The following is a 576,716-nucleotide window of genomic DNA, read 5'->3' on the forward strand; positions in this document are numbered from 1 at the left end:
AGACGCATTAAAGTTAGTCTTTTGATCACTATATGGGAACAACTGGATTGCTTCTTCAAATATAATGGCTATCAAGAAGAAAGACAGTTCTTTGAAAGTTTAGAGAAAAGCAAACTGTACCCAGAATTCCACCTCAGAGAAAGGCCTCAGTCTATTCCCCTCTGGGTGGCCCAGAACACATAGACTCCCCCTCTGCCAACTTCCACTGGCAGAGCATGGCTGCAGCCACAGTCTCAGGGGTCATAGGAGCTCCAGCTTGTCTCTGCACCACAGTCCTACTAAAACTGCTAGCATCATTTGTCCAGGGAAACTGCTTTTTATTAAGCCAGAATTACCCTGATCCCCAAACCAGGCAAAAACCCCAACAAAGAGGAGAATTTCAGAACAATACCCCTGATGAATATAGATGTCAAGATTCTCAACCAGATTGCAATTAATATGATCCGACAGTACATTGAGAGTAGTATGCACCACAGACGGGTTGGATTTATCCCTGGGATGCAAGCATGGTTCGACATCTGCAAATTAAACATTGTCATAGAACAAATCAATAAAAGAAGAGAGGAAAACAACCTGTTCCACTCAATTGATGCAGAAATATCATTTGACAAAATCCAGCATCCGTTTCTAATTAAAACCATTCAGAGTATAGGGATAGAGGTAAAATTCCTAGACTTTATCAAATCTATCTATGAAAAACCCACAACAAATATCATTCTCAATGGGGAAAAGTTGACAGCCTTCCCTTTGAGATCAGGAACATGAAAGGATGCTCTCTCACACCACTACTGTTCAACATAGTATTAAATGTCCTAGCAACAGCAATCAGACAACAAAGAGAAATAAAATGTACTCAAATTGGCAAAGAATAAGTCAAACTCTCTCTTTTGACAGATGACATGATACTTTATATGGAAAACCGAGACTATTAGAACTTACACAGCAAATCAGCAATGTGCAGGATACAAAACCAATGTACAGGGGTGCCTGGGTGGCTCAGTGGGTTAAAGCCTCTGCCTTCAGCTTAGGTCATCATCCCAGGGTCCTGGGATTGAGTCCCACAATGCGCTCTCTGCTCAGCATGAAGCCTGCTTCCTCCTCTCTCTCTGCCTGCTTCTCTGCCTATGTGTGATCTCCGTCTGTCAAATCAATGAATAAAATCTTTAAAAAATCAATGTACAGAAATCACTTGGTTTCTTATACACTAACAATGAAAATATAAAGGGGGAAATTAGAGAATTGATTCCATTTACTATAGCACCAAAAACCATAAGATACCTTGGAATAAACCTAGCCAAAAAGGTAAAGCATCTGTACGCAAGGAACCACAGAACACTCATGAAAGAAACTGAAGAAGACACAAAAAGATGGAAAAGCATTCTATGCTCTCAGATTGGAAGAATAAACATTGTTAAAATGCCTATACTACCTAGAGGAGTCTATATTTCCAATACCATCCCGATCAAAACTCCACCAGCATGTTTCAAAGTGCTGGAATAAGCAGTCCTAAAATTTGTAGGGAGCCAGAAGAGACAACATACTGCTAAGGAAATGCTGAAAAAACAAAAACAAAAACAAAAACAAACCTGGGGCTATCATGCTACCTGATTTCAAGCTTTACTACAAAACTGTGGTCATCAAGACAGCATGGTACTGACACAAAAACAGACATATCGACCAGTAGAACCGAGTAGAGAGTCCAGAGATGGACCCACTGCTTTATGATCAAAAAATCTTTGACAAAACAGGAAAAAATATCCAGTGGAAAAAAGACAGCCTCTTCAATAAATGCTGCTGAGAAAATTGGAGAGCTATGTGTAGAAGAAGGCACTCGACCATGCTATCACACCATACACAAAGATAAACTGAAAATGGTTAAAAGAACTCAATGTGTGGCAAGAATTCATCAGAATTCTAGAGGATAACATTGATAGTAACCACGTTGACATGGGCCACAGCAACTTCTCTCAAGACATGTCTCCAAAGGCAAAGGAAGAAAAAAGTGAAAATGAAATTTTGTGACTTCATTGAGATCAAAAAATTCTGCACAGCAAAGGGAAGAGTCAACAAAACAAAGAGGTAACGTACAGAACTGGAATATACATTAGCAAATGACACGACAGACAAGAGGCTGGTATCAAAGATTTATAAAGAACACCTCAACCTCAAAACTCAAAAAACTGATAATCACATTAAAAAAAAAATAAGGGCAGAAGACATTAATAGACGCTTCTCCAAAGCAGACATACAAATGATAACAAACAGGAGAAAAAAAAAACCTGCTCATTTTTATTAGCCATCAGGAAGATTTCATCAGGGAGATCCTCCAGTGTACATCCTTTACCCCTTTGGTTAGTTTTTTCCCAGGTATCTTATGGTTTTTGGTGCCATAGTAAATGTAATCAATTCTCCAATTTCCCTTTCTATATTTTCATTGTTAATGTATAGGAAACCAACCAATGTCTTTACATTGGTTTTGTATCCTGCACATTGCTGAATTGCTGTATAAATTCTAGTAGTTTGCAGGTGGAGTCTTTGGGTTTTCCATATTAAAGTATCAGGTCATCTGTGAAGAATGAGTGTTTGACTACTTCATTGCCAATTTTATTTTTTTTTTATTTCTCTTTGTTGTCTGATTGCTGTTGCTAGGACTTTTAACACTATGTTGAACAATAGTGGTGAGAGTAAGCATCCTTTTCGTGTTTCTCATCTCACAGGGAAAGCTGCCAGCTTTCCCCATTGACAATGTTATTTACTGTGGGTTTTTCATAGATAGATTTGATGAAATTTAGGAATGTTCCCTCAATCCCTATACTGTGAATGCTTTTAATCATAAACAGATGCTGTACTTTGTCAAATGATATTTCTGCATCAATTGAGAGGACCATGTGCTTTTTCTCTCTTCTCTTATTGATTCGTTATATCACAGTCATTTGCAAGTGCTGAACCAACCCTGCATCGCAGGGATAAACCCCACCTGGTCATGGCGGATAATCTTTTTAATGTACTGTTCGATCCTAATAGCTAGGATCTTGTTGAGAACCTTGGCATCCATATTCATCAGGGATATTGGTCTAAAATTCTCCTTTTTGATGGGGTCTTTGCCTGTTTTTGGGGAAAAGGGTAATGCTGGCTTCATAGAATGAGTCTGGAAGTTTTCCTTCTGTTTCTTTAATGAATTTTCAAGAGAATCTGAAGAAAGAATATTCAAGAAAACAGGTATTACTTCTTGTGAATATTTGGTAGAATCCCCAGGGAATCCGTTAGGTCCTGTGCTCTTGTTTTTTTGGGAAGTTTTTGATCGCTGCTTCAGTCTCGTCACTAGATATTACTCTATTCAGGTTGTCAGTTTCTTCCTATTTCAGTCTTGGAAGTTTGTTTCCAGGAATGTATCCAGTACTCCTAGATTGCTTAACTTATTGGTGTAAAACTGTTGCTAATTTCTGATGATTGTTTCTATTTCCTTTGTTTTCGTCATGATATCTCCCCTTTCATTTATAATTTTATTAATTTGGGTCCTCTCTCTTTTCTTTTGGATTAGTTTGCTTTATTGATCTTACTGATTCGTTCAAAGAACCATCTTCTTGATTTTTTGATGTGTTCCACTCTATCTCTAGATTCTATCTCATTGACCACTTCTCTAATATTGATTATTTCCCTTCTTATGCATGCGGTTGGCTTAATTTGTTTTTGATTTTCCAGTTATTTAAGGTGAAAAGAGAGCTAGTGTATTTGGGATTTATCATTTTTTTGAGTGAGGCTTGGATGGCTATCTATTTCCCCCTTTGGACCACCTTTGGCATATCCCATAGGTTTTCTACCTATAAGTCTTCATTCTCATTGGTTCCATGAATTGTTTAAGTTCTTATTTGACTTCCTAGTTGATCCAAACGTTCTTAAGCAGCATTGTCTTTAGCTTCCAAGTGTTAGAATTACTTCCAAAGTTTTTCCTGTGGTTGAGCTCCATTTTTAAAGCATTGTGGTGTGCGAATGGGCAGGCAATAATCTCAATCTTTTGGTAGTGGTTGAGCCCTGATGTTTTACTCTGTATGTGGTCTATTCTGAAGAAAGTTCCATGTGCACTTGAGTGGAATGTTCTGTATATATCTATGAGGTCCATCTGATACAATGTGTCATTCAAAGCTCTTATTACTTTATTGAGTATCTGCTTGGTTGATCCATCTATTAAATGTGGCATGGCATGTTAAGATCCCATACTATTAATTATTAATATCAATCTGATTATTTTGATTAGCAGTTGGCTGATGTAGTGGGCTGCTCCCATACTGGGGGCATAAATATTTACAATTGTTAGATCATCTTGGTGAATAGACCCATGAAGAATGATGTAGTTTCCTTCTGAATCTCTGAATAATGACTTTAGTTTAAAATCTAATTTATCTGATATGAGAATTGCTACACCAGCTTTCTTTTGAGGTCCGTTGCCATGAAATATGGTTCTCCATCCCTTCACTTTCAGTCTGGATCTATCTTTAGGTTCCAGAAGGGTCTCCTTTAGACAGTGTATGTACAGGTCTGTCAATTTATCCAATCTGCTACCCTGTGCCATTTTATGGGAGCATTTAGGCCATTCACATTCAGAGCTATTATTGAAATACATAAATCTATTGACATCATGTTGCCTATGAAGTTCTTGTTTCCATAGATTGTCACTGTAAATTTCTGTTCTTTGTCACTCTGTGGTTTCTTGTTCTTTTATAGAACCTCCCCCCTTAACATTTCTTGTAGTGCCAGCTTGGTAGTCATGTACACTTTTAAACCTTGCCAGTCTTGGAAGCTCTTTATCTCTCCATCCATTTTGAATGTCAGCCTGGCTGGATAAAATATTCTTGGATGAATGTTGTTCTCATTTATTGACCTGAATACGTCTTGCCAGCCTTTCTGGCTTGCCAGGTTCCTGGGGAAAGGTGTGACGTTATTCTGATGGTCCTCCCTCTGTATGAAGGGGTCTCTTCTCTCTAGCTACCCTCAAGACATATTCTGATTTTATAAATCAGGAATTTCACATTTATGAGTCTGGACATCTTCCTAGTCTCATTGTTCTTGGGTGGTGTCCGTTTTGCTTCTAGGACATAAACACTCCCTCCATTCTCCAGATTAGGAAACTTCTCATCCAGGATTTATTCAACTATATCTTCTACTGTTCTCTCTTTCTACACCCCCACCATTACCAATATTTTTGACACTGGAACATTTCATAGCCTCATTTATTAGCCTAAGTCTCTTGTCATGGCTTCTAAGCTATTTGTTCCAGGCCTCCTCCTTATTCTTATTTTCTATCCATTGCTTTCTAGATCAGAAAATTGATCTTCTGCCTTTTCTTACCCTAGCTGTTAGAGTACTTAGATTAGATTGGATCACATTGATAGAAATTTTAACTTCTGCCAGATTTGCTCTCACTGCAGCCCTTACAGATTCTGTGTTGTCACTAATGGTCTTCAAAAACCTATGTAGTGAGGGAGGACAAGATGGCGGGGTAGTAGGAAGAGGCGTCTTTTCAGCTTGTACCCCAAAGTGAGCTGATTACCTACCAAAGAACTCCGATCACCCATGAAATCAGCCTGAGATCAGAATTATACACGTCTGGATCTCTACAGGGGAAGAAGACGCCAGTGAGCAGGTAAAGCAGAATAGGAAAGGCGGACTGATATCGGAAGATAAACAAAAGGGGGAGGGAGCCACCAGTGGCGACCGGTGGGAAAGTAATAACCCAATAGAGCGAGAGTGCCCTGTGTCTGGGGACCAGCATTAACTTGGAGACTGGTTGAAAGCACTCCAAAAGAGCGAAAGATCGCGGGGGGAAATTGTGGGAATCGGGGCAGCTAGGGACAGGGGCTTAAGTCCCCGGTCCCAGACAGCCTCCCTGGTGGGGAGGCAGAGAGAGTGTGGTGGAGAAACCAGCTCCTGGTCCCTAAGCCACCAGCGCGCCCCAGAGCGCGTGGGTTCCGGCTCCTGTGAGGGGATGGGAGCCGCGCCGGTCTACAGAACGCGCGCTAGCCCTACCACAAAGCTTGAGATGCACGCGCACGTCCCTCGAGCTCCCCTGGGTTACTGAGGCCCGGCCGGTGCTCCTTGACCCGCGCCATTGTTTCAAAGCCTAAGCCCCGCGCGCGTGAAACTCTTCCCCGGACAGAGGCACGCAAAAGCCCAGCCTGCGCCTTACGGACCAGCGCCCCGGTCTCAGTGCCCCAGACGCGCACCCAATGCACAGCCGCCTCTGAAAAGAGGTGCGCGCAAGCCGGGCACTCCCAGCCCGGGCCGGCGGCAAAATCTCAGTGTGCGATCGCTGCTTGGAACCTCTCTGGCGGTAGGGAGCTCCCAGACAGCCGCCACTGCCTTGGCTTTGGGGACGAGCAAAAGATCCTGCGCCCCCAGGGTCTGCAACTTGGAACCTGCGCTGCCAGTGGCCAAGGGGGAATTTATTCAGCTTCTGCACCCAGACTGAGGCTTCTCTCTGAGACGGAGATCAGGGTGCGGTTTGATTTCTTCTAATACTACAAAAACCATCAAAGGCGGTCAAGGTGAGAGGAAAAAAAGTGAACAAGCAAAAAAAAAAAAACTGCCAGAGAACAAAAGCCTGAAAAAAACCAGTTTCCCTAGAGCCCACCCCCTTGAGGGGGGCGGGGGGACTCAACTCAGGAAACATTGAGTGACAACCCACGTGGCAGGCCCCGCCCCCAGAAAACAAACCGAGAAAGAAAAAAAAAGGACTACAAGAGAACCACCAGTACTTCATAGGAAAACTTGTATTATTCACTCGTTTCCACTATCCCGGTTCATATATATATATATATATATATATATATATATATATATATATATATATATTTTACACATAGGTAATTTTTTTAACCTATTTACCATCACATCAAGCTGTACAGTACATCAAATTCCATACTACCTTTCTAACCTGAACTTTTTGATACATACACCTATGTTTTTCTTTGCATTTTTATTTTTTGAATTCCTTTTTTTAAAATTTTAGTTTAGTTTGTCTAGTATATTCCTTTTTATTTTTATCCTCTAATATTCATATAGAGTTAACTTCAAAGTAATCCCCTTTCCCCAATCAATACTACCCCTATAGGTAAACCAATTTTTAATCCCCTTTATCTTAGGAAAGTTGAGTCCTTTAACAAAGATATCAAGATACATCCAGGAAGAATCAAAACAACCTTCCTCACACACACTGAGAATTTATAAGAACTCTCCCATCTTCTTCCACCAGTGTTTCTGTGTTTTTTGAGTTTGTCCTGATAGCATATAAATTTTACACTTGTGGTTCTTTCTGACGAAGTTCTTTCTTTATTTGCATATATATTTTTTTATCTTTCTCTTGACATATAATTGTATCAGTCTTTTTATCTCTTTTTGTTTGTCTACTTCATAAATCTTACCTTGGGGCCCATCTGGGCTGAACCTTCTCTTTCATCTTCCCTTTCTTTCCTCTCTCTCTCTCTCTTTTTCTTTTTTTTTTCTTTTTCTTTCCTTTTTCTTTTCCTTTTTTTCTTTTTCTTTTTTTCTTTTCTTTTGTAACTCGTTTGGGTGGGGAATCCTGATTGCTCAGAAGTGTTCCAGGGTGCACCTTGACTGCACCAGAGTTGATACATCCAGCTACATCTGTTCAGTCTTCTCCCACCAAAATGACTAGGAGGAGGAATGCCCAACAGAAGAAAAATACAGAGGATGGACCTTCTGCAACAGAGCTAATGGCTATAAACATAGACAATATGTCGGAAAGAGAATTCAGGCTAACAATTATCCAGGCAATAGCTAGGTTGGAGAAAGCCATGGATGACCAAACAGAATTGATTAGGGCCGAACTGAAAGCGATGAGACAGGATGTTCACAATGTTAGGGCAGAGCTTAAAGGTACTAGGGAGGAGGTCCACAATGCTCTCAATGAGATCCAATCTAATCTAAACTCTCTCAAATCTAGGGTAACTGAGACAGAAGATATAATTAGTGATCTGGAAGACAAACAGATAGAGAGAAAGGATCAGGAGGAAGCCTGGAACAAACAGCTTATATCCCACGAAAGCAGAATCAGGGAAATAAATGATGCCATGAAGCGTTTCAATGTCAGAATTATTGGAATTCCTGAAGGGGAGGAGAAAGAAAGAAGTCTAGAAGATAGCGTGGAACAAGTCCTTCATGAAAATTTTCCGAATCTCGCGAATGAAACCAGCATTCATGTACTAGAGGCTGAACGGTCTCCACCCAAGATTATACATTCCAAAAAAACATCACGACACCTGATAGTCAAATTGAGAAATTATAATTGTAGGTATAATCTCTTGAAAGCCGCCAGGGCAAAGAGGCTCCTTACTTACAGAGGGAAGCCCATCAGAATAACGTCAGACCTGTCCACAGAAGCCTGACAAGCCAGAAAGGGCTGGCAAGATATATTCAGGGCACTAAATGAGAAGAACACGCAGCCAAGAATACTTTATCCAGCAAGACTGACATTCAAAATGGATGGAGAGATAAAGAGTTTCCAAGACCGGCACGGCTTAAAAGACTATGCAACCACCAAGCTGACACTGCAGGAAATATTAAGGGGGGGGTTCTATAAAAGAGGAAAAATCCCAAGAATAGCATTGAACAGAAATATAGAGACAGTCTACAGAAAGAAAGACATCAAAGGTAACTCGATGTCAATAAAAACGTATCTATAAATAATCACTCTCAATGTGAATGGCCTAAATGCACCCATAAAACGGCACAGGGTTGAAGATTGGATAAAACGACAGGACCCATCCATATGCTGTCTACAAGAGACCCATTTTGAACCTAAAGATACACGCAGACTGAAAGTGAACGGGTGGAGAAGCATCTTTCATGGCAATGGGACTCAAAAGAAGGCTGGGGTAGCGATTCTCATATCAGATAAATTAGACTTCAAACTAAAGATTGTAGTCAGAGATATAGAAGGACACTACATAATCCTTAAAGGGACTATACGCCAAGATGATCTAACAATTGTCAATATCTATGCTCCCAATATGGGAGCAGCCAATTACTTAAGAAAACTGTTAATCAAGATAAAGAGTCATATTGATATGAATACACTAATCGTAGGAGATCTTAACATGCCTCTTTCAGAATTAGACAGATCATCGAAGCAGAAAATCAATAAAGAAACAAGAGCATTGAATGACACATTGGACCAGATGGACCTCACAGATATATACAGAACATTCCACCCTAAAACAACAGAATACTCATTCTTCTCAAGTGCACACGGAACCTTCTCCAGAATAGACCACATACTGGGTCACAAATCAGGACTCAACTGATACCAAAAGACTGAGATTATTCCTTGCATATTCTCAGATCACAATGCTTTGAAACTGGAGCTCAATCACAAGGAAAAGTTCAGAAGGAACTAAAGACCACCTTGCTTAAGAATGCTTGGATCAATAAGTCAAGCAGAGAGAGTGAATTATCATATGGTTTCACTTATTTGTGGAGCATAACAAATAGCATGGAGGACAAGGGGCTTTAGAGAGGAGTAGGGAATTTGGGTAAATTGGAAGGGGAGGTGAATCATGAGAGACTATGGACTCTGAGAAACAGTCTGAGGGGTTTGAAGTGGCGGGGGGGTGGGAGGTTGGGGTACCAGGTGGTGGGAATTATAGAGGGCACGGCTTGCATGGAGCACTGGGTGTGGTGAAAAAATAATGAATACTGTTTTTCTGAAAATAAATAAATTGGAAAAAAAAGAATGCTTAGATGAACCAGGAGATCAAAGAAGAACTGAAACAATTCATGGAAACCAATGAGAATGAAGACACTTTGGTCCAAAACCTATGGGATACAGCAAAGGCGGTCCTAAGGGGAAAATATATAGCCATCCAGCCTCGCTCAAAAAAATTGAAAAAGCCAGAACACACCAGCTGTGTACCTTAAAGAACTGGAGGATCAACAACAAATCAAACCAACTCCACACATAAGAAGGGAAATCATCAAGATTAGAGCTGAGATCAATGAGGGAGAAACCAGAGATACAGTAGAACGTATCAATGAAACTAGAAGCTGGTTTTTTGAAAGAATCAATAAGATCGATATGCCACTGGCTACACTAATCCAAAAGAAAAGAGAGAAAGCCCAAATTCATAAAATTATGAATGAAAAGGGAGAGATCACAAATAACACCAAGGAAGTAGAAACAATCATCAGAAGTTATTACGAACAGTTATATGCCAATAAGCTTAGCAACCTAGATGAAATGGATGCATTCCTGGAAAAATATAAACTACCAAAATTGAACCAGGAAGAAATCGACAACCTGAATAGACCGATATCTAATAACGAGATTGAATCAGTGATCAAAAACCTCCCAAAAAACAAGAGCCCAGGACCTGACGGATTCCCTGGGGAATTCTACCAAACCTTCAAAGAAGAAATAACACCTATTCTCCTGAAGCTGTTTCAAAAAATTGAAGCAGAAGGAAAACTTCCAGACTCTTTCTATGAAGCCAGCATTACCCTGATCCCCAAACCAGGCAAGGACCCTACCAAAAAGGAGAATTTCAGACCAATATCTCTGATGAATATGGATGCTAAGATTCTCAACAAGATCCTAGCCAACAGGATCCAACAGCACATTAAAAAGATTATCCACCATGATCAGGTGGGATTCATCCCTGGGCTACAAGGATGGTTCAACATTCGCAAATCAATCAATGTGATACAACAAATTAATATGAGAAGAGAGAAGAACCTCATGGTCCTCTCAATTAATGCAGAAAAAGCATTTGACAAAATCCAACATCCGTTCCTGATTAAAACGCTTCAAAGTATAGGGATAGAGGGAACATTCCTGAACCTCATCAAATCTATCTATGAAAGACCGACAGCAAATATCATCCTCAATGGGAAAAAGCTTGCAGCCTTCCCATTGAGATCAGGAACAAGACAAGGATGCCCACTTTCACCACTCTTGTTCAACATAGTATTAGAAATCCTAGCAACAGCAATCAGACAACAGAGAGAAATAAAAGGTATGGACTCTGAAAAACAGTCTGAGGGGTTTGAAGTGGCGGGGGGGGGTGGGAGGTTGAGGTACCAGGTTGTGGGTATTATAGAGGGCACAGCTTGCATGGAGCACTGGGTCTGGTGAAAAAATAATGAATACTGTTTTTCTGAAAATAAATAAATTGGGGAAAAAAAACAAAAAACAAAAAACAAAAACAAAAACAACAACAACAAAAAAGGTATCCAAATTGGTAATGAAGAAGTCAAACTCTCTCTCTTTGCAGATGACATGATTCTTTATATGGAAAACCCCAAAGACTCCACCCCCAAACTACTAGAACTCATACAGCAATTCAGCAGCGTGGCAGGATACAAAGTCAATGTGCAGAAATCAGTGGCTTCCTTATACACTAACAATGAAAATACAGAAAGGGAAATTAGAGAATCGATTCCATTTACTATAGCACCAAGAACCATAAGATACCTGGGAATAAACCTAACTAAAGAGGTAAAGGATCTATACTTGAGGAACTATAGAACACTCATGAAAGTAATTGAAGAAGACACAAAAAGATGGAAGACCATTGCATGCTCTTGGATCGGAAGAATAAACATTGTTAAAATGTCTATACTGCCTAGAGCAATCTATACTTTTAATGCCATTCCGATCAAAATTCCACCGGCATTTTTCAAAGAGCTGGAGCAAATAATCCTAAAATTTGTATGGAATCAGAAGAGACCCCGAATCGCTAAGGAAATGTTGAAAAACAAAAATAAAGCTGGCGGCATCACCTTACCTGATTTCAAGCTTTATTACGAAGCTGTGATTACCAAGACAGCATGGTACTGGCATAAAAACAGACAAGTAGACCAGTGGAACAGAGTAGAGAGCCCAGATATGGACCCTCAACTCTATGGTCAATTAATCTTCGACAAAACAGGAAAAAATATACAGTGGAAAAAAGACGGTCTCTTCAATAAATGGTGCTGGGAAAACTGGACAGCTATATGTAGAAGAATGAAACTCAACCATTCTCTTACACCGTACACAAAGATCAACTCTAAATGGATAAAAGACCTCAACGTGAGACAGGAATCCATCAGAACACTAGAGGAGAACATAGGCAGTAATCTCTTTGATATCAGCCACAGCAACTTCTTTCAATATATGTCTCCAAAGGCAAAGGAAACAAAAGCGAAAATAAACTTCTGGGACTTCATCAAAATCAAAGGCTTCTGCACAACAAAGGAAACAGTAAAAAAAAAAAAAAACAAAGAGGCAACCCACGGAATGGGAGAAGATATTTGCAAATGACAGTACAGACAAAAGGTTGATATCCAGGATCTATAATGAACTTCTCAAACTCAACCCACACGAAACAGACAAACACATCTAAAAATGGGCAGAAGATATGAACAGACACTTTTCCAATCAAGACATTCAAATGGCTATCAGACACATGAAAAAATGATCATCATCATTAACCCTCAGGGAGATTCAAATTAAAACCACATTGAGATATCACCTTACACCAGTTAGAATGGCCAAAATTAACAAAACAGGAAACAACATGTGTTGGAGTGGATGTGGAGAAAGGGGAACCCTCTTACACTGTTGGTGGGAATGCAAGTTGGTGCAGCCTCTTTGGAGAACAGTGTGGAGATTCCTCAAGGAATTAAAAATAGAGCTTCCCTATGACCCTGTAATTGCACTCCTGGGTATTTATCCCAAAGACACAGATGTCATGAAAAGAAGGGCCATCTGTACCCCAATGTTTATAGCAGCAATGGCCACAGTCGCCAAACTATGGAAAGAACCAAGATGCCCTTCAACGGATGAATGGATAAGGAAGATGTGGTCCATATACACTATGGAGTATTATGCCTCCATCAGAAAGGATGAATACCCAACTTTTGTAGCAACATGGACGGGACTGGAAGAGATTATGCTGAGTGAAATAAGTCAAGCAGAGAGAGAGTCAGTTATCATATGGTTTCAGTTATTTGTGGAGCATAACAAATAGCATGGAGGACAAGGGGCTTTAGAGAGGAGTAGGGAATTTGGGTAAATTGGAAGGGTAGGTGAACCATGAGAGACTATGGACTCTGAGAAAGAGTCTGAGGGGTTTGAAGTGGTTGGGGGATGGGAGGTTGGGGTACCAGGTGGTGGGTATTATAGAGGGCACGGCTTGCATGGAGCACTGGGTGTGGTGAAAAAATAATGAATAATGTTTTTCTGAAAATAAATAAATTGGAAAAAAATCCTATGTAGTGCTTGGATAATTGTTACCCTGATTTCCTTTTCCAACATCTTGTTTATGTTGATATCCAATAGTTCTGTACCAGAGGTCACAGTCTATGAATTTCTTCTCTGTTCGGTGTTTCCCCTTCTAGTAATTTTGCTGAGAGGTGGGTGAGGGGATGTACAGCTGAATATATCAACCATGATCCAGGAAAAGTGCAATCTTTAACATTGCAGAGTATTGGAAGTCATCACAAAAAAAAAAAGAAGAAGAAGAGAGGGAGAGAGAAAAAGAGAAGGCCCAATCAAAATGAACCCCCAAAGTAAGATTTATAATGTATATGAACAGCAATGAACAAACAAAAAGGCTGACAAAATTAAATTGGAAAAAAGAAGAACCCAGACAAAATAAACTCCAAGAATAAGATTTATATAATACCAGAAAGAAAGAGAGAGAGAGAGAGAGAGAGAGAGATACAAAAACACTGACAGAAGAAAAAGAAAAACTTGGAAGGTGGCTATAAATCCTCAGTGTGGGTGAGGAATGTTATTTTGGTTCTTCCTGGGAGTATCTTGATATCTTTGTTAAAGGACTCAACTTTCTGGAGATAAAGGGAGATTAAAACTGGTTTATATATAGGGATAGGGTTGAATAGGGCAAAATGAATACCTTGACGCTGGTATCTATTTGTATATTTTAAAAAAGAGGGAAAAAAGTAAAGAAAAAGAAAAACACATGTATATATAAAAAATGTTCAAGTTAAAAGGTTGTCATGAATTATGTTGTATTAAACATCTAATTTTAATGGTAAGTATGTTCAAATTTCTTTAAAAAACAAGAATCCTGACAATGATTTTTTTAAAAGCACTGTAGGCCATCATGCGCACTGAGGCACTGTCTGACACAGCCTGGACCACAACCTCCAGACAGCCACTTAGACAGTGGACCCCATATCCTGCAGGAGGAACCTGCCATGGAACGAAGTTGTCTCATCTACACAACCTGGATATTCAGGCATCTCTCCCCAGACTGTCTCTCAAATCCCTGCCTATGTGGAAACCTGAAGCCCAGGTGTACTCCTCCTTCCCGATGGCAGGAAACCTGGCTGATGAGATGGGTGTCCAACCCTCAGAGTGGAACCAGCTGCATGGGCCATAAGACCTCAGTCACTCATGGGAGCCGCGCTGGGCACAAACAAGCATTGTGACCTTCAGCGTGAGCCTGCTTTTAAACAAACCCCCTCAGTAGCTGGGCCAGGAGCCCACAGAGCAGGCCTTCCAGGTTCCTAGGGCCAAATGCTCAACGTCTTTTGTCATTTCCAGGCATCAACCCAGAACCTGTCTCTGGTATTCCTCTTTTGGGGGTCCCCTGAGACCGAAAACAGCAGTCTTCCCTTCCCCCAGAGAAACCATACTTTTGGGATCTGAGCAGAATCCCCTGAGATGAAGAATATCCCATGGCCCCATGATCCACCCCTACATTTTGCGACCGTCCTGTACACACAATCAGGACCGATCAGGACTGCCTCCATGACACCTTAATTTCAGTACAATATGAGCTGCACTCAGGGACTGCTGATCGGGCCAGTGATTACCTCGGCCCTCACCCTAACCCTAGTTCACCTTTGCAGATTTCTGTCCCCAAAGCCCTGACCAACATGCCCTCAGGAAGGGGCCTCTGGAGCCACACCGGACGACTGTGCCTATCCTTCCGAAGGAAACTCTGCCCTTCTCTGTTGCCCAAACCCTTGAAGATTAGGAGCAAAGTACAAAGGGCCTGAGCCCACCTCCATTTTGAAGAACATTCTGGACCCAAATGCGCATTGTGACACACAATGAGCACACGCCTCCAAGCAGATATTAAAGTCAAAGGCCCTGAGTCAGAAGACTGAACCTGACATTCCTCTAGGACTTCATCGATACCCGAGCTTAGGTTTTCAGGTGCCTGTCCACAGGGGCCTATTCCACAATACCAACTTATATTCCAACATGTGGTCCCTGAGCCACACTAAAGAACCCCTCCTGTCCCCAGTAGGATACCTTGATCTTGGTAGCTGTGTCCCAGATAGAGTGTAGGAGAATCCTGCATGGCCCTCTGACCAACCAACATTCTAATTTCTCCGTGGATACCAACCAGTATTGTGATCCAACAGCATGAAACACCATGTCAACTCAGGCTGCTTGGAAATTATCCTCAGAGCCACCAGATCATACCTGCCATGTTACTCAGCTGAAATGGATCTTGGTGGTGTGCTTTCCAGGCATCCATTCGGGAGAGCTCTGCTACCCAAACTTTCCATATGGGGTACGGTGGAGAAAAAAAAAAAAAAAAAAAAAAAAACAGACTGGCCCTGTATAGTAGAAGGAAACCTTGCTGTTTAGAGCATCTCACAAGTCACCCCGTGGGAAATCCTCCGTGGCCTCTTGCAACACCTCTCCATTTTTTGGTCATCATAGACACAAACTACAGTGTGAGCAAACATCTGACATCCGCCCTTACTTAAGTGCTGAATAGCTAGAATCAACCGCTGCACACTGGAACTGCCTTTTGTTTGGCACTGAATTTAACCGTATTTTGTGTTTACCATTCCATCCTCACCCTCCTGGTCCATAAACCCTCTTGACAGGGAATTCTGGAGCCACGATGCAGCATTCTGCCTGCCCACAGAAAGAAGAAGTGCCTGGTGAGTCTGCCCAGAATACCAACATGAGCATTCACCTGCATGGCCCTCAACGGCACCCTAATATCATAGGCCGCCATGGGCATTCAGACTCTGTGTCACACAGCCTGAGCCACTACTTCCAGTCAGCCATGCAGACAGTGGGCCCCATATCCTGCAGGCGGGACCTGTTTTGGCCCGAAGCCGTGACATCTACTCAACCTGGATATTCAGGCGTCTCTCCCCAGAGCGTAGCTCAACTCCCTCCCTATGGGGGAACGTGAATCACAGGAGTACTCCTCCTTCCTGATGGCAGGAACCCTGGATGTCAGGATGGGTGTCAAACCATCACAGTGGGAACCAACTGCATGGCCCATGAGAACATGCTCACTCATAGGAGCCACCCTGGTCACAAACAGGCATTGTGACCTAAGCCTGAGCATGTTTTCAAGCAAACCCTCTCAGTTGCACCTCCTGGATCATGCATTGCAGGCCTGGAACTCCATTTGTCCCAAATCATAACCTTTGGTGGGTTATTCCAGGCGCCCTGACCCAGAGCCCATCTATGTAATCCCTGTGTTGGGGTAACCCTAAGATGGAAAACAGCACTCTTCCCTTCCCTGAAAATGCCACCAACCTATTGGGTGCTGCTAGGATCCTTAGAGAGGAAAAATATCCCAAGTAACCATGAGACAACATCTGCATTCTGAGGCCATCTGGGACACACAATCCAGATATAAAAGCTTGTGCTAATGGCTTAGAGTCACCGTATTTACAGTTTCTGACGAGCTGCCCTCCAGGTCTATGCATTGGGCCTGTGATTGACTCGCCACAAACCCTAACCCAAGTTTGTCTTTGCAGACTTCTCTCCCAAACCATAGCTCACATGCTCAAGCATCTGGTCTTTGGACCACCCCACGGAACTGTGCCTGCCATCCCCAAGGAAACTTTGCCCGTCACAGTTGCCCAAAGCCTCCCAATAAGGAGAAATCTGCAAGGCCACTGAGTCTACCCCAAAATTGGGGGGTACATTGGACACTAATGCACAGTCTGAAACACTCTGATCCCCTACATCCAGGCAGACACCCAAGTCAAAGTTCCTGAGTTAGAAGATTGAACCTGACATGCTTATAGGACCTTATTCAAAACCTAGATTAGGTTTTCAGGCATTTGTCCTCAGAGGCCTGTTCTGGACTTCCAACCTATGATACAACATGTGGTCCCCGAGCAACACAACAGAACAATTCCTGTCACCAGAAGAAAACCGTGCCCTTGGACCTGTGTCAAACGCTCAGGGAAGGAGAATCCTGCAAGGCCCCTTTGCCACCAGCACAATCTAAGATTTCCCTGTTAACAAACGAGCATTGTGACCCATGTGCAAGACATTCCATGTCAACTCAAGACCTTGGCACTTCGCCCCAGAGCCACCAGAATAAACCTGCTATGTTCCTCTGTGGCAGTGGTCAATGGAGATGTATTTTCCTCGAATCCATTTTGAAGAGCTCTGCTACCCAAACTTCCACATGGGGGATCCTGGAGCAAATACACCAGACTCCACCTGTCCAGTTGAAGGAAACCTAGCTCTTTGGAGCATGTCACAATTCCCTGCATGGGAAATCCTCCATAGCCTCTGGACACGATCCCTCCATTTGTCGGTTAGCATAGACACAAATTCCAGTGTGAGCAAACATCTCACATCAGTCCCTACTCACGTGCTGGATATCTCAGATAAGGAGTACATTGGAACTGCCTTCTGCCTGGCACTGAATTTAACCGTAGCTGCTGTTTACAATTGCATCCTCACCTTCTGTTGCCCAAGACATCTTGACAGGGAATCCTGGAGCCACAACACAGCATTCTGCCTTGCCAAAGAAAGAAGAATTGCCTGCTTAGTCTGCCTAGCAACGCAATGTGAGGATCAATCTACTCCTCCCTCGAGGGAACACCAATTTATAGGCTGCCCTGGCCACTAGTGCTGTGTCTGACAGAGCCTGAGCCCCGACCTCATGTCAGCCTTCTAAAGAGCAGGGCCCATATCTAGCATGTGAGACTGGCCATGGCCAAAGTCCGTCATCTCTACACATCACTGGTATTCAAGCATCTGTTCCCAGACCTTTCCTGGAATCCCTGCCAATGGGGGAACCTGAAGCACAATAGAGAACTCCTCCTTGTCCATGGCAGGAAACCTGGCTGTTGGAATGAGTGTCCAACCCTCAGAGTGGGAGCCTGCTGCATGGTCAATAAGACCACGCCCACTCCTGAGGGCCGCCCTGGGCAAAACAGGCATTGTGACCCTCAGACTAAGCATGCTTTCAAACAAGCCCTCTCAGTTGCACCACCAGGATCCCGCAATGCAAGCCTGGCACAGCCCTAAGCACAAATCCTAACCCTTGGTGGGATTTTCTAGGCGTCCAGACCCACAGCCCGTCTCTGAAATCCCTGTTTTGGTACACCCCTAAGATGGAAAACAGCACTCTTCCCTTCCCCAAAAAAGCCACCAAAGTATAAGGAGCCAGCAGGTTCCTTAGAGAGGAAAAATCTCCCATGGACCCATGAGACCACACCTGCATTCCGAGGGCATCCTGGACAAACAATCCAGATAGAAAAGTCTGTCTTACCTTTTTCCAGTCAACCTAATTATAGTTCCTGACAAGCTGCCCTCCAGATATAAGCATTGGACCTGTGATCACCTCGCCACTAACCCTAACCCGAGTTTGTGTGTACAGAGTTCTCTCCCAAAACCATGGCTCACATGCCCTCTAGTATGGGGTCTCTGGAGCCACACCACAGGACTGGGCCTGCCATCCCCAAGGAATCTTTGCCAGTCACTGTTGCACAAACCCTCCAGATTAGGAGAAATCTTCAAGGACCCTGAGCCAACTTCAATATTGGAGGCCATTCTGGAAGCAAATGTGCAGTCTGAACAACCCTGATCACATAAATTCAGGCAAACACCCAAGTCAATGGGCCCGAGGCAGAATATTGTACCAGACATGCCCTTAGGACCTCATTGGAACCCTAGAATAGGTTTTCCAGCATCTGTCCTCAGAGGCCTGTTCTGAAATATCACCTTATCATACAAATTTTGGTCCCTGAGCCACACAACAGAACTTGTCCTTTTCCCAGAATGAAACCATGCATTCGACCTGTGCCAAACCCTCAGGGTTGGAGAATCCTGCACAGCACCTTAGCCAACAGCACATTCTAAGATCTCCCTGGTAACAAAGAAGCACTGTGGCCCAACTTCAAGATATTCCATGTCAAATCAAGGCCTTGGTACTTCGCCCCAGAGCCAGCAGAAAGAACCTGCTATGTTCCTCACCTGCAATGGTCAATGGAGGTGTGCTTTCCAGGCATCCATGCAGGTGAGCTCTGCTACCAAACTTTCCACATAGGGGACCATAGAGCAAACAAACCACACTCTGCCTTTCCAGCATAAGAAAGCCTTACTGTTTGGAGCATCTCACAAGCCTCAGCATGGGAATCCTCCATGGCCTCTTAATGCCACATCCCGCCATTTGTCAGTCATCATAGACACAAACTCCAGTGTGAGCAAACATAGATCTTCCCTTACTCAAGTGCTGGATATCTCGAATAAGCCACTGCACATTGGAACTGCCTTCAGCTTGGCACTGAATTGAACCGTAGCTTGTGTTTACAATTCCATCCTAACCCTACTGGTCGCCAAGCCCCCTTGACAGAGAATTCTGGAATCACAACACAGCATTCTGCCCTGTCCATAGAAAAAGAAGTGCCTAGTGAGACTGCCCAGAAATCCCCAAAAGGATCAATCAGCTCGGCCCTCGAGGGAACCCCGATTTATAAGCTACCTTGGCCATAAGTGCTGTATATGACAGAGCCTGAGCCCCAACCTTGTGTCAAGAACTCAGAGAGCAGGCCTTATATCTAGCATGTGAGACCAGATATGGCCCGAGTCCGTCATCTCTACCCATACTTGGTGTTCAGTCACCTGTCCTTAGAATTTAACTGGAATCCGTGCCATTGGGGGAACCAGAAGCATAATAGAGAACTCCTCTTTCCCCATGGGAAAAAACAACCTGGCTGTTGGGATGGGTGTCCAACCCTCAATGTGGGAGCCAGCTGCATGGCCAGTGAGACCACACCCACTCCTGAGGGCTGCCCTAGGCACAAAAAGGCATGGAGAGCCTCAGCCTGAGTATGCATTCAAACAAGCCCTCTCAGTTACCCCACCAAGATCACACTTTGCAGCCTGGTATGCCCATAAGCCCAAATCCTAACCCTTGGTGGGATTTTCCAGGTGCCCAGATATGAGACTGTCTCTAGAATCACTGTTATGGGGCACCCTTAAGATGGAAAACCACACTCTTCCCTTCCCCGAAAATGCCACCAAACTATGGAGAGCCGCCTGGATCCTTAGAGAGGAAAAGTCGCCCATGGACCCATGAGACAACACCAGTACTCTGAGACCATCTGGGACACATAATTTAGATAGAAAAGCCTGTGCTACCACCTTCCACTCACCCTAATTACAGTTCCTGATGAGCTGCACTCCAGGTCTACCCATTGGGTTTGTGATCATCTCACTACTAACCCTTACCCGAATTTCTGTTTGCAGAATTCTTTCCCAAAACGATGGCTCATATACCCTCCAGGATGTGTTCTCTGGAGACACACCACTGTACTGTGGCTGCTATCTCCATGGAACTGTGCCCATCACAGTTGCCCAAACTTTCCAGATTAGGAGAAAGCTAGAAGTCCCCTGAGCCCACCCCAAAATTGGCGGCCACTCTGGATACAAATGTGCAGTCTGAAACACCTTGATCACCTTCTTCCAGGCAGACAACCAGTCAAAGATCCTGAGTCAGAAAGTTTAATCTGACATTCCCCTAGGACCTCATTGGAAACCCAGATCTGGTTTTCAGGCATCTGTCCTCAGGGGCCTGTTCTGGAATACAAACTTATGATACAACATGTGGTCCCTGAGCCACACAACATAATATGTCCTGTCCCCAGAAGGATACCGTGCTCTTCGACCTGTGCCAAACCCTCAGAATAGGAGAATCCCACAAGGCCCCTTAGCCACCAGCACATTCTATGATCTCCCTGGTAACAAACCAGCATTGTGGCCCATCTGCAAGAGATTCCATGTCAACTCAAGGCCTTGGTATTTCACCACAGAGCCACCAGAATGAACCTGCTATGATCCTCAGCTACAAAGGTCAATGGAGGTGTGCTTTCCAGGCATCCATGCGGGAGAGCTCTGCTACCCAATCTTACCGCATGGGAGACAATGGAGCAAACAAACCATACTCCACCTGTCCAGTAGAAGGAAACCTTGCTGTTTGGAGCATCTCACAAGGTCCAGCGTGCGAAATCCTCCATGGCCTCTTTTTTTTTTTTAAGATTTTATTTATTTATTTGACAGAGAGAGATCACAAGTAGACAGAGAGGCAGGCAGAGAGAGAGAGGGAAGCAGGCTCCCTGCTGATCAGAGAGCCCAATGCGGGACTCGATCCCAGGACCCTGAGATCATGACCTGAGCCGAAGGCAGCGGCTTAACCCACTGAGCCACCCAGGCGCCCCAAAGTGAATGTAGTTCTCCATGGCCTCTTGACGCCACCCCTCCCAATTGTCGGTCATCATAGACACAAACTCCAGTGTGAGCAAATACTTGAAATCTTCCCTTACTCAGGTGCTGGATATCTCAAATCAACCGCTGCACATTGGAACTGGCTTCCTCTTGGAAATGAATTGAACTGTAGTTATGTTTACAATTCCATCCTCACCCTACTGGTCCCCAACCAGTCTGGATTGGAAATTCTGGAGCCACAACACAGCATATTAGAAAGCAGAAAGGCCTGGTGAGTCTGATCAGAAACTCCACATGAGGATCAATCTGTTCGGCCCTCAAGGGAACCCCGATTATTAGGCTGCCCAGGCCACTAGTGCTGGGTCTGACAGAGCCTAATCCCCGACTTTGTGTCACCAACCAGAGGGAGGGGCAGATATCCAGCATGTAAGACCAGCCATGGTGCAGGGCCATCATCTCTACCCAACCATTGTATTCAGGCATCTGTCCTAGACCTTTGCTTGAATCCCAGCCAATGGGGGAACCTGAAGCACAATGGAGAACTCCTCCTTCCACATGGCAGGAATCCTGGCTCTTAGGATGGGTGTCCAACCCTCAGAGTGGGATCCAGCTGCATGACGAATGAGACCACGCCACTACTGAGGGCCACCCTGGGCACAAACAGTCACTGTGACCCTCAGCTTGAGCATGCTTTCAAACAAACACTCTCAGTTGCACCTCCAGGATCCCGCATTGCAGGTCTGGTACACCGCTAGGCCCAAATGCTAAACCTTGGTGAGATTTTCCAGGTGCCCAGACCCAGAGCCCATCTCTGGAATCCCTATTTTAGGACCCGCCGTAGGTGGAGCTGCCCTCTTCCCTTCCCTGAGAAACCCACCAAACTATAGGGAGCTGCCAGGATTCTTAGAAAGGAAAAATCTCCCATGGACCCATGAGACCACACCTGCATTCTGAGGTCATCGTGGACACACAATCCAGATACAAAAGCCGGTGCTACCGCCTTTGAGTAACCTGATCTACAGTTCCTTACAAGCTTCCCTCTAGGTCTATGTATTAAGCTTGGGATCACCTCGCCACTAACCCTAACCAGAGTTTGTGTTTGCAAACTATTCTCCCAAAACTATGGCTCACATGCTCTCCACGATGGGGTCTCTGGAGTCAAACCACAGGACTGTGCCTGCCATCCCCAAGGAAACTGTGCCCGTCACAGTTGCACAAACCCACCACATTAGGAGAAATCTGCAAGGTCCCTTAGCCTACCCCAATATTGGAGGCTCCTCTGGACACAAAAGCACATTCTGAAAGACCCTGGTCACCTGAATCCAGGCAGACACTCAAGTCAATGGTACAGAGTCAGAAGATTGAACCTGACATGCCCCTAGGACGTCATTGCAAACCTAGGTTAGTTTTTTAGTCATCTGTCCTCAGAGGACTGTTCTGGAATACCAACTTATGATACTACATATGGTCCCTGAGACCCACAACAGAGCATCTCCTGTCCCTAGATGGAAGCCATGGTCTTGGACCTGTGTCAAACCCTCAGGGTACATGAATCCTGCATGGCACCTTAGCCAACAGCACATTCTAAGATCTTCCTGGTAACAAATCTGCATTGTGACCCAACTTCATAAGACTCCATGTCAAGGCATGACTACTTCGCCCCAGAGCCACCAGAATGAACTTTCCATGTTCCTCAGCTGCAATGGTCAATGGATATGTACTTTCCAGCATCCATGCGTGAGTCCTCTGCTACCCAAACTTTTCACATGGGGGACACTGTAGCAAACAAACCAGACTCCCCCTGTCCAGTAGAAGGAAGCCTTGCTGTTTGGAGCATTACACAAGCCCCAACATTGGAAACCCTCTGTGGCCTCTTGAAGCCACCCCTCCATTTGTCAGTCACCATAGACACAAACTCCACCATGAGCAAGCATATGACATCTGACCTTACTTAGGTGCTGGATATTTGAATCAGCCGCTGCACACTGGAAATGCCTTTCGCTTGACACTGAATTTAACCATAGCTTTGGTTTACAATTAAATCCTAACTCTACTAGTCCTCAAACCCATTTGATAAGGAATTCTGGACCCACAATGCAACATTCTGCCTTCTCCTTAGAAAGGAGAATGGCCTGATGAGTCTGCCCAGAATCTTCCCATGAAATCAATCTACTCAGCCCTCGAGGGAACCCCAATTTATAGTTTGCCTTAGCCACTAGTGCTGTGTCTGACAGAGCCTGATCCCCAAACTGATGTCAGCCACCCAGAGGGTGAGGCCCATATCCAGCATGTGAGATGAGCCCTGGCCCAGGGCTGTCAACTCTACCCATCCTAGGTATTCAGGCATCTACCCCAGACCTTTGCTGGAATCCGTACCAATAGGAGAACCTTAAGCACAATAGAGACAACTCCTTCCCCATGGCAGGCATCCTGGCTGTTGGGATGGGTGTCCAACCCTCAGAATGGGAAGCAGCTGCATAGCCAATGAGACCATGCCCACACCTGAGGGCTGCCCTGGGAACAAGCAGGCATTGTGACCCTCTCAGCTTGAGCATGCTTTCAAACAAACGATCTCAGTTGCACCTCCAAAATCCCACATTGCAGGCCCGGTATTCCCCAGGCCCAATTCCTAACACTTGGTTGGATTTTACAGGTGCCCAGACCCAGAGCCCGTCTCTGGAATCTTTGTTTTGGGGCACCCCTAAGATGGAAAAACAGCACTCTTTCCTGACAGGAAAAAGCCACCAAACTATTGGAAGCCGCCAGGATTCTTTGAGAGAAAAAATCCCCCATGGACCCATGATACCACCCTTGCATTCCTAGGCCATCCTGCAAAGTGAATCCAGATACAATAGCATGTGCTACAGCCTTTGAGTCACCTGACTTTTATTTCCTGACATGTTGCATTGGGCCTGCGATCTCCTTGCCACTAACCCTAATTCGAGTTTATGTTGCTGACTTCTCTTCCAAAACCATGGCTCACATTCCCTCCAGGATGGGGTCTGTGGAAGCACATCACAGGATTGTACCTGTCATCCCTATGGAAACTGTGCCCATCACAGTTGTCCAAACCCTCCAGATTAGGAAAAACCTGCAAGGCTCCAGAACCTACCCCAATATTGGAGGCCACTCTGGACACAAATGTGCAGTCTGAAACATCCTTATCACCTCCATCACAAGCAGACACCAAAATCAATGTTCCTGAGTCAGAAGATTGAACCTGACATCCCTCTAGGACTTCATTAGAAACTCAGATTAGGTTTTCATGCACCTGTCCTCAGAGGCCTTCAATGGAATACCAATATGATAGAACATATGGTCCCTGAGCCCCACAACAGAGCATCTCCTGTCCCCAAATGTAATCCCTGCACTTGGACCTGTGTCAAACATTCAGGGTAGATGAATTCTGCACGGCCCCTTAGCCACCAACACATTCTAAGAAATCCCTGGTAACAACCAGCATTGTGACCCATCTTCATGAGATTCCATGTCACATCAAGGCCTTGCTACTTCGCCTCAGAGCCACCAGAACAAAGTTGCCATGTTCCTCAGCTGCAATGGTCAATGGAGTTGTGCTTTCCAGGCATCCATGCTGGAGTGCTCGGCTATGCAAACTTTCCACATGGGGGACCCTGGAGCAAACAAACCAGACTGCCCCTGTCCGGTAGAAGGAAACCTTGCTGTTTGGAGCATCTCGCAAGCACCAGCGTGGGAAATCCTCCATGGCCTCTTGAAGCCACGCCTCCATTTGTCGGTCATCATAGACACAAAGTCCAGTGTGAACAAATATCTGACATCCGCCCTTACTGAGGCGCAGGATATTCTATTCATCTTTTGCACACTAGAACTACCTTTCACTTGACACTGAATTTAACCATAGCTTGGGTTTACAATTCCATCCTCAACCGACTTGTCCACAATCCCTCTTGGTAGGGAATTCTGGAGCCACAGTGCAGCATTCTGCCTTCCCTGTAAAAGAAAAAGTGCCTGATGAGTTTTCCCAGAAACTCCACGTGAGGATCAATCAGCTCGGCCCTCGATGGAACCCCAATTTATACACTGCCCTGGTCACTAGTGCTGTGTCTGACAGAGCCTGAGCCATGACATAGTGTCAGCCACCATGAGAGCAGGGCCCATAACCATTATGTGAGAGTGGCCATGGCCCAAGTCTGTCATCTCTACCTATCTTTGTTATTCAGGCATCGGTCCCAAGACCTTTGCTGTACTCCCTGCCAATGGGGGAACCTGAATCACAATTGAGAACTCCTACTTCCCCATGGCAGGAATCTTGGCTGTTGCGATGGGTGTCCAACCCTCAGAGTGGGAGAGAGCTGCATGGCCAATGAGATCACGCCCACACATGAGGGCCACCCTGGGCACAAGCAGGCATTGTGACCCTCAGCCTGAGCATGCTTTCAAACAAGTCCTCTCAGTGACACCACCAGGATCCCGCAATGCAGGCCTGGTACGCCCCTAGGACCAAATCCTATCCCTTGGTCGGATTTTCCAGGTGCCCAGACCCAAAGCCCGTCTCTGGATTCCCTGTTTTGAGGCACCCCTAAGATGGAAAACAGCACTCTTCACTTCCCTGAGAAAGCCACCAAATTATCGGGAGCCACCAGAATCCTTAGATAGGAAAAATCTCCCATGAACCCATGAGACCACAGCTGCATTCTGAGGCCATCCTGGACACAGAATCAGATACAAACGCCTGCGCTACTGCCTTCGAGTCACCTGATTTACTGTTCCTGACATGCTGCCCTCCAGGTATGCATTGGGCCTGGGATCCCTTCGCCACTAACATTAACCCAAGTTTGTGTTTGGAGACTTCTATCCTAAAACCATGGCTCACATGCCCTTCAGGTTATGGTATCTGGAGCCATACCACAGGACTGTGCCTGCCATCCACAAGGAAACTATGCCTGTCGATGTTGCCCAAACCCTCTAGATTAGGAGAAACCTGCAATGCCACTGAGCCCACCCAAATATTGGAGGCTGCTCTGGACGCAAATGCACAATCTGAAACACCCTGATCACCTTCCTCAAGGCAGACACCCAAGTCCATGGTCCTGAGTCAGAAGATTGAAACTGATATGCCACTAAGACTTCATTTGAATGCTAGATTAGGTTCTCAGGTATCTGTCCTCAGAGGCCTTCTGGAATACCAACTTATGATAAAACATGTTGTCCCTGGGCCACACAAAAGAACATCTCCTGTCGCCAGAAGGAAGCCGTGCTCTTGGACCTGTGTCAAACCCGCAGGGTAGATGAATCCTGCACGGCTCCTTAGCAACCAGCACATTCTATAATCTCCCCAGTAACAAACCATCATTGTGACCAATTTTCATGAGACTCCATGTCAAATCAAGGTCTTGATATTTCTCCCTAGAGACACCAGAACGAACCAGCCTTGTTCCTCAGCTGCAATTTTCAATCGAGGCATCCAAGCAAGAGTACTCTTTTACATCAACTTTCCCCATGGGGAAACCGGAGCAAACATACCAGAATCCCCCTGTCTGGTAGAAGGAACCTTGCTGTTTGGAGCATCTCACAAGCCCCAGCATGGGAAATACTCAGTGGTCTCTTGATGCCTCCCCTCGATTTGTTGGTCATCATAGAAACAAAATCCAGTGTGAGCAAACATCTGACATTCTTCATTACTCAGGTGCTGGATATTCGAATCAGACCCTGCACACTGGAACTGCCTTTCTCTTGGCACTGAATTTAACCATAGCTTGGGTTTGCAATTCAATCCTCACCCTAGTGGTCCACAAGCCCTCTTGATAAGGAATTCTGGTGCCACAATGCAGCATTCTGCCTTCTCTATAGAAAGAAGGGCCTGCTGAGTCTGCTCAGAAACTCCACCTGAGGATCAGTCTACTCGGTCCTCGAGGGAACCTCAATTTATAACCTGCCCTGGCCACTAGTGATGTGTCTTGCAGAGCCTGGTCCCCGACACCGTGTCAGCCACCAAGAGACCAGGGCCCATATACAGCATGTGAGACTGACCATGGCCCAGAGCCATCATCTCTACCCATCCTTGGTATTCAGGCATCACTCCCCAGACCTTTTCTGGAATCCCTACCAATGGGAGAACCTGAAGCATAATAGAGAACCCCTCCTTCCCCATGGCAGAAATGTTGGCTATTGAGATGGGTGTCCAAACCTCAGAATGGGAGCCGGCTGCATAGCCAATGAGACGACGCCCACTCCTGAGGGCTACCATGGGAATAAGCAGGCATTGTAACCATCAGCCTGAGTATGCTTTCAAACAAGCCCTCTCCGTTGCATCAACAGGATCCCACACTGCAGGCCTGGTATGTCCCTAGGTCCATATCCTAACCCTTGGTGAGATTTTCTAGGCGCCCAGACCCAGAGCACGTCTCTGGAATCCCTGTTTTGGGGTACCCCTTAGATGGAAAACAGCACTCTTCCCTTCCCTGAGAAAGCCACCAAGCTATTGGGACCGTCCAGGAACCTTAGAGAGGAAAAATATCCCATGGACCCATGAGATCACATATGATTTCCGAGGCCATACTGGACACACAATCCAGATACAAAAGGCTGTGCTGCCGCCTTCAAGTGACCTGATTTACATTTCCTGGCATGCTGCCCTCCAGGACTATGCCTTGGGCCTGCGATCACCTCGCCACTAACCCTAACCTGAGTTTGTGTTTGCAAACTTCTCTCCCAAAACCATGGCTCACATGACTTCTGGGATGGGGTCTCTGGAGTCACACCACAGGACTATGGCTGCCATCCTCAAGAAAACGTTGCCCATCACAGTTGCCAAAAACTGCCAGATTAGGAGAAACCTGCAAGGCCACTGAGCCCAACCCTATATTGGAGGCTGCTCTGTATGCAAATGCTCAGTCTGAAACACCCTGATCACCTTGATCCAGGCACACAGCCACGTCAATGGTACTGAGTCAGAAGAATGAACCTGACATGCCCTAGATGTTCATGGAACTCTGCATTAGGATTTCAGGCATCTGTCCTCAGAGGCCTGTTCTGGAATAACAATTTATGATACAGCATGTGGTCCCTGAGCCTCACAAGGAACATCTATTTCCCCAGAAGGAAGTCGTGCTATTTGGCCTATGTCAAACGCTCATGGTAGATGAATCCTGCAAGGCCAATTAGCCATCAACACATTCTAAGATCTTCCTGGTAACAAACCAGCATTGTGACCCATCTTCATGAGACTCCATGTCAACTCAAGGCCTTGCTAATTCGCCCCAGAGCCACCAGATGAACCTGCCTTGTTGCTCAGCTGCAATGCCCCATGGAGGTGTGCTTTCCATGCATCCATGCGGGAGTGCTCTGCGACCCAGTCATTCCACATGAGGGACCCTGGAGCAAAGAAACCAGACTCCTGTCCTGTGGAAAGAAATCTTGTGGTTTGGAGCATCTCACAAGACCCAGCATGGGAAATCCTCCATGGCCTCTTGATGACACCCATCCATTTGTCGGTCGTCATAGACACAAACTCCATCTTGACCAAACACGCGACATCCACCCTTACTCAGGTGCTGGATATCTCTAATCAGGCGCTGCACACTGGAAATCCCTTACACTTGGCAATGAATTTAACCATAGCTTGGGTTAACAATTCCATCCTCACCCTACTGGTCCCCATGCACTCTTGACTGGGAATACTGGAGGCACAACACAGCATTCTGCCTTCCTCATAGAAAGAAGAAGGGCCTGGTGAGTCTGCCCAGAAATTCCACCTGAGGATCAATCTACTCGGCCCTCGAGGGAACCCCGACTTATAGGCTGCACTGTCCACTAGTGCTGTGTCTGACCAAGCCTGAGCCCAGACCTCATGTCAGCTACCCAGAGGGCTGGGTCCATATCTAGCAAGTGATACCAGCCATATCCCAGGGCACTCATCTCTACCTATCCTTAGTATTCAGGAATCTGTCCCCAGGCCTTTGCTGGAATCCCTACCAATGAAAGAACTTCAAGCACAATAGAGAACTTCTCCTTCCCCATGGCAGTAATGTTAGCTGTTGGGTTGGGTGTCCAACCCTCAGAGTGGAAGCCAGCTGCATGGACAGTGAGACCACACCCACTCCTGATGGCTGTTCTGGACACAATCAGGCATTGTACTCTCAGCCTGAGCATGCTTTCAAACAAACGCTTTCAGTTGCACCTACAAGATCCCGCTTTGCAGACCTGGTATGCCCCTAGACCCAAATTGTAACCCTTCGCAGAAATTTCCAGGCGCCCAGACCCTAGCCTATCTCTGGAATCCGTGTTTTGGGGCTCCCCTAAGATGGAAAACAACACTCTTCCCTTCCCTGCGAAAGCCACCCAACTATTGGGACCCACCAGGATCCTTAGAGAAGAAAATCTCCCATAAACCCATGAGAGCACAGCTGCATTCCAAGGCCATCCTGGACATACAATCCAGATACAAAAGCCTGTCCTACCACCTACGAGTCACCCTATTTACAGCTCCTGACAAGCTTCCCTCCAGGTCTATGAATTGGGCCTGTGATCACCTCACCACTAACCCTAACCTGAGTTTCTGTTTGCAGACTTCCATCCCAAAACCATGGCTCACATTCCCTCCAGGTTGTGGTATCTGGAGCCATACCACAGGACTGTGCCAACCATCCCCAATGAAACTGTGACTGTCACTGTTGCCCAAACCCTCTAGATTAGGAGAAAACTGCAATGCCCTTGAGCCCACCACAATATTGGAGGCAGCTGTGGATACAAATGCGCAGTCTGAAACACCCTGATAACCTCCATCAAGGCAGACACCCAAGTCAATGGTCCTGAGTCAGAAGATTGAACCTGACATGCCCCGAGGACTTCATTTGAATCATAGATTATGTTTTCAGGTATCTGTCCTCAGAGGCCTGCTCTGGAATACTAACGTATGATACAACATGTTGTCCTTGGGCCACACAAAAGAACATCTCCTGTCACCAGAAGGAAGCTGTGCTCTTGGACCTGTGTCAAACCCTCAGGGTAGATGAATCCTGCATGGCCTCTTAGCAACCAGCACATTCTATGATCTCCCTGGTATCAAATCATCATTGTGACCCATTTTCATGAGACTCCATGTCAAATCAAGGCCTTGACATTTCGTTCCATAGCCACCAGAATGAATTGGACTTGTTCCTCAGCTGCAATTTTCAGTCGAGGTGTGCTTTCCAGGCATCCATGCGGGAGTGCTCTGCTACACAAACTTTCTGCATGGGGAAATCGGAGCAAACATACCAAACTTCCCCTGTCTGGTAGAAGGAACTTTGCTGTTTGGAGCATCTCACAAGTCCCAGCGTGGGAAATCCTCCATGGCCTCTTGAAACCACCTCTCCATTTGACGGTCATGATAGACACAAACTCCAGTGTGAGCAAACATCATTCATCTGCCCGTACTCTGCTGCTGGATGTCTCGAATGAGCCGCTCCACATTGGACCTGTCTTCTGTATGGAACTGAATTTAACCATAGCTGGTGTTTACAATTCCATCCTCACCCTACTGGTCCCCAAGCCATCTTGATAAGGAATTCTGGAGCTACAGTGCAGCATTCTTGTTTCCCAATAAAAGAAGAAGTGCCTGGTGAGACTGCCCAGCAACCCCACATAAGCATCATCTGCTTGGCCCTCGAGGATCCCTGATTTAGAGGCTGACCTGGCCACTAGTGCTGTGTCTGACAGAGCCTGAGACCCGACCTCGTGTCAGCCACCCAGAGAGCAGGGCCCATATCCAGCAAGTGAGCCCGGCCATTGCCCAATCTTTCGTCTCTCCCCATCCTTGGTATTCAGGCATCTGTCCCCAGACCTTTGCTGGAATCCCAGCCAACAGGGGAACCTGAAGCCCAATAGAGAAGTGCCACTTTCCCATTGCAGGAAACCTAGCTGTTTGATGAGTTTCCAGCCCTCAGAGAGGGAGCCAGCTGCACTGGCAGTGAGACCTTGCCCTCTCCTGAGGGGGCGCCCTGGGAACAAACAGGCATTGTGACCCTCAGCCTGAGCATGCTTCCAAACAAGCCCTCTATATTACACCACCAGGATCCCGCACTGAATGCCTGAGATGCCCCTAGGCCGAAATCCCACCCTAGGTGGGAATTTCTTGGCGCCCAGACCCAGAGCCCCTCTCTGGAATCCCTGTTTTGGGGCACCCCTAAGATGGAAAACAACACTCTTCCCTTCCTCGAAAAAGCCAACAAACATCTGGGAGAAACCAGGATCCTTAGAGAGGAAAAATCTCCCATGGACCCATGAGACCACACCTGCATTCCGAGGCCATTCTGGACACACAATTCAGATAGAAAAGCCTGTGCCTCCGCCATCGAGTCACCCTAATTACAGTTCCTGACGAGCTGCCCTCCAGGTCTATGCACTGGGCTGTGATCTCCGTGCCAATAAGCCTAACCCGAGTTTGCATTTGCAGACTTCTTTCCCAAAACCATGGCTCACATACCCTACAGTATGGGGTATCTCAAGCCACCCCACAGGACTGTGTCTGCCATCCCCTAGGAAACTTTGCCCATCACAGTTGCTCAAACCCTCCAGATTATGAGAAACTTGCAAGGCCCCTGAGCCCACCCCAATATTGGAAGCTGCTCTGGACTCAAAGGCACAGTCTTAAATACCCTGATCACTTACATCCAGGCAGAAAACCAAGTCAATGATCCTGAGTCAGAAGATTGAACCTGACATGCCACTAGGACATCATTGGAACACTAGATTAGGTTTCAGGAATCTGTCCTCAGAGGACACATGGAGTTTCTTATTTCTATGAAGAAGGCAGAATGCTGCTTTGTGGCTCCAGAATTCCCTATCAAGAGGGCTTGGGGACCAGTTCAGGAATAACGAGTTAGGATACAACATATGGACCCTGAGCCACACAACAGAACATCTCCTATCCTAAGAAGGAAAGTGTGCTCTTCCACCTGTGCCAAACCCTCAAGGTAGGAGAATCCTTCATGGCCCCTTAGCCACCAGCACATTCTAAGACTTCCCTGGTAACAAACCAGCATTGGGACCCATCTGTAAGAGATTCCATATCAACTCAAGGCCTTGGTGCTTCGCCTCAGAGCCACCAGAACGGACCTGTCATGTTCCTCAGCTGCAATGGTCATTGCACGTGTCCTTTCCAGGCATCCATGCAGGAGAGCTCTGCTACCCAAACTTTCCACATGGGTACACTGGATCAAAGAAAGCAGACTCCACCTTTCCAGAAGAAGGAAACCTTGCTGCTTGGAGCATCTCACAAGCCTCAGCATAAGAAATACTCCATGGCCTCTTGACAGAACCCCTCCATTAGTTGGACATCATAGAAAGAAACTCCACTGTGGGCAAACATCAGACATCCACCCTTATTCAGGTGCTGCATATCTCCAATAAGATGCTGCGATTGGAACTTCGTTCCACTTGGCACTGAATTGAACCGTAGCTTGTGTTTACAATTCAATCCTCACCCTACTGGTCCCCAAGCCCTCTTGAAAGGGAATTCTGGAGCCACAACGCAGCATTCTTCCTTCTACATAGAAAGAAGAAGTGCCTGGATAGTCTGCCTAGAAACCCCACATGAGGATCATCGGCTCAGTCCTCAAGGGAACCCTGTTTTGTAGGCTGTCCTGGCCACTAGTACTGTGACTGAAGGATCCTGAGCCCAGACCTAGTGTCAGCCACCCAGAGAGCAGGACCAGTATCCAGCATGTGAGACCTGCCATGGTCTAAATCTGTCATCTTAACCAATCCTTGGTATTTAGGCATCTGTCCCCAGACCTTTGCTGGAATCCCTGCCAATGGGAGAACCTGAAGCACAATAGAGAATTCCTCCTTCCCAAAGGCAGGAAACTTGGCTGTTGGATTGGTTGTCCAACCCATAGGGTGGGAGCCAGCTAAATGGGAAATGAGACCACGTCCACTCCTGAGGGCCGCCCTGGGCTCAAGCAGGCATTGGGACCCTCAGCCTGAGCATGCTTTCAAACAAACCCTCTCAGTTGCATCACCAGGATCCCGCATTGCAGTCCTGGGATGCCCCTAGGCCGAAATCCTAACCCTAGGTGTAATTGTCTTGGCGCCAGACTCAGATCCCATCTCTGGAATCCCTGTTTTGGGGTACGCATAAGATGGAAAACAACACTTTTCCCTTCCTTAAAAAAGCCAACAAACTATTGGGAGCCGCCAGGATCCTTAAAGAAGAAATCTCTCCCATGGACCCCCGAGACCACACCTGCATTCTGAGACCATCCAGGACACACAAACCAGATACAAAAGCCTATGTCTCTGCCTTCGAGTCACCATAATTAAAGTTCCTGACGAGCTGCCCTCCAGGTCTGTGCATTGGGCCTGCAATCACCTCACCTCTAATCCCAGCCCAAGTTTGTGTTTGCAGACTTCTCTCTGAAAACAATGGCTCACATGCCTTCCAGGATGGGGTCTCTGGAGCCACACCACAGCACTAGGCCTTCCATCTTCAAGGAAACTGTGACATCCCAGTGGCCCAAACCCTCCAGATTTGGAGAAACCTGCAAGGCCCCTGAGCCCACCCCACTAATGGAGTCCACTCTGGATGCAAATGCACAGTCTGAAACACCCTGATCACCTACATCCAGGCATACACTCCAGTCAGTGGTCCTGAGTCAGAAGATTGAACGTGACATGCCCCTAGGACCTCATTGGAACCCTAGATTTGGTTTTCAGGCATCTCTCCTCAGAGGCCTATTCTGTAATAAAGACTTATAATACAGCATGTGGTCCCTGAGCCACACAACAGAACATCTCCTTTCCCAGAAGGAAACCGTGCTCTTGGACTTGTGTCAAACCCTCAGGGTAGGAGAATCCTGCATGGCACCTTATCCACCAGCACATTCTAAGATATTCCTGGTAACAAAACAGCACTGTGACTGATGTGCAAGAGATTCCAAGTCAACTCAAGGCCTTGGTACTTCTTCCCAGAGCCACCAGAAAGAACCTGCCATGTTCCTCAGCTGCAATAGTCAATGGAGGTGTGCTTTCCCAGCATCCATGCAGAAGAGTTCTGCTACCCAAACTTTCCACATGGGGGACCCCGGAGCAAACAAACAAAACTCCCCTTGTCTAGTAGGAGGAAACCTTGCTATTTAGAGCATCTTACAAGCCTCAGCGTGGGAAGTCCTCCATGGTCTCTTGACGCCTCCCCTTCATTTGTCGCTCATCATAGACACAAACTCCAGTGTAAGCAAATATCTGACATCTGCCTTTACTCATGTTTTGGATATCTTTAATATGCCGCTGCATATTGGGACTGCCTTTCACTTGGAAATGAATTTAGCCGTAGCTTGTGTTTACAATTCCATCCTCAACTTCCTGGTCCCCAAACCTTCTTGATAGGGAAATCTGGAGCCACAACACAGCATTCTGAATTCGCCATAGAAAGAAGTTGTTCCTGGTGAGTCTGCCCAGAAATGCCACATGAGGATCCATCTGTACTTCACTTGATGGAACCCCAATTTATAGGCTGCCCTGTCCACTATTGCTGTGTCTTACAGAGCCTGAGTCTCGTCCTAGAGTCAGCAAACCAGGGAGCGGGTCCCATATCCTGCCTGTGAGACCAGCCATGGCCCAATTCTGTCATCTCTACCCATCCTTTGTATTCAGGCATCTCTTCCCAGACCTTTGCTGGAATTCCTGCCAATGGGGGATCCTGAAGCACAACAGAGAACTCCTCCTTCCCCATGGAAGGAAATGTCGCTGTTTGGATGGTTGTGCAACTCTCAGAGTGGGAACCAGCTGCATGGCCAATATGACCACGCACACTCATAGGGCAGTCTAGGGCCCAAACAGGCATTGTCTCCCTCAGCCTGACATGCTTTCAAACAAGCCCTCTCAGTTGCACCACCAGGATCCCACTTTGTAGGCCAGGGACGGCCCTAGGCCCATATCATAACCCTTGGTGGGATATTCCAAGTATTCAGACCCAAAGCCCTTCTCTGGAACCCCTGTTTCTGGGCACCCCTAGGAAGGAAAAAAGCACTCTTCCCTTCCCCAAAAAAGCCACCAAACTATTGGGAGACGCCAGGATCCTTCTAGAGTAAAATCTCCCTTGGCCTCATGGGATAACACCTGCATTCTGAGGCCATGATGGATACAGAGTCCAGATATAACATCCTGTGCTACTGCTTTCATGTCACCCTAATTACACTTCTTGATGAGCTGCCTTCCAGGTCCACGCATTGGGACTGCGATCACCTCGCCATTGTCCCTAACCCGAGTTTGTGTTTGCAGACATCTCTCCATAACCATGGCTCACATGGTCTCCAGGGTGGGGTCTTGGATTCACACCACAGCACTTTGCATGCCATCCCCTAGGAAACTGTACACTTCACAGTTTCCCAAACCTCAGATTAGAAGAAACCTGCAAATCCCCTGAGCACACCCCAATATTGGAGGCCACTCTGGATGCAAATGCATAGTCTGAAACACTCTGATCACCTACATCTAGGCAGACACCCAAGTCAACTGTCCTGAGTCTTAAGATTGAACATGAGATGACCCTAGGACTTCACTGGAACCCTAGATTAAGTTTCCAGGCATCAGTCCTCAGAGGCCTGTGTTGGAATATGAACTTATGATACAACATGTGGTCCCTGAGCCACACAACACTACATCTTCTGTCCCCAGAAGGGGACACAGCTCTTTGACCTGTGTTAAACCCTCAGGGTAGGAGATTCCTGCATGGCACCTTAGCTACCAGCACATTCTAAGATTTCCCTGGTAACAAAACAGCATTGTGACCCATCTGCAAGAGATTCAATGTCAACTAAAGGCCTTGGTACTTCTCTCCAGATCCACCAGAAGGAACCTGTCATGTTCCTCAGCTGCAATGGTCATTCGGGGTGTGCTTTCCAGGAATCCATGCAGAAGAGCTCTGCTATCCATACTTTCCACGTGGGGGACTCTGGAGCAAACAAACCAGACTCCACCTGTCAGTAGAAAAAACAACCTTGCTGTTTGGAGCATCTCACAAGCATCATTGTGGGGAATCCTCCATGGCCTCTTATGCCACCTCTCCATTTGTCGGTCATCATAGACACAACCTCCAGTGTGAGCAAACATCATTCATCTGCTGTTATTCAGGTCATGGATATCTCGTTCACTGGCCATCATAGATACAAACTCAAGTGTGAGCAGACATCTGACCTCGCCCATACTCAGGTACTGGAGATCTCGAAAAAACTGCTGTACATTGGAACAGCCATGTGCTCGATACTGAGCTTTAATGTAGCTTGTCTATTCAGCCTTCTGTCCTCACACTCCTCACCTGTAAGCCCTCCATATTGGGAATTTGGGAGCCACAATGCAGCCTTCTACCTGCCCACCAGAAAGAAGTGCCCTATGGGTCTGCACAGAAAATCCACATGAGGATCCACCTGCAGGGCCTTCTATGGCACCCCAATATCATTGGCCACCCTGTGCACTAATGCTCTGTCTGACACAGCCCAAGCTCTGACCACTTGGCAGCCACACAGAAAGCGTACCCCATCTCCTACAGGTGTGACCTGCCTTGACCTGAGTCCTTCATCTTGATCCAACCTGGGTATTCAGATACCTATCCCCGAACATAGCTCAAATTCCTGCAAATGGGGGACCCTGAAGCACATAAAAGTACTCCTCCTTCCCCATGGAAGGAAAATTAAATGTTGAGATGGTTGTCCAACCCTCAGATTGGGATCCAGGTGCATGGAACAAGAGACAGCGCCCACTCAGGATGGACAGCTGGGCACAAACAGGCATCGTGACCCTCACCCTGACACCCATTTCCAACAAGCCCCCGCAGGAGCTGAACCAGGACCCCACAGAGCGGGTCTTTCAGGCCCTTATGTCCAAATCCTAAGCCTTGTTGGGGTTACTCAGTCACCAGGACCCAGAACCCATCCCTGGAATCCATGTTTTGACAGGAACCCTGACACGGTAAAAGGCGCTCTCCCCTTCCCCAGTAAGACACCAAACTCTTGGGTGCCGGGAAGAATTCCCAGAGAGGAAGACACTCCCATGGACCCATGAGGACACCCCTCCATTCCGTGGTTATCCTAGACACAATCCAAACAGAAAAGTCTGTGCTCCTGTGTCCCAGCCACCCGAATTTCAAATCCGAGGAGCTGCACTCAGGGTCTGCAGATCGGGCCTGCCATCACCTCGCCCCTATATCGTACCCAACTTTGTGTCTGAAGATTTTGATCCCAGAGCAATGAACCAAATGCTCTCCAGGATGGGGCCTCCAGAACAACAGAACATCACCGGGCCTGCTCTCTGGAGGAATCTCTGCCCGGCTCAGTTGCCCAAACCCTCCAGATTAGGAGAAACCTTCAAGGCCCCTGAGCTCACCCAATTTCATAGGCCGCTCTGGAAAAAATGCACTGTCTGACACAGCCTCAGCACCTACCTCCAGGAAGACATACAGGTCAATGACGCTGAGTCTGAAGATTGATTCTGCCATGCCCCTAGGACCTCATCAGAACCCTAGCTTAGGTTTTCAGGCCTCTGTCCCCAGAGGCCTCTTCTGGAAAACCAATATATGATCCAACCTCTGGTCTGCGAGCCATACAAGAGAGCCCCTCCTGTCCCGAGAAGGAAACCTGCCTCCTGGGAACTGGGTCTAACCCTTAGGATAGGAGAATCCAGCATGGTCCCATGGCCTACTCCACATTCTAATGTCTCCCTGGACATGAAGCAGTATTGGGAACCGTTAGATCGAGAACTTCTGTCAACTCAGATCACGTGGAACTTGGAACCAGAGACAACGCATCAAGCCTGCCCTCGGCTGTAATGGTAACCCGAGGTGGGCTTCCCAGGCCTCCATTCAGAGACCTGTGCTATCGAATCTTCCATATGGGGGACCCTGGAGCCCTCTAAGCAGACTTCCCTTGACCCTCATTAGGACACCTTGCTGTTTGGAGCAGCTCACAAGCTCCAGCTTGGGAAAATCTCCAAGGCTTCCTGAGAAAAGGCCACCATTCGTTGGCCATCATGGATACAAACTCCAGCATGATTAGACATCTGACCCTCGACCATACTCAGGTGCTGGAGATCCTGAAACAACCACTGTACATTGAAACGGCCATGTGCTCGGCACTGAGCTTAACCGTAGCTAGTGTTTTCAGGCTTCTGTCCTCAAAGTCCTCGCCCACAAGCCCTCTTTATTGGGTATTCTGGAACCAAAACACAGCCTACTCTCTGCCTACCAGAAAGAAGAAGTGCCCTATGGGTCTGCGTGAAACCCCACATGAGGATCCAGTTGCAGAGCTCTCAATGGCACCCCGATATCATAAGACTCCCTCTGCACGAATGCTCTGTCTGACACAGCTCAAGCCCCGACCTCTGGTCAGCCACCCAGACAGCGGGCCCCATACCTGGCAGGTTTGTCCTGCCTTGGCCCAAGGCCGTCACTTGAAGCAACCTGGGTAATCAGGTACCTGTCCCAGAACTTAGCTCAAATTCCTGCCCATGGGGGACCCTGAAGCACAAATGAGTACTCCTCCTTCCCCATGGAAGGAAAACTGAATGTTGAGATGATAGTCCAACATTCACAGTGGGAGCCAGGTACATGGCCCATGAGACTACACCCACTCAGGATGGGCAGCAGGGCACAAACAGATATTGTGACCCTCACCCTAAGACCATTTCCAACAGCCCCCTCGAGAGCTGGACCAGGAGCCCACAGAGCATGCCTGTCATGTTCCTAGGCCCAAATCCTAAGTCTTGTTGGGGTTATCCAGGTGCCCGGATCCAGAACTAATCTCTGGAATGCCTGTTTGGATGGGACCCCTGAGATGGAAAACAGTGCTCTCCCTTTCTCACAGAAAGACACCAAACTCTGGGGTGCTGGACAGAATCCCCAGAGAGGTAGAATCTTCCATAGACCCACGAGGTCACCCCTCCTTTCCATGGCCATCCTAGACACACAATCCAGACCGAAAGCCTGTGTTCCAGCCTCCCAGCCATCCGAATTTCAAATCCCGAGCAGCTGCCCTCAGTGTCTGCAGATAGGGCCTGCCACCACCTCCCCCCACTAACTATTACCCGAGTTTCTGTCTGAAGACTTTGTTCCCCAAATCCTGACCCATGTGCACTCCAGGATGGGGCCTCCAGAATCACATCACATCACTGGGCCTGCTCTTCTGAGGAAACTCTGCCCATCTCAGTTTCCCAATCCCTCCAGATTAGCAGAAACCTGCAAGGTCCCTAAGCCCACTCCAATTCTATAGGCCACTCTGGAAAAATGCACAGTCTGACACAGCCTCAGAACATACCTCCAGGAAAACATGCAGGTCAATGGAAAGGGACGAATGCCCTAAGACCATGGTGGGTCCAAGATGCTGGGTGTGCAGCCAGCTGTCTCGGTTTCTGTTGGAAGGTCTGGGATCAGGCTATGTAAGGCAGAGCATTAGTGCTTAGTGTAGCCTATGCAATTGGTGTGTTGCCGAGGGCTGAGCAGGTTGATCCTCATTATGCATTTCTGGGCTATGCCATAGAATATATATTTCTTCCCTTGGGCAGGCAGAGTGCTCTGTTTTGGCCCCAGTATTCCCAATCAGGAGGGCTTGTGGGTCAGGAGTCTGAGGACGGAAGTCTGAAAACACAAGCTAGGGTGAGGTTTGGGGTGAAGGACATGGCAGGCGTACTCTGCAGGGCTGAATTGAGATCTCCTGCATCTGAAGTCAGGGAGAGGATCAAACGTTGGCTGAGGCTGGAGTTTGTGCCCATGATGGCTCCTTCATGAAGCAGGGGTCTCAGGAGGCTAAGGAGGTTTTCCCATGCTGAGTTTGTGAGTTGCTCCAAACCACAAGGTTTCCTTCTGTGGGACAGTCAAGTCCCGTTGGATGGCTCCAGGACGTCCCATATGGAAAGACTAGAGAACAGGGTTCGATTGTTGGGTGCCTGTACAGCATACATCACATTCCCATTGGCTATTTGTGAAAAGACATGTTTGAACTGCTGGCTCTGGGGCGAGCTACTCAGGGTGCTGAGTTGAAAGGGACACTCCTGAGGAAGGGTCATAATGTGGATTTGTGTCCATGGAGACCTTGGAATGTGCTGGTGGCCCAGAGGCCTGCAGAATTCACCTGCCTGAATGGTTTGATACAGCTCCAATAAGAAAGTTCCCCTTGTGGAGACGAGAGAGGTTCTGTTTGGTGACTCAAAAAAGCCCCAGATGCTGGTCTTCAAAACCAGTCCTCTGAGGAGAGACACCTGGAAACCAAAGCTAGGTTCAGATTGGGGCCTAGGGGCCTGTCCATTTCAATATTCTGTCTCTGGGGACACTGTCTAAGTGTCTAAGTGGAGATAGTTTCTCAGCTAGTGTCAGAGTGCCCCTCTTAGTCCAGGGCAGCCTACACAATTGGTATGGCCTCGGGGGACTTGGATATTTCTCCAAATCTCTAGGGTTGTGGCAAATGGATAGGGCACAGTTTCAATGGAGAGGACAGGCACAGTCCTTCGGTGTGGCTCCATAGGCCCTAGCCTGGAAAGTGTGTGGGTCCATACTGTGAGCGCAGAAGTCTGAAAACACAAACTCGGGTAAGGTGTGGCACCAAGGGTATGGCAGGCCAGATCTACAGACCATGAGGGGAGCTCCTCGGCTATTGAAAGAAGAGCAAGTGGGAGGTGGTCCCTCAGGCTTTTTTCTCTGGATGTGGTGTCCAGGATAGCCATGGATTGTAGGGTGGCCTCAGGGCCTATGGACGAGTCTCCCTCTCTGGGGATTTGGCCCAGCTCCCAAGGGTTTGAGGTCATTTTGTGGGAAGGGTGGAGTCCTGTTGTCTGGCTCAGGTGTCTCTCCAAGAGAGAGATTCCTGAGCAGAGGCCCAGATACATGCGACTGGAAAACTCGAATTCTGGGGAGGACTGGGAGCATAGGGGCTTGGCAAGCCCCATATATGGGCTCTTGGTCCAGGTCTTGAGAGGCCTTACTTTGACATGGGGCTCACACTGAGGGTCACAATGTGAGTCTGTGCCTAAGTCGGCACTCAAGTTTGGGCATGGCGTCAGGGGCTATGAAGGATTCTCCTACCCTGAAGGTGTGACTCCATGCCACAGCTTTACAGCCATGGGAAAGAGGAGTTCTGATTTGTGCTTCAGGTACCCACCTTTTTGGGGATTTGGTATAATGTCTAGGTTCAGATGTCTAAAAACCCAGGTTGAAAAGAGATGACAGCCTAAGGCCATGGCGTGTCCAATGTTCTGGGTTTGTGGCCAGCTGTTTCCTTGTCTGTCGGGACTTCTGGCCTCAGGCTGTGTCAGAAAGAGAAATAGTGCCCAGGGAAGCCTATCCAATTGTGGTGCAGTTGAGGCCCGAGCAGGTTGATCCTCATTTGGGGTTTCTGGAGAGCCCCATTGGGCAACATTTTTCTTCTGCTGGGCAGGCAGAGGGCTGCGTTGTGGTTCCGGAATTCCCAGTCTGGAGGGCTTGTTTGCCAGCAGTGTGAGGAAGGAAGTCGAGAAACACAAATTAGCATGAGGTTTGTGGCCGAGGGCATGGCAGGCCCACTCTGCAGAGGCTGAATCAATATCTCCTGCATCTGAGGTCAGGGCGAGTATCAGACATTGCCTCAGGCTGGAGTTTGTGTCCATGATGGCCCCTTCCTGAAGGGGGTGGGGCCATCATGAGGCCAGAGATGTTTCCATATGCTGGGAGTTGTGAGCTGCTCAAAACCTCAAGGTTTCCTTCTACAGGACAGTTGAGTTATATTGGATGTTTCCAGGACACCCCATAAGGAAAGACTCGACAGCAGGGTTCTAAGCACGGATTCCTGAAACGCCACCTCACATTCCCATTGACTGGTCATGATAAGGCAGGCTCAATCTGTGGCATCTTGCGCAAGCTACCCAGAGGGCTGAGTTGAAATGGACTCTGCTGAGGATGGGTCATAATGTGGGTTGGTGGCCATGGAGGCCTTGGAATGTGGTGGTGGCTCAGGGTCTTTGCAGGATTCTCCAACCCAAAGGGTTTGACACAGCTCCACCAAGGAAGGTTCCCATGTGGAGACGAGAGATGTTCTGTTTGGTGCCTCAGGAAAGCCTCATATGCTGGTCTTCAAACCCAGGCCTCTGAGAAGTGATAACTGGAAACCAAAGCAAGAGTTCAGATTAGGACCTAGGGGACTGTTGGGTTCAATTTTCTGTCTCTGTGGACATCTTTCTGCGTGTCTGCATGGAGGTAGTTGCTCAGCTTGTGTCAGAGTGCCCCTGTTTGTCCAGGGTGGCTCACAGTAGTGGGATGTCCTCCGGGGCCTTGAGGTTTCCCATCTTCTGTAGGGTTGTGACCAATGGAATGGGCAAAGTTACCTAGGAGAGTGCAGGCATAGTCCTGTGGTGTGGCTCCAGAGGACCCAGCCTGGAGGCTGTGTGTGCCAGGGCTGTGGAGAGAGACGTCTGAAAACACAAACTCGGCTCAGGTTTGGGACCGAGGTTATGGCACACCTCATCTACAGTCCATGAAGGAATTAACTTGGTATATGAATGGACGGCGAGTGGGAGGCAGTCATTCAGGCTTTTGTCTCTGGATGTTGTGTCCACAATGGCCGTTAAATATAGGGGTGGACTCATGGGCCGAGGAAGAGTATTCCCTCTCTGGTGATTTGCCTAGCTCCCTAGAGTTTGGGGTCATTCTTGGGAAGGAAGGAGTCCTGTTTTCTGAGGTGTCCCCCCAGTAGAGGGATTCTAGAACAGAGCAGAATGTACTGACAACTGGAATACCCGCCCTCTGGTTAGGTTTGGGAACCTATGGGCATGGTAAACCCCATATGCGAGCTATTATTCCAGCAACTGTGAGGCGTTACTTGAATACGGGACTCATGCTGAGGGTCACAATCTTCTTTTGTGCCCAAGGCGGCCCTCAAGCACGGGCATAGCTTCATGGGCTATGCAGGTTTATCCTACACTGAAGATTTGACTCCCTGCCAGCAACAGTTGTTTTGCCATGGAGAAGAAGGAGTTCAGACTCGTGCATCAGTTTCCCCCCTGTGCAGGGATTGGAGATAAGGTCTAGGTTCCAGTTCCTGAAAAGCCAAGTTGGGAAGGGATGATGGCCTAAGGCCATGGTGGGTCAGATATGCTGAGTGTGTGGCCAGCTGTCTCGGTGTCTGTTGGAATGTCTGGGATTAGGCTATGTAAGACACAGCATTAGTGCTTAGGGTAGCCTGTGCAGTTAGAGTGTTGCCTATGGATGAGCAGGTTGATCCTCATTTGGGGTTTCTGGGCAGTGCAATAGACAATATTTTTTTCTTCTGGTAGGCAGGCAGAATGCTTCTTTGTGGCCCCAGAATTCCCAATCGGGAAGCTTGTGTGCCAGGAGTGTGAGGACTGAGGTCTGAAAACACAAACTAGGGTGAGGTTTGGGGCCAAGGGCCGACAGGTCCACTCTGCAGAGGCTGAATTGAGATCTCCTGCATCTGAAGTCAGGGTGAGAATCAAACGTTGGCTGAGGCTGGAGTTTGTGTCCATTATGGCCCCTTCATGATGTGGCGGCTCATGAGGCTAAGTAGGTTTTCCCATGCTGAGTTTGTGAGTTGCTCCAAACCACAAGGTTTCCTTTTGCGGGACAGTCAAGTCCTGTTAGATGGCTCCTGGAAGTCCTATACTGAAGGACTGGAGAGCAGGGTTCGATGGATGGATGCCTGTACATCATACATTACATTCCCATTGGATATCTGTGATAAGATATGTTTAAACTGCTGAATATGGGGTGAGCTACCCAGGGTGCTGAGTTGAAATGGACTCTCCTGAGAATGGACCATAATGGGCGTTTGTGTCCATGGAGACCTTGGAATGTGCTGGTGGACCAGGGGCCGTGCAGAATTCGCCTGCCTGAATGGTTTGATACAGCTCCAATAAGAAAGTTCCCCATGTGGGGATGATAAAGGTTCTGTTTGGTGCGTCAGGAAAGTCCCAGATGCTGGTCTTCGAAAACAGTCCTCTGAGGAGAGACACCTGGAAACCAAAGCTAGGGTTCAGATTAGAGCCTAGGGGACTGTCTGTTTCCATCTTCTGTCTTTGGGGACACTGTCAGAGTGCCTAAGTCGAGATAGTTTCTCAGCTAGTGTCAGAGTGCCCCTCTTTGTCCAGGGTGGCCTACAATATCGGGATGGTCTCGGGGGCCTTGGAGTTTTCTCCTAATCTGTAGGGTTTTGGTCAAAGGATTGGGCACAGTTTCCTTGGAGAGGACAGGTACAATCCTTAGGTGTGTCTCCATAGGCCCTAGCATGGAGGGTGTGTTGGTATGGCTGTGGGCACAGAAGTCTGAAAACACAAACTCTGCTTAGGTGTTGCACTGAGGGTATGGCTGGCCAGGTCTGCAGACCATGAGGGGAGCTCCTCAGCTATTGAAAGAAGGGCAAGTGGGAGGCAGTCCCTCAGGCTTTTTTCTCTGGATGTTGTGTCCAGGATAGCCATGGATTGTAGGGTGGCCTCAAGGGCTATGGATGAGTCTCCCTCTTTGGGGATTGGGCCAAGCTCCCAAGAGTTTGGAGACATTTTGTGGGAAGGGTGGAGTCCTGTTGTCTGGCTCAGGTGTCTCTCCACGAGAGGGATTCCTGAGCAGATCCCAAGTACGGGCGACTGGAAAACTCGAACTCTGGTGAGGATTGGGAGCATAGTGGCTTGGCAAGCCCCATATGTGGGCTCTTGGTCCAGGCCTTGAGAGGCCTTACTTCGACATGGGGCTCACGCTGAGGGTCACAATGCGAGTGTGTGCTCAAGTCGGCACTCAAGTTTGGGCATGGCCTCAGGGGCTATGAAGGATTCTCCTACCCTGAAGGTGTGACTCCATGCCAACAGCAAGTTTTAGGGCCATGGGGAAGGAGGAGTTCTGATTTGAGATTCAGATACCCAACTGTACGGGGATATGATATAATGTCTAGGTACAGATGTCTGAAACCCAGTTTGGGTAGAGATGACGGCCTAAGGTCATGGCATGTCTGATGTGCTGTGTGTGCGGCCAGCTGTCTCCTTTTCTGTCAGGACATCTGGCCTCAGGCTGTGTCAGACAGAGCATTAGTGCCCAGAGCAGCCTATCTAATTTGTGTACGGTTGAGGCCTGAGCAGGTTGATTGTCATTTGGGGTTTCTGTAGAGCCCCATAGGGCAACGTTTTTCTTCTGCTGGGCAGGCAGAGGGCTGCATTGTGGTTCCGGAATTCCCAGTCAGGAGGGCTTGTTTGCCAGTAGTGTGAGGAAGGAAGTCTGAAAACACAAGCTAGCCTGAGGTTTGGGGCCGAGGGCACAGCAGGCCCACTCTGAAGTCTGAATCGAGATCTCCTTCATCTGAGTTCAGGGAGAGTATTAGACCTTGCCTCAGGCTGGAGTTTGTATCCATGATGGCCCCTTCCTGAAGGGGGTAGGGCCGTCATGAGGCCAGGGAGGTTTCCCTACGCTGGGACTTGTGAGCTGCTACCAACCTCAAGGTTTCCTTCTACAGGACAGTCGAATTCAGTTGGATGGTTCCAGGATGCCCCATACGGAAAGACTTGAGAGCAGGGGTCTAAGCATGGATGGCTGGAAATGCCACCTCACATTCTCAATGGCTGGTCAGGAGAAGGCAGGCTCAATCTGTGGGATCTTGGGCGAGCTACCCCGAGGTCTGAGTTGAAATGGACTCTGCTGAAGATTGGTCATAATGTGGGTTGGTGTCCATGAAGACCTTTGAATGTGATGGTGGCTCAGGGTATTTGCAGGATTCTCCAACTCGAAGGGTTTGACACAGCTCCAACAAGGAAGCCTCCCATGTGGAGATGAGATATGTTCTCTTTGGTGCATCAGGAAAGCCTCATATGCTGGTCTTTGAACCCAGGCCTCTGAGGAGTGACACCTGGAAACCAAAGCAAGAGTTCAGATTAGGGCCTAGAGGCCTAGCTCAATCTTCAGTATCTGTGTACCTCTGTCTGCATGTCTGCATGGAGGTAGTTGCTCAGCTTGTGTCAGAATGCCCCTGTTTGTCCAGGGCGGCTTACAATAGTGCGATGTTCTCAGGGGCCTTGAGGTTTCTCCTCTTCTGTAGGGTTGTGACCAATGGAATGGGCCAAGTTTTCTAGGAGAGAGCAGGCACAGTCCTGTGGTGTGGCTCCAGAGGACCCAGCCTGGAGGCTGTGTGTTCCAGGCCTGTGGGGACAGACAACTGAAAACACAAACTCAGCCCAGGTGTTGGGCCGAGGTTATGGTAGGCCTGATCTACAGTCCGTGAGGGGATCTCCTCGGGATATGAAATGAGGGCGAGTGTGAGGCTGTATCTCAGGCTTTTTTCTCTTCATGCTGTGTCCATCATGGCTGTTTATTATAGGCTAAGACTCATGGGCCAAGAAAGAGTATTCCCTCTCTGGGGATTTGCTCAGTTCCCTAGAGTTTGGGGTCATTTTGTGGGATTGGAGGAGTCCTGTTTTCTGCCTCAGGTATCCCCCCAGCAAAGGGATTCTAGAGCAGAGCAGTGGGTACTGACAACTGCAATACCTGCCCTCTGGTAAGGCCTGGGCGCCTATGGACATGGCAAGCCCTATATGTGGGCTCTTGGTCCATCCACTGAGAGGAGTTACTTGAATACCAGACTCACGCTGATGGTCACAATGCGTGTCCATGCCCAAGGCGGCCCTCAAGCACTGGCATGGCCTATCGAACCACGCAGGTTTTCCTACACTGAACGTTGGACAATATGGCAACCACAAGGTTTCTTTCCATGGACGAGGAATTCTGATTTCTGCATCACGTTCACCCCTGGGCAGTGACTGGAGATAAGTTCTTAGGTTCTGCAGCCTGAAAACCAAAGGCGGGAAGAGATGATGACCTAAGGCCATTGTGGGTCCGATGTGTTCAGTTTGGGGCCAGCTTTCTGGGTGTCGTTTGCGATGTCTGGTCTCAGGTTGTGCCAGACAAGGCATTAGTACACAGTATAGGCTATATAATTGTGGTATAGTTGAGTGGCGTGCATTAGATAATCATTTGGGGTTTCTCATTAGCAACATAGGGCAAAGTTTTTCTTCTGGAGGGCAGGCAGAGTTCTGCATTGTGGCTCCAGAATTCCCTAAGTGGAGGGCTTGTGGGCCAGGAGAGTGAGGACGTAAGTCTGAGAACACAAGCTACACTTAGGTTTCGGGACAAGGGCTCGGCAGGCACACTCTGCAGAGTTGAATCAAGATCTCATGCATCTGAAGTAACGGCGAGGATCACACGTTGGCTCAGGTTGGAGTTTCTGTCCATGATGGCCCCTTAATGAAGGGAGGGGTGCATTACAAGGCAATGGAGGTTTTCCCATGATTGGAGTTGTGAGATGCTCCAAACAGCAAGTATTCCTTCTGTGGGACAATTAAGACCTGTTGGATGGCTCCAGGATGTCCCATAAGGAAGTTCTCCAGAGCAGCGTTCTAAGGATGGATGCCTGGGAAGCCGGCCTCACATTCCAATTGTCTCCTAGAAACAAGACACGTTTGATCTTCTGGCTCTGGGGTAGCAACCAAGGGGGCTGAGTTGAAATGGACTCTCCTGAGGATGGGTCATAATGTGGGTTTGAGTCCATGGGGACCTTGGAATGGGGCCGTGACACCATGACCCTGAAGGATTCTCCTAACCAGAGGTTTTGACACAGCTCCAATGAGCAAGTTTTCCATGGGGAGATTAGATTTGTTCGTATTGGTGCCTCAGGGAACCACCGTATGCTGGTATTGGAAACCAGGCCACTGAGGAGAGATGCCTGGAAACAAAAGCAATGGATCCGATTAGGGCCTAGGGGCCTGTCCAGTTTAATCTACTCCTCTGGGGACATCTTTCGAGGGACCTGAGTGGAGGTAGCTGCTCAGCTGGTGTCAGATCACCCCTGTTTGTCCTGGACAGCCTACTCTATTGGGATTGCCTCGGTGACATTGGAGGTTTCTCCTAATTTGCAAGGTTGTGGCCAATAGAATGGGAATAATTCCCTTAGAGAGGGAAGGCACAGTCCTGAGGTGTGGCTCCAGGGACCCAAGCGTGGAGGGTGTGTAGGCCAGGGCTGTCGGGACAGAAGTCTGAGAACACAAACTCTGCTTAGTTTAGGGGATGTAGGTATGGCAGGCCCAATCTAAAGACCGTGAGGAGAACTCTTTGGGATATGAACAAAGGGCGAGTGTGAGGCGCTTGCTTAGGCTTTTGTCTCTGGATTTTGTGTCACCGATGGCTGTGGAATGTTGGCTTGGCCTCATGGGCCATGGACGAGTCTCCCTCTCTGGGGATTTGGCATGATCCCAAGAGTTTTAGGTAATTCTTTGGGAAGCGAGGAGGCCTTTCTGTTTTTTACCTCAGGTATACCACCAAAAGACGGATTCCTGAGTAGAGTCCTGGGGAGGGGCGAAAGGACAACCTGACCTCAGGTTAACATTGGGGATTTAGGGGCATGGAAAGCCCCATATGCAGGCTCTTGGTCTAGACACAGAGAGGCCTTGCTTGAGGATAGGGCTCAGGCTGAGGTTCACAATGCATATTTGTGCCCAATGAGCCCCTCTAGCCTGGGCGGGGCCTAATGTACCATGCTGGTTTCTCCTACACTGAATGTTGCAAAACATGCACCACAAGGTTTCAGGCCATGGGGAAGGAGGAGTTCTGATTTCTCCAACACATTCACCCCTGGACAGTGATTGGAGTTAAGGTCTAGGTTCTGAAACCTGAAAACCGAGGTTGGGAAGAGATGAATACCTAAGGCCATGGCATGTTCGATATGCTCTGTGTTCGACCAGATGTTGAGTGTTGGTCGGGAGGTGCGGGCTCAGGCTGTGGAAGATAGGGAATTAGTGCCCAGGGTAGACTGTATAATTGGGGTGCAGTTGAGTTTCATGCAGGTTGATACTCATTTGTGGTTACCGGGTAGCCCCAGAGGGAAGAGTTTTTCTTCTGGAGGGCAGGCACGGTGCCGCACTGTGGCTCCAGAATTCCCAGACTGGAGGGATTGTGGGCCAGGAGTGTGAGGACGAAATTCTGAGAACACAAGTGAGACTTAGGTTTTGGGGCAAGGGTTCGGCAGGCACCCTCTGTAGAGATTATTGGAGATCTCGTGCACCTGAATACAGAGCTAGGATCTGATGTTGGCTCAGGATGGAGTTTATGTCCATGACAGCCCCTTCATGAAGGGGAGGGTCTCATGAGGCCATGGAGGTTTTCTCACGATGGGAGTTGTGAGATGCTCCAAACTGCAGCGATTCCTTCTGTGGGACAGTCAAGACCTGTTGGATGGTTCCAGGAAGTCCCATAAGGAAGTTCTCCAGGGCAGGGTTCTAAGGACGGATGCCTGGGCAGCCAGCCTCCCATTCCAGTTGCCTCCTAGCGACAAGGCAAGTTCGATCTGCTGGATCTGGGGGAGCAACCGAGGGGGGTGAGTGAAATGGACTCTCCTGAGGATGGGTCATAATGTGAGTTTGTGTCCATGGAGACCTTGAAATGGGGCGGTAGATCCAGGGCCCTGAAGGATGTTCATATACGGAGGTTTTGATGGAGCTCCAAGGAGTATGTTTCCTATGTGGAGATGAGAATTGTTTTGATGAGTGCCTAAGGAATCTCCCATATGCTGGTATTGGAAACCAGGCCTCTGAGGAGAGATGCCTGGAAAGAAAAGCAATGGATCTAATTAGGGCCTAGGTGCCTGTCCGGTTCAATCTTCTTCTCTGGGGATATCTGTCTATGGGTCTGAGGGGAGGTAGTTGCTCAGCTTGTGACAGATCGCCCTTATTTGTCCTGGGCGGCCTATAATATTGGGATGGCCTCGGGACTTTGGAGTTTTCTCCTAATCTGTAGGGTTGTGGCCAATGAAATGGGCAGAATTCCCCTGGAAAGGGCAGGCACAGTCCTGAGGTGTGGCTCTAGGGGCCCCAGTCTGGAGGGTGTGTGGGCCAGGCCTGTGGGGACAAATGTAGGAAAACACAAACTTCGCTTAGGATTTGGGATGTAGGTATGGCACGCCCGATCTACAGAATGTGAGAAGAAGTCTTCGGGATAGGAAAAAGGGTGAGTTTGAGGTGCTTGCTCAGACTTTGTCTCTGGATTTGTGTCAACAGTGTGGGTGGAATGTTGGCGTGGCCTCATGGGCCATGGACGGTTTTCCTTCTCTGAGGATTTGTCCTGATCCCAAGAGTTTGGGTACATTCTGTGGGATGGGAGGAGTCCTTTCTGTTTTTTTTTCCTCCTGTGTCCCACCAAAAGAGGGATTCCAGATCAGAGCCCTTGGAAGGGGCAGCTGGACAACCCCACCTCTGGTTAAGTTTGGGGGCCTAGGGTCATGGCAAGTCCCATATGCGGGCTTTTGGTCCAGACACTGAGAAGCCTTCCTTGAGGATAGGTCTCATGCTGAGGGTCACAATGCCTATTTGTGCTTAACAGGGCCCTCAAGCATGGGCAAGGCCTCATGGTCCATGCTGTTTTCTCCTACACTGAATGTTGGAGAACATGCCAACCACAAGGTTTCCGGCCATGGGGAAGGAGGAGTTCTGATTTCTGCATCATGTTGATCCCTGGACAGTGATTGGAGTTTAGGTCTAGGTTCTGAAGCCTGAAAACCGAGGTTGGGAAGAGATGAAGACCTAAGGACCTGGCAGGTCTGATGAGCTCAGTATGTGGCCAGCTGTTGAGTGTAGGTCCAGAGGTGTGGGCTCAGGCTGTGTCAGACAGGGCATTAGACAGGGTAAACTGTATAATTGGGGTGCAGTCGAGTGGCGTTCAGGTTGATCCTCATTTGGGGTTTCTGGGTAGTCCCGTAGGGCAATGTTTTTCTTCTGGAGGGCAGGGAGAGTGCAGCATTGTGTCTCTAGAATTCCCAAACTAGAGGGCTTGTGGGCCAGGACTGTGAGGACGGAAGTCTTAGAGCACAAGCTACGCTTAGGTTTTGGGGCGAGGGCATAGCAGGCACAATCTGCAGAGGTGAATCAAGATCTCATGCACCTGAAGGCAGGGCGAGTATCAGACATTTGCTAAGGTTGGATTTTCTGTCCCCCTTATAAAGTGGAGCATCTCATGAGGCCATGGTGGGAGTATGTTATGCTCCAAACTGCAAGGATTCATTCTGTGGCATAGTCGAGACCTGTTGGATGGATCCAGGACGTCCCATAAGGGAGTTCTGCAGAGCAGGGTTCTAACGATGGTTGCCTTGGCTGCCCACCTCGCATTCCAATTGTCTCCTAGCAACAAGGCAGGTTCAATCTACTTCTACTGGCTCTGGGTAGCAACCGAGGGGGCTGAATTGAAATGGACTCTCCTGTGGATTGGTCATAATATGGGACTGTGTCCATGGAGACCTTGGAATGGGGCGGTGGCTCTGGGGCCCTGAAATATTCTCCTAACCGGAGGTTTTCACACATCTCCATAGAGCAAGTTTCCGATGTGGAGAAGACATTTGCTCTGATTGGTGACTCAGGAACCCCCATAAGCTGGTATTGGAAACCATGGATCTGAGGAGACATGCCTGAAATCCAAATGAATTCATCCAATTCGCGCCTAGGGGCTTGTCTACTTCAATCTTCTCTGGGCACGTCTATGTTTCTGAGTGGAAGCCGTTGCTCAGCTTGTGTCAGATCAACCCTGTTTGTCCCGGGTGGCCTACACTAGTGGGATTGTCTCAGGGACTTTGGAGGTTTCTCCTATTCTGTAGGGTTGTGGCCAATGGAATAGACAGAATTCCCTTAGAGAGCGCAGGCACAGTCCTGAGATGTGGCCCCAGCTGTCCGGGTGACGGTCGGGAGGTCCAGGTTCAGGCTGTGTCAGACAGGGCATTAGTGCCCAGGGTATACTGAATAATTGGGGTAGAGTCGAGTGGCTTGCAGGTTGATACTCATTTGTCATTTCTGGGTAGACCCATAGGGCAAAGTTGTTCTTCTGGAGCGCAGGCAGAGTGTCGCATTGTGGCTCCGGAATTCCCAAACTGGAGGAGAGTGAGGACGGAAGTCTGAGAACAGAAGCTACGCTTAGGTTTTGGGGCAAGGGCACAATAGGCATACTCTAAAGAGCTGAATCGAGATCTCGTGCATTTGAAGTCAAGGCGAGGATCAGCTATAGGCTCAGGTTGGAGTTTCTGTCCATGATCTGCCTTCATGAAGATTGGGGGCATCATGTGGCAGGGAAGTTTTCCCACGATGTGAGCTGTGAGATGCTCCAATCCACGAGGACTCCTTCTGCGGGACAGTTGAGAGCTGTTAGATGGCTCCAGGATGTCCCATAAGGAACAACGCAAGAGCAGGTTCTAAGGATGGATGCCTGAAGAGCCCACCTTGCATTTCAGTTGTCTCCTAGTGATAAAGCCGGTTCGATCTGCTGGCACTGGGGGAGCAAACAAGGGGGTTGAGTTGAAATAGACTCTCCTGAGGATGGGTCATAATGTGGGATTGTGTCCATGGAGACCTTGGAATGGGGTGGTGGCTCTGGTAACCTGAAGTTTTCTCCTAACTGGAGGTTTTGACACAGCTCCATAGCACAAGTTTCCCATGTGGAGACGAGATTTGTTCTGATTGGTTCCTCCAGAAACCCCCATATGCAGGTATTGGAATCCAGGCCTCTGAGGAGAGATGCCTGGAAACAAAAGCAATGGATCTGATTAGGGCTTAGGTGCTTGTCTGGTTCAATCTTTTTCTCTCTGGGCATATCTGTGTACGGGTCTGAGTGGAGATAGTGGCTCAGATTGTGTCAGATCGCCCCTGTTTGTCCTGGACGTCCTACACTATTGGGATGGCCTCAGGGACTTTCAAGGCTTCTCCTAATCTGTAGGGTTGTGTCCAAAGGAATGAGCAGAATTCCCTTTGAAAGGGCAGGCACAGTCCTGAGCTGTGACTCCAGGGGCCCCAACCTGGAGGATGTGTGGGCCAGGACTGTGGGTATAGAAGTCTGAAAAAAAAAAACTAACTTTATGTTTGTGGACATAGGTATGGCAGGTCCAATCTACAGAATGTGAGGATAATTTTTCGGGCTATGAACTAAGGGCGAGTGTGAGGTGCTTGCTCAGGCTTATGTCTCTGGATTTTGTGTCAAAAGTAGCTGTGGAATGTAGGGCTGGCCTCATGCCATGGAAGAGTGTTTCTCTATGGGGATTCGGCCCTATCCCAAGTGGTTGGGATCATCCTGTGGATGGGAAGAGTCCTTTCTGTATTTATGTACCTAAGGTGTCATACCCAAGAGGGATTCCAGAGCAGAGCCCTGAGTAGGGGTGACTAGATATCTTAAACTATGGTTAATATTGGCAGACTTGGGGCATGGTAAGCCCCATATGAGGGCTCTTGGTCCAGCCACTGAGAGGCTTTAATTGAGGTCATGGCTCACGCAGAAGGTCCCTATGTGTGCTTGTGCCCATCGCGGCCCTAAAGCATGGGTGGGGCCTCATGGGCCAGCTGGTTTCTCCTACACTGAACTTTGGACAACATTCCAACCACAAGGTTCTGTCAAGGGGGAAGGAGGAGTTCTGATTTCTGCATCACGTTCACTCATGGGAAGGGAGTGGAGATAAGGTCTAGGTTTCTGAAGCCTGAACACTGTGTTTGGGAAGAGATGATGACCTAAGGCCATGGCAGTTCAGATATTCTCAGTGTACGGCCAGCTGTCTTGGTGTCGGTTGGGAAGTCAGGCCTCAGACTGTGTCAGACAGGGCATTAGTGCCCAGGCTAAACTGTATAATGGGGGTACAGTCAATTGGGGGATTCTGGGTAGCCCCATAGGGCAATGTTTCTCTTCTGGAGGCCAGGCAGAGTGCTGAATTGTGTCTCCAGAATTCCCAAACTGGAGGGCTTGTGGCCCAAGAGCGTGAGGACGGAAGTCTGAGAACACAAGCTAGGCTTAGGTTTTGGGGCGAGGGCACGGAAGGCACACTCTGCAGAGCTGAGTCGAGATCTCGTGCAGCTGAAGTCAGGGCGAGGATCAGATGTTGGCTCAGGTTGGATTTTCTGTCCACAATGTCTCTTACATGAAGGTAGGGGCTTTGCTAGGCCATGGAGGTGTGCCCACGGTGTGAGTGTGTGATGCTGCAAACCACAAGGATTCCTTCTGCAGGACAGTCGAGACCTGATGGATGGATCATGAATGCCCCATAAGGAACTTTTCCAGAGCAGGGTTCTACAATGGATGCCTGGGCAGTGAACTCGCATTCCAATTGTCTCCTAGCGACAAGGCAGTTTCGATATGCTGGCACTGGGTGAGCAACTGAGGTGGCTGAGTTGAAATGTACTCTCCTGAGGATGGGTCCTAGTGTGGGTTTGTGTCCATGGAGAACTTGGAATGGGACAGTGGCTCCAGGGCCCTGAAGGATTCTGCAAACCGGAGGTTTTGACACAGCTCCAAATAGCTAGATTCCCATGTGGAGATGAGATTTGTTCTGATTAGTGCCTCAGGAACCCCCATACACTGGTATTAACAACCAGGCATCTGAGGAGAGATGCCTGGAATTCAAAGTATTGATCTGATTCGGGCCTAGGGGCCTGTCTGCTTCAGTCTTCTTCTCTGGGCACATCTGTCTTTGGTTCTGAGTGGAGTTCATTGTTTAGCTTGTGACAGACTGACCCTGTTTGTCGCTGGTGGCCTACACTACTGGGATGATCTCGGGGACTTTGCAGGTTTCTCCTAATCTGTAGGGTTGTGGCCAATGAAATAGGCAGAATTCCCTTAGAGAGCACAAGCATTGTCCTGAGATGTGGCCCCAGCTGTCTGGGTGACGGTCGGGAGGTCCAGGCTCAGGCTGTGTCAGACAGGGCATTAGTGCCCAGGGTAGACTGAATAATTGGGGTATAGTCGAGTGGCATGCAGGTTGATCCTCATTTGGGGTTTCTGGGTAGCGCCATAGGGCAACGTTTCTCTTCTGGAGGGCAGGCATAGTGCTACATTGTGGCTCCGGAGTTCCCAAACTGGAGGGCTTGTGGGCCAGAAGTGTGAGGAAGTAAGTCTGAGAACACAAGCTAGGCGTAGGTTTTGGGGCGAGGGCACGGCTGGCACACTCTGCAGAGCTAAATCGAGATCTCGTGCATCCAAAATCAGGGCGAGGATCAGGCTTTGGCTCAGGTTGGAGTTTCTCTTCAGGATGACCCCTTCATGAAGGTGGGGGGCATCGTGGGATCATGGAGATTTTCCCACGATGGGAATTGTGAGATGCTCCAATTGACAAGTATTCTTTCTGCGGGACAGTTGAGACCTGTCAGATGGCTCCAGGCCATCCCATACAGAATGACGCCAGAGCAGGGTTTTAAGGATGGTTGCTTGGAGATCCCACCTCGCATTCCTATTGTCTCCTTGTGACAAGGCAGGTTCTATCTGCTGGCTCTGGGGGAGCAACCGAGGAAGCTGTGTTGAAATGGACTCTTCTGAGGATGGGTCATAATGTGGGTTTGTGTCCATGGAGACCTTGTAATGCGGCGGTGGTTCTGGGAACCTGAAGGTTTCTCTTAACTGGAGGCTTAGACACAGCTCCAAAGAGCAAGTTTCCCATGTGGAGACGAGATTTGTTCTGATTGGTACCTCTGGAAGAACCTATATGCTGGTATTGGAAACAAGGACTCTGAGGAGCAATGCCTGGAAAACAAAGCAGTGGATCTGATTAGGGCTTAGGTGCCTGTCCGGTTCAATCTTCTTCTCTTGGGATATCTGTCTAAGTGTCTGAATGGATGTAGTTGCTCAGCTTCTGACAGATTGCCCCTGTTTGTCATGGGCGGCCAACACTATTGGGATGGCCTCGGGGATTTTGGAGGTTTCTCCTAATCTGTAGGGTTGTGGCCAATGCAATGGGCAGAATTCCCCTGGAGAGGCAGGCACAGTCCTGACGTTTGGCTCCAGGGGCCCCAGTCTTGAGGGTGTGTGGGCTTTGATGGTGGGGACAGAAGTTTGAAAACACAACCTCATCTTAGGTTTGCAGACGTATGTATGACAGGACTGATCTATAGCCCGAGAGAATTTTTCTGCCTATGAACAAAGGGCGAGTGTGAGGCGCTTGCTTAGGCTTATGTCTGTGGATTTTGTGTCAACGGTGGCTGTGGAATGTCGTGCTGGCCTCATGCGCCATGGAAGATTCTTTCTCTCTCGGGATTTGGCCCAATCCCAAGTGTTTGGGGTCAGTCTGTGGATGGGAGGAGTCCTTTCTGTATTTTTTTTTTGACCACAGGTGTCCCACCAAAGAAGGATTCCAGAGCAGAGCCCTGAGTAGGGGTGACTAGAGATTTAGAGCTCTGGATAAGATGGGGGGACTAGGAGCATGGCAAGCCCCATATCCGAGTTCTTGGTCAAGTCACTGAGAAGCTTTACTTGAGGTTAGGGCTGAGGCTGAGGGTCAAAATGTGTGTTTGTGTCCATGGTGGCCCTTAAGCATGGGCGGGCGCTCATGGGCCATGCTCTTTTCTCTTACACTGAACGTTGGACAACATACTAACCACAAGGTTTTTGGCCATGGGGAAGGAGGACTTCTGATTTGTGCATCACGTTCAATGGTGGACAGTGATTGGAGATAAGGTCTAGGTTCTGATGCCTGGGAACCGAATTTGGGAAGAGATGATGACCTAAGGCCATTGGAGGGTCCAATGTGCTCAGTGTGCAGCCAGCTGTCTGGGTGTAAGTCGCGAATTCCAGGCTCAGGCTGTGTGAGACAGGGCATTAGTACCCAGACTAGACTGTATAATTGAATTATCGTCGAGTGGCGTGCAGGTTGATCCTCATTTGGGGTTTCTGGGTAGCCCCATAGGGCAACGTTTCTCTTCTGGAGGGCAGGCAGAGTGCTGAATTGTGGCACTGGGATGCCAAACTGGAGGGCTTGTGGGCCCGAAGTGTGAGGATGGAAGTCTAAGAACACAAGCTAGGCTTAAGTTTGAGGCGAGGGTACAGCAGGCACACTCTGAAGGGATGAATCGAGACCTCGTGCATCTGAAGTCAGGACAGGATCAGACGTTGGCTCAGGTTGGAGTTTCTGCCCATGATGGCCCCTTAATGAAGTGGGGGGGGCCATCAAGAGGCAATAGAAGTTTTCCCACGGTCGCATTGTCTGATGCTCCAAACCGCAAGGATTCCTTCTGTGGGACAGTCGAAAACAGTTGGATGGATCCAGGATGTACCATAAGGAACTTATCAAGAGCAGGGTTCTATCGATGGATGCCTGGGCACCCCAACTCTCATTCCAATTGTCTACTAACGACAGGGCAGGTTCAGTCTGCTGGCTCTGGAGGAGCAACCGAGGGGCTGAGTTGAAATGGACTTTCCTGAGGATTGGTCATGATGTGGGTTTGTGTTTATGGAGACCTTGGAATGAGGTAGTGTCCCCAGCACCCTGAAGGATTCTCCTTAACCAGAGGTATTGAGACAGATCCAAAGAGCAAGTTTCCCATGTGGAGACGAGATTTGTTCTGGTTGTTGCCTCAGGAAACCCCATAAGCTTATATGGAAACAAGGCCTCTGAGGAGACTTGCCTGGAAAAAAAAGCAATGGATCCTATTAGGGCCTAGGGGCCTCTGCTTCAGTCTTCTTCTCTGGGAACATCTGGGAACGTCTACGGTTCTGAGTGGAGGTTGTTGTTCTGCTTGCTTCATAACGCCACTGTTTCTCCCGGGAAACCTACACTATTGGGATGGTCTCGGGGTCTTTGGAGGTTTTTAGTAATCTGTAGGGTTGTGGCCAATGGAATGGGCAGAATTCCCTTGGAGAGGGCAGGCACAGTCCTGAGGTGTGGCCCCAGCTGTCTGGGTGTCAGTCGGGAGGTCAGGGCTTAGGCTGTGTCAGACAGCATATTGGTGCCCAGGGTAGATAATACAATTGGGGTACCGTCGAGTGGCATGCAGGTTGATCCTCATTTGGGGTTTCTGGGTAGCCCCATAGGGCAAAGTTTCTCTTCTGGAGGAAGGCAGAGTGCTGCATTGTGGCTCCAGAATTCCCAAACTGGAGGGCTTGTATCCCAGGCCTGTGACGACGGAAGTCTGAGAACACAAGCTAGGCGTAGATTTCGGAGCGAGGGCACGGCAGGCCCACTCTGCTGAGCTGAATTGAGATCTCGTGCATATGAAGTCAGGGCGAGGGTCAGACTTTGGCTCACGTTGGAGTTTCTGTCCATTTCCCCTCTTCACAAATCGGGGGGGGGGCATCATGTGGCCATGGTGGTTTTCTCAAGATAGGAGTAGTGAGATGCTCCAATCCCCAAGGATTCCTTCTGTGGGGCAGTCGAGACTTGTTGGTTGTTTCCAGGAGGTCCATTACAAGCGATGCCAGAGCAGGGTTCTAAGGATGGAATCCTGGAGAGCCCACCTCACATTCCAATTATCTACTTGCTATAAGTCAGGTTCCATCGCTGGCTCAGGGGAGTAACCGAGGGGGCTGAGTTGAAATGGACTCTCCTGAGGATGGGTCTTAATGTGGGTTTGTGTCCATGGAGACCATGGAATGGGACAGTGGCTCCATGTACCTGAAGGTTTCTCCTAACTTGAGGTTTTGACACAGCTCCAAAGAGCAAGTTTCCCATGTGGAGACGAGATGTGTTCTGATTGATACCTCCGGGAACCCACATATGTTGGTATTGGAAACCAGGCCTCTGAGGAGAGATGTCTGGAAACAAAAGCAATGGATATGATTAGGGCCTTGGTGCCTGTCCGGTTCATTATTCTTCTAGGGATATCTGTCTACAGGTCTGAGTGGAGGTAGTTGTGTAGCTTGTGATAGATCACCCCTGTTTGTCCTGGGCGGCGAACACTGTTGGGATGGCCTCGGGGGCTTTGGAGGTTTCTCCTAATCTGTCAGGTTGTGTCCAAAGGAATGAGCAGAATTCCCTTGGAGAGGGCAGGCACAGACCTGAGGTGTGGCTCCAGGGGCCCCAGCCTGGAGAGTGTGTGGGCCAGAACTGTGGGGACAGAAGTCTGAAAACACAAACTCAGCTTAGCATTGGGTTGAATGTATGGACGACCTGAAATACAGACCAAGAGAACTCTTCATGATATGAAGAAATGGTGAGTGTGAGGCACTTGCTAAGGCTTTTGTCTCTGGATTTACTGTCAAAAATAGTCGTGGAATGTCGAGGTGGCCTCATAGGCCATGGACGGGTCTCCCTCAGTGGGGATTTGGCCCAATCCCAAGAGAATGGGGTCATTCTGTGGGATGGGAGGAATGCTTTCTGTTTCTGGGTTTTTTGTTTGTTTGTTTTGTTTTTGTTTTTGTTTTTGTCTTAACCTAAGGTGTCCCACCAAAAGAGGGATTCCAGAGCAGAGCCTTGGGGAAGGGCGTCTGGAAAACCCGACCTCTGGTTAAGACTGAGGACCTTGGGGCATGGCAAGCCCCATATGTGGGCTCTTGTTCCAGTCACTGAGTGGCCTTACGTGAGGACAGGGCTCACTATTATGGTCACAATGCGTGTTTGTGCCCAACACGGCCCTCAAGCATGGGCGGGTCTTCATGGTCCATGCTGGTGTGTGTGCCATGGCTGTGGGGATAGAAGTGTGAAAACACATATTTGGCTTAGGATTGAGACGTATGTATGACAGGCCCGATCTACAGACTGTGAGGAGAACTATTTGGGATATGAACAAAGAGCAATTGTGAGGCACTTGCTGAGGCTTTTGTCTGGATTTTGTTTCAACGATAGCCGTTGAATGTAAAGGTGGCTTCATTGGCCATGGACGTGTATCTCTCTTTGGTGGTTTGGCACAATCCAAAGAGTTAGGGGTTATTCCTTAGGATGGAGGAGTCCATTCTGTTTTTTTTTTACCTCAAGTGTCCCTCCAAAAGACGGATTCCAGAGGAGAGCCCTGAGGAAGGGAGACTGGACAACCTGACCTCTGGTTTAGAATGGGGGCCTAAGGGCAGGGCAAACCCCATAGGCGGGCTTTTGGGCGGGGCCTAATGTACCATCCTTGTTTCTCCTACACTGAACATTGCACAACATGCACAACAATGTGAGTTGGGCTGCCCAGGCATCCATCCTTGAAACCCTGCTCTGGAGTCATCCCTATGGGATGTCCTAGGTCATGCAACAAGTCTCAATTGTCCCGAAGAAGGAATCCTTGAGCTTTGGAGAATCTCACAACTCCCATCATGGGAAAACCTCCATAGCATCATGGTGCCCCCCACCCCCTTCATTTCAACACATCCCCCTTGGTTGCTACCCCAGAGCCAGAATATTGAACTTCTCTTGTACCAAGGAGAGCGATGAAGAGGGATGTGTTGAAGAGCGATCCAACAGGTCTCAATTGTTGATCATAAGGAATCCTTGCAGTTTGGAGCATCTCGCAACTCCCATCATGGGAATACCTACATGGCCTTGAGATGCTGAGGCCTTCATGTAGGGGCCATATGGACAGAAACTCCAACCTGAGTCTACGTCTGATTCTTGACCTTACTTCAGATGCCGAAATCCTGATTCAGATCTGCAGATGGTGCCTGCTGTGCCCTTGCCCCGAAACGTATGCCTAACTTGTGTTCTCAGACTTCCGTCCTCACACCCCTTGCCCACAAGGCATCCACTTTGGGAATTCCAGAGTCACAGTGCAGCACTCTGCCTGCCCTCTAGAAGAAAAACTTTGCTCTTGGGGCTACCCTGCAATGCCAAATGAGGATCAACCTGCACGGCACTCGACTGTACCCCAATTATACAATCTACTCTGGGCACTAATGCCCTGTCTGACACTGCCTGAGCCCGGACTTTCCGACCGACATGCAGATAGCTGGCTCTACACTGAGCACGAGACACGACACGTCCTTGGGTAGTCATCTCTTCCCAAACTCAGTTTTCAGACTTCAGAACCAACACCTTATCTCCAATCACTGCCCAAGGGTGAATGAGATGCAGCAATCATAACTAATGCTTCCCCGTTGTGGCAAAACTTGTGGTTGTCATGTTGTCCAATGTTCAGTGTAGGAGAAACCAGCATGCACCATGAGTCCCCGCCCATGCTTGAGTTCCATGAGGGCATAAACATGCATTGTGACCCTCAGCGTGAGTTCTTTCCTCAAGGAAGGCCTCTCAGTGGCTGGACCATTAGAAGGCATATTGTGCTTGCCGTGCCCCTAGGCCCCAATATTTAACCAGATTTCTGGTTGTCCAGTTGTTCCTCCAAAGTACTCTGCTCTAGAATCCCTCTTTTGGTGGGACACCTCAGGTAACAAAACTGAAAGGACTCTTCCCATCCCACAGATTGACCCAAAACAATTGGGATCAGGCCAAATACACAGAGAGGAAAACACGTCCATGGCCCATGAGGCCTCTGCGACATTCCACAGCCATTGTTGACACAAAATCCAGAGACAAAAGCCTGAGCAAGAGCCTCACACTTGCCCTTGATTCATATCCTGAAGAGTTCTCCTCACGGTCTCTAGATTTGGCCTGCCATACCTACGTCCCCAAACCCAAGCTGAGTTTGTGTTTTCGACATCTGTCCCCATAGTCCTGGCCCACACACCATCCATGTTGTGGCCCCTGGAGCCACACATCAGGTCTCTGCCTGCCCACTCCATGGGAAATCTTCCCCTTCCATTGTCCATAATCATACAAATTAGGAGAAACCTCCAAAGTCTCCAAGGCCATCCCAAAAGTGTAGGCCACCCGGACAATCGGGGGGGGGGTCTGGCACCAGCTGAGCAACAGCCTCCACACATACTATAGACAGATGTCACCAGATAAGAAGATTGAACCGGACAGGCCCCTAGGACCTAATCAGATCGAATGCTGTAATGTCCAGGTATCTCTCCTCAGATGGCTGGTTTCCAATACCAGCATATGGGGGTTTCCTGAGGCACCAATTAAAACAAACCTTGTCTCCACATAGGAAAATTGCTCTTTGGAGCTTTCTCAATATCTCCAGTTAGTAGAATCCTTCAGGGCCCTGGTGTCACCGGCCCATTCTGAGGTCTCCATGGACACAAACCCACATTAGGACCCATCCCCATTAGAGTCCATTTCAACTCAGCACCCTTGGTTTTTCCCCCAGAGCCAGCAGATCGAACCTGTCTTGTGGCTAGGAGACAAATGGAATGCAAGACAGGCTACCCAGGATTCCTTCCTTAGAACCCTGCTCTGGCGTTGTTCTGTATGGAACGTCCTGGAGCCATTCACCAGGTCTCAAATGTCCTGCAGAAGGAATCCTTGTGTTTTGGAGGATCTCAAAACTCCCAACTTGTGAAAACCTCGATAGCTTTGTGATGCCATCCCCCCCTTTATGAAGGGGAAATCATGGACAGGAACTCCAACCTGAGCCAACGTCTGATCCTCGCCCTGATTTCAGATGCATGAGATCTCGATTCAGCTCTGCAGAGTGTGCCAGTCTTGCCCTTGCCCTGAAACCTATGTCTAGCTTTTGTTCTTAGACTTTCCTATTCACATTCCTGGCCCCCAAACCCTCAAGGTTGGCAATTCCAGACTCCTAATGCAGCCCTCTGCCTGCACTTTAGAAGAAAAATGATACCCTATGGAGCTTCCTCGACATCCCAAATGAGGATAGACATACACAGCACTCTACTATACCCAAATTATATAATCTAACCTGGGAACTAATACACTATATGACATCCTGAGCCCTGACCTCCTGACCAACACCCAGACAGCTGACCGCACACTGAGCACATCATACCTGCCATGGCCTTAGCTCATCATCTCTTCCCAACCTAGCTTTTCAGTCTTCAGAACTTAGACCTTAACTCCAAACCCTGCCAAGGGATCAACGTGATGCAGAAATCGGAACTCCTACTTAACCATGGCAAGAAACCTTGTTTTAGCATGTTGTCCAACGTTCACTGTAGGAGAAACCAGCGTTCACCATGAAGTCCCACTGAGGCTTGAGTGGGTGAGGGCATAAACATGCATTGTGACCCTCAGCTTGAGTCCTGTCCTCTAGTAAGTCCTCTCAGTGGCTGGACCATTAGACATCCTAATGGGCTTGCCATGCCCCTAGGCCCCCATTTTTAACCAGATTTCTGGTTGTCCAGTCACCCCTCCCCAGGGCTCGGCTTTGGAATCCCTCTTTTTGTGGGACATCTTGGTTAAAAAAAAAAAAAAAAAAAAAAAAAAAAAAACGGACACCTCCCATCCCACAGAATGACCCCAAACTCTTGGGATCGGACCTAATCCCCAGAGAGGAAGACTCATCCATTGCCCCTGAAATCACCCGGACATTCCACAGCCATTGGTGACACAATATCCAGAGACAAAAGCCTAAACAAGTGCCTCACACTCGCCCTTTCTTCATATCCTGAAGAGATCTCCTCACGGTCTCTAGATCTGGCCTGCCATACCTACATCCCCAAACTTAAGCTGAGTTTGAGTTTTCAGACATCTGTCCCCACAGTCCTGGAACACACACCCTCCAGGCTGGGTTCCCTGGAGCCACATATCAGGTCTGTGCCTGCCCACTCCACGGGAATTCTTTCCCTTCCATTGTCCATAATCGTATAAATTAGGAGAAATCTCCAAATTTCCCAAGGTCATCCCAATAGTGTAGGCCACCCAGAAAAACAGGGGCAGTCTGACACCAGCTGATCAACTCCCTCTACTCATACCATAGACAGACGTCACCAGAGAATAAGACTGAACGAGACAGGCCCCTAGTCCCTAATCAGATCCATTGTTGTGTTTTCCAGGTATCTCTCCTCAGAGGCCTGGTTTCCAATACCAGCATATGGGGGTTTCCTGAGGCACCAATTAAAACAAATCTTGTCTCCACATGGGAAACTTGCTCATTAAAGCTGTCTCAAAATCTCTGATTAGGACAATCCTTCAGGGGCCTGGTGCCACCGCCCCATTCCAAGGTCTCCATGGACACAAACCCACATTATGACCCATCCCTTGGTTTATCCCCCAGAGTCAGCAGATCGAACCTGTCTTGTGGCTAGGAGACAAATGGAATGCGAGGAAGGCTGCCCAGGCATCCATCGTTAGAACCCTGCTCTGGTGTCGTTCTGTATGGGATGTCCTGGAGCCATCGAACATGTCTCAAATGTCCTGCAGAAGGAATCCTTGTGTTTTGGAGCATTTCACAACTCCCAACTTATGAAAACCCTGATAGCTTTGTGATGCCACCCCACCTTTATGAAGGGGAAATCATGAACAGGAACTCCAAATTGTGCCAACGTTTGATCCTCGCCCTGACTTCACATGCATGAGATCTCAATTCAGCTCTGTGAAGTGTGCTGTACTTGTCCTAGCCCTGAAACCTATGTCTATTTTGTGTTCTCAGACTTCTGTCCTCACACTCTTAGCCCCCAAGCCCTCAAGTTTGACAATTCCGGACCCACAATGCAACACCCTGCCAGGCTTCTAGAAGAAAAATGTTGCCCTCTGGAGCTTCCCAGACACCCCAAATGAGGATAGACCTACTCGACACTCTACTGTACACAAATTATATACAGAGAAGTCTGGAAACACAAATTTGGGTTAGTGACTTTGTGGCAATGTGATCGCAGGCCCAATGCGTAGACCTGGAGGGCAGCTCGTCAAGAACTTTAATTAGGGTGACTTGAAGGCAGTAGCACAGGCTTTTTCCTCTGGATTGTGTGTCCAGGACGGCCTCAGAATGCAGGTGTGGTCTCATGGGTCCATGAGAGACTTTTCCTCTCTATGGATCCTGGCAGCTCTCCATAGTTTGGTGGCTATTTAGGGGAAGGGAAGGGTGCTGTTTTCCATCTTATGGGTGCCCCAAAACAGTGATTCCAGATCCATGCTCTGGTTCTGAGAGTCTGAGACATCCCACCAAGGGTTAGGATTTGGGCCTAGGGGCGTATGAGGCTTGCAATGTGGGATCATGGTGGTGCACCTGAGAGGGAGTTTTTGAAAGCATGCCCAGGCTGGGGGTCAAAATGCCTGTTTGTGCCAAGGCGGGGCTCAGGAGTGGGCATGGTCACAATGGTCTTGTAACTGGCTCCCCCTTTGAGGGTTGGACACCCATCCCAAGAGCCAAATGTCCTGCAATGAGGAAGGAGGAGTTTTCTATTGTGCTTTAGTTTTCCCCATTGGGAGGGATTCCAGTCAAGGTCTGGGGACAGGTGCCTAAATACCAAGGATGGGTAGAGATGACATACTTGGGCCATGGCAATCCCAGATGCTAGATGTGGGGCCGACTCTCTATTGACTGACAATAGGTTGGAGCACAGGCTCTGTCAGACACAGCCCTAGTGGCCAGGGCAAACTATAAATTGGGGTTCCCTCGAGGGCTGAGCAGATTGATCCTCATGTGGAGTTTCTGGCCAGACTCACCAGGCACTTCTTTCTATAGGGAAGGCAGAATGCTACATTGTGGCTCCAGAATTCCCTATCAAGAGGGCCTGGAGACCAGTTGGGTGAGGATGGAATTGTAAACACAAGCTACGGTTCAATTCAGTGCCAAGCGGAAGGCAGTTCCTATGTGCAGTGGATTATTCGAGGTACCCAGCAACTGAGTAAGGGCGGATGTCAGATATTAGCTCACACTGGAGTTTGTGTCTATGATTGACAAATGGAGGAGTGGCGTCAAGAGGTCATGTAGGGGTTTTCACGTTGAGGCTTATGAGCTGCTCCAAACAGCAAGGTTTTGTTCTACTGGACAGGTGGAGTCTGTTTTATTTGCTCCAGGGTCCCCATGTGGAAAGTTTGGATAGCAGAGCAGTACCGCATGGATGTCTGCAAAGCTCAACTCCATTGACCATTGTAGCTGAGGAACATGGCAGGTTCATTCTGGTGTCTCTGGAGTGAAATACCAAGTCCTTAAGTTGACATGGAATTTCTTGCAGATGAGCCACAAGCTGGTTTGTTACAAGGGAGAACTTAGAATGTGCTGTTGGCTAAGGTGCTGTGCAGGATTCTACTATCCTGGGCTTTGGCACAGATGGAAGGGGATGATTTCCTTCTGGGGAAAGGAGATGTTCTGTTGTGTGGCCCAGGGACCACATGTTGTACCATAGGGTCGCATTCCAGAACAGGCCTCTGAGGACAGATGTCTGAAAACCGAATCTAAGGTTCCAATGACGTCCTAGGGGCATGTTAGGTTCACTATTCTGACTCAGGAACGTTGATTTGGCTATCGGCATGGATATAAGTTATCAGGGTTTTTCAGACTGCACAATTGCATTCAGAGTGGCCACCAGTATTGATGTAGGCTCAGGGGCCTTGCAGGATTCTCCTAATCTAGAAGGTTTGGGCAACTGTGATGGACACAGTTTCCTTTGGATGGCAGGGAGAGTCTTGTAGTATGGATCCAGAGACCCCATCCTGGAAGGCATGTGTGCCATGGTTTATGTAGAGAACTCTGCTAACACAAATTCAGTTTAGGGTGGGTGGCAAGGTGATCATAGACCCAATGCATAGACCTGGATGGTAGATTGTCTGGAACTGTATTTAGGGTGAATGGAAGGCGGTAGCACAGGCTTTTTTCTCAGGATTGTGTGTCCAGGATGGCCTCGGAATTCAGGTGTGTTCTCATGAGTCCATGGGAGCTGTTTCCTCTCTATGTATACTGGTCGCTCCCCATAGTTCGGTGGTTTTTTCGGGGAAGGGAAGAGTGCTATTTCCATCTTATGGGTGCTCCAAAACAGGGATTCCAGAGAAGGACTCTTTGTCTGGGGACTTGGAAAATCCCACCAAGTTTTAGGATTTGTGCCTAGTGATGTAGCAGGCCTGCAATGCGGGATTATGGTGGAGCAATTGAGAGGGATTGCTAGAAAACATGGTCAGGCTGAGGGTCACAATGACTTTTTGTGCCAGGGAGGCCCTCACGAGTGGGCATGGCCTCATTGGTCCTGTACATCGTTCCCACTTTGAGGGTTGGACACACATCCCAACAGCCAAGATTCCTGCCATGATGAAGGAGTAGTTCTCTATTGTAGTTCAGTTTCCCCTTTGGCATAGATTCCAACAAAGGTCTGGGAACAGGTGCCTGAATACCAAGATTGGGTAGAGATGACGAACTTGCCCCATTACCATCCCGAATGCTAGATATGGGGCCCGCTTTCTGATGGCTGATACTCGGTCGGGGCACAGGCTCTGTCAGACACAGCACTAGTGGCCATGGCAGCCTATAAATCTTGGTTGACTCAAGGGCCCAGCAGATGGATCCTCATGTGGGGTTTCTGGGCAGACTCACCAGGCACTTCTTCATTCGGTGGGGTAGGCAGAATGCTGTGTTGTGGTTCCAGATTTCCCTATCAAGAGGGTTTGGGATCCAGTCGGGTGAGGATAGAATTGTAAACACAAGATAGAGTTCAATTCAGCGCTAAGCAGAAGGCAGTTCCTATGTGCAGTAGCTTATTCAAGATATCCAGCACCTGAATAAAGGTGGATGTCAGATACTTGCTCACACTGTAGTTTGTGTCTACGATGACTGACAAATGGAGGGATGGCATCAAGAGGCCATGGAGGGGCTTTCAAGTTGAAGCTTCCGAGCTGCTCCAAACAGCAAGGGTCCTTTCTACTGGAAAGGTGGAGTCTGGTTTATTTCCTCCATGGTCCCCCATGTGGAAAATTTGGGTAGCAGAGCTCTACCACATGGATGCCTGGAAAGCTCAACTCCATTGACCATTGCAGCTGAGGAACATGACAGGTTCGTTCTGCTGTCTCTGGAGCAAAGTACCCAGTCCTTGAGTTGACATGGAATCTCTTGAAGATGGGCCACAATGCTGGATTGTTACAAGGGAGATCTTATAATGTGCTGGTGTCTAAGGTGCTGTGCAGGATTCTAGTAACCTGGGATTTGGCACAGATGGAAGGGCAAGGTTTCTTTTTGGGGACAGAAGATGTTCTGTTGTGTGGCCCAGGGACCACATGTTGAATTATAAGTTCACATTCCAGAACATGCCTCAGAGGACAGATGTCTGAAAACCGAATCAATGTTTCCAGTGACGTCCTAGGGGCATGTTATGTTCACTAATCTGACTTGGCTGTCTGCCTGGATGTAGGCGATCAGGTTGTTTCAGACTGCCCATTTGTGTTCAGAACGGCCACCAATATTGGGGGAGGCTCAGGGGCCTTGCAGGTTTCTCCTAATCTAGACAGTTTGGGCAACTGTGACTGGCACAGTTTCCTTGGGGATGGCAGGGACAGTCCTGTAGTGTGGATCCAAAGACCCCATCCTTGAGGGCATGTGTGCCATGGTTTTGGTAGAGAAATCTGCAAACACAAATTCGGATTAAGTTGAGCAGCGAGGTGATTGCAGGCCCAATGCATAGACCTGGAGGGCAGCTTGTCTGGAACTGTAATTAGGGTGAATGGAAAGCGGTAGCACAGGCTTTTCTCTCTGGATTGTGTGTCCAGGATGGCCTCGGAATGCAGGTGTGTTCTCATGGTTCCTTCGGAGAATTTTCCTCTCTATGGATCCTGGTGGCTCCCCTTAGTTTGGTGGCTTTTTCGGTGAAGGGAAGAGTGCTGTTTTCCATCTTAGGCGTGCCCCAAAACAGGGATTCCAGAAATGGGCTTTGGGTCTGGGCACCTCGAAAATCCCACCACGTTTTAGGATTTCTGCCGAGAGGCATACCAGGCCTGCAATGCAGGATCATTGTGGTGCAACTGAATGGGTCACAATGCCTGTTTGTGGCCAGGGCAGCCCTCAGGAGTGGGCGTTGTCTCATTGATGTTGTAACTTTATCCCCCTTTGAGGGTTGGGTACCCATCCCAAAAGCCAGGTTTATGGCCATGGGGAAAGAGGAGTTCTCTTTTGTGCTTCAGATTCCCTCATTGTCAGTGACTCCAGCCAAGGTCTGGGGACAGGTGCCTGAATACCAAGGATGGATAGAGATGACGTACTTGCCCCATTACCATCCCAAATACTTGACATGGGGCCCGCTCTCTGGTGGCTGAATCTCGGTCTGGACTCAGGCTCTGTCAGACATAGCACTAGTGGCCATGGCAGTCTAGTCTATAAATCGTGGTTGACTCGAGGGCCAAGCAGATAGATCCTCATGTGGGGTTTCTGGGCAGCCTCACCAGGCACTTCTTCATTCATTGGGGAAGGCAGAATGCTGTGTTGCAGCTCCACATTTCCCTATCAAGAGGGCTTGTGGACAATTCGGGTGAGGATAGAAGTGTAAACACCAGCTACGGTTTAATTCAATGCCAAGTGTAAGGCAGTTCCAATGTGCAGTGGAATAAGGGTGCATGTCAGATATTTGCTCACACTGGAGTTTGTGTCTTTGATGATCGACCAAAGTAGGGGTGGCGTCAAGAGGCCATCAAGGAGTTCACACGCTGAGGCCTGTGAGCTGCTCCAAACATAAGATTTCCTTGTACTGGGCAGGTGAAATCTGGTTTGTTTGCCCTACGTTCCCCTATGTGGCAAGTTTGTGAAGCAGAACTCTCCGGCCTGGATGCATGGAAAGCACACCTCCATTGACCATTGTAGCTGAGGAACATGGCAGGTTTGTTACAGTGGCTCTGGGTCGAAGTACCAAGTCCTTGAGTTGACATGGAATCTCTTGCATATGGGCCACAATGGTGGTTTATTAACAAGGAGATCTTAGAATGTGCTGGTTGCTAAGGAGCCATGCAGGATTCTCCTACCCTGAGGGTTTGACACAGGTCGGAGAGCACGTTAACCTTCTGGGGATAGGACATGCTCTGTCGTGTGGCTCAGGGACCACATGTTGTGTCATAAATTTTTATTCCAGAACAGGTCCCTGAGGACAGATGCCTGAAAACCAAATCTAGAGTTCCAGTGACGTCCTAGGGGCATGTTAGTTTCACTATTCTGATTCAGGACCAATGATTTGGCTATCTGCCTGGATGTAGGGGATCACGGTATTTCAGCCTGCCCATATGCGTACAGAATGGCCACCAATATTGGGTAGGCTTGGGGGCCTTGCAGGTTTCTCCTAATCTAGAATTTTTGGGCAACTGTGTTGGGCAGTTTCCTTGGGGATGGCAGGGACAGTCTTGTGGTGTGGATCCAGAGGCCTCATCCTGGAGGGCATGTGTGCCATGGTTTAGGTAGAGAAGTCTGCAATCACAAATTCGGATTAGAGTGAGTGGCGAGGTGATTGCAGGCCCAATGCATAGACCTGGAGGGAAGCTTGTCTGGAAATGTAATTAGAGTGACAGGAAGGCGGTAGCACAGGCTTTTCTCTCTGGACTGTGTGTCCAGGATGGCCTCGGAATGTAGGTTTGTATTCATGGGTCCATGGGAGACTTTACCTCACTGTGAATCCTGGTGGTTCCCCATAGTTTGGTGGCTATTTCGGGGAACGGAAGAGTGCTGTTTTCCATCTTATGGGTGCCCCAAAACTGGGAATCCCCAGATGGACTCTTGGTCTGGGCACCTGGAAAATCCCACCAAGTTTTAGGATTGTGCCTAGAGGCATACCAGTCCTGCAATGCGGGATCATGGGGGTGCAACTGAGAGGGATTGTTTTAAAGCATGCTAAGGCTGAGGGTTATAATGCCTGTTTGTGTCCAGGGCGGCCCTCAGGAGTGGTTGTGGTATCATTGGTCTTGTAACTGGCTCCCCCTTTGAGGGTAGGACACTCATCCAAACTACCTGGATTTCTGCCATGGAGAAGGAGGACTTCTCTATTGTGCTTCAGGTTCCCCCATTGTTAGGGATTCCGGCAAATGTCTGGGGACAGATGCCTGAATACCAAGGATGAGTAGAGATGAGGGACCTGAGACATGGACGGTCTCACCTGCTGGATATGGGCTTGACTCTGAGTGGATGACATGAGTTGAGGGCTCAGGCTCTGTCAGACACAGAACTAGTGGCCATGCTGACTATAAATCGGGGATTCCTCAAGGGCCAAGCAGATTGATCCTCATGTAGATTTTCTGGGCAGAATCACCAGGCCCATCTTCTTTCTGATGGGAAGGCAGAAAGCTGCTTTGTGGCTCCAGAATTCCCTATCAAGAGGGTTTGGGGACCAGTAGGGTGAGGATGGAATTGGAAACCCAAGCTACGGTTCAATTCAGTGCCAAGCAAAAGGCAGTTCCAGTGTGCACTGGCTGATTCCAGATATCCAGCACTGGAGTAAAGGTGGATGTCAGATGTTTGCTCATGCTGCAGTTTTTGTCTATGATGACCAACAAATGGAGGGATGGCTTCAAGCATCCATGGAGGATTTTACATGCTGGGGCATGTGATAACTCCAAATAGCAAAGTTTCCTTCTACCAGACAGGGGGATTCTGGTTTATTTGATCCAGGTTCCCCCATGGGGAAAGTTTCGGTATCAGAGTACTCATGCATGGATGCCTGAAAAGCACACCTCCATTGGCAATTGTAGCTGAGGAACATGGCCGGTTCATTCTGGTGGCTCTGGGGCGAAGTACCAAGGCCTGGAGTTGACATGGAGTCTCATGAAGATGGGTCACAATGCAGGTTTGTTACCAGGGAGATCTTACAATGTGCTGGTGGCTAAGGGACCATGTAGGATTCATCTACCCTGAGGGTCTTACACTGGTCAAAGAGCACAGTTTCTTCTGGGACCGGAGATGTTCTGTTGTGGGGCTCACAGACCACATGTTGTATCATAAGTTGGTATTCCAGAACAGGCCTCTGAGGACAGTTGCCTCAAAATTTAATCTAGTGTTCCAAGGAAATCCTAGGGGAATGTCAGGTTCAATCCTCTGGCTCAGGACCATTGACTTCGATGTCTACCTAGATATAGGTGATCAGGGTGTTTCAGACTGTGCATTTGTGTACAGAGTGGCAACCAGTGTTGGGGTGTGCATGTTTCTCCTTATCTGGAAGTATTGGGCAACTTTGACAGGTACAGTTTCCTTTGCAATGGTGGGGACAGTCCTGTGGTGTGTCTCCAGAGACCCCATCCTGGAGGGCATGTGAGCCATGCTTTTGGGAGGGAAGTCTGCAAACATAAACACAGGTTAGTTTTAGTGACAAGGTGATCACAAGCCCTATGCATAGACCTGGAGTGCAGCTCAGCGGGAGCTGTAAATCGCGTGCCTCGAAGGTGGTAGCACAGGCTTTTGTATCTAGATTGTGTATCCGCTATGGACTAGGAATGAAGGTGTGTTTTCAGGGGTCCATTGTGATTTTTCCTCTCAAGTTTCCTATAGTTTGGTGGCTTTCTGAGAGAGGGAAGAGTTCTGTTTTCCATATTAAGGGTGTCCCAAAGCAGGGATTGCAGAGACGTGCTCTGGCTCTGGACACCTGAAAATACCCACCAAGGGTTATGATTTGGGCCTAGGGGTTTACCAGGCCTCTGATGCAAGTCCTGGATGTAGAATTGAGAGTGTGTTTGAAAGCATGCTCAGGTTGAGGGTCACTATGCCAGCTTTTGCCCAGGGCGGCCCTCAGGAGTGGGCATGGTCCCAATGGCCATGCAGTAGGCTACCACTATGTGTGTTGGACACTCTTCCCAACTTTCATGAATCCTTCCATGGGGAAAGAGGATTTCTCTATTGTGATTCAGGTTCCCCCATTGGAAGAGATTCCAGAAAAGCTGGGGGGACAGATGCCTGAATACCAAGGATGGGTAGAGATGACAGCCCTGGTCCTTGGCCTGTATCACATGCTGGATATGGGCCCTGCCCTTTGGGTGGCCAACACGAGGTCGGGGCTCAGGCTCTGTCAGACACAGCACTAGGACCATGGCTGTCTCCTATTCGGGGATCCCTCAAGGGCCGAGTAGATTGATCCTCATGTGGAGATTCTGGGCAGACTCACCAGGCCCTCTTTCTTTCTATGGGGAAGGCATAATGCTGCACTGTGGCTCCAGAATTCCCTATCATGAGGGCTTGTGGACCAGGAGGGTGAGGATGGAATTGTAAATCCAAGCTACAGATAAATTCGGTGACAAGTGAATGGCATTTCCAGTGTGCAGCGGCTGATTCAAATATCCAACACCGGAGTAAGGGCAGACATCAGTTGTTTGTTCATGCTGGAGTTTGTGTCTATAATGACTGACAAATGGAGGGGAGGTGACAATAGGCCATGGAGGATTTCCACACTTGGGCTTGTGAGATGCTCCAAACAGCATGGTTTCCTTCTATGGGACAGATGCAGTCTGGTTTGTTTGCTCGAGAGTCCCCCGTGTGGAAAGTTTGGGTAGCAGAGCACTCCCGCATGGATGCCTGGAAAGCACACCTCCATTGAACATTGCAACTGAGGAACATGGCAGGTTCGTTCTGGAGGCTCTAGGGCAAAGTACCAAGGCCTTGAGTTGACATGGAATCTCATGAAGATGGGCCACAAAGCTGGCTTGTTAGCAGTGAGATCTTAGAATCTGCCGATAGCTACAGGCCAAGTAGGATTCACCTACCCTGAGGGTTTGACACAGGTCCAAGAGCAAGGTTTCCATCTGGGGAAAGGAGATGTTCTGTTGTGGGGCTCTGGGACCATATGTTGTATCATGAGTTGGTACTCCAGAACAGGTCTCTTAGGACAGATGCCTGAAAACCTAATCTAGGGTTACAGTGAGGTCATAGGGCATGTCAGGTTCAATCTTCTGACTCAGAAACATTGACTTGGGTGTCTGCCTGGATTCAGGTGATCAGGGTGTTTCAGACTGTGCATTTGTGTCCAGAGCGTCCTCCAATATTGGGGTGGGCTCAGGGGCCTTGCAGGTTTCTCTTTATCTCGAGGTTTCGGGCAACTGTGATGGATACATTTTCCTTGGGGATGTCAGGCACAGTACTGTGGTGTGGCTCCAGAGGCCCCATCCTGGAGGACATATGGGCCATGGTTTTGGGAGAGAAGTCTGCAAACACAAACTCGGGTTAAGGTTAGCGGCGAGGTGATTGTAGGCCCAATGCATAGACCTGGAGGGCAGCTCGTCAGGAGCTGTAAATAGGGTGACTCGAAGGCGGTAGCACAGGCTTTTGTATCTGGCTTATGTGTCCAAGATGGCCTTGGAATGCAGGTGTGGTCTCATGAGTCCATGGGAGAATTTTCCTCTCAAGGATCCTGGCGGCTCCCTATACTATGGTGGCTTTCTCATCGAAGGGAAGAGTGCTATTTTCCATTTAGTGGTACCCCAAAACAGGGATTACAGAGGCGGGCTGTGGTTCTGGGAGCCTGAAAAATCCCCCAAAGGTTAGGATTTGGGCTTAGGGGCATACCAGGTCTGCAATGCGGGCTCCTGGAGATGCAAATGGGAGCGTAACAAAACCATGGCTCACTTGCCCTCCATGATGGGGTCTCTGGAGCCACACCACAGGACTGTGCCTGTCATCCCCATGAAAACTGTGCCTGTCACATTTACCCAAAACCTCCAGAGTAGGGTGAAACATACAAGATCCCAGAGGCCACCCCAATATTGGAGGCTACTCTGAACACAAGTGCACAGTCTGAAACACCCTGATCACCTACATCGAGACAGACACCCAAGTCAACTGTCTTGAGTATGAAGATTGATACTCATGCACCTGGACCTCATTGGAACCCTATATTAGGTATTCAGGCATCTTTCTTCAAAGGCCTGTTCTTGAATATGAACTTATGATACAACATGTGGTCCCTGAGCCACACAACACTACATCTCCTGTCCCCAGAAGGAAACCGTGCTTTCCGACCTGTGTTAAACCCTCAGGGTAGGAGAATCCTGCATGACACTTTAGCCACCAACACATTCTAAGATCTACCTGGTAACAAACCGGCATTGTGACCCACCTGCAAGAGATTCCATGTCAACTCAAGGCCTTGGTACTTCGTCCCAGAGCCAACCTAAAGAACCTGCCAAGTTCCTTAGCTGCATTGGTCAATGGAGGTGTGCTTTCCAGGCATCCACGTGGAAGATCTTTGCTACCCATACTTTTCACATGGGGGGACCCTGGAACAAACAAACCAGACTCCACCTGTCCAGTAAAAAAAGCAACATTGCTGTTTGGAGCATCTTACATGCATCAGCGTGGGGAATTCTCCATGGCCTCTTGATGTCACTCCTCCATTTCTCGGTCATCATAGACACAAACTCCAGTATGAGCAAACATCTGACATCTACCCTTACTCAGGTGCTGGATATTTCATTTGTTGGCCATCACAGATACAAACTCCATCATGAGTAGACATCTGACTCTCGCCAGTACTTAGGTGCTGGAGATCTTGAAACAACCACTGCACATTGGAATGGCCATGTGTTTGGCACTGAGCTTAACTGTAGCTTGTTTTTTCAGACTTCTGTTCTCACACTCCTCTCCCTCAAGCCCTCCATATTGGGAATTTGGGAGCCACAATGCAGCCTTCTGCATGCCCAGCAGAATGAAGTACCCTATGGGTCTGTGTGAAACCCCACATGAGGATCCACCTGCACGACCCTCTATGGCACCCCAATATCACAGGCCACCCTGTGCACTAATGCTCTGTCTGACACAGCCTGAGCCCCTACCTCCTGGCAGCCATCCAGATAGCGGGTCCCAGATACAGCAGGTGTAACCTGCCTTGACCTGAGTCCTTCATCTCAAACCAACTTGGGTATTCACCTATCTGTCCCAGAACATAGCTCAAATTCCTGTGCATGGGGGAACCTGAAGCACCAAAGAGTACTCCTCCTTCCCCATATCAGGAAAACTAAATGTTGAGATGGTGGTCCAACCCTCAGATTGGGATCCAGGTGCATGGAACAAGAGACAATGCCCACTCTGAATGGGCATCTGGGCACAAACAGGAATTATGACCCTCACCCTGAGATCCATTTCCAACAAGTCCTGGTGGGAGCTGGACCAGGGCCCCAGAGAGTAGGCCTGTCATGCACCTAGGCCAAAATCCTAAGCCTTTGTGGGGTTATCCAGGCTCAAGGATCCAGAACCCATCTCTGGAATCCATGTTTTGACAGGAACCCTGACACTGTAAACCGTGCTCTCTCCTTCTCACAGTAAGACAACAAACTCTTGGGTGCTGGACAAAATCCCCAGAAAGGTAGAATATTTCATGGACACATGAGGACATCCCACCATTCTGAGGCTATCCTAGACAAAATCCAGACAGAAAAGCCTTTGCTCCTGCCTCCCAGCCACACAAATTTTAAATACGGAGGAGCTGCCCTCAGGGTCTGCAGTTTGGGCCTGCCCTCACCTTGCCCCTAACTCTTACCCAATTTTGTGTCTGAAGACTTTGGTCCCAGAGCCTTTAACTACATGGCCACCAGGATGGGGCCGCCAGAACCACACTCCATTACGGGGCCTGCTCTTCAGAGGAAACTCTGCCATATCAGTTGCCCAAACCCTCCAGATTAGGAGAAACCTGCAAGGCCCCTGAGCCCATCCCAATTTCATAGGCCACTCTGGAAAACATGCACAGGCTGACACAGTCTCAGCACCTACCTCCAGGATGACATGCAGGTCAATGGCACTGAGTCTGAAGATTGAACCTGCCATGCCCATAAAACCTCATCAGAATCCTAGCATAGGTTTTGAGGCCTCTCTCCCAGAGGCCTGTTCTGGAAATTCAACATATCGTCAAACTTGTGGTCCATGAGCCATACAAGAGAACACTTCCTGTCCCTAGAAGGAAACCTGGCTCCTGGGTACTGAGTCTAATCCTCAGGATAGAGAATCCTGCATGGCCCGAGAGCTGCCACTACATTCCAAGGTCTCCCTGGACACCAAGCCATATTGGGACCCATTAGAATGAGAACTTCCATCAACGCAGATCACTTGGAGCTTGGAATCAGTGTCATTGGATCAAGCCTGTTCTGTTCCTCAGCTGCAATGGTAACAGGAGATGGGCTTCCCAGTCTTCCATTCAGAGAGCTCTGCTATCGTATCCTCCATATGGTGGACCCTGGAGCCCTGTAAGCAGACTTCTCCTGTCCCGCAGTAGGACACCTTGATATTTGGAGCAGCTCACAAGCTCCAGCCGTGGATTGTAGGGGTGGCCTCAGGGACTATGGACGAGGTTCCCTCTCTGAGGATTTGGTCCAGCTTCCAAGAGTTTTGGGACATTTTGTGGGAAGGGTGAAGTCCTGTTGTCTGTTTGGTAAAACCTCCAATAATTCTTTAGGCCACCCCACCATTCGTTGGCCATCATGGATACAAACTCCAGCGTGAGCAGACATCTGACCCTCACCCAGGTGCTGGAGATCTCGAAACAACTGCTTTACATTGGAACGGACATGTGTTTGGCACTGAGCTTAACCATAGCTTGTGTTTTCAGACTTCTGTCCTCACACTCCTCACTTGCATGCCCTCGATCTTGGGTATTCTGGAGCTATAATGCAGCCATCTGCCTGCTCACCAGAAAGAAGTGCCCTAAGGGTCTGCGCAAAACACCACATGAGGATCCAGTTGCACAGCTCTCAACGGCACCCCAATATCATAGGCGGCCCTCTGCACAAATTCTCTGTCTGACACAGCTCGAGCCTGACCTCCTGAAGTCGACAAAGACAGTGGGCCCCATTTCCTGCAGGTGGGTCCTGCCTTGGCCCAAGAACCTCATTTTGAAGCAACCTGGGTATTCAGGTACCTGTTCCAGAACATAGCTCAAATTCCTGCCCGTGGGGGACCATGAAGCACAAAAAAATACACCTCCTTCCCCATGACAGGAAAACTGAATGTTGATATGAGTGTCCAACCCTCAGAGTGGGAGCCAAGTGCATGGCCCATGAGACCACACCCACTCAGCATGGGCATCTGGGCACAAACAGGCATTGTGACCCTCAGCCTGAGACCCCTTTCCAACACGCCCCCTCGGGAGCTGTACCAGGAGAACATAGAGTGTGCCTGCCATACCCCTAGGACCAAATCCTAAGCCTTGGTGTGATCCAGGCTCCCGGACCCAGAACCCATCTCTGGAATGCCTGTTTGGACGGAAACCATGACACGGAAAACCACGCTCCTCCCATCTCCCAGAAAGACAACAAGCTCTTTTGTGCCAGGCAGAATTCCCAGAGAAGTAGAATCTCACATGGACCCATGAGGCCACCCCTCCATTTTGTGGCCATCTTAGACAAACAAATCAGACAGAAAAACCTGTGCTCCTGCCTCCTGCCGTCCGAATCTCAAATCCCGAGGAGCTGCACTCTGGGTCTGCAGATTGGGTGTGCCATCACTTCTCCCCTAACTCTGACCCGAGTTTCTGTCTGAAGACTTTGGAATCAAATTCCTGACACATATGCCCTCCAGATGGGGCCTCCAGGACTACACCACATCACTGGGCCTGCTCTCCCGAGGAATCTCAGCCCATCTCATTTTCCCAAACCCATCAGATTAGGAGAAACCTGCAAGGCCCATAAGCCCACCCCAATTTCATCGGCCGCTCTGAAAAAAATGCACAGTCTGGCATAGCCTCAGAACATACCTCCAGGAAGACACCCAGGTCAATGTGAAGGGATGAATGGCCTAAGACCATGGCGGGTCCAATGTGCTGGGTGTGTGGCCAGCTGTCTCCATGTCTGTCGGGAGGTCTGGGGTCAGGATATGTATGACAGAGCATTATTTCTTAGGGTAGACTATGCATGGGGTGTTGCTGAGGGCCAAGAAGGTTGATTTTCATTTGGGGTTTCTGGGCAAAGCCATAGACAATGTTCTTCTGGGTGGCAGGCAGAGTGATTTGCTGTGGCCCCAGAATTCCCAATCGGGAAGACTTGTGGGCCAGGAGTGTGAGGACGGAAGTCTGAAAACACAAGCTAGGGTGAGGTTTGGGGCCAAGGGCATGGCAGGCCCACTCTGCAGAGGCTGAATCTGAAGTCAGGGTGAGGATCAGACGTTGGCTGAGGCTGGTGTTTGTGTCCATGATGGCACCTTCATGAAGCGGGGGCCTCATGAGGCCAAGGAGGTTTTCCTATGCTCAGTTTGGAGGTTGCTCCAAACCACAAGGTTTCCTTCTGTGGGACAGTCGAGTCCTGTTGGATGGCTCCATACAGAAGTACTGGAGAGCACAGTTCGAAAGATGGATCCCTGTACAGCATGCCTCGCATTCCCAATGTCCATTAGCAACAAGACATGTTTGATCTGCTGGCTCTGTGGAAAGCTACCCAGGGTGCAGAGTTGAAATGGACTCTCCTGAGGATGTGTCATAATGTGGGTTTGTGTCCATGGAGACCTTGGAATGTGCTGGGATGTACCCTGCGGAGTTCGCCTACCTGAAGGGCTTGAAATAGCTCCAATAAGAAAGCTCCCCCTGTGGAGACAGGAGAGGTTCGGTTTGGTGCCTCAGAAAAGCCCCAGATGCTGGTCTTCAAAACCAGTCCTCTGAGGAGGGACACCTGGAAACCAGAGCTAGGGTTCAGATTAGGACCTAGGGGCCAGTCCATTTCAATCTTCTATCTCTGGGGACACTGATCTGAGTGTCTAAGTGGAGATAGTTGCTCAGCTGGTGTCAGAGTGCCCCTTGTACTCCAGGGAAGCCTACACTATCGGGATGGCCTCAGGGGCCTTGGAGGTTTTTCCTAACATGTAGGGATGTGGTCAATGGATTGGGCACAGTTTCCTTGAAAAGGACAGGCACAGTCTTTCGGTGTGCCTCCAGAGGCCCTAGTTGAAGGTGTGTGGGTCCACGCTGTGGGCACAGAAGTCTGAAAACACAATCTCGGCTTAGGTGTGGTGCCGAGGGTATGGCAGGCCAGATCTAGAGACCGATAGGGGAGCTCCTTGTCTTATGAAAGAATGGCGAGTGGGAGGCGTTCCCTCAGGTTTTTGTCTCTGGATGTTGTGTGCAGGATAGCCGTGGATTGTAGGGGTGGCCTCAGGGACTATGGACGAGGTTCCCTCTCTGAGGATTTGGTCCAGCTTCCAAGAGTTTTGGGACATTTTGTGGGAAGGGTGAAGTCCTGTTGTCTGTCTCAGGTGTCTCTCCAAGAGAGGGATTCCAGAGCCGAGCCTCAGGTACAGGCAACTGGAAAACTCAAACTCTGGTCAGGATTCGGAGCATAGGGGCTTGGCAAACCCCATATGCGGGCTCTTGGTCCAGCCCCTGAGAGGCCTTACTTCCTCATGGGTCTCACACTGAGGTTCACAATGCGAGTTTGTGCCCAAGGTGGCACTCAAGTTTGGGCGTGTCCTCAAGGGCTATGAAGGTTTCTCCTACACTGAAGGTGGGACTCCATGCCAATAGCAAGCTTTCCAGCCATAGGGAAGGAGGAGTTCTATTTGTGCTTCAGGTACCCAACTGTGTTGGAATTTAATATAATGTCTAGGTTGATGTCTGAAAACCCAGGTTGGGAAGAGATGATGGCTTAAGGCCGTGGCGTGTCTGATGTGCTGGGTGTGCAGCCAGCTGTCTCCTTGTCTGTCGGGACGTCTGTCCTCAGGCTGTATCAGATAGATCATAGTGCCCAGGGCAACCTATCCAATTGGGGTGCGATCGAGGCCCGAGCAGTTTGATCTTCATTTGGGGTTTCTGGAGAGCCCCATAGGGCAACGTTTTTCTTCTGGTGGGCAGGCAGAAGGCTGTGTTGTGATTCCAGAATTCCAAGTCTTGAGGGCTTGTTTGCCAGGAGTATGAGGAAGGAAGTCTGAAAACACAAGCTAGCATTAGATTTGGGGCCGAGAGCATGGCAGGCCACTCTGCAGAGGCTGAATCGAGTTCTCCTGCATCTGAGGTCATGGCGAGTATGAGACGTTGCCTCAGGCTAGAGTTTATGTCCATGATGGCCCCTTCTTGAAGGGGGTAGGGGCTTCATGAGGCCAGGGAGGTTTCACTACGATGGGAGTTGTGAACTACTCCAAACCTCAAGGCTTTCTTCTGCAGGACAGTCGAGTCCTATTGGATGGTTCCAGAATGCCCCATACGGAGAGACTCGAGAGCAAGAATCTAGGCATGGATGCCTGGAAATGCCACCTCACATTCCCATTGTTTGGTCGGGACAAGGCAGGCTCAATCTGCGGGCTCTTGGGTGAGCTACCTTAAGGGTTGAGTTGAAATGGACTCTCCTGAGGATGGGTCATAATGTGTGTTGATGCCCATAGAGAACTTAGAATGTGGCAGTGGCTCAGGGACACTGCAGGACTCTCCAACCCAAAGGCTTTGACAAAGCTCCAACAAGGAAGCTTCCCAAGTGGAGAGGAGAGGTGTTCTTTTTGGTGCCTCAGGAAAGCCCCATGTGCTGGTCTTTGAACCCAGGCCTCCGAGGAGTGACACCTGGAAACCAAAGCAAGAGTTCAGATTACGGCCTAGGGGCCTGTATGGTTCAATCCTCTGTCTCCGTGGACATCTGTCTGCATGCCTACATGGAAGTAGTTGCTCAGCTTGTGTCAGAATGCCCCTGGTTGTCCAGGGCGGCTTACAGTAGTGGGATGTCCTTGGGGGCCTTGAGGTTTCTCCTATTCTGTATGGTTGTGGCCAATGGAATGGGCACATTCTCCTAGGAGAGAGCAGGCACAATCCTGTGGTATGGCTCCAGAGGACCCAATCTGGAGGCTGTGTTTGACAGGGATGTGGGGACAGATGTCCAAAAACACAAACTTGGCTCAGGTTTGGGGCCAAGGTAATGGCAGGTCTGATCTCCAGTCTGTGAGGGGAGCTCCTCTGGATATGAAAGGAGGGCAAGTGGGAGGCAGTGGCTCAGGCTTTTGTCTCTGGGTGTTGTGTCCACAATGGCTGTTTAATGTAGGGGTTGCCTCATGGGACATGGAAGAGTCTCCCTCTCTGGGGATTGACCAAGCTCCCAAGTGTTTGGGGTCATTCTGTGGGAAGGGAAGAGTACTGTTTTCTGCCACTGGTGTCCCCCCAGTAGAGGGATTCTAGAACAGAGCAGTGGGTACTGACAACTGAAATACCCACCATCTGGTTAAGCCTGGATGCTATTGGGCATGGCAAGCCCCATATGCGGGCACTTGGTCCAGCCACTGAAAGGCGTTACTTGAATGAGGGACTCACGCTAAGGGTCACAATGCGTGTTTCTGCCCAAGGCGGCCCTCAAGCATGGGCGTGGCCTCATGGGCCATGCAAGTTTCTCCTATACTGAAGGTTTGACTTCCAACAGCAATGTTTCTTGCCATGGGGAAGGAGGAGTTCTGACTTGAGTGACTTGTGTGACAGGTTACCCCCTGTGCAGGGATTGGAGATAAGGTCTAGGTTCCGATGCCAGAAAACCCAGGTTGGGAAGGGATGATGGTCTAAGGCCGTGGCAGGTCCAATGTGCTGGGCGTGCAGCCAGCTGTCTCTGTGTCCGTTGGAAAGTCTGGGCTCAGGCTATGTAAGACAGAGCATTAGTGCATAGTGTAGCCTATGCAATTGGGGTGTTGCCGAGGGCCAACCAGTTTGATCCTCATTCGGGTTTTCTGGGCAACGGTATAGACAATGTTTTTCTTCCGGGGATCCGGAAGAGTGCTTCATTGTGGCCCCAGAATTCCCAGTCGGGAGGGCTTGTGGGCCCAGAGTGTGAGGATGGAAGTCTGAAAACACAAGTTAAGGTGAGGTTTGGGGCCAAGGGCACAGCAGGCCCACTCTGCAGAGGCTGAATCAGGATTACCTGCATCTGGATTCAGGGTGATGATTAGACGTTTGATGATGCTGGAGTTTGTGTCCGTGATGGCCCCTTCATGAAATGGGGGCTTCATGAGGCTTCAAGACACTGAGTTTTGTGAGTTGCTCCAAACCACAAGGTTTCCTTCTACAGGACAGTCGAGTCCTTTTGGACGGCTAAAATGACGTCCCATATGGAAGGACTGGAGAGCAGGGTTCGAAGGATGGATGCCTATACAGCATACCTCGCATTCCCATTGGCTATTTGCGACAAGACATGTTCGATCTGCTGGCTCTGGGACAAGCTACCCAGGGTGCTGAGTTGAAATGGTCTCTCCTGAGGATGGGTCGTAATGAGGGTTTGTTTCCATGGAGACCTTACAATGTGCTGGTGTTTCAGAGACCCTAGAACATTCACGTACCTGAAGGGTTTGATAGAGATCCATAAGAAACCTCCCTATGTGGAGATGAGAGAAGTTGTGTTTGGTGTCTCAGGAAGCTCCATGTGCTGTTCTTCGAACACAGGCCTCTGAGGTGTAACACCAGGAAACCAAAGCAAGAGTTCAGCTTAAGCCTATGGGCCTGTCCAGTTCAATCTTCTGTCTCTGCTGACTTCTGTCTGCATGTCTGCATGGATGTAGTTGCTCAGCTTGTGTCAGAATGTCCCTGTTTGTCCAGTAGTGGGACAAATTTACAGTAGTGGGATATCCCTAGGGGTCTATCCGGTTCAATCTATTTCTGTGTGGACATCTGTATATGGGTCTGAGTTGAGGTAGTTGCTCAGCTGTTGTCAGATCACCCCTATTGGTCCTGGGCGGCCTACACTCTTGGGATTGCCTCAGTGACTTTGGAGGTTTCTCTTAATTTGCAATGTTGTGGCCAATGGAATGGGAAGAATTCCTTTGGAAAGGGAAGGCACAGTTTTGAGGTGTGGTTCGAAGGCCCCAAGCGTGGAAGGTGTGTGGGTCAGTTCTGTGGGGCAGAAGTCTGAAAACACAAACTCGGCATAGATTTGGGGACATAAGTATGGCAGGCCTGATTTACAGACCATGAGGAGAGCTCTTCGGGATATAAACAAAGGGCGAGTGTGAGGCGCTTGCTCAGGCTTTTGTCTCTGGATTTTGTGTCAACGATGGCCGTGGAATGTCGGGGAGGTCTCTTGGTCCATGGACAAGTACCTCTTTGTGTTTTTGGCCCATTCCCAAGAGTTTTGGGTCAATATGTGGGATGGGATGACTCATTTCTGTTTTGTTACCTCAGGTGTCCCACCAAAAGAGGGATTCTGGAGCAGAGCCCTGGTGGGGGGCAACTGGACAACCTGACCACTGGTTAAAGATTGGGGCCTAGGGGGATAGCAAGTCCAATATGCCAAATCTTGGTACAGCCTCTGAAAGGCCTTGCTTGAGGACAGGCTTCATGCTGAGGGTCTCAATGTTTGTTTGTGCCCTCACAACACTCAAACAACCAAGCCTAGGGAACCTCCATATCCTGATATTGGAAACCAGGCCTATGAGGAGAGATACCTGGAAACCTAATCAATGGATCCAGTGAGGGCCTAGGTGTCTGTCCGGTTCAATCTTCTCTCCGGGGCTATCCATCTACAGGATGAGTGGAGGTAGATGCTCACCTGGTGTCAGACCACCCTTGCTTGTCCCGGGAGGCCTATACTATTGGGATGGCCTCGGGTGCTTTGGAGGTTTCTCCTAATTTGTACTATTGTGGGCAATGGAATAGGCAGATTCCCATGGAGTGGGCAGGCATAGTTCTGTTGTGTGGCTCCAGGGGCCCCAGCCTGGAGGGTGTGTCGGCCAGGACTGTGAGGACAGAAGTCTGAAAACACAAACTCAGCTTAGGTTTGGGGACGTAGGTATGGCAGGCACGATCTACAGACCGTGAGAACACTTCGGGATATGAAGAACGAGCGAGAGTGAGGTACTTATTCAGGCTTTTGTCTCTGGATTTTGTATCAACAATGGCCATGGAATGTCGGGGAGGCCTCATGGGTCATGGACGAGTCGTCCTCTCTGTGGAACTGGCCCAGTCTCAATTGTTTTGGGTCAATCTGTGGGATGGGAGGAGTCCTTTCAGTTTTATTATCTCATGTGTCTCACCAAAAGAGGGATTCCAAAGCAGAGCACTGGGGAGGGGCAAATGGGCAACCCGAACTATGGTTAAAAATTGGGGTCTAGGGGCATGGCAAGCCCAAATTCCGTCTCTTGGTCCAGGCTGTGAGAGGCCTTATTTGAGGACTGGGCTCAAGCTGAGGGTCACAATGCGGGTTTCTGACCAACATGGCCCTCAAGCATGGGCGGGGCCTCAAGGGCCACACTGGTTTCAACTACACTGAACGTTGGACAACATGCCAACCACAAGGTTTCTTGCCATGGGGAAGGAGTTCTGATTTCTGCATCATGTTCAACCCTGGGCAGTGATTGGAGATAAGGTCTAGGTTCTGAAGCCTGAAAACCAATGTTGGGAAGAGATGACGACCTAAGGCCATGGTGGGTCCTATGTGCCTAGTGTGCGGTCAGCTGGCTGGATGTGGGTCAAGAGGTCCATGCTCAGGCCATGTGAGAAAGGACATTAGTGCCCAGGGAAGCCTGTATAATTGGGGTAGAGTCAAGTGGCGTGCAGGTTAATCCTGATTTGGGGATTCCGGGTAGCCCCAGAGGGCAATATTTTTCTTCTGGAGGGCAGACAGAGTGCTGCATTGTGGTTCTGGAATTGCCAAACTGGAGGGCTTGTAGGCCAGGAGTGTGAGGACGGAAGTATGAGAACACAAGCTTGACTTAAGTTTCTGGGCGAGGGCACAGCAGGCACATTCTGCAGAGCTGAATCAAGATATCGTGCATCTGAAGTCAGGGTGAGGATCAGACGATCGCTCAGGTTGGAGTTTCTGTCCCTGATGGCCCCTTCATGAAGGGGGGGGGGATCATAAGGCCATGGACGTTTTCCCACGTTGGGAGTTGCGAAATGCTCCAAATCGCAAATATTCTTCTGCGGGACAATTGAGACATGTTGGTAGGCTCCAGGACATTCCATATGGAACGATTCTGAGCAGGGTTCTAAGGATGGATGGCTGGGCAGCCCTCCTTGCATTCAACTGTCTTCTAGCCACTAGACAGGTTCGATCTGCTGGCTCTGGGGGAGCAACAAAGGGGGCTGAGTTAAAATGGAATCTCCTGCTGATGGGTCCTAATGTAGGTTTGTGTCCATGGAGGCCTTGGAATGGGGCGGTGGAAGTGGGGACCTGAAGGATTCTCCTAACCGGAGATTTTGAGACAGCTCCAAATGACAAGCTTCCCTTGTGGAGACGAGATTTGTTCTGATTGGTGCCTCAGGAAACCCCCATATGCTGGTATTGGAAACCAGGCCTCTGAGGAGAGATACCTGGAAACCACAGCAATAGATCCTTTAAGGGCTTACGGGCCTGTCCGGTTCAATCTTCTTCTCTGGCAACATCTGTATATGGTATAAGTGGAGGTAGTTTCTCCGCTGGTGTCAGATGAACCCTGTTTGTCTGGGCAGCCTACACTATTGGGATGGCCTCGGGAACGTTGGAGGTTTCTCCTAATTTGTACGATTATGGACAATGGAAAGGGCAGAATTCCCGTGGAGTGGGCAGGCACAGACATGATGTGTGGCTACAGGGTCCCCAGCCTGGATGGTGTGTGGGCCAGGACTGTGGGGACAGATGTCTGAAAACACAAACTCGGCTTAGGTTTGGACGTATGTATGGCAAGCCTGATCTATAGACCGTGAGGTGAATGCTTTAGGATATGACGAAAGGGCGATTTTGAGGGGCTTGCTCAGGATTTTGTCTCTGAATTTTGTGTCAACGATGGCCATGTAATGTCGGGGAGTCCTCAAGGTCCATGGACGAGTTTCCCTATCTGTGGCTTTGGCCCGATCCCAAATGCTTTGGGTCAATCTGTGGGATGGGAGGAGTCCTTTCAGTTTTGTTACCTCAGGTGTCCCACCAAAAGAGGGATTCCAGTGCAGAGCTTTGGGGAGGGGCGACTGGACAACCAGAAATCTGGTTAAAAATTGGGTCCTAGGGGCATGGCAAGCCCAAGATGCCTTCTAATGGTCCTGCCACTGAGAGGCCTTCCTTGAGGACAGAACTCACGCTGAGGATCACAGTGTGTGTTTATGCCCTTGTGGCACGCATGCATGGGCGGGGACTCATGGTGCACACTGGTTTCTCCTACACTGAATGTTGAACAACATGCTAACCACATGTATTCTTGCCATGGTGAACTAGTAGTTCTGATTTCTGCATCTCATTAAACCCTGGGCAGTGATTGGAGATAAGGTCTAGGTTTTGAATTGTGAAAACCGAGGTTGGGAAGAGATGACGATTTAAGGCCATGTTGGGTCCGTGTGCTCAGTGTGCAGCCAGCTGTCCGGTTGTTGATTGGGACGTTCAGGCTCAGGCTGTGTCAGACAGGGCATTAGTGACCAGGGTAGTTTGAATAATTGGGGTACAGTGGAGTGCCGTGCATGTTGATCCTCATTTGGCATTTCTGGGTAGCCCCAAGGGCAACGTTTTTCTTCGTGAGGGCAGGCAGAGTGCTGAATTGTGCTCCTGGAATTACCAAACTTGAAGCCTTGTGGGTGACAAGTGTGAGGACAGAAGTCTGAGAACACATGTCAGGCATAAGTTTTGAGGCGAGGGCACGGCAGGCACCCTCTGCAAATCTGAATAGGGATTTCGTGCATCTGAAGTCAGGGGGAGGTTCAGACTTAGGCTCAGGTTGGAGTTTCTGTCCATTATGGCCCCTTCATGAAGGGGGCAGCATCTCGAGGCCATGGAGGTTTACCCACGATGGGAGTTGTGAGATGCTACAAACCGCAAGGATTCCTTCTGATCGAAAATTGAGACCTGTTGGATTGCTCCAGGATGTCACATACAGAACGTCGCCAGAGCAGGGATCTAAGGATTGATGCCTGGGCAGCCCGCCTCACATTCAAATTGTCTCCTAGTGAATAGACAGGTTTGATTTGCTGGCTCTGGGGGAGCAACCGAGAGGGCTGAGGTGAAATGGACTCTCCTGCGGATGGATCCTAATGTGGGTTTGTGTCCATGCAGAACTTGGAATGTGGCGGTGGCTCACGGTCCCTGAAGGATTCTCCTAAATGGAGGTTTTGAGACATCTCCAAAGGACAAATACCCTATGTAGAGATGAGATTTGTTCTGATTGGTGCCTCAGTAAAACCCCATATGCTGATATTGGAAACAAGGCCTCTGAGGAAAGATACCTGGAAACCAAAGCAGTGGATCCGATTAGGGCCCAGGGGTCTATCCGGCTCAATATTCTTCTCTGGGGACATCCATCTACGGTATAAGTGTCAGTAGTTGCTCAGCTGGTGTCAGACCACCCTTTTTTGTCCTGTGTGCCCTACAATATTGGGATGGCCTTGGGGACTTTGGAGGTTTCTCCTAATTTGTACTATTGTGGACAATGGAATGTGCAGAATTCACGTGGAGTGGGCAGGCACAGCCCTGATGTGTGGCTCCAGCGGCCCCAACTGTAGGGTGTGTGGGCCAGGACTGTGGGGACAGAAGTCTGAAAACACAAACTCGGCTTTGCTTTGGGGACATAGGTATGTCAGGCCCGATCTATAGACTATGAAGAGAACACTTCAGGATATAAAGAAAGAGCTAATGTGAGGTGCTTCCTCAGGCTTTTATCTCTGGATTTTGTGTCAACAATGGCCTTGGAATTTCGGGGAGGGATCATGGTCCATGGACGAGTCTTCTTCTCTGTGGAATTGGCCCAATCTCAATTGTTTTGGGTCAATCTCTGGGTGGGAGGAGTCCTTTCAGTTTTGTTATCTCAGGTGTCCCACCAAAAGAGGGATTCCAAAGCAGAGAACTGGGCAGGGGTGAATGGACAACCCGAACTATGGTTAAAAATTGGGTCTAGAGGCATGGCAAGCCCAATATGCCGTCTCTTGGTCCAGCCCCTGAGATATCTTATTTGAGGACTGAGCTCACACTGAGGGTCACAATGCATGTTTGTGACCAATGCGGCCTTCAAGCATGGGCAGGGCCTCAAGGGCCACACTGGTTTCAACTACACTGAACGTTGGACATCATGCCAACCACAAGGTTTCTTGCCATGGGGAAGGAGTTCTTATTTCTGCATCATGTTCATCCCTGGGCAGTGATTGGAGATAAGGTCTAGGTTCTGAAGCCTGGAAACCAAGGTTGGGAAGAGATGACGACCTAAGGCCATGGCAGGTCCAATGTGCTCAGTGTGAGGCAAACTGGCTGGGTGTGGATAGGGAGGTCCATGCTCAGGCCATGTGAAAAGGGCATTAGTGCCAAGGGCTACCTGTATAATTTGGGTACAGTCAAGAAGCGTGCAGGTTGACCCTCATTTGGTGTTTCTTGGTAGCCCCTGAGGCCAATGTTTTAATTCTGGAGGGCAGTCAGAGTGCTGCTTTGTAGTTCTGGAATTTCCAAATTGGAGGGCTTGTGGGCCAGGAGAGTGAGGATGGAAGTCTGAGAACAAAAGCTAGTCTTAGGTTTCTGGGCGAGGGCATGGCAGGCACACTCTGCAGAGCTGAATTGAGATCTCGTGCATCAGAGCAATGATCAGACGATTGATCAGGTTGGAGTTTATTTCCCTGATGGCACCTTCATGGACGGGGGTGTCATGAGGCCATGGAGGTTTTCCCACGATGGGAATTGTGAGATGCTCGGAACCACAAAGATCCTTCTGTGACCTTTGAGACCTGTTGGTTGGCTCCAGAACTTCCCATACACAACAATTCCGAGCAGGGTTCTAAGGATGGCTGGCTGGCTGGGCAGCCGCCTCTCATTCCAATTGTCTCCTAGCGACAAGACAGGTTAGATCTGCTGTATCTGGGGGAGCAACTGAGGGGGATGAGTTGAAATGGACTTTCCTGTGCATGGGTCCTAATGTGGATTTGTGTTCATGGAGACCTTGGAATGAGGTGGTGGCACCGGGGCCCTGAAGGGATCTCCTAACTATAGGCTTTGATACAGCTTCAATGCACAAGTTTCCCATGTGGAGACGAGATTTGTTCTGATGGGTGCCTCAAGAAACAGCCATATGCTGGTATTGGAACCCTGGCCTCTGAGGAGAGATACCTGAGAACCAAAGCAATAGATCCGATTAGGGCCTAGGGGCCTCTCCATACCAATTTACCTCTGGGGACTTCTGTCTACAGGTCTCAGTGAAAGTAGGTGCTCAGATGGGCTTAGATTGCCCCTGTTTGTCCTGGGCAGCCACCACTATTGGGATGGCCTCGGGGACTTTGGAGGTTTATCCCATTTGTAGGGTTGTGACCAATGGAATGGGCAGAATTCCCATGAAGAGGGCAGGTACAGTCTTCAGGTTTGGCTCCAGGGGCCTGAGCCTGTAGAGTTTGTGGGCCAGGGCTGTGGGAGCAATTGTCTGAAATCACAAACTCGGCAGGTTTCGGGTCGTAGGTATGGCAGGACTGATCTACAGACCGTGAGGAGAACTCTTCAGGATATGAACAAAGAGCGAGTGTGAGGGGCTTCCTCAGGCTTTTGTCTCTGGATATTGTGTCGCCGATGACCGTGGAACATCCAGGTGACCTCATGGGCAATGGACGAGTCTTCCTCTCTGTGGAATTGGCCCAACCCCAAGAGATTGGGGTCATTCTGTGGGATGGGAGGAGTTTGTTTTGTTTTTTTTACCTCAGGTGTCCCACCAAAAGAGGGATGCCAGAGCAGAGCCCTGGGGAAGGGTGACTGGAAAACCAGAAATCTGCTTAAAAATTTGGGCCCAGGGACATGGCAAGCCCATTATGATGTGTAATGATCCAGCCACTGAGAGGACTTACTAGAGGACAGGTCTCACACTGAGGGTCACAATGCATGTTTATGCCCTTGCAGCATTCAAGCATGGGCGGGGACTCATGGTGAACGCTGGTTTCTCCTACACTGAATGTTGGACAACATGCCAACCACAAGCTTTCTTGCCATGGGTAAGAAGGAGTTTTGATTTCTGCATCACGTTCACCCCTTTGGCAGGGTTTGGAGTTAAGTTCTAAGTTCTGAAGCCTGAAAAGCTATGGGAAGAGATGACGGCCTAAGGCCATGACGGGTTCAATGTGCTCAGTGTGCGGTCAGGTGTTTGAGTGTTGGTCAGGAGGTCCTGGCTTAGGCTGTTCAGACAGTGTATTAGTACCCAGGTTAGACTATGTAATTTAGATTCCGTAGAGTGCTGTGTAGGTCTATCCTCATTTGGTGTGTGTGGGAAGATCCATAGGGTAACATTTTTCTTCTGATGGGCAGGCAGAGTGCTGCATTGTGGGTCTGGAATTTCCAAACTTGAGGGCTTGGGGGCCAGGAGTGTGAGGATGGAAGTCTGAGAACACAAGCTAGACTTAGGTTTCAGGGCGAGGGCAAGGCAGACACCTTCTGCAGACCTGAATTGAGATCTCGTGCATCTAAAGTCATGGCGAGGGTCAGACATTGGCTCAGGTTGGAGATGCTGTCCATGATTTCCCCTTCATAATGGTGGGGGGTATCACAAAGCCATGAAGGTTTTCCTACGATGGGTGTTGTGAGATGCTCCAAAACGCAAGGATTCCTTCTGCAGGACATTTGATACGTGTTGGATGACTCCAGGACGTCCTATAAAGAACAACGGCACAGCAGAGTTCTAAGGATGGAACCCTGGGCAGCCCACCTTGCATTACAATTGTCTCCTAGTGACAAAACAGGTTCGATCATGGCAAGCCCCATATGCTGGCTCTTGGTCCAGCCTCTGACATGCCTTACTTGAGGACAGGACTCATGTTGAGGGTCACAATGCGTGTTTGTGTCCAATGCAGCTCTCACGCATCGGTGGGGCCTCATGGGCCATGCTGGTTTCTCCTACACTGAACGTTGGAAAAATGCCAACCACTAGGATTCTTGCCACAGGGAAGGAGGAGTTCTGATTTCTGCATCACGTTCACCCCTGGGCCTTGACTGGAGTTAAGGTCTAGGTTCTGAAGCCTGAAAAACGAGGTTGGGAAGAGATGAACTAAGGCTATGGCGGGTCCGATGTGCTCAGTGTTTGGCCCTCTCTGTGGGTGTCGGTCGGGAGGTCCGGACTCAGGCTGTGTCAGACAGGTCATTAGTGCTCAGGGTAGAATGTATAATTGGGTACGGTAAAGTTGCGTTCAGGTTGGTCCTCATTTGGTGTTTCTGGTTAGCCTTATAGGGCAACGTTTATCTTCTGGAGTGCAGGCAGACTGCTGCATTGTGGCTCCAGAATTGCCATCCTGAGGGCTTATGGGCCAAAAGTGTGAGGACGGAAGTGTTAGAACACAAGGTAGGCATAGGTTTCGGGGCAAGGGCACGGCAGGCACACTCTGCAGAGCTGAATCGAGATCTCGTGCATCTGAAGTCAGGTCGAGGATCAGACGATCGCTCAGGTTGTTGTTTTTGTTCCTGATGGCCCCTTCATGAAGGGGGAGGGTATCAGGAGGCCATGGAGGTTTTCCCACGATGGGAGTTGTGAGATTCTCCAAACCGCAAGGATTCCTACTGCGGGACCATTGAGTCCTGTTGGATGGCTCCAGGACATCCCAGAGGGATGACTCCAGAGCAGGGTTCTAAGGATGGATGCCTGGGCTGCCAGCCTAGCATTCCAGTTGTCTCCTTGCAATAATGCAGGTTCGATCTGCTGGCTCTGGGGGTGCAACCGAGGTTGCTGAGCTGAAATGGACCCTCCTTCGCATGGGTCATAATGTGGGTTTGTGTCCTTGTTGACCTTGGTATGTGGCAGTGGCACCAGGGTCCTGAAGATTTCTACTAAGCAGAGTTTTTGACACAGCTCCCACGTGCAAGTTTCCCATATGGAGACGAGATTTGTTCTGATGGGTGCCTCAGTAAGGCCCCATATGCTGCTATTGGAAACCAGGCCTCTAAGGAGAGATGGCTGGAAACCAAAGCAATGGGTCTGATGAGGTCCTAGGGGCTGTCCGGTTCAATCTTCTCTCTGGGGACATCTGTCTCCAGGTCTGAGTGGAGGTAGTTGCTCAGCTGGTAGCAGATAGCCACTGTTTGTCCCGGGCAGCCTAAACTCTTAGGATAACCTTGGGGACATTGGAGGTTTCTCCTAATTTGTTCTGAGTGGTGCCACCCCAACATTCCACAGCCATCGTTGACACAAAATCAGACAAAAACCTGAGCAAGCGCCTCACACTCGCAATTTGCTCATATCCCGAAGAGTTCTCAAGATCTGTAGATCGGTCCTGCCATACCTATGTCCCCAAACCTAAGCCGAGTTGCTGTTTTCAGACTTCTGTCCCCACAGCCCTGGCCCACGCATCCTCCAGGCTGGGGCCCCTCGAGCCATACCTCAAGATTGTTCCTGCCCTCTCCAAGGGAATTCTGCCCATTGCATTGGCCACAACCGAACAAATTAGGAGAAACCTCCAAAGTCCCCGGGGCCATCTCAATAGTGTAGGCCACCCGGGACAAACAGGGGGGATCTGACACCAGCTGAACAGCTAGCTCCACACAGACCCAAAGACAGATGTCCACAGAAAAGAAGATTGAACCGGACAGGACCATAGGCCCTAATCAGATCCATTGTGGTGGTTTCCAGGCATCTCTTCTCAGAGGCCTGGTTTCCAATACCAGCATATGGGGGTTTCCAGAGGCACCAATCAGAACAAATCTCATCTCCACTTCAGAAACGTAATTTTGGGGGCGCCTGGGTGGCTCAGTGGGTTGAGCCGCTGCCTTTGGCTCAGGTCATGATCTCAGGGTCCTGGGATCGAGTCCCGCATCGGCCTCTCTGCTCAGCAGGGAGCCTGCTTCCTCCTCTCTGCCTGCCTCTCTGCCTACTTGTGACCTCTCTCTGTCAAATAAATAAATAAAATCTTAAAAAAAAAAAGAAACGTAATTTTGGAGCTCTGTCAAAACCTCTGGTTGGGAAAATCCTTCAGGGCCCCGAATCCACTTCCCCATTCCAAGGTCTCCATGGACACAAACTCACAATATGAGCCATCCTCAGGAGTCTCCATTTCAACTCACCCCCTTCGGTTTCTTCCCCAGAGCCAGCAGATTGAAACTGCCTTATCGCTAGGAAATAATTGGAATGTGAAGCTGGCATACCACGCATCCATCCTTAGAATCCTGCTCTGGATTCATTCTGTATGGGACCTCCGGAAATCATCCAACAGTTCTCGAGGGACCTACAGAAGGAATCCTTGCTGTTTGTAGCCTCTCACAACTCCCATCGTGGGAATACCTACATGGACTCTTGAGAACCTCCCCCTTCAAGAAGAGGCCATCATGTACAGAAACTCCAACCTGAGCTGAAGACTGATGCATGCCCTGAGTTCAGATGCACGAGATCTTGATTCAGCTCTGCAGAGTGTGCCTGCTGTGCTTTCGTCCCGAAACCTAAGCCTAACTTGTGTTCTCAGACTTCCGTTCTCACAATCCTGACCCACAAGCCCTCCAGTTTGGGAATTCCGGAGCCACAATGCAGCACTCTGCCTGACCTTCAGAAGAAAAACCTTGTCCTCTGGGGCAACCCAGAAACCCCAAATGAGGATCAACCTACACGCCACTCGATTGTACCCCAATTATACAGTCTACACTGGACACTAATGCCCTGTCTGATACAACCTGTGTCTGGACCTCCCGACCTACACCCAGACAGCTGACTGCACACTGATCACATTGGACCCAACCATGGCCTTATATCGTCATCTCTTCCCAACCTTGGTTTTCAGGCTTCAGAATCTAGACCTTACCTCGAATCACAGCCCAGGGTTGAACATGATGCAGAAATCAGAACTCCTCCTTCCGCATGGAAAGAAACCATGTGGTTAGCGTGTTGTTGAACGTTCAGATTAGGAGAAAGCAGCATGGCCCATGAGGCCCCACCCATGCTGTGAGGCCCAGGTTGGGCACAAACTCACAGTGTGACACTCAGAGTGAGCCCTGTCCTCACATAAGGCCTCTCAGTGGCTGGACAAGGAGCCAGCCTATAGGGCTTGCCATGTCCCTAGGACCCCATTCTAAACCAGTGGTCAGGTTGTCCAGTCACTCATCCCCAGGACTCTCCTCTGGAATCCGTCTTTTGGTGGGACACTTGAGGTAATAAAAACAGAAATGACTCCTTCCATCCTAAAGAATGACAGCTAACTCTTGGGATAGGGCCAAATAGCCAGAGGGGGATACACGTACATGGCCAATGAAGCCACCTCGACATTCAAAGGCTATCGTTGACACAAAATCCAGAGACAAAAGCTTGAGGAAGCACCTCACATTTGCCCTTTGTTCATATCACAAAGAGTTCTCCTCACTGTCTGTAGATCGTGCCTGCCATACCTACGTCCCCAAACCTAAGCCGAGTTTGTATTTTCAGATTTCTGTTCCAACAGCCCTGGACCACACACCCTCCAGGATGGGGCCCCTGGAGCTACACCTCAGGTCTGTGCCTGCCCTCTCCAAGGGAATTCTGCCCATTTTATTGTCCCCAACACTACAGATTAGGAGAAGCCTCCAAAGACTCAGAGGCCATCCCAATACTGTGGGCCTCCCGGGACAAACAGAGGCAATCTGACACAAGCTTAGTAACTACCTCCACTCAGACTGGTAGATAGATGTCCCCAGAGAAGTTTGAACTGGACACACCCTTAGGACCTAATCGGATCCATTGCTTTGTTTTCCAGGCATCTCTCCACAGAAGCCTGGTTTCCCATACCAGTATATGGGGATTTCCTGAGGTACCAAACAGAAAAAAATGTCCTTTCCAAAGGGGAAACTTGCTCTTCGGAACTGTGTCAAAACCTCCACTTAGGAGAATCCATCAAGACCCCGTAGTCACTGCCCCATTCCAAGGTGTACATGGGCACAAACCCACTTATGACCCATCCTTTGGAGAGTCCATTTCAACTCAGCCCACTCGGTAGCTCCCCCGGGGCAAGCAGATCGAACCTACCTTGTTGTTAGGAGATAATTGGAATGTGAGATGTGCTGCCCACGCATCCATCCTTAGATCCCTGCTCTGGAATCATTCTGTTTGGGACATCCTGGAGCCATCCAACAGTTCTCAACAGTCCCACAGAAGGAATATTTGGGGTTTGGAGCATCTCACAACTCCCATCATGGGAATATGTCAGTGGCCTCGTGAGATCCTCCCCTTCATGAACGGACCGTCATGGATGGAAACTCCAACCTGAGCCAACGTCTGATCCTCAAGCTGACTTCAGATGCACGAGATCTCGATTCAGCTCTGCAGAGTGTGCCTGCCTCGCCTCAAAACCTAAGCCTAGCTTGATTTCTCAGACTTCCGTCCTCACACTCCTGACCCACAAGACGTTCATTTTGGGAATTCTGGAGCCACACTGAAGCACACTGCCAGCCCTCCAGAAGAAAAACGTTGCCATCGTACACGTCACTCAACTGTACACTGATTTTAATGCCCAGTCTGAGACAGCCTGAGCCCGGACCTTCCGACTGAAACCCAGACAGTTGGCCGCACACTGAGCACATTGCACCCGCCAAGGCCTTAGGTCTTCATGTCTTCCCAACCTCGGTTTTCTGGCTTCAGAACCTAGACCTTATCTCCAATCACTTCCCAGGGGTGAACGTGATGCAGAAATCAGAACTCTGCCTTCCCCATGGCCGGAAACGTTGTGGTTGGCATATTGTCCAATGATCAGTGTAAGAGAAACCAGCGTGGCCCATGAGGCTCCGCCCATGCTTGAGTGCCAGGTTTGGCACAAACACGAATTGTGACCCTCAGCGTGATCCCTTTCCTCAAGTAAGACCTCTCAGTGGCTGGAACAAGAGCCCACATATGGTGCTTCCATACCCCTAGGCCCCCAAACTTAACCAGAGGTCGAGTTGTCCAGTTGACCCTCTCCAGGCCTCTGTTCTTGAATCCCTCTTTTGGTGGGACTCCTGAGGTGAAAAAACAGGAAGGACTCTTCCCATCCCACAGAATTACACCAAACTCCTGGGACTGGGCCAAATCCCCATAAACAGAGACTCATCCATGGCCCATGAGGCCACCTCAACATTGCACAGCTATCGGTGACACAAAATCCAGAGTGAAAAGCCTGAGTAAGTGCCTCACAGTTGCACTTTGTTCATATCCCAAAGAGTTCTCCTCACGGTCTGTAGATCGGGCCTGCCTAACCTAGCTCCGAAACCTAAGCTGAGTTTGTGTTTTCAGATTTCTATCCCCACAGCCCTGGCCCACACATCCTCCAGGCTGGGGCACCTGGAGCCACAACTCAGGACTATGCCTGTCCTCTCCAAGGGAATTCTTCCCATTCCATTGGTCAAACCATAAAGATTAGGAGAAACCTCCAAAGTCCCAGAGGCAATCCCAATAGTGTAGGCCACCCTGGAGAAACAGGGGTGATCTGACACCAGCGGAGCAACTACCTCCATGGAAACCAATAGACAGATTTCTCCAGGAAATAGATTGAACTGGACAGGCTCCTAGGCCTTAATCGAATCCATTGCTTTGGTTTCCAGGCATCTCTCCTCAGAGGCCTGGTTTTCAATATCAGTATATGGAGGTTTCCTGAGGCATCAATCATAACAAATCTCATCACCACATGGGAAACATGCTTGATGGAGATGTGTCAAAACCTCTGGATAGGAGAATCCTTCAGTGCACCGGTGCCACTGTCCCATTCCAAAGTCTCCATGAACAAAATCCCACATTATGACCGATCCTCAGGAGAGTCCATTTCAACTCAGCACCCTCAGTTGCTCCCCCAGACCAGCAGATCAAACCTATCTTGTCGAGAGTATACAATTGGAATGCGAGGCGGGCTGCACAGGCATCCATCCTTAGAAATCTGCTCTGGAGTCATTCTGGATAGGAGGTCCTTGATCCACCCAACAGGTCTCAATTGTCCCGCAGAAGGAATCCTTGCGGTTTGGAACTTCTTACAACTCCCATCGAAGTAAAAACTCCATGGCCACATGATGCGCCCCCCCTTCATGAAGGGGCCATCATGGACAGAAACTCCAACCTATGCCAACGTCTGATCCTCGCCCTGACATCAGATGCACGAGATCTGGATTTAGCTCTGCAGAGCATGCATGCCATGCTCTCGCTCCGAAAACCTGGCCTAGCTTGTGTTCTCAGAATTCCATCCTCACACTCCTGGGCCACAAGCCCTTAAGTTTGGGAATTCCAGAGCCACAATGCATCACTCTGCGTGCCCTCCAGAAGAAAAACATTGCCCTAGGGGGCTACCCAGAAACCCCAAATGAGGATCAAACTGCATGCCACTCGACTGTAGCCAAATTATACACTCTAGCCTGGGCACTAATGCCCTGTCTAACACAGCCTGATCCTGATGTCCCGACCAAAATCAAGAAAGCTGAGGCCACACCTCAAGACTGTGCTGGCCCTCTCCAAGAAAATTCTGTCCATTCCTTTGGCCACAACCCTACAGATTAGGAGAAACCTCCAAAGACCCCGAGATCATCCCAATAGTGTCAGCCGCTTGGGACAAACGGGGTGATTTGACCAGCTGAGCAACGTCCTCTACTCAGAACCATAGAAAGATGTTCCCAGAGAAGAAGATTGAAGCAGATGGGCCCCTAGGACCTAATTGGATCCATTGCTTTGGTTTCCAGGCATCTCTCCTCAGATGCCTGGTTTCCAATACCATCTTATTGTGGCTCCTGAGGAACGAATCAGAACAAATCTCAACTCCACATGGGAAACTTGCCTTTGTAACTGTCTCAAAAACTCCTGTTAGGAGATTCTTTCAGGGAGCCGGCACCACTGCCCCCTTCCAAGTTCTCCATAGACACAAACCCACATTATAACCGATCCTCAAGAGAGTCCATTTCAACTCAGCCCCCTTGGTTGCTCCCCCAGAGCCAGCAGATCGAACCTGTCTTGTCACTAGGAGACAATTGGAATGCGAGTTGGGCTGCCCAGGCATCCATCGTTAGAACCCTGCTCTGGAGAAGTTCCTTATGTGGCGTCCTGGATCCATCCGACAGGTCTCGACTGTCCCGCAGAAGGAATCCTTGCGGTTGGAGTATCACACAATCTGAACGTTCTCAATGCAGCACTCCTCCTCCCTCCAGAAGAAAAACGTTGCCCTATGAGGCTATGGAGAAACACCAAATGAGGATCAACCTACATGCCACTTGATGGTACCCCAATTATACAGTCTAGCCTGGGCACTAAAGCCCTGTCTGACACATCCTGAGCCCAGAACTCCCGACCGACACCCAGACAGCTGGCCGTACACTGAGCACATCATACCCGCCATGACCTTAACTCGGTTTTCAGGCTTCAGAACCTAGAACTTATCTCCACTCACTACCTAGGGGTGAACGTGATGCAGAAATCAGAACTCCTCCTTCCCAAGGCAAGAAACCTTGTGGTTGGCATATTGTCCAAAATTCAGTGTAGGAGAATCCAGTGTGGCCCATGAGGCCCCGCCCATGCTTGAGGACCGCAAGGGCACAAACACACATTGTGACCCTCAGCGTGAGCCCTGTCCTCAAGGAAAACATCTCAGGGGCAAGACCAAGAGCATGCATATGGGGCTTGCCATGCCCCTAGTCCCCAAATCTTAACCAGAGGTTGAAATGTCTAGTCACCACTACTCAGGGCTCTGCTCTGAAATCCTTCTATGATGGGACACCTGAGCTTAAAAAAATACCGAATGGACTCCTCCCATCCACCGAATGATCCCAAACACTTGGGATCTGGCCAAATCCACAGAGAAAGACTCATCAATGGCCCATGAGACCATCCCAACATTCTATGGCCACTATTGACACAAAATCCAGAGACAAAAACCTGGGCAAGCACCTCACACTTGCCGTTTGTTCATAGCCCGAAAAATTCTCCTCATGGTCTATAGATCGGGCCTGTCATACATAAGTCCACAAACTGAAGCCCTGTTTGGGTTTTCAGACTTCTGTCCCCACAGTACTAGCCCACACATCCTCCAGGCTGGGGTCCCTGGAGCCACACCTCAGGACTGTGCCAGCCCTGTCCAGAGGAATTCTGCCCATTCCATTGGCCACAACCCTATAGATTAGGAGAAACCTCCAAAGTCCCTGAGGCCATCCCAATAGTGTCGGCCGCCCAGGACAAACAGGTGTGATCTGACACAAGCTGTTTAATGACCTCCATTGTGAATCGTAGACAGAGGTTCTCAGAGGAGAATATTGAAGTGGAAAGGCCCCTATGCCCTAATTGGATCCATTGCTTTGGATTCCAGGTATCTCTCCTCAGATGCTTGGTTTCCAATACAAGCTCATGGGGGTTCCTGAGGCACCGATCAAAACAAATCTTGTCTCCACATGGGAAACTTGCTCTTTGGAGCTGTCTCAAAACCTCAGGTTAGGAGAAATCTTCAGGGCACTAGAGCCACTGCCCCATTCCAAGATCTCAATGGACACAAACCCACATTATGACCGATCCTCAGGAGAGTCCATTTCAATTCAGCACCCTCAGTTGTTCCCCCAGCACCAGCAGATCGAACCTGCCATGTCACTAGGAGACAATTGGAATGAGAGTTGGACTGCCCAGGAATCCATCATAGAACCCTGCTTTGGAGATATTCCTTCTGGGACATCCTTGATCCATCCAACAGGTCTCGACTGTCGCAGAAGGAATCCTTGTGGTTTGGAGCATCACACACTCGCACAGTGGGAAAACATCCAAGGCTTCCTGATGCCCCCCCCTTCATGTCAGGGAAATCATGGACAGAAACTTCAACCTAAGCCAATGTCTGATCCTCGCCCCAGCTTCAGATTCACGAAATCTCGATTCAGCTTTGCAGAGTGTGCCTGCCATGCCACCATTGGGAAACCTAAGCCTAACTTGTGTTCTCAGACTTCCGTCCTGAAACTCCTGGCCCACAAGCCCTTAAGTCGGGAATTCTGGAGCCACAATGCAGCACTCTGCCTGCCCTCCAGAAGAGAGACATTGCCCTATGGTGCTACCCAGAAACCCCAAATGAGGATCAACCTGCACGCCACTTGACGGTACCCCAATTATACAGTCTAGCCTTGGCGCTAATTCTCTGTCTGACACAGCCTGAGCCCGGACCTTCCGACTGACACCCAGACAGCTGGCCGCACACTGAGTATATTGGACCTGCCAGGGCCTTAGGTCGTCATCTCTTCCCAACCTCGGTTTTCAGGATTCAGAACCTAGACCTTATCTCCACTCATTGCCAAGCAATGTATGTGATGCAGAAATCAGAACTCCTCCTTTCCCACGGCCAGAAACTTTGTGGTTGGCATGTTGTCCAACATTCAGGATAGGAGAAATTAGCGTGGCCCATGAAGCCCGGCCCATGCTTGAGGCCGCATTAGGCACAAACACACATTTGGGCCCTCAGCCTGAGCCCTGTCCTCAAGTAAAACCTCTCAGGGGATGGACAAAAGGCCAGCATATGGGCTTGCCATGCCCCTAGTCCCCCAATCTTAACCAGATCTCGAGAAGTCTAGTCACCCCTACTCAGTGCACTTCTCTGGAATCCCTCTTTGGTCGGAAACATGATGTACAAAAATAGAGAAAGGACTCCAATCATCCAAAGACTGACCCCAAACACTTGGAATCGGGCCAAATCCCCAGAGAGAAAAACTCGTCCATGGCTGATGATGCTAGCCCAACATTCCCTGGCCACCGTTGATGCAAAATCCGAGACAAAAGCCTGAAAAAGCGCCTCATACTAGCCCCTTGATCACAGCCCAAAAAATTCTCATCAAGGTCTGTATATTCGTCCTGCCATATCTACGTCCCCAAACCTAAGTCGAGTTTTTTTGTTTTCAGACTTCTGCCCCCTTAGTCCTGGCCCACACACCCTCCAGGCTGGGGCCCCTGGAGCCACACCTCAGGGCTGCACCTGCCTTCTCCAAGGGAATTCTGCTCCTTCCTTTGGACACAACCTGACAGATTAGGAGAAACCTCCAAAGTCCCCGAGGCCATCCCAATAGTGTCGGCCGCCCAGGGAAAACAGGGGCTATCTGTCACAAGCTGCACAACTACCTCCACTCAGACCCGTAGAGAGATATGCCCAGAGAAGAAGATTGAACCGGACAAGCACCTAGGCCCTAATAGGATCCATTGCTTTTGTTTCCAGGCATCTCTCCTCAGAGGGCTGGATTCATATACCAGCATATCGGGGTTTCTGGAGGTACCAATCAAAACAAATCTCGTCTCCACATAGAAACTTTGCTCTATGGAGCTGTATCAAAACCTCCCTTTAGGAGAAAACTTCAGGTCACTGGAGCCACCACCCCATTCCAATGTATCTATGGAAACAATCCCACATTATGACCCATCCTCAGGAGAGTCCATTTTAACTCAACCCCCTCGGAAGCTCTCCCACAGCCAGCAGGTCGAACAGTTCTTGTCTCTAGGAGACAATTAAAATGAGAGGCGGTCTCTTCTGGCATCCATCCTTAGTACACTGCTCTGGCGTTGTTCCTTACGGGACATCCTGGATCCATCCAACAGGTCTTGACTGTCCCAGAGAAGGAATCCTTGTGCATGGAACATCTCACAATTCCCATCATGGGAAAACTTCCCAGGACACATGATGCTCCCAATTTTCATGAAGTTGGATCATGGGCAGAAACCCCAAAATGAGCCAACAGCTCATCCTTGTCTTGACTTCAGAAGCACAAGATCTTGATTCAGTTCTTCAGAGTGTGTCTGCCGTGTCCTCTCACCAAAACCTAAGCCTAGCTTGTGTTCTCAGACTTCCGACCTCACACTCTTGGTCCACAAGCCCTCCAGTCTGGGAATTCCGGAGCCACAATGCAGCATTGTGCCTGCCCTCCAGAAGAAAAACGTTACCCTATGGGCTACACAGAAATCCCAAATGGGAATCAACCTGCACGCTACTCAATTGTTCCCCAATAATACAGTCTATCTTGGGTACTAAGGCCCTGTCTGACACAGCCTGAGCCCTGACGTCCCGACTGACAACCAGACTGCTGGCCGCACAATGAGCACATCAGACCCACCAGGGACATAAGTCATCCTCTCATCCCAACCTCGGTTTTCCGGCTTCAGAACCTAGACCTTGTCTCCAGTCACTGCCTAGCAGTGAACGTGATGCAGAAATCAGAATTCCTCCTTCCGCATACCCAGATACCTTTGATTCACATGTTGTCCAACATTTAGTGTAGGAGAAACCAGCATGGACCATGAGGCCCTGGCTATGTTGAGGGCTGCTTTGGACACACACACGTTTTGTGACCCTCAGCGATTTGACACAAGCTGAGCAACTATCTCCACTTAGACCATAGACAGATGTCCCTAGAGAAGCAGATTGAACCAGACAGGACCCTAGGCCTTAGGCTGTAGTATTTTCCCAACCTTGGTTTTCAGACATCAACCTAGACATTATATCAAATCCCCTGACAGGTGGGTACCTGAAGCACAAATCAGAACTCCTCCTTCTCCATGGGTGGAAAGCTTGCTGTTGGCATGGGGTCACACTTTCAGCATAGGAGAAACCTTCATAGCTCCTGAGGTCACGCCCAAACTTGAGTGCCGACTTGGGCACAAACTCTCATTGTGACCCTCAGCGTGAGCACCATGTCGAAGTAAGGTCTCTCAGGGCCTGGACCAAAATGGGGCTCGCCAAGCCCCTATGCTACCAACCCTCACCAGAGTTCGAGTTTTCTAGTCTCCTGTACCTGGGTCTCTGCTCTGGAATCCCTCTCTTGAAGAGACACTTGAGCCAGACAACAGGACTCCACCCTTCCCATAAAATGATCCCAAACTCTTGGGAGCTGGGCCAAATCCACAGAGAGGGAGACTCGTCCATAGATCCTGAGGCCACCCTACAATCCACAACTATCCTGGACACAACATCCAGAGACAGAAGCCTGAGGGACTGCCTCCCACTTGCTGTTCTTTCATAAGCCGAGGAGCTCCACTCAAGGTCTGTAGATCCGGCCTGCCATACCCTCTGCACCACACCTAAGCCGAGTTTATGTTTTCAGACTTCTGTGCCCACGTCACGGACCCACACCCCCTCCAGGATAGGGCCTATGGAGCCACACCAAAGGACTGTGCCTGTCCTTTCCAAGGAAACTGTGCCCAATCCATTGTCCACAACCCTACAGATTAGGAGAAATCACAAAGACCCCTGAGGTCATCCCGATAGTGTAGGCTGCACTTGATTAAGAGGGTCACTCTGACACTAGCTGAGCAACTATCTCCACTTAGACACTCAGTGTCCCCAGAGACAGAAGATTGAAACGTACAGTCCCCTAGGCCCTAATCTGAACCCTAGCTTTGGTTTCCAAGTGTCTCTCCTCAGAGGACTGGATTCGAAGACCAGCATCTGGGGCTTTTCTGAGGCACCCAACAGAAACTCTCTCGTCTTCACATAGGGAGCTTTCTTATTGGAGCTATATCAAACCCCTCAGGTAGGCAATTTCTGCAGGTCCCCTGAACCACCAGCACATTCCAAGGTCTCCATGGACACAAATCCACATTATGACCCATCCTCAGGAGAGTCCATTTCAACTCAGCCCCCTGGGTAGCTCGCCCCAGAGCCAGTATTCAAACATGTCTTGTCACAAGGAGTCAATGGGAATGCAAGGTACTCTCTATAGGCATCCATCCTTCAAACCCTGCTCTCCAGTCCTTCCACATGGGACGTCCTGGAGACATCCAATAGGACTCGACTGTCCTGTAGAACAAAACCTTGTGGTTTTGAGCAACTCACAAACTCAACATGGGAAAACCTCCTTAGCCTCATGAGACCCCTGCTTCATGAAGGGGCCATCATAGACACAATCTCCAGCCTCAGCCAACGTTTGATCCTCACCCTGACTTCAGATGCAGGAGATCCCAATTCATCTTCTGCAGAGTGGGCCTGTCACGCCCTTGACCCCAAACCTCACCCTGGCTTGTGTTTTCAGAATTTTGTCCTCACACTCCTGGTCCACAAGCCCTCCTGATTGGAAATACTGGGGCCAAAACGAAGCACTCTGCCTGCCCACTGGAAGAAATACATTGTCTATGGCGTTGCCCAGAAACGCCTGCTCGGCCCTCGGCAACACCCCAATTGCATAGGCTACCCTAAGCACTAATGCTCTGTCTTACATAGCCTGAGCCCAGATCTTCCAAAAGACATTGAGACAGCTGGCCGCACACCCAGCACATTGGACCCGCCATGGCCTTAGGGCATTCATCCATTCCTATTGACTTTTGTCTCTTCCTGGAGGTATGTTCTGAGGCTGTGTCAGACTGTGCGTTTATCCAGAGCGGCCTATGATATTGGGGTGGGCTTAGGGGCCTTGCATGTTTCTGCTAATCTGGAGGGCTTGGGAAACGGAGCCGGGCAGAGTTTCCTCGGAAGAGCAGGCCCAGTGATGTGATGTGGTTCTGGAGGCCCTATCCTGGAGGGCATGTAGGTCAGGGATTTGGGACCAAAGTCTTCAGACACAAACTCGGGTAAGAGTTAGGGGCGAGGTGATGGCAGGCCCGATCTGCAGACCCTGAGGGCAGCTGCTCGGGATTCGAAATTTGGATGACTGGGAGGCAGGAGCACAGGCTTTTCTGTCTGGATTGGATGCCTAGGATGGCCATGGAATGGAGGGTTTGCCTCATGGGTCCATGCGAGATTCTACCGCTCTGGGGAGTCTGTCCAGCACCCAAGAGTTTGGTGTATTTCTGGTGGAAGCGGAGAGCGCAGTTTTCCATCTCAGGGGTCCTGTCCAAACAGCATTCTGGAGATTGGTTCTGGGTCCGGGCACCTGGATAACCCCACCAAGGCTTAGGATTTGGGCCTAGAGGCATGACAGGCCCACTCTGTTGGCTCCAGGTCCAGCTCCCGAGGGGGATTGTTGTAAAGGGTACTCAGGTAAGGGTAACAATGCCTACTTGTGCCCAGAAGCCCATGCGGGGTGGGGGTTGTCTCATAGGCCATTCACCTGGCTCCCACCCTGAAACTTGGCCAGATATCTCAACATTCAGTTTTCCTGCCATGGGGAATGAGAAGTACTCTTGTGCCTCTGGGTCACTCATGGGCAGGAATTTGTTCTAAGTTCTGGGACAGGTACCTGAATACCCAGGTCAGTTCGAGATGACAGTCTCAGGCCACGACAGGACCCACCTGAACGATATGGGGCCTGCTCTCTGTGTGGCTGACAGGAGGTCGGGGCTCGAGCTGTGTCAGACAGAGCATTCGTGCAGAGGGCGGCCTATGATAATGGGGTGCCGTTGAGAGCTGTGCATCTGGATCCTCATGTGGGGTTTCTGCACAGACCCTTAGGGCACTTCTTCTTTCTGGTGGGCAGGCAGAAGACTGCTTTGTGGCTCCAGAATTCCCAATATGGAGGATTTTATGGCAAGAAGTGTGAGGACAGATGTCTGATAACACAAGCTACAGTTAAGCTCAGTGCTGAGCACATGACCGTTCCAATGTGCAGTGGTTTTTTCGAGATCTCCAGCACCTTAGTATGCATGAGGGTCATATGTCTGCTCACGCTGGAGTTTGTATCCATTATGGCCAACGAATGGTGGGGTTTTCTCAAGAAGCCTTGGAGGTTTTCCTAAGAAGGAGCTTGTGATCTGCTCCAAACAGCAAGGCGACCTACTGAGGGACAGGGATAGTCCACTTAGATTCAATAGCACTGCTCTCCGAATGGAGGCCTGGGAAGCCCACCTCGGGTTACCATTACAGCCGAGGAACAGGGCAGGCTTGATCTGCTGTCTCTAATTCCAAGTTCCAAGTGATCTGAGTTGACGGAAGTTCTCAGTCTAATGGGTCCCAATGCTGCTTTGTATCCAGGGAGACCTTACAATATAGCAGAGGCCCTGGGGCCACGCAGGATTCTCCTATCCTAAGGGTTAGACCCAGTTCCCAGGAGAAAGGTTTCCTTCTCGGGACAGGAAGGGATCTCTTGTATGGCTCTCGGACCACAGGTTGAACCATATATTTGTTTTCATTATTAGGCCTCTAGGGACAGAGGCCTGAAAACCTAAGCTAGGGTTCTGATGAGGTCCTAGGGGTATGGCAGATTCAATATTCGGACTCAGCGCCATTGACCTTCATGTCTTCCTGGAGGTAGGTGCTTAGGCTGTGACAGACTGTACATTTCTTTCAAGAGCAGCTTATGAAATTGGAGTAGGCTCAGGGTCTTTGCAGTTTTCTCCTAATCTGGAGGTTTGGGCAACTGAGACGGGAATAATTTCCTCTGGAGAGCAGGCCCAGTGATTTGCTGTGGTTCTGGAGGTCCCATTCTGGAGAGCATGTGGGTCAAGTCTCTGGGACCAAAATATTCAGACACAAAATTGGGTAAAAGTTAGGTGTGAGGTGGTGGTAGACCCGATCTGCAGACCCTGAGGGCAGCTCCTCGGGATTTGAAATTCGGGCAGCTGGGAAGCAGGAGCACAGGCTTTTCTGTCTGGATTGTGTCTAGGATGGCCACGAAATGGAGGGGTGTCCTCATGTGTCCAAGGGAGTTTCTTCCTATCTGGGGATTCTGCCCGGCACCCAAGAGTTTGGTGTCTTACTGGGGGAAGGAGAGACTGCATTTTACCATGTGAGGGTTCCTGTCAAAACATGGATTCCATGTTTTGGAATCCCCCCAGAGATGGGTTCTGGGTCCTTGTGTCAGGGTAATCCCACTAAGGCTTAGGATTTGGGCCTAGGGGCCTGATAGGCCCGCTCTGTGGGCCTGTTGGAAATGGGTCTCAGGGTGAGAGTCACAATGCCAGTTTGTGCCCAGCTGCCCATCCTGTGTGGGCGCTATCTCTTGTTCCATGCACCTGGATCCCAATCTGTGGGTTGCACAACCATCTCAACATTTAGTTTTCCTGCCATGGGGAAGGAGGAGTACCTTTTTGTGCTTCAGGATCCCCCATGAACAGGAATTCGAGCTATGTTCTGGAACAGGTACCTGAATACCCAGGTTGGTTCGAGATGAAAGACTCAGGTCAAGGCAGGTCACACCTGTAGGATATGGGGTCCGCTATTTGTGTGGCTTCCAGGAGGTCAGGGCTCGGGCTGTGTCAGACAGAGCATTAGTGCACAGGGTGGCCAAATATATTGGGGTGCTATAGAGGGCTGTGCAGCTGGATCCTCATGTGGATTTTCTGCTCAGACCCATAGGGCACTTCTTCTTTCTGGTGGGCAGGCAGAAGGCTGCATTGTGGCTCCCAAATTCCCAATATGGAGGGTTTACAGGTGAGGCATGTGAGGACAGAAGTCTGAATAGACAAGCCTCATTTAAGCTGAGTGCTAAGCACATGGCCATATCAATGTGCAGCAGTTTTTTTCGAGATCTCCAGCACCTGAGTATGGGTGAGGTCAGATGTATGCTCACGCTGCAGTTTGTATCTATGATGGTCAACGAACAAGATATCCAGCACCTGAGTAAGGGCGGATGGATGATGTTTGCTCACACTGGAGTTTGTGTCTGATGAGCGAAAAATGGAGCGGTGGCGTCAAGAGTCCATGGACAATTTCCCACGCTGAGGATTGTGAGATGCTCCAGACAGCATGGTTTCCTTCTACAGAACAGGTGGAACCTGGTTTGTTTGCTCCAGGGTCCCCATTGGGAAAGTTTGGGGAGGAGAGCTCTTCCGCATAGATCCCTGGAAAGCACACCTCCATTGACCATTGCAGCTGAGAAACATGGCAGGTTCCTTCTGGTGGCTCTGGGGCGAAGGACCAAGTCCTTGAATTGACACGGAATCTCTTGCAGATGGGTCACAATGCTGGTTTGAAACCAGGGAGATCTTAGATGATGCTGGGGGCTAAGGTTGCATGCAGGATTCTCCAAAATTGAAGGTTTGGCATAGGTCGAAGGTTTCCTTCTGGGAACAGGAGATTTTCTGTTGTGTGGCTCAGAGACCACATATTTTATCCTAAGTTGGTATTCCAGAACAGGCGCCTGAGGACAGATGTCTGAAAAACTAATCTAGGGTTCCAATGGGGATCTAGGGGCATGTCAGGTTCAATCTTCTGACTCAGGACCATGACATGGTTGTCTGCTAATATGTAGGTGATCAAGGTGTTTCAGACTGCACATTTACATCCAGAGCAGACACCAATATGAAAGTGGGCTCAGGGTCCCTGCAAGGTTTGGGCAACTGTTACTGGCACAGTTTCCTTGGGAATAGCAGGTATAGTCCTGTGGTGTGGCTCTGGAGACACCAACCTGGAGGGCATGTGAGCCATGGTTTTTGGAGAGAAGTCTGCAAAAACACAAATTTGAATTAGGGTTAGTTGCAAGGTCATTGGAGGCCCAATGCATAGACCTGGACAGAAGCTCATTGGAAACTGTAATTAGGTGACTCGAAGGTGGTAACACAGGCTTTTATATCTGGATTGTGTGTCCAGGATGGCCTCAGAATTCAGCGGTGTTCTCGTCGCTCCATGGGAGATTTTTCCTATCTAAGGGTCCTGGCGGGTCCCCATAGTTTGCTGACTTTTTCGGGGAAAGGAAGAGTGCTGTTTTCCATCGTAGGAGTGCCCCAATACAGGGATTCCAGAGACGGGCTCTGGGTCTGAGCCCCTGAAAAATCCCACCAAGTGTTATGATTTGGGCTTAGGGTTGTACCAGGCCTGCAATGCGGGATTATGGTGTTGCTACTGAGAGTGCTTGTTTTAAACCATGCTCAGGCTGATAGTCACAATGCCTGTTTATGCCCAGGGTGTCCCTCAGGAGTGGTCGTTGCCTCATTGGCCATACATCTGCCTCCCACTTTGAGGGTCGGACACACATCTCAACAGCCAGATTTCCTGCCATGGGGAAGGAGTTTTCTATTCTGCTTCAGGTTCCCCCATTGGCAGGTATTCCCACAAGGGTCGGGACAGGTGCCTGTATAACAAGGATGGGTTCAGATGACAGCTTTGGGCCATGGCCGGTACCACCCGCTGGATATGGGGCCTGCTCTCTGGGTGGCTGAAACTAGGTTGGGGCTCAGTCTCTGTCAGACACAGCAGTAGTGGCCAGGGCTGACTATGAATCAGTATTCCTTCGAGGACATAGCAGATTGTTCCCCATGTGGGGTTTCTGAGCAGACTCACCAGGCACTTCTTCATTCAATGGGGCAGGCATAATGCTGCATTGTGGCTCCAGAATTCCTCATCAAGAGGGCTTGGGCACCAGTAGGGTGAGGATGGAATTGTAAACACAAGCTACGGTTCAATTTACTTCCAAGTGGAAGGCATTTCCAATGTGCAGCGGGTGTTTCGAGATATCCAGCACCTGAGTAAGGGCGGATATCAGATGTTTGCTCACACTGGAGTTTGTTTCTATGATGACCAACTAATGGAGGGGTGGCGTCAAGAGTCCATGGAGGATTTCCCATGCATAGGATTGTGAGATGCTCCAAACAGTAAGGGTTCCTTCTACTGGATAGGTCGAGCCTTTTTTTTTTTTTTTTTTTGCTCCGGGGTCCCCCATGTGGAAAGTTGGGTAGCAGAGCTCACCCATATGGATGCCTGGAAAGCACACTTCCATTGACATTGCAGTTGAGGAACAAGACAAGTTCGTTATAGTGGCTCCCGGGTGAAGGACCAAGGCCTTGAGTTGACATGAACTCTCTTACAGATGGGTCACAATGATGGATTGTTACCAGGGAAATCGTAGAATGTGCTGGTGGCTAAGGTGCCTGGCAGGATTCTCCTACCTTGAGGGTTTGCCAAAGGTTCTGTTGTGTCACTCAGGGACCACCTGTTGTATCATAAGTTGGTATACCAGAACAGGCCCCTGAGGATAGATACCTGAAAACCTAATCTAGGGTTCCAATGGTTACTAGGGGCATGTCAGGTTCAGACTTCTGACTCAGGACCATTTACTTGGCTGTCTGACTGGATGTAGGTGATCAGGGTGTTTCACACTGCGCATTTGTGTCCTGAGTGGACGCCATTATGGGGGTGGGCTCAAGGGCCTTGCAGGTTTCGCCTAATCTGGAAGGTTTGGGCAACTGTGATGGGCACAGTTTCCTTGGGGATGACAGGCACAGTCCTGTAGTGTTGCTCCAGAGTCCCCATCCTGAAGGGCATGTGAGCCATGGTTTTAGGAGAGCAGTCTTCAAACAAATTAGGGTAAGGGTTAGTGGCGAGGTGATGGCAGGCCCAAAACGAAGACCTGGAGGGCAGCTCATAATGAACTGTAATTAGGGTCATGGTAAGGCAGTAGCACAGGCTATTTTATCTGGATTGTGTGTCCCGGATGGCCTCGGAATGCAGCTGTGTTCTCATGGGTCCATGGGAGATTTATCCTCTCTAAGGATTCTGGTGGCTCCCCATAGTTTGGTGGCTTTTTCGGGGAAGGGAAGCATGCGGTTTTCCAACTTACGGGTGCCACAATACAGGGATTCTAGAGAGGGGTTCTGGGTCTGGGCACCTGGAAAATCCCACCAAGGGTTAGGATTTGGGCCTAGGGGCGTACGAGGCCTGCAATGCGGTGCCCTGGTGGTGCAACTGAGAGGGTTTGTTGGAAAGCGTGCTCAGGATGAGGGTCACAATGCCTGTTTTTGCCCAGGGCGGCCCTCAGGAGTGGGCATGGTCTCATTCGCTATGCAGTTTGCTCCCACTTTGAGGATTGGACAACCATCCAAACTGCCAGGATTTCTGCCATGGTGAAGGAGGAGTTCTCTATTCTGCTTTAGGTTCCCCTATTGTCAAGGATTCCAGCAAAGGTCTATGGACAGATGTCTCAATACCAAGGTTGGGTAGAGCTGACGGACTTGGGTCATGACTTGTCTCACATGCTGGATATAGGGCCTGCTCTCTTCAAGGCTGACACTAGGTTGGGGCTCAGGCTTTGTCAGACACAGCACTAATGGCCAGGGCAGCCCATAAATCGAGGTTCCCTTGAGGGCCGAACAGATTAATCGTTATGTGGGGTTTCTGGACAGACTCACCAGGCACTTCTTCTTTATATGGGGAAGGCAGAATGCTGCATTGTGGCTCCAGAATTCCCTATCAAGAGGGCTGGGGACCAGTAGGGTGAGGATGGAATTCTAAACAAAATCTTCGGTTCAAATCAGTGCCAAGTGGAAGGGAGTTCCAATGTGCATTGGCTTATTCTAGATATCCAGCACCTGAGTAAGGGCAAATGTCAGATGTTTGCACACACTGGAGTTTGTGTCTATGATGACGGACCAATGGAAGGGTGGCCTCAAGAGGTCATGGAGGATTTCCCACGCTAAGGCTTTTGAGATTCTCCAAACAGCAAGGTTTCCTTCTACTGAACAGGTGGAGTCTGGTTTGTTTGCTCCAGGTTCCCCCACGTGGAAAGTCTGGGTAGCAGAGCTCTTTGGCATGGATGCTTGAAAAGCACACCTCCATTGACCACTGCAACTGAGGAATATGGCAGGTTCGTTCTAGTGGCTCTGGCGTGAAGGACTAAGGCCTTGAGTTGACATGGAGTCTCTTGCAGATGGGCCACAATGCTGGTTTGTTACCAGGGAGATCTTAGAATGTGCTGGTGGTTAAGATACTGTGCAGGTTTCTCCTACCCTGAGGGTTTGGCTCAGATCGAGGGGAACAGTTTCATTCTGGGGACAGGAAATGGTCTTGTTGTTTGGCTCAGGGACCATATGTTGTATCCTAAGTTGGTATTCTAGAACAGGCCCCTTAAGACAGATGCCTGAAAACCTAATCTAGGGTTAGATTGAGGTCCTAGGGGCATGTCAAGTTGAATCATCTGACTCAGGAGTATTGACTTGGCAGTCTTCCTGGATGTAGGTGATCAGGGAGTTTCAGACTGCACAATTTTGTAGTGAACGGCCACCAATATAGGGGTGGGCTCAGGGGTCTTGCAGCTATCTCCTTACATGGAAGGTTTGGGCAACTCTGAATGGGACAGTTTCCTTGAGGATGGCAGGCACAGTCCTGTGGTGTGGATCCACAGACCCTATATCCTGGAGGCCACAAGACCCATGGTTTTGGAAGAGAAGTCTGCAAAGATAAATTCAGATTAGGGTGTGTGGCGATGTGATCACAGGCCCAATGAATAGACCAGGAGGGCAGCTCATCATGAACTGTTATTAGGGGGCCTGGAAGAATGTAGCACAGGCTTTTCTATCTGAATTGTGTGTCCAGGATGGCCTCAGATTGCCGGTGTGATCTCATGGATTCATGGGAGACATTCCCTCTCTAAGGATCCTGCTAGCTCCCCATAGTTTGGTGGCTTTTTCGGGAAAGGAAGAGTGCTGTTTTCCAATTTAGGGGTGCCACAAAACAGGGATTCTGGAGGAAGGCTCTGGGTTTGCTTGCCTGAAAAATCCCACCAATGGTTAGGATTTGGGCCTGGGGCATATCAGACCCACAATTAGGGATCCTGGTGGTTCAAATGAGAGGGCTTTTTTGAAAACCTGCTCAGACTGAGGGTCACATCGCCTGTTTGTGCCCAGGGTGTCCCTCAAGTGTGGGCATGGTCTCATTGGCCATGTAGCTGTCTCCCACGTTGAGGGTTGGACACCCATCCAACCATACCCAGGTTTCCTTCCATGGGGTAGGAGGAGTTATCTATGTGCTTCAGGTTCCCCCACTGGCAGGGATTCCACAAAAAGTCTGGGGAAAGGTGCCGAATACCAAGGATGGGTAGAGATGATAGACTTGTCCCAGGCTGGTCTCATATGATGGATATGGGACCCACTCTCTGGGTTTCTGACACTAGGTCGGGACTCAGGCTCTTTCAGACACAGCACTAGTGGCCAGGGCAACCTATAAATCGGGGTTCCCTCGAGGGCCGAGCAGATTGATCCTCATGTGGAGTTTCTGGGCAAACACACCAGGGACTTCAATTTTCTTTCTTTTTTTAAGATTTTATTTATTTGTTTGACAGACAGAGATCACAAGTAGGCAGAGAGGTAGGCTGAGAGAGGAGGAAGAAGGCTCCCTGCTGAGCAGAGAGCCCGATGTGGGGCTCGATCCCAGGACCCTGAGACCATGAACTGAGCCTAAGGCAAAGGCTTAACCTACTGAGCCACCCAGGTGCCCCAGTGACTTCAATTCTCTATGTGTAAGGCATAATGTTGCCTTGTGGCTCCAGAATTCCTCATCAAGAGGGCTTGGGGACTACCAGGGTGAGGTTGGAATTGTATACACAAGCTATGGTTCAATTCAGTGCCAAGCGGAAATCAGTTCCAATGTGCAGCAGCTCATTAGAGATATCCATCACTTGAGTAAGGAAGGATGTCAGATGTTTGCTCACACTGGAGTTTGTGTCTATGATGACCTACAAATGGAGGGGTGTTGTCAAGAGGCCATGGAGGATTTCCCACGCAAATGCTTGTGAAATGCTCTAAACAGCAAGGATTTCTTCCACTGGGCAGGTGGAGTCTGGATTTTTTGTTCTAGGGTTCCCCATGTGGAAAGTTTGGGGAGCAGAGCTTTCCCACATGGATACCTGGAAAGCACAACTCCATTGACTATTGCAGCTGAGGAGCATGGCAGGTTCGTTCTGGTGGCTCTGGGGAGAAGTACCAAATGCCTTGAGTTGACATTGAGTCTCATGAAGATGGGTCACAATGCTGGATTGTTACCAGCGAGATCTTAGAACGTGCTGGTGGCTAACGTGCCATGCAGGAGTCTCCTACACTGATGGTTTGGCATGGGTCAAAGAGAACGGTTTCCTTATGGGGACAGGAGATGTTCTGTTGTGTCCCTCAGGGACCATATGTTGTATCAAAAGTTGGTATTCCAGAACAGGTCCCTCAAGACAGATGCCTGAAAACCTAATGTAGGGTTCCAATGAGGTCCTCGAGGCATGTCAGGTTCAATCTTCTGACTCAGGACCATTGGTTTGGCTGTCTGCCTGATGTAGGTGATCAGGGTGTTTTAGACTGTGAATTTGTGTCCGGATCAGACGCCAATCTTATGGTGGGCTCTGGGGCCTTGCAGGTTTCTCCTTATCTGGAAGGTTTAAGCAAGTGTAATAGGTACAGTTTCCTTGGGAATGGCAGGCAGAGTCCTGTGGTGTTGCTCCAGAGACCCCATCCTGGAGGGCATGTGAGCCATGGTTCTGGGAGGGAAGTCTGCAAACACAAAATTAGTTAGGGTTAGTGGTGAGGTGCTCGGAGGCCCAATGCAGAGACCTGGAGGGCAGCTCGTCAGGAACTGTGATTAGGGTGACTGGAAGGAAGTTGCCCAGGCTTTTCTATCTGGGTTGTTTGTTCAGGATGGCCTCAGAATGCAGTTGTGGTCTCATGGGTCCATGGGAGATTTTTCTTCTCTAAGGATACACGTGGCTCTCCATAATTTGGTGGCTTTTTCGGGGAAAGGAAAAGTGTTGTTTTGCATCTTTGGGTGCCCAATAACAGGGATTCCTGATACGGGCTGTCTGTCTCTTGGCCTGGAAAATCCCACCAAGGGTTGGTATTTGGGCCTAGGTGTATACCAGGTCTGCAAAGCGGGATCCTGGTGGTGCCACTGAGAGGGCTTGGTTGAAAGCACACTCAGGCTGAGGGTCACAATGCCTGTTTGTTCCCAGGGCGGCCATCAGGAGTGGGCTTGGTCTCATTGGCTATGCAGCTGTCTCCCACTTTGAGGTTTGGAAACCCATCCCAATACCCAGGTTTCTTGCCATGGGGAAGGAGGAGTTCTCTATGTGCTTCAGGTTCCTCCAGTGGCAGGGATTCCATCAAAAGTCTGGGTGAAAGGTGCCTGAATACCAAGGATGGGTAGAGATGACGGACTTGTGTCATGGTGGATCTCACATGACGGAATGGGGCCCACTCTCTGGATTGCTGACACTAGGTTGGGACTCAGGCTCTGTCAGTCACAGCACTAGTGGCCAGGGAAGCCTATAAATCGGGGTTCCCTCGTGGGCAGAGCAGATTGATTCTCATGTGGTGTTTCTGGGTAAACTCACCAGGCACTTGTTATTTCTATGGGGAAGGCAGAATGCAGCGTTGTGACTCCAGAATTCCCTATCAAGGGGGCTTCGGGACCAGTAGGGTTAGGACGGAATTGTAAACACAAGCTACGTTTCAATTCAGTACCAAGGGAATGGCAGTTTCCATGTGCTTCGGCTTATTCGAGATATCTAGCACCTGAGTAAAGAGCAGTTGTCAGATATTTGCTCACATTGAAGTTTGTGACTTTGATGACTGACAAATGGAGGAGTGGTGCTCAGAGTCCTTAGAGGATTAATACGCTGAGACTTGTGTGATGCTCCAATCTGCATGGTTTCCTTCTACTGGACAGGTGGAGCCTAGTTTGTTTGCTGCAGGGTCCCCCAAGTGGAAAATGTAGGTAGCAGAGCACTCCCGCATGGATGCCTGGAAAGCACACCTCCATTGAGCATAGCAGCTGAGGAACATGGCCGGTTCGTTCTGCTGGCTTCGGCGCGAAGTACCAAGGCTGTGAGTTGGCATGGAATCTCTTGCAGATGGGTCACAATGCTGGTTTGTTACCAGGGAGATCTTAGAATGTGGTGGTGTCTAAGGTGCCATGCAGGATTCTCCTATCCTGAGGGTTTGGCAAAGGTCGACGAGCATGGTTTCCTTCTGGGGACAGGAGATGTTCTGTTTTGTGGCTGAGGGACCACATATTCTATCGTAAGTTGGTGTTCCAGAACAGGCCTCTGAGGACAGATGCCTGAAAACCTAGTCTAGGGTTCCAATGAGGTCCTAGGGGCATGTCAGTTTCAATCTTCTGACTCAGGACCATTGACGTGGCTGTCTGCCTTGATGTACTTGAACAGGGTGTTTCAGACTCCACATCTCAGTCCAGAGCGGCCTCCAATATTGTGGCAGACTCAGGGACCTTGCAGGTTTCTCCTACTCTGGAAGGTTTGGAAAACTGTGACGGGCACAGTTTCCTTGGGGATGGCAGGCACAGTCCTGTTGTATGGATCCAGAGACCCTACCCTGGAGGGCATGTGAGCCATTGTTTTGGGAGAGAATTCTTTAAACACCAATTTGGATTAGGGTTAGTGGCATGGTGATCGCAGGCCCAATGCATAGACCTGGAGGGAAGTTCGTCAGGAAATGTAATTAGGGTGACTGGAAGGCTGTTCCACATGCTTTTATATCTGGATTATGTGTCCAGGATGGCTTCAGAATGCAGGTGTGGTCTCTTGAGTCCATGGGACACATTTCCTTTCTAAGGATCCTGGTGACTCTCCATAGTTTGGAGGCTTTTCCGGGGGAGGGAAGAGTGCTGTTTTCCATCTTAGGGGTGCTCCAATAAAGGGATGCCAGAGAACGTCTCTGCATATGGGTGGCTGGAAAATCCCACCAAGGGTTTGGATTTGGGCCTATCGGTGTACCAGGCCTGCAATGCAGGATCCTGTTGGGGCAAATGAGATGGCTTGTTTGAAATCATACTCAAGGTGTGGGTCACAATGCCTCTTTGTTTCAAGGGCGGCCCTCAGGAGTGGACGTGGTCTCCTTGGCAATGCAGCTGGCTTCCACTAAGAGGGTTGGACACCCATCCTAATAGCCAGGTTTTCCTGCCTTGGGGAAGGATGAGTTCTCCACTTGATTTCAGGGTCCCTCATTGGCAGGGATTCCAGCAAAGGTCTGGTGACAGGTGCCTGAATACCAACCATGTGTAGAGATGATGGAGTAAGGCCATGGCCAGTCCCACATGCTAGAAATGGGGTCTGCTCTCTGGGTGGCTGACACTAGGTCGGGGCTCAGGCTCTTTCAGACACAGCACTAGTGTCCAGGGCAGCATATAAATCGGGTTCCCCTCCAGCGACTAGCAGATTGATCCTCATATGGGGTTTCTGGATAGACTGACCAGGCACATCTTCTTTCTATAGGGAAGGCAGAATGCTGCATTGTGGCTTTAGAATTCTCTATCAAGAGGCCTTGTGGACCAGTAGGATGAGGAATGAATTGTAAACACAGGCTATGGTCCAATCCAGTGTGAGGCAGAAGGCAGTTCCAATGTGAAGAAGCTTATTCGAGATAGCCAGCATCAGAGTAAGGGCAGATGTCACATATTGCCTCAGACTGGAGTTTGTGTCTTGATGACCGACAAATGGAGCTATGCTTTCAAGAGGCCATGGAGATTTCCCATGGTGAGGCTTGTGAGATGCTCCAAAGAGCAAGGTTTCCTTCTACTGGACAGGTGGAGTCTGGTGTGTTTGCTCCAGGGTCCCCCATGTGGAAAGTCTGGGTAGCAGAGCTCTCCTGCAAGGATCTCTGGAAAGCACACATCCATTGACCATTGCATCTGAGGAACATGGGAGGTTCGTTTTGGTGGCTCTGGGGCGATGGACCATGCCTTGGGTTGACTTGGAATCTTTTGCAGATTGGCCACAATGCTGGTTTGTTACCAGAGAGATCTTAAAATGTGCTGGTGGCTAAGATGCCATGCAAGAATCTGCTAACCTGAGGGTTTGGCACAAGTCGAAGAGCACGGTTTTCTTCTGCAGACAGGAGATGTTCTCTTGTGTGTCTCAGGGACCACCTGTTGTATCATAAGTTGGTATTCCTGAACAATCTCCTGAGGACAGATGCCTGAAAATCTAATCCCGGGTTCCAATGAGGTCATAGAGGCATGTCAGGTTCAATCATCTTACTCAGGATCATTGACTTGGCTGTCTGACTGGATGTATGTGATCAGGGTGTTTCAGACTATATATTTGCGTCCATAGCGGCCGGCAGTAAAGGGGTGGGCCCAGGGGCCTTGCAGATTTCTCCTAATCTGGAAGGTTTGGGCAAATGTGATGGGTACAGTTTCCTTGGGGATAGCCGACACAGTCCTGTGGTGTGGATCCAGAGACCCATATCCTGGAGGGCAAGTGAGCCATGGTTTCTGGAGATAAATCTGAAAACACAAACTAGGGATAGGGCGTGGAGGTCACAGGCCCAATGCATAGACCTGGAGGGCAGCTAATCAGGAACTGTAATTAGCATGATGGGAAGTCGGGAGCACGGGCTTTTCTATCTGGATTGTGTGTCCAGGATGGACACCAAATGCAGGTGTGGTCTCATGGGTTCGTGGGAGACATTTCTCTCTAATGATCCTCAGCGTGGGAAATCCTCCATGGCCTCTTGATGCCACCCGTCCATTTGTCAGTCATCATAGACACAAATTCCAGTCTGAGCATATATCTGACATCCGCCCTTACTCAGGTGCTGGATATCTTGTATAAGCCGCTGCATATAGATACTGCCTTCTGCTAGGCATTAAATTGAACCATAGTTTGTGTTTACAATTCCATCCTCACTCTACTGGTCCACAAGACCCCTTGATAGATAATTCAAGAGCCACAACGCAGTATTCTTCCTTCTGTATAGAAAAAAGTAGTGCCTGGTGAGTCTTCCCAGAAACCCCACATTTGGATCAATCTGCTCGACTTTCGAGGGAACCCCGATTCATAGGCTTCCCTAGCCACTAGTGCTGTGCTGTCAGAGAATGAGCCCCGACCTAGTGTAAGCCACCTACAGAGCTGGACCCATATCTAGCATGTGGGATGGTCCATGGCCCTACTTCCTCATCCCTACCCATCCTTGTTATTCAGGCATCTTTCCCCAGAACTTTGTTGGAATCCCTGCCAATGGGGAGACCTGAAGCCCAATAGAGAACACCTCCTTCTCCGTGGCAGGAACCGGGCTGTTGCGATGGGTGTTCAACCCTCAAAGTGGGAGCCAGCTGCATGGCCAATGAGACCATGCCCTCTCCTGGGGACTGCCCTGGGCACAAACAGGCATGGTGACCCTCAGCCTGAGCATGCTTTCAAATAATCCTTCTCAGTTGCACCACCACGATCCCGCATTGCAGTACTGGCACGCCCCTATGCCCAAATCCTAACATAGGGTGGGATTTTCCAGGGGTCCAGACACAGAGCCCGTCTCTGGAATCCCTGTTTTGTGGCAACCCTAAGATGCAAAAGAGCATTCTTCCCTTCGACAAAAAAGCCACAAGACTATGGGAACCCTCCAGGATCCTTAGAGAGGAAAAGTGTCCCATGGACCCATGAGACCAGAGCTGCATACCGAAGCCATCCTGGACACACAATCCAGATAGAAAAGCCTGTGCTACTGCCTTCCCATCACCCTAATTACAGTTCCTGACGAGGTCCCCTCCAGGTCTATGCATTGGGCCTGCGACTTCCACGCCACTAACCTTAACCCAATTTTGTGTTTTCAGATTTCTCTCCAAAAACCATGGCTCATATGGCGTCCAGGATGTGGTCTCTGGAGCCACACCATAGGACTGCTGCCATCCCCAAGGACACTGCGCATGTTACAGTTGCCCAAACCTTCCAGATTATGAGAATCTTGCAAGTCCCCTGAGTCCGCCCCAATATTGGCAGCCACTCTGGAAGCAAATGCACTGTCTGAAGCAACCTGATCACCTACATCCAGCCAGACAGCCATGTCAATGTTACTGAGTCAGAAGATTGAAACTGGCATGCCCCTAGGAATGCACTGGAACCCTAGATTAAGATTTAAGGCATCTGTCCACAGTGGTCTTTTCTGGAATACCAACTTAGGATACAACATGTTGTCCCTGGGCCACACAACAGACCATCTCCTTTCCCCAGAAGGACACCTTGCTCTTTGACCTGTACCGAGCCCTAAGGGTATGAGAATCCTGCAAGATACCTTAGCCACCAGCACATTCTAAAAACTCCCTGATAACAAACAAGCATTGTGACACATGTGTAAGAAATTCCATATCAACTCAAGTCCTTGGTCCATCGCCCCAGAGCCATCATAATATACCTGTCATGTTCCTCAGCTGCAAAGGACAATGGAGGTGTGCTTTCCAGGCATCCATATGGGAGAGCTCTTCTACTCATACTTTCCACATGGAGGACACTGGAGCAAGCAAACCAGACTCCACCTGTCCAGGAGAAGGACATTGCTGTTTGGAGCATCTCACAAGGCTCGGCATGGGAAATCCTCCATGACCTCTTGACGCCACGCCTCCATTTCCCAGTCATCATAGACACAAACTCCAGTGTGAGCAAATGTCTGACTGCCGCCCTTACTCAGGTGCTAGATATCTCGAATAAGCTGCTGCATGTTGGAACTTCCTTCAGCTTATCACTGAGTTGAACCTTAGCATGTGTTTACAATTCCATCCCCACCCTACTGGTATCAAAGGCCTCTTGATAAGGAATTCTAGAGCCACAACACAGCATTCTGCCTTCCCCATGAAAGAAGAAGTTCCTGGTGAGTCTGCCCAGAAAACCCATATGAGGATCAATTTGCTCAGACCTCGAGGGAACCCCAGTTTATAGGCTTCCCTGGCCACTAGTGCTGTGTCTGACAGAGCCTGAGCCCTGACATAGTTTCAGCCACCCAGAGAGCGGGACCCAGAGAGTGGGACCCAGAGAGTATCATGTGGGACCGGCCATGTCCCTACACCATCACCTCTACCCATTTTTGTTATTCAGGCATCTGTCACCAGACCTTTGCTGGAATCCCTGCCAATGGGGGAACCTGAAGCCCAATAGAGAACTCCTCTTTCCCCATGGCATGAATCCTAGCTTTTGGGAAGTGTGTCCAAGCTTCTGAGTGGGAGCCAGCTGCATGGCCAATGAGACCGCGCCTACTGATGAGGGCCTCCCTGGACACCAACAGGCATGGTTACCCAAAACCTGAGTATGCTTTCAAACAAATGCTCTTTGCTGCACCTTCAGGATCCCTCATTTCAAGCCTGGTACGTCCCTTGGCCCAAATTCTAACACGTGGTGGGATTTTCCAAGGGCCCAGACCCAGAGCACTTCCTTGAATCCCTGTTCTGGGGCACCCCTAAGATGGAAAACAGCACTCTTCCCTTCCCAGAGAAAGCCACCAATCTATGGGGAGACGCCAGGAAACATTGAGAGGAAAATCTGCCATGGACCCAAGAGACCACACCTGCATTCGGAGGCCATCCTGGAAACACAATCAAGATACAAAAGCCTGTGCTACCACCTTCGAGTCATCCGATTTATAGTTCCTGACGAGCTGCATTCCATGTCTATGCATTGGGACTGTGATCACCTCACCACTAACCCTAAACCAATTTTTGTTTACAGACTTCTCTCTCAAAACCATGGCTCACATGCCCTCCAGGATAGGGTCCCTGGAGCCAGACCACAGGACTGTGCCTGCCATCCCCAAGGAAACTGTGCCCGTCACAGTTGTCCAACATTCCAAATTAGGAGAAACCTGCAAGGCGCCTGAGCCCTCCCCAATATTGTCGGCCGCTCTGGAAACAAATGTGCAGTCTGAATCACTCTGCTTACCAACATCCAGGCAGACAACCAAATCAATGGTCCTGAGTCAGAAGATTGAAACTGACATACCCCTAGGACCTCATTGGAACCCTAGAATATCTGTCCTCAGTGGCCTGTTCTGGAATACCAATTAATGATACAATGGGTTTTCTCTGAGCCACACCCCAGAACATCTCCTGTCCCCAGAAGGAAACCTTGATCTTCGACCTTTGCAAACCCTCTGGGTAGGAGAATCCTTCACAGCACCTTAGCCACCATCACATTCTATGATCACCTTGGTAACAATCCAGCATTGTGACCCATCTGCAAGAGATTCCATGTCAAATCAAGGCCTTGGAACTTCGCCCCAGCACCACCAGAATGAACCTGTCATGTTCCTCAGCTTCAAAGGTCAATGGAGGTGTGCTTTCCAGGCATCCATGTGGGAGATCTCTGCTATCCATACTTTCCACATGGGAGATCCTGGAGCAAACAAACCAGACTCCACCTGTCAAGGAGAAGGACCTTGCAGTTTGGAGCATATCGCAGGCCTCGACGTGGGAAATCCTCCATGGGATATAGACGCCACCCATCCTTTTGATGGTCATCATAGATACAAACTCCATTGTGAGCAAACATTTGACATCCACCCTTACTCGGCTGCTGGATATCTCGAATAAGCCACTGCACATTGGAAGTAGATTCCGCATGGCACTGAATTGAACCATAGCTTGTGTTTACAAATCCATCCTCACCCTACTGGTCCCCTAGCCCTCTTGATAGGGAATTCTTGAGCCACAACGTAACATTCTGCCTGCTCTATAGAAAGAAGAAGGGCCTGGCGAATCTACCCAGAAACCCCACATGAGGATCTTCTGCTTGGCCCTCAAGGGAAACCCAATTTAAAGGGTGCCCTGGCCACTAGTGCTGTGTCTACAGAGCATGAGCCCCGAAATCGTGTAAGCCACACAGAGAGTAGGTTCCATTACCAGTATGTGAGAAAGGCCATGGCCCAAGTCCGTCCTCTCTACACATTTTTGGTATTCAGGCACCTGTCCCCAGACCTTTGCTGGAAACACTGCCAATGAGGGTACCTGAAGAACAATAGAGAACTCTTCTTTCCCATGGAAGGAAGCCTGGCTGTTGGGATGGTTGTCCAACCCTCAAAGTGGGAGCCAGATGCATGGCCCCTTAGCCACCAGCATATTCTAAGATTTCCCTGGTAACAAACTAACATTGAGACCCATCAGCAAGAAATTCCATGTGAAGTCAAGTGAATTTTCCAGCCACATCACAGCATTCTGCCATCCCCATAAAAAAAAAGAAGTGCCTGTTGAGTCTGTCCTGAAACCCCACTTGAGGATCAATCTGCTTGGCCCACGAGGGAACCCAATTTATAGGCTGCTTTGGCCACTAGTTCTCTGTCTGACAGAGGCTGAGCCCCTACTTAGTGCCCTCCTCCTAGAGAGGGGGCCCATACACAGCATGTGAGACCGGTCATTGCTCACATCCCTCATCTCTACCCATCCTTGTTATTCAGGCATCTCTCCCCAGTCCTTTCCTGGAATCCCTGCAAATTGAGGTGTTAGGGTCCATAATCAAAGAAGCAGGACTGATAAAAAGCGAAGGTCAAGCAAAACTTTATTTCGTTCCAAGCATCGAGAATCAAACTGACCAGTCAGGGCCGTCTCTTGCAAAGAAGCGACCCCTACGAGCCTTACAGACTAACTTTTATAGAGGTAGTTTAGCCAGGCTATACACAGGTGGCCAATGATATAGCAGTACACAGAGAATACTGCACATGCATGGTATGTCTGCCTCACACAGAAAAAAAAAATGCTAAGTAACAAACGTGTGCCCAACTGTATTTCAATTTACCCTAGGAGATATATGCATGCCCCACTAATTGGATGTCTTCATGTGGCCTGACTCGCCCTTGTATGTAGGCTCTGCAATTAAGTTTCTCTGGGAGGGGCAGGGTCAATCTAAGTTTAGTGCATAGGGTCAATCTAAGTTCAATACGTAGACACAAAATGATGCCCTCTGGCCAACCGGGCCCTTACATTCCCTCTTTTCTTTGGAGATTAGTCAAATCCTTGACTTTTCATCCAGTTCTATGTTCTCTGTTTGTAAGGGGTTGTATTGAGCATGTAAGTCTAACATTTTGATAGCTCTAGTTTTCTTTTTTACAAATGACACTAGTGCACAGTCAGCTGATGAGTTAGCCATTTACCACTTCATCTAATTTCCTACATATCCTTTACATAAACAGGTAACAATAAGAGCAACAATAAACTCAAAGTCTTTTGAGTCTTAGCTTTAGTCAATGGTCAGCGGGGTCCATTGGCTGAGGCTTCCACCTCTGGGGGTCATATACATCCTCAGCTCGCTTGACGTGACCCTCATGAATCCAGGCCCTGATGCCTTCTACTTTCATTGCTGTGGTGGTGTTTAGGATAACAGTAATCGGTCCCATTCAGTGAGGCTCCAAGTTCTCCACTTGATATTGGTGTATCCAATCCAATTCTTTGGGTTGGTAAGGATGTGGTTCCACCTCCTTCTCCATCCTAGAGTGGGCAGTCCGGATCCCGGTATGGGCTTTTTTTTTTTTTTTTTTTTTTAAGACAGACTGCAGTGACTGGAGAAGAGACTGATAAGTAATTTCTGTTAGGGCAACCTTTGTAGCCGAGGACAGAGTGGGGGGGCAGTCTCTCAAACATTATTTCAAATGGGGTCACCTTGTTTAAATAGGGTGTATGTTATTTCCTGAGGAGGGCGAAGGAAGGAGATCCACCCATCCAGCGCCAGTCTCCAGAATTAGCTTTGTTGAGTTCTCTTTAAGAGTCCTGTTCATTCTCTCTACTTGCCCAGAACTCTGGGGCCGATAGACACAATGTAGTTTCCAATTTGTGCCCACGGCCTTGTCCAATATATATGACACTGAGCTCACAAATGCAGGGCCATTGTCTGACCCAATTGCGAGAGGCAGCCCAAACCTAGTAATTATTTCTTATAGTAACCTTTTTGTGTGTACCACTCCTGCCATCTCACGTTTAGTGGAAAAAGCCTCTACCCAGACTGAAAAGGTATCTACAAAAACTAACATATACTTGTGCCCATATTTTAGAGGTTTCATTTCTATAAAATCAATTTCCCAATAAATTTCTGGTTCCTTAACTCTTTCTCTTTTCTCTCTTCCAATTCTAGTTCCTCCCACCTCAACTGCCTGGCATTGAGCATATCCATCAACTACATCCTGAAACATATGCCCTAATTTAGAAACCTGGAATTGCTTGCCTATAAGGTCCTTGGGTTTGTATATCCCGAAATAAGTACCCTGATGTATTTGGTCCACTATCTTCTTACCTAGTCTTCGAAGAAGAATTAAATTTCCTCTTTTAGTCTTAGCCCACTCTCCTTCATAGTCTAATTTATCCCATTTTGGTAAATAGTTTAAATCTTCCTCCGAATAGTCCGGTTTTTCTGGTAGGGCTAGAGCCCGGAGTGTAACAAGCTCTTGCACTGTTTCTCAGGCTGCTTGCTTTTCAGCTTGGTCTGCTAAGTGGTTTCCTTTTGAAATCAGATCAGTCCCCTTTTGGTGTCCTGGGCAATGTGGAAGGGCTTGGTAACATCTGGGTTGGCCAATGCTGGGGCACTCATTAAGGCTGTTTGTAATTCCTGAAATGCTCCTTCTGCCTCAGCTGTCCACTCTATTATAGTGAGCGCTCCTCTTGCCAGTTCATAGAGAGGTCATGAAATCTCCACAAACCGTGGTATCCACAGCCTACAGTAGCCCACTGTCCCAAGAAATTCCCTCACTTGTCGGGATGTGGTGGGGCAGGCGTAACGGGTGATCACCTGTTTCCTGGTCTCTGAAAGTGAATGCACTCCCTCGTGGAGATCAAAGCCTTTAAGTGGCATGGCTCTGACAGAGCTGTGCTTTCTTCACTGACACCCAATGCCCTTTTTCATGCAGAGTCTTTAAGAGAGCTCTTGTCCCCCACAAACATGACTCATAGTCCTCAGTGGCTACTAGGAAGTCATCAACGTACTGTAACAGAGTGAGTCCTGTGTTGGAGGTTTTGTACTCATGCAAATCCTCATGTAGAGCCTCGTCGAAGATAGTGGGCGAATTCTTGAACCCATGGGGAAGTCCTGTCCAGCTGAGCTGACCTTGGAATCCTTCCTGTGGGTCAGACCACTCAAAAGCAAAAAGGTGCTGAGAATTCCTTTGCTAAAGAAACGCAGAAAAAATGCATCCTTGAGCTCTAAGATGGTATACACAGTTCATTTGGGGCCCAGGAGAGAGATGAGGGTATAGGGGTTAGGCACCATCAGGTGGATATCTTCAACACATTTAAACTTCCCGCAAGTCCTGGACCGCTTGGTACTCCCCAGCCTCGGCCTTTTTGATGGGCAGCAAAGGTGTGTTCCATGGAGATTTGTAAGAAACTAGGACCCCTCTCCTTGGAGGTGGTTACTGTTTTCTGATTCCTTCATTTGTTTTGCGGGGAAAGTGGGTACTGCCGAACGCGAACAGCCATAGCTGTCGCCTTTACTTGTATCACAACTGGAGGTTGTCTTTGGCCAAGCCAGGGGACTTCCCTTCTGCCCAGACCTCGGGAAACTCCTCCTGTAGAATTTGGAGAAGGCTCCCCCCACTTTGTTTCCCCTGGTTTTGAGACTGGCTCATAAAAATGGTATTCATCTACTGCTGCCATAGCACTTGTACAGTGAGTTGTCTTAAGGTTACAGTCATGCCTCCTTCTGAGAACGGAATGCCAGCTCTTAACTTGTGGAGGAGATCTCTTCCCATCAAGTTATATGGGGCCTTAGGGAGGACCAAAAATTGGTGTTTAACTATTCCCGAGGCCAAGTCCTTTCTGTTGCCCATTTATGTTTCTCTGTGCCATTTGCTCCTTGTACCCAGACTTCCTCTCCAAGTAGTGTTCCAATCGGTTTAAGTAATGATGAAAATTGGGTTCCCATATCCACCAAAAAATAAACTGATTTCCTCTCCACTTCAATTTTTACCCAAGGTTTGGTGAAAGGCTCTGAACCATAAACCCTTCAATCTCTGGTGGCAAGCATTGTTGTCTTCCTTTTGGGGCACTCCCAGGCCCAATGTCCTCTTTCCTTACAGTAAGCACACTCATCTGAATCTAAGTCTTTCCACCTGCCTTCTCTGTGCTTAGGCTTTTCCTTCCATTTACTATCCCCTACCCATCGTCTCTGTCTCTTGCAATTCCAAAACCTTAACCAGTTTTTTTTGTCTGTTTTTCATCCTCCTGTGCATCCCTGTTGTTAAACACCTTTTCTGCTATTCCCACTAATTCAGTCGGATTCTTCCCTTCAAATCCTTCAATTTTCTGAAGTTTCCTATATTTGGGGTGACTGACTGACAAAGCAAGATCGTGTAAGTGACCTATCGTGCAACTTTCCTGAAGTTTACCTCAAGTTGTCTAGCTTAAGTAAACAAGCATTTAAAGAAAATCAAATCTAAAATTTAACATCCTTAAAGGTGTGTTATTAAAACATAATTTTTCTCTCTAAAATACCTTCATTTTCAGAGATAGCCAAATCAGGACTAATTTATTTGAAAAACAAGTCCAGTTTTAACAAGCTTGGCCTAATTATTTACATAAGCTCAGCAATAACAGTGAGGGATCATATAAATCTTTTAGAATCTGCTCTGCTGGAACTTCTCATAATGAATGTCTAGGTTGAACATAGGATAGCCTCTCCAGGGCAGAAGCCAACCTACATACTTGCCATCAGAAATGCCTGCAATACCTGTTGATTTGGGTGAATTTCTTCCTGAGGCCCCCAAAGAAACCTGAGGTTTCTGCACCTGCCAGGAAGTTACATCCTTTATTCTTCTGGTGAGGCTGCTGGGAACTCTGTAAGCAAAGTATCAGGCCAACAGTTCCAAAGGGCTTTACAGTTCCAGGTTTTATAAAGTCAACCTTATTTCCTTTAAGCTGTCTAGTCATATATGAGTCTTTTCTAATATGGCATTCCAGTCAAAGCCATGGTAAAATAAAATAACAAATGTTTCCAATGGTGTCCTTTTACAAGAAAAACAGATTCTTATTGAACTTATGCAAATGACTAATTGCCATGGAAGAAAGTATACTTGCTGAGGCCTTTTGATTTCAGAGGGATTTCAGATAGAGAGAAAGAGTTAAATACCTTGATTTGGTTACCAATGACTACATTTTATCTCTGTAAGTTACAGAAAACTTAAGAATAAATTTTCCTAGAAATATCATAAGACGAAACATCAAGAGATACAAGATTACAGTCTTTCAGTTCACCTAGTCCTATGTTAATAATTCTGGTTTAGTCCGAATGCAGCTTTTACTTCTGTAAATTCTTACCCATTTCAGTTCCAGAATGTCAACATATCAAAGACCTGTATTTGTCCTGAAAGTCTCCCATATGAATTTTTTTTGAGACGGAATTTATCTTACAAGAGAATTAAAACAATTACAAATGTCAAAAAATCAGAACAGATACGGTAAAAAGCTGGTGAGATGAGAATTTACAATGTAACTGGCATGAAAATCAGGTTACTTCTGTGACACATAACATTTCCATAATCACAAAATCAAGTGGTGATCCATCATCGTATTCAAACTTTAGGAAATGCATGGCATTTTCCCAAATGTAACTCAAGGTTTACCATTGGTTTAAATCCTATCAACAATTGCTAAAACTTTAGAAAGTTTTAAAACACATGCCTAAATATAATTACGGATGTTAAACACCTGATAAAACAAAACATAGAAACTGAACTTTCTGGGCAGGCAAAGAGAAAACCATAACAGATCAATTAACGTAAGAAAACTTTATCTTTTTAAACAGAGAGAAAACCAGCTTTTCTATACCAGTGTCTTTTTTTTTTTTAAGTAAGCAGATAATGAGATTACTAGGTTTCCCTCCAATCATGAATGATGTTGCAAACAAAAGGAGGGGGATCTTTCAGATGCTGTCCTGCTTGCGTCCCTTGCAGGAACTTAGGAGCGTCTTAGCTAAGGTCTGTCTGTATAAACCCCGGACCAGGACACTCTGTGGAGTAGATGACCATTATGCCATATGACGCCCCACGAGACTCTGGGTGCAGCCCACTCAGACACCATAGCGGACGTGGAGCCATACCGACATATTCACACAGTCAGGCACTTTTCAGATTCAAACTTTTACATATCTCCTACTTTTTATGTACAGAGTTGCTTTTCTCATTTCCATCAGTCTTAATTACACTTAAGAGAATTTTGTACTCTTAGAGATACCTGAACCTCTACTGAAGACTAAATATAAACCAATTGTGAGTTAGTACAACAGAATTCTTTAGATGGCAAATTTATCAATCAGTTAAGCACAGAACGTGTTCACCAGCAGATTTCAAAAGGACAAACTCAGTTCCAGCAGCCAACGCTCTAGCATTTTATCCCATTTGGTTAAAATCTACATGTCCAACAAATTTAATTCCATTAGTCATTCAAGCAACCCTTCAGAGTTTCAGGTTACCAAAAACTTCAGAAGCCACTTTAACAATTACCCATTAAAAACTTGAGACAGACAAATAACCATCTCCACGTCAGATGCCATGCTCTCCCGCCATCAAGGGGGAGGGGCTATGCAGTCCACGTTGGGCCAGAAAAGGCAAGGTATTACCCAAAACAAAGGGAGTTTCTGCAGCTGCTTGGGAATATTCCTTAAAATCTCTGTCTTGAGGTTGGTTCATCCTGCAGTGCCAGTTCTGCTTATCAAAAGTGGCCCACTAGGCACTATATTCCACGCCGGCTCCAATGAGCCAGCATTGGACACCTTAACCCGGCATTCACTAACCCCAGTTAACACAACACCAGTCTTAGCCCTTAACACACAAAATGAGTGAGCGAGAACCCTAACATCTATTATAAAGAAAGGAGAGAGGAAAGTCCGAGTCCCCTTGCTCTCTGTTTTGCCCATTCCTTCAATCATAACAAACAACACAACAGACAACAAAAGGACCAGGCAAAGACAACCGCAGGCCCAAGGATTCTTACCAATAACCTGCCACTGGTGGGGGCTTCATCCCCCAACCACCTAGGGGGACTCGAACTCCTCAACCGCCAGGGAGACTCAAACCCCCCAACACCCAGGGGGACTCGAAACCCCAACTGCACAGAGGGACTTGAACCCCCCCTTTGTCTAATAGCAGAGGCATGGGGCATCCCCTCCTCCACTCCAGCCCTCAGGTGTATAGCTGCGTCCATCTTCTCCCTGGTGGGCCATACACTGGAGCTCTAACCAGACAGACAGATAGGATCCCGTGATCTTACTTCTGGAGGCTTTTCCCAAAAATTCCGATGCTGGCTCAGTTCTCGTCGTTTGAATCCAGGTGCCCCCTCCAATGTTAGGGTCTGTAATCAAAAGAGTGAGACTGATGCAAAATGAAGGTCAAGCAAAGATTTATTTCACAGCAGCATTGAGAATCAAACTGACTGGTTAGGGTCATCTCTTGAAAAGAGGCGACCCCTCCCAGCCTCACAGACTAACTCTTATAGAGGTATTTATCAGGGCAAACACACATGGCCAATGAGTTTGCAATACACAGAGAACACTGCACAGTCATGCTCAATCACCACACACAGGAAAAATAAATGCTAGGTAACTCACGGGTGCCCAGTTGTATTTCAATTTACCCTAGTAGATATATGCTTGCCCCTCTGATTGGATGTCTTCACCTGGCCTGAACCGCCCTTGTATCTAGGCTTTGCAAGTAAGTTCTCGGGAAGGGCGGGTCAATCTAAGTTTACTGCATAGGGTTAATCTAAGTTCACTACATAAACACAAAATGACTCCATTTGACGAGCCAGACCCTTACAGGGGAGACTTAAGCACCATAGAGAAGTTCGTCCAGATGGCAGGAACCTGTCTGTTGAGATTGGTGTCCAATACTCAGAGTGGGAGCCAGCTGTATGGCCAAAGAGACCACACCCAATCCTGAGGGCAGCCAAGAGAGAACTGCTCTTTCCCCATGGTAGGAAACCTAGCTGTTGGAATGGGTGTCCAACCTTCAGAGAGGGAGCAGCAGCATGGGCAATGAGACCATTTCCACTCCTGAAGGGTGTCCTGGGAACAAACAGACATTGTGACCCTCAGTCTGAGCATGCATTCAAACAAGCCCTCTCAGTTGCACCCCCGGGATCCTTCATTGCAGGCCTTGTAGGCCCCTAGGCCCAAATCCTAAGCCTTGGTGGGAATTTCTTGGTGCCCAGACCCAGAGCCCATCTCTGGTACCCCTAAGATGGAAAACAGCACTCTTCCCTTCCCTGAAAAAGCCACCAAACTATGGGGAGCCTCCAGGATCCTTAGAGACGAAAAAATCTCCCATGGACCCATGAGACCACACATGCATTCTGAGGTCATCCTAGACAGACAATTCCGATAGAAAAGTCTGTGTTACCGCCTTCCAGTCACCATAATTACATTTCCTGGTGATCTGCCTTTCAGGTTTATGCACTGGGCCTGCAATTGCCTCGCCACTAACCATAACCCTATTTGGGTTTGCAGACTATTCTCACAAAACCATGTCTCATATGTCTTCCAGAATAGGGTCTCTGGTGCCACAGCACAGGACTGGGCCTGCCATCCCCAAGGAAACTGTTCCCGTCACAGTTGCCCAAACTCTCTAGATTAGGATAAACCTGAAGGGCCCCTGAGCTCACGCCAATATGAAAGGCAGCTCTGGATGCAAACGCCCAGTCTGAAGCACCCTGATCACCTCCATCCAGGCAGACAGCCATGTCAAAGGTCCTGAGTCAGAAGATTGAACCTGTTATGCCCGTACGACCTCATTGGAACCTTAGATTAGGTTTTCAGGGGCATGTTCTGGAATACCAACAGATGACATGTGGTCCCTAAGCCTCACAACAGAACATCTCCTGTCCAGAGAAAAAAAACATGCTCTTCGACATGTGCCAAACCCTCAGGGTTGGAGAATCCTGCATAGGAACTTAAACACCAGCATATTCTAAGATCTGTTTCGTAACAAACCAGCATTGTGGCCCACTTTCAAGAGATTCCATGTCACCTCAAGGCCTTGGTCCTTTACCAGAGGCACCAGAATGAACCTGCCTTGTTCCTCAGCTGCAATGCTCAATGGAGTTGCGCTGTCCAGGCATCCATATGGGAGAGCTCTACTACCTAAACTTTCCACATGGAGGACCCTGGAGCAAACAATCCAGACTCCACCATTCCAGTAGATGGAAAAATTGCTATTTGGAGCATCTCACAAGGCTCAATGTGGGAAATACCCCATGGCCTCTTGACGCCACCCCTCCATTTGTCGGTCATCAAGACACAAACTCTAGTGTGAGCAAACATCTGACATCCGCCCTTACTCAGGTGCTGGATATCTCGAAAAAGAAGCTTCATATTTGAACTGCTTTCTGCTTGGCACTGAATTGAACCGTAGCTTGTGTTTACAATTCCATCCTCACCGTACTGGTCCCCAAGGCCTCTTGATATTGAATTATGGAGCCACAAAGCAGCATTCTCCCTTCCCCATAGAAAGAAGAAGTGTCTCCTGAGTCTATCCAGAATTCCCACAAAGGATCATTCGGCTCGGCTCTCGAGGGAACCCCGATTTGTAGGCTTCACTGGCCACTAGTGCTTTTTCTGACAGAATCTGAGCCTAGACCTACTGTCAGCCACCCAGAGAGTGGGGCCCCATATCTAGTATGTGGGACTGGCCATGGCCCAAGTCCATCATCTCTACCCACCCTTGTTATTCTGGCTTCTTTCCCCAGACTGTGCTGGAATCCTTCCAATGGGGGAACCTGAAGCACAATAGAGAACTGCTCCTTCCCAAGATGGGAAAGCTGGCTGTTGGGATGGGTGTCCAACCCTCAAAGTGGAAGCCAGGTGTATGGCCAATGAGCCAAGGCCCTATCTTAGGGGCCGCCCTGGACACAAACAGGCATTGTGACCCTCATCCTGAGCATGCTTTCAAACAAGCCCTCTCAGTGGCACCACCAGGATCCTGCATTGCAGGCCTGGTATGCCCCTAGGCCCAAATCCTATCCTTTGGTGGGATATTCCAGGCACCCAGACTCAGAGCCTGTCCCTAGAATCCCTGTTTTGGGCACCCCTAAGATGGAAAACAGCACTCTTCAGTTCCCTAATAAAGTCATCAAACTATGGTGAGCAGCCAGGTTCCTTAGAGAGGAAAAGTCTCCAATGGACCAGTGAGACCACACCTAAATTCTGAGCCCATCCTGGACACACAATCCAGATAGAAAAGCCTGTGCTACCGACTTTCAATCACCCTAATTATAGGTCCTGACTAGCTGCCCTCAACGTCTGCAGATTGGGCCTGTGACCAGCTTGCAACTAACGCTAACCTGAATTTTTGTTTCCAAACTTGTCTCCCAACAACATGACTCTCATGCCCTCCAGGATGGGGCCTCTGAAGCCACACCACAGGACTGTGCCTGAAATACCCAAGGAAACTTTACCCGTCACATTTCCCCAAACCCTCCTGATTAGGAGAAACCTCCAAGGTCCCTGATCTCACCCCAATATTGGAAGCCACTCTGGACACAAATGCACAGTCTGAAACACCCTGATCACCTACATCCAGGCAGACACCCACGTCAATGATCCAGAGTCAGAAAATTGAACCTGATGTGAACCTAGGACATCATAGGAACCCTAGATTATGTTTCTGGCATTTGAACTCAGAGGCCTCTTCTGGAATAACCAAGTTAGGATACAACATATGGACCCTGAGCCACACAACAGAATATCTCCTGTCCCAAGAAGGAAACTGTGCACATCGACCTGTATCAAACCCTTAGGGTAGGAGAATCCCTCATGGCCCCTTAGCCACCAGCACATTCTAAGACTTACCGGATAACAAACCAGTATTGGGACCCATCTGTATGAGATTCCATGTCAACTCAAGGCCTTGGTACTTGGCCCCAGACTCACCATTACGAACCTGTCATGTTCGTCAGCTGCAATGGTCATTGCACTTGTGCATTCCAGGCATCCATGCTGAAGGGCTCTGCTACCAAATATTTCCACATGGGGGACCCCGGAGCAAACAAACCAGACTCCACCTGTCCAGTAGAAGGAAACCTTGCTATTTGGAGCATCTCACAAGCCTCAGCATGGGAAATCCTCCATGGCTTCTTGATGCCACCTCTTTATTTGTTGGTCATCATAGACACAAATTCCAGTGTGAGCAAACATCTTTCATCCGCCCTTACTCAGGTGCTGGACACTTTGAATGAATTGCTGCACATAGGAACTGCATTCTTCTTTGAACTTAATTTAACCCTAGCTTGTGTTTATAATTCCATCCTTACCCTACTGGTCCCAAAGCCCTCTGGATAGGGAATTATGGAGCCACAACACAGCATTCTTCCATTCCCATAGAAAGAAGTGGTGGTGGTAAGACTGTCCAAAAAACCCACATGAGTATCATCTGCTCGGCCCTCGCGGGTCCCCGAATTTAGGCTGCCCTGGACACTAGTGCTGTGTCTGACAGACCCTGAACCCGACCTCGTGTCAGCCAGCCAGAGAACACGGCCCATATCCAGCATGTGAGACGGCCATTGCCCAGTCCATCCTCACTACCCATCCTTGGTATTCGGGTATCTGTTTCCAGACATTTGCTGGAATCCCTGCCAGTCGGAGAACCTGAAGCCCAAGAGAGAACTGCTCCTTCCCATGGCAGGAAACCTAGCTGTTGGAATGGGTGTCCAACCTTCAGAGAAGGAGCCAGCTGCATGGGCAATGAGACCATTCCCACTCCTGAAGGGTGTCCTGGGAAAAAAACAGGCATTGTGACCCTCAGTCTGAGCATGCTTTCAAACAAGCCCTCTCAGTTGCACCACTAGGATCCCGCATTGCAGGCCCAGTACGCCCCTAGGCCTAAATCCTAACTGTTGGTGGGAATTTCTTGGCACCCAGACACAGAGCCCATCTCTCTAATCCCTGTTTTGGAGCACCCCTAAGATGGAAAACAGCACTCTTCCCTTCCCCAAAAAAGTCATCAAACTATGGGGATCTGCCAGGATCCTTAGAGAGGAAAAACTCCCATGGGCCCATGTGATCACACCTCCATTCCGAGGTCATCCTGGACACACAATGCCGATAGAAAAGGCTGTGCTACCATCATTGTGTCACCCTTATTACAGTTCCTGATGAGCTGCCCTCCAGGTCGACGCACTGGGCTGCGATCACTGTGCCACTAAGCCTAAACCTAGTTTTTGTTTGCAGACTTCTCTCCCAAAACCATGCCTCAAATGTCCTCCAGGATGGGGTCTCTGGAGCCCCACCACACGACTGTGCCTGCCATCCCCAAGGAAACTTTGCCCATCACATTTGCCCAAACCCTCCAGATTATCAGAAACCTCCAGGGCTACTGATCCCACCGCAATATTGGAAGTGGTTCTGGATGCAAATGCACAGTCTGAAACACCCTGATCACCTACATCCAGGCAGACACCAAAGTCAATGATCCTGAGTCAGAAAATTGAACTCGCTATACCCCTAGAACATCATTTCAACCCAAGAAAAGGTTTTCAGACATCTGTCCTCAGATGGCTGTTCTCTAAAACCAACTTATGATACAACATCTGTTCCCTGAGTCACTCAACAGAACATCTCCTATCCCTAGAAGGAAATTCTCCCCATTCCAATGGCTCCATAGACACAAACCCACATTAGGACCCATCAGCAGGAGAGTTCATTTCAACTCATGCCCCTCAGTTGCTCCCACAAAGCCAGGAGATCGAACATGTCTTGTCGCTAGGAGACAATTCAATGTGAGGTGGGCTACCCAGGCATACATCCTTAGAACTGTGCTCTGGAGGCATTCTGTATGGGACGTCCTGGAGCCATCCAACAGGTCTCAATTGTCCCACAGAAGGAATCCTTGCGGTTTGGAGAATCTCACAAGTCCCATCGTCGGAAAAATTCCATGGCCTCGTGATGCTACCTGCCCTTCATGAAGGGGCCATCATGGACAGAAACACCAAACTGAGCCAACGCCTGATCCTCGCCCTGACTTCAGATGCATGAGATCTCTATTCAACTCTGAAGAGGGTGCTTTCTGTGCCCTAGCCCCGAAACCTAAGCCTAGCTTGTGTTCTCAGACTTCCGTCCTCACACTCCTGGCCCAGAAGTGCTCCAGTTTGGCAATACTGGAGCCACAATGCAGCACTCTGCCTGCCCTCCAGAAGAGATCGGGCACGTTCAGGGTGGTATGGCCACAGACTGCCTGCCCTCCAGAAGAAAAATGTTACCCTCTGGGGCTACCCAGAAATGCCAAGTGACTATCAACCTGCATGCCACTAGACTCTACCCCAATGATACAGTCTAATGCTGGGCACTAATGCCCTGTCTGACACAGCCTGAACCCGGAACTCCCGACCGACGTCCAGACAGCTGGCCTCACACAGAGCACATTAGACCCGCCATGGACTTAGGTCCTCATCTCTTCCCAACTTCGTTTTTAAGGCTTTGGAACCTAGACCTTATCTCCAATCATTGCCCAGGGGTGAACGTGGTGCAGAAATCAGAACTCATCCTTCCCCATGGCAAGAAATATTGTGGATGTCATGTTGTCCAACATTCAGTGTAGGAGAAACCAGCATGGTCCATGAGGCCCCACCCATGCTTGAGGGCAGCGGTCGGCACAAACATGCATTGTGACCTTCAGCATGAGCGAGCCCTGTTCTCAAGTAAGGCCTCTCAGTTGCTGGACCAAGAGCACGCTTATGGGGCTTGCCAAGCCCCTAGGCCCCATCCTTAACCAGCGTCCGGGCTGTCAAGTCACACTTCCCAGGGCTCTGCTCTAGAATCCCACTTTGGTGAGACAACAAAGGTTAAACAACAACAACAACAAAAACAAAAACAAACAAAACAAAACAAAACAAAAAACACGTCCCACAAAATACACCCAAACTCTTGGGATCAGGCCAAATCCCCACAGAGGGACACTCGTCCAAGGCCCTTGAGGCCACCCCGACATTCCACGCCCATCGTTGACACAAAATCCAGAGTCAAAAGCCTGAGCAAGCACCTCACACTCACCATTTGTTCATATCCCCAAGAGTTCTCCTCACAGTCTGTAGATCAGGTCTGCCATACCTACATCCCCAAACCTAAGCTTGGTTTGTGTTTTCAGACTTCTGTCCCTACAGCCCTGACCAAATATCCTCCATGCTGGGGCCCCTGATGCCACAACACAGGACGGTGCCTATTCTCTCCAAGGGAATTCTGCCCATTCCATTGGGAACAACCGTACAAATTAAGAGAAACCTCCCAAGTCCCCGAGACCATCCTAATAGTGTTGGCCGGCCGCCCAGGACAAACAGGTGTGATCTGACACCAGCTGAGCAACAGCCTCCACTCAGAACCATCGACAGATGTCCACAGAGAAGAAGATTGAACCAGACAGGACCATAGGCCCTAACCGATCCATTGCTTTGGTTTCCAGGCATCTATCCTCAGAAGCCTGTTTTCCAATACCAGCATATGGCTGTTTCTTGAGGCACCCATCAGAACAAATCTCGTCTCCACATGGAAAACTTGTGGGTTGGAGCTGGTCAAAACCTCCTGTTAGGAGAATCCTTCAGGGCCTCGGTTCTACCGCCCTATTCCAAGGTCTGCATGGACACAAACCCACATTAAGACCCATTTGCAGGAGAGTTCATTTCAACTCAACCTCCTCGCTTTCTCTACAAGATCCCACCTATCGAACCTGTCTTGTCACTAGGAGACAATTGGAATGTGAGGTGGGCTGCAAGGCATATATCCTTAGAACCGTGCTCTGGAATCATTCCATATGGGGCATCCTGGAGCCTTCCAACAGGTTTCAATTGTCCCGCAAAAGGAATCCTGGCGGTTTGGAGCATTTCAAAACTCCTTGAGAAAAATCTCCATGGCCTCGTGTTGCCCTGTCCCCTTCATGAAAGGGCTATCATGGACAGAAACACCAAACTGAGCCAACGTGTGATCCTCGCCCTGACTTCAGTTGCACGGAATCCCGATTCATCTCTGCAGAGTGTGCCTCCCATGCCCTTGCCCTGAAACCTAAGCCTCTCTTGTGTACTCAGACTTCCATCCTCACACTCCTGGCCCACAAGCCCTCCAGGTTGGGAATTCCATAGCCACAGTGCAGCCCTCTGCCTGACCTCCAGAAGAAAAATGTTGCCCTCTGGGGCTACTCAGAAACTCCAAATGATTATTAACCTACACGCCACTCGATTGTAACTCAATTATACAGCATACTTTGGGCACTAATGCCCAGACTGACAGCCTGGGCCCGACACTCCCGACCGAAGCCCAGACAGCTGGTCCCACACTGAGCACATTGGACCCAACATGGCCTTAGGTCTTCATCTCTTCCCAACCTAGCCTTCTGGGTTCAGAACCTAGACCTTAACTCCAATCAATGCCCAGAGGTGAACGTGATGCAGAAATCAGAACTCCTCCTTACCCATGGCAATAAACCTTGTGGTTGTCATGCTGTCCAACATTCAGTGTAGGAGAAACCAGCATTCACCATGAGACCCTGCCCATGCTTGAGTGCTGCGAGGGCATAAACACGCATTGTGACCCTCAGCGTGAGTCCTGTCCTCAAGTAGGTCCTCTCAGTGGCTGGACCATTAGACATCATATAGGCTTACCACACCCCTAGGCCCCCATTTTTAACCAGAATTCTAGTTGTCCAGTCACTTCGCCCCAGGGATCTGCTCTGGAATCCCTTTTTTGGTGGGACACCTGAGATAAAATAACAAAACAGACTGCTCCCATCCCACAGAATTACCACAAACTCTTGAGATGGGGCCAAATTCCCAGAGACGAAGACTTGTCCATTGCCCATAGGCCACCGGGATATTCCACGGCCATCGGTTACACAATATCAAGAGACAAAAGCCTGAGCAAGCTCCTCACACGTGACCTTTGTTCATATCCCGAAGAGTTCTCCTCACGGTCTGTAGATCAGTCCTGCCATTCCTAAAACCCAAAACCTAAGCCGAGTTTGTGTTTTCAGACAACTGTCCCCTCAGCCCTGGCCCACACACCCTACAGGGTCAGGCCCCTGGAGTCAAACCTGAGGACTGTACCTGGCCTCTCCAAGGGAATTCTGACCATTCCATTGGCCACAACCCTACAAATAGGTTAAACCTCCAAAGTTCCCGAGGCCATCCCAATAGTGTTGGCTGTCCGGGACAAACAGGCGCAATCTGAGCCCATCTGAGCACCTACCTTTACTCAGACCTGTAGACAGATGTCCCCAGTGGTAAACTGGAAGGAACAGGCCCCTAAGCCCTAATCGGATCCATTGCTTTGGTTTCCAGGCATCTCTCCTCAGAGGCCTGGATTCCAATACCAGCATATGGCTGTTTCTTGAGGCACCCATCAGAACAAATCTCGTTTCCACATGGGGAACTTGTGCATTGGAGCTGTGTCAAAGCCTCTGGTTAGGAGAATCCTTCAGGTCCCCAGTGCCATCGCCTCATTCCAAGGTCTCCATGGACACAAACCCACATTAGAACCCATCCGCAGCAGTGTCCATTTCAACTCAACCGTCTCGGTTTCTCCCCCAATTCCAGCAGATCTAACCTGTCTTGTCACTGGGACACAATTGGAATGGGAGGCCGGCTGCCCAGCCATCCATCCTTAGAACGCTGCTCAGAATCATTCTGTATGGGAAGTCCTGGAGCCAACAAACAGGTCTCAATGGTCCCGCAGAAGAATCTTTGCGGATTGGAGCATCTCACAACTCCCATCATGCGAAAAACTCCATGTCCTCATGATCCTCCCCCCTTCATGAAGGGGTCATCAGGGACCGAAACTCCAACCTGAGTGATCGTCTGATCCTCGCCATGACTTCACATGTATAAGAACACGATTCAGCTCTGCAGAGTGTGCCTGCTGTACCCTTGTCCAGAAACTTTAGCTTAGCTTCTGTTCTCAGACTTATGTCCTCACACTCCTGGCCCACAAGCCCTCCATTTTGGCAATTCCAGAACTACAATGCAGCACACTGCCTGCCCTCCAGAAGAAAAACATTGCTGTCTGGGGCTACCCAGAAACCTCAAATAAGGATCAACCTGCACGCCACTGACTGCACCCCAATTTTACAGACTGCCCTGGGCATTAATGCCCTTTCTGACATACCCTGAGCCTGGACCTCCTGACACACACACACCCAGCTGGCCGCACACTGAGAACATCAGACCCACCATGGCCTTAGGTCGTCATCTCTTCCCAAGCTCGGTTTTAAGGCTTCAGAAACTAGGCCTTATCTCGAATCACTGTCCAGGGTTGAACATGAGGCACAAATCAGAACTCCTTCCCCATGGCAAGAAATCTTGTGGTTGGCATGTTTTCCAACTTTCTGTCTAGGAGAAACCAGTGTTCACCATGAGGGCCCGCCCATGCTTGAGTGTTGCAATGGCATAAACACCCATTGTGACCCTAAGCATGAGTCCTGTACTCTAGTAAGTCCTCTCAGTGGCTGGACCATTAGACGTCATAATGGGCTTGCCTTGCGCCTAGGCCCCAATTTTTAACCAGATTTCTGGTTGTCCAGTTGCCCCTCCCCAGGGTTCTTCTCTGGAATTCCTCTTTTGATGGGACACCTGAGGTAACAAAACTGAAAGACTCCTCCCCTCCCACAGATTGACCCAAAACAATTGGGATTGGGCCAAATCCACAGAGAGAGAGACTCGTCCATGGCCCATGAGGCCTCCCCGACATTCCACGGCCATCGTTGACACAAAATCCTGATACAAAAGCCTGAATAAGAACCTCACACTCACTGTTTCTTCATATCCCAAAGAGTTCTCCTCATGGTCTATAGATCAGGCCTGCCATACCTATGTCCCGAAACCTAAGCCGAGTTTGTGTTTTCAGACGTCTGTCCCCACAGTCCTGGTCAACATACCCTCCAGGCTGGGGTCCCTGGAGTCACACATCAAGACTGTAAGTGCCCAATCCACAGGAATTCTGCCCATTCCATTGTCCACAATCGTACAAATTAAGAGAAGCCTCCAAATCCCCGAGGCCACCCCATTAGTATAGGATGCCCAGGACACACAGAGGCAGCCTGACACCAGCTGAGCATCTACCTCCACTCACACCATTGTTGTATGTCCCCAGAGAAGAAGAAAGAACTGTACAGGCACCTAGGCCCTAATTAGATCCATTGCTATGGTTTCTAGATATCTCTCCTCAGAGGCCTGGTTGCAATGTCAAAATATGGGGGTTTCCTGAGGCAGCAGTCAGAACAAATCTCGTCTCCACATGGGTAACTTGTCCTTTGGAGATGTCTCAAAACCTCTGGTTACCAGAATCCTTCAGGGCCCCTGTGCCACCAACCCATTCCAAGGTCTCCATGGACATAAACCCACATTAGGACCCATCCGCAGGAGAGTCCATTTCAACTTAGCCCCCTCGGTTGCTCCCCTAGAGCCAGCATATCAAAGCTGTCTATTCGCTAGCAGACAATTGGAATGCGAGGCGGGCTGCCCAGGCATCCATCCTTAGATCCCTGCTCTGGCAGTGTTCTGCATGGGACGTCCTGGAGCCATCTAACAGGTCAAATGTCCTGGAGAAGGAATCCTTGCATTTTGGAGCATCTCACAACTCCCAACATGGCAAAAAATCGATTGCTTTGTAATGCCCCCCCCCCTTCATGAAGGAGAAATCATGGACTGGAACTCCAACCTGAGCCAAAGTCTGATCCTCACCCTGATTTCAGATGCACGGGATCTTGTTTCAGCTCTACACAGTGTGCCTGCTTTGCCCTCGCCCTGAAACCTATGTGTAGCTTGTGTTCTCAGACTTCCGTCCTCACACTCGTGGCCCACAAGCCCTCCAGTTTGGCAATTCCATAACTACAATGCAGCACTCGGCCTGCCCTCCAGAAGAAAAACATTGCCCTCTGGGGCATCCCAGAAACCCCAAATGAGGATCAACCTGCATGCCCATGCCACATGACTCTACCCCAATTCTACAGGCTGCGCTGGGGACTAAGGCCCTTTCTGACATAGCCTGAGCCTGGACCTTCTGACCCACAGCCAGCCAGCTGGCCACACACTGTGCACATCAGACCTGCCATGGCCTTAGGTCGTGATCTCTTCCCACCCTGGTTTTCAGGCTTCAGAACCTAGACATTATCTCCACTCACTGTCCAGGAATGAACATAATGCAGAAATCAGAAATCCTTCCCAATGGGAAGAAACCTTGTGGTTGGCATGTTGTCCAATGTTCAGTGTAGTTGAATCTAGTGTGGCCCATGAGGCCCCACTCATGCTTGAGGGCCACGTTGGTCACAAACACGCATTTTGACCCTCAGCATGAGCCCAGTACTCAAGTAAGGCCTCTCAGTGGCTGGACAAGAGATGGCATATTGGGCTTGCCATGGCTCTAGGCCTCAATATTTAACATTGCTCAGGATGTCCATTCGCCCCTCCCAGGGCTCTGCTTTGGAATACTTCTATTGGTGGGACACCTGAGGTAACAAAACTGAAGGGACTCCTCCCATCCCACAGATTGACCCAAAACAATTGGGATCGGACCAAGTTCAGAGAGAGGAAGACTCGTCCATGGCCCATGAGGCCTCCCCGGCATCCCACAGCCATCTTTGACACAAAATCCAGAGACAAAGCCTGAATAAACGCCTCACACTTCATGTTTTTTTCATATCCCGAAGAGTTCTCCTCACAGTCTGTAGATTGGACCTACCACATCTATGCCCACTAACCTAAGCTGAGTTTGTCTTCTCAGACTTCTATCCCCACAGTCTTGGCCCACACGTTCCAGGCTGGGGCCCCTGGAGCCACACATCGTGACTGTGCCTACCCACCACAGGAATTCTGCCCATTCCATTTTCCACAATCGTACAAATTAGGAGAAATCCCCAAAGTCCCTGAGGCCATCCCAATGGTTTAGGGTGCCCGGGACAAACAAGGGCAGTCTGACACCAGCTGAGCATCTATCTCCACTAATACCATAGATTGATGTCCCCAAGGAAGAAGACTGAACCGGGCAGGCGTCTAGGCCCTAATCAGATCAATTGCTTTGGTTTCCCGGTATTTCTTCTCAGAGGTTTGATTTCCAATGTCAGCATATGGGGGTATCCTGAGGCACCAATCAGAACAAATCTGGTCTCCACATGGGCAACTTGTCCTTTGGAGATGTCTCAAAACCTCCAGTTAGCAGAATCATTCTGGGCCTGTGTTCAACCGCTTCATTCCAAGGTCTCCATGCACACAAACCCACATTAGGACCCATCTGCAGGAGAGTCCATTTTAACTCAGCACCCTCGGTTGCTACCCTGGAGCCAGTATATCAAACCTGTCTATTCGCTAGGACAATTGGAATGCGAGGCGGCCTGCGTAGGCATCCATCCTAAGATCCCTGCTCTGGCGTCATTCCCTATGGGATGTCCTGGAACGATCCAACAGGTCGCAATTGTCGAACAGAAGGAAATCTTGCAGTTTGGAGCATCTCACAAGTCCCATCGTGGGTAAATCTCCATGGCCTCGAGATGCTGCCCCTTTCATGAAGGGGCCATAATGCACAGAAACTCAACCTGTGCCTGGGTCTGAACCTCGCCCTGACTTCAGATGCACAAAATCCTGATTCAGATCTGCAGAGGGTGCCTGCTGTGCCCTCGCCCCGAAAACTATGCCTAACATATGTTCTCAGACTTCTGTCCTAACACTCCTCCTCCACAGGGCATCCAGTTTGTGAATACTGGAGCCACAATGTAGAACTCTGCCTGCCCTCCAGAAGAAAAACGTTGCCCTTGGGGCAACCCAGAAAAGCCAAATGAGGATCAACCAGCACAGCACTCCACTGTATCCCAATTATACAATCTACCCTGGACACTAATGCCCTGTCTGACACAGCCTGAGCCTGAACCTCCCAACCAACACAGGAAGAGCTGGCTCCAAACATAGCACATCAGATCCGACATGGCCTTAGATTGCAATCTCATCCAAACCTCGGTCTTCAGACTTCAGAAACTAGATCTTATCTCCAATCACTGCCCAGGGGTGAATGCAATGCAGAAATCAGAACTACTACTTACCCATGGCAAGAATACATGTGGTTGGCATGTTGTCCAACATTCAGTATAGGAGAAACCAGCGTACACCATGAGTCATCGCCCATGCTTGAGCGTCATGAGGACATAAACATGCATTGTCACCCTCAGCGTGAGTTCTGTCCTCAAGGAAGCCCTCTCAGTGGCTGGACCATTAAAAGGCATATTGGGCTTGCATGCCCCTAGGCCCCAATTTTTAACCAGATTTCTGGTTGTCCAGTCGTCCCTCCCCAGGGCTCTGCTCTGGAATCCCTCTTTTGGTGGGACACCTGAGGTAAAAACACTGAATGGACTCCTCCCAACCCACAGATTGACCCAAAACAATTGGGATCGGGCCATCCAAAGAAAGGAAGACTCGTCCATGGCCCATGAGGCCTCCCCAACATTCCACGGCCATCGTTGACCCTAAATCCAGAGACAAAAGTCTGAGCAAGCGCCTCACACTCACTCTTTCTTCATATCCTGGAGAGTACTCATCAAGGTCCGTAGATCAGGCCTGCCATACCTGTGTCCCCAAAACTAAGCTGAGTTTGTGTTTTCAGACATCTGTCCCCACAGCCCTGGAACACACACTCGCCAGGCTGGGACCCCTGGAACCACACATCAGGTCTGTGTCTGCCCCCTCCATAGGAATTCTGCCCCTTCCATTGTCCATAACCGTACAAATTAGGAGAAACCTCCAAAGTCCCCGAGACCATCCCAATAGTGTAGGCCGCCCGGACAAAAAGGGGCGGTCTGACACCAGCTGAACAACTACCTCCACTCATAACATAGACAGATGTCACCAGAGAAGAAGATTGAAACTGACAGGCCCCTAAACCCTAATCGGATCCATTGCTGTGTTTTCCAGGTATCTCTCCTCAGTGCTGGTTTCCAATACCAGCATATGGTGGTTTCCTGAGGCACCAATTAGAACAAATCTTGCCTCCACATAAGAAACTTGCTCTTTAGAGCTGTCTCACAATCTCCGGTTAGGAGAATCCTTCAGAGCCCGGTGCCAAAGTCCCAATGGACACAAACTCACATTAGGACCCATCCGCAGGAGAGTCCATTTCAAATCAGCCATCTTGGTTGCTCCCCCAGAGACAGCAGATCGAACCTGTCTTGTCACTAGGAGACAATGGGAATGCGAGGCAGACTTCCCAGGCATCTCTCCTTAGAACCCTGCTCTGGCTTCATTCCATACAGGACGTTTTGAAGCCATCCAATAGGTCTCAAAGGTCCTGCAGAAGGAATCCTTGCATTTGGAACATCTCACAACTCCCAACGTGGGAAAACCTTGATGATTTGGGGATTCCCACCCGCTTTTATGAAGGGGAAATCATGGACAGGAACTCCACCTGAGCCAAAGTCTGATCCTCGCCATGACTTCAGATACACGAGATCTCGATTCAGCTCTGCAGACTGTGCTTGCCTTGCCCTCGCCCTGAAACCTAAGTCTAGCTTGTGTTCTCAAACTTCCGTCCTCACACTCGTGGCCCCCAATACCTCAAGTCTGGCAATTCCGGATCCATAATGCAGCACTCTGCATGCCCTCCAGAAGAAAAACGTTGCCTTAAGGAGCTTCCCAGATACCCCAAGTGAGGATAGACCGACACGGCACTCAACTGCACCCAAATTGTATAGTCTAACCTGTGCATTAATGCACTGTCTGACACAATCTGAGCTTGGACCTCCTGACCAACACCCAGACAGCTGACTGCACACTGAGCACATCAGACCCGCCATGGCCTTAGCTTGTCATCTCTTCCCACCCTAGCCTTTCAGGCTTCAGAATTTAGACCTTAACTCCAAACCCTGCCAAGCGGTGAACATGATGCAGAAATCAGAACTCCTCCTTACCCATGGCAATAAACCTTGTGGTTGCCATGATGCCCAACGTTCAGTGTAGGAGAAACCAGCATTCACCATGAGGCCCCGCCCATGCTTGAGTGCTACCAGGGCATAAACATGCATTGTGACCCTCAGCGTGATTCCTGTGCTCTAGTAAGTACTCTCAGTTACTGGACCATTAGACGTCATAATGGGCTTGTCATGCCCCTAGGTCCCAAATTTAACCAGAGTTCTGGTTGTCCCCTTGACCCACCCCAGGGCTCTGCTCTGGAATCCCTCTTTTGGTGGGACACCTGAGGTAAAAAAAAAAAAAAAAAAAAAAATGGACTCCTTCCATCCCATAGAATTACCCCAATTTCTTGGGATTGGGCCAAAAGCCCAGAGAGGAAGACTCGTCCATTGCCCATGAGGTCACCCGATATTACACAGCCATTGGTGAAACAATATCAAGAGACAAAACCCTGAGCAAGTGCCTCACACTCGCCCTTTGTTCATATCCTGAAGAGTTCTCACGGTCTGTAGATCAGTCTTGCCATACCTACAACCCGAAACCTAAGCCAAGTTTGTGTTTTCAGACAACTGCCCCCACAGCCCTGGCCCACACATCCTATAGGCTCAGGCCCCTGGAGCCAAACCTGAGGACTGTACCTGCCCTCTACAAGGGAATTCTGCCAATTCCTTTGGCCATACCCTACAAAAAGATAAACCTCCAAAGTCCCCGAGGCCATCCCAATATTGTTGGCTGCCCAGGACCAACAGGGGCAATCTGAGCCCATCTAAGCACCTACCTGCACTCAGATCCGAAGTCAGATGTCCGCAGAAGTAAATTGGAATGAACTAGCCACTAGGCCCTAATCGGATCCATTGCTTTGGTGTCCAGGCTTCTCTCCTCATAGGCCTGAGTTCCAATGCCAGCATATGGCTGTTTTTTGAGGCACTCATCAGAACAATCTCATCTCCACACGGGAAACTTGCATATTGGAGCTCTGTCAAAGCCTCTGGTTAGGAGAACCCTTCAGGGCCCCGGTGCCACCGCCTCATTCCAAGGTCTCCATGAACACAAACCCACATTAGGACCCATCCGCAGGAGAGTCCATTTCAACTCTGCCCCCTCAATTGCCCCCCCAGATCCAGCAGATATAAACTGTCTTGTCGCTAGGAGATAATTGGAAGGAGAGGCGGGCTGCCCAGACATCCATTCTTAGACCCCTGCTCAGAATCGTTCCTTATGGGAAGTCCTAGAGCTAACCAACAGGTCTCAATGGTCCAGCAGAAGATTCTTTGCGTTTCGGAGCATCTCACAACTCCCATCGTTGGAAAACCTCTGTGGCCTAGTGATCCTCCCCCCCATTATGAAGGGGCCATCAGGGACATAAACTCCAAACTGAGTGATCGTCTGATCCTCGCCCTGACCTCTAATTCACGAGATCTCGATTCCGCTCTACAGAGTGTGCCTGTCGTGCCCTCTCCCCAAAACGTATGCCTAGCTTGTGTTGTCAGAATTCCATCCTCACACTCCTTGCCCTCAAGCCCTCCTGTTTGGCAATTCCATAACTACAACAATGCAGCAGTCGGCCTGCCCTCCAGAAGAAAAACATTGCCCTCTGGCGCAACCCAGAAACCCCAAATGAGGATCAACCTGCACGCCACTTGACTGTACCCAAATTATACAGTCTTCCCTGGGCAGTAATGCCCTTTCTGACACAGCCTGAGCCTGGACCTCCCGACCTACACTCAGCCAGCTGGCCGTACACTGAGCATATCGGACCCGCCATGGCCTTATGTCATCATCTCTTCCCGATGTCGCTTTTCAAGCTTCCAAACTTAGACCTTATCTCCAATCACTGTCCAGTGTTGAACATGATGCAGAAATCAGAAATCCTTCCTCATGGCAAGAAACCTTGTGGTTGGCATGTTTTCCAACATTCAGTGTAGTTGAAACCAGTGTAGCCCATGAGGCCTGGCCCATGCTTGAGGGCTGTGTTGGTCACAAACATGCATTTTGACTCTCAGCATGGGCCCAGTCCTCAAGTAAGGCCGCTTAGTGGATGGACAAGAGATGGCATATTGGGCTTGCCATGGCTATAGGTCCCAAATTTTACCATTGTTCGTGTCATTCATTTGCGCCACCCCAGGGCTCTGCTTTGGAATCCCTCTATTGGTGGGACACCTGAAGTAACAAAACTGAAAGGACTCCTCCCATCCCACAGATTGACCCAAAACAATTGGGATCGTTCCAAATTCACAGGGAGGAAGTCTCGTCCGTGGCCCATGAGTCCTCCCTGATATTCCACGGTCATCTTTGACACAAAAACAAGACACAAAGCCTGAATAAGCGCCTCACACTATCTGTTTCTTCATATCCCAAAGAGTTCTCCTCACAGTCTGTAGATCGGGCCTGCCATATCTATGTCCCCAAACCTAAGCCGAGTTTGTGGTTCCAAACTTCTATCCTCACAATCTTGGCCCACACACACTCCAGGCTGGGGCCCCTGCTGCCACACATCAGGACTGTACCTGCCCACTCCACAGGAATTCTGCCCATTCCATTGTCCACAATAGTACAAATTAGGAGAAATCTCCTAAGTCCCTGAGGCCATCCCAATAGTGTAGGCCACTCGGGACAAACAAGGGCGGTCTGACACTAGCTGAGCATCTACCTCCACTCATACCCTAGATGGATGTCCCCAAGGAAGAAGATTGAACCGAACAGACCTCTAGGCCCGAATCAGATCAATTGCTTTGGTTTCCAGGTATCTCTCCTCAGAGGTTTGGTTTCTAATGTCAGCATATGGGCGTTTCCTGAGGCACCAGTCAGAACAAATCTCATCTCCACATGGGAAACTTGTCCTTTGGAGATGTCTCAAAACCTCTGGTTAACAGAATCCTTCTGGGCCCGTGTTCAACTGCCTCATTCCAAGGTCTCCATAGACCCAAACCCACGTTAGGAACTATCCGCAGGAGAGTCCATTTCAACTCAGCCCCCTCGGTTGCTCCCCAGAGCCAGCATATCAAACCTGTCTATTTGCAAGGAAAATTGGAATGTGAGGAGAGCTGCCCAGGCATCCATCCTAAGGTCACTGCTCTGGTGTCATTCTGTATGGGACGTACTGGAGCAATCCAACAGGTCTCAATTGTCAAACAGAAGGAAATCTTGCAGTTTAGAGCATCTCACAACTACCATCGTGGGTAAACCTCCATGGCCTCGAGATGCTGCCCCCTTCATGAAAGGGCCATAATGGACAGAAACTCATCCTGAGCCTAGGTCTCAACCTCGCCCTAACTTCAGATGCACGAAATTCCTATTCAGATCTGCAGAGGGTGCCTGCCATGCCCTTGCCCCGAAAACTAGGCATAACATGTATTCTCAGACTTCTCTCCTCACAGGCCTCGCCCACAAGACATACAGTTTGGGAATTCCGGAGCCACAGTGCAGCACTCTGCCTGCCCTCCAGAAGAAAAACGTTGCCCTTGGGGCTACCCAGAGACACCAAATGAGGATCAACCAGCACGGCACTTGACTGAATCCCAATTATAAAATCTACCCTGGGCACTAATGTCCTGTCTGACACAGCCTGAGCCTGAACCTCCCAATCAACACACGGAGAGCTGGCTCCACACTGAGTATATTGGACCCGACTTGGCCTTAGGTCGTAATCTCTCCCGAACCTCGATCTTCAGAGTTCAGAACCTAGACCTTATCACCAATCACTGAACAGGGGTGAATGAGATGCAAAAATCAGAACTACTCCTCCCTATGGCAAGAATACATGGGGTTGGCATGTTGTCCAACGTTCAGTAAGGAGAATCCAGCGGGCACCATGAGTCGCCGCCCATGCTTGAGCGCCATGAGGGCATAAATATACATTGTCACACTCAGAATGAGTTCTGTCCTCAAGGAAGGCCTCTCAGTGTCTGGACCATTAGAAGGCATACTGGGCTTGCATGCCCCTAGGCCCCAATTTTTAACCAGATTTCTGGTTGTCCAGTCGTCCCTTCCAAGGTCTCTGGTCTGGAATCCCTCTTTTGGCGGGGCACCTTAGGTAAAAACACTGAAAGGTCTCCTCCCAACCCACAGATTGACCCAAAACAATTGGGATCGGGCCAATCCAAACAGAGGAAGACTCGTCCATGGCCCATAAGGCCTCCCCGACATCCCACGGCCATCGTTGACCCTAAATAAGAGACAAAAGCCTGAGCAAGCACCTCACACTCACTCTTTCTTCATATCCTGGAGAGTTCTCCTTAAGGTCTGTAGAACGGGCCTGCCGTACCTTCCTCTGCAAACCTAAGCTGAGTTTGTGTTATCAGACATTCATCCCCACAGCCCTGGACCACACACCCTCCAGGCTGGGGACCCTGGGGCCACACATCAGGTCTGTGTCTGCCCACTCCATGGGAATTCTGCCCCTTCCATTGTCCATAATCGTACAAATTAGGAGAAACCTCCAAAGACCCCGAGGCCATCCCAATAGTGTAGGCTGCCTGGACAAAGAGGGGTGGTCTGAAACCAGCTGAACAACTACCTCCACTCTTAACATAGACAGATGTCACCAGAGAAGAAGATTGAACCGGACAGGCCCTTAGGCCCTAATCGGATCCATTGTTGTGTTTTCCAGGTATCTCTCCTCAGAGGCCTGGTTTCCAATACCAGCATATGGGGCTTTCCTGAGGCACAAATTAGAACATATCTTGCCTCCTCGTGTGAAACTTGCTCTTTGGATCTGTCTCAAAATCTCTGGAAAGGAGAATCCTTCTGGGCCCTGGTACCACTGCCCCATTTCAAGTCTCCGTGTACTCAAACCCACATTATGACCCATCTGCAGGAGAGTCCATTTCAACTCAGCCCTCTTGGTTGCGCACCCAGAGACAGCAGATCGAACCTGTCTTGTCGCCAGGAGACAATGGGAATGTGAGGCAGACTGCCCAGGCACGTATCCTTAGAACCCTGCTCAGGCGTCATTCCATATGGGACATCCTGGAGACATTCAATAGGCCTCAAATGTCCTGCAGAAGGAATCCTTGCATTTGAAGCATCTCACAACTCCCAACATGGGAAAACCTCTATGACTTTGTGATGCCCCACCACCTTTATGAAGGAGAAATCATGGACAGGAACTCCAACCTGAGTCAACGTCTGATCCTCGTCCTGACTTCAGATGCATGAGATCTCGATTTAGCTCTGCAGACTGTGCTTGCCTTGCCCTCGCCCTGAAACCTAAGTCTAGCTTGTGTTCTCAGACTTCAGTCATCACACTCGTGGCCCCCAGTCCCTCAAGTCTGGTAATTCTGGACCCATAATGGAGCACTCTGCTTGCCCTCCAGAAGCAAAATGTTGCCTTAAGGAGTTTCCCAGACACCCCAAATGAGGACAGACCTACACGGCACTCTACTGTACCCAAATTATATAGTCTAATCTGGACATTAATGCACTTTCTGACACAGCCTGAGCTCCGACCTCCTGAAGAATACCCAGACAGCTGACCGCACACTGAGCACATCAGACCCACCATGGCCTTAGCTCGTCATCTCTTCCCAAGCTAGATTTTCAGGCTTCAGAACTTAGACCTTAACTCCAAACCCTGCCAAAGGGGTGAAGGTGATGCAGAAATCAGATCTCCTCCTTACCCATGGCAAGAAACCTAGTGGTTGGCATGTTTTCCATCGTTCAGTGTAAGAGAAAACAGCATTCACCATGAGGCCCCACCCATGCTTGAGTGCTGCGAGTACATAAAGAGGCATTGTGACCCTCAGCATGAGTCCTGTGCTCTAGTAAGTCCTCTCAGTGGCTTGACGATTAGACGACATAATGGGCTTGCCATTCCCCTAGGCCCCAATTTTTAACCAGAGTTCTGGTTGTCCAGTAATCCCGCCCAAGGGCTCTGGAATTTTTTGGTGGGACACCTGAGGTATAAAAAAACAAAATGGACTCTGCCCATCCCACAGAATAACCCCAATTTCTTGTGAATGTGCCAAATCCCCAGAGAGGAAGACTCATCCATTGCCCATGAGGTCACCCGAATATTATGCGACCATCGGTGACACAATATCCAGAGACAAAAGCCTGAGCAAGCGCCTCACACTCGCCCTTTGCTCATATCCTGAAAGTTCTCATGGTCTGTAAATCAGTCCTGCCGTACCTACGACCCAAAACCTAAGCCGAGTCTATGTTTTCAGACAACTGTCCCCATAGCCCTGGCCCACACATCCTAGGCTCAGGCCAATGGAGCCAAACCTGAGGACTGTACCTGCCCTCTACAAGGGAATTCTGCCAATTCCATTGGCCACAACCCTACAAATAGGATAAACCTCCAAATTCCCCGAGGCCATCCCAATATTGTTAGCTGCACAGGACCAACAGGGGCAATCTGAGCCCACCTAAGTGCCTACCTGCACTCAGACCCATAGACATATGTCCCCAGAAGTAAATTGGAACGAACTGGCCACTAGGCCCTAATCGGATCCTTTGCTTTGGTGTCCAGGCTTCTCTCCTCATAGGCCTGAGTTCCAATGCCAGCATATGGCTGTTTTTTGAGGCAACCATCAGAACAATGTCATCTCCACATGTGAAACTTGCATGTGGGAGCTCTGCCAAAGCCTCTGGTTAGGAGAACCCTTCAGGGCCCTGTAGCCTCTGCCTCATTCCAAGGTCTCCATGGACACAAACCCACATTAGGACCCATCTGCAGGAGAGTCCATTTCAACTCAGCCCCCTCAGTTGATCACCCAGATCCAGCAGATATAAACTGTCTTGTCACTAGGAGATAATTGGAATGAGAGGCGTGCTGCCCAGCCATCCATCCTTAGACCCTTGCTCAGAATCGTTCTGTATGGGAAGTCCTGGTGCCAACCAACAGGTCTCAATGGTCCAGCAGAAGATTCCTTGCGGTTTAGAGCATCTCACAACTCCCATCGTGGGAAAACCTCCGGGTCCTAGTGATCTTCCCCCCCATTATGAAGAGTCCATCAGGGACAGAAATTCCAACATGAGTGATCGTCTTATTCTCGCCCTGACTTCTAATGCATGAGATCTCGATTCAGCTCTGCAGAGTGTGCCTGCCATGCCCTCGCCCCAAAACGTAAGCCTTGCTTGTGTTCTCAGACTTCCATCCTCACACTCCTGGCCCACAAGCCCTCCAGTTTAGTAATTTCAAACTACAATGCAACACTCCACCTTCTCTCCAGAAGAAAAGCATTGCTCTCTGGGGCAACCCAGAAACCCCAAATGAGGATCAACCTGCAATCCACTTGAATCTACCCCAATTCTACAGGCTGACCTGGGCACTAAGGCCCATTCTGACACAGCCTGAGCCTGGACCTCCCAAACCACATTCAACCAGTGGGTGGCACACTGAGTACATCAGGCCCGCCATGGCCTTAGGTCATCATCTCTTCCCGACCTCGCTTTTCAAGCTTCAGAACCAAGACCTTATTTCCAATCACTATCCAGGGTTGAACATGATGAAGAAATCAGAAATCCTTCCCAGTGACAGTAACCTTGTCATTGGCATGTTGTCCAACGTTCAGTGTAGTTGAAACCAGTGTGGCCCATGAGGCCGGCCCATGCTTGAGGGCCGTGTTGGTCACAAACATGCATTCTGACCCTCAGCATGAGCCCAGTCCTCAAGTAATGCCTCTTAGTGGCTGGACAAGAGATGGCATATTGGGCTTGCCATGGTTCTAGGCTTCAATTTTTAACATTGTTCGGGATGTTCATTTGCCCCTACCCAGGGCGTTGCTTTGGAATCCCTCTATTGGTGGGACACCTGCAGTAACAAAACTGAAAGGACTCCTCCCATCCCACAGATTGACCCAAAACAATTGGAATCGGGCCAAATCCACAGAGAGCGAGACAAGTCCATGGCCCATGAGGCCTCACCGACATTCCACGGTCATCGTTGACACAAAATCCAGAGACAAAAGCCTGTATAAGTGCCTCACACTCGCTCTTTCTTCATATGCCAAAGAGTTCTCTTCATGGTTTGTAGATAGGACATTCCATACCTACATCCTCAAACCTAGGCCAAGTTTGTGTTTTCAGACTTCTGTCCCCACAGTCCTGGCCCACACATTTTCCAGGCTGGGGCCCCTGGAGCCACACATCATGACTGTGCCTGCCCACTCACGGGAATTCTGCTGATTCCATTTACCATAATCGTAAAAATAAGAGAAAGTTCAACCTCCCGGAGGCCATCCCAATAGTGTAGGCTGCCTGGGACACACAAGGGTGGTCTGACACCTGCTGAGCATCTACCTCCACTCATACCATAGATGGATGTCCTCAAGGAAAAAGATTGCATTGGAGAGTCCCCTAGGCGCTAATTGGTCCATTGCTTTGGTTTCCAGGTAACTCTCCTCAGAGGCCTCGTTTCCATTATCAGCATATGGCGGTTTCCTGAGGCACCAATCATAGTAAACATCATCTCCACATGGGTAACTTGTCTTTTAGAGCCTGAAACAGCCTGAACCTGGACCTCCCAAAACCTCAGGTTATGAGAAGCCTTCAGGGTCCGTGTGCCACCACCCCATTCCAGGGTCTTCATGGACACAAACCCACATTAGGACCCATCCACATGAGAGTCATTTCAACTCAGTCCCCTCGGTTGTTCCCCCAGAGCCAGCATATCAAACCTGTCTGTTTTCTAGGAGACCATTGGATTGCAATGTGGGCTGCCCAGGCATCCATCCTTACACCCCTGCTCTGGTGTCGTTCCAAATGGGACATCCTGGAGTGATGCAACAGGTCTCAATTGTCGATCAGAAGGAAATCTTGCAGTTTGGAGCATCTCACAACTCCCATCGTGGGTAAACCTCCTTGGCCTCGAGATGCTGCCCCCTTCATGAAGGGGCCATAATGGACAGAAACTCAACCTGAGCCTAGGTCTGAACCTCACCCTGATTTCAGATGTACGAACTCCCGATTCAGATCTGCAGAGGGTGCCTGCCATGCCCTCTCCCCGAAACCTATGCCTAACATGTGTCTCAGACTTTGTCCTCATACTCCTCGCCCACAAGGCATCCACTTTGGGAATTCTGGAGCACGATGCAGCACTCTGCCTGCCCTCCAGAAGAAAAAGTTGCCCTTGAGCTACCTCGAAACGCCAAATGAAGATCAACCTGCATGGCACTCGACTGTACCCCAATTATACACTCTAACCTGGGCACTAATGCCCTGTATGACATAGCCTGAGCCTGAACCTCCCGACCAACACCCAGACAGCTGGCACCACACTGAGAACATCAGATATGACATGGCCTTAGGTCGTCATCTCTTCCCAACCTCGGTCTTCAGACTTCACAACCTAGACCTTATCTCCAATCACTGCCCAGGGGTGAATGAGTTGCAGAAATCAGAACTACTACTTATCTATAGCAAGAATACATGTGGTTGGCATGTTGTCCAATGTTCAGTGTAGGAGAAACCAGCGTGCACCATGAGTCCCCGCCCATGCTTGAGTGCCACAAGGGTATAAACCCACATTGTGACCCTCAACGTGAGTTCTGTCCTCAAGGAAGGCCTCTCAGTGGCTGGACCATTAGAAGACATAATGGGCTTCCCATACCCCTAGGCCCCAATTTTTAACCAGATTACTGGTTGTCCATTTGCCCCTTCCCCAGGACTGTAATTCTGGAATCCCTCTTTTGGTGGAACATCTGACGTAAAAAAAACTGAAAAGATTCCTCCCATCCCACAGATTGACCAAAAACAACTGGGATCGGGCCAAATACATGGAGAGGAAGTCTCATCTATTGCCCGTGAAGCCTCCCCGACATTCCACAGCCATCACTGACACAAAATCCAGAGGCAAAAGCCTGAATAAGCGCCTCACACTTGCTCTTTCTTCATATCCCTACGAGTTCTCCTCAGGGCAATGTGAAGACCTGGAGGGCTACTCGTCAGGAACAGTAATTCGAGTGACTCGAAGGCAGAAGCTAGGCTTTTATATCTGGATTGTGTGTCCAGGATGGCCTTGGAATGCAGCTGTGGTCTCATGAGTCCATGGGAGATTTTTCTCCTCTAAGGATACTGGCAACTCCCAATAGTTTGATAGCTTTTCGGGATGGGAAGAGAGCTATTTTAGATCATAGGTGTGCCCTAAAATAGGGATTCCAGAGACGGACTCTGGATCTGGGCGCCTAGAAAATCCCACCAAGTGCTAGGATTTGGACCTATGGGCATACCAGGCCTGCAATTCGGGATCCTGATTGTGCAACTGAGAGGGTTTGTTTGAAAGCATGCTCAGACTGAGCATCACAATGCCTGTTTGTGCCCAGGGCGGCCCTGAGGAGTGAGCGTGGTCGCATTGCCCATGTGCTGGCTCCCACCTTGAGGGATGGACACCCATTCCAATGGCCAGGTTTCCAGCCATGGGGAAGGAGGAATTCTCTATTGTGCTTCAGGTTCCCCCATTGGCAGGGATTCCAGCAAAGGTCTGGGGACAGATGCATGAATACCAAGGATTTGTAGACATGACAGATTTGGGCCATGGCCGTTCTCACATGCAGGATACTGGCCCCACTCTCTGGTTGGCTGACACGAGGACTGGGCTCAGGCTCTGTCAGACACAGCTCTAGTGGCCAGAGAAGTATATAAATCGGGGTTCTCTCAAGGGCCGATCAGATTGATCCTCACGTGGGGTTTCTGGCCAGACTCACGAAGCACTTCATTCTATGTGGCAGGCAGAATGCTGCATTGTGGCTCCAGAACTCCCTATCAAGAGGGCTTGGTGACAAGTAGGGTGAGAATGCAATGGTAAAAACCAGCTATGCTTAAATTGAGTTCCAAGCAGAAGTCAGTTCCAATGTGCAGCAACTTATATGAGCTATCCAGCACCTGAGTAAGGGCAGATGTCAGATGTTTGTTCACAGTGGAGTTTGTGTCTATGATGACCGACAAATGGAGGTGGAGGGGTGGCTTCAAGAGGCCATGGAGAATTACCCACGCTTAGGATTGTGAGATGCACCAAACAACAAGGTTCCCTTCTAATGGACAGGAGGAGTCTGTTTTGTTTCCTTCAGGGTCCCCCATGTGGAAAGTTTGGGTAGCAGAGTCCTCCAGAATGGATGACTGGAAAGCACACGTCCAAAGACCATTGCAGCTGAGGAACATGACAGGTTCATTTTGGTGGTTCTGGGGCCAAGTACCAAGGCCTTGAGTTGACGGAATATCTTGCAAAGGTGTCCCAATACTGGCTTGTTACAAGGGAGGTCTTATAATGTGCTGGTGGCTAAGGGGCCAGGAAGGATACTCCTACTCTGAGGGTTTGACACAGGTCGATGTGCACAGTTTTCTTCCTGGGAAAGGAGATGTTCTGTTTTGTGGCTCAGGGTACATATGTTGTATCCACACTTAGTACTCAAGAACAGGCCTCTAAGGACAGATGATTGAAACCGAATCTAGGGTTCTAATGATGTCCTAAGTGCATGTCAGGTTCAATTTTCTGACTAAGGACCATTGACATGGGTGTCTGTCTAGATGTAGGTGATCAGGTTGTTTCAGACTGCATTTGTGTCCAGAGTGGGCGCCAATATTGGGGATGGCTCAGGGGCCTTGCAGGTTTCTCCTAATCTGGAAGGTTTGGGCAACTGTGATGGGCACAGTTTCCTTGGTGATAGCAGAACAGTCCTGTAGTGTGGCTCCAGAGACCCCATCCTGTTGGGCATGTGATCCATGGTTTTTGGAGAGAAATCTGCAAACACAAATTCAGGGTAGGGTTAGTGGCCTGGTGGTCGCAGGCCTAATGCATAGACCTGGAGGGCAGCTCATCAGGAACTGTAATTGAGGTAATGGGAGGGCTTTAGCACGGACTTTTCTATCAGGTTTGTGTGTCTAGGATGGCCTCGGAATGCAGCTGTGTTCTCATGGGTCCATGGGACACTTTTCCTCTCGAAGGATACTGGCGGCTCCCCATAGTTTGATGGCATTTTCGGGGAAGAGAATAATGCACTTTTCCATCTTAAGGGTACCCCAAAACAGGGATTCCAGAGATGGGTCCTGGGTCTGGGCACCTGGAAAAGCCCACCAAGTGTTACAGTTTGGGCCTAGGTGTGTAACAGAACTGCAATGCAGGATCCTGATGGTGTAATTGAGAGGGCGTGTTTGAAAGCATGAAGAAGGGCCTAGTGAGTCTGCCCAGAAACTCCCCATGAAGATCAATCTACTAGGCCCTCGAGGGAACCCGGATTTATACTTTACCCGGGCTATCAGTGCTGTGTCTGACAGTGCCTGAGCCCTGACTTCGTGTCAGCTACCCAGAGTGAAGGGTTCATATCCAGCATGTGAGACCAGCCATGGCCCAGGGCCGTATCTCTACCCATATTGGTATTCATGCAACTGCCCCAGACCTTTGCTGAAATCCCTACCAATGGGTGTACCTTAAGCACAATAGAGAACTCCTTGTTCCATATGGCAGGATCCTGACTGTTGGGATAGGTGTCAAACCCTAAGAATGGGAACCAGCTGCATGGCCAAGAAGACCACGTCCACTCCTGAAAACCGAGCTGAACACAAGCAGGCATTGTGACCCTCAGTCTGATCATGCTTTCAAACAAACACTCTCAGTTGCAACTCCAGGATTCAGCATTGCATGACTGGTACGCACCTAGGCACAAATCCTAACTCTTGGTGGGATTTTCCATGTGCCCATTCCCAGAGTCTGTCACTGGAATCCCTGTTTTGGGGCACCCTTCAGATGGAAAACAGTACTCTTTGCTTCCCTTATAAAGCATCCAAACTATTGGGAGCTGCCGGGATCGTTTAGAGAAAAAATTTCCCATTGACCCATGAGACAACACCTGCATTCCGAGACCATTGTGGATACAAAATCCAGATAAAATAGCCTGTGCTACTGCCTTTGAGTCACCTGATTTACAGTTCCTGATGTGCTGCCCTACAGGTCTATGCTTTGGGCCTGAGATCACCTCACCACTAACACTAACCTGAGTTATTGTTTGCAGACATCTCTCCCCAAACCATGGCTCACATGCCCTTCAGGATGGGGTCTCTGGAGTCACACCACAGGACTGTGCCTGCCATCCCCAAAGAAACTGTGCCCGTCACAGTTGTCCAAACCCTCCAGATTAGGATAAACCTGCAAGGACCCTGAACCCACCCCAATATTGGAGACTTCTCTGGATGCAAATGCGTCACCTGCATCGAGTCAGACACCAGAGTCAATGGTCCTGAGTCAGAAGATTGAAACTGAGATTTTCCTGGGACCTCATTCGAACCCTAGATTAGTTTTTCAGGCTTCTGTCCTCAGAGGCCTGTTCTGGATTAACAACTTGTGATACAAAATATGGTCGCTGAGCCCCACAACAGAACATCTCCTTTCCCCATATTGAATCTGGGCTCTTGGACCTGTGTCAAATCCTCAGGCTAGATGAATCCTGCACGGCCCCTTAAACACCAGCACATTCTAAGATCTCCCTGGTAACAAACCAACATTTTGACTTATCTTCATGAGGTTCCATGTCCAATCCAGTCCTTGGTTCTTTGCCTCAGAGCCACTAGAATGAACCTACCATGCTCCTCCGCTGCAATGGTCAATGGAGTTGTGCTTTACAGGCATCCATGCGGGAGAGCTATGCTATCCAATCTTTCCACATGGGGAAACATAGAGCAAACAAACCAGACTGCCCCTGTCCAGTAGAAGGAAACCTTGCTGTTTGGAGCATTTCACAAGCCCCAGCCTGGGAAATCCTCCATGGCCTCTTGACCCCACCCCTCCATTTTTCGGTCATCATAGACACAAACTCCAGCATGAGCAAATATCTGACGTCCACCCCTACTCAAGTGCTGGATATTCAATTCAACCGCTGCACACTGGAAGTGACTTCCACTTGACATTGAATTTAACCACAGCTTGGGTTTACAATTCCATCCTCAGTCTCCTGGTCCACAAGGCCTATTGATAGGGAATTCTGCAGCCACAACGCAGCATTCTGCCTTCCCAATAGAAAGAAAAAGGATCTGGTGAGTCTGTCCAGAAACTCCACATGAGGATCAATCTGCTCGGTGCTCAAGAGAACCCAAATTTATAGGCTGCACTGTGCACTAGAGTTGTGTCTGACAGAACCTGAGCAACGAACTTGTGTCAACCACCCAGAGATCGGTGCCCATATCCAGCATGAAACCGGCCATGGCCCAAGTCCATCACCTATACCATCCTTGGTTTTCAGGCATCTGTCCCTAGACCTTTGCTGTAATCCCTACCAAAGGGGTAACCTGAAGCACAATAGAGAACTCCTCCTTCCCCATGACAGGAATCCTGACTGTTGGGATGGGTGTCTAACCTCAAATTGGGCGCTGGCTGCATGGCCAAGATTATGCCCACTCATGAGTGCTGCCCTGGGAACAAGCAGGCAATGTGATCCTCAGCCTGAGCATGCTTTCAAGCAAGCCCTCTCAGTGGCACCACCAGTGTCCAGCATTGCAGGCCAGCTATGCCCCTTGGCCGAAATCCTAACACTTCGTGGGATTATCCAGGGGACCAGACCCAGAGCAGGTCTCTGGAATTCCCTATTTTGGGGAACCTTCAAGATGGAAAACAGCACTCTTCCCTTCCCCGAGAAAGCCACCAAACTATTGGGAGCCACCAGGTAACTTAGGAAAATTCTCCATGGACCCATTAGCCCACACCTGCATTCTGTGGCCATCCTGGACACACAAAGCAGTTACAAAAGCATGTGCTACCCCCTTTGAGTCATCTAATTTACAATCCCTGATGAGTTGCTTTCCAAGTCTATGCACTGGGCCTGCGATCATTTCGACACTAACCCTAACCCGAGTTTGTGTTTGCAGACTTCACTCCCCAAACCATGGCTCACATGCCTTCCAGATTGTGGTATCTGGAGCCACACTTAAGGACTATGCCTGCCTTCCTCAAGGAAACTGTGCCTGTCACTGTTGCCCCAAATCTCAATATTATGAGAAACCTGCAAGGACCCTGAGCCCACCTCAATATTGGAGGTCACTCTGGACTCAAATTCGCAGTCTGAAAAACCCTGATCACCTCCATCCTGGCAGACACCAAAGTCAATGATCCTGAATCAGAAGATTGAACCTGACATTCCCTGAAGACTTCATTGGAACACTAGATTAGGTTTTCAGGTATCTGTACTCAGAGGGCTGTTCTGAATATCAACTTATGATACAACATGATCCCTGAGCCACACAACAGATATATCCTGTCCCCAGAAGGAAACCATGCTCTTGGACCTGTGTCAAACACTCTGGGTAGATGAATCCTGCAAGGCCCCCTGGCAACCAGCACATTCTATGATCTCCCTGACAAACCAGCATTGTGACCCATCTTCACGAGACTCCATGACAAATCAAGGCCTTGGTACTTCACCCCAGAGCCACAAGAACAAAACTGCCATGTTCCTCAGCTGCCATGGTCAATGTAGGTGAACTTTCCAGGCATCCAGCGGGAGTGCTCTGATACCAACATTCCACATGGGGAACCCTGGAGAAAACAAACCACACTCCCCTATACGATAAAAGGAAACCTTGCTGTATGGAGTATCTCACAAGCCCGATTGTGGGTAATCCTCCATGGCCTCTTGAGGCCACCCATCCATTTGTTGGTCATCATAGACACAAGCTCCAGCATGAGCAATCAACTGACATCTGTGCTAACTCAAGTGCTGGATATTTGAATCAGCTGCTACACACTGGAATTGCCTTTTGCTTGGCACTGAATTTAAAAGTCGCTTGGGTTTACAATTCCATCCTCACCCTAGTGTTCAGAAATCCCTCTTGATAGGGAATTCTGGAGCCACAACGCAGCATTCTGCCTTCCCCATGGTAAGAAAAAGGGCCTGGTGAGACTGCCCAGAAACCCTACATGATGATAAATCTACTCGACCCTCGAGGGACCCCAAATTATAGGTTGCCCTGGCCACTATTGCTGTGTCTGACAGAACCTCATCTTGGACCTTGTGTCAGGACCCAGAGGGCGGGTCCTATCTCCATAATGTGACACCGGTCATGGCCCAGGGCTGCCATCTCTTCCCATTCTTGGTTCAGGCATCTGTCCTCGGACCTTTGCTGGAATCCGTGCCAATTCGGGAACCTGAAGCACAATAAAGAAATCCTCCTTCCCCATGGCAGGAATCCTGGCTGTTGGGATGGGTGTCCAAACCTCAGAGTGGTAGCCAGCTGAATGGCCAAGAAAACCCTGCCCACTCATGAGGGCCGTCCTGGACACAAGCAGGCATTGTGATCCCCAACCAGAGCATGCTGTCAAACAAATGCTCTCAGTTGCATCTCCAGGATCCCACATTGCAGGCCTGGTATGCCCCTAAGCCCAAATCCTAACCCCTGTTGGGATTTTTCAGGCACCCAGAACCACAGCCCTTCTCTGGAATCCCTGTTTTGGGGCACCCCTAATATGGAAAATAGCACTCTTCCCTTCGCCGAGAAAGCCACCATAGTATAGGGAGCTGCCAGGATCCTTAAGAGGAAAAATCTCCCATGGACCCATGAGAACACACCAGCATTCCGAGGCCATCCTGGACACACAAGCCAGATAAAAAAGCCTGTGCTACCGCCTTTGAGGCACCTGATTTACATTTCGTGACGAGCTGCCCTCCCGGTTTATGCATTTGACCTGAGATCACCTCGCTGCTAGCCCTAACTCGAGTTTGTGTTGCAGACTTCTCTCCCAAAATCATGGCTCATATGTCCTCCAGAATGGGGTCTCTGGAATCACACCACAGGACTGTGCCTGCCATCCCCAAGGAAAATGTGTCTGTCACAGTTACATAAAACCTCGATATAAGGAGAAACCTGCAGGGCCCTTGAGCCCACCCCAACATTGGTGGCCGCTCTGGACACAAATGCGCACTCTGAAACACCCTGATCACCTGAATCCAAACAGACACCCAAGTCAATGGTCCTGAGTCTGAAGATTGAATCTGACACGCCCCTATGGTCTCATTGTAAACCTATATTAGGTTTTCAGTCATCTGGCCTCAGAGACCTGTTCTGGAGTACCACTTTATGATACAACATATGGTCCCTGAGCCCCACAACAGAACATCACCCTTCCCCAGATGGAAGCCGTGCTATTGGACCTGTGTCAAACCCTCAGGATAGATGAATCCTCCTTGGCCCATAGCCACCAGCAGATTCTAAGATCTCACTGGTAACAATCCAGCATTGTGACCCATCTTCATGAGATTCTATGTCAACTCAAGGCCTTGGTACTTCGCTCCAGAACCTCCAGAATGAACCTGCCATGTTCCTCAGCTGCAATGTTAACGAAGGTGTGTTTTCCAGGCATCCATGGGGGAGTGCTCTACTACCCAAACTTTCCACATGGGGGACTCTCGAGCAAACAGACAAGACTGTCCCTGCCTGGTAAAAGGAAACCTTGCTATTTGGAGCATCCCACAAGCCCAAGTGTGGGAAATCCTCCATGGCCTCTTGTCACCTCCCCTCCATTTGTTGGTCATCATAGACACAAACTCCAACATGAGCAAACATCTGACGTCTGCCCTTACTCCGTTGCTGGATATTTGAATCCGCTGCTGCACACTGGAAATGCCATTCGCTTGTCACTGAATTTATCCGTAGCTTGGGTTTACAATTCCATCCTCACCCTACTGGTCCGCAAGCCCTCATGATAGGGAATTCTGGAGCCACAATGCAGCATTCTGTTTTCCCCATAGAAAGAAGAAGGGCCTGGTGAGTCTGACCACAAATTCCACATGAGGATCAGTCTACTCGGCCCTTGAGGGAACCCCAAATTATAGACAGCCCTGGCCCCTAGTGCTGTGTCTGACACAGCCTGAGCCCCGACCTCGTGTCAGCCATCCAGAGGGTAGGCCCATATCCAGCACGTAAGAAAGGACAAGGATCAGGGCCGTCATCTCTACCCATCCTTGTTATTCAGGCATCTGTCCCCAGAACTTTCCTGGAATCCCTACCATTGGGGGAACTTGAATCACAATAGAGAAATCCTCCTTCCCCATGGCAGGATTCCTGGAAGTTGGGAAAGTTGTCCAACATTCAGTGTGGTAGCTTACTGCATGGCCATTGAGACCACATCCACTCCTGAGGGGCACCCTGGTAAAAAGCTGGCATAGTGACCATCAGCCTGAGCATGCTTTCAAACAAACGTTCTCAGTTGTACCTCCAGGACTTGCATTGGAGGCCTGGTAAGCCCCTAGGCCCAAATCATAACCCTTGGTGTGTATTTCCAGGTTCCCAGAGCCATAGCACGTCTCTGAAATCCCTGTTATGGGACACCCTTAATATTGAAAACAGAACTCTTCCCTCTCTGAGAAAACCACCAAACTATAGTGAGCTGCCAGGATACTTGAGAAGAAAAATCACTCATGGACCCCTGAGACCACACCTGTATTCCTAGTCCTTAGTGCATACACAATCCAGATAAAAAAGCCTGTGCTTCCGCCTTTACAGTTCCCTATGAGCTGCCCTCCAAGTCTATGCATTGGGCCTGCGATCACCTCGCCACTAAACCTAACCCGTGTTTGTGTTTGCAGACTTCCTTCCCAAAACCAAGGCTCACATGCCCTCCAGGATGGAGTCTCTGGAGCCACACCACAGGACTGTGCCCGCCATCCCCAAGGAAACTGTGGCCGTCAAAGTTGCCCAATCCTTCCAGATTAGGAGAAACCTGCAAGGCCCCTGAGCCCACCCCAATACTGGTTGCCACTCCGTACACAAATGCACAGTCTGGATCACCCTGATTGCCTACATCTAGGCAGACACCAAAGTCAATGGTCCTGAATCAGATGATTGAACCTGATATTTCCCTAGGACTTCACTGGAACCCTAGATTATGTTTTCAGGCATCTATCCTCAGAGGCCTGTTCTGGAATACCAATTTATGATAGGACATTTGCTCCATGAGCTCCACAACAGAACGCCTCCGATCCCCAGAAAGAAACAGTGTTCTTCAACCGGTGTCAAACCCTCAGAGTAGGAGAATCCTGCATAGCCCCTTAGCCACGAGCACATAGTAAGATCTTCCTGGTAACAAACCTGCATTGTGACCCATCTTCATGAGATTCCATGTCAACTCCACACCTTGGTACTTCGCCCTAGAGCAACCAGAAAAAACCTGCCATACTCCTCAGCTGCAATGGTAAATGGAAGTGTGCTTTCCAGACATCCATGTGGGAGTGCTATGATACTCAAACTTTTCACATGAGGGAACCTGGTGTAAACAAACCAGACTCCCCCTGTCCGGTAGAAGGAAACATTGCTGTTTGGAGCATCTCACAAGCACCAGAATGTGAAATCCTCCATGGCCTCTTGACTCCACTCTTCCATTTTTCGGTTATCATAGACACAAACTCTAGTGTGAGCAAACATCTGACATCCTCCCTTATTCTGGTGCTGGATGTCTCGAATAAACCGCTTCACATTGGAACTGCTTTCTGCTTGGCACTAAATTGAACTGTAGCTTGTGTTTACAATCCAATCCTCACCCGACTGGTCCACAAGCCTTCTTGATAGGGAAATCTGAAGCCACAACACAGCATTCTGCCTTCCCCCTTGAATGAAGAAGTGCCTGGTGAGTGGGCACAGAAACCCCACATAAGGATCAATCTGCTCGGCCCTCGAATCAATCCCGATTTATAGGCTGCCATGGCCATTAGTGCTGTTTCTGACAGAGCCTGAGCCCCAACCGAGTTTCAGCCACCAGAGAGTGGGCCCCATATCTAGCATTTGGGATGGTCATGGCCCAAGTACGTCATCTCTACCCCTCCTTGGTATTCAGGCACTTGTCTCCAGACCTTGGCTGGAATCCCTGTCAGTGGGGGAACCTGAAGCACAATAGAGATCTCCTCTTTCCCCATGACAATAAACCTGGCTGTTGGGATGGGTGTCCAACCCACAAGATGCGAGCCAGGTACAGGACCAATGGGACCTCACTCACTCCTGAGGGCCACCCTGGTCACAAACAGGCATTGTGACCCTCAGCCTGAGCATGCTTTCAAACAATCCCTCTCAGTTGCCCCACCATGATCCCGCATTGCAGGCCTCGTACTCCTCTAGGCACAAATCCTAAAATTTGGAGGGATTTTTCAGGTGCCCAGACCCAGGGCTTGTCTCTGGAATCCCCGTTGAAGGGAACACCTAAGATGGAAAACAGCACTCCTTCCTTCCTGAAAAAGCCACCAAGCTATGGGGAGCCACCAGGATCCATAGAGAGGAAAAGTCTACCATGGACCCATGAGAACACACATGCATTCCGAGGCCAACCTGGACACACAATCCAGAGAGAAAAGCCTCTGCTACAGCCTTCCAGTCATCCTAATTAAAATTCCAGAAGAGCTGTCCTCCAGGTCTTTGCATTGGGTCTGCGATCACCTCACCACTCACCCTAATCCGAATTTGTGTTTGCAAACTTCTCTACTAAAACCATGGCACGCATGCCCTCCAGGATGGGGTCTCTGAATCCACAGGACAGGATGGTCCCTGCCATCCCCAATGACACTGTGCCCAGCACAGTTGCCCAAACCTTCTAGATTAGGAGAAACCTGCAAGGCCCCTGAGCCTACCTCAATATTCCGGGCCACTCTGAACACAAATGTGCAGTCGGAAACATCCAGATCACCTACTTCCAGGCAGACAGCCAAATCAATGGTACTGAGTCAGATTAGAGAACCTAACATGCCCCTGGACGTCACTGGAACCCTAGATTCCATTTTCAGACATCTATCTTCAGAGGCCTTTTCCCAGAATGCGAACTTATGTTATAAAATGTGGGCCCTGGGCCACACAACAGAACATCCTGTCCCCAGAAAAAAACCGTGTCCTTCCATCTTTGCCAAAGCCCAGGTAGTAGAATCCTGCACAGCACCATAGCCACCAGCACATTTTAAGATCTCCCTGGTATCAAACCAGCATTGTGGCCCATCTGCAAGAGATTTCATGTCAAGCCATGGACTTGGTAATTCGCTACAGAGACACCAGAACGAACCTGCCATGTTCCTCAGCTGCAATGGTCAATGGAGTGGAGCTTTCCAGGCATCCATGCGGTAGAGCTCTGCTACCCAAACTTTCCACAAGTGGGACCCTGGAGCAAATAAACCAGACTCCACCTGTCCAGTAGGATGAATCCTTGCTGTTTGGAGGAGCTCATAAGCATCAACGTGAAAACCCCTCCATGACCTCTTGACGCCACCCCTTGATTTGTCAGTCATCATAGACACAAACTCCAGTGTGAGCAAATATCTGACATCTGCCCTAACTCAGGTGATGGATATCTCGAATAAGCCGCTGCATATAGGAACTGCCTTCCCCTTGGCACTGAATTGAACCGTAGCTTTTGTTTACAATTCCATCTGCAAACGTATGGTCCCCAAGCCCTCTTGACAGGGAATTCTGGAGACACAAGGCAGCATTCTGCCTTCCCTATAGAAAGAAGTGGCTGGTAAGTCTGGCCAGAAACCCCACATGAGGATCAATCTGCTCGGTCCTCGAGGGAACCCTGATTTATAGGATGCCCTGGCCACTAGTGTTGTGTCGGACAGAGCCTGAGCCCCAACCTAGTGTCAGTCACCAGAGAGTGGGCCCCATATCTAGCATTTGAGATTGCCATGGCCCAATTATGTCAGCTATACCTATCCTTGGTATTCAGGCACCTGTTCCCAGACCTTTGCTGTAATCCCTGCCAATGGGGGAACCTGAAGCACAATAGAGAACTTCTTCCTCATGGCAGGAAACTTGGTTGTTTGATTGGTTTCCGCCCTCCAAGGGTGAGCCAGTTAAAAGACCAGTGAGACCACGCCCACTCCTGAAGGCCGCCCCAGGTGCAAACATGAATTGTGACCCTCAGCCTGAGCATGCTTTCAAACAAACCCTCTCAGTTGCACCTCCATGTTCCGGCATTGCAGGCCTCATACACCCCTAAGCCCAAATCCGAACACTTGGTGGGATGTCCCAGACTCCCTGAACAAGAGCCCGTCTCTATAATCCCTGTTTTGGGACACCCCTAAGATGGAAAATAGCACTCTTCCCTTCCCTGAAAAAGCCACCAAACTATGGAAAGCCGCCAGCATCCATAGAGAGGAAAAGTCTCCCATGGACCCATGAGACCACACTTGCATTCCGAGTCCATTCTGGACACACAATCCAGAGAGAAAAGCCTATGCTACTGCCTTCCAGTCACTCTAATTAAAGTTCCTGACGAGCTGCCCTCCAGGTCTACACATTTGGCCTGTGATCACATCGCCACAAAGTCAATAACCCCAACTTGTGTTTCCAGACTTCTCTCCCAAAACCATGGCTTACATGCCCACTAGAATGGGGTCTCTGGAGCCACACCACAGAAATCGGGCTGCCATCTCCAAGGACACTGTGCATATCCGAGTTGCCCAAACCTTCCAGATTAGGATAAACCAGGAAGGCCCCTGAGCCCACCCCAATATTCCCGGTAACTCTGGATGCAAATGCACAGTCTGAAACACCCTGTTCACCTCCATCTAGGGAGACAGCCAAGTCAATGAACGTGAGTTAGAAGATTGAACCTGAAATGTCCCTAGGCCCTCATGGAACTGCATTAGGTTTTCAGGCATCTGTCCTCAGGGCCCTGTTCTGGAATACTAATTTATGACACATGATGTGGTCCCTTAGCCACACGACAGAACATCTCCTGTCCCCAAAAGGATACTGAGCTTTTCGTCCTGTGCCAGACCTTCAGGGTAGGAGAATCCTGCAGGGCACCTTAGCAACCAGCACATTCTAAGATCTCCTTGGTTACAAACAAGCATTGTGACCCATCTGCAGGAGATTCCATGTCAACTGAAGGCCTTGGTACTATGCCACATTGCCACCAGAATGTACCCGCCATGTTCCTCACTTGCAATGGTCATTGGAAGTGTGCTTTCAAGGCATCCATGCTGGAGAGCTCTGCTTCACAAACTTTCCACATGGTGGAATTTAGAGCAAACAAACTAGACTTCACCTGCTCAATAGAAGAAAACCTTACTGTTTGGAGAAGCTCACAGGCCTCAACATGTGAACTCCTCCATTGCCTTTTGTTGCCACCACTCCATTGGTCGGTCAACATAGACACAAACTTTAGTGTAAGAAAATATCTGACATCCACCCTTATTCTGGTGCTGGATGTCTCGAATAAACAGCTACACATTGGAACTGCCTTCCGCTTGGCACTGATTTGAACCATAGCTTGTGTTTAAAACTCCATCCTCACCCGACCGATCCCCAAGCCCTCTTGATAGGGAAATCTGGAGCCACAAAGCAGCATTCTGCCTTCCCATCGAAGAGACTGGTGAGTGGGCCCAGAAACCCCACATGAGGATCAATCTCCTCGGCCCTCGAGTCAACCCCGATTTATAGGCTGCCATGACCACTGGTGCTGTGTCTGAAAGATCCTGGGCCCCGACCGAGTTTTAGCCACCAGAGAACGGGCCCCATATCTAGCATTTGGGATGGTTTTGGTCCAAGTACATCATCTCTACCCCTCTTTGGTATTCAGGCACATGTCCCCAGACCTTGGCTGGAGTCCCAGCCAATGTGGGAACCTGAAGCACAATAGAGAACTCCTTCTTCCTCATGGCAGGAAACTGGGCTCTTGGAATGGGTGATCAACCCTCAACCAGGGAGCCAGTTATAAGACCAATGGGACCACGCCCACTCCTGAGGGCCTAGCTGGGCACAAACAGGCATTGTGACCATCAGCCTGAGCATTCTTTCAAACAATCCCTCTCAGTTGCTCCACCATGATCCCGCATTGCAGACTTCGTATGCTCCTGGGCCCAAATCCTAACCCTTGGTGGGATGTCCCAGACGCCCAGAATCAGAGTCCGTCTCTGGAATCCCTGTTTTGGGTCACCCTTAAGAATGAAAATTGCACTCTTCCCTTCCCAGAAAAAGCCACCAAACTATGGGGAGCCACCAGGATCCATAGAGAGGAAAAGTCTACCATGGACCCATGAGAACACACCTGCATTCCGAGGCCATCCTGTACACTCAATCCAGAGAGAAAAGCCTGTGCTACCGCCTTCCACTCACACTAATTAGAGTGCCAGACGAGCTGTGCTCCATGTCTATGCATTGGACCTACAATCACCTTGCCACTCACCCTAATCCGAATTTGTGTTTGCAGACTTCACTACCTAAACCGTGGCATCCATGCCCTCAAGGATGGGGTCTTAGATCCTCACAACAGGACTGTCCCTGTCATCCCCAAGGAAACTGTGCCCATCAGAGTTGCCCATACCGTCTAGATTAGGAGAAACCTGCAAGGCCCCTGAACCTACCCCAATATTGGTGACCGCTCTGAACGCGATTGCGCAGTCTGAAACACTCTGATCACCTACATCCAGGAAAATAGCCAAATCAATGGTCCTGAGTCAGAATAGTGAACCTAACATGCCCCTAGGATGTCATTGGAACCCGAGATTCAGTTTTAAGACATCTGTCCTCATAGGCCTGTTCTGACATGTGAATTTATGATGCTACATGTGGTCCCTGGGCCACACAACAGAACATCTCCTGTCCCCAGAAGGAAACCGTGCCCTTCCATCTGTGCCAGTACCCAGGGTAGTAGAATCCTGCACAGCACCTTAGCCACCAGCACATTCTAAGATCTCCCTGATAACAAACCAGCATTGTGGTCCATCTGCAAGAGATTCCATGTCAACTCAAGGACTTGGTACTTCGCTGCAGAGACACCAGAACGAACCTGCCATGTTCCTCAGCTGCAATGGTCAATGGAGTTGAGCTTTACAGGCATCCATATGTTAGAGCTCTTCTACCCAAACTTTCCACATGGGGGACCCTGGAGCAAATAAACCGGACTCCACCTGTCCAGTAGAAAGAAACTTTGTTGTTTGGAGCAGCTCATAAGCCTCAACGTGAAAACCCTCCATGGCCTCTTGACACCACCCCTCCATTGGTTGATCATCATAGACACTAACATGGGAAAAGTCTTCCATGGAACCATGAGACCACACCTATAATCTGAGGCCATCCTGGACACACAATCCAGAGAGAAAAGCCTGTGCTACCGCCTACCTGTCACCCTAATTACACTTCCAGACGATCTGCCCTCCAGGTCTATGCATTGGGTCTATGATCACCTTGCCCCCCACCCTAATCTGAATTTGAGTTTGCAGACTTCTCTCCCAAAACCGTGACTCACATGCCCACCAGACTAGGATCTCTGGAGCCACACCACCGAACTCTGCCTGTCATCCTGAAAGACACTTTGCATATCAGATTTCACAAACCTTCCAGATTAGGAGAAACCTGTAAGGCCCCGGAGCCCACCCCAATATTCCTGGCTGTTGGTATGGGTGTGCAACCCTTAAAGGGGGAGCCAGTTACAAGAACAATGAGAGCACGCCCATTCCTGAGGGCCACCCTGGGCACAAACAGGCATGTGACCCTCAGCCTGAGCACGCTTTCAAACAATCCCTCTCAGTTGCAACTCCATGTTCCGGCATTGCAGGCTTCATATGCCCCTAGGCCCAAATCCTAACTCTTGGTGGGATGTCCCAGACGCCCACAACCAGAGCCTGTCTCTGAAAACCCTGTTTTGGGGCATCGCTAAGATGGAAAAAAACACTCTTCCCTTCCCCGAAAAAGCCACAAAACTATGGAGATCCACCAGGATCCATGGAGAGGAAAAGTCTCCCATGGACCCAGGAGAACACACCTGCATTCCGGGGCCATCCAGGACACACAATGCAGAGAGAAAAGCCTGTGCTACTGCGTTCCAGTCACCCTAATTAAAGTTCCTGACGATCTGCCCTTCAGGTCTACACATTGGGCCTGCGATCACATCACCACAAAGTCGATTACCAGAATTTGTGTTCCCAGCCTTCTCTCCCAAAACCATGTCTTACATTCCCACTAGAATGGGATCTCTGGATCCACATCACAGAAATCAGGCTGCCATCCCCAAGGACACTGTGCATAACAGAGTTGCCCAAACCTTCCAGATTAGGAGAAACCTGGAAGGCCCATGAGCCCACCAAAATATTGCTGGCCACTCTGGACGCAAATGTGCAGTCTGAAACACCCTGATCACCTACATCCAGGGAGACAGCCAAGTCAATGTTCGTGAGGTAGAAGATTGAACCAAAAATACCCCAAAGCCCTCAATGGTACCCCATTAGGTTTTCAGGCATCTGTCCTCAGGGGCCTGTTCTGGAATACCAATTTATGACACATCATGTGGTCCCTGAGCCACACTACAGAACATCTCCTGTCCCCAGAAGGATACCATGCTCCTCGACCTGTGCCAAACCCTCAGGGTAGGAGAATCCTGCATGGCACCTTAGCAACCAGCACATTCTAAGATCTTCTTGGTAACAAACCAGCATTGTGGCCCATCTACAAGAAGTCCCTGTCAACTCAAGACCTTGGTACTTGGCCCCAGAGCCACCAGAATGAACCTGCCATGTCCCTCAGCTGTAATGGTCAACGGAGGTGTGCTTTCTAGGCATCCATGCCAGAGAGCTCTTCTTCACTAACTTTCCACATGGAGGAACCTAGAGCAAACAAACCAGACTTCACCTTACCAGTAGAAGGAAACCTTATTTTTGGAGCAGCTCAAAGGCCTCAGCATATGAACTCCTTCATTTGCTTCGTGATGCCACCCCTCCATTTGTCGGTCATCATAGACACAAATCTAGTGTGAGCAAACATCTGACATCCACCCTTCTTCTGGTGGTGGGTGTCTCAAATAAACTGCTGCACATTGGAACTGCCTTCCACTTGGCACTGTATTGAACCGTATCTTGTGTTTACAATTCCATCCTCACCCATTGGTCCCAGGCCCTCTTGAAAGGGGATTCTGGAGTCACACCACAGAATTCTGCCTTCCCTATAGAAAGAAGCACCTGGTGAGTCTGGCCAGAAACAAACTTGAGGATTAATCTGCTTGGCCCTCAAGGGAACCCCAATTTATAGGTTGCCCTGTGTCTGAGAGAGCCTGATCCCAGTCTTTGTGTCAGTCACCAGTGAGCGGGCCCCACATCTAGCATTTGGGATGGCCATGGCCCAAGTACGTCATCTCTACCTATCCTTTTTATTCAGGCACATGTCTCCAGACCTTTGCTGGAATCCCTGCCAATGGCGGAACCTGAAACACAATAGAGAAATCCTCCTTCCCCATGGCAGGAGACCTGGTTGTTGGGATGGGCGTCCACCCCCTACAGTGGGTGCCAGCTAAATGGCCAATGAGACCACGACCACTCCTGAGGGCTGCCCTGGGCACAAACAGGCATTGTGACCCTCAGCCTGAGCATGCATTGAAACAAGCGCTCTCAGTTGCACCAACATGATTCCACACTGCAGGCCTGATACGCCCTTAAAGCCTAAATTCTAAATCTCGGTGGGATTTTCCAGGGACCCAGATCCAGATCTCATCTCAGGTATCCCTGTTTTGAGCCACCCCTAAGATGGAATACAGCACTCTTCCCTTCCCCGAAAAAGCCACCAAACTATGGAGAGCCACCAGGATCCTAAGTGAGGCTGTCTCCCATGGACCCAAGAGACCACACCTGCATTCAGAGTCCATCCTGGACACACAACCCAGATAGAAAAGCCTGTGTTATCGCCTTCCAGTCAACTTAATTACAATTCCTGACGAACTGCACTCCAGGTCTACACATTGGGCCTGCAATCACCTTTCCACTAACCCTAACCCACATTTGTTTTTCCAGACTTCTCTCCCAAAACCATGGCTCATATGCCCTCCATGATAGGGTCTCTGGATCCACACCACAGGACTGTGCCTGCCATCCCCAAGGAAATTGTACCCATCAAAGCTGCCCAGACCTTCCAGATGAGGAGAAACATGCCAGAAATTGTCGGCAATATTGTCGGCAGTGCTGGACGCCAATGACAGTCTGAAACACCCTGATCACCTACATACAAGCAGACAGCCAAATCAATGTTCCTGGGTCAGAAGATTGAACCTGACATGCCCCTAGGACCTCATTGGAACCCTAGATTAGGTTTTCAGGCTTCTGTCCTCAGGGTTCTGTCCTGTCCTGTCCTGTCCTCAGGGTCCTGTTCTGAAATACCAAATTAGGATACAACATGTTGTCCCTGAGCCACACAACAGAACATCTCCTGTCCCCAGAAGGAATACCGTGCCCTTTGACCTGTGCCAAACCCTCAGGGTTGGAGAATCCTGCACTACACCTTAGACACCAGCACATACGCAGTTTGTGCGTTGCTGCAAACCACAAGGTTTACATCTGCAGGACAGTCGAGTCCTGTTGAATGGCTCCAGGATGTCCCATACGGATGGACTGGAGAGAAGGTTTCGATGGATGGATGCCTGTATATCATACCTCACATTCCCATTGGCTCTTTGCGACAAGACATGTTTGAACTACTGGCCCTGGGGCGAGCTACCCAGGGGGCTGAGTTGAAATGGACTCTCCTGAGGATGGGTCGTAATGTGGGGTTTTGTCCATGGAGACCTTGGAATGTGGTGGTGGCTCAGTGGTCTTGCAGAATTCGCCTAAACGAAGGGTTTGATATGGCTCCAATAAAAAAGCTCCCCATGTGGAGAGGAGAGAGGATCTGTTTGGTGCCTCAGAAAATCCCAAGATGCTGGTCTTCAAACCAGTTCTCTGAGGAGAGACACGTGGAAACAAAAACTAGGGTTCAGATTAGGGCCTAGGTGGCTGTTCATTTCAATCTTCTGTCTCTGGGGACACTGTTTGAGTGTCTAAGTGGAGATAGTTGCTCAGCTGGTGTCAGAGTGCACCTCATAGTCCAGGGCAGCCTACACTATTGGTATGGCCTCGGAGGCCTTGGAGGTTTCTCCTAATCTGTAGGGTTGTGGCCAATGGATTAAGCAATTTTCTTGGAGAGGACAGGCACAGTCCTTTGGTGTGTCTCCATTGGCCCTAGCCTGGAGGGTGTGGGTCCGGTGTGTGGGCTCAGAAGTCTGAAAAACACAAACTCAGCTTAGGTGTGGCACCGCGGGTATGGCAGGCCGGATCCACAGACCCTGATGGGAGCTCCTCAGCTTATGAAATAAAGGCGAATGGGAGGCAGTCACACAAGCTTTTGTCTCTGGAGGTTGTGTCCACCATAGCCATGGAATGTAGGGGTGTCCTCAGGGGCTATGGAAGAGTCTCCCTCTCTGAGGAGTTGTGCCAGCTCCAAATATTTTGGGGTCATTTTGTGAGAAGGGTGGAGTCCTGTTGTCTGGCTCAGGTGTTTCTCAAGGAGATGAACTCCAGATCACCGCCCTGGGTATGAGAGACTGGAAAACTCAAACTCTGGTGAGGTTTGGGAGCGTAGGCGCTTGGCAAGCCCCATATGCGGGCTCTTGGTCCAGGCCCTGAGAGGCCTTACTTTGGCATAGGGCTCATGCTGACGGTCACAATGCGAGTTTGTGCCCAAAGGCAGCACTCAAATTTGGGCTTGGCCTAAGGGGCCATGAAGGTTTCTCCTACCCTGAAGGTGTGACTCCATGCCAACAGCAAGCTTTACCGCCATGTGGAAGGGAAAGTTCTGATTTGTGCTTCAGGTTCAGATGTCTGAAAACACAGGTTGGGAAGAGATGACGGCCTAAGACCATGGTGTGTAAGATGTGCTGGGTGTGCGGCCAGCTGTCTTCTTGTCTGTTGGGACGTCTGGCCGCAGGCTGTGTCAGACAGAGCATTAGTCACTAGGGCAGCCTATCCAATTGGGGTGTGGTCGAGGCCCAAGCAGTTTGATCCTCATTTGGGGTTTCTGGAGAGCCCCATAGGGCAACGTTTTTCTTCTGGCGGGCAGGCAGAGGACTGTGTTGTGGTTTCGGAATTCCCAGTCTGGAGGGCTTGTTTGCCAGGAGTGTGAGGAAGGAAGTCTGAAAACACAAGCTAGCGTGAGGTTTGGGGCCAAAGGCACAACAGGCCCACTCTGTAGAGTTTGAATCGAGATCTCCTGCACCTGAGGTTAGGGAGAGTATCAGACGTTGCCTCAGCCTGCAGTTTTTGTCCATGATGGCCCGTTACTAAAGGGGGTAGGGGCGTCATGAGGCCAGGAAGGTTTCCCTAACTGGGAGCTGTGAGCTGCTCCAAACATCAAGGTTTCCTTCTGCAGGACAGTTGAGTCCTATTTGATGGTTCCAGGACGCCCCATAAGGAAAGACTCGAGAGCAGGGGTCTAAGCAAGGATGCCTCGAAACAACCCCTCACATTCCCACTAGCTGGTCAGGGCAAGGCAGGCTCAATCTGTTGTCTCTTGGGCGAGCTACCCAGAGGGCTAAGTTGAAATGGACTCTCCTGAGGATGAGTCATAGTGTGGGTTGGTGGCCATGGAGACCTTGGAATGTTGCGGTGGCTCAGGGACTCTTCAGGATTCTCCAACCTGAAGGGTTTGACACAGCTCCAACAAGGAAACTTCCCATGTGGAGACGGAGGTGTTCTGTTTGGTGCCTCAGGAAAGCCCCATATGCTGGTCTTCGAACCCAGGCCTCTGAGGAGTGACACCTGGAAACCAAAGCAAGAGTTCATATTAGGGCCTAGGGGTTAGTCCGGTTCAATCTTCTGTCTCTGCTGACATCTGTCTGTGTGTCTGTGTGGAGGTAGTTGCTCAGCATATGTAAGGATGTCCCTGTTGGTCCAGGGTGGCTTACACTAATGGGATGTTTTCTGGGACCTTGAGGTTTCTCCTATTCTGTGGGGTTGTGGACAATGGAATGGGAACAGTCTCCTGAGAGAGAGCAGGACAGTCCTGTGGTGTGGCTACAGACGCCCCAGCATGGAGGCTGTGTGGGCCAGGGCTTTGGGGACAGACATCTGAAAACACAAACTCGGCTGAGCTTTGGGGCCGAGGTTATGGTAGGAGTGATCTACAGTCCATGAGGGGAGCTCTTCGCGATTAGAAAGGAGAGCGAACGAGAGGCGATGGTTTAGGTTTATGTCTCTGGATGTTGTATTCACGATGGTCGTTTAATGTACGGGTAGCCTCATGGGCCGTGGAAGATTCTCCCTCTCTGGTTATTTGCCCAGCTCCCATGAGATTGGGGTCATTCTGTGGGACGGGAGGAGTCCTGTTTTCTGCCTCATGTGTCCCCCCAATAGACGGATTCTAGAGCAGAACACTGGGCACAGACAACTGGAATACCTGCCCTCTGGTTATGCCTGGAGGCCTATGGGCATGGCAATCCGCATATGCGGGCTCTTGGTCCAGCCACTGAGAGGCATTGCTTGAATAGTGAACTCACACTTAGGGTCACAATGCGTGTTTGTGCCCAAGGCAGCCCTCTTCATAAGCGGGGCCTCATTGAGCATGCAGGTTTCTCCTACACTGAACCTTGGACATGCCAACATCAAGGTTTCTTGACATGGGGAAGGAGGAGTTCTGATTTCTGCATCACGTTCACCTCTTGGCAGTGAATGGAGATAAGGTCTAGGTTCTGAATCTTGAAAACTGAGGTTGGGAAGAGATGGCGACCTAAGGCCATGACGTGTCCGATGTGTTCAGTTTGGGGCCAGCTTTCTAGGTGTCGTTCAGGAGGTCTGCGCTCAGGCTGTGCCAGACAGGGCATTAGTGCCCAGATAGGATGTTAAATTACGGTACAGTCTAGTGGTGTGCAGAAGATAATCATTTGGGGTTTCTCGGCTGCCCCATAGGGCAAAGTTTTTCTTCTGGAGGGCAGGCAGAGTGCTGCATTCTGGATCTGGAATGGCCAAACTGGAAGGCTTTGGGGCCAGAGTGTGAGGACGGAAGTCTGAGAACACAAGCTTGGCTTTGATTTCGGGGCGAGGGCACCCCAGGCACACTCTGCAGAGCTGAATCGAGATTTCATGCATCTGAAGTCAGAGCAAGGTTCAGACGTTGACTCAGGTTGGAGTTTCTGTCCTTGATGGCCCCTTCATGAAGGGGGGGGGTCATCCCGAGGCCATGGGGGTTTTCCCATGATGGGAGTTGTGAGATGGTCCAAACCACAGAGATTTTCTGTGGTCAATTGAAATCAGTTGGATGGCTCCAGGACATGCCATATGGAACGACTCCAGAGCAGGGTTCTAAGGATGGATGCCTGGGCAGCCCACCTCGCATTCTAATTGTCTCCTAGCGAAAGGAAACATTTGATCTGCTGGCTCTGGCTAGCAACCAATGGGGCTGAGTTGAAATGGATTCTCCTGAGGATGGGTCTTAATGTTGGTTTGTGTCCTTGGAGACCCTGGAAAGGGGCTGTGGCACCGGGGCCCTGAAGGATTCTCCTAACCGGAGGTTTTGACACAGCTCCAATGAGAACGTTTCCAATGGGGAGTCAAGATTTGTTCTCATTGGTGCTTTAGTAACCCCCATATTCTGGTATTGGAAACCAGAACTCTGAGGAGAGATGCCTGGAAACCAAAGCAATGGAAGATTAGGGCCTAGGGTCCTGTCCGGTTTAATCATCTTCTCTCAGGTCATCTGTCTATAGGTCTGAGTGGAGGTAGTTCCTCAGCTGGTGTCAGATCGCCCCTGTTCATCCCGGGCAGTCTACACTATTGGGATGGCCTCTGTGACGTTGGAGGTTTCTCCTAATTTGCAAGTTTGTGGCCAATGAAATGGGCAGAATTCCTTTGGGGAGGGAAGGCAGTGTCCTGAGGTGTGGATCCAGGGGCTCAAGCGTGGAGGATGTGTGGGTCAGAGTTGTGGGAACAGAAGTCTGAAAACAGATACTCAGCTTAGGTTTGGGGACGTAGGTATGGGAGGCCCAATCTTCAGACCCTGAGGAGAACACTTCAGGATATGAACAAAAGATGAGTGTGAGGCACTTGCTCAGTCTTTAGTCTCTGGATTTTGTGTCACTGATGGCCAAGAAATGTCGGGGTGGCCTCATGGGCCATGAACGAGTCTCCCTCTCTGGGGATTTGGACTGATCCCAAGATTTTGGGGTCATTCTGTGCGATGGAAGGAGTATGTTCTGATTTTTTACCTCAGGTGTGCAACTAAAAGAGGGATTCCAGAGCAGAGCCCAGGGAGGGTTGAATGTACAACCAGAACGCTGGTTAAGATCGGGGGCCTAGGGGCATGGCAAGCCCCATATGCGGGACCTTTTTCCAGCCACTGAGAAGTCTTACTTGAGGACAGGGCTCACACTGAGGGTCACAATGCATGTGTGTGCCCAACGCAGTCTTCAAGCATGAGCGGGGACTCATGGGCCATGAGTGGTTTCTCCTACACTGAACTTTGGACAACATGCCAACCACAAGGATTCTTGCCATGGGGAAGGAGAAGTTCTTATTTCTGCATCACGTTCATCTCTGGTCAGTGATTGGAGATAAGGTCTAAGTTCTGAATCCTGAAAACTGAGGTTGGGAAGAGATGGTGAAATAAGGCCATGGCGGGTCCGATGTGCTCAGTGTGCGGTCAGCTGTCTGGATGTTGGTCAGTAGGTCCGGGCTCAGGCTGTGTTGGACAGTGCATTAGTCCCCAGGTTAAACTATATAATTTGGGTACAGTTGAGTGCCGTTTAGGTTTGTCCTCATTTAAGTTGTCTGGGAAGCTCATTTGGGCAACATTTTTCTTCTGGAAGGCAGGCAGAGTGCTGCATTGTGGGTCTAGAATTGCCAAATTGAGGGCTTTGGGGCCAGGAGTGTGAGGACAGAAGTCTGAGAACACAAGCTAGACTCAGGTTTCAGGGCGAGGGCAAGGTCGGCATACTCTGCATATATGAATTGAGATCTCGTGCATCTGAATTCAAGGCGAGGATCAGACGTTGGCTGAGGTTGGAGTTTCTGTCCATGATGGCCCCTTCATGAAGGGGGCAGAATCTTGAGGCCATGGAGGCTTTCCACTTTGGGAGTTGTGGGATGCTCCAAACTGCATGATTCCTTCTGCGGGACAATTGAGACCTGTTGGATGGCTCCAAGATGTCCCATATGAAATGACCCCAGAGCACGGTTCTAAGGATGGATGCCTGGGCAGCCTGCCTTGCATTCCAATTGTCTCCTAGCAACAACACAGGTTCAATCTGATGGTACTGCGGGAGCAACTGGGGTGGGATGAGTTGAATTGGACTCTCCTCAGGATGGGTCCCAATGTGTGTTTATGTCCATGAGGACCTTTGAAGGGGGGGTGGCACCGGGACCTTGAAGGATTCTCCTAAGCTTTTGATACAGCTTGAACACACAAGTTTCCATGTGGAGACGAGATTTGTTCTGATGGTTGCCACAGAATACCCCCATATGCTGGTATTGGAAACCAGGCCACTGAGGAGCCATGCATGGAACCCAAAGCAATGGATCCAATTATGGCCTAGGGGCCTGTCTGGTTCAATTCTTCTCTGGGGACATCCATCTATGGTCTGAGTGGAGGTAGATGCTCAGCTGATTTCACACCGTCCTTCTTTGTCTGGGATGGCCTACACTATTGGGATGGCCTTGGGGACTTTGGAGATTTCTCCTAATTTGTACGATTGTGGACAATGGAATGGGCAGAATTCCCATGGATAAGGCAGACACAGTCCTAATGAGTGGCTCCAGGGGCCCCAGCGTGGAGGGTGTGTGGGTCAGGACTGTGGGATAGAAGTCTGAAAACACAAACTCGGCTTAGGTTTGGGGACGTAGGTATGGCAGGACTGATCTATAGACCGTGAGGAGAACTTTTCGGGATATGAACAAAGGGCGAGTGTGAGGTGCTTATTCAGGATTTTATCTCCGAATTTTTTGTCAAAGATGGCCGTGGGATTACGGGGAGACCCCATGGGCCATGGATGAGTCTTCCTTTCTGTGGATTTGGCCTGATCCCAATTGTTTTGGGTCAATCTGTGGGATGGGAGGAGTCCTTTCAGTTTTGTTACCTTAGGAGTCCCACCAAAAGAGGGATTCCAAATAAAGTCCTGGGGAGGGGCGATTGGACAACCTGAACTATGGTCAAAAATGCCTAGGGGCATGACAAGCCCAATATGTCGTCCCTTGGTCCAGCCACTGAGAGGCCTTTCTTGAGAACTGGGCTAACGCTGAGGGTCACAACGCGTGATTGTGACCAACGTGGCCCTCAAGAATGTGCGGGGCTTGATGAGCCACACTGGTTTCAATTACACTGAATGTTGGACGACATCCCAACCACGAGTTTTCTTTCCATGGGGAAGGAGTTCTGATTTCTGCATCATGATCAACCCTGGGCAGTGATTGGAGATAAGGTCTAGGTTATGAAGTCTAAAAACCGAGGTTGGGAAGATATGACGACCTAAGGCCATGGTGGGTCCGATGTGCTCAGTGTTCGGCCAGCTGGCTGGGTGTGGGTCGAGAGGTCCAGGCTCAGGCTGTGACACAAAGGGCATTAGTGCCCAGGGCAGCCTGTATAATTGGGGTACAGTCAAGTTGCGTGCAGGTTGATCCTCATTTGGGGTTTATGGGTATCCCCAGAGGGCAATGTTTTTCTTCTGGAGGGCAAGCAGACTGCTGCAGTGTAGTTCTGGAATTACCAAATTGGAGGAATTGTGGGCCAGGAGGGTGAGGACGGAAGTCTGAGAACACAAGCTAGGTTTAGGTTTCTGGGCGAGGGCACGGCAGGTACACTAGCTCAGTTTGGTATTTCTGTCCCTGATGGCTCCTTCATGAAGTGGGAGGGATCACGAGGCCATGGAGGTTTTCCCACGATGGGAGCTATGAGATGCAACAAATCGCAGAGATTCTTTTGCAGGACAATTGAGACTGTTGGTTTGCTCCAGGACTTCCCATAAGGAACGATTCCGAGCAGGGTTCTAAGGATGGATAGCTGGGCAGCCCGCCTCTCATTCCAATTGTCTCCTAGAGACAAGACAGGTTAGGTCTCCTGGATCTAGGGGAGCAAAGGAGGAGGCTGATTTGAAATGGACTCTCCTGCGGATTGGACCTAATGTGGGTTTGTGTCCATGGAGACCTTGGAATGGGGCGTTGGCACTGGGGACCTGAAGGATTCTCCTAACCGGAGATTTTGATACAGCTCCAAAGAGCAAGTTTCTTATGTGGAGGCATGATTTGTTCTAATTGGTGCCTCAGGAAACTCCCTTTGGCTGGTATTGGAAACCAGCACTGAGGAGAGATACCTGGAAAACACAGCAATGGATCCGATTAGGGCCTAGGGGCCAGTCCGGTTAAATCTTCTTCTCTGGCTACATCTGTCTATGGTATGAGTGGAGGCAGTTGCTCAGCTGGTGTTAGACTACCCCTGTTTGTCTGGGCGGCCTTCACTATTGTAATGGCCTCGGGGACTTTTGAGGTTTCTCCTAATATGTAAGGTTGTTTCCAATGGAATAGGTAGAATTCCCTTGGAGAGGTCAGGCACAGTCCTGAGTTGTGGCAACAGGGGCCCCAGCATGGAGGGTGTTTGTTCAGGGCTGTGGGGACAGAAGTCTGAAAACACAAACTTGGCTTAGGTTTGGGGACTTAGGTATGGCAGGCCCGATCTACAGATCGTGAGGAGACATCTTCAGGATATGAACAAAGGGTGAGTGTGAGGCGCATGCTTAGGCTATTGTCTCTGTTTTTGTGTCACTGATGGCTGTGGAATGACGGGGTGGCCTCAAGGGACATGGACGAGTCTCTGAACTGTGGGGATTTGGCCCAATCCCAAGAGTTAGGTGTCATTCATGGGATGGTAGGAGTCCTTTCAGTTTCCTAACCAGGTCACCCACCAAAAGAAGGATTCTTGAGCAGAGCCCTAGGGAGAGGCAACTGGACATCCCGACCTTTGGTTAAGATTGGGGGCCTAGGGGTGTTGCAAGCCCCGTATAAGTGGTCTTGCTCCAGCCACTGTGTGACCTTACTTGAGTATGTGGCTTATGCTGAGGGTCACAAATTTTGATTGTGCCCAGAATTTGTGATGCTGCCCTCAAGCATGGGCGGGGCCTCATGTGCCACAAGGTTTCTCCTACACTGAATGTTGGACAACATGCCAACCACAATATTTTTGCCATGGGTAAGGAGGAGTTGTTATTTCTTCATCACTTTCAACCCTTGGCAGTGTTTGGAGTTAAGGTCTAGGTTCTGAAGCCTGAAAAACGAGGTTGGGAAGAGATGATGACCTAAGGCCAAGGTGGGTATGCTGTGCTCAGTGTGCTGCTAGCTGTCTGGGTGTCGGTCAGGAGTTCCAGGCTCAGACTGTGTGAAACAGTGCATTAATGCCCAAGGTAGACTGTATAATTGTGGTACAGTCGAGTGGCATGCAGGTTGATCCCCATTTGGGGTTTCTGGGTAGCCCCATAGGGCAATGTTTTCTTCTGGAGGGCAGTTAGATTGCTGCATCATGGCTCCAGTATTGCCAAACTGGAGCATTTGCGGGCCAGGAGTGTGAGGATGGAAGTCTGAGAACACAAGCTAGGCTAAGTTTTCGGGGCGAGGGCACGGAAAGCACCCTCTGCAGAGCAGAATCGAGAGCCCGTGCATCTGAAGTCAGGGCAAGGCTCAGCCGTAGGCTCAGGTTAGGGTTCCTGTCCATGATGACCCCTTCATGAAGGGGCCAGGCATCACAAGGCCATGGAGGTTTTCCCATGGTGGGAGTTCTTATATGCTCCAAACCACAAGGATTCCTTCTGCAGGACAGTGAGGACCTGTTGGATGGCTCCAGGACATCCCGTACGGAACGACTCCAGAACAGGGTTCTTAGGATGGATGCCTGGGCAGCCCGCCTCGCATTCCAATTGTCTGCTAGTGACAAGACTGGTAAGATCTGCTGGCCCTGGGGAAGCAACCAAGGCGTCTGAGTTGACATGGACTCTCCTGCATATGGGTCCTAACATGGGTTTGTGCTCATGGAGACCTTGGAATGGGGCAGTTGCACTGGGGCCCTTAAGGATTCTCCTAACCCGTTATTTTGAGACAGCTCCAAAGAGCAAGTTTCCCATGTGGACACGAGATATGTTCTGATAGGTGCCTTAGGAAACCCCCATATGCTGGTATTGGAAAACAGGCGTCTGAGGAGAGATGCCTGGAAAACAAAGCAATGGATCCGATTAGGGCCTATGGTCCTTTCTGTTTCAATCTTCTTCTCTGTGGACATTTGTCTACGGTTCTGAGTGGAGGCTGTTGCTCAGCTGGTGTCAGATCACCCCTGTTTGTCCTGGGCGGCCTAAATTATTGGGATGGCCTCGGGGATTTTGGAGGTTTCTCCTAATTTGTATGGTTGTTGCCAATGGAATGGGCAGAATTCCCTTGGAGAGGACAGGCACAGTCCTGAGTTGTGACAACAGGGGCCCCAGCATGGAGGGTGTTTGGTCAGAGCTGTGGGGACAGAAGTCAGAAAACACAAACTCGGCTTAGGTTTGGGGATGTAGGTATGGCAGACCCTATCTACAGACTGTGAGGAGACTTCTTCAGGATATCAACAAATGGTGATTCTGAGGGGCTTGCTCAGGATTTTGCCTCTGAATTTTGTGTCAACGATGACCATGGAATGTCGGGGTGGCCTCAAGGGCCATGGAGGAGTGATCCTCTGTGGGAATTTGGCCCAATCCCAAGAGTCTGGGTGCATTTTGTGGGATGCATTTTTTTCTTTTTCTTTTTTTTTTTTTTTTAACCTTTGTTGTCTCACCAAAGTGGGATTCTAGAACAGAGTGCTGGGAAGGGGCGACTTGACAGCCCGAACTCTGGTTAAGGATGGGGCCTAGGGGCACAGCAAGCCCCAAAAGCTGGCTCTTGGTCCAGCCACTGAGAGGCCTTACTTGAGAACAGTGTTCATGCTGAGGGTCACAATTCGTTTTTGTGCCGAACGCTGCCCTCAAGCATGGGCGGGGCCTCATGGGCCATGCTGGTTTCTCCTACACTGAATATTGGACAGTATGACATCCACAATATTTCTTGCCATGGGGAAGGATGAGTTCTGATTTCTGTACCACGTTCACTCCTGGGCAATGATTGGAGATAAGGTCTAGGTTCTGAAGCCTTAAAAACGAGGTTGGGAAGAGATGAGGACCTAAGGCCATGGTGGGTCTAATGTGCTCAGTGTGCGGCCAGCTGTCTGGGTGTCGGTTGGGAGTTCAGGGCTCAGCCTGTGTCAGACAGGGCATTAGTGCCCAGGGATAGACTGTATAATTGGGGTAGAGTCTAGTGGCGTGCAGGTTGATAGTCACTTGGTGTTTATCGGTAGCCCCAGAGAATAAAATTTTTCTTCTGCAGGGCAGGCAGAGTGTTGCATTTTGGCTCCAGTAATGTCAAACTGGAGCACTTGTGAGCGAGTAGTGTGAGGACGGCAGTCTGAGAACACAAGCTAGGCTTAGGTTTCGGGGTGAGGGCATGGAAGGCACCCTCTGCAGAGCTGAATCGAGATCTCATGCATCTGAAGTCAGGGCGAGGACCAGACGTTGGCTCAGTTTGGTGTTTTTGTCCATGATGGCCCCTTCATGAAGTGGGGGGGGAGCATCACGAGGCCATGGAATATTTCCCACGATGGGACTTGTGAGATTCTCCAAACCGCAAGGATTCCTTCTGTGGGATAATTGAGACATGTTGGAATGGTCCAGGACGTCCCATATAGAAGGACTCCAGAGCACGGCTCTAAGGATGGATGCCTGGGCAGCCCGCCTCACATTCCAGCTGTCTCCTAGTGACAAGACAGTTTCGATCTGATGGCTCAGGGGGAGCAACAGAGGGTGTTGAGTTGAAATGGAGTCTCCTGCGGATGGGTCCTACTGTGGGTTTGGCTCCAAGAAGACATTGGAATGGGGAGAATTTCCTTCTAGGGACAGGATATATTCTGTTGAGTGACTCAGGGAACAGATGTTGTATTATGAGTTGGTTTTAGAGAACAGCCATCTGAGGACAGATGCCTGAAAACCTATTCTTGGGTTCAAATGATGTTCTAGGGGCATGTTGGGTTCAATTTTCTAACTCAGGATCATTGACTTTGGTGTCTGCCTGGATGTAGGTGATCAGGGTGTTTCAGACTGTGCATTTGCATCCAGAACAGCTTCCAATACTGAAGTGGGATCAGTAGCCTTGGAGGTTTCTCATAATCTGGAGGGCTTGGGCAAATGTGATGGGCAAAGTTTCCTTGGGGATGGCAGGCACAGTCGTGATGGTGTGGTTCCAGAGACCCCATCCTGGAGGACATGTGAGGCATGGTTTTGGGAGAGAAGTCTGCAAACGAAAACCAGGTTTAGGTTTAGTGGGGCGGTGATCGCAACCCAATGCGTCGACCTGAAGTTCAGTTCATCAGGAACTATAACGAGGGTGACTTCATGACGGTAGCACAGCCTTTTCTATCAGCATTGTGTGTCCAGGATGACCTCAGAATGGAGGTGTGGTCTCATGGGTCCATGGGAGATTTTTCCTCTCTAAGGATCCAGGTGGCTCCCAATTGTATGGTGGCTTTTTCGAAGAAGGGAAGAGTGCTGTTTTCCATCTTGGGGTGCTGAAAAACAGGGATTCCAGAGACGGGCTCTGGGTTTGGACACTAAGAAATTCCCACCAACTGTTAGGATTTGGGCCTAGGGGCGTACCGGGCCTGCAGTGTGGTATCCTGGTGGTGCAATAGAGAGGGCTTGTTTGAAAGCATGCTCATGCTGAGGGTCACAATGCCTCTTTGTTATTAGGACACCCCTCAGGTGTGGGCATGCTTTTATTGCCCATGCAGCTGTATCCCTCTATGAGGGTTGGACACCCATCCCAACAGCTATGTTTCCTGCCTTGGGCAAGGAGCAGTTCTCCATTGGACTTCAGGTTCGCCCATTGGAAGGGATTCCAGCAAAGGTCTGGAGACAGATGCCCGAATACCAAGGATGTGGAGGGAGGATGGATTGGGTCATGATCAGTCTCACATGCTAGATATGGGCCCCGCTTCCTGGGTGGCTGACACGAGGTTGGGTGTCAGGCTCTGTCAGACACAGCCCTAGTGGCCAGGGCAGCCTATAAATCGGGATCCTCGAGGGCCAAGCAGATGATCCTCATGTGAGGTTTTTGGGCAGTCTCACCAGGAACTTCTTTCTATGGGGAAGGCATAATGCTGCATTGTGGATCCAGATTTCCTTATCGACAGGACTTGGGGACCAGTAGGTGAGGGTGGAATTGTAAACACAAGCTAAGGTTCAATTCAATGCCAAGCAGAAGGCAGTTCCAAAGTGCAGTGGCTTATTCGAGATATCCAGCACCTGAGTAAGGGCCGATGTCAGATGTTTTCTCACACTGGAGTTTGTGTCTATGATGGCCAACAAATGGAGGGGTGGGTTCAAGAGGCCACGGAGGATTAACCATGCTTAGGATTGTGAGACGCTACAAACAACAAAGTTTCCTTCTACTAGACAGGTGAAGTCTGGTTTGTTTGCTCCAGGGTCCCCCATGTGGAAAGTTTGGGTAGCAGTACTCTCCCTCATGGATGCCTGTAAAACACACGTCCAGTGAACATTGCAGCTGACGAACATGACTGGTTAGTTCTGGTAGTTCTGGGACCAAATGCCAAGGCCTTGAGTTGACATGCAATCTCTTACAGATGGGTCCCAATGCTGATTTGTTACCATGGAGATCTTAGAATGTGCTGGTGGCTAAGGTGCCATGCAGGATAATCCTACCCTGAGGATTTGGCACTGGTCGAGGAGCAGTTTCCTTCTTGGGACAGGAGATGTTCTGTTGTGTGGTTCAGGGTCCACATGTTGTATCCTTACTTGGTATTCCAGAATAGGCCTCTGAGGACAGACGCCTAAAGCCTAATCTAGGATTCCAAGTATGTCCTAGGGGTGTGGCAGGTTCAATTATCTGACTCAGGATCATTGACTTGGGTATCTGTCTGAATGTAGGTGATCATGGTGTTTCAGACTTTGCGTTTGCATCCAGAGTGGATTCCTATATTGGGGTGGGATCAGGGTCTTTTGAGGTTTCTCCTAATCTGGAAGGTTTGGGCAAATGTGATGGGCAAAATTTCCTTGGGGATGGCAGGCACAGTCCTGTGGTGTGGCTCCAGAGACCCCATCCTGGAGGACATGTGAGACATGGTTTTGGGAGAGAAGTATGCAAACGAAAACTAGGTATAGGCTTAGTGTCTCAGTGATGGCAGTCCAATGAGTCAACCTGGAGGGCAGCTCGTCAGGAACTGTAATTAGGGTGACTCAATGGTGGTAGCATCGCCTTTTCTATCGTCATTGTGTGTCCAGGATGGCCTCAGAATGCAGGTGTGGTCTCATGGGTCCATGGGAGATTTTTCCTCTCTAAAGATCCTGGCGGATCCCCATCGTTTTTTTTTTTTTTTTTTTTTTTTTTTTTTTCAGGGAAGGGAAGAGTGCTGTTTTCCATCTTAGTGGTGCCCAACAGCATGGATACCAGAGACGGGCCCTGGGTCTGGGCACCAAGAAATTCCCACTAACAGTTAGTATTTGGGCTTAGGGGACTACCAGGCCTGCAATGAAGGATCCTGGTCGTGCAACTGAGAGGACTTGTTTGAAAGCATGCTCAGGCTGATGGTCACAATGCCTGTTTGTTCCAAGGACACCCTTCAGGAGTGGGAATGGTCTCATTGCCCATGCAGCTGTCTCCCTCTCTGAAGGTTGGGCATCCATCCCAACAGCTAGGTTTCCTGCCATGGGGAAGGAGCAGTTCTCTCTTGGGCTTCAGGTTCCCCCATTAGCAGGGATTCCAGCAAAGGTCTAGAGACAGATGCCCGAATTCCAAGGATGGGTAGTGAGGACGGACTGGGAATGGCCGGTCTCACATGCTGGATATGGTTCCTGCTCTCTGGGTCGCTGACACGAGGTCAGGGCTCAGGCTCTGTCAGACACAGCATTAGTGGCCACAGCAGCCTATAAATCGGGGATCTGTGAGGGCAGAGCAGATGATACTCATGTGGGTTTTTTGGGTAGTCTTACCAGGCACTTCTTCTTTCTATGGGGAAGACAGAATGCTGCACTGTGCCTCCAGAATTCCCTATCAAGTGGACTTAGGGACCAGTAGGGTGAGGATGGAATTGTAAACACAAGCTAGGATTAAGTTCAGTTCAAAGCAGAAGGCAGTTCAAATGTGCAGCAACTCATTCGAGACATCCAGCACCTGAGTAAGGGCAAATGAAGGATGTTTGCTCACACTCGAGTTTGTGTCTATGATGACCAACATATGGAGAGGTGGTGTCAAGAGACCGTGGAGGATTTCCCATGCTGAGGTTTCTGAGATGCTCCAAATAGCAAGGTTTCCTTCTACTGGACAGGTGGAGACTGGTTTGTTTTCTCCAGTGTTCCCCATGTGGAAATTTTTGGTAGCAGAGTCCTTCCTCATGGATGTCTGGAATGCACAAGTGCAATGACCATTGCAGCTAACGACCATGACAGGTTCATATTGGTGGCTCTCGGGCCAAGTGCCAAGGCCTTGAGTTGACATGGACTCTCTTACAGATGGGTCCCAATACTGGTTTGTTACCCAGTAGGTCTTAGAATGTGCTGGTGGCTAAGGGGCCATGAGGGATTCTCCTACCCGATGGGTTTGACACAGGTCGAAGTGCACAGTTTCCTTCTTGAGACAGGAGATGTTCTGTTGTGTGGCTCATGGTCCACATGTTGTATCCTAACTTGGTATTCCAGAAGAGGCCTCAGAGGTCAGATACCGGAAACGTAATCTCGGGTCCTATGATGTCCTAGGTTCATGTCAGTTTCAAGTTTCTGACTCCGGACCATTGACGTGGGTGTCTGCCTGGATGTAGTTGATCAGGGTGTTTCAGACTGTGCATCTGTGTCCAGAGTGGCTTCCAATATTGGGTGGGATCAGGGGCCTGGAGGTTTCTCCTAATCATGAGGGTTTGGGGAAATGTGATGGGTAAAGTTTCCTGGGGATTGCAGGCACAGTCCTGTGGTGTGCTCCAGAGACCCAATCCTCGAGGACAGGTGAGTCATGGTTTTGGGAGAGAAGTCTGCAAACAAAAATTCGGGTTAGTGTGAGTTGCAAGGTGGTCGCAGGCCCAATTCATAGACGTTGAGGTCAGCTCATCAGGAACTGTAATTAGAGTGATTGGAAGTCGGTAGCACAGGCTTTTCTATCTGGATTGTGTGTCCAGGATGGGCTCTGCATTTAGGTGTGGTCTCATGGGTCCCTGGGAGACTTTTCCTCTCTAAGGATCCTGGCAGCTCCCCATAGTTTGGTGACTTTATTGGGGAACTGAAGAGTGCTGTTTTCCATCTTAGGGGTGCCCAAAACAGGGATTCCAGGGATGGGCTTTGAGTCTGGGTGCCTGGAAATTCCCACCAAAGGATAGGATTTGGGCCTAGGGGCATACCAGGCCTGCAATGTGGGATCCTGTTGGTGCCACTGAGAGGGCTTGTTTGAAACCATGCTCAAGCTGAGGGTCACAATGCCTGTTTGTGCCTAGGGCGGCCCCTAGGAGAGGGCATTGGCTCATTGGCCATATAGCTTGCTCCCATGTTGAGGGTTGGACACTCATCCCAACAGCCAGGTTTCCTACCATGAGAAGGAGGAGTTCTCTATTGTGCTTCAGGTTCCCCCAATGACAGGGATTCCAGCAACGGTCTGGGGACAGGCGATGATATACCAAGGATTTGTAGAGATGATGGAGTAGGGCCAAGTTCGGCCCCACCTGCTAGATATAGGTCCTGATCTCTGGGTGACTGACACTAGGTTGGGGCTCAGCCTCTGTCAGACACAGCACTAGTGTCCAGGACAGCCTATAAATTGGGGTTCTATTGAGGACCGAGCAAATTGATCCTCATGTGGGTTTTCTTGGCAGACTCCCCAGGCACTTCTTATTTCTAGCGGGAAGGCAGAATGCTGTGTTTAGGCTCTAAAATTCCTTATCAAGAGAACTTGGGGACCAGTAGGGTGAGGATGGGATTGTAAACACTAGCTAGGGTTCAATTCAGTGCCAAGAGAAAGGCAGTTCCAGTGTGCAGCAGCTGATTCGAATATCCAGCACCTGAGGAAGGGCAGATGTCTGATATATGCTCACACTGGAGTTTGTGTCTATTACCACCGACAAATGGAGGAGTGGCATCAAGAGGCCATGGAGGATTTCCCACCCTGATGCTTGTGAGATGCTGCAAACAACAATGTTTCCTACCACTGGACAGGTGGAGTTTCCTACCACTGGACTGGTGGTTTGTTTGCTCAAGAGTTCCCCATGTGGAAATTTTAGGATGCAGAGCTGTCCTGCATGGATGCCTGGAAAGCACACCTCAGTTGACAATTGCAGCTGAGGAACATGGCAGGTTCTTTCTGGTGCCTGTGGGGCGAAGTACAAAGGCCTTTATTTGACATGGAATGTCTTGCAGATGGGTCACAATGTGTGTTTGTTACCAGGGATATCTTAGAATGCGCTGGTGCCTAACGTTACGTGCAAGATTCTCCTACACTGAGTGTTTGGCACAGTCAAAGAGCACGGTATATTTCTGGGGACAGGAGATTTTCTGTTTTTTGGCTCAGGGACCACATATTGCATCATAAGTAGGTATTCAGAACAGGTCCCTGATGGAAGGTGCCTGAAAGCCCAATCTAGGGTTCCAATGAGGTCCTAGGGGCATGTCAGGTTCAATCTTCTGACTCAGGATCATTGACTTGGCTGTCTGCCTGGATGGAGCTGTTCAGATTGTTTCAGACTTAACATTTGCATCCAGAGCGGCTATCAATATTGGGGTCTGCTCAGGTGCCTTTCAGTTTTCTCCTAATCTGTAAGGTTTGGGAAACTGTGATGGGTACATTTTCCTTGGGGATGGCAGGCACAGTCCTGTGGTGTGTCTTGAGAGACCCCATCCTGGAGGGCATGTGAGCCATGGTTTTCGGACAGAAGTCTAAACACAAATTCGGGTTCGGGTTAGTCGCAAGGCAATCACAGGCCCAGTGCAGAGACCTGGAGGGCAGCACATCAGGAACTTATTTAGGGTGACTGGAAGGTGGTAGCATAGGCTATTCTATCTGGATTGTGTGTCCAGAATGGCATTAGAATGCAGGTGTAGTCTCATGGGTCCATGAGAGACTTTTCCTCTCTAAGGAATCTGGCGGCTCCCCATAGTTTAGTAGCTTTTTCGGGGAAGGTAAGATTGCTGTTTTCCATCTTATAGGTGCCCCAAAGCAGGGATTCCAGAGACAGGCTCTGGGTCTGGGCACCTGTAATATCCAACGAGGTTTAGAATTTGGGCCTAGGGGTGTACCAGGCTTGCAATGCGAGAACCTTATGGTGAAACTGAGAGGACTTATTTGTAAGCATACTCAGGCTGTGGGTCACAATGCTTTTTTGTGCCCAGGGCAGCCCTCAGGAGTGGGAGTGATCACATTGGCCATGCACCTGGCTCCCACTTTGAGGGTTGGACACACATCCCAACAGCCAGCTTTCCTGCCTTGGGGAAGGAGTAGTATTCTATTGTGCTTCAGGTTCCCCCATTTTAAGGATTCCAGCAATGTCTGGGGAAAGAAGCCAGAATACAAAGGATAAGTAGAGATAATGGACCTGGGTCATGGCCAGTCCCACATGCTAGATATGGTGCCCACTTTCTGGTTGGATGACACTAGGTCTGGGCTCAGGCTCTGTAGAAACAGCACTAGTGGCCAGAGCAGCCTACAAATCAGGGTTCCCTCGAGAGCCAAGGGATTCTTTTGTGGGAATTCTGGGCACACTCAGCAGGCACTTCTTCCTTCTATGGGGAAGGTAGAATGCTGCATTGTGGCTCCAGAATTCAATATCAAGAGGCCTTGGGGACTAGTACGGTGAGGATGGAATTGTAAACACAAGCTACTGTACAATTCAGTGCCAAGCAGAAGGCAGTTCAAATGTGAAGCATCTTTTTCAAGATATTCAGCACCTGAGTAAGTGCGGATGTCAGATGTTTGCTCACACTAGAGTTTGTGTCTTGATGATCGACAAATGGAGGGGTGGCGTCAAGAGGCCATGGGGGATTTTCCACATTGAGGCTTGTGAGATGTTCCAAATAGCAAGGTTTACTTCTACTGGAATGGTGGAGTCTGGATTGTTTGCTCCAGTGTCCTCCTTGTGGAAAGTTTGGGTAGTACAGCACTCCTGTTTGGATGCCTGGACAGCACAACTCCATTGAGCATTGCAGCTGAGGAACAAGGCAGGTTCGTTCTGGTGCCTCTCTGGTGAAGGACCAAGGCCTTGAGTTGACATGGAATCTCCTGCAGATGGGCCACAATGCTGGTTTGTTACCAGGCAGATCTTAGAATGTGCTGGTGGCTAAGGTGCCATACAGGATTCTCCAACCCTGAGGATTTGGCACACGTTGAAGAGCATGGTTTCCTTCTCAGGACAGGAGATGTTCTGTAGTTAGGCTTATGGACCACATGTATTATATATTGGTGTTCCAGACCAGGACCCTGAGGACATATGCCTGAAAACCTAATCTAGGGTTCCAATGAGGTCATACGGGCATGACAGTTTCAATCTTTTGACTCAGGACCTTTGATATGGCTTTCTGACTGGATGTAGGTGATCAGGATGTTTCAGACTGCAAGTTTGCACCAGAGCGGCCGCCAATATAGAGGTGGGCTCAAAGGATTTGCAGGTTTCTCTTAATCTTGAAGGTTTGGGCAACAGTGACGGGCACAGTTTCCTTCGGAATGGCAGGCACAGTCCTGTGTTGTGGTTCCAAAGGCCCCATCCTTGGTGGCATGAGAGCCATGGTTTTGGGAGAGAATTCTGAAATTCGGGTTAGGGTTAGTGGTGAGGAGAATAGTTCCAGTGCATATACCTAAGGGGCAGCACATCAGGACTGTAAATAGGGTGAATAGAAGGCAGTAGCACAGGCTTTTCTCTCTGGATTCTATGTCCAAGATGGCCTCGGAATGCAGGTGTGGTCTCATGGGTCCATGGGAGACTTTTCCTCTTTAAGGATCCTGGAGGCTCTCCATAGTTTGGTACCTTTTTCGGGAAAGAAAGAGTGCTGTTTTTCATCTTAGGGGTGCCACAATACAGGGATTCCAGAGATGGGCTCTGGGTATGGGCACCTAGAAAATTCCACCAAAGGTTAAGATTTGGGCCTACAGTCGTACCTGGCCTGCATGGGGGATCCTGGTGGTGCCACTGTGATGGCTTGTTTGAAAGCATGTTCAGGCTGAGGGTCTCAATGCCTGTTTGTGCCCAGGGAAGCCCTCAGGAGTGGGCGTGGTCTCATTGGTCATACAGCTGGCTCCCTCTTTGAGGGCTGGACACCCATCCCAACAGCCAGATTTCCTTCCATGGGCAAGGAGGAGTTATCTATTGTGCTTCAGGTTCCCACATTTTCAGGGATTACAGCAAATGTCTGGAGACAGGTGCCTGAATACCAAGGATGGGTAGAGATGATAGACTTGGGCCATGGCCGGTCTCACATGCTGGATATGGGGCCCACATTCTGGGGTGTTGAAACTAAGTCTGGTCTCAGGCTCTGTCAGACACAGCAATAGTAATCAGGGAAGCCTATACATCTGAGTTCCCTCGAGGGTCGAGCAAATTGATCCTCATGTGTGGTTGCTGGGCAGACTCACCAGGCACTTCTTTTTATGGGGAAGGCAGAATGCTGCATTGTGGCACCAGAATTCCCTATAAAGAGTCCTTGGGAGCCAGTGGGGTAAGGATGGAATTGTAAACACAAGCTATGGTTCAATTCAGTGCCAAGCAAAAGGCCGTTCCAATGTGCATTGCCGGATTCAAGATATCCAGCACCTGAGTAAGGGCGGATGTCAGATGTTTGCTCACAAGGGAGTTTGTGTCTGTGATGGCCAAAAAGTGGAGGGGTTGCATCAAGAAGCCTTGGAGGATTTCCCATGCTGAGGCTTGTGAGATGCTCCAAAAAGCAAGGTTTCCTTCTACCGGACAGGGGGAGTCTGGTTTGTTTGCTCCAGTTTCCCCCATGTGGTAATTTCGGGTAGCAAAGCTCTCCCGCATGGATGCCAGGAAAGCACACCTCCATTGACGATTGCAGCTGAGGAACATGGCAGGTTCATTCCGGTGGTTCTGGGTGAAGTACCAAGGCCTTAAGTTGACAGGGAATCTATTACAGATGGGCCACAATGCTGGTTTGTTACCAGGGAGATCTCACAATGTGCTGGTGGCTATGGTGCCATGCAGGATTCTCCTACCCTGAGGGATTGGCACAGTTCTAAGATCACTGTAACCTTCTGGGGACAGGATTTGTTTTATTGTGTGGTTCAGGGACCACATGTTGTATACTAAGCTGGTATTCCAGAACAGGCTGCAGAGGATAGATGTCTGAAAACCTAATGTTGCATTCCAATGAGGTCCTAGGAGCATGTCAGTTTCAATCATCTGTCTCAGGAACATTGACTTGGCCTTTTGCCTGGATGTAGGTGATCAGGCTGTTTCAGACTGTGCATTGCATCCAGATCGGCAGCCAATATTGGGGTGGGCTCAGGAGCATTAAGGTTTCTCATACTCTGGAAGGTTTGGAAAACTGTGATGGGCACAGTTGCCTTGAGGATCTCAGACACAGTCCTGTGGTATGCCTGCAGAGACCCCATGTTGGAAGGCATGCGAGCCATGGTTTTGGGAGGGAAACTGCTAATTTAAATACGGGTGTGGGTTAGTGGTGATGTGATCGCAGGCCCAGTGCATAGACCAAGAAGGCAGGATGTCAGGAACTGTAATTAGCATGACTAGACGGCGGTAGCACAGGCTTTTCTGTCAGGATTGTGTGTCCAGGATGGACTCCAAATGCAGATGTGGTCTCATGGGTCCATGCAGACTTTTCCTCTCTAAGGTTCCTGGTGGTTCCCCATAGTTTGGTGGTTTTCTCGGGAAGGAAAGAGTGCTGTTCTCCATCTTAGGGGTCCCCAAAACAGTGATTCCAGTGACAGGCTCTGTGTCTGAACCCCTGGAAAATCCCACCAAGGGTTAAGATTTAGGCCTAGGGGCATACCAGGCCTGCAATGCTGGATACTGGTGGTGCAACTGAGAAAGCTTGTTTGAAAGCATACTCAGGATGAGAGTCACAATGACTGTTTGTGCCAAGGGCAGCCCTCAGGTGTGGGCGTGGTCTCATTGGCCATGCAGCTGGCTCCCACTTTGGGGGCTGGACACATATCCCAAAACCCAGGTTTCCTCCCACAGGAAAGGAGGAGTTCTCTCTTATGATTTAGGTTCCCCAATTGTCAGGAATTCCAGCAAATGTCTGGGGACAGGTGCCTGAATACCAAGGATGGGTAGAGATGACAGACTTGGGCCATGACCCGTCTCACATACTGGATATGGGGCCCACTTTCTGGAAGGTTGAAACTAAGTCTGGTCTCAGTCTCTGTCAGACACAGCAATAGTGGCCTGGGCAGCCTATACATCAGGGTTCCCTCGAGGGCCAAGAAAACTGATCCTCATGTGGGGTTGCTGAGCAGACTCACCAAACACTTCTTCTTTCTATGGGGAAGGCAGATTTCGCACACTGGGGCTTGTAAGATGCTCCCAACAGCAAGGATTCCTTGTACTGGACAGGGCGAGTCTGGTTTGTTTGCTCCACCGTACCCCATATGGAAAATTTGGGTAGCAGAGCTCTCCAAACTGGATGCCTGGAAAGCACACCTCCATTGACCATTGTAGCTGAGGAACATGGCAGGTTCGTCCTGGTGACTCTGAGGCGATGTTCCAAGCGGCCTGAGTTGACATGGAGTTTCATGCTGTTGGGTCATAATGATGGTTTGTATCCAGGGAGATGTTACAATGTTGTGGTGGTCAGGGCCCATGCAGGATTCTCCTACACTGAGTCTTGGACATAGCTACCACGAGAAAGCTATCCTACTGGAGAGAGGAAGGATTCTGTTCTGTGGCTCACGGACCACATGTTGGAATTTAAGTTGTTATTAGAGAAAAGGCCTCTGTGGACATGTGCCTGAAAATCTAATCTGGTATCAATAAAGTCCTAGGGGCATGTCACGATCAATTTGCACCTGAGCTTTGGGGACAGAAATCTGCAAACGTGAACTAGGGTTAGGGAGAGGGCAGAGGTGATCACAGGCCCGAAATGCAGGCCCTGAGGGAAGTGCATAGTGTACTGAAATTAAGGTGTCGTGGAGGCATTAGTGCAGGCTTTTCTGTCGGGATTGTGTGTCCAGGACAGTTGCAAATGGTAGGGGTGGCTTCATGAAGCCATGGGAGATTCTTCATCTCTGGGTATCCAGCCCATCTCCTAAGAGTTTGGTGTCTCTGGGGGAAGGGAAGACTGCTGTTTTTCAACTCAGGGAACACCCAAATGTGGGATTCCAGAGACAGGTTCTAGGTCTGGGCGTAATGAAACATGAACTAGGGTAGGCATTTGGTTCTAGGGACCTGGCAGGCAGGCTCGGTGGGCTCCTGGTCTAGCTACCAAGGGCGTTTGTTTCAAAGCAGGCTCACGCTGAGGGTCACAATGCCTGTTTGTGCCCAGGGCGGCTACCAAGAGTGGCCGTGGTCTCATGGGCCTTGCAGCTATTTCCCACTTTGAGGATTGGACACCGATCTCAATAGCCAGGTTTCCTGCCATCTGGAATGAGGAGTACTCTTGTGTATCAGGTTCCCCCATAGTCAGGGATTTGAGCTACAGTCTGGGGAGAGATGCCTGAATATCCAGGTTGAACAGATGTGATGGCTTCAGGCCAAGGCAGGTCCCACCAGCAGTTTATGGGGTCCACTGTCTGTGCGCCAGACTAGAGGTCGTGGCTCAGGCTGTGTCACACAGAGCCTGAGAGCTCTTTGTGGCCTATGATATTAGGGTGCCATCAAGGGCCAGGCAGGTGGATCCTCATATGGGGTTTCTGGGCAGTCTCACCAGGCAATTCTTCTTCCTGTGGGGCATGAAGAATGCTGCATTGTGGCTCCAGAATTCCCTATCAAGAGGGCTTGGAGACCAGGAGGGTGAAGATTGAATTGTCAACAGAAGCCACAGTTAAATTCAGTGCCAAGCAGAAGGCAGTTCCAGTGTGTAGTAGTTGATTCGAGATATCCAGCACCTGAGTAAGGCAGATGTCAGATGTTTACTCATACTGGAGTATGTGTTTATGATGACCACCAAATAGAGGGGAGGCATCACGAGGCCATAGAGGATATCCCACGCTGGGGCTTGTGAGAAGCTCCAAACAGCAAGGATTCCTTCTACTGGACAGGGCGATTCTGGTTTTTTTGCTCCACCGTTCTCCATATGGAAAGTTTGGGCAACAGAGCTCTCCTGCATGGATGCCTGGAAATCACAACACCATTGACCACTGCAGATGGGCAACATGGCAGGTTCGATCTGGTGTCTCTGGGAAAAAGTTCCTTCCGGCTTGAATTGACATGGAGTTTCATGCTTTTGGATCACAATGCTGGTTTGTATCCAGGGAGATGTTAGAATATTGGAGTGGTCAGGGTCCATGAAGGATTCTCCTACATGAGTCTTGGACAAAGCTACTAAGAGCAAGGTATCCTTCTGGGGACAGGAGGGGTTCTGTAGTGTGGCTCAGGGACCACATGTTGGTATATAAGTTGGTATTGGAGAACAGACTTCTGGGGATGGCACCTGAAAATCTAACTTAGGGTATCGATGAAGTCCTAGGGGCAGGTCAGTTCAAATCTACTGACTCAGGGCCTTTGACTTGGATGTCTTCCTGGAGGCAGGTGCTCATTGTGTGTGAGAATAGACATTTCGGTCCAGCACATCTTTCGAAATTGACATGGGCTCAGGGGAATTTACTTTGCTCTTAATCTTCAGGATTTGGGCAACAGTGAAGTGTAGAGTCTCCTTCGGGAGGGTTGGCACAATCATATGGTGTTGCACCAGAGTCCCCGTACTGGAATTCATGTGGTCCAGGGCTTTGGGGACAGATCTGCAAACACGAACAAGGGTTAGGGTGAGGGCCGAGGTGATCACAGGCCCGATCTGCAGGCCCTGAGGGCAACTCATAGTGTACTGAAATTAAGGTTTCATGGAGGAGGTAGTGCAGGCTATTTTCTCTGGATTCTGTGTACAGGTCAGTCACAAAATATAGGGGTGGCTTCATGGGGCCATGGGAGATTCTTTGTCTCTGGGTATTCCGCCCAGCTCCCAAGACTTTGGTATCTCCAGGGGAAGGGAAGATGGCTGTATTCCGTCTCAGGGTAACCGGAAAAGAGAGATTCAGGAGACAGCTTCTGGGTCTGGGTGCCTGGAAACAACAATGAGGGAGAGGATTTGGCCATAGCAACCTGGTAGGCCTGCTCTGCAGACTCCTCGTGCAGCTACTGAGGGTGTTTGTTTGAAAGCAGGCTCACGCTGAGGATTGCAATGCCTGTTTGTGCCCAGGGCGTCTCCCATGAGTGACAGTGGTCTCAAGGCCCATGCAGCTGGTTCCCACTCTAAGGGTTGGACACTCACTTCACAGGCCAGATTTTCTGCCATCGGGAAGGAAGAGAACACTTGTGCCTCAAGTGCCCCCATAGGAAGGGATTTGAGCTAAGTTCTGGGGACAGATGCCTGAATAACCAGGCTTAGCAGAGATGATAGTTTCGGGCCACGGCAGGTCCCACCTGCAGGATATGGGGCCCAATGTCTAGGTGGCTGACTGGAGGTCGTGGATCATGCTATGTCAGACAGAGCTTTTGTGCCCATGGTGGCCTATGATATTAGGGGGTTGTCGAGGGCCATGCAGGTGGATCCTCATGTGGGGGATCTGGGCAGACTCACCAGGCACTTTTTCTTTCTACGGGGCAGGCAAAATGCTGCACCGTGCCCCCAGAATTCCCTATTAAGTGGACTTGGGGACAAGTAGGTTGAGGATGGAATTGTAAACACAAGCTACGATTAAATTCAGTGCCAAGCAGAAGGCAGTTCCAATTGGCAGCAGCTGATTCGAGAAATCCAGCATCTGAGTCAGAGTGGTTGTCCAATGTTTGCTGACACTGGAGTTTGTGTCTATGATGACCGACAAAAGGAGGGGTGCCGTCAAGAGGCCATGGAGGGTTTCCCACGCTGAGCTTGTGAGATGCTCCAAACAGCAAGATTTCCTTCTACTGGACAGGTAGAATCTGATTTGTTTGCTCCAGGGCCCCCCATGTGGAAATTCTGGGTAGCAAAGCTCTCCAACAAGGATGCCTGGAAAGCACACCTCCATTCTCCATTGCAGCTGAGGAACATGGCAGGTTCATTTTGGTGGCTCTGGTGCAAAGTACCAAGGGCGATGAGTTAACATAGAATCTCTTTCAGATGGGTCACACTGCTGGTTTGTTACCAGGGAGGTCTTAGAATGTGCTGGTGGCTAAGGTGCGGTGCAGGGTTCTCCTCTTCTGAGGGTTTGGCACAGGTCGAAGAGCACGGTTTCCTTCTGGGGACAGGAAATGTTCTGTTGTGTGGCTCAGGGACACATGTTGTATCATAAGTTGGTATTCCAGAATAGGCCCCTGAAAACAGATGCCTGAAAACCTAATCAAGGGTTCCAATGAGGTCCAAGGGCATGTCAGGTTCAATCTTCTGACTCAGGACCATTGACATGGCTGTCTAGCTGAATGTAGCTGATTAGGGTTTTTCAGACTGCGCATTTGCATCCAGAGCAGCCGCCAAAATTGGGGTGGGCTCAGGGGCCTTGCAGGTTTCTCTTAATCTGTAAGGTTTGGGCAACTGTGATAGGCACAGTTTCCTTGGGGAATGCAGCCACAGTCCTGTGGTGCACCTCGAGTGACCCCATACTGGATGGCATGTGAGCCATGGTTTTGGGAGAGAAGTGTGCAAACACAAATTAGGGTTCGGGTTAGTCGCGAGGCGATTGCAGGCCAAATGCATAGACCAGGAGGTCACCTCCTCAGGAACTGTAATTAAGGTGACTGGAAGATGGTAGCACAGACTTTTCTATCTGGATTGTGTGTCCAGAATGACTTCGGAATGTAGGTGAGGTCTCATGGGTCCATGGGAGACTTTTTCTCTTTAAGGATCCTGGCGGCTCCCCTTAGTCTGTTGGCTTTTTCGGAGAAGGTAAGACTGCTGTTTTCCATCTTAGAAGTGCCCCCAAACAGGGATTCCAGAGACAGGTTCTTGCCTGGTCGCCTGTAAAATCCCACCAAGGTTTAGGAATTGGGCCTAGGGGTGTACCAGGCCAGAAATGCAGGAACCTTGTGGGAACTGAGAGGGTTTGTTTGAAAGCATACCCGGTTGAGGGTCACAATGCCTGTTTGTGCCCCGGGAAGCCCTCAGGAATTGGCGTGGTCACATTGGCCTTGTACCTTGCTCCCACGATGATGGCTGGGCACCCATTCCAACAGCCAGGTTTCCTTCCATGGGGAAGGAGTAGTACTCTATAGTGCTTCAGGTTCCCCCCATTGGAAGGATTTCAGCAAAGTCTGGGGAAAGGTGCCAGAATACCAAGTATGGGTAGAGATGACGGACTTGGGCCATGGCCAGTCCCACATGCTAGATATGGGGCATGCTCTCTTGGTGACTAACACTAGGTCGGGGCTCAGGCTCTGTCTGACACAACATTAGTGGCTAGGGCAGTCTATAAATCGGGTTTCCTCCAGGGTCGAGCAGATTGATCCTAATGTGGGGATTCTGGGCAGACTAACCAGGCACTTCTTCTTTCTATGGGGGAGGGAGAATGCTGCATTGTTGCTCCAAAATTCCTCAAGAGGCCTTGAAGAGCAGTAGAGTGATGATGGAATTGTAAACACAAGCTACTGTACAATTCAGTACCAAGTGGAACGCAGTTCCAATGTGAAGCGTCTTTTTCGATATATCCAGCACCTGAGTAAGGGGGGATGTCAGTTGTTTGCTCACACTAGAGTTTGTGTCTATGATGACCAACAAATGAAGGGGTGGCATCAAGAGCCCATGGAGGATTTCCCACGCTGAGGCTTGTGAGACGCTCCAAACAGCAAGGATTCCTTCTACTGGACAGGTGGAGTCTGGTTTGTTTGCTCCACAGTACCCCATGTGGAAAGTTTGTGTACCAGAGATCTTCGACATGGATGCCTAGAAAGCACACCTCCATTGAGCATTGCAGCTGTGGAACATGGCAGGTTCATTCTGGTGACTCTGAGGTGAAGTACCAAGGCCTTGAGTTGACATGGAATGTCTTGCACATGGATCAAATGCTGGTTTGTTACCAGGGAGATCTTAGAATTCTCTCTTGACAAAGGGGCCTTGGAGGATTCTCCTACACTGAGCGTTTGACACAGGTCCAAGAGCACGGTTTCATTCTGGGGACAGGAGTTGTTCTGTTGTGTGGCTCAGGGACCACATGTTGTATCATAAGTTGTTATTCCAGAATAGACCTCTGAAGACAGATGTCTGATAAAATAATGGAGGTTTCCAATAAGGTCCTAGGGGCGTGTCTGTTTCAATATTCTGACTCGGGACCATTGACTTGGGAGTCTGCTTGGACATAGGGAATCAGGATGTTTCAGAGTGCGCATTTGCATGCGTATTGTCCTCCAGTATTGGGTTGGGCTCAGGGACCTTGCAGGTTTCTCCTAATCTATAGGTTTTGGGCAACTGTGATGGGCATAGTTTTCTTGGAAATGGCAGGCACAGTCCTGTGGTGTGGCTCCAAATACGAGATCCTGGAGGTCATGTGAACCATGTTTCAGGAGAGACGTCTGCAATGAAAAACTCGGGTTAGAGTTAGTGTCGAGGCGCTCGCAGGCCCAATGGGTAGACTTAGAGAGCAGCTCGTCAGGAACTGTAAAGAGGGTGACACAAATGCGGAAGCACAGGCTATTATATCTGGATTGTGTGTCCCGGATGGCCTCGGAATGCAGATGTTGTCTCATGGATACATGGGAGATTTTTCCTCTCTAAGGATTCTAGTGGCTTCTAATAGTTTGGTGGTCTTTTCATGGAAGGGAATAGGGCTGTTTTCCATATTAGGGGTGCCTCAAAACGGATTACAGAGACGGGCTCTGGTTCTGGGTGCCTGGAATATCCCACTAAGTGTTAGTATTTGGGACTAGGGGAGTACCAGGCATGCAATGCGGTATCCTCGTGGTGCAACTGAGAGGGCTTATTTGAATTCATGCTCAGGCTTAGAGGCACAATGCCTCTTTGTGCCCAGGGTGGCTCCCATGAGTGACCATGGTCTCATGGGCCATACAGTTGGTTCCCACTCTGAGGGTTGGACACCCATCTCAACAAGCAGGTTTCCTTCCATAGGGAATGAGGAGTACTCGTGTGCTTCAGGTTCCCCATAGGCAGGGATTTGAGCTACGGTCTGTAGACAGATGCCTGAATACCCATGTTGGGTAGAGATGATGGTTTTGGGCTATGGCAGGTCCCACCTGCAGGATATGGGGCCCACTGTCTGCGTGACTGTCTGGAGGCCATGGCTCAGACTGTGTCAGACAAAACCTGAGTGCCCATAGTGGCCCATGATATTAAGGTGCTGTCGAGCACCAGGCAGGTGGATCCTCATGTGGGGTTTCAGGCAGAATCAATAGGCACATCTTCTTTCTTTGTGGTAGGCAGAATGCTGCGTTGTGGCTCCAAAGTTCCCTATAAAGAGGGTTTGGGGACGAGGAGGTGAAGATGGAATTGTAAACACAATCTACGGTTCAATTCACTGCCAAGCAGAAGGCAGTCCAGTGTGCAGTAGCTGATGCGAGGTATCCAGGACCTGAGTAAGGGCGGATGTCAGATGCTTGCTCACACTGGAGTTTGTGTCTACATAGACCACCAAATGGAGGGGTGGTGTCACAAGGTCATGGAGGATTTCCCACCCTGGGACTTGTGAGATGCTCCAAATAGCAAGGTTTCTTTCTACTGGACAGGGGGAGTCTGGTTTGTTTGCTCCAGTGTCCCCCATATGGAAAGTTTGGGTGCAGAGCTCTCCCACATGGATACCTGAAAAGCACAACTCCATTGACCACTGCATCCGAGGAACATGGCAGGTTCAATCTGGTGCCTCTGGGGCGAAGTTCCAAGCGACCTGAGTTGACATGGAGTTTCATGCTGTTGCATCACAATTTCTGGTTTGTATACAGGGAGACATAGAATGTTGGGTTGTTCAGAGGCCATGCAGGATTCTCCTACACTGAGTCATGGACACAGCTCCCAAGAGCAAGCGATCCTTCTGGGGACAGCAGGGGTTCTGTTGTGTGGCTCAAGGACCACATTTTGGAATGTATGTTGGTATTGGAGAACAGGCTTCTGTGGACAGGTGCCTAAACATCTAAACTTGGGTATAAATGAAGTCCTATAGACATGGAAGGCTCAAACTTCTGACTCAGGACCTTTGACTTGGATGTCTGCCTGGAGGCAGGGGCTCCTTGTGTGTCAGAATGTGCATATGGGTCCAGAGCCTTCTTCAAAATTGAGGTGGTCTCAGGGGATTTTTACTTTGCTCCTAATCTTCAGAATTTGGGCAACCGTGAAGGGCAGATTTTCCTTTGGGAGCATACGGACAGTCGTCTGGTGTGGCACAAGAGGCCCCATCCTGGAGGGCATGTGGGCCAGCCTTTTGGGGAAAGAAATCTGCAAAAGCAAACTAGGGTTAGAGTGAAAGCCGAGGTGATCACAGGACCGATGTGCAGGCCCTGAGGGCAGCTCATAGAGTACTGAGGTGTAATGGAGGCGGTTGTGCAGGTTTTTCTGTCGGGTGTGTGTCCAGGATGGTCGCAAAAGGTAGGGGTGGCTTCATGAGGCCATGGGAAATTCTTCGTCTCTGGCAATTCAGCTCAACTTCCAAGAGTTTGGTGTCTCTGGGGGAAGGAAAGACTGTTGTTTTACATCTCAGAGGACACCCAAAGAGGGATTCCAGAGACAAATTCTGGGTCTGGGTGCCTGAAAAACACGAACAAGGATGAGGATTTGACCCTAGGGATCTGGCAGTCCCACTCTGTGGGTTCCTGATCCAGCTACCAAAAGGTTTTGTTTGAAAGCAAGCTCACGCTGAGGATCACAATTCCTGTTTGTATCCAGGGAGTCTTCCATGTGTGACCGTGGTGTCATGGGCCATGCAGTTCGTTCCCACTCAGAGGGTTGGGAAGGAGGAGTACTCTTGTGTGTCAGGTTCCCCCATAGGCATGAATTTGAGATACAGTTTGGGACAGAGGCCAGAATATCCAGGTTGAGTAGAGATGTAGGTTTTGGGCCACAGGAAATCACACCTGCAGTAAATGGGGCCCACTGTCGGGGTGGCTGAGTGGAGATAGTGACTCAGGCTGTGTCAGACAGAGTTTTGGTACCCATGGAAACCTATAATATTACAGTGTTGTCGAGGGCCATACAGGTAGATCCTCATATGGGGTTTCTGGGCAGACTCACCAGGCATTTCTGCTTTCTATGGAGCAGGCAGAATGCTGCGTTATGTCTCCAGAATTCCTAATTAAGCAGGCTTGTGGACCAGGAGGGTGAGGATGGAATTGTAAACACAAGCTACTGTTAAATTTAGTGCCAAGCAGAAGGCTGTTCCAGTGTGCAGTGGCTGATTCAAGTTATCCAGCACCTGAGTAGGGGCGGATGTCAGATGTTTGCTCACACTGGAATTTGTGTCTATGATGACAGACAAATGGTGGGGTGGTGTCTAGAGGCCATGGAGTATTTCACACTCTGTCTCTTGTTAGATGCTCCAAACAACAAGGTTTCCTTCTACTGGACAGGAGGAATCTCGTTTGTTTGCTCCAGTGTCCCCCATATGGAAAGTTTGGGTAGCAGTGCTCTCCCGCATAGATGACTGGAAAGCACACCTGCATTGACCACTGCATCTCAGGAACATGGCAGGTTCGATCTGGTGGCTCTGGGGTGAAGATTTAAGGGGGCTGAGTTGACATGGAGTTTCATGCTGTTGGATCACAATGCTGGTTTGTATCGAGGAGGGAGACGTTAGAATGTTGGGGTGGTCAGGGGCCCATGCAGGATTCTCCTACACTGAGTCTTAGACACAGCTACCAAGAGAAAGGTATCCCTCTGGGGAAAGCAGGTGTTCTGTTGTGTGGCTCAAGGACCACATGTTGGAATATAAGTTGGTATTGGAGAACAGGCCTCAGGGACAGTTGCATAAAAAACTAAACTAGGGTATTGATGAAGTCTTATAGTCATGGCAGGTTCAAACTCCTGATTCAGGACCTTTGATTTGGATGTGTACCTAGAGGCGGGTGCTCATTATGTGTCAGAATGTACACTTTGGTCCAGAGCGTACTGGGAAATTGAGATGGGCTCAGGGGGTTTGTACTTTGCTCTTAATCTTCAGGGTTTGGGCAACAGTGCAGGGCAGAGTTTCCTTCAGTAGGGTAGGCACAGTTATCTGTTGTGGTTCCAGAGGCCCCATCCTGGAAGGCATGAGGGCCAGGGTTTTGAAGACAGCATCTGCAAACGCGAACTAGGTTTGGTGTGAGGGCAAGGTGATCACAGGCCCGATCTCCAAGCCCTGAGGGCAGCTAATAATGTACTGAAATTAAGGTGTCATGGAGGCGGTAGCTCATGATATATTGTCTGAATTCTGTGTCCAGGATGGTCGCAAAAAGTAGGGGTGGCTTCATTGGGCCATGGGAGATTCTTCGTCTCTGGGTATTCTGCCCAGGTCCCACGAGTTTGGTGTCTCTAGGGGAAGTGAAGACTGCTGTTTTCAGTCTTAGGTTAACCACAAAAGAAAGATTCTGGAGACAGTTTCTGGTTCTGGGCACCTGGAAAACATCAATGAGGGAGACGATTTGGCCGTAGCAACATGGCTGGCCTGCTCTGCGGGCTCCTGGTCCAGCTACCAAGGGCATTTGTTTGAAAGTAAGCTCACGCTGAGGGTCACAATGCCTGTTTGTGCCCAGGGCGACTCCCATGTGTGACTGTGATCTCCAGGCCCATGCAGCTTGCTCCCTCTCTGAGTGTTGGACACCCATCTCACAGGTCACATTTCCTGCCACCAGGAAGGAGGAGAACTCTTGTGCTTTTAGTACCCCCATAATCAGGGTTTTGAGCTACAGTCTGGAGACAGATGCCTGAATAACCAGGTAGAGCAGAGATGTTGATTTTGGGCCATGGCTGGTCCCATCTGCAGGATATGGGATCCACTGTCTGTGTGGCTGACTGAGGTCGTGGCTCAGGCTGTGTCAGACAGAGCCCTAGTGCCCATGGCGACCTATGATATTAGGGTGTGGCCGAGGGCCATGCAGGTCTACCCTCAAATGTCCTACAGAAGGAATCCTTGCATTTTGGAGCATCGCACAATTCCCAACGTGTGAATATCTCGATGGTTTTGTGATCCCCCCACCTTGATGAAGGGGAAATCATGGACAGGAACTCCAACCTGAGTCAACATATGATCCTCACCCTGACTTCAGATGCACGAGATCTCGATTCACATCTGCAGAGGGTGCCTGCCATGCCCTCGCCCCGAAACCTAATTCTAGCATGTGTTTTCAGACTTCTGTCCTCACACTCCTGGCCCCCAATCCCTCAAGTCTGGCAATTCTAGACCCACAGTGCAGCACTCTGGCTACCCTCCAGAATAAAAATGTTTCCTTAAGGAGCTTCCCAGACACCCCAAATGAGGATAGACCTACACGGCGCTCTACTGTACCCGAATTATATAGTCTAACCTGGGCACTAATGCACTTTCTGACACAGCCTGAGACCGGACCTCCTGACCAACCCTGAGAGAGCTGATCGCACAATGAGCACATCGGACCCATCATGGCCTTAGCTCATCATCTCTTCCCAACCTAGCTTTTCAGGCTTCAGAACGCAAACCTCAACTCCAAACCCTGCCAAGGAGTGAATGTGATGCAGAAATCAGAACTCCTTCCCCAGGGAAATAAACCTTGTGGTTGGCATGTTGTCCAATGTTTAGTGTAGGATCGCTTCTTGGCCTTTTGGCTAAGATCAAGTGCAATGTTTAGTGTAGGAGAAACCAGCGTTCCCCATGAGGCCCTGCCCATGCTTGAGTGCTGTGAGGGCATAAACACGGATTGTGACCCTCAGGGTGAGTCCTGTCCTCTAGTAAGTCCTCTCAGTGGCTGGACCATTAGACGTCATAATGGGCTTGCCATGCACCTAGGCCCCAAATTTTAACCAGATTTCTGGTTGTCCAATCGCCCCTCCCCAGGACTCTGCTCAGGAATCCCTCTTTTTTTGGGACACCTGAGGTAACAAAACAGAAAGGACTCCCCCCATCCCACAGATTGACCCAAAACTCTTGGGATCGGGCCAAATCCACAGAGAGGAAGACTTGTCCATGGCCCATGAGGCCTCCCCGACATTCCACGGCCATCGTTGACACTAAATCCAGAGACAAAAGCCTGAGCAAGCGCCTCACACTCGCCCTTTCTTCATATCCCAAAGAGTTCCCCTCACGGTCTGTAGATCGGTCCTGTCATACCTACATTCCCAATCCTAGGCGGGGTTTGTGTTTTCAGACATTTGTCGCCACAGTCCTGGCCCACACACCCTCCAGGCTGGGGCCCCTGGAGCCACACATCAGGTCTGTGCCTGCCCACTCCACGGGAATTCTGCCCCTTCCATTGTCTATAATCGTACAAATTAGGAGAAACCTCCAAAATCTCCGAGGCATTCCCAATAGTGCAGGCCGCTCGGACAAACAGGGGCAGTCTGATACTCGCTGAGCAACTACCTCCCCTAATACCATAGACAGATGTCACCAGAGAAGAAGATTGAACCGACAGGCCCCTAGACCCTAATTGGATCCATTGCTTTGGTTTCCAGTTATCTCTCCTCAGAGGCCTGGATTCTAATACCAGCATATGGGGGATTCCTGAGACACCAGTCAGAACAAATCTCAACTCCACATGGGAACCTTGCTCTTTGGAGCTGTCTTAAAACCTCTGCTTAGGATAATCCTTCAGGGCCCCAGTGCCACTGCCCCATTCCATGGTCTCCATGGACACAAACCCACATTAGGACCCATCCGCAGGAGATTCCATTTCAAATCAGCCGCTTTGGTTGCTCCCCCAGAGTCAGCAGATTGAACCTGTCTTGTTGCTAGGAGACAATTGGATTGCGAAGCGGGCTGCCCAGGCATCCATCCTTAGAACCCTGCTCTGCCTCGTTCTGTATGGGGCGTCCTGGAGCCATCCTACAGGTCTCAACTGTCTTGTAGAAGGAATCCTTACGTTTTGGAGCATCTCACAACTCCCACCGTGGGAAAATCTCGATGGCTTTGTGATGCCCCCCCCCCGCATCATGAAGGGGCCATCATGGACAGAAACTCCAACTGGAGCCTACGTCTGATCCTCACCCAGAATCCAGATGCATGAGATCTCGATTCAGCTCTGCAGAGTGTGCCTGCCTTGCCCTCGCCCTGAAACTTAAGTCTAGCTTGTGTTTTCAGACTTCCGTCCTCACACTCCTGTTCCCCAAGCTCTCAAGTTTGGCAATTCCAAGCCACAAGGCAGCACCCTGCCTGCCCTTCAGAAGAAAAATGTTGCTCTATGGAGCTTCCCAGACAATTTAAATGAGGATAAACCTACATGGCACTCGACTGTACCCAAATTATATAGTCTAACCTCAGTACTAATGCATTGTCTGACACAGCCTGAGTCCGGACCTCCTGACCAACACCCAGACAGCTGACCGCACACTGAGCACATCAGACCCGCTCTGACCTTAGGTCGTCATCTCTTCCCAACCTCAGATTTCAGGTTTCAGAACTTAGACTTTATCTACAATCACTGTCCAGGGGTGAACGTGATGCAGTAATCAGAAACCCCCTTTCATATGTCAAGAAATATTGTGGTGGGCGTGTTGTCCAACGTCATTGTAGGAGAAACAACCGTGGCCCATGAAGCCCCGCCCATGCTTGAGGGCTGTGTTGGGCACAAACATGCATTGTGACCCTCAGTGAGCCCTGTCATCAAGTAAGGCCTCTCAGTGTCTGGATCAAGACCCTGCATATGGGGCTTGCCATGCCCCTAGGCCCCCAATCTTAACCACTGTTCTAGTTGTCCAGTTGCCCCTCCCCAGGGCTCTGCTCTGGAATCCCTCTTTCGGTGGCATACCCAAGGTATAAAAACAGAAGGGTTTTCTCCCATCCCACAAAAGAATCCCAAATTCTTGGGATGGGGCCAAATCCCCAGAGTGGGAGGCTCATCCATGGCACCTGAGGCCACCCGGACATTCATGGCCATCAGTGACACAAAATCCAGAGAAAAACCCTTAGCATGTGCCTCACACTGGCCCTTTGTTTATATCCTGAAGAGTTTTCCTCACGGTCTGTAGATCAGGTCTGCCAAACCTACGTTTGAAACCTAAGGCAAGTTTTTGTTTTCAGAAAAATTTCCCCATAGCACTGCCCTAACACCCTATAGACTGGGGCCCCTGGAGCCACACCTCACAACTGTGCATTCCATCTCCAAGGGAATTCTTCCCATTCCATTGGCCACAACCGTACAAATAGGAGAAACCTCCAAAGTCCCTGAGGCCATTCCAATAGTGTATGCTGCCCAGGACAAACAGGGGCAATCTGATACCAGCTGAGTAACTACCTTCATCAGACCCGTAGACTTATGTCCCCAGAGAAGAAGATTGAACCAGACAGGCCCCTAGGCTATAATCGGATCCATTGCTTTGGTTTCCAGGCATGGCTCCTCAGAGGCCTGGTTTCCAATACCAGCATAGGAGGTTTCCTGAGGCACGATCAGAACAAATCTCGTCTCCATATCGAAACTTAAGCATTGGAGTTGTGTCAAAGGCTTAGGAGAATCCTTCAGGGACCCGGTGCCACTGCCCATTCCAAGGTCCTCATGGACACAAACACACATTAGGACCCATCTTCACGAGAGTCCATTTCAACTCTGCACCCCCCCCCAGTTACTTCCACAGAGCCATCAGATCGAACCTGTCTTGTTGCTAGGAGAAAATTGGAATGCGAGACAGGCTGCCCAGGCATCCATCCGTAGAACGGTGCTAAGGAGTCATTCCAAATTTCGTCTCCACATGGGAAACTTGCTCTTTGGATCTGTGTGAATACCTCCGGATAGCAGAATCCTTCAGAGTGCCAGCACCACTGCCCCATTCCAAGGTCTCCATGGACACAAACCCACATTATGACCCATCCTCAGGAGACTCCATTTCAACTCACCCACCCTACGTTGCTCCCCCAGAGCCAGCAGAGCGAACCTGCATTGTCGCTAAGAGAAGATTAGAATACAAGTTGGGCTGCCCAGGTCCCTGCTCTGGAGAAATTTTTTATAAGACGTCCTTGATCCATCTGACAGGTCTCGAGTGACCCACAGAAGGAATCCTTGTGGTTTGCAGCATCACACACTCACACCATGGGAAAATTTCCATGGCCTCGTGATGCCCCACCTTCATGTAGGGGGCATCCTGGACAGAAACTCCAACAAGAGGCAATGTCTGATCCTCGCCCTGACTTCAGATGCATGAGATCTCAATTCAGCTCTGCAGAGCGTGCCTGCCGTGCCCTTGCCTCAAACATCCATCCTCATACTCCTGGCTCACAAGCCCTCCAGTTTGGGAATGCTGGAGACACAATGCAGCAATCTTCCTGCCCTCCAGAAGAAAAACGTAGCCCTACAGGGCTACCCAGAAACCCCAAATGAGAATCAACGTGCATGCCACTCGACTGTACCCCAATTATACAGTCCAGTCTGGGCAGTAATGCCTAGTCTGACACAGCCTAAACCAGGACCTCATGACTCACACGCAGACAGCTGACCGCACATGGAGCCCATCAGACACACTATGGCCTTAGGTCATCATCTCTTCCCAACCTCGGTCTTCAGGCTTCAGAACCTAGACTTTATCTCGACTCACTGCCAAGCGGTGTACGTGATACAGAAATCAGAACTTCTCCTTCCCCATGGCAAGAAATTCTGTGGTTGGCATGTTGTCGAACGTTCAGTGTAGGAGAAACCAGCATGGCCCATGAGGCTCCAGCAATGCTTGAGGGCTGCGATGGATACAAACACATATTGGATCCCTCAGCGTGAGCTCTGTCCTCAAGTAAAGCCTCTTAGGGGCTAGACCAAAAGCGCACATATGAGACTTGCCATGCCCCTAGTCCCCCAATCTTAAGCAGATCTTGATAAGTCTAGTCACACCATTTCAGAGCTCTTCTCTGGAATGCCTCTTGGGTGCGAAACATGAGGCAAAAAAAAAAAAAAAAAATATAGAGAAAGGACTCCTTCCATCCAAAGAATGACCCCAAACACTTGGAATCGGGCCAAACCCACAGAGAGAAAAACTCGTCCATGGCCGATGAGGCCAGCCCGACATTCCATGGCCACCGAAGCCAAGGAGACAGCTTCACAGCTGGCTCATCATTGGCCCATGGGCATAGAATCCACAATACCAGGTCTCTACTAGGCCAAGCAGACACCCAGACAGGAGGCTCAACATAGGCACTTATGCCTCAAGACAACTCTCTTTGTAGCTTGGTCAAGGACACACGTTGACAGCAGGCTCACGGTGTGTCCTTGAACCTGGAGACCAGAAACTGAGCTTTCACTAGGTCAAGCGGTCTCCTTGTCATTGCGATAAGGATGTCACCCTTGGATCTGTAGACCAACAATATAGCTCTCTGACAAGCCAAGTGGGAAATTTCACAGTTGGCTCAACATGTACCCATGGACCTGGAAACCAAATAGTGAGGTCTCTACTAGGCCAAGCAGGCCCCTGGAAAACTGGCTCACCATGTGCCCTTGGGCCTCGAGACCAACAACACAGCTTTCTATTAGGTCAAGCAGCCACTTGGATAGCAGGCTTGCCATGAGACTCTGGACATGGTGACCAGTAAAAGAACCCCCAACTAGGTCAAGCACATACCTTGAGAGTGGAATCACTATGTACCCTTGAACCTGAAACTAACAGCACAGCACTTTGATAGACCAACATGGCACTTGGATAGCAGTATCACCATGTGTTCTTTTTTTTCCAATATATTTATTTTCTTAAAAACAGTATTCATTATTTTTTTCACCACACCCAGTGCTCCATGCAAGCCGTGCCCTCTATAATACCCACCACCTGGTACCCCAACCTCCCACACCCCTGCCACTTCAAAACCCTCAGATTGTTTTTCAGAGTCCATAGTCTCTCATGGTTCACCTCCTCTTCCAATTTACCCAAAATCACATACCCTCCCAAATGTCCATAACCCTAAACCCCTTAACCCAACCCCCCACCCCCCAGCAACCCACAGTTTGTTTCATGAGATTAAGAGTCACTTATGGTTTGTCTCCCTCCCTATCCCATCTTGTTTCATGGATTCTTCTCCTACCTACTTAAGCCCCCATTTTGCATCACCACTTCCTCATATCAGGGAGATCATATGATATTTGTCTTTCTCCGCTTGACTTATTTCGCTAAGCATGATACGCTCTAGTTCCATCCATATTGTCGCAAATGGCAAGATTTCATTTCTTTTGATGGCTGCATAGTATTCCATTGTGTATATATACCACATCTTCTTGATCCATTCATCTGTTGAAGGAAATCTAGGTTCTTTCCATAGTTTGGCTATTGTGGACATTGCTGCTATAAACATTCGGGTGCACGTGCCCCTTTGGATCACTACGTTTGTATCTTTAGGGTAAATTCCCAGTAGTGCAATTGCTGGGTCATAGGGAAGTTCTATTTTCAACATTTTGAGGAACCTCCATGCTGTTTTCCAGAGTGGTTGCACCAGCTTGCATTCCCACCAACAGTGTAGGAGGGTTCCCCTTTCTCCGAATCCTCGCCAGCATCTGTCATTTCCTGACTTGTTGACTTTAGCCATTCTGACTGGTGTGAGGTGATATCTCTTTGTGGTTTTGATTTGTATTTCCCTGATGCCGAGTGATATGGAGCACTTTTTCATGTGTCTGTTGGCCATCTGGATGTCTTCTTGGCAGAAACGTCTGTTCATGTCCTCTGCCCATTTCGCGATTGGATTATTTGTTCTTTGGGTGTTGAGTTTGTTAAGTTCTTTATAGATTTTGGACACTAGTCCTTTATCTGATATGTCGTTTGCAAATATCTTCTCCCATTCTGTCAGTTGTCTTTTGATTTTGTTAACTGTTTCCTTTGCTGTTGATCTTGATGATATCCCAAAAGTTCATTTTTGCCTTTGCTTCCCTTGCCTTTTGCGATGTTCCTAGGAAGATGTTGCTGCGGCTGAGGTCAAAGAGGTTGCTGCCTGTGTTAACCTCAAGGATTTGGATGGATTCCTTTCTCACACTGAGGTCCTTAATCCATTTTGAGTCTATTTTTGTGTGTGGTGTAAGGAAATGATCCAATTTCATTTTCTGCACGTGGCTGTCCAAATTTCCCAACACCATTTATTAAAGAGGCTGTCTTTTTTACATTGGACATTCTTTCCTGCTTTGTCAACGATTAGTTGACCATAGAGTTGAGGGTCTATTTCTGGGTTCTCTATTCTGTTCCATTGATCTATGTGTCTGTTTTGTGCCAGTACCATGCTGTCTTGATGATGACAGCTTTGTAATAAAGCTTGAAGTCCGGAATTGTGATGCCACCAACTTTGGCTTTGTTTTTCAATATCCCTTTGGCTATTCGAGGTCTTTTCTGATTCCATATAAATTTTAAAATTATTTGTTCCATTTCTTTGAAAATGATGGATGGTACTTTGATAGGAATTGCATTACATGTGTAGATTGCTTTAGGTAGCATAGACATTTTCACAATATTTGTTCTTCCAATCCAGGAGCATGGAATATTTTTCCATTTCCTTGTGTCTTCCTCAATTTCTTTCATGAGTACTTTATAGTTTTCTGAGTATAGATTCTGTGCCTCTTTGGTTAGGTTTATTCCTAGGTATCTTATGGTTTGGTGTGCAATTGTAAATGGGATTGACTCCTTAATTTCTCTTTCTTCTGTCTTGTTGTTGGTGTAGAGAAATGCAACTGATTTTTGTGCATTGATCTTATATCCTGACACTTTACTGAATTCCTGTACAAGTTCTAGCAGTTTTGGAGTGGAGTCTTTTGGGTTTTCAGCATAGAGTATCATATCATCTGCGAAGAGTGATAATTTGGCTTCTTCTTTGCTGATTTGGATGCCTTTAATTACCTTTTGCTGTCTGATTGCTGAGGCTAGGACTTCTAGTACTATGTTGAATAGCAGTGGTGATAATGGACATCCCTGCCGTGTTCCTGACCTTAGTGGAAAAGCTTTCAGTTTTTCTCCATTGAGAATGATATTTATGGTGGTTTTTTCATAGATGGCTTTGATGATATTGAGGTATGTGCCCTCTATCCCTACACTTTGAAGAGTTTTGATCAGGAACGGATGCTGTACTTTGTTAAATGCTCTTTCAGCATCTATTGAGAGTATCATATGGTTCTTGTTCTTTCTTTTATTGATGTGTTGTTTCACATTGACTGATTTGTGGATGTTGAACCAACCTTGCAGCCCTGGGATAAATCCCACTTGGTCGTGGTGAATAATCCTTTTAATGTACTGTTGAATCCTATTGGCTAGTGTTTTGGTGAGAATTTTTGCATCTGTGTTCATCAAGGATATTGGTCTATAGCTCTCTTTTTTGATGGGATCCTTGTCTGGTTTTGGGATCAAGGTGATGCTGGCCTCGTAAAATGAGTTTGGAAGTTTTCTTTCCATTTCTATTTTTTGGAACAGTTTCAGGAGAATAGGAATTAGTTCTTCTTTAAATGTTTGGGAGAATTCCCCCGAGAAGCCGTCTGGCCCTGGGCTTTTGTTTGTTTGGAGATTTTTAATGACTATTTCAATCTCCTTACTGGTTATGGGTCTGTTCAGGTTTTCTATTTGTTCCTGGTTCAATTTTGGTAGTTTATATGTTTCTAGGAATGCATCCATTTCTTCCAGATTGTCAAATTTGTTGGTGTAGAGTTGCTCATAGTATGTTCTTATAATAGTTTGTACTTCTTTGGTGTTAGCTGTGATCTCTCCTCTTTCATTCATGATTTTATTTATTTGGGTCCTTTCTCTTTTCTTTTTGATAAGTCTGGCCAGGGGTTTATCAATTTTATTAATTCTTTCAAAGAACCAGCTCCTAGTCTCGTTGATTTGTTCTGTTGGTTTTTTAGTTTCTATTTCATTGATTTCTGCTCTGATCTTTATGATTTCTCTTCTCCTGCTGGGCTTAGGGTTTCTTTCTTGTTCTTTCTCCAGCTCCTTTAGGTGTAGGGTTAGGTTGTGTACCTGAGACCTTTCTTGTTTCTTGAGAAAAGCTTGTACCGCTATATATTTTCCTCTCAGGACTGTCTTTGTTGTGTCCCACAGATTTTGAACCATTTTATTTTCATTATCATTTGTTTCCATGATATTTTTCAACTCTTCTTTAATTTCCCGGTTGACCCATTCATTCTTTAGAAGGATGCTGTTTAGCCTCCATGTATTTGGGTTCTTTCCAAACTTCCTCTTGTGGTTGAGTTCTAGCTTCAGAGCATTGTGGTCTGAAAATATGCAGGGAATGATCCCAATCTTTTGATACCAGTTGAGTCCTGATTTAGGACCGAGGATGTGATCTATTCTGGAGAATGATCCATGGGCACTAGAGAAAAATGGGTATTCTGTTGCTTTGGGATGAAATGTTCTGAATATATCTGTGATGTCCATCTCATCCAGTGTATCATTTAAGGCCTTTATTTCCCTACTGATCTTTTGCTTGGATGATCTGTCCATTTCGGTGAAAGGAGTGTTAGAGTCCCCTACTATTATTGTATTATTGTGGATGTGTTTCTTTGATTTTGTTATTAATTGGTTTATATAGCTGGCTGCTCCCACTTTGGGGGCAGAGATATTTAAAATGTGTTAGATCTTCTTGTTGGACAGACCCTTTGAGTATGATATAGTGTCCTTCCTCATCTCTTATTATAGTCTTTGGCTTAAAATCTAATTGATCTGATATAAGGATTGCCACTCCTGCTTTTTTCTGATGTCCATTAGCATGGTAAATTCTTTTCCACCGCCTCACTTTAAAACTGGAGGTGTCTTCGGGCTTAAAATGAGTTTCTTGGAGGGAACATATAGATGGTTTTTGCTTTTTTATCCATTCTGATACCCTGTGTCTTTTGATTGGGGCATTACCCCATTAACATTCAGGGTAACTATTGAGAGATATAAATTTAGTGCCATTGTATTGCCTGTAAGGTGACTGTTACTGTATATTGTCTCTGTTCCTTTCTGATCTACCACTTGTAGTCTCTCTCTTTGCTTAGAGGACCCCTTTCAGTATTTCCTGTAGAGCTGGTTTGGTGTTTGCAAATTCTTTCAGTTTTTGTTTGTCCTGGAAGCTTTTAATCTCTCCTTCTATTTTCAATGATAGCCTAGCTGGATATAGTATTCTTGGCTGCATGTTTTTCTCGTTTAGTGCTCTGAAAATATCATGCCAGCTCTTTCTGGCCTGCCAGGTCTCTGTGGATAAGTCAGCTGCCAATCTAATACTTTTACCATTGTATGTTACAGACTTCTTTTCCCAGGCTGATTTCAGGATTTTCTCTTTGTCACTAAGGCTTGTAAATTTTAGTATTAGGTGACGGGGTGTGGGCCTATTCTTAATGATTTTGAGGGGCGTTCACTGAACCTCCTGTATTTTGATGCTTGTTCCCTTTGCCATATTGGGGAAATTCTCCCCAATAATTCTCTCCAGTATACCTTCTGCTCCCCTCTCTCTTTCTTCTTCTTCTGGAATCCCAATTATTCTAATGTTGTTTCGTCTTATAGGTGTCACTTATCTCTCGAATTCTCCCCTCATGGTCCAGTAGCTGTTTGTCCCTCTTTTGCTCAGCTTCTTTATTCTCTGTCATTTGGTCTTCTATATCCCTAATTCTTTCTTCTGCCTCATTTATCCTAGCAGTGAGAGCCTCCATTTTTTATTGTACCTCATTAATAGCTTTTCTGATTTCAACTTGGTTATATTTTTGTTCTTTTATTTTTCCAGAAAGGGTTTTTATATCTCTGGAGAGGGTTTCTCTAATATCTTCTATGCCTTTTTCAATCCCAGCTAGAGCCTTGAGAATTGTCATTTTGAACTCTAGATCTTACATATTACCAATGTCTGTATTGATTAGGTCCCTAGCCTTCGGTACTGCCTCTTATTCTTTTTTTTTTTTTTGTTGTGAATTTTTCCGCCTTGTCATTTTATCCAGCTAAGAGTATATGAAGGAGCAAGTAAAATACTAAAAGGGTGGCAATAATCCCAGGAAAATATGCTTTAACCAAATCAGAAGAGATCCCAAATCATGAGGGGGGATTTCTCCCCCCTCACAATTGGTTGAGGGATCTCCTCTGATTGGGATTTCCCAATCCCTTCTGATTGGGATCTCTTCTGATTTGGGGATAAAAAGAGTTTCAAAAAGAAAGAAAGAAAAAAAGTAAAAAAGAATTAAAAAAAGTGATTGAATTAAAAAATTCAATCAAGAATTTGAAAAAAGAATTAAAAAAGAGATTGAAGAGATTGGGATCTCTTCAGATTTGGGGATAAAAAGAGGTTCAAAATTAAAGAAAGAAAAAAAAGAATTAAAAAAAAGAAACTGAATAACGATAAGTATAAAAAAGAAAAATATATATATATATATACATTAGAAAAACTAGTTAAAAAACGTTATAAAAGTAAAGGGTAAAAGTTTAAAAAAATTTAGCAGAAGAAGAGAAAAAAAATGAAAAAGAAAAAAATTAAATTAACTGCAAGACTGCAAAATCACAGGGAGAAAGCCATGAGTTCTGTGGTTTGTTTTCTCCTCCTCTGAAATTCTGCTGCTCTCCTTGGTATTGAAACTGCACTCCTTGGTAGGTGAACTTGGTCTTGCCTGGATTTCTTGTTGATCTTCTGGGGGACGGGCCTGGTGTAGTGATTCTCAAGTGTCTTTCCCCCAGGCGGAATTGCACTGCCATTACCAGGGGCCGGGCTGAGTGATCCGCTCTGCTTGGATTTCAGGAGCTTTTGTTCCCTGAGCGCTTTCCGTAGAGTTCCGGAGGTCGGGAATACAAATGGCGGCCTCCTGGTCTCTGTCCTGGAGGAGCCGAGAGCCCGGGGCCCCACTCCCCAGTGCGGCCTCAGCGAACAGCTCCCAGTAACTCCCGTCTGCCTAACCTCCAGCCGCGCTCCGAGCTCACCGATCCTGCAACCGGTTCAAGGCAACACCGAGCTGTGAGCTTACTATCAGCTCTGTCTCTGTAGCCGGCTTTCTCGTTCCAATATCCGCAAGCTCTGCAACACTCAGACACCCCCGATCCTTCTGTGACCCTGCGAGACCTGAGACCATGCCGACCCCGCATGAGCTTCGCCCCTGTTTAGCCTCTGGAGCGGTGTCCCTCAGAGGAACAGACTTTTAAAAGTCCTGATTTTGTGCTCCATTGCTCCGCTGCTTGCCGGGAGCTTGCCCCTCGCCCCGGGGTCTATCTTCCCGACGCTTTGGATTCACTTCTCCGTCAGTCCTATCTTTAGGAAAGTGGTTGTTTTTCTGTTTCTAGAATTGCTGTTCTTCTCTTCGATCTGCCGATGGATTTGCAGGTGTTTGCAATCTTTAGATAAGCTCTCTAGCTGATCTCCTGCTAGCTGAAGTAGTCTCAGCCTGCTACTTCTCCGCCATCTTGACTCCTCCCGCCTCACCATGTGTTCTTTAATGGCAATAAGAAACACACAGTTCTGCCCCAGGCTGACCAGACAAATAGTGGGCTCACCTTGTGCCCTTTGGTCAGGAGACCAAAAAATGAGCTGTCTGATAGGCCAAGTGGACACCCGATAGCAAGATCTCCATGTGACCTTGGACCTGGAGACAAACTCAGCTGTCTGATATGCCACATAGGCACCTGGTAAGCAGGTGCACCATGGGCTCTTGGATCTCAAAACCAACAACTCAGCTCTGAGCTCAAGCAATTAGGAATGTGGATAGTAGACTTATCATGGGCACTTGGCCCAGTAGACCAAAAAACCAGCTGTGTGCTAGGCCAAGTGGCATGATGAATGTGGGTTTACCATATGCCCTTGGAACGGGAGACCAATAACTGAGCTGTCTAATAGACCTATCAGGCACCTAGACAGCAATTTCACTGTGTTCCCACGGACCTGAAGACTAATAATAAAGTTCTGCAGTAGGCCAAGAAAGCAATTAGAAAACAAGTTCAGCATGTTTCCTTGGAAACAGATTATTCCTTCTCCCCAAAGTGCAGAACACTCTAACCCTCAGCTTTCCAGCTGGCATGAGATTATGCGACCTCCAAACCCACTCAGCATTGAACTTATTTGTCCAATGCAGCCATGGAGATCTGGGAACCTCCAAACTATGAGCCCTCCATCCCAGGACAGCACAGGACTAAGATGCCAACTTGCCTCAAAAATCTATGGTAGTATGTTTTTCACCTTTGCATAAAAGTGAGTATTCAATTTTCTTCTTACTTTTGATCTCCTTCAGCCTGAGGTCCTTTTGGCCTGCTATCTGTACAATATTCATTTGGGGGGAGTTCTCCCCATGAGAAGAAAACTACACAATGCCCTAGAAGATGAAATAGTCCAGTGGTTTGAATACTTTTATTCAAATTTATGTAATTAAATGAAGAGGGACAATTGGAGGAAATTGTGGAGGAGACCTAGGCCATGAAAACTGTGGAGTCATTGGCTGAGTTCCTCCAGCTGAAGGAGAAGTGTTACATCTTCAAAGGAGAGGTGGAGGCCTTAAAGTAAGAAGCCAAGCAGTGCACTGAGAGGCAGGCAGAGCTCCTTGAGTTGGAGAATGTTTCATTCAAATGAAGGCCTTTGTGGACATTTATGCCTTACATGCAGTGCCCAAGTGTTAATGTTTGTTCACCCACCCACTATGGCATAGAAAGGGAGATGGGAAATATGTGTTCATCTCCCCAATTAATGGTATGGTATGAATTTGAAAAAATAGTCAAATAGAGCAAGTAAAATTAGAAAAAATAAAAATAAACAAAACTTATTATTTCTAAATAACTGATTTGCAAAAGACAACCTCTGGGTGATTGTAAAGGGCAGCCTGTCTTAGAGTTACTACTATCCCTTACTATCTATCACATTCTCCAGAGGTTCGGGTCTCCATGGCTCTAAGAATATAGTAGTTAAACATGCAAACTTGACATTGAGCATAACCTGCCTGTCCTCATCAACTTGTTCATACATACTAATGTTTAGGAGCATTTTGATTGGAAGGAATAGGCAATCTGTGTGTCTGTTCACAGGTATTTCTATATAAAGCTTTGGCAGAGACCAATTTTTCAGATTTTTGCTAAATTTGAGGTTGGCCCCTGATGTTATGACTTCAAACTGTGGCCATAAATACAACTGTTGATCCAGGACAGATTTGTCTGTGGCGCAATCTTTGGAAGAAAAAAGTGTAACAAGACCATTCAAGAAGGGTAGAGTGATTCCAGAGGCAGGGTATGATTACCTGTGTCTGGCTGAGTAGGTTTGGGGTCAGAGCAGGAGGCAGAATGGTATGAGTGGCCAGGCTGTGGGCTCCATTCTTACCAAAGAAGGACTGCAGGAATTGGGGAGAAATGTGGGATTAACAACGGGTGCTTTAGGTGCATGGGTGTCTGCACCGAGTAAGGCTCAGTGGGGAGAGGTGGGAAGAGTGCACCTTGGAGACTGTAGTGTCTGCTTGGGTATCAAAAATGGGGCCACTTCCAGGACTCAATACTGACCTTCTGATAAATTGGACACTGGGGTCAGAATGGAGTTGGAAGGTGAGATTCCTGGATTGCCCCTCCTGGGCTATGGTCCATCTTAGCTGCAGGGGTGTGGAGTGGGAATGTAGGTGTGGTGCAAATGCCAGTGATCTGGTGTCTACATTTGATACCAACTGAGACTGTAGGGGAAGTGCCTAGAGCTGTGACTTCTGGACTGAGGTCAGTAATGACAATGTGCTCATAGCACATGGGCATACACATAAGGGAACCATGAGGAAGTTTTTTCTGGGGGTTGAAATGAACTTAGGGGACCTGCAAAGTGGGAGACATGCAACCATGAGATGGATGATGTCTGAGCTTATTTGAGGGTGATGCTTCCCATTGCAAATGTGAAGGCTAGTAGAGTCCAGGTCACCTAAGTGTAAGGGAGACATGGGTTGCTTATGTGTTCCTACCACTCAGGAACTCCTGTGATTAGCTGCTCAGACCATGCTCACTCTACCAATGATTCCACAAACATCAAGGCCCTGCATTGACTGGCAACCCAGAGTTGCTCATCCCTTCTTTACCCATTCCTTCATAACGAAAATGGGGGCAACTTTTGTAGGAGGTGATTGTGTGAGCAGGAGACAGGAGAAGGAAGGTTAGTGGAGGGGATCTACAAGGGCAGCGACAGATGCAGTCTAGAGGCAGAAGGGAAGTAGTGACAGTAGACAAAGGTCCTAGTCGCAGGCTTTTCTCCCCAAAGCAAAATATCAGATTTGGGAAGGTAGTGTGTGAGATGACTCCCCCATATCCAGCCTTTGCTGCCCCTTCAGGTTATAGGTCATCATAGGACAGCAACTGCCAATTCACAGACCAGTTACAGACCCATCCTGCCTCCTTCACTGTTGCTTGACACCCACAACATACAGTTCTTTAGGAGATATTTGGAACTCCCATAACCTGGGGTGGGATTGCTTTACTTAGGGGTGTGCTGACAGGTAGAGTACTACTACAGAAAGGAAGGGAGGTGGAGACGTAGATTTATAGATTCGCAGAAGCCACAGGTATTTCAGAAGAGTTCTCAAAAAGTTAAAAATAGAGCGACCCTATGACACAGCAATTGCACTACTGGGTATTTACTCTAAAGATGTAGATGTATTGAAAAGAAGGGTCATAACTACCCCAGTTTTGATAGAAGTAATGGCCACAATAGCCAAACTGTGGAAAGGGTCAAGGTCCTCTTCAACAGATGAATGGATAAAGAAGATATGGTCCATATATACGATGGCATAATACTGAACCATCTGAAAGTAGGAATACCCCACTCCCCCCTCCTTGGTATATTTATTTTTTTTTCTTTTCAGCGTAACAGTATTCATTGTTTTTGTTCCACACCCAGTGTTACATGCAAACCATGCCTTCTCTAATACCCACCCCCTGGTTCCCCCAACCTCCCAACCCCCGCCCCTTCAAAACCCTCAGATATTTTTTCAGAGTCCAGAGACTCTCATGGTTCACTTCTCCTTCCAATTTCCCTCAACTCTCTTCTCCTCCCCATCTCCCCATGTCCTCCATGTTATTTATCATACTCCACAAATAAGTGAAACCATATAATAATTGACTCTCTGCTTGACTTACTTCATTCAGCATAATCTCTTCCAGTCCCGTCCATGTTGCTACAAATGGTGGGTATTCATCCTTTCTGATGGAGACATAATACTCCATAGTGTATATGGACCTCATCTTCCTTATCCATTTGTCTGTTTAAGGGCATCTAGGTTATTCCCACAGTTTAGTGACTGTGGCCATTGCTGCTATAAACATTGGGGTACAGATGGACCTTCTGTTCACTACATCTGTATCTTTGGGGTAAATACCCAGCAGTGCTATTCCAGAGTCATTGGGAAGCTCTATTTTTAATTTCTTGAGGAATCTCCACACTGTTTTCCAAAGTGGCTGCACCAACTTGCATTCCCACCAACAGTGTAAGAGGGTCCCCTTTCTCCACATCCTCTCCAACACACGTTGTTTCCTATCCTGCTAATCTTCACCATTTTAACTGGTGTAAGGTGATATCTCAATGTGGTTTTAATATGAATCCCACTGAAGGTTAGTGATGATGAACATTTTTTCATATGTCTGATAGCCATTTGTATGTTTTCATTGGAGGTGTGTCTGTTCACATCTTCTGCCCATTTTTTGATATGATTGCCTGTTTTCTGTCTGTTGAGTTTGAGGAGTTCATTATAGATCCTGGATATCAACCTTTTGTATGTACTGTCATTTGTAAATATCTTCTCCCATTCCGTGGCTTGCCTCTTTGATTTGTTAACTGTTTACTTTGTTGAGCAGAAGTTTTTGATCTTGAGTAAGTCCCAAAAGTTGATTTTCACTTTTTTTTCCTTTGCCTTTGGAGACATATCTTGAAAGAAGTTGCTGTGGCTGATATCAAAGAGGTTACTGCCTATATTCTCCTCTAGGACTCTGATGGATTCCTATTTCATGTTGAGGTTTTTTATCCATTTTGAGTTTATCTTTGTGTACGGTGTAAGAGAATGCTCAAGTTTCATTCTTCTACATATAGCTGCCCAGTTTTCCCAGCACCATTTATTGAAGAGACTGTCTTTTTCCCCCTGTATATGTTCTCCTGCTTTGTCAAAGATTATTTGACCATAGAGGTGAGGGTCCATATCTGGACTCTCTACTCTGTTCCACTGGTCTATGTGTCTGCTTTTATGCAAGTACCATGCAATCTTGGTGACCACAGCTTTGTAGTAAAGCTTGAAATCAGGTAACGTGATGCCCCAGTTTTATTTTTGTTTTTCAACATTTCCTTAGTGATTCGTGGTCTCATCTGAGTCCATACAAATTTTTGGATTATTTGCTGCAGCTCTTTGAAGAATACTTGTGGAATTTTGATCGGAATGGCATTAAAAGTATAGATTGCTCTAGGCAGTATAGACATTTTAACAATGTTTATTCTTCTGATCCAAGAGCATGAAATGGTCTTCCATCTTTTGGTGTCTTCTTCAATTTCTTTCATGAGTGTTCTTTAGTTCCTCAAATATAGATCCTTCACCTCTTTGGTTAGGTTTATTCCCAGGTATCTTATGGTTCTTGGTGCTAGAGTAAATGGAATCGATTCTCTAATTTCCCTTTCTATATTTTCACGGATAGTGTATAAGAAAGCCACTGATTTCTGTACATTGACTTGGTATCCTGCCACGTTGTTGGATTGTTGTATGAGTTCTAGTAGTTTGGGAGTGGAGTCTTTTGGGTTTTCCCTATAACGAATCATGTCATCTGCGAAGAGAGAGAGTTTGACTTCTTCATTGCCAATTTAGATGCCTTTAATTTATCTTTGTTTTCTGATTGCTGTTGCTAGGACTTCTAATACTATGTTGAACAAGAATGTTGAGAGTGGGCATCCTTGTGATGTTTCTGATTTCAACGGGATGGCTGCAAGCATTTCCCATTGAGGATGATATTTGCTGTGGGTCTTTCATAGATAGATTTGATGAAATTCAGGAATATTCCTTCTATCCCTATACTTTGAAGCGTTTTAATCAGGAACAGATGCTGGATTTTGTCAAATGATTTTTCTGCATCAATTTAGAGGACCATGTGGTTCTTCTCTCTTCTCTAATTAATTTTGTTCTATCACATTGATTGATTTGTGAATGTTGAACCATCCTTGTAGCCCAGGGATGAATCCCACCTGGTCATGGTGAATAAAATTTTGAATGTGTTGTTGGATCCTGTTTGCTAGGATATTGTTGAGAATCTTAGCATCCATATTCATCAGTGATATTGGTCTGAAATTCTCCTTTTTGGTAGGGTCTTTGCCTGGTTTGGGAATTAAGGTAATGCTGTCTTCAAAGAAAGAGTCTGGAACTTTTCCTTCTGCTTCAATTTTTTGAAACAGCTTCAGGAGAATAGGTATTATTTCTTCTCTGAAAGTTGGTACAATTCCCCAGGAAATATGTCAGGTCCTGGGCTTTGTTTTTTGGGAGGTTTTTGATCACTGCTTCAATCTTGTTAATAGAAATTGGTCTATTCAGGTTGTAAGTTTCTTCCTGGTTCAATTTTGGGAGTTTATTGTTTTCCAGGAATGCATCCATTTCTTCAAAGTTGTTTAACTTATTGGCATATAACTGTTGGTAATAACTTCTGATGATTGTATCTACTCCCTTGGTGTTCGTTGTTATCTCTCCCTCTTCATTCATAATTTTATTAATTTGAAATTTCTCTCCTTTCTTTTGGATTTGTTTTGCCAATTTTTTATTGATCTTATTGATTCTTTCAAACAGCTAGCTTCTGGTTTCATTGATATGTTCTACTGTATCTCTAGTTTCTACGTCATTCATCTTTGCTCTAATTTTGATTATTTCCCTTCTTATGTGTGGAGTTGGTTTGATTTTTTTTTTTTTTTTTTGATTCTCCAGTCTTTAAGGTATAGAGGGAGCTGGTGTATTCTGGATTTTTTCACTTTTTTGAGGGAGTTTTGGATGACTATATATTTCCCCCTTTGGACCATCTTTGCTGTATCCCATAGCTTTTGGACCGAAGTGTCTTCTTTCTCATTAGCTTCCATGAATTGTTTCAGTTCTTCTTTGATTTCTTGGTTGATCCCAGCATTCTTAAGCAAGGTGGTCTTTAGCTTTCATGCTTTTGAGTTCCTTCTGAACTTTTCCTTGTGATTGAGCTCCAGTTTCGAAGCATTGTGATCTGAGAATATGCAGGGAATAATCTCCGTGTTTTGGTATCAGTTGAGTCCTGATTTGTTACCCAGTATGTGGTTTAATCTTGAGAAGGTTCCATATGCACTTGAGAAGAATGAGTATTCTGTTGTTTTAGGGTGGAATGTTCTGTATATATCTACAAGGTCCACCTGGTCCAATATTTCATTCAATCCTCTGCTTTCTTTATTGATTTTCAGCTTCGATGATCTGCTATTTCTGAGAGAGATGTGTTAAGTTCTCCTACTATTAATGTATTCATATCAATATGACTCTTTATCTTGACTCTTTATCTTAACAGTTTTCTTATGTAATTGACTGCTCCCATATTGGTGGCAGAGATATTTACAATTGTTCAGATCATCTTGGTAGATAGTCCTTTTAAGAATTATCTAGTGTCCTTCTGTATCTCTGACTACAGTCTTTAGTTTAAAATCTAATTTATCTGATATGATAATTGCTACTCTGGCCTTCTTTTGAGGCCCATTGGCATGAAAGATGCTTCTCCATCCCTTCACTTTCAGTCTGGGTATATATTTAGGTTCAAATTGGGTCTCTTGTAGACAGCATATGGATGGGTCCTGCCTTTTTATCCAATCTGCAACCCTGTGTTATTTTATGGGTACATTTAGGCCATTCACATTTAAAGTGATTATTGATAGATACATTTTATTGACATCGGGTTACCTTTGAAGTCTTTCTTTCTGTTGATTGTCTCTATATTTCTGTTCAATGCCATCCTTAGGATTTTTCCTCTATTATAAAACCCCCTTAATATTTCATGTGTTGGTATATAGTTGCTGATAATGTGTCCTATCAATTCCCTGTTTCTTTTGCATTGGTCAGGATCTTTCATGAAGAACTTGCTCCATTATATGTTCTAGACTTCTTTCTTTCTCCTCCCCTTTAGGGATTCCAATAATTCTGACTTTGGAAAGTTTCATAGCATCGTTTATTTCCCTGATTCTGTTTTCATGGCTTCTCAGCTGTTTGTTCCAGGTTTCCTCCTGATCCTTTCTCTCTATCTGTTTGTCCTCCAGATCACTAATTCTATCTTCTGTCTCAGTTACTCTAGCTTTGAGAGAATTTAGATTATATTGGAACTCATTGAGTGCATTGTGAATCTTAGCCCTGGTAGCTTTAAGCTCTGCCCTAGCATTGTGAACATCATCTCTCATCACTTTCAGCTTGGCTGGGATACCAACAAAGTAGGTAATCTGGAAGAAATAGAAGTATTACTGGAAACTCGTAATCTACCGAGTCTGAAACAGGAAGAAATAAACAAAATGAACAGACCAATACCCAGCACGGACATTGAATCAGGAATCAAAAACCATCCCCAAAACACAACAGTCCAGGGCCAGATACCTTTTCAGTGGAACTCTACCAAACATTTTATGAATAAATCATGCATATTCTACTGAAGCTGTTTTCAAAAAATAGAAGTTGAAGGAAAGCTTCCAAAAGATTTTCTGAGGCTGAGCATTACCTTGATCCACAAGCAGAAAAAGACCCCATGTAAAAGGGGAATTACAGATGAATAAGCTTGGTAAGCACTAGTACCAAATTATTCAACAAGATACAAGCCAGTAGGATTACATGGTACATTAAAAGGTCTCTTCACCACCACCCAGTGAGGTTTATTCCTGGGATGTAAAGGAGGTTCAACATGCACAAATCAATTAATGTCATTAGTCATACAAACAAAAGAAAAATGAGTACCATATCAACCTCTAATTTGATGCAGAAAAAGCAAAGCATTTGGCAAAATACAACACTTTCTCATGATTAAAATTCCTCAATATACAGAGATAGAGGAACATACCTCATATTATAAAAGCCACCGATGAAGAGCCCACAGCAAATATCATTCACAATGGGGAAAAACTGACAGCTTTTCCCTTCAGGTCAGGACTATGACAGGGATGCCCACTCTCACTATCTTTGTTGAACACAACATTAGAAGTCCCAGCCTAAGCATTTGGACAACAATAGAAAATAAATGAGATGCAAGTTGTCATAGAAGAAGTCAAATTGTCTCTCTTTGTCTAAGACTATATACTTTATGTGGAAAACCCAAAAGACTTCACTCCAAAATGACTTGAATTCATACAGCAAGTTGGAAGCATGTAGGATTACAAAATGAAAACACAGAAATCTCTTGCTTTCCTATACACTAACAAAGTGAATGGAGAAAGAGAAATGAAGGTGTCAATTCCACTAACCATAACACCCAAAACCATAAGATGCCTAGAAATAAACCCAGCCAAAGAGGTAAATTACTTCTACCATTTAAACTACACAACACTGAGGAAGGACATTGAGGAAGATGCAAAGAGATGAAAAACATTCCATGTTCCTGGATTGGAAGAATCAACATTGTAAAAATTCATATGCTGTCCAGAGCACTCTACACAGTCAACGCAATCCTTATCAAAATATCATTAAAACTTTTCATCCTTAAAACAAACAATCATACAATTTCCGTGTAGGCAGAAATGATCCTGAATAGCCAGGGGACTGTTGAACAAGAAAACCAAAGCCGGGCACATCACAATGCCCGACTTCAAGCTAGTTTACAAAGCTGGGATCACCAAAACAGCATAGTAGTGACACAAAAAGAGACCCATCACTTAGTAGAACAAAAGAGATTCCCTAGAAAATGACCTTCATGTCTATGGTCAACTAATCTTTGACAAAGCAGAAAAGAGTACTCAGGGAAAGAAGACAGTGTCTTCAATAAGTGGTGCTCAGAAAATTGGACAGTCACACACAGAAGAATGACACTGGATCTTCTCTTAAACTATATGCAAACAAATTCAAAATGGATGAAATATCTCAATATGAGACAGAAATCCTTCAGAATCCTAGAGGAGAAGCCAGGTTGCAACCTCTTCAACTTCAGCCACAGCAACTTCTTGCAACACACGTCTCTAAAGACAAGGGAAACAAAAGCAAAAATGAACTACTGTTTCTCAAGATAAAAAGCTTCTGCACAGCAAAGGGACCAATCCACAGAACTTCTGATTGGCAAAAGATATTTGTAAATGACTTATCTAATAAGGGATTAATATCCAAAATATAGAAAGAACTTATACATGAGAGACATAATATTCAAATACCTGAGTAAATATATCTGTTTATCTTCTGAAATAACCTTTAACTCAACTATTCAAACAACTACACAATGTATCAGAACTCATTTCTAAACTTTGTCCTAGGAACACTCTGAGCAATTAATATTTTCACCTTATTCATGTCTGTGGACCTTCTCAAGAGAATACACACATAAAACACTAGTTATTCCCCTTCATTCACAAAGATGTCCTGAAATCACGATTGCTGTTACGTTTCTTTTTTGATTTAAAAAATTTTTTTTCATTTATTTATTTTCAGCATAACAGTATCATTACTTTTGCACCACACCCAGTGCTCCATGCAATCCGCGCCCTCTATAATACCCACCACCTGGTACCCCGACCTCCAACCCCTCCACCACTTCAAACCCCTCAAATCATTTTTCAGAGTCCATAGTCTCTCATGATTCACCTCCCCTTCTAATTTACCCCAACTCCCTTCTCTCTAACTCCCCATGTCCTCCATGCTTTTTGTTATGCTCCACAAATAAGTGAAACCATATGATAATTGACTCTCTCTGCTTGACTGATTTCACTCAGCATAATATCTTCCAGTCCCATCCATGTTGCTACAAAAGTTGGCTATTCGTCCTTTCTGATGGAGGCATAATACTCCATAGTGTATATGGACCACATCTTCCTTATCCATTCATCCGTTGAAGGGCATCTTGTTTCTTTCCACAATTTGGCGGCCATGGCCATTGATGCTATAAACATTGGGGTACAGATGGCCCTTCTTTTCACGACATCTGTGTCTTTGGGGTAAATACCCAGGAGTGCAATTGCAGGGTCATAGGGAAGTTCTATTTTTAATTTTTTTAAAGACTTTATTTATTTATTTGACAGAGAGAGATCACAAGCAGGCAGAGAGGCAGGCAGAGAGAGAGGAGGAAGCAGGCTCCCTGCCGAGCAGAGAGCCCGATGTGGGCCTCGATCCCAGGACCCTGAGATCATGACCTGAGCCGAAGGCAGCGGCTTAACCCACTGAGCCACCCAGGTGCCCTATTTTTAATTTCTTGAGGAATCTCCACACTGTTCTCCAAAGAGGCTGCACCAACTTGCATTCCCACCAACAGTGGAAGAGGGTTCCCCTTTCTTCACATCCTCTCCAACACATGTTGTTTCCTGTCTTGCTAATTTTGGCCATTCTAACTGGTGTAAGGTGATATCTCAATGTAGTTTTTTTTTTTAAAGATTTTATTTATTTATCAGAGAGAGCGAGAGAGGGAGAGTGAGCGAGCACAGGCAGACAGAATGGCAGGCAGAGGCAGAAGGAGAAGCAGGCTCCCTGCTGAGCAAGGAGTCTGATGTGGGACTTGATCCCAGGACACTGGGATCATGACCTGAGCCGAAGGCAGCTGCTTAACCAACTGAGCCACCCAGGCGTCCCTCAATGTAGTTTTAATTTGAATCTCACTGATGGCTAGTGATGAGGAACATTTTTTCATGTGTCTGATAGCCATATGCATGTCTTTATTGGAGAAGTGTCTGTACATATCTTCTGCCCATTTTTTGATATGATTGTCTGTTCTTTCAATAAGTGGAGTTCATTATAGATCCTGGATATCAACCTTTTGTCTGTACTGTCATTTGCAAATATCTTCTCCCATTCCGTGGGTTGCCTCTTTGTTTCCTTGACTGTTTCCTTTGCTGTGCAGAAGCTTTTGATTTTGATGAAGTCCCAAAGTTCATCTTCACTTTTGTTTCCTTTGCCTTTGGAGACATATCTTGAAAGAAGTTTCTGTGGCTGATATCGAAGAGATTACTGCCTATGTTCTCCTCTAGGATTCTGATGGATTCCTGTCTCACATTGAGGTCTTTTATCCATTTTGAACTTATATTTGTGTAGGGTGTAAGAGAATGGTAGAGTTTCATTCTTATACATATAGCTGCCCAGTTTTCCCAGCACCATTTATTGCCGAGAATGTCTTTTTTCCACTGTATATTTTTTCCTGTTTTGTCGAAGATTATTTGACCATAGAGTTTAGGGTCCATATCTGGGCTCTCTACTCTGTTCCACTGGTCTATGTGTCTGTTTTTATGCCAGTACCATGCTGTCTTGGTGACCATATCTTTGTAATAAAGCTTGAAATCAGGTAACGTGATGCCCCCAGCTTTATTTTTGTTTTTCAACATTTCCTTAGTGATTCGGGGTCTCTTCTGATTCCATACAGATTTCTGGATTATTTGCTGCAGCTCTTTGAAGAATACTGGTGGAATTTTGATTGGAATGGCATTAAAAGTATAGATTGCTCTAGGCAGTATAGACATTTTAACAATGTTTATTCTTCTGATCCAAGAGCATGGAACTGTCTTCCATCTTTTTGTGTCTTCTTCAATTACTTTCATGAGTGTTCTGTAATTCCTCGAGTACAGATCCTTTACCTCTTTGGTTAGGTTTATTCCCAGGTATCTTATGGTTCTTGGTGCTAGAGTAAGTGGAATCGATTCTCTAATTTCCCTTTCTGTATTTTCATGGTTAGTGTATAAGAAAGCCACTGATTTCTGCACATTGACCTTGTATCCTGCCACGTTGCTAAATCGCTGTATGAGTTCTAGTAGTTTGAGGGTGGAGTCTTTTGGGTTTTCCATATAAAGAATCATGTCATCTGCAAAGAGAGAGAGTTTGACTTCTTCATTACCAATTGGGATACATTTTATTTCCCTTTGTTGTCTGATTGTAGTTGCTAGGACTTCTAATACTATGTTGAGAAAGAGTGGTGAGAGTGGGCATCCTTGTTGTGTTCCTGATTTCAACGGGAAGGCTGCAAGCTTTTTCCCATTGAGTATGATATTTTCTGTGGGTCTTTCATAGATAGATTTGATGAGGTTCAGGAATGTTCCCTCTATCCCTAAACTTTGAAGCGTTTTAATCAGGAACGGATGCTGGATATTGTCAAATGCTTTTTCTGCATCAATTGAGAGGACCATGTGGTTCTTCTCTCTTCCCTTATTAATTTGTTCTATCACATTGATTGATTTGTGAATGTTGAACCATCCTTGTAGCCCAAGGATGAATACCACCTGGACATGGTGGATAATCTTTTAATATGCTGTTGTATCCTGTTTGCTAAAATCTTGCTGAGAATCTTAGCATCCATATTCATCAGTGATATTGGTCTGAAATTCTCCTTTTTGATAGGTCTTTGCCTGGTTTGAGGATCAGGGTAATGCTGGCTTTATAGAACGAGTCAGGAAGCTTTCCATCTGCTTAAATTTTTTGAAACAGCTTCAGGGGAATAGGTGTTATTTCTTCTTTGAAAGTTTGATAGAATTCTCCGGGGAATCCATCAGGTCCTGGGCTCTTCTTTTTTGGGAGTGTTTTGACCACCGCTTCAATCTCGTTACTAGATATTGGTCTATTCGGTTTGTCAATTTCTTCCTGATTCAAATTTGGGAGTTTATAGTTTTCCAGGAATGCATCCATTTCATCTAGGTTGCTTAGCTTATTGGCATATAACTGCTGATAATAACTGCTGATTGTATCACTTCCTTGGTGTTCGTTGTGATCTCTCCCTTTTTTTTGGTTTTTTTTTGTTTGTTTGTTTGTTTTCCCAATTTATTAATTTTCAGAAAAACAGTATTCATTATTTTTTCACCACACCCAGTGCTCCATGCAATCCGTGCCCTCTATAATACCCACCACCTGGAACCCCAACCTCCCACCCCTCCGCCATTTCAAACCCCTCAGATTGTTTTTCAGAGTCCATGGTCTCTCATGGTTCACCACCCCTTCCAATTCACCCAAAAGCACATACCCACCCTAATGTCCATAACCCTACCCTCCTTCTCCCAACCCCCCTCCCCCCAGCAAACCACAATTTGTTTCGTGAGATTAAGAGTCACTTATGGTTTGTCTCCCTCCCTATCCCATCTTGTTTCATGGATTCTTCTCCTACCCACTTAAGCCCCCATGTTGCATCACTACTTCCTCATATAAGGGAGATCATATGATAGCTGTCTTTCTCCGCTTGACTTATTTCGCTAAGCATGATACGCTCTAGTTCCATCCATGTTGTTGCAAATGGCAAGATTTCGTTTCTTTTGATGGCTGCATAGTATTCCATTGTGTATATATACCACATCTTCTTGATCCATTCATCTGTTGATGGACACTTAGGTTCTTTCCATAGTTTGGCTATTGTGGACATTGCTGCTATAAACATTCGGGTGCACGTGCCCCTTTGGATCACTACGTTTGTATCTTTAGGGTAAATTCCCAGTAGTGCAATTGCTGGGTCATAGGGCAGTTCTATTTTCAACATTTTGAGGAACCTCCATGCTGTTTTCCAGAGTGGTTGCACCAGCTTGCACTCCCACCAACAGTGTAGGAGGGTTCCCCTTTCTCCGCATCCTCACCAGCATCTGTCATATCCTGACCTGTTGATTTTAGCCATTCTGACTTGTGTGAGGTGATATCTCATTGTGGTTTTGATTTGTATTTCCCTGATGCCGAGTGATATGGAGCACTTTTTCATGTGTCTGTTGGCCATCTGGATGTCTTCTTTGCAGAAATGTCTGTTCATGTCCTCTGCCCATTTCTTGATTGGATTATTTGTTCTTTGGGTGTTGAGTTTGCTAAGTTCTTTTTAGATTTTGGACAGTAGTCCTTTATCTGATATGTCATTTGCAAATATCTTCTCCCATTATGTCAGTTGTCTTTTGATTTTGTTAACTGTTTCCTTTGCTGTGAAAAAGCTATTGATCTTGATGAAATCCCAATAGTTCATTTTTGCCCTTGCTTCCCTTGCCTTTGGCCATGTTCCTAGGAAGATGTTGCTACGGCTGAGGTCGAAGAGGCTGCTGCCTGTGTTCTCCTCAAGGATTTGGATGGATTCCTTTCTCACATTGAGTCCCTTCATCCATTTTGAGTCTATTTTTGTGTGTGGTGTAAGGAAATGGTCCAATTTCATTTTTCTGCATGTGGCTGTCCAATTTTCCCAACACCATTTATTGAAGAGGCTGTCTTTTTTCCATTGGACATTATTTCCTGCTTTGTCAACGATTAGTTGACCATAGAGTTGAGGGTTTATTTCTGGGCTCTCTATTCTGTTCCATTGATCTATGTGTCTGTTTTTGTGCCAATACCATGCTGTCTTGATGATGACAGCTTTGTAATAGAGCTTGAAGTCCGGAATTGTGATGCCACCAACTTTGGCTTTCTTTTTCAATATTCCTGTGGCTATTCAAGGTCTTTTCTGGTTCCATATAAATTTTAGGACTATTTGTTCCATTTCTTTGAAAAAGATGGATGGTACTTTGATAGGAATTGCATTAAATGTGTAGATTGCTTTAGGTAGCATAGACATTTTCACAATATTTATTCTTCCAATCCAGGAGCATGGAACATTTTTCCATTTCTTTGTGTCTTCCTCAATTTCTTTCATGAGTACTTTATAGTTTTCTGAGTATAGATTCTTAGCCTCTTTGGTTAGGTTTATTCCTAGGTATCTTATGGTCTGGGGTGCAATTGTAAATGGGATTGACTCCTTAATTTCTCTTTCTTCTGTCTTGTTGTTGGTGTAGAGAAATGCAACTGATTTCTGTGCATTGATTTTATATCCTGACACTTTACTGAATTCCTGTACAAGTTCTAGCAGTTTTGGAGTGGAGTCTTTTGGGTTTTTGATCCAAGCATTCTTAAGCAAGGTAGTCTTTAGCTTCCACGTTTTTGAGTTCCTTCGGAACTTTTCCTTGTGAATGAGCTCCAGTTTCAAAGCATTGTGATCTGAGAATGTGCAGAGAATAATCTTAGTCTTTTGGTATCGGTTGAGTCCTGATTTGTGACCCAGTATGTGGTCTATTCTGGAGAAAGTTCCATGTGCACTTGAGAAGAATGAGCATTCTGTTGTTTTAGGGTGGCATGTTCTGTATATATCTATGAGGTCCATCTGGTCCAATGTGTCATTCAATGCCCTTGTTTCTATTGATTTTCTGCTTTGGTAATCTGTCTATTTCTGAGAGAGGCATATTAAGATCTCCAACGTTTAGTGTATTCATATCAATATGACTCTTTATCTTGATTAACAGTTTTCTTTTGTAATTGGCTACTCCCATATTGGGGGCATAGATATTTACAATTGTTAATTGGATAGTCCTTTTAAGAATGATGCAGTGTCCTTCTGGATCTCTGACTACAGTCTTTAGTTTAAAATCTAATTTTTCTGATATGAGAATCGCTACCCCAGCCTTTTTTTGAGACCCATTATCATGAAAGATGCTTCTCCATCCCTTCACTTTCAGTCTGGGTGTATATCTTTAGGTTCAAAATGGGTCTCTTGTAGACAACGTATGGATGGGTCCTGTCGTTTTATCCAGTCTGCAACCCTCTGCCGTTTTATGGGCACATTTAAGCCATTCACATTGAGGGTGATCATTGATAGATACGTTTTTATTGACATCGTGCTACCTTTGAAGTCTTATTTCTGTAGATTTTCTCTATATTTTTGTTCAATGCTATTCTTGGGCTTTTTCCTCCTTTAAAGAAGTCACCTTAATATTTCCTGCAGTATCAGCTTGGTGGCTGCATAGTCTTTTAAGCTTTGCCGGTCCTGGAAACTCTTTATCTCTCCATCCATTTTGAATGTCAGTCTTGCTGAATAAAATATTCTTGGCTGCATATTCTTCTCATTCAGTGCCCTGAATATATCTTGACAGCCCTTTTTGGCTTGCCATGTCTCTGTGGACATGTCTGATGTTATTCTGATGGGCTTTCCTCTGTACATAAGGATCTTCTTTGTCCTAGCTGCTTTCAAGAGGTTCTGCCTACAATTATAATTCTTCATTCTTACTATTAGGTGTCTCGAGGACTTTCGTTAATCTGTAATCTGGAGGGGGGAAACCTTTCGGCCTCTAGTACATAAACGCCTTTTCCATTCACGAGATTTGGAAAATTTTCATGAAGAACTTGTTCCACTATATCTTCTAGAATTCTTTCTTTCTCCTCCCCTTCAGGGATTCCAATAATTCTGATATTGGAACGTTTCTTGGCATCATTTATTTCCCTGATTCTGTTTTCATGGCGTCTAAGCTGTTTGTTCCAGGCTTCCTCCTGATCCTTTCTCTCTATTTGTCCTCCAGATCACTAATTCTATCTTATGTCTCAGTTACTCTAGCATTGAGAGAAGTTATATTAGATTGGAATTCATTGAGAGCATTGTGAAGCTCATCCCTGGTAGCTTTCAGTTCTTCCATAATATTGAAAACATGATCTCTGGTCGTTTTCAGTTCGGCCCTAATCTATTCCGTTTGGTCACCCATGGCTTTCTCCAAACTAGCTATTGCTTGGATAATTGTTAGCCTGAATTCTTTTTCCGACATATTGTCTATGTTGATAGCCATTAGCTCTCTTGCAGAAAGTCCAGCCTCTGTATTTTTCTTCTGTTGGGCATTCCTCCTTCTAGTCATTTTGGTGAGAGATGGCTGAACGGGTGTAGCTGTGTGTATCGACTGTGGTGCAGTCAAAGTGCACCCTGGAATGCTTCTGAGCAATCAGGGTTCCCCACCCAAATGAGTGGAAAAAGAAAAGGAAAAGAAAAAAAAGAGAGAGGGAGAGAGACAGGAATGAAAGGTGAGATAAAAGAGAAAGTATAGCCCAAATGGCCCCAAGGTAAGATTTATGAAGTATACAAACAGACACAGACAAACAAAAAGAGTGATAAAAGTATATGACAAGAGAAAAAAAAATATATATATATATGAAAATAAAGGAAGAACCTAGTCAAAAAGAACCCTGAGTGTAAGGTTTATATACTATCAGGACAAACACAAAAACACAGAAATACTGGTGGAAGAAAAAGATGGGAGAGTGGTTGTAAATTCTCAGTGTGGGTGAGGAAGGTTGTTTTGATTCTTCCTGGATGTATCTTGATATCTTTGTTAAAGGACTCAATTTTCCTAAGATAAGGGGGTATTAGAAATTGGTTAACCTATAGGGGTGGCATTGATTGGGGAAAGAGGATCACCTTGAAGTTTAACTCTATATGAATATTAGAAAATAAAAATTAAAGAAAGAATAAACTAAACTAAAATTAAAAAAGAAAGAAATTTAAAAAATAGAAATGCAAAAGGAAAACACAGGTGTATATCAAAAAGTTCAGGTTAGAAAGTTATTATGGAATTTGATGTACTGTACTGGACATCTCACTGTGACAGTAAATAGGTTAAAAATTATCTATTTAATAATAAAAAATTAACTATATAAAAAAAGAGCCAGAATAGTGGGATCGAATTAATAATAAAAAATGACCTATGAAGTAGTGGTGGTTGTTCTCTTGTTGTCTTTTTTTTTTCTTTTCCCGGTTGGTTTTCTGGGGGAGGGGCCTGCCACATGTGTTTTCAGTCCCTGAAGTTCTCTCAGCTAAGTCCTCCTGCCCCCCTCAAGGGGGTGGGCTCTGAGGAAACTGTTTTTTTCAGGCTTTTGTTCTCTTCAGGTTTTTATATTTGTTCACTTTTGTTTTTCTCTCTTGCCTTGACCACTTTTGATGGTTTTTGTAGGTATAGAGGAAAGCAAACTGCACCCTGACCTCCCTCTCAGAGAGAAGCCTCAGTGCTGCTGCAGAGCCCATATAAATCCCCCCTTGGTCGCTTGCAGAGCAGGTTCCCAGTCGCGGTCCCTGGGGACTCAGGATTTTTTGCTTGTACCCAAAACCATGGCAGCGGCGGCTCTCTGGGCAGCTCCAGACTGCCAGAGAAGTTCCAAGCAGCGATCACACACTGAGATTTTCCTACTGGCCTGGGCTGGGAGTTCCTGGTCTTTCCGGTCTGAGAGCACCTGGAAGGCCTTTTTGTGCACCTCTCTCAGGGGAGGGCACCGGGCAGGACTGAGAGTCTGATGGCATGGCAGAGCATTTGCATGGGGACTGCAAAAAGGCTGTGCTACTGTTGGCTGGAGAGGCTCCCAGCCCCTCACGGGAGCCGGGCGCCACGCACTCTCAAGCGTGCTGGTGGTTCAGGGACCGAGACCTGGTTTCTCTGTCACACTCTCTCTGGCTCTGTGCCAGGGGTGGCTGTCCTGGGCCTGGGGCATTAAGCCCCGACCCTAACACCCCGATTCCCACAATTTCGCCCCCGGTGATCCTTTGCTCTTTTTGAGCACTTTCTACCAGACTCGCGAGTTAATGCTGGTCCACAGGTGCAAGGCACTCTTGTATTGGGATATTACTTTCCAACGGGTCGCCTCTGGTGGCTCCCTCCCCCTTTTGTTTATCTTCCGGTATCAGTCTGACTTTCCCACTCCGTTTTACCTGCCCACTGGCATCTTCTGCACTAGTAGAGATTCAGACGTGTATAATTCTGATCTCGGGCTGATTTCCTGGGTGATTGGAGATCTTTGGAAGGGAATCAGCTCACTTCAGGGTGCAGGTTGCACGGGCGCCTCCTCCTACTTCCCCGCCATTTTGTCTCCACTTCTGCTGTTACGTTTTTATGGAGTTATCTAAAAAGTCAAGGGCAGGGATGAAAGAAAAGTATACACATTGGTTTGAAAACTATTCAAAGAAGTCTATTCAGAAAAATGACTTCATTCATAGGATAGTGGAAGGACCAATGTTAGCTCTCCTAACCAGTATGTTTCTTACTTTGCTATATAATAAACAGTATATGTCTTATGGCATTTTTATTTTATTTATCATTTAAGGTTGAAATATTTCTCCAAATTCTTAAGATAAATTTAATTGGAATTAATAAAACCTATTTTAATAAACTATTAGAATTAACAGTTGATACTTCTTCAAGCATTTAAATAAAAGAAATCAAAAAAAATCTTTTTTGTCAAGGTTGATTTAAAGATAAATATATTATATATTTTATGCTTTCACATAGATATATATTTAATTGTTAAAAGGTAAATAAATTACTTGTGTGTAAAAAAACATAAACATCTTTTGTAACTTCAAACAAAACATGATAGAATTCTTAAAAGAATTGGTGTTGTACCTTCTAATCTCTTGTGAACTTGTAGTAAATGTGGTGGAATTGATATTTTAATCAATGAATGATATCTACAAGCATCAATGTGTTCTTTACTCAATTTAAGGTAAATTAAGCTAAGATCTACACTAATTGATAATATATTCATGTGAATGTGATCACTTAATAATTCTTTCTGGCAAAATATATAGTAAATAAGTGAAAGCAAATGAACTTATAAATATGCAAATTTGTCTGAACTAAGACAATTTCAGAAAAATAATTGAATTTGAAACACACATATTATCACTGACTGATACAGCTAAGAGGAGGTAAATGAAAAGTTCCTATAAGTTAAATTAACTCCTAAGACAATGATATTTTTTAAAATGTGGGAATTTGTTTTTTTGTTTTTGTTTTCCCCTTTCATTCTTAATCAAGATATGTAGTGTTGTAAATCTGCCTCACAAATTCATCCTAAGAAAGTTTCTTTAATAAATAAATAAATAAATAATATAAAAAAGACTAGGCCTCCCCCAGGCATTTCTAGTGGTGCATTACTCTTTTTAAAATTTTTTTATTTTTATACTTCTTTTCAGTGTTCCAGAATTCATTGTTTATGCACCACAACAAGTGCTTCATGCAGCACATGCCCTCCACCAGGATCACCCAACCTCACCCTGCCCTCCCCTCCAAAACCTTCAGATTGTTTTTCAGAGTCCGCAGTATCTCATGGCTCATCTCACCCTCTGATTTCCCCCATCTCCCTTCTGCTTTCCATCTCCCCATGTCCTCCGTGTTATTTCTCATACTCTGCAAATAAGCAAAACCGTAAGCTAATCGACTCTCCCAGCTTGACTTATTTCATTCAGCATCATCTCTTCCAGTCCCGTCAATGTTGATACAAAAGTTGGGAATTCATCCTTTATGATGGAGGTGTAATACTCCATAGTGTATATGGACCACATCTTCCTTATCCATTTGTCAGCTGAAGGGCATTTTGGTTCTTTCCACAGTTTGGCGACCATGGCTAATGCTGCCATGAACATTGGGGTACAGATGGCCCTTATGTTCACTACATCTCTATCTAAATACCCAGTAGTGCAATTTCAGGGTCATAGGGAAGCTCTATTTTTAATTTCTTAAGGATCTCCACACTGTTTTCCAAAGCAGCTGCAGTGACTTGCATTCCCACCTACAGTGTAAAAGGGTTCCCCTTTCTTCACGTCCTCTCCAACACATGTTGTTTACTGCCTTGTTAATTTGGGCCAATCTAATTGGTGTAAGGTGAAAACTAAATGTGGTTTTGATTTGAATCTCCCTGATGGCTAGTGTTAATGAACATTTTTTCATGTGTCTGTTAGCCATTCATACATCTTCATTGGAGAAGTGTCTGTTCATGTCTTCGGCCCATTTTTTGACATGATTATCTGTTTTGTGTGTGTTCAGTTTGAGGAGATCCTTATAGATCCTGGATATAAGCCCTTTGTCTATATTGTCAGATGTAAATATCTTCTCCCATTCCGTGGGTTGCCTCTTTGTTTTGTTGAGGGTTTCCTTCGAGTACCATGTGTAGAAGCTTTTAATCTTGATGAAGTCCTAAAAATTCATTTTCACTTTTGTTTCCTTTCTTTGGAGACATCTTGAAAGGAGTTGCTGTGGCTGATGTTGAAGGAGGTTACTGCCTATGTTTTCCTCTAGGATTCTGATGGATTCCAGTCTCAAGTTGAGGTCTCTTATCCATTTCAAGTTTATCTTTGTGTGTGGTGTAAGAGAATGGTCGAGTTTCTTTGTTCTACACATAGCTATCTAATTTTCCCAGCACCGTTTGAAAAGACTGTATTTTTCCACTGGATTTTTTTTTTGTGCTTTGTTGAAGTTTTTTGGAGGGTTGAGTTGAGGGTCCATATCTGGGCTTTCAACTCTGTTCCAGTGGTCTATGTGTCTGTTTTTATGCCAGTACCATGCTGCCTTGGTGATCACAACTTTGTAGTAAAGCTTGAAAATGGGCAACATGATGCAACCAGGTTTTTTTTTTCCTTATTCAACATTTCCTTAGCAACTCAAGGTCTCTTCAGATTCCATACAAATTTTAGGATTGTTTACCCCAGCTGTTTGAAAAATGCCAATGGAATTTTGATTGGAATGTCGCAGAAAGTATAGAATACTCTAGACAGCATAAACATTTTAACAGTGGCTATATTTCTGATCCATGAGCATGGAATGGTCCTCACTCTTTTTGTGTCATCTTCAATTTCTTTCATGAGTTTTCTGTAGTTCCTCGAGTAAAGATCCTTTAATTGTTTGGTTAGGCTTATTCCCACATATCTTATGGTTCTTGGTGCTACAGTAAATGGAATCAGTTCTCTAATTCCCCTTTCTGTATTTTCATTCTTAGTGTATAAGTAAGCAACTGATTTCTGTTGATGGATTTTGTATCCCGCCACATTCCTGAATTGCTGAATGAATTCTAGTAGTTTGGGGGTGGAGTCTTTTGGGTTTTCCATATAAAGAATCATGTCATCTGCAAAGAGAGAGTTTTTAACTTCATTATTGCCAATTTGAATACATTTTGTTTCTCTTTGTTGTCTTATTGTTGTAGCTAGGACTTCTAATATTATGTTGAACAAGAGTGGTGAGAGTGGGCATCCTTGTCATTGTTCCTGATCTCAAGGAAAAGGCTGTCAACTTTTTCCCATTGAGGATGATATTTGCTGTGGGTTTTTTATAGATAGATTTTATGAATTTCAGGAATGTTCCTTCTATCCCTATACTTTGAAACGTATTAATCAGGAATGGATGCTGGATTTTGTCAAATGCGTTTTCCGCATCGATTGAGAGGACCATGTGGTTCTTCTCTCTTCTCTTATTGATTTGTTCTCTTACATTGATTGATTTGAGAATGTTGAACCATGCTTGCAAAAGAGGGATGAATCCCACCTTGTCATGGTGGATAATCTTTTTTAATGTACTGTTGGATCCTATTAGCTAGGATCTTATTGAGAATCTTAGCATCCATATTCATCAGGGATATTGGTATGAAATTCTCCTTTTTGGTGTGGTCTTTGCCTGTTTTGGGGATCAGGGTAAGGCTGGCTACATAGAAAGAGTCTGGAGGTTTTCCTTCTGCTTCAATGTTTTGAAACAGCTTCAGGAGAATAGGTGTTATTTCTTTTATGAATGTTTGGTAGCATTACCCAGGGAATCCATCAGGTCCTGGGCTCTTGTTTTTGGGAGGTTTTTGATCAATGCTTCAAACTCGTTACTAGATATCGATCTATTCATATTGTCAATTTCTTCCCTGTTCAATTTTGGGAGTTTATAGTTTTCCAGGAATGCATCCATTTCTTCTAGGTTGCTTAACTTATTGGCATATAACTGTTGATAATAACTTCTGATGATTGTTTCTACTTCCTTTGTGTTCACTGTGATCTCTCCCTTTTCATTCATAATTTTATTAATTTGAGCCTCTCTCTTTTCTTTTGAATTATTTGGTCAATGGTTTATGTAGTGTCCTTCTGTATCTCTGATGACAGTCTTTAGTTTAAAATCTAATTTATCTGATATGACAATCACTATCCCAGCCTTCTTTTGAGGTCCATTGGCATGAAAGATGCTTCACCATCCCTTCACTTTCAGTCTCGATATATCCTTACGTTTGAAATGAGTCTCTTGTAGACAACATATGGATGGGTCCTGTCATTTTATCCAGTCATCATCCCTGAGTCATTTTATGGGTGCATTTAGGTCATTCTCATTGTGAATGATTATTGAGAGAGACATTTCTATTGACACTGCATCACCTGTGAAGTAGTTGTTTCTATAGATTGTCTTCTTATATTTCTGTTCAATGATATTCTTTAGGATTTTTCCTCTTTTATAAAACTCCAGATAATATTTATTGTATTGTCCGTTTGGTGGTCAAATACTCTTTTAAACCTTGCTATTCTCGGAAGCTCTTTATCTCTGCATCCACTTTGAATGTCATTCTTGCTGGATAAAGTATTCTTGGCTGCATGTTCTTCTCATTTCGTGGCCTGAATATATCTTGCCAGTCCTTTCTGGCTTGCCAGGTTTCTGGGGAAAGGTCTAACGTTATTCTGATGGGCTTTTCTCTGTACATAAGGAATTTCTTTGCCCTAGCTGCTTTCAAGAGCTCGTGTCTACAATTATGATTCACCATTTTCACTATCAGGTGTCTTGAGGTTTTTCTAGATTCTATGATCTTGCGGGTAGCCTTTCTGCCTCTAGGATATGAATGCTGGTTCCATTTGCTAAACTGGAAAAATTTTTCATAGAGAAATTTTTCAAGATATATGTTCTAGTCTTCGTTCTTTCTCTTCCCCTTCAGGATTCCAGTAATACTGAGGTTGGAACATTTCATGGCGTCATATATTCCCTAATTCTGTTTTTGTGGCTTCTAAACTATTTGTTCCGGGATTCCTCCTGATCATTTTTCTCTATCTGTTTGTCCTCCAGATTACTAATTCTATCTTCTGCCTCAGTTACCCTAGCCTTTAGAGAATTTAGATTAGATTGGACCTCATTGAGAACATTGTGAACATCATTCCTGGTGGCTTTCACTTCTGCCCTCATCAAATCCATTATGTTATTAAAGGTTTCTCCATCCTAACTATTGCCTGCATAATTATTAGCCTGAATTCCCTTTGCAACATACTGTCTATGTCCATGTCCAATATCTCTGATGGAGAGGGAGCAGTCTCTGAATATTTCCTCTGTTGAGCATTCCTCCTCCTAGTCATTTTGGTGAGAGTGGGCTGAAGGGATGTGTAGCTGAATGTATCAACTGCGCTGCAGTCAAGTTGAACTCTGAAATGCTTCTGAGCAATTGAGAGTCCCCACCAAAAAGAAAGAAAAAATAGAACGAGAGAGAGAGAGAGAAAGAGAGAGATACAGGAAAAAAATAAAAGATATGGCCCAGCCCAAATGGGCCACAAAGATAAGACTTATAAATCAGACTTATAAAGACAGACAAATAAAAAGACCAATAAAAGTAGATGACAAGAAAAATAAATGAATAAATAAATAAAAGAACCCAGCCAACATGAACCCCAAGTATAATATTTACTACTACCAGAAAAAAAAATGAATACAGAGAGACTGACAGAAGAAAAAGATGGGAGAGTGGTTATAAATCCTCAGTGTGGGAGAGGCAGGTTATTTTGATTTTTCCTGGATGTATCTTGAGATCTTTCTGAATGGACTCAACTTCCCTGAGATAAAGGGTGATCAAAACTGGTTTACCTATAGGGTTAGCATTGACTGGGGAAAGGGAGTTACCTTGAAGCTTATCTCTATATGAATATTTTAAAAAAGATAGAAAACAAAGGAAAAGAAAAGAAATAAAATAGAAAAGTGAAAGAAAAACATAGGAATATATATTAAAAAGTTCAGGTTAAAGGTTATTATGGAATTCAATGTACTGCATATCTCACTGTGATGGTAAATAGGTTAAAAAGTTACATATTTTAAAAAATGAAAATAACCAGAAGAGTGGGACCAAATTAAAATAAAAGTTGTATTGCAACTTTTGCAGTAGAGATGGATGTCCTCTTGACTTTGTGGTTTGTGTGTGTGTGTGTGTGTGGTTGGCTTTCTCAGGGAGAGGCCTGTCACGTGGCTTTTTAGGCAATGTTCCTAGAGTTAAGTCCTCCTGCCCCTATCAAAGAGGTGGGCTCTTAGGAAACAGGTTTTTCAGGCTTTTGTTCTTTGGGGGTTTTGTTTGTTTGTTTTGTTTGTTGTTTGTTTTATTTTTTTTCAGTGAAACAGAATTCATTGTTTTTTGCACCACACCCAGTGCTCCATGCAATATGTGCCCTCCATAATACCCACCACATGGCTCCCCCAACCTCCAAGCCCCTGCCCCTTCAAAACCCTCAGGCTGTTTTTCAGAGTCCACAGTCTCTCATGGTTCAGTTCCCCTTCCAATTTCCCTCAACTCCCTTATCCTCTCCATCTCCCTAGGTCCTCATGTTATTTGTTATGCACCACAAATAAATGAAGTCATATGATAATGGACTCTCTTTACTTCACTTATTACTCAGCATAATCTCTTCCAGTCCCATCCATGTTGCTACAAAAGTTGGGTATTCTTTCTTTCTGATGGAGGCATAATACTCCATAGTGTATATGAACCACTCCTTCCTTATCCATTAATCCGTTGAAGGGCCTCTTGGTTCTCTCCACAGTTTGGCAACCATGGCCATCACTGCTATAAACATTGGGGTACAGATGGTCCTTCTTTTTACTACATCTGTATCTTTGGGGTAAATATCCAGTAGTGCAATTGCAGGGTCATAGGGAAGCTCTATTTTTTAATTTCTTGAGGAATTTCCACACTGTTCTCCAAAGTGGCTGCAACAACGTGTATTCTCACCAACAGATTAAGAGATTTCCCCCTTCTCCACATCCTCTCCAACACACTTTGTTTGCTGTCTTGCTAAATTTGTTCATTTTAACTGGTGTAAGTTGGTATCTCAATGTGGTTTTAATTTGAATCTCTCTGATGGTTAATGATGATGAGGTTTTTGATTGTTTGTTTGTTTCTTTGTTTTCTCTCCCCTTGGATGCTTTTGATGGTTTCTGGAAGTTTAGAGGAATGCAAACTGCACCCAGACCTCCCTCTCAGACAGAAGCCTCAGTTTCTTTCCTTCTGGGTGCTCCAGAGCACATAAATTTTGCCTCTGCCACTGACAGAGACAGTCACCAGTCATGGTTTCTGGTGTCACAAGAATTCCTGCTTGTACCCAAAACCATAATAAATACTAGTCTTGGCTGTCTGGGTGGCTCCATACTGCCAGAGCAGTCTGGAGGAGAGAGAGCCCTGAGATTTTCATGCTGGCTTGGGCTGGTAGTGCTCAGATTCTGGGTCCTAGAGAGTGCTGGCTGGCTGGTGCCTACACAGAGCTCTCTCTGGAAAGGGTGTAGGACATGACTCAGACTCTGTTCATGCAGTCCGCACTTGGATGATCTTGCTTGGTCAGTCAGTCAGCCCCAGATATAGGAAACTTCAGAAAATTTAAGGATTTGAAGGGAAGAATCTGCCTGAGTTTGTGGGAATAGCAGAAAATTTGTTTAAGAGCAGGGATGCACAAGAGGATGAATAACAGACAAAAAATAAAACTGGCTAAGGTTTTGGCATTACATGAGTTGGAAAGGATATGGGTAGGGGATAGTAAATGGAAGGAAAAGCCTAAGCACAGAGAAGAGAGGCAGGAAGAGTTAGATTCAGATCAGTGTGCTTACTGTAAGGAAAAAGAACATTGGGCCTGGGAGTGCCCCGAAAGGAAGACAGCAATGCTTGCCACCAGAGATTGAAGGGGTCATGGTTCGGAGGCCCTCTTCGAACCTTGGGTAAAAATTGAAGTGGAGGGGAAATCAGTTGATTTTTTGGTGGATACAAGAGCCCAATTTTCATCATTACTTAAACCTATGGGGAAACTACTTGGAGAGGAAGTCTGGGTACAAGGAGCAAATGACACAGAGAGACATAAATGGGCAACAGAAAGGACTTTGAATTTGGCCTCAGGAAGAGTTAAAGATCAATTTTTGGTCCTCCCTAATGTCCCATATAACTTGATGGGAAGAGATCTCCTCCACAAGTTAAGTCCCGGATTCATTTCTCGGAAGGAGTCGTGATTGTAACCTTGAGACAACCCATGGTACAAGTGCTTATGGCAGCAGAAGATGAATACCTCCTTTATGAGTCAGTCTCAAAACCATAGGAGACAAAGTGTGGGGGAGCCTTCTTCAAATCCTACAGGACGAGTTTCCCAAGGTCTGGGCAGAAGGGAAGCCTCCTGGCTTGGCCAAGGAACATCCTCCAATGGTGGTAAAATTAAAGGCGACAGCTATGGCTGTTCACGTTCAGAGGTATACCCTCCTACCACGGGAAGCAAAGGAAGGATCAGAAAAGACATTAACCACTCCGAGGAGACGGGATCCTAGTTCCTTGCAAATCTCCATGGAACACACCTTTGCTGCCCGTCAAAAAGGCAGAGACTGGGGAGTACCGACCCATCCAGGACTTGCAGGAAGTTAACAAACGGGTTGAAGATATCCACCCGGTGGTGCCTAACCTTTATACCCTACTCTCCCTCCTGGGCCCAGAAGAACTGTGTATACTGTCTTAGATCTCAAGGATGTACTTTTTTCTGCATGTATTTATCAAAGGAATTCTTAGTACCTTTTTTGCTTTTGAGTGTCCAACCCACAGGAAGGATTCCAAGGCTAGCTCACCTGGACAAGACTTCCCCAAGAGTTCAAGAATTCGCCCACTACCTTTGACAAGGACCTACATGAGGGTTTGCATAAGTACAGAACCTCCAACCCAGGAGTCACTCTATTACAGTATGTTGATGACTTGCTAGCAGCCGCTGAGGACTCTGAGTCATGTTTGCAGGGGATGAGAGCTTTCTTACACACTCTGCAGGAAAAAGGGTTTCAGGTGTCAGTGAAGAAAGCACAGCTCTTTCAGAGCCATGCCATTTTTCTAGGCTTTGATCTCCACAAGGGAGTGTGTTCACTGTCTGAGTACAGGAAACAGGTGATCACCCGATACCACCGCACCACCATGTCCTGCAAGTGAGGGAGTTTCTTGGGATGGTGGCTACTGTAGGCTGTGGATACCACGGTTTGTGGAGATTGCCCAAACTCTCTACGAACTGGCAAAAGGAGGGCTCACTATGGTAGAGTGGACAGCAGAGGCAGAAGGAGCATTTCAGGAGTTACAAACAGCCTTACTGAGTGCCCCAGCATTGGCCATCCCAGATGTTACCAACCCCTTCCACTTTATGTGGATGAAAAAGCTGGGGTGGCCAAAGGAGTTTTAAATCAGACTCTGGGGCCTTGGCGAAAGCCAGTAGCCTATCTTAGCAAGAAACTAGATTCAGTAGCAGCTGGGTTCCCCTGTTGCCTCTGCATAATTACTGCCATGGTCCTCCTGGTAAAGTATGCAAGTAAACTGACTTTGGGTCAATATCTCATCTTGACCACCACCCACGCTATTGAGGGCCCTCTCCAGACTCCACCCAGCTGATGGATGATGAACATCTGAGAGACAGGGTATCAGGCCCTCCTCCTCAACGAACCAAGAGAGACCTTCCAGCCCCTTGTGGTGCTAAATCCAGCCACACTGCTGGCAGAGGAACTGGCTGACCATCCACACGACTGTGGGGAGGTCCTAACCCAAGTCACAAAAATAAGGTCTGATCTCAGAAACATTCCCCTCCCAGATGCCAATATGACTCTGTTCACAGATGGGAGTAGCTACATGGTCAATGTAAAGAGGTATGCAGGGGCTGTGGTGGTTTCTCCTGAGCAGGAACTCTGGACAGCAGCCTTGCCACATGGAACTTCGGAACAAACAGCAGAACTGATTGCACTCACTAAGGCACTGCAGAGGGCCAAAGGTAAAACCGCCAACATCTATATGGACAGCAAGTATGTCTTTCCTATTCTCCATATACATGGGGCTATTTATAAAGAAAGGGGCCTATTAACAGCAGAAGGAAAAGGAATTAAAACTTTGGTTCTTCTCCAGGCTATTTGAGACCCAGAAGAGATGACTGTTATGCATTACAAGGGACACCAAAAAGGGACTGATCTGATTTCAAAAGGAAACCAATTAGCAGATCGAGCCGCAAAGCAAGACGCCCAAGAAACAGTGCAAGAGTGGGTTACACGCCCGACTCTAGCCCTACCTTAAAAACCGGACTATTCAGAGGAAGATTTAAAGTATTTACAAAAATGGGCTATATTAGACTATGAAGGGGACTTGGTAAGACTAAAAGAGGAAAGTTAATTCTTCCTAGAAGACTAGGTAAGAAGTTAGTAGACCAGATACATCAGGGTACTTATTTGGAGATACACAAACTCAAGAGCCTTATAGGCTAGCAATTCCAGGTTTCTAAATTAGGGCATATGGTTCAGGATGTAATTGATAGATGTGCTCAATGCCAGGCAGTTAATGTGGGAGGAACTAGAATGGGAAGAGGGAAATGAGAAAGAGGTAAGGAACCAGGAATTTATTGGGAAATAGATTTTATAGAAATGAACCCTGGAAAATATGGGCGCAAGTACATGTTAGTTTTTGTAGATACCTTTTCAGGCTGGGTAGAAGATTTTTCTGGCAAACATGAGACAGCAGGATCAGTAGGCAAAAAGGCTACTAGAAGAAATAATTCCTAGGCTTGGGCTGCTTCTCGTGATTGGGTCAGACAATGGCCCTGCATTTGTGAGCTCAGTCTCACAGACATTGTTCAAGGCCATGGGCACAAATTGAAAACTGCATTGTGCCTATCAGCCCCAGAGTTCAGGGTAAGTAGGGAGAATGAACCGGACTCTTAAAGAGACCTTGACAAAGCTAATTCTGGAGACTGGCAGTGGATGAGTGGATCTCCTTCCTTCGCCCTCCTCAGGGCATGATGTACACTCTGTTTAAACAAGGTGACCCCATTTGAAATAATGTTTGGGAGACATCCCCCACCCGCTCAGTCCTTGGCTACAAGAGGTTGCCTTAGCAGAAATTACTGATCAGTCAGCACTACAGTCACTTCAGGCATTACAGTCTGTCTTTAAAAAAGCTCATGCAGAGATCTGGACTGCCCACACTGGGATGGAGATGGAGTTGTAACCACATCCTTACCAACCCAAGGACTTGGATTGGATACGTCACTATCAAGTGGGGAGCTTGGAGTTTCGCTGGGACTGTTTACTGTCATCCTGACTACCCCACAGCAATAAAAATAGAAGGCATCAGGACCTGGATTCACGAGGGTCACGTCAAATGAGCCAAGGAAGAAGACGCCCCCCAGAAGTGGAAGCCTCAGCCAATGGACCCCGCTGACCATGGACTAAAGCTAAAACTCAAAAGACTATGATTTTATTGTTGCTCTTATTGTTACCTGTTTATGTTAAGTATAGGTAGGAATTTAGATTAAGTTGTAAATGGCTAACTCATCAGCCGTCTGTGCACTAGTGCCATTTGTACAAAAGAAAACTAGAGCGATAAAATGTTAGACTTACATGCTCAATATAACCCCTTACAACCAGAGAATATAGAACTGGCTGAAAAGTCAAGGATTTGACTAATCTTCAAAGAAAAGGGGGGGATGTAAGTGCCTGATTGGACTGAGTAAGTCATTTTGTGTTTATGTAGTGAACTTAGATTGGCCCTATGCAGTAAACTTAGATTGACTCCACCCCTCCCAGAGGAACTTACTTGCAAAGCCTAGATACAAGGGCGGGTTAGGCCAGGTGAGGACATCCAATCAGTCGGGCACACATATATCTACCAGGGTAAATTGAAATTCAACTGGGCACCCGTGTGTTACCTAGCATATTTTTTTCTGAGTGTGGCATACTTAGCATGACTGTGCAGTGTTCTCTGAGACTGCAATCTCATTGGCCACCTGTGTATAGCCGGGCTAAACTACCTGTATAAAAGTTAGTCAGTGAGGCTGGGAGGGCTCGCCTCTTTGCAAGTGACATCCCTGACCGGTCAGTTTGATTCTCAATGATTGGTGCAAAATAAACCTTTGCTTGACCTTCACTTTGTACCAGTCCCGCTTTTTTTATTTCAGACTCTAACACCCCCATTGGCAGGGTTTCCAGGAAAGGACTGGGGTCACATGCCTGAAGGATGGGTAGAGATGACTGATGTGAGCAATGACTGGTCTCACATGTTGGATATGGGCCCCGCTTTCTGGGTGGAGGGTACTAGGTCAGGGCTCTGGCTCTGTCAGAGAAAGCACTAGTGGCAAAAGCAGCCTATAAATCGGGGTTCTCTCAAGGGCCGAGCAGATTGACCCTCAAGTGGGGTTTCGGGGCAGACTTACCAGGCACTTCTTTATTCTATGGGGAAGGCTGAATGCTGTGATGTGGCTGGAGAATTCTCTGTCAAGAGGGTTGGGGACCAGGAGGGTGAGGATGGAATTGTAAACACAAGCTACAGTTAAATTCAGTGCCAAGCGGAAGGCAGTTCTAGTGTGCAGTGGATGATTTGAGATATCAAGCACCTGAGTAAAGGGCGACGTCAGACTTTTGCTCACACTGGAGTTTGTGCCTATGATGACTAACAAATGGAGGTGTGGCATCAATAGGCCATGGAGTATTTCCATCGCTGGGTCTTGTGAGATGCTCCAAAAAGCAAAGTTTCCTTCTACTGGACAGGTGGAGTCTGGTTTGTTTGCTCCAGTGTCCCCCATGTGGAAACTTTCAGTAGCAGAGCACTCCTGCAAAGATGCATGGAAAGCACACCTCCAATGACTATTGCAGCTTAGGAACATGGCAGGTTCGTTCTGGTGGCTATGAGGCAAAGTATCAAGGCCTTGAGTTCACATGGAATCTCTTGCTGATGGGTCTCGATGCTAGTTTGTTACCCAGGAGATCTTAGAATGTGCTAGTTGCTAAGGTGCCATGTAGGATTCAACTACGCTGAAGGTTTGACACAGGAAGAAGAGCACGATTTACTTCTGGGGACAGGATATGTTCCGTTGTGTGGCTCAGGGACCACATGTTGTATCAGATGTTGGTATTCCAGAACTGACCTCTGAGGACAGATGTCTGAAAACCTAATCTAGGATTCCAATGAGGTCCTAGGGGCATGTCAGGTTTAATCTTATGACTCAGGACCATTGAGTTGGGTTTCTGCCTAGATGCAGGTGATCAGGATGATTCAGACTGCACATTTGCGTCCAGAGAGGCCTCCAATATTGGGGTTGGAGCAAGGACCTGGCAGGTGTCTCCTAATCTGGAGGGTTTGGGCAACTGTGACAGGCAGAGTTTCCTTGGGGATTGCAGGCACAGTCTGTTCTGTGGCTCCAGAGACACCAACCTGGAGGATATGTGAGCCAAAGTTTTGGAAGAGAAGTCTGCAAACACAAATTTGGGTTAGGGTTAGTGGCGAGCTGATCACAGGCCTAATGCATAGACATGGAGGGCACCTCATCAGGAAATTTAATTAGGTTGACTCGAAGGCGGTAGCACAGGCTTTTGTATCTGGAAGTGTGTCCTGGATGGCCTCAATATGCAGGTGTTGTTTCTTGGGTTCATGGGAGATTTTTCCTCTCTAAGGATCCTGGTGACTCCCAATAGATTGGTGGCTTTTTCAGGGCTTTGAAGAGCGATGTTTTCCATCATAGGGGTGCCCCAAAACAGCGATTCCAGAGATGGGCTCTGGGTCTGGGCTCCTGGAAAATTCCACCAAGGGTTAGGATTTGGACCTAGGGGCATACCAGGCCTGCAGTGAGGGATCCTGGTGGTACAACAGAGAGGGCTCGTTTGAAAGCATGCTCAGGCTAAGGGTCACAATGTCTCTTTCTCCCCAGGGAGGACCTCATGTGTGGCCGTGGCCTCATTGACCATGCATATGGCTCCCACTTTGAAAGCTGGACACCCATCCTTGCAGCCAGTCTTCCTGCCATGGGATAGAGGCATTCTCTATTGTGCTTCAGGTTCCCCCATTGAGAGGGATTCCAGCAAGGTCTGGGGACAGGTGTCTGAATACCAAGGATGGGTAGAGATGATGGAGTTGGGCCATGGCCAGTTTCACATGTTGGATATGGGGCTCTCTCCCTCTGGGTGGCTGACATGATGTCGGGGCTCAGGCTCTCTCAGACAGAGCTAGTGGTCACGGCAGCCTATAATTTGGGGTTCCATCAAGGGCCGAACAGATTGATCCTCATGTGGGTTTCTAGGCAGACTCACCAGGCATTTCTTTCTATGTAATAGGCAGAATGCTGCGTTGTGGCCCAGTATTCCCTATCAAGAGGGCTTGGGGACAAATAGGGAGAGGATGGAATTGTCAACACATGCTAAGGTTAAATTCAGTGCCAAGAGGAAGGAATTTCCAATGGGCAGCAGCTGATTTGAGATATCCAGCACCTGAATGAGGGTGGATTCACATATTTGCTCACACTGGAGTTTGTGTCTATGATGACTAACAAATGGAAGAGTTCCGTCAAGAGGCCATGGAAGATTTCCCACATGGAGGCTTGTGAGATGCTCCAAACAGCAAAGTTTCCTTCTACTGGACACGTGGTGTCTGGTTTGTTTGCTCCAGGATCCCCCATGTTGAAAGTTTGGGTATCAGAGCTCTCCCACATGGATGCCTTGAAAACACACCTCCATTGACCCTTGAAGCTGAGGAACATTTCTGGTCCCTTCTGGTGGCTCTGCCTAGAAATACCAAGGCCTTGAGTTGACATGGAATCTCTTGCACATGGGTCACAATGCTGGATAGTTACCAGGGAGATCTTAGAATGTGCTAGTGGTTACGTGGCCATGCAGGATTCTCCCACGTGTTGGGTTTGACACAGGTCGAAAAGCACGGTTTCTTTCTGGGGACAGGAGATGTTATGTTGTGTGGCTCAGGGACCACATGGTGTATCATAAGTTGGTATTCCAGAATAGGCCTCTTAGGACAGATGCCTGAAAATCTAATCTGGTATTCCAATGAGGTTCTAGGGCCCTGTCAGGTACAATCTTCTGACTCAGGACCATTGACGTGAGTGTCTGCCAGGAGGTCAGTCATCAGGGTGTTTCAGACTGTGCATTTGTATCCAGAGCAGCATCCAGAATTGGGGTGGTCTCGGAGGCCTTGCAGTTTTCTCCTAATCTGGAGGGTTTGGACAATTTTGTTGGGCACAGTTTCCTTGGGGATGGCAGGCACAGTCTTGTGGTGTGGCTCCAGAGACCCCATCCTAGAGAGCATGTGAGCCATGGTTTTGGGAGAGAAGTCTGCAAACAGAAACTTGGGTGATGTTTAGTGGTGATTGCAGGCCCAAGGCATAGACCTGGAGAACCGCTTGTCAGGAACTGTAATTAGGGTGACAGGTACACGGTGGCACATGCTTTTATATCTGTATTGTGTATCCAGGATTGCCTCAGAATGCAGGTGTGGTCTCATGGGTCCATGGGAGATTTTTCCTGTCTAAGAATCCTGGCATCTCCTAATAGTTGGCTGGCTTTTTTGGTGCAGGGAAGAGTGCTTTCTTCGATCTTAGGGGTGCCCCAACACAGGGATTCCAGAGATGGGCTCTGTGTCTGGGCTTATGGAAAATCACACCAATGGTTAGGATTTGGGCCTAAGGGAGTACTAGGCCTTCAATGAGAGACCCTGGAGGTGAAAATGTGAGGGCTTGTTTGAGAGCATGCACAGGCTGAGGGACACAATACCTGTTTGTGCCCAGAGAAGCCCTCAGGAGAGGGAGTGGAATCATTGGGAATGAGGCTGACTCCCACTCTGAAGGTTGGACACCCAAACCATTAGACAGGTTTCCTGCCAAGGGGAAATAGGAGTTCACTACTGTGCATCAGGTTCCCCCATTGGCAAGGATACCAGCAAGGTCTGGGGACAGATGCCTGAATACCAAGAATGTGTAGAGATGACAGACGTGGGCAATCACCAGTCTCACATGCTGGATATGGGCCCCACTCTCCGGGTGGCTGACACGAGGTCAGGGCTCAGGCTCTGTCACACACAGCACTAGTGGCCAGGGAAGCCTATAAATCGGGGTTCCCTCAATGGCCGTGTAGATTGATCCTCATGTGAGCTTTCTAGACAGACTCACCCGGCACTTCTTATTTCTATGGGGAAGGCGTAATGCTGCGACATGGTTTGAGAATTACCTATCAAGTGGCCATGTGGACCAGGAGGGTGAGGATGGAATTGTAAACACCAGCTATGGTTAAATTCAGTGCCAAGCGGAAGGCAGTTCCAGTGTGCTGGCTCTGATTCGAGATATCTATCACCTGAGTAAGTTCAGATGTCAGATATTTGCTCACACTGGAGTTTGTATCTGTGATGAACGACTAATGGAGGGGTGGCATCAAAAGGCCATGGAGGATGACCCACGCTGGGTCTTGTGAGATGCTCCAAACAGTAAGGTTTCCTTCTACTGGACATGGGGAGTCTGGTTTGTTTACTCCAGTGTTCTCCATGTGGAAAGATGGGGAAGCGGAGCTCTCCTGCATGGAAGACTGGAAAGCACACCTCCATTGTCCATTGCAGCTTAGGAAATGGGCAGGTTCATCTGGTAACGCTGGGGTGAAGTACCAAGGTCTTGAGTTGACATGGAATCTTTTGCACATGGGTAACAATGCTGGTTTGTTACCATGGAGATGTTAGAATGTGCTTGTGGCTAAGGTGCCATGCAGGATTCCCCTACCCTGAGGGTTTGACACAGGTCCAATAGCACGGTTTTCTTTAGGACAGGAGATATACTGTTGTGTGGCTCAGGGACCACATGTTATATCACAAGTTGGTGTTCTGAACAGAACTCATGACAGATGCCTGGAAACATAATCTAGGGTTCCAGTGAGGTCCTAGAGGCATGTCTGGTTCAATCATCGGACTCAGGACCATTGACTTGGCTGTCTGTTTCAATGTAGGTGATCAGGGTGTTACCGACTGCGCATTTGCTTCCAGAGAAGCCTCCAATATGGGGGTGGGCTCAGGGACCATGCAGGTTTCTCCTAATTTGAAAGGTTTGGGCAGCTGTGACGGACAAATTTCCCTTGGTGATGGCAGGCCCAGTACTGCGGTCAGGCTCCAGAGACCCTATCCTTGAGGGCATAGGAGCCATGGTTTTTGGACAGAAGTCTGCAAACACAAACTCAGGTTAGACTTGTGGTGATATGATCACAGGACCAGTGCATAGAACTGGATGACAGCTCATCAGGAATTGGAATTAGGGTGATTCGAAGGCGGTAGCATAGGCTTTTTTGACTGGATTGTGTGTCCAGGATGGCCTCGGAAAGCAGGTGTGGTCTCATGCATTTAGGGGAGATTTTTCATCTCTAAGGATCCTGGCGGCTCCCAATAGTTTGGTGGCTTCTGCGGGGAAAGGAAAAGTGCTGTTTTCCATCTTAGGGGTGCCCCAAAACAGGGATTCCAGAGACGGGCCATGGGTCTGGACGCCTGGAATATTCTACCAAGGGTTAGGATTTGTGCCTAGGGGCATACCAGGCCTGTAATGTGCTATCCCTGTGGAGCAATGGAGAGGGATTGTTTGAAAGAATGTTCAGTCTGAGGGTCACCATGCCTGTTTGTGCCCAGGGCGGCCCTCAGGAGTGGGTGTGGACTCATTGGCCATGCAGATGGCTCCCACTCTGAGGGTTGGACACCCATCCAAACAGCCTGGTTTCCTGGATAGGATAACATTGTAAACACAAGATATGGTAAAATTCAGTGCCAAGCGGAAGGCAGCCAGTGTGCAGTGGCTGACTCGAAATACCAGCACCTGAGTAAGGGCGGATGTCAGATGCTTGCTCTCACTGGACTTTGTGTCTATGAGGACCACCAAATGGAGGGGTGGCGTCACGAGGCCATGGAGGATTTCCCACGCTGGTGCTTGTGAGATGCTCCAAACAGCAAAGTTTCCTTGTACTGGACAGGGGGAGTCTAATTTGTTGGCTCCAGGGTCCCCATATGGAAAGTTTGGGTAGCAGAGCTCTCCCATATGGATGCCTGGAAAGCACACCTCCATTGACCATTGCAGCTGAGGAATATGGCAGGTTCCATCTGGTGGCTCTGGGGCGAGGTTCCAAGTGGCCTAAGTTGATACGAAGTTTCATGCTGTTGGATCATAATGCTGGTTTGTATCCAGGGAGATGTTAGAATGTTGGGGTGGTCAGGGTTCATGCAGGATTCTCCTACACTGAGTCTTGGACACAGCTACCAAGAGCAAGGTATCCTTCTGGGGACAGGAGGGGTTCTGTTTTGTGGCTCAGGGACCCCATGTTGGAATATAAGTTCGTATTGGAGAACAGTCCTCTGAGGAAAGGCACCTGAAAATCTAAACTAGGATATCGATGAAGTCCAAGGGGTATGTCATGTTCAATCTTCTGACTCAGGGCCTTTGACTTGGATATCTGCTTGGAGGCAGGTGCTCATGGTGTGCCAAAATGCACATTTCGGTACAGAGTTTTCCTCGCAATTGAGGTTGGCTCAGGGGCTTTGTACATTGCTCCTAATCCTCAGGGTTTGGACAATAGTGAAGGGCATAGTTTCCTTCAGGAGGGTAGGCACAGTCGTCCGGTGTGCCTCTAGAGGCCCCATCCTGGAGGGCATGTGGGCCATGGCTTTGGGGACAGAAATCTGCAAATGGGAACTAGGGTTAGGGTGATGGCTGAGGTGATCACAGGCCTGATCTGCAGGCCCTGAGGTCAGCTCATAGTGTACTGAAATTAAGGTGTCTTGAAAGTGGTAGTGCAGGCTTTTCTGTCAGGATTGTGTTTCCAGGACGGTTGCCAGTGGTAGTGGTGTCTTCATGAACGCATGGGAGATTCTTTGTCTCTGGGGATTCTGATTAGATCCCAAGAGTTTGGTGTCTCTGGGGGAAGGGAAGACTGCTGTTTTCTGTCTCAGGGAACCCCCAGATGTGGGATTCCAGAGACAGGTTCTGGGTCTGGGCACCATGAAACATGAACGAGGATGAGCATTTGGCACTAGGAACCTGGCAGGCATGCTTGGCAGGCTCCTGGTCTAGCTACTGAGGGGTTTCGTTTGAAAGCAGGCTCACACTGAGGGTCACAATGCCAGTTTGTGCCCAGGACGGTTACCATGAGTGGCCGTGGTCTGATGGGCCATGCAGCTGGTTCCCACTCTGAGGGTTGGACACCCATCTCAAAAACCAGGTTTCCTGCCATTGGTAATGAGAAGTACGCTTGTGCATCAGCTTCCCCAATAGTCAGGGATTTAAGCTACAGTCTGGGGAGGGGTACCTGAATATCCAGGTTGAGTAGATGTGATGGCATTGGGCCAAGTCAGGTCCCACCAGCAGGTTATGAGGCCCACTGTCCATGTGCCTGACTGGACGTTGTGGCTCAGGCTGTGTCAGACAGAGCCTCAGTGCCCTTGGTGGCCTATAATATTAGGGTTCTGTAGAGGGCCATGCTGGTGGATCATCATGTGGGGTTTCTGGGCAGACCCACAAGACACTTCTTCTTTTTGTTTCTCATGCAATATGCTGCATTGTGGCTCCAGAATTCCCTATCATGAGGGCTTGCGAATCAGGAGGGTGAGGATGGAATTGTCAACACAAGGTATGGTTAAATTCAGGGCAAAGCAGAAGGCAGTCCCAGTGTGTAGTGGCTGATTCCAGATATCCAGCACCTGCGTAAGGCGAGATGTCAGATGTTTGCTCACACTGGAGTTTGTGTTTAAGATGACCACCAAATGGAGGGGTGTTGTCTGGAGGCTATGGAGCATGTGCCACCCTGGGGCTTTTGATGTGCTCCAAACAGCAAGGTCTCCTTCTACTGGGCAGGGCGAGTCTGGTTTGTTTGCTCCACCATCCCCCATATGGAAAGTTTGGGTAGCAGAGCTCTCCTGCATGGAAGCCTGGAAAGCACACATCCACTGATCATTGCAGCTGAAGAACATGACAGCTTCTATCTGGTGGTTCTGGGACGAAGTTCCTTGCCGCCAGAGATGACATGGAGTTTCATGCTTTTGGATCACAATACTTGTTTGTATCCAGGGAGAGGTTAGAATGTTGGGGTGGTCAGGGGCCATGCAGGATTCTCTTACACTGAGTCTTGGACACAGCTACCAAGAGCAAGGTATCCTTCTGGGGACAGGATGGGTCCTGTTGTGTGGCTCAGGGACCACAGTTGGAATATAAGTTCGTATTGGAGAAAAGGCCTCTGGGGACAGGCATCTGAAAATCCAATTTAGGGTATCAATGAAGTCCTGACAGGGCATGTCAGGTTCAATATTCTGACTCAGAGCCTTTGAATTGGATTTCTGCCTGGAGGCAGGTGCTCATTGTGTGTCAGAATATGCATTTCGGTCCAGAACATTCTTCGAAATTGAGGTGGGCTCTGGGGCTTTTACTTTGCTCTTAATCTTCAGGGTTTGGGCAACAGTGAAGTGTAGAGACTCCTTCAGGAGGGTTGGCACAATCATCTGGTGTTGTACCAGAGGCCCCATCCTGGAGGGCATGTGTGCCAGGGCTTTGGGAACAGAAATCTGCCAACGCGAACTAGGGTTAGGGTTAGGGCCAAGGTGATCACAGTCCCGATCTGCAGGCCCTGAGGGCATCTCATAGTGTACTGGAATTAAGGTGTCATGGAAGCAATAGTGCAGGCTTTTCTGTCTGGACTGTCCAGGATGGTCGCAAAAAGCAGGGTTGGCTTCATGGGGCCATAGGAGATTCTTCGTCTCTAGGGATTCTGCCCAGCTCCCAAGAGTTTGGAGTCTCTGGGGGAAGGGAAGTCTGTGGTTTTCCGTCTCAGAGGGCTCCCAAAAGAGGGATTCCAGAGATAGGTTCTAGGTCTGGGTGCCTGGCAAACATGAACGAGTGTGAAGATTTGGCCCTTGGGACCTGGCAGGTCCACTCTATGGGCTCCCGTTCCAGCTACCGAGGGGGTTTGTTTGAAAGCAGGATCATGCTGAGGGTCACAATGCCTGTTTGTGCCCAGGGTGGCTCCCATCAGTGGCTGTGGTCTCATGGGCCATACAGCTGGTTCCCACTCTGAGGGCTGGACACCCATTTAAACAGCCAGGTTTCCTGCCATCAGGAAGGTGGAGTACCCTTGTGCATCAGGTTCACACATATTCAGGGATTTGAGCTATGGTCTGGGAGAGATGCCTGATTATCCAGGTTGAGTAGATGTGATGGCTTCGGGCCAAGGCAGATCCCACCAGCATGTTATGGGACCCGATGTCTGCTTGCCTAACTGGAGGTCGTGACTCAGGCTGTGCCAGACAGAGCCAGAGTGCTGTGGCGGCCTATGTTATTAGAGTTCCATCGAGGGCCATGCAGGTGGATCCTCATGTGGAGTTTCTGGGAAGACTCAGCGGGCACATCTTCTTTCTGTGGGGTAGGCAGAAAACAGCGTTGTGGCCCCAGAATTCCCTAACAAGAGGGTTTGTGGACCAGGAGGGTGAGGTTGGAATGGTAAACACAAGCTACGGTTAAATTCAGTGCCAAGTGGAAGGAAGATCCAGTGTGCAGTGGCTGATTCGAGATACCCAGCACCTGTGTTAGGGCGGATGTCAGATGTTTGTTCACACTGTAGTTTGTGTCTATGATGACCGCCAAATTGGGGGTAGCATCACAAGACCGTGGATGATTTCCCACGGTGGGGCTTGTGAGATGCTCCAAACAACAAGGTTCCCTTCTACCAGACAGGGGCAGTCTGGTTTGTTTGCTCCACGGTCCCCCGTATAGGAAGTTTGGGTAGCAGAGCTTTCCCACATGGATGTTTGGGAAGCACAACTCCATTGACCATTGCAGCTGAGGAACATGACTGTTTTGATCTGGTGGCTGTGGAGAGAAGCTCCAAGGGAGTTGATTTGACATGGAGTTTCAGGCTGTTGGATCACAAAGCTGGTTTATATCCAGGGAGATGTTAGAATGTTGGGGTGGTCAGGGGTCATGCAAGGTTCTCCTATACTGAGTTTTAGACACAGCTACCAAAAGCAACGTATCCTTCTGGGGACAGGAGGGGTTCTGTTTTGTGGCTCAGGGGCCACATATTGGAATATAACTTGGTATTGGAGAACAGTCCTCTGGGGAAAGGCACCTGAAAATCTAAGCTAGGGTATTGATGAAGTCCTAGGGGCATGTCAGTTTCAATCTTCTGACTCAGGGCCATTGACTTGGGTGTCTGCCTGGACGTAGGTCATCAGGGTGTTTCAAACAGCACATTTGCGTCCAGAGCAGCCTCAAATATTGGGGTGGGCTCAGGGGCCTTTCCAGTTTCTCCTAATCTGGAGGGTTTGGTCAACTATGACAGGCACAGTTTCCTTTGGGATGGCAGGCCTAACCCTAACCCTAACCCTAAATTTAACCACCCAGGTGGACTCGAACCAACTTGACCATCTAAGCAGACACGAACCCCCCGACCACTCAGGGGGACTCGAACCCCTTGTCCGTCTACGGGGACTCAAAACCCCTAACCGCCCAAAGGGACTCGAACCCCCCAACCGCCCAGGGGGACTCAAACCCCTTGACCATCTAGGGGCACTCGAACCCCCTGACCGTCTAGGGGTACTTGAGCCCCAGACTGCCTATGGGGACTCAAACACCCCAGCAGGCCCCTGACAGACAAGGGGAACTCGAACACCCCAGTGACCGCCTAGGGGGATTCAAAACCCCCGACCGCCAAGGGAGACTTGAACCCCCCGTCGATCTACCAGCAGAGGGATGGGGCGTCCCCGCATCCACTCCAGCCCTGGGGAGCAAGGCTGCATCCATCTTCTCCCTGGTGGGCCATACCCTGAAGCTCCAACCAGACAGACAGACTGTGATCTTACCTCCAGAGGCTTTTCCCAAAAATTCCAATGCTGGCTCAGTTATTGTCATTGGAATCCGGGTGCCCCCTCCAATGTTAGAGTCTGTAATGAAAGGAGCAGGACTGATACAAAGCGAAGGCCAAGCAAAACTTTATTTCGCGCCAAGCATCGAGAATCAAACTGACCAGTCAGGGCTGTCTCATGCAAAGAGGCGACCCCTTGCAGCATCACAGACTAACTTTTATAGAGGTAGTTTAGTCGGGCTATACGCAGGTGGCCAATGAGTTTGCAATACACAGAGAACACTGCACATTCATTCTAAGCCTGCCACACACAGAAAAAAAAAATGCTAGGTAACACACGGGTGCCCAATTGAATTTCAATTTACCCTAGTAGATATATGCTTGCCTCACTGATTGGATGTCTTCACATGGCCTGACCCGACCTTGTGTCTATGCTTTGCAAGTAAGGTCCCCTGGGAAGGGCGGGATCAATCTAAGTTTACTGCATCGGGTCAATATAAGTTCACTACATAAACACAAAATGACTCCGTCTGGCTAATCAAACCCTCACAGGGGAACCTTAAGCACAATAGAGAACTCCTTCTTCCAGATGGCAGAAACCTGGCTGTTGAGATGGGTGTCCAACACTCAGAGTGGGAGCCAGCTGCATGGCCAATGAGACCACGACAACTCCTGAGGGCAGCCCTGGGCACAAACAGGCATTGTGAGCCTCAGCCTGATCATGCTTTCAAACAAGCACTCTCAGATGCACCAGCAGGATCCCGCATTGCAGGCCTGGTATGCCTCTAGGCCCAAATCCTAAACATTGGTGGGATTTTCCAGGTGCCCAGACCCAGAGCCCGTCTCTGGAATCCCTGTTTTGGGGCACCCTGAAGATGGAAAACAGCACTCTTCCCTTCCCCGAGAAAGCAACCAAACGATTGTGAACTGCCAGGATCCTTAGAGAGGAAAAAGTCTCCCATGGCCCCATGAAACCACACATGCATTCCGAGGCCATTCTAGACACAAAATCCAGGAAGAAAAGCCTGTGCTACCGCCTTCCAGTCACCAAAGTTACAGTTCCTGAAGAGCTGCCCTCCAGGTTTACGCATTGGGCCTGCAATCACCTCGCCACTAAACCTAACCTGATTTGGTTTGCAGACTTCTCTCCCAAAACCATAACTCACATGTCCTCCATGATGGGAACTCTAGAGCCACAACACAGGACTGTTCCTGCCATCCCCAAGGAAACTGGGCCCATCATAGCTGCCCAAACCCTCGAGATTAGGATAAAATTGGAGGGCCCCTGAGCCCATCCCAATATTGGAGGCTGCTCTGAACACAAATGTGGAGTCGGAAACACCGATCGGAAACACCCCGATCACCTCCATCCAGGCAGACACCCACGTCAATGGTTCCGAGTCAGAAGACATGCCCCTAGCACCTCATTGGAACCCTAGAATAAGTTTTCAGGCATCTGTCCTCAGAGGCCTGTTCTGGAATACCACCTTAAAATACAACTTTTGGTCCCTGAGCCACACAACAGTACTTGTCCTTTCCCCAGAAACTAACCGTTAATTCGACCTGTGCCAAATCCTGCAGGATAGGAGAATCCTGCATGGCACATTAGACATCAGCACATTTTATTATCTTCCTGGTAACAAACCAGCATTGTGGCCCATCTGAAAGAGATTCCATGTAAATTCAAGGCCTTGGTACTTCTTGGTACCACCAGAACGAACCTGCCATGTTCCTTAGCTGAAATGGTCAATGGAGGTGTGCTTTCCAGGCATCCATGTCGGAGAGCTCTGCTACCCAAACATTCCACATGGGGGACCCTGGAGCAAACAAACCACACTCCACCTTTCCAGTAGAAGGAAGCCTTGCTGTTTGGAGTATCTCACAAGCCTCAGCATGGAAAATCCTCTGTGGCCTTTTGACGTCACTTCCCTCCATTTGTCAGTCATCATAGACACAAAGTCCAGTGTGAGCAAACCTGTGACATCCGCCCTATCTCAAATACACCGATGCACATTGGAACTGCCTTCTGCTTGCACTGAATTGAACTGTAGCTTGTGTTTACAATTCCATCCTCATTCTACTTGTCCCCAAGACCTCTTGGTAGGGAATTCTAGAGCCACAACATAGCATTCTGCCTTCCCCATAGAAAAAAGAAGGGCCTCGTGAGTCTGCCCAGAAACACCACAAAATATCAATCTGCACGGCCTTCAGGGAACCCCGGTTAATAGGCTGCCCTGGACATTAGTGTGCTGTCTGACAGAGCCTGGGGCCTGACCTCGTGTAAGCCACCCAAAGAGTGGGCCCCATATACAGTTTGTGAGACCGGTCATGGCCCAAGTCTGTTAACTCTACCCATCCTTGGTATTCAGGCACATGTCTCTAAACGTTTGCTGGAATCCCTGCCAAAAGGGGACCCTGAAGCACAATAGAGAATTTCTCCTTCCACATGGCAGGAAACCTGGTTGTTCGGATGGGTGTCCAACCCTCAGAGTGGGAGACAGCTACAAGGTCATTGAGACCACACACACTCTTGAAGACTACCCTAGACAGAAACAGGCATGGTGACCCTCAGCTTGAGCATGTTTTCAAATAAGCCCTCTCAGATGTAACAACAGGATCCCGCATTGCAGGCCTGGTACGCTACTAGTCCCACATCCAAAACTTGGTGGGATTTTTTCAGGCGCCCAGACCCAGAGCCTGTCTCTGCAATCCCTGTTTTGGGGCATTCCTAAGATGGAAAAGAGCAGTCATCCTTTCCCCGACAAATACACAAAACTATGGGGAGCCGCCAAGACCTCAGAGAGGAAAAATCTCTCATGGACCCATGAGTCAACACCTGCATTCCGAGGCCATCCTTGACACACATTCCAGATAGAAAAGCCTGTGCTACCACTCTCCGGTCACCCTAATTACAGTTCCTGACGAGCTGCCGTCCATGTCTACACATTGGGCCTTAGATCACCTCGCCACTAACCCTAACCCGATTTGAGTTTGCACAATTGTCTCCCAAAACCATGGCTCACATGCCCTGAAGGATGTGATCTGTGGAGCCAAACCACAGGACTGTGGCTGCCATCCCCAAGGAAACTGTGCCTGTCACAGTTGCCCAAACCTTTCAAATCAGGAGAAACCTGCAAGGCCTCTGAGCCCTCCCCAATATTGATGGCCCCTCTGCACACAAATGCACAGTCTGAAATGTTCTGATCACATACAACCAGGAGACAGCCAAGTCAATTGTCCTGAGTCAGAAGATTAAACCTGAAATGCCCCTAGGAACTCACTGGAACTCTAGATTAGGTTTTCAGGCATCTTTCCTCAGGGGTCTGTTATGGAATACCAATTTATGATACAGCATGTTGTCCCTGAGCCACACAACAGAACATCTCCTGTCCCCAGAAAGACACCATGCTCTTCTTCCTATGGCAAACCCTCAAGTTAGGAGACTCCTGCCGCACACCTTAGCCACCAGCACATGATAAGATCTCCCTGGTAACAATCCAGCATGTGACCCAACTTCAATAGATTCCATGTCAACTCAAGGCCTTGGTACTTCACACCAGAGCCACCATAACGAACCTGCCATGTTCCTCAGCTGCAATGGTCAATGGAGGTGTGCCTCTAGGCATCCACGCGGGAGTGTTCTGCTACACAAACTTTCCAAATAGGGGACTCAGGAACAAACAAACCAGGCTCCACCTGTCCAATATTAGGAAGCCTTGCTGTTTGGAGCATCTCACAAGCCTCAGCGTGGGAAATGCTCCATGGCCTCTTGACGCCATCCCTCCATTTGTTGGTCATCATAGATACAAACTCCAGCGTGAGCAAACATCTGACATCTGTCTTTACTCAGGTGGTGGATATTCGAATCAGCTGCTGCACACTGGAATTGCCTTTCGCTTGGCACTGAATTTAACCTTAGCTTGGGTTTACAATTCCATCCTCACCCTACTAGTCCGCAAGCCATCTTGATAGGGAACACTGGAGCCACAATGCAGCATTCTGACTTCCCCATAGAAAGAAGAGCGTGTTGAGTCTGCCCAGAAACTCCTCATGAAAATCATTCTACTCAGTCCTCTGGGAACCCCGATTTATATGCTTCCCTGGCCACTAGTGCTGTGTCTGACACAGCCTGAGCCCGGACCTCATGTCAGCTACCCAGAGGGCGGGTCCCATATCCAGAATGTGAGACTGGCCATGATCCAGGACTGTCATCTCTACCCATCCTTGTTATTCAGGCATCTGTCTCCAGACCTATGCTGGAATCCCTGCCAATGGAAGATCCTGAAGCAAAATAGAGAACTCCTCCTTCCCCATGGCAGGAATCCACTCTGGTAGGATGGGTGTCCAACTCTCAGAGTGGGAGCCAGCTGCATGGCCAATGAGACCACGCCCACTCATGATGGCCACCCTGGGCGCAAGCAGGCATTGTGACACTCACCCTAAGGATGCTTTCAACCAAACTTTCTCAGTTGCACAGTTTGGGCAACTGTGACGGGCACAGTTTCCTTGGGGATGGCAGCCACAGTCCTGTGGTTTGGCTCCACAGATCACATCCTTCAGGGCATGTGAGCCATGGTTTTGGGAGACAATTCTGCAAACACAAATCGGGTTAGGGTTTGTGGCGAGGTGATCTAAGGCCCAATTGCATACCTGGTACGCCCCTAGGCCCAAATCTTAACCCTTCGTGGGATTTTCCAGGCACCCAGACCTACAGCCCCTCTCTGGAATCCCTGTTTTGGGGCACCCCTAAGGTAGAAAACAGCAATCTTCCCTTCCCTGAGAAAGCCACCAAACTCTGGGGAGCCACCAGGATCCCTAGATAGGAAAACTCTCCCATGAACTCATGAGATCACACATGCATTCTGAGGCCATCCTGGACACACAATCCAGATACAAAAGCCTGTGCTACCACCTTCGAGTCAACCAATTTACAATTCCTGACTAGCTTCCCTCCAGGTCTATGCATTGGGTCTGAGATCACCTGGCAACTAACCCTAAACCGAGTTTGTGTTTGCAGACTTCTCTCCGAAAACCATTGCTAACATGCCCTCCAATATGGGGTCACTGGAGCCTCACCACAGATCTGTGCCTGCCATCCCCAAGGAAACTGTGCCCATCACAGTTGCCCAAACCATCCAGATTAGGAGAAAAATGCAAGGCCCCTGAGATCACCCCAATACTGGAGGCCGCTATGGATGAAAATGCACTGTCTGAAACACCCTGATTACCTGAATCCAGGCAGGCACCCAAGTCAATGGTCCTGAGTCAGAAGATTGAAATTGACATGCCCCTAGGACTTCACTGGACCCCTAGATTAGGTTTTCAGCCATCTGTCATCAGAGGCCTGTTCTAGAATAAGAACTTATGATACACCATGTGGTCTCTGAACCCCACAACAGAACATCTCCTGTCTTCAGATGGAACCCGTGCTCTTGTACCTGTATCAAACCTCAGGGTACATGAATCCTACAGGGCCGCATAGCCACCAGCACATTCTAAGATCTCACTGGTAACAAACCTGCATTGTGCTTCATCTCCATGAGCCTCCATGTCAACTCAAGGCATTGGTACTTTGCCCAAGAGCCACCAGAACGAATCTGCCATTTTCCTCAGCTGCAATGGTCAATGGAGGTGTGCTTTCCAGGCATCCATGTGGGAGTGCTCTGCTACCCAAACTTTCAATATGGGGAGCCCTAGAGTAAACAAACCAGACTCCCCCTGTCCGTTAGAAGGAAACCTTGCTGTTTAGAGTATCTAACAAGCCGCAGCGTGGGCTTTTTTTTTTTCTCATTAAACTTTTGTTTTAATGGGTCTCAAAATTCTGTGACAGATTTTTGGTCAAGTTGTTTCCGTTAAAATGTACTAATTTTAAAAACTAATAACTTAAAACTGCCACACACACACACACACACACACTCACACACACAACAAATGGTCCACAAAATATTCTCCTTTCCTTCTGAAGGTATTTTTTTTCTCCTTTTATTATATTTTTTCCAATTTATTTATTTTCAGAAAAACATTATTCATTATTTTTTCACCACACCCAGTGCTCCATGCAAGCCATGCCCTCTATAATACCCACCACCTGGTACCCCTACCTCTCACCCCCCCGCCACTTCAAACCCCTCAGACTGTTTTTCAGAGTCCATAGTCTCTCATGGTTCACCTCCCCTTCCAATTTACCCAAATTCCCTACTCCTCTCTAACGCCCCTTGTCCTACATGCTATTGGTTATGCTCCACAAATGAGTGAAACCATATGATAATTGACTCTCTCTGCTTGACTTATTTCACTCAGCATAATCTCTTCCAGTCCCGTCCATGTTGCTACAAAAGTTGGGTATTCATCCTTTCTGATGGAGGCATAATATCCCATAGTGTATATGGACCACATCTTCCTTATCCATTCATCCGTTGAAGGGCACCTTGGTTCTTTCCATAGTTTGGCGACTGTGGCCATTGCTGCTATAAACATTGGGGTACAGATGGCCCTTCTTTTCACGACATCTGTGTCTTTGGGGTAAATACCCAGGAGTGCAATTGCAGGGTCATAGGGAAGCTCTATTTTTAATTTCTTGAGGAATCTCCACACGGTTCTCCAAAGAGGCTGCACCAACTTGCATTCCCACCAACAGTGTAAGAGGGTTCCCCTTTCTCCACATCCTCTCCAACACATGTTGTTTCCTGTTTTGTTAATTTTGGCCATTCTAACTGGTGTAAGGTGATATCTCAATGTGGTTTTAATTTGAATCTCCCTGAGGGCTAATGATGATGAGCATTTTTTCATGTGTCTGATAGCCATTTGTATGTCTTGATTAGAGAAGTGTCTGTTCATATCTTCTGCCCATTTTTGATGTGTTTGTCTGTTTCGTGTGGGTTGAGTTTGAGGAGTTAATTATAGATCCTGGATATCAACCTGTTGTCTGTACTATCATTTGCAAATATCTTCTCCCATTCCGTGGGTTGCCTCTATGTCTTTTTTACTGTTTCCTTAGCTGTGCAGAAGCTTTTGATTTTGATGAAGTCCCAGAAGTTTATTTTCGCTTTTGTTTCCTTTGCTTTCGAGACATATCTTGAAAGAAGTTGCTGTGGCTGATATCAAAGAGATTAATGCCTATGTTCTCCTCTAAGATTCTGATGGATTCCTGTCTCACGTTGAGGTCTTTTATCCATTTTGAGTTGATCTTTGTGTACGGTGTAAGAGAATGGTCGAGTTTCATTCTTCTACATATAGCTGTCCAGTTTTCCCAGTACCATTTATTGAAGAGACTGTCTTTTTTCCACTGTATATTTTTTTCCTGTTTTGTCGAAGATTAATTGACCATAGAGTTAAGGGTCCATATCTAGGCTCTCTACTCTGTTCCACTGGTCTATGTGTCTGTTTTTATGCCAGTACCATGCTGTCTTGGTGATCACAGCTTTGTAATAAAGCTTGAAATCAGGTAAGGTGATGCCGCCAGCTTTATTTTTGTTTTTCAACATTTCCTTAGTGATTCGGGGTCTCTTCTGATTCCATACAAATTTTAGGATTATTTGCTCCAGCTCTTTGAAAAATGCCGGTGGAATTTTGATCGGAATGGCATTAAAAGTATAGATTGCTCTAGGCAGTATAGACATTTTAACAATGTTTATTCTTCCGATCCAAGAGCATGCAATGGTCTTCCATCTATTTGTGTCTTCTTCAATATCTTTCATGAGTGTTCTGTAGTTCCTCAAGTACAGATCCTTTACCTCTTTGGTTAGGTTTATTCCCAGGTATCTTATGGATCTTGGTGTTATAGTAAATGGAATAGATTCTCTAATTTCCCTTTCTGTATTTTCATTGTTAGTGTATAAGAAAGCCACTGATTTCTGCACATTGACTTTGTACCCTGCCACGTTGCTGAAATGCTGTATGAGTTCTAGTAGTTTGGGGGTGGACTCCTTTGGGTTTTCCGTATAAAAAATCATGTCATCTGCGAAGAGAGAGAGTTTGACTTCTTCATTACCAATTTGGATACCTTTTATTTCTCTTTGTTTTCTGATTGCTGTTGCTAAGACTTCTAATACTATGTTGAACAAGAGTGGTGAAAGTGGGCATCCTTGTCTTGTTCCTGATCTTGATGGGAAGGCTGCAGGCTTTTTCCCATTGAGGATGATATTTGCTGTGGGTCTTTCATAGATAGATTTGATGAGGTTCAGGAATGTTCCCTCTATCCCTATACTTTGAAGCGTTTTAATCAGGAACGGATGTTGGATTTTGTCAAATGCTTTTTCTGCATCTATTGAGAGCACCATGTGGTTCTTCTCTCTTCTCATATTAATTTGTTGTATCACATTGATTGATTTGCGAATGTTGAATCATCCTTGTAGCCCAGGGATGAATCCTACCTAATCATGGTGGATAATCTTTTTAATGTGCTGTTGGATCCTGTTGGCTAGGATCTTGTTGAGAATCTTAGCATCCATATTCATCAGTGATATTGGTCCGAAATTCTCCTTTTTTGTAGGGTCCTTGCCTGGTTTGTGGATCAGGGTAATGCTGGCTTCATAGAAAGAGTCTGGAAGTTTTCCTTCTGCTTCAATTTTTTGAAACAGCTTCAGGAGAATAGGTGTTATTTCTTCTTTGAAGGTTTGGTAGACTTCCCCAGGGAATCCGTCAGGTCCTGGGCTCTTGTTTTTTGGGAGGTTTTTGATCACTGATTCAATCTCGTTATTAGATATCGGTCTATTCAGGTTGTCGATTTCTTCCTGGCTCAATGTTGGTAGTTTATATTTTTCCAGGAATGCATCCATTTCATCTAGGTTGCTAAGCTTATTGGCATATAACTGTTTGTAATAACTTCTGATGATTGTTTCTACTTCCTTGGTGTTAGTTGTGATCTCTCCCTTTTCATTTATAATTTTATGAATTTGGGCTTTCTCTCTTTTCTTTTGGATTAGTGTAGCCAGTGGCTTATCGATCTTATTGATTCTTTCAAAAAACCAGCTTCTAGTTTCATTGATGCGTTCTACTGTATCTCTGGTTTCTCCCTCATTGATCTCAGCTCTAATCTTGATGATTTCCCTTCTTATGTGTGGAGTTGTTTTGATTTGTTGTTGATCCTCCAGTTCTTTAAGGTGTAGAGACAGCTGGTGTGTTCTGGATTTTTCAATTTTTTTGAGCAAGGCTTGGATGGCTATATATTTTCCCCTTAGGACCGCCTTTGCTGTATCCCATAGGTTTTGGACCGAAGTGTCTTCATTCTCATTGGTTTCCATGAATTGTTTCAGTTCTTCTTTGATTTCCTGGTGATCCAAGCATTCTTAAGCAAGGTGGTCTTTAGCTTCCAGGTGTTTGAGTTCCTTCGGAACTTTTCCTTGTGATTGAGCTCCAGTTTCAAAACATTGTGATCTGAGAATATGAAGGGAATCATCTCAGTCTTTTGGTATCGGTTGAGTCCTGATTTGTGACACAGTATGTGGTCTATTCTGGAGAAGGTTCCGTGTGCACTTGAGAAGAATGAGTATTCTATTGTTTTAGGGTGGAATGTTCTGTATATATCTATGAGGTCCATCTGGTCCAATGTGTCATTCAATGCTCTTGTTTCTTTATTGATTTTCTGCTTCGATGATCTGTCTAATTCTGAAAGAGGCGGTTAAGATCTCCTACTATTAGTGTATTCATATCAATATGACTCTTTATCTTGATTAACAGTTTTGTTAAGTAATTGGCTGCTCCCATATTGGGAGCATAGATATTTACAATTGTTAGATCATCTTGGTGGATAGTCCCTTTAAGGATTATGTAGTGTCCTTCTGTATCTCTGGCTACAGTCTTTAGTTTGAAGTCTAATTTATCTGATATGAGAATCGCTACCCCAGCCTTCTTTTGAGTCCCATTGGCATGAAAGATGCTTCTCCACCCCTTCACTTTCAGTCTGCGTGTATCTTTAGGTTCAAAATGGGTCTCTTGTAGACAGCATATGGATGGGTCCTGTCGTTTTATCCAATCTGCAACCCTGTGCCATTTTATGGGTGCATTTAGGCCATTCACACCGAGAGTGATTATTGATAGATACGTTTTTATTGACATGGAGTTACCTTTGAAGTCCTTCTTTCTGTAGACTATCTCTATATTTCTGTTCAATGCTATTCTTGGGATTTTTCCTCTTTTATATAACCCCCCTTAATATTTCCTGCAGTATCGGCTTGGTGGATGCATAGTCTTTAAGCCTTGCTGGTCTTGGAAACTCTTTATCTCTCCATGCATTTTGAATGTCAGTCTTGCTGGATAAAGTATTCTTGGCTGCATGTTCTTCTCATTTAGTGCCCTGAATATGTCTTGCCAGCCTCTTCTGGCTTGCCAGGTCTCTGTGGACAGGTTGACGTTATTCTGATGGGCCTCCCTCTGTAAGTAAGGAGCCTCTTTGCCCTGGAGGCTTTCAAGAGATTATACCTACAATTATAGTTCCTCAATTTGACTATCAGGTGTCGTGATGTTTTTTTGGAGTGCATAATCTTGGGTGGAGACCGTTCAGCCTCTAGTACATGAACGCTGGTTTTATTCACGAGATTTGGAAAATTTTCATGAAGGACTTGTTCCACGATATCTTCTAGACTTCTTTCCTTCTCCTCCCCTTCAGGATTTCCAATAATTCTGACGTTGGAATGCTTCATGGCATCATTTATTTCCCTGATTCTGCTTTTGTGGGATCTAAGCTTTTTGTTCCAGGCTTCCTCCTGATCCTTTCTCTCTATCTGTTTGTCTTCCAGATCACTAATTCTATCTTCTGTCTCAGTTACCCTAGCTTTGAGAAGTTTAGATTAGATTGGAACTCATTGAGAGCATTGTGGACCTCCTCCCTGGTAGCTTTAAGCTCCGCCCTAACATTGTGAACATCCTGTCTGGTCGCTTTCAGTTCGGTCCTACTCAATTCTGTTTAGTCATCCATGGCTTTCTCCAACCTAGCTATTGCCTGGATAATTGTTAGCCTGAATTCTCTTTCCGACATATTGTCTATGTTGATAGCCGTTAGCTCTGTTGCAGAAGGTCCATCCTCTGTATTTTTCTTCTGTTGGGCATTCCTCCTCCTAGTCATTTTGGTGGGAGAAGACTGAACAGATGTAGCTGGATGTATCAACTGTGGTGCAGTCAAGGTGCACCCTGGAACACTTCTGAGCAATCAGGATTCCCCACCGAAACGAGAGACAAAAGAAAAGAAAAAGTAAAAGAAGAAAAAGAAAAAGAAACAGGAAAAAAGAGAGAGAGAGAGAGGAAAGAAAGGGAAGATGAAAGAGAATGTTCAGCCCAGATGGGCCCCAGGTAAGGTTTATGAAGTAGACAAACAAAAAGAGTTAAAATGACTGATACAATTATATGGCAAGAGAAAGAAAAATATATATATATATGCAAATAAAGAAAGAACCTCGTCAAAAAGAACCACAAGTGTAAAATTTATGCTATCAGGACAAACTCAAAAAACACAGAAACACTGGTGGAAGAAGATGGGAGAGTTCTTATAAATTCTCAGTGTGTGCAAGGAAGGTTGTTTTGATTCTTTCTGGATGTATCTTGATATCTTTGTTAAAGGACTCAACTTTCCTAAGATAAAGGGGATTAAAAATTGGTTTACCTATAGGGGTAGAATTGATTGGGGAAAGGGGATTACTTTGAAGTTAACACTATATGAATATTAGAGGATAAAAATAAAAAGGAATATACTAGACTAAACTAAACTAAAATTTAAAAAAAAAGGAATTCAAAAAATAAAAATGCAAAAGAAAAACATAGGTGTATATATCAAAAAGTTCATTTTAGAAAGGTATTATGGAATTTGATGTACTGTACAGCTCGCTGTGATGGTAAATAGGTTATAAAAATTACCTATGTGTAAAATATATATATATATATACCGGAATAGTGGAAACGAGTGAATAATACAAGTTTTCCTATGAAGTAGTGGTGGTGCTCTTGTAGTCCTTTTTTTTTTCTTTCTTGGTTGGTTTTCTGGGGGAGGGGCCTGCCACGTGGGTTGTCAGTCAATGATGTTTCCTGAGTTGAGTCCCCCCGCCCCCCTCAAGGGGGTGGGTTCTGGGGAAACTGGTTTTTTTCAGGCTTTTGTTCTATGGTGGTTTTTTTGCTTGTTCACTTTTTTCCCTCTCACCTTGACCTCCTTTGATGGTTTTTGTAGTATTAGAAGAAATCAAACCGCACCCTGATCTCCGTCTCAGAGAGAAGCCTCAGTCTGGGTGCAGAAGCTGAATAAATTCCCCCTTGGCCGCTGGCAGCGCAGGTTCCAAGTTGCAGACCCTGGGGGCGCAATCTTTTGCTTGTCCCCAAAGCCAAGGCAGTGGCGGCTGTCTCGGAGCTCCCGACCGCCAGAGAGGTTCCAAGCAGTGATTGCACACTGAGATTTTGCTGCCGGCCCGGGCTGGGAGTGCCTGGATTGCGTGCACCTCTTTTCAGAGGCGGCTGTGGGTCGGGTGCGCGTCTGGGGCACTGAGAACGGGGCGCTGGTCCGTAAGCCGCATGCTGGGCTTTTGCACTCCTCTGTCCGGGGAAGAGTTTCGCGCGCGCGTGGCTTAGGCTTTGAAACAATGGCGCGGGTCAAGGAGCGTCTGCCGGGCCTCAGTAACCCAGGGGAGCTTGAGCGACGTGCGCACGTATCTCAAGCTTTGTGGTAGGGCTAGTGCGCATTCTGCAGACCGGCGCAGCTCCCATCCCCTCACAGGAGCTGGAACCCATGCGCTCTGGGGCGCACTGGCGGCTTAGGGACCAGGAACTGGTTTCTCCGCTGCACTCTCTCTGCCTCCGCACTGGGGAGGCCGTCTGGAACCGGGGACTTAAGCCCTGGTCCCTAGCCTCCCCAATTCCCACAATTTCCCCCCGCGATCCTTTGCTCTTTTGGAGTGCTTTCAACCAGTCTCCAAGTTAATGCTGGTCCCCAGACGCAGGGCACTCTCGCTCGTATTGGGGTATTACTCTCCCACCAGTCACCTCTGGTGGCTCCCTCCCCCTTTTGTTTATCTTCCGATATCAGTCCGCAGTTCCCATTCCACTTTACCTGCTCACTGGCATCTTCTGCCCTTGTAGAGATCCAGACGTGTATAATTCTGATCTCAGGCTGATTTCATGGGTGATCGGTGTTCTTTGGTAGGTAATCAGCTCTCTTTGGGGTACCAGCTGAAAAGACGCCTCTTCCTACTACCCCGCCATCTTGTCCCCCCTTCTGAAGGTTTTATGATGCATTGTTATCATTAACCAGTCTTTTATTATTAAAGTTAAATGGCCAATTGACACAAACAGTTCTGAGACCGTTCTTCCACCACTGATTAAGACTGGGGTGGTAGGTATTGTGTATAATATTCATTTAGCCTTCTGAGCTTTCTGGGACTACTTGGTGACCTTGCCATCTCTAGTTGCCTTCTTGTCCACTGCTTTGATGACGCCCACAGCAACCGTCTGTCTCATGTCACGAACAGCAAAATGGCCCAGAGGAGGATAGTCAGAGAAGCTCTCAACACACATAGGCTTGCCAGGAACCATATCAACAATGGCAGCGTCACCAGATTTCAAGAACTTGGGACCATCTTCCAGCTTTTTTCCAGAACGATGATCTATCTTCTCCTACAGCTCAGCAAACTTGCAAGCAATGTGAGCTGTGAGACAAACCAGCACAGGTGCATATCCAGCACTAATTTGGCCTGGATGGTTCAGGATAATCACCTGAGTTGTGAAGCCAGCTGCTTCCATTGGTGGGTCATTTTTGCTGTCACCAGCCACATTGCCACAACAAACATCTTTGATAGATACGTTCTTGACATTGAAGCCCACATTGTCCCCAGGAAGAGCCTCACTCAAAGCTTCATGGTGCATTTCAACAGACTTGACTTCAGTTGTAACATTGACTGGAGCAAAAGTGACCACCATGCCAGGCTTAAGGACACCAGTCTCCACTCAGCCCACAGGGACAGTACCAATACCACCAATTTTGTAGACGTCCTGGAGAGGCAGACGCAAGGGCTTGTCAGTTGGACGAGTTGGTGGCAGAATGCAATCCAGAGCTTCAAGCAGTGTGGTTCCACTGGCATTCCCATCTTTATGGGTGACTTTCCATCCCTTGAACCAAGGCATATTAGCACTTGGCTCCAGCATGTTGTCACCATTCCAACCAGAAATTGGCACAAATGCTACTGTGTCGGGGTTGTAGCCAATTTTCTTAATGTAGGTGCTGACTTCCTTAACGATTTCCTCATATCTCTTCTGGCTGTAGGGTGGCTCAGTGGAATCCATTTTGTTAACACCAACAATTAGTTCTTTTACACCCAGTGTGTAAGCCAGAAGGGCATGCTCACGGGTCTGTCCGTTCTTGGAGATACCTGCTTCAAATTCACGAACACCAGCAGCAACAGTCAGGACAGCACAGTCAGCCTGGGATGTGCATGTAATCATGTTTTTGATAAAGTCTCTGCATCCTGGAGCATCAATGATAGTCACATAATACTTGCTGGTCTCAAATTTCCACAGGGAGATATCAATGGTGATACCACGTTCACATTCAGTTTTCAGTTTATCCAAGACCCAGGCGTACTTGAAGGAGCCTTTTCCCATCTCAGCAGCCTCCTTCTCGAAATTTTTGATAGTTCTTTTATCGATCCCACCACATTTGTAGATCAGATGACCAGTAGTGGTAGACTTGCCCGAATCTACGTGTCCGATGACAACAATGTTGATATGAGTCTTTTCCTTCCCCATTCTGGTTTAGGATGAGCGGTGGTTTTCAGGACACCTGTGTTCTGGCGGCAAACCCATTGCAAAAAAGCCTCCATGGCCTCTTGATGACACCACTTTATTTGTCAGTCATCATAGACACAAACTCCAGTGTGAGCAAATATCTGACATACACCTTTACTCAGGTGCTGGATATTCAAATAAGCTGCTGTACACTGAAACTGCCTTTTGTTTGGCACTGAATTGAAAAGGAGCTTGGGTTTACAATTTCATCCTCACCCTTCAGGTCAGCAAGTCCTCTTGACAGTGAATTCTGGAGCCAAAACGCAGCATTCTGCCTTCCCCATAGAAAGAAGAATGGCCTGGTTTAGTACTCCCAGACACACCACATGGGGAAAAATCTGCTCAGATCACGAGGGAACCCCGATTTATAGGCTGCCATGGCCACTAGTGCTGTGTCTGACAGAGCCTGAGCCCCGACCTCATGGCAGCCACCCAGTGGGCGGTGTCCATTTCCAACATGTGAGACTGGCCATGGCCCAGGGCCATCATCTCTACCCATCCTTGGTATTCAGGTATCTGTTCCCTACACCTTTTCTGGAATCACTAACAATTGGGGAACCTGAAGCACAAAAGCGAACTCCTCCTTCCCCATGGCAGGAATCCTGGCTGTTGGGATGGTAGTCCAAACCTCAGGGTGGAAGCCAGTTGCAAGGCCAATGAGACTACGCCCACTTATGAGGGCCACCCTGGGCACAAGCAGGCATTTTGACCCTCAGCCTGAGCATGCTTTCAAATAAACGCTCTCAGTTGCACCTCCAGGATCCCGCATTGCAGCCCTGGTATGCCCCTAGGCCCAAATCCTAACACTTGGTGGGATTTTCCAGGTGCCCAGACCCAAAGCCCATCTCTGGAATCCCTGTTTTGGGGCACCCCTAAGTTGGAAAACAGCACTCTTCCCTTCCCCAAGAAAGCAACCAAACTATTGGGAGCAGTCAGCAACTTTGAGAGGAAAAAATCTCCCATGAGACCACACCTGCATTCTGAGCCCATCATGGAAACAAAATCCAGATACAATAGTCTGTGCTACTGCCTTCGAGTCACCTGATTTACAGTTCCTGATGAGCTTTCTTCAGGTCTATGCATTGGGCCTGCGATCACCTCGCCTCTAACCCTAACCCGAGTTTGTGTTTGCAGACTTCTCTCCCAAAACGGTGGTTCACATGCCCTCCAAGATGGGGCATCTGGAGCTACACCACAGGACGTGCCTGCTATCCCCAAGGAAACAGTGCCTGTCACAGTTGCCTAAACCCTCCATATTAGGAGAAACCTGTAAGGCCCCTGAGCCCACCCATATGGAGGCTGCTCCATATGGAGCATATGGAGGCTGCTCTGGATGCAAATGCACAGTCAAAACACCCTGATCAACTTCATCCAGGCAGACATCCAAGTCAATGATCCTGAGTCAGATGATTGAAACTGACATGTCCCTAAGACCTATTTGGAACTGTAGATTAGGTTTTCAGGCTTCTGTCCTCAGAGGCCTGTTCTTGAATACCAACGTATGATAAAACATGTGGTCCCTGAGCCCCACAACTGAACATCTGCTGCCCAGACAGAAGTCGTGCTCTTGGACCTGAATCAAACCCTCAGGGTATATGAATCCTGCACAGGCCCTTAGCCATCAGCATATTCTAAGATCATCCTGGTAACAAACCAGCATTGTAACCCATCCTCATGAGACTCATGTCAACTCAAAGAACTGGTACTTTTACTCAGAGTGTCAAGACGAACCTGCCATGTTCCTCAGCTGCAATGCTAAATAGATGTGTGCTTTCCAGGCATTCATGAGGGAGTGCTCTGATACCCAAACTATCCACATGGGGAACCCTGTAGCAAACAAACAGACTCCCCCTGTCTGGTAGAAGGTAACTTTGCTGTGTGGAGCATCTCACAAGCTCCACCATGGGGAATCCTCCATGGCCTCTTGACACCACCCCTCCATTTGTTGGTCATCATAGGTATAAAGTCCAGTGTGAGCAAACATCTGACCTCCACCCTTACTCAGGTGCTGGATTTTCCTATCAGCCCCCGCACACTGGAAATGCCTTTCACTTGGCACTGTATTTAACCGTAGCTTGCATTTACAATTCCATCCTCACCCTCCTGGTCCGCAAGTCCTCTTAATAGTGCATTCTGGAGCTACAACACAGCATTCTGCCTCCCCATAGAAAGAAAAAGGGCCTTGTGAATCTGCCCAGAAACTCCACATAGGATCAGTCTACTCGACCCTTGAGGGAACCCCTATTTATAGGCTCCCCTAGCACCTAGTGCCGTGTCTGAATGAGCCTGAGACCCCACCTCGTGTTAGCCACCCAGCGGGAGGGTCGCATACCCAGCATGTGAGATTGGCCATGTCCCAAGGCCATAATCTCTACCCATCCTTGGTATTCAGGCATCTGTCTCCAGACCTTTGCTCGAATCCCAGCCAATGGGGGAACCTGAAGCACAGTAGAGAACTCCTCCTTCCCATGGCAGGAATCCTGGATGTTAGGGTGGGTGTCCAAACCTCAGGGTGGGAGCCAGCTGCATGGCCAAGGAGACCACGCCCACTCATGAGGGCCGCCTTTGGCACAAGCAGGCATTATGACCCCCGCAATAGCATGCTTTCAAATAAACGCTCTCAGTTGCACCTCCAGGATTCCGCATTGCAGGCCTGGTATGCCCCTAAGCCCAAATCCTAACCCTTGGTGGGATTTTCCACATGCCCATGCCCAGAGCCCGTCACTGGAATCCCTGTTTTAGGGCACCCCTAAGATTGAAAACAGCACTCTTCTCTTCCCTGAGAAAACCACAAACTATCGGGAGCCTCAGGATCCTTGAGAGGAAAAATCTCCCATGGTCCCATGAGTCCACACCTCCATTCCAAGGCCATAGTGGATACACAATCCAGATACAAGAGCCTGTGCTACTGCCTTCTAGTCACCTGATTTACCTTTCCTGATATGCTGCCTTCCAGGTCTATGCATTGGGCCTGCGAATACCTCGCCAATAACCCTATCCCGAGTTTGTGTTTGCAGATTTCTCTCTCAAAAGCATGGCTCACATGCCCTCCAGGATGGGGCCACTGGAGTCACACCACAGGACTGTGCCTGCCATCCCCAAGGAAACTCGGCCTATCACGTTGCCCAAACCTTCCTTATTAGGAGAAACCTGAAAGGCTACTGAGCCCAACCCAATTATGGAGGCTGCTCTGGATGCAAATGCACAGTCTGAAACACCCTGTTCACCTCTATTTAGGCAGACACTCAAGTCAATGGTCCTGAGTTAGATGATTGAACCTGACATGGCCCTAGGACCTCACTGGAAGCCTAGATAAGCTTTTCAGGCTTCTGTCCTCAGAGGCCTCTTCTGGAATGCCAACTTATGATACATCTTATGGTCCTTGAGCCCCACAACAGAAAATCTCCTGTCCCCAGCTGGAAGCCGTGCTCTTGGACCTGTGTCCAACCCTCAGGTTATATGAATCCTGCCCCTTAGCCCCTTAGCCCCTTAGCCCCTTAGCCACCTTAGCCACCAGCTCCTTAGCCACCTTAGCCACAGCCCCTTAGCCACCAGAACATTCTAAGAGCTCCCTGGTAACAAACCAGCATTGTGACCCATCTTCATGAGACTCCATGTCAACTCATGGCCTTGGTACTTCGCCCAGAGCCAGCAGAACGAACCTGCCATATTCCTCAGCTGCAATGGTCAATGGAGGTGTCATTTCCAGGATTCCATGAAGTAGTGCTCTGCTACCCAAACTTTCCACATGGGGGAACCTGGAACAAACTGCCCCTGTCCAGAAGAAGGAAACCTTGCTGTTTGGAACATCTCACAAGCCCCAACTTGGGAAATACTCCATGGCCTCTTGACGCCACCCCTCCATTTGTCAGTCAACATAGACACAAACCCTAGCATGAGCAAACATCTGACATCCGCCCTTACTCAGGTGCTGGATATCACGAATAAGGTGCTACACATTGGAACTGCCTTCCGCTTGACCCTGTATTGAACCATAGCTTGTGTTTACAATTCCATCCTCACCCTCCTGGTCTGCAAGCCCTCTTGAGATGGAACTCTAGAGCCACAACGCAACATTCTGCTTTCCCAATAGAGAGAAAAAGGGCCTGATGAGTCTGCCCAGAAACTCCACATGAGGATCAATCTGCTTGGCGCTCGAGGGAACCCTGGTTTATAGGCTGCCCTGGGTACTAGTGATGTGTCTGCCAGAGCCTGGCCAAGACCTAGTGTTAGCCATCAAGTGATAGGGGCCCATATCCAGCATTTGAGACTGTCCATGGTCCAAGTCCGTCATCCCTACTCATCTTTGGTATTCAGGCATCTGTCCCCAGACATTTGCTGGAATCCCTGCCAAGGAGGGAACCTGAAGCAGCATAGAGAACTTTTTCTTTCCCATGGCAGGGATCCTAGCTGTTGGGATGGGTTTCCAATCTTCAAAATGGGAGCCAGCTCCATGGACAAGGAGACCACGCCCACTCATGAGTACCACCGGACACAAGCAGGCATGGTGACCCTCAGCCTGAGCATGCTTTCAAACAAATGCTCTCATTAGCACCTTCAGGACCCCGCATTACAGGCCTGGTATGCCGTTAGGCCCAAATCCCAACACTTGGTGGGATTTTCCAGAGGCCCAGACCCAGAGCCTGTCTCTGGAATCCCTATTTTGGGGCACCCATAATTTGGAAAACAACACTATTCTTTTCCCCGAGAAAGCCACCAAACTATTGGGAGCCCCAGGAAACTTAGAGAGGAAAAATCTGCCATGGACCTATGAGACCACACCTGCATTCCGAGGCCATCCTGGACACACAATCCAGATACAACAGCCTGTGCTACCACCTTCGAGTCATCCGATTTACAGTTCCTGAGGAGCTGCCTTCCAGGTCTATGCATTGGGCCTGCAATCACCTCGCCACTAACCCTAACCCGAGTTTGTGTTTGCAGACGTCCCTCCCAAAACCATGCTTCACATGACCTCAAGGTTGTGGTATCTGGAGCCACAACAAAGGACTGTGCCTGCCATACTCAAGGAAACTGTGCCCGTCACTGTTGCCCAAATCCTTAGATTAGGAGAAACCTACAAGGCGCCTGAGCCCAGCCCAATATTGGAGGCTGCTATGGACTCAAATGCGCAGTTTGAAACAACCTGATCACCTCCATCCAGACTGACAACCAAGTCAATGGTCCTGAGTCAGAAGATTATACTTGCTTGACATGCCCAGAGGACTTCATTGGAACACTGGATTAGGTTTTCAGGTATCCATCCTTAGAGGCCTATTCTGGAATACCAACTTATGATACAACATGTGGTACCTGAGCCACAGAATAGAACATCTCCTGTCCCAAGAAGGAAGCCATGCTCATGGACCTGTGTCAAACCCTCAGGGTAGATGAATCCTGAATGGCCCCTTAGCAACCAGCACATTCTATGATCTCCCTGGTAACAAACTAGCATTTTGACCCATCTTCATGAGACTCCATGTCAACGCAAGGCCTTGATACTTCACCCCAGAACCATGTTCCTCAGCTGCAATGGTCAATGGAGGTGTGCTTTCTAGGCATCCATGTGGGAGAGATATGCTATCCAATCATACCACATGTGGGACCCTGGAGAAAACTAACCAGACTCCCCCTGTCCAGTAGATGGAAACCTGTTTGGAACATCTCACAAGCCCCAGGGTGGGAAATCCTCAATGGCCTCGAAGCCGCCCCTCCATTTCTCAGTCATCATAGACACAAACTCCAGCATGAGCAAATATCTGACATCTACCCATACTCATGTGCTGGATATTCGATTCAACTGCTGCACACTGGAAGTGCCTTTTGCTTAACTCTAAATTTAACCATAGCTTGAGTTTACAATTCCATCCTCAGCTTCCTGGCCCACAAGCCCTCTTGATAGGGTATTCTGGAGCCATAACGCAGCATTCTGCCTTTGCCATCGAATGAAAAAAGGCCTAGAAGTCTGCCCAGAAACTTCACATTAGGAGCAATCTGCTCGGCCCTTGAGTCAACCTAGATTTATAGGCTGCCATGGCCACTAGTGCTGTGTCTGACAGAGCCTGAGCCCCTACCGAGTTTCAACCACCAGAGAGCGGGCCTCATATCTACCATTTGGGATTGCCATGGCCCAAGTACGTCATCTCTACCCATCCTTGGTATTCAAGCACCTGTCTCCACACCTTTGCTGGAATCCCTGCCAATGGGGCAACCTGAAGCACAATAGAGAACTCCTCCTTCCTCATGGCAGGACATTTGGCTATTGGGATGGATGTCCAACCCTCAGAGGGGAAGCCAGATACCAAACCAGTGAGAACACGCCCACTCCTGAGGGCCGCCATGGGCGCAAACAGGCATTGTGACCATCAGCCTGAGCATGCTTTCAAACAATCCCTCTCAATTGTACCATCATGATCCCGCATTGCAGGCCTCGTACTCCCCTATGCCCAAATTCTAACCCTTGGTGGGAAGTCCCAGACACCCAGAACCAGAGCCCGTATCTGGAATCCCTGTTTTGGGGCACCCATAAGATAAAAAACAGCACTCTTCCCTTCCCCGAAAAAGCCACCAAACTATGGAGAGCCGCCCGGATCCATAGAGAGGAAAAGTCTCCCATGGACCCATGAGAACACACCTACATTCCGAGGCCATCCTGGACACACAATCTAGAGAGAAAAACCTGTACAACTGCCTTCCAGTCACCCTAATTACAGTTCCTGATGAGCTGCACTCCAGGTCTATGCATTGGGTCTGCGATCACCTTTCCACTAACCCTAACCTGCATTTGTGTTTGTAGACTTCTCTCCCAAAACCATGGCTCATATGCCCTCCAGGGTAAGTTCTCTGGATCCACACCACAGGACTGTGCCTGCCATCCCCAAGGAAACTGTGCCCGTCAAAGCTGCCCAAACCTTCCAGTTTAGGAGAAACATGCAAGCCCCTGAGCCTACCCCAATATTGTTGGCAGCGCTGGACGCAAATGCGTCTGAAACACCCCAATTTCCTACATCCAAGCAGACAGCCAATTCAATGTTCCTGGGTTAGAAGATTGAACCTACATGCCCCTAGGACCTCATTGGAAGCCTAGATTAGGTTTTCAGGCATCTGTCCTCAGGGTCCTGTTCTGGAATACCAACTTAGGATACAACATGTGGTCCCTGAGCCACACAATAGAATATCTTCTGCCCCCAGAAGGAAACCTTGGCTTCGACCTGTGCGAAGCCCTCAGGATTGGAGAATCCTGCACAGTACCTGAGACACCAGCACATACGCTAGTTTGTGCATTGCTCCAAACCACGAGGTTTCCATCTGCTGGACAGTCATGTCCTGTTGAATGGCTCCAGGATGTCCTATATGGAAGGACTGAAGAGCAGGGTTTGAAGGATGGATGCCTGTACAGCATACCTCGCATTCCCATTGGCTCTTTGCGATAAGATATGTTTGAAACTTTGGCTCTGGGGCGAGCTAAGCGGGAGCTGAGTAGAAATGGACACTCCTGAGGATGGGTCATAATGTGTGTTTGTGTCCATGGAAACCTTGGAATGTGCTGGTGGCTCAGGGACCTTGAAAAATTCGCCTAACTGAAGGGTTTGATACAGCTCCAATAAAAAAGCTCCCCATTTGGAGATGAGAGAGGTTCTGTATGGTGCCTCAGAAAAGCCCCAGGTGCTGGTCTTCAAACCATTTCTCTGAGGAGAGACACCTGGAACCCAAAGCTAGGGTTCAGATTAGGGCCTAGGTGCCTGTCTGTTTCAATCTTCTGTCTCTGGGGACACTGTCTGAATGCCTAAGTGGAGATAGTTGCTCAGCTTGTGTCAGAGTGCCCCTCTCAGTCCAGGGCAGCCTAAACTGTTGGCATGGCCTCGGAGGCTTTAGAGGTTTCTCCTAATCTGTAGGGTTGTGGCCAATGGATTGGGCACAGTTTTCTTGGAGAGGACAGGCACAGTCCTTTGGTGTGTCTCCATAGGCCCTAGCCTGGAGGGTGTGTGAGTCCGGGCTGTGGGCACAGAAGACTGAAAACACAAACTCAGCTTAGGTGCGGTACTGAGGGTATGGCAGGCCAGATCCACAGTCTGTGAGGGGAGATCCTCGGCTTATGAAAGAAGGACGAATGGGAGGCAGTCGTACAAGCTTTTGTCTCTGGGTATTTTGTCCCCCATAGCCGTGGAATGTAGGGGTGGCCTCAGGGGCTATGGAAGAGTCTCCCTCTCTGAGGACTTGGGCTAGCTCCAAAGATTTTGGGGTCATTTTGTGGGAAGGGTGGAGTCCTGTTGTCTGGCTCAGGTGTTCTTCCAGTAGAGGGACTCCAGATCACAGTCCTGGGTATGAGCGAATGGAAAACTCGAACTCTGGGGAGGATTGGGAACATAGGGGCTTGGCAAGCCCCATATGTGAGCTCTTGGTCCAGGCCTTGAGAGGCCTTACTTCGACATGGGGCTCATGCTGACGGTCACAATGCGAGTTTGTAACCAAGAAGGCACTCAAGTTTGGGCTTGGCCTCAGGGGCCATGAAGGTTTTTCCTACCCTGAAGGTGTGACTCCATGCCAACAGCAAGCTTTACAGACATGGGGAAGGAGAAGTTCTGATTTGTGCTTCAGGTACCCACGTGTGCCAGGATTTGATAAAATGTCTAGGTTCAGATGCCTGAAAACCCAGGTTGGGAAGAGATGACGGCATAAGGCCATGACGTATCTGATGTGCTGGGTGTGTGGCCAGCTGTCTCCTTGTATGTCAGGATGTCTGGCCTCAGGCTGTGTCAGCCAAAGTATTAGTGTCCAGGCAGCCTATCCAATTGGGGATTAGGCCCGAGCAGGTTGGTCCTCAAATGAGGTTTCTGGAGAGACCCATAGGGCAACGTTTTTCTTTTGGTGGGCAGGCAGAGGGCTGGGTTGTGGTTCTGAAATTCCCAGTCCGGAGGGCTTGTTTGCCAGGTGTGTGAGGAAGGAAGTCTGAAAACACAAGCTAGTGTTAGGTTTGGGGCCGAGGGCACAGCAGGCCCACTCTGTAGAGGCTGAATCGAGATCTCCTGCATTGAGGTCAGGGCGAGTATCAGACTTTGCCTCAAGCTGGAGTTTGTGTCCATAATGGCCCCTTCCTGAAGGGGGTGGAAGTGTCATGAGGCTAGGGAGGTTTCCCCACGCTGGGAGTTGTGAGCTGCTCTAGACCTCAAGGTTTCCTTCTGCAGGACAGTTGAGTCCTATTGGATGGCTCTAGGATGATCCCTACAGAAAGACTCGAGAGAAGGGGTCTAAGCATGGATGCCTGGAAATGCCACCTCACATTCCCACTCGCTTCTCTGGGCAAGGCAGCCTCAATCTGCGGGCTCTTGGGCGAGCTACCCAGAGGACTGAGTTGAAATGGACTCTCCTGAGGATGAGTCATCATGTGGGTTTGAGGCCATGGAGACCTTGGAATGTGGCGGTGGCTCAGGGACTCTGCAGGATTCTCCAAACCAAAGGGTTTGACACAGCTCCAACCAGGAAGCTTCCTATGTGGAGACGAGAGGTGTTCTGTTTGGTGCCTCAGGAAAGCCCCATATGCTGGTCTTCGAACCCAGGCCTCTGAGGAGTGACACCTGGCAACCAAAGCAAGAGTTCAGATTAGGGCCTAGGGGCCTGTCTGGTTCAATCTTCTGTCTCTGCAGACATCTGTCTGTGTGTCTGCGTGGAGGTAGTTGCTCAGCTTGTGTCAGGATGCCCCTGTTTGTCCAGGGCGGCTTACAGTAGTGGGATGTCCTCGGGGGCCTTAAGGTGTCTCCTATTCTGTGGGGTTGTGGACAATGGAATGGGCACAGTATCCTAGGTAATAGCAGGACAGTCCTGTGATGTGGCTCCAGAGGCCCCAGCCTGGAGGCTGTGTGGGCCAGGGCTGTGGGGGCAGACATCCAAAAACACAAACGCGGCTGAGGTTTGGGGTCACGGTTATGGCAGGAGTGATCTACAGTCCCTGAGGGGAGTTCATCGTGATTATAAAGTAGGGTGAATGAGAGGCGGTCGTTCAGGTTTATGTCTCAGGATGTTGTATTCATGATGATCGTTTAATGTAGATGTGGCCTCATGGGCCGTGGAAGAGTCTCACTCTTTGGTGATTTGCCCAGCTCCCAAGAGTTTGGGGTCATTCTGTGGGAAGGGAGGAGTCCTGTTTTCTGCATCATGTGTCCCCCCAATAGAGGGATTCTAGATCAGAACACTGGGTACAGACAACTGGAATACCTGCACTCTGGTTAGGCCTGGGGGGTCTATGGGCATGGCAAGCCCCATATGCGGGCTCTTGGTCCAGCCACTGAGAAGTGTTACTTGAATAGTGGACTCACGCTGAGGGTCACAATGCGTGTTTGTGTCCAAGGCGGCCCTCAATATTGGGAGGGACCTCATTGAGCATGCAGGTTTCTCGTACACTGAACATTAGACATGCAAACCTCAAGGTTTCTTAGCATGGGGAAGGAGGAGTTCTAATTTCTGCATCAAGTTCACCTCTGGGCACTAATTGGAGATAAGGTCTAGGTTCTGAAGCCAGAAAACCAAGGTTGGGAAGAGATGATGCCCTAAGGCCATGGAGGGTCCAATGAGTTTAGTTTGGGCCAGCTTTCTAGGTGTCGTTCAGGAGGTCTGCACTCAGGCTGGGCCAGACAGGGCATTCATGCCCAGATAGGATGTATAATTGGGGTACAGTCGAGTGCCATGCAGAAGATAATCATTTGGGGTTCCTCAGTAGACCCATAGGGCAAAGTTTTTCTTCTAGAGGGCAGGCAGAGTGCTGCATTCTGGCTCCGGAATTGCCAAACTGGACGGCTTGGGGGCCAGGAGTGTGAAGACATAAGTCTGAGAACAGAAGCTTGGCTTTGGTTTCTGGGTGAGGACACGGCAGGCACACTGTGCAGAGCTGAATCGAAATTTCGTGCATCTGAAGTCAGGGCGAGTTTCAGACGTTGGCTCAGGTAGGAGATTCTGTCCATGATGGCCCCTTCATGATGGGGGGTCATCACGACGCCATGGGGGTTTTCCCATGGTGGGAGTAGTGAGATGCTCCAAACCACAAAGATTTTCTGCGGGTCAGTTGAAACCTGTTGGATGGCTACAGGACATCCCATATGGAACGATTCCAGAGCAGGGTTCTAAGGTTGGATGCCTGGGAAGCCCACCTAGTATTCCAATTGTCTCCTAGCGACAGGACATGTTTGATTACTGGCTATGGCGTAGCAACTGAGGGGGCTGAATTGAAATGGATTCTCCTGAGGATGGGTCATAATGCAGGATTGTGTCCATGGAGACCTTGAAATGGGGCTGTGCCACCAGGGCCCTGAAGGATTCTTCTAACTGGAGGATTTGACACAGCTCCAATGAGCAAGGTTCCCATTGGGAGACAAGATTTGTTCTCATTGGTGCTTCAATAACTCCCCATATGCTGGTATTGGAAACCAGAACTCTGAGGAGATATGCTTGGAAACCAAAGCAATGGATCTGATTAGGGCCAAGGGTCCTGGCCGGTTTAATCTTCTTCTCTCAGGTCATCTGTCTACGGGTCTGAGTGGAGGTAGTTCCTCAGCTGGTGTCAGATCGCCCCTGTTCGTCCTGGGTGGTCTACGCTATTGGGATGGCCTCTGTGACTTTGGAGGTTTCTCCTAATTTGCAAGTTTGTGGCCAATGAAATGAGAAGAATTCCTTTGGGGAGGGAAGGCATAGTCCTGTGGTGTGGCTCCAGGGGCCCAAGCACGGAGGGTATGTGGGTCAGAGCTGTCTGACAGAAGTCTGAAAACAGAAACTCGGCTTAGGTTTGGGGACGTAGGTATGGGAGGCCCAATCTACAGACCTTGAGGAGAACTCTTCAGGATATGAACAAAGGGTGAGTGTGAGGTGCTTGCTCAGGCTTTTGTCTCTGGATTTTGAGTCACCGAAGGCCGTAGAATGTCGGGGTGGCCTCATGGGCCATGGACGAGTCTCCCTCTCTGGGGATTTGGCCCAATCCCAAGATTTTGGGGTCATTCTGTGGGATGGGAGGAGTCCGTTATGATTTTTTACCTCAGGTGTGCCACTAAAAGAGAGATTCCAGAGCAGAGCCCTGGGGAGGAGCGATTGGACAACCCGAACTCTGGTTAAGATTGGAGGCCTAGGGCATGGCAATCCCCATATGAGGGACCTTGCTCCAGCCACTGAGAGGTCTTACTTGATGACAGGGCTTACATGGAGGGTCACAATGCATGTTTGTGCCCAACGCAGTCCTCAAGCATGGGCGGGAACTCATGGGCCACGCTGGTTTCTCCTACACTGAACTTTGGAGAACACGCCAACCACTAGGTTTCTTGCCATGGGGAAGGAAGAATTCTGATTTCTGCATCACGTTCATCCCTGGGCAGTGATTGGTGATAAGGTCTAAGTTCTGAAGCCTGAAAACCGAGGTTGGGAACAGATTATAACCTAAGACCATGGCGGGTCCGATGTGCTCAGTGTACGGTCAGCTGTCTGGGTGTTGGTCAGGAGGTCCGGGCTCAGGCTGTGTCAGACAGCGCACTAGTGCCCAGGTTAGCGATATAATTTGGGTACAGTTGAGTGCCGTGTAGGTTCATCCTCATTTAACATGTCAGGGAAGCTCATTAGGGCCACATTTTTCTTCTGGAGGGCAGGAAGAGTGCTGCATGGTCAGTCGGAATTGCCAAACTTGAGGGCGTCGGGGCCAGGAGTGTGAGGATGGAAGTCTGAGAACATAAGCTAGACTTAGGTTTCTGGGCGAGGGTACGGCAGGCACCCTCTGAAGATCTGAATCGAAATCTCGTGCATCTGAAGTCAGGATGAGGATCAGACTTTGGCTCAGGATGGAGTTTCTGTCCATGATGGCCGCTTCATGAAGGGGATGGAATCTCGAGGCCATGGAGGTTTTCCCACATTCGGAGTTGTGGGATGCTCTAAACTGCAAGGATTCCTTATGAGGGAAAATTGAGACCTGTTGGACGGCTCCAGGACGTCCCATATGGAATGACTCCAGAGCAGCGTTCTAAGGATGGATGCCTGGGCAGCCCGCCTCTCATTCCAATTGTCTCCTAGCAACAAGACAGGCTCGATCTGATGGCTCTGTGGGAGCAACTGTGGGGGCTGAGTTGAAATGGACTCTCCTGAGGATGGGTCCTAATGTGTGTTTGTGTCCATGAGGACATTTGAAGGAGTGGTGGCCCCAGTGCCCTGAAGGATTCTCCTAACCGGAGATTTTGAGACAACTCCCAAGAGCACGTTTTCCATGTAGAGACAAGACTTGTTCTAATTGGTGCCTCAGGAAACCCCTATATGCTGGTATTGGAAACCATGCCTCTGAGGAGAGATACTTGGAAACCACAGCAATGGATCTGATTAGGTCCTAGGGTCCTCTCCGGTTCAATCTTCTTCTCTGGCGACATCTGTCTATGGTATGAGTGGAGGCAGTTCCTCAGCTGGTGTCAGACCGGCCCTGTTTGTCCAGGCGGCCTATGCTATTGGGATGGCCTCGGGAACTTTGGAGGTTTCTCCTAAATTGTACAATTATGGACAATGGAATGGGCAGAATTCTGGTGGAGTGGGCAGGCACAGACCTGATGTGTGGCTCCAGGGGCCCCAGCCTGGAGGGTGTGTGGGCCAGGACTGTGGGGACAGATGTCTGAAAATACGAACTCAGCTTAGGTTTGGTGACGTAGGTATGGCAGGACTGATCTACAAACCATTAGGAGAAATCTTTGGGATATGATAACAGGGTGAGTGTGGCACTTGCTCTGCTTTTGTCCCTGGATTTTGTGTCAGCGAAGGCCGTGGAATGTTGGGGAGGCCTCATGGGTCATGGACGAGTCTTCCTCTCTTTGGATTTGGCCCGATCCCAATTGTCTTGGGTCTATCTGTGGGATGGGAGGAGTCCTTTCAGTTTTGTTACCTCAGGTGTCCCACCAAAAGAGGGATTCCAGAGCAGAGCCCTGGGGAGGGGTGACTGGACAACTCAAACTATGGTTAAAATTGGGGCCTAGGGTCATGGCAAGCCCAATATTCCTTCTAATGGTCCAGCAACTGAGAGGCCTTCTTTGAGGACAGAACTCACGCTGAGGGTCACAATGTGTGTTTATGCCCCCTCAGGGTGCTCAAGCATGGGTGGGGACTCATGGTGCACACAGGTTTCTCCTACACTAAACATTGGACAACATGACAACCACATGTATTCTTGCCATGGGAAAGTAGTATTTCTGATTTCTGCATCTCATTCACCCCTGGGCAGTGATTGGAGATAAGGTCTAGGTTGTGAAGTCTGAAAACAAAGGTTGGGAAGAGATGACGACCTAAGGCCATGGAGGGTCCGATGTGCTCAGTGTGGAGCCAGCTGTCTGGGTGTTGGTCTGGAGGTTCAGGCTTGGGCTTTGTCAGACAGGTCATTAGTGCCCAGGGTAGATTGTATAATTGGGTACAGTCGAGTGCCGTGCAGGTTGATCCTCATTTGGCAATTCTGGATAGCCCCAAGGGCAATGTTTTTCTTCTCACAGTAGACAGAATGCTGCCTTGTAGCTCTGAAATTCCCAAACTGGATACCTTGTGGGCAAGGAGTGTGAGGACGGAAGTCTGAGAACACATGTTAGGCATAGGTTTCTGGGCGAGGGCACGGCAGGCACCCTCTGCAGATCTGAATTGGGATTTCGTGCATCTGAAATCAGGGCGAAGTTCAGACCTAGGATCAGGGTCGATTTTCTGTTCATTCTGGCCCCTTCATGAAGGGGACAGCATCTCGAGGCCATGGAGGTTTACCCACGATGGGAGTTGTGAGATGCTCCAAACCACAAGTATTCCTTCTGATCGACAATTGAGACCTGTTGGATCGCTCCAGTACATCCCAAACAGAAAGACACCAGGGCAGGGATCTAAGGATGGATGCCTCGGCAGCCCGCCTCACATTCCAATTGTGTCCTAGTGAATAGAAAGTTTTGATATGCTGGCTCTTTGGGAGCAACCGAGGGGGCTGAGTTGAAATGGACTCTTCTGTGGATGGGTCCTAATGTGGGTTTGTGTCCATTGAGACCTTGGAATGAAGCGTTGGCACTGGGGCCCTGAAGGGTTCTTCTAACCAGAGGCTTTGACATATCTCCAAAGGACAAGTTTCCCTTGTGGAGATGAGATTTGTTCTGATGGGTGCCTCAAGAAACAGCCACATGATGGTATTGGAATCCAGGCCTCTGAAGAGAGATGCCTGGAAACCAAAGCAATGGATCCAATTAGGGCCTAGGAGTCTGTTCGTTCCAATTTACCTCTGGGGACATCAGTCTATGGGTCTGAGTGCAGGTAGATGCTCAGATTGGCTCAGATTGCCCCTGTTTGTCCTGGGAAGCCAGATTTCCTGCCATGGGGAAGGAGCACTTCTCTATTGTGCTTCAGGTTCCCCCACTGTCAGGGATCCCAGCAAAGGTCTGGAGACAGGTGCCTGAAAACAAAGGATGCGTAGAGTTTATGGATTGGGACATGGTCCATCCCACATGCTAGATATGGGAACCACTCTCTGGGTGGCTGACACTAGGTCGGATCTCAGGCTCTGTCAGACAAAGAACTAGTGACCAGGGTAGCCTATAAATCGGGGTTCCCTCGAAGGGCAAGCAGATTGATCCTTATGTGGGGTTTCTGGGCAGTCTCACCAGGCACATCTTTCTATGGGCAAGGCAGAATGTAGTGTTGTGGCTGTATAATTCCCTATCAAGAGGCCTCGGAGATGAGTAGGGTGAAGATGGAATTGTAAACAAAAGCCATGGTTCAATTCAGTGCCAATCGGAAGGCAGTTACAATGTGCAGCGGCTTATTCGAGATATCCAGCACCTGAGTAAAAGCAGAAGTCAGATATTTGCTCACACTGGAGTTTGTGTCTATGAAGACTGACAAATGGGGGGGGTGACGTCAAGAGGCCATGGATGATTTCCCATGCTGAGGCTATGGAGATGCTACAAACAGCAAGATTTTTCTCTACTGTACAGGTGGAGTCTGGTTTGTTTGCTCCAGGGTCCCATATTTGGAAAGATTGGGTAGCAGAGCTCTTCCCCATGGATGCCTGGAAAGCACAACTCCACTGCCCATTGCAGCTGAGGAACATCCAGGTTCATTCTGGTGACTCTGGGGTGAAGTACCAAGGCCAGGAGTGGACATGGAATCTCTAGCAGATGGGCCACAATGATGGTTTGTTACCAGGGGGATCTTAGAATGTTCTGGTGGCTAAGGTGCTGTGCAGGATTCTCCTACCCTGAGGGTTAGGCACAGGTTGAAGTGTACGGTTTCCTTTTGGGAACAGGAGATGTTCTGTTGTGTGGCTCAGGGCGCACATGTTGTATCATGAGTTGGTATTCCAGAACAGGCCTCTGAGGACAGTTGCCTGAGAACCTAATCTAAGGTTCCAATAAGGTCCTAAGGGCATGAAAAGTTCAATCTTCTGACTCAGGATGTAGACTTAACTGTGCCTGAATATAGGTGATCAGGTTGTTTCACCTATGAATTTGAATCCAGAGCAGCCGCCAATATTGTGGTGGGCTCAGGGTCCTTGCAGGGTTCTCCTAATCTGGAAAGTATGGGCAACTATGACAAGCACAGTTTCCATGGTGATGGCAGGCACAGTCCTGTGGTGTGGCTCCAGAGAAATCATCCTGGAGGGCATGTGAGCCATGAGAGAAGTCTGGATACACAAATTTGGGTGATGGTTATTGGCAATGTGTTCGCAAGGCCAATGCGTTGACCTGGAGGGCAGCTCGTCAGGAACTGTAGGGTGACTGAATGCGGTTTTATAGGCTTTTCTCTTTGAATTGGGTGTCCAGGATGGCCTCGGAATGCAGGTGTGGTCTCATGGGTCCATGGAAGAATTTTTTTCTCTAAGGATTCTGGAGGCTCCCCTTAATTTGGTGGCATTTTCAGAGAATGGAAGAGTACTGTTTTCCATCTTAGGGGTGCCTCAAAACAGAGATTCCAGAGACGGGCTCTGAGTCTTGGCGTCTGGAAAACTCCAGCAAGGGTTAGGATTTCGGCCTAGGGGCGTACCAGGCCTGCAATGTGGGATGCTGGTGGTGCAACTGAGAGTGTTTGTTTGAAAGCATGCTCAAACTGAGGGTCACAGTGCATGTTTGTGCCCAGAGTGGCCCTCAAGAGTGGTCGTGGTATCATTGGCCGTGGAACTGGCTCCCATTGTGAGTGTTGGACAGACATTCTAACAACCAGGTTTCCTGTCATATGGAAGGAGGATTTCTCTATTGTGCTTCGGGTTCCCTCACTGGCAGGGATTCCAGCAAAGGTCTGGCACAGGTGCCTGAATACCAAGGATGTGTAGAGATGACAGACTTGGGCCATGGCTGGTCTCACATGCTAGATATGGGAACCCCTCTCTGGGTGGCTGACAGAAGGCTGGGGCTCAGGCTCTGTCCAACACAGCCCTAGTGGCCAGGGAAGCATATAAATCGGGGTTCCCTTGAAGGCCAAGTAGATTGATCCTCATGTGGGGTTTTTCGGCAGAATCACCAGGCACTTCTTTTTTCTATGGGGATGGCAGAATGCTGCATCATGGTTCCAGAATCCGCTATCAAGAGGACTTGGGGACCAGTAAGGTGAGGATGGAATTGTATATACAAGCTCGGTTAAATTCATTGCTAAGGGGAAGGCAGTTCCAATGTACAGTGGCTGATTCGAGACATCCAGCACCTGAGTAAGGGCAGTTGTCAGATGTTTGCTCACACTGGAGTTTGTGTATGATGACCTACAAACGGAGAGGTTCTGTCAAGAGTCCATGGAGGATTTCCCACGCTGAGGATTGTGAGATGCTCCAAATAGCAATGTTTCCTTCTACTGGATTGGTGGAGTCTGCTTGGTTTGCTCCAGGTCCCCCACGTGGAAAGTTTGGGTAGCATAGCTCTCCCACATGGATGCCTGGAAAGCACAACTCCATTGACAATCGCAGCTGAAGAACATGGCAGGTGCATTCTGGTGGCTCTTGGGTGAAGTGCCAATGCCTTGAGTTGACTTGGAATCTCTTGCCCATGGGTCACAGTATTGGTTTGTTACCAGGGAGATCTAGGAATGTGATGGTGACTAAGGGGTCATGCAGGATTCTCCAACCCTGAGGGTTTGGCACAGGTCGAAGAGCCCCATTTCCTTCTGGGGATAGGAGATGTTCTGTTGTGTTGCTCAGGGACCACATGTTGTATCACAATTTGGTATTCCAGAACAGGCCTCTGAGGACAGATACATCAAACCTAATCTATGGTTCCAATGAGGTCCAAGGGGCATGTCAGGTTCAATCATCTGACTCAAGACCATTGACTTGGGTGTCTGCATGGATTCAACTGATCAGGGTGTTTCAGACTGCGCATGTGCTTCCAGAGAGGCCTCTAATAGTGGGTTGGGTTCAGGGGTCTTGCAGATTTCTCTTAATCTGAAGGTTTTTGATAACTGTGATGGGCAAAATTCTTGGGGATGGCATGTCCAGGCCTGTAGTGGGCTCCAAAGACCCCATCCTGGAGGGCATGTGAACCATGGTTTTGGGTGAGTAGTCTGCCAACACAAACTCAGTTTAGGGTTAGTGGTGAGGTGATCGCAGGCACAGTGCATAGACCTGGAGGGCAGCTGATCAGGAACTGTAATTAGGGTGACCTGATGGCGATAGCACAGGCTTTCGTATCTGGATTGTGTGTCCAAGATTGCCTCGGAATGCAGGTGTGGTCTCAAGGGTCCATGGAACATTTTTCCTCTCTAAGGATCCTATTGGCTCCCAATATTTTGGTGCCAATTTGGTTAAAGGAAGAGTGCTGTTTTCTATCTTAGGGGTGCCCCAAAACGGGGATTTCAGAGACGGCCTCTGTGACTGGGCACCAAGAAACACTACCAAGGATTAGAATTCGGGCCGAGGGGTGTACGAGGGCTGTATTGAGGGATCCTGGTGGTGCAACTGAGAGGGCTTATTTAAAAGCACACTTAGGCTGTGGGTCACAATGCCTGCTTGTGCCCAGGGTGTCCCTCATGAGTGAGCGCTGTCCCATTGGCCATGCAGCTGGCTCCCACTCTGAGGTTTGGACACCCATCCCAACAGCCAGGATTCCTGCTATGGGGAAGGATCAGTTCCCTATTGTGCTTCAGGCTCCCCCATTGGAAGGGATTCCAGCAAAGGTCTGGGGACAGGTGCATGAATACCAAGGATGGGTAGAGAGGATGTACTTGGGTCATGGCTGCACTAACCTGCTGGATATGGTCCCAAACTCTGTGTGGCTCACACTAGCTCGGTGCTCAGGCTCTGTCAGTCACAGCACTTGTGGCCAGGGCAGCCTATAAATCGGGGTACCCTTGAGGGCCGAGCAGAATAATCCTCATGTGAGGATTCTGTGCAGACTCACCTGGCCCTTCTTCTTTCTATGGCAAAGGCAGAATGCATCATTGTGGCTCCAGAATTCCCTATCAAGAGGGCGTGGAGACCAGTCGGGTGAGGATGGAATTGTAAACACAAGCTACGGTTCAATTCAGGGCCAAGTGTTAGCAGTTCCTATGTGCAGCGGCTTATTCGAGATATCCAGCTCCTGAGTAAAGGCAAATGTCAGGTATTTGCTCACACTGGAGTTTGTGTCTATGATGACGGAGAAATGGAGAGGTGGCGTCAAGAGGCCATGGAGGGGTTTTCACGTTGAGGCTTTCATGCTGCTCCAAACAGCAAGGTTTTGGTCTACTGGACAGGTGGAGTCTGGTTTACTTGCTCCAGGGTCCCCCATGTGGAAAGGTTGGGTAGAAGAGCTCTACCGCATGGATGCCTAGAATGCTCAACTCCATTTACCATTACAGCTGATGAACATGGCAGGTTCGTTCTGGTGTCTCTGGATGAAGTACCAAGTCCTTGAGTTGACATGGAATCTCTAGCAGATGGGCCACAATGCTGGTTTGTTACCAGGAAGATCTTAGAATGTGCTGGTGGCTAAGGTGCTGTGCAGTATTCTACTACCCTTGACTTTGGCACAGATGGAAGGGCACGGTTTCCTTCTGGGGACAGGAGATGTTCTGTTGTGTGGACCAGGGACCACATGTTGTATCATAAGTTCGCATTCCAGAACAGGCCTCTGAGGACAGATGTCTGAAAAGAAAATATATGGTTTCAATGACGTCCTAGGGGCATGCTAGGTTCACTATTCTGACTCAGGATCATTGATTTGGCTGTCTGCCTGGATGTAGGTGTATTGTCAGGGGTCTGGCAGGTGTGTCCTAATCTAGAAGATTTGGGCTACTGTGACTGGGGGGGGGCAGGGACAGTCCTGAGGTGTGGATCCAGAGACCCCATCCTGGAAGGGTGTGCCATGTGTGCCATGGTTTTGGGAGAGTAGTCTGAAAACACAAATTCGGATTGGAGTTAGTGGCGATGTGATCGCAAATCCAGTGCAAAGACCTGGAGGGCAGCTCGTCTGGAACTGTAATTAGGGTAACTGGAAGGCGGTTGGAACTGTAATTAGGGTGACTGGAAGGTGGTAGCACAGGCTTTTCTCTCTGGATTGTGTGTCCAGGATGGCCTCGGAATGCAGGAGTTTTCTCATGGGTCCATGGGAGACTTTTCCTCTCTATGGATCCTGGTGGCTCCCCATAGTTTGTTGGCTTTTTTGGGGAAGGAAAGAGTGCTGTTTTCCAGATTAGGGGTGCCCCAAAACAGGGATTCCAGAGATGGGATCAGTGGCTGGGAACCTGGATAATCTCACCAAGTTTTAGATTTGTGCCTAGAGGCATATAAGGCCTGCAATGCAGGATCATGGTGGTGCAACTGAGAGAGATTGTTTGAAAGCATGCTCAGGCTGAGGGTCACAATGCCTGTTTGTGCCAAGGGCGGCCCTCTGGAGTGGGCGTGGTCTCACTGGTATTGTAACAGACTCCCCCTTTGTGAGTTGGACACCCATCACAACAGCTAGGTTTATTGCCGTGGGGAAAGATGAGTTATCTATTGTGTTTCAGGTTTCCCCATTGGCAGGGATTCCAGCAAAGGTGTGGAGACACGTGCCTGAATACCAAGGATGGGTAGAGATGACGTACTTTGGCCATGACCATCCCAAATGCTAGATACGGGGCCCACTCTCTGGTTGCTGGAACTCGTTCGGGGCTCAGGCTTTGTTGGAAACCTCAAGTTTTCCTTCTACTGGGCAGGTCAAGTTTGTTTATTTTGCTCTAGGTTCCCCCATGTGAAAGTTTGTGAAGCAGAGCTCTCTGACATGGATGCCTGGAAAGCACACCTCCATTGACCATTTCAGCTGAGGAACATGGCAGGTGTTTTCTGGTGGCTCCGTGGCGAAGTACCAAGGCCTTGAGTTGACATGGAATCTCTTCCAGATGGGTCAAAATGCTAGTCTATTACCAGGGAGAACTTAGAATGTGCTGATTGCTAAGGTGCCATGCAGGATTCTCCTACCCTGAGGTACTGGCAAAGGTCGAAGAGCACGGTATCCTTCTGGGGATAGGAGATGTTCTATTGTGTGGCTCAGGGACCACATGATGTGTCATAAATTGGTATTCCAGAACAGGCCTCTGAGGACAAATGCCTGATAACCTAATGGGGTTCCATTGAGGGCCTAGGATCATTTCAGTTTCAATCTTCTAATTCACGATCATTGACTTGTATGTCTCCCTGGATGTAGGTTATCGGGGTATTTCAGACTGCGCATTTGCATCCAGAGTGGCAGGCAATATTTGGGTGGGCTCACAGGCCTTACAGGATTCTCCTAATCTTGAGGGTTTGGGAAACTCTGATATGCACAGTGTCCTTGCCGATGGCAGCCAGAATTCTGTGGTGTGGCTCCAGAGTTCCCATTCTGGTGGGCATGTGATCCATGGTTTTGGGAAAGAAGCCTGGAAGCACAAATTCAGGTTAGGGTTAGTGGCGATGTGATCGCAGGCCCAATGCATAGACCTGGAGGGCAGCTCGTCAGGAACTTTGATTAGGGTGACTGGAAGGCAGTAGCACAGGCTTTCTCTCTGGATTATGTGTCCAGGATGGCCTCGGAATGCAGGTGTGGTCTCATGGATCCATGGGAGATTTTTTTTTCTCTAGGGATCTTGTCGGTGCTCCATAGTTTGGTGGCTTTCTTGGGAAAGGAAAGAGTGTAGATTTCCTTTGTAGGGGTGCCCCAAAACAAGGATTCCAGAAACAGGTTTTGGGTCTGGGAGCCTGGAAAATCCCACCAAGTGTTAGCATTTGGGCCTAGGGGTGTACCAGGCCTATAATGCGGGATTCTAGAGGTGCAACTGAGAGCGTTTGTATTAAAGCATGTTCAGGCTGAGCTCAGAATGCCTCCTTGTGCTCAGGGCGGACCTCATGAGTGGGCATGATCTCAATGGCCATACAGCTGGCTCCCACTCTGAGGGTTGGACACCACTCCCAACAGCCAGGTTTCCTGCCATGGGAAAGGAGGAGTTCCCTACAGTGCTTCAGGTTTTCCCATTGGCAGGGATTCCAGCAAAGGTCTGGGCATAAATGCCTGAATATCAAGAATGGGTAGAGATGACGGTCCTGGGCCATGCAGGGTCTCACATGCTGGTAATGGACCACACTCTTTGGGTGACTGACACACGGTTGCGGCTCCAGCTCTGTCAGACACAGCACTAGTGGGCAGGACAGCCTATAAATCGGGGTTCCCTCACGGGCCGAGCAGATTGATTCTCATGTGGAGTTTCTGTGCAGACTCATCATGCCCTCCTTCTTTCTATGGGGAAGGCAGAATGCTTTTTGTGGCTCCAGAATTCCCTATCAAAAGTGCTTGGGGACTAGTAAAGTGAGGATGGAATTATAAACCCAAGCTACAGTTCAAAGCAGTACCAAGCGAAAGGCTGTTACAGTGTGCAGCGGTTGATAGAAATACCCATCATCTGAGTTAGGGCAGATGTCAAATGTTGCTCATGACGGAGTTTGTGTGTATCTTGACCGACAAATGGAGGAGTGGTGTCTAGAGGCCATGGAGGATTTCACATGCTGGGCCTTATGATATGCTCTAAACAGCAAGATTTCTTTCTACTGGAGAGGGGGAGTCTGGCTTGTTTACTCCAGGGTCCGCCCTGTGGAAAGTTTGGGTAGCAGAGCTCTCCTGCATGGATGTCTGGAAAACACACCTCCATTGACCTTTGCAGCTGAGAACATGGCCGGTTCGTTCTGGTGGCTCTGGGGCCAAGTACCAAGGTCTTGAGTTGACATGGAGTCTAATGAAGGTGGGTCACAATGCTGGTTTGTTACCAGGGAGATCTTAGAAGGTGCTGGTGGCTAAGGGGCCATGTAGGATTTATCTACTTTGAGGGATTGACACCAGTCCAAGAGCACGGTTTCCTTCTGGGGACAGGAGATGTTCTGTTGTGGGGCTCACGGACCACATGTTGTATCATAAGTTGGTATTTTAGAACAGGCCTCTGAGGACGGATGCCTGAAAACTTAATCTAGGATTCCAGTGAAGTCCTAGGGGAATGTCAGGTCAAATCTTATGACTCAGGACCATTGACTTCGGAGTCTACCTAGATATAGGTGATCAGGGTGTTTCAGACTGTGCATTTGTGTACAGAGCGGCCTCTAATATTGGGGTGGGCTCTGGGGCCTTGCAGGTTTCTCCTAATCTGGAAGGTTTGGGCAATTTGACGGGCACAGTTTCCTTGGGGATGGCAGGCACAGTCCTGTGGTGTGGCTCCAGAGAACCCATCCTGGAGGGCATGTGAGCCATGGTTTTGGGAGAGAAGTCTGCAAATACAAACTGCAAAACCTAACTCGGGTTAGGTTTAGTGGCGAGGTGATCGTACGGCTAATGTATAGACATAGAGGGATGATCTTCAGAAAATGTAAATCGGGTGACTCGAAGGCAGTAGCACAGGCTTTTGTATCTAGATTGTGTGTCCAGGATGGCCTCGGAATGCAGGTATGGTCTCATTGGTCTATGGAAGATTTTTCCTCTCTAAGGATCTTGGCGTCTCCCAATAGTATGGTGGCTTTCTCGTTGAAGGGAAGAGTGCTCTTTCCATCTTAGAGGTGCCTCAAAACAGGGATACCAGAGACGGGCTGTGGGTCTGGATGCCTGGAAAATCCCACCAATATTTAGGATTTGGGCCTAGGGGAGTAACAGGCCTGCAATGCGTGTCCTGGAGGTCCAACTGAGAGCATTTGTTTGAAAGCATGCTAGTCTGAGTGTCACAATGCCTGATGTGCCTAGGCCGGCCCTCATGAGTGAGTGTTGTCTCCTTGGCCATGCAACTGTCTCTCACTTTAAGGTAGGACACCCATCCCAACAGTCAGGATTCCTGCCATGGAGAAGGAGGAATTCTCTATTGTGCTTCAGGTTCCCCCATTGGAGGGATTCCAGCAAAGGACTGGGGACAGATGCCTGAATAACAAGAATGGGTAGAGATGAGGGACCTGAGACATGGCCGGTCTCACATGCTGGATAAAGGCCTGACTCTCTGAGTGGCTGACATGAGGTGAGGGCTCAGGCTCTGTCAGACACAGAACTAGTGGCGAGGGCTGCCTATAAATCAGGGACCCTTTGAGGGCCGAGCAGATTGATCCTCATGTAGAGTTTCTGTGCAGAATCACCAGGCCCTTCTTCTTTCTAAGGGGAAGGCAGAAAGCTGTGTTGTGGCTCCAGAATTCCCTATAAACAGGGCTTGGGGACCAGAAAGGTGAAGATGGAATTGTAAACCAAAGCTAAGGTTCAATTCAGTGCCAAGTGAAAGGCAGTTCCAGTGTGCAGTGGCTGATTCCAGATATCCAGCACCAGAGTAAAGGTGCATGTCAGATGTTTGCTCATGCTGGAGTTTTTGTCTATGATGACCGACTAATGGAGGGGTGGCGACAAGAGGCCATGGAGGATTTCCCATGCTGGGGCATGTGAGATGCTCCAAACAGCAAGGTTTCCTTCTACCAGACAGGGGGAGTCTGGTTTATTTGCTCCAGTGTCCCCCATGTGGAAAGTTTGAGTAGCAGAGCACTCCCTTATGGATGCTTGTAAAGCACTCCTCCACTGACAATTGCAGATGTGGCCATGGCAGGTTCGTTCCGGTGTCTTTGGGGCGAAGTACCAAGGCCTGGAGTTGACATGGATTCTCATGAAGATGTGTCAAAATACAGGTTTGTTACCAGGGAGATCTTAGCAGGTGCTGGTGGCTATGGGGCCATGTAGGATTCATCTACCTTGAGGGTTTGACACCAGTCCAAGAGCATGATATCCTTCTGGGGACAGGAGATGTTCTGTTGTGGGGCCCACGGTCCACATGTTGTATCATAAGTTGGTATTCTAGAACAGGCCTCTGAGGACAGATACCTGAAAACTTCATCTAGGATTCCAATGAAGTCCTAGGGGAAAGTCAGTTTCAATCCTCTGACTCAGAACCATTGACTTTGGTGTCTGCCTAGATGTAGGCGATCAGGGTGTTCCAGACTGTGCATTTGTGTACAGAGTGGCCCCCAGTATTGGGGTGTGCTCTGGGGCCTTGCAGGTTTCTCCTAATCTGGAAGGCTTGGGCAACTTTGACTGGCACAGTTTCCTTGGGGATGGCAGGCACAGTCCTGTGTTGTGGCTCCATAGACCCCATCCTGGAGGGCATGTGAGCCATGGTTTTGTGAGAGAAGTCTGCAAACACAAACTCGGGTTAGGTTTATTGGCGAGGTGTTCGTAGGCCCAATGCATAGACCTGGAGGGCAGCTCATCCGGAACTGTAAATCGCATGCCTCGAAGGCAGTAGCACAGGCTTTTGTATCTGGATTGTGTATCCACAATGAACTAAGAATGAAGGTGTGGTCTCATGTGTCCATGGGTGATTTTTCCTCTCAATTATCCTGGCAGCTCCCTATAGTTTGGTGGCTTTCTCAGAGAAGGGAAGAGTGCTGTTTTCCATATTAAGTGTGTCCCATAACAGGGATTGTAGAGACGTGCTCTGGCTCTGGGCACCTGGAAATACCTACCAAGGGTTAGAATTGATTTGGGCCTAGTATCTTATCAGGACTCCAATGCAGGTCCTGGAGGTACAACTGAGAGCATTTTTTTGAAAGCATGCTCAGGCTGAGTGTCACAATGTCTAGGATGGCCTCAGAATGCAGGTGTGTTCTCTTGGGTCCATGGGAGACTTTTCCTCTCTATGGATCCTGGTGGCTCCCCATAGTTTTGTGCCATTTTCGAGGAAGGGAAGAGTGCTGTTTTCCATCTTAGGGGTGCCCCAAAACAGGGATTCCAGAAACGGGCTCTGGGTCTGGACACCTGGAAAATCCCATCAAGTTTTAGGATTTGTGCCTGGAGTCATACCAGGCTTGCAATGTGGGATCATGGTGGTGCAACTGAGAGGGATTATTTGAAAGCATGCTCAGGGTGAGGGTCACAATGCCTGTTTGTGCCCAGGGCGGCCCTCAGGAGTGGGTGTGGTAATTGGTTTTGTAACTGGCCCCCCTCTACGGGTTGGACACCCATCCCAACTGCCAGTTTTATTGCCATTGGAAAGAGGAATTCTCTATTGTGATTCAGGTTCCCCCATTGGCAGCGATTTCTGCCAAGGTCTGGAGACAGGCGCTTGAATAACAAGGATGTGGAGAGATGATGTACTTTGGCCATGACCATCCCAAATGCTAGATATGGGGCTTGCTCTCTGGTGGCTGACACTAGGTTGGGTCTCAGGCTCTGTCAGACACAGCACTAGTGGAGTGGTTTATTCGAGACATACAGCACCGGTATAAGGGTGGATGTCATATGTTTGTTCACACTGGAGTTTGTGTCAATGATGACCGACCAAAGGAGGGATGGCGTCAAAAAACCATGGAAGAGTTCAAACGCTGAGGCCTGTGAGCGGCTCCAAACAATAAGGTTTTCTTCTACTGGGCAGGTGAAGTCTAGTCTGTTTGCTCTAGCTTCCCCCATGTGGAAAGTTTGTGAAGCAGAGCTCTCCAGCATGGATACATGGAAAGCACACCTGCATTGACCATTTTAGCTGAGGAACATGGCAGTTTCATTCTGGTGGCCCAGGTGCAAAGTACCAAGGCCTTGAGTTGGCACGGAATCTCTTGCATATAGGCCACAATGCTGGTTTGTTACCAAAGAGATTCTAGAATGTGCTGATAGTTAAGCTGTCATGCAGGATTCTACTACCCTGAGGGTTTGGCACATGTCGAAGAGCACGGTATCCTTCTACAGACAGGAGATGTCCTGTCATGTGGCTCAGGGACAACATGATGTTTCATAAATTGGTATTCCAGAACAGGCCCCGGAGGACAGATGCCTGATAACCTAATGGGGGTCCATTGAGGGCCTAGGGGCACTTCAAGTTCAATGTTCTAACTCATGATCATTGATTTGGCTATCTCCCTGCATGTAGATGATCAGGGATTTTCAGACTGCGCATTTGCATCCAGAGTGGCCGGCAATATTGAGGTGGGCTCAGGGGCCATAGAGGTTTCTCCTAATCTGGAAGGTTTGGGCTACTCTGATATGCACAGTGACTTGGGAATGGCAGCCAGAGCTCTGTGGTGTGACTCCAGAGATCCCATTCTGGTGGGCATGTGAGCCATGGTTTTCAGAGAGAAGTCTGGAAACACAAATTCAGGTTACCGACTTTTTGGCGATGTGATCGCAGGCCCAATGCATAAACCTGGAGGGCGGCTCATCAGGAACTTTATTTACGGTGACAGGAAGACAGTAACACAGGCTTTTCTCTCTGGATTATGTGTCCAGGATGGCCTCAGAATGCAGGTGTGGTCTCATTGGTCCATGGGCATATTTTCCTCTCTATGGATCCTGGCGGCTCTCCATTGTTTGGTGGCTTTTTCGGGGAAGGGACGAGTGCAGTTTTCCATGTTAGTGGTGCCCTGAAACAGGGATTCCAGAGTTGGGCTCTGGTCCTGGGCATCTGGGAAATCCCACCAAGTGTTAGGATTTGGGCCTATGGACGTATGAGGCCTGCAATGCGGGATCATGATGGTGCAACTGAGGGATTGTTTGAAAGCATTCTCAAGCTGAGGGTGACAATGCCTGTTTGCGCCCATGACGGACCTCAGAAATGGGCGTGGTCTTATTGATGTTGTAACTGGCTCCCCCTTTGAAGGTTGGACACTCAACCCAATAGCCAAGTTTCCTGCCATGAGGAAGGAGGAGATCTCTATTGTGCTTCAGGTTTCCCAGTTGGCGGGGATTCCAGCAATGGTCTGCAGACAGGTGCCTGAATACCAAGGATGGGCAGAGATGACGTACTTGGGCCATGGCAATCCCAAATGCTACATCTGGGACCCACTCTCTGGTGACTGACACTATGTTGGGGCTCAGGCTTTGTCAGACACAGCAGTAGTGGCCAGGGCAACCTATAAATCAGGGCTCACTCAAGGGCCGAACAGATTTATCCTCATGTGGGGTTTCTGGCCACACTCACCAGGGACTTCTTTCTATAGGGAAGGCAGAATGCTGCATTGTGGCTCGAGAATTCCCTATCAAGAGGGAGCAGTCGGGTGAGGATGGAATTGTAAACACAAGCTTCGGTTCAATTCAGGGCCAAGCGGAAGGCAGTTCCTATGTGCAGCAGCTTATTCGAGATATCCAGCACCTGAGTAAGGGCAGATGTCAGATACTTGCTCACACGGAGTTTGTATCTATGATGACTGACAAATGGAGTGGTGGCGTCAAGAGGCCATGGATGGGTTTTCACGCTGAGGCTTATGAGCTGCTCCAAACAGCAAGGTTTCATTCTACTGGAACGGTGGAGACTGGTTTATTTGCTCCAGGGTCCCCCATGTGGAAAATATGGCTAGCAGAGCTCTACCGCATGGATGCCTGGAAAGCTCAACTCCATTGACCATTGCAGCTGAGGAACATGGCTGGTTTGTTCTGCGTCTCTGGCGGGAAGTACCATGTCCTTGAATTGACATGGAATCTCTTGCTGATGGGCCACAATGCTGGTTTGTTACCAGGGAGATCATAGAATGTGCTGGTGGACAAGGTGCTGTGGATGATTCTACTACCCTGGGCTTTGGCACAGATGGAACGGCATGGTTTCCTTCTGGCGACAGGAGATGTTCTGTTGTGTGGCCCAGGGACCACATGTTGTATCATAAGTTTGCATTCCAGAACAGGCCTTTGAGGACAGATGTCTGAAAACTGATTCTAGGTTTCCAATGACGTCCTAGGGGCATGTCAGATTCACTAATCTGACTCAGGACCATTGTTTTGGCTGTCTGCCAGGATGTAGGTGATTAGGGTGTTTCAGACTGTGCATTTGTGTTCAGAGCGGCCATCAATATTGGGGTAGGCCCAGGGTCCTTGCAGATTTCTCCTAATATAGAAAGTTTGGGCAACTGTGATGGGCAGTTTCCTTTTGGATGGGAGGGATTGTCCTGTGGTGTGGATCCAGAGACCCCATCCTGAGGGCATGTGTGCCATGGTTTTGGTAGAAAAGTCTGAAAACACAAATTCAGATTAGGTGAGTGGCAAGGTGATCGCAGGCCCAATGCATAGACCTTGAGAGAGCTCATCTATAACTGTAATTAGGGAGACTGGAGGGCAGTAGCACAGACTTTTCTCTCTGGATTGTGTGTCCAGGATGGCCTCAGAATGAAGGTGTGTTCTCATGGGTCCGAGGGAGTCATTTCCTCTCTATGGATCATGGTGTCTCCCCATAATTTGGTGGCTTTTTCGGGGAAGGGAAGAGTGCTGTTTTCCATCTGAGGGGTGCCTCAAAACAGGGATTCCAGAGATGCGCTCTTGGTCTTGGCACCTAGAAAATCCCACCAAGTTTTAAGAAGTGTGCCTAGAGGTGTACCAGGCCTGCATTGCAGGATCCCAGTGGTGCAACTGAGAGGGATTTTTTGAAAGCATGCTCAGGCTGAGGGTCACAATGCCTGTTTGTGCCCAGGGCGGCCCTCAGTATTGGGCGTGGTCTCATTGATATTGTACCTTGCTCCCCATTTGAGGGTTGGACACCCATCCCAACAGCCAAGTTTCCTGCCATGAGTAAGGAGTAGTTCTCTCTTGTGCTTCAGGTTCCCCCATAGGCAGGGATTCCAGCAAAGGTCTGGGGACAGGTGCCTACATACCAAGGATGGGTAGAGATGACGTACTTGGGCCATGGCAATCCGAAATGCTAGATCTGGGGCCCATTCTCTGCTGACTGACACTAGGTCGGGGCTCAGGCTCTGATAGACACAACACTAGTGGCAAGGGCAACCTATAAATCGGGGCTCCCTCGAGGGCCGAGCAGATTGATCCTCATGTGGGTTTTCTGGCCAGACTCACCAGGCACTTTTTCATTCAATGGGGAAGACAGAATGCTGCGTTGTGGCCCCAGAATTCCTTATCAAGAGTGCTTGGGGACCATTCGGGTGAGGATGGAATTTTCAACACAAGCTATGGTTCAATTCAGTGCCAAACGGACGGCAATTCCTATGTGTAGCGGCTTATTCGAGATATCCAGCACCTATGGAAGGGTGGATGTCAGATATTTGCTCACACTGGAGTTTTTGTCTATGATGACTGACAAACGGAGGGGTGGCGTCAAGAGGTCATGGAGGCATTTCACGTTGAGGCTTATGAGCTGCTCCAAACAGCAAGGTTTTGTTCTACTGGACAGGTGATGACTGGTTTATTTGCTCAAGGGTCCCCCATGTGGAAAGTTTGGGTAGCAGAGCTCTACCGCATGTATGCCTGGAAAGCTCAACTCCGTTGACCATTGCAGCTGAGGAACATGGCAGGTTCGTTCTGTTGTCTCTGGAGCGAAGTACCAAGTTTTGATTTGACCTGGAATCTCTTGCAGATGGGCCACAATGATGGTTTGTTACCAGGGAGTTCTTAGAATGTGCTGGTGGCCAAGGTGCTGTGCAGGATTCTAGTACCCTGGGCTTTGACACAGATGGAAGGGCACGATTTCCTTCTGGGGACAGGAGATGTTCTGCTGTGTGTCCCAGGGGCCACATGTTGTATCATAGGTTTGCATTCCAAAACAGGCCTTTGAGGACAGATGTCTGAAAACCGAATCAAGGGTTCCAATGAAGTCCTTAGGGCATTCTGACTCAGGACCATTGATTTGACTGTCTGCCAGGATATAGATGATCAGGGTGTTTCAGACTGTGCATTTGTGTTCAGAGCGGCTGCCAATATTTGGGTAGGCTCAGGGGCCTTGCAGGTTTCTCCTAATCTAGACAGTTTGTGCAGGTGTGACGGGCACAGTTTCCTTGGTGATGGCAGGGACAGTCCTGTGATGTGGATCCAGAGACCCCATCCTGGAGGGCATGTGTGCCATGGTTTTGGTAGAGAAGTCTGAAAACACAAATTCGGATTAGGATGAGTGGCGAGGTGGTCACAAGCCCAGTGCATAGACCTGGAGGGCAGCTCATCTGCAACTGTAATTAGGGTGACTGGAAGGCGGTAGCACAGGCTTTTCTCTCTGGATTATGTGTCCAGGATGGCCTCGGAATGCAGGTGTGTTCTCATGGGTCCATGGGGGACTTTTACTCTCTATGGATCATGGTGGCTCCCCATAGTTTGGTGGCTATTTCGGGGAAGGGAAGGGTGCTGTTTTCCATCTTATGGGTGCTCCAAAATAGGGATCCCAGAGACCGATTCTGGGTCTGGGCACCTGGAAAATCCCACCAAGTTTTAGGATTTGTGTCTATAGGGGTACCAGGCCTACAATGCAAGATCATATTTGTGCAACTGAGAGGGATTTTTTGAAAGCATGCTCAGGCTGGGTCACAATGCCTGTTTGTGCCCATGGTGGCCCTCAGGAGTGGCCATGGTCTCATTGATGTTGTAACTTGCTCCCCTTTTGAGGGTTGGGCACCTATCCCAACTGCCAGGTTTATTGCCATGGGGAAGGAGGAGTTCTCTATTGTGATTCAGGTTCCCCATTGGTAGGGATTCCAGCAAAGGTCTAGGGACAGGGGCCTGCATATCAAGGATGGGTGGCGATGACATAGGAGGACCATGACCATCCCATATGCTGGATATCGCGCCCGCTCTCTGGTGGTTGAAACTCGGTCGGTGCTCAGGCTTTGTCAGACACGGCACTAGCGGCCATGGCAGCCTATAAATTGGGGTTGACTCGAGGGCCGAGCAGATTGATCCTCATGTGGGGTTTCTCGCCAGACTCACCAGGTACTTCTTCATTCGATGGCGAAGGCAGAATGCTGTGTTGTGCCTTTGGATTTCCCTATGAAGAGGGCTTGTGGACCAGTTGGGTGAGGATTGAATTGAAAACACAAGCTTCGGTTTAATTTAGTGCCAAGCGGAAGGCAGTTCCAATGTGCAGCGGTTTTTTCGAGACATCTGGCACCGGAATAAGGGTGGATGTCAGATGTTTGCTCACACTAGAGTTTGTGTCTATGATAACCGACAAATGGAGGAGTGGAATTAAGAGGCCATGGAGGATTTCACACGCTGGTGCTTGTGAGATCCTCCAAACACCAAGGTTTCTTTTTACCGGAGAGAGGGAGTCAGGTTTGTTTACGCCAGGTACCCCCATGTGAAAAGTTTGGGTAGCATAGTACTTCCACGTGGATGTCTGGAAAGCACACCTCCATTGACCATTGCAAACATCTGACATGTGCCCTTACTCAGGTGTTGGATAGTCGAAATAGACTATAGGCCAGAAACTCCAATCTGAGCCAAAGTCTGATCCTCGCCCTGACTTCATATGCACAAAATCTCGATTCAGCTCTGCAGATTGTGCCTGCCGTGCTGTTGCTCCAAAACCTATGCCTAGCTTGTGTTCTCAGATTATTGTCCTCACACTCTTGGCCACAGGCCCTCCAGTTTGGGAATTCCTGAGCCACAATGCAGCACTCTGCCTGCCCTCAAGAAAAATAAAATTTGCCCTCTGTGGCTATCCAGAAACCCCAAATGAGGATCAACCTGCACGCCACTCGACTGTACCCCAATTATAAAGTCTACCCTGGGAACTCATGCCCTGTCTGGCACAGCCTAAGCCTGTACCTTCTGATCTAAACCCAGACAGCTGGCCGCACACTGAGCACATACGAACCCACCATGCCCTAGGTCCTCATCTCTTCCCAATCTCAGTTTCCTGGCTTCAGAACTTAGACCTTATCTCCAATCCCTGCCCAGGGGTGAACGTGATGCAGAAATCAGAACTTCTTCCTCATGGCAAGACACCTTGTGGTTGGCATTTTGTCCAATGTTCAGTGTAGAAGAAACCAGTGTGGCCCATGAGGTCCCTCACAGGCTTGAGGGCAGCGCTGGGCACAAACAGGCATTGTGACCTGCAGCGTGAGTCCTTTCCTCAATTAAGGGCTCTCAGTGGCTTGACCAAGGGCCGGCATATGGGGCTTGTGATGCCCCTAGGCCCCCAATCTTAACCAAAATTGGGGTTGTCCAGTTGCCGTCCCCAGGGCTCTGCTCTGGAATCCCTCATTTTGTGGAACACCTGAGGTATAAAATCAGAAAGATCTCCTCCCATCCTACAGAATGACCCCAAACACTTGGGATCGTGCTAAAACGCCAGAGCGGGAGACTTGTCCATGGCCCTTGAGGCCACCCCGACATTCGACGGCCATTGGTGACACAAAATCCAGAGACAAAAGCCTGAGCATGTGCCTCATACGCCCTTTGTTCATATCCCGAAGAGTTTACCCCTACGAGATTTTCACGGTCTGTAGATTGTGCCTGCCATACCTACATCCCCAACCTAAGCCGAGTTTATGTTTTCAGACTTCTGTCCCCACAGCTGTGGCAAAACACCCTACAGACTGGGGCCCCTGGAGCCACACCTCATGACTGTGTGTACTCTCTCAAATGGAATTCTGCCCATTCCATTGGCCACAACTATACAAATTAGGAGAGACCTCCAAAGTACCCGAGGCCATCCCAATAGTATAGGCCGCCCAGGACATACGGGGGCGATCTGACACATGCTGAGCAACTACCTTCACTCAGACCTGTAGACAGATGTTCCCTGAGAAGATTGAACCGAACAGGCCCTAGGCCATAATCAGATTCATTGCTTTGTTGCTAGGAGACAATTGTAATACGAGGCGGGCTGCCCAGACAGCCATCCTTAGAACCCTGCTCTGGCGTCATTCTGTATGGGACGTCCTGGAGCCATCCATCAAGTCTCAAATTTCCTGCAGAAGAAACCCTTGCATTTTGGATCTTCTCACAACTCCCACCATGGGAAAACTTCAATGGCTTTGTGATGCCCCACCACACTTTTTGAAGGGGAAATCATGGACAGGAACTCCAACCTGAGCCAACTTCTGATTCTCACCCTGACTTCTCATGCACGAGATCTCAATTCAGCTCTGCAGAGTGTGCTTGACTTGCCTTCGCCCTGAAACCTATGGCTAGCTTGTGTTCTCACACTTCCGTCCGCACACTCCAGGCTCCCAAGCCCTCAAGTTTGGCAATTCCGGACCCAAAATGCAGCAATCTGCCTGCCCTCCCGAAGAAAAATGTTGGCCTATGGAGCTTCCCAGGTATCCCAAGTGAGGATAGACCAACGAGGCACCCTTCTATACCCAAATTACATCGTTTAACCTAGGCACTAATACACTGTCTGACACAGCCTGATCCCGGACCTCCTGACCAAAACCCAGACAGCTGACCGCACACTGAGCACATTGGAACCTCCATGGCCTTAGCTCGTTATCTCTTCCCTACCAAGGTTTTCAGGCTTCAGAACCTAGACCTTAACTCCAAACCCTGCCAAGGGGAGAACGTGATGCAGAAATCAGAACTCCTCCTTACCCAGGGCAAGAAACCTTGTGGTTGGCATGTTGTCCATTGTTCAGAGTAGGAGAAACCAGCGTTCACCATGATGCCCCGCCCACGCTTGAGTGCTGCGTAGGCATAAACACGCATTGTGACGCTCAGCGTGAGTCTGTCCTCTAGTAAGTCCTCTCAGTGGCTGGACCATTAGATGTCATAATGGGCTTGCCATGCCCCTAGGCCCCAATTTTTAACCAGATTTCTGTTGGTACAGTCGCCCCACCCCAGGGCTCTGCTCTGGAATCCTTCTTTTGGTAGTTAAAAAAAAAAAAAGAGAGACTCCTCCCATCACACGGAATGACCCCAAACTCTTGGGATCGGGCCAAATCCCCAGAGGGGAAGACTCGCCCATTGCCCATGAGGTCACCTGGACATTCCATCGCCATCGGTGACACAATATCCAGAGAAAAAAGTCTGAGCAAGTGCCTCAAACTCTCCCTTTGTTCATATCCTGAAGAGTTCTCCTCACGTTCTGTAGCTCAGTCCTGCCATACCTATGACCTGAAATCTAAGCCAAGTTTGATTTTCAGACAAATGTCCCCACATCCCTGGCCCATGCACCCTGCAGGCTCAGGCCCCTAAAACCAAACCTGAGAACTGTACCTGTCTTCATCAAGGAAATTCTGCCCATTCCATTGGCCACAACCCTACAAATAGGATAAACCTCCAAAGTCCCCGAGGCCATCCCAATAGTGTTGGCTTCCCAGGACAAACAGGGGCAATCTGAGCCAATCTGAGCACCTACCTGCACTCAGACCCGTAGATAGATGTCCCCAGAGGTAATTGGAACGGACAGGTCCCTAGGCCCTAATCGGATCCATTGCTTTGTTTCTAGGCATATCTCCTCAGTGGCCTGGATTCCAATAGGAGCATAATGCTGTTTCTTGAGGCACCCATCAGAGCAAATCTCATCTCCACATGGGAAACTTCCGTGTTGGAGATGTGTCAAAGCCTCTGGTTAGGAGAACCCTTCAGGGCCCTGGTGCCACCGCCTCATTCCGTGTCTCCATGGACACAAACCCATATTAGGACCCATCCTTAGGAGAGTCCATTTCAATTCAGCCCCCTCGGTTGCTCCCCCAGATCCAGCAGATCTAATCTGTCTTTTCGCTAGGAGACAATTGGAATGAGAAGCCGACTGCCCAGCCATTCATCCTTAGAACCCAGCTCAGAATCGTTCATATGGAAAGTCTAAGAGCCAAAGATAGGTCTTAATGGTCCCACAGAAGAATCTTTGTGGTTTGGAGCATCTTGCAAATCACATCGTGGGAAAACCTCCATGACATCCTAATCCTGCCCCCCTTCATGAAGGGGTCATCAGGGACAGAAACTCCAACCTGAGCGATCATCTAATCCTCGCCCCTGACTTCAGATGCATGAGATCTCGAATCAGCTCTGCAGAGTGTACCTGCCATGCCCTCGCCCAGAAACCTAAGCCTAGCTTGTGTTCTCAGACTTCTGTCCTCACACTCCTGGCCCACAAGCCCTCCAGTTTGGCAATTCCGGAACTACAATGCAGAACTCTGCCTGCCTTCCAGGAGAAAAACATTGCCCTCTGGGTCTATCCAGAAACCCCAAATAGGATCAACCTCCATGCCACTTGACTGTATCCCAATTATACAGGGTGCCATGAGCACTAATGTCCTTTCTGACACATCCTAAGCCTGGACCTCCCAACCCACGCCCAGCCAGCTGGCCCCACACTGAGCATAACAGCCCCGCCATGGCCTTAGGTCGTCATCTCTTCCCAACCTCGGTTTTCAGACTTCAGAACCTAGACTTTATTACCAGTCACTGCCAAGGGTTGAACATGATGGAGAAATCAGAACTCCTTCCCCATGGCAAGAAACCTTGTGGTTGGTATGTTGTCCAACTTTCAGTGTAGTTGATACCAGTGTGGCCCATTAGGCCCTGACCATGCTTGAGGGCCTCGTTGCTCACAAACATGCATTGTGACCCTCAGCGTGAGCCCAGTCCTCAAGTAAGGCCTCTCAGTGGCTGGACCAAGAGACAGCCTATTGGGCTTGCCATGCCACTAGGCCACAATTTTTAACCATATTTCAGGTTGTCCATTCACCCTCCCCAGGGCTCTGCTTTGGAATCCCTATTTTGGTGGTACACCTGAGGTAACAAAACTAAAAGGACTCTTCCCATCCCACAGATTGACCCAAAACAATTGGGATCGTGCCTAATCCACAGAGAGGAAGATTCGTTCATGGCCCATGAGGCCTCCCCAACATTCCACGGCCATCGATGATACAAAATCCAGAGCAAAAGCCTGAGCAAGGGCCTCACACTCGCTCTTTATTCATATCCTGAAGAGTTCACCTCACAGTCTATAGATCGGGCCTGCCATACCTATGTCCCCAAACCTAAGCTGAGTTTGTGTTTTCAGACTTCTGTCCCGCAGTACTGACACATACACCCTCCAGGCTGGGGCCGCTGGAGCCACACATCAGGACTGTAACTGCCCACTCCACGGGAATTCTGTCCATTCCATTGTCCACAATTGTACAAATTAGGAGAAAGCTCCAAAGTCCCTGAGGCCATCCCAGTAGTGTAGGCCGCTTTGGACAAACAAGGGTAGTCTGACAACAGCTGATCATCTACCTCCACTCATTCCATAGACTGATGTCCCCAGAGAAGAAGACTGAACGGGACAGACCCCTAGGCCCTAATCAGATCCATTGCTTTGGTTTTCAGGTATCTCTCCTCAGAGGCCTGGTTTCCACTATCAGCATATTGTGGTTTCCTGGGGCTTGGTTGCTTGAGTGCTGCGAGGGTACAAACACGCATTGGGACTCTCAGCATGAGGCCTGTCCTCTAGTAAGACATTTCAGAGGCTGGAACAAGAGATGGCATATTGGACTTGCCATCCCCCTAGGCCCCAATCTTTAACTAGAGGTCGGTTTGTCCACTCGCCCCTCACCAGGGTTCTGCTCCGGATTCCCTCTTTTGGTGGGACCCCTGAGATAACCAAACAGAAATGACTCATCCCATGCCACAGATTGACCCAAAACTCTTGGGAACGGACCAAATGCACAGAGACGGACTCATCCATGCACCATGAGGCCTCCCCGACATTCCACAGCCATCGCTGACACGAAATCCAGAGATAAAAGCCTGAGCAATCATCTCACACTCGCCATTTGTTCATATCCTGAAGAGTTCTCCTCATGGTCTGTAGAATGGGCCTGCCTTACCTACGTCCCCACACCTAAGCCAAGTTTGTGTTTATAGACTTCTGTCCCAAAGCCCTTACCAGCACACCGTCCATGCTTGGGTCCTTGGAGCCACACCTCAAAACTCTGCCTTCCCTTTCCAAAGGAATTCTGCCCATTCCATTGGCCACAATCTTGCAAATTAAGAGAAACCTCCAAAGTTACCAAGGTGATCCCAATAGTGTAGGCCGCCCAGGACAAATAGGGGCGATCTGACAACAGCTGAGAAACAACCTCCACTCATACCCGTAGCCAAATATCCACATAGAAAACAATTGAACTGGATAGGCCCCTAGGGACATCCCACTACTGTAAGCCTCAATGGACAAACAGGGACATTCTGACACAAGATGAGCAACTACATCCATGCAGACACGCAGACAGATGTCCACAGAAACAGAAGATTGAACTGGACAGGCCCCCTAGGCTTAATCTGAACTCTTCTTTAGTTTCCAAGTGTCACTCCTCAGAGGCCCGTGTTCGAAGAACAGCATATTGGGCTTTCCTGAGGCACCAAACAGAACCTCTCTCATCTCCACTTGGGGAGCTTTCTTATTGGAGCTGTATCAAACCCTTCAGGTAGGCGAATACTATAGGGTCCCTGAAACACCCGCACATTCTAAGGTCTCTATGGAAACAAACCCACGTTATGACCCATCCTCAGGAGAGTCCATTTCAAATCAGCCTTCTGGGTAGCTTGCCCTAGAGCCAGCAGATCAAACATGTCTTGTTGCAAATACTCAATGGGAATGCAAGGTATGCTGTACAGTCATCCATCCTTCGAACACTGCTCTCCAGTCCTTCCGTATGGGATGTCCTTTTAGCCATCCAAAAGGACTTGAGTGTCTTGCAGAAGGAAATCTTGTGGTTTGGAGCAACTCACAAACTCATTGTGGGAAAACCACCTTGGCCTCATGAAGCCCCCGCTTCATGAAGGTGCCATCACAGACACAAACTCCAGCATCATCCAACCTCTGATCATCACCCTGAATCCAGATGCAGGAGATAATGGTTCAGTCTCTGCAGAGTGGGCCTGCCATGCCCTTGGCCCCAAACCTCACTCTAGCTTGTGTTTTCAGACTTCTGTCCTCACACTCCTGGCCCACAAGTCCTCCCGATTGGGAATTCTGGGGCCACAATGAAGCACTCTACCTGCCCCCCAGAAGAAAAAATTGTCTATAGCATTGCCCAGAAACCCCAAATGAGGATCAACTTGCTTGGCCCTAAGAAACACCCCAATTTCATAGGCTACCCTAAGAACTAATGCTCTGTCTTACATAGCCTGAGCCCAGATCTTCCAACAGACACTGAGACAGCTGGCTGCACACCCAGCATATTTGACCTGCCACGGCCTTAGGCCATCATCCATTCCCAACCTGGGTTTTCAGGCATCAGAACCTAGACCTTCAATCCCTGCACAGGGGGGAACCACGCACAAGTTAGAACTCCTCCTTCCCCATGGCAAGTAAACTTGCTGTTGGCAGTGAGTCAAACCATCAGTGTAGGAGAAACCTGCATGGCCCATGAGGCCACGCCCATGCTTGAGGGCCGCCTTGGGCACAAACAGCATTGTGACCCTCAGTGTGAGTCCCTTATTCAAGTAACACCTCTCAGTGGCTGGGTCAAGAGCCTGCATATGGGGCTTGCCATGCCCATAGGCACGCATGCTTAACCAAATGGCGGGTATTCCAGTTGTCAGTACCCACTGCTCTGCTCTAGAATCCCTCTACTGGGGGGACACCTGTGGCAGAAAACAGTACTCTTCCCTTCCCACAGAATGACCCCAAACACTTGGGAGCTTGGCCAATCCCCAGAGAGGGAGATTCTTCCTCGGCCCATGAGGAAACCTCTACATTAAACGGCCATTGTGGACGCAACACCCAGAGAAAAAACCTGAGCGACCGCCTCCCACTTGTCCTCCTTTCATATCCAGAGGAGCTCCCCTCACGGACTGGAGATCAGGACTGCCATTACCTCGGTCCCAAATCTGAGCCGAGTTTGTGTTTTTGGACGTCTTTCCCCACAGCCCTGTCACACTCAGCCTCCAGGCTGGGTCCTCTGGAGCCATAGCACAGGACTGTGCCTGCTCTTTCATAGGAAACTGTGCCCATTCCATTGTCCACAAACCTACAGAATAGGAGAAACCTCAAGGCGCCCGAGGACATCCCACTACTGCATGCCGCCCTAGACAAACAGGGGCATTCTGACACAAGCTGAGCAACTACCTCCATGCAGGCATGCAGACAGATGTTCACAGAGACAGAAAATTGAACCTAACAAGCCCCTAGGCCTAATCTGAACTCTTACTTTGGTTTTCAGGTGTCACTCCTCAGAGGCCTGGGTTGGAATAACAGCATATGGGGCTTTCCTAAAGCATCAAACAGAACACCTCTTGTATCCACATGGGAAGCTTTGTTGTTGGAGCTGTGTCAAACCCTTTGGGTTGGAGAATCCTGCAGAGTCCCTGAGCCACTGCCACATTCCAAGGGCCCCATGGCTATCAACACACATTAAGACCCATCCTCAGGAAAGTACATTTCAACTCAACCCTTTGGGATCTCGCCCCAGAGCCCGCAGATTGAGCCTGCCTTGTCCCGACCAAACAGTGGGAATGTGAGGTGGTGTTTCCAGGCACCATGCTTAGATCCCTGCTCTCGAGTCTTTCCGTATGGGGCATCCTGGAACCATCCAATAGGATTCGACTGTCCTGCAGAAGGAAACCTTGAGGTTTGGAGTAGCTCACAAATCCCATCTTTGGGAAACCTTCCTGACCTCATGAAGCACCCACCTCCTTTAGGAAGGGGCCATCATGGACACAAACTCTATCCTGAGGCAACGTCTGATACTCACCCTGACCACAGATGCAGGATATCTCGATTCAGCCTCTGCAGAGAGGGCCTGCCGTGCCCTCGGCCCCAAACCTAATGCTAGCTTGTGTTTTCAGACTTCCTTCCAAACACTCCTGGCAAAAAAGCCCTCCAGACTGGGAATTCTGGAACCACAACACAGCCCTCTGCCTGCCCACCAGAAGAAAAACTTTGCCCTAAGGGGCTCACCAGAAACCCCATATGAAGATCAACCTGCTCGGGCCTTGAACACAGCCCAATTGGATAAGCTGCACTGAGCACTAATGCTCTGTCTGACACAGCCTGAGTCCAGTTGTCCCGACAGACTAGGAGAGAGCTGGCCACACACCCAGCACATAGGACACGCCATAGCCTTAGGCCATCACCTATTCCTAACCTGGGTTTTCAGACATCTGAACCTAGACATTATATCAAATCCCCATACAGTTGGGTACCTGAAGCACAAATCAGAACTCCCCCTTCCCCATGGCTGTAAAGCTTGCTGTTGTCATGGAGTCACACCTTCAGAGTAGGAGAAACCTTCATTGCCCCTGAGGCCACGCCCATTCTTGAGTTCCACCTTGGGCACAAACTCGCATTGTGACCCTCAGTGTGAGCCCCATGTCGAGGTAAGGCCTCTAAGTGCCTGGACCAAGAGCCTGCATATGGGGCTTGCCAAACCCCTATGATCCCAATCCTCACCAGTTTGAGTTTTCCAGTTGCTCGTACCTGGGGCTCTGCTCTGGAATCCCTCTCTTGGAGAGACACCCTAGCCAGACAACAGGACTCCAGCTTTCCCACAAAATGACCCCAAACTCTTGGGAGCTGGGCCAAATCCCCAGAGAAGGATACTCGTCCATAGTCCCTGAGGCCAACCCTACAATCCACGGCTATCCTGGAGAGAACATCCAGAGAAAAAAGCCTGAGGGAACGCATCCCACTCGCCCTTCTTTCATAAGCCGTGGAGCTCCCCTATTGGTCTGTAGATCCGGCCTGCCATAGCCTCGGTGCCACACCTAAGCCAAGTTTGTGTTTTCACACTTCTGTCCCCACAGCCTGGACCCACACAACCTCCAGGCTAGGGCCTCTGGAGCCACACCAAAAGACTGTGCCTGTCCTCTCCAAGGAAAATGTGTCCAAACCATTGACCACAACCCTACCTTTTAGGAAAAACCTCCAAGGACCCTGAGGCCATCCCGATAGTGTAGGCTGCCCTGGACTAAGAGGGGCACTCTGACAACAGCTGTGCGACTATCTCCACTTAGAAAATCAGACATTGTCCCCAGAGACAGAAGATTTAAATGGACAGGCCCCTAGGCCCTAATCTGAACACTATCTTTGGTTTCCAGGTGTCCCTCCTCATAGGACAGGTTTCAAAGACCAACATATGGGGCTTTTCTGAGGCAACAAACCGAACCTCACTCATCTCCACATGGGGAGCTTTCTTATTGAAGCTGTATCAAACCCTTCAGGTAGGAAAATTCCACAGGGCCCCTGAACCACCAGCACATTCCAAGGTCTTCATGGACAGAAGCCCACATTATGACGCATCCTCAGTAGAGTCCATTTCAACACAGCCCCCTGGGCAGCTTGCCCCAGAGCCAGCAGGTCTAACATGTCTTGTCTCTAATGGCCAATGGGAATGCGAGGCATGCTGTACAGGCATCCATCCTTCAAAAAATGCTCTCTAGTCCTTCTGTATGGGATGTCCTGGAGCCATCCAACAGGACTTGACTGTCTCGCAGAAGGAAACGTTGTGGTTTGGAGCAACTTCTAAACTCAGCGTGGGATAACTTCCTTGGCCTCATGAGGCCCCCGCTTCATGAAGGTGCCATCATGGACACAAACTCCAGCCTCAGCCAATGTCAGATCCTCACCCTGACTTCAGATGCAGGAGATTTCGATTCAGCCTCTGCAGAGTGGGCCTGCTGTGCCCTTGGCTCCAAACCTCACCCTAGCTTGTGTTTTCAGACTTCCGTCCTCACACTCCTGGCCCACAAGCCCTCCGGATTGGGAATTCTGGGGCCACAACGAAGCACGCTGCCTGCCCCCCAGAAGAAAAACATTGTCTATGGCATTGCCCAGAAACTCCAAATGAAAATCAACCTGCTTGGCCCTCGGCAACACCCCAGTTGCGTAGGCTACCCTAAGCACTAATGCTCTGTCTTACATAGCCTGAGCCCAGACCTTCCGACAGACACCTAGACAGCTGGTCACACACTCAGCATATTGGACCCGCCATGGTCTTAGGCCATTCATCCCTTCCCATTGACCTGTGTGTCTTCCTGGAGGTATGTTCTGAGCCTGTGTCAGACTGTGCATTTTTTCAAGAGCGGCCTATGAAATTGTGGTGGGCTTAGGGGACTTGCAGGTTTCTCCTAATCTGGTGGGTTTAGGAAATTGAGACGGGCTGAGAGTCCTCAGAAGAGCAAGCCCAGTGATGTGGTGTGGTCTTGGAGGCCCCATCCTGGAGGGAATATGGGTCAGGACTTTTGTCCAAAGTCTTCAGACACAAACTCGGGTAAGAGTTAGGAGCGAGGTAATGACAGGCCCGATCTGCAGACCCTTAGGGCAGCTCCTTGGGATTTGAAATTCAGATGGCTGGGAGGCAGGAGCACAGGTCTTTTTGTCTGATTTGTTTGTCTAAGATGGCCGTGAAATGGAGGGGTGGCCTCATGGGTCCATGTGAGATTCTACCTCTCTGGAAATTCTGCCCAGCAACCAAGAGTTTGGTGTTTTTCTGTGAAATTGGGGGAGTGCGGTTTTCTGTGTCAGGGATCCCATTCAAACAGGCATTCCAGAGTTGGGTTCTGGGTCCGGGAGCCTAGATCATGCCAACAAGGCTTAGGACTCTGGTCTAGGGGCATGACAGGCCCCCTCTATATTCACTTTGTACAGCTTCCTAAAGGGCTTGTTGGAAATGGCTCTCAGGCTGAGGGTCACAATGCCTGTTTGTGCCCAGATGCCCATGCTGAGTGGGCGTGGTCTCAAGGGTCATGCACTTGGCTCCCACTCTGAGGGTTGGACAGCCATCTCAACATTCAGTTTTTCTGCCATGGGGAAGGAGGTGTACTTTTTAGTGTTTCAGGGTACCCTATGGGCAGGAATTTGAGCTAAGTTCTGAGACAGGTACCTGAATACCCAGGTTGCTTCGAGATGAGGTCCTCGGACCAAGGCAGGACCCACCTGCAGGAAATGGGGTCCGCTGTCTGGGTGGCTGTCAGGCGGTCGGGCTCGAGCTGTGTCAGACAGAGAATCCATGCAGAGGGCGGTCTATGATATTGGGGTGCCTTTGAGAGCTGTGCAACGGGATCTTCATGTGGGGTTTCTGCGTAGACCCTTTGGGCACTTCTTCTTTCTGGTGAGCAGGCAGATGGCTGCATTATGGCTCGAGAATACCCAAGATGGAGGGCTTGCAGGCGAGGAGTGTGAGGACAGAAGTCTGAAAACACAAGCTACGGTTAAGCTCATTGCCGAGCACATATCTGTTCCAATGTACAGCAGTAGTTTCGAGATCTCCAGCACCTGGGCTAGGGTTAGATGTCTGCTCACGCTGGAGTTTGTATCCATGATGGCCAGCGAATGGTGGGGTGGCATCAAGAATTCTTGGAGGTTTTTCCCAGCTGGAGCTTGTGACCTGCTCCAAACATCAACGTGTCCTACTGCGGGACAGGAGAAGTCCCCTTACAGGGCTCCAGGGTCCCCCATTGGAAGATTCGATAGCAGAGCTCTCTGAATGGAGGCCTGGGAAGCCCATCTCGTGGTACCATTGCAGCTGAGGAACAGGGAAGTCTTGATCCAATGACACAGATTCCAAGTTCCAAGTGATCTGTGTTGAGAGAATTTCTCAGTCTAACAGGTCCCAGTGCTGCTTCGTGTCCAGGGAGACCTTAGAATGTAGTGGCAGCTCTCAGGCCATGCAGGTTTCTCTAGACCCAGTACACAGGAGCCAGGTTTCCTTCTCAGGACAGGAGGTGTTCTCTTGTATGGTTCACGTACCACAGGTTGGACCATATGTTGAATTTCCAGAACAGGCCTCTGGTGAGAGAGGCCTCAAAACCTAAGCTAGGGTTATGATGAGGTTGTAGGTTCATGGCAGGTTCAATCTTCGGACTCCGTGCCATTGACCTGTGTGTCATCCTGGAGGTAGGTGATGAGGCCGTGTCAGGCTGTGCATTTTTTTCAGAGCGGCCTATTAAATTGGGGTGGACTCAGGGACCTTGCAGTTTTCTCCTAATCTGTATGTTTTGGGAAACGGAGATGGGCAGAGTTTCCTCGGGAGAGCAGGCCCAGTGATGTCGTGTGGTTCTTGAGGCCCCATCCTGGAGTGCATGTGGGTCAGGACTTTGGAACCAAAGACTTCAGACACAAATTCGGGTAAGAGTTAGGAGCGAGATGATGGCAGTCCCAATCGGCAGACCCTGAGGGAAACTCCTTGGGACTTGAAATTCAGGTGGCAGGGAGGGAGGAGCACAAGCTTTTTTGTCTGCATTATGTGTCTATGAAGGCCACAAAATGGAGGGGTGACCTCATGGTTCCATAGGATATTCTTCCACTCTGGGGATTCTGCATGGCACCCAAGCATTTGATGTCTTTCTGGGGAAGAGGAAAACGCTGTTTTCCATCTCAGGGGTCCAAACTGGGATTCTGGAGATGGGTTCTGCATCCAGGCACCTGGATAACGAAAACAAGGCTTCAGTTTTGGGCCTAGGGGCATGACAGGCCCTTTCTGTGGGACCCTGGTCCAGATCCCAAGGGGGCTCTTTGGAAAGGGGTCTCATTCTGAGTGTCACAATGCCTGTTTGTGCCTAGCTGCCCATCCTGTGTGGGTGTGGTCTCATGGGCCATGTCCTTGGCTCCCACTCTGAGGGTTGGACAGCCATCTCAACATTCAGTTATCTGGCCATGGGGAAGGAGGATTACTCTTTTGTGCTTCAGGTTCCCCTATGGACAGGAATTTGAGCTAAGTCTGGGACATGTACCTAAATACCCACATTGGTTAGATATGATGGCCTCGGGCCAAGGCTGGACCCACCTGGTGGATATGGGGCCCACTATCTGGGTGGCTGACAGGAGGTCGGGGATCAGGCTGTGTCAGACAGAGCATTTGTGTAGAGGTCGGCCAATTATTTTGGGGTGTTTTTGAGGGCTGTGCAGGAGGATCCACATGTGGGTTTCTGTGAAGACCCATAGGGCACTTCTTCTTTCTGGTGAGCAGGCAGAAGACTGCCTTGGGGCTCCAGAATTCCCAATATGGAGGGCTTGCAAGCGAGGAGTGTGAGAACAGCAGTCTGAAAACACAAGCCACGGATAAGCTCATTGCCGAGCACATGGCCATTCCAATATGCAGTGGTTGTGTCGAGATCCCCAGCACCTGAGTATGGGCGAGGGTCAGATGTCTGCTCATGCTGGATTTTGTATCCATGATGGTCAACTAATTGTGGGGTGACCTAAAAAATTCTTGGAGATTTTCCCAAGGAGGACCTTGTGAGCTGCTCCAAACAGTAAGGTGTCCTACTGTGGGACAGGGGAAGTCCGCTTAGAGGGCTCCAGGATCCTCATATGGAAAGATTCGATAGCAGAGCTCTCTGAATGGAGGCCTGGGAAGCCTTCCTTGCATTACCATTGCAGTCGAGGAACATGGCAGGTTTGATTTGCTGGTTCTGGTTCCAATTTCCAAGTGACCTATGTTGACGGATGTGCTTAGTCTAACGAGTCACAATGCTGCTTAGTGTCCAGGGAGACTTTAGAATGTGGTGGTGGGTCTGCGGTCATGCAGGATTCTCCTACCTGAGGATTAGATCCAGTTCCCAGGAGCCAGGTTTCCTTCTCAGGACAGGAGGGGGTCTCGTGTATGGCTCAGGGACCACATGTCGGATCATATGTTGAATTTCCAGAACCAGCCTCTGGGCACAGAGGCCTGAATACCTAGGCTAGGGTTCTGATGAGGTTGTAGGGGCATGTCATGTTCAACCTTCGGACTCAGGGCCTTTGACCTGCGTGTCTTCCTGGAGGTAAGTGCTGAGTCTGTGTCAGACTGTGCATTTTTTCCAGAGCGGCCTATGAAATTCGGTTGGGCTCAGGGGCCTTGCAGGTTTCTCTTTATCTGGTTGGTTTGGGAAACTGAGATGGGCAGAGGTTGCTCCGGAGAGCAGGCTCAGTGATGTAGTGTGGTTATGGCGGCCCCATCCTGGAGGGCATGTGGTTAAGGGCTCTGGGACCAAAGTCTTCAGACATAAAATTGGGTAAGAGATTAGAGGCAGGATGATGGCAGGCCCGATCTGCAGCCCCTAGGGCAGCTCCTCGGGATTTGAATTTCCTGCGGCTGGGAGGCAGGAGCAAAGGCTTTTCTGTCTGGATTGTGTCTAGGATAGCCTCGGAGTGGTGGGGTGTCCTCATGTGTCCATTGGATATTCTACCTCTCTGGGGATTTTGCCCAGAACCCAAGAGTTTGATGTCTTACTGGGGGAAGGAGAGAGCACAGTTTACCATGTCAGGGTTCCTGTCAAAACAGAGATTCCAGAGATGGTTTCTGGGTCCTTGTGCCTGAATAACCCCACAAAGGCTTAGGATTTGGGCCTATGGGCATGACAGGTCCCCTCTGTGGGGCCCTGGTCCAGCTCCCACAGGAACTTGTTGGAAATGGGTCTCAGGGTGAGGGTCACAATGCCTGTTTGTGCCCACCTGCCCTTCCTGAGTGGACATTTTCTCTTGTTCCATGCACCTGGATCCCAATCTGAGGGTTGGACTTCCATCTCAACATTTAGTTTTCCTGCCATGGGGAAGGAGAAGTACTCTTTTGTGCTTCAAGTTCCCCCATGTGCAGGAATTTGAACTATGTTCTGGGACAGGTACGTGAATACCCAGGTTGGTATGAGATGAAGGACACAGGTCAAGACAAGTCACACCTGCCAGATATGGGGCTCGCTATCTGTGTGGCTGCCAGGACGTCGGGGATCGGGCTGTGTCAGACAGAGCATTTGTGCACAGTGTGTACTATGATATTAGGGTGCCATAGAGGGCTGTGCAGGTGAATTCTCATGTGCGGTTACATGCAGACCCATAGGGCATTCCTTTTTTCTGGTGGACAGGCATAAGGCTGCATTGTGGCTCCCAAATTCCAAATATGGAGGGCTTGAAGGCTAGTGTGAGAACAGAAGGCTGAAAACACAAGCTATGGTTAAGCTCAGTGCCGAGCACATGGCTGTTCCAATGCGCAGCGGTTGTTTTGAGATCTGCAGCACCTAAGTACGGACGAGGGTCAGATGTCTGCTCATGATGGAGTGTGTATATATGATGGCCAACAAACGAAATATCCAGCACCTGAGTTAAGGTGGATGTCAGATGTTTACTCACACTGGAGTTTGTGTCTATGATGACCGAGAAATGGAGGAGTGGCATCGAGAGACCATGGAGGATTCCCCACGCTGATGCAAGTGAGATGCTCCAAACAGCAAGGTTGTTTTTTCTACTGGACAAGTGGAGTCTGGTTTATTTGCTCCATGATCCCCCATGTGAAAAGTATGGGTAGCAAAGCTCTTCTGCATGGGTGCCTAGAAAGCACACCTCCATTGACCAATGCAGCTGAGGAACATGGCAGGATCTTAAGGGTGGCTCTGGGGCGAAGTACCAAGGCCTTGAGTTGACATGGAATCTTTTGAAGATGGGTCACAATGCTGGTTTGTTACCAGGTAGATCTTAGAATGTGCTGGTGGCTAAGGTGCCATGCAGGATTCTCCTACCCTGAGTGTTTAACACAGGTCGAAGAGCACGCTTTCCTTCTGGGGACAGGAGATGTAGTGCTGTGTGGCTCAGGGACCACATGTTGTATCATACGTTCATATTCCAGAACAGGCCTCTGAAGACAGATGCCTGACAACCTAATCTAGGGTTCCAATGCGGTCCCAGGGACTTGAGAGGTTCAATCTTCAGTCTCAGGACAGTTGACTTGGGTGTCTGCCTGGATGTAGGTGATCAGGGTGTTTCAGACTATGCACTTGTGTCCACAGTAGCCTCCAATATTGGGGTTGCCTCGTGGGCCTTGAATGTTTCAACCTACGATGGAAGGTTTGGGTAACTGTGACAGGCACAATTTCCATGGGGATGGCAGGCACAGTCCTGTGGTGTGGCTCCAGAGACCACATCCTGGAGGGCATGTGAGCCATGGTTTTGGGAGAGAAGTCTGCAAACACAAACTCAGGTTAGGGTTAGCGGCGAGGTTATCGCAGGGCAATGCGTAGACCTGGAGTGTTACTCATCAGGAACAGTAATTCGAGTGACTCGAAGGGGAAAGCACTGATTTTTATATCTCGATTGTGTGTTCAGGAGGATGGGAATAGTGCTATTTTCAATCTTAGGGGTGCCCCAAAACAGGGATACCAGAGATGGACTCTGGGTCTGGGAGCCAGGAAAATCCCACCAAGGGTTAGGATTTGGGCCTCTGGGCATACCAGGCCTTCGATGCGGGATCCTGGTTGTGCAACTGAGAAGGCTTCATTGAAAGCATGCTCAGGCTGAGCATCACAATGCCTGTTTGTGCCCAGGGCGACCCTCAGGAGTGGGCGTGGTCCCATTGCCCGTGTGCTGGCTCCCACCCTGAGGGATGGACACCCATTCCAATGGCCAGCTTTCCAGCCATGGGGAAGGAGGAATTCTCTATTGTGCTTCATGTTCCCCCATTGGCAGGGATTCCAGCAAAGGTCTGGGGACAGTTGCCTGAATACCAAGGATGCGTAGAGATGACAGATTTGGGCCATGGCCGTTCTCACATGCTGGATACGGGCCCCTCTCTCTGGGCGGCCGACATGAGGTCTGGGCTGAGGCTCTGACAGACACAGCACTAGTGCCCAGAGAACCCTATGAATCGGGGTTGACTCGAGGGCCGAGTAGATTGATCCTCATATGGGGTTTCTGCACAGACTCACGAAGCACTTCTTTCTATGGGGCAAGCAGAATGCTGCGTTGTGGCTCCAGAACTCCCTCTCAAGAGGGCTCGGGGGCAAGTAGGTTGAGAATATAATTGTAAACACCAGCTATGCTTAAATTAAGTGCCAAGCAAAAGTCAGTTCCAATGTGCAGCAGCTTATATGAGATATCCAGCACCTGAGTAAGGGCAGATGTCAGATGTTGCTCACAGTGGAGTTTGTGTCTATGATGACCGACAAATGGAGGGGGTGGCATCAAGAGGCCATGGAGGATTTCTCACACTTAGGATTGTGAGATGCTCCAAACAACAAGGTTTCCTTCTAATGGACAGGAGGAGTTTGGTTTGTTTCCTCCAGGGTCCCTCATGTGGAAAGTTTGGATAGCAGAGCCCTCCCACATGGGTGACTGGAAAGCACAAGTCCAATGACCATTGCAGCTGTGGAACATGACTGGTTCGTTTTGGTGGTTCTGGAGCTAAGTACCAATGCCTTGAGTTGACTTGTAATCTCTTGCAGAGGTGTCCCAGTACTGGTTTGTTACAAGGGAGGTCTTAGAATGTGCTGGTGGCTAAGGGACCATGAAGGATTCTTCTACCCTGAGGGTCTGGCACAGGTCGATGTGCATAGTTTCCTTCTTGGGAAAGGAGATGTTCTGTTTTGTGGCTCAGGGTACATATGTTGTATCCTAACTTGGTATTCAAGAACAGGCCTCTGAGGACAGATGCTTGAAACCTAATCTATGGTTCCAGTGATGCACTAGGTGTACGTCAGGTTCAATTTTCTGACTAAGGAGCATTGACTTGAGTGTCTGTCTGGATGTAGGTGATCAGGGTGTTTCAAACTGTGCATTTGCATCCAGAGCTACTTTCAATATTGGGGGGGGGCTCACGGGCCTTGGAGGTTTCTTCTAATCTGGAGGCTTTGGGCAACTGTTATGGGCACAGTTTACATGGGGATGGCAGGGCCAGTCCTTTGGTAAAGCTCCTGAGACCCCATCCTGGAGGTTATGAGAGCCATGATTTCTGGAGGGAAGTCTGCAAACACAAATTTAGGATAGGGATAGAGGCGAGATGATCACAGGTCCAATGCATAGACCTAGAGGGCAGCACATCAGGAACTGTAATTAGGGTGACTGGAAGCTGGTAGCACAGGCTTTTCTATCTGGATTGTGTGTCCAGGATGGGCTCAGAATGTAGGTGTGGTCTCATGGTTTAATGGGAGACTTTTCCTCTCTAAGGATCCTGGTGGCTCACCATAGATTGGTGGCTTTTTTGGAGAAGAAAAGAGTGCTCTTTTCCATCTTAGGGGTGCCCTAAAACAGGCGAAGTATGCCATAAAACAGGGTGCCCTAACAGGGAAGAGTGCTGTTTTTCATCTTAGAGGTACCCCAAAACAAGGATTCCAGAGATGGGCTCTCGGTCTGGGCACCTGGAAAATCCGACCAAGTGTTAGCATTTGGGCCTAGGGGTTTTTCAGGCCTGTAATGTAGGATCCTAGTGGTGTAACTGAGAGGGCTTGTTTGAAAGCATGCTCAGGCTGAGGGTCACCATGTCTGTTTGTGCCCAGGGGGGCCCTCAGGAGAGGTCGTGTTCTCATTGGCCATACAGCTGGCTCCCACTTTGAGGGTTGGACACCCATCGCAACAATTAGGCTTCCTGCCGTGGATAGAGGAGCTCTCTATTGTGCTTCAGATATCCCCATTGGTAGGGTTTCCAACAAAGGTCTGGAGAAGGTGCCTGAATACCAAGGATGTGTAGAGATGACAGACTTGGGCCATGGCCGTTCTTTCATGGTGGTAATGGGGCCTGCTGTCTTAGTGGCTGACACTATGTCGGGGCTCATGCTCTGTCAGACACAGCACTAGTGTCCAGGGCAGTCTATAAATCGGGGTTCCCTTGAGGGCCGAACATATTTATCCTTATGTGGGGTTTCTGGGCAGACTCACCAGGCACCTCTTCTTTCTATGGGCAAGTCAGAATGCTGCATTGTGGCTCCAGAATTCCCTATCATGAGGGCTTAGGGACTAGTAGGTTGACAATGGATTTGTATACACAAGCTATGGTTCAATTCAGCCCCAAGTACAAAGCAGTTCCAATGTGCAGTGGCTTATATGAGATATCCAGCAGCCAAGTAAGGGCAGATGTCAGATCATTGCTAACACTGAATTTGTCTGTGATGACTGACAAATGGAGGGTGGCACCAAGAGGCCATGGAGGATTTCCCACACCAAAGCTTGTGAGATGCTCCGAACAGCAAGGTTTCCTTCTACAGGTCTGTTGGAGTGTGGTTTATTTGCTCCAGGGTCCCCCATGTGGAAAGTATGGGTAGCAGAGCCCTCCCACTTGGATGCCTGGAAAGCACAACTCCATTGACATTTGCAGCTTAGGAACATGACAGGTTCATTCTGGTGGCTCTGGGTCGAAGTATCCAGGATTTGAGTTGATAGGAATCTCTTGCAGTTTGGTCACAATGCTGATTTGTTATGAGGGAGATCTTAGAATGTGCTGGGGCTAATGTGCCATGCAGGATTCTCATACGTGGAGAGTTTGGCACAGGTCCAAGAGCACAGTTTCCTTCCTGGGACAGGATTTGTTCCGTTGTGTGGCCCAGGGACAACGTGACGTATCCTATCTTGGTATTCCAGAACAGGACCCTGAGCACAGATGCCTAAAATCTTAATCTAGGGTTCCTATACAGTCCCAGGGGCATGTCAAACCAATCTTCTGACTCAGGACCATTGACTTGGCTGTCTTCCTGGATGTAGGTGATCAGGTTGTTTCAGACTGTGCATTTGCTTCCAGAGTGGACACCAATATTGGGGTTGGCTCAGGGGCCTTGCAGGTTTCTCCTAATCTGGAAGGTTTGGGCAACTGTGACAGGCACAGATTCCTTGGTGATAGCAGCACAGTCCTGTAGTGTGGCTTCAGAGACCCCATCCTGTTGAGCATGTGATCCATGGTTTACTGAGAGAAATCTGCAAACACAAATTCAGGTTAAGGTTAGTGGCATAGTGGTCGCAGGCCTGATGCATATATCTTGATGGCAGCTCATCAGGAACTTTAATTGAGGTGACGGGAAGGCAGTAGCACAGAATTTTCTCTCAGGACTGTGTGTCCAGTTTGGCCTCGGATAGCAGGTGTGTTCTCATGGATCCATGGGACACTTTTCCTCTCTAAGGATCCTGGCGGCTCCCCATAGTTTGATGGCATTTTCGGGGAAGGGAAGAATGCACTTTTACATCGTAGGGGTGCCCCAAAACAGGGATTCCAGAGATGGGCTATGTGTCTGGGCCCCTGGAAAAGCCCACCAAGTGTTAGGATTTGGGCTTAGGGGCGTAATGGAAATGCAATGCTGGACCCTGGTGGTTTAACTGAGAGGACTTGTTTGAAAGCATGAAGAAGGGCCTGCTAAGTCGGCCCAGAAACTCCCCATGAAGCTCCATCTACTCGGTGCTAGAGGGAACCCGGATTTATACTTGGCTCTGGCTACTAGTGCTGTGTCTGATAGTGCCTGAGCCTTGAATTCAAGTCAGGGACTCAGAGTGCAGGGTCCATATCCAGCATGTGAGACCAGCCATGGCCCAGGGCCTTCAACTCTACCCATCCTTGGTATTCATGCAACTGCCCATGACCTTTGCTGAAATCGCTATCAATGGGGGAACCTGAAGCACAATAGAGAATGCTTCATTCCATATGGAAGGAATTCTGACTGTTAGGATAGTTGTCAAACCCTCAGATGCATTGCCAAGGAGACAACGGCCACTCCTGAGGGCCACCCTTAACACAAGCAGGCATTGTGACGCTGCCTGGATCATTAGAGAGGAATAATCTCCCATGGACCCATTAGAACACACTTGCATTCCGAGGCCTTCCTGGACACATTATACAGACACAAAAGCCTGTGCTTCTGCCTTTGAATCATCCGATTTACAGTTCCAGACGTCCTGCCCTCAGGTCTACACAATGGGCCTGCGATCACCTTGCCATTAACCTTAACCCGAATTTGTGTTTGAAGACTTCTCTCCCAAAACCATGACTCACATGTCCACCAGGATGGGGTCTCTAGAGTCACACCACAGGGGAGTGCCTGCCATTCACAAGGAAAAAGTGTCCATCACAGTTGCCCAATAATCTCCAGATTAGGAGAAACCTGCAAGACCCCTGAGCCCAGTCCAATATTGGAGGCTGCTCTGGATGCAAATGCACAGTCTGAAACATCCTGATCACCTCCTTCCAGGCTATTGGTAGTCACCAGGATCCTTGAGAAGTAAAATCTGCCATGGACCCATGAGACAACACCTGCAATCCGAGGCCATACTGGACATACAATCCAGATACAAATCTTTTGCTACCACATTTGTGTCATCTGATTTACAGTTCCTGACGAGCTGCTTTCCAAGTCTATGCATTGGGCCTGCAATCACCTCACCATTAACCCTATCCCAAGTTTGAGTTTGAAGACTTCCCTCTTAAAACCATGGCTCACATGACCTCCAGGTTCTGGTATCTGAAGCCACACCACAGGACTTCAGATACACAGGACTGCACCTGCAATCCTCAAGGAAACTGTGCCCATCACATTTTTATAGTACCTGACGAGCTGCTTTCCAAGTCTATGCTTTGGGCCTGCATTCACCTCACCATTAACCCTATCCCGAGTTTGTGTTTGAAGACTTTCCTCTTAAAACCATGGCTCACGGGGAGGAGTCAAGATGGAGAAGTAGCAGGCTGAGACTACTTCAGTTAGCAGGAGATCAGCTAGAGAGCTTATCTAAAGATTGCAAACACCTGCAAATCCATCGGCAGATCGAAGAGAAGAAGAACAGCAATTTTAGAAACCGAAAAACAACCACTTTCTGAAAGGTAGGACTGGCGGAGAAGTGAATCCAAAGCGACGGGAAGATGGACCCCGGGGGGAGGCGCTGGCTCCTGGCAAGCGGCGGAGCAGCGGAGCACAAAATCGGGTTTTTAAAAGTCTGTTCCGCTGAGGACATCGCTCCAGAGGCTAAACCGGGGCGAAGCCCACGCGGGGTTGGCGTGGCCTCAGGTCCCGCAGGGTCACAGAAGAATCGGGGGTGTCTGAGTGTTGCAGAGCTTGCGGGTATTTGAGCGAGAAAGCTGGCAGCAGAGACAGAACCGACAGTGAGCTCGCAGCTTGGGGTTACCTTGAACTGGTCGCAGGCTCGGTGAGCTCGGAGCGTGGCCAGTGGTCAGGCAGATGGGAATTACTGGGCGCTGTTCTCTGAGGGTGCACTGAGGAGTGGGGCCCCGGGCTCTCGGCTCCTCCAGGCCGGAGACCAGGAGGCCGCCATTTGTATTCCCTTCCTCCGGAACTCTACGGAAAGCTCTCAGGGAACAAAAGCTCCTGAAATCAAACTCCAGCGGATTACTTAGCCCAGCCCCTGGTAAGGGCAGTGCAATTCCGCCTGGGGCAAAGACACTTGAGATTCACTACACCAGGCTCCTCCCCCAGAAGATCAACAAGAAATCCAGCCAAGACCAAGTTCACCTACCAAGGAGTGCGGTTTCAATACCAAGGAGAGCAGCAGAATTCCAGAGGAGGAGAAAGCAAAGCACGGAACTCATGGCTTTCTCCCTGTGATTTTTTAGTCTTGCAGTTAAAATAATGTTTTTCTTTTTCATTTTTTTCTCTACTTTTGCTAAATTTTTAATTTTTTAAATTTTTTTAAAATTTTTTTAACATTTACCCTTTTCATTTTCAACTTTTTAAAACTGGTTTATGTAATATATATATTTTTTTCTTTTTCATACTTTTCTTTCTTCGTTTTCTTTTTTTTTAATTCCTTTCTTTTTCTTTTTTTTTCCTTTCCTTTTTTTGAACCGCTTTTTATTCCCTTTCTCTCCCCTCATGATTTGGGATCTCTTCTGATTTGGTTAAAGTATATTTTCCTGGGGTTGTTGCCAATCTTTTAGTATTTTACTTGCTCCTTCATATACTCTTAGCTGGACAAAATGACAAGGCGGAAAAATTCACAACAAAAAAAAGAACAAGAGGCAGTACCGAAGGCTAGGGACCTAACCAATACAGACATTGGCAATATGTCAGATCTAGAATTCAGAATGACTATTCTCAAGGTTATAGCCGGGCTTGAAAAAGGCATGGAAGATATTAGAGAAACCCTCTTGGTAGATATAAAAGCCCTTTCTGGAGAAATAAAGAACTAAAATCTAACCAAGTTGAAATTAAAAAAAAAAAAGGTATTAATGAGGTGCAATCAAAAATGGAGGCTCTCACTGCTAGGATAAATGAGGCAGAAGAAAGAATTAGCAATCTCAATGACCAAATGACAGAGAATAAAGAAGCTGAGCAAAAGAGGGACAAAAAGCTACTGGACCACGAGGGCAGAATTCGAGAGATAAGTGACACCATAAGACAAAAGAACATTAGAATAATTGGGATTCCAGAAGAAGAAGAAAGAGAGAGGGGAGCAGAAGGTATACTGGAGAGAATTATTAGGGAGAATTTCCCCAATATGGCAAAGGGAACGAGCATCAAAATTCAGGAGGTTCAGAGAACGCCACTCAAAATCAATAAGAATAGGCCCACACCCCGTCACCTAATAGTAAAATTTATAAGTCTTAGTGACAAAGAGAAAATCCTGAAAGCAGCCCGGGAAAAGAAGTCTGTAACATACAATGGTAAAAGTATTAGATTGGCAGCTGACTTATCCACAGAGACCTGGCAGGCCAGAAAGAGCTGGCATGATATTTTCAGAGCACTAAACGAGAAAAACATGCAGCCAAGAATACTATATCCAGCTAGGCTGTCATTGAAAATAGAAGGAGAGATTAAAAGCTTCCAGGACAAACAAAAACTGAAAGAATTTGCAAACACCAAACCAGCTCTACAGGAAATACTGAAAGGGGTCCTCTAAGCAAAGAGAGAGCCTACAAGTGGTAGATCAGAAAGGAACAGAGACAATATGCAGTAACAGTCACCTTACAGGCATTACAATGGCACTAAATTCATATCTCTCAATAGTTACCCTGAATGTTAATGGGCTAAATGCCCCAATCAAAAGACACAGGGTATCAGAATGGATAAAAAAACAAAACCCATCTATATGTTGCCTCCAAGAAACTCATTTTAAGCCCGAAGACACCTCCAGATTTAAAGTGAGGGGATGGAAAAGAATTTACCATGCTAACGGACATCAGAAGAAAGCAGGAGTGGCAATCCTTATTTCAGATCAATTAGATTTTAAGCCAAAGAATATAATAAGAGATGAGGAAGGACACTATATCATACTCAAAGGGACTATCCAACAAGAAGATATAACAATTTTAAATATCTATGCCCCCAACGTGGGAGCAGCCAAATATATAAACCAATTAATAACAAAATCAGGGGGGAGGAGTCAAGATGGCGGAGTAGTAGCAGGCTGAGACTACCTCAGCTAGCAGGAGATCAGCTAGAGAGCTTATCTAAAGATTGCAAACACCTGCAAATCCATCGGCAGATCGAAGAGAAGAACAACAATTCTAGAAACCGAAAAACAACCACTTTCTGAAAGGTAGGACTGGCGGAGAAGTGAATCCAAAGCGACAGGAAGATAGACCCTGGGGGGAGGGGCCGGCTCCCGCAAGCGTCGGAGCAACGGAGCACAAAATCAGGACTTTTAAATGTCTGTTCCGCTGAGGGACATCGCTCCGGAGGCTAAACCGGGGCGAAGCCCACACGGGGTCGGCGTGACCTCAGGTCCCGCGGGGTCACAGAAGGATCGGGGGTGTCTGAGTGTCCCAGAGCTTGCGGTTATTGGAACAGGAACGCCGGCTGCAGAGACAGAGCCGACAGTAAGCTGGCAGCTCGGAGTTGCCTTGAACCGGTCACAGGCTCGGTGAGCTCGAGCGCAGCTGGAGGTTAGCCAGACGCGAGTTACTAGGAGCTGTTCACTGAGGGCGCACAGGGGAGCGGGGCCCTGGGCTCTCGGCTCCTCTGGGCCGGAGACCAGGAGGCCGCCATTTGTATTCCCGTCCTCCGGAACTCTACGGAAAGCGCTCAGGGAACAAAAGCTCCTGAAAAAAAGCCAAGCAGATCACTCAGCCCGGCCCCTGGTAAGGGCGGTGTAATTCCGCCTGGGGCAAAGACACTTGAGAATCACTACACCAGGCCCCTCCCCCAGAAGATCAACAAGAAATCCAGGCAAGACCAAGTTCACCTATCAAGGAGTGCAGTTTCAATACCAAGGAGACAGCAGCAGAATTCCAGAGGAGGAGAAAACAAACCACGGAACTCATGGCTTTCTGACTGTGATTTTTCACTCTTGCAGTTAATTTAATTTTTTTCTTTTTCATTTTTATTTCTCTTCTTCTGCTAAAATTTTTTAAAACTTTTACCCTTTTCTTTTTTAACGTTTTTAAACTAGATTATCTAATATATATATTTTTTTTCTTTATTATACTTTTCTTTATTCATTTTCTTTTTTTTAATTCTTTTTTTTTCTTCTTTTTTTTCTTTCTTTCTTTTTGAACCTGTTTTTATCCCCAAATCAGAAGAGATCCTAATCTCCTCAATCTTTTTTTCTTAATTCTTTTTTAAATTCATGATTGAATTTTTAATTCAATCTCTTTTTTTTAATTCTTTTTTTCTTTTTTTTCTTTCTTTCTTTTTGAACCTCTTTTTATCCCCAAATCAGAAGAGATCCCAATCAGAAGAGATTGGGAGATCCCAATCAAAGGAGATCCCAATCAGAGGAGATCCCTCACCCAATCGTGAGGGGGGAGAAGAGATTTGGGATCTCTTCTGATTTGGTTAAAGCATATTTTCCTGGGATAGTTGCCAAACTTTTAGTATTTTACTTGCTCCTTCATATACTCTTAGCTGAACAAAATGAAAAGGCGGAAAAATTCACAACAAAAAAAAGAACAAGAGGCAGTACCGAAGGCTAGGGACCTAATCAATACAGACATTGGTAATATGTCAGATCTAGAGTTCAAAATGACAATTCTCAAGGTTATAGCCGGGCTTGAAAAAGGCATGGAAGATATTAGAGAAACCCTCTTGGTAGATATAAAAGCCCTTTCTGGAGAAATAAAAGAACTACAATCTAACCAAGTTGAAATTAAAAAAGCTATTAAAGAAGTTCAATCAAAAATGGAGGCTCTCACTGCTAGGATAAATGAGGCAGAAGAAAGAATTAGCGATATAGAAGACCAAATGACAGAGAATAAAGATGCTGAGCAAAAGAGGGACAAACAGCTACTGGACCATGAGGGGAGAATTCGAGAGATAAGTGACACCATAAGACGAAACAACATTAGAATAATTGGGATTCCAGAAGAAGAAGAAAGAGAGAGGGGAGCAGAAGGTATACTGGAGAGAATTATTGGGGAGAATTTCCCCAATATGGCAAAGGGAACGAGCACCAAAATTCAGGAGGTTCAGAGAATGCCACTCAAAATCAATACGAATAGGCCCACACCCCGTCACCTAATAGTAAAATTTACAAGCCTTAGTGACAAAGAGAAAATCCTGAAAGCAGCCCGGGAAAAGAAGTCTGTAACATACAATGGTAAAAGTATTAGATTGGCAGCTGACTTATCCACAGAGACCTGGCAGACCAGAAAGAGCTGGCATGATATTTTCAGAGCACTAAACGAGAAAAACATGCAGCCAAGAATACTATATCCAGCTAGGCTGTCATTGAAAATAGAAGGAGAGATTAAAAGCTTCCAGGACAAACAAAAACTGAAAGAATTTGCAAACAACAAACCAGCTCTACAGGAAATACTGAAAGGGGTCCTCTAAGCAAAGAGAGAGCCTACAAGTGGTAGATCAGAAAGGAACAGAGACAATATACAGTAACAGTCACCTTACAGGCAATACAATGGCACTAAAATCATATCTCTCAATAGTTACCCTGAATGTTAATGGGCTAAATGCCCCAATCAAAAGACACAGGGTATCAGAATGGATAAAAAAACAAAACCCATCTATATGTTGCCTCCAAGAAACTCATTTTAAGCCCGAAGACACCTCCAGATTTAAAGTGAGGGGATGGAAAAGAATTTACCATGCTAACGGACATCAGAAGAAAGCAGGAGTGGCAATCCTTATTTCAGATCAATTAGATTTTAAGCCAAAGAATATAATAAGAGATGAGGAAGGACACTATATCATACTCAAAGGGACTATCCAACAAGAAGATATAACAATTTTAAATATCTATGCCCCCAACGTGGGAGCAGCCAAATATATAAACCAATTAATAACAAAATCAGGGGGGAGGAGTCAAGATGGCGGAGTAGTAGCAGGCTGAGACTACCTCAGCTAGCAGGAGATCAGCTAGAGAGCTTATCTAAAGATTGCAAACACCTGCAAATCCATCGGCAGATCGAAGAGAAGAACAACAATTCTAGAAACCGAAAAACAACCACTTTCTGAAAGGTAGGACTGGCGGAGAAGTGAATCCAAAGCGACAGGAAGATAGACCCTGGGGGGAGGGGCCGGCTCCCGCAAGCGTCGGAGCAACGGAGCACAAAATCAGGACTTTTAAATGTCTGTTCCGCTGAGGGACATCGCTCCGGAGGCTAAACCGGGGCGAAGCCCACACGGGGTCGGCGTGACCTCAGGTCCCGCGGGGTCACAGAAGGATCGGGGGTGTCTGAGTGTCCCAGAGCTTGCGGTTATTGGAACAGGAACGCCGGCTGCAGAGACAGAGCCGACAGTAAGCTGGCAGCTCGGAGTTGCCTTGAACCGGTCACAGGCTCGGTGAGCTCGAGCGCAGCTGGAGGTTAGCCAGACGCGAGTTACTAGGAGCTGTTCACTGAGGGCGCACAGGGGAGCGGGGCCCTGGGCTCTCGGCTCCTCTGGGCCGGAGACCAGGAGGCCGCCATTTGTATTCCCGTCCTCCGGAACTCTACGGAAAGCGCTCAGGGAACAAAAGCTCCTGAAAAAAAGCCAAGCAGATCACTCAGCCCGGCCCCTGGTAAGGGCGGTGTAATTCCGCCTGGGGCAAAGACACTTGAGAATCACTACACCAGGCCCCTCCCCCAGAAGATCAACAAGAAATCCAGGCAAGACCAAGTTCACCTATCAAGGAGTGCAGTTTCAATACCAAGGAGACAGCAGCAGAATTCCAGAGGAGGAGAAAACAAACCACGGAACTCATGGCTTTCTGACTGTGATTTTTCACTCTTGCAGTTAATTTAATTTTTTTCTTTTTCATTTTTATTTCTCTTCTTCTGCTAAAATTTTTTAAAACTTTTACCCTTTTCTTTTTTAACGTTTTTAAACTAGATTATCTAATATATATATTTTTTTTCTTTATTATACTTTTCTTTATTCATTTTCTTTTTTTTAATTCTTTTTTTTTCTTCTTTTTTTTCTTTCTTTCTTTTTGAACCTGTTTTTATCCCCAAATCAGAAGAGATCCTAATCTCCTCAATCTTTTTTTCTTAATTCTTTTTTAAATTCATGATTGAATTTTTAATTCAATCTCTTTTTTTTAATTCTTTTTTTCTTTTTTTTCTTTCTTTCTTTTTGAACCTCTTTTTATCCCCAAATCAGAAGAGATCCCAATCAGAAGAGATTGGGAGATCCCAATCAAAGGAGATCCCAATCAGAGGAGATCCCTCACCCAATCGTGAGGGGGGAGAAGAGATTTGGGATCTCTTCTGATTTGGTTAAAGCATATTTTCCTGGGATAGTTGCCAAACTTTTAGTATTTTACTTGCTCCTTCATATACTCTTAGCTGAACAAAATGAAAAGGCGGAAAAATTCACAACAAAAAAAAGAACAAGAGGCAGTACCGAAGGCTAGGGACCTAATCAATACAGACATTGGTAATATGTCAGATCTAGAGTTCAAAATGACAATTCTCAAGGTTATAGCCGGGCTTGAAAAAGGCATGGAAGATATTAGAGAAACCCTCTTGGTAGATATAAAAGCCCTTTCTGGAGAAATAAAAGAACTACAATCTAACCAAGTTGAAATTAAAAAAGCTATTAAAGAAGTTCAATCAAAAATGGAGGCTCTCACTGCTAGGATAAATGAGGCAGAAGAAAGAATTAGCGATATAGAAGACCAAATGACAGAGAATAAAGATGCTGAGCAAAAGAGGGACAAACAGCTACTGGACCATGAGGGGAGAATTCGAGAGATAAGTGACACCATAAGACGAAACAACATTAGAATAATTGGGATTCCAGAAGAAGAAGAAAGAGAGAGGGGAGCAGAAGGTATACTGGAGAGAATTATTGGGGAGAATTTCCCCAATATGGCAAAGGGAACGAGCACCAAAATTCAGGAGGTTCAGAGAATGCCACTCAAAATCAATACGAATAGGCCCACACCCCGTCACCTAATAGTAAAATTTACAAGCCTTAGTGACAAAGAGAAAATCCTGAAAGCAGCCCGGGAAAAGAAGTCTGTAACATACAATGGTAAAAGTATTAGATTGGCAGCTGACTTATCCACAGAGACCTGGCAGACCAGAAAGAGCTGGCATGATATTTTCAGAGCACTAAACGAGAAAAACATGCAGCCAAGAATACTATATCCAGCTAGGCTGTCATTGAAAATAGAAGGAGAGATTAAAAGCTTCCAGGACAAACAAAAACTGAAAGAATTTGCAAACAACAAACCAGCTCTACAGGAAATACTGAAAGGGGTCCTCTAAGCAAAGAGAGAGCCTACAAGTGGTAGATCAGAAAGGAACAGAGACAATATACAGTAACAGTCACCTTACAGGCAATACAATGGCACTAAAATCATATCTCTCAATAGTTACCCTGAATGTTAATGGGCTAAATGCCCCAATCAAAAGACACAGGGTATCAGAATGGATAAAAAAACAAAACCCATCTATATGTTGCCTCCAAGAAACTCATTTTAAACCCGAAGACACCTCCAGACTTAAAGTGAGGGGGTGGAAAAGAATTTACCATGCTAATGGACATCAGAAAAAAGCAGGAGTGGCAATCCTTATATCAGATCAATTAGATTTTAAGCCAAAGACGATAATAAGAGATGAGGAAGGACACTATATCATACTCAAAGGGTCTGTCCAACAAGAAGATCTAACAATTTTAAATATCTATGCCCCCAACGTGGGCGCAGCCAACTATATAAACCAATTAATAACAAAATCAAAGAAACACATCAACAATAATACAATAATAGTAGGGGACTTTAACACTCCCCTCACTGAAATGGACAGATCATCCAAGCAAAAGATCAACAGGGAAATAAAGGCCTTAAATGATACACTGGATGAGATGGACATCACTGATATATTCAGAACATTTCATCCCAAAGCAACAGAATACACATATTTCTCTAGTGCCCATGGAACATTCTCCAGAATAGATCACATCCTCGATCCTAAATCAAGACTCAACCGGTATGAAAAGATTGGGATCATTCCCTGTATATTTTCAGACCACAATGCTCTGAAGCTAGAACTCAACCACAAGAGGAAGTTTGGAAAGAACACAAATACATGGAGTCTAAACAGCATCCTTCTAAAGAATGAATGGGTCAACCAGGAAAAAAAAGAAGATGAAAAGAATCATAGAAACAAATGATAATGAAAATACAACGGTTCAAAATCTGTGGGACACAACAAAGGCAGTCCTGAGAGGAAAATATATTGTGGTACAAGCTTTTCTCAAGAAACAAGAAAGGTCTCAGGTACACAACCTAACCCTACACCTAAAGGAGCTGGAGAAAGAACAAGAAAGAAATACTAAGCCCAGCAGGAGAAGAGAAATCATAAAGATCAGAGCAGAAATCAATGAAATAGAAACCAAAAAAACAATAGAACAAATCAACCAAACTAGGAGCTGGTTCTTTGAAAGAATTAATAAAATTGATAAACCCTTGGCCAGACTTATCAAAAAAAAAAGAGAAAGGACCCAAATAAATAAAATCATGAATGAAAGAGGAGAGATCACAACTAACACCAAAGAAATACAAACTATTATAAGAACATACTATGAGCAACTCTACGCCAACAAATTTGACAATCTGGAAGAAATGGATGCATTCCTAGAAACATATAAACTACCAAAATTGAACCAGGAAGAAATAGAAAGCCTGAACAGACCCATAACGAGTAAGGAGATTGAAACAGTCATTAAAAATCTCCCAACAAACAAAAGCCCAGGGCCAGATGGCTTCCCGGGGGAATTCTACCAAACATTTAAAGAAGAACAAATTCCTATTCTCCTGAAACTGTTCCAAAAAATAGAAATGGAAGGAAAACTCCCAAACTCATTTTATGAGGCCAGCATCACCTTGATCCCAAAACCAGACAAGGATCCCATCAAAAAAGAGTGCTATAGACCAATATCCTTGATGAACACAGATGCAAAAATTCTCACCAAAATACTAGCCAATAGGATTCAACAGTACATTAAAAAGATTATTCACCACGACCAAGTGGGATTTATCCCAGGGCTGCAAGGTTGGTTCAACATCCGCAAATCAGTCAATGTGATACAACACATCAATAAAAGAAAGAACAAGAACCATATGATACTCTCAATAGATGCTGAAAAAGCATTTGACAAAGTACAGCATCCCTTCCTGATCAAATCTCTTCAAAGTGTAGGGATAGAGGGCACATACCTCAATATCCTCAAAGGCATCTATGAAAAACCCACTGCAAATATCATTCTCAATGGAGAAAAACTAAAAGCTTTTCCGCTAAGGTCAGGAACATGGCAAGGATGTCCATTATCACCACTGCTATTCAACATAGTACTAGAAGTCCCAGCCTCAGCAATCAGACAGCAAAAGGAAATTAAAGACATCCAAATTGGCAAAGAAGATGTCAAACTATCACTCTTCACAGATGATATGATACTATATGTGGAAAACCCAAAAGACTCCACTCCAAAACTGCTAGGACTTATACAGGAATTCAGTAAAGTGTCAGGATATAAGATCAATGCACAGAAATCAGTTGCATTTCTCTACACCAACAACAAAACAGAAGAAAGAGAAATTAAAGAGTCAATCCCATTTACAATTGCACCCCAGACCATAAGATACCTAGGAATAAACCTAAACAAAGAGGCTAAGAATCTATACTCAGAAAATTATAAAGTACTCATGAAAGAAACTGAGGAAGACACAAAGAAATGGAAAAATGTTCCATGCTCCTGGATTGGAAGAATAAATATTGTGAAAATGTCTATGCTACCTAAAGCAATCTACACATTTAATGCAATTCCTATCAAAGTACCATCCATCTTTTTCAAAGAAATGGAACAAATAATCCTAAAATTTATATGGAACCAGAAAAGACTTGAATAGCCACAGGAATATTGAAAAAGAAAGCCAAAGTTGGTGGCATCACCATTCCGGACTTCAAGCTCTATTAAAAAGCTGTCATCATCAAGACAGCATGGTATTGGCACAAAAACAGACACATAGAACAATGGAACAGAATAGATAGCCCAGAGATAGACCCTCAACTCTATGGTCAACTAATCTTCGACAAAGCAGGAAAGAATGTCCAATGGAAAAAAGACAGCGTCTTCAATAAATGGTGCTGGGAAAATTGGACAGCCACATGCAGAAAAATGAAATTGGACCATTTCCTTACACCACACACAAAAATAGACTCAAAATGGATGAAGGATCTCAATGTGAGAAAGGAATCCATCAAAATCCTTGAGGAGAACACAGGCAGCAACCTCTTTGACCTCAGCTGCAGCAACATCTTCCTAGGAACATCGCCAAAGGCAAGGGAAGCAAGGGTAAAAATGAACTATTGGGATTTCATCAAGATCAAAAGCTTCTGCACAGCTAAGGAAACAGTTAACAAATTCAAAAGACAACTGACAGAATGGGAGAAGATATTTGCAAACGAAATATCAGATAAAGGACTAGTGTCCAAAATCTATAAAGAACTTAGCAAACTGAACACCCAAAGAACAAATAATCCAATCAAGAAATGGGCAGAGGACATGAACAGACGTTTCTGCAAAGAAGACATCTAGATGGTCAACAGACACATGAAAAAGTGCTCCATATCACTCGGCATCAGGGAAATACAAATCAAAACCACAATGAGATATCACCTCACACCAGTCAGAATGGCTAAAATCAACAGGTCAGGATATGACAGATCCTGGCGAGGATGCGGAGAAAGGGGAACACTCCTACACTGTTGGTGGGAATGCAAGCTGGTGCAACCACTCTGGAAAACAACATGAAGGTTCCTCAAAATGTTGAAAATAGAACTGCCCTATGACCCAGCAATTGCACTACTGGGTATTTACCCTAAAGATACAAACGTAGTGATCCAAAGGGGCACGTGCACCAGAATGTTTATAGCAGCAATGTCCACAATAGCCAAACTATGGAAAGAACCTAGATGTCCATCAACAGATGAATGGATCAAGAAGATGTGGTATATATACACAATGGAATACTATGCAGCCATCAAAAGAAATGAAATCTTGCCATTTGCGACAACATGGATGGAACTAGAGTGTATCATGCTTAGCGAAATAAGTCAAGCGGAGAAAGACAACTATCATATGATCTCCCTGATATGAGGAAGTGGTGATGCAACATGGGGGCTTAAGTGGGTAGGAGAAGAATAAATGAGACAAGATGGGGTTGGGAGGGAGACATACCATAAATGACACTTAATCTCACAAAACAAACTGAGGGTTGCTGGGGGGAGGGGGATTGGAAGAAGGGGTGGGGTTATGGACATTGGGGAGGGTATGTGCTTTGGTGAGTGCTGTGAAGCACTCACAGACCTGTATCCCTGGGGATAAAAATATATATTTATAAAAAATATAAAAAAGAAAGAAAGAAAGAAAGAAAGAAAGAAAACCTGAAAAAAAACATGGCTCACATGACCTCCAGGTTCTGGTATTTGAAGCCACACCACAGGACTTCAGATACACAGGACTGCACCTGCAATCCTCAAGGATACTGTGCCCATCACTTTTTCCCTATACCTCTAGATTAGGAGAAACCTGCAAGGCCCCTGAGCCCAGCCCAAAAATGGAGGCCACTCTGGATGCAAGTGCAAAGTCTGAAACACCCTGATCACCTGATCCAGGCAGACACCCAAGTCAATGGTCCTGAGTCAGAAGATTGAACCTGACATGCCCCGAGGACTTCATTGGCTCACTACATTAGGTTTTCAGGTATCTGTCCTCAGAGGCCTGTTCTGGAATACCAACTTATGATACAACATATGCTCCCTGAGCCACAAAACAGAACATCTCCTCCCTGAGAAAGAAGTCCTGTGTCAAACCCTCAGGGTGGTTGAATCCTGCATGGCCCCTTAGCAACCAGCACATTCTATGATCTCCCTGGTAACAAACCAGCATTGTGACCCATCTTCATGAGACTCCATGTCAACTCAAGGCCTCGATACATCGCACCAGAGCCACCAGAACAAACTTGCCATGTTCCTCAGCTGCAATGGTCAATGGAGGGGTGCTTTCCAGACATCCATATGGGGTACTCTGCTACACAAACATTCCACATGGAGAAACCAAAGAAAACGAACCAGACTCCCCCTGTCTGGTAGAAAGAAACTTTGCTATTTGTAGCATCTCACAAGCCCCAGGGTTGGAAATCCTCCATGGTCTCTTGACGCCACCCCTCCATTTGTGGGTCATCATAGACAGAAACTCCAGCGTGAGCAAACATCTGACATGTGCCCTTACTTAGGTGTTGGATAGTCGAAATAGCAGCTGCACACTGGAACTGCCTTTCGCTTGCACTGAATTTAACTATAGCTTTCTATTACTATTCCATCCTCACCCTTCTGGTCTGCAGTATCTATTGATAGGGAATTCTGGAGCCACAACGCAGTATTCTGCCTTCCATAGAAAGAAGAAGGACCTGTTGAGTCTTCCCAGAAACTGCACATGAGGATCAATCTACTCAGCCCACGAGGCAACCCAGATTAATAGTTTTCCCTGGCCACTAGTGCTGTGTCTGACAGAGCCTGAGCCCTGACCTCGTGTCAGCCACCCTGAGGTCGGGGCCTATATACAGCATGAGAGATCGGCCATGGCCCTGGTCCATTATCTCTACCCATCCTTGGTATCCAGGCATCTGTCCTCCGACCTTTCCTGGAATCCCTACCAATGGGGGAACCTGAAGCACAATATAGAACTCCTCCTTCCCCATGGCAGGAATCATGGCTTTTGGGATGGTTGTCTAACCCTCAGCGTGGGAGGCAGCTGCATGGCCAATGAGACTACACCTATTCCTGAGGGCCGACCTGGGCACAAGCAGGGATGGTGATCCTCAGCCAGAGCATGCTTTCAAACAAATGCTCTCAGTTGATACTCCAGTACCCCCATTGCAGGCCTGGTATGCTCCTAGGCCCAAATCATAACCCTTGGTGGGATTTTCCAGGTGCCCACACCCAGAGCCCATCTTGGAATCCCTGTTTGGGGTACCCGTAAGATGGGAAAAAAGCACTCTTCCCTTCCCCGAGAAAGGCACCAAACTATTGGGAGCTGCCAGGATCCTTAGAGAGGAAAAATCTCCCATGGACCATGAAAACAAATCTGCATTCCCCGGCCATCCTGGACACACCATCCAGAGAGAAAGGTCTGTGCTACCGCCTTTGAGTCATCCTATTTACAGTTCCTGATGAGCTGCCCTCCATGTCTATGCCTTGGGCCTGCAATCATCGTGCCATTAACCCCAACCCAAGTTTGTGTTTGCAGACTTCTCTCCCAAAACCATGTCTCACAGGCCCACCAGGTTATGGTCTCTTGAGCCACACCACAGGAAAGTTCCTGCCATCCCCAAGACAACTGTGCCCGTCACAGTTGCCCCAAACCTCCAGATTAGAAGAAACCTGCCAGGCCCCTGAGCCCACCCCAACATTGTAGGCTGCTCTGGATGCAAATGTGCAGTCTGAAACACCCTGAGTACCTCCATCCAGGCAGACAACCAAGTCAATGGTTCTGAGTCAGATGATTGAAACTGACTTGCCTCTAGGACTTCACTGGAACCCTAGATTTGGTCTTCAGAAATCTGTACTCAGAGTCCTGTTCTGGAATATCAAGTTATGATCCAACATGTGGTCCCTGATCCCCACAACAGAACATCACCTGTCCCCAGAAGGAAACGATGCTCTTGGACCTGTGTCCAACTTTCAGGGTAGATGAATCCGGCCCATTAGGTCCAGCACATTCTAAGATCTCCCTGGTAACAAACCAGCATTGTGACCCAACTTCATGAAACTCCATGTCAACTCAAGGTGTTGGTACGTTGCCCAAAGGCCACGAAACGAACCTGCCATGTTCCTCAGCTACAATGGTCAAAGGATGTGTGCTTTCCAGGCATCCATGAGGTAGTTCTCTGCTACCCAAAAATTCCACATGGGGCACCCTAGAGCAAACAAAAGAGACTGCCTGGGTCAGGTAGAACGAAATCTTGCTGTTTGTTGCATCTCACAAGCCCCAGCATGGGAAGTCCTCCATATCTTCTTGACGCCACCCCTCCATTTGTCAGTCATCATAGACACAAATTCCAGCATGAGCAAACATCTGACGTCTGCCCTTACTCAGGTGCTGGATATTCAAATCAGTCGCTGCACAATGGAAATGCCTTTCACTTGACACTGTATTCATGCATAGTTTGGGTTTACAATTCCATCCTCACCCTAATGGTCCACAAGCCCTCTTTATAGGGAATTCTGGAGCCAAAACGCAACATTTTGCCTTCCCCATAGAAAGAAGAAGGGCCTTGTGAGTCGGCCTAGAAACTCCCCATGAAAATCAATCTACTCGGCCCTTGAGGGAACCCCGATTTATACTTTGCCCTGGCCACTATCACTGTGTCTGACAGAGCCTGAGCCCGAACCTGTGTCAGCCACCCAGAGTGTGGGAACATTATCTAGAATGTGAGACCGGCCACGGCCCATGTCTGTCATCTCTACACATCCTTGGTATGCAGACAACTATCCCAGACCTTTGCTGGAATCCCTACCAATGGGGGAACCTGAAGCACAATATAGAACTCTTCCTTCCCCATGGCAGGAAGTCTGGCTGTTGAGATGGGTGCCCAACCCTCAAAATGGGAACCAGCTGCATGGCCAATAGGACAACACCACTCCTGAAGGCCACCCTGGGCAAAAGCAGGCATTGTGTCCCTCAACTTTAGCATGCTTTCAAACAAACACTCTCAGTTGCATCTCCAGGATCCCGCATTGCAAGCCTGGTAGGCCCCTAGGACCACGTCCTCACACTTGGTGGGATTTTGCATGCCACCATACCCAGAGCTCATCTCTGGAATCTCTGTTTTGGAGCACCCCTATGATGGAAAACAGCACTCTTCACTTGCCCGAGAAAGGTTCCAAACTATTGGGAACCGCCAGGACACTTAGAGAGGAAAAATCTCCCATAGACCCATGAGACCACACCTGCAATCCGAGGCCATCCTGGAAACACAACCCAGATACAAAAGCCTGTGCTTACGCCTTCGAGTCACGTGATTTACAGTTCCAGACGAGCTGCCCGACAGACCTACACATTGAGCCTGTGATCACTTCGCCATTAACCCTAACCCAAGTTTGTGTTTGAAGACTTCTCTCCCAAAACCATGGCTCACAGGCCTTCAGGATGGCATCTCTGGAGACACACCACAGGAAAGTTCCTGCCATCCCCAAGTAAACTGTGTCCATCACAGTTGCCCAAACCCTACAGATTAGGAGAAACCTATAGGTCTCCTGAGCCCAGTACAATACTGGAGGACACTCTGGATGCACATGCACAGTCTGAAACACCCTGATCACTTCCATCCAGGAAGACACCCATGTCAATGGTCCTGAGTCAGATGATTGAACCTGACATGCCCGTAGGACCTCATTGGAAGCCTAGGTTAGCTTTTCAGGCATTTCGCCTCAGAGACCTATTCTGAAATACCAGTATGATACAACATATAGACCCTGAGCCCCACAAAAGAATACCTCCTGTCCCCAGATGGAATCCGTGCTCTTTGACTTGTGTCAAACCTCAGGGCATATGAATTCTGCACAGCCCCTTAGCCAACAGCACATTCTAAGATCTCCCTGTTAACAAACCAGCATTGTGACCCATCTTCATGAAATTCCATGTCACATCAAGTCCTTGATACTTCGCCTCAGAGCCACCAGAATGAACCTGACATGTTCCTAAGCTGCAATGGTCAGTGGAGGTGTGCTTTCCAGGCATCCATGTGGGAGTGCTCTGCTACCCATTCATTCCACATGGGGGACCCTGGAGCAAACAAACCAGACTGCCACTGACCAGTAGAAGGGAAACTTCTGTTTGTAGCATCTCAGAAGCACCAGCATGAGAAATCCCCCATGGCCCCTTGACACAACCCCTCCATTTGTCGGTCATGATAGACACAAACTCCAGCATGAGCAAACATCTGACATCCGCCCTTATTTAGGTTCTGGATTTTCATTTCCACTGCTGTACTCTGGAACTGTGCTTCGCTTGACACTGAATTTAACCATAGCTTGGGTTTTAAAATTCCATCCTCAGCCTCCTTGTGTGCAAGCCCTCTTGAGAGGGAATTCGGGAGCCACAAAGCAACATTCTGCATTCCCGATAGAAAGAAATAGGGCCTGGGTAATCTGCCCAGAATATCCACATGAGGATCAATCTGCTTGGCACTCGAGGGAACCTTGATTTATAGACTCTCCTGGACACTAGTTCTGTGTCTGACAGAGCCTGAGCCAAGACCTAGTTTCAGTCACCCAGAGATCTAAGCCCATATCCAGCATGTGAGATCGGCCAGGGCCCAAGTCCATCACCTCTACCCATCCTTGGTATTCAGGCATCTGTCCCCAGACCTTTGCTAGAATCCCTGTCAATGGGGGAACCTGAAGCACAATAAAGAACTCCTCCTTCCCCATGGCAGGAATCCTGGCTATTGATATGGGTGTCCAAATCTCAAAGGGGAACCTGAAGCACAATAGAGAACTCCTCCTTCCCCATGGCAGAAATCCTGGGTTTCAGATGTGTGTCCAAACCTCAGAATGGGAACTAGCTGCATGGCCAAATAGACAACACGCACTCCTGATGGCCTTCTGGGCATAAGCAGGCATTGAGCATGCTTTTAAACAAACACTCTCAGTTGCACCTCCAGGATAGCACATTGCCAGCCTGGTATGGCCCTAGGCCCAAATCCTAACACTTGGTGGGATTTTCCAAGCACTTAGATCCAGAGCTCATATCTGGAATCCCTGTTTTTCGGAATGCCTAAGGAGGCACCTGCATGGCCAAGGAGACAATGCCCACTCATGAGGGCTCCCCTTGGGCACAAGCAGCCATTGTGACCCTCAGCTTGAGCATGCCTTCAATCAAACGCTCTCAGTTACACCTCCTGTATCCCACATTGCAGTCCTGGTATGACCCTAGGACCAAATCCTAACACTTGGTGGGATTTTCCATGGCCGCAAATCCAGAGCCCGTCACTGGAATCCCTGTTTTGGGGCACCCCTAAGATGGAAAACAGCACTCTTCGCTTCCCTGAGACAGCCACCAAACTATTGGGAGCCCCCAGGATCCTTGAGACTCATGGTCCCATGAGTCCACACCTGCATTCTGAGGACATCGTGGATACACAATCCAGATACAAGAGACTGTGCTACTGCCTTCGAGTCACCTGATTTACATTTCCTGATGTGCTGCCCTCCAGGTCTATGGATTGGAACTGCGAACACCTCGCCACTAACCTTATCCCGAGTCTGTGTTTGCAGATCTCTCTCCCAAAACCATGGCTCACATGCCTTCCAGGATGGGACCTCTAGAGTCACACCACAAGACTGTGCCTGCCATTCCCAAGGAAACTGGGCCCATCACAGTTTCCCAAAACCTACTGATTAGGAGAAACCTGAAAGGCTCCTGAGCCCACCCCAATATTGGAGGCCGCTCTGCATGCAAATGTGCAGTCTGAAACACCCTAATCACCTCCATCCAGGCAGATACCCCAGTCAATGGTCCTGAGTCAGATAATTGAACCCTGATCTAGGCCCTAGGAACTCATTGGAAGCCTAGATTAGCTTTTCAGGCATCTGTCCTCAGAGGCCTCTTCTGGAATACCAACTTATGATACAAAATATGGTCCCTGAGCCCCAGAACAGAAAATATCCTATTCCCAGATAAAAGCCGTGCTCTTGGACCTGTGTCGAACCCTCAGTGTGTATGAATACTGCACATCCCCTTAGTCACCAGAACATTTTACGATCTCCCTGTTAACAATCCTGCATTGTGACCCATCTTCACAAGGCTCCATGTCAACTCAAGGCCCTGGTACTTCGCTCCAGAGCCAGCAGAATGAACCTGCCATGTTCCTCAGCTGCAATGGTCAATGGAGATGTGCTTTCCAGGCCTCCATACGGGACTGTTCTGCTACACAAATTTTCCACATTGGGAACTGGAGCGAGCAAAGCAGACTCCCCCTGTCCGGTAGAAAGAAATTTTGTTTGTAGCATCTCACAAGCCCCAGGGTCGAAATCCTCCATGGCCTCTTGACGCCACCCCTCCATTTGTTGGTCATAATAGACACAAACTCCAGCCTGAGCAAACATCTGACATCCGCCCATACTCAGGTACTGATATGGGAATCAGCTTCATGCTAACTGGAACTGCTTTTTGCTTGGCACTGAATTTAACCCTAGCTTCGGATTACAATTTTATCCTCACCCTACTGGTCCACCATATCTCTTGATAGGGAATTCTAGAGCCACAATGCAACATTCTGCCTTCTGCATAGAAAGAAGGACCTGGTGAGTCTGCCCAGAATCTGCACATGAGGATCAATATACTCAGCCCAGGAGGGAACCCCTATTTATAGTTTGCCCTGGCAACTAGCACTGTGTCTGACAGAGACTGAGCCCCGACCTCGTGTCAGCCACCCGGAGGCTGGGGCCCATATCGAGCATATGAAACCGGCCATGGCCCAGGGCCGTCATCCCTACCCATCCTTGGAATTCAGGCGTCTGTCCCCTAGACCTTAGCTGGAATTCCTACCAAAGGGGGAACCTGAAGCACAATAGAGAACTCCTCCTTCCCCATGGCAGGAATCCTGGGTTTCAGATGTGTGTCCAAACCTCAGAATGGGAACTAGCTGCATGGCCAAGTAGACAACATGCACTCCTGATGGCCTTCTGGGCATAAGCAGGCATTGAGCATGCTTTTAAACAAACACTCTCAGTTGCACCTCCAGGATAGCACATTGCCAGCCTGGTATGGCCCTAGGCCCAAATCCTAACACTTGGTGGGATTTTCCAAGCACTTAGATCCAGAGCTCATATCTGGAATCCCTGTTTTTCGGAATGCCTAAGCTGGAAAACAGCACTCATCCCTTCCCCAAGAAATCCATCAAACTATTGGGAACCGCCAGGATCCTTGAGACGAAAAATCTCCCATGGACCCATGAGACTACACCAGCATTCCAAGGCCATCCTGGAAATTAAATCCAGATACAATAGCCTGTGCTACTGACTTAGAGTCATCTGATTTACAGTTCCTGACTTCCTGCCCTTCAGATCTATGCATTGGGCCTGTGATTACCACGCTGCTAACCCTAACCCCAGTTTGTGTTTGCAGACTTCTCTCCCAAAACCATGGGTCACATGCCCTCCAGGATGGGATCTCTGGAGCCAAACCAAAGGACTGTGCCTGCCATCCCCAAGGAAACTGTGCCTGTCACAGTTGCCAAAACACTCCAGATAAGGAGAAAACTGCAAGGACCATGATCCCACTACAATACTGGATGCTGCTCTGCATGCAAATGCGTAGTCTGAAATAGCCTGATCACCTCCATCCAGGCAGACACCAGAGACAATGGTCCTGAGTCAGAACATTGAACCTGACATGCCCCTAGGACGTCATTGGAAACCTAGATTAGGTTTTCAAGCATCTGTCATCAGAGGCCTGTTCTGGAATACCACCTTATGATACAACCTATGGTCCCTGAGCCACACAACAGAACATCTCCTGTCCCCAGATGGAATCCGGGCTCTTGGACATGGGCCAAATCCTCAGGGTACATGAATCCTGCACAGCCCCTTAGCCACTAGCACATTCTTAGATCTCCCTAGTAACAATCCAGCCTTGTAACCTATCTTCATGAGATTCCATGTCCAATCCAGTCCTTGATACTTCGCCTCAGAGGCACCAGAATGAGCCTGTCATGTTCCTCAGCAGCAATGGTCAATGGAGGTGTGCTTTCCAGGCATCCATGCGGGACAGCTATGCTACCCATTCTTTCCACATGTGGGACCCTGGAGCAAACAAACCAGACTGCCCCTGACTGGTGGAAGGAAACCTTGCTGTTTGGAGCATCTCATAAGCCCCATCCTGGGAAATCCTCCATGGCCTCTTGATCCCGCCCCTCCATTTTTGGGTCATCATAGACACAAACTCCAGCATGAGCAAATATCTGACATCCACCCTTACTCAGGTGCTGTATATTTGATTCAACTGCTGCACACTGGAAGTGCCTTTCATTTGATACAGAATATAACCATAGCTTGGGTTTACAATTCCATCCTCAGCCTCCTGGTCTGCAAGACCTCTCGATAGGGAATTCTGGATCCACAACGCAGCATTCTGCCTTCCCCATAGAAACAAGAAGGGCCTTTGAGTCTGCTCAGAAACCGTACATGAGGATCAATCTCCACAGCACTCGAGGGAACCCCAATTTATAGGCTGCCCTGGGGACTAGTGCTGTGTCTGACAGATCCTGAGCCAATACCTTGTGTCAGCCACCCAGATATCTGGGCCCATATCCATGATTAGAGACTGGCCCTGACCAATGTCCATCATCTCTACCCATCCTTGGTGTTCAGGCATCTGTCCCCAGACCTTTGCTGGAATCCCTGCTAATGGGAGAACCTGAAGCACAATAGAGAACTCCTCTTTCCCCATGGCAGGATTCTGGCTGTTGGATATATGTCCAAGCCTCAAAGTGGGAGCCAACTCCACGGCCAAGGAGACCATGCTCACCCATGAGGGCCACCCTGGGCACAAGCAGGCATTGTGACCCTCAGCCTGAGCATTATTTCAAACAAGCCCTCTCAGTAGCACCTCCAGAATCCCGCATGCAGGCCTGGTAAGCCACTAGGCCCAAATCCTAAAACTTGGTGGGATTTTCCAGGGGACCAGACCCAGACCCCGTCTCTGGAATCCCTATTTTGGGGCACCATATCATGGAAAACAGCACTCTTCCCTTCCTGGAGAAAGCCACCAACTATTGGGATCTGCCAGGATCCATAGAGAAGAAAAATCTCCCATTGACCCATGAGGCCACACCTGGATTCCGAGGCCATCCTGGACACAGAAACCAGATACAAAAGCCTGTGCTACCACCTTTGAGTCACCTGATCAACAGTTCCTGACGAGCTGCCCTCCATGTCTAGGCATTGGGCCTGCTATCACTTTGCCATTATCCCTAGCCCGAGTTTGTGTTTGCAGACTTCCCTCCCAAAACCATGGCTCACATGCCTTAGAGGTTGTGGTATCTGGAGCCACACCACAGAGTATACCTGTCTTCTCCAAGGAAACTGTGCCTGTCACTATTGCACAAACTCTCTAGATTATGAGAAACCTTCAAGGCCCCTGAGCCCACCCCAATATTGGAGTCCGCTCTGGACGCAAATGCACAGTCTGACACATCCTATCACCTACATCCTGGCTGATAACCAAGTCAATGGTCCTGAGAAAGAAGATTGAACCTGACATGCCCCTAGGATTCACTCGAAAACTAGATTATGTTTTCAGGTATCTGTACTTGGGGGGTGTTCTGAATATCAACTTATGATACAACATGGTCCCTGAGCCACACAACAGAACATCTCCTATCCCCAGAAGGAAGCCGTGCTCTTGGACTTGGGTCAAACTCTCTGGGTAGATGAATCCTGCAAGGCGCCCTGGCAACCAGCACATTCTGTGATCTCCCTGACAACAAACCAGCATTGTCACCCATCTTTATGACACTTCATGACAACTCCAGGCCTTGGTACTTCGCCTCAGAGCCACCAGAACGAAACTGCCATGTTCCTCAGCTGCCATGGTCAATGTAGGTCTACTTTCCAGGCAACCAGCGGGAGTGATCTGATACCACATTTCCACATGGGGGATCCTGGAGAAAACAAACCAGACTCCCCTGTACGGTAAAAAGAAACCTTGCTGTATGGAGTAACTCACAAGCCCGAGCGTGGGTAATCCTCCATGGCCTCTTGAGGCCACCCATCCATTTGTTGGCCATCATAGACACAAACTCCAGCATGAGCAATCAACTGACATCCGTGCTTACACATGTGCTGGATATTTGAATCAGCTGCTACACACTGGAATTGCCTTTTGCTTGGCACTGAATTTAAAAGTAGCTTGTGTTTACAATTCCATCCTCGCCCTAGTGTTCAGTAAGCCCTCTTGATAGGGAATTTTGGAGCCACAATGCAGCATTCTGCCTTACCCATAGTAAGAAAAAGGGCCTGGTGAGACTGCTCAGATACCCTAGATGAGGATAAATTTACTCGACCCTCGAGGGAACCCTGATTTATAGGTTGCCCTGGCCACTATTGCTGTGTCTAACAGAACCTCATCTCCGACCTCGTGTCAGGACCCAGAGGGCGGGTACCATCTGCAGATTGTGAGACTGGCCATGGCCCAGGGCTGTCATCTCTACCCATTCATAGTTCAAGCATCTATCCCCAGACCTTTACTGGAATCTCTGCCATAGGGGGAACCTGGAGCACAATAGAGAATTCCTCCTTCCTCATAGCAGGAATCCTGACTGTTGGAATGGGTGTCCAAACCTCAGAGTGGTAGCGAGCTGAATGGCCAAGGAGACCCCGCCCACTCATGAAGTCCACCCAGGACACAAGCAGGCATTGTGACCCCTAACCTGAACATGATTTCAAACAAACGCTCTATTATATCTCCAGGATCCCGCATTGCAGGCCTGGTATGCCCCGAAGCCCAAATCTTAACCCCTGGTGGGATTTTTCAGGCGCCCAGATCCAGAGCCCATCTCTGGAGTCCCTGTTTTGGGGCACCCCTAAGATGGAAAATAGCACTCTTCCCTTTGTCAAGAAAGCCACTATTGTATAGGGAGCCGCCAGGATCCTTGAGAGGAAAAAAATCTCCCACGGATCCATAAGAGCACACGTGCATTCCAGGGCCATCCTGAACACACAAGCCATATATAAAAGCCTGTGCTACCACCTTCGAGTCACCTGATTTACAGTTACTGACTTGCTGCCCTCCAGGTCTCTGCATTTGGCCTATAATCACCTCGCCGCTAACCTTTACCCGAGTTTGTGTTTTCAGACTTCTCTCCCAAAACCATGGCTCATATGTCCTCCAGGATGGGGTCTCTGGAGCCACACCACAGGACTGTGCCTTCCATCCCCAAGGAAAATATGTCCGTTACAGTTGCCCAAACCCTCAAGATAAGGAGAAACCTGCAAGGACCATGAGCCCACCCCAATATTGGAGGCTGCTCTGGACACAAATGTGCAGTCTGAAACACACTGATCACCTGAATCCAGGCAGACACCCAAGTCAATGGTCCTGAGTCAGAAGATTGAACGTGACATGCCCCTATGACCTCATTGTAACCCTAGATTAGGTTTTCAGGCATCTGTCCTCAGAGACCCTGTTCTGGAGTACCAACTTATGATACAACATATGGTCCCTGAGCCCCACAACAGAACATCTTCTTTCCCCAGATGGAAGCTGTGCTCTTGGACCTGTGTCAAACCCTCAGGGTAGATGAATCCTACTTGGCCCGTAGCCACCAGCAGATTCTAAGATCTCACTGGTAACAAGCCAGCATTGTGGCCCATCTTCATGAGATTCCATGTCAAATCAAGACCTTGCTACTTCGCCCCAGAGCCTCCAGAACGAACATGCCATGTTCCTCAGCTGCAATGTTCAATGGAGGTGTGCTTTCTAGGCATCCATCTGTGATTGCTCTGGTACCCAAACTTTCCACATGGGTGACTCTTGAGCAAACAAACCAGACTGCCCCTGGCTGATAGAAGGAAACCTTGCTGTTTGGAGCATCTCACAAGCCCAAGTATGGGAAATCCTCCATGGCTTCTTGTCACCCTCCCTCCATTTGTCAGTCATCATAGACACAAACTCCAGCATGTGCAAACATCTGATGTCTGCCCTGACTCCGGTGCTGGATATTCGAATCAGCCACTGCACAATGGAAATGCCATTCGCTTGTCACTGAATTTATCCTTAGCTTGGGTTTACAATTCCATCCTCACCCTACTGGTCTGCAAGCCCTCATGATAGGGAATTCTGGAGCCACAACGCAGCATTCTGCCTTCCCCATAGAAATAAGAAGGGCCTGGTGAGTCTGCCCAGAAACTCTACATGAGGATCTATCTACTAGGTCCTCGAGGGCACCCTGATTTATAGATAGCCCTGGCCCCTAGTGCTGTATCTGACAGAGTCTGAGCCCCGACCTCGTGCCAGCCACCTAGAGGGCGGGGCCCATATCCAGCATGTGAGACAGGCCAAGGACCAGGGCCGTCATCTCTACTCATCCTTGGTATTCAGGCATCTATTCCCAGACCTTTCCTGGAATCCCTAGCAATGGGGGAACCTAATCACAATAGAGAAATCCTCCTTCCCCATGGCAGGATTCCTGGAAGTTGGGAAGGGTGTCCAACACTCAGAGTGGTAGCCCACTGCATGGTATTGAGTTCACGCCCACACCTGAGGTCCGCCCTGGGCAAAAGCTGGCATTGTGTCACTTAGCCTGAGCATGCTTTCAAACAAACGCTCTCAGTTGTACCTCAAGGGCTTGCATTGGAGGCCTGGTAAACCCCTAGGCCCAAATCATAACCCTTGGTGGGTATTTCCAGGTGCCAAGAGCCAGAGCTCGTCTCTGCAATCCCTGTTATGGGACACCCTTAATATGGAAAACAGAACTCTTCCCTCTCTGAGAAAGCCATCAAACTATAGGGAGCCACCAGGATACTTTAGAGGAAAAACCACCAATGGATACCTGAGACCACACCTGTATTCTTAGTCCATCATGGACACAATCCAGATATAAAAGCCTGTGCTACCGCCTTCGAGGCACACGATTTACAGTTCCCGACAAGCTGCCCTCCAGGTCGATGCATTGGGCCTACGATCACCTCGCCACTAAGCCTAACCCGTGTTTGTGTTTGCAGACTTCCCTCCCAAAACCATGGCTCACATGCCTTCGAGGATGGGATCTCTGGAGCCACACTACAGGACTGTGCCCAACATTGACAAGGAAACTGTGCCTGTTAAAATTGCTCAGTCCTTCCAGATTAGGAGAAACCTTCAAGGTCCCTGAGCCCACCCCAGTACTGGTTGCCACTCTGTACAGAAATGCACAGTCCGGAGCACACTGTTCAACTACATCTAGGCAGACATCAAAGTCAATGGTCCTGAGTCAGAGAACTGAACCTGACATTCTCCTAGGATTTCATTGGAACCCTAGATTAAGTCCTCAAGCATCTTTCCTCATAGGCCAGTTCTGGAATACCAACTTAGGATACAACATGTGGTCTGTGAGCCCCACAACAGAACATCTCTGGTCCCAGAAGGAAACCATGCTCTTCGACTGGTGTCAAACCCTCAGGGTAGATGAATCCTACATGGTCCCTTAGCCACCAGCACATTGTAAGATCTCCCTGGTAATAAACCTGCATTGTGACCCATCTTCATGAGACTCCATGTCAACTCCAGGCCTTGGTACTTCGCCCCAGAGCCACCAGAACGAACCGGGCATGTTCCTCAGCTGCAATTGTCAATGGAGGTGTGCTTTTCAGGCATCCATGCAGGAGTGCTGTGCTACCCAATCTTTCCACATGGGGTACCCTGGAGCAAAGAACCAGACTGCGCCTGTCCTGTATAAGGAAACCTTGCTGTTTGGAGCATCTCACAGGCCACAACCTGTGAAATCCTCCATGGTCTCTTGACGCCACCCCTCCACTTGTTGGTCATCATTGACAAAAACTCCAGCATGAGCAAACATCTGACACCCACCTTTACTCTGGTGCTGGATATCTGGAATCAGCCACTGCACACTGGAACTGCCTTTCGCTTGGCACTGAATTGAACCGTAGCTTGGGTTTACAAATCCATCCTTACCCTACTGGTCCCCAAGCCCTCATGATAGGAAATTCTGGAGTCACAACGCAGCTTTCTGCCTTCCCCTTAGAAATAAGAAGGGTCTGGTGTTTCTGCCCAGAAACTCTACATGAGCATCAATCTGCTCGGCCCTCGAGGGATCCCCGATTTATAGTCAGCCCTGGCCACTAGTTCTGTGTCTGACAGAGCCTGAGCTTTCAACTCATGCCAGCCACTCAAAGTGTAGAGCCCATATCCAGCATGTGAGACCGGCCATGTCTCAGGTCCCTCATCTCTACCCATCCATTGGTATTCAGGCATCTGGCCCCAGACATTTGCTGGAATCCCTAACAATGGGGCAACCTGAGGCACAATAGAGATCTCCTCCTTCTCCATGGCAGGAATCCTGGTATTTGGGATGGGTGTCCTACCTTAAAGTGGGAGCCAGCTACATGGCCAAGGAGACAATGCCCAATCATGAGGGCTTCCCTAGGCACAACAGGCATGTGGCACTCAGACTGGCATGCTTTCAAACAAATGCTCTCAGTTGCACCTCCAAGTCATACATTGCAGGTGTGGTACTCCCCTAGGCCCAAATCATTACCCTAGTGGGATTCTCCAGGCACCCAGACCCACAGCCCATCGCTGGAATCCCTGCTTGGGGAACCTCTAAGATGGAAAACAGCACTCTTACCTTCAACGAGAAAGTCACCATACTATTGGGAGCTGCCAGAATCCTTTGAGAGGAAAAGTCTCCCATGGACCCATTAGACCACACCTGCATTCCGAAGCCATCATGGACACACAATCCAGATACAAAAGCCAGTGCTACCGCCTTCGAGGCACCTGATTTACATTTCCTGACGATCTGCCCTCCAGGTCTATGCATTGGGGCTACGATCACCTCGCCACTTAACCTAACCCGAGTTTGGGTTTGCAGACTTCCCTCCCAAAACCATGGCTCACATGCCCTCTAGGATGGGGTCTCTGGAGCCACACCACAGGATTGTGCCTGCCATCCCCAAGGAAATGGTGCCCGTCAATGCTGCCCAAACCTTCCAGATTAGGAGAAACCTGCAAGGCCACAGAGCCCCCCCCCCAATACTGGAGGCCGTTCTGTGCAAAAATGCACAGTTGGAAACACCCTGATCGCCTCCATCTAGGAAGACACTGAAGTCAATGGTCTTAAGTAAGATGATTGATCCTGACATTCCCCTAGGACTTCATTGGAATGCTAGTTTAAGATTTTAGGCTTCTGCCCTCAGAGGCCTTTTCTGGAATACCAACTTATGATACAACGTTTGGTCTGTGAGCCACAAAACAGAAAATCTCCGATCCCCAGAAAGAAACCATGTTCTTTGACCGGTGTCAAACCCTCAGGTTGGATGAATCCTACATGAACCCTTAGCCACCAGCACATAGTAAGATCTCGCCGGTAACAAAACTGCATTGTGACCCTTCTTCATGAGACTCCATGTCAACTCCAGGCCTTGGTACTTCGCCCTACAGCATACAGAACAAACCTGCCATGTTCCTCAGCTGCAATGGTCAATGGAAGTGTGCTTTCCAGACATTCATGTGGGAGTGCTATGCTACCCAAACTATTCACATGTGGGAACCTGGCGTAAATAAACCAGACTCCCCCTCTCCGGTAGAAGGAAAACTTGTTCTTTGGAGCATCTCACAAGCACCAGCGTGTGAAATCCTCCATGGCCTCTTGACTCCACTTCTCCATTTGTCGGTTATCATAGGCACAAACTCTAGTGTGAGCAAACATCTGACGTCCACCCTTATTCTGGTGCTGAATGACTCGAATAAACCACTGCACATTGGAACTGCCTTCCACTTGGCCAAAATTGAACTGTAGATTGTGTTTACAAATCCATCCTCACCTAAATGGTACGCAAGCCCTTTTGATAGGGAAATATGGAGCCACAACGCAGGATTCTGCCTTCCGGATCGAATGAAGAAGTGCCTGGTGAGTCTGGCCAGAAAGCCCACATGAGGATCAATCTGCTAGGCCCTCGAGTCAACCCCGAATTATACGCTGCCATGGCCACTAGTGCTGTGTCAGACAGAACCTGAGCCCCGACCGAGTTTCAACCACTAGAGAGCGGGCCCCATAACCAGGATAAAGGATGGTCATGGCCCACATATGTCATCTCTACCTGTCCTTGATATTCAGGCCCCTGTCCCCAGACTTTGCTGGAATCCCAGCCAATGGTGGAACCTGAAGCAAAATAGAGAACTCCTCCTTCCCAATGGAAATAAAGCTGGCTGTTGGGATTGGTGTCCAACCCTCAAAGGGGAGCCAGTTAAAAGATCAATGAGACCACGCCCACTCCTGAGGGCTGCCCTGGGTGTAAACATGTATTGTGACACTCAGCCTGAACATGCTTTCAAAGAATCCATCTAAGTTGCACCACCATGATCTCACATTGCAGGCCTCATATGCCTCTAGGCACAAATCCTAAAACTTGGTGGGATTTTTCAAGTGCCCAGATCCAAAGCCCATCTCTGGAATCCCTGTTTTGGGGCACTGCTAAGATGGAAAACAGTACTCTTCCCTTCCCCGAAAAAGCCACCAAACTATAGGGAGCCACCAGGATCCATAGAGAGGAAAAGTCCCCCACGGACGCATGATAACACACCTGCATTCCGAGGCCATCCTGGACACACAATCCAGAGAGAAAAGCCTGTGCTACCGTCTTCCAATCAGCCTAATTAAAGTTTCAGACGAGCTGCCCTCCAGGTCTATGCATTGGGCTTGCGATCACCTCACCACTCATCCTAATCGAATTTATGTTTGCAGACTTCTCTACCTAAACCATGGCACACATGCCCTCCAGGATGGGGTCTCTGGATCCACACCACAGGACTGTCTCTGCCATCACCAAGGAATCTGTGCATGTCACAGTTGCCCAAAAATTCTAGATTAGGAGAAACCTGTAAACCCCTGAGCCTACCCCAATATTGGCAGCTGCTCTGAATGCAAATGCGCAGTCTGAAACACCCTGATCACTTAAATCCAGGCAGAGAGCCAAATCAATGGTCCTGAGTCAGAATAGTGAATCTAAAATGCCCTAAGGACGTCATTGGAACCCTAGATTCGGTTTTCAGACATCTGTCCTCAGAGGCCTGTTCTAGAATGAAAACTTATGATACAACATGTGATCCCTAGGCCATACAACAGTACATCTCCTGTCCCAGAAGGAAACCGTGCCCTTCCATCTGTGCCAAAGCCCAGGTTAGTAGAGTCTTGCACAGCACCTTTGCCACCATCACAACCCCCGGGTAGTAGAATCCTGCACAGCATCTTAGCTACCAGCACATTCTACGATCTCCCTGGTAAATAACCAGCATTGTGGCCCATCTTCAAGAGATTCCATGTCAACCCAAAGACTTGGTACTTCAATCCAAGGACAGAAGAAAGAACTTGCCATGTTCCACAGCTGCAGTGGTCAATGGAGTTGAGCTTTCCAGGCATCCATGTGGTAGAGCTCTGCTACACAACCTTACCACAAGGGGGGGCCCATGAGCAAATAAACCAGACTCCACTTGTCTAGTAGAACAAAACCTTGCTGTTTGGAGCAGCTCATAAGCCTCAACGTGGAAACCCCTCCATGTCCTCTTGACGCCACCCCACCATTTGTCACTCATCATAGACACAAACTCCATTGAGCAAATATCTGACATCCGCCCATACTCAGGTGCTGGATATCTCGATTAAGCTGCTGCACATAGGCACTGACTTCTGCTTGGCACTGAATTGAACCGTAGCTTGTGTTTACAATTCCGTCCTAACCCGACTGGTCCCCAAACCCTCTTGATAGGGAAACCTTTAGCCAAAATGCAGCATTCTGCCTTCCCTAAAGAAAGAAGTGCCCGGTGAGTCTGTCCAGAAACCCCACATGAGGATCGATCAATCTGCTCGGCCCTCGAGGATACCCCTATTTATAGGTTGCCCTGGCCACTAGTGCTGTGTCTGACAGAGCCAAAGCCCCGACCTAGTGTCAGTCACCAGAGAGTGGGTCCCACATCTAGCATTTGGGATTGCCATGGCCCAAGTACGTCATCTTTACCTATCCTTGGTTTTCAGGTACCTGTCCTCAGACATTTGCTGGAATCCCTGCCAATGAGGGAACCTGAAGCACAATAGAGAACTCCTCCTTCATCATGGCAGGAAATGTGGCTGTTGGGATAGGTGTCCAACCCTCAAAGGGGGAGCCAGTTACAAGACCAATGAGACCACGCCCAGTCCTGAGGGCCGCCGTGAGCACAAACAGGCATTGTGACCCTCAACATGAGCATGCTTTCAAACAATTCCTCCCAGTTGCACCACCATGATCCCACATTGCAGGACTCATACGTCTCTAGGCACAAATCCTAACCCTTGGTGGGATGTCCCAGAGGACCATAACCAGAGCCTGTCTCTGGAATCCCTGTTTTGGGGCACCCCTCAGATGGAAAACATCACTCTTAACTTTTCCAAAAAAGGCACCAAACTATTGGGAGCCACCAGGATCCATAGAGAGGTAAAGTCTCCCATGCACCCATGAGAACACACCTGCATTCCAAAACCATCCTGGACACACAATCCAGAGAGAAAAGTCTGTGTTTCCGCCTTCAGTCACCCTAATTACAGTTCTTGACGAGCTGCACTTCACGTCTATGCATTGGGCTTGCGATCACCTCACCACTCACCCTAATCTGAATTTGCGTTTGAAGACTTCTCTACCAAAACCATGGCACATATGACCTCCAGGATAGGGTCTCTGGATCCACACCATAAGACTGTCCCTGCCATACCCAAGGAAACTGCCCATTACAGTTGCCCAAAAATTCTAGATTAGGAGAAACCTGCAAGGGCCCTGAGCCTACCCCAATATTGGCGGCCTCTCTGAACTCAAATGCACAGTCTTAAATATCCTGATCCCTACATCCAGTCAGAGAGCCAAATCAATGGTCCTGAGTCAGAATAGTGAACTTAACATGCCCCTAGGACGTCATTGGAACCCTAGATTCGGTTTACAGACATCTGTCCTCCGAGGCCTGCTCTGGAATGTGAACTTATGATAACATATGTGGTCCCTGGGCCACAAAACAGAACATTTCCTGTCCCCAGGACGAATCTGTGCCCTTCCATCTGTGCCAAAACCCATGGTAGTAGAATCCTGCACAGCACCTTAGCCACCAGCACATTCTAAGATTTCACTGGTACGAAACCAACATTGTGGCCCATTAGCAAGAGATTCCATGTTAACTCAAGGACTTGGTAGTTCGCTCCAGAGACAGTAGTACGAACCTGCCATGTTCCTCAGCTGCAATGGTCAATGGAGTTGAGCTTTCCAGGCATCCATGAGGGAGAGCTCTGCTATCCTAACTTTCCACATGGGGGTCCCTGGGGCAAATAAACCAGACTTCACCTTTCCAGTAGAATGAAACCTTGCTGTTTGGATGAGCTCATAAGTCTCAACATGGAAACCCCTCCATGGCATCTTAACATCACCCCTCCATTTGTCAGTAACCATAGACACAATCTACAGTGTGAGCAAATATCTGACATCTGCCCTTACTCAAGTGCTGGATATCTCGAATAAGACGCTGCTCACTAGAACTGCCTTCTGCTTGACAGTGAATTAAACCGTACCTTGTGTTTACCATTCTATTCTCACCGAATTGTCCCCAGGCCCCCTTGATAGGGAATTCTGGAGCCACAACGCAGCATTCTGCCTTCCCTATAGAAATTTATGTCTGGTGAGTCTGGCCAGGAATCCCACATGAGGATCGATGTGCTCGGACCTCGAGGGAGCTCTGATTGAGAGGTTGCCCTGGTCACTCGTGCTGTGTCTGACAGAGCCTGAGCCCCGACCTAGTGTCAGTCACCAGAGAGTGGGCCCCACATCTAGTATTTGGGATTGCCATGACCCAAGTACGTCATCTCTACTCTTCCTTGCTATTCAGGCAACTGTCCCCAGACCTTGGCTGGAATTCCTGCCAATGGGGGAACCTGAAGCACAATAGAAAACTCCTCCTTTCTCATGGCAAGAAACTGGACTGTTGAGATGAGTGTCTAACCCTCAAAGGGGAATCCAGTTACAAGACCAATGAGACCACGTCCACTCCTGAAGGCCACCTTGGCGCAAACAAGCATTGTGGCTCTCAGCCTGAGAATGCTTTCAAACAATCCATCTCAGTTGTTCCAACATGATCCCGCACTGCAGGCCTCGTAGGCCCCTATGCCCAAATCCTAACAATTGGTGGGATGTCCCAGACGCCCAGAACCAGAGCCCGTCTCTGGAGTCCCTGTTTTGGGGCACCCCTAGGATGGAAAACAGCACTCTTCCCTTCCCTGAAAAAGCCACCAAACTATGGAGAACTGTCAGGTTCCATAGAGAGGAAAAGTCTCCCATGGACCCATGAGACCACACCAGCATTCCGAGGCCATTCTGGACACAAAATCCAGAAGGAAATGCCTGTGCCACAGCCTTCCAGTCACCCTAATTAAAGTTCCTGATGACCTGCCCTCCACGTCTACACATTGGGCCTGCAATCACATCGCCACAAAGTTGCTAACCGGAATTTGTGTTTCCAGACTTCTCTCCCAAAACCATGGCTCACATGCGCACCAGAATGGAATCTCTGGAGCCACACCACAGAAATTTACCTGCCATCCCCAAAGACACTGTGCATATCACAGTTGCCCAAACCTTCCAGATTAGGAGAAACCTGTAAGGCCCCTGAGCCCAACCCAATATTGCTGGCCACTCTGGATGCAAATGCGCAGTCTGAAACACCCTGATCACCTACATCCAGGGAAACAGCCAAGTCAATGATGTGAGTTAGAAGATTGAACCTGAAATGCCCCTAGGCCCTCAATGGAACCCCATTAGGTTGTCAGGCAACTGTCCTCAGGAACCTGTTCTGGAATACCAATTTATGACACATCGTGTGGTCCCTGAGCTACACGACAGAACATCTCCTGTCCCCAGGAGGATACCAAGCTCTTCGACCTTGCCAAACCCTCAGGGTAGGAGAATACTGCATGGCACCTTAGTAACCAGCACATTCTAAGATCTTCTTGGTAACAAACCAGCATTGTGGCCCATCTGCAAGAGATTCCATGTCAACTCATGGAATCTTGGTACTTCGCCCCAGAGCCAACAGAACAAACCTGCCATGTTCCTCAGATGCAATGGTAATGAAGGCATGCTTTACAGGCATCCAGGCTAGAGAGCTCTGCTTCACAAACTCTCCATATGGGGGAACCAAGAGCAAACAAACAGGACTTCACCTGCCCAGGAGAAAGAAACCTTATGTTTGGAGGCAATCACAGGACTCAGGGTGTGAACTCCTCCATGGCCTCTAGACGCCAACCTTCCAATGGTTGTTCATCATACACACAGACTCTAGTGTGAGCAACCATCTGACATGCACCCTTATTCCGGTCCTGGATGTCTTGAACAAACCACTGCACACAGGAACTGCCTTCCGCTTGGCACTGAATTTAACAATAGTTTGTGGTTACAATTCCATCCTCACCCAACTGGTCCCCAAACCCTCTTGATAGGGAAATCTTGAGCCATGACGCAGCATTCTGCCTTCCACATCAAATGATGAAGTGCCTGGTGAGTCTGGCCAGAAACCCCACATGAGGATCAATCTGCTCCGTCCTCGAGTCAACTCCAATTTATAGGCTGCCATGGCCATTATTGCTGTGTCTGACAGAGCCTGAGTCCCGACCGAGTTTCAGCCACCAGAGAGCGGGCCCCATATCTAGCATTCGGGATGGTCATGGACCAAGTACGCCATCTCTACCCATCCTTGGTATTCAGGCACCTATCCCCAGACCTTGGGGCTGGAATCCTAGCAATGCGGGAACCTGAAGCACAATAGAGATCTCCTCTCTCCCCATGGCAATAAACCTGGATGTTGGGATGGGTGTTCAACCCTCAAAGGGGAGCCAGTTACAAGACCAATGAGACCATGCCCAGTCCTGAGAGCTGCCCTGGGCACAAAAAGGCATTGTGACCCTAAGCTTGAGCATTCTTTCAAACAATCCCTCTCAATTGCACCACCATGTTCCAGCATTGCAGGCCTCGTACGCCTCTAGGCACAAATCCTAAAACTTGGTAGGATTTTCCAGGTGCCCAGACCCAGAGACCATCTTTGGAAACCCTGTATTGGGGCACCCATAAGATGAATAAGTGCACTCTTCCCTTCCCCGAAAAAGACACCAAACTATGGGGAGCACCCAGCATCCATAAAGAGGAAATGACTCCTATGGACCCATGAGAACACACCTGCATTCTGAGGCCATACTGCACACACAATCCAGAGTGAAAAGCCTCTGCTACAGCCTACCAGTCACCCTAATTACAGTTCCAGATGAGATGCCCTCCAGGTCTATGCATTGGGCCTGAGATCACCTCACAACTCACCCTAATCTGAATTTGTGTTTGCAGACTTCTCTACCAAAACCATGGCACACATGCCTTCCAAGATGGGGTCTCTCAATCCACATCACAGGACTGTCCCTGCCATCCCCAAGGAAACTGTGCCCGTCACAGTTGCCCAAACCTTCTAGATTAGGAGAAACCTGCAAATCCTCTGAGCCTACCCCAATATTGGCAGCAGCTCTGAACGCAAATGCGCAGTGTGAAACACCCTGATCTCCTACATACAGGCAGACAGCCAAATCAATGGTCCTGAGTCAGAATAGTGAACCTATCATACCCCTAGGGCGTCATTGGAAACATAGATTCAGTTTACAGACATCTGTCTTCAGAGGCCTGTTCTGGAATGTGAACTTCTGATACAACATGTGATCCCTGGGCCACACAAAAGTACATCTCCTGTCCCCAGAAGGAAACCGTGCCCTTCCATCTGTGCCAAAGCCCAGGGTAGTAAAATCCTGCACAGCACCTTAGCCACCAGCATATTCTAAGATATCCCTGGTAACAAATCCACATTATGGCCCATCTGCAAGAGATTACATGTAAACGCAAGGACTTGGTACATCTCTCCAGAGACACCAGAACGAACTTGCCATGATCCTCAGCTGCAATGATCAATGGAGTTGAGCTTTCTAGGCATCCATGTGGTAGAGCTCTGCCTCCCAACCTTTCCACATGGGGGAACCTGGAGCAAGTAAGCCAGATTCCACCTGCCCAGTAGAACAAAAACTTGCTGTTTGGATCAGCTCATAAGCCTCAATGTGAAAACCCTCCATGGCCTCTTGACATCACCCCTCCATTTTTCAGTCATCATAGACACAATCTACAGTGTGAGCAAATATCTGACATCTGCCCTTATTCAGGTGCTGGGTATCTCCAATAAGATGCTGCACATAGGACATGCCTTCTGCATGGGACTCAATTGAACCGTAGCTTGTGTTTATAATTAGATTTTCACCGGACTGGTCCCCAGGCCCTCTTGATAGGGAATTCTGGAGCCAAAACGCAGCATTCTGCCTTCCCTATAGAAAGAAGTGCCTCGTGAGTCTGTCCAGAAATCCCACATGAGGATCAATGTGCTCAGCCCTCAAGGGAACCCAAATTTATAGGTTTCCCTGGCCACTCGTGCTGCTCATGACAGTGCATGAGCCCCGACTTAGTGTCAGTCACCAGAGAGTGGGTCCCACATCTAGCATTTGGGACTGCCATGGCCCAAGTACATCATTTCTACCTATCCTTGGTATTCAGGCAACTTTCCCTAGACCTTTGCTGAAATCCCTGCCAATGGGGGATCCTGAAGCAGAATGGAGAACTCCTCCTTCCTCATGGCAAGAAACTTGGCTGTTGGGATGGGTGTCCAACCCTCAAAGGGGGAGCCAGTTACAAGACCAATGAGACCCGCCCTGTCCTTTGGGCCGACCTGGGCACAAACAATCATTGTGACACTCAGCTTGAGCATGATTTCAAACAATCCCTCTCAGTTGCACCACAATGATCCCTCATTGCAGGACTTTTACAAACTAGCTCCAAACCCCAACCCTTAGTGGGATGTCCCAGACGACCAGAACCAGAGCCCGTCTCTGGAATTCCTGTTTTGGGGCTCCCCTGAGGTGGAAAACAGCATTCTTCCCTTTCCCGAAAAAGTCACGAAATTATGGAGAGCCGCCAGGAACCATAGAGAGGAAATGACTCTCATGGACCCATGAGAACACACCTGCATTCCGAGGCCATCCTGGACAAACAATCCAGAGAGAAAAGCAGCCTCTGCTACCGCCTTCCAGTCACCCTACTTACAATTCCAGACGAGCTGCCCTCCAGGCCCATGCATTGGGCCTGCGATAACCTCGCCACTCACCCTAATCCGAATTTGCATTTGCAGACTTCTCTATCTAAACCTTGGCACACATGCCCTCCAGGATGGATTCTCTGGATACACACCACAGGACTGTCACTGCCATTCCCAAGGAAACTGTGCCTGTCACAGTTGCCCAAAACTTTTGGATTGGGAGAAACCTGCAAGGCCCCTGAGCCTACCCTAATATTGGCGTCCGCTCTGAACACAAATGCACAGTCTGAAACACCCTAATCACCACATCCAGGCAGACAGCCAATTCAATAGACCTGAGTCAGAATAGTGAATCTAACATGACCCCCAGTACGTTCTTTGAATCCTAGATTCGATTTTCAGACATCTGTCCTCCAAGGCCTTTTCTGGAATGCGAACTTATGATACATCATGTGGTCCGTGAGCCAGACAAAAGAACATCACCTGTCCCCAGAAGGAAACTGTGCCCTTCCATCTGTGCCAAAGCCCAGGGAAATAGAATCCTGCACAGAACATTAGCTACCAGCACAATCTAAGATCTCCCTGCTAATATACCTGTATTGTAGCACATCTGCAAGAGATTCCACGTCAACTCAAAGACTTGGTACTTCGCTCCAGAGACAGTAGTACAAACCTGCCATGTTCCTCAGCTGCAATAGTCAATGGAGTTGAGCTTTCCAGGCATCCATGCAGTAGAGTTCTACTACCCAAACTTTACACGTGGTGGACCCTGGAGCAAGTAAACCAGACTCCACCTGTCCAGTAGAACGAAACTTTGCTGTTTGGAGCAGCTCATAAGGTGCAATGTGAAAAGCCCTCCATGGCCTCTTGACGCCACCCCTCCATTTGTCAGTCATCAAAGACACAAACTCCAGTGTGAGCAAATATCTGACATCTGCCCTTACTCAGGTGCTGGATATCTCGAACAAGCCGCTGCACATAGAAACTGCCTTCCACTTGGCACTGAAATGACCGTACCTTGTGTTATAATTCCATCCTCACCCGACTGGTCTCGAAGCCCTCTTGATGCAGAAATCTGGAGCCACAACACAACAATCTGTATTCCCTATAGAAAGAAGTGCCTGGTAGTTCTGGCCAGAAATCCCACATGAGGATCAATCTGCTCAGCCCTCAAGGGAACCCCGATTTATAGGTTGCCCTGGCCACTAGTGCTGTGTCTGACAGAGCCAAAGCCCCGACCTAGTGTCAGTCACCAGAGAGTGGGCCCCACATCTAGCATTTGGGATTGCCATGGCCCCAGTACGTCAGGTCTACCCATCCTTGGTATTCAGGCACCTGTTCCCCAGATCTTTGCTGGAATCCCTGACAATTGGAGAACTCCTCTTTCCCCATGGCAATAAACCTGGCAGTTAGGATCGGTTTCCTACCCTCAAAGGGGTAGCCAGGGTCAAGACCAATGAGACTACGCCCACTCCTGAGGGCTGCCCTGGGCACAAATAGGCATTGTGACCCTCAGCCTGAGGATGCTTTTAAAAAATCCCTCTCAGTTGCACCACCATAATCCCGCATTGCAGGCCTGGTACGACTCCAGGCCCAAATCCTAAGCCTTGATATAATGTCCCAGACTCCCAGAACTAGAGGCCATCCCTGGAATCTCTGTTTTCGGGCACCCCTATGATGGAAAAGAGCAATATTCCCTTCCCCGAAAATGCAACGAATCTATGGAGGGCCAGCAGGATCCTTACAGAGGAAAAACCTCCCTTGGACCCCTGAGACCACACCTGCATTCTGAGGCCATTCTGGACACACAATCCAGAAGGAAAAGCTTGTTCTACTGTCTTCCAGGCACCCTAATTTATGTTACTAATGAGCTGTCTGCAGGTCTATGCATTGGGCCTGAGATCACATCACCACACAGTTGCTAACCTGAATTTATGTTTCCAGACTTCTCTCCCAAAACCATGGCTCACATGCCCACCAGAATGGGATCTCTGGAGCCACACCAACGAAGTCTGGCTGCCATCCCCAAAGACACTGTGCATATCAGAGTTGCTCAAACCTTCCACATTAGGAGAAACCTGTAATGCCCCTGAGCCCACCTCAATGTTGCCAGCCACTCTGTATGCAAATGCGTAGTCTGAAACACCCTGATCACCTACATCCAGGGAGATAGCCAAGTCAATGATGGTGAGTTAGAAGATTGAACCTGAAATTCCCCTAGGCTCTCAATGGAACCCCATTAGGTTTTCAGGCAACTGTCCTCAGGGATCTGTTCTGGAATACCAATTTATGACACATCATGTGGTCCCTGAGTTACATGACAGAACGTCTCCTGTCCCCAGAAGGATACCGTGTTCTTTGACCTGTGCCAAACCCTCAGGGTAGGAGATTCCTGCATGCCACCTTAGGAACCAGCACATTCTAAGATCTCATTGGTAACAAACCAGCATTGTGGCCCATCTGCAGGAGATTCCATATCAACTCAAGGACTTGGACTTTTCCTCAGAGCCACCAGATCAAACCTGCCAGTTCCTCAGCTGCAATGGTCAATGGATGTACTTTCCAGGCATCCATTCCAGAGAGCTCTGCTTCACAAACTTTCCACATGGGGAAAACTAGAGCAAACAAACAGGACTTCACCTGCCCAATAGAAGGATACCTTACTTTCTGGAGCAGCTCACAGCCCTCAGCGTGTGAACTCGTCCATGGCCTCTTGACGCCACCCCTCCATAGGTCGTTCATCATAGACACAGACTCCATTGTGAGCAACCATCTGACATGCATGCTTATTCCGGTGCTGGATGTCTCAAATAAACCGCCGCACATTGGAAGTGCCTTCTGCTTGCCACTGAATTGAACCGAGCTTGTGTTTACAATTCTATCCTCACCAGACTGGTCAACAGACCCACTTGATTTGGAATTCTGGAGCCACAACGCAGCATTCTGCCTTCCCTATAGAAAGAAGTGCCTCGTGAGTCTGGCCAGAAGCCCCACATGAGGATCAATCTGCTTGTCCCTTGAGGGAACCCCAATTTATAGGTTGCCTGGCCACTAGCGCTCTGTCTGACAGAGCCTGAGATTCGACCTAGTTTCAGTCAACAGAAAGTGCACCCCACATCTAGCGTGTGGGATTGCCATAGCCCAAGAATGTAATCTCTACCCATCCTTGGTATTCAGGCATGTGTCCCCAGACCTTGGATGGAATCCCTGATTTGGGGGAACCTGAAGCAAAATAGAGAACTTCTCCTTTCTCATGGCAGGAAACTTGGCTGCTGGGATGGGTGTGCGCCCTTCATGGGGTAGCCAGTTATAAGACCAATGAGACCATGCCTACTCCTGTGGGCTGACCTGGGCACAAACAATCATTGTGACACTCAGCCTGAGCATGCTTTCAAACAAACCCTCTCAGTTGCACCACCATGTTCCCGCATTTCAGGCCTCGTACGCCCCTAAACCCAAATCCTAACACTTGGTGGGATGTCCCAGACTCCCAGAAAAAGAGCCGGTCTCTGAAATCCCTGTTTTGGGACACCCCTAAGATGGAAAACTGCACTCTTCCCTTCCCCAAAAATGCCACCGAACTATGAAGAGCCAGCAGGATCCATAGAGAGGAAAAGTCTCCCATGGACCCATGAGACCACACCTGCATTCCGAGGCCATCCTGGGCACACAATCCAGAGAGAAAAGACTGTGCTACTGCCTTCCAGTCACCCCAATTAAATATCCTGACGAGCTGCACTCCAGGTCTACACATTGAACTGTGATCACATTTCCACAAAGTCGCTAACCCAAACTTGTTTTTCCAGACTTCTCTCCCAAAACCATAGTTCACATGCCCACCAGAATGGGATCTCTGGAGCCACACCAAAGAACTCTGGCTGCCATCCCCAAGGACACTGTGGATATCAGAGTTGTCCACCCCTTCCAGAATAGGAGTAACCTGTAAGACCCCTGAGCCCACCCCAATATTGAATGGACACTCTGGATGCAAATGCACAGTCTGAAACACCCTGACAGCCAAGTCAATGATGGTGAGCTAGAAGATTGAACCTGAAATGCCCCTAGTCCCTAAATGAAATCCCATTAGTTTTTCAGGCTTCTGTCCTCAGGGGCCGGTTCCTGAATACCAATTTATGACACATAATGTGGTTCCAGAGCTTCACGACAGAACATCTCCTGTCCCCAGAAGGATACCGTGCCCTTTGACCTGTGCTAAACCCTCAGGGTAGGAGACTCCTGCATGCCACCTTAGCAACCAGCACATTCTAAGATCTCCATGGTAACAAACGAGCATTGTGACCCATCTGCAGGAGATTCCATATCAACTCAAGGACTTGGACATCTTCTCAGAGCCACCAGATCCAACCTGCCATGTTCCTCAACTGCAATGGTTAATGGAGGTGTGCTTTCCAGGCATCCAGGCCGGAGATCATTGGTTCACAAACTCTCCACATGGGGGAGCCAAGAGCAAACAAAGCAGACTTCACCTGCCCAATAGAAGGAAAACTTACTGTTTAGAGCAGCTCACAGCCTTCAGCGTGTGAACTCGTCCAGGGCCTCTTGACGCCACCCCTCCATTAGTCGGTCATCATACAAACTCAAGTGTGAGCAAACATCTGACATCCACCCTTAATCCGGTGCTGGAAGACTCGAATAACCCCTGCTCATTGGAAATGCCTTCCGCTTGCCACTGAATTGAACCATAGCTTGTGTTGACAATTCCATCCTCACCCCTCTGGTCCACAAGCCCTTTTGATAGGGAAATCTGGAGCCACAACGCAGCATTCTGCCTTCCCAATCTAATGAAGAAGTTCCTGGTGAGTGTGTCCAGAATCCCCACATGAGGATCAATCTGCTCGGCCCTCGAGTCAACCCCGATTTATAGGCTGCCATGGCCACTAGTGCTCTGTTTGAAAGAGCCTAAGCCCAGACTGAGTTTCAGCAACCAGATAGCGGGCCCCATATCTAGAATTTGGGATGGTCATGGCCCAAGTACGTAATCTCTACCCATCATTTGTATTCAGGCACCTATCCCCAGACCTTGACTGGAAACCCTGTCAATTGGGGAACCTGAAACACAATAGAGAACTCCTCCTTCCCAAGGCAATAAACCTGACTGTTGAGATGCGTGTCGAATCCTCAAAGGGGAAGCCAGTTAAAAGACCAATGAGACCACGCCCACTCCTGAGTGCCGCCCTGTGTACAAACAGGCATTATGACCCTCAATTTGACCATGCTTTCAAACAATGCCTCTCAGTTGCTCCACCATGTTCCCGCATTACAGGTCTGCTATGCCTCTAGGCACAAATACTAAAATTTCCCAGGTTCCCAGACCCAGAGCCCATCTCTGGAATCCCTGTTTTGGGGCTTCCCTAAGATGGAAAACAGCACTCTTCACTTCCCCGAAAATGCCACCAAACTATGTGGAGCCACCAGGATCCATAGAGAGGGAATGACTCATATGGACCCATGAGAACACACCTGCATTCTGAGGCCTTCCTGGACACACAATCCAGAGAGAAATGCCTGTTTTACCGCCTTCCAGTCACCCTAATTACAGTTCCAGACGATCTGCCCTCCAGATATATGCATTGGGCCTATGATCACCATGCCACCCACACTCATCTGAATTTGTGTTTGCAAAATTCTCTACTGAGGCCATGGCACACATGCTACCCAGAATGGGGTCTCTGGATCCACACCACAGGACTGTCCCTGCCATTCTAAAGGAAACTGTGCCCATCACAGTTGCCCAAACCTTCTAGATTAAGAGAAACCAGCAATGCCCCTGAGCCTACCTCAAGATTAGTGATGGCTCTGAATGCAATTGCGCAGTCTGAGACACCTTGATAAACTACATCAAGGCAGACAGCCAAATCAATGGTCCTGACTCAGAATAGTGAACCTAACATGCTCCTAGGATGTCATTGGAACCCTAGATTCGGTTTACAGACATCTGTCCTCAGAGGCACGTTCTGGAATGCAAACATATGATACATCATCTGTTCCCTGGGCCACGCAACAGAACATCTCCTGTCCCCAGAAGGAAACCATGCCCTTCCGTCTGTGCCAAAAGCCAGGGTAGTAGAATCCTGCACAGCGCCTTAGACACAAGCACATTCTAAGATGCCCCTGGTAACAAACCACCATTGTGACCCATCTGCAAGAGATTCCATGTCAACTCAATGACTCGGTAATTCACTCCAGAGACACCAGAACGAACCTGCCATGTTCCTCAGCTGAAATGGTCAATGGAGTTGAGCTTTCCAGGCATCCATGCGGTACAGCTCTGCTACCCAACCTTTCCACATGGGCGACCCTGGAGCAAATAAACCAGCCTCCACCTGTCCAGTAGAATGAAACTTTGCTGTTTGGAGCAGCTCATAAGCCTCAACGTGAAAACCCTTCCATGGCCTCTTGACGCCACCCCTCCATTTGTCAGTCATCATAGGCACAAACTCCAGTGTGAGCAAATATCTGACATCTGCCCTTACTCAGGTGCTAGATATCTTGAATAAGCCGCTGCACATAGGAACTGCCATGTACTTGGCACTGAATTGAACCATAGCTTGTGTTTACAATTCCATCCTCACAGTACTGGACCACAAGTCTTCTTGATAGCGAATTCTGGAGCCACAACGCAGCATTCTGCCCTCACTATAGAAAGAAGTGCCTTGTGAGTCTGGCCTGAAACCTCACATGAGGATCAATCGGCTCGGCCCTCGAGGGAACCCCAATTTATAGGTTTCCCTGGCCACTAGTGCTGTGTCTGACAGAGCCTGAGCCCCGACCTAGTGTCAGTCACCACAGAGTGGGCCCCACATCTAGCATTTGGGATTGCCATGGCCCAAGTATGTCATCTCTACACATCCTTGGTATTTAGGCTCCTGTCCCCAGTCCTTGACTGGAATCCCTGCCAATGAGAAAACCTGAGGCACAAAAGAAAACTCCTCCTTCCTCATGGTGGGACATTTGGTTGTTGGAATGGGTGTCCAACCCTCAAAGGGGGAGCCAGTTATAAGACCAATGAGACCATGCCCACTCCTGAGGGCCACCTTGGGCGCAAACAGACATTTTGACCCTCAGCCTGAGCATGCTTTCAAACAATTCCTCTCAGTTGCACCACCATGATCCCACATTGCAGACCTCATACGCCCCTAGGCCCAAATCCTAACCTTCGGTGGGAAGTCCCAGACTCCTAGAACCAGAGCCCATCTCTGGAATCCCTGTTTTGGGGCACCCATAATATGGAAAACAGCACTCTTCCCTTCCCCGAAATAGCCACCAAACTATGGAGAGCTGCCGGCATCCGTAGACAGGAAAAGTCTCCCATGGACCCAGGAGACCACACCTGCATTCTGAGGCCATACGACACACACAATTCAGAGAGAAAAGCCTTTGCTACTGCCTTCCAGTCACCCTAATTAAGTTCCTGATGAGCTGCCCCCCAGTTTAACGCATTGGGCCTGTGATCACATCGCCACAAAGTCACTAACCCGAATTTGTGCTTCCAGACTTCTCTCCCAAAACCATGGCTCACATGCCCACCAGAATGGGATCTCTGGAGCCACACCACAGAACTGTGGCTTCTATCCCCAAGAAAAATGTGCATATCAGAGTTGCCCCAACCTTCCAGATTTGGAGAAATCTGTAAGGCCCCTGATCCCAACCCAATATTGCTGGCCACTTGGGACACAAATGCACAGTCTGAAACACCCTGATAGCCTACATCCAGAGAGACAGCCACGTTAATGATCGTGAGTTATTATATTGAACCTGAAATGCCCCAAGGCCCTCAATGGAACCCCATTAGGTTTTCAGGCACCTGTCCTCAGGGGCCCCGACTGAGTTTTAGCCACCATATCTAGTATTTGGGATGGTTATGGTCCACGTACGTCATCTCTACCCTCCTAGGTATTCAGGCACCTGTCCGCAGACCTTGGCTGGAATCCCTGACAATGAGAGAACCTGAAGCACAATAGAGAACTCCTCTTTCCCCATATCAATTAACATGGCTGTTGGGATAGGGTCCAATCCTCAAAGAGGGAGCCAGTTAGAAGACCAATGAGACCACACCCACTCCTGAGGGCCGCCCTAAACACAAACAGGTATTGTGACTCTCAGTCTGAGCATGCTTTCAAATAATCCCTCTCAGTTTCACCTTCATGATCCCACATTGCAGGACTTGTATGCCCCTAGGCCTAAATCCTAACCCTTGGTGGGATGTACCAGATGCCCAGAACCAGAGCCCTTCTCTGGAATCCCTGTTTTGGGGCACTACTAAAATGGAAAACAGCACTCTTCCCTTCCCCGAAAAAGACACCAAACAATGGGGAGCCACAAGGATCCTTAGAGAGGAAAAGTCTCCTATGGACACATGAGAACACACCTGCATTCTGAGGCCATCCTGGACACACAATCCAGAGAGAAAAGCCTGTGCTACAGCCTTCCAGTCTCCCTAATTACAGTTCTAGACGAGCTGCCGTCCATGTCTGTGCATTGGGCCTGCAATCACCTTGCCACTCACCCTAATCCGAATTTGTGTTTGCTGACTTCTCTACCTAAACCATGGCACACATGCCCTCAAGGATGGGGTCTCTAGAGCCATACCACAGGACTGTCCCTGCCATCCCCAAGGAAACTGTGCACGTCATAATTGCTCAAACCTTCTAGATTAGGAGAAACCTGCAAAGCCCCTGAGCCTAACACAGTATTGGCGGCCACTCAGAATGCAAATGCGCAGTCTGAAACACCCTGACCACCTACATCCAGGCAGACAGCCAAATCAATGATCCTGAGGCAGAATAGTGAACCTAACATGCCCCTAGGATGTCATTGAAACCCTAGATTCGGTTTACAGATATCTGTCCTCAGAGGCCTTTTCTGGAATGTGAAATTATGATACAACATGTTGTCCCTGGGCCATACAACAGATCATCTCCTGTCCCCAGAAGGAAACCGTTCCCTTCCATCTGTGCCAAAAGCCAGGGTAGTAGAATCCTGCACAGCCCCTCAGCCACCAGCACATTCTGAGATGCCCCTGGTAACAAACCAGCATTGTGGCCGATCTGCAAGAGATTCCATGTCAACTCAAGGACTCGGTAATTCGCTCCAGAGACACCAGAATGAACCTGCCATGTTGCTCAGCTGCAATGATCAATGGAGTTGAGCTTTCTAGGCATCCATGTGGTAGAGCTCTGCTACCCAAAGTTCCACATGGAGGACTCTGGAGCAAATAATCCAGACTACTCCTCTCCCATATACGGAAACCTTGCTGTTTGGATCAGCTTATAAACCTCAACGTGAAAACCCCTCCATGGCCTCTTGACACCACCCCTCCATTGTCAGTCATCATAGACACAAACTCCAGGGTTAGCAAATATCTGACATCTGCCCTTACTCAGGTGCTGAATATCTCGAATAAGCCGCTGCACATAGGAACTGCCTTCCACTTGTCACTGAATTGAACCATAGCTTGTGTTTACAATTCCATCCTCACCCGACTAGTCCCCAAGCCCTCTTGATAGGCAATTCTGGAGCCCCAGTGCAGCACTCTGCCATCCCTATAGAAAGAAGTGCCTGGTGAGTCTGGCCAGAAACCCCACATGAGGATCAATCTGCTCAGCCCTCGAGGAAAAACCGATTTATAAGTTGCCCTGGCCACTAGTCCTGTTTATGACAGAGCCTGAGAACCTACCTAGTGTCAGTCACCAGAGACTGGGCCCCACATCTAGCATTTGGGATTGCCATGGCCCAAGTATGTCATCTCTACCCATCCTTGGTATTTAGGCATCTGTCCCAGGACCTTTGCCAGAATCCCTGCCAATAAGGGAACCTGAAGCACAATAGAGAACTCCTCCTTCCTCATGGCAGACATTTGGCTGTTGGGATGGGTGTCCAAACCTCAAAGGTGGAGCAAGTTACAAGACCAGTGAGACCACGTGTACTCCTGAGGGAAGCCCTGAGCGCAAACAGCCATTGTGACCCTCAGCCTGAGCATGATTTCAAACAATCCCTCTCAGTTACTACACCATTATCCTGCCCTGCAGGCCTCATATGCCCCTAAGAACTGAGAGGACTTACTAGAGGACAGGACTCAAGCTGAGGGTCACAATGATTGTTTATACCCTTGCAGCACTCAAGCATGGGCAGGGCCTTATGGTGAATGCTGGTTTCTCCTACACTGAACGTTGGACAATATGCCAACCACAAGGTTTCTCGCCATGGGTAAGAAAGAGTTCTGATTTCTGCATCACGTTCACCCCTTGGCAGGGTTTGGAGTTAAGGTCTAATTTCTGAAGTCTGAAAAGCTATGTTGGGAAGAGATGACGAGCTAAGGCCATGGCAGGTCTGGTGTGCTCAGTGTGCGTCATCTTTCTGGGTGTTGGTCAGGAGGTCCAGGCTCAGGCTGTGTCAGACAGCATATTAGTGCCCAGGTTAGACTATATAATTTGGGTACAGTAGAGTGCCTTGCAGGTCTATCCTCATTTGGGGTGTCTGGGTAACTCCATAGGGCAACATTTTTCTTCTGGAGGGAAGGCAGACTGCTGCACTGTGGCTCTGGAAATTCCAAACTTGAAGGCTCTGGGGCCAGGAGTGTGAGGACGGAATTCTGAGAACACAAGCTAGACTAAGGTTTCAGGGCCAGTACAAGGCAGGCACACTCTACAGAGCTGAATCGAGATCTCGTGCATCTGAAGTCAGGGCGAGGATCAGACCTTGGCTCAGGTTGGAGTTCCTGTCCATTATTTCCCCTTCATAAAGTGTGGAGGGGCATCACAAAGCCATCGAGGTTTTCCCACGTTGGGAGTTGTGAGATGCTCCAAACGCAAGGTTTCCTTCTGCAGGACATTTGAGACCATTTGGATGGCTTCAGTGCTTCCCTTACAGAACGACTTCAGAGCAGGGTTCTAAGGATGGATGCCTGGGCAGCCTGCCTCGCATTCCAATTGTCTCCTAGCGACAAGACAGGTTCGATCTGCTGTCTCTGGGGCAGCAACCAAGAGGGCTGAGTTTAAATGGAATCTCCTTTGGATGGGTCCGAATGTGGGTTTGTTTCCATGGAGAACTTGGAATGGGGCAGTGGTACCCGGGTCCTGAAGGATTCTCCTAACCAGAGTTTTTGAGACAGCTCCGAAGAGCAAGTTTCCCATGTGGAGACAAGATTTGTTCTAATTGGTGCCTCAGGAAACCCCAATATGCTGGTATTGGAAACCAGGCCTCTGAGGAGAGATGGCTGGAAACCAAACAAATGGATCTGATGAGGTCCTGGGGGCTGTCAGGTTTAATCTCCTTCTCTGGGGACATCTGTCTCTGGGTCTGAGTGGAGGTAGTAGCTCAACTGGTGGCAGATAGCACCTGTTTGTCCCGGGTGGCCTACACATTTAGGATAGCCTTGGGGACGTTGGAGCTTTCTCCTAACTTGTTCTGATTGGTGCCACCCCGACATTCCACTGCCATCACTGACACAAAATCCAGTGTCAAAAGCCTAAGCAAGTGCCTCACACTCGCCCTTTGCTCATATCTCCAAGAGTTCTACTCAAGGTCTATAGACCGTGCCTGCCATACCTACGTCCCCAAACCTAAGCCGAATTTTGTTTTCAGACTTCTGTCCCTCAGAGCCCTGGCCAACACACCCTCTAGGCTGGGACCCCGGAAGCCACACCTCAGGACTGTAACTGATTTCTCCAAAGGAATTCTGCCCATTCCATTGGCCACAACCATACAGATTAGGAGAAACCTCCAAAAACCCTGAAGTCAACCGAATAGTGTAGGCAGCCCAGGACAAACAAGAATGATCTGACAAAGAGGGGTCATGTGACACACACTGAGCAACGACCTCCAATATGACCTGTAGACTGATGGCCCCAGAGAATCAGATTCAACTGGATAGGTCCCTAGGCCCTAATCGGATCCATTGCTTTGGTTTCCAGACATCTCTCCTCAGAGGCCTGGTTTCCAATACAAGCATATAGGGGGATTCCTGAGGCACTCATCAGAACAAATCTCGACTCCACATTGGAAACGTACTCTTTCGAGCTCTGTCAAAACATCCGGTTGGGAGAATCCTTCAGGCCCCTGGACCACTGCCCCATTCCAGGGTTTCCATGGACACAAACGCACAATATGAGCCATTCCCTGGAGATTCCATTTCAACTCAGCCCCCTCGGATGCTCCCCCAGAGCCAGCAGATCGAACCTGCCTTGTTGCTAGGAAATAATTGGAATGTGAGGCGGGAACAACACGCATCTATCATTAGAATCCTGCCCTGGAGTCATTCCGTATGGGACCTCCAGAAGCTATCCAACAGTTCTCGAGGGTCCTACAGAAGGAATCCTTATGGTTTGGAGCATCTCAAAATTCCCATTGTGGGAATACCTACAAGGCCTCTTGAAAACCTCTCCCTTCATGAAGATTCCATCATGGACAGGAACTCCAACCTGAGCCAAAGACTGATCCACGCCCTGAGTTCAGATGCACGAGATCTTGATTAAGTATTCAGAGTGTGCCTGCCATGCCTTCGCCCCGAAACCTAGGCCTAACTTCTATTCTCAGACTTCCGTCCTCACACTCCTGGCCCACAAGCCTTCCAGTTTGGGAATTCCGGAGACACAATGCAGCACTCTGCCTGCCCCCCAGAAGAAAAATATTGCCCTATGGGACTACCCAGAAACCCCAAATGAGGATCAAACTACATGCCAATCGACAGTACCCCAATTATACAGTCTACGCTGGGCACTAACGCCCTCTCTGACACAACCTGAGTCTGGACCTCCCGACCGACCCCCAGACAGCTGGCCTCACACTGAGCTCATCGAACCCGACCATGGCCTTATGTCGTCATCTCTTCCCAACCTCGGTTTTCAGGCTTCAGAACCTATACCTTATCTCCAATCACTGCCCAGGGTTGAACATGATGCAGAAATCAGAACTCCTCCTTCTGCATGGCAAGAAGCCATGTGGTTGGCATGTTCTTGAATGTTCAGAGTAGGAGAAACCAGCGTGGCCCATGAGGCCCCACCCAAGCTTGAGGGCCAGGTTGGGCACAAACTCGCATTGTGACACTCAGCGTGAGCCCTGTCCTCAAGTAAGGACTCACAGTGGCTGGACCAGGAGCCAGCATATGGGGCTTGCCATGTCCCTAGGCCCCCATTCTAAACCAGAGGTCGGGTTGTCCAGTCGCCGCTCCCCAGGGCTCTCCTCTGGAATACGTCTTTTGTTGGGACACTTGAGGTAAAAACAAAAACAAACAAACAAACAAAAAAAAAACAGAAAGGACTCCTCCCTTCTTAAAAAATGACCCCTAACTCTTGGGAATCAGTCAAATCGCCAGAGAGGGATTAACGTCCATGGCCAATGAAGCCACCTCAATATTCAATGGCTATTATTTATACAAAATCCAGACAAAAGTCTCAGCAAGCACCTGACACTTGCTCTTTGTTCATATTCCGAATAGTTCTCCTCAAGGTCTGTAGATCGGACCTGCCATACCTCCGTCCCCAAACCTAATCCGAGTTTGTGTTTTCAGGCTTCTTCTGTCACCATAACCCTTGCCCACACTTCCTCCAGGATGGGGTCTCTGGAGGCACAACTCAGGACTGGGCTTGCCTGTTCCAAGGGAATTCTGCCCATTCCATTAGCCACAACCGTACAAATTAGAGGAAACTCTTAAATCCAAAGTTATCCCAATGGCGTGTGTTGCCCGGGACAAACAAGGGCAATCTGCCACCAGCTGAACAATTACCTCCACTCAGATCCGTAGGTAGATATCCCCAGAGAAAAATATTGAACTCGACATGCCCCTAGGCCCTAATCAGATCAATTTCTTTGGTTTCCAGTCATCTCTTCCCAGAGGCCTGGTTTCCAATACCAGCATTTGGGGTTTCCTGAGGCATTGATCAGAACAAATGTCATCTCCACAAGTTAAACGTGCTCTTTGGAGCTGTGTCAAAACCTCCAGTTAGGAGAATCCTTCAGGGCCCCAGTGCCACCGCTCCATTCCAAGGTTTCCATGGACATAAACCCACATTATGACCTATCCGCAGGAGAGTCCATTTCGACTCAGCCCCCTCGGTTGCTCCCTGAGACCCAGCAGATCAAAAATATCTTTTTTGCTAGGAGACAATTGGAATGTGAGGCGTCCTGCCCAGGCATTCATCCTTAGAACACTGTTCTGGAGTCGTTTCCTATGGAACGTCCTGGAGCCATCCAACAGTTCTCAATTGTACCACAGAAGGAATGTTTGCGGTTTGGAGCATCTCACAATACTCATCATGGGAAAACTTCAATGGCCTCTTGATGCCCCCCTCTCAATGAAGGGGCCATCATGGACAGAAACTCAACCTGAGCCAATGTCTGATCCTCGCCCTGACTTCAGATGCACGAGATCTCAATTTAGTTCTGCAGAGTATGCCTGCCCTGCCCTCGCCCCGAAACCTAAGACTAGCTTGTGCTCTCAGATTTTCGTCCTCACACTCCTGGCCAAAATGCCCTCCACTTTGGGAGTTCTGGAAACACAGTGCAGAACTGTACCTGCTCTCCAGAAGAAAAACGTTGCCCAATGGGGCTAACCAGAAACCTCAAGTGAGGATCAACCTGCAGGACACTCAACTATACCCCAATTATACAGCCTACCCTGGACACTAATGCCCTGTCTGACACAGCCTGAACCCAGATCTCCCGACCGGACATCTAGCCCAGACATCTGGCCGCACACTGAGTACATGGCACCCACCATGTCCTTAGGTTGTCATCTCTTTCCAAACTCGATTTTCAGGCTTCAGAATCTAAATCACTGCCCAGTGGTGAACGTGATGCAGAAATCAGAACTCCTCCTTCCCCATGGCAAGAAACCTTGAGGTTGGCATGTTGTTGAACATTCAGAGTAGGAGAAACCAGTGTGGCCCATGAGACCCCACCCATGCTTGAGGGGCAGGTTGGGCAAAAACACGCATTGTAACCCTAAGAGTAAGCCGTGTCCTCAAGTAAGGCCACTCAGTGACTGGAACAAGAGTCCACATATGGGGCTTGCCGTGCCCCAAGCCCCCCAGTCTTAACCAGGGGTCAAGTTTTCCAGTTGCCCCTCCCCAAGGCTCTGCTCTGTAATCCCTCTTTTGGTAAGACACTTTAGGTAAAAACAAACAAACGAACAAACAAACAAAAACAGAAAGCATTCCTCCCATCCCACAGAATGACCCCAATCTCTTGGGATTGGGCCAAATCCCCACTGAGGGAGAACCGTCCATGGCCTATGAGGCCACCTTGACATTCCACGCTATTTTTGACATTAAATCTAGAGACAAAATCTTAGCAAGCTCCTCACACTCGCCCTTTCTTCATATCATGAAGAGTTCTCCTCTTGGTCTGTATTTCAGGCCGTCCATACCTTCGTCCCCAACCCTAGGTTGAGTTTGTGTTTTCAGACTTCAGTCCCCACAGTCCTGGCCCACACACCCTCCAGGATGGGGACCCTGGAGCCACACCCCAGGACTGTGCCTGTCCTCTCCAAGGGAATTCTGCTTATTCCTTTGGACACAACCTGACGGATTAGGAGAAACCTCCAAAGTCCCCAAGGCCATCCCAACACTGTCGGGCACCCAGGACAAATGGGAGATCTGCCACAAGATGCGCAACAACCTCCACTCAGACCCGTACACAGATATCCCCAGAGAAGAAGATTGAACCAGACAGGCACCTGGACCCTAATCGGATCCAATGCTTTTGATTCCAGGCATCTCTCCTCAGAGACCTGGTTTCCAATACCAGCATATGTGGGTTCCTGGAGGTTTCAATCAGAACAAATCTCGTCTCCAAATGGGAAACTTGCTCTTTGAAGCCGTGTAAAAACCTCCAGTTAGGAGAAACCCTCAGGTACACGGAGCCACTGCCCCCGTCCAAGGTCTCCATGGACACAAACCACATTATGAACCCTCCTCAGTAGAGTCCATTTCAACTCAGCCCCCTCGGTTGCTCCCCCAGCGCTAGCGATAGTACCTGCCTTATCACAAGTAGATAATTGGAATGGGAGGCGGGCTGCCCAGGATTCCACCCTTAGAACCCTGCTCTGGCGTTGTTCCATAATGGACGTCCTGGAGCCGTCTGACAGGTCTCGACTGTCCCGCAGAAGGAATCCTTGGGAATTGGAACATCTCACTACTCCCATCTTGGGAAAACCACCATGGCCTCATGGTGCGCCCCCCCCCCACTTTCCTGAAGGGGGGAAATGGACAGAAACTCCAACCTGAGCCAAAGTCTGATTCTCATCCTGCCTTCATATACACAAGATTTCGATTCAGTTCAGCAGAGTGTGTCTGCCGTGCCCTCACTCCGAAACCTACGTCTAGCTTTTGTTCTCAGACTTCCGTCGTCACCCGCCTGGGCCACAAGCCCTCCAGTTTGGGAATTCTGGAGCCACGACGCATCACTCTGCCTGCCCTCAAGAAGAGAAACGTTGCCCTATGGGGCTACCCAGAAACCCCAAATGATGATCAACCTGCATGCCACTCGACTGTTCCCCAACTGTACAATCTAACCTGGGCACTAATGTGCTGTATGAAACAGACTGAGTCCAGACTTCCCGACCAACATCGGGACAGCTGGAGCCACACCTCAGGACTGTGCCTCCCCTCTCCATGGGAATTTTGCCCATTCCATTGGCCACAACCCTACAGATTATGAGAAAACTCAAAAACCCTGAGACCATCCCAATAGTGTAGGCCTCCCGGGAGAAACAGTGGCGATAGGACGCAAGCTGAGAAACGACCTCCACTCAGAACCGTAGACAGATGTTCCCAGAGAAGAAGTTTGAAGTGGACAGGCCCTAATCGGATCCATTGCTTTGGTATCCAGGCATCTCTCCTCAGAGGCCTGGTTTCCAATACCAGCTTATGGGGTTTCCTGAGGCAACAATCAGAACAAATCTCGTCTCCACATGGGAAACTTGCTCTTTGGAGCTGTGTTAATATCTCCGATTAGGAGAATCATTCAGGGCACCTGTGCCACTGCCCCATTCCAAGGTCCCCATGGACACAAGCCCACATTAAGACCGATCCACAGGAGAGTCCATTTCAACTCATCCCCCTCGGTTGCTTCCCCAGAACCAGCAGATCAAATCTGCCTTGTCGCTACGAGACAATTGGAATGTGAGTTGGGTTGCCCAGGCATCCATAGTTGGAACCTTGCTCTTGAGAATTTCCTTATGGGATGTACTGGACCCATCCAACAGGTCTCGATTGTCCCACAGAAGAAATCCTTGTGGTTTGGAGCATCAGAAATTCCCACTGTGGGAAAACCTCCATTGCCTCGTGATGGCCCCCCCCAATTTCATTAAGGGGCCATCATGGACATAAACTCCAACCTGAGCCAATTTCTGATCCTGCCCTGACTTCAGATGCACGAGATCTCGATTCAGCTCTTCAGAGTGTGCCTGCCATGCCCTCGCCTCAAAATCTAAGTCTAGCTTGTGTTCTCAGACTTCCGTCCTCACACATCTGGCCCACAAGCCCTCCAGTTTGGCATTCCGAAGACACAATGCCGCACTCTGCCTGTCCTACAGAAGAAAAATGTTGCCTTATATGGCTAAACAGAAACACCAAATGTCGCAATGTCAGAACTCCTTCTTCCCCAAGACCAGTCACCTTGTGGTTGCCATTCTGTCCAACGTTCAGTTTAGGTTTTCCTAAACTCTCGAACGTGGCACATGAGGCCCTGGCCATGCGTGAGGGCTGCGATGGGCACAAACACACATTGGAACCCTCAGTGTGAGCCCTGTCCTCAAGTAAAGCCTCTCAGGGGCTGGACCAAGAGCCCGCATGTGGGGCTTGCCATTCCTCTAGTCCCCCTATCTTAACCAGAGCTCGAGAAGTCTAGTCAACCCTACTCAGAGCTCTTCTCTAGAATCCCTCTTTGGTGGGACACATGGGGTTAAAAAAATAGGAAAGGAGCTACCATACAAAGAATGAACCCAAACACTTGGAATTAGGCCAAATCCACCGAGAGAAATACTCATCCATGGCCCTTGAAGCCAGCCGGACATTCCACGGCCATCATTGACACAAAATCCAGAGACAAAAGCCTGAAAAAGCGCCTCACACTTGCCCTTTGTTCACAGCCCGAAAAATACTCCTCACAGTCTGTAGATCGGGCCTGCCATACCTATGCCCCTTTCCAAGCCGAGTTTGTGTTTTCAGACTTCTGTCTCCATTATCCTGGCCCACACACCCTCAAGGCTGGGGCCCCTGGAGCCACACTTCAGGACTGTGCCTGTGCTCTCCAAGGGAATTCAGCTCATTACTTTCGACACAACCCTACAGATTAGGAGAAACCTCCAAAGTGCCCAGGCCATCCCAATAGTGTAGGACATCCAGGACAAACAAGGGCGATCTGACACAAGCTGAGCCACTACCTCCACTCAGACCCGTAGACAGATATGCCTAGAGAAGAAGATTGAAACTGACAAGCACCTAGGCCATAATCAGATTCATTGCTTTTGTTTCCAGGCATCTCTCCTCAGAGGCCTGGATTCCAATACCATCATATGCGGGTATCCGGAGGTACAAATCAGAACAAATCTCTTCTCCACATGGGAATCTTGTTCTATGGAGCTGTGTCAAAACCCTAACCCTAACTGGAAGAGATTATGCTGAGTGAAATAAGTCAAGCAGAGAGAGTCAATTATCATATGGTTTCACTTATTTGTGGAGCATAACAAATAGCATGGAGGACAAGGGGCGTTAGAGAGGAGAAGGTAATTTGGGTAAATTGGAAGGGGAGGTGAACCATGAGAGACTATGGACTCTGAAAAACAATCTGAGGGGTTTGAAGTGGCGGGGGGATGGGAGGTTGGGGTACCAGGTGGTGGGTATTATAGAGGGCATGGCTTGCATGGAGCACTGGGTATGGTGAAAAAATAATGAATACTGTTTTTCTTAAAATAAATAAATTGGAAAAAAGCTATTAAAAAAAAAAAACCTCCAATTAGGAGTAAACTAACAGGACAGAAATGGTCAGAAACTCCAACCTAAGCCAAAGTCTGATCCTCACCCTGACTTCATATCCTCGAGATCTTGATTCAGCTCAGCAGAGTGAGCCTGCCGTGCCCTTGCTCCGAAACCAGGCATCTATCCTCAGAGGCCTGGTTTCCAATACCAGCTTATGGGGTTTCCTGAGGCAACACTCAGAACAAATCTTATTTCCACATGGGAAACTTGCTCTTTGGAGCTGTGTCAATACCTCCAGTTAGGAGAATCCTTCAGGGCGCTGGTGCCACTGCCCCATTCCAAGGTCTCCATGAACACAATCCCACATTATGACCGATCCTCAGGAGCATCCATTTCAACTCAGCCCCTAGGTTGCTCCTCCAGAGACAGAAGACGGAACCTGCCTTGTTGCTAGGAAACTATTGAAATGCGAGTTGAGGTGCCCAGGCATCCATCGTTAAAACCCTTCTTTTGAGAATTTCCTAATGGTACGTCCTGGATCCATCCAAATGGTTTCGACTGTCCTACAGAAGGAATCCTTGCGGTTTGGAGCATCACACAATCCTACCATGGGAAAACCTCCATTGCCTCATGATGCCTTCCACTTTCATTAAGGGGAAATCATGGACAGAAACTCCAACCTGAAACAACATCTGATCCTGCCCTGACTTCAAATGCACGAGATCTCGATTCAGCTCTTCAGAGTGTGCCTACTGTGTCCTCGCCTTGAAACCTAAGCCTAGCTTGTGTTCGCAGACTTCTGTCCTCACACTCCTGGCCCACAAGCCCTCCAGACTGGCATTCCAGAGCCACAATGCAGCACTCTGCCTGCCCTCCAGAAGAAAAACGTTGTCCTATGGAACTACCCAGAAATCCCAAATGAAGATTAACCTGCAATCCACTAGACTATACCCCAATTATACAGCCTAGTCTGGGTACTAATGCCCTGTCTGACACAGCCTGAGCCTGGAATTCGCGATCTACACCCAGACAGCTGGATGCACACTGTGCACATTGGACCCGCCATGGCCTTAGGTCATCATCTATTCCCAAACTTGGTTCCCAGGCATCAGAACCTAGACATTATCTCCAATCACTGCCCAACGTTGAACGTTATACGGAAATCAGAACTCCTCATTCCCCATGGCCAGAAAACTTGTGGTTGGCATATTGCCCAACGTTCAGTGTAGGAGAAAACAGCGTGGCCCATGAGCACCCACCTATGCTTGAGGGCCGCCATGGGCGCAAACACACATGTTGACCCTCAGCATCAGCCCTAACCTCAAGTAAGGACTCTCAGTGACTGGACCAAGAGCTCAGATATGGGGCTTGCCATGCCCCTAGTCTCCCTATCTTAACCAGAATTCGAAATGTCTAGTCACCCCTACTCAGGGCTCTGCTCTGGAATCCATCTTTGGTGGAACACCTGAGGTAAAAACAAAAACAAAAACAAAAACAAAAAAACAAACAAACAAACACAGAAAGGACTCCTCCATCCACATACTGACCCCAAACACTTGGGATCGGGCCAAATCCTCAGAGAGAAAGACTCTTCCTTGGCCCATGAGGCCAGCCCGACATTCCACAGCCACCATTGACCCAAAATCCAGAGACAAAATCCTGCGCAAGTGCCTCACACTCGCCCTTTGTTCATAGCCCCAAAAATTATCTTGGGCTATAGATCAGGCCTGTCATACATAGTCCCCAATCCTAAGCTGAGGTTGTGTTTTCAATCTTCTGTCCCTACCATCTTGGCCCACACATCCTCCAGGGTGGCACCCCTGGAGCCACATCTCAGGACTGTGCCTGCCCTCTCCAGGGAAATTCTTCCCATTCCATTAGCCACAATCATACAGATTAGGAGAAACCTAAAATTTCCCTGAGCCATCCAATATTGTAGGCCGCCCATGACAAACAGGGACAATCTGTCAGAAGCTGAGCAACTACATCCATTCACACCTGTAGACAGATATTGCCAGAGAAGAAGATTGGGACAGGCACCTAGACCTTAATCGGATCCATTGCTTTGGTTTCCAGGCATCTCTACTCAGAGTCCTTGTTTCCAATACCAGAATATATGTTCTTCCAGAGGTGCCAATGAGAACAAATCTCGTCTCCACACGGGAAACTTTCTCTTTGGAGCTGTGTCAAAACCTCCAGTTGAGAGAAATCATCAGGTCCCCGGTGCCAAGGCCCCATTCCAAGGTCTCCATGGACACAAACCCACATTATAACCCATCCTCAGAAGAGTCCATTTCAACACAGCCTCCTCGGTTGCTCCCCTAGAGCCAGCAGACTGAACCTGCCTTGTCGAGAGGAGACAATAGGAATGTGAGGCGTGATTTCCAAGCATCCATCCTTAAAACCCTGCTCTGGCTTCGTTCCGTATGGGACGTCCTGGAGCCATCTGACAGGTCTTGACTGTCCCACAGAAGGAATACTTGCCGATTGATGCATCTCACAACTCCCATCATTGGAAAACCTCCATGGCCCCATGATGCCCCCCACCTTCATGAAGGGGCCATCCTGAGCAAAAACTTTACCCTGGGCCAAAGTCTGATCCTGACTTTGGATGAACGAGATCTCGATTTAGCTCTGCAGAGTGTGCCTGCCATGCCCTCGCCCAGAAACATAAGCCTCACTTGTGTTCTCAGACTTCCTTCCTCACACTTCTGGCCCACAAGCCCTCCAGTTTGGGAATTTCGGAGCAGCACTATGCCTACCCTCCAGAAGAGAAACGTTGCCCTATGGGGCTACCCAGAAACCCCAAATGAAGATCAACCTGCACGCCATTCAACTGTAATATGATTATACAGTCTTCCCTGGGCACTAATGCTCTGTCTGATACAGCATGAGTCCGGACCTCCCGACCGACAACCAGACACCTGGGGCCACACCTCAGGACTGTGCCTGCCCTCTCCAAGGGAATTTTTCCCATTTAATTTGCCACAGCCCTACAGATTAGGAGAAACCTCCGAAGTCCCCAAGACCACCCTAATAGTGTTGGCCTCCTGGGACAAACAGGGGCGATCTGACACAAGCTGAGCAATGACCTCCACTCGGAACTGAAGACAGATATTGTCAGCGGAGAATATTAAAGTGGAAAGGATCCTAGGCCCTAATTGGATCCATTGGTTTGGATTCTACGCATCTCTCCTCATATGCCTGGTTTCCAATACCAGTTTGTGGGGGTTCCTATGGCACCAGTCAGAACGAATCTCATCTCCACATGGGAAACTTGCTCTTTAGAGCTGTCTCAAAACCTCAGGATATGAGAATCCTTCAGGGCAACAGAGCGACTGCCCCATTCCAAGGTCTCCATGGACACAAACCCACATTAGGAGCAACCTCAGTAGAGTCAATTTCAATTCAGCCCCCTCGGTTGTTCCCCCAGTGCCAGCAGATCAAACCTGCCTTGTGGCTTGGAGACAATTAGAATGCAAGTTGGGATGCCCAGGCATCCATCATTAGAACCCTGCTCTTGAGTAGTTCCTTTTGGTACGTCCTGGATCCATCCAACAGGTCTCGACTATCCTAAGAAGGAAACCTTGCGGTTTGGAGCATCAGACAATCCCACGGTGGGAAAACCTGCATGGGCTCGTGATGCCCACCACACCTTCATTTAGGGAACACTATGGACAGAAACTCCAACCTAAGACAACGTCTGATCCTCACCCTCCCTTCAGATAGACGAGATTTCGATTCAGCTCTGCAGAGTGAGCCTGCTGTGCCCTCACTCTGAAACCTAAGCCCAACTTGTGTCCTCAGAATTCCATCCTCAAACTCCTGGCTCGTAAGCCCTCAAGTTGGGAATTCTGGAGCCACAATGCAGCACTCTGCCTGCCATCCAGAAGAAAAACATTGCCCTATGGGGCTACGCAAAAAGGCCAAATGAGGATCAATCTGCACGTCACTCGACTGTACCCCAATTAACAGTCTAGCCTGGGTACTAATGTCCTGTCTGACACAGCCTGTGCCCGGATCTCCTGACCGACACCCAGACAGCTGGCCACACACTGAACACATCGGACATGCCATGGCCTTAGGTCATCATCTCTTCCCAACCACTGTCTTCAGGCCTCAGAACCTAACCTTATCTCCACTGACTGCCCAGGGTTGAACTTGATGCAGGAATCAGAACTTTTCTTTCCCCATGGCCAGAAATTTTGCAGTTGGCATGTTGTCCAACGTTCACTGTAGGAGAAACCAGCGTGCACCATGAGGCCCCGGCCATGATTGATGATCACGATGGGCTCAAACACGCATTGTGACTTTTAGCGTGAGCCCTATCCTCAAGTAAAGTCTCTCGTGACTGGACCAAGAGCTTGTATATGGGGCTTGCCAAGCCTCTAGGCCCCCAATCTTAACCAGAGGTTGAGATGTCTAGTCACCCCTACTCAGGGACTGCTCTGGAATCACTCTTTGGTGGCACAACTGAGGTAAAAATTACAGAAAGACTCCTCCCATACACAGAATGTTCCAAACACTTGGGATCGGGCCAAATCTACAGACAGAAACACTTGTACATGGCCCATGAGGCTGCCTCAACTTTCTACAGCCACCGTTGACACAAAATCCAGAGACAAAAGCCTGAGCAAGTGCCTCACACTCGCCCTTTGTTCATAGCCCCAAAAATTCTCCACATTGTCTGCAGATGGGGTCTGTCATACATACATTCCCACCTAAGCCGAGTTTGTCTTTTCAGACTTCTGTCCCCACAGGCCTGGACCACACACCCTCCAGGCTGGGGCCCCTAGAGTCACACCTCAGGACTGTGCCTGCCCTCTCCAGGGGAATTCTGCCCATTCCATTGGCCACAACCTTACAGATTAGGAGAAACCTAAAAAGACCCCGAGGCCATCCCAATAGTGTAGGCCGCCCAGGACAAACAGGGGCCATCTGACACAGGCTGAGCAATGGCCTCCAATCAGACCCCTCGATAGATATCCCCAAAGAAGAAGATTGAACCGGACAGGCATCTAGGCTCTAATTGGATCCATTGCTTTTGTTTCCAGGCATCTCTCCTCAGAGGCCTGTTTTCCAATAGCAGCATATGGGAGTTTCCGGAGGTACCAATCAGAACAAATCTCGTCTCCACATGGGAAACTTGTTCTTTGGAGCTGTCTCAAAACCTCTAGTTAGGAGAAACCTTCAGGTCCCTGGAGCCACCGGCCCATTCCAAGGTATCCATGGACACAAAATCACATTATAACCACTCCTCAGAAGAGTCCATTTCACCTCAGCACCCTCGGTTACTCCCCAGAGCCATCAGATCAAACTGGCCTTGTCAATAAGAGACAGTTGGAATGCAAGTTGGGCTGCCCAGGCATCCATTGTTAGAACCCCCCTCTGGAGAAGTTACTTATGGGGTGGTGTTTGATCCATCGGACAAGTCTCAACAGTCCCGCAGAAGAAATCCTTGTGGTTTGCAGCATCACACACTCACACAGTGGGCAAACCTCCACGGCCTCGTGATGCCCCCACCTTCATGTAGGGGACATCATGGACAGAAACTCCAACCTGAGGGAATGCCTGATCCTCACCCTTACTTCACATGTCTGAGATTGCAATTCAGCTCTGCAGAGTGTGCCTGCCCTCCCCTCACCCCGAAACCTAAGCCTAGCTTGTGTTTTCCGACTTCCATCCTCACACTCCTGGTTCATAATCCTTCCAGTTTGGGAATTCTGGAGACACAATGCAGCACTCTGCCTTCCCTCCAGAAGAAAAACGTTGCCCTATGGGGCTACCCAGAAACCCCAAATGAGGATCAACCTGCATGCCACTCGACTGTACCCCAATTATACAGTCTAGCCTGGAAAGTAATGCCCAGTCTGACAGAGACTGAGCCCAGACCTCCTGACCAACACCCAGACAGCTGGCTGCAAAATGAGCACATCGGACATGCCATGGACTTAGGTCGTCATGTCTTCCCAACCTCGGTTTTCAGGCTTCAGAACCTAGACCTTATCTCCACTCACTGACGAGCGGTATACGTGATGCAGAAATCAGAACTCTTCCTTCCCTATGACCAGAAACCTTGTGGTTGGCATGTTGTCCAACGTTCCATGTAGGAGCATCCAGCATGGCCCATGAGGCCCCGGCCATGCTTGATGGACGCAATGGACACCAACACACATTGGGACACTCAGCATGAGTACTGTCCTCAAGTAAAGCCTCTCAGGGGCTGGACCAAGAGCCCACATATGATAGGGCTTGTCATCCCTCTAGTCCCCCAATTTAACCAGAACTCGAGAAGTCTAGTCAACCCTACTCAGAGCTCATCTCTGCAATCACTCTTTGGTGGGACACATGAGGGTAAAAAAAATAGAGAAAGGACTGCTACCATCTGAAGAATGACCCCAAACACTTGGAATCAGGCCAAATCCCCAGAAAGAAAAACTTGTCCATGGCCGATGAGGCCAGCCCGACATTCCACGGCCACTGTTGACGCAAAATCAGGAGAAAAATGCCTGATAAAACACCTCACACTCGCTCGTTGATCATAGCCCGAAAAATTCTCCTTATAGTTTGTATATCAAGCCTGCCATACCTATGTCCCTAAACCTAAGCTGAGTTTGTGTTTTCACACTTCTGCCCCCACAGTTATTGCCCACACATCTTCTAGGGTGAGTCCCCTGGAGAGACACCTCAGGACTGTGCCTGCCCTCTCCAAGGGAATTCTGCTCATTCCTTTGGACACAACATGACAGATTATGAGAAGCCTCCAAAGTCCCCGAGGCCATCCCAATAGTGTCAGCCGTCCAGCACAAACAGGGGTGATCTGTCACAAGCTGTGCAACTACCCAACTCAGACCCATAGACATATATCCCCAGAGAAGATTGAACCAGACAGGCACCTAGGCCCTAATCGGATCCATTGCTTTTGATTCCAGGCATCTCTCCAGCATATGTGGGTTCCCAGAGGAATCAATCAGTACAAATCGTGTCTCTGTATGGGAAAATTGCTTTTTGGAGCTGTGTCAAAACCTCCGGTTAGGAGAAACCTTCACGTACACGGAGCAACTGCCCCATTCCAAGGTCTCCATGGACACAAACCCACATTATGACCCATCCTCAAGAGAGCACATTTCAACTCAGGTCCCTTGGTTGCTCCCCCAGAGGCAGAGATCGAACGTGCCTTATTGCAAGTAGATAATTGGAATGGGAGGCGGGCTGCCCAGGATTCCATCCTTAGAATCCTGTTCTGGCATCATTCCGTAAAGGACGTCCTGGAGCCATCTGACAGTTCTCGACTGTCCCGCAGAAGGAATCCTTGGGGATTGGAGCATGTCACAATTCCCATCTTGGGAAAACCACCATGGCCTCATGATGCACCCGCCCCTTCGTGAAGGGGGTAAATGGACAGAAACACTACCCTAAGCCAAAGTCTGATCCTCTCCCTGACTTCATATCCACGAGATCTCGATTCAGCTCAGCAGAGTGTGCCTGCTGTGCCCTCGCTCCGAAACCTACGTCTAGCTTTTGTTCTCAGACTTCCTTCCTCATACTCCTGGGCCACAAGCCCTCCAGTTTGGGAATTCTGGAGCCACAATGCACCTATCTGCCTGACCAGAAAAAAAAAAAAAAACAAAAAAACAAAAAAAAAAAAAAAAACTTTGCCCTTTGGGACTACCGACTACCCAGAAACCCCAAATGAGTATCAACCTGCACCCCACTCGACTTTACCCCAATTGTACAGTGTACACTTCACACTCATGTGCTTTCTGACACAGCCTGAGCCCAGACTTCCCGATCGACACCCAGACAGCTGGGGCCACACCTCAGGACTGTGCCTGCTCATTCCATTGGCCACAACCCTAAAGAATATGAGAAACCTCCAAACACCCCGAGACTAGTGTAGGCCTCCCAGGAGAAACAGTGGCAATAGGACGCAAGCTGAGAAACGACCTCCACTCAGAACTGTAGACAGATGTTCCCAGAGAAGAAGTTTGAAGTGGACAGGCCCTAACCGGATCCATTGCTTTGGTATCCAGACATCTCTTTTCAGAGGCCTGGTTTCAAATGCCAGCTTATGGGGTTTCCTGAGGCAACAATCAGAACAAATCTCGTCTCCACATGGGAAACTTGCTCTTGGGAGCTGTGTCAATACCTCTGGTTAGGAGAATCCTTCAGGGCACCGGTGCCACTGCCCCATTCCAAGGTTTCCATGGACACAAACCCACATTATGACCCATCCTCGGAAGACTCCATTTCAACTCACCCCCCTACGTTGCTCCCCCAGAGCCAGCAGAGCGAACCTGCGTTGTTGCTAAAAGAAGATTAGAATACGAGTTGGGCTTCCCTGGCATCCATCGTTAGAACACTGCTCTGAAGAAATTTTTTATGAGACGTCCTTGATCCATCCAACAGGTCTCGACTGTCCCGCAGAAGGAATCCTTGTGGTTTGCAGCATCACATAGTCCCATCGAGGGAAAAACTCCATGGCCTCGTGATATACCCACCTTCATGTAGGGTTCATCATGGACAGAAACTCCAACCTGAGGCAATGTCTGATCCTTGCCCTGACTTCAGATGCATAATATTTCGATTGAGCTCTGCAGAGTGTGCCTGCCGTGCCCTTGCCCCAAAACCTAAGCCTAGCTTGTGTTCTCAGACTTCCGTCCTTCCACTCCTGGCTCACAAGCCCTCCAGTTTGGGAATTCTGGAGACACAATGCAGCACTCTGCCTGCCTTACAGAAGAAAAACATTGCCCTATGGAGCTACCCAGAAACCCCAAATGAGGATCAATCTGCATGCCACTGGACTCTATCCCAATTATACAGTCCAGCCTAGGCAGTAATGCCCTGTCTGACTCAGCCTGAGCTTAGACCTCGTGACCAACACCTAGACAGCTGGCCACACACTGAGCACATCGGACATGCCATGGCCTTAGGTCATCATCTCTTCCAAACTTCAGTCTTCAGGCTTCAGGACCTAGACCTTATCTTCACTGACTGCCCAGGGGTGAACGTGATGCAGAAATCAGAACTTCTCCTTCCCCATTGCAAGAAAACTTGTGGTTGGCATGTCGTCCAACATTCAGTGTAGGAGAAACCAGCACGGCCCATGAGGGCCTGGCCATGCTTGAGGGCTTCTATGGGCACAAACACACATTGGGATCCTCTGTTTGAGCCCTGTTCTCAAGTAAAGCCTCTCAGGGGCTGGACCAAGAGTCCGCATATGGGGCTTGCCATGCTCCAAGTCTCCCAATCTTAAACAGAGTTCGAGATATCTAGTCACCCCTACTCAGGGCTCTTCTCTGGAATCCCTCTTTGGTGGGACTCCTGAGGTAAACAAATATCGAAAGGACTCCTCCCATCCACAGAATGACCCCAACCACTTGGGATTGGGCCAAATCCCCAGAGAGACAGACTCTTCCTTGGCCCATGAGGCCACCCCGACATTCCACGGTCACAGTTGACACAAATCCAGAGGCATAAGCCAGAGCGAGCACTTCACACTCGCCCTTTGTTCATATCCTGAAAAATTCTCTTCACGGTCCGTAGATTGGGCCTACCATACCTATGTCCACAAACATAAGGCGAGTTATTTATTTCAGATTTCTATACCCACATTCCTGGCCCACACACCCTCCAGTCTGGGGCCCCTGGAGATACACTTCATGACTGTGCCTGCCCTCTCCAACGGAATTCTGCTCATTCCTTTGGACACAACCCTAAAGATTAGGAGAAACCTCCAAAGTCCCCGAGCCTATCCCAACAGTGTAGGACGTCCAGGACAAACAGGGGCGATCTGACACAAGCTGAGCCACTACCATCACTTTGACCCGTAGACAGATATCCAAAGAAAAGAAGATTAAACAGAACAAGCACCTCGGCCCTAATCGGATCCATTGCTTTTGTTTCTAGGCATCTCTCTTAAGAGGCCTGGATTCCAATACCTGCATATGGGGGTTTCTGGAGGTATCAATCAGAACAAATCTCGTCTCCACATGGGAAACTTGTGCTATGGAGCTGTGTCAAAAACTCCAGTTAGGAAAATCCTTCGTGTCACCAGAGCCACTGCCCCATTCCAAGGTCTCCATGAACACAATCCTACATTATGAACGATCCTCATGAGTGTCCATTTCAACTGAACCCCCTCGGTTACTCCCCCAGAGCCAGCAGATCGAACCTGCCTTGTCACTAGGAGACAATTGAAATGAGAGGCAGGCTCTTCAGGCGTCCATTCTTAGAAACCTGCTCTGGCGTCTATCCTTATGGGACATCCTGGAGCCATCCAACAGCTCTCGACTGTCCCGCAGAAGGAGTCCTTGCAGATTGGAGCATCTCACAACTCACATCGTGGGAAAACATCTATGGGCATTTGATGCCCCCAATCCTCATGAAGGCGGATCATGGAATGAAACTCCAACCTGAGCCAATGGCTGATCCTCGTCTTGACTTCAAATGCACAAGATCTCGATTCAGCTCTTCAGAGTGTGCCTGCTGTGCCCTTGCCCTGAAATCTAAACGTAGCTTGTGTTCTCAGACTTCCGTCCTCACTCTCCTGGACCACACGCCCTCCAGTTTGGGAATTCTGGAGCCACCAAGCAGCTCTCTGCCTGCACTCTGGAAGACAAATGTTGCCCTATGGGTCTACCCAGAAATGACAAATGAGGATCAAACTGCATGCCACTCGACTGTATCCCAATTATACAGTCTACCCTGGGCACTAATGCCCTATCTGACACAGCCTGAGCCCGAACATCCCGACCTTCACCGGGACAGCTGGGGCCACATCTCAGGACTGTGCCTGTGCTCTCTAAGGGAATTCTGTCCATTCCATTGGCCACAACCCTACAGATTAGGAGAATCCTCCAAAGTCCCGACTCCATCCCACTAGTGTAAGCAACCTGGCACATACAGGGTCAATCTGACACAAGCTGAGAAACGACCTCCCCTCAGAACCAGAGACAGATGTGCCCAGAGAAAATTGAAGTGGACAGGCCCTTAGGCGTGAATCAGATCAATTGCTTTGGATTCCAGGCATCTCTCCTCAGATCCCTGGTTTTCAATACCAGCTTATGGGGGTTCCTGAGACACCAATCAGAACAAATCTCTTCTCCACATGGGAATCTTGCTCTTTGGAACTGTCTCAAAACCTCCGGTTAGAGATCCCTTCAGATTGCTGGCATCACTGCCCCATTCCAAGGTCCCCATGGACACAAATCCACATTATGACCGATCCTCAGGAGAGTCCATTTCAAATCAGCCCCCTCACTTGCTACACAGAGCCAGCAGATCGAATGTGCCTTGTCACTAGGAGACAATTGGAATGCTAGGTGGGCCGCCCAGGCATGAATAAGTAGAACCCTGCTCTGGAGAACTTCCTTATGGGATGTCCTGGATCCATCCAACAGGTCTCGACTCTCCCGCAGAATGAATCCTTGTGGTTTGGAGCATCACATATTCCCACAGTGGGAAAACCGCCATGGCCTCGTGATGCTCCCCCCACCTTCATGATGGGGCCATCACAGACAAAAACTACAAACTGAGCCAACATCTGATCCTACGTCCCCAAACCCAAGCTGAGATTGTGTTTTCAGACTTCAGTCCCAACAGCCCTGGCCCACACACCCTCCCAGCTAGGGCCCTGGAGCCACAACTCAGGAGAGTGCCTGCCCTCTCCAAGGGAATTCTGCCCATTTCATTGGCCACTACTGTACAGATTAAGAGAAACTTCCAGAGTCCCTGAGGCCATCCCAATAGTGAAGGTCGCCCAGGACAAACAGGGGCGATCTGTCACAAGCTGAGCAACTACCTCCTCTCAGACCCATAGACAGATATGCCCAGAGAAGAAGATTGAACTTGACAGGCACCTAGGCCCTAATCGGATCCATTGCTTTTGTCTCCAGGCATCACTCCACAGAGGCCTGGTTTCAAATATAAGCATAAGGGGGTTTCCTGAGGTACCAATCAGAGGAAATCTCGCCTCCACATGGGAAACTTGTCCTTTGGGGCTGTATCAAAACCTCCAATTCAAACAAATATTCAGGTCGCTGGAGGAAACACCCCATTCCAAGGTCTCCATGGATACAAACCCACATTATGACCCATCCACAGGAGAGTGCATTTCAAATCAGCCCGTTAGTTTGCTCTCCCAGAATCAGCAGATGGAACATGTCTTGTTGCTAGGAGACAATTGAATCAGACTCTCCAGGGATACTTCCTTAGAGCCCTGCTCTGGCATTGCTCCGTATGGAACGTCCTAAAGCCATCCAACTGGTCTCGACTGTCCAGCAGAATGAATCCTTGCAGATTGGAGCATCTCACAACTCCCATCGTGGCAAAACTTCCATGGCCTCAAGATGCCCCCTTCCCTTCATGAAAGGGCCAACATGGACAGAAACTCCAACATGAGCCAATGTCTGATACACGCCCTGACTTCTGATGCACGAGATTTCATTTCAGCTCTGCAAAATGTGCCTGCAGTGCCCTCGCCCCAAATCCAAAGCCTACTTGTGTTCTCAGACTTCTATCCACACACTACTGGCCCACAAGCCCTCCAGTTTGGGAATTCTGGAGCCACAATGTAGCACTCCGCCTGCCCTCCAGAAGAAAAATATTGCCTTATGGGGCTACCCAGAAATGCCAAATGAGTATCAACCTGCACGAAACTCGACTGCACCCCAATGATACAGTCTAGCCTGGGCACTAATTCCCTGTCTGCCACAGCCTGAGCCCTCAACTCCCGACCCACACTCAACAGCTGGCCGAACACTGAGCACATTGCACACGTTATGGCCTTAGGTCTTCATCTCTTCCCAACCTCGGTATTCAGGCTTCAGAACCTAGACCTAAACTCCAATCACTGTCCAGGGGTGAACGTGTTTCAGAAATGAGAATTCCTCCTTCGCCATGGCCAGCAACCTTGTTGTCGGGATGTTGTGCAACGTACAGTGTAGGAGAAACCATCATGGTACATTAGGCCCCGCCCAGGCTTGAGGGGCTCGAAGGGCACCTATACGTATTGTGAACCTCAGCGTGAGCCCTATCCTCAAGGAAGGCTTCTCAGGGGCTGGACCACGAGCCTGCATATGGGGCTTGCCATGCCCCTAGGTCCCCAAAGTTGACCAGAGGTAGGGTTGTCCAGTCGACCCTCCCCAGGACTCTGCTCTGGAATCCCTCTTTTGGTGGTATACCTGAGGTAGAAAAGAGAAAGGCCTCCTCGCTTTCCACAGAATGACCCCAAACTCTTGGGAACATGCCAAATCCACAGAGGGGGAGAATCATCTATTGCCCATGAGGCCACCCCAACATTCCACTGTCATTGGTGACACAAAATCCAGAGACAAAAACCTGAGCAAGTGCCTCACACTAACCCTTTTTTCATGTCCCAAAGAGTTCTCATCATGGTCCATAGATCAGGCCTGCCATACCTACGTCCCCAAACCTAAGCGGAGTTTGTGTCTTCAGACTTCTGTCCCGACAGCCCTGGCACACACACCCTCCATGCTTGGGTCCCTGGAGCCACATCTCAAGACTGTGTCTTCCCTATCCAAGGGAATTCTTCCCATTCCATTGGACACAACCTTGAAAATTAGGAGAAACCTCCAAAGTCACCGAGGGCATCCCAATAGTGTAGGCCGCCCAGGACAAACAGGGGTGATCAGACACCAGCTGAGCAGCTACTTGCACTCAGACCCATCGACAGATGTCCCCAGAGAAGAAGACTGAACCAGACATGTCCTTAGTACCTAATTTGATCCACTGCTTTGGTTTCCAGGCATCTCTCCTCATAGGCCTGGTTTCCAATACTAGCATATGATGTTTTCCTGAGGCACAAATAAGAACAAATCTTGTCTCCCCATAGTAAACTTGCTCATTGGAGCTGTGGCAAAACCTCTAGTGAGGAGAATCCTTCAGGGCCCTGGTGCCACTGCCCCATTCCAAGGTCTCCATGGACTCAAACCCACATTATGACACATCCTCAAGATAGTCCATTTCAACTCAGCCCCCTTGGTTGCTACCCTAGAGCCATCAGATCAAATGTGTCTTGTCGCTAGGAGACAATTAGAATGTGAGGCCTGCTGCCCAGGCATCCATCCTTAGAAAGTTTTTTTTTCCGAGAACTTCCTTATGGGATGTACTGGAACCATCCAACTGGTCTTAATTGTTCTGCAGAAGGAATCCTTGCGTTTTGGAGCATCTCACCACTCCCATCGTGGGAAAACCTCCATGCCCTCCTAATTCACTCTCCCTTCATGAAGGGGCCAACATGGACTCCAACCTGAGCCAACATCTGATCCTCGCCCTGATTTCAGATGCATGAGATCTCGATTCAGCGCTGCATGTGTGCCTGCGGTGCCCTTGCCCCGAAACCTAATCCTAGCTTATGGTATCAGAATTCTGTCCTCACTCTCCTGGCCCACAAGCACTCACGTTTGGGAATTCCGGAGCCACAATGCTGCACTCTGCCTGCCCTCCAGAAGAAAAACTTTGCCCTATGCTGCTAATAAGAAACCCCAAATGATTATCTAATGCACGCTACTTGACTGTAAAGCAGTTATACAGCCTACCCTGTGTACTAATGCCCTGTCTGGCACAAACTGAGACCAAATATCCCAAACAACACCCAGAAAGCTGGCCCCAAACTGAACGCATCAGACCCACCATGGTCTTAGATCGACATCTCTTCCCAACCTCGGTTTTCAGTCTTCAGAACCTGGACCTTATCTCCAATCACTGCCCAGGTGTGAACGTGATGCAAAAATCAGAATTCCTCCTTCCCCATGGAAAGAAACCTTGTGGTTGGCACGTTTTCCAACGTTCAGTGTAGGAAAACCTACGTGGTCCCAGAGGACACGCCAGTGCTTGAGGACCGCCTTGGTCACAGACACGCATTGTGGCCCTCGGCGTGAGTCCCGTATTCAAGTAACGCCTCTCAGTGGCTGGACATGAAGCCCACATATGGGGCTTGCCATGCACATAGGCCCTCATGCCTTACCAGAGGGCAGGTATTCCAGTTGTCAGTACCCACCGCTCCGCTCTAAAATCCCTCTATTGGGGGGACACCTGAGGCAGAATACAGGACTCCTACCTTCCCACAGAATGGCCCCAAACTTTAGGGATCTGGGCAAATCACAGAGAGGTAATACTCTTCCTCGGCCCATGAGGTCACCCCTATATTAAACGGCCATAGTGGACACAACATCCAGAGACAAAAGCCTGAGCGACCACTTCCAACTCGCCCTCATTTCATATGCTGAGGATATCCCCTAAGGGACTAGATCAGGCCTACCATAACCTCGGCCCCAAACCTGAGCCAAGTTTGTGTTTTCGGATGTCTGTCTCCACAGCCCTGGCACACACAACCTACAGGCTGGGGCCTCTGGAGCAACACCACAGGACTGTGGCTGCTCTCTCCTAGGAAACTTCCCATTCCATTGGCCACAACCCTACAAAACAGAATAAACCTCAAGTTCCCCGAGGACATCCCACTACTGTAAGGCGCCCTGGATACACAGGGGCATTCTGACTCAATCTGAGCAGCTACCTCCACGCAGATACACAGACAGATGTCCACAGAGACAGAAGATTGAACCGGAAAGGCCCCTAGGCCCTAATATGAACTCTTGCTTTGGTTTCCAGGTGTCACTCCTCAGAGGCCTGGGTTCAACGACCAGCATACGGGGCTTTCTTGAGGCACCAAACAGAACCCTCTTGTCTCCACATGGGAAGCTTCCTTGTTGGAGCTGTGTCAAACTCTTTGGGTTGGAGAATCCTGCAAAGACCCTGAGCTACCACCACATTCCAAGGTCTCCATGGCCACCAACCCACATTATGACCCATCCTTAGGAGAGTCCATTACAACTCAGCCCTCTGGGTAGCTCGCCCATGATCCCACAGATTCAGCCTGCCTTATCCCGACCAGTCAAAGGGAATGTGAGGTGGCTTTTCCAGGCATCCTTGCTTAGACACCTGCTCTCAAGTCTTTCCGTATGGGGCATCCTGGAACCATCCAATAGGACTCGACTGTCCTGCAGAAGGAAACCTTGAGGATTGGAGAAGCTCACAACTCCCAGCATAGGGAACGTCTCTGACCTCATAACATCCCTAACCCCTTCAGGAAGGCACCGTCATGGACACAAACTCCAGCCTGAGGCAACGTCTGATACTCGCCCTGACCTCAGATGCAGGAGATCTAGATTCAGACTCTGCAGAGTGGGCCTGTCGTGCCCTCGGCACCAAACCTCACGCTAGCTTGTTTTTTCAGACTTCCTTCCTCATACTCCTGGAAAACAAGGCCTCAAGACTGGGAATTCTGGAACCACAACACAGCCCTCTGCCTGACCACCAGAAGAAAAACGTTGACCTATGGGGCTCTCCAGAAACCCCAAATGAGGATCAACCTGCTCGGGCCTCTACCACACCCAAATTGGATAGGCTGTTCTGGGCACTAATGCTCTGTCTGACAAAGCCCCAGGCCAGACGTCCTGACAGACAAAAAGACAGCTAGCTTCACACCAAGCATATCAGACACGCTGTGGCCTTAGGCCGTCAACTCTTCCCAACCTGAGTTTACAGACATATGAACCTACACATTATATCAAATCACAACACAGGTGGGTACCTGAAGCACAAATCAGAACTCCTCCTTCCCCATGGCTGTAAAGCTTGCTGTTGGCATGGAGTCACACCTTCAGGGTAAAAGAAACCTTCATAGCCCCTGAGGCCATGTCCAAACTTGAGTGCCGACTTGGGCACAAACTCGCATTGTGACCCTCAGCGTGAGCCCCATGTCAATGTAAGGCATCTCAGGGCCTGGACCAAGAGCCCACATATGGGGCTTGCCAAGCCCCTTTGTTTCCAATTCTCACCAGATTTCGAGTTTTCCAGTCACCTGTACCTGGGACTCTGCTCTGGAATCCCTCTCCTGGAGAGACACCTGAGCCAGAAAACAGGACTCCAACCTTCCCACAAAATGACCCCAAACTCTTGGGAACTGGGCCAAATCCCCAGAAAAGGATACTCGTTCCTAGTCCCTGAGGAAACCCTACAATCCACGGCTATCCTGGACACAACATCCAGAGACAAAAGCCTGAGGGATCGCCTTCCACTCGCTCTTCTTTCAATAGCTGAGGAGTTTCCCTCACGGTCTATAGTTCCGGCCTGCCATACCCTTGGTGCCACTCCTAACCCAAATTTCTGTTTTCAGACATCTGTGCTCACAGCATGGACCCACACACCTTCCAGGCTAGGGCCTAGGGAGCCACACTGAAGGACTGCACCTGTTCTATCAAAGAAAACTGTGCCCAATCCATTGGCCACAACCCTACAGATTAGGAGAAACCTCCAAGGCCCCTGAGGCCATCCCGATAGTGTAGGCGGCCCTGGACTAAGAGGGTCACTCTGACACCACATGAGCAACTATCTTCACTTACACACTCAGACAGTGTCTTCAAAGACAGAAGATTGAAATGGACAGGCCCCTAGGCACTAATATGAACCCTAGCTTTGGTTTCCAGGTGTCTCTCCTCAGAGACTGGTTTCAATACCAGCATCTTGGGCTTTTCTGAGGCACTAAACAGAACCTCTCTCGTCTCCACATGGGGAGTTTTCTTACTGGAGTGGTATCAAACCCTTCAGGTAGGAGAATTCCGCAGGGGCCCTGAACCAGCAGCACATTACAAGGTCTCCATGGACACAAATCCACATTATGACCCATAATCAGGAAAGTCTGTTTCAACTCAGCCTCCTGGGTAGCTTGCCCCAGAGCCAGCAGTTCAAACATGTCTTGTTGCAAATGGCCAGTGGGAATGCAAGGTATGCTGTACAGGCATACATCCTTCGAACCCTGCTTGCCAGTCCTTCCATATGGGACGTCCTGGAGCCATCCGATAGGATTCGACTGTCCCACAGAAGGAAACATTGTGGTTTGGAGCAACTCACAAAATCAGCGTGGGAAAAACTCCTTAGCCTCATGAGGCCCCCACTTCATGAAGGGTACATCATGGACACAAACCTCAGCCTCAGCCACCGTTTGATCCTAACCCTGAATTCAGATGCAGGAGATCTCAATTCAGCCTCTGCAGAGTGCGCCTGCCGTGCCCTTGGCCCCAAACCTCACCCTAGCTTGTGTTTTCCCTCACACTCCTGGCCCACAAGCTCCCCTGATTGGGAATACTGGGGCCAAAACGAATCATTCTGCCTGCCCACCAGATACAATACAAATACATTGTCTATGGCGTTGCCCAGAAACCCAAAAGTAGGATCAACCTTCTCGGCCCTTGGCAACACCACAATTGCATAGGCTACCCTAAGCACTAATGCTCTACCTTACATAGCCTGAGCCCATACCTTCCCACAGACACCGAGAGCTGGCCGCACACCCAGCACCTTGGACCCACCATGGTCTTAGGCCATTCATCCCTTCCCATTGACCTGTGTGTCTTCCTGGTGGTATGCTCTGAGGCCGTGTCAGACTGTGCATTATTCCAGAGCGGCCTATGGAATTGGGGGCTTGCAGGTTTCTGCTAATCTGTAGGGCTTGGGAAACTGATACGGGCAGCGTTTCCTCTGAAGAGCAGGCCCAGTGATTTGATGTGGTTCTGGAGGCCCCATCCTGGAGGACATGTGGGTCAGGACTTTGGGACCAAAGTCTCAGACACAAACTCAGGTAAGAGTTAGGGGGAAGTGATAGCAGGCCTGATCTGCAGACCCTGAGGGCAACTGCTTGGGACTTGAAATTCGGACGGATGGGAGGCAGGATCACAGGCTTTTCTGTCTGGATTGTGTGTCTAGGATGGCCATAGAATGAACGAGTGGCCACATGGGTCTATGGGAGATTCTACCTCTCTGGGGATTCTGCCTGGCACCCCAGAGTTTGGTGTCTTTCTGGGAGAAGGGGAGAGCTCGGTTTTCCAACTTAGGGGTCCCATCCAAACAGGCATTCCAGAAATTGGTTCTGGGTCCGGGCACCTGGATAACCCCACCAAGACTGACGATTTGGGCCTAGGAGCTTGACAGGCCCGCTCTGCTGACTCCTGGTCCAGCTCGTGAGGGGGCTTGTTGGAAAGACTCTCAGGGTAAGGTCACAATGCCTGTTTGTGCCCGGCTGCCCATCCTGAGTGGGCGTGGTCTCATAGGCCATGCACCTGGCTCCCACTCTGAGGGTTGGACTGTCATCTCAACATTCAGTTTTCCTGCCATGGGAAGGAGTAGTACTCATTTCTGCTTCAGGGTCCCCCATGGGCAGGAATTTGAGCTACGTTCTGGGACAGATACCTGATTACCCAGGTTGCTTCAAGATGACGGCCTCTGGCCAAAGCAGGACCGACCTGCTGGATATGGGGCCTGCTCTCTGGGTGGCTGACTGGAGGTCAGGGCTCGAGCTCTGTCAGACAGAGCATTCGGGCAGAGGGCTGCCTATGATATTGGGGTTCTGTTGAGAGCTGTGCAACTGGATCCTCATGTGGGGTTTCTGAGCAGACCCATAGGGCACTTCTTCTTTCTGGGGGCCAGGCAGTAGGCTGTGTTGTGGCTCCAGAATTCCCAATATGGAGGGCTTGCAGGTGAGGACTCTGAGAACACAAGCCTGAAAACACAAGCTATGGTTAAGCTCAGTCCCGAGCACATGGCCATTCCAATGTACCTCGGTTGTTTCAAGATCTCCAGCACCTGAGTATGGTCGAGGGTCAGATGTCTGCTCACACTGGAGTTTGTATACATGATGGCCTAGGAATGGTGGGGTTTTCTCAAGAAGCCTTGGAGGTTTTTCCCAAGCTGGAGCTTGCGAGCTGTTCCAAACAGCTAGGTGTATAACTGCGTGACAGGGGAAGTCCGCTTAGAGGGCTCCAGGTTCCCGCATATGGAAGATTCGATAGCACAGGTCTCTGAATGGAGGCGTGGGAAGCCCACATCGTGTAACCATTATAGCCGAGGAACAGGGCAGCCCTGATCCGCTGTCTCTGGTTCCAAGTTCCAAGTGATCTGAGTTGACGGAAGTTCTCAGTCTAACGGGTCCCAAAGCTGCTTCGTGTCCAGGGAGACCTTAGAATGTGGCAGAGGTCCTGGGCTATGCTGGATTCTCCTATCCTAAGGGTTAGACCCAGTTCCCAGGAGCCAGGTTTCCTTCTTGGGACAGGAGGGTTCTCTTGTATGGCTCGTGGACCACAGGTTGGAACATATTTTGGTTTTCCAGAACAGGCCTCTAGGGACAGAGGCCTAAAAACCTAAGCCAGGGTTCTGATGAGGTTGTAGGGGTATGGCAGATTCAATCTTCGGACTCAGCGCCTTTGACCTGTGTGTCTTCCTGGAGGTAGGTGCTGAGGCTGTGTCAGATAATGCATTTTTTTCCAGAGAGGCCTAAGAAATTGGGGTGAGCTCAGGGGTCTTGCAGGTTTCTCCTAATGTGGATGGTTTGGGAAACTGAGACAGGCAGAATTTCCTCCGGAGAGCAGGCCCAGTGATGTGCTGTGGTTCTGGAGGCCCCATCCTGAAAGGCAAGTGGTTCAGGGCTCTAGGACCAAAATCTTCAGACACAAAATCGGGTACGAGTTAGGGGCGAGGTGATGGCAAACCCAATCTGCAGACCCTGAGGGCAGCTCCTCGGATTTGATGTTTGGGCGGCTGGGAGGCAGGAGCACAGCATATTCTGTCTGGATTGTGTTTAGGATGGCCACAAAATGGATGGGTGTCCTCATGTGCCCATGGGAGTTTCTTCCTCTCTGGGGTTTTTGCTTGGCACACAAGAGTTTGGTGTCTTACTGGGGAAGGGGAGACCGCGTTCTACCATGTCATGGTTCCTGTCACAACATGGATTCCAGAAATGGATTCTGTGTCCTAGTGCCTGGGTTTCCCCACCAAGGCTTGAGATTTGGGCCTAGGGGCCTGACAGGCCCACTCTGTGGGGTCATGGCCCAACTCCCATGGGGGCTTGTTTGAAATGGTTCTCAGGGTGAGGGTGACAATGCCTATTTGTACCCAGTTCCCCATCCTGAGTGGGTGCTGTCTCTTGTTCCATGCACCTGGAACCCAATATGAGGGTTGGACAACCATCTCAACATTTAGTTTTCCTGCCATGGGGAAGGAGGTGTACTCTTTTGTGCTTCAGGGTCCCCCATGGGCATGAATTTGCGCTATGTTCTGGAATAGGTACCTAAATACCCAGGTTGTTTCGAGATAAAAGACTCAGATCAAGACAGCTCACACCTGTAGGATATGGGGCCAACTATCTGTGTGGCTGCCAGGTGGTCGGGGCTCGGGCTGGGTCAGACAGAGCATTAGTGCACAGTGTGACCTATTATATTGGGGTGCCAGAGAGGGCTGTGCAGGTGGATCCTTAAGGGATTTTCTGTGCAGACCCATAGGGGGCTTCTTCTTTCTGGTGGAAAGGCAGAAGTCTGCATTTTGGCTCCCAAATTCCCAATATGGAAAGCTTACAGGCGAGGAGTGGGAGGACATAAATCTGAACAGACAAGCTACATTTAAGAGCAGTGCTGAGCATGACAGACTGGGGGGGAGGAGTCAAGATGGCGGGGAAGTAGCAGGCTGAGACTACCTCAGCTAGCTGGAGAACAGCTAGAGAGCTTATCTAAAGATTGCAAACACCTGCAAATCCATCGGCAGATCGAAGAGAAGAACAGCAATTCTAGAAACAGAAAAACAACCACTTTCTGAAAGGTAGGACTGGCGGAGAAGTGAATCCAAAGCGACGGGAAAATAGACCCCGGGGGGAGGGGCCGGATCCTGGGAAGCGGCGGAGCAACGGAGCACAAAATCAGGACTTTTAAAAGTCTGATCCGCTGAGGGACATCGCTCCGGAGGCTAAACCGGGGCGACGCCAACACGGGGTCGGCGTGACCTCAGGTCCCGTGGGGTCACAGAAGGATCGGGGGTATCTGAGTGTCGCAGAGCTTGCGGATATTGGAACGGGAAAGCCGGCTGCAGAGACAGAGCCGACAGTAAGCTCGTAGCTCGGAGTTGCCTTGAACCGGTCACAGGCTCGGTGAGCTCGAGCGCAGCTGGAGGTTAGGCAGACGCGAGAGACCAGGAGGCCGCCATTTGTATTCCCGTCCTCCGGAACTCTACGGAAAGCGCTCAGGGAACAAAAGCTCCTGAAAGCAAAGCCGAGCAGATCACTCAGCCCGGCCCCTGGTAAGGGCGGTGTAATTCCGCCTGGGGCAAAGACACTTGAGAATCACTACACCAGGCCCCTCCCCCAGAAGATCAACAAGAAATCCAGGTAAGACCAAGTTCACCTATCAAGGAGTGCAGTTTCAATACCAAGGAGAGAGCAACAAAATTCCAGAGGAGGAGAAAACAAACCACGGAACTCATGGCTTTCTGCCAGTGATTTTTTTACTCTTGCAGTTAATTTAATGTTTTTCTTTTTCATTTTTTTTCTCTTCTTCTGCTAAAATTTTTTATAAATTTTACCCTTTTCTTTTTAACGTTTTTTAACTAGATTATCTAATATATATATATTTTTCATTTTTATACTTTTGTTTATTCATTTTCTTTTTTTTTAATTCTATTTTTTCTTTCTTTTTTTTTCTTTCTTTCTTTTTGAACCTGTTTTTATCCCCAAATCAGAAGAGATCCTAATCTCTTCAATCTTTTTTTTCTTAATTCTTTTTTAAATTCTTGATTGAATTTTTAATTCAATCTCTTTTTTTTAATTCTTTTTTTCTTTTTTTTCTTTCTTTCTTTTTGAACCTCTTTTTATCCCCAAATCAGAAGAGATCCCAATCAGAAGAGATTGGGAGATCCCAATCAGAAGAGATTGGGAGATCCCAATCAAAGGAGATCCCGATCAGAGGAGATCCCTCACCCAATCGTGAGGGGGGAGAAATCCCCCCTCACGATTTGGGATCTCTTCTGATTTGGTTAAAGCATATTTTCCTGGGATTGTTGCCACCCTTTTAGTATTTTACTTGCTCCTTCATATACTCTTAGCTGGACAAAATGACAAGGCAGAAAAATTCACAACAAAAAAAGAACAAGGGGCACTACCGAAGGCTAGGGACCTAATCAATACAGACATTGGAAATATGTCAGATCTAGAGTTCAAAATGACAATTCTCAAGGTTATAGCCGTGCTTGAAAAAGGCATGGAAGATATTAGAGAAACCCTCTCCAGAGATATAAAAGCCATTTCTGGAGAAATAAAAGAACTAAAATCTAACCAAGTTGAAATCAAAAAAGCTATTAATGAAGTTCAATCAAAAATGGAGGCTCTCACTGCTAGGATAAATGAGGCAGAAGAAAGAATTAGCGATATAGAAGACCAAACGACAGAGAATAAAGAAGCTGAGCAAAAGAGGGACAAACAGCTACTGGACCATGAGGGGAGAATTCGAGAGATAAGTGACACCATAAGACGAAACAATATTAGAATAATTGGGATTCCTGAAGAAGAAGAGAGAGAGGGGAGCAGAAGGTATACTGGAGAGAATTATTGGGGAGAATTTCCCCAATATGGCAAAGGGAACGAGCATCAAAATTCAGGAGGTTCAGAGAACGCCCCTCAAAATCAATAAGAATAGGCCCACACCCCGTCACCTAATAGTAAAATTTACAAGCCTTAGTGACAAAGAGAAAATCCTGAAAGCAGCCCGGGAAAAGAAGTCTGTAACATACAATGGTAAAAGTATTAGATTGGCAGCTTACTTATCCACAGAGACCTGGCAGGCCAGAAAGAGCTGGCATGACATTTTCAGAGCACTAAACGAGAAAAACATGCAGCCAAGAATACTATATCCAGCTAGGCTATCATTGAAAATAGAAGGAGAGATTAAAAGCTTCCAGGACAAACAAAAACTGAAAGAATTTGCAAACACCAAACCAGCTCTACAGGAAATACTGAAAGGGGTCCTCTAAGCAAAGAGAGAGCCTACAAGTGGTAGATCAGAAAGGAACAGAGACAATATACAGTAACAGTCCCCTTACAGGCAATACAATGGCACTAAAATCATATCTCTCAATAGTTACCCTGAATGTTAATGGGCTAAATGCCCCAATCAAAAGACACAGGGTATCAGAATGGATAAAAAAACAAAACCCATCTATATGTTGCCTCCAAGAAACTCATTTTAAACCCGAAGACACCTCCAGACTTAAAGTGAGGGGGTGGAAAAGAATTTACCATGCTAATGGACATCAGAAAAAAGCAGGAGTGGCAATCCTTATATCAGATCAATTAGATTTTAAGCCAAAGACGATAATAAGAGATGAGGAAGGACACTATATCATACTCAAAGGGTCTGTCCAACAAGAAGATCTAACAATTTTAAATATCTATGCCCCCAACGTGGGCGCAGCCAACTATATAAACCAATTAATAACAAAATCAAAGAAACACATCAACAATAATACAATAATAGTAGGGGACTTTAACAGTCCCCTCACTGAAATGGGTAGATCATCCAAGCAAAAGATCAACAGCGAAATAAAGGCCTTAAATGATACACTGGATGAATTGGACATCACTGATATATTCAGAACATTTCATCCCAAAGCAACAGAATACACATTCTTCTCTAGTGCACATGGAACATTCTCCAGAATACATCACATCCTCGGTCCTAAATCAAGACTCAACCAGTATCAAAAGATTGGGAGCATTCCCTGCATATTTTCAGACCACAATGCTCTGAAGCTAGCACTCAACCACAAGAGGAAGTTTGGAAAGAACACAAATACATGGAGACTAAACAGCATCCTTCTAAAGAATGAATGGGTCAACCGGGAAATTAAAGAAGAATTGAAAAAAATCATGGAAACAAATGATAATGAAAATACAACGGTTCAAAATCTGTGGGACACAACAAAGGCAGTCCTGAGAGGAAAATATATAGCGGTACAAGCTTTTCTCAAGAAACAAGAAAGGGCTCAGGTACACAACCTAACCCTACACCTAAAGGAGCTGGAGAAAGAACAAGAAAGAAACCCTAAGCCCAGCAGGAGAAGAGAAATCATAAAGATCAGAGCAGAACTCAATGAAATCGAAACCAAAAAAACAATAGAACAAATCAACCAAACTAGGAGCTGGTTCTTTGAAAGAATTAATAAAATTGATAACCCCTTGGTCAGACTTATCAAAAAGAAAAGAGAAAGGACCCAAATAAATAAAATCATGAATGAAAGAGGAGAGATCACAACTAACACCAAGGAAATACAAACTATTATAAGAACATACTATGAGCAACTCTACGCCAACAAATTTGACAATCTGGAAGAAATGGATGCATTTCTAGAAACATATAAACTACCCATATTGAACCAGGAAGAAATAGAAAGCCTGAAGAGACCCATAACCAGTAAGGAGATTGAAACAGTCATTAAAAATCTCCAAACAAAAAAAAGCCCAGGGCCAGATGGCTTCCCGGGGGAATTCTACCAAACATTTAAAGAAGAACAAATTCCTATTCTCCTGAAACTGTTCCAAAAAATAGAAATGGAAGGAAAACTCCCAAACTCATTTTATGAGGCCAGCATCACCTTGATCCCAAAACCAGACAAGGATCCCATCAAAAAAGAGTGCTATAGACCAATGTCCTTGATGAACACAGATGCAAAAATTCTCACCAAAATACTAGCCAATAGGATTCAACAGTACATTAAAAGGATTATTCACCACGGCCAAGTGGGATTTATCCCAGGGCTGCAAGGTTGGTTCAACATCGCAAATCAGTCAACGTGAAACAACACATCAATAAAAGAAAGAACAAGAACCATATGATACTCTCAATAGATGCTGAAAAAGCATTTGACAAAGTACAGCATCCCTTCCTGATCAAAACCCTTCAAAGTGTAGGGATAGAGGGCACATACCTCAATATCATCAAAGCCATCTATGAAAAACCCACTGCAAATATCATTCTCAATGGAGAAAAACTGAAAGCTTTTCCACTAAGGTCAGGAACACGGCAGGGATGTCCATTATCACCACTGCTATTCAACACAGACCTAGAAGTCCTAGCCTCAGCAATCAGACAACAAAAGGAAATTAAAGGCATCCAAATCAGCAAAGAAGATGTCAAATTATCACTCTTCGCAGATGATATGATACTCTATGTGGAAAACCCAAAAGACTCCACTCCAAAACTGCTAGGACTTATACAGGAATTCAGTAAAGTGTCAGGATATAAGATCAATGCACAGAAATCAGTTGCATTTCTCTACACCAACAACAAGACAGAAGAAAGAGAAATTAAGGAGTCAATCCCATTTACAATTGCACCCCAAACCATAAGATACCTAGGAATAAACCTAACCAAAGAAGCTAAGAATCTATACTCAGAAAACTATAAAGTACTCATGAAAGAAATTGAGGAAGACACAAAGAAATGGAAAAATGTTCCATGCTCCTGGATTGGAAGAATAAATATTGTGAAAATGTCTATGCTACCTAAAGCAATCTACACATTTAATGCAATTCCTATCAAAGTACCATCCATCTTTTTCAAAGAAATGGAACAAATAATTTTAAAATTTATATGGAACCAGAAAAGACCTCGAATAGCCAAAGGGATATTGAAAAACAAAGCCAAAGTTGGTGGCATCACAATTCCGGACTTCAAGCTTTATTACAAAGCTGTCATCATCAAGACAGCATGGTACTGGCACAAAAACAGACACATAGACTAATGGAACAGAATAGAGAGCCCAGAAATAGACCCTCAACTCTATGGTCAACTAATCTTCGACAAAGCAGGAAAGAATGTCCAATGGAAAAAAGACAGCCTCTTCAATAAATGGTGTTGGGAAAATTGGACAGCCCCGTGCAGAAAAATGAAATTGGACCATTTCCTTACACCACACACAAAAATAGATTCAAAATGGATTAAGGACCTCAATGTGAGAAAGGAATCCATCTAAATCCTTGAGGAGAACACAGGCAGCAACCTCTTCGGCCTCAGCCGCAGCAACATCTTCCTAGGAACATCGCCAAAGGCAAGGGAAGCAAGGGTAAAAATGAACTTTTGGGATTTCATCAAAATCAAAAGCTTTGGCACAGCAAAGGAAACAGTTAACAAAACCAAAAGACAACTGACAGAATGGGAGAAGATATTTGCATACGACATATCAGATGAAGGACTAGTGTCCAAAATCTATAAAGAACTTAACAAACTCAACACCCAAGGAACAAATAATCCAATCAAGAAATGGGCAGAGGACATGAACAGACGTTTCTGCCAAGAAGACATCCAGATGGCCAACAGACTCATGAAAAAGTGCTCCATATCACTCGGCATCAGGGAAATACAAATCAAAACCACAATGAGATATCACCTCACACCAGTCAGAATGGCTAAAATCAACAAGTCAGGAAATGACAGATGCTGGCGAGGATGCGGAGAAAGGGGAACCCTCCTACACTGTTGGTGGGAATGCAAGCTGGTGCAACCACTCTGGAAAACAGTATGGAGGTTCCTCAAAATGTTGAAAATAGAACTGCCCTATGACCCAGCAATTGCACTACTGGGTATTTACCCTATAGATACAAACGTAGTGATCCAAAGGGGCACGTGCACCCGAATGTTTATAGCAGCAATGTCCACAACAGCCAAACTATGGAAAGAACCTAGATGTCCATCAACAGATGAATGGATCAAGAAGTTGTGGTATATATACACAATGGAATACTATGCAGCCATCGAAAGAAACGAAATCTTGCCATTTGCGACAACATGGATGGAACTAGAGCGTATCATGGTTAGCGAAATAAGTCAAGCGGAGAAAGACAACTATCATATGATCTCCCTGATATGAGGGAGTGGTGATGCAACATGGGGGCTTAAGTGGGTAGGAGAAGAATCCATGAAACAAGATGGGATAGGGAGGGAGACAAACCATAAGTGACTCTTAATCTCACAAAACAAACAGTGGGTTGCTGGGGGTAGGGGGGTTGGGAGAAGGGGGGTAGGGTTATGGACATTGGGTAGGGTATGTGCTTTTGGGTCAATTGGAAGGGGAGATGAACCATGAGAGACTATGGACTCTGAAAAACAATCTGAGTTGTTTGAAGTGGCGGGGGTGTGGGAGGTTGGGGTACCAGGTGGTGGGTATTATAGAGGGCACAGCTTGCATGGAGCACTGGGTGTGGTGAAAAAATTAATGAATACTGTTTTTCTGAAAAAGATAATTTGGAAAAAAAATAAAAATAAAATAAAAAAATAAAAAAAGAGCAGTGCTGAGCATATTGCCATTCCAATGTGCATCTGTTTTTTCGAGATCTCCTGCACCTGAGTATGGGCGAAGTCGGATGTATGTTCACACTGAAGTTTGTGTCCATGATGGTCAACGGATGAGATAACCAGCACCTGAATAAGGTCGGGTGAATGATGTTTGCTCACACTGGAGGTTGTGTATGATGACCGACAAACAGAGAAGTGGCGTAAAGGGGCCATGGAGGATTCCTCATGCTGATGCTTATGAGATTCTCCAAACAGCAAGGCTGTTTTTTCTACTGACAGGTGGAGTCTGGTGTGTTTGCCCCAGAGTCCCTCACGTGGAAAGTATGTATAGCGGAGCTCTTCTGCATGGATGCCTGGAAAGCACCTCCGAATGACCATTGCAGCTAAGGAACATGGCAGGTTCCTTCTGGTGGCTCGGGGGCGAAGTACCAAGGCCTTGAGTTGACATTGAATCTCTTGCAGTTGGGTCACAATGCTGGTTTGTTACCAGGGAGATCTTAGAATGTGCTGGTAGCTAAGGTGCCATGCAGGATTCTCCTACCCTGAGGGTTTAACACAGGTCGAAGAGCTGTATCCCCTTCTTGGGACAGGATATGTAGTGACCACATGTTGTATCATAAATTCATATTCCAGAACAGGCCTCTGAGGACAGATGCCTGAAAACTTAATCTAGGCTTCCAGTGAAGTCCTAGGGGCATGTCAGTTTCAATCTTCTGTCTTAGGACCATTGAATTGGCTGTATGCCTGGATGTAGATGATCAGGGAGTTTCAAACTGTATTTGCGTATGGAGGGGATGCCAATATTGGGGTGGGCTCAGGGGCCTTGCAGGTTTCTCCTAATCTGGAAGGTTTGGGCAACTTTGACAGACACAGTTTCCTTAGGGATGGCAGGTACATTCCTGTGGTGTGGATCCAGAGAACCCATCCTTGAGGGCATATGAGCCATGGTTTTGGGAGATAAGTCTTCAAACACAAATTCGGGTTAGGGATAGTGGTGTGGTGATTGCTGGCCCAAGGTGTAGACCTAGAGAGCAACTCGTCAGGAACTTTAATTAGCATGACTGGAAGACGGTTGCTTATCTATCTGGATCGTGTGTCCTGGATGGCCTCAGAATGCAGGTTTGGTCTCCTGTGTCCTTGGGGATTTTTCTTCTCTAAGGATCCTGGTGGTTCCCCATAGTTCGGTGGCTGTCTCGGGAAGGAAAGAGAGCTATTTTTAATCTTAAGGGTGCCCCACAACAGGGATTCCAGAGACAGGTTCTGGGTCTGGGCGCCTGAAAAATCCCACCAAAGGTTAGGATTTGGCCTATATGGGCATACCAGGCCTGCAATGAGGGATCCTGGTTCTGCAACAGAGACGGCTTGTTTGAAAGCATGCTCAGGCTATGGGTCACAATACCTGTTTGTGGCCAGGGTGGACGTCAGGAGTGGGCGTGGTCAAATTTGCCATGCAACTGGCTCCCACTTGGAGAGTTATACATCCATCCCAATAGCCAGGTTTCCTGCCATGGGGAAGAAAGAGTACTCTATTGTGCTTCATGTTCCCCCAATTGGCAGGGATTCTAGCAAAGGTCTTGGGACAGGTGCCTGCATACCAAGGATGGGTAGAGATGACGGATTTGGGCCATGGCCGATCTCACATGCTGGATAAGGAGCCAGCTCTCTGGGTGTTTGACAGTAGGTCAGGGCTCAGGCTCTGTCAGACACAGCATTAGTGGCCAGAGCAGCCTATAAATCGGGGTTCCCTCTAGGGCCGAGCAGATTGATCCTCTGAGGGGTTTCTGTGGAGACACACCATGGACTTCAATTTTCTATGTGTAAGGCAGAATGCTGCCTTGTGGCTTCAGAATTCCTCATCAAGAGGGCCTGGGGACCACGAGGGTGAGGTTGGAATTGTAAACACAAGCTACGGTTCAATTCACTGCCAAGCAGAAATCAGTTCCAATGTGCAGCGGTTGATAAGAGATATCCATCACTTAACTAAGGATGGATGTCAGATGTTTGTTCACACTGGAGTTGTGTCTATGATGATCTAAATGGAGGGGTGTCGTCAGGAGGCCATGGAGGATTTACCACGCTAAGGCTTGTGAGATGCTCCAAACTGCAAGGATTTCTTCTACTGAGCAGGTGGAGCCTGGAATTTTTGCTCCAGGGTTCCCCATGTGGAAATTTTTGGGAGCAGAGCTCTCCTGCACGGATACCTGGAAAGCACACCTCCATTGACTATTGCAGCTGAGGAGCATGGCAGGGTCGTTCTGGTGGCTCTATGGTGTAGTACCAAGGCCTTGAGTTGACATGGAGTCTCATGAAGATGGGTCACAATGCGGATTGTTACCAGCGAGATCTTAGAATGTGCTGGTAGCTAAGGTGCCATGCAGGTGTCTCGTACACTGATGGTTTGGCAAAAATCAAAGAGAACGGTTTCCTTCTGGGTCCAGGTGATGTTCTGTTGGGTGGCTCAGGGACCACATGCTGCATCATAAGTAGGTATTCCAGAACAGGTGCCTCAGGAAAGATGCCTGATAACCTAATCTAGGGTTTCCATGAGGTCCCAGGGACATGTGAGGTTCAATCTTCTGACTCAGGACCATTGACTTGGCTGTGTGCCTGATGTAGGTGATCAGGGTGTTTTAGACTGCGAATTTGTGTCCGGAGTGGACGCCAATCATAGGGTGGGCTCTAGGGCCTTGCAGGTTTCTCTTCATCTGGAAGGTTTAAGCAACTGTGATGGGTATAGTTTCCTTGGGGATGGCAGGCACAGTCCTGTAGTGTTGCTCCAGAGACACCATCATGGAGGGCATGTGAGCCATGGTTTTGGGAGGGAAGTCTGCAAACACAAATTCGGTTAGGAATAGTGGCGAGGTGATCGGAGGCCCAATGCGGAGACCTGGAGGGCAACTCGTCAGGAACTGTGATTAGGGTGACTGGAAGGCAGTTGCCCAGGGTTTTCTATCTGGATTGTTTGTCCAGGATGGCCTTGGAATGCAGTTGTGTTCTCGTGGGTCCATGGGGGATTTTTCCTCTCTAAGGATACAGGTGGCTCCCCATCATTTGGTGACTTTTCCGGGGAAGGGAAGAGTGTTGTTTTGCATCTTAGAGGTGCCCCAAACAGGGATTCCAGAGGCAGGCTCTCCGTCACTTGGCCTGGAAAATCCCAACAAGGGTTAGGATTTGGGCCTAGGGGTGTACCAGTTCTGCAATGCGGGATCCTGGTGGTGCCACTGAGAGGGCTTGGTTGAAAGAACAAACAGGCTGAGGGTCACAATGCCTATTTGTGGCCAGGGCGGCCATCAGGATGGGTTTGGTCTCATTGGCCATTCAGCTGTCTCCCACTTTGAGGGTTGGACACCCATCCCAATACCCAGGTTTCTTGCCATGGGGAAGGAGGAGTACTCTATGTGCTTCAGGTTTCCCCATTGGCAGGGATTCCATCAAAAGTCTGAGGGAGCGGTGCCTGAATACCAAGGACTGGTAGAGTTGACGGACTTGTCCCATGGCGGGTCTCACATGATGGATTGGGGCCCACTCTCTGGATTTCTGACACTAGGTCGGGTGTCAGGCTCTGTCAGACACAGCATTAGTGGCCAGGGAAGCCTATAAATCGGTGTTTCCTCATGGACAGAGTAGATTGATTCTCATGTGGTGTTTCTGGGCAGACTCACCCGGCACTTGATCTTTCTATGGGGAAGGCAGAATACGGCATTGTGGCTCCAGAATTCCCTATCAAGGGGGCTTTGGGACCAGCAGGGTTAGGATGGAATTGTAAACACAAGCTACGGTTCAATTCAGTGCCAAGTGGAAGGCAGTTCCCATGTGCAGTGGCTTATTTGAGATATCCAGCACCTGTGTAAAAGGCGGATGTCAGATGTTTGCTCACACTGGAGTTTGTGACTTTGGTGTCCGAAAATGGAGGGGTGGCGTCAAGAGGCCTTAAAGGATTTCCCACTCTGAGGCTTGTGTGATGCTCCAACCTGCATAGTTTCCTTCTACTGGACAGGTCGAGCCTGGTTTGTTTGCTGCAGGGTCCCCCATGTGGAAAGTTTAGATAGCAGAGCACTCCCGCATGGATGCCTGGAAAACACACCTCCATTAAGCATTGCAGCTGAGGAACACGGCAGGTTCGTTCTGCTGGCTCTGGGGCAATGTACCAAGGCCGTGAGTTGACAGGATATCTCTTGCAGATGGGTCACAATGCTGGTTTGTTACCAGGGAGATCTTAGAATGTGCTGGTGTCTAAGGTTCCATGCAGGATTCTTCTATCCTGAGGGTTTGGCAAAGGTCGAAGAGCACGGTTTCCTTCTGGGGACAGGAGATGTTCTGTTTTGTGTCTGAGGGACCACATGATCAATGGTAAGTTGGTGTTCCAGAGCAGGCCTCTGAAGACAGATGCCTGAAAACCTAGTCTAGGGTTCCAATGAGGACCTAGGGGCATGTCAGGTTCAATCATCTGATTCAGGACCATTGATGTGGCTGTCTGCCTGGATGTAGGCGAACAGGGTATTTCAGACTGCTCATTTAAGTCCAGAGCGGCCTCCAATATTGTGGTGGGCTCAGGGGCCTTGCATGTTTCTCCTAATCTGGAAGGTTTAGAAAACTGTGATGGACAAAATTTCCTTGGGGATGGAAGACACAGTTATGTGGTATGGATCCAGAGACCCTACCCTGGAGGGCATGTGAGCCATTGCTTTGGGAGAGAATTCTGTAAACACCAATTTGGATTAGGATTAGTGGCATGGTGATTGCAGGCTCAATGTGTAGACCTGGAGGGCAGCTTGTCAGGAATTGTAATTAGGGTGACTGGAAGGCCGTAGCACAGGCTTTTCTATCTGGATTATGTGTCCAGGATGGCTTCAGAATGCAGGTGTGTTCTCTTGGGTCCATGGGAGACATTTCCTTTCTAAGGATCCTGGTGACTCTCCATAGTTTCTGGCTTTTTTGGGGAAGGAAGAGTGCTGTTTACCATCTTAGGGGTGCTCCAATACAGGGATGCCAGAGAAAGGCTCTGGGTCTGGATGGCTGGAAAATCCCACCAAGGATTGGGATTTGGACCTAGGGGCGTACCAGGCCTGCAATGAAGGATCCTGCTGGGGCAACTGAGATGGCTTGTTTGAGAGCATACTCAAGTTGTGGGTCACAATGCCTCTTTGTTTTAAGGGTGGCCCTAAGGAGAGGACATGGTCTCCTTGGCCATGCAGCTCGCTTCCGCATTGAGGGTTGGACACCCATCCGAATAGCCAGGTTTTCCTGCTTTGGGGAAGGAGGAGTTCTCCATTGGGCTTCAGGTTCCCCCATTGGCAGGAATTCCAGCAAAAGTCTCTTGACAGGTGCCTGAATAACAAGAAGGGGTAGAGATGATGGAATAAGGCCATGGCTGGTCCCACTGCTAGATATGGGACCCGCTCTCTGGGTGGCCGACACTAGGTCGGGGCTCAGGCCCTGCCAGACACAGCACTAGTGTCCGGGGCAGCATATAAATCGGGTTTCCCTCGCGGACTGAGCAGATTGATCTTCATATGGGGTTTCTGGGCAGACTCACCAGGCACATCTTCATTCTATAGGGAAGGCAGAATGGGACATTGTGGCTTTAGAATTCCCTATCAAGAGGACTTGGGGACCAGTAGGATGAGGATGGAATTGTAAACAGAGGCTATGGTCCAATTCAGTGTGAGGCAGAAGGCAGTTCCAATGTGCAGAGGCTTATTCGAGATTGCCAGCACCAGAGTAAGGGTGGATGTCAGATATTGACTCACATTGGAGTTTGTGTCTTGATGACTGAAAAATGGAATGATGGTGTCAAAAGGTCATGGAGGATTTCCCACACTGAGGGTTGTGAGATGCTCCAAACAGCAAGGTCTCCTTCTACTGGACAGGTGGAGTCTGGTGTGTTTGCTCCAGGTCCCCCATGTGGAAAGTTTGGGTAGCAGAGCTCTCTTGCAAGGATCTCTGGAAAGCATACCTCCATTGACCATTGCATCAAGGTTTTTGCTTGAAAGCAGCCTCGCGCTGAGGGTAACAATGTAAGTTTGTTCCCAGAGTGGCTTCCATGAGTGGCCGTGGTCTCATGGGCCATGCAGCTGTTTCCCACTCTGAGGGTTGGACACCCATCCCAACAGCTTGGTTTCCTGCCATGGAAAGAAGGAGTTCTCTATTGTACTCCAGTTTCCTCCATTTTCAGGAATTCCAGCAAAAGTCTGGGGACAGGTGCCTGAACACCAAGGATGGGTAGACAGACTTTGTCCATGACCAGTCTCACATGCTGGATATGGGGTCCGATCTCTGGGTTGCTGACACTAGGTAAGGGCCCAGGCTCTGTCTGACACAGCACTAGTGGCCAGGAAGCCTATAAATCAGTGTTTCCTCGAAGGCAGAGAAGATTGAATCTCATGTAGGGTTTCTGGGCAGACCCACCATGCACTTCTTTCTATGGGGAAGGAAGAATGCTGCATGGTAGCTCCAGAACTCCCTATCAAGAGGGCTTGGGGACCAGTAGGGTGAGGATGGTACTGTAAACATAAGCTACGGATCAATTCAGTGCCAAGCAGAAGGCACTTCCTTTGTGCAGTGGCTTATATGGGATTATCTAGCACCTAAGGGTGGACGTCAGATGTTTGCTTACACTGGAGTTTGTATCTATGATAACCAACAAATGGAGGGGTGGTGTCAAGAGGCCCTGGAGGATTTCCCACGCTGAGATTTGTGAGATGCTCCAAACAGAAAGGTTTCCTTCTACTAGACAGATGGAGTCTGGTTTGTTTTCTCCAGGGTCCCCCATGTGGAAAGTTTGGGTAGCGGAACTCTCCCGCATGGATGCCTGGAAAGCACACCTCCATTGAGCCTTCCAGCTGAGGAACATGACAGGTTCTTTCTGGTGGCTCTGGGGCGAAGTACCAAGGCGTGAGTTGATATTGAATGTCTTACAGAAAGGTCACAATGATGGTTTCTTACCAGGGAGATATTCGAATGTGCTGGTGGGTAAGGTGCCATACAGGATTCTCCTACCCTGAGGGATTGGCACAGTTCACAGAGCACGGTTTCCTTCTGGGGACAAGAGATGTTGTCTTGTGTGGCCCAGGGCCCAAGTGTTGTATCATAACTTGGTATTCCAGAACAGGCCCCTGAGGACAGATTCCTGAAAACCTAATTGAGGGTTCCAATGTGGTCTTAGGGGCATGTCAGGTATAATCTTCTGACTCAGGACCATTGACTTGGCTGTCTTCCTGGATGTAGGTGATCAGGTTTTTTCAGAATGTGCATTTCCATCCAGAATGGTCGCTGATATAGGGGTGAGATCAGGGCCTTGCTGCTTTCTCCGAATATGGAAGGTTTGGACAACTGTGACGGGCACAGTTTCTTTGAGGATGGCAGGCACAGTTCTGTCGTGTGGCTCCAGAGGCCCCATTTTGTAGGCATAAGAGCCATGGATTTGGGATTGAAGTCTGCATACACAAATTCGGGTTAAGGTTAGTGGAGTGGTGGTCGCAGGCCCAGTGCATAGACCTAGAGGGAAACACGTCAGGAAAAGTAAATAGGGTGACTGGAAGGCGGTAGCACAGGGTTTTCTATCTGGATTGTGTGTTCAGAATGGGTTGGGAATGCAGGTGTAGTTTCATTGGTCCGTGGGAGAGTTTTCGTCTCTAAGGATCCTGGTGGTTCTCCATAGATTGGTGTCTTTTTCGGAGAAGGGAAGAGTGCTCTTTTCCATCTTAGGGGTGCTGCAAAACAGGGATTCCCAAGACGGGCTCTGGGTCTGGGCTCCTGCAAAATCCTACCTAATGTTAGGATTTGGGCCTTGGGAGTACCAGGCAAGCAATGCAGGATCCTGGTTGTGCATCTGAGAGGGATTTGTTGAAAGCAGGTTCAGGATGAGGGTCACAATGCCTGTTTGTGCCCAGGCCAGCCCTCAGGAGTGTGCATGGTCTTATTGTCCATGCAGCTTTCTCCCACATTGAGGCTTGGACACCCATCCCAGCAGCCAGGCTTCCTGCCATGAGAAAGAAGAGTTCTCTATTGTTCTTCAGGTAGTGGGATGTGTTTCCAGCAAAGGTCTGGGGATAGGTGCCTAGATACCAAGGATGTATAGAGATGACAGACTTGGGCCATGGCCTTTCTCACATGCTGGTAATGGGACCCATTCTCTGTGTGGCTGACACTATTTCAGGGCTCATGCTCTGTCAGACACAGCACTAGTGCCCAGGACACCCTTTAAATTGGGGTTCCCTCGAGGGCCAAGCAGATGATCTTCATGTGGGGCTTCTGGGTAGATTCAGCAGGCACTTCTTCTTACTATAGGGTAGGCAGAATGTTACGCTGTGGCTCAAGAATTCCTATCAAGCGGGATAGGGGACCAGTAGGGTGAGGATGGATTTGTAATCACAAGCTATGGTTCAATTCAATGCCATGCGGAATCCACTTCTAATGTGCAGCGGCTTATTCGAGATATCCAGCAGCCAAGTAAGGGTGGATGCCAGATATTTGCTCACACTGGTGTTTGTGTCTATGATGACCGTCAAAAGGAGGGGTGGTGTCAATATCTCATGTAGGATTTCCCACGTCGATGCCTGTGATATGCTCCAAACTGCAAGATCCTTCTCCTTGGAGTCTGGTTTGTTTGCTCCAGGGTCCCCCATGTGGAAAGTATTGTTAGCAGAGCTCTCCCACATGGATGCCTGGAAACCACACCTCCATTGTCCTTTGACGCTGAGACACATGGTGGCCAGCCAGGTGGCACTGGGGCGAAGTTCCAAGCCCTTGAGTTGACATGGAATCCCTTGCAGATGGGTCACAATGCTTCGAGCCCAGGACATGGAATGTGCTGGTGGCTAAGGTGCTGTGCAGGATTCTCCTACCCTGAGGGTTTGCAAAGGTCGAAGATCACGGTTTCCTTCTGGGGGCAGAAGATGTTCTGGGGTGTGGTTCAGAGAAAACACGTTGTATCATTAGTTGGTATTCCAGAACAGGCTTCTGAGGACAGATGCCTGAACACATAATCTAGGGTTCCAATGAGGTCCTAGGGATATGTCTGTTTCAATCTTCTGACACAGGACCATTGATTTGGTTGTCTGCCTGGATGTAGGTAAGCAGGGTGATTCAGACTGCGCATTTGCATCCAGAGCAGCTGATAATATTGGGGATGGCTCAGGCGCCTTGAAGGTTTCTCCTAATTTGGAATGTTTTGGCAACTGTGACAGGCACAGTTTCCTTGGGGATGGCAGGCATAGTACTGTGGTCTGGCTCCAGGGACCCTATCCTGGAGGGCATGTGAGCCATGGTTTTGAGAGCAAAGTCTGTAAACAAAAATTCGATTTAGGGTTAGTGGTGAGGTGATCACAGGTCCAATGCATAGACAAGGAAGGCAGCTTGTCAGGAACTGTAAATCGGATGACTCGACGGTGGTAGCACAGGCTTTTGTATCTTGATTTTGTTTCTAGGATGGCCTCCGAATGCAGGTGTGGTCTCTTGGGTCCTTGGCAGATTTTTCCTCTCTATGTTGCTTGGAAGCTCCCAATAGATTGGTGGATTTCTCTAGGAGGGGAAGAGTGCTGTTTTCCATCTTATGGGTGCCCCAGAACAGGGATTCAAAGAAGGGCTCTGGGTCTGGGCCCTTGGAAAATACAACCACGTGTTAGGATTTGGGCCAAGGGGTGTACCAGGCCTGCAATGCGGGATCCTGAAGGTGCAACAGAGAGCATTTGTTTGAAAGCATGCTTAGGCTTCGTGTCACAATGACTGTGCCCAGGGCGGCCCTCATCAGTGGGCGTGATCTCATTGGCCATGTAGCTGGCTTCATCTCGGAGTGTTGGACACCCTTCCCAACAGCTAGGGTTCATGCCATGGAAAAGGAGGAGTTATCTATTGGGCTTCAGGTTTCCCCATTGGCAGGGATTCCAGCAAAGGTCTGGTGACAGATTCCCGAATACCAAGGATGGTATAGGACCATGGTGTAGGTCCATGGCTGGTCCCACATGCTAGATAAGGGTCCTGCTCTCTGGGGGGCTAACACTAGGTCAGGGCTCAGGCTCTGTCAGACAAAGCACTAGTGGCCAGGGAAGCCTATAAACTGCGGTTCCCTCAAGGTCTGAGCAGATTGATCCTCATGTGGGGTTTGTGAGCAGACTCACCAGGCACTTATGCTTTCATGGGGAAGGCAGAATGCTGCTTAATGGCTCTAGAATTCCCTATCAAGAGGCCTTTGGTACCCAGTAGGGTGAGGATGGAATTGTAAACACATGCTAAGGTTCAACTCAGTGATAAGCTGAAGGAAGTTCCAATGTGCAGCAGCTTATTCGAGATATCCAGCACCTGAGTAAGGGCGGCTGTCAGATATTTGCTCACACTGGAGTTTGTGTCTATGATGAGTGAGAAATGGAGGGGTGGCGTTAAGAGGTCATGGAGGTTTTTCCCATGCCAAAGCTTGTGAGATGCTCCAAGCAGCAATGTCCTCCTCCTGGACAGGTGAGTCTGGTTTGTTTGCTCCAGTGTCCCCCATGTCGAAAGTATGGGTAGGATAGCTCTCCCATATGGATGCCTGGAAAGCACACCTCCATTGGCCGTTGCAGCTGAGGAACATGGCAGGTATGTTTTCATGGCTCTGGGTTGATGGACCAAGGACTTGAGTTGACATGGAATATCTTGCAGATGGGTCACAATGCTGGTTTGTTACCAGGGAGATTTTAGAATGTGCTGGTGGCTAAGGTGTCTTTCAGGATTCTCCTACCATTAGGGTTTGGTACAGATCAAAGAGAATGGTGTCCTTCTGGGGAAAAGAGATGTTATTTTTTGTGATAGGGAACTTTGGAGCCACAATGCAGCATTCTGCCTACTCCAAAGAAAGAAGAGGTGCCTGTTGAGTCTGCCTGAAACCCCACATGAGGATCCACCAGCCTGGCCCTCGACAACACCTTAATATCATAGGCTTCTATGGGCACTCAGGCTCTGTCTGACACAGCCTGAGCCATGACCTCCAGTCAGCCACACAGACAGTGGGCCCCATATCCTGCAGGTTGGACCTGCCATAGCACAAAACCATCATCTCTACCCAACATGGGTATTCAGGCATCTTTCCCAGGCCATAGCTCAAATCCCTGCTTATGGGGGAACCTGAAGCACACGAGTACTCCTCGTTCCCGATGGCAAGAAACCTGGCTGTTGAGATGGGTGTCCAACCCTCAGAGTGGGAACCAGCTGCATGGCCCATGAGACCACGGTCACTCATGGGAGCCACCCTGGGCACAAACAGGTATTGTGCCCCTAAGCCTGAGAATGCATTCAAACAAGCCCTCTCAGTTGTACCACGAGGATACCGCATTGCAGGCCTTGTACTCCCCTAGTCACATATACTAACACTTGGTGGTATATACCTGGTACCCAGACCCAGAGCCCGTCTCCGGAATCCCTGCTTTGAGGCACCACTAGTACGGAAAACAGCCCTATTTCCTTCCACGAAAAGGCGACCAAACTATTGGAAGCCTCTAGAATCCTTCGAGAGGAAAAATCTCCCATGTATCCATGACACAACATCTGCATTCCGAGGCCATCTGGAACACACAATTCAGATATAATAGCCTGTGCTACCGCATTCTTGTCACCCTCTTTACAGTTCCTGATGAGCTGCTCTCCAGGTCTATGCACTGGGCCTGCGATAGCCTCAACACAATCTCTATACCCAAGTTTTCCTTTGCAGACGTTTATCTCAAACCAGGGCTCACATGCCCTCGAGGTTCTCTTCGTTGGAGCCACACCACAGGACTGTGCCTGCCATACCCAAGGAAACTTTGCTCATCACAGTGGCCCAAAACCTCTAGATTGGGAGAAACATGCAAGGTCCCTGAGCCCACCCTAATATTGGAGGACACCCTGCATGCAAATGCTCAGTCTGAAACAACCTTATTCCCTACGTCCAGGCAAAGACACAAGTCAATGATCCTGAGTCAGAATATTGAACCAGACACGCCCTTAGGACCTCATTGGAACCCTCCATTTGTTTTTCAGGCATCAGTTTTCAGAGGCCTATTCTGGAATAATAACTTATGATACAGCATATGGTCCCTGAGCCACGCAACAGAACAACCTCTGTCCCCAGAAGGAAATCGTGCTCTTGGACCTGTGTCAAAAACTCAGGTGGGAGAATCCTGCAAGGCGCCTTTGCCAACAGCACATTCTAAGATCTCCCTGGTAACAAACCAGCATTGTGACCACGTACATGACATTCCATGTCAACTCAAGGCCTTGGTACTTCGACCCAGAGTCACCAGTCACTTGAGGAACCTGCCAAGTTCCTCAGCTGCAATGGTCATTGGAGATGTCCTTTGCAGGCATTCACGCCAGAGAGATCTGTTACCCAAACTTTCCACATGGTGTACCGTGGAGCAAACAAACCAGGCTCCACCTGACCAGTAGAAGTAAACCTTGCTGTTTGGAGCATCTCACAAACCTCAGCGTGGTAAATCCTCCATGGGCTCTTGATGCCACCCCTCCATTTGTTGGTCATCATAGACACAAACTCTAGTGTGAGCAAACATATGACATCCGCCCTTACTCAGTTGCTGGATATATCGAAAAAGACGCTTCATATTGGAACTGCATTCCACTGGCACTGAATTATACAGTAGCTTGTGTTTACAACTCCATCCTCACCCTACTGCTTAACAAGTCCTCTTGATATTGAATTCTGGAGCCACAATGCAGCATTCTTCCTCGCCCATAGAAAGAAGAAGTGCCTGCTGAGTCTGCCCAGAATCCCCACATGAGGATCAATCTGCTCAGCCCTGGAGGGAACCCCAATTTATAGACTGCTCTGGCCACTAGTGTTGTGTCTGACAGAGCCCGAGCCCCGACCCAGTATCAGTCACCAAGAGAGCAGGCCCCATATCTAACATGTGGGACTGGCCATGGCCCAAGTCCGTCATCTCTACCCATACTTGGTATTCTGGCACCTTTCCCCAGACTTTGCTGATCCTTCAAATGGGGGAACCTGAAGCACTATAGAGTACTACTCCTTCCCCATGGAAGGAAACCTGGCTTTGGGGATGAGTGTCTAGCCCTCAAAGTGGGAGCAAGATACATAGCCAATGTGACCACGCCAACTCCTGAGGGCTTCCCGGGACACAAACAGGCATTGTGACCCTCAGCCGAGTATGCTTTCAAACAAACCCTTTCAGTTCCACCACGAGCTTCACGGATTGCAGGCCTGGTATGCCCCTAGACCCAAATCCTAACCCTTGGTAGGATTTTCCAGGCACACAGACCCAGAACCCGTCTCTGGAATCCCTGTTTTTGGGCACCTCTAAGATGGAAAACGGCACTCTTAACTTCCCCAAAAAAGCCACCAAACTAAGGAGAGCCACCAGGATCCTTAGGGAGGAAACGTCTCCCATTGACCCATGAAACCTACCTACATTCCAAGGTCAATCTGGACACACAATCCAGATAGAAAAGTCTGTGCTACCGTCCTCCAGTCACCCTAAATACAGTCCCTGACGAACTGACCCCCAGGTCTATGCATTTGGCCTGCGATCGCCTCGCAACTAACCTGAACTGGAATTTGTGTTTGCCGACTTCCCTCTCAAAACCATGGCTCACATGCTCTCCAGGATGGGGTCACTTGAGGTGCACTACTGGACAGTGGCTGCATTCCCCAAGGAAACTGTTTCTATCACAGTTGCCCAAACCTTACAGATTAAGAGAAACCTGCAAGGTCCCTGAGCCCACCCCAATTTTGGTGGCTGCTCTGGATGCAAATGCACAGTCTGAAACACCCTGATCAGCTTCAGTCAGCTAGACAGCCATGTTAATGTTCCTGAGTCAGAAGATTGAACATGATATGCCCTTGGACCTCATCGGAACCCTTGATTAGATTTTCAGGCATCTGTCCTCAGAGGCCTATTCTGGAACACCAACTTGTGATACAATATGTGGTCCCTGAGCCACAACAGAAAAATTCCTGTCCCAAGAAGGAAACCATACTCTTTGACCTGTGCCAAATACTCAGAAGAAGAGAATCCTGTACCGCACCTTAGACACCAGCACATTCTAAGATCTCCCTGGTAACAAACCAGCAGTGTGACCCATCTGAAAGAGATTCCATGTTACCTCATCGCCCTTGGTACTTCACACCAGAGCCACCAGAATGAACCTACCATGTTCCTCAACTGCAATGGAGATCAGAGGTGTGCTTTCCAGGCATCCAAGTCAGAGAGCTTTGCTACCCAGAATTTCCACATGGGGGAACCTGGAGCAAACAAATCAGATTCCACCTGTCCAGTAGAAGGAAACTTTGCTGTTTGGAGAATCTCACAAGTATCAGGTTCGGAAATCCTCCATGGCCTCTTGACACCACCCCTCCATTTGTCGGTCATCATAGACACAAACTCCACTGTGAACAAACATTGGACAACCGTGCTGACTCAGGTGCTGAATCTCTCAAATCAGCAGCTGCACATTGGAACTGCCTTCTGCTTGGCACTGAATTTAACTGTAGCTTGTGTTTACAATTCCATCCTCACCCTACTTGTTCCCAAGCCCACTTAATAGGGAATTCTGGGGGCACAAGACAGCATTTTGCCTGCCCCATAGAAGGAAAAAAATACCTGGTTACTCTGCCAAGATCCCCCACATGAGGATTCACCTGCACGGCCCTCTACAACACCCTAATATCATAGGCCACCATGGGCACTAAAGCTCTGTCTGACATAGCCTGATCCACAACCTCCAGTCAGCCACCTAGACATTGGGCCACATATCCTTTAGGTGGGACCTGCCGTGGCCCGAAACCGTCATCTCTGCTCAACCTGGTTATTCAGGCATCTGTCCCCAGAACTTAGCTCAAATCCCTTTCTATGGTGGAACTTGAGGCACAAGTGTTCTCCTTCTTCCCCATGGCAGGAAATCTGGCCTGAGAAATGGGTGTCCAAACCTCAGAGTGGGAACCAGATGCATGGGCCTTGGGACCACGGTCACTCATGGGAGACGCCCTGGGCACAAACAGGCATTGTGACCCTCAGTGTGAGCCTGATTTCAAACAAACCCCCTCAGTAGGTACACCAGGAGTCCACAGAGCACGCCTACCAGGTTGCTAAGGCCAAATCCTCTCCCTCATTGGTGTTTTCAGGCAACCAGACCAAGAAACTGTTTCCGGAATTTCTCTTTTCCGGTTCCCCTGAGACTGAAAACAACAGTCTTCCCTTCCCCCAGAGATACCAAACTCTTGGGAGCTGGGCAGAATACCCAGAGAAGAAGAATCTCCCATGGCACCATGAAGCCACCCCTATATTTTGCGACCATCCTGGACACAGAATCCAGAAAAATAGCCTGCACTACCGCCTACATGACTGCTTAATTTCAGTAAACTATGAGCTGCCCTCAGGGACTGCAGACCGGGCCTGTGATCACCTCAGCCCTCACCTTAACCCTAGTTCGCGTTTGCAGATCTGTCCCCAAAGCCATGGCCCACATGCCTTCCAGGGTTGGGAATCTGGTGCAACATCAGATTGTTGTGCCAACTCTCCCAAAGGAGACTCTACACTTCACTGTTGTCCAAACCCTGAAGATTAAGAGCAAAGTAAATGCCCCTGAGCCCATGTCAATTTCGAAGGATGCTCTGGACCGAAATGCGCATTTTGACACACAATGAGCACCTGCCTTCAGGCAGACATCTAAGTCAAAGGCCCTGAGTCAGAAGATTTGACCTGATATGCCCCTAGGACTTCATCGATACCCTAAATTAGATTTTCAGGTGCCAGCCCCAGAAGTCTGTTCTCCAATATCAACTAACATACCAACATGTGGTCCCTGAGTCACACTACAGAAGCCCTCCTGTCCCCAGAAGGATACCTTGCTCTTGGTAGCTTTGTCCAAGACTCATGTAGGAGAATCCTACATGGCCCCTGACCATCCCAACATTCTAACATCTCCCTGGATACAAACCAGCATTGTGCTCCAACAGCATAAAACTCCATGTCAACTCAGGCCGGAAGGAACTTTTCCCCAGAGCCACCAGATCGAACAAGCCATGTTCCTCATCTGCAGTGGTCACTGGAGGTGTGCTTTCCAGGTATCCATGTGGGAAAGCTCTGCTACCCTCCATATTGAGAACGGTGGAGCAAAAACACCAGAATCGCCCTGTCCAGTAGAAGGAATCCTTGCTGTTTAAAGCATCTGACAAGCCCCAGCGTGGTAAGTCCTACATGGCCTTGTGACGCCACCCCTCCATTTGGTGGTCATCCTAAACACATACTCCAGGGTGAGCAAACATCTGTCATCTGCCTTACTCAGATGCTGGATATCTTGAATCAGGCACTACACACTGGAACTGCCTTCTGTTTGGCACTAAATTTAACTGTAGCTTGTGTTTACAATTCCATCCTCACCCTCCTGGTCCCCAAGCCCACTTGATAGGGAATTCCGGAGCCACAACACAGCATTCTTTATGCCCCACAGAAAGAAGAAGTGCCTGGTGAGACTGCCCAGTAACCCCACATGAGGATCCATCTGCCTGGCCCTTGGCAGCACCCTAATATCATAGGTCACCAAGAGCACTCAGGCGCTGTCTGAGACAGCCTGAGCCAAGACCTCTAGTCTGGCATGCGGACTGTGGGCCCCATAAACTGCTGGTGGGACCTGCCTTGACCGAAGCTGTAACATCTGCTCAACCTGAATATTCAGGCATCTCTCCCCAGACTGTAGTTCAAATCCCTGACTGTGGAGGAACCTACTGCACAAGAGTACTGCTCATTCCAGATGGCGGGAAACCTGGCTGTTGAGATTGGTGTCCAACCCTCAAAGTGGGAAATAGCTGCAAGGCCCATGAGACCACGGCCACTCTTGGTGGCACAGACAGACATTGTGACCCTCAGTGTGAGCCTGCTTTGAAACAAACACCCTTGATAGCTAGACCAGGAGCCCGCCAAGCGTGCCTGCCAGGTCCCTAGTACCAAATGCTTACCCTAGTTCGTGTTTCATTGTGCCCAGACACAGAACCTGTCTCCAGAATCCCACATTTGGGTGTTCCCTGAGACGAAAAAGAGCAGTCTTCCCTTCCCCCAGAGACACCAAACTCTTAGGAGCTGGGAAGAATACCTAGAGATGAAGAACCTCCCATGGCCTCAGGAAGACAACCCTACCATTTGCGACCATTCTGGACACACAATCCCGACAGATAAGCCTGCACTACTGCCTCCAAGACACCTTCATTTCAGTACACTATGCACTGCCCTCAGGGCCTGCATATCGGGCCTTTGATCACCTTGGCCCCCACCCTAACCCTAGCTCGTGTTTGCAGATTTCTGTCCTCAAAGCCCTGGCCCACATGCCCTCCAGGATGGGGCCTCTGAAGCCACACTGGACGACTGTGCCTACCCTCCCGAAGGAAACTCTGCCCTTCATTATTGCCTAAACCCTGAAGATTAGGAGCAATATACAAAATAACTGAGCCCCCACCTCAATTGCGATAAAAACTCTGGACTGAAATGCACATTCTGGCACACCATGAGCACCTGCCTCCTGGCAGACATCCTTGTCAAAGGCCCAGAGTCAGAAGATTGATCCTGACATGCCTCTAGGACCTCATAGATACCATAGATTAGATTTTCATGCTCCTGTCCCCAGAGGCCTTTTCTTCAAAAACAACTTAAATTCCAACATGTGGTCCATGAGCCACACAACTGAATCCCTCCTTTCTCCAGTAAGATAGCTTGCTCTAGGTAGCTATGGAAGACTCAGTGTAGGAGAATCCTGCATGACCCCTGACCACACCAACATTCTAACATCTTCCCTGATACAAACCATCATTATGATCCAACAGCATGAAGTTCCATGTCAACTCAGGCCGCTTGGAACTTCACCCCAGAGTCACCAGAATGAACCTGCCATGTTCCTCATCTGCAATGGTCAATGGTGTTGTGCTTTCCAGGCATCCATTTTGGAGAGCTCTGTTACCCAAACTTTCCATATGGCGTACAGTGGAGCAAACAAACCAGACTCGCCCTGTCCAGTACAAGGAATCCTTGCTGTTTGGAGCATCTCACAAGCCCCAGTGTGGGAAATTCTCCATGGCCTAGTTCCGCCACCCCTCCATTTGGTGGCCAACATAGACACAAAGTGCAGTGTAAGCAGACATCTTACATCAGCCCTTACTCAGGAGCTGTTATCTCGAATCAGCTGCTGCATACTAGAACTGCCTTCCGTTTGGCACTGAATTTAATCATAGCTTGTGTTTACAATTTTATCCTCACCCTCTTCGTCACCAAGCCTTCTTGGCAGGGAATTCTGGAGCCAAAACGCAGCATTCTGCCTACCCCACAGACAGGAGAAGTGCCTGGTGAGCCTGTCCAGAAACCCCACATGTGGATCCACCTGCATGGCCCTCAACGGCACCCTAATATCGTAGGTCACCATGGGCACTCAGGCTCAGTCTGACACAGCCTGAGCCACGACCTCCAGTAAGCCACACAGGTAGTTTGCTCCATATCCTGCAGGGGGTGCCTGTCATGAAGGAAGCCGTCACATCTATGCAACCTGGATATTCAGGCATCTCTCCCCAGACCATAGCTCAAATCCCTGCCTATGGGGGAGCCTGAAGCACAGGAGTACTCCTTCTACCCGATGGCAGGAATCCTGGTTGTTGAGATGGGTATCCAACCCTCAGCATGGGAAACAGCTGCATGGCCCATGTGACCACAGCCACTCATGGGAGCCGCCCTGGGCACAAAAAGGAATTGTGACCCTCAGCCTCAACCTGCTTTCAAACAAATCGCCTTGGTAGCTGGACCAGGAGCACAAAGGGCAGGCCTGCCAAGTCCCTAGTGTCAAATCCTCACCTTCGATGTTTTCCAGATGCCCAGTCCCAGCAGCTGTCTCTGGAAACACTCTTTTGGGGGTCCCCTGAGACTGAAAACTACAGTCTTCCCTTCCCCAGACACACCAAACTCTAGGGAGATGGGCAAAATCCCCAGAGTCGAAGAATCTCCCTTGGTCCCATGAAGAATCCCCTACATTTTGAGACTGTCCTAGACACACAGTCCAGACAGAAAAGCCCAGGGCTACAGCCTCCATGACACCTTAATTTCAGTACAGTATAAGGTGTACTCACGCCTTGCAGATTTGGCCTGTGATCACACCGGCCTTCACCCTAACGATAGTTTGCGTTTGCAGATTTCTGTTCCCAAAGTCCTGACCCACATGCTCTCCAGGGTGGGGCCTCTGGTGCCTCACCAGACAAGTGTGCTTACACTCCCGAAGAAAACTCTGCCCTTCACATTTGCCAAAACAATGTATCTTAGGAGGAAAGTACAAAGTACCTGAGCCCAGCTCAATTTCAAAGAACATTCTGGACCCAATTGCATATTCTGATACACAATGAGCACCTGCCTCCAGACAGACATACAAGTAAAAGGCCCTGAGTCAGAAGATTGAACATGACATGCCTCTAGGACTTCATCAATACCCTAGCTTAGGTTTTCAGGCTGCTGTACCCAGAGGCCTGTTCTCCAATCCCAACTTATATTCCAACATGTGAACCCTGAGCCACACAACAGAACCCCTCCTGTTCGCAGAAGGATACCTTGCTCTTGGTAGCTGTGTCCAAGACTCAGTGCAGGAGAATCCTGCATGACCCCATGACAACCCCAACATTCTAACATCTCCCTGGATAAAAACCAGCATTGTGACCCAAAAGCATATAACTCCATGTCAACTCATGTCTCTTGGAACTTCGCCTCAGAGTCACCAGACCAAACCTGCCATGTTCCTCAACTATGATGGTCAATGGAGTTGTGCTTTCGGGCATCCATGAGGGAGAGCTCTGCTACACAAACTTTCCATAATGTGGACCCTGTAGCAAAAAAAAAAAAAAAAAAAAAACAGACACCACCTGTTCAGTAGATGGAAACATTGCTGTTTGGAGTATCTCACAAGTCACAGCATGGGAAATCCTCCATGGCTTCGTGACGCCACCCTTCCATTTGGCAGTCATCATAGACACAAACTCCAGTGTGAGCAAACCTATGATATCCACCCTTACTCAGGTGCTGGATATCTCGCATAAGCTTCTGCACACTGGAACTGCCTTCTGCTTGGCACTGAATTTAACCTTAGCGTGAGTTTACAAATCCATCCTCACCCTCCTTTGGCCCACGCCCTCTTGATAGGGAATTCTTGAGCCACAACGCAGCACTCTGCCTGCCCCACAGAAAGAAGAAGTGCCTGGTGAGTCTTCCCAGAAACCCCACATTAGGATCCACCAGCATGGCCCTCAACGGGACCCTAATATCTTAGGCCACCATGGGCACTCAGGCTCTGTCTGACACAGCCTGAGCTATGACCTTCAGTCATCCACACAGACAGTGGACCTCATAAACTGCAGGTCAGACATGCCGTGGCCCAAAGCCATCACATTTACTCAACTTGGTTATTCAGGCATCTCTCCCCAGACCGTAGCTCAAATCCCTGCCTATGGCAGATATTGTAACACAGGAGTACTCCTTCCGATGGCAGGAATCCTGGCTGTTGAGATGGGTGTCCAACGCTCAGAGTGGTAACCAGCTGCATGGCCCATGAGAACACGGTCACTCATGGGAGCCGCCCTGGGCACAAACAAGGCATTGTGACCCTCAGCGTGAGCCTGCTTTCAAACACACCCCCTCGGTAGCTGGATCAGGAGCCTGCAGAGAAGGCCTGACAGGTCCCTAGGGCCAAAGCCTCACACTCATTTGTGTTTTCCAGGCGCCCAGACCCAGAACCTATCTCTGGAATCCCTCTTTTGGAGGTCCCCTGAGACGGAATCAGCAATCTTTCCTTCCCCCAGAAACACCAAACTCTTGGGAACTGGGTAGAATCCCCAGAGGCAAAGAATCTCACATGGCCCCATGAAGACTCCCATATATTTTGTGACTGTCCTAGACACACAATCCAGACAGAAAAGCCTGTGATTCCGCCTCTATGACTCCTTAATTTCAGAACACTATGAGCTGCCCTCAGGGCCTGCAGATCGGGCCTGTGATCACCTCGGCCCTCACACTAACCCTAGTTGGCGTTTGCAGATTTATGTCCCCAACGCCCAGGCCCACATACCCTCCAGGATCAGGTCACTGTAGTTCCGGACAAGTATGCATACGTTACCGAAGGAAACTGTGCCCTTCGCTGTTGCCAAAACCCTGAAGATTAGGAGCAAAGTACAAAGCTCCTGAGCCCACTTCAAGTCAAAGGAAAACTCTGCACCTAAATGCACATTCTGACACACAATGAGAACCTGCCTCCAGGTAGACATCCAAGTCAGTCAGAAGATTGAACCTGATATGCCTCTAGGTCTTCATCGATACCTGAGCTTAGGTTGTCAGGTGCCTGTTGCCAGAGACCTGTTATCCAATACCAACTTACATTCCAACATGTGGTCCCTGAGCCACACAACAGAACCTCTCCTGTCCCCAGACATATACGTTGTTTTTCGTAGCTGTGTCCAAGACTCTGTGTAGGAGAATCCTGCATGGGCCCCTGACCACCCCAACATTCTAACTCCTCCCTGGATGCAAACAAGCACTGTGATCCAACAGCATGAAACTCCATGTCAACTCAGGTCTCTGGGAACTTCACCCCAGAGCCACCAGATTGGACCTGCCATGTTTCAAAGCTGGAAAGGTCAATGGAGCTGTGCTTTCCTGGCATCCATGCGAGATTGTTATGCTACCCAAACTTTCCATATGGGGGACCCTGGAGCAAAGAAACCAGACTCCCCCTGTCAAGTAGGAGGAAACCTTGTTGTTTGGAGCATCTCACAAGCCCCAGCGTGGGAAATCCTCCATGGCCTCGGGACATCACCGGTCATCATTTGTCGGTCATCATAGACGCAAATTCCAGTGTGAGCAAGCGTCTGATATCTGCCCTTAGTCAGGTGCTGGATATCTCAAATCAGCCACTGCACACTGGAGCTGCCTACCGCTTGGCACTGAATTGAACCATATCTTGTGTTTACAATTTCATTCTCAACCTCCTGGTCCACAAACCCACTTGGTAGGGAATTCTGGACCCACAACATAATCATTCTGCCTACCACCCAGAAAGAAGTCCTGCCTGGTGATTCTGCCCAGAAACCCCACATAAGAATCTACCTGCGTGGCACTCGACAGCACACTAAAATCATAGGCAACAATGGACACTCAGGCTCTGTCTGACACATCATGAGCCACAACCTCCAGACAGCCGTGCAGACAGTAGTCCACATATTCTGCAGGTGCAAAATGTCGTGGCCTGAAGCCGTCATCTCTACTCAACCTGGGTATTCAAGCGTCTTTCCCCAGACCATAGCTCAAATCCCTGCCTATAGGGGAACCTTAAGCACAAGAGTATTCCTCATTCCCGATGGCAGGAAACCTGGCTGTTGAGATGGGTCACCAACCCTCAGAGTGGGAACCAGCTACATGGCCCATGAGACCACGGCCACTCATGGGAACCGCCTTGGGCACAAAGAGGCATTGTGACTCTCAGCATGAGCCTACTTTCAAACTCCCTCAGTAGATGGACAAGGAGCCCGCAGAGCGGGCCTGCCAGGTTCCTAGGTCCAAATCATCACCCTCATTCGTGTTTACCAGATTCCCAGAACAAGGATCTGTCTCTGGAATCCCTCTTGGGGGGTCACCTGAGTTGGAAAACAGCATTCTTCCCTTCCCCTAGAGACACCAAACTCTTGGGACCTGGACAGAATCCCGAGAGACGAGGAATCTCCCATGGCACCATGAAACACTCATACATTTTGCGACACTCCTGGACACACAATCCAGACAGAAAAGCCTGTGCTACCGCCTCTATGACACCTTAATTTCAGTACATTATGAGCTGCACTCAGGGCCTGCAGATCGGGCCTGTGATCACCTCGGCCCTCACACTAACCCTAGTTCGCTTTTCCAGATTTCTGTCCCAAAAGCCCTGGCCCACATGCCCTCAGGACGGGGCCTCTGGAGCCACATCAGACGACTGTGCCTACCCTCCCTTAGGTAACTCTACCTTTACTGTTGCCAAAACCCTGAAGATTAGGAGCAAAGTACAAAGCCCTTGAACACACCTCCATTTTGAAGAATGCTCTGGACCCAAATGCGCATTCTGACACACAATGAGACCCTGCCTCCAGGCAAACATTCAAGTCAAAGGCCCTGAATCAGCAAATTGAACCTGACATGCCTCTAGGACTTCATCGATATCAGAGCTTAGATGTTCAGTGCCTATCCCCAGGGGCCTGTTACCCAATACCAACTTATATTCCAACATGTGGTCCCAGAGCCACACTGCAGAACCCCTCCTGTCCCCAGAAGTATACCTTGCTTTTGGTAGCTGTGTCCAAGTCACAGTGTAGGAGAATCCTTCATGACCCTCTCACCACACCAACATTCTAACTTCTCCATGGATCCCAACCAGCATTGTGATCCAAAAGCATGAAACTCCATGTCAACTTAGGCTGCTTGGAACTTAGCTTCAAAGCCTCCAGATTGAATCTGCCATTTCCTCAGCTGCAACGGACCATGGAGGTGTGCTTTCTAGGCATTGACGTGGGAGAGCTTTGCTACCCAAACTTTTCATATGGGGGACCCTGCAACAAACAAACCAAAATCTGCTCTCCAGTAAAAGGAAACCTTGCTGTTTGGAGCATCTCACAAGTCACAGCATGGGAAATCCTCCATGACCTCTTGTGTCACCCTCCATTTGTCGGTCATCATAGACACAAACTACAGTGTGAGCAAACTTCTGATATTCGCCCTTACTCAGGTACTGGATAGCTCGAATCGGCCTTCTGATTGGCACTGGATTGATCTGTAGTTTGTGTTTACCATTCCATCCTCACCCTCCTCGTCCGCAAGGCCACTTGATAGGGAATTCTGGGGACACAATGCAGCATTCTGCCTGTCCCACAGAAAGAAATGCCTGGTGAGTCTGCCGAGAGAACTCACATGATGAGGATCCACCTGCGTGATCCTTGACGGAACCATAATATCATAGGCCGCCCTGGGCACTCAGGCTCTGTCTGACACAGCTTGAGCCACGACCTCCATTCAGTCATGCAGACAGCGGGCCCCATATTCTGCAGTTGGGACCTGTTGTGGCCCAAAGCAGTCACATCTACTCAACCTGGATATTCAGGCATCTCTCCCCAGACCATAGCTCAAATCCCTGCCTATGGGGGAAACTGAAACCCAGGAGTACTCCTCCTTCCCGATGGCAAGAAACCTGGCTGTTGGGATGTGTGTTCAACCCTCAGAGTGGGAACCAGCTGCATGGCCTATGAGGCCATGGTCACTCATGGGAGCCACCCTGGGTGACCCTCAGCCTGAGCATGCTTTCAAACAAGACCTCTCAGTTGCACAACCCAGGTCCTGCATTGAAGGCCTGGTATGCCCCTAGTCCCAAATACTAACCCTTGTTGGGATATTCCAGGGGCCCAGACCCAAAGCCTGTTTCTGGAATCCCTGTTTTAGGTCACCCCTAAGATGGAAAACTGCACTCTTCAATTCCCAAAAAAAGCCACCAAACTATTGGGAGCCCTAGGATCCTAAGAGAGGAAAAATATCCTGTGTACCCATGAGACAACATCTGCATTCTGAGGCCATCCAGGACGAGAGTCCAGATATAAAAGCTTGTGCTACTGCCTTGCATCATACTAATTACAGTTAGCTATGAACTGCCCTCCAGGTCTATGCACTGGGCCTGTGATCACATCGCCACTAACCCTAACCCTAGTTTGTGTTTGCAGACTTCTTTCTCCCATCCAAGTACTAACCAGGCCCGACCCTGCTTAGCTTCTGAGATCAGACGAGGTCGGGCGCGCTCAGGGTGGTATGGCCGTAGACTGCAGACTTCTTTCTCAAACCATGGATCACATTCCCTCCAGGATGGTGTCTCTGGAGCCACACCACACGACTTTGCCTGCCATACCCAAGGAAACTTTGCCCAAACCCTCCAGATTAGAAAAACCTCCAAGGCCCCTGAGCCCTCCCCAATATTGGAGGCTGCTCTAGATGCAAATGCACAGTCTGAAACACCCTTAGTCCCTTAAGCTAGGCAGACAATCAAGTCAATGGTCCGGAGTCTGAAGATTGAAACACACATGCCCCTAGGACCTCATTGGAACCCCAATTAGGTTTTCATGCATCTGTCCTCAGAGACCTGTTCTGGAATACCAACTTATGATATAGCATGTAGTCCCTAGCTAACAGCATTAAAAACTCCTGTCCCCAGAGGAAAACGTGCTCTTGGACCTGTGTCAAACCCTCAATGTAGGAGACTCCTGAATGGCACTTTAGTCACCAACAAAGTCTAAGATCTCCCTGGTAACACACCAGGATTTTAACCCCTGTGCAAGAAATTCCATGTCAACTCAAGGCATTGATATTTCACCCTAGAGCCACCAGAACGAAACTGCTATGTTCCTCAGCTGCGTGGTCCATTGAGATATGTTTTCTGGGCATCCATGCAGGAGAGCTGTGTTACCCAAAATTTCCATATGGGGGATCCTGGAGCTAACACGCCAAACTCAAACTGTCCAGTAGAAAGAAACCTTGCTGTTTGGAGCATCTCACATGCCTCAGTGCAGGAAATCCTCCATGGCCTCTGGATGCCAACCCTCCATTTGTTGGTCATCATAGACACAAACTGCAATGTGAGCAAACATCTGACATCCACCCTTACTCACATGCTGGATATCTCACATAAGAAGCAGCCCTTTGGAACTGCCTTCCGCCTGGCACTGAATTGAATTATAACTTGTGTTTACAATTCCATCCTCACCCTACTGGTCCCCAAGCCCACTTGATAGGGAATTCTGGAGCCACAACGCAGCATTCTGCCTTCCCCATAAAAAGAAGAAGTGCCTAGTGAGTCTGCCCAGGAACCCACCATGAGGATCAATCTACTCCTGCCTTGAGGGAACCCTGATTTATAGACTGCCCTTGCCACAAGTGCTGTGTCTGACAGTGCCTGAGCCCTGATCTTATGTCAGCCTTCCAGAAAGCAGGGCCCTAATCCAGCATGTAAGACCGTCCATCGCCCAAGGCCATCATCTCTACCCATCCTTGGTATTCAGGCATTTGTCCCCAGAACTTTGCTGGAATCCCTGCCAATGGGGGAACCTGAAGCACAATGGAGAACTCCTCCTTCCCCATGGTAGGAAACATGGCTGTTGGGATAGGTGTCCGACCCTCAAAGTGGGAGCCAGCTGCATGGCCCATGAGACCACGCCCACTCCTGAGAGCCACCCTGGGCACAAACTGGCATTGTGACCCTAAACCTGAGCATGCTTTCAAACAAGCCCTCTCAGTTACACCACCAGAATACCGCATTGCAGGCCTGCGGCTCCCCTAGGCCCAAACTCTACCCCTTGGTTGGATTATCCAGGCGCCTAGACACAGAGCCTGTCTCTGGAATCCCTGTTTTGGGACACCCCTAAGATGGAAAACAGCACTCTTCCCTTCCCGGAAAAAGCCATCAAACTATTGGGAACTGCCAGGATCCTTTGAAAGGAAAAGTCTCTCATGGATTCTTGAGACAACACCTGCATTCCGAGGCCATTGTGGATACACAATCCATATATAAAAGCCTGTGCTACAGCTTAGAGTCACCCTATTGAGAATTCCTGACAATCTGTCCTCTAGGTCTACACACTGGGCTTGCGATCACATCGCCACTAACCCTAACCCAAGTTTGTGTTGGCAGACTTCTCTCTCAAAACCATGGATCACATGTCCTCCAGGATCTGGTCTCTGGAGTCACACCACAGAACTGTGTCTCCATCCCCCAGGAAACTTTGGCCATCACAGTTGCCCAAACCCTCCAGATTAGGAGATGCCTACATAGCCCCTGAGCCCACTCCAATATTGGAGGCCACTTTGGACCTAAATGCACAGTCTGAAACACCCTGATTTCCTAGATCCAGACAGAAATCCAAGTTAATGGTTCCGAGTCTGAAGATTGAAACTGACATGCCCCTAGTACCTCATTGGAACTCCAATTAGGTTTTCAGGCATCTGTCCTCGGAGGCCTGTTCTGGAATAACAACTTATAATACAATATGTGGTCCCTGAGCCACACAACAGAAAAACTCCTACCTCTAGAAGGAAACCGTGCTTTTGGACCTGTGTCAAACCCTCAGGTTAGGAGAATCCTGCATGGCACCTTAGCCACCAATGCATTCTAAGATCTCCCTTGTAACAAACCAGCATGGTGACCCCTTTGTTAGAGATTCCATGTCAACTCAAGGCCTTGGTACTTCGTCACAGAGCCATCAGAATGAGCCTGCCATGCTCCTATGATGCATGGTCCATGGAGATGTGCTTTCCAGGCATCCATGTGGGAGAGCTCTGCTACCCAAACTTTCCACATGGGGGACCCTGGAGCAATCATATTAGACTGCACCTGTCCAGTAGAGGGAAACCATGCTGTTTGGAGCATCTCACAAGCCTCAGCGTGGGAAATCCTCCAGGGCCTCTTTACTCCACCTATTCTTTCTTGCACATCAGAGAGACAAACTCCAGTGTGAGCAAACATGTGACATCTGCCCTTTCTCATGTGCTGGATATCTCGAATAGGACGCTGCACAGTAGAACTGTCTTCAGCCTGGCATTGAATTTAACCGTGTTTTTGGTTTTCAATTCCATTCTCACCCTACTCTTCACCATGCCCTCTTGATCGGGAATTCTGGAACCAAAACGCAGCATTCTGCCATCGCCATAGAATGAAGAAGTGCCTGAGAAACTTCCAGGAAATCCCACATGAGGATCTGTCTGCTCAGTCCTCGAAGGAACCCCAGTTTATAGTTTCAATGGCCACTAGTGCTGTGTCAGACAGAACCTGAGCCCCGACCTCGTTTCAGCCACCCAGAGATTCGGGCCCATATCCAGCATATAAGACTGGCCATGGCCAACCTCTGTCCCCTCTACCCATCCTTGATATTCAGGCATCTGTACACAGACCTGTGCTGGAATAACTGCCAATGGGGGAACCTTGAGCACAATAGAGAACTCCTATTTCCCCAAGGCAGGAAATGTGCCTTTTGGGATGGTTTTCCAGCCCTCAGAGTAGGAGCCAGCTGCATGGCCAATGAGACCATGCCCACTCGTGGAGGCCACCCTGAGCACAAATAGACATGTAGACCCTCAGCCTGAGCATGCTTTCAAGCCAGCCCTCTTAGTTGTACCACCCTGATTTAGCTTTGAAGGCCTGGTAAACCCCTAACCCTTGGTGGGATGTTCCATGCGCCCAACCCTATGGTGGTATTTTCCATGCGCCCAACCCAGAGTCCATCTCTGTAATCCCTGTTTTGAGACACCCCTAAGATGGAAAACAGCACTCTTCCCTTCCCTGATAAAGCCAACAAAGTATTGGGAACCACTGGGATCCTTAGAAAGGAAAAACCTCCAATGGATCCATGAGACCACACCTGCGTTCCGAGCCATCCTGGGCACACAATGCAGATAGAAAAGGCTGTGCTACCGCCTTCGAGTCACCATAATTACAGTTCCTGACGAGCTGCCCTCCAGGTCTATGCATTGGGAATGTGATCACCTAACCACTAACCCTAACCTGAGTTTCTGTTTGCAGACTTCTCTCCAAAAACCATGGATCACATGCCCTCCAGGATTGGGTCTCTCTATCCACACCACAGGACTGTGCAAGCCACTCCGAAGGAAAATGTGCCCATCACAGTTGCTCAAACGCTCCAGATTAGGAGAAACCTGCAAGGATCCTGAGCCCACCCCAATATTGGACGCTGCTCAGGATGCAAATGCACAGTCTGAAACAGCCTGATCACCTAAATACAGGCAGACACCAAAGTCAATTTCCTGAGACAGAAGATTGAACCTGACATGCCCCAAGACCTCATTGGAACCCTAGATTAGGTTTTCAGGCCTCTTTCCTCAGAGACCTGTTCTGGAATACCAATGTATGATACAAAATGTGGGTCCTGAGACACACAACAGAACGTCTCCTATCCCCATAAGGAAACCATGCTCTTAGACCTGTGTCAAACCCTCAGGGTGGGAGAATCCTGAACGGCCCCTTAGCCACCAGCACATTCTAAGATCTCCTTGGTAACAAACCAGCATTTTGACCCATCTGCAAGCGATTACCTCTCAACTCAAGGCCTTGGTACTCACCCTAGAGACACCAGAACGAACCTGCCATGTTCCTCAGTTGCAATGGTCAATGGAGGTGTGCATTCCAGGCATACAATAAGTAGAACTCTGCTACCCAAATGTTTACAATTCCTCCCTCACCTTACTGGTCTCCAAGTCCTCTTGATAGGGAAATCTGGAGCCACAATGCAGCATTCTGCATTCCCCACAGCAAGAAGTAGTGCCTGGTGAGATTGCCGGAAAATCCCACATGAGGTTCAATCTGCTCGGCCCTCGAGAGATTTATAGGCTGACTCGATTTATAGGCTACCCTGGCCACTAGTTCTGTGTCTGACAGAAGCTGAGCCCGACCTCCTGTCAGCCACTCAGAAAGCCAGGCCCGTATCCAGCATGTTAGATCGGCCATGTCCCAGGTCCTTCATTCTTTTTTTTTTTTTAAAGATTTTATTTATTTATTTGACAGAGAGAGATTACAAGTAGGCAGAGAGGCAGGCAGAGAGAGAGAGGATGAAGCAGGCTCTCTGCTGAGCAGAGAGCCCGATGTGGGACTCGATCCCAGGACCCTGAGATCATGACCTGAGCCGAAGGCAGCGGCTTAACCCACTGAGCCACCCAGGCGCCCATTCTTAATATTCAGGCATCTGTCCCCAGACCTGTGCTGGAATCCCTGCCAATGGGGGAATTCTGAAGAACAATAGAGAACTCCTATTTCCCCAAGGCAGGAAACGTGGCTTTTGGGAAGGTTTAACAACCCTCAGAGTAGGAGCCAGCTGCATGGCCAATGAGACCACGCCCACTCCTGAGGGCTGCCATGGGCACAAACAGGCATTGTGACACGCAGCTTGAGCATGCTTTCAAGCCAGCATTCTCAGTTACACCACCAGGATTGGCACTGAAGGCCTGGTATACTGCTAGGACCAAATCCTAACCCTTTATCGGATTTTCCAAGCACCCAGACCCAGAGCCCATCTCTGGAATCCCTATTTTGGGGCACCCCTAAGTTGGAAACCATCACTCTTTCCTTCCACGAAAATGCCACCTAAGTATTGGGAGCCACTGGGATCCTTAGAGAGAAAAAATCTCTTATGTACCCATGAGAACACACCTGCATTCTGAGGCCATCCTGGACAAACAATCCAGATATTAAAGTCTGTACTACCACTTTCAATTTACCCTAATTAAAGTTCCTGATCAGCTGTCCTCCAGTTATATACTTTGGGCCTGCAATCACCTCCCCACTAACCCTAACCTGAGTTCGTATTTGCAGACTTCTCTCCCAAAACCATGGCTCACATGCCCTCCAAGATGGGGTCTCTGCAGCCACATGAGAGGGCTGTGCCGGCCATCCCCAAGGAAACTGTGGGTGTCACTTATGCCCAAACCCTCTTATTTAGGAGAAACCTGAAAGGCCCCTGAGCCCATCCCAATATTGGAGGCCGATCTAGATGCAAATGCGTGTATGAAACACCCTGATCACCTCCATCGAGGTAGACAGCCAAGTCAATGGTCCTGAGTCAGAAGATTGAACCTGACATGCCCCTAGGACCTCATTGGAAACCTAGATTAGGTTTTCAGGCATCTGTCCTCTGAGGTCTGTTCTAGAATACCAACTTAGGATACAACATATGTTCCCTGAGCCACATAACAGAACATCTCCTGTCCCTAGAAGGAAACTGTGCCCTTCGACTTGTGTCAAACCCTCAAGGTGTGAGAATCCTGCATGGCCCCTTAGAGACCAGCACATTCTAAGATCTCCCTGGTAACAAACTAGCATTCAGACCCATCAGCAAGAAATTCCATGTGAAGTCAAGTGAATTCTCCAGCCACATCACAGCATTCTTCCATCCCCATAGAAAGAAGAAGTGCCTGGTGAGTCTGTTCCAAAATCCCACTTGAGGATCAATCTTCTTGGCCCTCAAGGGAACCCTTATTTATAGGCTGCTTTGGCCACGAGTTCTTTGTCTGACAGAGCCTGAGCCATGACCTAGTGCCCTCCTCCCAAAGAGCAGGCCCCATACCCAGAATGTGAGATCAGTCATGGCTCAAGTCCATCATCTCTCCCCATCCTTGTTATTCATGCATCTCTCCTCAGTCCTTTCCTGGAATCCCTGCAAATTGGGGTGTTAGGGTCCATAATCAAAGGAGCAGGACTGATACAAAGCAAAGGCCAAGCAAAGCTTTAATTCATGCCAATCATCAAGAATCAAACTGACCGTTCAGAGCCGTCTCTTGCAAAGAGGCGACCCCTCCCAGGCTCACAGACTAAGTTTTATGGAGGTAGTTTAGCCAGGCTATACAGGTGGCCAATGAGATTGCAGTACACAGAAAATACTGCACATGCATGGTATTTCCGCCTCACACAGAAAAAAAAAAAATGCTAAGTAACACACGTGTGCCCAACTGAATTTCAATTTACCCTAGGAGATATATGTGTGCCCCACTGATTGGATGTCTTCATCTGGCCTGACCTGCCCTTGTATCTAGGCTCTGTAATTAAGTTCCTCTGGGAGGAGCAGGGTCAATCTAAGTTCACTCCATAGGGTCAATCTTAGTTCACTACATAAACACAAAATGACGCCCTCTGGCCAACCAGGCCCTTACATTTCCTCTTTTCTTTGGATATTAGTCAATTCCTTGACTTTTCATCCAGTTCTATGTTCTTTGGTTGTATGAGGTTATATTGATCATGTAAGTCTAACATTTTTATTGCTCTAGTTTTCTTTTGTACAAATGACACAAGTGCACAGTTGGCTGATGAGTTAGCCATTTACCATTTCATCTAATTTCCTACCTATACTTTATATAAACATGTAACAATAAGAGCAGCAATAAACTCATAGTCTTTTGAGTATTAGTTTTAGTCCATGATCAGTGGGGTCCATTGGCTGAGGCTTCTACCTCTGGGGGAAATTTTCATCCTCAGCTCACTTAAGGTGATCCTCGTGAATCCCGGCCCTGATGCCTTGTACTTTTATTGCTGTGGTGGTGGTCAGGATGACAGTAAACGGTCCCTTCCAGTGAGGCTCCAAGTTCTCCACCTGAGAGCGACGTATCCAATCCAAGTCCTTGGGTTGGTAAGGATGTTGTTCCACCTCCGTCTCCATCCCAGTGAGGGCAGTCCGGATCCTGGCATGGGCTTTTTTTTTTTTTTAAGACAGATTGTAATGCCTGCAGTGACTGGATTACAGACTTATCAGTAATATCTGCTAGGGCAACCTCTTGTATCTGAGGACAGAGCAGGGATGGGCGGTCTGCCAAACATTATTTCAAATGGGGTCATTTGAAACAGGGTGTACATCGTTCCCTGAGGAGGGCGAAGGAAGGAGATCAATCCATCCACTGCCTGTCACCAGAATTAGTTTAGCCAAGGCCTCTTTAGGAGTCTGGTTCATTCTCTCTACTTGCCCAGAATTCTGGAGCTGATAGACACAATGTAGTTTCCAATTTGTACCCACGGCCTTGGACAATGTCTGTGAGACTGAGCTCACAAATGCAGGGCCATTGTCTACCCAATCGTGAGAGGCAGCCCAAACCTAGGAATTACTTCTTCTAATAACCTTTCTTTGACTACCACTCCTGCCATCTCACGTTTGGTGGGAAAAGCCTCTAACCAGCATGAAAGGGTATCTACAAAAACTAACATATACTTTTGTCCATATTTTATTTTATTTTATTTTTTTTAAAGATTTTGTTTATTTATTTGACAGACAGAGATCGCAAGTAGGCAGAGAGGCAGGCAGAGAGAGAGGAGGAAGCAGGCTCCCTGCGGAGCAGAGAGCCCGATGTGGGACTCGATCCCAGGACCCTGAGATCATGACCTGAGCCGAAGGCAGAGGCTTTAACCAGCTGAGCCACCCAGGCACCCTTGTCCATATTTTAGAGGCTTCATTTCTGTAAAATCAATTTCCCAATAAATTCCTGGTTTCTTACCTATTTCTCTTTTCCCTCTTCTAATTCTAGTTCCTCCCACCTCAACTGCCTGGCATTGAGCACATCTATCAACTACATCCTGAACCATATGCCCTAATTTAAAACCTGGAATTGCTTGCCTACAAGTTCCTTGAGTTTGTGTATCCCCAAATAAGTACCCTGATGTATCTGGTCTATTAACTTCTTACCTAGTCTTCGAAGAAGAATTAAATTTCCTCTTTTAGTCTTATCCCAGTATCCTTCGTAGTATAATTTATCCCATTTTGGTAAATACTTTAATTCTTCCTCTGAGTAGTCCGGTTTTTCTGGTAGGGCTAGAGCCAGGAGTGTAACCAGCTCTTGCACTCTTTCTCAGGCTGCTTGCTTTGCGGTTTCATCTGCTAGGAGGTTTCCTTTTAAAATCAGATTAGTCCCCATTTGGTGACCAGGCAATGTGGAAGGGATTGGGAATACCTGGGATGGCCAATGCTGGGGCACTCATTAAGGCTGTTTGTAATTCCTGAAATGCTCCTTCTGCCTCAGCTTTCCACTCTATCATAGGGAGTCCTCCTTTTGTCAGTTCATAGAGAAGTCAGGCAATCTCTGCAAAGCATGGTATCCACAACCTACAGTAGCACACTGTCCCGAGAAACTCCCTCACTTGTCAGGACGTGGTGGGGCAGGTGTATCAGGTGATCACCTGTTTCCTGGACTCAGACAGTGAATGCAATCCCTCATGGAGGTCAAAGCCTTTAAATGGCATGGCTCTAACAGAGCTCTGCTTTCTTCACTGACTCCCAATACCCTTTTTTCATGCAGTGTCTGTAAGAGAGCTCTCGTCCACCACAAACATGACTCATAGTCCTCAATGGCTACTAGCAAGTACTGTAACAGAGTGAGCCCTGGGTTGGAGGTTCTGTACTCACACAAATCTTCATGTAGGGCCTCGTCGAAGATAGTGGGCGAATTATTGAACCCTTGGGGAAGTCATGTCCAGGTGAGCTGGCCTTGGAATCCTTCCTGTGGGTCAGAACACACAAAAGCAAAAAGGTGCTGAAAATTTCTTTGCTAAAGACATGCAGAAAAAATATATCCTTGAGCTCTAAGATGTTATACACAGTTCTTTTGGGGCCTAAGAGGGAGAGTAGGGTATAGGGGTTAGGCACCACCAGCTGGATATCTTCAATCCATTTATTAACTTCCCACAAGTTCTGGACTGTTTGATACACCCCAGTCTCGGCCTCTTTGATGTCCAGCAAAGATGTGTTCCATGGAGATTTGTAAGGAAGTAGGATGCTCTCTACTTGGAGGTGGTTAATGTGTTTTCTGATCCCTTCCTTTGCTTCCTGGAGAAGGTGGGTACTGCTGAACACGAAGAGCCATAGCTGTCGCCTTTACTTTACGTACCACCACTGGAGGTTGTTCCTTGGCCAAGCCAGGGGGCTTCTCTTCTTCCCAGACCTAGGGAAACTCCACCTGTAGGATTTGGAGACGCCTCCCCCAACTTTGTTTCCTCTGGTTTTGAGACTGGCCCATAAAGGAGGTATTCATCTACTGGTGCCATAAGCACTTGTACAGTGGGTTGTATCAAGGTTACAGTCATGCTTCCTTCTGAGAACGGAATGCCAGCTCTGAACTTGAGGAGGAGATCTCTTCCCGTCAAGTTATATGGGACATTAGGGAGGACCAAAAATTGATGTTTAACTATTCCCTAGGCCAAATTTAAAGTCCTTTATGTTGCCCATTTATGACTCTCTGTGCCATTTGATGCTAGTACCAAGACTTCCTCTCCGAGTAGTTTTCCCATAGGTTTAAGTAATGATGAAAATTGGGCTCTCATGTCCACCAAAAAATAAACTGATTTCCCCTCCACTTCAATTTTTACCCAAGGTTTGGGGACGGGCTCTAAACAATGAACCCTTCAATCTCTGGTGGCAAACACTGTTGTCTTCCTTTTGGGGCACTCCCTGGTCCAATGTCCTCTTTCCTTACAGTAAGCACACTTATTTGAATCTCAGTCTTCCCACCTGCCTTCTCTGTGCTTAGGCTTTTCCTTCCATTTACCATCCTCTACCCATCCCCTCTCTGCCTCTTTTAATGCCTAAACCTTTTTTTTTTCCCAATTTATTTATTTTCAGAAAAACAGTATTCATTATTTTTTCACCACACCCAGTGCTCCATGCAAGCTGTGCCCTCTATAATACCCACCACCTGGTACCCCAACCTCCCACCCCCCCGCCACTTCAGACCCCTCAGACTGTTTTTCAGAGTCCATAGTCTCTCATGGTTCACCTCCCCTTCCAATTTACCCAAATTCCCTACTCCTCTCTAACGCCCCTTGTCCTCCATGCTATTGGTTATGCTCCACAAATGAGTGAAACCATATGATAATTGACTCTCTCTGCTTGACTGATTTCACTCAGCATAATCTCTTCCAGTCCCGTCCATGTTGCTACAAAAGTTGGATATTCGTCCTTTCTGATGGAGGCATAATACTCCATAGTGTATATGGACCACATCTTCCTTATCCATTCATCCGTTGAAGGGCATCTTGGTTCTTTCCATAGTTTGGCGACTGTGGCCATTGCTGCTATAAACATTGGGGTACAGATGGCCCTTCTTTTCACGACATCTGTATCTTTGGGGTAAATACCCAGGAGTGCAATTGCAGGGTCGTAGGGAAGCTCTATTTTTAATTTCTTGAGGAATCTCCACACTGTTCTCCAAAGAGGCTGCACCAACTTGCATTCCCACCAACAGTGTAAGAGGGTTCCCCTTTCTCCACATCCTCTCCAACACATGTTGTTTCCTGTTTTGTTAATTTTGGCCATTCTAACTGGTGTAAGGTGATATCTCAATGTGGTTTTAATTTGAATCTCCCTGAGGGCTAATGATGATGAGCATTTTTTCATGTGTCTGATAGCCATTTGTATTTCTTGATTGGAGAAGTGTCTGTTCATATCTTCTGCCCATTTTTTGATGTGTTTGTCTGTTTCGTGTGGGTTGAGTTTGAGGAGTTCATTATAGATCCTGGATATCAACCTTTTGTCTGTACTGTCATTTGCAAATATCTTCTCCCATTCCGTGGGTTGCCTCTTTGTTTTTTTGACTGTTTCATTTGCTGTGCAGAAGCTTTTGATTTTGATGAAGTCCCAGAAGTCTATTTTCGCTTTTGTTTCCTTTGCCTTTGGAGACGTATCTTGAAAGAAGTTGCTGTGGCTGATATCGAAGAGATTACTGCCTATGTTCTCCTCTAAGATTCTGATAGATTCCTGTCTCACGTTGAGGTCTTTTATCCATTTTGAGTTGATCTTTGTGTACGGTGTAAGAGAATGGTCGAGTTTCATTCTTCTACATATAGCTGTCCAGCTTTCCCAGCACCATTTATTGAAGAGACTGTCTTTTTTCCACTGTATATTTTTTCCTGTTTTGTCGAAGATTAATTGACCATAGAGTTGAGGGTCCATATCTGGGCTCTCTACTCTGTTCCACTGGTCTATGTGTCTGTTTTTATGACAGTACCATGCTGTCTTGGTGATCACAGCTTTGTAATAAAGCTTGAAATCAGGTAAGGTGATGCCGCCAGCTTTATTTTTGTTTTTCAACGTTTCCTTAGCGATTCGGGGTCTCTTCTGATTCCATACAAATTTTTGGATTATTTGCTCCAGCTCTTTGAAGAATGCCGGTGGAATTTTGATCGGAATGGCATTAAAAGTATAGATTGCTCTAGGCAGTATAGACATTTTAACGATGTTTATTCTTCCGATCCAAGAGCATGGAATGGTCTTCCATCTTTTTGTGTCTTCTTCAATTTCTTTCATGAGTGTTCTATAGTTCCTCAAGTATAGATCCTTTACCTCTTTAGTTAGGTTTATTCCCAGGTATCTTATGGTTCTTGGTGCTATAGTAAATGGAATCGATTCTCTAATTTCCCTTTCTGTATTTTCCTTGTTAGTGTATAAGAAAGCCACTGATTTCTGCACATTGACTTTGTATCCTGCCACGCTGCTGAATTGCTGTATGAGTTCTAGTAGTTTGGGGGTGGAGTCTTTTGGGTTTTCCATATAAAGAATCATGTCATCTGCGAAGAGAGAGAGTTTGACTTCTTCATTACCAATTTGGATACCTTTTATTTCTCTCTGTTGTCTGATTGCTGTTGCTAGGACTTCTAATACTATGTTGAACAAGAGTGGTGAAAGTGGGCATCCTTGTCTTGTTCCTGATCTCAACGGGAAGGCTGCAAGCTTTTTCCCATTGAGGATGATATTTGCTGTGGGTCTTTCATAGATAGATTTGATGAGGTTCAGGAATGTTCCCTCTATCCCTATACTTTGAAGCGTTTTAATCAGGAACGGATGTTGGATTTTGTCAAATGCTTTTTCTGCATCAATTGAGAGGACCATGTGGTTCTTCTCTCTTCTCATATTAATTTGTTGTATCACATTGATTGATTTACGAATGTTGAACCATCCTTGTAGCCCAGGGATGAATCCCACCTGATCATGGTGGATAATCTTTTTAATGTGTTGTTGGATCCTGTTGGCTAGGATCTTGTTGAGAATCTTAGCATCCATATTCATCAGTGATATTGGTCTGAAATTCTCCTTTTTGGTATGGTCCTTGCCTGGTTTGGGGATCAGGGTAATGCTGGCTTCATAGAAAGAGTCTGGAAGTTTTCCTTCTGCTTCAATTTTTTGAAATAGCTTCAGGAGAATAGGTGTTATTTCTTCTTGGAAGGTTTGGTAGAATTCCCCAGGGAATCCGTCAGGTCCTGGGCTCTTGTTTTTTGGGAGATTTTTGATCACTGCTTCAATCTCGTTATTAGATATCGGTCTATTCAGGTTGTCGATTTCTTCCTGGTTCAATTTTGGTAGTTTATATTTTTCCAGGAATGCATCCATTTCATCTAGGTTGCTAAGCTTATTGGCATATAACTGTTCGTAGTAACTTCTGATGATTGTTTCTACTTCCTTGGTGTTAGTTGTGATCTCTCCCCTTTCATTCATAATTTTATGAATTTGGGCTTTCTCTCTTTTCTTTTGGATTAGTGTAGCCAGTGGCTTATCGATCTTATTGATTCTTTCAAAAAACCAGCTTCTAGTTTCATTGATACGTTCTACTGTATCTCTGGTTTCTCCCTCATTGATCTCAGCTCTAATCTTGATGATTTCCCTTCTTATGTGTGGAGTTGGTTTGATTTGTTGTTGATCCTCCAGTTCTTTAAGGTGTAGAGACAGCTGGTGTGTTCTGGATTTTTCAATTTTTTTGAGCAAGGCTTGGATGGCTATATATTTTCCCCTTAGGACCGCCTTTGCTGTATCCCATAGGTTTTGGACCGAAGTGTCTTCATTCTCATTGGTTTCCATGAATTGTTTCAGTTCTTCTTTGATCTCCTGGTTGATCCAAGCATTCTTAAGCAAGGTGGTGTTTAGCTTCCAGGTGTTTGAGTTCCTTCGGAACTTTTCCTTGTGGTTGAGCTCCAGTTTCAAAGCATTGTGATCTGATAATATGCAGGGAATAATCTCAGTCTTTTGGTATCGGCTGAGTCCTGATTTGTGACCCAGTATGTGGTCTATTCTGGAGAAGGTTCCGTGTGCACTTGAGAAGAATGAGTATTCTGCTGTTTTAGGGTGGAATGTTCTGTATATATCTATGAGGTCCATCTGGTCCAATGTGTCGTTCAATGCTCTTGTTTCTTTATTGATTTTCTGCTTCGATGATCTGTCTAATTCTGAAAGAGGCGTGTTAAGATCACCTACGATTAGTGTATTCATATCAATATGACTCTTTATCTTGATTAACAGTTTTCTTAAGTAATTGGCTGCTCCCATATTGGGAGCATAGATATTTACAATTGTTAGATCATCTTGGTGGATAGTCCCTTTAAGGATTATGTAGTGTCCTTCTGTATCTCTGACTACAGTCTTTAGTTTGAAGTCTAATTTATCTGATATGAGAATCGCTACCCCAGCCTTCTTTTGAGTCCCATTGGCATGAAAGATGCTTCTCCACCCCTTCACTTTCAGTCTGCGTGTATCTTTAGGTTCAAAATGGGTCTCTTGTAGACAGCATATGGATGGGTCCTGTCGTTTTATCCAATCTGCAACCCTGTGCCGTTTTATGGGTGCATTTAGGCCATTCACATTGAGAGTGATTATTGATAGATACGTTTTTATTGACATCGAGTTACCTTTGAAGTCTTTCTTTCTGTAGAATGTCTCTATATTTCTGTTCAATGCTATTCTTGGGATTTTTCCTCTTTTATAGAACCCCCCTTAATATTTCCTGCAGTATCGGCTTGGTGGTTGCATAGTCTTTTAAGTCTTGCCGGTCTTGGAAACTCTTTATCTCTCCATCCATTTTGAATGTCAGTCTTGCTGGATAAAGTATTCTTGGCTGCATGTTCTTCTCATTTAGTGCCCTGAATATATCTTGCCAGCCTCTTCTGGCTTGCCAGGTCTCTGTGGACAGGTCTGACGTTATTCTGATGGGCTTCCCTCTGTAAGTAAGGAGCCTCTTTGCCCTGGCAGCTTTCAAGAGATTATACCTACAATTATAATTTCTCAATTTGACTATCAGGTGTCGTGATGTTTTTTTGGAGTGTATAATCTTGGGTGGAGACCGTTCAGCCTCTAGTACATGAACGCTGGTTTCATTCGCGAGACTCGGAAAGTTTTCATGAAGGACTTGTTCCACGACATCTTCTAGACTTCTTTCTTTCTCCTCCCCTTCAGGAATTCCAATAATTCTGACGTTGGAACGCTTCATGGCATCACTTATTTCCCTAATTCTGCTTTCGTGGGATCTAAGCTGTTTGTTCCAGGCTTCCTCTTGATCCTTTCTCTCTATCTGTTTGTCTTCCAGATCACTAATTCTATCTTCTGTCTCAGTTACCCTAGCTTTGAGAGAGTTTAGATTGGATTGGAACTCATTGAGAGCATTGTGGACCTCCTCCCTGGTAGCTTTAAGCTCCGCCCTAACATTGTGAACATCCTGTCTGGTCGCTTTCAGTTCGGCTCTAATCAATTCTGTTTGGTCATCCATGGCTTTCTCCAACCTAGCTATTGCCTGGATAATTGTTAGCCTGAATTCTCTTTCCGACATATTGTCTATGTTGATAGCCGTTAGCTCTGTTGCGGAAGGTCCATCCTCTGTATTTTTCTTCTGTTGGGCATTCCTCCTCCTAGTCATTTTGGTGGGAGAAGACTGAACAGATGTAGCTGGATGTATCAACTCTGGTGCAGTCAAGGTGCACCCTGGAACACTTCCTGATCTCCGTCTCAGAAGCCTCAGTCTGGGTGCAGAAGCTGAATAAAATCCCCCTTGGACACTGGCAGTGCAGGTTCCAAGTTAAAGACCCTGGGGGCGCAGGATCTTTTGCTCGTCCCCAAAGCCAAGGCAGTGGCGGCTGTCTGGGAGCTCCTGACTGCCAGAGAGGTTCCAAGCAGCGATCGCACACTGAGATTTTGCCGCTGGCCGGGGCTGGGAGTGCCCGGCTTGCGCGCACCTCTTTTCAGAGGCGGCTGTGGGTCGGGCGCGCGTCTGGGGCACTGAGAACGGGGCGCTGGTCCGTAAGCCGCAGGCTGGGCTTTTGCGCGCCTCTGTCCGGGGAAGAGTTTCGCGGGCGCGCGTCTTAGACTTTGAAACAATGGCCCGGGTCAAGAAGCGCCCCAGGGCCTTAGAAACCCAGGAGAGCTGGAGCGACGTGCACGCGCATCTCAAGCTTTGTGGTAGGGCTAGCGCGCGTTCTGCAGACCGGCTCCCATCCCCTCACAGGAGCCGGAACCCCGCGCTCTGGGGCACGCTGGCGGCTTAGGGACCAGGAGCCGGTTTCTCCGCCGCACTCTCTCTGCCTCTGCGCCGGGGAGGCCGTCTGGGACCGGGGACTCAAGCCCCTGTCCCTAGCCGCCCCGATTCCCACAATTTGCCCCCGCGATCCTTTGCTCTTTTGGAGTGCTTTCAACCAGTCTCCGAGTTAATGCTGGTCCCCAGACGCAGGGCACTCTCGCTCCTATCGGGGTATTACTTTTGCACCGGTCGCCTCTGGTGGCTCCCTCCCCCTTTTGTTTATCTTCCGATATCAGTCCGCTGTTCCCATTCCGCTTTACCTGCTCACTGGCGTCTTCTGCCAGTGTATAATTCTGATCTCAGGCTGATTTCATGGGTGATCAGAGTTCTTTGGTAGGTAATCAGCTCACTTTGGGGTACCAGCTGAAAAGACGCCTCTTCCTAGTACCCCGCCATCTTGTCCCCCGATTTCGTTCTCTTAATGCCTAAACCTTAACGAGTTTTTTTTTTTTTTCTTTTTTGGTCCGTTTTTCGTCCTCCTGTGCATCCCTGTTGTTAAACACCTTTTCTGCTATTCCCACTAAGTCAGTCAGATTCTCCCTTCAAATCCTTTAATTTTCTGAAGTTCCCTATATCAGGGGTGACTGACTGACAAAGAAAGATCCTCTAAGTGAGCTATTGTGCAACTTCCCTGAAGTTTACCTCAAGTTGTCTAGCTTAGGCAAACAAACATTCAAAGACAATCAAATCTAGAATTTAACATCCATAAAGGTGTGTTTTTAAAACATATATTATCTCTCTAAAATAACCTTCGTTTTTGGAGATAGCCAAGTCAGGACTAATTTATTTGAAAAACAAGTCCAGTTTTAACAAGCTTGGCCTAATTATTTACCTAAGCTCAGCAAGGACAGTGGGGTATCATATATATCTTTTAGAATCTTCCCTGCTGGAACTTCTCATAAGGAATGTCTAGGTTGAACTTATGATAGCCTCTCCAGGCCAGAAGCCAAGCTACATACTTGCCATCAGACGTGCCTGCAATACCTGTTGATTTGGGTGAATTCCTCTTCCTGAGGCCCCCAATGAATCCTGAGGTTCCTGCACCTTCCAGGAAGTTACACCGTTTACTCACCTGATGAGGCTGCTGGGAACTCTGTAAGCAAGGTATCAGGCCAAGAGTTCCAAAGCGCTTTACGGTTCCAGGTTTTATAAAGTCAACCTTAGATCCTTTAAGCTGTCTAGTCATATCTGAGTCTTTTCTAATATGGCATTCCAGTCAAAGACATGAAAAATGAAATAACCAATGTTTCCATTGTTTCTTCTGTTACAAGAAGAACAGATTCTTATTGAACTTATGCAAGTGACTGATTGCCATGGAAGTAAGAATACTTGCTGAGGTCTTTTGATTTCAGAGGGTTCAGATAGAGAAAAAGAGTTTAATACCTTGATTTGGTTACAAATGACGACATTTTATCTCTGTAAGTTACAGGTAACTTAAGAATAAGTTTCCCTAGCCTGGAAGAGCAAATATAAGACAAAACATCAAGAGATACAACATTACAGTCTTTCAGTTCACCTAGTCCCATGTTAATAATTCTGGTTTAGCCTGAATGCAGCTTTTACTTCTGTAAATTCTTACCCATTTCAGTTCCAAAATTTCAACATATCACATACTTGTATTTGTCCTGAAAGTCTCCCATATGAATTTTCTTTGAGACGAATTTATCTTCCAAGAGAATTAAAACAATTACAAATGACAAAAACTCAGAACAGATATGGTAAAGAGCTGGTGAGATGAGAATTTACAATGTAACTGGCAAGAAAATCAGGTTACTTCTGTGATGCATAACATTTCCATAATCACAATATCAAGTGGTGATCTATCAACGTATTAAAACTTTAGGAAATGCCTGGCATTTTCTGAAATGTAACCCAAGGTTTATCATTGGTTTAAATCCTGGCAACAATTGATAAAACCTTAGAAAGTTTTAAAACACATGCCTAAGTATAATTAGGGATGTTAAACACCTGATAAAACAAAACATAGAAACTGAATTTTCTGGGCAGGCAATGAGAAAACCATAACAGATCAATTAACTGAAGAAAACTTTGTCTTTTTTTAAAAAGATTTTATTTATTTATTTGACAGGCAGAGATCACAAGTAGGCAGAGAGGCAGGCAGAGAGAGAGGGAGGAGGAAGCAGGCTCCCTCCTGAGCATAGAACATGATGCGGGGCTGGGATCATGACCTGAGCTGAAGGCAGAGGCTTTAACCCACTGAGCTACCCAGGCGCCCCCAAAACTTTGTCTTTTTAAAGAGAGAGAAAACCAGCTTTTTTATACCAGAGTCTTTTTTTAAATAAGCAGATAATGAGTTTACTAGGTTTCTCTTCCATCGTGAATGATGTTGCAGACAAAGGTAGAAGGATCTTTCAGATGCTGTCCTGTTCCCTCATGGGAACGTAGGAGCGTCTTAGCTAAGGTCTGTCCTTATAAACCCCGGACCAGGACACTCCGTGGAGTAGATGACCGTTATGCCATATGACGCCCCACGATACTCAGGGTGCAGCCCACTCAGACTCCGTAGTGGAAGTGGAGCCATACACCACATTAACACAGTCAGGCACTTTTCAGATTCAAACTTTTACATATCTCCTACTCTTTACATACAGAGTTGCTTCTCTCATTTCCATCAGTCTTAATTACACTTAACAGAATTTCGTACTCTTAGAAATACCTGAACCTCTTCTGAAGACTAAATATAAACCAATTGTGAGTTAGTACAACAGAATTCTTTAGATGACAAATTTATCAATCAGTTAAGCACAGAACATGTTCACCAGCAGATTTCAAAAGCACAAATCCAGTTCCAGCAGCCAACTCTCTAGCATTTAATCCCATTTGGTTAAGACCTACATGTCCAACAAATTTAATTCCATTTGTCATTCAAGCAACCCTTCAGAGTTTCAGGTTACCAAAGACTATGGAAGCCACTTTAACAATTACCCATTTAAACCTTGAGACAGACAAATAACCATCTCCACGTCAGATGCCATGCTCTCCCGCCAGCAAGGGGGAGGGGCTATGCAGTCCACGTTGGGCCAGAAAAGACAAGGAATTCTCCAAAACATAGGGAGTTTCAGCAGCTGCTTGGGAATATTCCTTAAATTCTCTGTCTTGAAGTCGGTTCATCCCGCAGTGCCAGTTCTGCTTACCAAAAGTGGCCCACTAGGCACTATATTCCACGCCCGGCTCCAATGAGCCAGCATTGGCCACATTAACACAGCATTCGACTAACCCCAGTTGACTCCAGTATCAGCCCTTAACACACAAAATGAGTGGGCAAGAAGCCTCACATCTATTATGAAGAACAGAGGGATGAAACTCAGAGTCCCCTTACACTCTGCTTGCCCCATTCCTTCCATCATAACAAACAACACAACAGACAAAAAAAGGACCAGGCAAAGACAACCGCATGCCCAAGCATTCTTACCCATAACCTGCCACTGGTGGGGACTTTTTCTCCCGACCACCTAGGTGGAATCGAACCCCTCAACCACCCAGGGGGATTCGAATCCTCCAACCACCAAGGGGGACTCAAACCCTCAACTGCCCAGGGGGACTCAACCCCCCAATTGTCTATGGGGACTCAAACCCCCCAAACAGCCCATGGGGACTCAAAGCCCTTGACCGTCTAGGGATACTTGAATCCCCTGGCCACCTAGGGGAATTGGAACCCCCCAACCACCAAGGGGGACTCGAACCCCCTGACCATCTAGGGGGACTCGAATCCCCTGGCCGTCTAGAGAAACTCGAAGCCCCCAACCACCTATGGGGACTCCAGAACCCTGGCAGGCCCCTGACTGACCGGGGGATTCGAAAACCCAGGCGAAATCCTAGGGGTCTCTAAACTCCCGACCGCCTGGGGGACTCGAACCTCCCCATTGATCTATCAGCAGAGGAATGGGGAATCTCCGCATCCACTCCAGCCCTTGGGGGCACTGCTGAATCCATCCTCTCCCGGGTGGGCCATACCCTGGAGCTCTAACCAGACAGAAAGATAGGACCCCGTGATCGTACTTCTGGAGGCTTTTCCCAAAAATTCCGATGCTGTCTCAGTTCTCGTCATTTGAATCCGGGTGCCCCCTCCAATGTTATGGTCGGTAAGGAGCGAGACTGATAAAAAATGAAGGTCAAGCAAAGCTTTATTTCGTGCCAGCATAGAGAATCAAACTGACTGGTCAGGGCCGTCTCTTGCAAAGAGGCGACGCCTCCTAGCCTCAAAGACTAACTTTTATAGAAATATTTAGGCGAGCTATACACACGTGGCCAATGAGATTGCAATAAACAGAGAACACTGCACAGTCATGCTAAATCACCACACACAGAGGGAAAAAAAAAGCTAGGTAACACACGGGTGCCCAATTGTATTTCAATTTACCCAGGTAGATATATGCATGCCCCATTGATTGGATGTCTTCACCTGGCCTGAACCACCCTTGAATCTAGGCTTTCAAGTAAGTTCCTCTGGGAAGGGCGGGGTCAATCTATGTTTACTGTATAGGGTCAAACTAAGTTCACTACATAAACACAAAATGACTCCCTCTGGCCAACCAGACCCTTTCAGGAGAGCTTTAAGCACCATAGAAGACTCCTTCTTCCAGATGGCAGGAACCTCTCTGTTGAGATTGGTGTCCAACACTCAGAGTGGGAGCCAGCTGCATGGCCAATGAGACCACACCCAATCCAGAGGGCAGTCCTGGGCATAAACAGGCATTGTGACCCTCAGCCTGAGCATGCTTTCAAACAAGCCCTCTCAGTGGCACCACCGGGATCCTGCATTGCAGGCCTGGTAAGCCCCTAGGCCCAAATACTAAACTTTGTTGGGATTTTCCAGGCACCCAGACTCAGAACCTGTCCCTGGAATCCCTGATAGAAAAGTCTGTGCTACCGACTTCCAATCACCCTAATTACAGTTCCTGATGAGCTGCCCTCAATGTCTACTGATTGGGCCTGCGGACACCTTGCAACTAAAACTAATCCGAATTTTTGTTTGCAGACTTTTCTCCCAAAAACATGACTCACATGCCCTCCAGGATGGGGTCTCTGGAGCCACACCACAGGACTGTGCCTGAAATCCCCAAGGAAACCTTTCCCATTACATTTCCCCAAACCCTCCTGATTAGGAGAAACCTCCAACGCCCCTGATCACACCCCAATATTGGAAGTGGCTGTGGACACAAATGCACAGTATGAAACACCCTGGATCTCCTACATCCAGGCAGACACCAACATCAATGGTCCGGAGTCAGAAAATTGAACCTGCTGTGAACCTAGGACATCATAGGAACCCTAGATTACGTTTCCATCATCTGACTTCAGAGGCCTCTTCTGGAATACCAAGTTAGGATACAACATGTGGACTCTGAGCCACAAAACAGAACATCTCCTGTCCCAAGAAGGAAACTGTGCACTTCGACCTGTGTCAAACTATAGGGTAGGAGAATCCCTCATGGCCCCTTATCCAGCAGCACTTTCTAAGACCTACCGGGTAACAAACCAGTATTGGGACCCATCTGTAAGAGAGTCCATGCCAAGTCAAGGCCTTGGCACTTTGCCCAAGAGCCACCAATACGAACCTGTCATGTTCGTCAGCTGCAATGGTCATTCCACTTGTACTTTCCAGGCATCCATGCAAAAGGGCTCGGCTACCAAAAACTTCAAGATGAGGGACCCGGAGTAAACAAGCCAGACTCCACCTATCCAGTAGAAGGAAACCTTGCTATTTGGAGCATCTCACAAGCCTAAGCATGGGAAATCCTCCATGGCCTCTTGATGTCACCTCTCCATTTGTCGGTCATCATAGAAACAAATTCCAGTATGAGCAAACATCTTTCATCCACCCGTACTCAGGTGCTGGATGTCTCGAATGAGTCGCTGTGCATTTGAACTGCCTTCTGCTTTGAACTGAATTTAACCCTAGCTTGTGTTTACAATTCCATCCTCACCCTACTGGACCGGAAGTCCCTTTGATAGGGAATTCTGGAGCCACAACACAGCATTCTGCCTTCCTCATAGAAAGAAGTGCCTGCTAAGACTGCCCAAAAACCCCACATGAGGATCATCTGCTCGACCCTCGTGGATCCCAGATTTATAGGCTGCCCTGGCCACTAGTGCTGTGTCTAACAGAGCCTGACATGCAAACTCGTGTCAGCCACCTAGAAAGCGGGGCCCATATCCTGCATGTGAGACTGGTCATGAAGTAAGCTGTCCTCTCTCCGCATCCTTGGTATTCGTGCATCTTTCTCCAGATATTTGCTGGAATCCCTTACAATGGGGGAACCTGAAGTCCAATAGAGAACTGCTCCTTCCCAAAGGCTGGAAACTTAGCTGTTGGGATGGTTGTCCAACCCTCATAGAGGGATCCAGCTGCATGGGATATGAGACCATGCCCACTCCTGAGGGTCTCCATAAGAACAAACAGGCATTGTGACCCTTAGCCTGAACACGCTTTCAAACAAGCCCTATTACACCACCAGGATCCCACATTGTAGGCCCGGTATGTCCCTAGGCCCAAATCCTAACCCTTGGTGGGAATTTCTTGGTGCCCAACAGAACCCGTCTCTGGAATCTCTGTTTTGTGGCACCCCAAGATGGAAAACAGCACTCTTCCCTTCGCTGAAAAAGCCACCAAACACCTGGGAGCCACCAGGGTCCTTAGAAAGGAAAAATCTCCCATGGTCCCATGAGACTCCACCTGCTTTCTGAAGCCATCCTGGACACACAATGCAGATAGAAAAGGCTGTGCTACCGCCATTGAGTCACCCTAATTATAGTTCCTGACGAGCTGCCCTCCAGGTCGATGGACTGGACCTGTGATCACTGGACCCCTATGCCAAACCCAAGTTTTCATTTTCAGAGTTTTATCCCAAAATTATGACTCACATGCCCTCCAGGATGGGGTCTCTGGAGACACACCACAAGGATGTGCCTGCCATCCCCAAGGAAACTTTGCCCATCACAGTTGCCCAAACCCTCCAGACTAGGAGAAATGTGCAAGGCCCTTGAGACCACTCCAATATTGGAAGACACTCTGGACAAAAAGGTACAGTCTGAAACACCCTAGATCACCTATATCCAGGCAGACACCCAAGTCAATGGTCCTGAGACAGAAAATTGAAACTGACATGCAGCTAAAATATTATTGGAACCCTCAATTAAGTTTCAAACATCTGTCCTCAGAGGCCTGTTCTGGAATACCAAGTTAGGATACAACATGTGGACTCTGAGCCACAAAACAGAACATCTCCTGTCCCAAGAAGGAAACTGTGCACTTCGACCTGTGCCAAACCCTCAAGATAGGTGAATCTTTCATGGACCCTTAACCCCCAGAACTTTCTAAGATCTACTGGGTAACAAACCAGCAATGGGACCCAACTGCAAGAAATTCCATGTCAAGTCAAGGCCTTGGTATTTGGCCCCAGACTCACCATTATGAACCTGTCATGTTCGTCAGCTGCAATGGTCATTGCACTTGTGCTTTCCAGGCATCCATTCGGAAGGGCTCTGCTACCAAATATTTCCACATGGGGGACCCCGGAGCAAACAAACCAGACTACACCTTTCCAGTAGAAGGAAACCTTGTTATTTGGAGCATCTCAAAAGCCTCGCATGGGAAATCTTCCATGGCCTCTTGACGTTACCTCTCTGTTTGTCAGTCATCATAGACATAAATTCCAATGTGAGCAAACATCTTTTATCCGCCCTTACTCAGGTGCTGGACGTCTTGAATGAGTTGCTACACATAGGAACTGCATTCTTCTTTGAACTGAATTTAACCCTAGCTTGTGTTTACAATTTCATCCTCTCCCTACTGGTCCCGAAGCCCTCTGGATAGCGAATTCTAGAGCCACAATGCAGCATTCTGCCCTTCCCATAGAAAGAAGTGGTGCCTGGTAAGAATGCCCAAAAAACCCACATAAGTATCATCTGCTCAGCTCTGGTGAAACCCCGATTTTTGGACTGCCCTGGCCACTAGTGCTGTGTCTGACAGAGCCTGAACCCGACCTCATGTCAGTCAGCCAGAGAGCACGGCCCATATCCAGCATGTGAGACTGGCCATGGCCCAGTCCATCCTCACAACCCATCCTTGGTATTTGGGCATCTGTCTCCAGACCTTTGCTGGAATCCCTGCCAATGGGGGAACCTGAAGCCCAAGAGAGAACTGCTCCTTCCCCCTGGCGGGAAACCTAGCTGTTGGGAAGTGTGTCCAACCCTCAGAGAGGGAGCCAGCTGCATGGGCAATGAGACCATTCCCACTCCTGAAGGGTGTCCTGGGAACAGTCATTGTGACCCTCTGCCTGAGCATGTTGTCAAACAAGCCCTCTCAGTGGCACCACCAGGATCCCCCATATCAGGCCCGGTACGCCCCTAGGCCTAAATCCTAACTGTTGGTGGGAATTTCTTGGCACCCAGACCCAGAACCCATCTCTCCAAACCCTAATCCCATATCTAATATTTGGATTGCCATGGCCCAAATCCATCATCTCTACGCATCGTTGGTATGCAGGCACCTGTCCCCAGACCTTTGCTGGAATCCCTCCCAATGGGGGAGCCTGAAGCACAATAGAGAACTCTTCCTTCCCCATGGCAGGAAACCTGGCTTTTGGGATGGGTGTACAACTCTCAAAGTTGGAGGCAGTTGCATGGCCAATGAGACCACGCCCACTCCTGAGTTCCGACCTGGGCACGAACAGGTATTGTGACACCCAGCCTGAGCATGATTTCAAACAAGCCCTCTCAGTTGCACTACCAGGATCCCCCATTGCAGGCCTGGTATGCCCGTAGGCCCAAATCCTAACACTTTGTATGATTTTTCAGGCGCCCAGACCCAGAACCCGTCTCTGGAAGCCTTGTTGTGGGGCACCCCTAAGATTGAAAACAGTACTCTTACCTTCACCAAGACATTCACCAACTATGGGGAGCCGCCAAGATCCTTAGAGAAGAAAAATCTCCAAGGACACAGGAGACCAAACCTGCATTCCAAGGCCATCCAGGACACACAATCCAGATAGAAAAGCCTGTCCTAACGCCTTCCATTCATGCTAATTACAGTTCCTGACGAGCTTCCCTCTAGGTCTACACCTTGGGCCGGCAATCACCACACCACTAACTCTAACCCGAATTTGTGTTTACAGACTTCTCTCCCAAAACCATGGCTCATATGCCCTCAAGGATGGGGTCTCTGGATCCAAACCACAGGATTGTGCCTTCTATCCCCAACAAAACTGTGCCCATCACAGTTATCCAAACCTTCGAGATTAGGAGAAACCTGCAAGACCCCTGAGCCCACACCAATATTGGCTTCTGCTCTGTACCCAAATGCAAAGTCTGAAACTCCCTGATCATCTACATCCAAGCATACAGCCAATTCAATGGTCCTAAGACTAAGACTGAACCTGACATGTCCTTGGACCTCATTGGAACCCTTGATTAGGTTTTTAGGCATCTGTCCTCAGGGTTCTATTCTGGAATACCAACTTATAATACAACATGTGTTCCCTGAGCCACACAAAAGAACATCTCCTGTCCCTGGAAGGAAACCGTGCTCTTCGACCTCTGCCAAACGCTAAGGGTAGGAGAATCTTCACGAAAACTTACCTACCAGCACACTCTAAGATCTCCTTTGTAACAATGCAGCACTGTGGCCCATCTGCAAGAGATTCCATGTCAACTCAAGGTCTTGGTCCTTCACCCTGGAGCCACCAGAACGAACTTGCCATGTTCCTCAGCTGCAATGCTCAATGGAGGTGTGCTTTCCAGGCATCCATGCTGGAGAGCTCTGCTTTCCAGACTTTCCACATGGGGAACCTTCGAGCAAACAAACCAGACTCCCCCTGTCCAGTAGAAGGACACCTTGCTGTTTGGAGCATCTCACAAGCCTCAGCGTGGGAAATCCTCCATGGCCTCTTGATGCCACCCCTCCATTTGTGGGTCATCAAAAGAGAAACTCTAGTGTGAGCAAACATATGACAACCGCCCTTACACAGGTGCTGGATATCTTGAAAAAGACGCTTCACATTGGAACTACATTCCGTTTGGCACTGAATTGTACAGTAGCTTGTGTTTACAATTCCATTCTCACCCTGCTGGTCCCCAAGGACTCTTGATATTGAATTCTGGAGCTGCAATGCAGCATTCTGCCTCACCCATAGAAGGAAGAAGTGCCTGCTGAGTCTGTCCAGAATCCACACATGAGGATCTATCGGCTCAGCCCTGGAGGGAACCCCGATTTATAGTGTGCTCTGGTCACTAATCTTGTGTCTGACAGAGCCTGAACCCCAAACCACTGTCAGCCATCCAGAGCAGGCCCCTTATCCAGCATGTGCGATCTGCCATGGCCCAAGTTCATGTGGGTGTCCAGCCCAAATGACATGTCAGGTTCATGGCACCTTTCCCCAGACTTTGCTGGAATCCTTTCAATGGGTGAAGCTGAAACACAGTTGAGTACTACTCCTTCCCCACGGAAGGAAACCTGACTGTTGGGATGGGTGTCCAACACTCAGAGTGGGAGCCAGGTATGGTCAAAGTGACAACGCCCATTCCTTCAGACTGCCCTGGGCACAAACAGGCATTGTTACCTTCAACATGAGCATGTTTTCAAACACACCCTCTCAGTTGCACCACCAGGATCCCACATTGCAGGCCTGGTACTACCCTAGGCCAAATCTGAACCCTTGGTGGGATTTTCCAGGTGCCAACACCCATAACCTGTCTCTGGAATCCCTGTTTTGGGGCACCCCTAATATGGAAAACAACACTTTTCCCTTCCCTGAAAAAGCAAACAAACTATGAGGAGTCACCAGGATCCTTAGAAAATAAAATCTCCAATTGATGTAGGAGACCACACCTGCATTCTGAGACCATCCTGGACACACAATCCATATTAAAAAAAGCCTGTGCTACCGCCTTACAGTCATCCTATACATTTCCTGTCGAGCTGCCATCCAGGTCTATGCATTGACCCTGCAATCACCTCGACAATAACCCTAAATAAAATTTGTGTTTCCAGACTTCTCTCCCAAAAACATGCGTCACATGTCCTCCAGGATAGGGTCTCTGGGGCCAAACCACAGGACTGTGCCTTCCACCCCAAGGAAACTGTGCCCGTCACAGTTGTCCAAACCTACCAGATTAGGAGATACCTGCAAGGCCCCTGAGCCCACCCCAATATTGGTGGCTGCTTTGGACGCAAATGTGCATCTGAAACACCGTGATCACCTACACCTAGGCAGACAGCCAAGTCAATGGTCCTGAGTCAGAAGATTGAAACTGTCCTGCCCATAGGACTACATTGCAACCCTAGATTAGGTTTTCAGTCATCTGTCCTCCTGGGCCTGTTCTGTTTTAACAAATTATGTACAACAGGTGGTCCCTGAGCCTCACAACAGACCATCTCCTGTCCCCTGAAGGAAACCATGCTCTTCGACCTGTGCTAAACCCTCAGTGTAGGAGAATCCTGCATGGCACCTTAGCCACCAGCACATTCTAAGATCTCCCAGATAACAAACCAGCATTGTGACCCATCAGCAAGAGATTCCATGTCAACTCAAAGCTTTGGTCCTTCTCCCCAGAGCCACCAGAATGAACCTGCCATGTTCTGCAGCTGCAATGGAGAATGAAGGTGTGCTTTCCAGACATCCATGCCGAAGAGCTCTTCTACCCAAACGTTCCATATGGCGGACCCTGGAGCAAACAAACCAGACTCCATTTGTCCAGTAGAAGGAAACCTTGCTGTTTGGAGTATCTCACAAGCCTCAGCGGGGAAATCCTCTATGGGCTCTTGATGCCACCCTCCATTTGTTGGTCATCATAGACACAAACTCTAGTGTGAGCAAACATATGACATCCATCCTTACTCAGGTGCTGGATATCTCGTAAAAGACACTTCACATTGGAAGTGCGTTCTGTTTGGCACTGAATTGTACAGTAGCTTGTGGTCCCCAGAAAGAAGAATTTGCCTGCTGTGTCTACCCAGAATCCCCTCATGAGGATCAATCTGCTCCGCTCTCGAGGGAACCCCGATTTATGGGCTGCCCTGACCACTAGTGTTGTGTCTGACATATTCTGAGCCCCGACCTAGTTTCAGTCACCCAGAGAGCGAGCCCCATATCTTGCATGTGGGTTTGGCCATGGCCCAAGTCCATCATCTCTACCTCTCCTGTTATTTTTGCACCTTTCCCCAGACTTTGCTGTAATCCTTCCAATAGGGGAAACTGAAGGACAATTGAGTACCATTCCTTCCCCATGAAAGGAAACCTGGCTGTTGGGATGGGTGTCCAGCCCTCAAAATGGGAGCCTGGTACATGCCAATGTGACCACAACAACTACTGAGGGCTTCCCAGGGCACAAATAGGCATTGTGACTCTCACCTGAGTATGCTTTCAAACAAACCCTATCAGTTCCACCACAAGGTTCCCAAATTGCAGGCCTGGTATGCCCCTAGGCCCAAATCCTAACCCTTGGTGGGATTTTCCAGGCGCCCCGATCCAGAGTCTGTCTCTGGAATCACTGTTTTGGGGCACCTCTAAGAGGAAAACAGCACTCTTATCTTACCCAAAAAAGCCACCAAATTATAGGGAGCCGCCCGGATCCTTAGAGAGGAAAAGTCTCCCATGGACCCATGAGAACACACCTGCATTCTGAGGCCATTCTGGACACACAATCCAGAGAGAAAAATCTGTGCTACCATCGTCCAGTCACCCTAATAACAGTTCCTGATGAGCTTCCCCCCAGGTCTATGCATTGTGTCTGTGATCACCTCTCAAATAACATGAACCTGAATTTGTGTTTGCAGACTTCTCTCCCAAAACCATGGCTCACATGCCCTCCAGGACAGGGTCACTCGAGGTGTACCACAGGACTGTTGCTGGTATCCCCAAGGAATCTGGGCCCATCACAGTTGCCCAAACCTTACAGATTAAGAGAAATCTGCAAGGTCCTTGAGCCCGCCCCAATACTGGCGGCCACTGGATGCAAATGCGCAGTCTGAAACAACCCGATCTCTCCATCCAGACAGACAGACACATCAATGGTCCTGAGTCAGAAGATTGAACCTGACATGCCCTTGGACCTCATTGGAAAACTTGATTAGGTTTTCAGCATTTGTCCTCAGGAGCCTATTCTGGAATACCAACTTATGATACAACAATTGGTCCCTGAGCCACAAAACAGAATATCTCCTGTCCACAGAAGGAAACCGTGCCCTTGGACCTGTGTCAAACCCTCAGGGTAAATGAATCCTGCACGGGCCCTTGCCCACCAGCACATTCTAAGATCTCCCTGGAAACAAACCAGCATTGTGACCCATCATCATGAGACTCCATGTCAACTCAAGGCCTTGGTAATTTTCCCCAGAGCCACCAGAACAAACATGCCATGTTCCTCAGCTGCAATGGCCAATGGGGGTATGCTTTCCAGGCATCTATTCCTGAGAGCTCTGCTTCACAAACTTTCCATATAGGGACCCTGGAGCAAACAAACCAGACTCCTCCTGTCCAGTACAAGGAAACCTTGCTGTTTGGAGCATCTCAGAAGCCCCAGCATGGGAAATTCTCCATGGCCTTGTGGCGCCACCTCTCCATATGGTGGTCATCATAGACACAAAGTGCAGTGTGCCCAAGCATCTGACATCAGCACTTACTCAGGTGCTGGTATCTCGAATCTGCTGCTGCTCACTTGAACTGCCTTCCACTTGGCACTGAATTTAACTGTAGCTTGTGTTTACAATTTTATCCTCACACTCCTGGTAATTAAGCCCTCTTGACAGAGAATTCTGGAGCCAAAAGGCAGCATTCTGCCTACCCCACAACAGAAGACGTGCCCAGTGAGTCTGCCAAGAAACCCCCACATGAGGATCCACCTGCATGGCCCTCGACAACACCCTAATATCATAGGCTGCCATGGGCCCTCAAGCTCTGTCTGACAAAGCCTGAGCCTCGACCTCTAGTCAGACACACAGACAGTTCACCCCATATCCTGCAGGTGGGACCTGTCATGGTCTGAAGCCGTCACATCTACTCAACCTGGATATTCAGTCATCTATCCCCAGACCGAAGCTCAAATCCCAGCATATGGGGGATCCTGAAGCACAGGAGAACTCCTCCTACCCAATGGGAGGAATCCTAGCTGTTGATATGGGTGACCAACCCTCAGTGTGGGAATCAGCTGCATGGCCCATGAGACCACAGCCACTCATGGGAGCTGCCCTGGGCACAAACAGGCATTGTGACCCTCAGCGTGAGCCTGCTTTCAAACAAACCGCCCTGGTAGCTAGACCAGGAGCACACAGAACAGCCCTGCCAAGTCACTAGGGCCAAATCCTCACCATCGTTCGTGATTTCCAGGCACCCAGACCCATAAGCTGTCTCTGGAATCCCTCTTTTGGGTGTCCCCTGAGACTGTAAACAGCAGTCTTTCTTTCCCCCAGAGACACCAAACTCTAGGGAGCTGGGCAGAATCCCCAGAGACTAGTAGTCTCCCATGGACCCATGAAGACTCCCCTACATTTGGTGACTGTCCTAGACACACAATCCAGACAGAAAAGCCAGTGCTACAGCCTCCATGACACCTTAAATTCAGTACACTATGAGGTGCACTCACACCCTGCATATTTGGCTTGTGATCACACCGGCCCTCACCCTAACCATAGTTTGTGCTTGCAGATTTCTATCCCCAAAGCCCTGGCCCAAATGCCCTCCAGGATATGGCCTCTGGTAACAACTGGACGAGTGTGTCTACCCTCCCGTAGAAAACTCTGCCCTTCACGGTTGCCAAAACCATGAATATTAGGAGAAAAGTACAAAGCCTCTAAGCCCAGCTCAATTTCGAAGAATACTCTGAACCCAAGTGCATATTCTGACACACACTGAGCACCTGCCTCCAGACAGACATCCAAGTAAAAGGCCCTGAGTCAGAAGATTCAACCTGACATGTCTCTAGGACTTTATCAATACCCGAGCTTAGGTTTTTAGGCTCCTGTACCCAGAGGCCTGTTACCCAGTACCAACTTATATTCCAACATGTGGTCCCTGAGCCACACAACAGAATCCCTCCTGTCCCCTTGCTCTTGGTAGCTGTGTCCAAGATTCAGTGCAGAAGAATCCTGCATGGCAACATGACCATGATACCCTAGCCTAAATTTTCAGGCACTTGTCCCCAGAGGCCTCTTCTCCAATACCAACGTATATTCAAACATGTGGTCCCTGAGACACACAACAGAAACTCTCCTGTCCCAGAAAGATACCTTGCTCTTGATAGCTGTGTCCAAGACTCAGTGTAGGAGAATCCTGCATGGACCCTGACCACCCCAACATTCTAACATCTCTCTGAATACAAACCAGCATTGTGATCCAACAGCATGAAACGCCATGTCAACTCAGGCTGCATCGAACTTCGCCCTAGAGCCACCAGATCAAAAACGTCATATTCCCCAGCTGCAGTGATCAACGGTGTTGTACTTTTCAGGCATCTATATGGGAGAGCTCTGCACCCAACTTTCCATTTGGGGGACACTGGAGCAAACAAATCAGACTCCCCCTGTCCAGCAGAAAGAAACCTTGCTATTCAGAGCATCTCACAAGCCCCAGGGTGGGAAATCCTCCATGGCCTCGTGACACCACCCCTCCATTTGGCGGTCATTGTAGACACAAACTCCACTATGAGCAAGCATCTGACATCTGCCCTTTATCAGGTGCTGGATACCTCGCATGAGCCACTGCACACTGGAACTGCCTTCCGCTTGACACTGAATTGAACCATAGCTTGTGTTTACAATTCTGTCCTCACCTCCTCGTCCCCAAAACCTCTTTATAGGGAACTTTGGAGCCACAACACAGCATTCTGCTACCCCACAGAAAGAAGACCTGCCTGTTGAGTCGGCCCGAAACCCCACAAGATGACCCACCTGCCTGGCCATCGACGGCACCTTAATATCTTAAGCCATCTTGGCCTCTCAGCTCTGTCTGACACAGCCTGAGCCACAACCTCCAGACAGCCATGCAGACAGTGGGTCCCATATCCTGCAGGTGGGACATGCCATAGCCCGAAATCATCATCTCTACTCAACGTGGGTATTCAGGCATATTTCCCAGACCTTAGCTCAAATCCCTGCCTATGGGGAGCCTGAAGCACTAGAGTAATCCTTATTCCTGATGGCAGGAAACTTGGCTGTTGAGATGGGTGTCCAACCCTCAGAGTGGGAACCAGCTACATGGCCTATGAGACCACAGTAACATGGTAGATGCCTTGGGCAAAAACAGGAATTGTGACCCTCACTGTGAACCTGTTTTCAAACAAATCCCTCGGAAGTTGGACCAGGAACCCACAGAGAAGGCCTGCAGGTCCCAGGGCCAAATGATCATCATCATTTGTGTTTTCCTGTCACCCAGACCAGTAATCTGTCTCTAATCCCTCTTCTGGGAGTCCCCTGAGATGGAAAACAGAAGTCTTCCCTTCTCCCTGAGACACCAAACACTTGGGATCTAGGTAGAAACCCCAGAGACAAAAAATCTCCCATGGCCTCATGAAGCCACCCCTACCTTTTGCCACCATCCTAGACATACAATTCTGACAGAAAAGCCGCCGCTTCCGCCTCCATGAAACCTTAATTTCAGTACATTATGAGCTGCCCTCAGGGCCTGCAGATCGGGCCTATGATCATCTTGACCCTCGCCCTAACCCTAGTATGCATTTGCAGATTTATGTCTCCATAGCCCTGACCCACATGCCCTCCAGGATGGAGCCTCTGGACTCACATTGGACGAGTGTGCCTACCCTGCTGAAGGAATCTGTAACCTCCACTGTTGCATCAACCCTTAAGATTAAGAGCAAAGTACAAATCCCCTGAGTCCATGGCAATTTTGAAGGATGCTCTGGACTCAAATGCGCATTCTGACACACAATGAGCACCTGCCTTCAGGCAGACATCCAAGTCAAAGGCCCTGAGTCAGAAGATTGAACCTGACATGCCACTAGGACTTCATCGATACCCTGACTTAGATTTTCAGGCTCTTGTACCCAGAGGCCTGTTCTCTAATACCAACTTACATTCCAACATGTGGTCCCTGAGCCACACAACAGAAACCCTCCTGTTTTCAGAAGGATACCTTGCTCTTGGTAGCTGTGTCCAAGACTCAGTTTAGGAGAATCCTGCATGGCCCCTGACCACCCCAACATTCTAAAGTCTCCAGGATACAAGCCAGCATTGTGATCCAACAGCTTGAAACTTCATGTCAAATCAAGCCCCTTTGAACTTCTCATCAGAGGCACCAGATCAAACCTATCATGTTCCACAGCTGCAATGGTCAATGGAGGTATGCTTTCCAGACATCCTTGTGGGAGAACTCTGCTGCCCAAACTTTCCATATGGGGGACCCTGGAGCAAACAAACCAGACCCCGCCTGTCGATTAGAAGGAAACCTTGCTGTTTGGAGCATCTCGCAAATGCCACTGTGGGAAATTCTCCATGGTCTAGAGACGCTTCCCCTCCAACTGTCGGTCATAACAGACAAAAACCACAGTGTGAACAAACAACTGACATCCGCCATAACACAGGAGGTGGATATCTCATGTCAGTCACTGCAAACTGGAACTGCTTTCCGCTTGGCACTGAATTTAACCATAGCTTGTGTTTACCACTCCAACCTCACCCTTCTGGCCCCCAATCCCTCTTGTTAGGGAATTCTGGGGCCATAACGCAGTTTTCTGCCTACCGCACAGAAAGAAGATGTGCTTGCTGAGTGTTCCCAAAAACCCCACATGAAGATCCACCTACATGGCCCTCAACGGCATGCGAATATCATAGGCTGCCATGGCACTCAGGCTTTGTCTGACACAGCCTGAGTCACTACCTGCAGTCAGAAGTGCAGAGAGTGGGCCCCATAATCTTCTCTTGGGACCTGCCTTGGCCCGAAGTCTTCACAACTTCTCAACCTGGATATTCAGGCATTTCTCCCCAGACTGTAGCGCAAATCCCTGAGTATAAGGAAACCTGATGCAGAAGAGTACTCCTCCTTCCCGATGGCAGGAAACCTGGCTGTTGAGATGGGTATCCAACCCTCAGAGTGGGAAGCAGCTGCATGGCCCATGAGACCAGTCACTCATGGAAGCCTTCCTGAGCACAAACAGGCATTGTGACCCTCAGTGAGAGCCTGCTTTCAAACAAACCCCCAAGGTAGCTGGATGAGGAACCCGCAAAATGGACCTGTCATGTTCCTAGGGCCAAATCCTCACCCTCATTCGTGTTTGCCAGGCGCCCAGACCTAGCACCTATCTCTGAAATTCCTCTTTTGGGGGGTCCTCTAAGACGGAAAACAGCAGTCTTCTCTTCCCCCAGAGACACCAAACTCTAGGGAGCTGGGCAGAATCCCCAGAGATGAAGAATCTCCCATGGCCCCATGAAGCCAACCTTGCTTTTTGTGATCACCCTGGACACATTGCAGACAAAAAAGCCTGCTCTATTGCTTCCATGACACATTAATTTCAGGACACTATGAGCTGCACTCAGGGCCTGCAGATCGGGCCTGTGATCACCTCGGCCCTCACCCTAACCCTAGTTTGTGTTTACAGATTTCTGTCCCCAAAGCCCTGGCCCACATGTCCTCCAGGATGGGACCTCTGGAGCCACACCAGACGACTGAGCCTAACCTTCTGAAGGAAACTCTGCCCTTCACTGTTGCCCAAATCCTGAAAATTAAGAGCAATGTACAAAGCCCCTGAGCCCACCTCAATTGCGAGGGAAAGCTCTGGACTGAAATGCACATTCTGGCACACAATGAGCAACTGCCTTGAGGCAGACATCCATGTCAAAGGCCCTGAGTCAGAAGATTGCCCTTGACATGCCCCTAGGACTTCATCGATACCCTAGGCTAGATTGTCAGGCGCCTGTCCCCAGAGGTCTTTTCTCCAATACCAACTTATATTCTAACATGTGGTCCATAAGCCACACAACAGTCTCGTTCTGTCCCAAGTCGGATACCTTGCTCTTGGTAGCTATGTCCAAGACTCAGTGTAGGAGAATCCTGCATGGCCCCTGACCACCCCAACATTCTAACGTCTCCCTGGATATAAACCATCATTATGATCCAACAGCATGAAACTCCATGTCAACTCAGGCCGCTTGGAACCTCAAGATCGAACCTGCCATGTTCCTCAGCTGCAATGGTCAATGGAAGTGTGCTTTCTACGCATCCATACGGGAGAGCTCTACTACCCAAACTTTCCATATGGGGACCCTGGGGCAAACAAACAAGACTCACCCTGTCTAGTACAAGGGAACCTTGCTGTTTGGAGCATCTCACAAGCCCCAGCGTGGGAAATCCTTCATGGCCTGGTGCTTCCACCCCTCCATTTGGTGGTCATCATAGACACAAAGTCCATTGTGAGCAAGCATCTGACATCCGCCCTTACTCAGGTGCTGGTATCTCGAATCAGCCTGTGCACACTGGCTGCCTTCCCCTGGCTTGAATTTAACCATAGCTTGTGATTACAATTCCGTCCTCACCCTCCTGGTCACCAAGCACTCTTTACAGGTAATTCTGGACCCCAAATAAAGCATTCTGCCTACCCCAAATACAGAAGACGTGCCTGGTGAGTCTGCCCATAATCCCCACATGAAGGATCCACCTGCATGGCCCTTGACGGCACCCTAATATCATAGGGTGCCATGGGCACTCAGGCTCCGTCTGACACAGCCTGAGCCATGACCTAAAGACAGCCATGCAGACAGAGGGTCCCATATCTTTCAGGAGGGACCTACTGTGGTCCGAAGCCGTCAGCTCTACAAATATGGGTATTCAGGCATCTGTTCCCAGAACGAAGATCAAATCCCTGCCTAAGGGGGAACTTGAAGCACAAGAGTACTCCTCCTTCCTGAAAGCATGAAGCCTGGCTATTGAGATGGGTGTCCAACCCTCAGATTGGGAACAAGCTGCATTGCCCATTAGACCACGGCCACTCATGGGAGTCATCCTGGGCCCAAATAGGCATTGTGACCCTGAGCATGAGCCTGCTTTCAAAAAGCCCCTCGGAAAAAAAAAAAAAAAAGCCCCTCAGTGGCTGAACCAGGAGCCCACCAAGTTGGCCTGCCATGACCCAAGGGCCAAATTCTCACCCTTGTTCGTGATTTCCTGGTGCCAAGACCAAGAACCTGTTTTTTGGTTCCCTCCTTTGGGGGTCCCCTGTACAGAAAACAGCAGTCTTCCCTTCCCCCGGAGACACCAAACTCTTGGGAGCTGGGCAGTATCCACTGAGATGAAGAATCTCACATGGACCCAGGAAGACTCCCCTACGTTTTGTGGCCGTCCTGGACACACATTCAGAAAAAAAAAAAAAAAAAAACTGTGCTATGGCCTCCATGACATCTTAACTTCAGTACACTATGAGCTGCACTCATAGCCTGCAGATCGGGCTAGTGATCACCTCGGCACTCACCCTAACCCAGGTTCTCGTTTGCAGATTTCTGTCCCCAAAGCCGTGGCCCAAAGACCCTCCCGGATGGGGCCTCTGTTGCCAAAAGGATGAGTGAGCCTACCCTCCCGAAGGATATTCTGCCCTTCACTGTTGTCCAAACCCTGAAGATTAGGAGCAAAGTACAAAGACCCTGAGCCCAGCTCAATTTTGAAAAACGCCCTGGCCCTAATGCACATTCTGACACACAAGGAGCACCTGCCTCCCGGCAGACATCCAAGTCAAAGGCGCTGAGTCAGAAGATTGAAACTGACATGCCTCTAGGACTTTATCAATACCCTTGTTGAGATTTTCAGGCGCCTGTCCCCAGAGGCCTTTTCTCCAAAATCAACTTAAATTCCAACATGTGGTCCTTGCACCACACTACAGAACCCCTTCAATCTCCAAAAGCATTCCTTGCTCTTGGTAGCTGTGTCCAAACTCAGTGTAGGAGAAACCTGCATGGCCCCCTGACCACCCCAACATTGTAATGTCTCCCTGGATACCAACCAGCATTGTGATCCAACAGCATGAATCTCCATGTCAACTCAGGCCGTTTGGAACTTCGCCCCAGAGGCACCAGATTGACCCTGTCATGTTCCTCAGCTACAATGGTCAATGGAGTTGTGCTTTCCAGGCATCCTTGAGGGAGAGCTCTGCTACCCAAAGCTTCCATATGGGGGACCCTGGAGCAAACAAACCAGACTCCCCATGTCCAATAAAATGAAATCTTGCTGTTTGGAGCATCCCAGAAGCCCCAGTGTGGGAAATCCTACCTGGCCTCATGATGACCCCCTCCAATTGGCAGTCATCATAGACATAGACTCCAGTGTGAGCAAACATATGACATCCACCCTTACTCAGGTGCCGGAAAACTCAAATCAGCTGCTGGACAAAGGAAATGCCTTCCACTTGTCACTGAATTGAACCAGAGCTTGTGTTTACAATTCCATCCTAACCCTCCTTGTCCCCAAGCCCTCTTGATAGGGAATTCTTGAGCCACAACACAGCATTCTTCCTGCCCCACAGAAGAAGGGTCTGATGATTCTGAACAGAAAACCCACATTAGGATCCACGTGCATGGCCCCCGAAGTCACCCTAATATCATAGGGCGCCACAGGCACTGAGGCTCTGTCTGACACAGCCTGGGCCACAACCTCCAGACAGTCACTTAGACAGTGGACTCCATATCCTGCAGGAGGGACCTGCCATGGAATGAAGCCATCCCATCTTCTCAACCTGGATATTCAGGCATCTCTCCCCAGACCATAGCCCAAATCCCTGCCTATGGGGGAACCTGAAGCCCAGGTGCACTCTTCCTTCCCGATGGCAGGAAACCTGGCTGATGAGATGGGTGTCCAACCCTCAGCATGGAACCAGCTGCATGGATCATAAGACGACAGTCACTCATGGGAGCCTCCCTGGGCACAAACAAGCATTGTGACCTTCAGCATGAGCCTGCTTTCAAACAAACCCCCTCAGTAGCTGGGCCAGGAGCCCACAGAGCGGGCCTTCCAGTTTCTGAGGGCCAAGTCCTCATCGTCTTTTGTCATTTCCAGGCTCCAACCCAGAACCTGTCTCTGGTATCCCTCTTTGTGTGTCCCCTGAGACCGAAAACAGAAGTCTTCCCTTCCACCAGAGAAACCAAACTCTTGGGATCTGAGCAGAATCCCCTGAGATGAAGAATCTCCCATAGCCCCATGATCCACCCCTACATTTTGTGACAGTCCTGGACACACAATCCTGACAGAGAAGCCTGCGCTACTGCCTCGATGACACCTTAATTTCAGTACAATATGAGCTGCACTCAGGGACTGCTGATTGGGCCAGTGATTACCTCGGCCCTCATCCTAACCCTAGTTCATGTTTGAAGATTTCTGTCCCCAAAGCCCTGACCAACATGCCCTCAGGAAGGGGCCTCTGGAGCCACACCGGATGACTGTGCCTATCCTCCTGAAGGAAAATCTGCCCTTCTCTGTTGCCCAAACACTGAAGATTGGGAGCAAAGTACAAAGCCCCTGAGCCCACCTCCATTTTGAAGAATGTTTTGGACCCAAATGTGCATTGGGACACACAAGGAGCACCTGCCTCCAAGCAGACATTCAAGTCAAAGGCCCTGAGTCAGGAGATTGTACCTGACATTCCTCTAGGACTTCATCGATATCCAAGTTTAGGTTTTCAGGTGCCTGTCCACAGGGACCTGTTGCCCAATACCAACTTATATTCCAACATGTGGTCCCTGAGCCACACTAAAGAACCCCTCCTGTGCCCAGTAAGATATCTTGCTCTTGGTAGCTCTGTCAGATACAGTATAGGAGAATCCTGCATGGCCCTCCGACCAATCAACATTCTAATTTCTCCATGGATACCAACCAGCATTGTGATCCAACATCATGAAACTCCATGTCAACTCAGGCTTTTTGGAACTTACCCCAGAGCCACCAGATCGAACCTGCCATGTTACTCAGCTGAAATGGATCATGGAGGTGTGCTTTCCAGGCATCCATATGGGAGAGCTCTGCTACCCAAACTTTTCATATGGGGTACGGTGGAGCAAAAAACAAAACAAAACAAAACAAAAAAACAGACTTGCCCTGTATAGTAGAAAGAAACCTTGCTGTTTAGAGCATCTCAAAAGTCACCCCATGGGAAATCCTCCGTGGCCTCTTGCAACACCTCTCCATTTGTTGGTCATCATAGACACAAACTACAGTGTGAGCAAACATCTGACATCCGCCCTTACTCAGGTGCTGGAGAACTAGAATCAGCCGCTGCACACTGGAACTGCCTTCCGTTTGGGACTGAATTTAACCATAGTTTGTGTTTACCATTCCATCCTCACCCTCCTCGTCCCCAAGCCCTCTTGATAGGGAATTCTGTAGCCACGACACAGCATTCTGCCTGCCCCAGAGAAAGAAGTGCCTGGTGAGCCTGCCCAGAAAACCCACATGAGCATCCACCTGCATGGCCCCATATGCTGAAGGTGGGACCTGTTGTGGCCCAAAGCCATTACATCTACTCAACCTGGATATTCAGGCATCTCTCCCAAGACCATAGCTCAACTCCCTGCCTGTGAGGGAGACTGAAGCCCAGGAGTACTCCTCTTTCCAGATGGCAGGAAAACTGGTTGTTGGGATGGGTGTCCAACCATCACAGTGGGAACCAACTGCATGGCCCATGAGACAACACTCACTCATGGGAGCTGCCCTGGTCACAAACAGACATTGTGACCTAAGCCTAAGCATGTTTTCAAGCAAGCCCTCTCACTTGCACCTCCTGGATCACACATTGCAGGCCTGGAACACCCCTTGTCCCAAATCCTAACCTTTGGTGGGATATTCCAGGTTCCCAGAACCAGATACCATCTATGTAATCCCTGTGTTGGGGTAACCCTAAGATGGAAAACAGCACTCTTCCCTTCCCTGAAAATGCCACCAAACTATTGGGTGCCACTAGTATCCTTTGAGAGGAGAATCTCCCATGTAACCATGACACAATATCTGCATTCAGAGGCTATCCGGGACACACTATCCAGATATAAAAGCCTGTGCTAGTGCCTTAGAGTCACCGTATTTACAGTTTCTGAGAGGCTGCCCTCTAGATCTACACATTGGGCCTGTGATTGACTCGCCACAAACCCTAACCCAAGTTTGTCTTTGCATACTTCTCTCCCAAACCATGGCTCACATGCCCCCAGCATCTGGTCTTTGGAGCCACACCACAGGACTGTGCCTGCCATCCCCAAGGAAACTTTGCCCGTCACAGTTGCCCAAACCTTCCCAATTAGGAGAAACCTGCAAGGCCACTGTGTCTACCCCAAAATTGGGGCCCACATTGGATGCAAATGCACAGTCTGAAACACCCTGATGCCCTACATCCAGGCAGACTCTCAAGTCAATGGTCCTGAGTCAGAAGATTGAACCTGACATGCCCATTGGACCTTATTCAAACCCTAGATTAGGTTTTCAGACACCTGTCCTCAGAGGCCTGTTCTGCAATACCAACCTATGATACAACATGTGGTCCCTGAGCCACACAACAGAACAATTCCTGTCCCCAGAAGGAAACCGTGCTCTTGGACCTGTGTCAAATGCTTAGGAAAGGAGAATCCTGCAAGGCCCCTTTGCCACCAGCACAATCTAAGATCTCCCTGTTAACAAACGAGCATTGTGACCCATGTGCAAGGCATTCCATGTCAACTCAAGGTCTTGGTACTTCGCCCCAGAGCCACCAAAATGAACCTGCCATGGTCCTCAGCAGCAGTGGTCAATGGAGATGTACTTTCCTCGAATCCATGTTGAAGAGCTCTGCTACCCAAACTTTCCAAATGGGGGATCCTGGAGCAAACACACCAGACTCTACCTGTCCAGTAGAAGGAAACCTTGCCATTTGGAGCACCTCACAATTCCAAGCATGGGAAATCCTCCATAGCCTCTGGACACAATCCCTCCATTTGTCAGTCAACATAGACACAAATTCCAGTGTGAGCAAACATCTGACATCCACCCCTACTCACGGGCTGGATATCTCGAATAAGAAGCAACACTTTGGATCTGCCTTCCGCCTGGCACTGAATTTATCTGTAGCTGCTGTTTACAATTGCCTCCTCACCTTCTCTTCCTCAAGACATTTTGACAAGGAATTCTGGAGCCACAACACAGCATTCTGCCTTCCCCAAAGAAAGAAGAATTGCCTAGTTAGTCTGCCCAGCAAAGCAACATGAGGATCAATCTGTTCCTCCCTCGAGGGAACACCAATTTATAGGCTGCCCTGGCAACTAGTGCTGTGTCTGACAGAGCCTGAGCTCTGACCTCATGTCAGCCTTCTAAAAAGCAGAGCCCATATCCAGCATGTGAGACCGGCCATAGCCCAAGTCTGTCATCTCTACACATCACTGGTATTCAGGCATCAGTCTCCAGACCTTGCTGGAATCCCTGCCAATGGGCGCACCTGAAGCACAATAGAGAACTCTTCCTTCCCCATGGCAGGAAACCTGGCTGTTGGAATGGTTGTCCAACCCTCAGAGTGGGAGCCTGCTGCATGGTCAATAAGACCACACCCAATCCTGAGGGCTTCCCTGGGCAAAACAGGCATTGTGATCCTCAGCCTGAGCATGCTCTCAAACAAGCCGTCTCAGTTGCACCACCAGGATCGTGCAGTGCAGGCCTGGTACACTCCTAAGCACATATCCTAACCCTTGGTGGGATTTTCTAGACGTCCAGATCCAGAGCCCGTCTCTGGAATCCCTGTTTTGGTACACCCCTAAGATGGAAAACGGCTCTCTTCCCTTCCCTGAAAAAGCCACCAAAGTATAAGAAGTCAGCAGGTTCGTTAGAGTGGAAAACTCTCCCATGGACCCATGAGATCACACCTGCATTCTGAGGCCATCCTGGACACACAATCCAGATAGAAAAGCCTGTTCTACCTATTTTCCCATCAACCTAATTACACTTTCTGACGAGCTGCCCTCCAGGTCTAAGCATTGGGCCAGTGATCATCTCGCCGCTAACCCTAACCCGAGTTTGTGTGTGCAGACTTCTCTCCCAAAAGCATGGCTCACATGTCCTCTAGTATGGAGTCTCTGGAGCCACACCACAGGACTGGGCCTGCCATCCCCAAAGAATCTTTGCCAGTCACAGTTGCACAAACCCTCCAGATTAGGAGAAATCTGCAAGAACCCTGAGCCAACTCCAATATTGGAGGCCATTCTGGAAGCAAATATGCAGTCTGAATGACTCTGATCACATAAATGCAGGCAAACACCCAAGTCAATGGGCCTGAGGCAGAAGATTGTACCAGACATGCCCTTAGGGCGTCATTGGAACTCTAGAATAGGTTTTCCACCATCTGTCCTCAGAGGCCTGTTCTGGAATATCACCTTATAATACAACTTTTGGTCCCTGAGCCACACAACAGAACTTGTCCTTTTCCCAGAATGAAACCATGCATTTGACCTGTGCCAAACCCTCAGGACTGGAGAATCCTGCACACCACCTTAGCCCCTTAGCCTACAGCACATTCTAAGATCTCCCTGGCAACAAACCAGAATTTTGGCCCAAATGCAAGATATTCCATGTCACATCAAGGCCTTGGTACTTCGCCCCAGAGCCAGCAGAAAGATCCTGCCATGTTACTCACCTGAAATGTCAATGGAGGTGTGCTTTCCAGTCATCCATGAGGGTGAGCTCTGATACCAAACTTTCCACATAGGGGACCCTGGAGCAAACAAAACACACTCCACCTTTCCAGGAGAAGGAAGCCTTGCTGTTTGGAGCATCTCACAAGCCTCACCATGGGAATCCTCCATGGCCTCTTGACACCAACTCCTCCACTTGTCAGTCATGATAGACACAAATTCCAGTGTGAACAAACAGATCCGCCCTTACTCAGGTGTTCGATATGTCGAATAAGCCACTGCACATTGGAACTGCCTTCAGCTTGGCACTGAATTGAACCGAAGCTTGTGTTTACAAATCCATTCTCACCCTACTGGTCCCCAAGGCCACTTGATAGGATATTTGGGGGTAACAATGCAGCATTCTGCCTTCCCCATAGAAAGAAGTGCCTGGTGAATCTGACCAGAAACCCCACAGGAGGGACAATCTGTTCGGCCCTCGAGGGAACCCCGATTTATTGGTTGCCCTGGCCACTAGTGATGTGTCTGACAGAGCCTGACCCCTGACCTAGTGTCTGCCACCCAGAGAGCGGGCCCATTATCTAGCATGCTAGTTTGGCCATGGCCCAAGTCTGTCCTCTCTACCCATGCTTTGTATTCAGGCACCTGTCCCAAGACCTTTGCTGGAATCCCTGCCAAATGGGGAACCTGAAGCTCAATAGAGAACTCTTCCTTCCACAGGGCAGGAAACTTGGCAGTTGGGAGGAAAGTCCAAACCTCAATGTAGGAGCCTGCTGCATGGACAATGAGACCACGCCCACTCATGAGGGCCTCACTGGGCAGAAACAGGCAATGTGACCCTCAGAATGAGCAGGTTTTCAAACAAGCCCTCTCATTTGCACCACCAGGATTCCTCATTGCAGGTCTGATATGCCCCTAGGCCGAAATCCTAACCCTTGGTGGGATTTGCCAGGTGCCCAAACCCAGAGCCCGCCTCTGGAATCCCCGATTTGGGGCACCCCTAAATTGGAAAACAGCACTCTTACCTTCCACGAAAATGCCACCAAACTATGGGCAGCTGTCAGGATCCTTAGAGAAGAAAAGTCTCCCATGGACCCATGAGATCACACCTGCAATCCGAGGCCATCCTGGACAATCCAGATAGAAAAGCCTGTGCTACATTCTTCCAGTCATCCTAATTACAGTTCCTGATGAGCTGCCCTCTTGGTCTACTCATTGGGCCTGTGATCACCTTGCCACACACCCTAATCCAAATTTGGGTTTGCAGACATCTCTCCCAAAACCATGGGTAAAATGCCCTCCAAGATGAGGGTCTGTGGATCCACACCACAGGACTGTGCCTGTCATCCCCAAGGAAACTGTCACCTTCACAGTTGCCCAAACCTTCCAGATTAGGAGATACCTGCAAGAACCCTGAGCCCACCCCAATATTGGCGGCTACTGTTTATGAAAATGCGCAGTCTGAAACCCTCATCACTTACATCCAGGCAGACAGCCATGTCAATGGTCCTGAATCAGAATATTGAATTTGACATGCCCCTAGGACCACATTGGAACCCTATATTAGGATTTCAGATATCTGTACTCAGGGTTTTGTTCTGGAATACCAACTTATGATACAACAAGTGGTCCATGACCCACACAACAGAACATCACCTATCCTCAGAAGGAAACCGTGCATTTCTATCTGAGCCAAACCCTCAGGGTAGGAGAATCCTGCATGGCACCTTAGCCACCAGCACATTCTAAGATCTCCCAGATAACAAACCAGCATTGTGGTCCATCTGCAAGAGATTCCATGTCAACTCAGGGCCTTGGTCCTTCACCCCAGAGCCACCAGAACGAACCTCGCATGTTCCTCAGCTGCAGTGGTCAATGGAGGTGTGCTTTCCAGGCATCAATGCCGAACTGCTCTGCTACCAAGACTTTCCACATGGGGGTCTCTGAAGCAAACAAACCAGACTCCATCTGTCCCATAGAAGGAAACCTTGCTGTTTGGAGCACCTCACAAGCCTCAGCGGGGGAATTCTCCATGTGCTCTTGATGCCACCCCTCCATTTATTGTTCATCATAGGCACAAACTCTAGTGTGAGGAAACATCTGACATCCACCCTTACTCAGGTGCTGGATATCTCAAAAAAGATGCTTCACATTGTAACTGCGTTCCACTTGGCATTGAATTGTACAGTAGCCTGTGTTTACAATTCCATCCTCACCCTACTGGTCCCCATGGCCTCTTGATAATTAATTCCAGAGCCACAACGCAGCATTCAGCCTTGCTCATAGAAAGAAGTGCATGCTAAGTCTGCCCAGAATCCCCACATGAGGATCAATCTGCTCAGCTCTAGAGACAACCCCGATTTATGGGTTGCCCTGGCCACTAGTAATGTGTCTGACAGAGCTTGAGCCCCGACCTAGTGTCAGTCACCGAGAGAGGGCCCCATATCTAGCATGTGGGACTGGCCATGGTCCAAGACCGTCATCTCTACCCATCCTGGTATTCTGGCATATTTCCCCAGACTTTGCTGGAATCCTTCCAATGGGGGAATCTGAAGCATAATAGAGTGTTATTCCTTCCCGATTAAAAGAAACCTGGCTGTTGGGATGGGTGTCCAGCCTTCAAAGTGGGAGGCAGGTGCATGGCCAATGTGAACACGCCCACTCCTGAGGGCTGCCCGGGGCACAAACAGGCATTGTGACCCTCACTTGAGTATGCTTTCAAGAAAACCCTCTCGTTTCCACCAGAAGGTTCCCGCATTGCAGGCCTGGTATGCCCCTAGGCCCAAATCCTAACCCTTGGTGGGATTTTCCAAGCCCCCAGACCTAGAGCCCATCTCTGGAATCCCTGTTTTGGGGCACCTCTAAGATGGAAAACAGCTCTCTTATCTTCCCTGAAAAAGCCACCAAACTATGTGGAGCCACCAGGATCCTTAGAGAGGAAAAGTCTCCCATGGACCCATGAGACCTTATCTGCATTCAGAGGCCATTCTGAACACACAATCCAGATAGAAAAGTCTGTGCTACCAACTTCCAGTCACCCTAATTACAGTTCCTGATGATCTGCCCCCCAGTCTATGCATTGGGCCTGTGATCGCCCCTCGACTAACCAGAACCCAAATTTGTGTTTGAAGACTTCTATCCCTAAACCATGGCTCACATGCCCTCCAGGATAGGGTCACTCGAGGTGCACCACAGGACTGTGGCTTCTATCCCCAAGGAAACCGTGCCCATCACAGTTGCCCAAACCTTATAGATTAAGAGAAACTTGCAAGGCCCCTGAGCCCACCCCAATATTGGTGGCTGCTCTGGACACAAATGCAAAGTCTGAAACAACCTGATACCCTCTACCCAGGCAGACAGCCACGTCAATGGTCTTGAGTCAGAAGATTGAACCTGATATGCCCTTGGACCTGATTGGAACACTTGATTAGGTTTTCAGGCATCTGTCCTCAGGGGCCTATTATGGAATACCAACTTATGATACAACATGTGGTCCCTGAGCCACACAACAGAACATCTCCTGTTCCCAGAAGGAAACCGAGCTCTTTGACCTGTGTCAAACCCTCAGGATAGGAGGTTCCTGCATGGCACCTTAGCCACCAGCACATTCTAAGATCTCCCTGATAACAAATTAGCGTTGTGACCCATCTGAAAGAGATTCCATGTTAACTCATCGCCCTTGGTATTTTACCCCAGAGCCTCCAGAACGAACCTGCCATGCTCCTCAGCTGAAATGGAAAATGGAGATGTGCTTTCCAGGCATGCATGTCGGAGAGCTCTGCTACCCAGAAATTCAAAATGGGGCACCCTGGAGCAAACAAAGAAGATTCCACCTGTCCAGTAGAAGGAAACCTTGCTGTTTAGAGCATGTAACAAGCCTCAGCGTAGAAAATCCTCCATGGCGCTTGATGCCACCCCTTCCTTTGTTGGTCATCATAGACCCAAACTCCAGTGTGAGCAAATATCTGACATCTGCCCTTACTCAGGTGCTGGATATCTCGAATAAGCCCCTGCACATTGGAACTGCCTTCCTCTTGGCACTGAATTTAACCGTAGCTTGTATTGACAATTCTATCCCCAACTTCCTGGTTCACAACCCCTTTGATAGGGACTTCTGGAGCCACAACTCAGAATTCTGCATGCCCCACAGAAAGAAGAAGTGCCCGGTGAGACTGCCCAGAAACCACACATGAGGATCCACCTGCATGACCCTCGATGGCACCCTAATATCATAGGCCGCCAAGAGCACTCAGGGTCTGTCTGACCAAGGTTGAGCCACGACCTCTACTCTGGCATGTGTAGAGTGGGCCCCATAACCTGCTGGTGGGACCTGCCTTGGCCCAAAGCCGTCACATCTACTCAACCTGGATATTCAGGCATCTCTCCCCAGACCGTAGCTCAAATCCCTGCCTATGGGGGAACGTGAAGCCCAAGAGTACTCCTCCTTCCAGATGGCAGGAATGCTGGCTGTTGGGATAGGTGTCCAACCCTCAGCGTGGGAACCATCTGCATGGCCTATGAGACCACGGCCACTCTTTGTAGCCGCCCTAAACACAAACAGGAATTGTGACCCTCAGCACGAGCCTGCTTTCAAACAAAAGCCCTCTGTAGCTAGACCTGGAGACTGCTGAGCATGCCTACAGGGTCCCTAGAGCCAAATGCTCACCCTCGTTCGTGTTTCATGGAGCCCAGACCCCAAGCCTGTTTCTGGAATCCCACATTTGGGTATTCCCTGAGTTGGACAACAGAAGTCTTCCCTTCCACCAGAAACACCAAACTCTTAGGAACTGGACAGAATCCCCAGAGACGAAGAATATCTCATGGCCTCATGAACTCACTGCTACAATTTTCGACCATCCTAGACATACAATCCTGACAGAAAAGCCTGTGCTACCGCCTCTAAGAAACCATAATTTCAGTACACTATAAACTGACCTCAGGGCCTGCATATCAGGCCTCTGATCATCTCGGCCCCCACCCTAACCCTAGTTTGCATTTGCAGATTTCTGTCCCCAAAGCTCTGGCTCACATGCCCTCCAGGATGGGGCCTCTGGTGCAACACCAGACGATTGTGCCTACCCTCCCGAAGGAAAATCTTCCCTTCACTGTTACCCAAATCCTGAGGATTAGAAGCAATGTAAAAAGCCCCTGAGCCCACCATAATTGCAAGGAAAACTCTGGACCAAAATGGGCATTCTGGCACACTATGAGCACCTGCCTCCAGGCAGACATCCATGTCAAAGGCCCTGAGTCAGACAATTGAACCTGACATGCCCCTAGGACTTCATCGATACCATAGATTAGATTTTCAAGCGCCTGTCCTCAGAGGCCTTTTCCCCAATACCAACTTATATTCCAACATGTGGTCCATAAGCCACACAACAGAACCCCTCCTGTCCCCAGTAGGATAGCTTGCTCTTGGTAGCTATGTCCATGACTCAGTGTAGGAGACACTGAACTGCATGGCCCCTGACCACCCCAACATTCTATCATCTCCCTGGATACAAACCAGCTTTATGATCCAAAGCATGAAACTCCATGTCAACTCAGGCCGCTTGCACCTTCGCCCCAGAGTCACCAGAACGAACCAGCCATGTTCCTTAGCTGCAATGGAGTTGCAGGTCAATGGAGTTGTGCTTTCAGATATCCGTGAGGGAGAGCTCTGCTACACAAACTTTCCATCTTGGGGACCCTGGAGCAAACAAACCAGACTCCACCAGTCCATTAAAAGTAAACATTGCTGTTTGGAGTATCTCACAAGTCACAGCGTGGAAAATCCTCCAAGCCTCGTGACGCCACCCTTCCATTTGGCAGTCATCATAGACACAAACTCCAGTGTAAGCAAACATCTGATATCCACCTTTACTCTGGTTCTGGATATCTCATATCAGCAGCTGCACCCTGGAACTGCCTTCCGCTTGTCACTGCATTTAACTGTAGCATGTGTTTCCAATTCCATCCTCACCCTCCTTTTGCCCACGCCAGAGTCCTGGACAAGTGTGCGTACATTACTGAAGGAAACTCTGCCCTTCACTGTTGCCAAAACCCTGAAGATTAGGAGCAAAGTACAAAGCAACATGCCCTCCGGGATGGGGGTCTCTGGAGCCACAGCAGAGAAATGTGCGTATGTTCCCGAAGGAAAATCTGCCATTCACTGTTGCCAAAACCCTGAAGATTAGGAGCGATTTACAAATTCCCTGAGCCCACCTCAATTCAAAGGAAAACTCTGGACCCAAATGCACATTCTGACACACAACGAGGACCTCCTCCAGGCAGACATCCAAGTCAAAGGCCCTGGGTCAGAAGAATAAACCTGACATGCCTCTAGCTTTTCATCTATACCCAAGCTTAGGTTTTCAGGTGCCTATCCCCAGGGGCCTGTTACCTAATACCAACTTATATTCCAACATATGGTCCCTGAGCCACACTAAAGAACCCCTCCTGTCCCCAGAAGGATACGTTGCTTTTGGTAGCTGTGTCCAAGACTCAGTTTAGGAGAATCCTGCATGGGCCCCTGACCACCCCAACATTCTAACATCTCCCTGGATACAAAGCAGCACTGTGATCCAACAGCATGAAATTCATTGTCAACACAGGCCTCTTGGAACTTCACCCCATAAGCACCAGATTTAACCTGCCATGTTCCTCAGATGCAATGGTCAATGGAGTTGTGCTTTCCTGGCATCCATGCGGGACGGCTTTGCTACCGAAACTTCCCATATGGGGGACCCTGGAGCAAACAAACCAGACTCCCCACGTCCAGTAGAATGAAACTTTGCTGTTTGGATGATCTCTCATGCCCCAGCATGGGAAATCCTACATGGCCTCAGGACGCCACACTGCCATTTGTTGGTCATCATACACACAAACACCAGTGTGAGCAAGCATCTGACATCCGCCCTTAGTCAGGTGCTGGATATCTCGAATGAGCCTCTATACACTGGAACTGCCTACCGCGTGGCACTGAATTTAATCGTAGCTTGTGTTTACAATTCCATCCTCACCCTCCTGGTCCTAAAACCCTTTTGATAGGGAATTCTGAAGCCACAACGCAGCATTCTGCCTACCGCAAAGAAAGAAGTCCTGCCTGGTGACTCTGCCCAGAAACTCCACATGAGGATCCACCTGCATGTCACTCGACAGCACACTAATATCATAAGCTGCAATGGGCACTCAGGCTCTGTCTGACACAGCCTGAACTTCAGACAGCCATACAGACAGAGGGCCCCATATTCTGCAGGTGGGAAATGCTGTGGCCCGAAGCTGTCATCTCTACTCAACCTGAGTGTTCAGGCGTCTCTCTGCAGACCATAGCTCAATCCCTCCTTATAGGGGAACCTGAAGCACAAGAGTATTCCTGCTTCCCAATGGCAGGAAATCTGGCTGTTGAGATGGGTGGCCAGCCCTCAGTGTGGGAACCAGTTGCATAGCCCATGAGAACACGGTCACTCATGGGAACCGTCTTGGGCACCAAAAGGCATTTTGGCTCTCAACATGAGCCTGCTTTCAAACAAGCCCCCACGGTATCTGGACCAGGAGCCTGCAGAGTGGACCTTCCATGTTCCTAGGTCCAAATCCTCACCCTCGTTCATATTTTCCAGGCATCCAGACCCAGGATCTGTATCTGGAATCCCTCTTGTGAGGGTCCCATGAGATGGAAAACGGCAGTCTTCCCTTTCCCCAGAGACCAAACTCTTGGGAACTGGGTAGAATCCCTAAAGACGAAGAATCACCCATGGCCCCATGAAGACACTCCTATATTTTGCGACCGTCCTGGATACACAATCCAGACAGAAAAGCCTGCGCTACCGCCTCTATGACACCTTAATTTTGGTACACTATGAGCTGCAGTCAGGGTCTGCAGATCGGGTCTGTAACCACCTCAGGCCTCACCCTAAACTTGTTCGCATTTCCAGATTTCAGTCCTCAAAGCCCTGGCCCACATGCTTTCCAGGATGGGGCCTCTGGTGCAACACTGGACGATTTTAACCACCCTCCTGAAGGAATGTCTACCCTTTACTGTTGCTCAATCCCTGAACATTTGGAGCAAAATACAAAGCCCCTGAGCACACCTTAATTTGGAATAATGCACTGGACCCAAATGGGCATTCTGACACACAATGATCACCTGCCTCCTGGAAGACACAAGTAAAAGGCCCTGCGTCAGAAGATTGAACCTGACATGCCCCTAGGACTTAATTGATACCCTAGCTTAGATTTTCAGTCATCTGTTCCCAGAGGCCTCTTCTTAAATACCAACTTATATTCCGACATGTGGTTCCTGAGCAAAAACAGAACCCCTCCCATCCCCAGTCGGATACCTTGCTCTTGGTAGCTATGTCCAAGACTCAGTGTAGGAGAATCCTGCATGGCCCATGACCACCCCAACATTCTAACGTCTCCCTGGATACAAACCAGCATTGTGATCCAACAGCATAAAACTCCAGGTCAACCAAGGCTGCTTGTAAATTTGCCCCAGAGCCACCGGATTGAACCTGCTATGTTCCTCAGCTGCAATGATCAATGGAGTTGTGCTTTTTAGGCATCCATGCGGGAGAGCTCTGCTACCAAACTTTCCACATGGGTAAACCTGGAGCAAAAAAAAAAAAAAAAAAAAAACAAAAACAAAAAAAAACAGAATTCCCGGAGGAGGAGTCAAGATGGCGGAGAAGTAGCAGGCTGAGACTACTTCAGCAAGTAAGAGATCAGCTACATGGCTTATCTAAAGATTTCAAACAGCTACAAATCCAATGGCAGATCGAAGAGAAGAAGAACAGCAATTCTAGAAACAGAAAATCAATAATTTTCTGAAAGGTAGGATTGGCAGAGAAATGAATCCAAAGTGACAGGAAGATGGACCCCAGGGGGAGGGACTGGCTCCCAGCAAGCGGTGGAGCAATGGAGCACAAAATCAGGACTTTTAAAAGTCTGTTCCGCTGAGGGACATCACTCCAGAGGCTAATCCAGGGTGAAGCTCATGTGGGCTCAGCGTGGCCTCAGGTCCCGCAGGGTCACAGAAGGATCGAGGGTGTCTGAGTGTCGCAGAGCTTACAGGTATTAGAACAGGGAAGCCGGCTAAAGAGACAGAGCCGACAGAGAGCTCCCAGCTCGGGGTTACCTTGAACCGGTCACAGGCTCGGTGAGCTTGGAGTGTGGCCGGAGGCCAGGGAGACGGGAGTAATTGGGCGCAGTTCTCTGAGGGCGCATTGAGCAGTGGGGCCCTGGGCTCTTGGCTCCTCTGCGCAAGAGAACGGGAGGCCGCCATTTTCATTTCTGTCCTCTGGAACTCCACAGAAAGCACTCAGGGAACAAAAGCTCCCTATAGTTACCCAACCCGGCCCCTGGTAAGTGCGGTGCAATTCCGCGTGGGGCAAATACGCTTGAGAATCACTACAACAGGCCCCTCCCCCAGAAGATCAACAAGAAATCCAGCCAGGATCAAGTTCACCTACCAAGGAGTGCAGTTTCAATACCAAGGAGAGCAGCGGAATTCCAGAGGAGGAGAAAACAAAGCACGGAACTCATGGCTTTCTCTCCATGATTCTTTAGTCTTGAAGTTAATTTAATTTTTTTTCAATTTTTTTCTCTTCTTCTGCTAATTTTTTTTAAATTTTACAATTTTCTTTTTTAACGTTTTTTAACTAGTTTATCTAATATATATATATATATATTTTTTTCCTTTTTATACTTTTTCTTTATTTGTTTTCTTTTTTCAATTGTTTCTTTTCTTTGCTTTTTACTTTTTTTTTTCTTTTTGAACGTTTTTTTATCCCTTCTCCCCTCTCAAGATTTGGGATGTCTTCTGATTTGAATAAAGCATATTTTACTGGGGTTATAGCCACCCTTTTAGTATTTTACTTGCACATTCATATTTTCTTATCTGGACAAAATGCCAAGGCGGAAAAATTCACCACAATAAAAAAAAAAAAAAAAGAGAAAGAAAAAAGAACAAGGGGCTGTACCAAAGGCTAGGGACCTAACCAATAAAGACATTGGTAATATGTCAGATCTAGAGTTCAGAATGAGGATTCTCAAGGTTCTAGCTGGGAAAAAGGCATGGAAGATATTAGAGAAACCCTCTTGGAAGATATAAAAGCCCTTTCTGCAGAAATAAAAAGAACTAAAATCTAACCAAGTATAAATAAAAAAACAAAACTATTAATGGGGTGCAATCATAAAGAAAGGCTCTCACTGCTAGGATAAATGAGGCAGAAGAAAGAATTAGAAATATAGAAGACCAAATGACAGAGAATAAAGAAGCTGAGAAAAAGAGGGACAAAAAGCTACTGGACCACGAGGGAAGAATTCAAGAGATAAATGACACCATAAGACGAAACAACATGAGAATAATTGGGATTCCAGAGGAAGGAGAAAGAGAGGGGAGCAGAAGGTATACAGGAGAGAATTATTGGAGAGAATTTCCCCAATATGGCAAAGGTAACAAGCATCAAAATCCAGGAGGTGCAGGGAACGTCCCTCAAAATCAGTAAGAATAGGTTCACACCCCGTCACCTAATAGTACAATTTACAAGTCTTAGTGACAAAGAGAAAAAGCATCCCTGGAAAAGAAGTCTGTAACATACAATGGTAAAAATATTAGATTGGCAGAAGACTTATCCAGAGACCTGGCAGGCCAGAAAGAGCTGGCATGATATATTCAGAGCACTAAACGAGAAAAACATGCAGCCAAGAATACTATATCCAGCTAGGATATCATTGAAAATAGAAGGGGAGATTTAAAGCTTCCAGGACAAACAAAAACTGAAAGAATATGCAAACACCAAACCAGATCTACAGGAAATATTTAAAGGGGTCCTCTAAGCAAAGAGAGAGCCTAAAAGTATTAGATCAGAAAGGAACAGAGACAATATACAGTAACAGTCACCTTACAGGCAATACAATGGCACTAAATTCATATCTCTCAATAGTTACCCTGAATGTTAATGGGCTAAATGCCCCAATCAAAAGACACAGGGTATCAGAATGGATAAAAAAACATCTATATGTTGCCTACAAGAAACTCATTTTAAACCCGAAAACACATCCAGATTTAAAGTGAGGGGGTGGAAAAGAATTTACCATGCTAATGGACATCAGAAGAAAGCAGGAGTGGCATTCCTTATATCAGATCAACTAGATTTTAAGCCAAGGACTATAATAAGAGATGAGGAAAGACACTATATCATACTCAAAGGATCTTTCCAACAAGAAAATCTAACAATTTTAAATATCTAAGCCCCCAACGTGGGCGCAGCCAACTATATAAACCAATTAATAACAAAATCAAAGAAACACATCAACAATAATACAATAATAGTAGGGGACTTTAACACTCCCCTCACTTAAGTGGACAAATCATTCAAGCAAAAGATCAACAAGGAAATAAAGGCCTTAAATGACACACTGGACCAGATGAACATCACAGATATATTCAGAACATTTCATCCCAAAGCAACGGAATACACATTCTTCTCTAGTGCACATGGAACATTCTCCAGAATAGATCACATCCTCGGTCCTAAATCAGGTCTCAACCAGTATCAAAAGATTGGGATTGGGGTGTGGGGGGGGCAAGACGGCAGAGTACTAGAAAGAGGCGTGTTTTCAGCTGGTACCCCAAAGTGAGCTGATTACCTACTAAAGAACTCTGATCACCCATGAAATCAGCCTGAGATCAGAATTATACACGTCTGGATCTCTACAGGGGCAGAAGACGCCATTGAGCAGGTAAAGCGGAATTGGAACGGCAGACTGATATCAGAAGATAAACAAAAGTGGGAGGGAGCCACCAGAGGCGACCGGTGGGAAAGTAATACCCCAATACGAGTGAGAGTGCCCTGCGTCTGGACCAGCATTAACTTGGAGACTGGTTGAAAGCACTCCAAAAGAGCAAAGGATTGCGGGGGGAAATTGAGGGAATCGGGGCGGCTAGGGACATAGGCTTAAGTCCCCGGTCCCAGACGGCCTACCCGGCGCGGAGGCAGAGAGAGTGCGGCGGAGAAACCAGCTCCTGGTCCCTAAGCTGCCAGCGCGCCCCAGAGGGCGTGGGTTCTGGCTCCTGTGAGGGGATGGGAGCTGCGCCGGTCTGCAGAACACGCACTAGCCCTACCACAAAGCTTGAGATGCGCGCGCACGTTCATCGAGCTCTCCTGGGTTACTAAGGCCCGGGGGCGCTTCTTAAACTGCGCCATTGTTTCAAAGGCTAAGCCACGCGCGCGCGAAACTCTTCCCCGGACAGAGGCGCACAAAAGCCCAGCCTGTGTCTTACGGACCAGCGCCCCGTTCTCAGTGCCCCAGATGCGCTCCCGACCCACAGTCGCCTCTGAAAAGAGGTGCGCGCAAGCCGGGCACTCCCAGCCCGGGCCGGCGGCAAAATCTCAGTGTGCGATTGCTGCTTGGAACCTCTCTGGCGGTCAGGAGCTCCCAGACAGCCGCCACTGCCTTGGCTTTGGGTAAGAGCAAAAGATCGTGTGCCCCCAGGGTCTGCAACTTCGAACCTGCACTGCCAGCGTCCAAGGGGGAATTTATTCAGCTTCTGCACCCAGACTGAGGCTTCTCTCTGAGATAGAGATCAGGAAGTGTTCCAGGGTGCACCTTGACTGCACCAGAGTTGATACATCCATCTACATCTGTTCAATCTTCTCCCACCAAAATGAATAGGAGGAAGAATGCCCAACAGAAGAATAATACAGAGGATGGACCTTCTGCAACAGACTAACGGCTATCAACATAGACAATATGTCGGAAAGAGAATTCAGGCTAACAATTTTCCAGGGAATAGCTAGGTTGGAGAAAGCCAGGGATGACCAAACAGAATTGATTAGGGCTGAACTGAAAGCGACCAGACAGGATGTTCACAATGTTAGGGCAGAGCTTAAAGGTACCAGGGAGGAGGTCCACAATGCTCTCAATGAGTTCCATTCTAATCTAAACTCTCTCAAAGCTAGGGTAACTGAGACAGAAGATAGAATTAGTGATCTGGAAGACAAACAGATAGAGAGAAAGGATCAGGAGGAAGCCTGGAACAAACAGCTTAGATCCCACGAAAGCAGAATCAGGGAAATAAGTGATGCCATGAAGCGTTCCAACGTCAGAATTATTGGAATTCCTGAAGGGGACGAGAAAGAAAGAAATCTAGAAGATATTGTGGAACAAGTCCTTCATGAAAATTTTCCGAATCTCGCGAATGAAACCAGCATTCATGTACTAGAGGCTGAACGGTCTCCACCCAAGATTATACACTCCAAAAAAACATCACGACACCTGATAGTCAAATTGAGAAATTATAATTGTATAATTGTATAATCTCTTGAAAGCCGCCAGGGCAAAGAGGCTCCTTACTTACAGAGTGAAGCCCATCAGAATAACGTCAGACCTGTCCACAGAGACCTGGCAAGCCAGAAGAGGCTGGCAAGATATATTCAGGGAACTAAATGAGAAGAACATGCAGCCAAGAATACTTTATCCAGCAAGACTGACATTCAAAATGCATGGAGAGATAAAGAGTTTCCAAGACCGGCAAGGCTTAAAAGACTATGCAACCACCAAGCCGATACTGCAGGAAATATTAAGGGGGGGTTCTATAAAAGAGGAAAAATCCCAAGAATAGCATTGAACAGAAATATAGAGACAGTCTACAGAAAGAAAGACTTCAAAGGTAACTCGATGTCAATAAAAACGTATCTATCAATAATCACTCTCAATGTGAATGGCCTAAATGCACCCATAAAACGGCACAGGGTTGCAGATTGGATAAAACGACAGGACCCATCCATATGCTGTCTACAAGAGACGCATTTTGAACCTAAATATACACGGAGACTGAAAGTGAAGGGGTGGAGAAGCATCTTTCATGCCAATGGGACTCAAAAGAAGGCTGGGGTAGCGATTCTTATATCAGATAAATTAGACTTCAATCTAAAGACTGTAGTCAGAGATACAGAAGGACACTACATAATCCTTAAAGGGACTATCCACCAAGATGATCTAACAATTTTAAATATCTATGCTCCCAATATGGGAGCAGCCAATTACTTAAGAAAACTGTTAATCAAGATAAAGAGTCATATTGATATGAATACACTAATCGTAGGAGATCTTAACACGCCTCTTTCAGAATTAGACAGATCATCGAAGCAGAAAATCAATAAAGAAACAAGAGCATTGAATGACACATTGGACCAGATGGACCTCATAGATATATACAGAACATTCCACCCTAAAACAGCAGAATACTCATTCTTCTCAAGTGCATACGGAACCTTCTCCAGAATAGACCACATACTGGGTCACAAATCAGGACTCAACCGATACCAAAAGACTGAGATTATTCCCTGCATATTCTCAGATCACAATGCTTTGAAACTGGAGCTCAATCACAAGGAAAGGTTCCGAAGGAACTCAAACACCTGGAAGCTAAAGACCACCTTGCTTAAGAATGCTTGGATCAACCAGGAGATCAAAGAAGAACTGAAACAATTCATGGAAACCAATGAGAATGAAGACACTTCGGTCCAAAACCTATGGGATACAGCAAAGGCGGTCCTAAGGGGAAAATATATAGCCATCCAAGCCTTACTCAAAAAAATTGAAAAATCCAGAACACACCAGCTGTCTCTACACCTTAAAGAACTGGAGGATCAACAACAAATCAAAACAACTCCACACATAAGAAGGGAAATCATCAAGATTAGAGCTGAGATCAATGAGGGAGAAACCAGAGATATAGTAGAACGTATCAATGAAACTAGAAGCTGGTTTTCTGAAAGAATCAATAAGATCGATAAGCCACTGGCTACACTAATCCAAAAGAAAAGAGAGAAATCCCAAATTCATAACATTATGAATGAAAAGGGAGAGATCACAACTAACGCCAAGGAAGTAGAAACAATCATCAGAAGTTATTACGAACAGTTATATGCCAATAAGCTTAGCAACCTAGATGAAATGGATGCATTCCTGGAAAAATATAAACTACCAAAATTGAACCAGGAAGAAATCAACAACCTGAATAGACTGATGTCTAATAACGAGATTGAATCAGTGATCAAAAACCTCCCAAAAAACAAGAGCCCAGGACCTGACGGATTCCCTGGGGAATTTTACCAAACCTTCAAAGAAGAAATAACACCTATTCTCCTGAAGCTGTTTCAAAAAATTGAAGCAGAAGGAAAACTTCCAGACTCTTTCTATGAAGCCAGCATTACATTGATCCCCAAACCAGGCAAGGACCCTAAAAAAAGGAGAATTTCAGACCAATATCACTGATGAATATGGATGCTAAGATTCTCAACAAGATCCTAGCCAACAGGATCCAACAGCACATTAAAAAGATTATCCACCATGATCAGGTGGGATTCTTCCCTGGGCTACAAGTATGGTTCAACATTCGCAAATCAATCAATGTGATACAACAAATTAATATGAGAAGAGAGAAGAACCACATTGTCCTCTCAATTGATGCAGAAAAAGCATTTGACAAAATCCAACATCCGTTCCTGATTAAAACGCTTCAAAATATAGGGATAGAGGGAACATTCCTGAACCTCATCAAATCTATCTATGAAAGACCCACAGCAAATATCATCCTCAATGGGAAAAAGCTTGCAGCCTTCCCATTGAGATCAGGAACAAGACAAGGATGCTCACTTTCACCACTCTTGTTACACAGTATTAGAAGTCCTAGCAACAGCAATGAGACAACAGAGAGAAATAAAAGGTATCCAAATTGGTAATGAAGAAGTCAAACTCTCTTTGCAGATGACATGATTCTTTATATGGAATACCCAAAAGACTCCACCCCCAAACTACTAGAACTCATACAGCAATTCAGCAACGTGGCAGGATACAAGTCAATGTGCAGAAATCAGTGGCTTTCATATACACAAACAATGAAAATACAGAAAGGGAAATTAGAGAATCGATTCCATTCACTATAGGACCAAGAACCATAAGATACCTTGGAATAAACCTAACTAAAGAGGTAAAGGAACTGTACTTGAGGAACTATAGAACACTCATGAAAGAAATTGAAGAAGACACAAAAAGATGGAATACCATTCCATGCTCTTGGATCGGAAGAATAAACATTGTTAAAATGTCTATACTGCCTAGAGCAATCTATACTTTTAATGCCATTCCGATCAAAATTCCACTGGCATTCTTCAAAGAGCTAGAGCAAAGAATCCTAAAATTTGTATGGAATCAGAAGAGACCCCGAATCACTAAGGAAATGTTGAAAAACAAAAATAAAGCTGGCAGCATCACCTTACCTGATTTCAAGCTTTATTACAAAGCTGTGATCACCAAGACAGCATGGTACTGGCATAAAAACAGACACATAGACCAGTGGAGCAGAGTAGAGAGCCCTGATATGGACCCTCAACTCTATGGTCAATTAATCTTTGACAAAACAGGAAAAAATATACAGTGGAAAAAAGACAGTCTCTTCAATAAATGGTGCTGGGAAAACTGGACAGCTATATGTAGAAGAATGAAACTCGACCATTCTCTTACACCGTACACAAAGATCAACTCAAAATGGATAAAAGACCTAAACGTGAGACAGGAATCCATCAGAATCTTAGAGGAGAACATTGGCAGTAATCTCTTTGATATCAGCCACAGCAACTTCTTTCAAGATACGTCTCCAAAGGCAAAGGAAACAAAAGTGAAAATAAACTTCTGGGACTTCATCAAAATCAAAAGCTTCTGCACAGCAAAGGAAACAGTCAAAAAAAAAAAAAACAAAACAGAGGCAACGCACGGAATGGGAGAAGATATTTGCAAATGACAGTACAGACAAAAGGTTGATATCCAGGATCTATAATGAACTCCTCAAACTCAACCCACACGAAACAGACAAACACATCAAAAAATGGGCAGAAGATATGAACAGACTCTTCTCCAATCAAGACATACAAATGGCTATCAGACACGTGAAAAAATGCTCATCATCATTAGCCCTCAGGGAGATTCAAATTAAAACCACATTGAGATATCACCTTACACCAGTTAGAATGGCCAAAATTAACAAAACAGGAAACAACATGTGTTGGAGAGGATGTGGAGAAAGGGGAACCCTCTTACACTGTTGGTGGGAATGCAAGTTGGTGCAGCCTCTTTGGAGAACAGTGTGGAGATTCCTCAAGAAATTAAAAATAGAGCTTCCCTACGACCCTGCAATTGCACTCCTGGGTATTTACCCCAAAGATACAGATGTCGTGAACAGAAGGGCCATCTGTACCCCAATGTTTATAGCAGCAATGGCCACAGTCGCCAAACTATGGAAAGAACCAAGATGCCCTTCAACGGATGAATGGATAAGGAAGATGTGGTCCATATACACTATGGAGTATTATGCCTCCATCAGAAAGGATGAATACCCAACTTTTGTAGCAACATGGACGGGACTGGAAGAGATTATGCTGAGTGAAATAAGTCAAGGAGAGAGAGTCAATTATCATATGGTTTCACTTATTTGTGGAGCATAACCAATAGCATGGAGGACAAGGGGCGTTAGAGAGGAGTAGGGAATTTGGGTAAATTGGAAGGGAAGGTGAACCATGAGAGACTATGGACTCTGAAAAACAGTCTGAGGGGTTTGAAGTGGCAGGGGGGTGGGAGGTTGGGGTACCAGGTGGTGGGTATTAAAGAGGGCACGGCTTACATGGAGCACTGGGTGTGGTGAAAAATAATGAATACTGTTTTTCTGAAAATAAATAAATTGGAAAAAAAAAAAGATTGGGATCATTCCCTGCATATTTTCAGACCACAACGCTCTGAAGCTAGAACTCGATCACAAGAGGAAATTTGAAAAGAACGCAAACACATTGAGACTAAACAGCATCCTTCTAAAGAATGAATGGGTCAACCAGGAAATTAAAGAAGAATTGAAAAAAATCATGGAAAAAATGATAATGCGAGTTCAATTCTGTGGGACACAACAAAGGCAGTCCTGAGAGGAAAATATATAGCGGTACAAGCTTTTCTCAAGAAACAAGAAAGGTCTCAGGTATACAACCTAACCCTACACTGAAAGGAGCTGGAGAAAGAACAAGAAAGAAACCCTAAACCCAGCAGGAGAAGAGAAATCATAAAGATCAGTGCAGAAATCAATGAAATAGAAACAAACAAAAAAAAAGAACTAATCAATGTAACTAGGATCTGGTTCTTTGAAAGAATTAATAATATTGATAAACCCAAGGCCAGACTTATCAAAAAGAAAAAAGAAAGTACCCAAATAAATAAAATCATGAATGAAAGAGGAGAGATCACAGCTAACACCACAGAAATACAGACAATTATAAGTACATACTATGAACAACTTTACACCAACAAATTTGACAATCTGGAAGAAATGGATGCATTCCTAGAGACATATAAACTACCAAAACTGAACCAGGAAGAAATAGAAAGCCTGAACAGGCCCATAACCAGTAAAGAGATTGAAGCAGTCATTAAAAATCTCCAAACATCCCTGTCATGTTTCTGACTTTAAGGAAAAGTTCTCAGTTTTTCTCACATTAAGAATGATATTTGCTGTGGGCTGTTCATAAATGGCTTTTATGATATTGAGGTATGTTATCTTTATCCCTATGCTTTGAGGAATTTTAATTAGGGAAGGATGTTGCATTTTGTCAAATGCTTTTTCTGCATTGATGGAAAAGATCACATGTTTCATATATTTTCTTTTATTACTGTTCTTTCTCACATTGATTGATTTATGAATGTTAAAGCATCTTTGCATCCTAGGACTAAATCCCACCTGACCTTCTGATTGCATTCGCTTTTTAAATTATATTTTACTTTTTCAGTATTCCAGGATTCATTGTTTATGCACCACAGCCAGTGCTCTATGCAATACATGCTCTCCTTAATACCTACCACCAGGTTCACGCATTCCCACTAACCCCTTCTCCTCCATTACCCTCAGATGGTTTCTCGGAGTCCACGGTCTCTCATGGTTCATTTCCCCCTCTGATTTACCCCAATTCACTTTTCCTTCCCTTCTCCTAATGTTCTCCATGATATTCTTTATACTCCACAAGTAAGTGAAACCATACAGTTATCGACATTCTCTGTTTGACTGATTTCACTCAGCATAGTCTCCTCCAGACCCATTCATGTTGATACAAAAGTGAAATAAGTCAAGCAGAGACAGCAGCAGCAGTCAATCATCATATGGTTTCACTTATTTGTGGAGCATAACAAATAGAATGGAGGACAAGGGGCGTTAGAGAGGGTAGGGAATTTGGGTAAATTGGAGGGGGAGGTGAACCATGAGAGACTATGGACTCTGAAAAACAATCTGAGGGGTTTGAAGTGGCGGGGGTGGGAGGTTGGGGTACCAGGTGGTGGGTATTATAGAGGGCAAGGCTTACATGGAACACTGGGTGTGGTGAGAAAATAATGAATAATGTTTTTCTGAAAATAAATAAATGGAAAAGAAAAAAAAAATCTCCAAAAAAAAAAAAAAAAAAAAAAAAAGCCCAGGGCCAGAAGGCTTCCCGGGGCAATTCTACCAAACATTTAAAGAAGAACTAATTAATATTCTCCTGAAACTGTTCCAAAAAATAGATGGAAGGAAAACTTCTAAACTCATTTTATGAGGCCAGCATCACCTTGATCCCAAAACCAGACAAGGATCCCATCAAAAAAGAGAACTACAGGGGCACCTGGGTGGCTCAGTGGGTTAAGCCACTGCCTTCAGCTCGGGTCATGATCTCAGGGTCCTGGGATCGAGTCCCGCATCGGGCTCTCTGCTCAGCAGGGAGCCTGCTTCCCTCTCTCTCTCTCTCTGCCTGCCTCTCCATCTACTTGTGATTTCTCTCTGTCAAATAAATAAATAAATAAATAATCTTTTTAAAAAAAGTGAAAAAATTCTAAAAAAGGGAAAAAATTTACAAAAAAGAGAACTACAGACCAATATCCTTGATGAACACAGATGCGAAAATTCTCACCAAAATGCTAGCCAATAGGATTCAACAGTACATTAAAAGGATTATTCACCACGACCAAGTGGGATTTATTCCAGGGATGCAAGGTTGGTTCAACATCTGCAAATCAATCAATGTGATACAACACATCAATAAAAGAAAGAACAAGAACCATATGATACTCTCAATAGATGCTGATAAAGCATTTGACAAAGTACAGCATCCCTTCCTGATCAAAACTCTTCAAAGTGTAGGGATAGAGGGCACGTACCTCAATATCATCAAAGCCATCTATGAAAAAACCGCAGCAAATATCATTCTCAATGGAGAAAAACTGAAAGCTTTTCTGCTAAGGTCAGGAACACGGCAGGGATGTCCATTATCACCACTGCTATTCAACATAGTACTAGAAATCCTAGCCTCAGCAATCAGACAACAAAAGGAAATTAAAGGCATCCAAATCAGCAAAGAAGAAGTCAAACTATCACGCTTTGCAGATGATATGATACTTTATGTGGAAAACCCAAAAGACTCCACTCCAAAACTGCTAGAACTTGTACAGTAATTCAGCAAAGTATAAGGATATAAAATCAATGCACAGAAATCAGTTGCATTTCTCTACACCAACAGCAAAACAAAAGAAAGAGAAATTAAGGAGTCGACTCCATTTACAACTGCACCCAAAACCATAAGATACTTAGGAATAAACCTATCCAAAGAAGCTATACTCAGAAAAATATAAAGTACTCATGAAAGAAATTGAGGAAGATACAAAGAATTGGAAAAATTTTCCATGCTCCTGGATTGGAAGAATATATATTGTGAAAATGCCTGTGCTACCTAAAGCAATCTACACATTTAATGCAATTCCTATCAAAGTACCATCCATATTTTTCAAAGAAATGGAACAAATAATCCTAAAATTTATATGGAACTAGAAAAGACCTCGCAGAGCCAAAGGAATATTGAAAAAGAAAGCCCAAGCTGGTGGCATCAAATTCCAGACTTCAAGCTCTATTAAGAAGCTGTCATCATCAAGACAGCATGATACTGGCACAAAAACAGACACATAGATCAATGGAAGAGAATAGAGAGCCCAGAAATAGACCCTCAACTCAATGTCAACTAATTTTCGACTAAGCAGGAAAGAATGCCCAATGGAAAAAAGACAGCCTCTTCAATAATTGGTGTTGGGAAAATTGGACAGCCACATGTAGAAAAATGAAATTGGACCATTTCCTTACACCACACTTGAAAATAGACTCAAAATGGATGAAGGGTCTCAATGTGAGAAAGGAATCCATCAGAATCCTTGAGGAGAACACAGCCAGCAACTCTTTGACTTAAGCCTCAGCAACATCTTCCTAGGAAAAACAAAAAGGCAAGGGATACAAGGGCAAAAATGAACTATTGGGATTTCATCAAGATCAAAAGCTTTTTCATAACAAAGGAAACAGTTAACAAAACCAAAAGACAACTGACAGAATGGGAGAAGATATTTGCAAACGACATATCAGATAAAGGTCTAGTGTCCAAAATCTATAAAGAACTTAGAAAACTCACACCCAAAGAACAAATAATCCAATCAAGAATTGGACAGAGAACAGGAGCAGACATTTCGGAAAAGAAGACACCCAGATGGCCAACAGACACATGAAAAAGTGCTCCACATCACTCAGCATCAGGGAAATACAAATCAAAACCACAATGAGGTATCACCTCACACCAGGCAGAATGGCTAAAATTAACAAGTCAGGAAATGACAGATGCTGCAGAGGATGCAGAGAAAGGAGAACCCTCCTCCACTGTTGGTGGGAATGCAAGCTGGTGCAACCACTCTGAAAACCAGCATGGAGGTTCCTCAAAATGTTGGAAGTAGAACTACACTATGACCCAGCAATTGCACTACTGGGTATTTACCCTAAAGATACAAACATAGTGATCTGAAGGGGCACGTGCACCCAAATGTTTATAGCAGCAATGTCCACAATAGCCAAACTATGGAAAGAACCTAGATGTCCATCAACAGATGAATGGATCAAGAAGATGTGGTATATATACACAATGGTATACTATGTAGCCATCAAAAGAAATGAAATATTGCCATTTGCAATGACGTGGATGGAACTAGAGGGTATTATGCTTAGCGAAATAAGTCAAGAGGAGAAAGACAACTATCATACGATCTCCCTGATATGAGGAAGTGGAGATACAACATGGGGTGTTAAGGGGGTAGGAGAAGAATAATGAAACAAGATGGTATTGGGAGGGAGAAAAACCTTAAGTGACTCTTAATCTCACAAAAGAAACTGAGGGATGCTGGAGGGAGGGGGTTTGGGAGAAGAGGGGTGGGGTTATGGGCATTGGGGAGGATATGTGCTATGGTGAGTGCTGTGAAGTGTGTAAACCTGATGATTCACATACCTGTACCCGGGGGTTAAAAATATATTATACGTTTATAAAAATAAAAAATAAAAAAATAACAGAATTCCACTATCCAGTCAAGGAAACCTTGCTCTTTGGAGCATCTCACAAGCCCCAGTGTGGGAAATCCTCCATGGTCTCGTGACGCCACCCTCCTTTTGGCAGTCATCGTTGACACAAACTCCAGGGTGAGCAAGCATCTGACATCAACCATTATTCAGGTTCAGGATATCTCGAATCAGCCACTGCACACTGGAACTGCCTTCCACTTGGCACTGAATAACTGAACCTTGTGTTTACAATTCCATCCTCAGCCTCCTGGTCAACAAACCCACTTGATAGGGAATTCTGGAGCCACGACACAGAATTCTGCATGCCCCGCCAAAAGAAGTAATTCCTGTTGCATCTGCCCAGAAACCCCACATGAGGATCCACCAGCATGGCCCTAGACAGCACCCTGATATCATAGGCTACCATGGGCACTGAGTCTCTGTCTGACACAGCCTGAGCCACAACCTCCAGTCAGGCACACAGTGGGCAAGGCAGTGTCTTGCAGGTGGGACCTGCCATGGCCCAAAACCGTCACATCTACTCAATCTGGATATTCAGGCCTCTTTCCAAGATTGTAGCTCAAATCCCTGACTATGGAGTAACCTGAATAGAACTCACCTTCCCAGTGGCAGGAATCCTGGCTCTTGAGATAGGTGTACAACCCTCAGAGTGGGAATCAGCTGCATGGCCGTTGAGACCACGGCCACTCATGGGAGCCACTCTGGAAACAAACTGGCATTGATACCCTCAGTGTGAGACTGCTTTCAAACAAAACCTCTCGGTATCTGGACCAGGAGCCTGCAGAGCATGCCTACCACCTTAGGACCAACCTCTCACCCTCATAGGTGTTTTCCAGGCGCCCACACCCAGAACCTATCTCTGGAATACATCTTTTGGGGTCCCCTGAGACGGAAAACAGCATTGTTATCTTCTGCCAGAGACAACAAACTCTTGGGAGCTGAGCAGAATCCCCAGAGCCGAAGTATCTCCCATAGCTACATGAAGCCACCCCTACATTTTGCGACCATCTGGGACAAACAATGCAGATAGAAAAGCCTGCCCTAATGCCTCCATAACTCCTTAACTTCAGTACACTACGAGCTGCCCTCAGGGCCTGCAAGTCGAGCCTGTGATCACCTTGACCCTAACCCTAACCCTAGTTCCTGTTTTCAGATTTGTCCCTAAACCCCTCGTACAGAAGCCCTGCAGGATGGGCCCTCTGGAACCAAACTGGACGACTGTGCCTACACTCCCAAAGAAAACTCTGCCCTTCACATTGCCCAAACCCTGAAGAATAGGAGCAATGTACAAAATCCGTAAGCACACCTCAATTTTGAGGAAAATCTGGACCCAATTGCGCAATCTAACACACAGTAAGCACCTGCCTCCAGGCAGACATCCCAGTCAAAGGCTGTGAGTCAGAAGATGGAACCTGGCATGCCCCTAGGACTTCATCGATACCTTAGCTTAGATTTTCAGGTGCCTGTCCCCAGAGGCATTTTCTCCAATACAAACTTATATTCCAACATGTGGTATCTGAGATACAAAACAGAACCCCTCCTGTTCCAGAAGTATAACTTGCTCTTGATAGCTGTGTCCATGACTCAGTGTAGGAGAATCCTGCATGGCCCCTGACCACCCCAACATTCTGATGTCTCCCTGGATACAAACCAGCATTGTGATCCAACAGCATGAAACACCATGTCAACTCAGGCCACATTGAACTTTGCCCCAGAGCCACCAAATCGAACACATCATGTTCCCTGGCTGCAGTGACCAATGGAATTGTGCTTTTCAGGCATCCATGTGGGAGTGCTCTGCACCCAAACTTTCCATATAAGGGACCCTAGAGCAAACAAACCAGACTCCACCTGTCCAGTAGAAAGAAACCTTGCTATCTGGAGCATCTCACAAGCCCCAGCAAGGGAAATCCTCCATGGCCTCGTGATGCCACTTTCCCATTTGGGGTGATCATAGGCACAAACTCAAGTGTGAGCAAGCATCTGATATCCGCCTTTACTCGGGTGCTGGATACCTCGCATCAGCTGCTGCACACTGGAACTGCCTTCCGCTTGGCACTGAATTGAACCATAGCTTGTGTTTACAATTCCACCCTCACCCTCCTCGTCCCCAAAACCTCTTGATAGAGAACTTTGGAGCCACAATGCGGCATTCTGCCTACCCCAGAGAAAGAAGAAGTTCCTGTTGAGTCTTCCCAAAAGCCCACATGAGGATCCACCTGCCTGGCCCTCGACGGCACCTTAATATCTTAGGCTGTCATGGGCACTCAGGCACTGTCTGACGCAGCCTGAGCCACAACCTCCAGACAGCCACGCAGACAGTGGGCCCCATAACCTGCAAGTGGGACCTGCATAGCCCAAAACCATCATCTCTACTCAACATGGGTATTTCGGCATCTTTCCCAGACTAAAAACCCCTGAGCCCACCTGAATTTCGAAGTACCTTCTGGACTGAAATGCATATTCTGACATTCCAAAGCCATCAGTGACACAAAATCCAGAGACAAAAGCCTGAGCATGCGCCTCCCACTCGCCCTTTGTTCATATTCTGAAGTGTTTTCCTCACGGTCTCTAGATCAGGTCTGCCATACCTATGTCCACAAACCTAAGCTGAGTTTGTGTTTTCAGAGTTCTGTCCCCATAGCCCTGGCCCACACACCCTATAGACTGGGGACCCTGGAGTCATACCTCAGGACTGTCCCTGTCGTCTCAAAGGAATTCTGCCCGTTCCTTTGGCCACAACCGTACAAATTAGAAGAAACTTCCCAAGTCCCCGAGGCCATCCCAATAGTGTAGACCACCCCGGACAAACAAGGGCATTCTGACTCCATCTGAACACCTACCTCCACTCAGACCCATAGACAGATGTCCCCAGAGAAGAAGATTGGAATGAGTAGGTTCCTAGGCAGTAATTGGATCCATTGCTTTGGTTTCCAGGCTTCACTCTTCAGAGGCCTGGTTTCCAATAAAAGCATATGGGGGTTTCCTGAGGCACCCTTCAGAACAAATCTCGTCTCCACATGGACAACTTGCACATTGGAGCTGTGTCAATACCTCCGGTTAGGAGAATCTTTCAGGGCCCCAGTGTCATCTCCCCATTACAAGGTCTCCATGGACACAAACCCACATTAGGACCCATCCTCAGGAGAGTCCATTTCAACTCAGCCCTCTTGGTTGCTCCCCCAGAGCAAGCAGATCGAAACTGTGTTGTCGCTAGGAGACAATTGGAATGTGAGGCGAGTTTCACAGGCATCAGTCTATAGAACCCAGTTCTGGATTAATTCCGTATGGGACGTCCTCAAGCCATCCAACAGGTCTCAATTTTCTGACAGAAGGAATCATTGTGGTTTGGAGCATCTCACAACTCCCTCAATGGAAAAACTCCATGGCCTTGTGTTGCTTTACCCCCATTTATGAAGAGGCCGTCATGGACCAAAACTCCAACCTGAACCAATGTTTGATCCTCGCCCTGCCTTCAGATGCACGAGATCTCGATTCAGCTCTGCAGAGTGCGCCTTCGGTGCCCTCGCCCAGAAACCTATGCTCAGCTCGTGTTCTCAGACTTCCGTCCTCAAATTCCTGGCCCATAAGCCCTCCAGTTTGGCAAATCCAGAACCACAATGCAGCACTCTACCTCCCTTCCAGAAGAAAAATCTTGCCTTCTGGGGCTACCCAGAAATGCAAAATGAGAATCAACCAGCACACCATTCTACTATACGCCATTTATATATTCTAACTGTGAACTAATTCTGTATCTGACATAGCCTGAGCCCGGAACTCCTGACCGACTCAAAGACAGGTGTTCCCACACTGAGCACATTTGGACCCACCATGGACTTTGTCATCTCTTCCCAACCGTGGTTTTCAGGCTTCAGAACCTAGACCTTATCTCCAATCACTGCCCAGGGGTGAAAGTGATGCAGAAATCAGAACTCCTCCTTCCCCATGGCAAGAAACCTTGTGATTGGCATGCTGCCCATCATTCAGTGTAGGAGAGAACAGTGTGGCTCATGAGTCCCCGCCCATGCATGAATGCAACGTTGGGCACAAACACGCATTGTGACCCTCAGCATGAGCCCTGTCCTCAAGAAAGGCCTCTCAGTGGCTGGGCCAAGAGCCCGAATATGGGGCTTGCCATGCCCCTAAGCCCCCATTCTTAAACAGAGGTCGGGTTATGAAGATGCCCTTCCCCAGGGCTCTGCTCAGGAATCCCTCTTTTAGTAGAACACCTGTGGTGAAAAAACAGAACGGACTCCTCCCATCCCACAAAATGACACCAAACTCTAGGAATCAGGCCAAATCCCTAGAGAGGGAGACTTGTCCATGGCCCATGAATCCACCCAGACATTCCACGGCCTTTGGTGACACAAAATCCAAAGACAAAAGCCTGAGCAAGCGCCTCAAAATTGCCCTTTGCTCATATCCTGAAGAGTTCTCCTCACAGTCTGTTGATCGGTCCTGCCATAATTACGTCCCCAAACCCTAGCCGAGATTGTGTTTTCAGACTTCTGTCCTCATACTCCTGACACACACCCTCCAGGCTGGGCTCCTGAAGGCACACCTCAGGACTTTGTCCTCTCAGATGGAATTCTGCCCATTTCTTTGGCCAGAACTGTACCAATTAGGAGAAAACTCCAAAGACCCTGAGGCCATCCCAGTAGTGTAGGCCACCCAGGACAAACGGGCAGTCTGACTACATCTGAGCATCTACCTCCACTCAGACACGTAGACAGATGTCCCAGAGAGGAAGGTTGGAACGGATAGACCTGTAGGCCCTAATCAAATCCATCGCTTTGGTTTCCAGGCATCTCTGCTCAGAGGCCTGGTTTCAAATATCAGCATAAGGGGGTTTCCTGAGGCACACATCAGAACAAATCTCGTCTCCACATGGGAAACTTGGGCATTGGAGCTGTGTCAAAGCCTCCGGTTAGGAGAATCCTTCAGGGCCCCGGTGCCACCGCTCCATTCCATGGTCTGCATGGACACAGAACCACATTATAACCCATCTGCAGGAGAGTCCATTTCAACTCAGCCCCCTCGGTTGCTTCCCCAGAGCCAGCAGGTCAAACCTGTCTTGTCACTAGGAGACAATTGGAATGCGAGGTGGGCTGCCCAAGTTTCCATCCTTAGAACACTGCTCTCGAGTCGTTCCATATGGGGCGTCCTGGAGCCATCCAACAGGTCTCAATTTTCACGCAGAAAGCATCCTTGCGGTTTGGAGCATCTCACAACTCCCATCGTGGAATAACCTCTATGGCCTCGAGATGCCCCCTCCCCTTCATGTAGGGGCCATCATGGACAGAAACTCCAACCTGAGCCAACGTCTGACACGCGCCTTGACTTCAGATGCACCAGATCTTGATTCAGCTCTGCAGAGTGTGCCTGCTGTGCCGTCGCTCTGAAACCTATGCATAGCTTGTGTTCTCAGATTATTGTTCTCACACTCTTGGCCCACAAGCCCTCCTGTCTGGGAATTCTGGAGCGACAATGCAGCAATCTTCCTGCCCTCAGGAAGAAAACAGTTGCCCTCTGGGGCTAACCAGAAACCACAGATGAGGATCAATTTGCGCACCACTTGACTGTACCCCAACTATACAGTCTACCCTGGGCACTAATGCCCTTTCTGACACAGCATGAGCCTGGACCTCCCGACCCACACCCAGACAGTGGGACGCAATTGAGCACATTCAGACCCGCCATGCCCTAGGTCCTCATCTCTTCCCAAACTCGGTTTTCAGACTTCAGAACCTAGACCTTATCTCCAATCACTGCCCAGCAGTGAACGTGATGCAGAAATCAGAACTCCTCTTTCCCCATGGCAAGAAATCTCGTGGTTGGCATGTTGTCCAACATTCAGTGTAGGAGATAACAGTGTGGCCCATGAGGCCTCGCCCATGCTTGAGGGCCATGTTGGGCACAAACACGCTTTGTGACCCTCAGCGTGAGCCCTATCCTCAACTAAGGCCTCTCAGTAGCTGGACCAAGAGCCCGCATATGGGGCTTAATGCCCCTCGGCCACCAATCTTAACCAGATTTCGGGTTGTCCAATCGCCTGTCCCCGGGGCGCTGTTCTTTAATCCCCCTTTTGGTGGCACACCTGAGGTATAAAAACAGAAAGGTCTCCTCCCCTTGCTCAGAGTGATCCCAAACTCTTGGGATCAGGCCAAATCGCCAGAGAGAGAGAGACTCATCCATGCCCCTGAGGCCACCCTGACATTTCACGGCCATTGGTGACAAAATCCAGAGACAAAAGCCTTAGCATGTGCTTCCCACTCGCCCTTTGTTCATATCTCGAAGAGTTTTCCTCATGGTCTGTAGATCAGGTCTAACATACCTACGTCCCTATACATAAGCCAAGTTTGTGTTTTCAGAGTTCTGTCCCCAGAGCCCTGTTTCACCCACACTACAGACTGGGGCCTCTGGAGCCACACCTCAGGACTGTGCCTGCCCTTTCCAAGAGAATTCTGCCCATTCCATTGGCCAAAACCGCACAAATTAGGAGAGGCCTTGAAAGTCCCCAAGGCCATCTGAATAGTGCGGCCGCCCAGGACAAACAGGGGTGAATGACACAAGCTGAGCAACTACCTCCACTCAGACCCGTAGACAGATGTCCCCAAAGAAGAAGATTGAACCGGACAGGCCCCTAGCCACTAATGGATCCATTGCTTTTGTTTCCAGGCATCTCTCATCAGAGGACTGGTTTCCAACACCAGCCTTTGGGGGTTAACTGAGGCACCCATCAGAAAAAATCTCGTCTCCACATGTGAAATTTACACATTGGAGCTGTGTCAAAACCTCCAGTTAGGAGAATCCTTCAGGGCCCAGTGCCACCTCCACATTCCATGGTCTCCATGGACACAAACCCACATTAGGACCCATCCTCAGGAGAGTCCATTTCAACTCAGTCCCCTCGGTTCCTCCTCCGGCCAGCAGATTGAACCTGTCTTGTCTCGTGGAGACAATTGAAATGTGAGGCGGGCTTGACAGGCATCCATCAGTCTTTAGAAACCTGCTTTGGAGTCATTCTATATGGAACGTCCTCAAGTCATCCAACAGGTCTCAATTGTCCCGCAGAAGGAATTCTTGCAGTTTGGAGCATCTCATAACTTCCTTCGAGGGAAAAACTCCATTGCCTCGTGCTGCCCCACCCCCCATTATGAAGGGGTCATCATGGACACAAACTCCAGCCTCAGCCAACGTTTGTTCCTCACCCTGACTTCAGATGCAGGAGATCCCGACTCAGCCTCTGCAGAGTGAGCCTGTCGCTCCCTTGGCCCCAAACCTCACCCTAGCTTGTGTTTTCAGACTTCCCTCCTCACAATCCTGGGACACAAGGCTTCCCGAATGGGAATTCTGGGGCCACAAAGAAGCACTCTGCCTGCCCACCAGAAGAAAAAAAAAAAAATGTCTATGGCGTTGCCCAGAAAAGCCAAATGAGGATTAACCTGCTCAGCCCATGGCAACACCCCAATTGCATAGGCTATCCTAAGCTCTAATGCTCTGTCTTACATAGCCTAAGCCCAGACCTTCCAACAGACACTGAGACAGCTGGCTGCACACCCAGCACATCTAACCCGCCATGGCCTTGGGCCATCATCCCTTTCCAACCTGGGTTTTCAGGCATCAGAACCTAGACCTTATCTCCAATATCTGCACAGGGGGGAACCTGACCCATGAGCGAGAACTCCTCCTTCCGCATGGCAAAAACCTGCTGTTGGCAGGGAGTCAAACCTTCAGTGGAGGAGAAACCTGCATGGCCCATGAGGCCACGGCCATGGTTGAGGGCCACCTTGGGCACACACACATATTGTGACCCTCAGTGTGAGTCCCGTATTCAAGTAAAGCCTCTCAGTGGCTGGACTAATAGCTCTCATATGGGGTTTACCATGCCCATAGGCCCCCAAGTCTAACCAGAGGGCAGGTATTCCAGGTGTCAGTACCCACTGCTCTGCTCTAGAATCCCTCTACTGGGTGGGGGCACCTGAGGCAAAAAACAGGGCTTCTCCCCTCCCACAGAACGACCCCAAATTTTAGGGAGCTGGGCAAAACACCAGAGAGGGAATACTCTTACTCGGCCCATGAGGCGACCCCTATGTTAAACGGCTATCATGGACACAACATCCAGAGACAAAAGCATGAGCGACCGCCTCCCATTCGCCCTCCTTTCATATCCCTAGGTGATCCCTTCACGAACTGTAGATGAGGCCTGCCATAACCTCAACCCCAAACCTGAGCCGAGTGTGTGTTTTCGGACATCTGTCCCCACAGCTTTGGCCCACACAGCCTCCAGGCTGGGTCCTCTGGAGCCACACCACAGGACTGTGCCTGCTCTCTCCTAGGAAACTGTGCCCATTCCATTGGCCACAACCCTACAGAATAGGAGAAACCTCAAGGTTCCCGAGGACATTCCACAACTGTAGGCCACCCTGGACAAACAGGAGCATCCTGACACAAGCTGAGCAACTACCTCCATGCAGACACGCAGACAGAAGTCCACAGAGACAGAAGATTGAAACAGACAGGCCCCTAGGCCCTAATCTGAACTCTTGCTTTGGTTTCCAGGTGTCACTCCTCAGAGGCCTGGGTTTGAAGACCAGCATATGGGGCTTTCTTGAGGCACCAAACAGAACACCTTTCGCCTCCACATGGGAAGCTTCCTTGTTGGAGCTGTGTCAAACCCTTCAGATTGGAGAATCCTGCAAAGACCCTGAGCCACCACCACATTCCAAGGTCTCCATGGCCACCAACCCACATTATGACCCATTCTTAGGAGAGTCCATTACAACTCAGCCCTCTGGGTAGCTCACCTAAGATCCCGCAGATTGAGCCTGCCTTATCCTGACCAGTCATTGGGAATGTGAAGAGGCGTTTCCATGCATCCATGCTTAGACACCTGCTCTTGTGTCTTTCCGTATAGGGCGTCCTGGAACCATCCAATAGGACTTGACTGTCCTGCAGAAGGAAACCTTGAGGTTTGGAGCAGCTCACAACTCCCAGCGTAGGGAAACTTGTCTGGCCTCATGATGGCCCCACCGCCTTCAGGAAGGGGCCATAATAAAAACAAACTCCAGCCTGAGGCAACGTCTGATACTCGCCCTGACCTGAGGTGCAGGAGATCTCGATTCAGCCACTGCAGAGTGGGCCTGCCATGCCCTCGGCCCCAAACCTCACACTAGCTTGTGTTTTCAGACTTCCTTCCTCTCACTCCTGGCCAACACGCCCTCCAGATTGGGAATTCTGGAACAACAACACAGCACTCTGCCTGCTCACCAGAAGAAAAACGTTGCCCTATGGGGCTCTCTAGAAACCCCAAATGAGGATCAACCTGCTCGGGCCTCGAACACACCCCAATTGGATAGGCTTCCCTGGGCACTAAGGCTCTGTCTGACACAGCCTGAGACCAGACGACCCGACAGACAAGGAGACAGTGGGCCTCACAGCCAGCACATCGGACACTCCATGGCCTTAGCCGTCATGTCTTTGCAACCTGGGTTTTCAGACATCTGAACCTAGACATTATATCAAATCCCCACACAGGTGGGTACCTGAAGCACAAATAAGAACTCCTCCTCCCCATGGCTGTAAAGCTTGCTGTTGGCATGGAATCACACCTTCATGGCACCTGAGGCCACACCCAAACTTGAGTGCCATCTTGGGCACAAACTCGAATTGTGAACCTCAGCGTGAGCCCCATGTCGAAGTAAGGCCTCTCAGGGCCAGGACCAAGAGCCACCATATGGGGCTCGCCAAGCCCCTATGTTCCCAATCCTCACCAGAGTTGAAGTTTTCCAGTCGCCCATACCTGGGGCTCTGCTCTGAAGTCCCTCCCTTGGAGAGACACCTGAGCCAGACAGCAGGACTCCACCCTTCCCACAAAATGACCCCAAACTCTTGGGAGCCTGACCAAATCCCCAGAGAGGGAGACTCATTCTAGCCCCTGTGGCCACCCTACAATCCATGGCTATCCTGGAAACAACATCCAGAGACAAAAGCCTGAGGGACCGCCTCCCACTTGCCCTTCTTTCAATAGCCTAGGAGCTCCCCTCCCGGTCTTTAGATCCTGCCTGCCATACCCTCGGCATCACACCTAAGCTGAGTTTGTGTTTTCAGATTTCTGTGCCCACAGCCCAGACCAACACACCCTCCAGGCCAGGGACTATGGAGACACAGTGAAGGACTGTGCCTGTCCTATCCAAGTTAACTGTGCCCAATCCTTTGACCACAACCCTAAAAATAAGGAGAAACCTGCAAGACCCCCAAGGCCATCCTGATAGTATAAGCCACCCTGGACTAAGAGGGGCACTCTGACACTAGCTGAGCAACTATCTCCACTTACACACTCAGACAGTGTCCCCAGAGACAGAAGATTGAAACAGACAGACCCTTATGCACTAATCTGAACCCTAGCTTTGGTTTCCAGGTGTCTCTCCTCAGAGGACTGGTTTGGAAGACCAGCATCTGGGGCTTTTCTGAGGCACCAAACAGAACCCCGCTCGTCTCCACATGGGGAGATTTCTTTTTGGAGCTGTATCAAACCCTTCAGGCAGGGGACCTGAGCCACCAGCACATTCCTACATCTCCATGGACACAAACCCACATTATGACCCATCCTCAGGAGAGTCCATTTCAACTCAGACTCCTGGGTAGCTCGCCCCAGAGCCAGCAGTTCAAACATGTCTTGTGGCAAAGAGCCAATGAGAATATGATGTATGCTGTACAGGCATCCATCCTTCGAACCCTGCCCTCCAGACTTTCCATATGGGATGTCCTGGAGCCATCCAGCAGGACCCGACTGTCCCGCAGAAGGAAACCCTATGGTTTGGAGCAACTCACAAACTCAGTGTTGGAAAACCTCCTTAGCCTCATGAGACCCCTGCTTCATAAAGGGGCCATCATGGACACTAACTCCAGCCTCAGCCAACGTTTGATCCTCACCCTGACTTCAGATGCAGGAGATCTCAATTCAGCCTCTTCAGAGTGTGCCTGCCGTGCCCCTTGCCCCAAACCTTACCCTAGCTTGTGTTTTCAGACTTCTGTCCTCACACTCATGGCCCTCAAGCCCTCGTGATTGGGAATACTGGGGCCAAAACAAAGCACTGTGCCTGCCCACTGGAAGTAATAAATTGTCTATGGAACTGCCCAGAAACCCAAAAGGAGGGTGTACCTGCTCGGCCCTCGGCAAAACCCCAATTGTATAAGCTACCATAAGCACTAATGCTCTGTCTTACATAGCCTGAGCCCAGACATTCCGACAGACACCGAGACAGCTGGCTGCACCCCCAGCACCATGGACCCACCATGGTCTTAGGACATTCTTCCCTTCCCATTGACCTGCATGTCTTCCTGGAGGTATGTTCTGAGGCTGTGTCAGACTGTGCATTTTTCAGAGCGGCCTATGGATTTGGGGTGGGCTTAGGGGCTTTGTAGTTTTCTGCCAATCTGGAGGGCTTGGGAAACTGAGATGGGCAGAGTTTCCTCAGAAGAGCAGGCCCAGTGATGTGATGTGGTTCTGGAGGCCCCATCTTGGAGTGCATGTGGGTCAGAACTTTGGGACCAAAGTCTTCAGACACAATCTTGGGTAAGAGTTAGGTGGGAGGTGAGGCCCGATCTGCAGACCCTGAGGGCAGCTGTTCGGGATTTGAAATTCGGACGGCTGGGACTCAGAAGCACAGGCTTTTCTGTCTGGATTATGTGTCTAGGATGGCCATGGAATGGAGGGGTGACCTCATGGGTCCATGGGATATTCTTCCACTCTGGGGATTCTGCTTGGCATCCAAGAGTTTGATGTCTTCCAGGGGAAGAAGAAAACGCTGTTCCAGATATTCTAACTGAATATCCAGGTTGAGTAGATGTGATGGATTCTGGCCACAGCAGGTCCCACCTGCAGGATATGGGATCCACTGTCCGTATTGCTGCCTGGACGTCATGGCTCAGGCTGTGACAGACTGAGCCTGAGTGTCCATGGCGGCCTATGATATCAGGGTGCTGTCGAGGGCCATGATGGTGGATCCTCATGTAGGATATCTGGGCAGTCTCACCAGGCACTTCTTCTTTCTGTTGGGCAGGAAATTGGTGATCCGGAGGGGGAGGATGGAATTGTAAACACAAGCTACACTCATTCAGTGCCAAGCGGAAAGAAGTTCCAGGGTGCAGTGGCTTATTCGAGATATCCTGTACCTGAGTAAGGGTGGGCGTCAGATGTTTGCTCACACTGGATTTTGTGTCTCTGATGACCACCAAATGGAGGGGTGGCGTCATGAGGCCATAGAGGATTTCACACTAGGGCTTGTGAGATGCTCCAAAAAGCAAGGTTTCCTTCTACTGGACAAGGGGAATCTGGTGTTTTTTTTTTTTGCTCCAGGGTCCCCATATGGAAAGTTAGGGTACCAGAGCTCTCCCATATGGATGCCTGGAAAGCACAACTCCATTGATCATTGCAGCTGAGGAGCATGGCAGGTTCGATATGATTGCTCTGGAGCGAAATTCCAAGCAGCCTGAATTGACATGGAGTTTCATACTGCTGGATCACAATGCTGGTTGGTATCCATGGAGACTTTAGAATGTTTGTGTAGTCAGTGGTCCATGTGGGATTCTCCTATACTGTGTCTTGGACACAGCTACCAAGAGCAAGGTATCCTTCTGGGGACAGGTTTGGTTCTATTGTGTGGTTCAGAGACCACATGTTGGAATATAAATCGGTATTGGAGAACAGGCCTCTGGGGACAGGTGCCTGAAAACATAAACTTGGGTATCAATGATGTCCTAGAGTCATGTCTGATTCAATCTTCTGACACAGGGCCTTTGACTTAGATGTCTGCCTGGAGGCAGGGGCTCATTGTGTGTCAGAGCGTGCATTTGGGTCCAGAGCGTTCTTTGAATTTGAGGTCAGTTCAAGAGTTTTGTGCTTTGCTCCTAATCTTCATGGTTTGGGCAACAGTGAAGGGCAGAGTATCCTTCAGGAGGGTAGACTCACTCGTCGTTGTGGCAACAGAGGCCCCATCCTGGAGGGCATTTGGGCCAGGGCTTTGGGGACAGAAATCTGCAAACATGAACCTGGGTTAGGCTGAGGGCCAAGGTGATCACAGGCACGATCTGCAGGCCATGATTGCAGCTCATAGTGTACTGAAATTAAGATGTCATGGAGGTGGTAGCACAGGACTTTTTTTTTTCTGAATGTGTGTCCAGGACAGCCACAAAACATAGGGGAGTCTTCATGGCTCCATGGGAGATTCTTCATCTCTGTGGACACTGCACATCTCCCAAGAGTTTTGTCTCTGAGGGAAGGGAAGACTGCTGTTTTCTGTCTCAGTGGACCCCAAAAAGAGGGAACCCAAAGACAGGCTCTGGTCTTGGTGCCAGGAAATCACGAAAAAGGGTGAGAATTTGGCCCTTGGGACATGGTATGCCCGATCGGCGGGCTCCTGGTCAAGCTACCGAGGGGTTTTTTTGAAAGTAGGCTCACGCTTAGGGTCACAATTCCTGTTTGGGCCTGGATCCCATGAGTGGCTGTGGTCTAGTGGGCAAAGCAGCATGTTCCCACTCTGAGGGTCAGACACCCATCTCAACAGCCAGTTTTCCTGCTTTCGGGAAGGAGGAATACTCTTGTGCTTCAGGTTCCCCCTTAGGCAAGGATTTGATCTTCGGTTTGGGAACAGATCCTGAATACCAATGTTGAGTAGAGCTGATAGCTTCAGGCCATGCACCTGCAGGATATGGGGCCCACTGTCTGTGTGGCTGTCTGGCGGTCATGGCTCAGGCTGTGTCAGACAGAGCCTGAGTGCCCATGGCGGCCTATGATATTAGGGTTCTGTCAAGGGACATGCAGGTAGATCCTCATGTGGGCTTTCTGCGCAGACTCACCAGACACTTCTTCTGTCTTTGGGGTAGGCAGAATACTTTGTTTTGGGTCCAGAATTGCCTGTCAAGAGTGCTTGGTGACCAGGAGGGTGAGGATGGAATTGTAATCACAAGCTATGGTTAAATTCAGTGCCAAGAAGAAGGCAGCCAGTGTGCACCTGCTGATTCGAGATACCAGCACCTAAGTAAGGGTGGATGTCAGATGCTTGCTCACAATGGACTTTGTGTCTATGATGACCACCAAATGGAGGGGTGGTGTCATGAGGCCATGAATGATTTTCCACACTGGCACTTGTGAGATGCTCCAAATAGCAAGGTTTCCTTGTACTGGACAGCGTGAGTCTGGTTTGTTGGCTCCAGGGTCCCCATATGGATAGCAGTGCTCTCCCTATGGATGCGTAGGAAAGCACACCTCCATTGACTATTTCAGCTGAGAAACATGGCCCCAGAGCCTCGAGATTCCAAGCGGCTTGTGTTGACACGGAGTTTCATGGTGATGGATCATAATGATGGTTTTTATCCAGGGAGAAGTTAGAATGTTGGGGTGGTCAGGGGCCATGCAGGATTCTCCTACAATCAGTCTTGGACATAGCTACCAAGAGCAAGCTATCCTAATGGGGAAAGAAGGGGTCTGTTGTGTGGCTCAGGGACCACATGTTGGAATTTAAGTTGGTATTGGAGAACAGGCACCTGTGGAAAGGCACCTGAAAACCGAAGCTCTTTTATCGATGAAGTCCTAGAGGAATGTCAGGTTCAATCATCTGACTCAGGGCCTTTGACTTGAATGTCTGCTTGGAGGCAGGTGCTCATTGTGTTTCAGAATGCACACTTGGGTCCAGAACGTTCTTCAAAATGGTGGTGGGCTCAGGGGCTTTGTACTTTGCTCCTAATCTTCAGGGTTTGGGCAACAGTGAAGGGCAGAATTTCCTTCGGGAGTATAGGCACAGTTTTCTGGTGTGGCTCCAGAGTGCACTTCCTGAGGGCATGTGGGCCAGGGCTTTGGGGACAGAATTCTGAAAATACGAACTAGGGTTAGGGTGAGGGCCGAGGTAATCACAGGCCCGATCTGCAGTACCTGAGTACAGCTCATATTGTACTGAAATTAAGGTGTCTTGGAGGCAGTAGCTTAGGCTTTTCTGTCTGGATTGTGTGTCCAGGATGGTCACAAAATGTAGGGGTGCCCATCCTTGAGGGCAAATGTAGGGGTGGATCATGGGGTCATGGGAGATTCTTTGTCTCTCGGGACTCCTCTCGGTTCACAAGAGTTTGGTTTCTCTGGGGGAAGGGAAGACTGCTGTTTTCAGTCTCAGGGGACCCCCGAAAGAGGGACACCAGAGACAGGTTCTGGGTGGGAGCCTGGAAATAATGAAAGACGGTGAGGTTATGGGCCTAGGAACCTGGGAGGCTTGCTCTGTGGACTCCTGGCCCAGCTACTGAGGGGGTTTGCTTTAAAGCAGGCTCATGGTGAAGGTCACAAAGCTTGTTTGTGCCCAGGGCGTCTCTCATGATTGACCGTGGTTTTATGGCCCATGCAGCTGGCTCCACTATGAGGGGTGGACACCCATCTCAACAGCCAGGTTTCCTGCTATTGGGAAGGAGGAGTACTTGGGCTTCAGGTTCCCCCATAGGCAGGGATCTGAGCTACGGTCTGGGGAGAGATGCCTGAATATCCAGGTTGAGTAGATGAGATGGCTTCTTTCCATGGCAGGTCCCTCCTGCAGGATATTGGGTCCACTGTCTAACTGGCTATCTTGAGGTCGTGGCCCAGGCTGTGTCATACAGATCCTCAGTGCCCCTGGCAGCCTAAGATATAAGGGTGTCATCGAAGGCCATACAGGTGGATCCTCATGTGGGGTTTATGGGTAGACTCACCAGGCACTACTTCTTCTGTGTGGCAGGAAGAATGCTGTGTTGTGGCTCAAGAATTCCCTATCAAGACTGCATGTGCAAAAGGAGGGTGAGGATGGAATTGTAAACACAAGCTAAGGTTAAATGCAGTGACAAGCAGAAGGCAGTTCTAGTGTGCAGTGGCTGATATGAGATATCCAGCACTGGATTAATTGTGGATATCAGATATTTGCTCACACTGGAGTTTGTGTCTATGATGACTGCCAAATGGAATTGTGGCATCACGAGGCCATGAAGGATTTCCCACTCTGTGACTTGTGAGATGCTCCAAACAGCAATGTTTACTTCTACTGACCAGGTGGAGTCTGGTTTGTTTGTTCCAGGGTCCCCATATGGAAAGGTTGTGTATCAGGGCTCTCCCTCATGGATTCCTGAAAGCACAACTCCATTGACCATTGCAGCTGAAGAACATGGCAGGTTCGATCTGGTGCCTCTGAGGCGAAGTTCCAAGAGGCCTGAGTTGACATGGAGTTTCATGCTCAAGAGGCCTTGGGGTCCAGTAGGGTGAAAATGGAATTGTAAACACAAGCTACTGTATAATTCAGTGCCAGTGGAATGCAGTTCCAATGTGAATGTGAAGCATTTTTTTTTGTTTGTTTGTTTTTTTTCTTGAGATATCCAGCACCTGAGTAAGGGCGGATGTCAGATGTTTGCTCACACTAGAGTTTGTGTCTATGATGATCAAGAAATGGAGGGGTGGCATCAAGAGCCCATGGAGGGATTCCCCCACTGAGGCTTGTGAGATGCTCCAAACAGCAAGGTTTCCTTCTACTGGACAGGGGGAGTCTGGTTTGTTTGCTCCACGGTACCCCATGTGGAAAGTTCGGGTAGCAGAGCTCTTCCACATCGATGCCTGCAAAGCACATTTCCATTCTTCATTGCAGCTGAGGAACATGGCAGGTTCATTCTGGCGGCTCTGCGGCGAAGGACCAAGGCTTTGAGTTGACATGGAATCTATTGCATATGGGCCACAATGCTGGTTTGTTACCAAGGAGATCTTAGAATGTGCTGGTGCCTAAGGTGCCATGCAGGATTCTCCTACACTGAGGGTTTGGCACAGGTCGAAGAGCATGGTTTCCTTCAGGGGACGGGAGATGTTCTTTTGTGAGGCTCAGGGACCATCTGTTGTATCATAAGTTGGTATTCCAGAACAGGCCCCGGAGGACAGATGGCTGAAAACCTAATCTAGGGTTCCAATGAAATCCTACGGACATGACAGTTTCAATCTTCTGACTCAGCACCATTGACTTGGCTGTCTGCCTAGATGTAGGTGATCAGGGTTTTTCAGATGCACATTTGCGTCCAGAGCAGCCCCCTATATTGGGGTTGACTCAGGGGCCTTGCAGGTTTCTCCTCATCTGGAAGGTTTGGGCAACTGTGACAGGCACAGTTTCCTTGGGGATGGCAGGCACAGTCCTGTGGTTTGGCCCCAGAGACCTCATCCTGGAGGACATGTGATGCATGTTTTTGGGAGAGAATTCTGCAAACACAAATTCGGGTTAGGGTTATTGGCGAGGTGATCTCAGGGCCAGTGCGAAGACCTGGATGGCAGCTTGTCAGGAAATGTAAAGGTGACTGGAAGGCGGTAGCACAGGCTTTTTAATCTGGATTGTGTGTCCAGGATGGCCACGGAATGCAGGCGTGGTCTCTTGCGTCAATGGGAGATTTTTTTTTTTTTTCTTCTCTAAGTATCCTGGTAACTCCCCATAGTTTGGTGGCTTTTTCAGGGAAGGTAAAAGTGCAGTTTTCCATCTTAGGAATGCCCCAATACAGGGATTCCAGAGACGGGCTCTGGGACTCGGTACCTGGATAATCCCTCCAAGGGTTAGGATTTCGGCTTAGGGGAGTACCAGGCCTGCAATGCGGGAACATGGTGATGAAACTGAGAGGGTTTGTTTGAAAGCATGCTCAGGGTGAAGGTCAAAATGACTGTTTGTGCCCAGGGCGGACTGAAGGAGTGGGCGTAGTCACTTTGGCCATGCACCTGGCTCCCACTCTGAAGGTTGGGTACCCATCCCAACAGCCAGGTTTCCTTCCATGGTAAGGAGTAGTTCTCAATTGTTCTTCAGGTTCCGCCATCGGAAGGATTCCAGCAAAGTCTGGGGAAAGGTGCCAGAATACCAAGGATGGGTAGAGAGGACAGACTTGTGTCATGGCCGATCTCACATGCTGGATTAGGGGCCCGCTCTCTGGGTGGCTGACACTGGTTCGGGGCTCAAGCTCTGTCAGACACAACGCTAGTGACAACAGCAGCCTATAAATTGGGCTTCCTTCCAGGGATGAGCAGATTGATCCTCATGTGGGGATTCTGGACAGACTCAGCAAGGACTTCTTCTTTCTATGGGCAAGGCAGAATGCTGTGTTGCAGCCCCAGAATTCAATATCAAGAGGCCTTGGGGAGCAGTAGGGTGAGGATGGAATTGTAAATACAAGCTATGGTTCAATTCTGTGCCAAGGGGAATGCAGTTCCAATATGAAGCACCTTTTCCAAGATGTCCAGCACCTGAGTAAGGTGGTTGTCAGATGTTTGCTCACACTAGAGTTTCTATTTTGATGACCCACAAATGGAGGGGTGGCGTCAAGAAGTCATAGAGGATATCCCCCGATGAGGCTTGTGAGATGCTCCAAACACTAAGGTGTCCTTCTACTGGACAGGTGGAGTCTGGTTTGTTTGCTCGAGGGTCCCCCATGTGGAGAGTCTTGATAGCAGAACTTTTCGGCATGGATGCCTGGAAAGCACACCTCCATTGACCACTGCAGCTGAAGAACATGGCAGGTTCGTTCTGGTGGCTCTGGGGCAAAGGACCAAGGCCTTGAGTTGACATGGAGTCTCTGGCAGATGGGCCACAGTGCTGCATTGTTAGAACGGAGATCTTAGAATGTGCTGGTAGGTAAGGATCCGTGCAGGATTCTCCTACCCTGAGGGTTTGACACAGGACAAAGAGGACTGTTTTCTTCTGGGGACAGGAGATGTTCTGTTGTGTGGATCAGGGAACACATGTTGTATCATAAGTTGCTATTCCAGGACAGATGACAGATGCCTGAAAACCTAATCAAGGTTTCCAATGAGGTCCAAGGCATGTCAGGTTCAATCTTCTGTCTTAGGACCATTGAATTGGCTGTATTCCTGGATGTAGATGATCAGGGAGTTTCAGACTGTATTTGCGTACAGAGCTGATGCCAATATTGGGGTGGGCTCAGGGGTCTTGCAGGTTTCTCCTTATCTGGAAGGTTTGGGCAACTGTGATGGGCAGTTTCCTTGGGGATGGCAGGCACAGTCCTGTGATGTGGATCCAGAGAACCCATCCTTGAGGGCATATAAGCCATGGATTTGGGATAGAAGTCTGCAAACACAAATTCGGGTTAGGGTTAGTGGCTTGGTGATTGCCGGCCCAAGGTGTAGACCTAGAGAGCAGCTCATCAGGAACTGTAATTAGCGTGACTGGAAGGTGGTAGCACAGGCTTTTCTATCTGGATTGTGTGTCCTGGATGGCCTCGGAATGCAGGTGTCGTCTCCTGTGTCCTTGGGGTTTTTTCTTCTCTAAGGATCCTGGCAGTTCCCCATAGTTTGGTGGCTGTTTAGGGGAAGGAAAGAGAGCTGTTTTAAATCTTAGGGGTGCCCCACAACAGGGATTCCAGAGATGGGTTCTGGGTCTGGACGCCTGGAAAATCCCACCAAGGGTTAAGATTTGGGCTTACAAGCATACTAGGCCTGCAATGCGGGATTATGATGGTGCAACTGAGAGGGCTTGTTTGAAAGCATGCTCAGGCTGGGAGTCACAATACCTGTTTGTGGCCAGGGTGGACCTCAGGAGTGGGCGTGGTCAAATTGGCCATTCAACTGGCTCTCACTTTGAGAGTTGTACATCCATCCCAATATCCAGGTTTCCTGCCATGGTGAAGGAAGATTTCTCTATTGTGCTACAGGTTCCCCTTTGGCTGGGATTCCAGCAAATGTCTGGTGACAGGTGTCTGCATACCAAGGATAGGTAGAGATGATGGATTTGGGCCATGGCCGATCTCACATTCTGGATAAGGAACCGGCTCTCTGGGTGGCTGAAGGTAGGTCGGGGCTCAGGCTCTATCAGACACAGCATTAGTGGCCAGGGCAGCCTATAAATTGGGGTTCTCTCAAGGACCGAGCAGATTGATCCTCTGTGGGATTTCTGGACAGACACACCAGGGACTTCAATTTTCTATGTGTAAAGCAGAATGCTGCCTTGTGGCTCCAGAATACCTCATCAAAAGGGCTTGGGGACTACAGGGTGGGGTAGTAAATGTAAACACAAGCTATGGTTCAATTCAGTACCAAGAAGAAATCAGTTCCAATGTGCAGTGGCTGATTAGAGATATTCATCACTTGAGTAAGGACGAATGTCAGATGTTTGCTCACAATGGAATTTGTGTCTATGATGACCTATAAGTGGAGGGGTGTCATCAAGAGGCCTTGGAGTGTTTCCCACGCTAAGGCTTGTAAGATGCTCCAAACACCAAGGATTTCTTCTACTGGGCAGGTGGAGCCTGGATTTTTTTGATCCAGTGTTCCCCATGTGGAAAGTTGGGAGCAGAGCTCTCCCTCACGGATACCTGGAAAGCACACCTCCATTGACTATTGAAGCTGAGGAGCATGTCAGGTTCGTTCTGGTGGCTCTGGGGAGTAGTACCAAGGCCTTGAGTTGACATGGAGTCTCATGAAAATGGGTCACAATCCTGGAATGTTACCAGCGAAATATTAGAATGTGCTGGTTGCTAAGGTGCCATGCAGGAATCTCCTACACTGATGGTTTGGCACAGGTCAAAGAGAACGGTTTCCATCTGGGTCCAGGAGATGTTCTGGTTTGTGGCTCAGGGACCACATGTTGTATAATAAGTTGGTATTCCAGAACAGGTCTCTTAGGACAGACACCTGAAAACCTAATCTAGGGTTCCAATGATGTCCTAGGGGCATATCAGGTTCACTCTTCAGACTCAGGAAACTTGACTTGGCTGTCTGCCTGATGGAGGTGATCAGGGTGTCATAGACTGCGAATTTGTGTCCGGAGCAGACGCCAATCTTAGGGTGGGTTCTAGGGCCTTGCAGGTTCCTCCTCATCTGGAAGGTTTAAGCAACTGTGATGGGTACATTTTTTGGGGGGATGGCAGGCACAGTCCTGTGGTGTTGCTCCAGAGACCCCATCCTTGAGGGCATGTGAGTCATGGTTTTCGGAGAGAAGTATGCAAACACAGATTCAGTTAGGGTTAGTGGCAAGGTGATTGGAGGCCCAATGCAGAGACCTGGAGGGCAGCTCATCAGGAACTCTGATTATGGTGACTGGAAGGTGATTGCCCAGGCTTTTCTATCTGGATTGTTTATCCAGGATGGCCTCGGAATGCAGTTGTGGTCTCATGGGTCCATGGGAGACTTTTCCTCTCTAAGGATACAGGTGGCTCCCCATTATTTGGTGGATTTTTCGGGGAAGGGAAGAGTGTTGTTTTGCATCTTAGGATTTCCCCAAAACAGGGATTCCTGAGACGGGCTCTCTGTCTCTTGTTCTGAAAAATCCCACCAAGTGTTAGGATTTGGGCTTGGGGGTCTACCAGGTCTGCAATGCGGGATCCTGGTGGTACACTGAGAGGGCTTGGTTAAAAGCACACTCAGGCTGAGGGTCACAATGCCTGTTTGTACCCAGGGCGGCCATCAGGATGGGCTTGGTCTCATTGGCCATGCATCTGTCTCCCACTTTGTGGTTTGGACACCCATCCCAATACCCAGGTTCCTTGCCATGGGGAAGGAGGAGTTCTCTATGTGCTTCAGGTTCCCCCATTGGCAGGGATTCCATCAAAAGTCTGGGGGACAGGTTCCTGAATACCAAGGATGGGTATAGATGATGGACTTGTCCCATGGTGGGTCTCACATGACGGAATGGTGCCTACTCTCTGGATTGCTGACACTAGGTCAGGCTCTGTCAGACACAGCACTAGTGGCCAGGGCAGCCTATAAATCGGGGTTACCTCATGGGCAGAGCAGATTGATTGTCATGTTGTTTTTCTGAGCAGACTCACCAGGCACTTGATCTTTCTATGGGGAAGGCAGAATGCGGCATTGTGGCTCCAGAATTCCCTATCAAGGGGGCTTTGGGACCAGTAGGGTTAGTATGGAATTGTAAACACAAGCTATAGTTCAATTCACTGCCTAGCAGAAGGCAGTTCCCATATGCAGCAGCTTATTCGAGATATCCAGCACCTGAGTTCAGGGCAGATGTCAGATATTTGCTTACACTGGAGATTTTAACTTTGATGACGGAAAAATGGAGGGGTGGCTTCAGGAGGCCTTAGAGGATTTCCCACGCTGAGGCTTGTGTGATGCTCCAATCTGCATAGTTTCCTTCTACTGAACAGGTGGAGCCTGGTTTGTTTGTTGCAGCGTCCCCCATGTGGAAAGTTTAGGTAGCAGAGCACTCCCACATGGATGACTGGTAAGCACACCTCCATTGATCATTGTAGCTGAGGAACATGGCAGGTTCGTTCTGCTGGCTCTGGGGTAAAGTACCAAGGCGGTGAGTTGATATGGTATCTCTTGCAGATGGGTCACAATGCTGGTTTTTTACCAGGGAGATCTTAGAATGTGCTGGTGTCTAAGGTGCCATGCAGGATTCTCCTATCCTGAGGGTTTGGCAAAGGTCGAAGAGCACGGTTTCCTACTGGGGACTGGGGATGTTCTGTTGTGTGGTTGAGGGACCACATGTTCTATCATAAGTTGGTGTTCCAGAACAGACCTCTGAGGACAGATATCTTAAAACCTAGTCTAGGGTTCCAATGAGGTCCTAGGGGCATGTCAGGTTCAATCTTCTGACTCAGGACCGTTGATGTGGCTGTCTGCCTGGATGAAGGTGAACAGGGTGTTTCAGACTGCACATTTGAGTCCAGAGTGGCCTCCAATATTGTGGTGGGCTCAGGGACCTTGCAGGTTTCTCCCAATCTGGAAGGTTTGGAAACTGTGACGGGCACAGTTTCCTTGGGGATGGCAGGCACAGTCCTGTGGTATGGATCCAGAAACCCTAACCTGGAAGGCATGTGAGCCATGGTTTTGGGAGAGAATTCTGTGAACACCAATTTGGATTAGGGTTAGTGGGATAGTGATTGCAGGCCCAATGCATAGACCTGGAGGGCAGCTCCTCAGGAACTGTAATTAGGGTGACTGGAAGGCGGTAGCAAAGGCTTTTCTATCTGGATTATGTGTCTAGGATGGCTTCGGAATGCAGGTGTGGTCTCTTGGGTTCATGGCAGCATTTCCTTTCTAAGGATCCTGGTGGCTCTCCATAGTTTGTTGATTTTTTCGGCGGAGGGAAGAGTGCTGTTTACCATCTTAGGGGTGCCCCAATACAGGAATGCCAGAGAAAGGCACTGGGTCTGGGTGGCTGGAAAATTCCACCAAGGATTGGTATTTGGACCTAGGGGTGTATCAGGCCTGCAATGCAGGATCATGCTGGGGCAACTGAGATGGATTGTTTGAGAGCATACTCAAGGTGTGGGTCACAATGGCTCTTTGTTTTAAGGGTAGCCCTAAGGAGAGTACAAGGTCTCCTTGGCCATGCACGTGGCTTTCACTTTGAGGGTTGGACACCCATCTGAATAGCCGGATTTTCCTGCCTTGGGGAAGGAGGAGTTCTCCATTGGGCTTCAGGTTCCCCCATTGGCAGGGATTCCAGCAAAGGTCTGTTGACAGATGCCTGAATACCAAGCATGGGTAGAGATGTTGGAATAAGGTCATGGCCACTCCCACATGCTAGATATGGGGCCTGCTCTCTGGGTGGCTGACACTAGGTCGGGGCTCAGGCCCTGCCAGACACAGCACTAGTGTTTAGGGAAGCATATAAATCGGCTTTCCTTGAGGGACGAGCAGATTGATCCTCATATGGGGTTTCTGGGCAGACTCACCAGGCACATTTTCTTTCTTTAGGGAATGTAGAATGCGGCATTGTGGCTCTAGAATTCCATATCAAGAGGTGTTGGGGACCAGTAGGATGAGGATGGGATTGTAAACAAAGGCTACGGCCCAATTCAGTGTGAGGCAGAAGGCAGTTCCAATGTGCAGAGGCTTATTCGAGATAGCCAGCACCAGAGTAATGGTGGATGTCAAGTATTGACTCACACTCGAGTTTGTGTCTTGATTACTGAAAATGGAGCGATGCTGTCAAGAGGCCATGGAGGATTTCTCATGCAAGGTTTCCTTCTACTGGACAGGTGGAGTCTGGTTTGTTTGCTCCAGGGTCCCCCATGTGGAAAGTTTGGGTAGCAGAGCTCTCCCGCAAGGATCTCTGGAAAGCACACCTCCATTGACCACTTCATCAGAGGAACATGGCAGGTTCGTTCTGGTGGCTCTGGGGCGAAGGACCATGCCTTGAGTTGACTTGGAATCTCTTACAGATTGGTCACAATGCTGGTTTGTTACCAGAGAGATCTTAAAATGTGCTGGTGGCTAAGGTGCTGTGTAAAAATTTACTAACCCCAGGTTTTGGCACAAGTTGAAGAGCACGGTTTTCTTCTGGGGACAGGAGATGTTCTGTTGTGTGTCTCAGGGACCACCTGTTGTATCATACGTTTGTATCCAGAACAGGGTCCTGAGGACAGATCCCTGAAACCTAATCCTGAGTTCCATGAGGTCATAGAGGCATGTCAGGTTCAATCACCTGACTCAGGATCATTGACTTGGCTGTCTGACTGGATGTATGTGATCAGGGTGTTTCAGACTGTGTATTTGCATGCAGAGTGGCTGACAGTATTGGGGTGGGCTCAGGGCCTTGCAGGTTTCTCCTAATATGGAAGGTTTGGGCAACTGTGATGGGTACAGTTTCCTTGGGGATGGCCCACACAGTCCTGTGGTGTGGATTCAGACCCCATCCTGGAGGGCAAGTGAGCGATGGTTTTTGGAGAGAAATTTGAAAACACAAATTCAGGATAAGGTTAGTGGCATGGAGGTCGCAGACCCCGTGCATAGACCTAGAGGTTATCTCATCAGGAACTGTAATTAGCATGATGGGAAGGCGGTAGCACAGGATTTTCTACCTGGATTGTGTGTCCAGGATGGACTCCAAATGCAGGTGTGGTCTCATGGGTTCATGGGAGACATTTCTCTCTAAGGATCTTCAGCATGGGAAATCCTCCATTGCCTTTTGATGCCACCCTCCATTTGTCAGTCATCATAGACACAAACTCCAGTGTGAGCATATATCTGGCATCCGCCCTTACTCAGGTGCTAGATATTTCAAATAAGCCGCTGCTCATTGGAACTGCCTTCTGCTTGGCACTAAATTGAACCTTTCCTTGTGTTTACAATTCGATCCTCACTCTACTGGGAACCTGAAGCCCAATAGTGAACGTCTCCTTCTCCATGGCAGGAAACCGGGATGTTGGGATGGGTGTCCATCCCTCAAAATGGAGCAAGCTCCATGGCCAATGAGACCACGCCCACCCCTGAGGACCGCCATGGGCACAAACAAGCATGATGACCCTCAGCCTGAGCATGCTTTCAAACTATCCCTCTCAGTTGCACCACCTCGATCCCGCATTGCAGTAGTGGTACGCCCCAATGCCCAAATCCTAACATAAAGTGGGATTTTCCAGGGGCCCAGACCCAGAGCCCGTCTCTGGAACCGATGTTTTGGGGCACCCCTAAGAAGCAAAACAGCATTCTTCCCTTCCCCGAAAAAGCCACAAAACTGTGGGGAGCCACCAGGATCCTTAGAGAGGAAAAGTGTCCCATGGACCCATGAGACCACACCTGTTTACCGAGGCCATCCTGGACATACAATCCAGATAGAAAAGCCTGTGCTACCACCTTCCAGAACCCTAATTACAGTTCCTGACGAGGTCCCCTCCAGGTTTATGCATTGGGCCTGTGACCTCCATGCCACTAACCTTAACCCGAATTTGTGTTTGCAGATTTCTCTCCAAAAACCATGACTTATATGCCCTCCAGGATGAGGTCTCTGGAGCCACACCATAGGACTGCTGCCATCCCCAAGGACACTGTGTGTGTCACAGTTGCCCAAACCTTCCAGATTATGAGAAACCTGCAAGTCCCCTGAGCCCACCCCAATATTGGTGACCGCTCTGGAAGCAAATGCACAGCCTGAAACAACCTGATTACCTACATCCAGACAGACACCCATGTCAATGGTACTGAGTCAGAAAATTGAAACTGACATGTACCTAGGAACGTACTGTGACCATAGATTAAGATTTAAGGCATCCCTCCTCAGTGGTCTTTTCTGGAATACCAACTTAGGATACAATATATTGTCCCTGGACCACACAACAGAACATCTCCTTTCCCCAGAAGGACACCGTGTTCTTTGACCTGTACCAAACCCTAATGGTAGGAGAATCCTGAAAGGCACCTTAGCCATCAGCACATTCTAAAACCTCCCTGGTAATAAACCAGCATTGTGACCCATCTGCAAGAGATTCCATGTCAACTCAAGTCCTTGGTCCATCGCCCTAGAGCCATCATAACATACCTGTCATGTTCCTCAGCTGCAAAGGACAATGGAGGTGTGCTTTCCAGGCATCCATATGGGAGAGCTCTCCTACCAATACTTTCCACATGGGGGACACTGGAGAAAACAAACCAGACTCCACCTGTCCAGGAGAAGGCCCTTGCTGTTTGGAGCATATCACAAGCCTCGGCATGAGAAATACTCCATGATCTCTTGACGCCACCCCTCCATTTCTCAGTCATCATAGACACAAACTCCAGTGTGAGCAAATATCTGACAGCCGCCCTTACTCAGGTGCTGGATATCTCGAATAAGCTGCTGCACATTGGAACTGCCTTCAGCTTAGCACTGAGTTGAACTGTAGCATGTGTTTACAATTCCATTCTCACCCTGCTGGTAACAAAGGCCACTTGATAGAGAATTCTAGAGCCACAACGCAGAATTCTGCCTTCCCCATGAAAAAAGAAGTGCCTGTTGAGTCTTCCCACAAACCCCACATGAGGATCAATCTGCTCAGACCTCGAGGGAACCCCAGTTTATAGGCTTCCCTGGCCACTAGTGCTGTGTCTGACGAAGCCTGAGCCCTGACCTAGTCTCAGCCACCCAGAGAGCGGGACCCATATCTAGCATGTGGGAACGGCCAAGGACCTACACCATCCTTGGTATTCAGGAATCTGTCACCAGACTTTTGCTGGAATCCCTGCCAATGGGGGAACCTGAAGCCCAATAGAGAACTCCTTCTTCCCCATGGCATGAATCCTAGCTGTTGAGAAGGGTGTCCAACCCCCCGAGTGGGAGCCAGCTCCACGACCAATGAGATCATGCCCACTGATGAGGGCCACCCTGGGCACAAACAGGCATTGTGACCTGAAGCCTGAGCATGCTTTCAAACAAACACTCTGTGTTACCTTCAGGATCCTGCATTGCAAGCCTGGTACGCCCCTTGCCCAAATACTAACACGTGGTAGGATTTTCCAAGGGCCCAGACCCAGAGCCCTTCATTGAATCCCTGTTCTGGGGCACTCGTAAGATGGAAAACAGCACTCTTCCCTTCCCAGAAAAACCCATCAATCTAGTGGGAGATGCCAGGAAACATAGAGAGGGAAAATCTGCCATGGACCCATGAGACAACACCTACATTTGGAGGCCATCCTGGACACACAATCAAGATACAAAAGTCTGTGCTACCACCGTCGAGTCATCCGATTTACAGTTCCTGACGAGCTGCCTTCCTTGTCTATGCATGACAAGAAACTCAGTCACAGGTCGACCTGTGATCACCTCACCACTAACCCTAAACCGAATTTTTGTTTACAGACTTCGCTCTCTAAACCATGGCTCACATGCCCTCCAGGATAGGGTCCCTGGAGCCAGACCACAGGACTGTGCCTGCCATCCCCAAGGAAACTGTGCCCGTCACAGTTGCCCAAACATTCCAAATTAGGAGAAACCTGCAAGGCTCCTGAACCCTTCCCAATATTGTCGGCCGCTCTGGACGCAAATTTGCAGTCTGAATCACCCTGCTTGCCTACATCCAGGCAGACAACCAAATCAATGGTCCTGAGTCAGAAGATTGAAACTGACATACCTCTAGGACCTCACTGGAACCCTAGATTAGGTATTCAGACATTTGTCCTCAAAGGACTGTTCTGGAATACCAGATAATGATACAACGGGTTTTCTCTGAGCCACACCCCAGAACATCTCCTATCCCCAGAAGGAAACGGTGATCTTCGACATTTGCAAACCCTCAGGGTAGGAGAATCCTGCACAGTACCTTAGCCACCAGCCCATTCTATGATCTCCCTGCTAATATTTCAGCATTATGACCCATCTGCAAGAGATTCCATGTCAACTCAAGGCCTTGGAACTTCGCCCCAGTGCCACCAGAACGAACCTGTCATGTTCCTCAGCTGAAAAGGTCAATGGAGGTGTGCTTTCCAGGCATCCAAGTGGATTCCACATGGCACTGAATTTAACTGTAGCTTGTGTTTACAAATCCATCCTCACCTTACTGGTCCCCTAGTCCTCTTGATAGGGAATTCTTGAGCCACAACGTAACATACTGCCTTCTCTATAGAAAGAAGAAGTGCCTGGTGAATCTACTCAGAAACCCCACATGAGGATCATCTGCTTGGCCCTCGAAGGAACCCCAGTTTAAAGGGTACCCTGGCAAAGACACTAGTGCTGTTTCTGACAGAGCATGAGTACCGAAATAGTGTCAGCCACACAGAGAGTGGGTCCTATTACCAGCATGTGAGAAAGGCCATGGCCCAAGTCCACCATCACTACACATCCTTGGTATTCAGGCACCTGTCCCCAGACCTTTTCTGGAAACACTGCCAATGAGGGTACCTGAAGAACAATAGAGAACTCTTCTTTCCCATCGCAGGAAACCAGGCTGTTAGGATGGGTGTCTAACCCTCAAAGTGGGAGAAAGCTGTATGGAGAATAAGACCATGCACACTCCTGAGGGCCGGCCTGGGCACAAACAGGCATTATGACTCTCAGCCTGAGGATGCTTTCAAACAAGCCCTCTAAGTTGCACCAGCAGGATCCCTCATCGCTTGCCTGGTATGCCCTAGGCCCAAACCCTAACATATAGTGGGATTTTACGGGAGCCCAGACCCAGAGGCCCTGTCTGGAATCCCTCTTTTGTGGCACCCCTATGATGGAAATGAGCACTCTTCCCTTCTCTGAAAAAGACACCAATCTATGGAGAGCCACGATGATCCTTAGAGAGGAAAAGTATCCTATGGACCAATGAGATGACACCTGCATTCCCAACCCATACTGGACACACAATCCAGATAGAAAACCCTGTGATACTGCCTTCCAGTCACCCTATTTACTTTTTCTGACATGTTTCCATCTAGTTCTATGCATTGGGCCTGCGACCACCACGCCACTAACCCTAACCCGAATTTGTGTAGGCAGACTTCAATCCCATAACCATGGCTCTCATGCCCTCCAGGATGGGGTCTCTGGAGCCACACCACAGGACTGTGCCTTCCATCCCCAAAGAAACTGTGCCCGTCATAGTTGCCCAAACCTTCCAGTTTAGGAGAGAGCAGTAAGGCCCTGGTCCCATCCCTATATCAGGGGCCAATCTGGACGGAAATGCACAGTCTGAAAAAAACCTGATCACCTACATCAAGGAAGACAGCCAACTCAATTGTCCTGAGTCAGAAGATTAAATCTGACATGCCTCTAGGACCACATTGGAATCCTCGAATAGGTTTTCAGGAATCTGTCCTCAGGGGCCTGTTCTGGAATACCAAGTTATGATACAACATCTGAGCCCTGGGACATACAAGAGAATATCTCCTATCCCCAGAACGAAGCCGTGCACTTCGAAATGTGCCAATCCCTCAGGGTAGGAGAATCCTGTACGGCACCTTACCCACCAGCACATTCAAATATCTCCCTGGTAACAAACCATCATTGTGGCCATTCTACAAGTCATTCAATATCAACTCAAGACCTTGGTACTTCGCCCCAGAGCCACTGGAACGAACCTGTAATGTTCCTCAGCTGCAATGCTCAATGGAGGTGTGCTTTCCAGGCATCCATGCGGGAAAGATCTGGTACCCAAACTTACCACATGGGGAACCCTAGAGCAAACAAATCAGACTCCATCTGTCTAGTAGAAGGAAACCTTTCTGTTTGGAGCATCTCACAAGCCTCAGCGTGGGAAATCCTCCAGGGCCTCTTGACGCCACCCCTCCATTTGTAGGTGAACATAGACCCAAACTCCACAAACGTCTGACATCCGCCCTTACTCATGCCCTGGATATCTCGAATTAGACTCTGCACATTGGAACTGTCTTCTGCCTGGCACTGAATATAACCGTGGCTTGGGTTTAGAATTCCATCCTCACTGTACCCGTCCTCATGCCCTCTTGATGAGGAATTCTGGAGCCACAACACAGCTTTCTGTCTTCCCCATAGAAAGTAGATGTGCCTGGTGAGACTGCCAGAAAATCCCACATGAGGATCTGTCTGCTCTGCCCTCAAGGGAACCCCAATTTATAGGTACACTGGCCACTACTGCTGTGTCTGACAGAGCCTGAGGCCCGACCTCTTGTCAGCCACCCAGAGAGCTTGGCCCATATTCAGCATGTGAGACCAGAGATTGCCCACGTCTGTCATCTCTACCCATCCTTAGTATTCAGTCATCTGTCCCCAGACCGTTTCTGGAATCCCTGCCAATGGGAGAACCTGAAGCACAATAGAAAACTCCTATTTCCCCCAAGAGAGGAAATGTGGCTTTTGGGATGGGTTTCCAACTCTCAGAGTGGGAACCAGGTGCATGGCCAATGAGACCACGCCCACTCCTGAGGCCCGCCCTGGGGACAAACAGGCATTGTGATCCTCAGTTTGAGCATGCTTTCAAGCCATCCCTCTCAGTTGCACCACCAGGATCAGGATTTAAAAGACTGGTATGCCCTTAGATGCAAATCCTACCCCTTGGTGGGATTTTTCAGGCGCCCAGACCCAGAGCCCATCTCTGGAATCCCTAATAGGGGCACACATAAGTTGGAAACCATCACTCTTCCCTTCCATGAAAAAGCCACCAAATTACAGGGATCCAGCAGGTTCCATAGAGAGGAAAAGTCTCCCATGGACCCATGAGACCACACCAGCATTCCGAGGCCATTCTGGACACACAATCCAGATATAAAAGCCTGTGTTACCCCTTTCAAGGCACCCTAATTACAGTTCCTGATGAGCTGCCCCCAGGTCTATGCATTGGGCCTGTGAGCACTTCTCCACTAACCCTAACCCGAGTTTGTGTATACAGACTTCTCACCCAAAACCATGGCTCACATGCCCTCTAGGATGGGGTCTCTGTAGCCACACCAGAGGACGGTGCCTGCAATCCCCAAGGAAACTATGGCCGTCACACTTACCCAAACCCTCCAGTTTAGGAGAAACCTGCAAGGCCTCTGAGCCCATCCCAGTACTGGTGGCCAGTCTGGTTGCAAGTGTGCAGTCTGAAACACCCTTATCACCTCCATCGAGGCAGACACCCAAGTCAATGGGCCTGAGTCAGAAGATTGAACTTGACATGCCCCTAGGACCTCATTGGAACCCTAGATTACGTTTTCAGGCATTTGTTGTCTGTTCTAGAATACCAACTTAGGGTACAACATGTGGTCGCTGAGCCACACAACAGAACATCTCCTGTCCATAGAAGCAAACGTTGCCCTTGGACCTGTATAAAACCCTCAAGGTGGGAGAATCCTGCATGGCCCCTTCTAAGATCTCCCTGGTAAAAAACCAGCATTGTGACCCATCTGCAAGAGATACCATATCAACTCAACGCCTTGGTACTTTACCCCAGAGCCAGCAGAATGAACCTGCCATGTTCCTCAGCTACAATGCTCAATGGAGGTGTGCTTTCCAGGCATCCATGCGGGAGAGCTCTGCCACTCAAACTTTCCACATGGAGGACTGTGGAGCAACTAAAGTGGACTCCACCTGTCCAGTAGAATAAAACATTGCTGTTTGGAGCATCTCACAAACCTCAGCGTGGGGGAATTCTCCTTAGCCTCTTGACCCACCCTTCCATTTGTTGAACATCATAGACACAAACTTCTGTGGGAGCAAATACCTGACATCCCCCCTTACTCAGGTGCTGGCTATCTCAAATAAGTTGCTGCCCTTTGGAACTGCCTACCGCTTGGCACTGAATTGAACTGTAGCTAGTGTTTACAATTCCATCCTCACCCAAAATGTTCCCAAGCCCTCTTTTTTTAAAATTATTATTTATTTATTTATTTTCAGAAAAACGGTATTCATTATTTTTTCACCACACCCAGTGCTCCATGCAAGCCGTGCCCTCTATAATACCCACCACCTGGTACCCCAACCTCCCACCCCCCCTGCCACTTCAAACCCCTCAGATTGTTTTTCAGAGTCCATAGTCTCTCATGGTTCACCTCCCCTTCCAATTTACCCAAATTCCCTACTCCTCTCTAACACCCCTTGTCCTCCATGCTCTCTTGATAGGGAATTCTGGAGCCACAACACAGGATTCTGCCTTCCCCATAGAAAGAAGAAGTGCCTGGTGAGACTGTCCAGAAACCCAACATGAGGAAAATTAGCTCAGCCCTCGAGGATTCCCAATTTAACAGCTGTCCTGGCCAGTAGTGCTGTGTCTCACAGAGCCTGAACCATGACTTCGTGTCAGCCACCCAGAGAGTGGATCCCGTAGCCAGCATGTGAGACTGGCCATGGCTCAATCTGTCCTCTCTACCTATCCTTGGTATTCAGGCATCTGTCCGCAAACCTTTGCTGGAATCTTTGCCAATGGGGGAACCTGAAGCCCAATAGCAAACTGCTCCTTCCCCATGTCATGTAACCTAGCTGTTGGGATGGGTGTCAAACTCTCAGAGAGGGAGACAGCTGTATGGGCAATGAGATCATGCCCACTACACTGTTTTTTCCACTGGGAAAAAACAGGCTTTGTGACCCTCAGCCTGAGCATGCTTTCAAATAAGCCCTCTCTATTGCACCACCAGGATCCCACATTGCGGGTTGGTATGCCCTTAGCCCAAATCCTAACCCTTGGTGGGAAGTGCTTGGTGCTCAGTCCCAGAGCAGGTCTCCAGAATCCCTGTTTTGGTGCACCCCAAAGATGGAAAACAGCACTCTCTCTTTCCCCGAGAAAGCCACCAAACTATTGGGGCTGCCAGGATCCTTAAGGAAGAAAAATATCCCATGGACCCATGAGATCACACATGCATTCTGAGGCCATCCAAACACACAATCCAGATAGGAAAGCCTGTGCTACTGCCTTCCAGTTACCCTAATTACAGTTCCTGACGAGCTCTCCTCCAGGTCTACGCATTGGGCCTGTGATCACCTCACTACTAAGTCTATCCCGAGTTTGAGTTTGCAGTCTACTCTCCCAAAACCATGGCTCATATGTCCTCCAGGATGGAGTTTTTGGAGCCACACCACAGGTCTGTGCCTGCCAGCCCCAAGGAAAATTTGCCTGTCCCAGTTTCCCAAACCGTCTAGATTAGGAGAAACCTCAAAGGCGCCTAGGCCCACTGCCATATTGGAGGCTTCTCTGGATGCAAATGTGCAGTCTGAAACACCCTGATCACCTACATCTGGCAGACATTCAAGTCAATGTTCTGGAGTCAGAAGATTGAAACTGACAAGCTCCTAGGATCTCACTGGAATCCTAGATTAGGTGTTCAGGCATTTGTCCTCAGAGGCCTGTTATGGAATACAAACTTATGTTACAACATTGGTTCCTGAGCCACAGAAAAGAACATCTCCCCAGAAGGAAACCATGCCCTTCGACCTGTGTCAATCCTTCTGGGTGGGAGAATCCTGCATGGCCCCTTAGCCAACAGGACATTCTAAGATTTCCTTGGTAATAAACCAGCATAGTGACCCATCTGAAAGAGATTCCATGTTAATTTATCGCCCTTGGTATTTCACACCAGAGACACCAGAACGAACCTTCCATAGTCCTCAGCTGCAATGGATAATGGAGGTGGGCTTTCAAGGCATCCATGCAGGAGGGCTGTACTACCCAAACTATTCACATGGAGGACACTGGAGCAAACAAACCAGACTCCCCAACTCCAGTAGAAGAAAGCTTTGCTGTTTGGAGAATCTCACAAGCCCCAGCGTGGGACATCCTCCATGGCTTTTTGACGCCACCCTTCCTTTAGTCGGTCATAATAGACACAAACTCCAGTGTGAGCAGACATCTGACATCCACCCTTACTCAGGTGCTGGATATCTCTAATCAGCCGCTCCACACTGGAGCAGCCTTCTGCTTGGCACTGAATTTAACCGTCGCTTGTGTTTACAATTCTATCCTCACCCTCAAGGTCTCCATGGCCTCTTAATAGGTAATTCTCGAGCCAGATCAGATCATTCTGCCTTTCTCATAGAAGGAAGAAGTGCCAGTCAGTCTTCCAAGAAAGCCCACATGAGGATCAATCTGCTCGACCCTCGAGGGAACCCCAATTTGTAGGCTATACTGACCACTAGTGCTGTGTCTGACAGAGCCTGAGCCCAGACTTTGTGTCAGCCACCAAGAGACCGGGGACCATATCCAGGATGTGAGAACGGCCATGGCTCAAGTCCATCACCTCTACCCGTCCTTGGTATTTAGACATCTGTCCCTAGACCTTTGCTGGAATCCCGGTCAATAGGGGAGCATGAAGCACAATAGAGAAATCCTCCTTCCCAATGGCAGGAAACCTGTCTTCTGGGATGGGTGTTCAGCCCACAGAGTGAGAGCCAGCGGTAGCGCCAATGAGACCATGCCCACTCCTGAGGGCCTCCCTGGGATCAAACAGGCATTGTGACCCTCAGCCCGAGCATGCTTTCAAACAAGCCCTCTCAATTGAACCCCGCATTGTAGGCTTGGTACGCCCCTAGGCCCAAAACCTAACCCTTGGTGGGATTTTCCAGACGCCATGACCCAGTGCCCGTCTATGTAATTTCTGTTTTGGGCCACCCCTAAGATGGAAAGCAGCACTCTTCCCTTCCCCGAAAAAAGCCACTAAACTATTGGGAGCTGTCAGGATCCTTAGAGAGGTAAAGTCTCCCATGGACCCCTGAGACCATACCTACATTCCGAGGCCTTCCTCGACACACAATTCAGATAGAAAATTCTTTGCTACTGTCTTCGAGTCACCCTAATTACAGTTCCTGATGAACTGCCCTCCAGGTCTATTCATTGTGCATGCAATCACCTCGCCACTAACCCTAACCTGAGTTTGTGTTTGCAGAATTCTCTCCCAAAACCATGGCTCAAACGTCCTGCTGGATGGGATCTCTAGAGCCACATCACAGGACTGTGCCTTCCATCGCCAAGGAAAATTTGCCCGTCACAGTTCCCAAACCATCCAGAATAGGAGAAACCTGCAAGGCCTCTGAGCCCACCCCCTTTTTGGAGGCTGCTCTGATCGCAAATGCACAGTCTGTACACCTGATAACCTACATCCAGGCAGACAACCAAGACAATGCTTCTGAGTCAGACGATTGAACGTGACATGCCCCTAGGATCTTATTAGAACCCTAGATTAGGTTTCCAGGTACCTGTACCCAGGAATGTGTCACGATGCTGAATTGTTACCAGGGAGATCTTAGAATGTGCTGGTGGCTAACGTGCCCAGCAGGATTCTCCTACCCTGAGGGTATGGCACAGGTCAAAGAGCACAGTTTCCCTGGAATACCAACTTATTAGAACATGTGGTCCCTGAGCCACACAACAGTAGATCTCCTGTCCCCAAAAGGAAACTGTGCTCTTGGACCTGTGTCAAAACCTCAGGGTAGGAGAATACTGCATGACCCCTTAGCCACCGCACATTCTAAGATCTCCGTGGAAGCAAACCAGGATCGTGACCCATTTGCAAGAGATTCAGTGTTAACTCAAGGCCTTGGTACGTTGCCCCAGAGCCACCAGAACGAACCTGCCATGTTCCTCAGCTTCAATGGTCATTGGGGATGTGCTTTCCAGGCATCCATTTGGAAGAGCTCTGCTCCCAATCTTTCCACATCCGGGACACTGTAGCTAGCAAACCAGACTTCCCCTGTCCAGTAGAAGGAAACCTTGCTGTTTGGAGCATCTCACAAGCCCCAGCATGGGAAATCCTCCATGGCCTGTTGCTGCCACCACTCCATTTGTCAGTCATCATAGACACAAACTCCAGTGTGATCAAACATCTGACATCCGGGAGGGAGGAGTCAAGATGGCGGAGAAGTAGCAGGCTGAGACTACCTCAGCTAGCAGGAGATCAGCTAGGGAGCTTATCTAAATATTGCAAACACCTGCAAATCCATCAGCAGATCGAAGAGAAGAAGAGCAGCAATTCTAGAAAAAGAAAAACAACCACTTTCTGAAAGGTAGGACTGGCAGAGAAGTGAATCCAAAGCGACGGGAGATAGACCCCGGGGGGAGGGGCCGGCTCCCGGCAAGCGGCGGAGCAAAGGAGCACAAAATCAGGACTTTTAAAAGTCTGTTCTGCTGAGGGACATCGCTCTGGTGGCTAAACCGGGCGAAGCCCACGCGGGGTCGCGTGACCTCAGGTCCCGCGGGGTCACAGAAGGATCGGGGGTGTCTGGGTGTCGCAGAGCTTGAGGATATTGGAACGGGAAAGCCGGCTGCAGAGACAGAGGCGACAGTAAGCTTGCAGCTCGGTGTTGCCTTGAACCGGTCGCAGGCTCCGTGAGCTCGGAGCGCGGCCGGAGGTTAGGCAGATGGAGTTACTGGGAGCTGTTCGCTGAGGGAGCACTAGGGAGCGGGGCCCCGGGCTCTCGGCTCCTCCGGGCCGGAGACCAGGAGGCCGCCATTTGTATTCCCGTCCTCCGGAACTCTACGGAAAGCGCTCAGGGAACAAAAGCTCCTGAAATCAAAGCCAAGCAGACCACTCAGCCCGGCCCCTGGTAAGGGCGGTGTAATTCCACCTGGGGCAAAGACACTTGAGAATCACTACAACAGGTCCCTCCCCCAGAAGATCAACAAGAAATCCAGGCAAGACCAAGTTCACCTACCAAGGAGTGCAGTTTCAATACCAAGGGGAGAGCAGCAGAATTCCAGAGGAGGAGAAAACAAACCACGGAACTCATGGCTTTCTGCCTGTGATTTTTTAGTCTTGCAGTTAATTTAATTTTTTTCTTTTTCATTTTTTTTCGCTTCTTCTGCTAAAATTTTTTTAACTTTTAACCTTTTCTTTTTTAACGTTTTTTAACTAGATTATTTAATATATATATATATATTTTTTTTTTCTTTTTTATACTTTTCTTTATTCATTTTCTTTTTTTTAATTTTTTCTTTTTTTTCTTTCTTTCTTTTTGAACCTCTTTTTATCCCCAAATCAGAAGAGATCCCAATCAGAAGAGATTGGGAGATCCCAATCAGAGGATATCCCAATCAGAGGAGATCCCTCACCCAATCGTGAGGGGGGAGAAATCCCCCCTCACGATTTGGGATCTCTTCTGATTTGGTTAAAGCATATTTTCTTGGGATTATTGCCACCCTTTTAGTATTTTACTTGCTCCTTCATATACTCTTAGCTGGACAAAATGACAAGGCGGAAAAATTCACAACAAAAAAAAAAAGAACAAGAGGCAGTACCGAAGGCTAGGGACCTAACCAATACAGACATTGGCAATATGTCAGATCTAGAATTCAGAATGACTATTCTCAAGGTTATAGCCAGGCTTGAAAAAGGCATGGAAGATATTAGAGAAACCCTCTTGGTAGATATAAAAGCCCGTTCTGGAGAAATAAAAAAACTAAAATCTAACCAAGTTGAAATTAAAAAAAAAGGTATTAATGAGGTGCAATCAAAAATGGAAGCTCTCACTGCTAGGAAAAATGAGGCAGAAGAAAGAATTAGCAATCTCGATGACCAAATGACAGAGAATAAAGAAGCTGAGCAAAAGAGGGACAAACAGCTACTGGACCACGAGGGCAGAATTCGAGAGATAAGTGACAACATAAGACAAAAGAACATTAGAATAATTGGGATTCCAGAAGAAGAAGAAAGAGAGAGGGGAGCAGAAGGTATACTGGAGAGAATTATTGGGGAGAATTTCCCCAATATGGCAAAGGGAACGAGCATCAAAATTCAGGAGGTTCAGAGAACGCCCCTCAAAATCAATAAGAATAGGCCCACACCACGTCACCAAATAGTAAAATTTACAAGTCTTAGTGACAAAGAGCAAATCCTGAAAGCAGCCCAGGAAAAGAAGTCTGTAACATACAATGGTAAAAGTATTAGATTGGCAGCTGACTTATCCACAGAGACCTGGCAGGCCAGAAAGAGCTGGCATGACATTTTCAGAGCACTAAACGAGAAAAACATGCAGCCAAGAATACTATATCCAGCTAGGCTATCATTGAAAATAGAAGGAGAGATTAAAAGCTTCCAGGACAAACAAAAACTGAAAGTATTTGCAAACACCAAACCAGCTCTACAGGAAATACTGAAACGGGTCCTCTAAGCAAAGAGAGAGCCTACAAGTGGTAGATCAGAAAGGAACAGAGACAATATACAGTAACAGTTACCTTACAGGCAATACAATGGCCCTAAAATCATATCTCTCAATAGTTACCCTGAATGTTAATGGGCTAAATGCCCCAATCAAAAGACACAGGGTATCAGAATGGATAAAAAAACAAAACCCATCTATATGTTGCCTCCAAGAAACTCATTTTAAACCCGAAGACACCTCCAGACTTAAAGTGAGGGGGTGGAAAAGAATTTACCATGCTAATGGACATCAGAAAAAAGCAGGAGTGGCAATCCTTATATCAGATCAATTAGATTTTAAGCCAAAGACGATAATAAGAGATGAGGAAGGACACTATATCATACTCAAAGGGTCTGTCCAACAAAATGATCTAGCAATTTTAAATATCTATGCCCCCAACGTGGGCGCAGTAAATTATATAAACCAATTAATAACAAAATCAAAGAAACACATCAACAATAATACAATAACAGTAGGGGACTTTAACACTCCCCTCACTGAAATGGACAGATCATCCAAGCAAAAGATCAACAGGGAAATAAAGGCCTTAAATGATACACTGGATGAGATGGACATCACAGATATATTCAGAACATTTAATCCCAAAGCAACAGAATACACATTCTTCTCTAGTGCCCATGGAACATTCTCCAGAATAGATCACATCCTCGGTCCTAAATCAGGACTCAACCGGTATCAAAAGATTGGGATCATTCCCTGCATATTTTCAGACCACAATGCTCTGAAGCTAGAACTCAACCACAAGAGGAAGTTTGGAAAGAACACAAATACATGGAGACTAAACAGAATCCTTCTAAAGAATGAATGGGTCAACCAGGAAATTAAAGAAGAATTGAAAAAAAATCATGGAAACAAATGATAATGAAAATACCATGGTTCAAAATCTGTGGGACACAACAAAGGCAGTCCTGAGAGGAAAATATATAGCGGTACAAGTTTTCTCAAGAAACAAGAAAGGTGTCAGGTACACAAGCTAACCCTACACCTAAAGGAGCTGGAGAAAGAACAAGAAAGAAACCCTAAGCCCAGCAGGAGAAGAGAAATCATAAAGATCAGAGCAGAACTCAATGAAATCGAAACCAAAAAAACAATAGAACAAATCAACCAAACTAGGAGCTGGTTCTTTGAAAGAATTAATAAAATTGATAAACCCTTGGCCAGACTTATCAAAAAGAAAAGAGAAAGGACCCAAATAAATAAAATCATGAATGAAAGAGGAGAGATCACAACTAACACCAAAGAAATACAAACTATTATAAGAACATACTATGAGCAACTCTACGCCAACAAATTTGACAATCTGGAAGAAATGGATGCATTCCTAGAAACATATAAACTACCAAAATTGAACCAGGAAGAAATAGAAAGCCTGAACAGACCCATAACCAGTAAGGAGATTGAAACAGTCATTAAAAATCTCCAAACAAACAAAAGCCCAGGGCCAGACGGCTTCCCAGGGGAATTCTACCAATCATTTAAAGAAGAACTAATTCCTATTCTCCTGAAACTGTTCCAAAAAATAGAAATGGAAGGAAAACTCCCAAACTCATTTTATGAGGCCAGCATCACCTTGATCCCCAAACCAGACAAGGATCCCATTAAAAAAGAGAGCTATAGACCAATATCCTTGATGAACACAGATGCAAAAATTCTCACCAAAATACTAGCCAATAGGATTCAACAGTACATTAAAAGGATTATTCACCACGACCAAGTGGGATTTATCCCAGGGCTGCAAGGTTGGTTCAACATCCGCAAATCAGTCAATGTGATACAACACATCAATAAAAGAAAGAACAAGAACCATATGATACTCTCAATAGATGCTGAAAAAGCATTTGACAAAGTACAGCATCCCTTCCTGATCAAAACCCTTCAAAGTGTAGGGATAGAGGGCACATACCTCAATATCATCAAAGCCATCTATGAAAAACACACCGCAAATATCATTCTCAATGGAGAAAAACTGAAAGCTTTTCCACTAAGGTCAGGAACACGGCAGGGATGTCCATTATCACCACTGCTATTCAACATAGTACTAGAAGTCCTAGCCTCAGCAATCAGACAACAAAAGGAAATTAAAGGCATCCAAATCAGCAAAGAAGATGTCAAATTATCACTCTTCGCAGATGATATGATACTCTATGTGGAAAACCCAAAAGACTCCACTCCAAAACTGCTAGGACTTATACAGGAATTCAGTAAAGTGTCAGGATATAAGATCAATGCACAGAAATCAGTTGCATTTCTCTACACCAACAACAAGACAGAAGAAAGAGAAATTAAGGAGTCAATCCCATTTACAATTGCACCCCAAACCATAAGATACCTAGGAATAAACCTAACCAAAGAGGCTAAGAATCTATACTCAGAAAACTATAAGGAACTCATGAAGGAAATTGAGGAAGACACAAAGAAATGGAAAAATATTCCATGATCCTGGATTGGAAGAATAAATATTGTGAAAATGTCTATGCTACCTAAAGCAATCTACACATTTAATGCAATTCCTATCAAAGTACCATCCATCTTTTTCAAAGAAACGGAAGAAATAATTTTAAAATTTATATGGAACCAGAAAAGACCTCGATTAGCCAAAGGGATATTGAAAAACAAAGCCAAAGTTGGTGGCATCACAATTCCGGACTTCAAGCTTTATTACAAAGCTGTCATCATCAAGACAGCATGGTACTGGCACAAAAACAGACACATAGACCAATGGAACAGAATAGAGAGCCCAGAAATAGACCCTCAACTCTATGGTCAACTAATCTTCGACAAAGCAGGAAAGAATGTCCAATGGAAAAAAGACAGCCTCTTCAATAAATGGTGTTGGGAAAATTGGACAGCCCCGTGCAGAAAAATGAAATTGGACCATTTCCTTACACCACACACAAAAATAGATTCAAAATGGATTAAGGACCTCAATGTGAGAAAGGAATCCATCAAAATCCTTGAGGAGAACACATGCAGCAACCTCTTCGACCTCAGCCGCAGCAACATCTTCCTAGGAACATCGCCAAAGGCAAGGGAAGCAAAGGCAAAAATGAACTTTTGGGATTTCATCAAAATCAAAAGCTTTTGCACAGCAAAGGAAACAGTTAACAAAACCAAAAGACAACTGACAGAATGGGAGAAGATATTTGCAAACGACATATCAGTTAAAGGACTAGTGTCCAAAATCTATAAAGAACTTAGCAAACTCAACACCCAAAGAACAAATAATCCAATCAAGAAATGGGCAGAGGACATGAACAGACGTTTCTGCAAAGAAGACATCCAGATGGCCAACAGACACATGAAAAACTGCTCCATATCACTCGGCATCAGGGAAATACAAATCAAAACCACAATGAGATATCACCTCACACCAGTCAGAATGGCTAAAATCAACAAGTCAGGAAATGACAGATGCTGGCGAGGATGCGGAGAAAGGGGACCCTCCTACACTGTTGGTGGGAATGCAAGCTGGTGCAACCTCTCTGGAAAACAGTATGGAGGTTCCTCAAAATGTTGAAAATAGAACTGCCCTATGACCCAGCAATTGCACTACTGGGAATTTACCCTATAGATACAAACGTAGTGATCCAAAGGGGCACGTGCACCCGAATGTTTATAGCAGCAATGTCCACAATAGCCAAACTATGGAAAGAACCTAGATGTCCATCAACAGATGAATGGATCAAGAAGATGTGGTATATATACACAATGGAATACTATGTAGCCATCTAAAGAAACGGAATCTTGCCATTTGCGACAACATGGATGGAACTAGAGCGTATCATGGTTAGCGAAATAAGTCAAGCGGAGAAAGACAACTATCATATGATCTCCCTGATATGAGGGAGTGGTGATGCAACATGGGGGCTTAAGTGGGTAGGAGAAGAATCCATGAAACAAGATGGGATAGGGAGGGAGACAAACCATAAGTGACTCTTAACCTCACGAAACAAACTGTGGGTTGCTGGGGGGAGGGGGCTTGGGAGAAGGGGGGCAGGGTTATGGACATTGGGGAGGGTATGTGCTTTTGGGCAAATTGGAAGGGGAGGTGAACCATGAGAGACTATGGACTCTGAAAAACAATCTGAGAGGTTTGAAGTGGCGGGGGGGTTGGAGGTTCGGGTACCAGGTGGTGGGTATTATAGAGGGCACAGCTTGCATGGAGCACTGGGTGTGGTGAAAAAATAATGAATACTGTTTTTCTGAAAATAAATAAATTGGAAAAAAATAGTCTCTAACTCCAAACATCCCTAAAAAAAAAAAAAAAAAAAAATCTGACATCCGCCCTTACTCAGGTGCTGGGTATCTCATATTAGCCTCTGCACATTGGAACTCCCTTCTGATTGGCACAGAATTGAACCGTAAATTGTGTTGACAATTCCATCCTTAACCTACTGGTCCCCAAGCCCTCTTGATGAGGAATCTGGAGCCACAACACAGCATTCTGCCTTCCCCATAGAAAGAAGAATTGCCTGGACAGTGTGCCCAGAAACCCCACACGAGAATCTATCTGCTGGGCCCTCAAAGGAATTCTGATTTATAGGCTGCCATAGCCACTAGTGCTGTGTCTGACAGAGCCTAAGCCCCGACCTAGTGTCAGCCACCCAGAGAGCAGGCCCCATATCTAGCATGTGAGACTGGCAATGGCCGAAGTCCGTCATCTCTATCCATCTTTGGATTCAGGCAACTTTCCCAAGACTTTTGCTGGAATACCTGCCAATAGGGGATCATGAAGCACAATAGAAAACTCCTCCTTCCTCATAACAGGAAACCGGGCAGTTGGGATGTTTTTCGAAACAACACAGTGGGAGCAAGCTTCATGGACAATGAGATCACACCAACTCCTGAGGGCCGCCCTGGACACAAACAGGCATTGTGACCCTCAGCCTGAGCATGCTCTCAAATAAGCCCTCTCAGTGACATGGCCAGAATTCCGCATTGCAGTCCTGGTACGACCCTAAGCCCAAATAATAATCCTTGGTGTGATTTTCCAGGCACCCAATCTGAGAGCCTGTCTCTGGAATCCCTGTTTTGGGGCAACCCAATGACGGAAATCAGCACACTTCCTGTCCCTAAGAAAGCCATCAAACTTGGGGAGCTGCCAGAATCCTAAGAGGGAAAAATCTCCCATGGACCCAGGTGACGGCACCTGTATTCTGAGGCCATCCGGCAAACAGAATCCAGATAGAAAAGCCTGTGCTACCACCTTCGAGTCACCCTAATTACAGTTCCTCATGAGCTACCCTCTAAGTGTACGTATTGGGCCTGTGATCACCTTACCACTAACCCTAACCCAAATTTGTGTTGCAAACTTCTTCCCAAAACCATGGCTCACTTGCCCTTTAGGATGGTGTCTCTGGAGTCAGAGCACAGGACTGTGCCTGCCATCCCCAAGGAAACTGTGCCCTTCTCAGTTGCCCAAACATTTCAATTTTGGAGAAACCTGCAATGCCCCAGAGCCCACCTCAATATTGACGGCCCCTCTGCACTCAATGCCCAGTCTGAAACACCCTGATTACCTACATCCAGGCAGACACCCAAGTCAATGGTCCTGAGTCAGAAGTTTGAAACTGACATGCCCCTAGGACCTCATTGGAACCCTAGATTAGGTTTTCAGGCATCTGTCCTCAGTGAACTTTCTGGAATACCAACTTATGTTACAACATGTGGTCCCTGAGCCACACAACAGAAGATCTCCTGTCCCCAGAAGGAAACCATACTCCTCGACCTCTGCCAAACCCTCAGAGTAGGAGAATCCTTCATGACACCTTAACCAACAGCACATTCTAAGATCTCTCAATTAAGAAACCACCATTGTGACCCCTCTGCAAGGGATTCCATGTCAACTCAAGGCCTTGATACTTCGTCCCAGAGCCACTAGACGGACCTGCATGTTCCTCAGCTGCAATGATCAATGGAGGTGCACTTTCCAGGCACCCATGCGTGAGAGCTTTGCTACCCAAACTTCCCACATGGAGGCCCTGGAGCAAAAAAATTAGACTCTACCTGTCCATTCAAAGAAAACCTTACTGTTTGGAGCATCTCACAAGCCTCAGAGTGATAAATCCTTCATGGCCTCTTGACACCACCCCTCCATTTGTTGGTCATCATAGATACAAACTCCAGTGTGAGCAAAAATCTGACAGCCACCCTTAGGGACTAGATATCCTGTATAAGCCGCTGCATAAAGGAACAGCCTTCCACTTGGCACTGAATTGATCCTTAGCTTATATTTACAGTACCATCCTCACCCTACTGGTCCCCAAGCCCTCTTGATAGGGAATTTTGGAGCTACCATGCAGCATTCTTCCTTCCCCGTAGAAAGAAGAAGGGCATGGTGGGTCTGCCCAGAAACCCCACATGAGATTCTCTGCTCGACCTTTGAGGGAACCCCAACTTATAGACTTCCGGGCCACTATTTCTGTGTCTGACAGACCAGAGCCCTTACCTAGTGTCAACAACCCAGAGATTGGGCCCCATATCCAACATGTGAGAGTGGTCATGGAGAACGTCTTTCACCTCTACCCATCCTTGGTGTTCAGGCACCTGTCCCCAGACTTTTGCTGGAATCCCTGTCAATGGGGGAACCTGAAGCACAATAGAGAACTCCTCCTTCCCATGGCAGGAAACCTGACTGTTGAGATGGATGTCCAACCCTCAAAGTGGGAGCCAGCTGCATGGCCAATGAAACTACGCCCACTCCTGAGGGCCATGCTGGGCACAAACAGGCATTGTGACCCTCAGCCTGAGCATGTTTTCAAACAAGCCCTCTCAGTTGCACCACAAGGATACCACATTGCATGCATGGTATGCCCCTTGGATCAAATCCTAAGCCTTGTTGGGATTTTCCAAGCACCCTGACCCAGAGCCCGTCTCTTGAATCCCTGTTTTGGGGCACACATAAGATGGAAAACAACACTCTTCCCTTCCCCGAAAATGCCACCAAACAATGGGAGCTGCCAGGATCATTAGAGCGGAAAAAATCTCCCATGGACCCATGAGTCCACACCTGCATTCTGAGGCCATCCTGGACACACAATCCAGATACAAAAGCCTGTGCTACCACCTTTGAGTTACCCGACTTACAGTTTGTGACGAGCTGCCATCCATGTCTATGCATTGGGCTTGCGATCACCTCGCCACTAACCCTAAGCCTAGTTTGTGTTTGGAGACTTCTCTCCCAAAACCATGACTTACATGCCCTCCAGGATGGGGTATCTGTAACCACACCACAGGACTGTGCCTGACATCCCCAAGGAAATTGTGCCATAAAAGTTGCCCAACCCCACCAGATGGGAGAAATCCGCAAGTCCCCTTGAGCCCACCCCAATTTTAGAGGCCGCTCTGGACTCAAATGCTCAGTCTGAAACACCCTGATCACCTACATGCAGGCAAACACCCAAGTTAATGGGCCTGAGTCAAATATTTCAACCTGACATGCCCCTAGTACTTCATTGGAACCCTAGATTAGGTTTTCAGGCACCTGTCCTCAGTGGCCTGTTGTGGAAAACCACCTTATCATTCAACATGTGGTCCCTGAGCCACACAGCAGAACATTTCCTGTCCCCGGAAGGAAACTGTGCTCTTGGACCTGTGTCAAACCCTCAGGGTAGTTGAATACTGCAAGGCCCCTTACCCACCAGCACATTCTAAGATCTCCCTGGTAACAAACCAGCATTGTGACACATCTTCATGAGACCCCATGTCAACTCAAGGCCTTGGTACTTCGCCTTAGGGCCAACAGAATGAACCTGCCATTTTCCTCCGCTGCAATGATCAATAGAGGTGTGCTTTCCAGGCATCCATATGGGAGTTCTTTGCTACACAAACTTTCCTCATGGGGGACCCTGGAGCAAACAAATCAGAATTCTGTCCGGTTGAGCAAAACCTTGCTGTTTGGAGCATCTCACAAGCCCCAGCATGGGAAATCCTCCATGACTTCTTGACGCCACCCTCCATTTGTTTGTCATCATGGACACAAACTCTTGTGTGAGCAATCACCTGACATCCGCACTTATTCAGGTGTTGGGTATACCAGTCAGTGCCGCTGCACACTGGAACTGCCTTCTGCTTGGTTATGACTTTAACAGTTGTGTGTGTTTACCATTCCATCTTCACCCTGCTGGTCCACAAGCCCTCTTGATAGGGAATTCTGGAGCAACAACGCTGCCCCCAGAAAGAAGAATTGCCTGGTGAGTCTGCCCAGAAACCCCACATGAAGATACACCTGCAATGCCCTCGATGACACCGTAATATCTTAGGCCACAATGGGAACTAAGGTTCTCTCTGACAGAGCCTGAGCCACGAGCTCGAGTCAGCCACCTAGACAGTGGGCCCCATTTCCTGCAGGTGGGACTTGTTGTGGCCCAAAGCCATCATCTCTACTCAACCTGGATATTCAAGCCTTTGTGCCCAGTCTGTAGCTCAAATCCCTGCCTATAGGGTACTGAAGCACAAGGGTACTCCTCCTTCCTGATGGCAGGAAATCCGGCTGTTGCGATGGGAGTCCAACGCTCAGAGTGGGAACCAGCTGCATGGACATGAGACCACGGCCACACATGGGTGCCGCCCTGAGCACAAACAGGCATTATGACTACCAGCTTGAACCTGCTTCCAAGAAACCCCCTTGGTAGCTGGACCACGAGCCCCTAGAGTGGGACATCCAGGTCCCTAGGGGCAAATCCTCACCCTGGTTGGTGTTTTTCAGTCGCCTAAACCCAGAAACTGTCCCTGGAATCCCTCTTGTGTGGTCCATTGAGACGGAAAACAGCAGTCTTCCCTTCCCCCAGAAACAGCAAATTCTTGGGAGATGGGCAGAATCCCCAGATATGAAGAATGTTCTATGGCCCCATGAAGCCACCCATACATTTTGCAAACATTCTGGACACACAATCCGTACAGAAAATTCTGCCCAACTGCCTCGATGACACATTAATTACACTACACTATGAGCTGCCCTCAGAGCCTGCAGATCGCGTTGGTGATCACCTCGGGTCTCACCCTAACACTAGTTCGCGTTTGAAGATTTCTGTCTCCAAAACCCTGTCACACATGCCCTCCAGGATGAGGCCTCTGGAACTACACCAGACGACTGCACCTACCCTCTGGAAGAAAACTCTGCCCTTCACTGTTGCCCAAACCCTGAAGCTTAGCAGCAAAGTACAAAGCCCCTGAGCCCACCTCAATTTCCAAGAACGGTCTGGACCCAAGTGTACATTGTGACACACAGTGAGCACCTGCCTGAGGGCAAACATCCAAGTCAAAGGCCCTGAGTCAGAAGATTGAACCTCACATGCTCCTAGGACTTCATCGATGCCCTAGCTTAGGTTTTCAGGCGCCTGTCCCGAGAGGACTGTCCCCCCATACCATCTTGCATTCCAACAGTTTGTCCCTGAGCCACACAATAGATCCCTCCTGTCCCAGAAGGATACCTTGCTCTTGGTAGCTGTGTCCAAGACTCAGTGTATTAGAATCCTGCATTGCCCATGACCATCCCAACATTCCAGTGTCTCCCTGGATACAAACCAGCATTGTGATCGAACAGCATCAAACTCCATGTCAACTCAGCCCCCTTGGAACTTCGCCCCAGAGCCACCAGATCGAATCTGCCATGTTCCTGAGCTGCAATGGTCAATGGAGTAGTGCTTTCCAGGCATCCATGAAGGAGAGCTCTGCTACCAACCTTTCCATATGGGGGACCCTGCAGCAAACAAATCAGACCACCCCTTGTCCAGTAGAAGGAAACCTTACTGTTTGGAGCATCTCACAAGCCACATAATGGGAAATCCTCCATGGCCTCTTGACGCAAACCCACCATTTATCTGTCACCCTAGACAAAACCACCAGTGTGAGCAAATATATGACTTCTGCCCTTACTCAGGTGCTGGATGTCTCGAATCAGCTTCTGCATGCTGGAACTGCCTTCCACTTGTCACTGAATTGAACTATGCATAGTTTTTTTTTGTTTTTTTTTTTAAGATTTTATTTATTTGTCAGAGAGAGAGAGAGGGAGATAGAGCGAGCACAGGAAGACAGAATGGCAGGCAGAGGCAGAGGGAGAAGCAGGCTCCCTGCCAAGCAAGGAGCCCGATATGGGACTCGATCCCAGGACGCTGGGATCATGACCTGAGCCGAAGGCAGCTGCTCAACCAACTGAGCCACCCAGGTGTCCCTATAGCTTGTGTTTTTAATTCCATCCTCACCCGCCTGGTCCCCAAGCACTCTTGATAGGGAACTCTGGAGACACAACTCAGCATTATGCCTTCCCCATAGAAAGAAGAAGTGCCTGGTGAGTCTGCTCAGAAACCCCACATTAGAATCTACCTGCATGGCCCTCGATGGCACCCTAATATCTTAGGCCACCATGGGCTCTCAGGCTCTGTTTGACAGAGCCAGAGTCACAACCTCCAGGCATCCACGCAGACAGTGGGCCCTATATCCCGCAGGTGGGACCTACATTGCCCGGAAGCCGTCATCTCTATTCAACCTGGGTATTCAGGCATCTTTCCCAAACCATAGCTCAAATCCCTGCTGATGGAGGAACCTGAAGCACAGGAGTATCCTTATTCCCAATGGCAGGAAACCTGGTTGTTGATATGGGCACTAAGACTCTGTCTGACACAGCCTGAGCCATGACCTAGAGTCAACCATGCAGATAGTGGGCCCCATATCTTGCAGGTTGGACTTGTCGTGGCCCAAAGCCATCAATTCTACTCAACCTGGATATTCAAGCATCTTTCCCAGATTGAAGCTCAAATCCCTGACTATGGAGGAACATGGAGCACAAGAGTACTCCTCCTTCCTGAAGGCCAGAAACCTGGCTATTGAGATAGGTGACCATACCCTCAGATTGGGAACCAGCTGCATGGGCCATGAGACGATGGCCACTCATGGGAGACACTCTGGGAACAAAATGGCATTGTTACCCTCAGCATGAGGCTGCTTTCAAACAAAACCCTTTGGTAACTAGACCAGGATCCCACAGAGCATGCCTACCACCATAGGGCCAAACACTCACCCTCGTAGGTGTTTTCCAGGCACGCACATCCAGAACCTGTCTCTGGAATCCCTCTTTTGGGGGTTCCCTGAGACGGAAAGCAGCAGTGTTCCCTTCTCCAAGAGACAACAAACTCTTGGGAGCTGAGAAAAATCCCCAGAGCTGAAGTATCTCCCATGGCCCCCTAAAGCCACCTCTACATTTTGCAAAAATAGACTTTATCAATACCCTATCTAAGATTTTAAGGTGCCTGTCCCCAGAAGCCTGTTCTTCATTACCAACTTATATTACAGCATGAAACTCCATGTCAACACCGGAGTCTTTGAACTTTGCCCCAGGGTTACCAGTACGAAACTGTCATTTCCTCATCTGCAATGGACACTGGAGGTGGGCTTTCCAGGAATCCATGCAGGAATGCTCTGCTCCCCAAACTTTCCACATGGGGGAACCTGGAGCATGGGAGCCTGCTGCATGGCCAAGGAGACCACGCCCACTCATGTGGGCCGCCCTAGGCACAAGCAGGAATTGTGACCTCAGCTTGAGCATGCTTTCAAAGAAACACTCACAGTTGCACCACCAGGATCCCACATTGCAGGCCTTGCATTGCAGGCCCAAATTCTAACCCTTGGTGGAATTTTCCAGGGTCCAGACACAGAGCCCGTCTCTGGAATCCCTATTTTGGGGCACCCTTAAGATGGAAAATAGCACTCTTCCCTTCCCCGAGAAAGCCACCAAACTATTGGTAGCCACAAGGATCCTTGAGAGGAAAAATCTGCCATGGACCTATGAGACCACACCTGCATTCAGAGGCCATCCTGGACATACATCCAGATACAAATCGTGTGCTACGACCTTTGAGTCATCCGATTTAAAGTTCCTGAAGAACTGCCTTCCAGATCTATGCATTGGGCCTGCAATCACCTCGCCATTAACCCTAACCTGAGTTTGTGTTTGCAGACTTCCCTCCTAAAACCATGATTCACATGACCTCCAGGTTCTGGTATCTGAAGCCACACCACAGGAATGTGCCTGTGATACTCATGGAAACTGTGCCCATCACTTTTGCCCAATACCTCTAGATTAAGAGAAACCTGCAAGGCCCCTGATCACATCGCAATAATGGAGGCTGCTCTGGATGCAAATGCTCAGTCTGAAATACCCTGATCACCTCCATTCAGGCAGACACCCAAGTCAATTGTCCTGAGTCAGAAGATTGAACCTGATATGCCCCGAAGACTTCATTTGCACACTAGAATAGGTTTTCAGGTATCTGTACTCAGAGTCCTATTCTGCAATACCAACTTATGATACAACATATGGTCCCTGAGCCTCAGAAGAGAACATCTTCTCCCCAAGAAGGAAACTGTGCTCCTGGTCCTGTGTCAAACCATCAGTGTAATTGAATCTTGCATGGCCCCCTAACAAGCAGCACATTCTAAGATCTCTCTGGTAACAAACCAGCATTGTGACCAATCTTCATGAGACTCCATATCAACTCAAGGCCTCGATACACCGCCCCAGAGCCACCAAAACGAACTTACCATGTTTCTCAGATGCAATGCTCAATGGAGGGGTGCTTTCCAGGCAACTATGCTCGGCTACAAAACCTTTCTACATCGAGAAACCAGAGAAAACAAACCAGATTCCCATTTCTGGCAGAAAGAAACGTTGCTATTTGGAGCATCTCACAAGCCCCAGCGTGGGAAGTCCTGCATGGTCTCTCTTTTTTTTTTTTTTCTCCCAATTTATTTATTTTCAGAAAAACAGTATTCATTATTTTTTCACCACACCCAGTGCTCCACGCAAGCTGTGCCCTCTATAATACCCACCACCTGGTACCCCAACCTCCAACCCACCCGCCACTTCAAACCCCTCAGATTGTTTTTCAGAGTCCATAGTCTCTCATGGTTCATCTCCACTTCCAATTTACCCAAAAGCACATACCCTCCCCAATGTCCATAACCCTACCGCCCTTCTCCCAACTCCCCTCCCCCCAGCAACCCACAGTTTGTTTGGTGAGATTAAGAGTCACTTATGGTTTGTCTCCCTCCCTATCCCATCTTGTTTCATGGATTCTTCTCCTACCCACTTAAGCCCCCATGTTGCATCACCACTCCCTCATATCAGGGAGATCATATGATAGTTGTCTTTCTCCGCTTGACTTATTTCGCTAACCATGATACGCTCTAGTTCCATCCATGTTGTCGCAAATGGCAAGATTTCGTTTCTTTCGATGGCTGCATAGTATTCCATTGTGTATATATACCACATCTTCTTGATCCATTCATCTGTTGATGGATATCTAGGTTCTTTCCATAGTTTAGCTATTGTGGACATTGCTGCTATAAACATTCGGGTGCACGTGCCCCTTTGGATCACTACGTTTGTATCTTTAGGGTAAATTCCCAGTAGTGCAATTGCTGGGTCATAGGGCAGTTCTATTTTCAACATTTTGAGGAACCTCCATGCTGTTTTCCAGAGTGGTTGCACCAGCTTGCATTCCCACCAACAGTGTAGGAGGGTTCCCCTTTCTCCGCATCCTCACCAGCATCTGTCATTTCCTGACTTGTTGATTTTAGCCATTCTGACTTGTGTGAGGTGATATCTCATTGTGGTTTTGATTTGTATTTCCCTGATGCCGAGTGATATGGAGCACTTTTTCATGAGTCTGTTGGCCATCTGGATGTCTTCTTTGCAGAAACGTCTGTTCATGTCCTCTGCCCATTTCTTGATCTGATTATTTGTTCTTTGGGTGTTGAGTTTGTTAAGTTCTTTATAGATTTTGGACACTAGTCCTTTATCTGATATGTCGTTTGCAAATATCTTCTCCCATTCTGTCAGTTGTCTTTTGGTTTTGCTAACTGTTTCCTTTGCTGTGCAAAAGCTTTTGATTTTGATGAAATCCCAAAAGTTCATTTTTGCCCTTGCTTCCCTTGCCTTTGGCGATGTTCCTAGGAAGATGTTGCTGCGGCTGAGGTCGAAGAGGTTGCTGCCTGTGTTCTCCTCAAGGATTTTGATGGATTCCTTTCTCACATTGAGGTCCTTAATCCATTTTGAATCTATTTTTGTGTGTGGTGTAAGGAAATGGTCCAATTTCATTTTTCTGCACGTGGCTGTCCAATTTTCCCAACACCATTTATTAAAGAGGCTGTCTTTTTTCCATTGGACATTCTTTCCTGCTTTGTCGAAGATTAGTTGACCATAGAGTTGAGGGTCTATTTCTGGGCTCTCTATTCTGTTCCATTGGTCTATGTGTCTGTTTTTGTGCCAGTACCATGCTGTCTTGATGATGACAGCTTTGTAATAAAGCTTGAAGTCCGGAATTGTGATGCCACCAACTTTGGCTTTGTTTTTCAATATCCCTTTGGCTATTCGAGGTCTTTTCTGGTTCCATATAAATTTTAAAATTATTTGTTCCATTTCTTTGAAAAAGATGGATGGTACTTTGATAGGAATTGCATTAAATGTGTACATTGCTTTAGGTAGCATAGACATTTTCACAATATTTATTCTTCCAATCCAGGAGCATGGAACATTTTTCCATTTCTTTGTGTCTTCCTCAATTTCTTTCATGAGTACTTTATAGTTTTCTGAGTATAGATTCTTAGCCTCTTTGGTTAGGTTTATTCCTAGGTATCTTATGGTTTGGGGTGCAATTGTAAATGGGATTGACTCCTTAATTTCTCTTTCTTCTGTCTTGTTGTTGGTGTAGAGAAATGCAACTGATTTCTGTGCATTGATCTTATATCCTGACACTTTACTGAATTCCTGTATAAGTTCTAGCAGTTTTGGAGTGGAGTCTTTTGGGTTTTCCACATAGAGTATCATATCATCTGCGAAGAGTGATAATTTGACTTCTTCTTTGCCGATTTGGATGCCTTTAATTTCCTTTTGTTGTCTGATTGCTGAGGCTAGGACTTCTAGTACTATGGTGAATAGCAGTGGTGATAATGGACATCCCTGCCGTGTTCCTGACCTTAGTGGAAAAGCTTTCAGTTTTTCTCCATTGAGAATGATATTTGCAGTGGGTTTTTCATAGATGGCTTTGATGATATTGAGGTATGTGCCCTCTATCCCTACACTTTGAAGTGTTTTGATCAGGAAGGGATGCTGTACTTTGTCAAATGCTTTTTCAGCATCTATTGAGAGTATCATATGGTTCTTGTTCTTTCTTTTATTGATGTGTTGTATCACATTGACTGATTTGCGGATGTTGAACCAACCTTGCAGCCCTGGGATAAATCCCACATGGTCGTGCTGAATAATCCTTTTAATGTACTGTTGAATCCTATTGGCTAGTATTTTGGTGAGAACTTTTGCATCTGTGTTCATCAAGGATATTGGTCTATAGCTCTCTTTTTTAATGGGATCCTTGTCTGGTTTTGGGATCAAGGTGATGCTGGCCTCATAAAATGAGTTTGGGAGTTTTCCTTCCATTTCTATTTTTTGGAACAGTTTCAGGAGAATAGGAATTAGTTCCTCTTTAAATGTTTGGTAGAATTCCCCCGGGAAGCCATCTGGCCCTGGGCTTTTGTTTGTTTGGAGATTTTTAATGACTGTTTCAATCTCCTTACTGGTTATGGGTCTGTTCAGGCTTTCTATTTCTTCCTGGTTCAATTTTGGTAGTTTATATGTTTCTAGGAATGCATCCATTTCTTCCAGATTGTCAAATTTGTTGGCGTAGAGTTGCTCATAGTATGTTCTTATAATAGTTTGTATTTCTTTGGTATTGGTTGTGATCTCTCCTCTTTCATTCATGATTTTATTTATTTGGGTCCTTTCTCTTTTCTTTTTGATAAGTCTGGCCAAGGGTTTATCAATTTTATTAATTCTTTCAAAGAACCAGCTCCTAGTTTGGTTGATTTGTTCTATTGTTTTTTTGGTTTCTATTTCATTGATTTCTGCTCTGATCTTTACGATTTCTCTTCTCCTGCTGGGCTTAGGTTTCCTTTCTTGTTCTTTCTCCAGCTCCTTTAGGTGTAGGGTTATGTTGTGTACCTGAGACCTTTCTTGTTTCTTGAGAAAAGCTTGTACCGCTATATATTTTCCTCTCAGGACTGCCTTTGTTGTGTCCCACAGATTTTGAACCGTTGTATTTTCATTATCATTTGTTTCCATGATTTTTTTTCAATTCTTCTTTAATTTCCCGGTTGACCCATTCATTCTTTAGAAGGATGCTGTTTCGTCTCCATGTATTTGTGTTCTTTCCAAACTTCCTCTTGTGGTTGAGTTCTAGCTTCAGAGCATTGTGGTCTGAAAATATGCAGGGAATGATCCCAATCTTTTGATACCGGTTGAGTCCTGATTTAGGACCGAGGATGTGATCTATTCTGGAGAATGTTCCATGTGCACTAGAGAAGAATGTGTATTCTGTTGCTTTGGGATGAAATGTTCTGAATATATCTGTGATGTCCATCTCATCCAGTGTATCATTTAAGACCTTTATTTCCCTGTTGATCTTTTGCTTGGATGATCTGTCCATTTCAGTGAGGGGAGTGTTAAAGTCCCCTACTATTATTGTATTATTGTTGATGTGTTTCTTTGATTTTGTTATTAATTGGTTTATATAATTTGCTGCGCCCACGTTGGGGACATAGATATTTAAAATTGCTAGATCATCTTGTTGGACAGACCCTTTGAGTATGATATAGTGTCCTTCCTCATCTCTTATTATCGTCTTTGGCTTAAAATCTAATTGATCTGATATAAGGATTGCCACTCCTGCTTTTTTCTGATGTCCATTAGCATGGTAAATTCTTTTCCACCCCCTCACTTTAAGTCTGGAGGTGTCTTCGGGTTTAAAATGAGTTTCTTGGAGGCAACATATAGATGGGTTTTGTTTTTTTATCCATTCTGATACCCTGTGTCTTTTGATTGGGGCATTTAGCCCATTAACGTTCAGGGTAACTATTGAGAGATATGATTTTAGTGCCATTGTATTGCCTGTAAGGTGACTGTTACTGTATATTTTCTCTGTTCCTTTCTGATCTACCATTTGTAGGCTCTCTCTTTGCTTAGAGGACCCCTTTCAGTATTTCCTGTAGAGCTGGTTTGGTGTTTGCAAATACTTTCAGTTTTTGTTTGTCCTGGAAGCTTTTAATCTCTCCTTCTATTTTCAATGATAGCCTAGCTGGATATAGTATTCTTGGCTGCATGTTTTTCTCGTTTAGTGCTCTGAAAATGTCATGCCAGCTCTTTCTGGCCTGCCAGGTCTCTGTGGATAAGTCAGCTGCCAATCTAATACTTTTACCATTGTATGTTACAGACTTCTTTTCCCGGGCTGCTTTCAGGATTTTCTCTTTGTCACTAAGGCTTGTAAATTTTACTATTAGGTGACGGGGTGTAGGCCTATTCTTATTGATTTTGAGGGGCGTTCTATGAACCTCCTGAATTTTGATGCTCGTTCCCTTTGCCATATTGGGGAAATTCTCCCCAATAATTCTCTCCAGTATACCTTCTGCTCCCCTCTCTCTTTCTTCTTCTTCTGGAATCCCAATTATTCTAATGTTGTTTCGTCTTATGGTGTCACTTATCTCTCGAATTCTCCCCCCAATGGTCCAGTAGCTTTTGTCCCTCTTTGGCTCAGCTTCTTTATTCTCTGTCATTTGGTCTTCTATATCGCTAATTCTTTCTTCTGCCTCATTGATCCTAGCAGTGAGAGCCTCCATTTTTTATTGAACTTCTTTAATAGCTTTTTTAATTTCAACTTGGTTAGATTTTAGTTCTTTTATTTCTCCAGAAAGGGCTTTTTTATCTCTGGAGAGGGTTTCTCTAATATCTTCCATGCCTTTTTCAAGCCCGGCTATAACCTTGAGAATTGTCATTTTGAACTCTAGATCTGACATATTACCAATGTCTGTATTGGTTAGGTCCCTAGCCTTCGGTACTGCCTCTTGTTCTTTTTTTTGTTGTGAATTTTTCCGCCTTGTCATTTTGTCCAGCTAAGAGTATATGAAGGAGCAAGTAAAATACTAAAAGGGTGGCAACAATCCCAGGAAAATATGCTTTAACCAAAGCAGAAGAGATCCCAAATCGTGAGGGGGGATTTCTCCCCCCTCACGATTGGGTGAGGGATCTCCTCTAATTGGGATCTCCTTTGATTGGGATCTCCCAATCTCTTCTGATTGGGATCTCTTCTGATTTGGGGATAAAAAGAGGTTCAAAAAGAAAGAAAGAAAGAAAAGAAAAAAAGAATTAAAAAAAAGAGATTGATTTAAAAATTCAATGAAGAATTTAAAAAAGAATTAAGAATAAAAGATTGAAGAAATTAGGATCTCTTCTGATTTGGGGATAAAAAGAGGTTCAAAAATAAAGAAAAAAAGCAAAAAAAAAGAATTAAAAAAAGAAAATGAATAAAGAAAAGTATAAAAAGAAAAATATATATATATTAGATAGTCTAGTTAAAAAACATTAAAAAATAAAAGGGTAAAAGTTATAAAAAATTTTAGCAGAAGAAGAGAAAAAAATGAAAAAGAAAAAAAATTAAATTAACTGCAAGACTAAAAAATCACAGGGAGAAATCCATGAGTTCCGTGGTTTGTTTTCTCCTCCTCCTCTGGAATTCTGCTGCTCTCCTTGGTATTGAAACTGCACTCCTTGGTAGGTGAACTTGGTCTTGCCTGGATTTCTTGTTGATCTTCTGGGGGAGGGGCCTGCTGTAGTGATTCTCAAGTGTCTTTGCCCCAGGCGGAATTACACCGCCCTTACCAGGGGCCGGGCTGAGTGATCTGCTAGGCTTTGCTTTCAGGAGCTTTTGTTCCCTGAGCGCTTTCCGTAGAGTTCCAGAGGACGGGAATACAAATGGTGGCCTCCTGGTCTCCGGCCCGGAGGAGCCGAGAGCCCGGGGCCCCACTCCCCTGTGCGCCCTCAGCGAACAGCTCCCAGTAACTCGCGTCTGCCCAACCTCCGTCCGCGCTCCGAGCTCACCGAGCTTGCGACCGGTTCGAGGCAACTCCGAGCTGCGAGCTTACTGTCGGCTCTGTCTCTGCAGCCGGCTTTCCCGTTCCAATAACCGCAAGCTCTGCGACACTCAGACACCCCCGATCCTTCTGTGACCCCGCGGGACCTGAGGTCACGCCAACCCCGTGTGGGCTTCGCCCCGGTTTAGCCTCCGGAGCGATGTCCTTCAGCGGAACAGACTTTTAAAAGTCCTGATTTTGTGCTCCGTTGCTCCGCCGCTTGCCGGGAGCCGGCCCCTCTCCCCGGGGTCTATCTTCCCGTCGCTTTGGATTCACTTCTCCGCCAGTCCTACCTTTCAGAAAGTGGTTGTTTTTCTGTTTCTAGAATTGCTGTTCTTCTTCTCTTCGATCTGCCGATGGATTTGCAGGTGTTTGCAATCTTTAGATAAGCTCTCTAGCTGATCTCCTGCTAGCTGAGGTAGTCTCAGCCTGCTACTTCTCCGCCATCTTGACTCCTCCCCCCCTGCATGGTCTCTTGATGCAACCCCTCCATTTTAGGTAATCATAGACACAAACTCCAGTGTGAACAACATCTGATATCCGCCCTTACTCAGGTGCTGAATATTCAAAACAGCAGCTGCACACTGGAACTGACTTTCACTTCACACTGAATTTAACCATAGTTTTGTTAAAAACATAATAGTTTTACTATTCCATCCTCACCCTACTGGTCCACAATATCTCTTGATAGGGAATTCTGGAGCCACAACACAGTATTCTGCATTCCACATAGAAAGAAGAAGGACCTGGTGAGTCTGCCCAGAAACTGCACATGAGGATCAATCTACTCGGCCGACGAGGCAACCCCAATTAATAGTTTTCCCTGGCCACTAGTGCTGTGTCTGACAGAGCCTGAGCCCCAACCTCGTGTCAGCCACCCAGAGGTCAGGGCCCATATTTATCATGAAAGATTGGTCATGACCCTAAGCCGTCATCTCTACCCATCCTTGGTATCCAGACATCTGTCTCCTGACCTTTGCTGGAATTCCTGCTAATGGGGTAACCTGAAGCACAATAGAGACCTCCTCCTTCCCTATGGCAGGAATCATGGCTGTTGGGATGGTTGTCCAACCCTTATCGTGAGAGCCAGCTGCGTGGCCAATGAGACTATGCCCAGTCCTGAGAGCGGACCTGGGCACAAGCAGGCATGGTGAGCCTCAGCCCTAGCATGCTTTCAAACAAACGCTCTCAGTTGCTCATCCAGTACCCACACTGCAGGCCTGGTATGCCCCTAAGCCCAAATCCTAAACCTTGGTGGGATTTTCCAGGTGCCCAGACCCGGAGCCTGTCTTGGAATCCCTGTTTGGGGCAGCCGTACGATGGAAAACAGCACTCTTCCCTTCCCCGAGAAAGGCACCAAACTATTGGGAGCCACCAGGGGTTTTAGAGAGGAAAAATCTCCCATGGACCCATGAAAACAAACCTGCATTCCCAGGCCATCATGGACACACAATTCAGAGAGAAAAACCTGTACTACAGCCTTTGAGTCACCCTATTTACAGTTCCTGATGAGCTGCCCTCCATGTCTATGCATTGGGCCTGCAATCATCTTGCCACTAACCCTAACCCCAGTTTGTGTTTGCATACTTCTCTCCCAAAACCATGGCTCACATGCCCACCAGGATGTGGTCTCTGGAGCCACACCACAGGATAGTACCTGCCATCCCCAAGAAAACTGTGCCCATCTCAGTTGCCCAAACCCTCCAGATTAGGAGAAATCTGCAAGGATCCTGAATCCACCCCAATATTGGAGGCCGTTCTGGATGCAAATGTACAGTCTGAAACAATCTGAGCAACTCCATCCAGGCAGACAGCCAAGTCAATGTTTCTAAGTCAGATGATTGAAACTGACATGCCCCTAGAACTTCACTGGAACCATAGATTGGTTCTTCAGACATCTGTTCTCAGAATCCTGTTTTGGAATACCAAGTTATGATACAACATGTGGTCCCTGATCCGCACAACAGAGCATCTCCTGTCTCCAGAAGGAAACGGTGCTCTTCGACCTGTGTCCAACTTTTAGGGTAGATGAATCCTACACGGCCCATTAGCCCCAGCACATTCTATTATCTTCCTGGTAACAAACCAGCATTGTGACCCATCTTCATGAGACTCCATGTCAACTCAAGGTGTTGGTACTTTGCCTAAGAGCCATGAAACGAACCTGCCATGTTCCTCAGCTACAATGATCAACGGATGTGTGCTTTCCAGGCATCCATGAGGTAGATCTCTGCTACCCAAAAATTCCATATGGGGCACCCTAGAGCAAACAAACCAGACTGTCCCTGTCAGGTAGAAGGAAACCTTGCTGTTAGGAGCATCTCACAATCCCCAGCATGGGAAGTCCTCCATATTCTCTTGACGCCACCCCTCCATTGGTCGGTCATCATAGACACAAATTCCAGCATGAGTAAACATCTGACGTCTGCCCTTACTGAGGTGCTGGATATTCGAATCAGTCTCTGCACACTAGAAATGCCTTTCCCTTGACACTGTATTCATGCATAGTTTGGGTTTACAATTCCATCCTCACCCTACTGGTTGCAAGCCCTCTTGAAAAAGAATTCGGGAGTCAAAACACAACATTCTGCCTTCCCCATAGAAAGAAGAAGGGCCTTGTGAGTCTGCCCAGAAACTCCCCATGAAGATCAATCTATTTGGCCTTCGAGGGAACTCCAATTTATACTTTGCCCTGGCCACTAGTGCTGTGTCTGACAGACCCTGAGCCCCGACCTCATATCAGCCACCCAGAGTGTGGTGCCCTTATCCAGCATGTGAGACCGGCCATGGCCCAGGGCCATCATATATACAATAAATACATATAGAAAGAAATAGGCCCTGGTGAGTCTGCCCAGAAACTCCATATGAGGATCAATCTACTTGGTGCTCAAGAGAACCTTGATTTATAGGCTGTCCGGGGCAGTACTTCTGTGTCTGACAGAGCCTGATCCAAGACCTAGTTACAGCCACCCTGAGATCTGAGCCCATATCCAGCATGTGAGATTGGCCAGGGCCCAAGTCCATCACTTCTACCATCCTTGGTATTCAGGCATCTGTCCCCAGACATTTGCTAGAATCCCTGCCAATGGGGGAACTGGAAGCCCAATAGAGAGCTCCTCCTTCCCCATGACAGGAATCCTGGCTGTTGATATGGGTGTCCAAACCTCAAAGTGGGAGCCAACTGCATGGCCAAGTAGACCACGTGCAGTCAGGAGGGCTACCCTGGGCACAAGCAGCCATTGTGATCCTTACCTTGAGCATGCCTTCAAACAAACACTCTCAGTTGCACCTCCAAGATCTCGCATAGCAGGCCAGGTATGCCCCTAGGACCAAATCCTAACACTTGGTGGGATTTTCCATGTGCCCATACCCAGAGTCCATCACTGGAATCCCTGTTTTGGGGCACCCATAAGATGGAAAACTGCACTCTTCGCTTCCCTGAGAAAGTCACCAAATTATTGGGAGCCCCCAGCATCCTTGAGAAGAAAAATCTCCCATGGTCCCATGAGTCCACACCTGCATTCCAAAGCCATCATGGATACACAATCCAGATACAAGAGACTGTGCTACTGCCTCCGAGTCACCTAATTTACAGATATGCTGCCCTCCAGGTCTATGGATTGGGACTGCGAACACCTCGCCACTAACCCTATCCCAAGCTTGTGTTTGAAGATCTCTCTCCCAAAACCATGACTCACATGCCCTCCAGGATGGGGCCTAGAGTCACACCACAGGAATGTGCCTGTCATCCCCAAGGAAACTGGGCACATCACAGTTGCCCAAACCCTCCTGATGAGGAGGAAACTGCAAGGCTCCTGAGCCCACCCCAATAGTGGAGGCTGCTCTGGATGCAAATGTGCAGTATGAAACACCCAGATCACCTCAATCCAGGCAGACACCCAAGTCAATGGTCCTGGGTCAGATAATTGAACCTGATATGGCCCTAGGACCTCATTGGAAGAGGGATTAGCTTTTCAGGCATCTGTTCTCAGAGACTTCTTCTGGAATACCAACTTATGTTACAACACATGGTCCCTGAGCCCCACAACAGAAAAACTCCTGTTTCCAGACGGAAGTCGTGCTCTTGGACCTGTGTCCAATCCTCAGGTATATGAATTCTGCAGAGCCCCTTAGCCACCAGAACATTCTAAGATCTCCCTGGTAATAAACCTGCATTGTGACTCATCTTCATGAGGATCCATGTCAACTCAAGGCCCTGGTACTTTTCCCCAGAGCCACCAAAACGAACCTGCCATGTTCCTCAGCTGTAATGGTCAATGGAGATGTGCTTTTCAGGCCTCCATATGGGAGTGCTCTGCTACAGAAAATTTTCCGCATGAGAAACTGGAGCAAACAAACCAGACTCCCCCTGTCCGGTAGAAAGAAACTTTGATGTTTGGAGCATCTCACGAGCCCCAGGGTGGGAAACCCTCCATGGCCTCTTGACGCCACCACTCCATTTCTCAGTCATCATAGGCAAAAACTCCAGCCTGAACAAACATCTGACATCCGCCCATGCTCAGGTGCTGATATTGGAATCAGCTGCTACACACTGGAACAGTCTTTCACTTGGCAATGAATTTAACCCCAGCTTCGGATTATAATTTCATCCTCACCCTACTGGTCCGCCATATCTTTTGATAGGGAATTCTGGAGCCACAACCCAACATTCTGCCTTCCACATAGAAAGAATGACCTGGTGGGTCTGCCCAGAAACTGTGCATGAGGATCAATATACTCAGCAGAAGGGAACCCCTATTTATAGTTTGCCCTGGCAGCTAGTGCTGTGTCTGACAGAGCCTGAGCCCCAACATCGTGTCAGCCACCCAAAAGGTGGGGCCCCTATTGAGCATGTGAGACCGACCATGGTCCAGGGCCATCATTACTACCCATCCTTGGTATTCAGGCATCTGTACCCTAAACCTTAGCTGGAATCCCTACCAATGGGGGAACCTGAAGCACAATAGAGAACTCCTCCTACCCCATGGCAGGAATCCTGGTTTTCGGATGGGTGTCCAACCCTCAGAATGGGAACCAGCTGCATGGTCAAGTAAACAATGCCCACTAATGATGGCCTACTGGGCACAAGCAGGCATTGTGACCCTCAGGTTGAGCATGCTTTCAAAGAAACGCTCTCAGTTGCACCTACAGGATCCTGCACTGCAGACCTGGAATGGCCCTAGGCCTAAATCCTAACTCTTGGTGGGATTTTCTAAGCGCTTAGACCCAGAGCCCATCTCCAGAATCCCTGTTTCGGGGCACGCCTAAGCTGGAAAACAGCACTACTCCCTTCCCCGAGAAATCCACCAAACTATTGGGAACCACCAGGATCCTTGAGAGGAAAAATCTCCCAGGGACACATGAGACCACACATGCATTAGAGGCCATCCTGGAAATTAAATCCAAATACGATTGCCTGTTCTGTCGCCCTCATGTCACCTGATTTACAGTTCCAGACTTGCTGCCCTCCAGGTCTAAGAATTGGGACTATGATCTCCTCGCAGCTAACCCTAACCCAAGTTTGTGTTTGAGACTTCTCTCTCAAAACCATGGAGCACATGCCCTACAAGATGGGGTCTCTCGGGCCACACCACAGGACTGTTCCTGCCATCCCAAAGGAAATTGTGCCCGTCACAGTTTCCAAAACCCTCCAGATAAGGAGAAAACTACAAGGACCCTGAGCCCACCCTAGTACTGGACGCCACTCTGGACGCAAATGCGCAGTCTGAAACACCCTGATCACCTGCATCCAGTCAGACACCAGAGTCCATGGTCCTGAGTCAGAAGATTGAATCTGACATTCCCCTAGGACCTCATTCGAACCCTAGATTAGGTTTTCAGGCTTTTGTACTCAGAGGCCTGTTCTGGAATACCAACTTATGATACAACATATGGTCGCTGAGCCCCACAGCAGAACATCTCCTGTCCCCAGACGGAATCCAGGCTCTTGGACCTGTGTCAAATACTCAAGCTAGATGAATCCTGCATGGCCCCTTACCCACCATCACATTCTAAGATCTCCCTGATAACCAACCAACATTTTGACCCATCTTCAAGAGGTTCCATGTCCAGTCCAGCCCTTGGTTCTTCACCTCAGAGCCACCAGAATGAAACTACCATGTTCCTCCGCTGCAATGGCCAATGGAGGTGTGCTTTCCAGGCATCCATGCGGGAGAGCTATGCTATCCAATCTTTCCACATGGGGAACCCTGGGGCAAACAAACCAGACTGCCCCTGTCCCATAGAAGGAAACCTTGCTGTTTGGAGCACCTCACAAACCCCAGCCTGAGAAATCATCCATGGCCTCTTGATGCCACTCCTCCATTTGTGGGCTATCATAGACACAAACTCCAGCATGAGAAAATATCTGACATCCGCCCTTACTCAAGTGCTAGATTTTCGATTCAACCTCTGCACGCTGGAAGTGCCTTTCACTTGACATTGAATTTAACAATAGCTTGGGTTTACAATTCCATCCTCAGCCTCATGGCCCACAAGTCCTATTGATAGGGAATTCTGGCTCCACAATACAGCATTCTGCCTTCCCAATAGAAAGAAAAAGGGCCTGGTGAGTCTGTCCAGAAACTCCACATGACGATCCATCTGCTCGGTGCTCAAGGGAACCCCAATTTATAGGCTGCCCTGGGCACTAGTGTTGTGTCTGACAGAGCCTGAGAAAAGACCTTTTGTCAACCACCCAGAGATCGGTGCCCATATCCAGCATGTGAGACCAGCCATGGCCCAGGTCCATCAACTCTACCCATCATCGGTACTCAGGCATCTGTCCCTAGACATTTGCAGTCATCCCTTCCAATGGGGGATCCTGAAGCACAATAGAGAGTCCCTCCTTCCCCATGGCAAGAATCCTGACTGTTGAGATGGGTGTCCAATCTCAAAGTGGGCCCTGGCTGTATGGCCAAGGAGATTACGCCCACTCATGACGGCTGCACTGGGCACAAGCAGGCAATGTGACCCTCAGCCTGAGCATGCTTTCAAACAAGCCCTCTTAGCTGACCCAAAAGTATCCCACATTGCAGGCCAGGTATGCCCCTTGGCTCAAATCCTAACACTTAGTGGGATTATCCAGGGGCCCAGAACCAGAGCCAGCCTCTGGAAGTCCCTATTTTGGGGAACCTCCAAGATGGAAAACAGCACTCTTCCCTTCCCCAAGAAAGCCACCAAACTATTGGGATCCACCAGGTAACTTAGAGAGGAAAAATCTCCAAGGAGCCATTAGACAACACCTGCATTCCATGTCCATCCTGAACACACAATGCAGATACAAAAGCCTGTGCTACCCCCTTCGAGTCATCTAATTTACAATTCCTGACGAGTTGCTTTCCAAGTCTATGCATTGGGCCTGCGATCACCTCACCACTAACCCTAACCCGAGTTTGTGTTTGCAGACATCCCTCCCCAAACCATGGCTCACATGCCCTCCAGGTTGTGGTATCTGGAGCCACACCTAAGGACTATGCCTGCCTTCCTCAAGGAACCTGTGCCTGTCACTGTTGTGCAAAATCTCTAGATTAGGAGAAACCTGCAAGGCCCCTGAGCCCACCTCAATATTGGAGGCCACTCTGGACTCAAATTTGCAGTCTGAAAAACCCTGATCAACCCCATCCAGGCAGATACCCAAGTCAATGATCCTGAGTCAGAAGATTGTACCTGACATGCCCTGAGGACTTCATTGGAACACTAGATTAGGTTTTCAGGTATCTGTCCTCAGAGGCAGGTATATTTCAGGTATATGTCCTTCTGGAATACCAACTTCTGTTATAACATGTGGTCCCTGAGCCACAGAACAGAACATCTCCTGGACCCAGAAGGAAGCCGTGCTTGTGGACCTTTGTCAAACCCTCAGGATAGATGAATCCTACACGGCCCCTTAGCAGCCAGCACATTCTATGATCTCCCTGGTAACAAACCAGTATTGTGACCCATCTTAATGAGACTCCATGTCAACTCAAGGCCTTGATACTTTACCCCAGAGCCACCAAAACGAACCTGCCATGTTCCTCAGCTGCAAAGGTCAATGGTGGTGTGCTTACTAGGCATCCATGTGGGAGTGCTCTGCTACAGAAACTTTTTTATGGAGAAACCTGAGCAAATAAACCAGACTCCTACTGTCCGGTAGAAAGAAACTTTGATGTTTGGAGCATCTCACAAGCCCCAGGGTGGGAAATCCTCCATGGCCTCTTGACGCCACCCCTCCATTTCTCGGTCATCATAGACACAAACTCCAGCCTGTGCAAACATCTGACATCCGCCCATACTCAGGTGCTGATATTGGAATCAGCCGCTGCACACTGGAGCTGCCTTTCAATTGGCACTGAATATTACCCTAGCTTCGGATTACAAATCCATCCTAAACTTACTGGTCTACAAGCTTTCTTATTAGGGAATTCTGGAGGCACAACACAGCATTCTGCCTTCCCCATAGAAAGAAGAAGGACCTGGTGAGTCTGCCCAGAAACTGCACATGAGGATCAATCCACTCAGCCCACGAGGGAACCCTGATTTATAGTTTACCCTGGCCACTAGTGCTGTGGCTAACAGAGCCTGAGCCCCGAACTCGTGTCAGCCACTCAGAAGGTGGAGCCCATATCCAGCATGTGAGACCAGATGGCCCATGTCCGTCATCTCTACCCATCCATGGTATTCATTCTGTCCCCTAGACCATAGCTGGAATCCCTACCAATGGGGGAACGTGACGCAAAATAGAGAACTCCTCCTTCCCCATGACAGGAATGCGGGCTTTGGAATGGGTGTCCAAACCTCAGAATGGGCTTCGGCTGCATGGGAAATGAGACCACACCCACTCCTGAGGGCTGCCTGGGCACAAGCAGACATTGTGACCCTCAACTTGAGCATGATTTCAAACAAATGCTCTCAGTTGCACCTCCAGGACCCGCATTGCAGGCCTTGTACGCCCCTAAGCCCAAATCCTAACACTTGGTGGGATTTTCCATGTGCCCAGACCCAAAGCCTGTCTCTAAAATCCCTGTCCTGGGGCACCTGTAAGATGGAAAACAACACTCATCCTTTTCCTGAGAAAGCCATCAAACTATTTGGATCCACCAGGATCCTTGAGAGGAAAAATCTACCATTGACCAATGAGACCACACCTGAATTCCAAGGCCATCCTGGTAATTCAATCCAGATACAATAGTCTGTGCTACCGCCTTAGAGTCACCTGATTTACAGTATCTGACTTTTTGCCCTCCAGGTCTATGCATTGGGCCTGTGATCACCATGCCACTAACCCTAATCCGAGTTTCTGTTTGTAGACTTTTATCCCAAAACCATGGCTCACATTCCCTCCAGGACGGGGTCTCTGGATCCACACCAAAGGACTGTGCCTGCCATCCCCAAGGAAACTGTGCACATCATAGTGGCAAAAAACCCTCCAGATAAGGAGAAAACTAAAAGGACCATGAGCCCACCACAATATTAGATGCTGCTCTGGATGAAAATGCACAGTCTGATATTCCCTGATCACCTCCATCCAGGCAGACACCAGAGTCAATGGTCCTGAGTAAGAAGATTGAACCTGACATGCCCCTAGGACTTCATTGGAACCCTAGATTAGGTTTTCAGGCATCTGTCATCATTCCTGTTCTGGAATACCAACTTATGATACAACACATGGTCCCTTAGCCACACTACAGAACATCTCCTGTCCCCAGACAGAATCCAGGCTCTTGGACCTGTGTCAAATCCTCAGAGTAGATGAATCCTGCACGGCCCCTTAGCCACTAGCACTTTCTATGATCTCCCTGGTAACAAACCAGCATTGTGACCTATCTTCATGAGATTCCATGTCCAATCCAGCCCTTGGTACTTCGCCTCAGAGCCACCAGAATGAACCTGCCATGTTCCTCAGCAGCAATGGTCACTGGAGGTGTGCTTTCCAGGCATCCATGTGGGAGAGCTATGCTACCCATTCTTTCCCCATGTGGCACCCTGGAGCAAACAAACCAGACTGCCCCGTCCAGTAGAAGGAAACCCTGCTTTTTGGATTATCTCACAAGCCCCAGCCTGGGAAATCCTCCATGGCCTCTTGATGCCACCCCTCGATTTGTGGGTCATCATAGACAAAAACGCCAGCATGAGCAAATATCTGACATCCACGCTTACTCAGGTACTGAATATTGGATTCAACTGCTGCACACTGGAAATGGCTTTTACTTGATACAGAATGTAACCATAGCTTGGGTTTACAATTCCATCATCAGCCTCCTGATCCGCAAGCCCTCTTGATAGGGAATTCTGGAGCCACAATGCAGAATTCTGCCTTCCCCATAGAAACAAGAAGGGCTTGGTGAGTCTGCCAAGAAACCCTACATTAAGATCAATCTGCTCGGCACTCGAAAGAACCCCGATTTATAGGCTGCCGTGGGCCCTAGTGCTGTGTCTGACAGATCCTGAGCCAAGACCTAGTGTCAGCCAGCCAGAGATCGGGGCACATATCCACGATTTCAGACTGGCCATGGCCCATATCCATCATCTCTACCCATCCTTGGTATTCAGGCATCTGTCCCCAGACCATTGCTGGAATCCCTGCTAATGGGGGAAGCTGAGGCACTATAGAGAACTCTTTTTTCCCCATGGCAGGATTCTGGCTGTTAGGATGGGTGTTCAACCCTCAAAGTGGGAGCCAGTTGCATGGCTAAGGAGACTACGTCCATTCCTGAGGGCCACCCTGGGCACAAGCAGCCATTGTGACCCTCAGCCTGAGCATAATTTCAAAAAAGCCCTCTCAGTTGCACCTCCAGGATACCGCATGCAGGTCTGGTAAGCCACTAGGCCCAATCCTAACACTTGGTGGGATTTTCCAGGGCACCAGACCCAGAGCCCGTCTCTGGAATCTCTATTTTGGAGCACCCTTATCATGGAAAACAGCACTCTTCTCTTCCACGAGAAAGCTACCAACTATTGGGAGCCGCCAGGATCCTTAGAGCGGAAAAATATCCCATGGACCCATGAGGCCACACCTGCATTCCGAGGCCATCCTGAACACACAATGCAGATACAAAAGCCTGTGTTACCGCCTTTGAGTCACCTGATTAAAAGTTCCTGACGAGCTGCCCTCTATATCTATGTATTGGTCCTGCGATCATCTTGCCACTAACCCTAACCCGAGTTTGTGCTTGCAGACCTCCCTCCCAAAACCATGGCTCACATGCCCTCCCGGTTGTGGTATCTGGAGCCACACCACGGGAGTGTACCTGTCTTCCCCAAGGAAACTGTGCCTGTCACTATTGCACAAACCCTCTAGATTATGAGAAACCTGCGAGGCCCCTGAGCCCACCCCAATATTGCAGGCCCCTCTGGACACAAATGTGCAGTCTGACACACCATATCACCTACATCCAGGCTGATAGCCAAGACAATGGTCCTGAGACAGAAGATTGCACCTGACATGCCCCTAGGATTCATTGGAACACTAGATTATGTTTTCAGGTACCTGTACTCAGAGGAATGTTCTGAATATAAACTTAAGATACAACATGGTCCGTGAGCCACACAACAGAGCATCTCCTGTCCCCAGAAGGAAAATATGCTCTTGGACCTGTGTCAAACACTCTGGGTAGATGAATCCTGCAAGGCCCCCTGGCAACCAGCACATTCTATGATCTCCCTGACAACAAACCAGCATTGTGACCCATCTTCATGAGACTCCATGACAACTCAAGGCCTTGGTACTTCACCCCAGTGTCACCAGAACAAAACTGCCATGTTCGTCAGCTGCCATAGTCAATGTAGGTGTACTTTCCAGGCATCCAGTGGGTGTGTTATGATACCAACTTTCCACATGGGGAACCCTGGAGAAAACAAACAAGACTCCCCTGTATGGTAAAAGGAAACGTAGCTGTATGGATTATCTCACAAGCCCAAGTGTGGGTAATCTTCCATGTCCTCTTGAGGCCATAATCCATTTGTTGGTCATCATAGACACAAATTCCAGCGTGAGCAATCAACTGACATCTGTGCTTACGCAAGTGCTGGATATTTGAATCAGCTGCTACACACTGGAATTGCCTTTTGCTTGACACTGAATTTAAAAGTAGCTTGGGTTTACAATTCCATCTTCACCCTAGTGTTCAGTAAGCCATCTTGATAGAGAATTCTGAAGCCACAGCGCAGCATTCTGCCTTCCCCATAGTAAGAAAAAGGGCCTGGTGAGACTGCCTAGAAACCCTACATGAGGATAAATCTACTTGACCCTTGAGGAAACCCCAATTCATAGGTTGCCCTGGCCACTATTGCTGTGTCTGACAGAAACTCATCTCCGACCTCATGTCAGGACCCAGAGGGCAGGCCCCATCTCCAGGATGTGAGACCGGCCACAGCCCAGGGCTGTCATCTCTACCCATTCTTGGTCCAGGCATCTGTCCACAGACCTTTGCTTGAATCCCTGACAATGGGGGAACCTGAAGCACAATAGAGAATTTCTCCTTCCCCATGGCAGGAATCCTGGCTTTTGGGATGGGTGTCCAAACCTCAGAGTGGTAGCCAGCAGAGGGCTGGCTCATGAGGGCTTCCCTGGACACAAGCAGGCTAACCATGACCCCTAACCTGGGCATGCCTTTAGACAAGCGCTCTCAGTTGCATCTCCAGGATCCCGCTTTGCAGGCCTTGTATGCCCCTAAGCCCAAATACTAACCCCTGGTGGGATTTTTCAGGCACCCAGAACCACAGTCCATCTCTGGAATCCCTGTTTTGGGGCACCCCTAAGATAGAAAATAGCACTCTTCCCTTCGATGAGAAAGCCACCATAGTAAAGGGAACCGCTAGGATGCTTGAGAGGAAAAATCTACCAAGGATCCATGAGACCACACCTGCATTCTGAGGCCATCCTGGACACACAAGCCAGATACAAAAGCCTGTGCTACCGCCTTCGAGGCACCTGATTTACAGTTCCTGACGAGCTGCCCTCCAGGTCTATGCATTGGGCCTGCGATCACCTCGCCACTAACCTTAACCCGAGTTTGTGTTTGCAGACGTCTCTCCCCAAACTATGGCTCATATGTCCTCCAGGATGGGGTCTCTGGAGCCACACCACAGGACTGTGCCTGTCATCTCCAAGGAAAATGTGTCCATCACAGTTGCCCAAAGCCTTGAGATAAGGAGAAACCTGCAAGGCCCCTGAGCCCACTCCAATATTGGAGGTTGCTTTGGATGCAAATGTGCAGGCTGAAACACCCTGATAACCTGAATCCAGGAAGACACCCACGTCAATGGTCCTGAGTCAGAAGACTGAAACTGACATACCCCTATGACCTCATTGTAACCCTAGATTAGGTTTTTAGGCATCTGTCCTCAGAGACCTGTTTTGGAGTATGAACTTGTGATACAACATATGGTCCCAGAGCCCCACAACAGAACATCTCCTTTCCCCAGATGGAAGCCGTGCTCTTAGACCTGTGTCAAACCCTCAGGGTAGATGAATCCTACTCAGCCCTTAGCCACCAGCAGATTCTAAGATCTCAGTGGTAACAAGCTTGCTTTGTGAGCCATCTTCATGAGATTCCATGTCAACTCAAGGCTTTGGTACTTCGCCGCAGATCCTCCAGAACGGACCTCCCATGTTCCTCAGCTGCAATGTTCAATAGAGGTGTGCTTTCCAGGCATCCATGTGGGAGTGCTCTGTAACCCAAACTTTCCACATGGGGGACTCTCGAGCAAACAAACCAGACTGCTCCTGTCCAGTAGAAGGAAACCTTGCTGTTTGGAGCATCTCACAAGCCCAAGTGTGGGAAAACCTCTAGGGCCTCTTGTCACTTTCCCTCCATTTGTCAGTCATCATAGACACGAACTCCAGCATGAGACGACATCTGACGGCTGCCCTTACTCCAGTGCTGGATATTCGAATCAGCCGCTGCACACTGGAAATGCCATTCACTTGTCACTGAATTTATCCGTAGCTTGGGTTTACAGTTCCATCCTCACTCTACTGGTCTTCAAGCCCTCATGAAAGGGAATTCTGCAGCCACAACGCAGCATTCTTTCTTCCCCATAGAAAGAAGAAGGGCCTGGTGAGTCTGCCCAGAAACTCCACATGAGGATCAATCTACTCGGTCCTCGAGGGAATCCCGAATTGTAGATAGCCCGGGCCCCTAGTTCTGTGTCTGACAGAGCCTGAGCCCAGACCTCGTGTCAGCCACCCAGAAGGCGGGGCCCATCCAGCCTGTGAGACAGGCCAATGACCAGGACCGTCATCTCTAACCATCCTTGCTATTCAGGGATCTGTCCCCAGACTTTTCCTGGAACCCCTACCAATTGGGGTACCTGAATCACAATAGAGAAATCCTCCTTCTGCATGGCAGGATTCCTGGAAGTTGGGAAAGTTGTCCAACACTCAGAGTGGTAGGCTACTGCATGGCCATTGACACCACGCTCACTCCTGAGGGCCAACACGGGCAAAAGCTGGCATTGTGACCCTCAGCCTGAGCATGATATCAAACAAACACTCTCAGTTGTAACTCCAGGACTTACTTGCATTGGAGGCCTGGTAAGCCCCTAGGCCCAAATCATAATGCTTGGTGGGTATTTCCAGGTGCCCAGATCCAGAGCACGTCACTGCAATCCCTGTTATGGGACACCCTTAATATGGAAAACAAAACCCTTCCCTCTCTGAGAAAGCCACCAAACTATAGGGAGCCAACAGGATACTTGAGAGGAAAAATCACCCGTGGACCCCTGAGACCACAATTGCATTCCTAGTCCATCGTGGATACACAATCCAGATACAAAAGCCTGTCCTACCGCCTTCGAGGCACACGATGTGCAGTTCCCGAAGAGCTACCCTTCAGGTCTATGCATTGGGCCTATGATCACCTTGCCACTAAACCTAACCCGTGTTTGTGTTTGCAGGCTTCCCTCCCAAAACCATGGCTCACATGCCCTCCAGGATGGGGTCTCTGGAGCCACACCACAGGACTGTGCCTACCATTGCCAAGGAAACTATGCCCGTCAAAGTTGCCCAATCCTTCCAAATTAGGAGAAACCTGCAAGCCCCCTGAGCCCACCCCAATACTGGTTGCCACTCGGTAAACAAATGCACAGTCTGGAACACCCTGATCTCCTACATCTAGGCAGCCATCGATGTCAATGATCCTGAGTCAGAGGATTGAACCTGACATTCCCCTAGGATTTCATTGGAACCCCAGATTAAATTTTCAGGCATCTGTCCTCAGAGACCTGTTCTGGAATACCAACTTATGATACAACATGTGGTCCGTGAGTCCCACAACAGAACATCTCTGGTCCCAGAAGGAAACCGTGTTCTTTGACCGGTATCAAACCCTCAGGATAGTTGAATCCTACATGGTCCCTTAGCCATCAGCACATTGTAAGATCTCTCTGGTAACAAACCGGCATTGTGGCCCATCTTCATGAGACTCCATGTCAACTCCAGGCCTTCACCTCAGAGCCACCAGAATGAACCGGCAGTGTTGCTCAGTTGCAATTGTCAATGGAGGTGTGCTTTTCAGGCATCCATGACTTAGTGCTTTGCTACTCAAACTTTCCACATGGGGGACCCTGGAGCAAATAAACCATATTCCCCCTGGCCGGTAGAAGGAAACCT

General features: G+C 48.2%; 1 pseudogene; it reads right to left on the reverse strand.

The window, feature by feature from the left end:
• Nucleotides 1-274,358: 274,358 nt before the first annotated feature.
• Nucleotides 274,359-275,875, reverse strand: LOC122898863 (annotated as a pseudogene).
• Between the last annotated feature and the right edge of the window lie 300,841 nt (nucleotides 275,876-576,716).

This window comes from Neovison vison, chromosome 2 (genome assembly GCF_020171115.1).
Source record: "Neovison vison isolate M4711 chromosome 2, ASM_NN_V1, whole genome shotgun sequence".
Classification (NCBI taxonomy): domain Eukaryota; kingdom Metazoa; phylum Chordata; class Mammalia; order Carnivora; family Mustelidae; genus Neogale; species Neogale vison.